Source organism: Xenopus laevis, chromosome 2L (assembly GCF_017654675.1).
Source record: "Xenopus laevis strain J_2021 chromosome 2L, Xenopus_laevis_v10.1, whole genome shotgun sequence".
Classification (NCBI taxonomy): domain Eukaryota; kingdom Metazoa; phylum Chordata; class Amphibia; order Anura; family Pipidae; genus Xenopus; species Xenopus laevis.
The window spans coordinates 7,813,116-8,281,560 of record NC_054373.1 but is presented as its reverse complement, the minus strand read 5'-3'; the positions used below and the strand labels follow the sequence as shown (position 1 = coordinate 8,281,560).

The 468,445-nt window shown below is 41.1% G+C and overlaps 11 protein-coding genes across 23 annotated transcripts; 4 read left to right on the top strand and 7 right to left on the bottom strand.

The window, feature by feature from the left end:
- Nucleotides 1-33,774: 33,774 nt before the first annotated feature.
- Nucleotides 33,775-51,324, bottom strand: LOC121399801 (putative gastrointestinal growth factor xP4). 2 transcript variants are annotated; one of them, XM_041581451.1, is made up of 10 exons: nt 51,245-51,324; nt 48,761-48,907; nt 47,795-47,941; nt 45,843-45,986; nt 45,138-45,281; nt 44,361-44,507; nt 38,952-39,098; nt 37,508-37,654; nt 35,492-35,638; nt 33,775-34,358 (listed from the first exon to the last, which is right to left on the bottom strand). In XM_041581451.1, the coding sequence occupies exons 1-10, from the start codon at nt 51,312-51,314 to the stop codon at nt 34,339-34,341; spliced, it is 1,260 nt and encodes a 419-aa protein (XP_041437385.1). In that variant the 5' UTR covers nt 51,315-51,324; the 3' UTR covers nt 33,775-34,338. The 2 variants fall into 2 exon arrangements, with proteins under 2 accessions (XP_041437385.1, XP_041437386.1); XM_041581452.1 differs by lacking the exon at nt 37,508-37,654.
- A 3,952-nt stretch (nt 51,325-55,276) lies between these two features.
- LOC121399803 (putative gastrointestinal growth factor xP1) lies at nt 55,277-57,743 on the bottom strand. The gene is made up of 3 exons (XM_041581454.1): nt 57,602-57,743; nt 56,669-56,815; nt 55,277-55,486 (listed from the first exon to the last, which is right to left on the bottom strand). Exons 1-3 carry the CDS (start codon nt 57,681-57,683, stop codon nt 55,479-55,481), a joined length of 237 nt encoding a protein of 78 aa, XP_041437388.1. The 5' UTR covers nt 57,684-57,743; the 3' UTR covers nt 55,277-55,478.
- Nucleotides 57,744-73,633: 15,890 nt separating this feature from the next.
- LOC121399802 (putative gastrointestinal growth factor xP1) lies at nt 73,634-76,778 on the bottom strand. Its single transcript, XM_041581453.1, has 4 exons — nt 76,645-76,778; nt 76,025-76,171; nt 74,455-74,601; nt 73,634-73,845 (listed from the first exon to the last, which is right to left on the bottom strand). The coding sequence occupies exons 1-4, from the start codon at nt 76,724-76,726 to the stop codon at nt 73,838-73,840; spliced, it is 384 nt and encodes a 127-aa protein (XP_041437387.1). The 5' UTR covers nt 76,727-76,778; the 3' UTR covers nt 73,634-73,837.
- Nucleotides 76,779-80,625: 3,847 nt separating this feature from the next.
- Nucleotides 80,626-137,351, bottom strand: tmprss3.L (transmembrane serine protease 3 L homeolog). Its single transcript, XM_018245869.2, has 13 exons — nt 137,009-137,351; nt 109,944-110,085; nt 106,952-107,068; nt 102,224-102,340; nt 101,102-101,225; nt 99,796-99,924; nt 97,319-97,362; nt 97,052-97,223; nt 95,139-95,311; nt 91,782-91,877; nt 89,006-89,148; nt 87,387-87,539; nt 80,626-80,937 (listed from the first exon to the last, which is right to left on the bottom strand). Exons 1-13 carry the CDS (start codon nt 137,156-137,158, stop codon nt 80,914-80,916), a joined length of 1,584 nt encoding a protein of 527 aa, XP_018101358.1. The 5' UTR covers nt 137,159-137,351; the 3' UTR covers nt 80,626-80,913.
- On the top strand, nt 132,947-298,788 carry bcl9.L (BCL9 transcription coactivator L homeolog). 6 transcript variants are annotated; one of them, XM_041580939.1, is made up of 10 exons: nt 132,947-133,204; nt 197,201-197,298; nt 260,454-260,534; nt 268,112-268,414; nt 273,503-273,813; nt 279,578-279,761; nt 280,951-281,050; nt 284,558-286,793; nt 293,537-293,794; nt 296,455-298,788. In XM_041580939.1, exons 4-10 carry the CDS (start codon nt 268,167-268,169, stop codon nt 297,537-297,539), a joined length of 4,422 nt encoding a protein of 1,473 aa, XP_041436873.1. In that variant the 5' UTR covers nt 132,947-133,204; nt 197,201-197,298; nt 260,454-260,534; nt 268,112-268,166; the 3' UTR covers nt 297,540-298,788.
- Nucleotides 298,789-319,148: 20,360 nt separating this feature from the next.
- gja5.L (gap junction protein alpha 5 L homeolog) lies at nt 319,149-351,353 on the bottom strand. Of its 4 annotated transcripts, XM_041581449.1 has the most exons (4): nt 343,207-343,308; nt 327,901-328,029; nt 323,295-324,396; nt 319,149-322,186 (listed from the first exon to the last, which is right to left on the bottom strand). In XM_041581449.1, exons 3-4 carry the CDS (start codon nt 324,370-324,372, stop codon nt 322,170-322,172), a joined length of 1,095 nt encoding a protein of 364 aa, XP_041437383.1. In that variant the 5' UTR covers nt 324,373-324,396; nt 327,901-328,029; nt 343,207-343,308; the 3' UTR covers nt 319,149-322,169. The 4 variants fall into 4 exon arrangements, with proteins under 4 accessions (XP_041437383.1, XP_041437382.1, XP_018101357.1 ...); XM_041581448.1 differs by lacking the exons at nt 319,149-322,186; nt 343,207-343,308 and adding an exon at nt 350,984-351,353 and having other exon boundaries at nt 322,934-324,396; XM_018245868.2 differs by lacking the exon at nt 319,149-322,186 and having other exon boundaries at nt 322,934-324,396.
- A 48,649-nt stretch (nt 351,354-400,002) lies between these two features.
- Nucleotides 400,003-401,811, top strand: gja8.L (gap junction protein alpha 8 L homeolog). The gene has a single exon (XM_018245864.2). The coding sequence runs from the start codon at nt 400,027-400,029 to the stop codon at nt 401,809-401,811; it is 1,785 nt and encodes a 594-aa protein (XP_018101353.1). The 5' UTR covers nt 400,003-400,026.
- Nucleotides 401,812-410,508: 8,697 nt separating this feature from the next.
- Nucleotides 410,509-415,406, top strand: LOC398398 (aquaporin; the record flags this gene model as incomplete). Its single annotated transcript, NM_001088841.1, is given in 6 exon segments — nt 410,509-410,669; nt 411,945-412,071; nt 413,105-413,242; nt 414,344-414,462; nt 414,544-414,761; nt 414,941-415,406. Coding segments are annotated over 6 exon segments (894 nt in total). The 3' UTR covers nt 415,125-415,406.
- On the bottom strand, nt 415,343-423,208 carry gtpbp8.L (GTP-binding protein 8 (putative) L homeolog). 2 transcript variants are annotated; one of them, XM_018245865.2, is made up of 7 exons: nt 423,075-423,208; nt 422,385-422,742; nt 421,022-421,120; nt 419,850-419,980; nt 417,408-417,507; nt 415,854-415,972; nt 415,343-415,685 (listed from the first exon to the last, which is right to left on the bottom strand). In XM_018245865.2, the coding sequence occupies exons 2-7, from the start codon at nt 422,709-422,711 to the stop codon at nt 415,613-415,615; spliced, it is 849 nt and encodes a 282-aa protein (XP_018101354.1). In that variant the 5' UTR covers nt 422,712-422,742; nt 423,075-423,208; the 3' UTR covers nt 415,343-415,612. The 2 variants fall into 2 exon arrangements, with proteins under 2 accessions (XP_018101354.1, XP_018101355.1); XM_018245866.2 differs by having other exon boundaries at nt 422,961-423,103.
- Nucleotides 423,209-423,234: 26 nt separating this feature from the next.
- Nucleotides 423,235-442,089, top strand: gpr89b.L (G protein-coupled receptor 89B L homeolog). Of its 2 annotated transcripts, none has more exon segments than NM_001093275.1 (15): nt 423,235-423,337; nt 424,384-424,544; nt 425,484-425,543; nt 425,621-425,724; nt 426,764-426,870; nt 428,522-428,623; nt 429,964-430,084; nt 430,188-430,268; nt 433,031-433,140; nt 434,388-434,476; nt 434,579-434,671; nt 434,775-434,870; nt 435,207-435,296; nt 436,685-436,750; nt 441,226-442,089. In NM_001093275.1, coding segments are annotated over 14 exon segments (1,368 nt in total). In that variant the 5' UTR covers nt 423,235-423,337; nt 424,384-424,502; the 3' UTR covers nt 441,433-442,089.
- Nucleotides 442,090-445,516: 3,427 nt separating this feature from the next.
- LOC108707838 (Na(+)/H(+) exchange regulatory cofactor NHE-RF3) lies at nt 445,517-455,266 on the bottom strand. 2 transcript variants are annotated; one of them, XM_018245863.2, is made up of 9 exons: nt 455,190-455,266; nt 450,537-450,748; nt 449,665-449,929; nt 448,770-448,906; nt 448,367-448,562; nt 447,798-447,994; nt 447,199-447,495; nt 446,717-447,010; nt 445,517-446,346 (listed from the first exon to the last, which is right to left on the bottom strand). In XM_018245863.2, exons 2-9 carry the CDS (start codon nt 450,744-450,746, stop codon nt 446,263-446,265), a joined length of 1,680 nt encoding a protein of 559 aa, XP_018101352.2. In that variant the 5' UTR covers nt 450,747-450,748; nt 455,190-455,266; the 3' UTR covers nt 445,517-446,262. The 2 variants fall into 2 exon arrangements, with proteins under 2 accessions (XP_018101352.2, XP_041437381.1); XM_041581447.1 differs by having other exon boundaries at nt 446,185-446,343.
- Between the last annotated feature and the right edge of the window lie 13,179 nt (nt 455,267-468,445).

Genomic DNA, 468,445 nt, shown 5'->3' with positions numbered 1-468,445 from the left:
ATCTCTAACCCCACCTACTCCCCCAACACTACTACCCAAACAACAACCCAACCAACACTTACAAGATCCCATGTGAACTATTTGTTAAAATTCAGTTACTATTATGTACTAAACCTATGGAAATTTAAGTCACGCTCTGCTTGGCTGTTGAGTGGTTAACACTACCAATGTGCAGCACTTGGGCTTTGTTTGTTCTCCCCTTGGGTTTCCTCCAAGTCCTCCAATATCCTCCCACACCCTAAAACAGTCAGGCTCCTGATTAAACGACCACAGTAAATGTGACTATGATTAGTTATTTCTGGGGAGGGCTGCATAATTGTGTTGACACTATTTAAATGAATTATAATGGTAATAATTATAATTAAATAAATTACCCAGAGAGAGCAAAGAGGGAACAGCTGTGTGGCAGCTATGAACACCACTCCCTCTTTGTAAATCAGTTTAAGGGTCAATGTGATCAGCTTAGTATAATAATAATCATAATTAATCCTCCTACTGACACATGATCTTATAGTGACCTCACCAAATAATAATTACCAGCATATTAGCAAATACATTTACTGGGCTCCATATACTCATTTTGTTGAATAAAAATTATAATGTTAGTTATTAAAGGGGTTAATTACCTTAACTGTTAGTATGGTATAGAGAATGATGTTCTGAGACAATTTGCAATTGGTTTTCATTTTTTATTATTTGTGGTTTTTGACTTATTTTGCTTTTTATTCAGCAGCTCTCCAGTTTGCTATTTCAGAAGGTTGCTATGGCCCAAATTACCCTAGCAACCATGCACTGATTTGAAAAAGAGACTGGAATATGAATAGGAGAGCTGGAAAGAGTCAGAAGAAGAAGGCAAATAATTCTATTAAAAAGAAAAAATGTAGGTCAATTAAAAAGTTGCTTAGTACTAGCCATTCCATAACATACTAGTACCACCCTTTTAATACAACAGCTTAAATGGAAGGTATTAGAAGTGGTTTGGAAACCTACAGGGGGTGGAGACTGGAATAACCTATTGCTACAGAGGGAGGGCTGGTGGATCAGGCACCTGGATAGTTTCATACGAAAGGTATGAATGATCAGTTTACTTTAAGCTGTTTCTTGTAAATTCTAATTTTCTTTCCTTTTTTTTACAGGCATTAAGAAATTGCCAGCTAATTGCAGTACAGGTATGGGACCTGTTATACAGAATGCTCGGGACCTGGGGTTTTCTGGATAACGGATCTTTCCGTAATTTGGGTCTTCATGCCTTCAGTCTACTAGAAATTAATTTAAACATTAAATAAACCCAATAGGCTGGTTTTGCTTCCAATAAGGATTAATTATATCTTAGTTGGGATCAAGTACAAGCTACTGTTTTATTATTACACAGAAAAAGGAAATCAGTTTTAAAAATTTGGATTATTTGGATAAAATGGAGTCTATGGGAGACAGCCATTCCGTAATTCGGAGCTTTCTGGATATCAGGTTTCCGGATAAGGGATCCTATACCTGTATTACACTGATCTCCTGCTGTCATTACATTTAGGTGAGTTAGAAGAGATTATATTATGCTTTTGTTGGCTTCTACTACACAAACTGTATATTTTACCAAATGGCTAGGCCACCTAGCTTTATATTATTCCATCTGATATTGCTGGTAGTACAACGCCCACCATTCTCCAATACAGAAGTCAAAGCAATCTGAGAGTTTTAGTTCTGCAACATATGAGTATGATACCTTGGGTAGGCCCTTTATGGGCAGTTTCCCATCATCGGGAGGGCCAGGTTTATACAGTGGCCAACCATAAGTGTGGACTGTTTTTGGTTTCTCCAAATGAATCTGTGCTTACATTTTGATTATTGATGATTTTGGACCATTTTTTGGACTTTTTTTAACCGTATTTTCTTTGTGTATTTATAATGCTTTTTTCTATTTGCACTTATATGCCACATTGCATTAATAACTTATTCAATTTCAAAAATATACGAATGTTACGGTTTTGAAAATGTGTATAGAATCACTGTGGGCCTAATGAGGTCTAAATGAATTGTTTACCCAGAATACCCTAGGTTTAATTTGGATTAAAGGTTCTTTTGGATATATATACGAGCACATGGTAAGGGTCTTTGAACACTTGATAAAGGGTATCTACCCGAAACATGTCCTGTAACCACAACTTGGAATAAAAGTTTTGCAGAGATTCTGCTGGAGTTCTCCTCCCTTTATTATTTTGATTTACTGGCACAGTAGAGTTGTTGGCACAGAGCAACTTAATTGGAAGCAGAACATTTAATTCCTCTTCAGCTGTACAGACCACCAACAACCCTTTACCCTGTACAACAGACAATGCACAACACCCTGAACATCTATTGTACCTTTCGTTTTAGGGTCGCAACAGAGCTATTGTAAAAGTATCCCAGATTTTAAGGGGACTCAGCACTCATCTCTTCATCTATCAGATGTAGCTGCATTTCTGAAGGGAAAACGTTTTAGATGCACAGGCTTGAGGTTTCCAACCCTTATACTAAACAGTAAGGACTTTCTAAGAGACTGCCCTGAAGGGAGCATCATATAGGTTGCCATCAGGGTCAGACTGGGCTGATGGGACTCTGGGAAAAAACAGGTGGTTCCTGGCCTTTGTGGGCCCCACTGACCAATGTCTCCTGCAGAATCTCCTTGACTCCACTGACCAATTCAAGCTGCAAGTGAGTTGAGAAACATGGTAAAACTTATGTGATGCAACAGTGGTGGGAAGGGTTTATCGGGAGAGGGTGGCCTTGATGTCGTAATGAAGGGCCTTGGGGTCACAGCCCCGGTGGGCCCTGGACAGCTCATTCTAACACTGGTTGATATGATGCTACAATGACCGGGCCGCACACTCTTATACCAATAAAATTCAACAATAATAGAAGAGAATAGATGTTTGGTGAGTGGTCACCAATGTTTCTCATTGCTTTGCTTAAGTTAAATGTCAGGATCACACAAATTTATTAGTATTTTCTATTGTTTATTTAACCATTGTAGTTGTTGACATTGCCATCAGGCTGAACGTGTGAGGAGGCCTCTCTGATGAGCATATCTTGGATGTCAATATTGTGTTATTTAAATGGCAGATGGACTAGGGACTAGGGCTGCTTAGTAATGGGCGAATAAAAGGCGCAAATTTGCGCCAAATTTGCGTGATTCGCCGCCAGCGAATAAATTCGCGAAACACCCGTGAAAATTCGCTGGCGTCAAAATAAAATTCCACCAAAATGGATGCGGGCGCCAAAAATGGGCGCCGGCGTGAAAAACGGGCGCCGACGTCAATAACGAGACGCTGGCGCCATTTCGCAAATTTTTCACCGTTTCGCCAATTCCACGGGAAATTCATGAATTTTACGGCGAAGAGAAACGGCGCAAATTCGCCCATCACTAGGGCTGCTCAGTCGCTGCAGTCTGATAAACTTGCCAGTTCTTCTTGGAAATTCATTCCTGAATGCCAATATAAGTTTTGCTGCTGAATTTGTAGTACATGGCAGTTGTAGAGGGCAGTTGTATTTGGGTGTCCCCAAGTTGCCCCAAGTTTAGTATGTTAAGGCATAGAAAAAATATAACTACTGCAGGATTTTTTGGATGATGCAGTTTATATACAGGATCTTACCTTCTATAATACTACATATTAAAGGGGAACTATCGTGAAATTGAAAATTTAATTTAAGCTTCATCATACTGAAATAAGAAACTTTCTATATACAATCAATTAAATATTCTGAATTCTAAAATAATAAAATGTATTCTTACTATCCCTCTCTCAGCATCTGTTTCTTTTAATTCTCTCTTCATGCAGCAGTTGGGTGTCAGATATTCATTGACAGTTAGATCCAATATATTTTATTGGGGGGGGTTTCCTTTCCTAGCAGATGTATTAGAGCTCACTGAAATAACTGATTCCAGTACAAACAAAATCTAACAAAATAACTGCCTTTTGCACAAACCCTGCATGTAGAGAGACATGATGTCTGGTGATTTTAATAGAGTGAGCTCTAATACATCTTCTAGATATAAGATATATTGGATCATTCATCTGACACTCAACTGCTGAATGAAGAGAGAATGAAGAGAAACAGATGCTGATAGAGGGATAGTGAAGATAAACTTGATTATTTCAGAAATGATGCACAATATTAAATTGATTGTATTTAGAAAGTTTCTTATTTCAGTGTGCTGAAGCTTTTCATTTTCACAGTAATTACCCTTTATTGTGGGCAATATATGCAATTTGGGACAAGGAAGACAACAAGAGACTGTTGCAAATTATATACAGATGATTACTATACTTGTTCTAGGGAGAAAAATATCTCTGGGCATCAGATGGGGAATGGTGGTCAGTGTCTTCTCTAAAGGAAGAGCTGGTGGGTTTACTCAACCACTGGGAATCAATGAAATCTGCTGTGTAATGTTGTGTTTGCCTCTTGTAGATATTCATTTCTTTCTGATCTAATTTCTGTCTTATTTCTTACCAAGTTGTCTTATCCAATGAACATTGTGTTCATCCAGTTCTCTATGATGTGGCTACAGTGGTGGGCAACGACCTGGCATGATATACTTACAGCACCACTTTGGACTAATAATTAAAATGTCCCTTCTGAATCTTCCGGCAGTGAGCTGCAATTCTGTATTTGGAATTTAACTGTATAAGTCAGTTTTGTTGGTATTTTGTGAGAGGATAGTAATGTCTCTATCCAATAGAACTCCTGATGAGCCTGTTGAGGCCATAATTGTAAATCATGATGAACATACCAGGCAAGACCAGGTGGGAATCCCATTCCTATTGAGGGTTTTTATTTAGATTCATGTCATGCAGAATTTTTGCAAGCAGTGAGGCATCTGGATAGACAACTGTTATACACTATATTGAGAGGGGTGTCAGAAGCAGTGCTGGGCCTAACGTTGAAGGTACCTAAGTCAAGCCCCACCCAGATCACCCTCAACCCTGTTGCCGGTCTGACCGACTTTCTCCCAACCTTTCTGCTTTCAAAAGATCTCTTATACACACTTATTTAAAGAAGCCTATCCTCACTCTACTTAACTACCAAATACAATACCACATGCAGAACTATATCTCTCACCCACTACCACACCTTGTGTCTTATTCCCTTCCCTTTAGATTGTAAGCTCTTTGCACAGGAACTTCCTCACCTTTTGTATCGGTATTGGTTGTGATGTATGTAGCTCCATATACTGTATTCTATGTATGTTATTCATGTGATTTAGTTGAATAAACGCATTTACTTTACATCACTGTGAAATATGTTGGCGCTATATTAATACATGTTAATAATAATGTTTAGTAATAAATAATAATACAACTTCATACTTAATTGTCCCTACTTATCCTATTTCTATAAAGCAGAGGGAAGTTGAATATACATGGCTATATGATGTAAATAACAGATCTAGAGCAGCTATTTGTGCAGCAATGAAATTGGCTGAAAGCGATGTGCACTACAATTCTCAATTATAATGGATAAAAATGTATATAAATGTATAAACCAACTGTAGAACCTGTAACCATATACTACCTTTAAAGGTCCTTTATCACCTTGTGCAAACTACTTGTTACAGACCCCACCCACTTACCCATGATTCTGCTGGAACACATCACATGATGTATTTGATAGGTGAAGACAAAGCACGTACCATATTTAAAACCTTTCAACTGTTGGCTTAGTTAAAATGATTTTATTGCATGATTATTTGCACCCGCCTCTCTTAACAAGCACATTTTTCTAGTATTTTATTTTCTTGTTTCTTTTTATAATGTTGAAGAAATCAGCAGGCAATTTCTCTGGAAAACATTTGCTTGTTAACTTCTTTTCAAAATTCCACCCAAGAGTGAGTGCTCTAGAGAAAGAAGTAGAATTCATCAGACATATTTTCACCGTATGCATCACATTTCAGCAGATAAATAAATTATTTGCAATCCATTGACCGCTAAATAAAAGAAGGAACTGAAATGTAGGGTGATCATTATCTACTACATCATGATCACAAGTTGGACTATATCTAAACAATGATGCTGTACACAGACACAAGTGTGATCCACTAAAATGGGCAAAATGTTTGTGTCCAAACTCCTTGTGTTTCGTGATCTCTCCCCACCTCGACCAATGCAAGAAAACGAAGTATTTACTGATCAGGGCGAGGAGGGAGGTGGCTAGAGGAGGGTTGCAGGCGGCTAGCAAGGGGGCCCTGAAGTTGGAAGAGGGGGGCCCTCATGTGGCAGCCTTGGTGAGCCCAGACCAGCATCGGACTGGAGGCCCATTGGGGCTTCTGTAACGGGCGTCCCCTGCTCTGGCCCGCTTCCTGTCGACATCCCCCTAGAGCAGGGTTCCCCGACCTTTTTTACCTGTGAGCAACATTCAGATGTAAAAAGAGTTGGGGAGCAACACAAGCATGTAACAAGTTCCTGGGTGGTGCCAAATGAGGCTTGTGATTGGCTATTTGATAGCCCCTATGTGGACTGGCAGCCTACGGGAGACTCTGTTTGGCAGTGCACCTGGTTTTTATACAACCAAAACTTGCCTCAAGCCTGGAATTCCAAAATAAGCACCTGCTTTGAGGCCAATGAGAGCAACATTCAAGGGATTGGGGAGCAACATGTTGCTCACGAGCTACTGGTTGGGGATCACTGCCCTAGAGGCCCCCCACCCAAGCCACGACCCCCCCTCTGGCTCCGGGTCATATCTGTGTGGCAGTTGCGGCTGGGGGTGCAATCAGGTGGCCGTAGGAGAGTGCATGTAGGTGTCAGCGGGGCCCATGAAGGCCCACCGGATTTTTACCTGGTACCCTGGCCCAGACCACCCCCAGTTTGACATTGATTGCATCCTTCTTGCTACTTTTCCTAAATCATGTTCATATGCACTGATTGGGACACTTGGGTGCTATTTGAATGCTCATAACGGTACATGACACAAATCCCACTCTGAAAATTAACAGTGTTACAAGAAAATTAAGTTTTTCAAGGAGTTATCTCAGATGCTTTTACTAAAGCCCCACAGGGACAACACATGACAACCTTGAAAAACGTAATTTTCTTGTAACACTGTTAATTTTCAGAGTCATATCATTTGCGTGGGTGAGCATTTAGGCAATTGTGATCATAACATTGTCGCCTTTGAGATTATGCTGCAGAAACAACATAATAAGAGAGTAACTAACACCAAGGGGCCTATTTATTAAGCCTCAAAATTTTCTTGTTGAGTTTTTAAGGGGTAAAAAAAACTTGAATTTTTTCGGGATTTTTTTATGCTGCAAAGATGCTAAAAATCCGAATCTGAAAATACTCCAGTTAAAAACTGTCAAAGTCATGTAGAAGTCAATGGCAGATGTTCATTTTAAAAATGGAAGATGTTTTTTGCATTAATGTTCTTCGTGGGTTTCGGACATTTTGATGCTGATTTTTGTTCGAAAATCCAAAAAGATTTGTATTTTCCTGCACATGCATTTTCGTTTGGATATTTTCGTAAATTAAGCCAAATCATGGTTGGGAGTTAGGTTGAATTTTGATTTTAAAAATAACGAGTAAAATTAGAGTTAAACATTTTTAAAACTCTTTCATTATTTGGTGTTACTGTTCCTTTAACTCCACTCAGAACATGTTATCAAAAATTTCTCTTACCTTGAATAGGAGTTTGGGGGCTTTTGGCCTAGTCAGGGTCAGACTGGGCCAGCATTTGCTATTGCCGCTGCCAGGACTTTCCTCCCTGGCCTTGTTCGTGACCACGAACCAGAAAAATGTTGGTGTGAGGGGGCCGGAGGGAGGGTGTGGCTGGGGCGGGAGCCTGAGGTGTCTTTGTGGCTGGGGCAGGGGGACTAATTCTAATTCAATTTTGTTTTTGCATACATTCAAGTTTTTGAAAGCATAATTCGAATTCAAAAGATTTAGTGCCAAAAAAAATCAAAATTGTGACAAAAAATCCAATTGCAAAAATTTTTTTAATTAAACGCTGATAAATCACTGCCACAGTGTGTTTATTACCTTGATATATTTCTGCAATTTCAAATCTTAAAGTGCAACTACGACTACATGCAGCAAGGTGTAAAATTAATTCAAGATTCTTTTTAAAATATATAAATAGTAAAAAAATGAAGCAAGTTGGGATAGGATCCTTATTATCAGATGAAGGACAGTTGGTTTAGAGATCAGGGGAAAAGCAGAGGTTTACTTTTTAATAGACGCAATTCTAGTAATATAACTAATGATGCATGTGTCACTCAAGAAGGAATTTTATAACAGATAACATGTAAAGGTAAACAAAGGTCCTGGACCGAATGGTATTCAACCCAGGGTACTAAACCAGCTTAGCTCTGTGGTTGCCAAACCTGTACTTAATTTTTCAGGATTCATTGAGGTCTGGCATGGTGTCAAGAGACTAGTGAATTGCTAATGTGGTGCTGCTATTCAAAAAGTGATCCCGTTCTCAGCCTCAAAACTATAGGCCAGTTAGTCTGACATCAGTGGTAGAAAAGCTTTTGAAATGGGTAATAAGGAATAAGAAATTGAAATACACTGAAAATAACAATAATATGAGTTTGTGCCAGCATGGTTTCTATGCATTACAGATCTTGCCAAGCTAATTGAATAAGGTGATCTATTGATAAATGTATTTTTTAAGTTGTAATATTTGTGTGTAGTGTGTGATTCATGACTTGAATAATCTCATTTAGATGTTACGATCATTATATCTACCACTAGTTGAGAGAATTTTTAGTAATGCAGGTGTTAGGGAGCTGTTACCTTGTTACCTGCCGGTTGTTCTGCTGATAGGTTGCATGGGGGTAAAGGGAGGGTGTGATATCACTCCAGCTTGCAGTGCAACAGTAAAGAGCAACTGAAATGTATCAGAGCACAAGTCACATGACTAAAGGCATATGGGTAACTAAGAGAATGTCAAGCATCACATGAAATTTCAAATTTAAAGGGGTTGTTCACCTTCCAAACAGTTTTTTCAATTCAGTTGTTTTTAGATTGTTCCCCAGAAATAAAGACTTTTTTCAAATACTTTCCATTATTTATTTTCTACGTTTTTTCCAAAATCTAAGTGTAAAGTTGAATGTTTGTGTCTGTGGTGTTTGAGTCTGGCAGCTCAGTAATTCAGGTGCAGACTCTGAACTGTTACAATTTTGCAACATTGAGTTGATCCATTTCTCAGCAGCATCTCTGGAGTATTAGCAACTATTGTATCAAGTCTAACAGCTGCCTGTAATGAAACCCATAGATTCTGCTCAGCAGGGACAAAGATAAGAAATGTATCAACTAAATGTATCCATTTAGAACAGTTTACAGGATCGGCGACCCCCCCTCCCAGAGCTGCTTCAGAAGGAGAGAAATAACAATTTACACTTCAATATTCGAAAAACCGTCACACATAGAAAATAGAAAGTCATTGGAAAAAGTCTTTATTTCTGGTGATCTATCTGAAACCAACTAGTTGTTTGAAGGTGAACAACCCCTTTAAATATTCAAAAATCTGCTCGGTTGAAAAACAGATTTCAATATAGGAGTGTGCTGGAGGGCCAGTGCATTTTTTTAAAAAAAATGTTTTTCTGTGACAGTATCCCTGTAAGGAATATTGGCTTGGAGCACAATATTTGTACTTGGATAGACAACTGCCTGAGATTACAAAGAGCAGTGGTAAGTTGTATATTTTTTAATTGGACCAGTGCTGTTAGGGGAGTACCTCAGGGGTCTGCTCTTATTCCTTTGCTTTTTAACTTGTTTATTAATGTCCTGAAGGCATTGATAGCAATGTGTCTATTTTTGCAGATGATACTAAATTGTGCAGAACTATAGGTTCCATGCAGGATGCTGCCACTTTGCACAGTGATTTGTCTAAGTTGGAAAACTGGGCAGCAAACTGGAAAATGAGGTTCAATGTTGATAAATGCAGGTTATGCACTTTGGCAAAAATAATATAAATGCAAGTTATACACTAAATGGCAGTGTGTTGGGGGTTTCCTTAAATGAGAAGGATCTTGGGGTTTTTGTAGATAACAAGTTGTCTAATTCTGGGCAGTGTCATTCTGTGGCTACTAAAGCAAATAAAGTTCTGTCTTGTATAAAAAAGGGCATTAACTCAAGGGATGAAACATAATTATGTCTCTTTATAAGTCCCTGGTGAGGCCTCATCTGGAGTATGGGGGCAGTTTTGGACTCCAGTCCTTAAGAGGGATATAAATGAGCTGGAGAGAGTGCAGAGACTAAGTGCAACTAAATTGTTTAGAGGGACGGAAGATTTAAATTATGAGGGGAGACTGACAAAGTTGGGGGTTTTTTCTCTCGAAAAAAAAAACTGCTTGCAAAGGGACATGATTATAAAGTACATTAGAGGGCATTATAGACAAATAGCAGGGGAATCTTTTTTTCCCATAAAAGGGATCAACCCACCAGAGCCACCCTTTTAGATAAGAGGAACATAACTTTCATTTAAAGCAACATAAGGGGTTCTTCAAGTTGAGGTCACTGAGGTTGGGGAATGCCCTGCCGGGTGATGTCAGATTCCATTAATGCCTATAAGAGTGGCTTGGATGATTAAACAAGCACACTATCCAGGGCTATTGGGATAATACATTTACAATTATTATATAATATTGGTAAATATATATAGTCTGTATGTGTGAGTGCATGGATGAATCTGTGTGGGTGCTATGTGTGCACTGGGGTTGAACTTAATGGACTTTGGTCTTTTTTAACCCAACTTAACTATGTAACTGTGTAAGTAACTAGGACTATTGTGCACTGAATTATTATTATGATGTTTTGCCTGGTTTTTGTTATTGCCTTCACGAAAACATGGAATGTAAGAGTGGATATGGCCAAATATTTGACCTTCTTAATGTCCTCCCTTATGCCTAAATTAGAACAGTAATATGTCTGTAAACTTCTGACACATCTTTAATGTCAAATAGTCCCTAGACCACACAGCAAAGGCAAGGGCTGCCAATGTCCCCATGTATGGAAGAGCCATGGTTGATAGAAAAGGTATTTGAACAGGTTGAATGAGAACATCAGAAGATGAATTGAGTGGCTGGGGAACTAGAGAAATACAAAAGGATTAGCAGAGAACAGTTGATGAAGATGCACATTAGCTTTCGATAAAACAAGAAATATCTATTACCTTCTTTAGGTATCCCATGTTCCCTTCGGCATAGAGCACATGCATTGGATTCACTTTTCCCAAACAATAAGTTGAATGCTGAACCAATTATGCCAGGACTTCCTCTTCCTGCTTCCTCTTCTCTGCATATTTGGCAGGATGATTTTTCTTTTGGCTGCACTTGAACAATGTGAATAGGTTGTGGAACTGCAATTGGTTGCGCTACTACTGGACCCCCTATTTGACTGGTAGCATAAGGTCTAAAGCATGAAAAGCTACCATAGGAAGACTGGTCAAAGCAACAACCCTTGGCGGTGCACTGCTGTTGGTTAATGCCTGAAAAGCCACATTCTTGTCTCCCCGATGGATTCTGTGAGGTACATCTGTAAATTGCTATCAGAACAGAATCATTGTTAAGCTACAATCACTCTATGTTGTACCTAATGTTATATATATGTTTTATATAAATATTTATGCCTCATTGGATTGGTTGAAAATGGTTGGCTTGGCACCATTCACAGGCCAAGAATGAAAGCCTGGAATGAAATATTAACTGTTTTTCTGAATAACTTACAGGGCTGGGACAGGGAAAAAAATACAATATTTCAGGTCTATGCCACCTGATACTGCAGTCTTCATCTTGCAATGGATTTTTTTTTGTCCACTGTGAGGTCGGGACTGCAGCCAAACAAGGGGTCAAATACAATATTTCTTGGCAGCAGCAGTCCTATACTGTATGATTTTTATGTTTAAAGAGCAATGAAGTACATTTGACCCATGTATAATCTCACTGAAAGGGCCCCGAGCAATGAAATAATTGGCGAAAGTAGCAGTATGTCTTGACCTTTGATGTTATGAGAAAAGCATGTGTATATATATATATACAGTATATATATATATATATATATATATATATATATATATATATATATATATATATATATATACATATATATATACATATACAGTATACTGTATATATTGTCAATATGATGTAGCTAGCAACACCAGCTTCATATGATCATATGCATCGTGATACTAACTTTCTGATTTCTTCTTTACCTTGCATATGTGAAAGAGTAAGCCTCACATCTGCCATATACAAAATTATAAAACACTTGGGGGCACATTTAGCTCGAGTGAAGGATTAGAAGGAAAAAAACTTTGAATTTTGAAGTTTTTTTTGGCTACTTCGACCATCGAATTGGCTACTTCGACCTTCGACTACGACTTTGACTTCAAATCGAACGATTCGAACTAAAAATCATTTGACTATTCGACCATTGGAAGTACATCTACTTCGCCACCTAAAACCTACCGAGCACCAATGTTAGCCTATGGGGAAGGTCCCCATAGGCTTTCCTAGCAATTTGTGAAGGAAAATCGTTCGATCGATGGATTAAAATCCTTCGAATCGTTCGAATTGCGGTAAATCCTTCGACTTCGATATTCGAAGTCGAAGGATTTCAATTCGATGGTCGAATATCAAGAGTTAATTAACCCTCGATATTCGACCCATAGTAAATGTGCCCCTTACTCATAGATCTGTACAATTATGGCTGACCCTATTTATGCAGAGGCCATATTTTGACATTTTTAAAGAAACTGGTTGGATTAAAATCTAGGAAAGAGAGCAGAGAGTGGGTTGGAATGCTGTAAGAAACTGAGAGAAACTTTTGCCTATTCCCATATTGGCTTTACCCAACATTCCCCATTAAATATGTGCATTACATCTATAAGTTTGTGACTTGATTGCCCCATGCATCTATTCTACACTGCAAAGGCTAAACCAGTCACCTTCTAAGCATAATCCTTAGTACATGCCCTCCAATTTAGACTGTAAAATAGGGTCCTCCATCCTTTTGTCTCCTTGGCACTGAGCACTTAATCTGTATTGTAATTGTATTTTATATTTATGTGAATTGAATTTCTAATAATGCACTTATTGTTACTTATTATTGCAGTGACCCCGTGTTTGATACTACTAATTTACTGTTTTTCTGTGCAGTGCTTTGCCCTTAAGGACATACATACATACATGCCTTCAAGGTCTGCACTTGGACAGCTATAAGTAACCTCCGTGTTTATCTACCTCCCCATTTAAACCCCACTTAACCAAAATTTATCCTTATCTGCTGTGCCAAACCTTTGCAGACTGATATTTAGTGGTTTGGGTCTGAACACTGGTACAAATAAGCTGAAAGGGACAGTAAAGGCAAAAATGTTTTTTTCATTTTTCTAATGCATTATATTTATTTATTATTTTTTGTTTTTTGTGCTATGATAAGTCAAAGTTCCTTATACCTCTGCCTTTTCTAGTCACTGCCTCTTTACTCTAACACATACATACTAATGAATAACAGTCCTGTCTGCTTCCTATGAACTATATTTCTATATCCTATAATAAGTAAAGGGCTAAACTGTGTTTGTGATTTCCTCTCCCAAAGTTATCCTGAATCCAGTTGAAGGCTACATAAATACACGGAGAGCTGCCATTCACATAAACCAAAATATTTAGAAATATGTCTTTATCTGTTGGACTGGTCAGAAATCCTAATGCAACTGGCCTCCTAACAGTTTTGCATTGGCCTTTTGGTTTAATAATTTTGAGTACTGTTAAATTTCTATAAGAATCAAAGCAGATGCAGGCCATAAAATAGAATAAAGTAATGTGATTGTTATAAGGAGTTTTCTCCATATTTTATCCAAATCCAAACTGTAGGTGCAACTAATAGAAGAGCTGATATGAGGTGCAAGTCATTATGTTGTTTTATAAGACCTTATTGGTCTATGGTGTGTCCTTTCTATCACTGCGATAAGGGGCAGTTTATTGTCTCTATTGCCTGAGAAGGGAATTGCAGTTACCTTGTGCTACAAATCCATCTCATACCAACTAGTTTATCATTTCAATCATTTAATAATTACACATAATGAAACAAAAATGCTACTTATAAAACAACAAGCTTTCACATTCTTTGCCCCAGATTCAAACTCATGGGCATGGCTATTTTAGATCTATTACTTACTACTACACCCACAGGTGATTTTTGCCCCATGTGCTCTCCATAAGCCTAGAATATTGTATCTACAGAAACATCACTGGTAACTGAACTGAGCTTTCTTGCCATCCAGGACAACAACATCTGGACGGTACCAAACCTAAATGCAGATGTGACAGGAGGGGGTACTTTTGAACATGAAAATCTTGATCCATTTCACTTAAAGGGATACTGTCATGGGAAAAAATATTTTTTTTTTCAAAATGAATCAGTTAATAGTGCTGCTCCAGCAGAATTTTGCACTGAAATCCATTTCTCAAAAGAGCAGACAGATTTTTTTATATTCAATTTTGAAATCTGACATGGGGCTAGACATATTGTCAATTTCCCAGCTGCCCCAAGTCATGTGACTTGTGCTCTGATAAACTTCAATCATTTTTTACTGCTGTACTGCAAGTTGGAGTGATATCACCCCCTCCCTTTTACCCTCCAGCAGCCAAACAAAAGAACAATGGGAAGGTAACCAGATAGCAGCTCCATAACATAAGATAACAGCTGCCTGGTAGATCTAAGAACAACACTCAATAGTAAAAAAACAATGTCCCACTGAGACACATTCAGTTACATTGAGAAGGAAAAACAGCAGCCTGCCAGAAAGCATTTCTCTCCTAAAGTGCAGGCACAAGTCACATGACCAGGGGCAGCTGGGAAATTGACAAAATGTCTAGCCCCATGTAGATTTCAAAATTAAATATAAAAAAATCTGTTAGCTCTTTTGAGAAATGGATTTCAGTGCAGAATTCTGCTGGAGTAGCACAATTAACTGATGCGTTTTGAAAAAAACATGTTTTCCGATGACAGGATCCCTTTAAGGACAAATTTGCAACATTGTTTTGAGTAGGGAATAACTTGAAAACATTTACATTTTTTGCCTTGACCATCCCTTTCAAATAGTCACCCTTTTTCCCCCATGATTACTTAAGTTATTACTTTCTACCTTTTTATATCTAAAAGCACATTTCTCTCTATTGATTTAAAAATGATACTTCATGCTAATCATTAGTTATTAAGCCTCCAGATTACCTACTTGAATATCCAGCAGCCTTCTCTATACTGAAAACTGCCACTACCCAGGCAAGAGCAGTGATATACAACATGGCGGAACGCGCTGTCATTCTTCCCCTTCTGTCTCATGATTAAGCTAATTAAATTTGCCATTATATAGCCTCTTTCAGTGTTTCAGGTTGGATAGTTTTTTTCATCTGTAAATATTACATCAGCCTTGGTACACACGCATGATAAGCATCCTATCATAAGATAACGCATTCTAACAGCAGCCCAGAATCAACATTGTCATAATAGCTATAGACTGACCGTTTAAATTGACTGTTCTATCACAAAAAATAAAATGAAATACATAAAATATATTTGTTAATGATCTATGGTTCTTCTTCCAAAATACCTGCATATGGTCACATGATCACAATCAGCCACTAGACAGACCAGTCACTAATTGATTAGGTGATGGCCAAGAGAAGATGTAAATCGCTATATTTGTTGATCATATTGTATTCATCCTGCTTTGTATGTTGTTCTTGTTTATTTGTTTTTCAATTTTCCATACAAAAATCTTTTGTTTTTATTTGTAGTTGTACAATTTGTTACTTTTTTTGCATTTTTTGGTTTCTCTTTCCTTATACAAAGACTTTTTTCAAATATTCACCTTTTTTATTTCTAAAAAAAACTCTAAACCCCAGAAATCGCACAGTTATACTTAGTTATGAAAAACTCAAGACAAAAATACAAAATGAATGTGAAAAAAACTGGAATGCATTGAAATCACATTCTACACTTAATTTAAATGAGTTTGTCAAGTTTAAAATTGCCAAGTATTTGGACAACAAAACAAAGGTAGTAGATGGAAAGTTAGTAGATCAGAAACCATACATGGTGGGTACACAACACTTGAGGGGTTATTTATCAAAGGTCGAGTTTTAGAGCTATGTAAAGCCTCGAATGAACTCACAACTCGATTGGTTTCTAATTTAAGAAAAAATATGAATGGAAAAACCTGAATCAGCAAGTTTGGGGGTAACAACCGAAAACTCAAATTAATCGAGTTTTCAGTTGGAAAAAACTTGAAGCACTCAAATTATTTGAAATTCATTGAAACCTTTAAAAAAAAAACTTGAACATCATGAAGGCTACAAACATCTTCATATGGTTCAAGGGACCTCTGCCACTGACTTCTACATGACCTCAACAGGATTTACATGGTGTATTTTCAGACTTGAGGTTTAAAAATTTTACAAAAACCTAAAAAAAAAATTTTTTTAACACAAAAAAATCACCACAAAAACAAATTGTTTGAGGAAAACATACCTTGACCCTTAATAAATCTGCCCCTTGGAGGTGGGTTTATTCATTTTCATTTTCAAGAAACAAATAAAAAACTAGAATTAAATGGCCTTTCTCTTACTCACTAACATGTTTACAAAAAATATTTACATTGTTTTTATTCTTAAAAATGTGAATATTGAAAAAACACACTGATATATTTGAGGACATCAATGTAACAAATGTTCTATCTAATAAAACTTTCCTTTTTTTAATTCTTAACCCTAGGGGAACCTAAAACCACTTAGTCTACATGCTCCAAACGTCGGAAAAACCTACTGGATGGTCAATATGAGTTAGGTCTAGGAGTGAAAACCTATTGGTCGTGCTAAATATTCTTGTAACTATGCCTGAATGGCTGATACAGAATTTTGTTTCAAATATCTGAAACCTTGTTATGAGCTAAGGGAGGGCCTTGCCAAATGCTGGTCCTCAAAGGGGTTCTCTGACCTTAGATTCAGTTGCGTAGCATTTCACCTCTTTAGTGGACAAGTATATCCTGATGATTTTGTTTTGTTCAATTCTAATGATACATTTACAGTTGCAATTATAATTTACTGTGTTTAGTACAAGCTCATTTACACTCTCATGACTTGTCAGTGGCAGTTTAAAGAGAAAAGCTATAAATTACTGACGCTTGCCTGAGTTCCAGATCAAATAAACTGGAATAATTGGAATACTTATGAAGCCAAATCTGATACTTCATTTCTTGCCATGTATCATTCGCTGGCCTTTTTAACAAACATTATTTTGCGAGTTTCCTAAATTAATTTCAGTATGTATTAGAGAATTATGTCTCAAATCTTTGCAATCTTATATTAACATAAAGGGGCACATTTATCAAGTGTTGAATAACGGGGTTAATAAACCCTCGAATTCGACCCTCGAATTTAAATCCTTCTAATTCGAATATTGAATTCGAAGGATTTAGCGCAAAGCCTTCGATGGATCGATCGAAGTAAAAATCGTTCGATTCGAACGATTTTAAGCGATCGATCGAAGGCTTTTTCTTTGATCCCAAAAAGTTAGAAAAGTGCTGGGGAAGGTCCCCATTGGCTAACATTGTACCTCAGTAGGTTTAAACTGCTGAAGTATGTAGTCAAAGTTTTTTTTAAAGAGACAGTACTTCGACTATCGAATGGTCGAATAGTCGAACGATTTTTAGTTCGAATCGAAGTCGAAGGTCGTAGTAGCCTATTCGATGGTTGAAGTACCCAAAAAAATACTTCGAATTTCGAAGTTTTTTTTTTACTTCGTATCCTTCACTCGAGTTTAGTAAAGGTGCCCCTTATAAATTCTGGGCAGGGTTGTGCCTTTCCAATAAATACAGTGCTGCCTGCATTTGGCAGAATGTATAAACGTGGGGAGGTATAGGGGTTTCCCTTTTAATGCTCCCTAGCTTGTGTATCATAGGGATTCCAGTGGGCAAAAGAAGCAGGAAAGCTCTATACTTGCTGCTTTCCTGCGGCAGATATAAAGTACAGGGCCGCCTTGCACCAACAGTCCTGCACTCTGTAATTTGCATCAGTGTTTATTAACAATGCCATTTCCAAAAATTTTCAAATCCAATGTTCCTTCTTTAGTCTGCCTCTGATTAGCTACTAGGGCATTCCATTGAAAAGACCATTATATTATCATCGTGTATCTTACCTTTTTATTTGTCTAAGTAAAACATTCACTGAAAAACCAATTACTATGCATCTACCTGTATGTATTATGTCTAATGTGAAGCTTTTCCTGTAGTTTCAGCCTTGCCTGTCTCAGGCTGACTGGCCACCACCTTCAGTATCACTTCCCATAATCACCTGATTGGGTTACAAACCCCTTTGTATCAATGTGCCTTTCAAGCCTGCATGTAATGCATTTTGTAACTCCATGATCATTCATTAGTTATGAATGTTATTTTATAAATGTACAGTTGTATATAAGGAACTTTGGATTTACAAGAAACACTTGGCAGGGACATCTCCATTTTTGGTTATGCAATCAAAAACGGAGAATCCTAAGAATGGAGAATCTATCCCTAGGAAAGCCAAGGTATGAACTTACTCAGAGAATACTCAACTTATCAAAACTATTTTGTTCTTGTTCTACAGATAAAAAATTCAAAAAAAGTAATCCAAGAATATTTCCTTTTGTTTTTGTGCAGCTCATAAGTCTGTGGTATTCAGAGAATACTCAAAACGATTCTGTACCAAATGTTTTCATGACCTAAAATGTTTTTTTCTTTGTGGGAGTATTTTTGTGTCTTTTTACATAATTAAAGTTACACATAGTAACCATGTAAGATTTCTATTGTTGAAAGAGTGTTGATATGTTTTGCCCTATGGATAATCATTGAAACAGTTCTAGGTACAAAGGAATACAGGTAGATTTTTTTATTGTTTTTTATGACAGTTTTTTTAATTTTTCATTCCGGACAGTTCATTTAATATACATTTACTCTCAAATTTCAACCAAAAAATTGTACAAATCAGCAATAAACATCTTTTTACTTAGAGTTGACCTTAAAATCACTGACCATGGAAAATCTGCAAGAAAAAAATTATGAAATGTGGAATAAAAAAATAAAATCACTTTGTGTACACGAATATAGATAAATTCACAAAATAATTACAGTATCTGTGTTCCTGAAATAACTTTAGGTTACTGTGATTCTCAAAATCTCAATATGTTCCAATTCATACAAAAGGATAAAACCTGACTTTGGCACCCATCAAAGGCTCTGGAACCCTTTAAAAAAACTTACTGTAAGTAAAGTCCAGCACAACATTTTATAGTGGTTTTGTATTTCATCATAAATGTTGCTTTTTCAGCGTCTAGTTTCACATTATTAATGGGCATATTTATAAAAAAAAGTTTTTTGAGGTTTTAGAGTTTTTTTTTAACTTTTAAAAACTTGAATGTTTGCTTATTTATTTAAGAAAACTTGAATATTTCAAATCGTGAGTTTGCAAGCTCATAAAACTCAAATTTGTGAGTTTACAAGCTCAAAAAAGACTCGAAAAAAAAGAAGAAAAAACAAGAAAACCCCAACTTGAAAAATTACTTAAATTTTGCATAGGACAACTCCCATTGACTTCAGCCTGAACTCTCAAGCTTTTAGATGCAGACGATTTACATTTGAGTTTTTCCATTTGTTGTGCTTAATAAATACCAAACATTCGAGTTTTTGATAATATAATTCGAATTTGTGAGTTTTTGTACAAAAAATTCAAATAGTGTAAAAAATTTGAGTGCAAACCTTGATAAATCAACCCCTAAGTAAACTTTTGCAAAAGAGGACTATAGCAGGTATTAAAATGTATCTTTGATTGTTGACTTTTGTTTAGCACTACGGTTAATCTGGTACAGGGTGGTCTAACCCTGTGTGTCTTCTACTGACTGGCTATAGGTTGGCTTTAGAGGAGGGGCTTACATTTTCTACAAATTTTCCCAATCATACTAAGAATTGAATTTATCATATTACATCTTTATGTATATTTCTATTTTACATATTCCATTCATTGTCAGAAACTTTGTTTTACCTTTTTTCCCTTTATTTTGTGCCGTGGTAACACGAGATGGTGCCAGGTACACTGTCGTCGTAACAACACCCTCTTGAAAAACAGACTTTGGCGCTGATAGAAGGATAGCCACAATCTTTTCTCATTTTGTGACTCACCCTGCAACCTTTTGGCGACAAAAACTTGCTGTTTTCAGGCAATGTCAGAGCTAACATTACAATCATAACAATTCTATTAACAGTCTATATTATATTTACAAGTAGTGTTATCTAACACTCAGAAGGTTATTTCACAAGGTTAGGCCTTACTAGGGATCTTTGAAGAGGCAAAATTATGTTTTCATCCCTTGAGATAATGACCTTTTTAAACAAGAGTAGTAGCTACTGGCTGATACTAGCTATAGTTCACATATCCTTCTCCGTTTTCCATATCGCCCTCCCCAGGGTTTGTAGTGAGAGGTGGGCCCCTCCAAAGATCTTTTTAGGGTGGGAGCCTCATGCTACTTACACACTGACTATATCAACCCATCTATAGTAAATTAGAAGCAAGGTAGGTGTTGATGAGTACAAGAAGGTTCATTAACACAAAGCGCAAAAGACTAGACTAGACTTGAGCTTTGGAAAGACCTGAAATAAAGTTTCATCATCTTGAGCATCACATTTACTTGCTATCAACAACTCTGTCCATTTGCTTCAGACTTACCACTACTATTATGACAATGTGTTTGGCAGGCACTACTGCCTGTTATACATTGAGTTTCTCTTATGAATTCTTGATGCCCAATGAGCAACTGCCGTATGTAATGTAATACCAAAAAATGTAAAGTACCTTGGGAAAGAGAAAAGAAGCAAAAGTTAACATTAGGAATGCTGGAATCAAAGCAGCAGTTGCGTTTCTTGCATTCTGATTCAGGAATTCCAGGGTGTCCACAATCCCTTCTCACATAAGGATCCACCTTGCACTCTTTCTTGTTAAAGGAGAAGGAAAGGTTAAAACTAAATAAGCCTTATCAGAAAGGTCCACCTAAATATACCAGTAAACCCTCAAAGTAGTGCTGCTCTGAGTCCCCTGTCAAAAGAAACACCACATTTCTTACCTTCTATTGTGTACTCATGGGCTTTTGTTTCAGACTTCCTGTTTTCAGTTTAAACCTCATTGCCCTGGGCGTGAGCATGCTCAGTTTGCTCCTCTTCCCCCCTCCTCCCTTCTCTACTGTAATCGGAGCCCAGAGCAGGGAGAGACTCAGGCAGGAAATGATGTCACACCACATTAATACTGCAGCTCCTATCCTAAACAAACAGAGAGTTTCTAGAGCTTTTTACTCAGGTATGGTAAAACATTCTACACAATAAATATAGAATTCTAGCTTGCACTATTGCAGCTAATCTATTGGGAATAAAATGCCTCCATAGCTTTCCTTCTCCTTTAATGGCTGAAATGAAAATATATTTAGTCTGAAGAAAGCTTTGTAATTATATGTGAAGCCTTAGGAGAGGTAAGTAGAATAACAACAGATTTGTGGTCTTTTGAAGAACAGCTCCTAACTTTTGATATATATTTTTAGGGGTCTTTTTGGTTATACAAAAAATACTCAGATACAACAAAATGCCCCATAACTACTATATCTGGCATGCTAAATAATAGCACACAGTATATACCCCACCCTCTTTTTTGCAATCCTGCCTGGTCTTCTGAGACAGCACCCCCCCCCCCCTAGCAACATAGGAAAGGAACATGTACAGGTATGGGACCTGTTATCCAGAATGCTTGGGACCTGGAGTTTCCGTAATTATGATTTTAAAGGACCAGTAACACCAAAAAATTTTATCTAAAACTTCCATTCCAAATGCTAAAATAATAGCCATACCCTAATACATTGATATAAATTACCTAGCTGTTTTTTTCAAAAAATGTCAAAATAGCCTTTCTCCATGACTCTCTGTAAAATGGCGAAAAGGCGACCAGTTCCCACAGCATGCTCGCTCCCGACGTGTTCCTCCACACAGAACCGGAAGTGAGGAACAGGAAGTCGGAACACAGAGGTAAGGTGGTGACAGTCCGAGCACCATGAGAGAACTGCCGAGGGGAGGGAGAGAGAGACTACAGGGAGGCAAAGGCTGTGTGCAGACAGACTGCTGTGAGAGAAAAGCTTGGGGGGAGGGAACAGAATCGTTGGGCAGAAGAGCGGGGTTAGAGGCTGCTCTAAGAAATGCTACGTGGGATCAAATGAAACGGCTGGACAAACAGCCATTCTGTTCCCTCCACACAGCATGTCTCTCTCTCTTGCCCCACAGACTCTCTTCACAAGCCTTTGACTTCCTTCCGCAAATTATGACTCTCCTCCCCCCCTGCAGCCTTTCTGTATTTCTCCCCGCTCGTTTGTCCAGCTGTTCCGTTTGATCCCACGAAGCATTTCTTATCTTAGAGCTGCCTCTAGCCCGCTCTTCTGCCCAGCGATTTGGTTCCCTCCCGCCCAGCATTTCTCTCACGGCAGTCTGTCTACACACAGCCTTTCCCTCCCTGTAGTCTCCCTCCCCTCGGCAGTTCTCTCATGGTGCTCGGACTGTCACCACCTTACCTCCCGGCTGCTCTCTCTGTGTTCCGACTTCCTGTTCCTCACTTCCGGTTCTGTGTGGAGGAACACGTCGGGAGCGAGCACGCTGTGGGAACTGGTCGCCTTTTCGCCATTTTACAGAGAGTCATGGAGAAAGGCTATTTTGACATTTTTTGAAAAAAACAGCTAGGTAATTTATATCAATGTATTAGGGTATGGCTATTATTTTAGCATTTGGAATGGAATTTTTAGATAAAAATTTTTGGTGTTACTGGTCCTTTAATGCCTTAAGTCTACTAACAAATCTTTTAAACATTAAATAAACCCAATAGTATTTTTTTTTGCCACCAATAAGGATTAATTATATCTTAGTTAGCAACCTACTGTTTTGTTATTACAGAGAAAAAGAAAAAAATCTATCCAGTTATTTGGATAAAATGGAATCTATGGGAGATAGCCTTCCTGTAATTCTGGATAACGGGTTTCTGGATAATGGATACCATAACTGTACTGGCACTCAAGGCAATGCAAACATGGGACAAGACCCTTGTGTTTACTGAATCACTCAAAAACCAACAACATCTCGGGGGTGTGCCCCTAAATGTTGTTGGTTTTTGAGTGACAATAAACAAGAGGGGCCTTGAGTGCCAGTACATGTTCCTTTCCTACATGGATATAACAGTGCAATGAGATTATGAGTATGCTTTACTCCTATACAGTATACAACAATAGTAGATGCTGAGAACCATTGTTCTTGTTATAAGTTTATTGAAGTTCTCCTGTGCAGTTGGTCATTTTGGTTATTTAATAGACAGTAAGTTGGGGGTGGCATTAGTTTAGAAGAATCACCCAACATTAAGGCACAAGATGAAGACCCTAGAACTAATATTGCTCCATTCACTGCGAATTTACATGTTTTGCAGCCGGCGAACAAATTCGCGAAACTGTAGCGAAAATTCGCCCACATTTAAAAAATTTCGTATGTGTGTCAGAAAAGTCGCTTGCCGCAAAACCGCTGCGTGGCAACATTATTCGGACGCCCATTGAGTTTAAAGCAGGCGTCAAAATTGACATGAGCATCAGAATTGACGCGGACATAAAATTGAATTGACGCGTGTGTCAAATTCGTGTTTTGCGAATTTTTTGTCATTTCGCAAATTTCGTGGTAAATTACCGAATTTTTTGGCGTAGCGGGACAAATTTGCCCATCACTAATTGTGTTCTGTGTGGTTGGGAGAATCAGTATGTTCCTCTACATCTAAAACTTGTTGATCTTGCAAAAAGTTGTTTTAAAGGAGAACTCAACCCCCCCAATTAAGAAAAGCCCCTACCTACTAACCTAGATATTGAAGTATGTGGGGGGGAAGCAGGGAGGGGAACTATCTAGGTTAGTAGGTAGGGGCTTTTCTTTATTGGGGAGTTGAGTTCTCCTTTAAGTGTGTTTTCCTTTACCTTAATGTCCCTTTGAGGATTAAAGGAAAACTATACCCCTCAAACAATGTAGGTCTCTATAAAAAGGTATTGCATAAAACAGCTCATGCGTAAACGCCTGCTTCATGTAAATAAACCATTTTCATAATAATAAACTTTTTTAGTACAAATATGGGATCCGTTATCCGGAAACCCATATCCAGAAAGTTCTGAATTAGGGAAAGGCCATCTCCCATAGACTCCACTTTATTCAAATAATCCAAATTTTTAAAAATGATTTCCTTTTTCTGTGTAAAAATAAAACAGTAGCTTGTATTTGATCCCAACTAAGATATAATTAATCCTAATTGGAAGCAAAACCGGCCTCTTGGGTTTATTTAATGTTTAAATCATTTTCTAGTAGACTTGAAGATCCAAATTACAGAAAGATCCATTTTCTGGAAAGCACCGGGTCCCGAGCATTCTGCATAACAGGTCCCATACCTGTAGTTTTTGCCATTGGGTAATCCTAAATGGATAATTGCCATTTTAAAAAATAAGGGCCGTCCCCTCGGATCATATGATTCACGGTGCACACAAACAAACTATAATTGTTAGGTCACATGAGCCAATTAACAGACAGAGTTGTGTCTTTTGCTTACACACTTCTTCCTGTTACAGTTAGAGCTGCAGGATTTCTGGTCAGGTGATCTCTGAGGCAGCACACAGACTATCATGAATTGGTGGCTCAAGGCAAGAGAAGTAAAAGGACAATATTTACTTAAATATATATACACTGTATGTATATACCAGTTTGGTAAGATTCTTTAATATGCCATTTAATTTGATATAAACTATCTGTTGCTCAAGTATTCATTTTAGAGGGATAGTTTTCCTTTAAATCATAAAAACAATGAAAATGATTGTTGCTGTTAGAACAGACATATAAGAACTCATGACACCAGAGTGCAATCAGTGGGTTTATAGAAAGATAAATAAGTAGAGTAAATAAGCAAGTTATTAAAAAAAAACCAAGCCAGGCTATAAATGTTTAACTCTTCCTTTCTGGGTTTACTAGAGGGAACACGGCTCTTGTACTAACTACCAGGCCCCAAGTGGCAGATAAAACTTTTTATTAATTTTATATTCTGCTCATGTAACAAGTGTTTAAAGGGGTGGTTCACCTTTAAGCTAATTTTTAGTATGTTATAGAATGACCAATTCTAAGCAATTCCTCAATTGGGCTTCATTATTTACGTTTTATATTTTTTTTATGATTTGCCTTCTGCTGACTCTTTCCAGCTTTCAAATGGGGGTCACTGACCCCATCACAAAAAATGCTCTGTAAGGCTACAAATGTATTGTTATTGAGACCTTTATTACTCATCTTTCTATCTAGGCTTCTCCTATTCATATTCCAGTCTCTGATTCAAATCAGTGCATGGTTGCTAGGATAAGTTGGACCCCAGCAACCAGATTGCTGAAATTGCAAACTGAAGAGCTGCTGAATAAAATAACTATATAACTCAAAAAACACAATTAAAAAATGAAAACCAATTTCAAATTGTCTCTGAATATCACTCTCTACATCATACTAAAAGTTAACTCAAAGTTTGACCCCTTTCAGCTACGGTATATAAGTATATACGGTATGTATGTTTGTATAGAAGCCATCCTGAGATACATTTTACATGCTGACTGATTCCTCAAGGATGCCAATGGATACTAACCAGCAACATGATCCGAGACTGGACCTTGCGAAATTACTCTTGCCAAAAAACAGATTGGTTCTCTTGATAAACTGGTGTATTTTTGTATATTCACACTAAGGAAAAGGCGCCGGGTACAGTTAATTGCCAGCGCTTTGCTGGGCTTTACATAAGTCATTTTTGGCTATGAAAAAAATAGATGCCGAAAAGTAAAATGTAGACAGTTAAAATTATCCAGAATGCTTGGGAGCCAGGGTTTTCCAAACAAGGGATCTTTCTGTTATTTGGATCTCCATACATTGTTCGCTAAAAACAAATTTAAAGGTTAAATAAACGAAATAGGATTGTTTTGATACCTAAACAAGTCCAGCCAGCTTAGTTCCAGCCAGTATAATGTACTGTTTATTATTCCAGAGAAAAAAGAAATCATTTGTCAAAATCTAAATTATTTGCATGAATTGGATTAAATTCTGTAGCTTTTGGGATAACAAATCTCTGCATAAGGGACCCAATCACTATTAGGGATGCACTGATTTCAAGATTCGGTTTGGGATTTGGCCAGGATTCTGCCTTTTTCAGCAGGATTCGGCCAAATCTATGTGCCTGGCCAAACCAAATCAGGATCCTAATTTGCATATGCAAATTAGGGGGGAATCACGTGACTTTTCATCACAAAAGAAGAAAGTAAACATTTGTTTTCTTGCTTGTTTTGTGAGTCAAGAAAGTCGTGTGATTTTAAAGGGGTTGTTCTCCTGCAATGAAACCACTAACAATGCTCTCTGTGTGTTAGAAAAAGTAAAAATGCCATTGTAAAAGCTATTTTTTAAACCTATTAACTCCTTCTCCTGTCTCTCTGACCAGTTTTCTAAAGTGATGGGAGTGGCCTATTATGAACCTGACACACCAAGAACTTCCTATATGATGACATCATCATGCCCAGGCTTTGCCCTTACTTGTTTCCTATTGGATGTTGATACTGCCCTCCTCCTAGTAATTCATTGGTTGCTTGTAAACTGTAACCAGTCACATAATTTGATTGGTTGATTACTCAATTGTAGTGGCAGAGGTTAACAGATGCACAATCACACAGCCATGCAGACAAATACTACAGAAAAGGAAGGAACAACCTCCCAATTCTTGCACTCTCCTTCTGCCTAGGCTATAACTGAATGGAGTGCCAAAGGGGTGCAATCTTTTCTGGGAATAAATACCGGCTTTTCTATATTTTTATCTTTTAATACCTTTGGCATTAGGGCAAGGCCAGACGTGGCGTTTTTACGTTGCGTTTTTAAAAAAGAACAGCCAGGCGTAAATACGCATAAACTGCACTACCACTGAAACCAATGGAAAACGCACTATGGCAATTCACACAGGGCGCTTGCAAGCTGAAATCCACCACAGGACGCCAATATTGGCGTTTTTTGTAGCAGAAACGTCAATACGTCAAGAAACTACCAAATCAATAGACTCTATGGGATCTGCACGTTTGAAAGCACACTTTGCGTAAATATGCAGCGTATTTTAAATATGGCGTCCACATTCTCAATGAGAACAATGAGAAGTGCATATTGGGAAAAGAATCCTACCTGCTGAAAAACGAATGAAAAATGCATGTTGACGGTCGCATGTGGTTTCAGTGGCGTATTTACGCCTGGTTGTTCTTTTTTAAAAACGCAATGTTAAAAAGGCAACGCCATGTCTGGTCTTGCCCTTAAGCATAATGTCAGTTATGTACAAAATTGCAACAAAACCAGCACTGACTTGCTTAGAAACGTATGTAACTTACACATCTAGCAGGGACAGTAGGGTTGCCAGTTGCCACGTCACCCCTTTAAAACCAAACACATATGAAATCCGCAACCTGCATGGCTAATTAACAACTCATTTAGATGCTGCAGACTGAACTGATTTATGTGCAGCCATGTATCATGCATCTAAATGAATTGCTAATTAGCCATGCAGGTTGTGGATTCCATATGTGTTTGGTTTTAAAGGGGTGAGGTGGCAGCCCTAAGTGACAGGCAGGGCAGGTAGGTTTTTTGAACATTTTGTGCTCTCTCCCGGGGGGTGGCTGTAATTTACCTAGGAAAACAATACCTTTTTTTCAGGAGAACCTGAGTGTTTAAGGGGCAAATTTACTTATGGTCGAATACCAAGGGTTAATTAACCCTAGATATTCGACTGCCGAATTGAAATCCTTTGACTTCGAATATCGAAGTCTAATCCATCGATCGAACGATTTTTCTTCGACCTAAAAATTGTTCCAAAGACTCCCCATAGGCTAACATTGACTTGGATAGGTTTTAGGTGGCGAACTAGGGGGTCGAAGTTTTTTTTAAAGAGACAGTACTGCGACTATCGAATGGTCGAATAGTCAAACGATTTTTAAAAAGTCGTAGTCGAAGTAGCCAATTCGATGGTCGAAGTAGCCAAAAAAAACATTCTAAATACGAAGTTTTTTTTATTCTATTCCTTCACTGGAACTAAGTAAATGGGCCCCTAAGTGTTCCACTTCTGGAACAAGATTTAGAGCTCTAAATACCAAAAAAAATTAAAAAATTATATTTCTCATGATATAGGGATTTATACCAGAAAAATATTTTAGTTTATGCACAAAAATTCCACTCATTTGGAAAGCCTCAAGCTCATAACAAATAGTCCCAGAAGTCACGTCAGTTGCTAAATAATGATTTTTTATGGGGTAAATACACAAAATAATACATTGACACCCCCCCCAAATAGTATATTTCTGAAATGTAGAAGTGCCATCTCCCATAGACTCCATTATAATCCAATAATCCAGATTTTTAAAAATGATTTTCTTTTTCTGTGTAATAATAAAACAGTAACTTGTACTTGATCCCAACTAAGATCCCATCTGCACAGTTGAAGTCTCTGCAGCACAAGCCCACACTCCCCCTCCCTCTCACAAACTTGTAACAGTACCTGAATGCTGCTCAAATTCCCCAGCACAGAAAGCAGTGGCAGATTGACAGCAGACACAGCCAATAGGAGTTAAGTTAGCTGCCAGTACAATGTGTGATGTCATATAAGGAAGAGGAAGTGAACACTGTAGTGTTTTGGGGGGTCAGTGGCCACCTCTCAGCACAGGGTCCGTGTGGAACTGAAGGATTAGTACAGGGAAACTTCTGAGGTGAATATCTCTTGAACAGTACTTTTTCTGTTAACTATTTCTATGGAAAAGTTTGTTCTATTAATGTGAACTGTTAGATGTGTCAATTTGTTACAAAGGTGAACAACTCCTTTAAGGATTCAGTTCAGCCAGGCACAAGGATTTGGCCAAATCAGAATCCTGCTCGAAAAGGCCGTATCCTAACCGATTGGTGCATCCCTCATTTATAGTTCAATAACAGGTTGGAAACAATCATAATATTTACAATTATTCTGACCACATCATCCCAACAATCAATCAGAAAGGTTTGAAAATTTACGCAGTGAAACAATGAAAGTGGATGTGACAGTCAGATAATCAGCATGAAACGAAGGTTCACTACAAGCAGAGTTATTTTGAAGGGTTGGGTTAAATGCAAAAGTAAACAAAGAAACAGATATATATATGTGTGTAAAGAACAAAAGTCTCCTTACATATCATTAAACATTGATGCATGAATTGTTCATTAAAGTTATAGGTTCAGTTGATGTGATTGTTGGATTGTCAGTTTTAGAGAGGCGCGTTGAACTAGTTTTGTTCAGCAGAGCTTACAGTTTGTGGCTTAAAGTGTGTGTTTTTAGATGTATGAATACACAAAGTCACACAAGACCTTATTAGATACAAGTAATAGTCACTTTTGTTTTAATAAAAAAAAAATTTGGGTTTCATGTTTCATTTGACAAGGACTTTTATTCGACAGCTTTTTATGGCTGGGTGACAGGTCCCCTTTAAGAGCAAACAATAAGCAAGAATGTCCACCATAAGCCCTATTTATTGAACTCATGTTGATCATAGAGGTTAATTCCCCATAAAACAATTTATTCTAGGCACCATATCTATAATCTACAGTAGAGAGCGGACCCTACAACTATAATTGACCTTGAATGGCAGCCACCATGGCAATATAGTAACTTATTTGTATATATTTTTTATTTCTTTATTATTATTTATGCCTTTTCAAAAGTGTGTGTTCTGGCTACTAATGCTATTTAAGGAGACATATAGGATAAATGAAAAAGAAAAACAAATTTTGTAGGCAATTATAAGTAATATATGGTGTTGCTTTTACATGGTGTTAAAAATTAATATTATCTTTAAAAATAGCCCCTTTATTAGAGCTTCCAATCACAGCCCTGCAGTCGCACAAGCACAGACAGGATTCAGTTCCCTATCAGGTCCTGCTAGCTGCTGATTGGTTCCTGTCCTACAGTGCAGTGAGCTGAGAGTCGCCGGCTCCCCTGAACATCCTGGGAATTCAGGGAGCAGAAAGTGGAAGAGAAGGGAAGGATTATTAGGGTTTTTGCAGAAATATTCAATAAATCAGCCTGAAACACTACTTTTTTAAGCACAATTCTTCTATATCTAAATTAGTATAATGCACTGGAACATTCTTATTTTTTACACAATATGTCTCCTTTGAAATAAAAAAAATATTTTCTGATTCGGCCCATATGATCCTTAGTCGGTTTCTGTTTTACTTTCAAAAATGTATCCCCTGGTGCCATCTGCTGGAATATGTCTAAATTGCATAGGGTCTTATTAGTTACTGAATTTGCCAGAAAGTATATTAATACGTTTGCACAGTACATAAACACATGTACATTATATCATTTACAAATTGACTTGCAAATTTACAACTGTGCATTGATGTTCTCCTGCATGACCCAGTTATGTTGAACCATAGCTGAATACTTGCAGTTTGTTTTGCTCAATCACCTCTATCCTGGTGTAGAAGGTACTACCTGAATAAGATTCCTCTGATATATTCCAAATGATTGTGCCAAAACTCATAATTCAGGAAAGGGGGTTCTGTCTGTCCCTTACACCTTACTGTGCAAGAGTTGACCCTGGATGAATTTGTTCCTCATTACATTGGATAAGGGGCTCTGCCATACATTTTATCCAGAATGGAGACAGACCATGTAAATTAAGTAGAACATTGGGAGGCACATAAATTCCCTTAGAAATATCAGGGCTCCAGTTGAAACTAAGAAAGTGTGAAGAACCACGGGGACCTAGAATGTGACACTCGTGGCCAATCTTTAGAGATGTCTCTAGGAGAAATAAATGTGTGCATACAAGCAGTTGGCAAAGCTAAATTATCTTACTCTCCTAGAGACTATTATACTATTCCAGGAGGTATCCTATCTCTAGCTGGCCTCATTCACAGGGTTCCTGCTCCACGACTTTACTCTCTAGAGATACTGATACCTCTAGGGCACATGGTTTTACTGGGTCTTGTTGTACCCAGGCTCCCTGGAACTTTCAGCTGGATCAGCAATCAGAAGCCAAAGAAGAAGATCCAACCCCTTCTCACTCACTATACCAAAGTGTGACAGGAAGTGGTCACAGCACCTCCTGGCCAATAACACAACTATGCAAATTTCATCTAGCTACATGGCATCTGCCCAGGAACTAGGGAAATGAGGAAGTATAGGGAATTAAAGCCATAGGGGTACGGAATGCATTTTAGGACATCATCTGGAGAAAACATGCTCCTGCATGCGCTCTCATAAAGAAGAAGTATGCAGACTCGTCTCTTATTCTACTCACTTATCCAAAGAAACTGCAGTCACACCTCCGTGCTACCCACATTTGCTGTTGGCTCATTCCTCAGCCCTCCCTCCTCTGTCCTCAGATCTCCCTCCTCAGCCCTCATTACAAAAGCCCTCCGACTTCAGCCCTCCCTCCTCCGACCTCATCCCTCCCTCCTCAGCCCTCAACATTCCTTCCTCAACCCTCAGTGCTCAGACCTCAGCTCGTAAGCCAGGCTGAGAGCTGAGGAGGGAGGACTGAGGTCTGAATACGGAGGGCTGAGGAGGGAATGTTGAGGGCTGAGGAGGGAGGGCTGAGGTCGGAGGGCTTTTGTAATGAGGGTTGAGGAGGGAGGGGGAGATTGCAACAGCAAATGTGGGCAGCACGGAGGTGTCACTGCAGTTTCTTCGGATAAGTTAGTAGAATAAGAGACGAGTCTGCATACTTCTTCTTTACATGAGCGCATGCAGGAGCGTGTGTTCTTCTGATGATGTACTAAAATACATTCCGTATAGGGACACAATAACCCTGTGGGTCCCTACACATGCATTGCTGAGAACAGAGTAAAAGAAAGCCTTCCTTTTATGGTGCCAAAAAAGAATGAAACCCCCAGCAGTTTATAGCACTGCCCCAGCTGAGGGTGAGTAGTATTTTAACTACCTAATACATTTCTAGAAAAGGGACACCTAAATCTGACAAGGAATTGCTGCTTGCAAGGCTTTGTATTTATTTGTATTTATTATTGTATTCACTACTGTTCATTCTATTCATTTGTTGTTCTGCTGTACAATACTGCCTTCACTATATGGTTATGGGATGCATTATCTGGAAACCCATTATCCAGAAAGCACTAAATTATGGGAAGGCCATCTTCCATAAACTCAATTTTAATCAAATAATTCACATTTTTAAAAATTATTTCCTTTTTCACTGTGGTAATTAAACAGCACCTAAGATATAATAGGAGCCTATGATTAATTGTCTGAAAAATACGAAACGCGGAAGGCTGTATTCTTGTGCACTGAAATAAAATACTGTTTATTATTTAAAAAGCAACGTAGGGGGTTCTTCTCAGTGAGGACAGTGAGGTTGTGGAATGCACTGCCGGGTGATGTTGTGATGCTGATTCAGTTAATGACTATAAGAGGGACTTGGATGATTTTTTGGACAGACATAATATCAAAGGCTGTTGTGATGCTAAACTCTATAGTTAGTATAGGTATGGGTATATAGAATTTAATTAAAAGTAGGGAGGGATGTTTCTATGGGGCTGGGTTTTCATTTGGAGGGGTTGAACTTGATGGACTTTGTCCTTTTTCAACCCAATTTAACTATGTAACTATTTGACAAGTCTGTCTGGAAGATTGGTCTTTGGAAGTGCCAAAGCTAATTTACAGTCCAGCCAAGAAATCTAAGGGGGTTATTTACTAAACCTAAAATTGGTGTACACATTACACAATGTAATTGAAATGAGCGCTGGCACTCTTTTTAACTGATTTTCCATTGTGGGACTACTTTAATTACAAAAAATGAATTATATAAATAAGGACACACAATCAATTTAGTAGTTTATTCATTTATTTATTTTGACATTTATGGCACATAGCACTTTGTCAGTGACAAGCAAATAAGCATTGGATGGTGTTGGAGAGTGGGGGGTTACTATCTTTCCTCTAATTTCCTAATAATCTCAACAAAGTAATCTACACCTCTACCTCTCTGGGAAGTGAGTTTTGGATAACGAGCTAGGTTATCCCTCTTTGTTATAAACCTAACTTACTATGTTACTATGTATGACTGTGCATTCCTTCTAAAGTCTAAACCGTTCTAAAAAGTTCTCTGAATCATCTAAGGGTTTGCTTTGTTTGTCATATAAATGAATTCTGCTGTTTCTGCAATTTTATAGTGATGAGCAAATTTTTTTTTGGGATTTGTGGTGAAATTCTGCATTTTGCCGTCTGCAAATCTGTTTTGCGACACTGCAGCAAAAATTAGCTGCAACAAAATAGTCGCAGAGACAAAAATGTCACCATAAGAAAAAACGCCCATTGACTTTAATGCATTTGGACAAAAAAAACTGCCATAAGAAAAAACGCCCATTGACTTTAATGCATTTGGACAAAAAAAGCTGCCATAAGAGAAAAGCCCATTGACTATAACACATTAGACAAAAAGCAGCAAAACAAAAAAAACGCCCTTTGACTTTAAAGCATTTGACAAAAAGCAGCAATAAGAAAAAACGCCCATTGACTTTAAAATATTTGCACAAAAAAGCTGCCGTAAGAAAAAACGCCCATTGACTTTAATGCATTTGGACAAAAAAGCCTCCATAAAAATGCCCATTGACTTTAATGCATTTGGTGCAAGAAAAAATATTGCATATTAAAAAAAATTTGATGCCCATTGATTTCAATGCATTTCACAAATTTTTCACCGTTTCGATGATAAAAGTGAAACGGGACTGATTTGCTCATCACTAGTAACTCGATGATTTGTTCCTTGGTGCCAGTGCCCTTTAGCATTTATTCCTGCCTTCTGCTCCATAGGCACCTACATTTTTCTTCCCGTTCCTTTTCATTAACAAACAAGTTATTTTCCCAAAAATTACAAATTAGAATTTACTTGAAATATAATCATTTTTAAAACATTTCTGCTAAAGTAACAGAATATTCTATTGTGCCAGTCGTAGACCGGCAACAGAGAGAGGGAAGGATACAATGACAGGGCATCAGACTGGGGGACATTTTTGTTTTAATAAACAGTAAATTGACAATGACAGGGGTTGTAATGGAAACGTAAATGGGGGATTTCCATACAAGGGGACCTTTTCGGATCCATGGGCTGTTGGTTTAATTCCTGCTTTGTTTAACAAAGAAAATGATGCTGAAGCTTGTAGAGAGGTGCAGAATTTGCTGGGGGCAGATGCCAATGATCATTTTCTAAAAAAGCAACCTGAAAAGTGAAAAAGAAATGAATTGAGAATATAAATAATACATGATAGATACAAGAGACTATAGGGCTCATGCTCCTTGCACTTCCATATAGTTCTGCTCAGTGCCGATCAATTCTTCCTACCTTCCACTGTAAATTAAGTGCTGCTTTACCCATTGACACTGAGGGAAACGTGGACCTACATTTGGTCCAGAGGTGGCAGTAGCTCCAGGGTTCCCTCAGCACCCCGCATTAATTGCCACAATTAGTTGCACCAAAAAAATACGGCGCACACATCACTTGCACACCGAACACTAGAAATGACACCAGACAGACTTGGAAAATATTAAACTCAACTGCGCCTGATTTGCAATGAAGCACATGCACATTTGCATTAATTTGGGTGAATGGCTCGCAATTGCATTATGAGCAGCACAACTGCATCGCCCCATTCAGAACCAAATGCCAGAATACTGTTTATAGATTTTATATCAGCACTATATAAATAATAGAGATGCACGGAATCCTACCAAATACTGAACCAAATCCTAATTTGCATATTTAAATAAGGGGCTGGAAGGGATAAAAAACCCACCGCGCAGCTAAACATTTTTTTATTTGTTTGTTTTGTGATGATTTTAAAGATTTGGATACGGTTCAGCCAGGCACAAGGACTTGGGAGAATCCGAATCCTGCTAAAATAAGGTTGAATCCTGATCAAATACCAACCAGAATCCTGGATTCGGTGCAGCCCTAATAAATATACACCTTCATACATCATATGAGTGCCCTCGTTCTACACCATAGTGCCATTTTGGAAACATCATGGTCCTATTAAGCGATTGAATTTCGCCAGGCATAAACTCACAGCAAATTTCTGCATTTCGCCACAAGTAAAACAATTTGTGAAGATTCACCGTTGAAAACGTTGCTTTGAAAAAATTTGCAATGCATAAAATCTTCGTGTGTCAAAATTATTATTATGACAGCCCTTGACTTTAATGCATTTGGACAAAATAGTCACTTGTATAAACATTTTTGCTTGTGTCAAAATTGTTGCGCATCAATATTATTCTGACGACCATTGACTTCAATATGTTTTACGAAAATTTTTCAGCAAAACGCACAGATTCGCCCATCACTAGTCCCATTACCTTCCTCCGGCTTGGGATAGAAGCACCAGCTCACACCGACAATGCTGGAGTCAAAGCAGCAGCCTCTTTTGTTGCACTCAGCGAGGGATATGCCAGGGGGGCCACAGTTAATTCGTGATTTAGGTTCAATTTTACATTTAGCAGCAGCTGGGGGTAGAGACAAAATACCTTGTTACAGTACAGTTAGGATTCAACCTCTTCTAAAACAATGAGTCACAATGCATAATAAGATGTAATGGTTACATATCCGATGATGGATTGAATATAGGCTCACTCCCAAATTAATGAACATGAACTGTATCCAGTGTTGTATTAACTGAAGCTCTAGTGTTCATATTGTGTGCAGAGAGACTCCAGCATCGGTATTCCCTTGTACTAAGCACAATTCAGCAGGAACAGCCCCTAAGTTTGCTCAGAGAGATCCCATAAAACTGTGGCAGCATAGGTATTCCTCTGTACTAAGCACAATTCAGCAGGAACAGGCCTTACGTTTGCTTATAGTCTAATCAAAGAGAGCACATAAAACTATGGCAGCATAGGTATTCCCCTGTACTAAGCACAATTCAGCAGGAACAGTCCCCTAAGTTTGCTCATAGTCTGTACAGAGAGATCCCATAAAACTATGGCAGCATAGGTATTCCCTGTACTAAGCACAATTCAGCAGGAACAGTCCCCTAAGTTTGCTCATAGTCTGTACAGAGAGATCCCATAAAACTATGGCAGCATAGGTATTTCCTGTACTAAGCACAATTCAGCAGGAACAGTCCCCTAAGTTTGCTCATAGTCTGTACAGAGAGATCCCATAAAACTATGGCAGCATAGGTATTCCCTGTACTAAGCAAAATTCAGCAGGAACAACCCCTAAGTTTGCTCATAGTCTGTACAGAGAGATCCCATAAAACTATGGCAGCATAGGTATTCCCCTGTACTAAGCACAATTCAGCAGGAACAGTCCCTAAGTTTGCTCATAGTCTGTACAGAGAGATCCCATAAAACTATGGCAGTATAGGTATTCCCTGTACTAAGCACAATGCTGCTTTACCTATTGACACCAAGGGAAACTTGGACCTACCATTTAGTCCAGAGGTGGCAGTAGCTCCAGGGTTCCCTCAGCAACCCGCATCAATTGCCACAATTGGTTGCCCCAAAAAAATAGGGTGCACACATCACTTGCACACCAAACACTAGAAATTACACCAGACAGACTTGGAAAATATTCAGCACAACTGCGCCTGATTTGCAATGAAGCACATGCACATTTGCATTAATTTGGGTGAATGGCTCGCAATTGCATTATGAGCAGCACAACTGCATCGCCCCATTCAGAACCAAATGCCAGAATACTGTTTATAGATTTTATATTAGCACTATATAAATAATAGAGATGCACGGAATCCTACCAAATACTGAACCAAATCCTAATATGCATATTTAAATAAGGGGTTGGAAGGGAAAAAAGAACCCACCACGCAGCTAAACATTTTTTTATTTGTTTGTTTTGTGACAAAAAGTCATATGGTTTTAAACATTTGGATTCGGTTCAGCCAGACACAAGGATTTGGCAGAATCCGAATCCTGTTAAAAAAAGGTTGAAGCCTGATCAAATACCAAATGGAATCCTGGATTCAGTGCATCCCTAATACATAAATAAAGATACACCTTCATACATCATATGAGTGCCCTCGTTCCACACCATAGTCCCATTTTGGAAACATTATGATCCCATTTAGCGATGGGTGACTGAATCAAGTGGAAAAAATTTGCAGTGGAGATTCTCCGGCGAAAACTTTGCCTCAACAAAAAAAATTTGCTGCGCATAAAATTGTCACACATCAAAATTATTATTATGACGCCCCTTAACTTTAATGCATTTGGACAAAATAGTCGCTCATATAAACGTTTTTGCTTGTGTCAAAATTGTTGTGCACCAAAATTATTTTGACGCCCATTGGCTTCAATGCATTTCGCAAATTTTTTGGCGAAATGCACAGATTCGCCCATCACTAGTCCCATTACCTTCCTCCGGCTTGGGATAGAAGCACCAGCTCACACCGACAATGCTGGAGTCAAAGCAGCAGCCTCTTTTGTTGCACTCAGTGAGGGATATGCCAGGGGGGCCACAGTTAATCCGTGATTTAGGTTTAATTTCACATTTAGCAGCAGCTGGGGGTAGAGACAAAATACCTTGTTACAGTACAGCTAAGATTCAACCTCTTAAACTTAAACTATGAGTCACAATGCATGATGGACTGAATGTAGGCTCACTCCCAAATTAATGGACATGAACTGTATCCAGTGCTCTATTAACTGAATATCTAGTGTTCATATTGTGTGCAGAGAGACTCCAGAATAGGTATTCATCTGTACTAAGCACAATTCAGCAGGAACAGCCCCTAAATTTGTGTCAAGGATTAGGTAGGGGGCGCTGCAGAGACTGAAGGGAGAAGGCAAGTCCTTTAGGCAGGGACTGGCTGTGTCCACAGAACATAAAGGGAAAGGCAAGAACAGGAAGACGAGTGCATAGTCGAACTGGAACAGGTGCAGAGTGAAGCAGGACAGAGCAGGTGAAGGTCAGGACCAGACTGGACAGATGATGAGGGTGTAGATCGGGGGCAGACCAAGAGAATGAGACTGGAGGGTGCAGACGTAGATTTGGGGGACAGGACAGTGGGAGGACAGGATACAGAAGGACACTGGAGCAGAAGGAGACTGGAAAGCAAGATAGCAGGAGAGGACAGAATAGCAAGAGGAGTGGATAGCACTGGAGAGTGAAAGAGAGAGAGAGACAAGGGAAGCTATAAGACAGGGTTCAAGGCAGAACAGGACAGGAAGCAGGAACAGGCAAGGCAAGGTCAGTACAAGGTGAAGTCAGGGAAAGGTACAAGGTGGAATAGGAAATGAGAACAGGCGAAGCAAGGGTCAGATCAAGGTCAAGACTGGGAAGGAACAAGGTAGGGTAAAGCAAGATAAGATAAGATAGACAAGGACAGGCAGATCAAGGCAAGGGGGAATAACAAGGAAAAGGGCAAGAGCTTGAACCATCTAATTAGGGGCACTGCCACAGTACTAGGGAGGCCGTGTAATGGCCTCAAATAGGGTAGAGTCAGCTGATTAGCTGATTGCAACTAATCAGGCTGCAGCTGGGCTTGGGCTGCTGAGGGCAGGTAACAAATAGCGAGTAACCCTACAGGCTGCTCATCTGGCCAAATGGTTAAGGTATCGAGCCAGAAACCCAAAGGTCCTGACAGTTTGCTCATCGTCTGTACAGAGAGATCCCATAAAACTATGGCAGTATAGGTATTCCCCTGTACTAAGCACAATTCAGCAGGAACAGTCCCTAAGTTTGCTCATAGTCTGTACAGAGAGATACAATGTCAATGTCTAAAGATACACCTACATACATATGAGTGCACTCGTTCAACACCATTGTCAGATTTTGGAAACATTATGATCCCATTACCTTCCTCCGGCTTGGGATAGAAGCACCAGATCGTACCGACAATGCTGGAGTCAAAACAGCAGCCTTTGTTGTTGCACTCAGCTCGGGTTATGCCACCAAAGCCGCAGTTAATTCGTGATTTAGGTTCAATTTTACATTTAGCAGCAGCTGGGGGTAGAGATAAAATACCTTGTTACAGTACAGTTGGGATTCAACCTCTTTAAACTATAACAATGAGTCACAATGCAAATAAGATGTAATGGTTACGTATCTGATGATGGATTGAATATAGGCTCACTCCCAAATTAATAAACATGAACTGTATCCAGTGTTGTATTAACTGAAGCTCTAGTGTTCTTGGTGTTTGCAGAGAGACTCCAGCATAGGTATTCCCTGTAATAAGCACAATTCAGCAGGAACAGCCCCCTAAGTTTGCTCATAGTCTGTACAAAGAGATCCCATGAAACTGTGGCAGCATAGGTATTCCCCTGTACTAAGCACAATTCAGCAGGAACAGCCCCCTAAGTTTGCTCATAGTCTGTACAAAGAGATCCCATAAAACTGTGGCAGCATAGGTATTCCCCTGTACTAAGCACAATTCAGCAGGAACAGCCCCCTAAGTTTGCTTGTCATTTGTATAGAGAGATACCATAAAACTATGGCAACATAGGTATTCCCCTGCACTAAGCACAATTCTGCAGGAACAGCCCCCTAAGTTTGCTCATAGTCTGTACAGAAAGATATCATAAAACTATGGCAGTATAGGTATTCATCTGTACTAAGCACAATTCAGCAGGAACAGCCCCTAAGTTTGCTCATAGTCTGTACAAAGAGATCCCATAAAACTATGGCAGCATAGGTATTCCCTGTACTAAGCACAATTCAGCAGGAACAGTCCCCTAAGTTTGCTCATAGTCTGTACAGAGAGATCCCATAAAACTATGGCAGCATAGGTATTCCCCTGTACTAAGCACAATTCAGCAGGAACAGTCCCTAAGTGTGCTCGTAGGAGGAGAAATATAAGGCTTTACTTAAAAACATAGCAATCAAGGAGATATCCAGTGACGACAGGTGACAGCTGAGCTATGGGACCCTCCAGCCAACCCCAAGGAGCCCTGGCACCTTGGTACCCCCTTTGCTACACCTACAGGTACCCCCTCTGCTACACCCACAAGTACCCCCACTGGTACCCCCTTTGCTACACCTACAGGTACTCCCTCTGGAATACCAGGTCTTCTCAGAAAGATCAGAGCGGCAGAATCTCCTTGCACTCTGATATCACAAAAAAATGTTCTTTTCCACTGAGGAATTAAAGGACATTGACCCAAAGGAGAAGGTGAAGCAAAGGAGACAGAAATACCAGCCTGAAGTAAGTGGCTTTGTTTATGTGGCAAGTGATTTCGCTGCTCTGCCCCTGACCCAAAATCAGCCCGTGTCTCTAGGAGTCTCTCAGGCAGCCCCACGACTGGGGGTACAACAGCAGCAGCTGAGAATGTCAGGGTTTAGTCGGAACCTAGTGTATTGTACTTAAAGAAATCCAATGCTAATGTGGCTGCAGCATCAAATGTGACATCTGTAACGAATGCAGAACAACTGGTGCAGGAAAAGGATGAAAGGGAAGTACTTTACCACACTGCTGCAAACAACAACACAGCGCAGCATGCGGCCCCTGGTGCTAATGGGGAACTCTCACAGCAACCAGATGCTTCAGCCAATCCTACTGCATCTCATACGGAGCAGGACAGAGCTGGCAGTGATGTCAACATGAAAGATAACGTTCAGTGCAAAGGTTCAGTTGTTGGGCAACAGGAGGTGCAGATGGACAAGACTAAATGCCAGCAAAGAAAGAGAACTAAAGCAGCTATTCCGAAAAAAACAAAAGACTCTAAAGTAGACTCTTGTACTTCAACAATTCTGGATGTTTCTGTTTCTGGTGGTGCGAGTGTGCGTGACTGCAGTGAGGAGGAGATTGGTGAGCAACTGTCTGAGGTTTTGGCTGGTGAGTGCACTGAGAAAACAAAATCTGTTGGTGCATCTGTGAATGTGAGTGGGGGTAAAGTGTTGGGGGGCTCGGCTCAGGCTGTGCAAGGGTCACGTGTTTGTGCAAGAGGTGAATGTGGGTGTGAGTACAAGTGCTTTGGGTGCAAGTGAAGTTGTAGAGTGGGTGCTAGTACTGAATTACCAATTGCAGATGCAGATGCAGTTTCCCAGGTGTGGGAGGGTTTTCCCCCAGATTCTGGGTGCTGAAGAATGTGGTGTGATTGCAGTGGGAGGGACCCTTGCCTGGTTTAGCTCAAAAGGTGTGGGAATGTGATAGGGGAGCTGGAAAAGGATTTTAGGTACAGGGTATATGGAATGGCAAGCTAAAGTCTGCCTGTGCACTGTAGGCAATGCTGTGTCCCAGCACATCCCCAGCTCCACATACATTGGCCAGGATTTAGTCTGCTGCTTTTATCCCGGCGAGCCTAGAAAATGTTGGAAGTGTGGCTCCACCAGGCATTTCATTATCAGTTGTGATGTACTGAGCCATGTGCCTTGGAGTAGATCATGTTGCCAAACACTGTCCCAAAAGTATAAGATGCAACTTGTGCAGAGTGCTTGGCAATGCGTACGGTTCCTGTCCTATGTCGTGGCAAAGCATCAATGAGGAGTTCAGGATGGAAATGTGGGAGCCTGAGTCAGAGGCACCACAATATCAGGTTGTTGAGTTGACTCCTGTTGTGCCTGATCCTGACCCAAGCATCCCCCACATTCCATCTTGACCTCCCAAAACTCTGCAGCCTCCCAAAACCCCACAGCCTTCAACATCTTTTAAGCCCATGTGGGAAAGGGGAAGAGGGAAGGGGTGGCCTAGTGGTCAGGTACCAATCTTCCAAGGGGTAGTTCAGAAGACCCTTTCTTCTGAGCAGTGTGGCTCTATCCATAGTTAAAAGCATATTGGGAGATTGGATTAATGTGAGTGAACCCCAGAAAGCTGCTGAAGCCAAAAAGAAAGATTGTAAGACTGTGAGTGGTGGATATAACAGAAAGAAAGGTAATGGGGAATCTGCAGAGAGTGCCCATCCAAGTTTTCAGGAGGATGGGGGAGGCCCAATACCCCTATCAGTAAATAGGTTTGCCCCATTATCTTGGGGTGAGAGGGTAGAGAGTGAGGAGCAGGAGCTTGCAGAGAAGGAGTGGAGACTGAGTAGGGAGCTGGCAAGTTCTTGTAATGCTGACTCTTCCTCTGAAGGAGGATATTGATCCTACTGAAGAAGAGAAGCTCTCATCCGGTATCTCTGCAAAGAATTCTCTGATGATGATAGGTAAGCAAAAAGGAGGGCAGAAGCCTCCACATTTTAATCACCCTCTTAATGGCTGTACCCCCTCCAATACGCGTCATGACCATTAATGTTGCTAAAGTTAAGCCTGTAGGTGCAAGGGAGGCAGCCTTCTTTTTGCTCTTAGATTTAAGTTTTGCAAGAGACCAGATCATGTAATCTACAGGTGCTCCATAGAGCCAAAAAAGAACGGACACACTGTCCTTCCTACTGGTCTCTTGTGGCCGAGTGGAGTGGCTGTTCTTTTTAAGACTAGTAGGGTAACAGTCAAACGGGTGATTGAGGTAGAGATGGGCAGATGTATGGTCTTGGACATCCTGCTGAACAGGCAGAATCTGAGGTGTCGCAGGTCGGCTGGACTATGATAGCATCTTCTTTAATAGCATGGTTAGTCAGACCGGTCTAGAAGATCTGCACATATGCCATTTCCTAACCGCACAGGTTTCACCTTTTTTTAGAGGAACGTGTAGTAGTAGGATACACAGTTTTTTGTGGTGGCGAGTGATGCATTAGCAGATGTTCCTATGTCTCCTGGTGCCAGATTCTGCTGGGATTTGAAACAGGGACCTTTGGGTTTCTGGTTCAGTGTCTTGACCACTGAGCCAGGTGAGCAGCCTGCAGGGTTGCTCACTATATATCACCTGGCCTTTGCAACCCCAACCCAGCAGCAGCCTGATTGGTTGCAGTCAGCAAATCAGGGCTGACTCTGCCCTATTTAAGGCCAGCCCTCTGAACACTCCTTTATTAAGTACAACTACAACAACCTCCTTTTGGAGAAAGCTCCTTTGTGGGTGGAAATCTTCAGAGTTTGGGTCTTTCCTTATCTTGAGTGGTGGCAGAGAGGCGGCTTGGTAAAGAGTGTGCATGCTCCCCATGGTGCTCTCCCGCCTTATGTTGTAGTGAGTCTGAAGGTGATGAGGCGGTGGTGTGTGTCTGTTGGGGAGATCAGGGCTTCTCCCAGAAGGGAGATCAATGGGAGAGTCTTGGGTTCCTACTTTCATGTACTACTGGCCCTGAAGGACTGTCCAGAAGAAGTGTTGGGATCAGGGCTCTCTTTAGTCAAATCCCCAAGGGTACCCCCGAAGTTTAGGGATGTCGTCTGGCGCTCCTTCCTTGGCTCTATGTTAATGACAATCAGAAATACAGATGCACTGATTACCGTGATTGCCCACGGGAGGAATGTTCTGGGGAAGTGGAAACAATGGACCACTTCTTGCTTCAGTGCCCCTTTAACATAGATGTCTACAAACAAGTCTCTGCTGCCTTGGGCATTCCTTGCCTCTCTGGTTGTAGTTACCAGGAGTGTGCCTATGGGACATTCAAGCAACACGGGGTTATGATTTGGGCACTCTTTTCTTAGTCAGCTCTGTTGTCCGCTTTTACACCTGGAATGCACAGTGCAAGGTTTCTCTAAGACGTGAAGTCCTCCCCTGTCCAGTGGTGGTGGAGATGATCCTGGGGGAGCTCGGAAAGATACGTTCTTTGGAGAGAGAAAGGATGGATGAAGCAAGGTGGAAGGGTCTATGGAGGGGCATTCAGTTTGACCCACGGTGAGTCACTTGCTAATTCTGATGTCTCTGTAGTTGAGCTAATTCTTTTCACCCCCAGAAATTGTTGCTGTTTTCTATTTTTCTGAAAGGGCTCATACGGTTTTAGGTGTGTAGCCAAATCTTTTGCCTTCCTGGAGTCAGAGCTTTGATTTGTGTTTTGTTTTGTTATGATTAGTGTGGCAGTCAGTCAGACTGTGCCACTTGTTTTGAAGACGGAAAGAACCACAATTTGAGTATTTATATACAGAATACCACTGTATAATGTAAATCACATTATTCTATAAGTTATGCAAACAAGTTTACGCTACATGTGTGTGGGTATATATATATGAATGTTTATTTGGTATGCTATTTATTTAGCTTTGTTGAATAAGAATGCAAGAACTTAAAGAAAAATTTCCCCTGTACTAAGCACAATTCAGCAGGACCAGCCCACTAAGTTTGCTCATAGTCTGTACAGAGAGATACAATGTCAATATCTAAAGATACACCTATATACATCATATGAGTGCCCTTGTTCCACACCATAGCCTATTTTGGAAACATTATGATCCCATTACCTTCCTCCGGCTTGGGATAGAAGCACCAGATCGTACCGACAATGCTGGAGTCAAAACAGCAGCCTTTGTTGTTGCACTCAGCTCGGGTTATGCCACCGAAGCCGCAGTTAATTCGTGATTTAGGTTCAATTTTACATTTAGCAGCAGCTGGGGGTAGAGATAAAATACCTTGTTACAGTACAGTTAGGATTCAACCTCTTTAAACTAAAACAATGAGTCACAATAATAAGACATAATGGTTATGTATCTGATGATGATTTGAATGTAGGCTCACTCCCAAATTAATGAACATGAACTGTATCCAGTGTTGTATTAACTGAAGCTCTAGTGTTCATATTGTGTGCAGAGAGGCTCCAGCATAGGTATTCCCCTGTACTAAGCACAATTCAGCAGGAACAGCCCCTTAAGTTTGCTCATAGTCTATACAGAGTGATTCCCTAAAACTATGGCAGCATAGGTATTTCCCTGTAGTAAGCACAATTCAGCAGGAACAGCCCCTAAGTTTGCTCATAGTCTGTACAGAGAGATCCCATAAAACTATGACAGCATAGGTATTCCCTGTACTAAGCACAATTCAGCAGGAACAGCCCCTAAGTTTGCTCATAGCCTGTACATAGAGATACCATAAAAAGCAGCATTAATATTCCCCTGTACTGAGCACAATAGCCTGTACAGAGAGATACAATGTTAATGGCTAAAGATACACCTCCATACATACATATGAGTGCCCTTGTTCCACACCATTGTCCCATTTTGGAAACATTATGATCCCATTACCTTCCTCCGGCTTGGGATAGAAGCACCAGATCGTACCGACAATGCTGGAGTCAAAACAGCAGCCTTTGTTGTTGCACTCAGCTCGGGTTATGCCACCGAAGCCGCAGTTAATTCGTGATTTAGGTTCAATTTTACATTTAGCAACTGCTGGAAATAGAGACAAAATACCTTGTTACAGTACAGTTAGGATTCAAGTTATTTTAACTATAACAATGAGTCACAATGCATAATAAGATGTAATGGTTATGTATCTGATGATTAATTGAATATAGGCTCACTCAAATAGTAATAATACATTAATATACATGAACTGTATCCAATGTTGTTTTAACTGAAGCTCTAGGGGCATATTTATCAAGGGTCGAATTTTGAATTGAAAAATATTTGAAATTCAAAAATGATCGAATAGGCCTGTTTTCGATCGAATATGTCTGAATTCAGTAGAACCAGGCTTGGAGACAAGTTCTGGACAAGTTCTGGTTGCATAAAAACCAGGTGCACTGCCAAACAGAGTCTCAATATAGGTTCACAATCCTCATAAGGGCTACTAAATGGCCAATCACATCCCTTATTTTGGCACCCAGGAACATTTTTCATGCTACTGTTGCTCCCCAAACTCCTTTTACTTCTGAATGTTGCTCACGGGTTCTTAAGGTTGGGGATCCCTGCCATAGTCCCATTTTGGAAACATTATGATCCCATTACCTTCCTCCGGCTTGGGATAGAAGCACCAGATCGTACCGACAATGCTGGAGTCAAAACAGCAGCCTTTGTTGTTGCACTCGACGGGGGATATGCCACCAAAGCCGCAGTTAATTCGTGATTTAGGTTCAATTTTACATTTAGCAACTAATGGGGGTAGAGACAAATATCTTGTTACAGTACAGCTAGGATTCAACTTCTGTAACCTAAAACAATGAGTCACAATGCATAATTAGATGTAATGCTACGTATCTGATGATAGATTGAATATCGTCACACTCCTAGGTTAATGAACATGAACTGTATCCAGTGCTCAATAACTGAAGCTCTAGTGTTCATAGTGTGCAGAGAGACTCCAGCATAGGTATTCCCTGTACTAAGCACAATTCAGCAGGAACAGCCTCCTTACTTTGCTCATAGCCTGTACATAGATATACCATAAAAAAGGCAGCATAGGTATTCCCCTGTACTAAGCACAATTAAGCAGGAACAGCCCTATAAAATTGCTTATAGTTAGTACAGAGAGATGCCATAAAACTACAGCAGCAAAGGTATGCCATTTACTAAGCACAATTCAGCAGGAAGAGCCCCCTAAGTTTGCTCATAGTCTGTACAGAGAGATCCCATAAAACTATGGCAGCATAGGTATTCCCTGTACTAAGCACAATTCAGCAGGAACAGCCCCTAAGTTTGCTCATTGTTTGTACAGAGAGATCCCATAAAAATATGGCAGCACAGGTATTCCCTGTACTAAGCACAATTCAGCAGGAACAGCCCCCTAAGTTTGCTCATTGTTTGTACAGAGAGATCCCATAAAAATATGGCAGCACAGGTATTCCTCTGTACTATATATGTATGTATGTATGTATATTTTTATTTGTATAGCGCTCCTTGAGGGCAAAGCACTCTACAGCAAAACAATAAATTAGAAGTAACAAACAAGGGGTCATTCAAATAAAAAGTAACAATAAGTGCATTATTAAAAATAAAATTCACGTAATTATAAAATATAATTACAATATAGATTACGTGCTCAGTGTCAAGTAGACAAAAGGCTGGAGGTCCCTACCACATAGGGCTTACACTCTAAATGGGAGGGTAACAGACAGACACAATTCGGAGTGGTATTAAAGAGCTGTAGGTTACAGTTTGTTACACTGTCAAATAAGTGCCAGTTCCCTGTACTAAGCACAATTCAGCAGGAACAACCCCAAAGTTTGCTCATAGCATTTACAAAGATACCATTATACTATGGCAGCATAGACATTCTACTGTACTAAGCACAATTCAGCAGGAGCAGCCCCTAAATTTGCTCATAGTCTGTACAGAGAGATCCCATAAAACTATGGCAGTATATAATATATATATATATATATATATATATATATATATATATATATATATATATATATACAGTATATATATAAAACAAAATTAATCGGTGCACTCAGAATACCCAATTACAGCCTAGGTGCTGGAACATGAAAGCATGCATATAAATAAACAAAAAGAGTCTGCACTCCTAGGTCTTGTGAAGAAAAAAATGAATTTAATCAACGTTTCGGCTCTTAAACATATTCCTGAAGACGGCTCACGTTTAAGAGCCGAAACGTTGATTAAATTCATTTTTTCTTCACAAGACCTAGGAGTGCAGACTCTTTGTTTATTTATAAATATATATATATATATATATATATATATATATATATATATATATATATATATATATATATATATATATATATACAGTATATATATATATATATATATATATATATATATATATATATATTCCCCTGCACTAAGCACAATTTAGCAGGAACAGCCCCCTATGTTTGCTCATAGCCTGTACAGAGAGATACAATGTCTATGTCTAAAGATACACCTTCATACATCATATGAGTGCCCTTGTTACACCCCATAGTCACATTTTGGAAACATTATGATCCCATTACCTTCCTCCGGCTTGGGATAGAAGCACCAGATCGTTCCGACAATGCTGGAGTCAAAACAGCAGCCTTTGTTGTTGCACTCGGCTCGGGTTATGCCACCGAAGCCGCAGTTAATCCGTGATTTAGGTTCAATTTTACATTTAGCAGCAGCTGGGGGTAGAGACAAAATACCTTGTTACAGTACAGTTAGGATTCAACCTCTTTAAACTAAAACAATGAGTCACAATAATAAGACATAATGGTTATGTATCTAATGATGATTTGAATGTAGGCTCACTCCCAAATTAATGAACATGAACTGTATCCAGTGTTGTATTAACTGAAGCTCTAATGTTCATATTGTGTGCAGAGAGACTCCAGCATAGGTATTCCCCTGTACTAAGCACAATTCAGCAGGAACAGCCCCTTAAGTTTGCTCATAGTCTATACAGAGTGATTCCCTAAAACTATGGCAGCATAGGTATTCCTCTGTACTAAGCACAATTCAGCAGGAACAGCCCCTTAAGTTTGCTCATAGTCTATACAGAGTGATTCCCTAAAACTATGGCAGCATAGGTATTCCTCTGTACTAAGCACAATTCAGCAGGAACAACCCCTAAGTTTGCTCATAGTCTGTACAGAGAGATCCCATAAAACTATGGCAGCATAGGTATTTCCCTGTAGTAAGCACAATTCAGCAGGAACAGCCCCTAAGTTTGCTCATAGTCTGTACAGAGAGATCCCATAAAACTATGGCAGCATAGGTATTCCCTGTACTAAGCACAATTCAGCAGGAACAGCCCCTAAGTTTGCTCATCGTCTGTACATAGAGATACCATAAAAAGCAGTATTAATATTCCCCTGTACTGAGCACAATAACCTGTACAGAGAGATACAATGTTAATGGCTAAAGATACACCTCCATACATACATATGAGTGCCCTTGTTCCACACCATTGTCCCATTTTGGAAACATTATGATCCCATTACCTTCCTCCGGCTTGGGATAGAAGCACCAGATCGTACCGACAATGCTGGAGTCAAAACAGCAGCCTTTGTTGTTGCACTCAGCTCGGGTTATGCCACCAAAGCCACAGTTAATCCGTGATTTAGGTTCAGTTTTACATTTAGCAGCAGCTGGGGGTAGAGATAAAATACCTTGTTACAGTACAGTTAGGATTCAACCTCTATAACCTAAAACAATGAGTCACAATGCAAATAAGACATAATGGTTACGTATCTGATGATGAATTGAATGTAGGCTCACTCCCAAATTAATGAACATGAACTGTATCCAGTGTTGTATTAACTGAAGCTATAGTGTTCTTGGTGTTTGCAGAGAGACTCCAGCATAGGTATTCCCCTTTACGAAGCACAATTCAGCAGGAACAGCCCCCTAAGTTTGCTCATAGTCTGTACAGAGAGATCCCATAAAACTATGGCAGCATAGGTATTCCCTGTACTAAGCACAATTCAGCAGGAACAGCCCCTAAGTTTGCTCATAGTCTGTACAGAGAGATCCCATAAAACTATGGCAGCATAGGTATTCCTCTGTATTAAGCACAATTCAGCAGGAACAGTCCCTAAGTTTGCTCATAGTCTGTACAGAGAGATCCCATAAAACTATGGCAGCATAGGTATTCCCTGTACTAAGCACAATCCAGCAGGAACAGCCCCCTATGGCAGTGTTATTATTCCTCTCCTTTGAACACAAGCTAAGCTGGAAATCTTTAGGAAATCTCTGTAGATGATCCCACTTTATATTTTGTTATTCAATTGTGCAAGGCAGCCATCATTACTTGTGGCGAATGCATATGATTCCTTTTTTTTTGTTCATTAATCATGTGCCAAAACAGAGAACAACAGGGTATCAGTCACTGGTTACATCAAGATCCCTAAACACAAATTGTGCAGCAGTAAATACACCAGCAAGAGCTTCTTCTGCACCTTCAGAATTCTGATACAAAAGTGTGTCAGTCCATGTAAATACAAGTATGGGACCTGTTATCCAAAATGCTCTGGATCTTGGGGTTTCTGGTTGACATATCTTTATGTAATTTGGATCTTCATAACTTAATATCTACTAGAAAATCATATAAACATTAAATAAACCCAATAGGCTGTGTTTGCCTCCAATAAGGATTAATTACATCTTAGATGAGATCGAGTACAAGCTACTGTTTTATTATTACAGAGAAAAGGGAAATCATTTTTAAAAAAATTGGATTATTTGGATAACATGTAGTCGGCCTTTCCGTATTTGGGAGATTTCTGGATAACAGGTTTCCAGTTAATGGATCCCATACTTGCACCAATATTCCACTTTAAGAAAATGCACATTTTTAGAAATCAGGTAGGTGGTCTGCTGTAATCTACTCTTAACCTTTACAGCAGGAATTGGGGAGCAACACAAGCATGAAAAATGTTCCTGGGGTGCCAAATAAGGGATGTGATTGGTTTTTTGGTAACTCCTATATGGACTAGCAGCCCGTAGGAGGCTCTGTTTGGTAGTACATATGGTTTTAATGCAACCAAAACTTCCAAAAAGGCCTCCAAGCCTGGAATTCAAAGCTAAGCACCTGATGTGAGGCCACTATATGAAAATTTATGAGAATTCTAAAATAATATAGAGAAAAAAAGATTAGGGTCCCAAAGGGGAGAGGATCAGAACCGTATTGTTGTAGAGCAGGCACTCAAAGAGCAGTCTTCCCAACAGACATGTGAATATTCTAAATGTTTATTGGTACACATGGAGGTAGCCTTACGCATTTCATATTTTACAAACACTTAATTATAGGCTCATTTTGATTATTAGGCCTGCTTGTGAAATACAAAACACGGAAGGCTACCTCCATGTGTACCCAAAAACTTTTTGAATTTTCACATGTCCATTGGGAAGACTGCTCTTTGAATGCCTGCTCTACAACAATATGGTTCCGGGTCCAAAAAAATCCCACATAGGAAAGACACGTAGGGACAGATTTATCAAAGGTCGAGGTGAATTTTCGAATTGAAAAATTTTGAATTTTAAAATATTTTTGTGACTTCGACTAGGGAATAGTCCAAATTCGATTAGAATTTGCAAAAAATTTGAATATCGAAATTTATCAAGTACTGTCTCCGACCATTCGCCATATAAGACCTGCCAAATTGCTGTTTTAGCCTATGGGGGACCTCCTAGAACCTATTTGAAGTCAATTGGTGGACTTTCAAAAATTTTATTTTTTTGGGGGAAAAACTTTGAATCGAATTCGATCAAATTCGATATTCCTTCGAATTGAACGATTCAAATTCGGGCCAGTTATAGACCCATTCGATGGAAAACTGACCCAAAAAAACTTTGACTAAATTTCGGTTGGTCTTTCTTTTTGTGTACAAAGTTTTTTCAATTTGAAATTGGACCCTTGATAAATATACCTGCTAGTATCTCTATTTGGTGCTGTTTATAGAAAATACCCCAGCACATGTACTTACTAAGCTCAACTGTATTGGTGATTCCAACTGCCAATATCAGCACCAACAAAGAAACCAGTTTGTAATCCATGGTAGGTAGGTCTCTGGGCTCTGCACTAAGTAGCATTTGAAGGGAAGGGATGATTAAGGGAGTTATTATATATCCTCACAATATTTGCTTTCAGATAAGGTCTGGGAGGAACTCAGTCTCTATTATTCCTTGAAATTGCAAATGACTAGAACATTGTGATAAAGTGCAGTTGTTTGTTATTAAAGTACAAGGCACAGTTTTATCATTACAGAGAAAAAGGAAATAGTTTTAAAAAAAATTAATAATTTGCATAAAATGGAGTCTATGGAATATGGCCTTCCCTTAAGTTGGATATCCTCACAATTATTTGCTTTCAGATAAGGTCTGGGAGGAACTCAGTCTCTATTATTCCTTGAAATTACAAATAACTAAAACATTGTGATAAAGTGCAGTTGTTTGTTATGCAAGTACAAGGCACAGTTTTGTTATTACAGAGAAAAAGGAAAACATTTTTACATTTTTTTTTATAATTTTCATAAAATGGAGTGTATGGAATATGGCCTTCCCTTAAGTTGGAGCTTAATGAATAATGGGTAAGGGATCCCACATTTGTATACTGGATTTTTTTCTTATTTATGAAAAGGTGAATGGATTTTTTTATATTTTATTTTCTTGAAAGAAACACATCCCCAGTCAATATAAGAGGTCAGTGAATACACGGTTAATATAATTGTTATAGAGGGTCCTGCACTATTGTGCCATCCCTTTCTCTCAATACAACACCCTCAACTGGACCCATGGCTGAAAGTGTATATATTAGATAAAAAATGCCTGTGTACTTGCATACCAGTCTCCTTTATGTTTATTTTTGTCTAATATATAAAGTGGTCTCTGCAACTAGATGTAGAGCAAAACCCTCTATAACAATTGTATAATTGACACTGCTAGTCTCACCTGGGATAGGTTATATACTCACTCGCTTGTGTAAATATAGAGGAAGCAGATCCCTTGGTCATTGGGGGGGGGCAGGGGAAGGGGGTCTGGACCACGGGGGTTCCGGATAGAGATTCAACCTGAAAAGCCACTTTGCTACCTAAAAATGTGCAGCAAGCAAGTGGCAGGAGTCGGTAGGACTGGATAGGGGTTGCTCTGCATGCTGGGCCCCTCTTATGATTTTTACTGGGGGAGGTCCTGGCACTGTGTAATTAAACATCCACTGCCAACGCTCATCTCAAACCCTTCTATCTTGCTGCTCCTTTCCTCTGAAATTCCATCCCTGAATTCTCCGTAAGGAATTCTCTTTCAATCTCTAGAACATTAGCCTAGTCCTGTGCCTACTGACTATGCCTTACCTTGAGTGCTTTTTTATCTCCAATTTGTGCCTGTATGTTAGCCTTTCATCCAATTAGACTGTAAGCTCTATGGGGCAGGGACCTCTTTCCCACTGTATTTCTTACTTAAGCTCTTTGTCCTGATATGAGCTCTGTGTATATTCATTGTGTGAGTTGTCTTCCCCGTGTTCACCTTTATATATATATATACTGTACTTTTATACATTATACAGAGTTGTGGCTCCTTTTCAAATAAAGTTATACACACATACATACATACACAACTGTACTCATCAGTTTAGGAGTTTTTCCTTATGTTATTCAGATAAGATAGACCCAACACTAAAGGAGTCATTTATTATGTGCAGGGCAGGGTGCAAAGTGCATAACATCGTAATAATACAGAACAAAGCACAGAAACCTGCATTTGCCCCATCAAGTCAACAGTCAAGTCAACAGTCAAGAGTGAGTTTATTGTCATTTCATCCATATACGTTTGTACAGTACACAGTGAAAGGAAACAAAGTTCCTTATTAATACAATAAGGTTAGATGGAGTGTGAGAGAGATCTGTCCGGTCCCTGAGTATTCAGGAGCCTTATGGCTCGGGGGGAGAAACTGTTTCACAGTCTGGTAGTGAGGGCCCTAATGCTTCGGTACCTTTTTCCAGATGGCAGGAGTGTGAACAGTGAGTGTGAGGGGTGTGTTGGATCAGACACAATACTGGTGGCTTTACAGATGCAGCGAGTGGTGTAAATGTCCATGATGGAAGGTAGAGCAACACCTCTGCTGTTTTCACTATCCTCTGTAGGGTCTTGCGCTCCATGACAGTGAAGTTCCCAGCCCAGACAGTGATACAGCTGCTCAGGATGCTCTCGATAGTCCCTCTGTAGAAGGTTTTGAGTATGGATGGTGGGAGATGGGATTTCCCCCCACCCCTAACTTGTTCTAGTTATGGAGTGCAGGTTGCAATGGGTGTGCAATTTACACATTTTTTTTTGGATGAGGTGTAGAGTACAGCCAGGCTAGGGACAGATGTGCTCCTGAATAGAAAATTACCTCAGATTTAAAGTGGGTGAGAAAACGCCCCATGTGCCAATACCCTTAAGAGACCCGGGTTCACTAATTGACACAACATACCAGTAATGAAACTATCTTACCCCCTTATCTGCTCTTTGTGATCATAGTGACTTCTTGTCATTAGAAGTCAAATTAAAGGAGAAGGAAAGGCCCTCCTCTGAAGTGAGCGATTGGACCTTTCCTTATCCTTTAAAGAAGAAACATGTCTTCTATAAGAAGATTTCATTTGACAGATAGTCTTATGAAAATGGGTTATTTTCATATATATTATTTTCCTTTAAAATTGTTGACGTTAAGCTATTCATTGGCTGATGTGACCCAGCATGTTTGGGTGACTTGGTTTGTTTGTGAGCTCAGGGCCTCATATCTGATTCCGAGGGACATTTAAATGGTGCAAGTTCTCATATAAATCTCATAAAGCTCTCAAGCATATATGATAGGACATTATTTATTATTATTTTGATAGGTGCAATTAGGGTAGAATTCTGAGGAAAAAGGCTCCGGGCCCTTAATCTCATGTTTAATAGCATGTGTATTTGTGGAGATAACGAAATGATTACAATTTGTATAATTTAGTTTGCTATTAACTCAGATGCAGCTTACATTGTTATATCAATATTGATACAGAATTTTTGGCTTCCCAATATGCAATGCTAATACAGGCTTAAATATAGATCCCCACTTTGTCTTATACATTCCATTCCCTTATTGTAGGACAATGTTGTTCTTATTAATACTAAAGCTGCTAAATTCAATCTTCTGCTACTTCTGTTTGGCCAAATCCCCCAGTAATGTCATAAGCCCCCTTGGCAAACCATCCCCCCCTACTGCGTTTCTTTTAGGTATAGATTGTAGAAGATTTTTAGTTAAGGACCTCATTTTACTTAGAGTCTTTGTTAAGGCCCCATTAGCTCATAACAGATATAAATAAATGATGATGATGATGATGATAACAGCTAATATGTTCTCACCCCAAATGTAACGCTAGTTAAACCAACTAATGGCTCTTGAGTAACATGTTGCTCACCAACCCCTTGGATGTTGCTTCCAGTGGCCCCAAAGCAGGTGCTTATTTTTTAATTCCTGTCTTGGAGGCAAGTTGCAAAAAACCATGTGCAATGTCAAAAGAACCTCCTGTAGGCTACCAGTCCACATGGGGCTACCAAATAGCTAATCGCATCCCTTATTTGGTAAAACCAAGGAATTTTTTTCATGCTTGTGTTGCTCCCCAACTATTTTTACATTTGAATGTGGCTTATGGGTAAACAAGGTTTGGGGACCCCTGCCCTAGCCTTTCAAGCCAGACTTCAATGTGCATTTAGAAGAGCAAATAGGCATTGACCCCAAATCTTCCCCTAACTGATCTTTAGGCTGAGCCTTTCCAGGGGGTCAGACCCACAGTTTGTGAATCACTATAAGTGAATTATAATACAACAGGCAGACTATGGAAGGTGACAAAGAAGGAGGTATCCAGTGAACCTGAGTCAGTAACACCATCACAGCAGCTGGGGGAACAAAGCAATGATAAAATAACATATTCACTGAGTGATACTCTCATTATAGCAATTCAAACAGGAAATAATATTGTGCCAATAACCCTTCAACAATTGTCTATGATTGCATTTGCAGTTTTATTATGCAAGTAACTGGCTGCAACACATTTAAATACATAAAAAGAAATTCCTTTCAAGGGGGAAAACTGATCAGGAATAATTTAAGGATCTGTGATGTAATGGATACGTTTGATTGAAGATCTCTCCTTAGTTGCATTGCTCCACTGGCAAAAGCTGTATTCTTCAGAAAATTCCATTTCTTTAGCAATCTGCAGAAAAACAGATATCTGTGTTATGCCATAAAGATGATCTTTTAACTAAAATGCAAGCTTTTCCCCAAACAAATTTCTTCTTATACCATTAATGTATGCATCTGTAAGGACTGCCTTTATTTTACAAAAACAAGGAGTCTCTTGATAAAGAAAAAGGAACTTTCTCTCCTTATATTTCCACTTTTATGGAATACGGTATAGGTTGAAGGTCACCTATTAGGTTGTGCTATAAAGGTCACTGCTAATAAATTAATATCTTACCCAATAACTACAATACCAATTTAAGGTCAAATACCCCATATTAGACCACGTCCTAGAGTTACCTTTGATGGAGACACTGGCATACGCCATAGGATTTCAACTAAATGGTCTGGTAAAACTACCTCTTATGGGGGCACCAGAAGATGTGAAGGCTTGGCAATTACACCAAAAATGTTTGAGTTGCCCAATCATGTATCTTTTTATATTAGTTATATAGGGAACAAGCTGGCAGATAGGAAGACAGTAGTTTTTATATGTAGTTGTAATCCACCAAAGCACAGATAAAGTTTTTTTAGTGCAACAGATTCAGATAAGTGGAATATTTAATTGATAATAATGGGAAACCATTGGAGAGTATTCCCATTCTTCTATCACTAGGGCTATCCTTAAATTTAACCTACAGTAAAGGCATGCAGGGTCGTCTGATCTCTGCTACATGTAGTCACAAAAAATAGGGAGAGGTCTCAGATTTTTTGGGAGAACCCTGGTTAACAAAGTTATTGGAGCTCTTAATGAACAGGATCTCATAGTGACATGTCTATTATCAAATATTTCCCAGGCTCCTTAAGACTTTAATTCTAAAGGCAGAGATTTGTTGTCCCATGCAGCAACTGTTGTCTCGGGAATAAGGTGGGAGTCAACTGGGGGAAACAAGGGACTATAGTAATTATTATAACTATAGAAAGCCAACGGAGGTTTCCCTGTTCTGGAGAGTTTCATGTTCAGCTAGCCAAGAGCACAAGGATGTCAGACCACATCCATCTAATTGCTAGGACATGCCTCTAGAAAAGTGCAGCTGCCGCTTGCTTGCAGACACACAGATCGGAGTTCAGTCCAGAAATGCTGCCATTCACATTTTTGGGCCGACCACTGCTCTTGTAATTAATATAATAAATGAGAGAAAAGAAAACAATTTACAAGGCGTTCCACGAGGATAGAAGCACCATATGGCGTCATAAATAGTATCGTCAAAGCAGCATCCTTCTTTGGTGCATTCATCTGGTGTGATATCTGAATATCCACAGTTCACACGTGCCAATCGTTCCACGGAGCATTGGTCTTCAGCTACAAGGGAACAACAAGCAATAAATTCAACCCATGACAACCAATGAGATGTTTTATTTTAAAGTTCTTGTGACCAATTAGTATTACCTGCTGACTGTGATACTTCAAGCTAGGGATGCACCGAATTCACTATTTTGGATTCGGCCAAACCCCTGAATCCTTCGCAAAAGATTCGTCCGAATACCAAACAGAATCCGAATCCTAATTTGCATATGGAAGGGGAAAACATTTTTTACTTCCTTGTTTTGTCACAAAAAGTCACGCGATTTCCCTCCCACCCCTAATTTGCATATGCAAACTTTGATTCAGTTTCAGTTTGGCAGAAGGATTCGGCCGAATCCGAATACTGCTGAAAAAGGCAGAATCCCGAACTGAATCCTGGATTCGATGCATCCCTACCTCAAGCCACATTTATTATTAGGGAAGAACTATAACCACAATAGGAAGGCCTCCCATATCTCAAAACTAGATTTGTATTGTAATTATTATGCTGTATTGTTGTTTATCTCTTTAGCCCCTCCATTCATTTTCTGCCATTTAAGTATCCTGAAAATGAACGTCTTCTCCTATCACCTAGGTTAATACAGACAGTGAACCTGGAAATCAAAAAGAGTTTCTGGCTGCAGACTGCAGAGACACAGAACTAGACAGTTGAGGCTTTAAAATGAATACTAGAAAAGTGGTTGCTAAAAGTCAAATGGAAGGTGAAATCCCTCTTTAACATAATACTGGCACAGACTGCAGGGAGTTGTAGTCCAATAACTCATTGCAAAGTCAAGCACTTACTAGATCTTGTCTCTCCACTGGCTGAGCTGATGGAGCCCACAAATAGGGCAATGGCCACCAAGCAGAAAACCTTGTAATCCATTGCAGGCTTCTGAAGCAGGTCTTGCCTTGGAAATTTTAGTGGGAATGTGGGACTGACCCCTAACACTGAGTCATTATATACTCCTGGCCGTGTTTGCTATCTACCATTAGATAAAACACTTGAAGCTGAGCCCAGAGAACTTTCAGGGACCCACCCCTTAGCTATACAATGATTTCATGTACCAGAGATTTGTCTTGGCTGGCTGGAGCTCTTGTACTGCCCAACATCATTTGGTGAGTCATAATAATCTTCTTTTAGATCTCCTTGTACGGCCAAAGTCAATACTACATTGTGGAGCAGCCCAAATCTTTTCATAGCTGAAACTGCAAAGACTGCCCATCAAGGGGCACACCAAAACATCTCAAGCACTAAATTTCAAGGGGACACTAACTGCCATAGCTACAGAGGGTCAACCTAATGTTGTGCAACCTAAATTTTGAACACCAACAAAAAAAACATCTTCAATAGAGGCCGGGTCAACAGCAAGGCAACCAAAATAAGAGACTTGAAGTGTGGCAAAACAGTCAGAGGCAGACAAAATATAAAAATCATAAAATTACTTGTGAAGGTTCAGGAAGTAGGGGTGATTGGAGCAGGGGTTGGAACAGGTGCTGGATCAGGAGGAGGTTAAGGAGGAGAAGCATTGACCGCAATTGCACTAGGTGCATGGTCCACTGCGGAAAACATAATGCTGGAATTTTGAAAAAAGTCTTTACATTGTGGTTCTACATCTCCACAAGGAAGCTTACACACTACAAGGCTTTATGCATAAGCATGATCACTTGGTGCCTAATCTGAGGGTTCTTGAAAAAATGTGCCTGCCCTTCGAGTTTCTCCTTTCAGAATCCTCTTACCACTCCTGTACATGTTTACTCATATTTTAATATTTTTAATATATGTAATAAGAGTATCTTCCTTCTCTTACTCACAGTTCTCTAATATAGTGCAAGTCTGTAATTAGAATGTCTTAACAATTTTTTAGTAGGAAATGTGCTGATAGATATTTAGTCATTAGGGGCAAATAAATACTATTTTGAAATTTGTAAATGTGCAGAATACTGGCAGCTGTACACAATGGGCAAATGCGAAGGCTTCACCACACTTCATCAGATGTTAATTCATAGCGCATACATTAATTCATCAAAATGTAAAGATGCATCTTGGCAGCCAAACGCTGGTGAAGTTTCACTGGCGTAAAATAGCGCAAGCATTTCATCTAATGTCCTAGACATGAGCCCACCCTAAAACACATGCCCCTTAAATGGTTAAAAAAAAATTAAAACAAAAATATTTAACAGTTACATCTTTTAAACACAGTCCCACATTAAAATATGAAAAACAGCCAGCTTTTTTTTTTCGTTTTTATGACTTTTTGGCATACAGTATATGATGTCACTGACATAAGATTGAGGAGGATGTAGCTTTGTCTTATCAGTTCACCAGGTATAACCTAGAGAAGAAACTCTGGCCAAACAGTAACATAATGGAAAAATCACATTTTAGTAACGATCATTCGTCTGAGCAAAAATGGCAAATGGCAAAACGGTGCGCTACTTCTCTATCGATTTACTCTAACGCTAGTGAATTGTCCTCTACGCCTGTTAGTAAATTGGTGATGACCATGTGGATTGTATTTCTGACGAACTTTTTCTAGCGACGGCCACTTCACCCTTTAGTAAACTTGCCCCTATGTCAAGTCAGGAAACCATTACTTTCTCTAATATGTGATGTAGAGGTCTATTTTCAAATATCCAAATGTTCCAGTTCCTTGGCCTGTTTTCTATATCTTATCTATACAGTATCTCCAAATGGAAATTGTTTGAGTGCCCTCTCTTGTTTCTTATCTTCTATAAGATATGCAGATTTCTCAGTCATGCCCCACCATATATATCTCTGATGCCGATAACTGATTGCAGTCTGATTTTCAGTAATATTGAGAAATGACACTATTACAGAACACATACAGTACTAATTTTTAGCCAAATATTATTTTATACACGTTCTTTCTCCCCAAAACTTTTCCGCCAATACTGGGACACTTGAATCAGTAGAATGTTCATTGAATGGAAATTGAGTCTCATTTTTTTAAAAATAAAATGTGCCTGGACATGGACAGCTTACAGGTTAATGGTGTAATACTATGCAATAAAATTAGCAACATTTGCTACTTGTCTAGTAACCCATAGCAACCAATCACCTCCTATAGTTTAGTGGTCAGCTGTTTTCCAGGGAATACTAGACAGTTTTTTTGCTAACTATTTGCCTTTCTGTTGCAATCCAAAATGTAAAAAGCTACTTGGTGCCAGGTTACTAATATTTTTATTTAGCTGAATTATTATCATAGTTGGAGGGTGATTTTGTTTTTTTGGGTAGGTCAACAGTTTCTTCACCTGTGATTTTCCACTGGCAGAGAAACAGATGATTCAGTCCCATATTATAAGCATTTGCAAAAGTTGTAATTCACCTGAGCACATAGGGAGGGTTTTTTTTGTCTAAAAATGCACTACAATCTGAAATCTGTCCCATACATGGGCTCGCTTAAAGGGATACTGTCATGGGAAAAAAAATGTTTCAAAATGCACCAGTTAATAGTGCTGCTCCAGCATGGAAATTTGACTCTTAAAGTTACCAGAGGTGGCTTTTTGCCATCCCTGGTAACTGGCCACTCCATGCCGCCTGAGGCTTCTCACCTTGCCTCATGGCAGGAGCTGCCCTGGCAGCACTCCCATAAGAAGGAATGGTATATTTATTTGGTAGGCAGCTAAGAATACAAGGCCTTTAAAACCTTAATAAAATTGTTCAGTGTAAAAATAAAAACTGGGTAAATAGGCTGTGCAAAATAAAAAAAATTCTAATATAGGTATGTAACCCTTTCGACACCCCTTTGTCGGTGTTACACTCCACATGTGGCACTTACCTGATGACACAGGACAAACCTGAGCCACTCCGCAGTGGTATTGGGAGAGACTGGGTACCTGGTACTTACTAGTGCAGTGCCTCCACCTAGTGGGACCCGGATATGCACCTACGGGTGGCCCCACTAGGAATACAGTAATAACACACACACAGTATTGGTTAAACTGAATGGGCACCTAATACATGCAGCACTCCTAACTGGTGGCAATAGCGCCTCACTAACTAACTTGCTAGCGCAATCTGTCTATCTAACTAAAAGAAACAAAGCCCTTAAATGTCCTTTCAATAAAAGTCTATTTATCTTCAAGCACTTCTTTAGGGTGCTGTCCCTTTAAACAGGATACTCACTCCAAATCCTCTTTGGATACTTTAGATCTCTCTTCAGGTGAATCCAGCACATCCAGTCATACAGTGCGACTACCAGCTCATTTGGATGCTCAGATAGGAATCTCCTGCTGGTTGTTCCTCCAATCTGTATTCCTCTCATACTCTCTGTCTCTCCAGGCACAGTATGTGGCTTCCCTGTGCCAGCCTGATCCAAATGAATACTTGTGGTGCAGCCTCTCAGCTCTCTGGTCCCACCAGCAGCTCTCTGGCTTCTTTCTCTGTTCACCATGTGGCTCTCTATACCAAGCTCTCTTTTTTTGCCAGTCTCTGTGACTTCCTCTTCCTGCCTGCCACTCACTAGCTGCTGTGTCACTTCCTGTTGCACTGAATAGCTGGTTGCACACAGACACAGGCTCTGTGCTTCTGCCCTTACAGGGATAAGAGCAAGGAGTATTCCGTATTTCAGAGCCTTTTGGATAATGGGTTTCTAGATAATGGATCCTATACTTGTACTTATATTCCACTTTAAGGAAATGCACATTTATTAGAAATCAGGTGTTCCGCTGTGATCTACTCTTTACCCTTTATAGCAGGGGTCCACAACCTTTTTTACCCGTCACATTCAAATGTAAAAAGAAATGAGGAGCAACACAAGTATGAATAATGTTTCTGGGGTGCCAAATAAGGCCTGTGATTGGCTATTTGGTAACCCCTATGTGGAATGGCAGCCTGCAGGAGGCTTTGTTTGGTAGTACATGTGGTTTTAATGCAACCAAAACTTGCCTCCAAGTCTGGAATTCAAAAATAAGCACCTGCTTTGAGGCCACAAGATGAATATTTATGAGAATTCCAATATAATATAGAGAAAAAAGATCAGGGTCCCAAAGTAATGAATTAAACCAAGATTTGGAAGAGGTCTAGGTACACCACCGTGAGTCTTAAGCTAGGGGAGAGGATCAGAACCGTATTGTTGTAGAGCAGGCACTCAAAGAGCAGTCTTCCCAACAGGGAAAATTCAAATTGGGTACACATGGAGGTAGTCTTATGCTTTTCATATTTCACAAACACTTAATCATAGGCTCTTGTTGATTATGAGACCTGTTTGTGAAATATGAAACGAGGAAGGCTACCTCCGTGTGTACCCAATTAATGTTTTGAATTTCCACACGTCCGCTGGGAAGACTGCTCTTTACAGCTTTAAAACATTATGGTTCCAGTTCCAAAATAATCCCACATAGGAGAGACACCTAGTATCTCTTTGTGGAGCTGTACATAGAAAATATCCCAACACATGTACTTACTAAGCTAAACGCATTGGTGATTCCAACTGCCAATATCAGCACCAACAAAGAAACCAGTTCGTAATCCTTGGTAGCTCTGCACTAAGTAGCATTTGAAGGGAAAGGATAATTAAGGGGGTTATTATATAGCCTCACAATTTTTTGCTTTCAGATAAGGTCTGGGATTGACTCACTCTTTATTATTCCTTGAAATTGCAAATGAGTTGTTTGTAAGTACAAGACACAGTTTTATTATTACAGAGAAAAATTGAATATTTTTTAAAAAAAATAGAATAATTTGCATAGAATGGATTCTATGGAATATGGCATTCCCTTAAGTTGGAGCTTATTGAATAATGGGTTTTCTGGGTGAGGGATCCCACATTTGTATACTGATTTTTTTTTCTTATTTATGAAAAGGTGAATGGAGTTTTTTTTATTTTTTATTTTCTTGAAAGAAACACATCCCCAGTCAATATAAGAGGCCAGTGAATAGTCACATAGTTACATAGTTAAATTGGGTTGAAAAAAGACAAAGTCCATCAAGTTCAAATACACTGACTAGAGGTGTCAATAATATAATTGTTATAGAGGATTCTGCACTATTGTGACCTCCCTTTCTCTTAATACAGCACCCTGGACCCATGGCTGAAAGTGTATTTTCTAGTCATCCCTATTGGCATTACAAACTTTGGGTATGCTCTCTCCCTGTTGGATAACCAGAAGAAAACAACATGCCTTCCTTACCCATGAGCACCTCCTCCTCCTCCTCCAACTCCATACCTCCCAACATTTTGGAAATAAAAAGAGGGACAAAAAAAGAGGCAAAATGTTTTTTGACCATGCCTATTTTTGTGACCACCCCCCCCCCTAATTACCACGTTCATTTTACAAAATTTGGCAGGTTATGAAAGTTTGAACATATTTCTGTGGTTATTTTGCAGTTATTACAGTTTTGCTAATGAAGGTGAATTTTCCTTTAAGCTCCGAGTCTAACTTCTCCCAAGGGACCTATTATCTTATATTGTTATAATTACTTATTTACTTATCTCACAATTGTTACAAAAGTATTTTATCTGCAGCTATGGCTGTTCTGGGCTCTCTGCCAAAGCCAATTACGTTAGTAACATTCTATCTTTTTCTGGCTGTTCAGTGCAGAGAAAATCTGGACTTTCCAGTACAAATGAGGGACTGCGGGTTGAGCTGTCAAAAGAGGGACTGTCCCTCAGAAAACGGGACAGTTGGGAGGTATGTCCGACTCCCCTCATCTTTGTTTTCTTCTGTGGGTAAGTAAAGCAGTTGCAGGTGGGGCACTCATAGATTCTTGTAATCCGATCACCAGGTGCAGTTCTAAAGCTCCCTCCACCCGAATATCTACCGATAAATTACTGTGCAGAGTCCCCTGCAGCCGGGGAAGGCTTGTTTGTATACATTCCTTTTTGGTGCTCTGGTGCCACCTGCAGTCGCATATCGGAAGTGACATAACTGGTGGGTCTTATTATTTAAACAGCGTGCAACAACATGGATCAGGCTGCCTTACAATCTGCTGGGTGAGTACCCTACCAGCATACTTATATTTTATTTTATGGTTCTGTGAAAAGAGATATTTATTTATTATTACTCTAATTTTATGCCTTTTTGACCCTGTCCCTGCTGCTTCTAAAAAACAAGACAGGAGGGAGGAGAGTGCAGATTTCAGACCCTATAGGGCACGTGCCAATCCTGCTATAAAGCATAAGAGACTTTGCAGACATGCTATCAGGAATTTGCTGTGCATGATAAAGAAAGCGAGTCTGCTTCCACTTCTACTATATCCTTCAAGGAGTTTATTATGCAGGACGCTGTAGCTGATACACAAATCATCCTATGGTTTCTAAAGAACCTGTTCCTTCTACCTCTGTTGTTTAAGATTCCTTATTTTCAGAGGATTATGAATCCCATTCCTCTGAGGAGGAAACTGAAAAAAATTCAAATGTCAAGCTATTTTTTGTGTACTTTGACTAGGGAATAGTCCAAATTCGATTTGAATTTGTAAAAAATTTGAATATCGAAATTTATCATGTACTCTCTCTTTAAAAATTCGACTTCGACCATTCGCCATCTAAAACTGCCGAATTGCTGTTTTAGCCTATGGGGGGACCTCCAAGAATCTATTTGGTGTCATTTGGTGCACTTTGAAAAATCAAAGTTTTTTGGGGGAAAAACTTTGAATCGAATTATCGAATGCGCTATTAATTCGATTCAAACTATTCGAATTTGACTGAATATGGATCTATTCGATCAAAAACTGACCTATTCAACCTCAAAAAAACTTTGACTTAATTTCGGTTGGTCTTTCTGAATTCGAATTTCGAAGTTATTGTTAATGCGAAATTCGACCCTCAATAAATATGCCCCTAATTGTTTCCTTCACTTCATTCTGCTGTTAATGATCAAGAACATAATTGACCAGAAGTGGGCGAAGGGTGCTAAAAAGTTTCCTGTTGAGAATAAACTTTTCTAACCTTTATCCTTTTCTTAAAGGATCAGTAACATACATTTATTTTTATTAAAAAATTCATTAGTGTAGAACAAAAAAAAACACAAAGACATATTAAACTTTTAAATCGCTTTTAAATCGCTAAGTCTGTATTAAGAAATAACTTATCAAAACTCTGCTTGTGCTCCTCTTCAGAAAAGGCGACACGGCGACGATCCATCATGCGGCGCTCGATTTCTCCTCCCTGGCTATCTCCTATAAGGAAAGCAGGGAGGAGAAATCGAGCGCCACACGATGGATCGCCGGATCGCCTTTTCTGAAGAGTAGCACAAGCAGAGTTTTGATAAGTTATTTCTTAATACAGGCTTAGCGATTTAAATGTTTAATATGTCTTTGTGTTTTTTTTTCTTTTACACTAACAAATTTTTTAATAAAAAAAATTGATGTTACTGATACTTTAAGGAATACCTGGGAAAATCCGCTAACTGTGTATGCTCCAGTGGCCCATCTGGCTAAAAAGTCTGCACTTCTGACTGATTACATTTCAGCTTTAAAGTATCCAATAGACAGGCGGAATTTAAAAAAGTATTTTTAACAGCAGGAGCTGCTTGTAAACTGTAGTTGCAGCTATTTCTGTTTTTAAAGCAATGTCTGTTTGGGCACAGAACATTGAACAGGCCGTTATGGAGAATTCTCCTAAGGAGGCAGTCTGTGAAGCCATTTCTGATTTGAAGAAAGCCCCAGAATTTTGTCTAGAAGCAACAGTAGATTTATCAAGATTGGCAGCCGTAATATCTCATATACCACTACGGCTAGAAGGGCATTGAACTTCACTTCTGTAATGCTGAGACAGCTTCAAAAATACTTTATGTAGACTTCCCTTTGAGGGTAAGAGTATTTTTGGTAAATCTTGGATGATATTATTTCCAAACTAAGCATCAAGAGAGAAGACAAGATGGGAGGTTTTCTTCCAGGTGCAGAGAGGAGGCTAGATTTTACAGGCCTGGTAAAAAATACAAGTTTGCCTGGTGTGATTTTTTCGTGCCTCTAAGGCTAAGAATTCCAGATCCCCTAAAAGTCAACCAAAGCCGCAATGATATGAGGCTGGCCCTACCATTTCCGGTAGGAGAAAGGCTCCAGAAGTTTTTTTTACAAAAGCCTCAAGACAATTTCTTAATTTCTTCAGCAAGAACCAACAGTGGAGCCGATTATTCAGTCTTTCAGGACTGCATATCTCAGCTACTTTTCAAGGAGCCAGTTGTGCCAGTTTCCCCTCAGCAATTTGGTCTAGGCTTTTATGTCCCCATGTTCCTAGTTACAAGACATCAGAAGATCTATGACTTATTCAAGATGTATAAACATGTTTTTAAAACATCAGAAATTTAAGATGGAATCACTTACAATAACGTTTGTGGTCCAAACAGGTGATTAGTTAGCTTCTCTCAACTAAAATGATGCATATCTTCACCTTCCTGTGGCAGAGGAGCATCAGTATTTTTTAAGATTTGCCTGGGAAGGTCTCCATTTTCAATTTCATTGCCTGCCTTTGTACCTCGCTAAGAACCTTCACCAAGGTGTTAGTGGTGCTCATTAACAAGCTGAGGAAAGAGGAGGTTGAAGTCTATCATTATTTAGATGATCTTCTAATTGTAGCAAGACATCCAGAGACGCTCAAGAACCAAGTACTGTTGGTGAGGTCATCTCATCTGTTTTGATTGGGTTCTGAATAAAGAGAAGAGTCAACCAGTACCCACACAGAGGATGATATTTCTGGGGGCTCTCTTTGACACCAGGCTGGGATTGGTTTATTTACCCCAGCAGAGAATTTCTTAAGTTACCTCGGAGACAAAGCGTCTCCAGAATATCAATTATTTGCAAGCCAGGGAACTCATGAGTTTTTGGGTCTTCTAACTTTTACCATCAGTCTTGTTAAGTGGGCGAGGTGGAGAATGAGGCCAGTTCAGAGGTGGTTCCTGGCTCACTGGAATTGGTATTTCAAGGATTGGTCACAGAAAATCTATCTATCTCTTGCCTTCAAGTCTCATCTTGTGTGGTGACAGGACCCAGTGAATTTTCTCAGGGGTTTTCCCCTGGTGGAGCCTCAAAGGATAGAGGTTTTTACTGATGCATTTGGCACAGGCTGGGGAGCCCATACCAAGGAGTACAAGTCCAGGGGGTGTGGAGGAAAGATTTGTCACACCTGCCATTGAAAATTTTGGAGTTAAGAATGATTCAGGAAACCTTGGTTTCTCTCAGACCAATCCTGATGGGCCTGTCCGTGAAGATCAGGTCGGACAATGCCACAGCGGTGTCATATATAAGGGGAGGCACAAGCAGCCTCATGTTCTTAAAAGAAACTATTTCAATCAGGGCTTGGGTGTAGTCCCATTTAATGGAAATCACAGCCATCCACATTCCAGGAGTCTTGAACTATCAGGCAGTTCTGAGTCGGACAGTCATAGACAAGAGGGAATGGGAGCTGACCCCAAAGGTAGTAGCTGGATTATGGCTCACTGGGACATTCCCCAGATAGATCTGATGGTCTAAGATTTCAAGACCAAGATCAAGACTTTCTTCTACCATTTTCCATCTATAAGAGTGGTGGATGCTCTATCACAGAGTTGGGAAAATCTCTGGGAGTACATATTTCCATGCTTTCCACAAATTTCCTGAATAAGATACGTTTTGTCTCGAATAGATTCCATAGCAATTCTCCCAGAATGGCCACAAAGGCTATGAGATCCAATACTGAGGTGTCTGATGATCCAATAACCTTTGAAATTGCCAGTGGTGAAAGAATAATTAATTCAGGGATCGTGCCTGCACCTGAATCCAGTTACCCTCAATCGAGCAGCTTGGAGATTGAAGAGTTACGACTGAAGCAGCAGGGTTGCTCTGATCAGGTGGTCAAAACACTTATGAAGGCCAGGAAAGTGGGTACTTCTTCCACTTATCACAGGATTTTGCTTCTTGGTCTGTGGCTCGGGCATCCCCTGAACCATTCTACTTCCAAGATCTTAGATGTTCTTCAGTCTGGTCTGGATTATGGATTGAGTCTTTTTACTGGTAACCTTGACATCGGCTAGAAGAGTTGGAGAGCTGCAAGCTTTGTCTGTGGATCAGCCCTATACAGTTTTCCATGAGGAGAAGGTGGTTTTGAAACTAGTCCTGTTTTTTTGCCAAAGGTGATGTCTAATTTTTATCCTAATGAGTCTATTCTTCTGTTTATGCCTTCAGATGGAGAGTAGAGTCCTTTAGATGTCAAAAGGTGTCTCCAAGCTTACATTCAAAGAACGGAGGAAGTTAGGAAATCTAGAAGACTATTCATTATTCCAGCAGGTGCAATAAAAGAGGAACCTGCATCTAAATAAACCTTGAGCAGCTGGATTACTAAACTATTTCCAAGGTATATACAGAGCAGAGCAGGACAGGCCATCACCTTCAGGTTTGAAGGCACATTCTACCATGTGTGTTGCAGGTTCTTGGGCAGCAGATGCAGAAGTCTCTTCGGAGGCAATCTGCACGGTGGCTACCTGGACATCATCTCATAATTCATAAGCATTATAAATTAGATTATTATTCTTCAGAGATTCAATATTGACAGTCTGTCCTTGTAGCTTTTGTTGATTAAAGCATATTCAGCATGTTATATTCCCTTTGTGTTTTATTGCTTGGGTATTACCCAAAGGTTATTATTATGCTGCCAGGGATGACCAGGAAAGAAGAAAATTGTTTCATATGTACATAATTTACTTTTCCTGGTCATCCCTATGGCAGCATAACACACTGGCTTGTTTTTGGTTAATGCTAAGACTAGGGGAGTTTAAGGAGGAGATACTTATGGGTAAGGGAGGCGTGTTGTTTTCTTCTGCTTCTCCAACAGGGAGAGAGCATACCCAAAGGTTTTTATTATGCTGCCATAGGGATGACCAGGAAAAGAAAATGACGATAAATATGAAAAAAAAATTCTTCTATATTAGATAGAAATGTGTGAGTGCTTACATACCAGAATCTGCAGCCCACTGGCTTCACATAAGCATTAACAGTCTCAATTCACACCCTCACTGGTGTTCACTTTAACTCGTATTTTTAGCCCTCACCAGCTTTCACTGGACACAAGTCCCAGAATCCTCTCTGGGACACACCCAAGACACTCAGTGTCCTGGGAGGGTTTTCACTTTTCCTTTTCCAGTCCTTTTGGAGCTCTCTTCAATTCGGGGGGATCACACTCTTTCCCAGCGGCACACAAGCACTTCTCCTTCACTCAAGGAAGTTTACACGTGGCACCTCACCCTCCTCCATTCCAGGAGGTCTCTGGGAGAAGCTCTGAGATGTAGTCCCAGGGCCGGATTTCAAATTGTGGCGTCCCAAGCCGCATTGTCCAAGCACCGACTTCTTCTGTTGCGCACGCCCCCCCTCGCGCTGCCGGCTGCGTGAAGCGACATTGATCGCAATTTAAATCACGGGAGCACTGTGGGGGCAGGGTTGCGGCTGGGCGGCATGCCACCCCTACATTTTTGCCGCCCTAGTCCCGGGCCTATGTGGCCTCGCCACAATTCTGGGCCTGTGTAGTCCCACACCTCCTTTTAACTACAGCTCATTTGTAGCTTAATTACTTAACTGCCTGTAGCTTAGGTAGCTGCAGAACCCCTAATGGAGCAAGGAATGGAAGACCCACCCTGCTCTTCTCCGTTCACTACAGGGACCCATTATCCAACTTTTCCTGAGCTGGCCAAAATACTTGCTGCAGAAACATACATTTCCCCTGGAGTTTACTATTCACCAGCCTAATACTGATGAAATACACACAAAATAATTATCTTTTCATGGACACCTCTTACAAGGTGCAGGTTGCAATGGGTGTGCACCCGCTGATGATGCAATCTGCACCTTACTCTGTTTTGTTTTTTATTGTACGAGGTGCAGAGTACAACCAGGCCAGGGACAGATGTACTCCTAGTAGAAAATGACCCCAGATTTAAAGTGGGTGACAAACGCCCCATTTGCCTATACCCTTAAGAGACCCGGGTTCACTAATTGCACAACATACCAGTAATGAAATTATATTACCCCTTTATCTGCTCTTTGTGATCATAGTGACTACTTGTCATTAGAAGCCAAATTAAAGGAGAAGGAAAGGCCTTCCTCTAAAGTGAGTGATTGGACCTTTCCTTCTCCTTTAAAGAAGAAACATGTCTTCTATAAGAAGATTTAATCTAACAGATAGTCTTATGAAAATAGGTTATTTTTATAGATATTATTTTCCTTTAAAATTGTTGACGTTAAGCTATTTATTGGCTGACATGACCCAGCATGTTTGGGTGACCTTGGTTTGTGTGTGAGCTCAGTGCCTCATATCTGATTCCGAGGGATGGCACAACCAGCTATTCAACTTATCTGACCAAACCTAAAATTTTGTGTATCAGCTCATTGGTTTGAATCAAACGCAGAGCTGTCAACTTTATAACAGCAATGATGTAATAGGAAGTGATAGGAAGTGATGTCACAGGAAGTGGCATCAGGCACATGTGCAGAACCTCCCCTGAAGCTGCAGACATCACTGCAGTAGTCTGCGCATGTGCACATCTGATTTTTCGTTGCCATTGTTCAATATTGTCAGAATGCAGGAAAGTGATGGGAAAATCTGGTAAACCCTGATAAAATAGGGGGAGTTGACAGCTCTGCAAATATAAATGAGAGTCTGGTGTGAGCTCTGCGCAAAAAGTCCTTTTTAAAATGGATAATTAGCAGCACCAAGGCAGGTGTGGATCCACTCGTCCACGAAATGAATAAAAAGATTTCTAGGGTCGGTACGCTGATAATTCACTGTGAATCCACTGATACATAGATGTAAAAGGTTTGTTTAATAAAAACCTTTAATTAAACTTGAGTATAATTGACTACGTGATCCCCGGTCCCAGACCACGGCGCTAGCTCAAAAGGGGAACTACAGAACCGTTTCGCTACAAGAGATATTCCGCTACGAACTCTCCTAATCATCTGCGGCCGGCAAACATCAATTCCTGGGTAGAGATTACTACAGACAGCGGACTTCAAATTAATACGGCTCCTCGTACCTATGCAATTTGGTAAGCTCTATTACCCGCTAGGCTAGCCAGGAACTCTGGCAATACTTCACTATTGTAGTTTCTTTTCCATGTGTGCTCAATACAGGCCCTGTGATCTACGATGTGCGGTGTTAACACGGTGATAAGCAAATAACTAAGAGATCCTTGTAAGTAGATCCAGTTTTTTTGTATAATTATCCTAAAAGGAGCGTACTTCACTATATGATACGTTTTACATATAGGTATCAGTGGATTCACGGTTAATTATCAGCGCACCGACCCTAGAAAGCTCTGCAAATATAGTCAGTGAGCAGCTTATTCACATAATAAGACAAATAATAATCTGTCAAACATATCAGCAACATCTTACTGAATTTACACAAATTTACCAATTCTATGAACAATCAGTTTCCCTAATTATTTAAGCAGTGCAAATATTAAAGAGGATCTAATCCCAAACAAATTAAGTTACCTTGTGAGTATTTGCACAATTTACATGTATCCGTTTTTAGCAGGTTTTTCAGATTTTTGGCTCAGGTGACAGGACAGGATTTCCTGAGCGGACTAGGTCATAACTAGGTTTGCCACCTGGCCGGTATTTTACAGGCCCGGCCGCTGAAAATGATGGTTGATCCCCATGTTATTAATAGGGAATTAAGATAAATATATAGGAAGGTCACTGATATGATCCCAATGTTATTAATAGGGAATGAAGATAAATATATAGGAAGGGCAGTGATCCCGATGTTATTAATAGGGAATAAAGATAAATATATAGGAAGGTCAGTGATCCCAATGTTATTAATAGGGAATAAAGATAAATATATAGGAAGGTCAGTGATATGATCCCAATGTTATTAATAGGGAATAAAGATAAATATATAGGAAGGTCAGTGATCCCAATGTTATTAATAGGGAATAAAGATAAATATATAGGAAGGTCAGTGATATGATCCCAATGTTATTAATAGGGAAAAAAGATAAATATATAGGAAGGCCAGTATTTTTTTCCAGAAAAGGTGGAAACCCTAGTCCTAACCCCCAGGCATGAGCCAAGCTCTGGGGAGCTGCACGTCCCCAGTACTCCCTAGAAGCCTGCTTTGCAGCATGCCACCCCTAATATTTTGCCACCCTATGCCCGGGCCACTTTTCACCTTTAAAGAGTTGTTGAGCTTAAAGCCTGGTATTAGCAGTCTTAGGGTCTGGCCACACGAGCAGATTCGGGGAGATTAGTCGCACCAGCGACAAATCTCCTCTTCTTCGGGGCGACAATCTCCCCGAATTGCCTTCCCCCTGCCCTCCGCCAGATAAAATGAAAATCGCCTGGGGGAAGGGAAGGGATATTGTATAATTTAGTTGGCTATTAACTCAGATGCAGCTTACATTGTTATATCAATATTGATATAGAATTTTTGGCTTCCCAATATGCAATGCTAATACAGGCTTAAATATACTGTAGTTCCAGACTTTGTCTTCTACATCCCATTCCCAATGTAGTTCTTATTGATACTAAAGCTGCCAAATTCAATCTTCTGCTATTTCTGATTGGCCAAACCCCCCAGTAATGTCATATAGCCCCCTTGGCAAACCACCCCCACTACTGCTTTCCATTTCGGCAGAGGTTGTAGCACGTTTTTAGTTAAGGACCCCATTTGACTTAGAGTATTTGTTGAGGCCCCATTAGCTCACAACAGTGTTCCTAAAACAGCTAATATGTTCTCACCACAAATGTAACGCTAGTTAAACCAAATAATTGCTCTTGAGTAACATGTTGCTCACCAATCCTTTGGATGTTGCTTCCAGTGGCCCCAAAGCAGGTGCTTGTTTTTTAATTCCTGTCTTGGAGGCAAGTTGCAAAAACCATGTGTACTGTCAAAAGAAACCTCCTGTAGGCTACCATTCCACATGGGGCTACCAAATAGCTAATCACATCCCTTATTTGGTAAAACCAAGGAATTTTTTTCATGCTTGTGTTGCTCCCCAACTATTTTTACATTTGAATGTGGGTTATGGGTAAACAAGGTTTGGGGACCCCTGCCCTAGCCTTTCAAGCCAGGCTTCTATGTGCCTTGAGAAGAGCAAATAGGTAGTGATGGGCGAAATTTATCCCAAATTGTCCGCAAAATTTGCGAAATGGGCAAATAATTCCGACCCTGGCGACTTTTGATGCACATTAAAGTCAATGGGCATCAGTTTAGATGTCGCTGGCGTAGGCATTGTCGCATGCGAATTTTTGCAGCAATTTCACTAATTTATTTGCCACTAATTCATGCCGTTACTACAAATCAGCATTGTCCCCAAATCTTCCCCTAACTGGTCTTTAGGCTGAGCCTTTCAGGGGGGTCAGACCCACAATTTGTGAATCACTATTATAAGAGAATTATAATACAACAGGCAGACTATGGAAGGTGATAAAGAAGGATGTGTCCAGTGAGCCTGAATCAGTAACACCATCACGGCAGCTGGAGTAACAAAGCAATAAGAAAACAATAACATATTCACCAGGTGATATTGTCATATAGCAATTCAAACAGAAAATAATATTGTGCCAATAACTAAGGATGCACCAAATCCAGGATTAGGTTTGGTATGCGGCCAGGATTCGTCCATTTTCTGCAGGATTTAGATTTGGTCGAATCCTTGTGCCTGGCCGAACCAAATCCAAATCCTTAAAATCATGTGACTTTTCATCACAAAACAAGGAAGTAAAGATTTTTTTACCGACACTCAACTCTCTTTTTCCCTCCCTCTCACTGATTTGCATATGCAAATTAGGGTTTGGTTTTTGTCCGAATCTTTCACAAAGGATTCAGAGGTTTGGCCAGATCCAAAAAAGTGGATTCGGTGCATCCCTACCAATAATCCTTCAACAATTGTCTCTTTGATTCCATTTGCATTTTTATTACGCAAGTACCTGACTGTAACACATTTCGATACATAAAAAAAAAGTCCTTTCAAGGGGGAAAACTGATCAGGAAGAATTCAAGGGTCTGTAATATATAATGGATACGTTTGATTGAAGGTCTGTTCTTAGTTGCATTGCTCCACTGGCAAAAACTGTATTCTTCAGAAACTTCCATTTCCTTAGCAATCTGCAGAAGAACAAATATCTGTGTTATGCCATAAAGATGATCTTTCAACTAAAACCCAAGCTTTTCCGTAAACACATTTCTTCTTATAACATTAATCAATGTATCTGTAAGGACTGCCTTTATTTTTCAAAAACAGGGAGGCTCTTGATAAGGAAAAAGGAACTTTCTCTCCTTAAATTTCCACTTTTATGGAATACGGTATAGGTTGGGTTGTGCTATAATGGTCACATCTAATAAATGAACATCTTACGCATATAACTACAATACCACTTGAAGGTCAAACACACCAACCCCATATTTGACCCCATCCTAGAGTTATCTTTGATGGAGACACTGGCATACACCATAGGACTGCAACTAAATGGTCTGGTAAAACTACCACCAGAAGATGTGAAGGTTTGGCAATTACACCAAAAATGTTAACCTAATCATGTATCTTTTTATATTAGTTATATAGGGAAACAAGCTGGCAGATAGGGAGACGGTAGCTTTTATATGTTGGTGTAATCCACAAAAGCACAGATAAAAGTGTTTTTGGTGCAACAGATTCAGATAAGTGGGATATTTCATTGATAATAATGGGAAACCATTGGAGAGAAAACAATTTACCAGGAATTACACGAGGATTGAAGCACCATATGGCGTCTTGAATAGTATTGTCATAGCAGCATCCTTCTTTGGTGCATTCATCTGGTGTGATACCTGAATATCCACAGTTCACACGTGCCAATCGTCCCACAGAGCATTGGTCTTCAGCTACAAGGGAACAAAAAGCAATAAATTCAACCCATAACAACCAATGAGATGTTTTCTTGTGACTAATAAGTATTACCTGCGGATGAGTTACTAGACATTCTAACTTTCATACTTCATTATTATTAGGGAAGAACCATAACAGCAATAGGAAGTCCTCCCATATCTCAAAACTAGATTTGTATTGTAATTATTATGCTGTATTGTTGTAACTCATTGCAAAGTCAAGCACTTACTAGATGCTGCCTGTCCGCTGGCTGAGCTGATGGAGCCCACAATTAGGGCAATGGCCACCAAGCAGAAAACTTTGTGGTCCATTGCCGGCTTCTGAAGTAGGTCTTGCCTTGGAAATTTTAGTGGGAATGTGGGACCCCTAACACTGGGTCATTATATACTCCTGGCCGTGTTTGCTATCTACCATTAGATAAAACACTTGAAGCTGAGCCCAGAGAACTTTCAGGGTCCTACCCCTTAGCTATACAATGATTTCATGTGACAGAGCTTAGTCTTGGCTGGCTGGAGCTCTGGTACTGCCCAACAGCATTCAGTGAGTCATAATAATCTTCTTTTAGATCTCCTTGTACGGCCAAAATCAATACTGCATTTTGGAGCAGCCCAAATCTTTCCATAACTGAAACTGAGGGCACCAGAAAATGTGATGGTTTGGCAATTACACCAAAAATGTTAACCTAATCATGTATCTTTTTATTTTAGTTATATAGGGAAACAAGCTGGCAGATAGGGAGATGGTAGCTTTTATATGTTGGTGTAATCCACAAAGCACAGATAAAGGTGTTTTTGGTGCAACAGATTCAGATAAGTGGGATATTTCATTGATAATAATGGGAAACCATTGGAGAGTATTCCCATTCTTCTATCACTAGGGATGACCATGTATGCGGAAAAATGCTATCCTTTCATTTAACCTACAGTAAAGGCATGCAGGGTCGTCTGATCTCTGCTACATGTAGTCGCAAAAATTAGGGAGGGGTCTTAGATTTTTTTGGAGAACCCTGGTTAACAAAGTTATTGGAGCTCTTAATGAACAGGATCCCATAGTGACATGTCTATCATCAAATATTTCCCAGGCCCCTTAAGACTTTAATTCTAAAGGCAGAGATTTGTTGTCTCATGCAGCAACTGTTGTCTCGGGAATAAGGTGGGAGTCAACTGGGGTAAACAAGGGACTATAATAATTATTATAACGATAGAAAGCCAAAGGAGGTTTCCCTGTTCTGGAGAGTTTCATGTTCAGCTAGCCAAGAGCACAAGGATGTCAGACCACATCCATCTAATTGCTAGGACATGCCCCTAGAAAAGTGCAGCTTCCGCTTGTAAAGCTGGCATTCACATTTTTGGGCTGACTGCTGCTCTTGTATGACTCTTGTAATTAATATAATAAATAAGATAAAAGAAAACAATTTACCAGGAATTACACGAGGATTGAAGCACCATATGGCGTCATAAATAGTATTGTCAAAGCAGCATCCTTTTTTGGTGCATTCATCTGGTGTGATACCTGAATATCCACAGCTCACACGTGCCAATCGTTCCACAGAGCATTGCTCTTTAGCTACAAGGGAACAAAAAGCAATAAATTCAACCCATGACAACCAATGAGATGTTTTCTTGTGACTAATAAGTATTACCTGCGGATGAGTTACTAGACATTCTAACTTTCATACTTCATTATTATTAGGGAAGAACCATAACAGCAATAGGAAGTCCTCCCATATCTCAAAACTAGATTTGTATTGTAATTATTATGCTGTATTGTTGTTTCTCTCTTCAGCCCCTCCAGTCATTTTCTGCCATTATCCTGAAAATTAACATTTTCTCCAATCACCTAGGTTAATACAGACAGTGAACTTAGAAATCAAAAAGAGTTTCTGGCTGCAGACTGCAGAGGCACAGAACTAGACAGCGGAGGCTTTAAAATGAATACTAAAAGGGTTAATTGAAATGTTAAATTCCTCTTTAACATAACACTGGCACAGACTTCTGGGAGTTGTAGTCCAATAACTCATTGCAAAGTCAAGCACTTACTAGATTCTGCCTGTACGCTGGCTGAGCTGATGGAGCCCACAATTAGGGCAATGGCCACCAAGCAGAAAACCTTGTAGTCCATTGCAGGCTTCTGAAGTAGGTCTTGCCTTGGAAATTTTAGTGGAAATGTGGGAGCCCTAACACTGGGTCATTATATACTCCTGGCCGTGTTTGCTATCTACCATTAGATAAAACACTTGTGGCTGAGCCCAGAGAACTTTCAGGGTCCTACCCCTTAGCTATACAATGATTTCATGTGACAGAGCTTTGTTTTGGCTGGCTGGAGCTCTGGTACTGCCCAACAGCATTCAGTGAGTCATAATAATCTTCTTTTAGATCTCCTTGTACGGCCAAAGTCAATACTGCATTGTGGAGCAGCCCAAATCTTTCCATAACTGAAACTGCAAAGACTGCCCATCAAGGAGTGCACCAAAACATTTCAAGCACTACATTTCAGGATTGTAGAGGGTTAACCTAATCTGTAATCTAAATTTAGAACACCAAAAAAAAAACATCTTCAATAGAGGCCAGATCAACAGAAAGGCAACCAAAATTAGAGGCTTGAAGTGTGGCCAAACAGTCAGATGCAGCCAAAAAATAAAAACCATAAAGTCACCTTTCAGAAGGTAGGGGTGGTCAGAGCAGGGGTTGGAACATGTGCTGGATCAGGAAGAGGTTGAGGAGACAGGAGAAGCTGAGAAGGACTTTAGAATTAAACTAGAATTAGGAAGATTGCTAAAGACTGCAACATATGTACAAGGGGTCCTGTCATTAGAGTCTTTGGCAAAGTAAGATAATTTACAAAGCCTTGGGGAAGAAATACCTGGTCTCGCTCATATTAAACCAGCACATCATTCTGGACTACTGCTCAGCACCTTTTACTCCACCTAAAACTAGGAGAAGCATTGATCACAATTGCACTAGGTGCATGGTCCACCGCGGAAAAAATAATGCTGGAATTTTGAAAAAAAAGTCTATAAATTGTGGTTCTTCTGAGAACAAGAAAGGGTGGTTGGAATGTATCCCCTATAGCCAATTCATGAGAGATAAACAGAATTGCAGTAGGAAGGAACAATTTGAAGAACAGGTAGGTCTCTATAAAAAGATATTGCATAAAACAAATCATGTGTAAACCCCTGCTTCATGTAAATAAACCATTTTCATAATAATATACTTTTCTAGTAGTATGTGCCATTGGGTAATCATAAATAGAAAATTGCCATTTTAAAAAATAAGGGCCGCCCCCTGGGATCGTAGGATTGACTGTACTCACAAACATACCAACAAACCATACATGTTAGGTCACATGAGCCAATTAACAGACAGAGTTCTGTCTTTTGCTTCCACACTTCTTCCTGTTACAGTTAGAGCTGCAGTATTTCTGGTCAGGTGATCTCTTCCTGTTACAGTTAGAGCTGCAGTATTTCTGGTCAGGGGATCTCTTCCTGTTACAGTTAGAGCTGCAGTATTTCTGGTCAGGTGATCTCTGAGGCAGCACATAGACCATCACGAAATGGTGGCTCAAGGCAAGAGATGTAAAAGGGCAATATTTACTTAAATATATATTCCAGTTTGGTAAGATTCTTTAATATGCCACTTAATATGATATGAACTATCTGTTGCTTAAGTGTTTATTTTGGGGTTATAGTTTTCCTTTAAGGGAAGAATCATAGAGAAAGGATATAGGGAGACACATCAGGCGCCATTTTGGATTTTCAGAAAGAGGTATCTCTAAAGTGGAGACATCATGAAAAGGCTATCAAATCAAACACTAAGGTGGTTATTTACTAAGCTCCGAATACCAGAAATTCTCAGAAATCTGAAAAAATCTTGATTTTTGTGTTATAATAGGCTTTTAAAAAAATCCCAAATTTTTTGGAGTTTATTAAACCCCGAGGGCTAAAAAGCCCTAATATAAAAATACGGCATCTCAAACCTGTCGAAGTTGCATAAAAGTCAATGGGAACAGTCCCATTGATTTTTGGTTGTGTCGGGGTTGTCGTCCAATTTCACAATGTTTTCGGAGCTTTTGAGTGAAAAGTCAGAGAAATTCGGAGCTTTCGGGGAAAATTCACGAAAAAATCGCCAAAATCTGAGTTTTTCCCGCAAAGCAAATTTTCTGGAAAATGTAATAATAAATAAGCGTTAAAAACTGGAGCGGCTTGGATCGGAGTTTGTAGCAGCCGATATTGAGATAAATTCGGACCTTGATAAATAACCCCGTAAGTGACCTATCACTAAGGGATCGTGCCCAACTGTACCTTTGAGGAAAAACCAGAACAGTGAGATCAGTCCATTATTGGGGCGCACATGTAGCTGGAAAGATGAGGGTGTGGGGGACACCCCATTTAACCCCTTTGTAACCTTCTACATATATTAATTTAATGTAAAATAATAATAATTTTTTATGTAAAATAAAATGTGTATACCTTCAGAGTAACTTGGTCTCCAAATACACCTTTAATGAATTTCTTCTGAGAACATCTCCACAAGGAAGCTTACATACTACAAGGCTTTATGCATAAGCATGATCACTTAGTACCTAATCTGAGGGGGTTTAAAAAAATGTACTTCAAGTTTCTTCTTTCAGATTCCTCTTACCACTCCTGTACACGTTTACTGATATTTTAACATATTCAATATATGTAATAACAGTATCTTCCCTTCTCTTACTCACAGCTCTCTAATATAGTGCAAGTCTGTAATTAGAATGTCTTAACAATTTTGTAGGAAATGTGCTGATAGATTCGCCTGAGCGAAAATTTGCCTGCCACAATGGTGTGAAACTTCTCTAACGATGAACTCTACCAATTGTGAATTGTCCTCTACGTCTGTTATTAAATTGGTGATGTCCCTGCAGATCATATTTCTGACGAATTGTCACTAGCGATGGCTAGTCATGGGCGTATTTGCGACCTGCTTCTGCGTTTTGCAGATGGCGAATAAATTTGCAAATTTGCAGTGAAAATTTGCCCGGAGACTCAAAGGTTTTCCGACACCAGTGACAATTCCACCACCAGCAACAATTAGGGGCTGATTCACTATGGGTCGAATATTGAGGGTTAATTAACCCTCGATATTTGACTAGGAATTGAAATCCTTCGACTTTGAATATCGAAGTCAAAGGATTTAGCGCAGAAAATTCGATTGAACGATCAAAGGATTATTCCTTCTATCGAACGATTAAATCCTTCGAATGAAACGATTCGAAGGATTTTAATCCAACGATCGAAGGAATATCCTTTGATCAAAAAAACTTAGGAAAGCCTATGGGGACCTTCCCCATAGGCTAACATTGACTTCGGTAGTTTTTATCTGCCGAACTAGGGTTTTTTTTTTAAAGAGACAGTACTTCCACTATCGAATGGTCGAATAGTCGAACGATTTTTACTTCGAATCCTTAGATTCGAAGTCGTAGTCGAAGGTCGAAGTAGCCCATTCGATGGTCGAAGTAGCCCAAAAAAACCTTCGAAATTCGAAGTTTTTTTACATCGAATCGTTCACTCGAATTTAGTGAATCGGCCCCTTAAACAAATGCCCATTGACTTCAATGCGCGTCAAATTGTCACCGGCATCAGAATTGTCGTCGGCATCAATTTTAACACCCGCAAATTGACACTGGCATCCAAATTTGCGTTTCACAAATTTTTCGCTGTTTCGCAAATTTCGCAGGAAATTCACTAATGGAACAAATTCGCCTATCACTAGCGCCGGCCACTTCACCCATTGGTAAATTTGCCCCAAGTGAGGAAACTATTACTTTCTATAACATGTGATGTACAGGTCTATTTTAAAATGTCCAAAGGTTCCAGCTCCTGTTTTCTATATCTTATCTATTCAGTATCTCCAAATGGAAATTGGTTGAGTGACCTCACTTGTTTCTTATCTTCTATAGGATATGCAGATTTCTCAGTCATGCTCCGCTATATATATCTAAGATTGATTGGCTTAAAAGGAGCACAAATAGAATACAGCAACATTTTTATAAAAACAATCTTTATTATCTCTGACACCAATAACTGATTGCAGTCTGACTTTCAGTAATATAGAGAAATGACACTATTACAGAACACATACAGTACTAATGTTTAGCCAAAATATTCTTTTATACACGTTATTTCTCCCCAAAACTTTTCCGCCAATACTGGGACACTTGAATCAGTAGAATGTCCATTGAAGAGAAATTGAGTCGCATTTTTCTAAAAATAAAAATCTGCAGATGTTTAATAAATAGGCATTCCCTTGCAGACCACATTCAGTTTGGAAGAACTAATTCATTTTTCTTTCTTCTTTCTGAAAGAGAAAAACAATCATTTGTACATGGAGATATCAGAGTTTTAGATTTAAGCCATAAGTGGTTATTATCAAAGAACAAAGATTTTAGAACACAAAACTAGTTACAGAATTGCTGTGTTGTAGAAGAAGCTGAAGGTTAAAGACCATTCTGTTATTAGAATGTAGAATGTTTGCACAGAACAAGGAATACATCTGTTGTCTCATGTCACAAGTATTCCTAGTGCAAGGTTAAGAAAGACACTTATAGCCCCAAAAACACACCCATTGCACTGATACCATTCTGGACACTGTGCTAGCACAGCAAATGTACTTATTTGGACTGTACTTAGGTCAGGAAGAATTGTACTAAAATGGACAGAGATGCATAGTTATGTTAAACCAAGGACGATGATTGGATGTAAAGGGATCAGCCCCATGGAAGAAGAAATGGTTAAATAGTCATCTGTTATATTGCTTATTGTCCCCCAACATCCTCACGAGCTTTCAGGATGTGTGAGCTATTATTTAATACTCTGTATTGTAATACTCTGTATTAATGTATACCTCAAATAAAGCTGTCTGGTTAATTTCCTGAGAGAATCTGTTTGGTTCAAGTCAGGCCCAGGGGGAACTTCGGGGCCAGGCTCGATTTGAGTAAGTATTTATTTAAATCCAAGAGGGACTTACTCATCGTGGCTGAGAATCTTATATCCCTGGAGGACTATAGGAGCATAAATCCGACAGTACATATGTTTAGTTTAGGATTAGGTTTAGGGCTATGGTGATTCTATACTAATAATAGATGTATTATTTCTATAAATTGGCAACATATTCCTTAGAACTTTAAAACAGAAGGCTGTATACATGAAATACTGATTGATACAGAAGGGAAAGAGGCCCCTCTCATTAGAGCTTACAATCTAAAAGAAGACACAATGTGTTAATTACATTTATTTGTGTGTGTATATATATATATATATATATATATATATATATATATATATATATATATATATAGTCAACTACAAGAGGTCCTCTGCACTCAACCCATTATCAATATATTTAAGACAGAGACATTTTGTGCTACTGCTACTGAAAAATGCCTTACCCTTTAAACAACACAAGGATTGTTTGTCCATATATTGCAATATATTTAAGCTGGCCAACTACGTCAAAGTCATCCCATATCTGGCCAGTCCTATGCTCAATTTTCATCTGGTGATCCCACTGGTGTCTAATAAAAGGGCAGCCAAGTTTGGGAGTTTTACTTTGAAAGCAGCAAGTAAGTTGCAGGTAAAACTTAGTCCCTTTGTAAAATGTATAATGAAGCAATTGAATTCTTAATGAATCAGATGAAAATTGAGTGTAGGACTGGCCAGATATGGGATGACTTTGACGTAGTTGTTCAGCTTAAATATATTGCAATATATGGACAAACAATCCCTGTTTTGTTTAAAGGGTAAGGCATTTTTCAGTAGCAGTAGCACAAAATGTCTCTGTCTTAAATATATTGATAATGGGTTGAGTGCAGAGGACTCTTGTATTTGTCTATATGTATTTTGTGGTCACACCCTCATTGCACCCCCGCCTAATGGTTTTAAAAAATAGTGGTGAGCACAACTTTCCCTTGTTTGTTATATATATATATATATTGCTATTATCACTACAGAGGCCTGGACATGGACAGTGAGTTCTTCGATATACAGCTTACAGATACTGATGGGCGAGAATTCGCAAAATGCATAATCATTTTGATGGGCGTAAATTTTTGACGCAATCGTCAATTTTTGCCACGAGCGACAATTTTTATATGCGCGACTATTTTGTTCAAATGCATTGAACTCAATGGACGTCTGAATAATTTAGAACGTTTTCCAATTTTGACAGGCGACTTTTTTTTTGCAACGGATTTTCACCGCCGAAAATTCACTGCAAATCCATGCCTGGCAAATTTATTCACCCATCACTACTTACAGGTGATGATGTAATACAATGAAATGAGTAAAATTTGCTATTGGTCTAGTAACCCATACCAACCAGTCACCCCCTAGAGTTTAGTGGTCAGCTGTTTGAAACCCAGCATCTGATTTCCAGGGGATACTTGACTAATTTTTTTTTTTTTTTGCTAACTATTTGCCTTTCTGTTGCAATCCAAAATGTAAAAAGCTACATGGTGCCAGGTTACTAATATTTTTATTTAGCTGTATTATTATTGTGTCCTTCTTTGTAAGCCCTATCCTATGTAAATTGCAGTCTGTTATTCACATCACTGCTGAGTATGTGCTTATGAAAAGTGGAACCATCCCAGCCAAATAGCATTTCCACCCGGGAACAAAAAGAAGATTATTTTAGAACCAGGGTCCGACCCTCATGGGCCCCCGCCGGGCCAGACACCCCTCTCCGGATTGTACCCCAAAACTGTTTTCCAGCGCCGCGCAGTGCCAAATGCGCATGTGCACTGAGTGACGCCATTAGCGCATGCGCTCCAGCTTTTAAACATGCGTACCGACTTTTATATACAGGCAATTATACATGCGCGCCAAGTCGGCTCGGCGCGTCACAACAGGGGGTAGGGGCTCGGAGGGGGCCCTGGGCAGCAGCCCTGGTGGGCCCCGGGCCCCCCAGTCCAACCCTGTTTAGAACCTAATAGAAAAAGAACCATTGCATACGAGTCAACATGACCGTAAAAGTGTATTTTAAATAAACTTCCCATGAGTAAAAAAATATAAAAATATACTAAATGGCCAAATGGATGTGAACTCCTTCTAATTATTTGTATTGACTATTTATCATTTTTATTTATAGCTCCCACCCTTCCCAGCTATAGTCAGGTGATCCCACTGGTGTCTAATAAAAGGGCAGCCAAGTTTGGGAGTTTTACTTTGAAAGCAGCAAGTAAGTTGCAGGTAAAACTTAGTCCCTTTGTAAAATGTATAATGAAGCAATTGAATTCTTAATGAATCAGATGAAAATTAAGCGTAGGACTGGCCAGATATGGGATGACTTTGACGTAGTTGGCCAGCTTAAATATATTGTAATATATGGACAAACAATCCTTGTGTTGTTTAAAGGGTATTCTTTATAAGGAATTTTTAGTAGCTTAAAGCACAAAATGTTTTAATGTCCTAAATATAGTGGTAATGGGTGCAGGGGACCTTTTGTATTTGTCTATATGAATTTTGTGGTCACAGCCTTATTGCAACTTAGGTGCACATTTACTTAGGGTCGAATATCAAGGATTAATTAAGGGTTAAATCCTTCGACTTCGAATATCGAAGTCGAAGGATTTAGCGCTATTCGTTTGATCGAAGGAATTATCGTTCGATCGAAGGAATTATCGTTCGATCGAAGGAATAATCATTCAATCGAACGATTAAATCCTTCGAATCGAATGATTCGAAGGATTTTAATCCATCGATCGAACGTTTTACCTTCGATCACAAATTGGCTAGAAAGCCTATGGGGACCTTCCCCATAGGCTAACATTGAGGTTCGGTAGGTTTTAGGTGGCGAAGTAGGGGGTCAAAGTTTTTTTTAAAGAGACAGTACTTCCACTATCGAATGGTCGGATAGTCGAACGATTTTTAGTTCGAATCGTTCGATTCGAAGTCGTAGTCGAAGGTTGAAGTAGCCAATTCGATGGTCGAAGTAGCCAAAAAATACTTCAAAATTCGAAGTATTTTTTATTATATTCCTTCACTCGAGCTAAGTAAATGTGCCCCTTAATGTTTTTAACAATTAGTGGTGAGCACAACTTTCCCTTGATCAGTATAATTTATCATTGCAGACACACGTGCCACTACATAAAGAAAAGAGAATTCTGCAATTCTACAACAGGTATGGGAAGGTTGTAACCTTTTTTCAGTACAATAATTCCCCCATGCAAGAATAAAATCTAGCTCTAGCACTAGCCACAGTTCATTTATACAGTTCCCATCCTTCACTTAGGCTTATACGAGGCATTATTCCTCATGTTCTGAACACACTGCATTCCTTTCCTTTAGTTGAGCTGAAATCTCTGATAGGCTGATTGTTGCTCATCCCATTCTGTTTTCCCACCAGTGGGTCACTTAATAAATACATCACAAGTGGAGTTGTCATTGCACTCACTACAAAGTAGGTCTTATCACATTCTGTCTAATGGGAGTCATATATAGTGCACAAATGGCTTTCTGTTGCAACCCTAATTGTGCATAGAGCATTTTAATACAGGTAGAGAAACCTGCCAAAAAAATACCAATTTCTACTGAAGCAAGCATTAAATATTTCAAATACCATTCAGCTAGACTGATAAAACATACAAGTAAAAAAGCCCAAAGGTTCGTGAGTGAGCCGGAAGCTACTTTTCTACTCTCACTATGTCCCTATTGGTGGTAAGTCCCTTAAACAGTTTTATAGAAAAAGAAATGAACCAGCCCTGAAGCGCAAACACCTCCAATCTTATCTACACTGCACCTGATAATGCCTATCTCCAATGTGCCGTGTCTCAGCCCATGAACATGTGAGTTCAGAGGGCGATAGCTGGTTTGGCAGGTTGGATTTCTATAGGCAAATATGTGTATAACAGTTTCGGGTAGGGTGTTTCCTGACTCAGCACAATAATGCCCCCATGAACAAAGCCAGGCCCATAAGGAATGGGTTTGCTGAGATGGGAAGAATGTGACTACACTGAGGCCTGACCTCAACCCAACTGAACTCGTGTGGGATGAATTGGAACCCTAGGCAAGATTCCTAATATCATTGCCCAACCTCACTAATGCTTTTGTGCCTGGATGGAAGCAACTCCCAGCAACAATGTTCCTACATCTAGTGGAACCTTCCCAGAAGAGATTGGGCAGTTATAGCAGTTAAAGGTAGGGGCAACTTCTTATTAATTGTAGGGACCCGTAGAGTTAATTCCCCTACGATCAGAACCACATGGTGGGAAATCCCCTGATGTGAGCTACAGGGTCTACCTAGAGCTTTGGGAGAGACCGGAGCCTTGTCCCAGTGCAGCATGTCTCGCAGATAACGGAGGGTGTCACAAGGTGTCGCTGCTGCACCTCTTTTGTATATATATATATATACAGTAGGAGATGCCATGTGCTAACAGCCATTATTGCTGCCAGTGTTCCACTTTCACTTTGGATGCAGGATGGAGTGATCGTCCGCTGGGGTGCTGCAGGGCAGACCTCAGGCTATGGAGACACACCATATGGCTGCTATGCCCTGTGTGTGCGTAGGGATAACTAGACCTTGATATTCATGGAAATGGATGCCAAAAACTGGACTGTGTGTGCTCACACTATGGACAGTGCTGGGAGCTCTAGTTCAGCTGCGGATCAAGCAAAAGTGTGCTCGGCTTGGAGCCTTTAAGGATGCTATCACGTGGATGCCTGTTTCAGCTCTGTGTGAGCCCCCTGATGAGTCTGCTTGGGGAGGGTGGAGGAAAAGGATCCAATGTGTCTGTATTGTGATACAGGCTTTTTGTGTGCCTGCCATGTGGGAGCAAGTACCTTGTCCATCGTGAAAGGTATTTGGGCAGTTGCGCTACCTGGGACCAACTGTGCTCTTTTGGGAAAAGGGACTGGGACTCTTTGTCTGCAAAGGAGTAGTGCAGGACTTTGCCTGGCAGGGAATTACCTGGACTGGACTTGCACATGTTCCCCAGGGTTGTGGGTCATGCTATTGAATGCATATTTGTACTGTGAATATTGTTGAATAAGAGTGTGTTGAATGTTTTCCTAATGGGGTCACCTGCAGGTGTATTCCTGGATCCCATTAGTTTGAGGCACTGCCAAGAGAGGAACTTCCCATTACCCTTTCACCTTACAAAGGGGACTCAGGACCTGAGTTGGTAAGACGGTATAACCTTGGCACCAGGGGGGTCGCCAAGAGGGTGCTACATAATCATTGGGGAAAGAGATGTTGGACAGACAGGTGTCTGGATAGTTTTGGCCATATATTGTACATTTGGAAGACTATATATTGGCCTATCCTGGTAACTTTGAGAGATGAAATTCCGGTTCTCTATTCAGAATTTGGCTCTTATAGTGCAGAGATCGCAATTACATTCCTTGAACTAATGACACGTCCACCCCACCATTGACCTGCCTTAAAGCTCTAGAAGGTTAGCATGTGGGACAAGGGAGCAGTGGCATTGAAAAGACACCTCAGGGTAGCCAGAGGCCCAGAAATGCCCCTATATACAGTATAGCTGCAAAAATCGTAATGGTTCAGCACAACAACAAGTTGAATGTAAGAACTCCATTTAATGTAGTGGTTGCGCTGATTAATGGAGCTGGCTCTTAACCCTTCTGATATTCTGAATGGCCCCAGGTTGTTTCTATTAAAGTGAACAATTTAACATAGGCTGGTTTAGGTCAAAAGTTGAACGGACCCAACTTAAAAGAAGAAAACTACAACCACATTAGTAGGACCTGTAAATATCTTCTCAAATTAAAATAGGAAAATACAGTTGCACATACCTCCATCTGAGTATGGATCCAGTCCAAAAAGGAGGTGATCCGAGTATACACTCCAGGTTTATACCTCATGGCGCAGCCAATACCCCAACTTGTAGTTCCCATTAATTTCCAGACTTTGCTTTCTTCACAAGCTAAAGGCCCTCCGCTATCCCCCTACAAGAAAACAGAAGAAAAGTAATGTTGTAGCAAAGCAGTTGATATATTTGATCATCCTGAATCACTGTGATATAAACCAATGTCAGAAGCCGTACTGAATAAGTGTGTGGTCTCAATTGTTTAATCACTCTTAAACTTATTAAACTTTTTGTTTAGTTTGCAGCAACACCTACAACGTTGTGTGGAAGAATACAGAAGACATTTTAGTCGTGGTGAGTTCTGAACTGCCCTTCACTTCTTCATCTGCCAATGTGCCAAGGACCTTCCTACACTTCTACCTTCTGCCTTCCTGAACCTTTTGCTTTTCTGCACCTTCTACCTTCCAGCACCTTCTACCTTCCTGAACCTTTTGCCTTCCGACACCTTCTACACTCCTCTACCTTTTACCTTCTTGCACCTTCTGCTTTCCAGAACCTTTTACCTTCCTGCACTTTCTACATTTCTACACCCTTTGCCTTTTTGCACATTCTACCTTCCTGCACCGTTTGCGTCCCACACCTTCTAATTTCCTGTACCTTCTGCCTTCCTGAACCTGTTGCCTTCCTGCACCTTCTACACTACTGTACCTTTTATATTCCTGAACCTTTTACCTTCCTGCGCCTTCTACATTTCTGCACCTTCTGCCTCTTGCACAATCTTCCTTCCCACATCTTCTGTCCTCCTGCACCTTCTACTTTCTTGCACCTCCTCTCTTTCTGCTGCATTAGTAGATGACATTTTCATATATGACAGATCACCTGCAGTCTGAGCATTTATAGCCATTTGTTGCAGTTATTCTGCTAATTCTAAACAGTTGCACTTACAGACTCATCTGCCCTCATACATATATTAACTCATGCTAAAAAAGCTACAGTGGGAATGGTTCAGAGAGAATAAGATGCAGAACATCTTTAAGCCTCATGTCACAAGGACAAGCTCTGAAGGTGTCAGTGCCTTTGGCTGCAGGACAGAGGGCAAACACCTACTTTTCAACCCATGAATACAGCACTGCCTATGTTCATCAGTCCAGGCTTCAGTAGGGCCAGATGGGCCAGGGGTAGGCAGATTCTAATAAAATGCATTTCACAATTTACAGCTCACACAGAAATTGCCATGGGTTTTTTTTTATTTACACACAATGGAATTTTTTTTGCACAATTACCTACCCTGTAATTTGTGTGATCCATCAATGCAAAAGCTTTAATGGCCATGTTGGTAAATCTCAGTTGGGTCTCAATTTATTTCATATTCAATGTGAGTGGAAACAGAGCCATTTCAGCCAGGTGGCACATTGGCCTGTTATATTTTAGGTGCAAATCATTTGCGATTCTAGGCACAACACATCCCTGAGTATCAATACCCATAATGCATTTATGGCATGCCACAGTGGCACCCAGCCAATGAAAGAATGTCTCTAACAGCCACATTTCATCTGCCAGTTGTTATTCATTGTCCGGCCCTATTTATGGCAGAAGATACAGTACCTGGCAGGTGTCAATTCCTCCCTCTAGGAACCCCGCGCAGACCATAGAGGGCTTAATGACACCTCCGTATATATACTTTGTGTTGCAGACTCTGTTGGAGATCAGCGGGACCCCGGCATAATCCATGGTCTGAGAGGTGTCACCTATGCAAACATCAAATGGTAAAGAAAATTAATACCAAGGAGCCAATTATTATAGGACCACTCTTTAGTGCCATCCATGGTCAAGATCGGGCAGTGAGGTGGTTCCATCATGGTACTCAATACTAGATTGTTGTAGGATGAAGAAACATAGGGAAGGAAGTAATGTCATATGGATGCAGTTTATGAATGAATGTACAACAGCCCTGCAAGAGCACAACCTGCACTGTATACAATGCAGAAATATCATTTATTGTACAGGTAAGGGATCCATTATCCGGAAACCCGTTATCCTAAAAGCTCCAAATTATGAAAAGGCTGTCTCCCATAGACTTCATTATAATCAAATAATCCAAATTTTAAAAAATGATTCCCTTTTTCTGTGTAATAATAAAACAGTAGCTTGTACTTGATCCAAACTAAGATATAATTGGAAGCAAAACCAGCCTATTGGGTTTATTTAATATTTACATGATTTTCTAGTAGACTTAAGGTATGAAGATCCCAATTACAGATCTGTTATCCCAGGTCCTGAGTATTCTGGATAACAGGCCCCATACCTGTACAGCACTATTGAATATGTTGGTGATTTCTAATAGAATACTGCATTTATATTATATCAATTTAAGTTCCAAGTTACTGAGCCATTTATTTAACCATCAGAGGTCTCTCCGGCCGCAGACGAGCTGCACAGAAACAATCCCACACTCTGTGTATTTTTTTCTTTTTTATGAACAGCGAAACCCTTTGACCATCTTGCAAACTTCGCCTCCCGCTGCACAGCCATCTCTCTTCTGAATCCATAATAATACAGTCATTTCCATGGCAACTGCCGGAGATGCGATGAATTCAGAAGCGAGCCAACGTTAAGCAGCAGCCGGAGCCGCATCTTAATAGTTCATTTAAATACGTTCCACAAAGGCAGAGTCTACAGAGCCAGCATGTCAATTAACAATGGCAGAGAGAGCCGGGGTGGAGGGATTCAAGAGAAATCGCAGCATCGATGATTGATGAGATGGGGTTCAAAAATCTAAAGGAAATGCAATTTACTACTAGGGAAAATCAAACCCATATAAAAAGTAGCTTTATTTACCTGATCCCGCCTTAAATGGGCAGTAAAGGCAACGGCGCTGGCATTTAGACTGCTGCACAACTGCCAGCGAGAAGCAATGATAATCAAAAGTAATAATAATAATAATAGTGCTGGGGTTCCAAACATCTATAAATAGCCATGAATCAGTAAGGCTCATTTATGGACACAATGCATTAAGCAAAGGCAAAATAATACAGAGCAAACTGTCATGTTTTTTTTACCCACAATGCAACATCATGTGGTGTCATTAATGTCAGTATTAACGTCACGAGGATCAGGTACAGGTTTCAGAAGATGGACCTGCACAGGACTCTACTTGAAGGCCTTTAAATAATCTTTTAGTATGATGTAGAGAGGGATACTCTGAGACAATTTGCAATTGGTTTTCATTTTTTATTATTTGTGGCTTTTGAGTTATTTAGCTTTTTATTCAGCAGCTCTCCCGTTTTCCATTTCAGCAATCCGGTTCCTAGGATCCAATTTATCCTAGCAACCATGCACTGATTTAAACAAGAGACTGGAATATGAATAAGGAGAGGCCTGAATAGAAAGGTGAGTTATAAAAAGTAGCAATAACAATACATTTGTAGCCTTACAGGCATTTGTTTTTAGATGGGGTCAGTGACCCCCATTTGAGAAGCGTCAGAAGAAAAAGGCAAATAATTTAAAAAAAAAAACTATAACAAAAAATTTAAGGACAACTGAAAAGTTTCTTAAAATTATCCATTCTATAACTTAAAGGTGAAGCACCCCATTTGAAGCTGCTATTAGAAGGGTCAGCACCATGTTTAGGAAAGCCAAACTGTCAGCTTATATTGACTTATTTGGGTCAGGACCCAGTGGCATAACTATAGAGAAAGCAAACCCCGCAGCCGCAGGGGGCCCGAGGAACAGGGGGACCTGGACAGTGGGGTCTGCAAACCCCCTCCTCCCCAGCCACTCTCTCTTACCGGCAAGGAATAGGGAAGCAAGTTGGGCAGGAGTGGGTGGAGTCGGTGGGAATAGGCGGAGTCGGATGGGCACGGGTGGAGCAGAGGTGGGACGTGGGCGGGAGAATGGGGATTGAAGTCCCTCTGAAGATTTTTTTTGCAGGGAGGCCCGGAACACTCTAGTTATGCCACTGTCAGGATCATATATATAATTACAGTAAAATAAACCATTATGTGATAGCAGGAGATATTTCTGTATAATACACAAAAGCCATGAATATCTTGTAAATTATATCCTTATAAACGGTGAGTTCTGATGTCATCAGTTATAAACGGTGAGTTCTGATGTCATTTCTGCCACATGACTCACTGAAACTTGTGTATTATAATAAATAAAGTACCCCCAGTTGCAAAATATGAGGATATTAGAAGTTACCTCGGAGTTCCATGACCTGTATAATAACACTCGGCCTTCGGCCTCGTACTTTTATATGGTCATGAAACTCCTCGGTGACTTATAATATCCTTATATTTTAAAAGAGGGGGTACTTTATTCACTATATATATCACTGAGCAGTGGGCTCCATTCACAGATAATAAATAATCATTCTTACCTCCTTCCTCTGTCGCTCCCCAGCCCGATATCCAACAGATTTTACCCTCTGGAAAATCCTCTCCGTAGTTTGGCAGACAGATTGGCTGGATGGAGCCTGATAATGAGATAAACACATATTTATTGAGGAGCATCTGCAGCTAAACCCACATTTATGGAACATGGTAAATAATTCATTCTCTGCTTGATTCAGCAATGTATCATTCATATACATTTGTATTAGCCATGAATCGCCATGTTTGGCCAAGTGACGTTGTTTTAATTAAACAAAACAACACTCCTCATTTGCATATGTAAATTTAGACATCTGGGTAGGAGCTGCCATATCGTTTCCCTTAGACAGGACAGTATCAAGGTAGATCTTATTGTTCAGCAAGAACATTTCTTCTCTGTCTGTTTGCAATAGGTTGGTGCTCTAAAAATTAGGGATGCACCGAATCCACTATTTTGGATTCGGCCAAACCCCCGAATCCTTTGCGAAAGATTCGGCCGAATACCAAACCGAATCCGAACCCTAATTTGCATATGCAAATTAGGGGTGGGAAGGGGGAAACATTTTTTACTTCCTTGTTTTCTGACAAAAAGTCACACGATTTCTCTCCCCGCGCCTAATTTGCATATGCAAATTAGGGTTTCGGATTCGGTTCGGCCTGGCAGAAGGATTCGGCCGAATCCGAATCCTGCTGAAAAAGGCCGAATCCCGAACCGAATCTTGGATTCGGTGCATCCCTACTAAAAATACATGTTAATAATAATAATAATAATCCATAAAGGCTGTAAAATCTATTTGCAACCACAAGGGGTGCTGATGCTTTTTCTCTATAAAGAGACCATTAGACTTTTATTATGGTTGAAGATAAGTAACTTAATAGCTCCCATTTAAAAAGCTGCATTTTTTTTTTACTTATGACCCCTTACCAAAAATTTAACATTTTCGATCGAAAAAAATAAAGCACATCAAAGACAATATACAGTAAGAAATGAGTTCCAGCAATGTGCTGCATTAGCGTTTACCGGCCACTAGATGGCACTGTTGCAACACAGCAGGCAGCAGCCACAATGGGTTAACTCTAATGACTGCATGATATACTCCCTGCCTGATCGTTTTAAGCAATTCCAGTTGTATCAGTGAATGTCTTTTAAACCCTCCTTTCTCCGAACCCCCGTGAGAACTCCAGAGAAATGGATATCTCTGTGCAAGCTGATAGACTAAGTCCCATTAAAAGTAATGAAGTCTGACACAAGCTGGGCTTGTCAATTTCATGCTGCATAGAGGCACATATATTTGTATAATGTCAAGCTGTTTCAATTGTTCCCCTTCCTTTAGACTGTAAGCTCTTGGGATCAGAGCCCTCTAATCCTCCCATTTTTAGTAAGTGCCATTGGCACAGTATTGCTGTCTATCTCATGGCGAAGAAGAGGAGGAGGAGAATTTTGTTATTTGCCAAGCAACTTGACTTAACATTCTAATGGTCCAATTGGCTGCAGATTGATCCAGTCCTAAATGTATTCAAATACAATGATCAGCTGTAAATCCAATATCCAATTGCATTTACCTACTAATATCACCTACTACTAAACAGCACTAAATTCAGTTACACACAGAGTGTGTCCTCCTCCTGACCTGACCTCTACAGCCTGTTTTGTAAACACATGCACTTGCATTTATACTGAATTACTTATGAGACAGGGGCCCAGGGAAGTGCATTGTAAGTAGCACTTCCATTATACTTAAATATACTTTGATTTAGCCTTAGGAGTGCTTCCACAACCCCCCAATTTTGTACATTGTATTAGCCTGAAGCTGTGGCTTAGCTTCATGTGGTTTTTAATAGCACCCCATACCCACCCCTATATACTAATGGTGGTCCTATGCTTTTAAATATGGGCGTTGGTTTGGGCAATCTCTCTCTCTTAAAAGCCTTAACTGGCGGGGGAGGATCTAGGCTCCAGATTGAAACCAATGTTCCACAAACACTGAATACAGGTAATGCTATTATGCAGAGAATTGTCTTTTTATATTATGACCTGAGAATAAACAAGTTAGGGACCGCCATATGGGGTTTACCTTGACATGGTATGGTGGCTTTTCAACTTTATGATCATAACTTTGTAACTAAAAAACCCCTGTTTTTGTAAACACATGAATTTGCATTTATACTGAATTACTTATGAGACAGGGGCCCAGGGAAGTGCATTGTAAGTAGCACTTCCCTTATACTTAAATATACTTTGATTTAGCCTTAGGAGTGCTTCCACAACCCCCCAATTTTGACCTCTACAGCCTGCCATAGACAACCACCCATCTTTCCCTCTCACTGACCACCCCACCTGACTTTAAAGGGCAAGTTAACCCAACCACATGTTTCTCTTAAAGGGATACTGTCATGGGGGGAAAAAAAATTTCAAAATGAATCGGTTAATAGTGCTGCTCCAGCAGAATTCTGCACTGAAATCCGTTTCTCAAAAGAGCAAACAGATTTTTTTATATTCAATTTTGAAATCTGACATGGGGCTAGACATATTGTCAATTTCCCAGCTGCCCCCAAGTCATGTGACTTGTGCTCTGATAAACTTCAATCACTCTTTACTGCTGTACTGCAAGTTGGAGTGATATCACCCCCTCCCTTTCCCTCCCCAGCAGCCAAACAAAAGAACAATGGGAAGGTAACCAGATAGCAGCTCCCTAACACAAGATAACAGCTGCCTGGTAGATCTAAGAACAACACTCAATAGTAAAAACCCATGTCTCACAGAGACACATTCAGTTACATTGAGAAGGAAAAACAGCAGCCTGCCAGAAAGCATTTCCCTTCTAAAGTGCAGGCACAAGTCACATGACATGGGGCAGCTGGGAAATTGACAAAATGTCTAGCACCATGTAAGATTTCAAAATTGAATATAAAAAAATCTGTTTGCTCTTATGAGAAATGGATTTCAGTGCAGAATTCTGCTGGAGCAGCACTATTAACTGATTCATTTTGAAAAAAAATGTTTTTCCCATGACAGTATCCCTTTAACTTAACCCACCCCCCACCCCGCACCTCATTCTCCTGAATTGCAAAATTCTTTAAGCATAAGGTAAAGGCAACTCTGACATCTGCCCTGTGTAACCATTGGCATGGAATAGAGCTGACCATAAACTTAGATGTTACAGCCCTGGTACGATGTTCTTTAGAGGCAACAATCTTTGCTACTCCTGCACTCCTGATATCAAGCTATAATGGCTGTTTCCTGCACTGCAATTCTTGAAGTAGGAATATCAACACTAGTTGCAAACAGGGTTCCAGCTGAGTATGCCTTCTTAGAGATACCGGGACCAGGCCCTTCCAGTGTTAATCTGCTGCAGGGATCTTACCGTTGAATGTGAATGGGCGTGCCAGTTTGATAAGGGCAATGTCATTAGCCATGGTGCTGGATTTGTATTTGCTGTGGTATATGATCTTCTGCACCGGCACTGCACTGTGAGACGGATCTAGAGCTTGATTCACCTGCCCCACCTGTACGCTCCACCATTCAGGGAAAAGCAGGCTGTGGGCAGAAATGTCAGGCGTTAGCCCCCAGCATAGATTTGTCAGTATCCACAGTTTAATCTTAAACAGTTTAATGGCAGTTGCCATCGTGCCCGTTTTGGAAGAATGGTGCCACCTACTGAAGGGAGGCATCATGGACAGAAGGTTTAGTGAACCATAGCCAGTAAGTGGTAGTTTGAATTTTCCATTGTCAGTAGCAATTAAATACCATGTCTAGTAGATTACATGCCAAGAGACTGGCGAATTGCTAATGTGGTGCCACTATTCAAGAAAGGATCCCATTCAAAACTGTAGGCCTGTTAGTCAGAGGTGGGAAACCTTCTCGAAGGGGTATTAAAGGAGAACTAAACCCTTACCAATAAGAAAAGCCCCGTCAACTACCAAAGATAGTCCCCCCTCCCTGCTTCCTACCTAAATAGTGGATTATTTCAGAAAGTGCCCCTGGACAGTATGCTCACTTATTTATGCAGAGTATCGAAGTGGAGCTCATGGACGCCATCTTCTGGATCTTTGGATCCTCTTCCTTTCCTTCGGCAGTTTTCGGAGCTCATGGGCTTTATCTTCCAGGTCTTTGGTCTTCTTCAGATCTTCATTCTTTCCCTTCTGCAATTTTTGGAACTTTTGGTATGAATACCAGACTGCTCCAACTATGCATGCACTAAATACGGCGTTACCTTACCAAAGAAGAACAAAGACCCGTAAAATGTCGCCCATGACTTCCGCTGCGCTACTCTGCATAAATAAGTGAGCATGCTGTCCAGGGGCACTTTCTGAAATAATGCACTATACGGATAGGAAGCAGGGAGGGGGGACTATCTGTAGTAATAGATGGGGCTTTTCTTATTGGGGGGGTTTGTTCTCCTTTAAGGAATAAGATAATTTACTTAATTCAAATTATAAAACTATAAGTCTGTGCCAGCATGGTTTTATTCGTAATAGATCTTGCCAGACAAATTCAATTTATTTTTATGAGGTGAATTGAAACTTGACTCTGGGATGGCAGTGGATGTGATCTACTTAGACTTTGCTAAAGCATTTGATACAGTGCCACACAGAAGGTTACTGGTTAAATGAAGGAATGTTGACCTGGAACATAGTATTTGTACCTGGATAGAGAACTGGCTAAAAGATAGACTACAAAGAGTGGTGGTAAATGGAACATTTTCTAATTGGACCAGTGTTGTTAGTGGAGTACCGCAGGGCTCTGTACTTGGTCCCTTGCTTTTCAACTTGTTTATTAATGACCTGGAGGTGGGCATTGAAAGTACTGTTTCTATTTTTGCAGATAATACTAAATTGTGCAGAACTATAGGTTCCATGCAAGATTAGGCTATTAGTATAGATATCGGTATATATAGTTTATGTGAGTGTATGGAGGGGTTTGTGTGCTGGGTTTCATTTTGAGGGGTTGAACTTGATGGTCTTGTTTCAACCCAACGTAACTATGTAACTGTGCAAAATGCTCAGTAGATGACCTTAGTACTATCTTCTGTAGATCATCAGCACCATGCTCAATAGTTTGTGAGCATCATACTCAGTTGTTTGAGTATACAATGCTTAATTGTTTAAGTATACTCAGTGGTTAGTTCATTAAGATCAGTTGGAGTACATTATGCTCAGTAGACATGGTACATCCCTAAGGACTAATTAGAAGACAAAGTGCAATAATTAACAAGTCCAACCATAGCAACAGTGAGACCCATTGGACCGACTTGGTGGAAGATTAAAGGACTCATACTCGTAAACACAGTGGGCAGCTGTTACAATCCATTGCTGTGTAATGAGGGACCCTCCGCACAGATGCACGCCCTGGAAGATGAGACTGGCCTGCCACGGCCATTGCCCTTCAGCAGACACATTGCCACCCACGATACGTGTGGAAGATGTGTAACTTGGCCTAAGGCCGCACACTACAAAGACAAAAAGAGCAGTTACAAAGAGTATCCAGAGGGGGTGCTATGTAGTCAACAACCTTTATTGCATCAATGCCAGCATTAGTACTTACCAACACACTTTAGAGTGGTGACATTTCCAGAGGAACAATGTTCCCTAATAAAGGGAAACCAAAAAATTATTGTGTTACACAAATAACATGAATGGAATTATGGGTCAGTTTTTGTCATCTATATCTCTCTGTAAAGGCCCTATATACTGTTTAGAGCACTCTGGTTCACTGTCGTCATCAAGCAGTAAACTAGACTCAAGGGCTACTCTACACTTGTGAGCCAATCGTTTGACACAAGGGCTGGATTTGCAATTGTGACCAATCATATGGGTGGATTTAGAGACTGGGTCTTATAAATAATATCGCTGAATGGAACAGAATGAATGGAATGGGATTATTGGGGGTTTGGCAAAACCCAAAAAAATCCTGATTTTCCAATTTGGCAAGTTGGACACTCATTACAGTGTTTACTCAAAACTTTGCTTATTGTCCCAGAAGGATATAAGATGGATATAGGAGCAGATGCCTTCAAATTGTCTCAAGCCAAGACACCGCAATTTGGATCATTGCTCATCCTACTAGGACTAGTACTTCTTTATACTCTGATAAATTCTGGTACAGAAGAGTCCTTTGTCAGCAAAAAGAACCCAAGAAGGTGCTTGACCCCCAACAATATCTTCCCAAATAAGTTATGAATACAGCCCATTCTTTAAAACTGTATCCTTCTTTGTCCCCTAGGTCTTCTCAACTCTACTCTGCAAGCCTTACGAATATCTTAAGAGACTTGTTTTTTGCTCTATGCATATAGGGGGTGCAGAGATGTCAAGTTCCTCATCCACCAACAAGATCAGTCCAAGAGTGGAAGAAGTAATAGGTACAGTACAGCCCCTTTGCTTAGGACGGATAGGGGCTGTGAACTTGCAGATTCTAAAAGGATGATGAGTTTGATAAGTATAGATTAATCACCCCAATACATTTTAACTATAAGTTATGGAAGAGAAGTGACAAAAGGACTATTCCAAAGCCTCCATTAAGTGACTGGGTTACAAAGCAAGTCAGAGTCATCCTAATTACCTGCTTGCATCTCACAGCAGTCACAACAAGGGGAAGAGATAGGAAGACAGTGGTTTGTGGAGGCCAAACATGGGCAAATGTGGTTGGCCAAAATAGTAATGGTGGCCATACACAAGCCAAGAAAAGCTGCTACTTATTGGGTAATATATGGGGCCCTCCAATAGGATTCTGTGAACGATAGCTGGACGAAAATTGGCCAGATGTCGATCGGGCAGGCTTAGAACTCCCATCAGAATGAGGAAAGCTTTGGTTCATTAATGCTGTGTTCAATCTCAAAGCCTGCATTCCTGACCTTGTGATCTGATCATTGGGCCATAGGGCCCACAATTGGATCATCATAAGATCACCCACCCAAGGAGGCATCTCGGTGCAAGATCTGCTCTTTGATTACCTCTTCAAATGATCTGTCCCAGCTGTCTGGGTGCCCATGGGGATATTTTATAGATGGTGATCTATGCTGGAGTGTCTAGTCCAAAAGGCTACACAGAAGAAATAAGGAGGCTTCATCTTAACTAGGGCTCGTTCACTAACACTCTGCGGTTTGCACATGGGCAGTAACCAATAGCAACCAAACAGTGGTTACCATTCCTCAACTAAATTCAGGTAGTTGAATGAATCTGTTGCAGATTAGGCCAGGGTTAGTAAAAACACCCCTTTGTTTTTTATAGAAAACTGGGCGAAGCCGCACTGGCAGATTTAATATTTATGGGAAAAAAAGGTATTTTGATTACTAAAGAAAATGTGTGTGCCTAGGGGAATTCTATAAATATTGTTGAATCTCTCCAAAGAATATTGTCTTCTTAAATAAAAAGGCAAGTACAGAACACACAGGGAAGCGGCAAACAAATACTTGCAGTCGGCAATGCTGGGGAATTATTCACTGAATTTCATTAGCGTCAGTGTGACTGGGAGAGGATTGGCTGTACCGTCAGAGATTTATACAATTCCACTGAATTTCATCATTTTATATTATAATATAGCAGCATCGTTATTCTCCTGTACTAAGCACAGTTCTGCAGGAACAGCCCCCTAAGTTTGCTCATAGTCTGTACAGAGAGATCCCATAAACCTATGGCAGCATAGGTATTCCCTGTACTAAGCACAATTCAGCAGGAACAGTCCCTAAGTTTGCTCATAGTCTGTACAGAGAGATCCCATAAAACTATGGCAGCATAGGTATTCCCTGTACTAAGCACAATTCAGCAGGAACAGTCCCTAAGTTTGCTCATAGTCTGTACAGAGAGATCCCATAAAACTATGGCAGCATAGGTATTCCCTGTACTAAGCACAATTCAGCAGGAACAGCCCCTAAGTTTGCTCATAGTCTGTACAGAGAGATCCCATAAAACTATGCAAACATAGATAGAGCAATTTAGCAGAAATAAATAACTAAATTTTCTCACATACTTCCATTTTGTTTATGTTCTGTAGCGCAGCATGTTCCTTATCATTACACCTCTTACCTTGGGTTTATTAGCTGCTGTAGCAAACTGCTTTGACCGGCAAACTTTGGGGATGGTGAAACCGACACAAAATGTCTTCTAAATTGTTCTTCAACAGCCTCCACAGGCAAATAAATAGAACTCACATAACTGCAGAGTGACAGTCAAAATCAGAACAGGAACACAGAACTGAGCAAATGATATAAAATAAATATTAACACATCCCAGTACAGCACTTTCAGTTACCCCAGGCACTCATTAACCCCCAGTACCGGAATGGCTCTGATTAACCCCCAGTACCGGAATGGTTTTCATTAACCCCAGTACCGGAATGGCTCTGATTAACCCCCAGTACCGGAATGGCTCTGATTAACCCCCAGTACCGGAATGGCTCTGATTAACCCCCAGTACCGGAATGGCTCTAATTTACCCCCAGTACCGGAATGGCTCTCATTAACCCTAAGTACCAGAATGGCTCTTATTAACCCCAGTACCGGAATGGCTCTGATTAACCCCCAGTACCGGAATGGCTCTGATTAACCCCCAGTACCAGAATGGCTCTAATTAACCCCCAGTACCAGAATGGCTCTCATTAACCCCCAGTACGGGAATGGCTCTTATTAACCCCCTGTACTAAGCACAAGTCAGCAGGAACAGCCCCTAAGTTTGCTCATAGTCTGTACAGAGAGATCCCATAAAACTATGGCAGCATAGGTATTCCCTGTACTAAGCACAATTCAGCAGGAACAGTCCCCTAAGTTTGCTCATAGTCTGTACAGAGAGATCCCATAAAACTATGGCAGCATAGGTATTCCCTGTACTAAGCACAATTCAGCAGGAACAGCCCCTAAGTTTGCACACAATTTATTGTCCCTTTAAAGGGCTACCTCTCTAGCAATTGGAACTTTCAAACCCCTTTCAGAAAATCCGATCCGATTATTTCACAGACAGTAATGGCTAGTGATGGGCGAATTTATTCGCAAGGCGCAAATTCACAGCGAATTCCCGCGATTCGCCGCTGGTGAATAAATTCGCAAAACCGCTGCGAAATTCGCCAGTGAAAATTCGTCTGCGCTGAAAAATGGACGCCGGCTTCCATTTTTTTTGGACGCCAGCAAAAAAACGTTCGCCGTTTCACTAATTTTTCGCCGTTTCGTGAAATTCGCAAATTTTTTGGCGAACCGAAACGTCCCAAATTCGCCCATCATTAGTCATGGCTCATTCTGTAGCTCTCCAAGGTTTTGCTGAGAATGACAGGACATTCCTCCCCATTTAACAGAGAGACATTCAGGAAGATAATTAAAGCTGCTACAATATTCCTTATTACCTTGAGAAACCTAATTGCTTACAAGTCAGATTCCCATACAAGCCTTTCCATTCATCCGAGCAAACAGTCCTCCATGAACCTGCTCTGTAAGCTTGTAGCACGGAATTCCTTCCACTCAGCCTCACTGAAACAGAACATGGGCACCGTTATTAGGGAGGGAAAGGTACCTGTACAGCAGAAAGTGGGAATTAAGCTGAAATCAAAAGTATCTTTAAACAAAGTATCAGAAGTCAATTCTCTCCAGCTCTGTTATTTAGCTGGCTTTTATCACATTGTTTCAGGAGTCAGAACCAGTAGTGCAGAAAATATAAACCGTCTGACTGGTACTGCTTTTAGTAGCTTAGATGGTATAAATGGGAGTCATGTTGGTGACTTTTAGTTATTCTTTTTATTTTACTTATGATGATTATTATGAATAATATTGTTTATAATATTATTTTTAAAGAAAATGAAACCCCTCAAAACAAATTAACGTAATATTGCTCTGAGGGCTCTTCTAAGCACAGTTCTACAGTTAATTTTTTCCCCTCGTTTTCGAGATATTAGGAGTTTTTTCAGAGCTATTATAATGAATGCGAAACAACAGCTGTTTATTTTAGTTCGCCAGACACATTTGATTAGAAAAGAAAAGTCTTGTAATGCTGCTGTGCTCAGAAGATTAAGTTAGTGAGTAATAAGCAGAGCAACGTCACAAGTCTTTCCTCTTCTAACTAACTTAATTTTCTGACTGATGTGTCCGGCATTATATTGCTAGTGGGCAAATTACAAATAAAACTAGGGGGAATAAAGTGCTCTGAGCAACTTCACATTTATTTGGTTCAAGGGTTTACTTTTCCTTTTAACGTATACAAGTAAGATGTTATTGAAATAGGTTTCACGATTTAATTTGGATTTATGGCTGCTGGTCGATAGCGAATGCCTCACCTGAGGCAAGCAGTATGGCAACTTTGTCTGTTTTATGCATTTAAGCAAATATAAGACTTAACTGTCTGTAAATAAATGATAAAGATGCCAAGAACCTCAATAATCCCCAATGTAAATGTGTTGCACGATACCATTCATTGGCCTTCCCATATACAGAAGGAGTAGAAGGAGGGTAGAGGAGAGGAGGTTGGGCATTACCACATCTGTATTCGTCGTCTCCTTCTGGGCAGTCGTAAACCCCATTGCACCTTTCTGTCCTTCTTATACATTTAGAGGAGGACTGGCAGCGAATCTTTCCCGGGCAAGTGAAGTGAACTAGAGAAAAATATCATTGTTTAGTCATTAATATAGTGATTATATAGTGAATAATGGGCGCCCTGTTGTAAAATATAAGAGTGATATAAGTTACCAAAGAGGCTGAAAGCTGAGTGTTTATATACAGGTCATGGAACTCCGAGGTGACTTATAATATCTTTACATTTTACAACCGGGAGTGTATTATTTATTGTAATACACGTTTCATGTGACAGAAATGACATCACTAAGCACCGATTAGGACTGATGACATCACTAACAGCTGTTTATAAGCATATACAGGTTTGGAAGCCTTTATTCAGGATGCTCGGGACCTGGGGTTTTCCAGATAACGGATCTTTCCGTAATTTGGATCCTCATACCTTAAGCCTACTAGAAAATCATGTAAACATTAAGGGGCAGATTTACTTAGGGTCGAATATCGAGGGTTAATTAACCCTCGATATTCGACTGTCGAAGTTAAATCCTTCGACTTCGAATATCAAGGTCGAAGGATTTAGCGCTATTCGTTAAATCCTTAGAATCGTTCGATTAGTTCGACCTTCCCCATAGGCTAACATTGACCTCAGTAGCTTTTAGGTGGCGAACTAGGGGGTTGAAGTTTTTTTCTTAAAGAGACAGTACTTCGACTATCGAATGGTCGAATAGTCGAACGATTTTTAGTTCAAATCGTTCGATTCTAAGTCGAAGGTCCAAGTAGCCCATTCGATGGTCGAAGTAGCCAAAAAAAACCATTCGAAATTCGACGTTGTTTTCCTCTATTCCTTCACTCGAGCTAAGTAAATGGGCCCCTCTATAAACCTAATAGGCTGGTTTTGCTTTCAATAGGGATTAATTATATCTTAGTTGGGAACAAGTACAAGCTAATGTTTTATTATTTCACAGAAAAAGGAGATAATTATTAAAAATGTGGATTATTTGATCATAATGGAGTCTAAGGGAGACCGCCCTTCTATAATTCTGAACTTTCTGGATAACGGATCCCCTACCGGTACAGGATACTCATGGCTCTTGTGTATTATATTTATATAGTTATGAATACAGTGATTAATATAGAGATGAATGTAATGATGAATAAAGTGAGGCCATCTCCCCAAAGCTGCAGTCCTAGGTATGGGCCCTTGGGTGCCGATATAGAAAATACAGCCCTGTATGTGATTTTTTATTTGCTGGTACCAAAATGCTGGTGGAGAAGAACCCACTACGGCCTGTGAGTGTGGTGCCTAATGCTATTGAATGCAAAACGGTTTTGTGCATTTTTAGACCAAAATCCACTAAGCCCATTATTAGTGTGCACTGCAAGGTCGCCATATGGGGTACAGGGGCACTGCAGTCAGGGGCCCCCGTGAAAGGGGTATGGCTTGTGTGGGAAGTGGGCAGAGTTTGGGTATATTATGGACACGGTTTTGGCATAGTTGAGGGGTATCTAGGGTGTTTGATCATGCATACGAGGGGTCTTTTTTTAAATTGGAGCCCTGTTTTACTTGTTGGCAGGGCTCACAACTCAGGCGAACCAGAACACCAAGCAGACAATAATTGGTACTGTGCACACAATTAGGCAGATGCCATTCTAGCCAGTGGCATTATGTGCTGGCATTTGTGGGCAGTATTGAGAAAGCCCTACATGTGACATCACACTAATAATAACGTGACAACTGACTAACTACAAAGTATCTCCTTTGTAGTTAGTGGGTATCTATGGGAAGGGCAAGGCTTTTCTCTACTATCATTTATTTTGTCACCTGTGCCTGATTTCTTCAACCAAAACTGAACACATTTCTCCCCCCAAAAATTATATGTCTCCCCCTGCACATAGTTGGCTGTTCAAAGGGGTTGTTGAGTTAAAGGGATACTGTCATGGGAAAACATGTTTTTTTCAAAACGCATCAGTTAATAGTGCTGCTCCACCAGAATTCTGCAATGAAATCCATTTCTCAAAAGAGCAAACAGATTTTTTTTTATATTAAATTTTGAAATCTGACATGGGGCTAGACATATTGTCAGTTTCCCAGCTGCCCCCAGTCACGTGACTTGTGCTCTGATAAACTTCAGTCACTCTTTACTGCATTGGGCAATGAACAATGGATAGCAGATAGCAGCTCCCTAACACAAGATAACAACTCGCTGGTAGATCTAAAAACTTACGGTGAACCACCTGTACTTTCCCTTAAATCACAGTTTATTTGGTAGGATGAATACCCTAGATTTAATTTACCTGCAGTGTCCCATAGTCCCTGTCATGGAATATTCCCATCGTTCAGCCGAAATCCAAGTGATCAGTGCGGTGCCACTCACCGGAATTGCACAGTTGTTTTATTATAAGAAAAGAAAGGAAAAGCTCCCTGGTGTCTGACTAATTAAGTTGCCATTGATTTCCCTCTCTCTCATTCTTCAGGAACATAATTACTCTGCTCTGAGATGTACTCACAGTGGAGATGAAGGAACATGTAAATGAGGCCACTGCCGCTGATTCTCATTGAACATTGTAAAGAGAAGATAAAGTCCTCTATAGTTTTTGAACCAGAGCACATTCCCACTGGTCCCCAACCTAATTACATAACTCCCCACTGGTCCCACCCCAACCTCATTACTGCCCACTGGTCCCATCCCAACCTCATTAATGCCCACTGGTCCCACCCCCAACCTCATTACTGCCCACTGGTACCATCCCAAACTCATTACTGACCACTGGTCCAACCCCAACCTCATTAAGGCCCACTGGTCCCATCCCAACCTCATTAATGCCCACTGGTCCCTCCCCAACCTAGTTACTGCCCACTCAACCCACCCCAACCTAATTACTGCCCACTGGTCCCTCCCCAACCTCATTACTGCCCACTGGTACCATCCCAACCTCATTACTGCCCACTGGTCCCATCCCAACATCATTAATGCCCACTGGTCCCACCCCTAACCTCATTACTGACTACTGGTCCCATCCCAACCTCATTACTGCCCACTGGTCCCATCCCAACCTCATTAATGCCCACTGGTCCCACCCCCAACCTCATTACTGCCCACTGGTACCATCCCAAACTCATTACTGACCACTGGTCCAACCCCAACCTCGTTACGGCCCACTGGTCCCATCCCAACCTCATTACTGCCCACTGGTCCCACCCCAACCTCTGTGAATCTGTGGATCCGGGCAATTGTCAGAGGGACTGCTGTAAATGTCCATAGAGAGTCACTATTTATTGGGCTGGTGGGGTGCTGTTTGGGTCTGTTCCTGAATTTCCAGGGCCTAGTTTGATTTTTAGTCCATGCCTGACTGTCACTAGCCTTGGGTTTTCACTGGCTGTTATTTTATTGTTGTAGGGGACTGATAAATGTATTCCAAATTTTTTATTGTGTCTTCCTAAAGTTTAGCCACAGAAGGGCCCCTTAATTATAAAAACTATACTATTCTTCCTGGATCAAAGCATGACCCCCAGCTTTCCCTGGTTTGTCCACTAAGTGGCATAATGTTACAATATGTATGTTGAGCACTCATGTGCTCAGAGTCCATTTTGTTAATCCCCTTAACCCAAGCAGGCAGGAGTGGTGAAGTGGAACCTAGACAAGGTCAGGTCTAGTAAAGATAGGCTACTCGCTTTAATATATCATTCTCGGAGTGACAGATAGCTTATGCTATTTAACTGAGCAGCTGAGACTCCACCGAGGAGTGGGATTATTATCCCGGGTACCAATTTGCCCAGAAGTATGAACTAAGTGTCAGAGGTTGCTCCACTTAGGGTAAAGGCTGAAAGCTGGGTGTATGTTCGTAGAGGCTGTGTATGCTATCATCCCTGTGGGGACCATTGATGCTGTTAGTATATGCCTATCCACTGTTGTTCCATGTTCCTGCTTATCTCTATTTGAACTCCTTTGTGGATGCTGTTCTTTAATAAATACGTTCTATGGTTAAGTTACAAGAACCACTGGCTCCCAATTCTTGTTGACTGCACCCATTCTACACCTTACCTCCACACTGTTGTGAAGGCTCAACCCCTGAGAATTAAGGTCTCATCAGGAGCACATTATTGGGGTACAGTTACCAGTTAGACAAATGGTGCCACTCAATTTACCATAGCCTTAAAATGTATTTACAGTATTTTACCTAGCAGGTATTGTATTTAAAAAAATGTTATACCCTTAAATTCAGCCCTTGGCCTGCTTATTTTATCCCCTTATTTACCCTCTGACATCAGTAGTCCCGCCCCTGTGATGTCACAGCACCGTCCCCTGCCCTGAGTCATTGGAGAGGAAAGTTGGCCACCCTACCAATGACTTGGGGAGGAAGCTGACATTTTTGTTTGAGTGGTACCCAATAGCTTTCCATTGAAGAACATATAACTACATAATTATATAGAGCAGCTGGTCACTTTTGGGGAGACTAAGACTTCCTAAACCTTTATAATTGTTCACCTATGGAGATGATGTCAGAGATGGGCATGAGAAGTTGGTTTGCACAACTGTGATGTCAGGGAATGAGACAGTGACATTGTGTGCATTAATTTAGGACCCCTGCAGCAGTGCGGAGCCAAGGGGGCATATACAGGTATAAGGGACATACTATATTGTATAACATTTTGGAAATTCTATACAATGAACAGAGCAACATTCACCCACCTGTCAGTCCAATGACCACCGCCAGCACAGTGAGGAGAACAAGGACCACGATGATAATCAGGTACTTGGTCGGTAGAACCGGATGGCACTTGGGTGTCTCATCGTTCCCCCTGTTTTCTGAGAAGAGACAGAGGGACCAACTTACTAGCTCAGTAAATAGCACCAGTCTGTAACTCTAGCAGTGGGTGGAGCTTGAACTTTCTTATGGAAGCTTACAGGGGGAGGGGCAGGGAGTGTCTATTTCAAGCAGTGGGTGGGGCTAAAATACTCTGATGGAAGCTTACAAAGCAGCATATGAACAGTTTACATTTACCAATGGTCATAGAAATACTAAACTTTTGTGTGTGAAGAGCACTTTAAGTAACCATTTTCTCTCCTCCAGCAGCACATCGCTTTCTTATTTGTACTCGCAATTAATTAGGGGGGAAAGAAGACCGGACAGATGGGAAGAGATGAAGAGATGTGTTTTATGGTTGTCTGCAAATGAAACATCTGTACGTGCAAGCCCAGCAGATTACACCATGTAAACCCCGGAGCAGCTGGAAAGTTAATGAAAACAATTTCAGCCTGGCACAGAATCCCCCTGTCCCCGCTCATCAGAGGAAAAAACAAACTTCTGTTTATCGGTGACGCAATTATACGGCGAAATAAAAGGTCCGCTGATTAGAAATGTACAGGCATTTATCCCAGATCAGATTTCCTTAAGGTTTTTAAAATGGTAAACATGGGATTTAGGCACCACTTTAAATAGAAAATTACAGATCATTTAGTGAGAATAAAATATTTTTATGTAAATCCAGTGCACAATACGGAGCCGGGGCAAAAGTGCTCAGGGTGCCTCTGGTCAATGTAAATTACCCCTTATGCCTTTACTAAGAAACCTGCTGCTAACCATGTGTATCTTGTGCCCCTGCCTCTCAGCAGCTCCCCCTACTGACTGTGTCATAAACAGCACAGCTCGGGCTCTTACATGTCCTGCTGTTGGACCCAACAAATAGAAGAAACGGAAAGTGGTCATAAATGTGTATGATCCCCCCGTACAGAAGCCATCAATTCAGCCTACACTTAGATTAGTCAAACACCATACGAGTCCTTCAATATCCAGTGCCTTATGGTGAGATATATACAGTTGTCAGCATATGTGAGCCCAATAAATTTCCTCTGGCATAACACCATCCCTGGGTGCCTTTATTGGGCTTAGATCAGGGGGACACAGAAGCTTCATTCTTGATTGTTGTGCTTTTGAGTCACAGTAGGGCCAAGCTAAAAAGCTGATGCAGGTTAAGTCTATAATTCACAATTCACCTCTAATTTTCTCTTGTTCTGACAAGAAATCGGGTGGGTTGAGGTTACAGTGAGATTAATTTGTCTGTTTCTCTAGCTGCTGTCAGCCAGACTCCGGTAACCTCGAAAAGCTTGGCATAATCCCTTTTCTGTCCTCATTAAGCACAGAGCTGTCCTTACAGGGGTCTCGGCTTCTCTTATAGAGATGCCATGTAGACTCACAATGGTAGATAGGAAAAAGCACAGTCATATTGTTATCTTTTAGCTGTACAGGTAGTAGGATAATAGTCTCTGGGAAGGGAGTGTAACTGTGGGATAGCAGGTATAGTAGGGAGAGATGGTGTCTATAGTAACAGTGGATAATAGTCTCTGGGAAGGGAGTGTGACTGTGGGATAGCAGGTATAGTAGGGAGAGATGGTGCATATAGTAACAGTGGATAATAGTCTCTGGGAAGGGAGTGTGACTGTGGGATAGCAGGTATAGTAGGGAGAGATGTGTCTATAGTAACAGTGGATAATAGTCTCTGGGAAGGGAGTGTGACTGTGGGATAGCAGGTATAGTAGGGAGAGATGGTGCCTATAGTAACAGTGGATAATAGTCTCTGGGAAGGGAGTGTGACTGTGGGATAGCAGGTATAGTAGTGAGAGATGGTGTCTATAGTAACAGTGGATAATAGTCTCTGGGAAGGGAGTGTGACTGTTGGATGGCAGGTATAGTAGGGAGAGATGTGTCTATAGTAACAGTGGATAATAGTCTCTGGGAAGGGAGTGTGACTGTGGGATGGCAGGTATAGTAGGGAGAGATGGTGCCTATAGTAACAGTGGGATAATAGTCTCTGGGAAGGGAGTGTGACTGTGGGATAGCAGGTATAGTAGGGAGAGATGTGTCTATAGTAACAGTGGGATAATAGTCTCTGGGAAGGGAGAGTGACTGTGGGATAGCAGGTATTGTAGGGAGAGATGGTGCCTATAGTAACAGTGGGATAATAGTCTCTGGGAAGGGAGTGTGACTGTGGGATAGCAGGTATTGTAGGGAGAGATGGTGTCTATAGTAACAGTGGGATAATAGTCTCTGGGAAGGGAGTGTGACTGTGGGATAACAGGTATAGTAGGGAGAGATGGTGCCTATAGTAACAGTGGATAATAGTCTCTGGGAAGGGAGAGTGACTGTGGGATAGCAGGTATTGTAGGGAGAGATGGTGCCTATAGTAACAGTGGGATAATAGTCTCTGGGAAGGGAGTGTGACTGTGGGATAGCAGCTATAGTAGGGAGAGATGGTGCCTATAGTAACAGTGGATAATAGTCTCTGGGAAGGGAGTGTGACTGTGGGATAGCAGGTATAGTAGGGAGAGATGGTGCCTATAGTAAAAGTGGGGGTAGTGTTCTCTATAGGAATGAAGCATTTTATAGGGTTGCCCTAAGTATTAAGAATAAAGCAAAGCAAAATTTCAGTGATTCATTTATAATATCTTATTCACACAGTATGGTTTATAATTGAGGGTTTTCATGGTTTACATGGTTAATAATTGATCCGACAGTCGCGACAGATCAACACTGTGACACCATCCGACAATGCATTCACTTACCTTATTTCCGCTGCATGCGATTTTACGCCTGCGTTTCTGTGCAGCGCGTAGGATCGCACAGAAAACGCCCGTGTGACCCTAAAGAGTCATATTGTCAATCACATGAGTGAAATCAGCCTACCTGATGGACTCGCACCAGGATTCACTTTTGTCTGTGTGAGGAAAAACCTAAAGAAAGAAAAGCCAATATCCACAACTGCCAGTTCTTCTCCTGAAACAGACACAATCTCCAAACTGCCAATAGCAGGGGCGCCCTCTGTGGCCTGTAATTAAATATAAAATTGACGTCATGACATGTACCCTTTATTATAAGGCCATGTCCCCCACTGGCTTATTGTAGGGGCATTATTGAGGGCTTTGGATTCTTTGGATTCATCAAAGAGGGGCAGATCTTTGTACCCCATTCGACCCATCTGCCCCAGCATAAGCATTAGAACTTTCACAGGCCAAACCCCTGTACTGCTAGTGTAATGTGCCATTTTTGATGTACATTGCTGCATTTTATTATACACCTAATGCAGTCCCCCCATAATTCCAGTGTAATTTTGGGGTGCAGTTACATCTGACAATCTCCTAATATTAGCAGGCACAAGGCACAAGCAATTTCCTTATCTCTGAGCAAATATTGAAGAATAGATTGCGAGGGAGTGAATGAAACTGTTAAAGACAGTTTAACATCTCACTGAAATATGAACCAGCGAGAATTTATAGGGGGGCCACAGTTGGGAGGTTCAGTTGAGGACATGAATAATCATTAACACATGCCCGATCATTCTATAGTGGTAAATTTGCCTAAAACTGCATAATAAATAATAATAAAAGCTGAATAAAATATACACAGAGGAATATATAGATTACATAGATTTAATGCTATATATAGATTATATTATTATAGATTGCATAGATTTTTCATACATTCTCCCCAGTTGTATCATGTAGGTGGTAATGATGGGCGAATCTGTGCGAAATTCGCTAAACGGCGGAAAATTTGAAGTCAATGGGCATCAAAATAATTTTGACGCTCAACAATTTTTAATGCACGTGCCAAATGGACGCGCTGATTTTTGCGCAGGCAAATCGTCGCCGCAGTTTCACTAATTTATTTGCGAAACACGAAAATTCACCTCGAATTCATGTCTGCCGAATTTATGCGCCCATCACTAGTAGGTGGTGATGTCATACAAGTCACTTAATCTGATAAATCTATGCAGCCATAGCAACCAATCAACAGACATTATTTTCTGGTTACCCCTGATTCATTGCTGTAGGTTCCTAGGCCGGTTGTGATTCATTCCTACCCCTTAACCTATTATCTCTATCAATCTATTATCATTATGCACAGCAACCAATCAACAGGCAGTATTTATTGGAGATATCCGGTTTATTGCTATAGGTTACCAGACCTGGTTTAAATCATTGTTGCCCATTAACCAGTGGTGTAACTAGATATTACTGGGCCCCACAGCTAACTATTTTTCAGGCCCCCAAAATGTTTAGAGTTGGACCTGTTTTACCAATATTTATTAAAAGTGTATATGAATTAGGGACTAATGGGGCCCCTATACCTCCTGGGCCCCCCAGCTGCAGGGTCTGCTTCCTCTGTAGTTACACCCCCTGCCCTTTACCTATTATCACTCCTCTTTATAATTGAAATATACAGTATTATCTGGTTTCTATGGACTGTGGCCCCATAAATTGGATTGATCATGAGGAGGATAGATATTTATGGTTATGGCCAGTTCTATATAAAGATGACGATGGATTTGAGTGGATAAAGTGAGTAAGACCAATAAACTTGTGCTAACTTGAAGATATTACAGGGAGTAAAACTATATGGAGTTAGTAGGCATTTGGCTATAACTATAACACCACATTGGCCCACCAGAGCAGGTGTAGGTGAGCCCAGAAGTTAAGTTGGTACAATAGAGCATAATATTAACAGTAGGACACAATGGCTATAGAAGGCAATAGAGGCAAAATATCAACCCTGGATGTGTAATTCCCTCCACCCACCAAATTCTAAACACCAAATCGTTGTTCAGCAACAGCTAAATAACCTTAAGTCTTAGGCTTAATCCTTTGGATCCAGGGCATTCCATTACAACCTACACAACAGCCAAATAACTTTATAAAAAAAAACCCCAATAAAACTGTGTTTATCATTCAGAGGCAGCTCTTACCTTCTGCTCAGTGTCCATGCTTAATTCTGAAGGCAAACCTTCCTTTCATTGTCAACCAGGAGCATATGGGAAGCCTGTGCACCTTCAATTGATAAAAATGCTATCGAGGATGGAAGAAGCGGTTGCTGGAAATGATAGCATGTAACTGATGCCTGGCGGGGATATTTGAGAGGTGGTATGGTCACCGGTCACTATAGAGACCAGAATGCTGCAAATCAGTAGAACTATTGCTCAGACTATAAAGAGAATGAGTTTAGGTCACCTCTCGTGACCCCCCACGGGTTGACAGAAGTACAACTGACTGATGCAAATAACCAATTTAAAATGAAAGTGACAATATCATAATATCCACAAAGACATGATTTTTATGGGGGAACCAATACATGGCTTCCTCCCAGCAGCTTTATTAAAAGTAATATACTGTAACTACAGTAAGGCAGTTTAGGATGTAGCTTGGTGGGTACAAGGTCAAAAACCCAGATAAAAAATAAATAAAAATACAGGAGAACTTCCTTAAGCTTTCTCATGCTTTGCAAGGATTGAAAACCACAATCTAAATTCATTTATAATTTATTAAAACTTCCCCCTCTTGAAACACGAGGAAGCAGAAGAGAATTTGCATCTGTATCTTCTGTTGATCATGACCCAACAACACTCACCCACCTGTGTCACAGTCACTAAGGTCTATTCTTCTAGCCAAATAATTAATGATTATTGATATGATGTGAATAATAATATGGACATTATCAGCAGGTTTTTGCATGCCCTCACCCCAAACTTTCATGTCAAGTTATTTGTAAGTGTTATAAGTCAACATTCCTGAAGTCAACAAGAAGACAACTTGCTAAAAGGCCTTAGAAGTTGACTTAGAAGTTGACTGTACCACCAATAATGCTCACTAGGGAATTAGGTCCTGGACATGTTCCTGCACTGTTCCCTTAGCTGCCGTCTTTAGGTATGAGTAATTAAATAAGCAGATCATGATCAAAGTTGATCAGTTATATGTTGAGTAAAGCTGGCCATAGATGTTGAGATTTTTAAAAGATCAGATCCTGATCGTGAGACCACAATCTTCTCAGAACGATCGCACAATCGTACGAATTTACCATCAACTAAAAAGACCAATTTGGCAGGAAAACAAAGGGGAGCTGCCTGCTTGGCCCTGCAAACATAGATAGATTGCACTGGGGCCTTCAAAGATTTTTTGACCTGGCCGATCAATTTCCTGACAGATGTCGGCCGAAAAATAGTAAGATGTACGATCGTTCGAATCCCACTAACCGCACGATAATTTCGAAGGATTGGTCGGGCTTCTCTAAAATCGGTCGTTCTGCAAGAAGAATCGTCGCGTCTATGGGGAGCTTAAGTTTAACTTTTACAATTAAATCTAGTGGCATAACATGATGTTTAATGGGCCCCAAAGGAAATTAATTTTAGGGCCCCCAACATAACCAGGGGTTGTCCTTTTTTACCAATATATATATATATATATAAATTACTCATTATTTAGGACCTCATGGGGCCCCTATATCTCCTGGGCCCCCCTGAAGCCGCAGGGTCTGCTTCCTCTGTAGTTACGCACCTGATTTAAAGGAGAGTTGAACCCTTTATAAAAAAAGCCGTACACCCACCTCCTCCCCCCAGCCTAACTGGCCACCCTGGGAAATGCCCCATACTTACCCCTCAGCGCAGATTCTGACCTTGGAGTTCCACGCAGCCATCTTCCGGGTCTTTGGCAAGCTGAGTGGGAGATCGGCATGTGGGCGCATGCGCAGTTGGAGCAATTTGCCGGTTTGCGCCGAAACTCACAAAAATTGCTGAAGCGCCGGAAGAAGACACGAAGACCTGGAAAATGGCTGTGTGGAACTCCGATGCCAGAATCTGGGGGGAGGAGGAAGGGGGTCTAGGTGGGGTGGGGGGGGGGGTACGGGTTTTTTGTTAAAGGGTTGAATTCTTCTTTAATCCCCAAGCCAATGGTAGGATCAGAACTAAAAAGAAACTTTTTCTGAAGTCACCGCCACTAGTGAATATACTGGGTATGGCATCCAACTACGTAAATGTTGGTAGGTGTGTAATCCACTGCATTCTATAAAAACAAGGGTAAGATCACCCAATGAAATCCCACAGGTGAATGAAGTCTCCAGCCAAATGAAATGATCTGATGACTGAATGAACATCAGGTCCCAATCAAATGCCAATAATCGTCAGACTCTTTTTGAGTACAGGGTGCCTTTTACTTTCCAACATTTGGAAAGGTTACAGGTATGTAGGTGGTTTTGGCCAGTGAAGAGACGGATCTGATTTATAGTTGGGAGGGGAAGTGTTTCCTTTTTGTATTTCTCTGGCAGTGCAGTTGAGTCCATTGAGTGTCAGGATTCCAATAGTCTTTTATCAGTTCAGTTGGTTTCCGATAGTTCACCAGAAATAAAGACTTTATCCAATTACTTAAAATTTTCTATTTGTGACCGTTTTTTAATATTGAAGTGTAAATTTGCCTTCTTATGCCTCTCTGAGGCAACTCTGGGAGGGGAAGGGGCAGTGACGCTGTAACTGATGTAAATAAATTCATTTATTTGATCCATTTCTTCTCTTTTGCCCTGTTGAGCAGAATCCCCGAGTTTTGTTAAATGGGTTGTCCCCCTTAAAATGTACTTTTAGTATGATGAAGTGAGAGATATACTGAGATAATTTGCAACTGGTCTTCATTTTTTAAGGTTTTTGAGTTATTTATCTTTTTATTCAGCGGCTCTCCAGTTTGCAAATTCAGCAATCTGGTTGCTAGGGTCCAAATTAGCCTAGCAACCATGCATTCGTTTGGATAAGAGACTGGAATATGAATAGGAGAGGCCTGAATAGAAAAATAAGTAATACAAAGTAGCAATAACAATAAAGTTGTAGCCTTACAGAGCATGTGTTAATGGATGGGGTCAGTGACCCACATTGGAAAACTGGAAAGAGTCTGAAGAAAAAGGCAAATAAAAAAAACTATAAAAAATAAACAATAAAGACCAATTTACCCCTTAAGGGTAAGTTCACACATAGGGGCAAATTCACTAAGCGCCGAAGCGCCGAACGCTAGCGTTAATTCGCTAACGTTTGGCATTTTTGTTACTGCGCAAATTCACTAACGAACGCTGGCGTAGTTTCGCTAGTGTTACTTCGCACCCTTACGCCTGGCGAAGTTTCGCTAGCGACGTAACTACGCAAATTCACTAACTTGCGCAGTGTACTGAACGCTACCTTTTACGCTAGACTTCCTCTGCCACCTCAGACCCGGCGAAGCGCAATAGAGTAGATAGGGATTGTTTCAAAAAAAGTCAAAATTTTTTCTAAGTCCCAAAATACGCTGGTGTGTTTTCTATATTATGGGTGATAGGCTGAAAAAGATCGAAAATTTTTTTGGGGCTCCCCTCCTTCCCCCCTACATTTCCTGACTCATGGCAACTTACCTAGACAGTGGGCACATGTGTAGGGCAAAATAAAATTTTTATTTGATGATTTGAAGGTTTTCTAGGCATTTGTAGTGCTGATACGTATTCCTCCATTGAAATTTGAATTTGGCGCCGTATGCAAATTAGCCTTCGCTAGCGCAACTTCGCTTTACTTAGCAAATCAACGCTAGTGCAACTTCGCAATCTTACGCTACCCCTGTGCGCAACTTCTTTTCCGAAGTCGCCCGAAGCTGACTTCGGAAAACAAAGCCCCACGAGTGCCACGCCGCAGGCATTTTTTCATTCTAGCAGACGGAAGACAGGGGGAAGCAGTTCGGGGAGATTAGTCGCCCAAAGAAGAGGCGATTAGTCGCCAGGCGACCAAATCTCCCCAAATCAGCCCGTGTGCTAAAGCCCTTAAGGTGAACCAGGGCTGTACATAATATGAAGGACCCTCTTCAGAGTCAAAATGTCTGTGAAAAGAAAACTAAACTGGAGACATGATAAGAGCGCTAAATTATTTACATGTTGGAAAGCAGCAGGGGGTTATCCATGCACAGAGAGGAGGGACGGCTATAGGTAATGTGATCTTATACAGAAACAAAAGAGAGAGTCAACTTGCATCACAAGATAAATGCAAGTAACATGCAACGACGACTTCTTCATTTAAAATATTTTTGAACTATATTATAAAAACTGTTCCCCACCTTTAAGCAAATATATACAGTTTTATTTCTAATGCATGGATGTTCCATGTAAGAAAACATTATTATGTTCATTTCCAATATGGTTCGAGAAATGTGAGCTTCTCACAGTTCTGGGGGCATTTAAAAGATTCAGCTGGGGCCGATAGACTTTTATTTACTAATATATTTGCTATAAAATATGCTGTATTTTCACCACTAGACAATCTATGATGACTAAGATCTAGAATAACAAGTTATAAATGTTTATCTGCTTTATATACGTATCTCAGTTTATACTGTTAAATTTAACTCCAGGAACTTTTCTGAAACTCAATGTACTTTTTAAAAATAACTCTATTGACACCTTGTGGGTTAATTTACTTGAGCCTGAAGAAGGGGAGTATCACTCATGTATTATAAGGGATAATGTACCCCCTACTGTAAATGATAAGGATATTAGAAGTCACTGAGGGGTTGTTCTGTGACCATATAAAGGCACAAGGCTGCAGGCTGAGTTATACAGGGAACTCTGAGTATCACTCATGTATTATAAGGGATAATGTACCCCCTACTGTAAATGATAAGGATATTAGAAGTCACTGAGGGGTTATGTGACCATATAAGGACAACTCACTTATGTATTATAAAGAATAATTAGTATTATTTTTCTTTATATAGCGGCAATATATTCTGCAGTTAAGAGTTTTTACATGATTCCAATCAGTTCTACCCTAGCGGAGGCTACAATCTAAGGTCCCTATTACATTGACATGAACTAGGGTCCATTTTTCAGGAGCCAATTAACCTGTCAGTAAGTTTGGAGTGTGATTGGAAACTAGAATACCCATGGAAGCCCATGCAGACATAAGAAGACCCTGAGCTATGAGTGAGCAGGGAGAGACTCAGGCAGGAAGTGATGTCACACCAAGCTAATATGGCAGCTGCTATCCTAAACAAATAGAGAGCTTCTAGAGCTGTTTACTCAAGGATGGTAAAGCATTCTGCAGCATAAATAGTGTTATAGTTTGCACTATTGTGGCTAATCAATTGGAAATAAACTGCTTTTGCTAGCTCCTTAATCAGAAAAATAGTTGTTTTTAATTTGCTGAATAATTGATATTAAAATGAGCACCACTAGAAGGACCTTAAGGACCTCGATAGCAGTTCTACCACAATGTGCCAGACAGGGTGCAGAGCTTTCATGGACCGTTTCACAGTGGGACGAGAGTTCAGCTCTTTGGGCAGAGAGGACTATGGGAATGATAGAAAAGGGACAGTGTTGCACAGACTGGTGTTTGTGAGAACGACAGCAAAACCTCAGGAAAATGAGAAGCAGACTTACTATGTGGCAGCAACAGAGAAGCCTTTGCCATTCTTGGAAAACCTGCGTTATTATTTTCCTTTTTTATGAGTAGCTAGATCTGCATTACGGCCCACTCATTTATTTTCTGGGGGTACAGCCAGTTTCCAGCCATGGTGGGTTGGTAAAATCAGCAGAAATAAATGTACTTTATGTGCAATACATCTTGGCTTTAGGCCTCATTCTGTTCATAAAAGTCACATTTTTATGTTTTCAGCACAAATTTGCTTTGAGCCGCCTGGCTCTCAATAGATATAAAGGTATAAAAAAAAAGAAAGAAAAAGGCAGGATACAGAACCAAGGGAGGAAAACAGACTGGGTCTGGTACCTTGTCACTGAGCTCTAAAATCACATATATTTTTTACAGTAGAGGTAAATTATGCCTCTCAATAGATGAAGCTTTTTTTTTTTTTTTATTGATGCAGACGTGGGATGAATTTTTAGGTCAGGGGAGATACCTAAATGTTCGCACCTCTGGTTGGGGACTCAAAAAATGTTTTAAAGGAGAAGGAAAGGCATCCTGCACTTGGGGTTGCCAAATGTTACTGCGTTTTACTGCGCCGCGCAAAGAAAGTGGTAGACAGCTATAGGTTTAAAAGACAACTAAACCCTAAAAATGAATATGGCTTAAAATGCCATGTTTTATGTACTGAACTTATTGCACAAGGCTAAAGTTTCAGCTTGTCAATAGCAGCAATGATCCAGGACTTCAAACTTGTCACAGGGGGTCACCATCTTGGAAAGTGTCTGTGACACTCACATGCTCAGTGGGCTCTGATTGGCTGTGGAGAAGCTAAGCTTAGGGCTCGTCACTAATTATCCAGCAGAAAATGAGCTTCCCTGGCTGAAATATAAGCTGATGCTACAGGTTTGCTGATTATTAGAGATGTCGCGAACTGTTCGCCGGCGAACTTGTTCGCGCGAACATCGGGTGTTCGCGCTCGCCGGAAGTTCGCGAACGTCGCGCGACGTTCGCCATTTTGGGTTCGCCATTGTTGGCGCTTTTTTTTGCCCTCTCACCCCAGACCAGCAGGTACATGGCAGCCAATCAGGAAGCTCTCCCCTGGACCACTCCCCTTCCCTATAAAAACCGAAGCCCTGCAGCGTTTTTTCACTCTGCCTGTGTGTGCTGAAGAGATAGTGTAGGGAGAGAGCTGCTGCCTGTTAGTGATTTCAGGGACAGTTGAAAGTTTGCTGGCTAGTAATCGTTTTGATACTGCTCTGTTATTGGAGGGACAGAAGTCTGCAGGGGTTTGAGGGACATTTAAGCTTAGGTAGCTTTGCTGGCTAGTAATCTACCTTCTACTGCAGTGCTCTGTATGTAGCTGCAGTGGGCAGCTGTCCTGCTTCTGATCTCATCTGCTGACTGCTGCAATAACAGTAGTCCTTGTAAGGACTGCTTTTATTTATTTTTTTGTTGTTTTACTACTACTACTACTACTACTACTATAAGAGCCCAGTGCTATTAGTCTAGCAGTGTTGGGGAGTGGGACTGGTGTGCTAATCTGCTGCTCCTAGTAGTTCAGCAGCACCAACTTTAATTTTTTTTTTTTAATATTCATTTTTTTTTTATTTTACTTTTTTTATTTTACTACCGCTGTAGTAGTGTATAAGTTGACCTTTTAGGCATTATTTGCCCTGTAGGCATTATTTGCACACTGTTTTCTTCAACCCGCCATCGAGCTGTGTGACCTTGTTCACATTCTGTCTAAATATCCATAATATTACCGTCTCCAGAAAAAACACCGGAGTCACTTTTTTCAAGCAGCCATAATATATTTTACGTAATCCGTATCCACCGCTGTAGTAGTGTATACGTTGGCCTTGTAGGCATTATTTGCACACTGTTTTCTTCAACCCGCCATCGAGCTGTGTGACCTTGTTCCCATTCTGTCTAAATATCCATAATATTACCGTCTCCAGAAAAAACACCGGAGTCACTTTTTTCAAGCAGCCATAATATATTTACGTAATCCGTATCCACCGCTGTAGTAGTGTATACGTTGGCCTTGTAGGCATTATTTGCACACTGTTTTCTTCAACCCGCCATCGAGCTGTGTGACCTTGTTCACATTTTGTCTAAATATTGATAATATTATCGTCTCTAGAAAAACCACTTGAGTTACTTTTTTTCAAGCAGCATTCATATATTTTACGTAATCCGTATCCACCGCTGTAGTAGTGTATACGTTGACCTTGTAGGCATTATTTGCACAGTGTTTTCTTCAACCCGCCATCGAGCTGTGTGAGCTTGTTCACATTTTGTCTAAATATTGATAATATTATCGTCTCTAGAAAAACCACTTGAGTTACTTTTTTTCAAGCAGCATTCATATATTTTACGTAATCCGTATCCACCGCTGTAGTAGTGTATACGTTGACCTTGTAGGCATTATTTGCACACTGTTTTCTTCAACCCGCCATCGAGCTGTGTGACCTTGTTCACATTTTGTCTAAATATTGATAATATTATCGTCTCTAGAAAAACCACTTGAGTTACTTTTTTTCAAGCAGCATTCATATATTTTACGTAATCCGTATCCACCGCTGTAGTAGTGTATACGTTGACTTTGTAGGCATTATTTGCACAGTGTTTTCTTCAACCCGCCATCTAGCTGTGTGTATTATCGTTTCCAGAAAAACCAACTGAGTTTTTGTTGTTGTTGTTGTTTTTTTAAAAATAATGCCAGGCAAAGGCAGGCCGCCACGCAGAGGCCGTGCTAGGGGCCGTGCTGCTATGCAATCCTGTGGCCCTAGCAAATTGCCCAGTTTTAAAAAGCCAATGACCCTGAACTCCCAAAATGCTGAAGAGGTAGTTGACTGGCTTACACAGCACACCCCATCCTCTACCGTTTCTAACTTTACCACAACATCCTCCTCATCCTCCACTGCTATGGCCACCCCACGTAACACTTCCTCCACCACCGGTGCCCCTTCTTCACTGGGGTCAGAGGAGTTATTTTCCAATGAGTTTCTTGAACTGAGTAATGCGCAACCATTATTGCCAGAAGAAGATGAAGGAGATGAGGACCTTACACCAGATTTAATTCTGGCAGAGAACACGATAGAGATGGACATAATGAGTGATGAGGAGGAGGTCCCCGCTGCTGCTTCCTTCTGTGATGTGTCAGAAGAAATTGATGCATCTGAGGAGAATGATGATGAGGAGATTGATGTTTTGTGGGTGCCTAGTAGAAGAGAGCAAGAGGAGGGTAGTTCAGATGGAGAGACGGAGAGTCAGAGAGGCAGTAGGAGAATAAGACTTAGAAGAAGCAGGGAGGACAGCCCGCAGGGATCAGTAGGGCAACAACATGTATCGGCACCTGTGTTCAGCCGGCCAACGCACCCGCCATTGCCGCCAATACCGCCAACTCCGCCAACTTCTACTGTTACCGCCAGATCGCACACTTCCAAAAAGTCAGCAGTGTGGGATTTTTTTAATGTGTGTGCCTCTGACAAAAGCATTGTAATTTGCAATGAGTGCAGTCAGAAACTGAGCCTTGGTAAGCCCAACAGCCACATAGGTACAACTTCTATGCGAAGGCACATGAGCGGCAAGCACAAAGCACTTTGGGAGCAACACCTCAAAGGCAACAGGCAAACTAAAAGCCACACTCCTTCTGGTCCAGCATCTTACTGCTCTACCTCTGCTCTCCTTGACCCGTCTGAACCACCCTCCACTCCGCCTTCCACCTTGACCACCTGTTCCCATTCCCAGTCATCTGCCACCAGCCAAGTTTCTGTGAAGGCCATGTTTGAGCGTAAGAAGCCAATGTCTGACTGTCACCCCCTTGCCCGGCGTCTGACAGCTGGCTTGTCTGCACTCTTAGCCCGCCAGCTTTTTACCATACCAGCTGGTGGACTCTGAGGCCTTCCGCAAATTTGTAGCAATTGGGACACTGCAGTGGAAGGTACCCAGCCGCAATTTTTTTTCTAAAAAGGGAATACCACACCTGTACCAACATGTGCAGAGCCAAGTTACCGCATCTCTGTCACTTAGTGTTGGGCCAAAGGTCCATATGACTACTGACGCATGGTCCTCCAAGCATGGTCAGGGCAGGTATGTCACCTACACTGCCCACTGGGTGAACTTGGTAATGGCTGGGAAGCAGGGAATGGGTAGCTCAACAACAACAGTGGAGTTGGTGTCACCGCCACGGATTGCACGCGGTTCTGCCACCACCTCTACTCCTCCATCGCTCTCTACCTCGTCTTCTTCTTCTTCTTACTCTGCTGCTGGGTCCTCCTTCTCCTCCTCCACACCTGTGCACCCCCAGCTCCCCCTAGGCTATTCGACGTGCCAGGTACGCCGTTGTCACGCTGTCTTGGGGATGACGTGCCTGGAAAGCAAAAACCATACCGGATCTGTACTCCTGTCATCTCTGCAGTCACAGGCCGATCGGTGGCTGACCCCACACCAACTGCAGATCGGAAAAGTGGTGTGTGACAATGGAAGCAATCTGTTGGCAGCGTTGAGACTAGGCAATTTAACACATGTGCCCTGCATGGCACATGTGTTAAATTTAATAGTCCAACGTTTTGTCTCCAAGTACCCAGGATTCCAGGACGTTCTCACCCAGTCCAGAAAGGTGTCGGCCCATTTCAGACGTTCCTACACAGCCATGGCACGCCTTGCTGACATTCAGCAGCGCTACAACATGCCAGTCAGGCGTTTGATTTCTGACAGCCAGACTCGCTGGAATTCAACGCTCCTTATGTTGGAACGTCTGCTGCAACAACAAAGGGCCGTCAACGAGTACCTTTTTGAACTGGGTGGTAGGACTGGATCTGCACAGCTGGGGATTTTTTTCCCCCGTTACTGGGTGCTTATGCGCGATGCCTGCAGGCTCATGCGACCTTTTGAAGAGGTGACAAATATGGTCAGTCGCACCGAAGGCACCATCAGCGACCTAATACCCTTCGCTTTCTTCCTGGAGCGTGCCGTGCGACGAGTGACAGATGAGGCTGTAGACCAGCGTGACGAGGAGCTGGAAGCGCACGATTTCTGGTCGGAATCACCAGAACGAACCCAGGCACCTGCTGCAACGCAGGGAGAGGTGCCAGAAGTGGAGTCAGAGGAGGAAGGTGGCTTTGTGGAGGAGGAGGAGGAGGACCAACAGGAGCAGGCTTCCCAGGGGGCTAGTGGTGACCTTTTGGGGACCCCTGGTCTTGTACGTGGCTGGGGGGAGGAGACCGTGGATGATGCAGTCCTTGATAATGAGGAAGCGGAGATGGATACCTCTGCATCCAACCTTGTGAGAATGGGGTCTTTCATGCTGTCATGCCTGTTGAAGGACCCCCGTATCAAGAGGCTTAAGGAGAAGGACCTGTACTGGGTCGCAACGCTACTAGACCCTCGGTACAAGCATAAAGTGTCAGAAATGTTACCAACATACCACAAGTCCGAAAAGATGCGGCATTTACAAACCAGCCTGCAAAACATGTTGTACAATGCTTTTAAGGGTGATGTCACTTCAGGAACTCATCAACATTCCAGGGGCAGAGGTGCCAGTAATCCTGCCACGAGCACACCTGCAAGGACAAAGCCCTTTGGCCAGTCTGTAACGTCAGACATGCAAATGTTTTTCTGTCCAAGGCAGCGCCACAACCCTTCTGGATCCACCCTCAAAGAACGCCTCGACCGGCAGGTAGCGGACTACCTGGCATTAACTGCAGATATCGACACTCTGAGGAGCGATGAACCCCTGGACTACTGGGTGCGCAGGCTTGATCTGTGGCCAGAGCTGTCACAATTTGCCATGAACCTCTTGTCTTGCTCAGCCTCAAGTGTGCTCTCAGAAAGGACCTTCAGTGCAGCAGGAGGGATTGTAACTGAGAAGAGAACTCGCCTAGGTCACAAAAGTGTCGATTACCTGACCTTTATTAAAATGAATGAGGGGTGGATCTCGGAGGGTTACTGCACGCCGGAAGACTTGTTCTGACTTCTATGCAGCTGTCCTTCTCTTCAAGCCTCATGACTCCACACACAGCTGTCCTTTAGCGTCCTCCTCCTCCCTCCGCCACCGTTACAAACTAGGGTGCAAACCCTACTGGTTTAATTTTTTCTGGCCTCTGTGCTTCAGTGGCTGCGACCAAAAAAATGCCTATTTTCTGCATTTATATGACATAATTTTTCTGGCCTCTGTGCTTCAGTGGCTGCAACCAAAAAAATTTATATTTTCAGCATTTATATGGCATAATTTTTCTGTCAACTGTGCTTCAGTGGCTGCGACCAAACAAATGCATATTTTCTGCATTTATATGGCATAATTTTTCTGGCCTCTGTGCTTCAGTGGCTGCAACCAAAAAAATTACTATTTTCAGCATTTATATGGCATAATTTTTCTGGCAACTGTGCTTCAGTGGCTGCGACCAAAAAAATGCATATTTTCAGCATTTATATGGCATAATTTTTCTGGCCTCTGTGCTTCAGTGGCTGCAACCAAAAAAATTTATATTTTCAGCATTTATATGGCATAATTTTTCTGTCAACTGTGCTTCAGTGGCTGCGACCAAAAAAATGCATATTTTCTGCATTTATATGGCATAATTTTTCTGGCCTCTGTGCTTCAGTGGCTGCAACCAAAAAAATTTATATTTTCAGCATTTATATGGCATAATTTTTCTGGCAACTGTGCTTCAGTGGCTGCGACCAAAAAAATGACTATTTTCAGCATTTATATGGCATATTTTTTCTGGCCTCTGTGCTTCAGTGGCTGTGGCCAAAAAACTGGGCAAACAATGCCTACAAGGTCAACGACGTTGACCTTGTAGGCATTGTTTGCCCAGTTTTTTTGGCCACAGCCACTGAAGCACAGAGGCCAGAAAAATATGCCATATAAATGCTGAAAATAGTCATTTTTTGCCATACGTTGACTCAACGTATATGGCAAAAAATGACTATTTTCAGCATTTATGTGGCATATTTTTTCTGGCAACTGTGCTTCAGTGGCTGCAACCAAAAAAACTGGGCAAACAATGTCTACAAGGTCAACGTATGGCGAAAAATTACTATTTTCAGCATTTATATGGCATATTTTTTCTGGCAACTGTGCTTCAGTGGCTGCGTCCAAAAAAACTGGGCAAACAATGTCTACAAGGTCAACGTATGGCGAAAAATGACTATTTTCAGCATTTATATGGCATATTTTTTCTGGCAACTGTGCTTCAGTGGCTGCGTCCAAAAAAACTGGGCAAACAATGCCTACAAGGTCAACGTATGGCAGTTGTTTAAAGAGAACAGTAGATTACTAGCCAGCAAAGCTACCTAAGCTAAAATGTCCCTCAAATCCCTGCAGACTTCTGTCCCTCCAATACAGAGCAGTATCAAGCAGATTACTAGCCAGCAAACTTACTATCATCTGTCCCTGAAATCACTAACAGCTCTCCCCCTACACTATCTCTTCCAAGCACACACAGGCAGATTTTTCAGATACATTTTTGCCCTTGATCCCCCTCTGGCATGCCACTGTCCAGGTCGTTGCACCCTTTAAACAACTTTAAAATCATTTTTCTGGCCAGAAATGTCTTTTCTAGATGTTAAAGTTCGCCTTCCCATTGAAGTCTATGGGGTTCGCGAACCGTTCGCGAACCGCTCGCATTTTTGCGCAAGTTCGCGAATATGTTCGCGAACTTTTTTTCCGACGTTCGCTACATCCCTACTGATTATTCAATTCTGATGCTAATTGCACTGGTTTCTGTGCTGCCAGGTAGTAATTATGTGTATTAATTACTAATCAGCCTTATATTGTGACATTTATATTCTATGTGTACTGTATATTGTGAGTGAGTCCCTAAGCTCAGTAAGTGACAGCATCACAGAGCATGTGCAGTGAATCAGCAGAAAAGAAGATGGGGAGCTACTGGGGCATCTTTGGAGACACAGATCTTTACTGCTAAAGGGCTGTGGTTGCCTTGGACTGGTACTGAAGCACAAAACATCATGTACAACATTTCTACCTACTTCTTTAGTTAGGCTTTAGTTCTCCTTTAAGTTGGGCCACCATCGGTCAGGTACAAGGAGACTCCAGACAGAGGCACCACTGAAGAGTGGAGGCCCAAGAGAAAGCATTGGTTCACAAGGCAATACTATATGACCTGGTTACCAAGGGTCGGACTGGGCCAGAACCAATCCCAATGGCCACCTGAGCTACTCCATGACCTCCCCCACCCGCATGAAGAAATATGTGCTGAAGGGGGGTTGCAGCAGCTCCATTGGTCATGGACCCCTGACCCCAGTCCTACACTGCTGGTGACGTTCCCTACCCCACTCCACCACTGACATTCAATTGGCTCACCACAACCCCCACCCCTGCCCCCTGTCACGCTCCACTAGCAACTTCTACCACCAATAGGCAGATAATGGGCAGAGCTTTGACATGATTGGTTCCTGGAGAATTTGTTTTGCTGGGAGCCCCATTCTACTTATTGGCAGCGCCCACTGACCCAGGTGACCAATAGACTAAGTAAAGGGATTTCCAACCTATACTAATGATCCGTGCCAAATTTGTAGTATAGCCCCCCCATGATTATTGATGTCAGCCTTGGATTTAAGTTGAGTGTTCAGCTGAAGGCAACATGCAGTGACTCCTATAGCCTATCTTCCTTAAAGGGGTTCACCTGCTTTAACATTAAGTATATTATAGAGTGGCAAATTTTGGGCAACTTTTGAATGGCCTTCATTATTTAATTTTCTATAGCTCTTTTTCCTTCCAACTCTTTCCAGCTTTCAAATGGGGTCACTGACCCCATCTAAAAACAAATGCTCTGTAAGGGCTCTTACAGGCAAGTGTTTTTTAGCTGTGCTCCCCTGCGTTCCAGTTTCATGTGTTTGGCCGCAGGGAATCGCAGGAGTAGACGCACTGGATTCTTTTGAATGGGGCTGTACTCACACAGACGCATGTAAACACCGAATGCAGGATGGGACGCAGCATGTTGCATTTTTCCTGCGTTCAGCGATTACATGCCTCAGCCTCATTGAAAATAATTCAGTGCATCTACTCTGCGGCTGAACGCATTAAACCAGAACGCAGGGGAGCGCAGCTGAAAACGTTCATCTGTAAGAGCCTTAAGGTTACAAATGTATTGCTATTGCTACTTTTTTTTACTCATCTTTCTATTCAGACCTCTCCTATTCATATTCCAGTCTCTTATTCACATCAACGCATGGTTGCTAGGGTAAGTTGGACCCTAGCAACCAGACAGCTTAAAGCCGCCGAATAAAAAGCTAAATAACTCAAAAATAACACATCATACTAACATTTTACTGGAATGTAAACAAAATGTAATCCAATTCCTTGCAGATTAAAACACACAGTGTACACTATATGATTACAGTTCTCTCCGCCAGCCGAGGATGCTGGGAGTCATACAGTTGGAGCAGTGAGGACTTGACTCTGTGGAAGTCTTGTAAGACAAAGCTGCTGCTCTTGAATGGAAGCTTTGTACCCTCTCACTCACCACTAGGGGGCAGGCTACACAACTCTGTCCAATGGTGCAGATAAAACAAACAACATCCATGATTAGCATTACAATGCTGCCAAAAAGGGGAAGGCTGTTCCCGATTTGTAGCATTCGGGAGCCTGAAGGATGGCTGCAGCTGCTAATTATGTATGAGGCGGCTGACGAGTCACAGGCGCAAATAATTATGCTTGTGCAACAAAGCAAGGCTGTAATAATGACACACATGGAAGAATTTCCAACCTATACAAATGTTTTGTCAAACCTAGAGCTCTTTTTATTTCTTAATAGACCAAGGCTGCTGCTCCTGTGGCCCCGAGGAACAGCACCCAGCCCTGTACCCCTGACTCTGTATTTTAACCACATAAGTGATTTAGATCGAAAATGTTACTCCACCATAAATTTTAAATGAATGATGTACCCTATTTCTCTTTGTTACTAAATATTTAGTTAAACATCTGCATATGAGTAATTATGCCTTGTGAGCGGCAGCTGCCATGCTGCTTGCAAGTAGGGATGCAATGAATTGGTCGAATCCTGAATCCTTTGTGAAAGATTGGCTGAATCCGAACCCTAATTTGCATATGTAAATTGGAGGGGAAAGAGATGTTTGCGTTATGAAAAGTCATGTGATTGTTTTTGGATTCAGATTTGGTTCGGCCAGGCATTTGGATTAAGCTGAATCCAAATCCTACTGTAAAAGGCAGACTCTTGGCCAAATCCAAAACCGAATCCTGGATTCAATGCATCCCTGCCTAATTTCCAAAAGTAAATTGAGAACTGCCCAATTCCTTGTTTGCGTGATGAAGAGTCACATGATTTTTTGGATTCAGTTCGGCCAGGCACTTTAGCCGAATCTGAATCTTGCTGAAAAGGCAGAATCCCAAACTGAATCCTGGATTCAGTGCATCCCTACTTGCAAGCAGTTGAAATATAATGTTATATATAAATGTCACTGGTGATTTTGGCAGAATGGGATTTGCAGCACAGGCACCCCTGGGCCGCGCAGTCCTAACACCTGGCGCGCACACACCTCTCCCGGAGCATATGTGGAGCACTGGGGAGTTGCGCACCCCCACTGCACCTCAGCAGGCACCTGGGCGGCATGCCGCCCCTATGATTCTGCTGCCCTAGGCCTGGGCCTTTGTGGCCTCGCCACAAATCCGGCCCTGGGTTTTGGGATTACTGGAAATTGGAGTTGCTGTTTAATTCCTAGGAGGGCCAGACTGACTGTTAAAGTACAGCAGGAACTCACAGGGAGCTGCACTAACCCAGAAGCCTCTGTCAATGTCCCTGACTGATATAAAATCTTGTGCATGCAAATCATATTCAAAGTAGTGAGCCGCCATATTATTTGCCTGGTCTCAGTGACCCGCAGGAGTCCTCATAGTCAATAGTTCAAGTGCATTGTCTGTAATAGTCACTAGGGGGTGATGTCCCTGGTTAGGGCAGCCTTCTTTGCACTCAGCAATATTTACTCTTATACTATTACTATCTCAGGACAATGACACACAAAGTGTTTTGCCATTATCCTGATCGACACCCCCCCCCCAATTGTTGACAGGCAACGGTTCCAATGGTGACAGATGGAGAGGTATTTTCAAATGCTTTGTCACCCATGACTGCCCCCATAGAGGAACCTAGAGGAGAGACAAGGGGGCTTATCCAAAAGGCCAGTTAGGATACATTTTGGGAATAATACTTATATCCAATATCCAGGGACTACAGCAGCAAGGCACCAAGAGAAATCTTGCTGGGCCCCAGCTGACCCAGGCCCAACCCCCTTTAAATGACACGGAAAGTTAAACTAAAGAAGTAGGTAGAAATGTTGTACATGATGTTTTGTGCTTCTGTACCAGCCCAAGGCAACCACAGCCCTTTAGCAGTAAAGATCTGTGTCTCCAAAGATGCCCCAGTAGCTCCCCATCTTCTTTTCTGCTGATTCACTGCACATGCTCTATGCTGCTGTCACTTACTGAGCTTAGGGAGCCACTCACAATATACAGTACACATAGAATAAAAATGTCACAATATAAGGCTGATTAGTAATTAATACACATAATTACTACATGGCAGCACAGAAACCAGTGCAATTAGCATCAGAATTGAATAATCAGCAAACCTGTAGCATCAGCTTATATTACAGCCAGGGAAGCTAATTTTCTGATGGATAATTAGTGACGAGCCCTAAGCTTAGCTTCTCAACAGCCAATCAGAGCCCACTGAGCATGTGAGTGTCACAGACACTTTCCAAGATGGTGACCCCCTGTGACAAGTTTGAAGTCCTGGATCATTGCTGCTATTGACAAGCTGAAACTTTAGGCTGGTGAAATAAATTCAGTATATAAAATATGCCATTTTTAGCCATATTCATTTTTAGATTTTAGTTCTCCTTTAAAAATTTACAGTAAAGATGCAACATCTACACAATGCCAGACGCACTCGCTCCCTCGCAGGTGTGGTAGGTGCATTCCTTGAGAGTGGGCCCTGCAGATTCTAGAGGGGGCTTTCAAGTTGCATCCCCAGTGGACCACTGCTGAACCAATACTGTAGATATGGAAGCCCTGATCAAAAGTTGGACCTTCATGGGGGGCTTTTTCTATAAAAGAATAACCACATATCTATAACCAGCATTACCTGCTTTGCATTAATGAAACAGCATGTCAGCTCACACTCTGAATAAATGCTAAAAGAAGAGATGTGCATTGCTATTTGATAGGGCATCTTTTCATACTGTGCTATATATATATATATATATATATATATATATATATATATATATATATATATATATATATATATATATATATATATATATATATATATATATATATATATAAGAAAAAACACATAGAAGGAAAGCACTACTTCTAAATAGGTATAATAGTGTGTATGTTATTACTAAACAGGGTTCCAAAGTTGGCTTCTGTTTAAAGTTCACATTTCACAAATCACATTGCACAAATCAGATGATGGCGCTGTTCTAGGGCATCCCTATGGGAAAAACTGGCCATTGCATGAGACTGGTGAGAGCTGGTACTGCAGGTCACAATGTACAATGCTGATTTTATCTGCCGTTCTTTGAGTACAAAGTATTCCCCCAAAATAAATGCCATACCCATGATTATTATTATTAATCAGCTTTAAAGAACTTTAAGAGAGACCCATCAATACCTAGAGTAAAATATTTAGGTTAAAGAGGTTGAAAAGAGCGGCAATACAACTTCTTTACTAAACTCCTACACACTACACATGCAACACTGACTGCCACGTTGTTGCACCCTTTGGCTACGGCTTCCCTTCACACTTTCCCAAGCAAGCGTGTAATCAGTGTCAGCCGAGTGATACTATCAGAAATAGATAATTAGCCTTCTCCTTTTCCGCTCAGAGAGGCTCTTATCTCTTCCCGCACCAGTTTATTCTCCTAATTGCTGACACTGCCACCTAAGTATCAGTTGTAAAACAAATTACCAGCTTCCTTACACAAACAAGAGTCTTGGGGCTTTGTTTGGGTGCCTGGAACACCTGCTGAGAGGAACCAGACTGTGCAGCCTCCATTGAGGCCTACAGTTCCCAGAATTCTCCTTGCATTTAATACATCTGTCTGCTTTGTCCAAATGTATATAAATGTCATATATACTGTATAATTCTGGACTGTAAGGGCAGTTAGGTTATGGATTAAGATCTGGATCACTTTGTACAATGTTTTAGGATCAACTTTGGAAGGACCAAATTTCAACCCAGCCTGGATTGGCACCAAATGAACCAGAAATGGTGTCCACTTTGGGCCCATAGACAGCGAGATGCCAATATATGGACACCTTAAACAGGGATTTTATCTTTAAATTTTCCATTTCGTCATCTATAAAGTACCAACGCATTTCACAGCCCTGTCCAATGAGGAGACCAAGCCAAGGCAAGCTGACGATTGGCAGCATATTATTTTTATTGGGTGAGACGGAGAGGAAAGATGGCCTTCTCGCTGTTGTATTTTCTCTATATTCCCTACAGGGAAGGAATATGCACACTGCTTGCTTTTATTGTACATATATTTTTATTTATATACCACAAACAATGCATGCATCTCTTAGCCAGCCTGATAAGAGGATTCTGTGATGAATATATACATATCTTGGCATAGGAGGTGAGCGTTCCCTTAGGGCTTGCAATCTACATCACCGGGATAGCTATATGGGTGCCCATGGGCCAGCAGTTGCATGTGCATGGGTGCCTTTCAAGGAAATTCTATTTTTATAAAATTGTGTAGTCAGCAATACTCTCAAAATAGGACCTCCATGCACTCTAGGAAATCCTCAGTACAAAGTTAAAACCAATGTTTCTTTATATTCAATTAAAAGTAAACATGTCCAATGGCCCTACGCGTTTTATGGGCATGATTAAGTGCCTGTAGGACACAAAAAGCGCGCAGGGCCATTGGAGATGTTCCATTTAGATTCAATTTAAAAGTGAACATTTGCAGCGGCCTTAAACGTTTTATGGCCATGATTTAGTGCCTATAGAACACGAAAAATGCACAGGGCTATTGGACATGTTCCATTTAGATTCAGTTAAAAAGTGAACATGTCCAATGCCCCTACGCGTTTTATGGTCATGATTAAGTGCCTATAGGACATGAATCGTGTAGGGCCATTGGAGATGTTCCATCTAGATTCAGTTAAAAAGTGAACGTGTCCAATGGCCTTCTGCATTTTATGCTCATGATTATGTGCCTATAGGACATGAAACGCGTAGGGCCAGTGGAAATTTTCCATTTAGATTAATTTAAAAAGTGAACATGTCCAATGGCCCTATGTGTTTTATGGTCATGATTAAGTGCCCATAGGACATGAAACGCGTAGGGCCATTGGAGATGTTCCGTTTAGATTCAGTTAAAATACCCAATGGCCCTACGCGTTTTATGGTCATAATTAAGTGGCTATAGGACATGAAACGCGGGCCATAGGGCCATTGGAGATGTTCAATTTAGATTCAGTTAAAAAGTGAACATGTCCAATGGCCCTATGCGTTTTATGGTCATGATTAAGTGCCGATAGGGCAAAAAACACGTAGAGCCATTGGAGATGTTCAATTTAGATTCAGTTAAAAAGTGAACATGGCCAATGGCCCCAGGGCAGCCATCAGGGGGGGACAGGGGGGAGAGTTGTAGGGGGCCCTGAGGGTAAGGGGGGCCCCGGCCACGCCACACTTACTTGATTAGCCAGGCACCCATCTTTCTGAGAGCTGCTGACTTCGGGAAGACATGGACGTTTAAGGGGCCCTGGCCACCAATTTTCTTATAATGTGGGGGGGGGGGACCTGACCACCAATATCTTTTTATTTTTTATTAACATGTGGGAACCCTAGCCACCAATATTTTTTTTGTTTTTTTACTGTGTGGTGGGGAGGGCGGACCTGTAGGTGGGGCTTGCGGTGGGCGCAGGAAATTTTGTCCTACGGGGCCCTGCGATTTCTGATGGCGGTCCTGAATGGCCCTACGCATTTTACAGTCATGATTAAGTGCCTATAGGACATGAATCGCATAGGGCCAGTGGAAATTTCCATTTAGATTAATTTAAAAAGTGAACATGTCCAATGGCCCTATGTGTTTTATGGTCATGATTAAGTGCCTATAGGACATGAAACGCGTAGGGCCATTGGAGATGTCTACTTTTTAATTACCAATGCCGCGTTCGCCATGAGCCGGCCACTGCCATTTTTCGTGGGGATAATGAGGAGTGAGTCCCTTCCCCCATCCCCTTGCGCAGCCCTGTGCTGTGTGTATTTTCTCCTGTTTTTAACTCCCCTGGAGCAGCAGTGAGAGCTCCCGCCCGGATCCCAGGCTGCCTCTGCCTGTCTGTCACTGGAGTTGAGCTTTGCATTCACAAGGAAAGGGGAGGGAGAGGAGGAAAAGGGGGAGAGGGAGAAAAGGGGGAGGGAGAATGTCTTGTTTGTGGCTTGTCAGCAATTGCTTGAGACAGGCTTCCATGTGTGAAAGCTTCTTGGCAGGAATGCCTGGGCCGTACCAAGTCTCCCAGCAGCCAGAGGGGGAGTCAGAAGGAGCGCAGATCACAGCCCAGGCAAACAATAGGCCCTAAAGGGCCCCCCCTCTGCAAAGTTGCTTTGATGTTGCTCTGGTGTCTTGTCACTGAGGGGTAAGGGATTGCCAGGAAAGTCTCCTCCGTGCTCGTCCCCCTTGACTTTTCTTGCCCCTCACAACACTGGCACTCAGGCTGCCACTGGGATCCCACTGCTGCTGACAAGGGAAGGTAAGAGCTTCATTTCTTCCTTCTTTGGCTGCCTGTTTGCTGTGGGAGGGGGCAGTTGGATTCCAGAGCTCACACAAGACTGGGGGGAGTGGGAGGGGGGAGCTGCCATTAGCAGAAGGGGGGGTGGGGCTGGAGCGTCCCATGGAGACTGAATATCAATAAACCCCCCCCCCCCCCCCCAGTCTTTGCTCCCAGGCAGGCACTGGCTTGTGGCTCCTCTCGGCTTATACAACTAGTTGTGACATGTTATTTCTCCCCACCACTAGGGGCTAATACACACACACATATCTATTTGTTATTATTGTTGTGTCACAGGGGGCGGGGTAGTGTCATAGTGGCCCTCAGCAGCACAGGGCCCCCTTTATAAGCTGCACAACTGTGTAAAAAGTTTCAGTATCGGCATTAAACAGCACTTGCCTCAATACCGGGAGTTGTAGTTCAACAAGAGGTTATATTCCTTATGTCATTTCTCAGATTTTCTAAAGCTGTTCCGGTGGTGGGTGGTAGGGGATCAATGGCATAAAAAGACAAAGTGTTAATGGGTCTATAAAACATGCTTAGTGGGTTAAACCATACAAGTGCCGGTTATGGGGCATAAACCAGTACTGAATTAGGTTTGGTAGTGGTGGTGGATGGGATAGAGCCATTAAGGTAAGCAGCAAAGACGGAAGGCAGCAGGAAAGGACAGGCAGCAGGAGAGGACAGGCAGGAGAGGGCAGGCAGCAGGAGAGGGCAGGCAGCAGGAGAGGGCAGGCAGCAGGAGAGGACAGGCAGCAGGAGAGGACAGGCAGCAGGAGAGGGCAGGCAGCAGGAGAGGGCAGGCAGCAGGAGAGGACAGGCAGCAGGAGAGGACAGGCAGGAGAGGGCAGGCAGCAGGAGAGGACAGGCAGCAGGAGAGGGCAGGCAGCAGGAGAGGACATAGTTATATAGTAAAATCAGGCTGAAAAAAGACAAAGTCCACCATGTTCAACCCCTCCAAATGAAAACCCAGCAGCAGGAGATGACATGTAGCATGAGAGGACAGGCAGCAGGAGAGGGCAGGCAGGCTGTATTGCTCTGCCAGTATGTGGTTTCCATCCTCCCAGGGATTTTCATCAGGATCCACTCTAGTAGAGAGAAAACGGTATCCCTTGCTTTACTAGTGTGGTTGATGGAAAGGGTTAAGGACTCTCAAAACCAAGTGGATATTGTGTGGGGGGGCGGCATAATTTCATATAATTAAATTCCCTCTGCTCCTCAGATTGCCTGCCTAGTGAACATTTATCTGTGACAAGCAATTTGTTCTGCTACCTCTCTCTTAGGGACATATTTATCAAAGGGTGAACAGACAGTTCACCCGAGGAGACCTCTAAAAACCTTATAGAGGTGAGCGTAGCCATGCAGTTTTCCTCCAGCCTGCTGTAAACTGTCTTTGATAAAGACACCCTTTCTCTATCTCTCTCTTGCGATTTATAAATGTAAATTGGATTGTAAGCTCCTCTGATTTAGTCACATACATTAACGATTTTGTTGTCAAAAAATGTTTCACTTGTGTAATATTGTGTCATTTTGGGTAGCTTGGGGGGATAAATGGATTTATGAACTCTTCTTCCTTTGTGGCAAAAGACAACACTTCTGTCTTGCTTTATGGCAGAAATTCTAGACATTTATAGAGCGTAAGAGTAGCAGTCTCATGCCAGGATTGACTACCCTTTATCTGATCATTTACAGCACTGCTGCCTGGAGAGGTTTGGGATTGATTTATATGTAAGGGAAGAAGGGACATTTACGACCTCAAGGACAGGGTGCAAAGTTTTTTTTTACCCAGAATGCAGTGGGGGGGGGAGCTTGCTTCTCACTGGTTTTGCCTTTATTTATTAAATTATAATGTGTAACTCATTTCAGCAGAAGTGGGTGGGGCTTGTAACAAGTGGTTCATATAAGATGTTCCTCATATCTAGTCAGTGTCATACTGGGGTGTCCAGGCATACCTCCCAACATTTTGGAAATAGAAAGAGGGACAAAAAGATTTGACAAGCAGAGAGCGGTGAATTTTTTTTAACTATGCCCGTTTTTGTGGCCACACCCCCTGAATACCATGTTCATTTTACAAAATGTGGCAGATTATGAAAGTTTAAACACATTTCTGTGGTTTTTATGTGTTATTAGAGTTTTGCTAATGAAGGCAAATTGCCCTTTAAGTTGCAGGTCACAGTTTCCCCAAGAGACCTGCTTATCTTAAAGTGATACTGAGACTAAAAAACGACTTTTATAAAATATGAATGTACATTAAAAGTTACCTGCAGGTCATGAGGATCATTTCTTGCTGCGAGGTTTGTTTTTGTAAGTAATTGTTAGTTGAAGTCCCTAAACCTGACTGTTTTGCCAACCCAACTGTCACATCTCAGTCTGTCAGTTAGAGATTCTAATACTAACGGACTCCTGCTGCACAAATATGGCAGCCCCCTCATAGACAAACACGGGGAATCAGATAGACAATGTAAAAGCATCGGGCAAATTCTTAATGGCAAAATAATAAGTAGCATGAAAGGCCAATATTAAGATTAAAAAAAAAGGTTCTTCCGGTGTCAGTATCTCTTTAAATTCTTACAATTGCTGCTTATTTTAGATTGTTACAAGTGTATCTAAGTGCACCTGACACATATTCTGGGCTATCTGCCAAAAGCCAATTTAGTTTTCTGGCTGTTCAGTGCAGGAGATCAAGGAGAAAGTCGGGACATTTCAGTAACAATCCGGGACTGAGCTGTCAAAATCGGGACTGCCCCATGAAAAAAGAGACAGTTGGGGGATATGGACCAGGGCCCACCAGGGCTATTGGATTGGGGTGTCCAGGACCCACCAGGGCTGCCGCCTCAGGGGCCCCCACCCCAGTGGCAAGCTTCATCCTGTCCCCCCACTGCATACAGATGACCTTGCTTCACTCTTGTGAACTTGATTGAGGGGGCGGGGTGTTGAGCCGCAGGAGGAACACGGGACCCACATGCTTTTTCCCAATGTCCCATCAGCCCAGTCCGACCCCGTATCTACGTGTGCATTGGAGACATATTTGGAATTAGCCTAATTATTTGTCCTAGGCAGATTTGCCCCATGCAATAACCTTGAGCAATATTTGGCAGCGTATTGGTCCATATATTGGGCCCAGGCAGGGTTACCAGTCCACTACAAAACAAGCCCAAAACTAACCAAGAGGCACTTCAAACTTAGCCCAAAAATAGCACAATCTGTGCAGTGAAAAAGAAATATATAAAAAAATGAATATATGTGGAAATACGCCTTTTTCAAATTTTCACTGATTTGCCAATTTACCCATGAAATAAAATAGGACAGATTCGCCTTTACCAGGGGCATAAATACAGAGGGGCCGGGGAGGTATAGGGGTCCCAGGAAGCCCTAATTTATATACAATTTCAATAAATATTAGTAAAACAAGTCAACCCCAAAATTGTCTGAAATTGAGGAAAGTCACCAGAAAATGTGAGAATGATTAAGAGGGACGGGGTACAGAGCCCAAAATCTGGTAACTCTCAACTTCTACAAAAGTCAGTCCCATTGCATGCTGGGTATTGTAGTTTTGTATTAAACCTGGCAGTTGCCAAATTGTTAAAGAAAAACTACATTACCCAACATGCATTGGGAGACACAGGCTTGGCACATTAGGTCAAGAAGAAATTTTGGCAGGTTTCCAAAGTACAAACCAGCCAAAGGCCCAAAAAGTAGCCCAAATCCATTCCTTGACTAGTTTGTACTTTCAAAACCCACATGGGCTTTAAATCAGTAGCTCATTTCGGCTGGAAATCCACCAACCTGGCAACCCTGGGCCCAGATGGTGCCCTCCATAGTGATCCGATAGGAGCTCATCCAGATATTGACTGACCAGGTGGGAAATCCAACCGGCCGAAGAACACACACACATTGGGCTATGAATGTGGCATTTGGCGTAGACCATTGATGCATGCTGCAGACTGCACCGGTTTCTTGTCCGTAAATTTGTTGCACTGCTAATCAGGATGTGATGGGGTGAGGGGACAGCCGTCTTTTGCTTGGGCAACTTTAGCTTTTCTGTCCATTGATGCCACCCCTTGCTATTTCTAGAACCACTAGGTGACGCTACAATGTGTAGAGTGGGCTAGTAACCATTTTTAACTTTGGCTGGAATTCTCATTTGAGCAGCAGCAATGGGATTTATTACCACTAGTACATGCAAATGGTGATCATTTAAAATGTTACTCCCCTCAGGAATAAACTTAAAGGGGACCTGTCACCCTAAGAAATAATTTCAAATTCTTTTCTATCATGTTAGTTGAGCAAAATAAACTTTACTTACACTGTATTTATTATTTAAATTTTGTTTCCTCCTGTTTTGGAATTATACAATCACAGCAAGCAGGCAGCTGCCATTTTGTGGACATGGTTATTAAGGGAAATTGTGTATCACCCCAAAATCTTGTGTATGAACCAGAATGAGGGACCTAATGTCCATGTGCCGTGCCCTACACAATTATAGAGCCTGAGGAGGGAAGGGGGAATGTGAGGAGAGCAGTGACATGTAGGAAGTGCTGAATGGAAAGTGAAAGTAATTGACTGCCCCGCCTCTATGCCACGGGCATAGAGGCGGGGCAGGTAATATTTGATTGACAGTTTAGATATTTAAACACCTTTATAACAGGTATGGATGTTTTGATGAAAAAAAAATTGGGGGTTCCATATTTAATTTGGAAAGGACTTTCATTATGCAGTTTTTTTATGTGTAGGTGACAGGTCCACTTTAAAGCAGTAGCAGAACCATAAGGTCCCTTTGCTTTGTTTGCTTGGATATTATTGGGATCATATCTCTAAACCCAACAAGGTAATATTATCATTTAAAAAGTTTCCTGCTGCGATTTCTGGAAGAAAAACACCAACGATTAACTCCCAGCTGCTGCTGCCGCACAAGTAATCATTACCATGCACACTTGTTGCAATCGGAGCCGGCCGAACGGAGAGATCAGGTTTCTCTCATTATTTTTTTTTCTAAATCGTCCAACAAATTATATTTTCCACCTGTTGGCCTTCCTAGGGCTGGAGAAATCCCATGCTTCACTGAACCGGAGCTCCTACCATTTCACTCTTGACTTTGGGGGCTTTTTTTCTTTTTATAGACTCCAAAGTGTAAGGCACACTCCCTTCCCAGAGACCATTGTCCTACTGTTACTATAGACACCATCTCTCCCTACTATACCTGCTATCCCACAGTCACACTCCCCTCCCAGAGACTATTATCCACTGTTACTATAGACACATCTCTCCCTACTATACCTGCTATCCCACAGTCACACTCCCTTCCCAGAGACTATTATCCACTGTTATTATAGGCACCATCTCTCCCTACTATACCTGCTATCCCACAGTCACACTCCCCTCCCAGAGACTATTATCCACTGTTACTATAGACACCATCTCTCCCTACTATACCTGCTATCCCACAGTCACACTCCCTTCCCAGAGACTATTATCCACTGTTACTATAGACACCATCTCTCCCTACTATACCTGCTATCCCACAGTCACACTCCCCTCCCAGAGACTATTATCCACTGTTACTATAGACACCATCTCTCCCTACTATACCTGCTATCCCACAGTCACACTCCCTTCCCAGAGACTATTATCCACTGTTACTATAGACACCATCTCTCCCTACTATACCTGCTATCCCACAGTCACACTCCCTTCCCAGAGACTATTATCCACTGTTACTATAGGCATTGTCTCTCCCTACTATACCTGCTATCCCACAGTCACACTCCCTTCCCAGAGACTATTATCCACTGTTACTATAGACACCATCTCTCCCTACTGTACCTGCTATCCCACAGTCACACTCCCTTCCCAGAGACTATTATCCACTGTTACTATAGACACCATCTCTCCCTACTGTACCTGCTATCCCACAGTCACACTCCCTTCCCAGAGACCATTGTCCTACTGTTACTATAGACACCATCTCTCCCTACTATACCTGCTATCCCACAGTCACACTCCCTTCCCAGAGACTATTATCCACTGTTACTATAGGCACCATCTCTCCCTACTATACCCGCTATCCCACAGTCACACTCCCTTCCCAGAGACTATTATCCACTGTTACTATAAACACCATCTCTCCCTACTATACCTGCTATCCCACAGTCACAGTCCTTTCCCAGAGACTATTACTGTTACTATAGGCACCATCTCTCCCTACTATACCTGCTATCCCACAGTCACACTCCCTTCCCAGAGACTATTACTGTTACTATAAACACCATCTCTCCCTACTATACCTGCTATCCCACAGTCACACTCCCTTCCCAGAGACTATTACTGTTACTATAAACACCATCTCTCCCTACTATACCTGCTATCCCACAGTCACAGTCCTTTCCCAGAGACTATTATCCCACTGTTAGTATAGACACCATCTCTCCCTACTATACCTGCTACCCCACAGTCACACTCCCTTCCCAGAGACTATTATCCACTGTTACTATAGACACCATCTCTCCCTACTATACCTGCTATCCCACAGTCACAGTCCTTTCCCAGAGACTATTACTGTTACTATAGACACCATCTCTCTCTACTATACCTGCTATCCCACAGTCACACTCCCTTCCCAGAGACTATTATCCACTGTTACTATAGACACCATCTCTCCCTACTATACCTGCTATCCCACAGTCACAGTCCCTTCCCAGAGACTATTACTGTTACTATAGGCACCATCTCTCCCTACTATACCTGCTATCCCACAGTCACACTCCCTTCCCAGAGACCATTGTCCTACTGTTACTATAGACACCATCTCTCCCTACTATACCTGCTATCCCACAGTCACACTCCCTTCCCAGAGACCATTGTCCTACTGTTACTATAGACACCATCTCTCCCTACTATACCTGCTATCCCACAGTCACACTCCCTTCCCAGAGACTATTATCCACTATTACTATAGGCACCATCTCTCCCTACTATACCTGCTATCCCACAGTCACTCTCCCTTCCCAGAGACCATTGTCCTACTGTTACTATAGGCACCATCTCTCCCTACTATACCTGCTATCCCGCAGTCACACTCCCTTCCCAGAGACTATTATCCACTGTTACTATAGGCACCATCTCTCCCTACTATACCTGCTATCCCACAGTCACACTCCCTTCCCAGAGACTATTATCCACTGTTACTATAGACACCATCTCTCCCTACTATACCTGCTATCCCACAGTCACAGTCCCTTCCCAGAGACTATTACTGTTACTATAGGCACCATCTCTCCCTACTATACCTGCTATCCCACAGTCACACTCCCTTCCCAGAGACCATTGTCCTACTGTTACTATAGACACCATCTCTCCCTACTATACCTGCTATCCCACAGTCACACTCCCTTCCCAGAGACCATTGTCCTACTGTTACTATAGACACCATCTCTCCCTACTATACCTGCTATCCCACAGTCACACTCCCTTCCCAGAGACTATTATCCACTATTACTATAGGCACCATCTCTCCCTACTATACCTGCTATCCCACAGTCACTCTCCCTTCCCAGAGACCATTGTCCTACTGTTACTATAGGCACCATCTCTCCCTACTATACCTGCTATCCCGCAGTCACACTCCCTTCCCAGAGACTATTATCCACTGTTACTATAGGCACCATCTCTCCCTACTATACCTGCTATCCCACAGTCACACTCCCTTCCCAGAGACTATTATCCACTGTTACTACAGACACCATCTCTCCCTACTATACCTGCTATCCCACAGTCACACTCCCTTCCCAGAGACTATTATCCACTGTTACTATAGGCACCATCTCTCCCTACTATACCCGCTATCCCACAGTCACACTCCCTTCCCAGAGACTATTATCCCACTGTTACTATAGACACCATCTCTCCCTACTATACCTGCTATCCCACAGTCACACTCCCTTCCCAGAGACTATTATCCACTGTTACTATAAACACCATCTCTCCCTACTATACCTGCTATCCCACAGTCACAGTCCTTTCCCAGAGACTATTACTGTTACTATAGGCACCATCTCTCCCTACTATACCTGCTATCCCACAGTCACACTCCCTTCCCAGAGACTATTACTGTTACTATAAACACCATCTCTCCCTACTATACCTGCTATCCCACAGTCACACTCCCTTCCCAGAGACTATTACTGTTACTATAAACACCATCTCTCCCTACTATACCTGCTATCCCACAGTCACAGTCCTTTCCCAGAGACTATTATCCCACTGTTAGTATAGACACCATCTCTCCCTACTATACCTGCTACCCCACAGTCACACTCCCTTCCCAGAGACTATTATCCCACTGTTACTATAGACACCATCTCTCCCTACTATACCTGCTATCCCACAGTCACACTCCCTTCCCAGAGACTATTATCCACTGTTACTATAGGCACCATCTCTCCCTACTATACCTGCTATCCCACAGTCACACTCCCTTCCCAGAGACTATTTTCCCACTGCTACTATAGGCACCATCTCTCCCTACTATACCTGCTATCCCACAGTCACACTCCCTTCCCAGAGACTATTATCCACTGTTACTATAGACACCATCTCTCCCTACTATACCTGCTATCCCACAGTCACACTCCCTTCCCAGAGACTATTATCCCACTGTTACTATAGACACCATCTCTCCCTACTATACCTGCTATCCCACAGTCACACTCCCTTCCCAGAGACTATTATCCACTGTTACTATAAACACCATCTCTCCCTACTATACCTGCTATCCCACAGTCACAGTCCTTTCCCAGAGACTATTACTGTTACTATAGGCACCATCTCTCCCTACTATACCTGCTATCCCACAGTCACACTCCCTTCCCAGAGACTATTACTGTTACTATAAACACCATCTCTCCCTACTATACCTGCTATCCCACAGTCACACTCCCTTCCCAGAGACTATTACTGTTACTATAAACACCATCTCTCCCTACTATACCTGCTATCCCACAGTCACAGTCCTTTCCCAGAGACTATTATCCCACTGTTAGTATAGACACCATCTCTCCCTACTATACCTGCTACCCCACAGTCACACTCCCTTCCCAGAGACTATTATCCCACTGTTACTATAGACACCATCTCTCCCTACTATACCTGCTATCCCACAGTCACACTCCCTTCCCAGAGACTATTACTGTTACTATAAACACCATCTCTCCCTACTATACCTGCTATCCCACAGTCACACTCCCTTCCCAGAGACTATTACTGTTACTATAAACACCATCTCTCCCTACTATACCTGCTATCCCACAGTCACAGTCCTTTCCCAGAGACTATTATCCACTGTTACTATAGACACCATCTCTCCCTACTATACCTGCTACCCCACAGTCACACTCCCTTCCCAGAGACTATTATCCCACTGTTACTATAGACACCATCTCTCCCTACTATACCTGCTATCCCACAGTCACACTCCCTTCCCAGAGACTATTATCCACTGTTACTATAGGCACCATCTCTCCCTACTATACCTGCTATCCCACAGTCACACTCCCTTCCCAGAGACTATTATCCACTGTTACTATAGACACCATCTCTCCCTACTATACCTGCTATCCCACAGTCACACTCCCTTCCCAGAGACTATTATCCACTGTTACTATAGGCGCTCTTGCTTACTCTACAAACCAATCCAGGTAAAGCAAGGATCATCTTAGATTATGTGCACCAGAGAAATACTTCAATGAAAAACTAGCAGGTATATTATAGTGAGCTATGTATCTAATGGTTACTACCTGCTCTGCGTTAATTTCTTCTACAGAAATAGGGATTGATAGCATTCTCTCTCTCCGTACTAATCCAAGGAGTTGGTTCCATGTGTAGCTCCAGCTATTGTAACAAGTCACAAGTCAGTCCTCTTTTGCTTAATGCCTATTTAATTCCCAGCTTGTAAAGTTCTTATTTGCTTCTTGAAATGTTCTCTGAGCCACATGGGGCCCATCTCTGCCATAGCAGGTAGCACAAATGAGACTGTACGCTCTTCAGGGTAGCAGTTTGTCAAGCGATGACTCATTGTTGCTTGTCGGTTTAGGGTCTCTGATCGCGGCAGTGCGCCCACAGGAACATTGTGTAAATTTGCAGTTTTCAGCACTGTCATTCCTCTCCACGAACAGAAACCAGCATGGCCTCTTACATTGGCTTGTCTGCACATGGGAAATTAAAGGCAAAAATAACAGAAACGTGAAGGGAAAGCAAGACATTTAAGATAATAATTTCGACTTGTTCTTAACGTTTGTTATTTTTTAATGAGAAAATAAATACAATTGTAGTGATGTGAGAGTGTGTCTCGATCGTAGCCGAACATGTTATTTGTGCCTGGACACAATATTTCATGTTTTGGAAAAAAGTTTAGAATTCGGAAATTTACTCATTTTAAATACATCTGTCACTTTTTTTCTGCTAGTTTGGATGGAATTGTGTGTTTCCAGTTTGTCACGTGACTAGTCTTTTTATTCATAGCATTCTGCCTTTGCAGAATTCATCGCTTGCAGTACCCTTTCTCGCCAGTTTGGCTGGAGACCAGTCTTTTACATAGGCAGCAACAGAACAGCGCCACCAGTCTACATGAGAGAAGTGCTATAGACAAAACAATGATGTTTAAATTGACAATCATTGATTTAAAGGAGCCTTTACTATATAAAAACAAGAATGTACCACTGCATTTTTATCTTTTAGATATAGAAGGAATGTGCTTTAAAAAGTTTAAAATTTCTGGTTACTTTATTGAAAATGTCTGCAAAAACTCTACTAATCCCACCCATCTTTTTCACTTTCTGCTGCCTCCTTTCCCAGGCTGTGCAGGGGTGTGACGGCACTCAGCTCACTACACTGTATGACAGGAACCAATCAGCAGCTAGCAGGACCTGATAGGGAACTAAAGCCTGTCTTTGCATCTGTGATTGGCTTCCCCCTCCTGCTGTGCTTCTGGCAGGGACCGTTAGGACACACCTATCCCTTTATTTGAAACAGGGACCAGAGAACATCTATGTGGAGCTCTAATAAAGGGGATAATTTTGAAGACAATATTAATTTACAGCCAACAATAAAACCAGCAGCATATAGTATACATTATTGCTTACAGGGTTGGGGAGTCATTTATCCTATATGTCTCCTTTAAAGGGCTGGGAATAAACTACTTGTACATGTATATTCTTTGTCTTTGAGTACATATTGAGTTCCACTGAGTTATTATATTAAATTCAGTTAAAGCCCTATAATATGATATAAGGAGGTATATACTATTTCAGTTATCCAGAGCAACCAATCAGACACTTGTTTTCAATATTCTAACTTTGTTAAGCCAAAAACAGCTGATTGGCTGTCTTAAAATAATAGGCCAACCATTCTCAGTTTGCTAAACAAAGACCTTTAACCCGAGTTCTTTAACCCCTTTTGAACTGCTTGCTCCTCCCGCACTGAAAGGGTATAATGAGATTTGAGACGGAGGCCAGAACACACAGTGTTGGTTACCACTGATGACCCTTAAATGAATGCAACATCCCCGATTGTAATTTAATGAACAATTTATTTTCATTCGCCCGGCACTCTGGGTATCCTCACTGGGCAGAGGAAAGAATTATTAATACCCACAGAATTCCCAGCCCAGTATGTTCTAATAACAAGTGGAGCAGGAAAACTGTGTGTCGGGGATCCCCTGGGTGCCCGTCTTTCTTCTCCAAGGAGTGATGCCAGCAGTGTTGCCAGTGGAGTTGAACACTTACAGCTCAAGCAGCACCCAGGGGAGCACCAAGCTGAACAAATTCACCTCCTCTGCTGGAAACAGGCGAAGGTTCTACAAGCCAAGGATTTAAATTGCCTCCCCTCTTCATGTTGCTGAACTAGATTAAGAAACATCTTGCGCTGTTAGAAATTAAAGGTAAAGTGTACCAAAACTTGTTTTCTGCAATTCATGGCACAGAAGTTGTGCCAGTGTTAGAGAAGCCTACAACATAGCTTGGCCCAAAGACAACTGAATGCAGTACCGGGTTTACCAGCCCCCTGGGTATTCAGCAATTTATCGGAAACAATATACTGTATTGAATGTTTTCTAAACTTTGTCATAATGGTGTAATTGTGGGTATGGTGGGCTGTGCCAGCTTACACCCTTTTATAGCACAATGAGCCCAAACAAAATGCAATAATAGGTGCAATCTGCCATGTTTTTTTTCACTGTGCATCTTGCACATAGGATAATTGCTGTAGGTCTGTGTGGTCTAAAACAAAATTCAGAAACCTTCATTTGGCCTGTAAATTCAGGACTGCCTGTAATTGGCAGCACTGTATGCAAAAGAGATGGGCAGGGAGAGGCAACTTGTCGTCTATCGCTCCCCTGACCAGCAGCGTAACTACTGCCCCCCTGCATATAACCCCAAAACTCATATCAGGATTGCACAGTGGCAATTCCATGTATTAATAACCCAGAACTCATAGCAGGATGGTACAATTGCAACTTTGCACATTAAGGCAAGGAAATGGCTAAACACCACAAGACAATAAATGTGATTTGTATCCTTACCAGGTCTGAGGTTCTGCATTCATTCTACACTAATAGTCTGGGGGGAAAGGGAGGCAATCTGCAGCACAGAGTACAGAATCAATCCATGATCTTGCCTGTCAGCCTTGATGCATCAACTTACACTGGCTCCAATTTCCATGCATATCATTGGATGTAGCTGAGGTTAAGCAAGTGCACAAACAAATGTGCGCACTTGCTCAAACGCCCTTGGCATCTTCAGATCAAAAAAAAGAAATAAAACACCCTTTTTTGGCTGCTTGATTTATGGGGCACAGGTCCCATTGGAGGGTGCAGGGACCATGGACCCTGGTAAAGTTGCACCCCTTTAACCCCTGGTAGTTACGCCACTGCCCCTGACATAGGGAGCACATGCCTCAACACATACTTTCCAGCTGTCCCCTTTTTCCCATGATAGTCCCAATTTTGACAGCTCAACCCACAGTCCTGGATTGTTAATGAAATGCCCCGACTTTCTCTTTGATCTCTTGCACTGAACAGCTAGAAAATGATGCAAAGTTTCTAAAACTTAATTAAATAAGAGGCTTTTGGCAGAGAGCCCAGAATACTCAGCACCTGCTCTTAGATACATTTGTAATGATTTTAAATAAGCAAAAAGACAATTGTAACTAATAAGATAAGCAGGTCTTTTGGAGAATCTGTGACTTGCAGCTTAAAGGAACAGTAACATCTAAAAATGAAATTGTTTTAAAGTAATACCAATATAATGCAGTGTTGCCCAGCACTGATAAAACTGATGTGTTTGCTTCAAAAACACTACTATAGTTTATATAAACAAGCTGCTGTGTAGCCATGGGGGCAGCCATTCAAGCACAGGATACACAGTAGATAACAGATAAGTACTACTATAGTTTATATAAACAAGCTGCTGTGTAGCCATGGGAGCAGCCATTCAAAGGAGAAAAGGCTCAGTTTACACAGCAGATAACAGATAAACTCTGTAGAACATAATGTTATCTGTTATCCACTATTTATCCTATGCCATATAGCCTTTTTTCAATTTCTGCACTTGCTACACAACAGCTGTTTATATGAACTATAGTAGTGTTTCTGAAGCAAACAGATCAGTGCAGGGCAACAGTAAATAGTTACATAGTTAAATTGGGTTGAAAAAAGACAAAGTCCATCAAGTTCAACCCCTCCAAATGAAAACCCAGCCCCATACACACACCCCTCCCTACTTTTAATTAAATTCTATATACCCATATCTATACTAACTATAGAGTTTAGTATCACAATAGCCTTTGATATTATGTCTGTCCAAAAAATCATCCAAGCCCCTCTTATAGTCATTAACTGAATCAGCATCACAACATCACCCGGCAGTGCATTCCACAACCTCACTGTCCTGACTGTGATGAACCCCCTACGTTGCTTCAAATGAAAGTTCTTTTCTTTTAGTCTGAAGGGGAGGCCTCTGGTACGGTGATTCTCTTTATGGGTAAAAAGGTCCCCTGCTATTTGTCTATAATGTCCTCTAATGTACTTGTAAAGTGTAATCATGTCCCCTCGCAAGCGCCTTTTTTCCAGAGAAAACAACCCCAACCTTGTCAGTCTCCCCTCATAATTTAACTCTTCCCTCCCTCTAACCAGTTTAGTTGCACTTAGTCTCTGCACTCTCTCCAGCTCATTTATATCCCTCTTAAGGACTGGAGTCCAAAACTGCCCCCATACTCCAGATGAGGCCTCACCAGGGACCTATAAAGAGACATAATTATGTTTTCATCCCTTGAGTTAATGCCCTTTTTATACAAGACAGAACTTTATTTGCTTTAGTAGCCACAGAATGACACTGCCCAGAATTAGACAACGTGTTATCTACAAAGACCCCTAGATCCTTCTCATTTAAGGAAACTCCCAACACACTGCCATTTAGTGTATAACTTGTATTTATATTATTTTTGCCAAAGTGCATAACCTGCATTTATCAACGTTGAACCTCATTTTCCAGTTTGCTGCCCAGTTTTCCAGTTTAGACAAATCACTGTGCAAAGTGGCAGCATCCTGCATGGAACCTATAGTTCTGCACAATTTAGTCTCATCTGCAAAAATAGAAACAGTACTTTCAATGGCCACCTCCAGGTCATTAATAAACAAGTTGAAAAGCAAGGGACCTAGTACAGAGCCCTGCGGTACTCCACTAACAACACTGGTCCAATTAGAAAATGTTCCATTTACCACCACTCTTTGTAGTGTATCTTTTAGCCAGTTCTCTATCCAGGTACAAATACTATGTTCCAGCCCAACATTCCTTAACCAGTAACCTTTTGTGTGGCACTGTATCAAATGCTTTAGCAAAGTCTAAGTTAATCACATCCACTGCCATCCCAGAATCGAGGTCTCTACTTACCTTCTTATAAAAAGAAATTAAGTTAGTCCAGCAAGATCTATTACGCATAAAAACATGATATTTTCATTAGCAAAACTGTAATAACACATAAAACCTGACCCTTAAACACCCAGAAATGTTTTCAAACTTCCCATAATCTGCCAAATAATGTAAAAGAAATATGGTATTTGGTGGGTGTGGCCATAAAATTGGCGTGGTCAAAAATGTGTCTTGTTGCGAGCGGCAAATCTTTTGTCCCTCTTTGATATGCAACTGAGCCCTGTATTTGACACCTGCCTGTGGTGCAGGAGAGCACTTTTGCGCCCCTTAGTGTGCCTCTATTTGTATCTGGAGTCTCTGTAACGGACTCCCTAAATGGACAGGGCCCCTATAATAATAAAGAGAAATCAGTGGAGCTCTTGAGAAGTCTGGTGCCATGAAAAATATGTTCTGGAGGGCAACAATCGATCCGTAGCCCTGATATAATGCAATAAATATTATTATTATTTCCAAAGATTATGGGGGGGGAGTAACCCAGTAACTTCTAGTTATTTTGTTCACAACATGACAGATCCTCTACCCCACTTTGTTCTGTTCCAAGGAAGAAGCAGCTCAGAAAGTGCTAAACCCTATATAATGGGCCAGAATCCCTGCTGGATGAATCCAGCAGCACTGGTTTTAACTGAGTGCGCCTGATAAAATACTTCCCTGTTTAACGTATGCTTTAATTAAAGTTTGATTCATGGAGGGAGGTTAACTACTGATGCAGCGTAATATCTTTTATTGGTCCTAAGAGAGAACGGCTCAGAGCTATTCCAGCTTGTGACTGCAAGTTATTGCGATACGGAGTTATCAGACTTACAGCTCTCCAGCTGCTGCAGGTTGCTGACAGTCAGCTGAGGATGCTGGGATTTGTTGTTTATAAATTGGAAAGCACCTAGCTTCAAGCCTTATTATGTAACTATTGACTCAGTCTGAATTAAGCTCCATTACCACTGACCAGATAATTACTGATTTAATTATTAGCTCACTGCTATTATAGGCTCCATCTCTCCCTACTATACCTGCTATCCCACAGTCACACTCCGTTCCCAGAGACTATTATCCACTGTTACTATAGGCACCATCTCTCCCTACTATACCTGCTATCCCACAGTCACACTCCCTTCCCAGAGACTATTATCCACTGTTACTATAGGCACCATCTCTCCCTACTATACCTGCTATCCCACAGTCACACTCCCTTCCCAGAGACTATTATCCACTGTTACTATAGGCACCATCTCTCCCTACTATACCTGCTATCCCACAGTCACACTCCCTTCCCAGAGACTATTATCCACTGTTACTATAGACACCATCTCTCCCTACTATACCTGCTATCCCACAGTCACACTCCCTTCCCAGAGACTATTATCCCACTGTTACTATAGGCACCATCTCTCCCTACTATACCTGCTATCCCACAGTCACACTCCCTTCCCAGAGACTATTATCCACTGTTACTATAGACACCATCTCTCCCTACTATACCTGCTATCCCACAGTCACACTCCCTTCCCAGAGACTATTATCCCACTGTTACTATAGGCACCATCTCTCCCTACTATACCTGCTATCCCACAGTCACACTCCCTTCCCAGAGACTATTATCCACTGTTACTATAGGCACCATCTCTCCCTACTATACCTGCTATCCCACAGTCACACTCCCTTCCCAGAGACTATTATCCACTGTTACTATAGGCACCATCTCTCCCTACTATACCTGCTATCCCACAGTCACACTCCCTTCCCAGAGACTATTATCCCACTGTTACTATAGGCACCATCTCTGCCTACTATACCTGCTATCCCACAGTCACACTCCCTTCCCAGAGACTATTATCCCACTGTTACTATAGACACCATCTCTCCCTACTATACCTGCTATCCCACAGTCACACTCCCTTCCCAGAGACTATTATCCACTGTTACTATAGGCACCATCTCTCCCTACTATACCTGCTATCCCACAGTCACACTCCCTTCCCAGAGACTATTATCCCACTGTTACTATAGGCACCATCTCTGCCTACTATACCTGCTATCCCACAGTCACACTCGCTTCTCAGAGACTATTATTCCACTGCTACTATAGGTATCATCTCTCCCTACTATACCTGCTATCCCACAGTCACACTCCCTTCCCAGAGACTATTATCCCACTGTTACTATAGACACCATCTCTCCCTACTATACCTGCTATCCCACAGTCACACTCCCTTTCCAGAGACTTTTATCCCACTGTTACTATAGGCACCATGTCTCCCTACTATACCTGCTATCCCACAGCCACACTAACTTCCTAGAACCTATAATTCCACTGCTACTACAAGCTACAACTCTTCCCACTATACAGTACCTGCTATTCTACAGCCACAGTTCAAGGGGACAGTGTTCCTATAGGTGGTGCTGTGCTGCCTCAGGGTAAAGGTGAGCATATGCGTTTCTGAGCTGGTGCAGGCTTTCTAGATTAGTTAAGTTTTTCAACTCTATATCCAGCTAACAGGATGAGAAAAATACTAGAAACTCCACACATGGTTCATGGTTGACTGTCTCTTTAAGAGTATTGTTTGTTCAGTAACATTCTAAAGCAGTTTTTTTCTAACCAAATGCGTCATACTTGGGTGCCTAAACTTGTCCTATGTATGTCATGTATTTATTAATACATTATACATTAGCAACCATTTTAAATGAGTGATGTAACCACAGACCACAGGTCCAGCACAGCAATCCATCATTATTTTCAAACATCAGACTGGTATATGTTTCATACTGAGTACTTGCTATAGGTTACTAGGACTGGAGCAAGCTTTACTCTGGTTGTTACATGCCCTTCTCCCCATAGTGTCTTTAAAGAATGGAGAGAGTGTCATTGTTAAAGCAGGTATTTTACATACTATTGAAAGTCATATGTTTTGCTCTGCATGACATCACTGAATGACATCACAGGCAAATCATTTAAAATGTTTGATGCCTACACTGTGCCAGAATTGCTCCTTGTCCACAGAACTGGACCCTCCTTCTGGAAAAGGGGCAATGCCAGACCTGAAATCTCACACAGTTTGCTTTGATGGTCTACTCTACAACGTGTCTAACCTGTAATGGAGTCTAGTTCCTCATAAGAATATGGAACACGTAGGGTAGGTGTGTAGAGCATTCAAAAATTGTGTATAGTAAGGAATCTATACTTTATGCCTGGATTAATTCCTGGCTCACTGACAAGAGCAGTGCATTGTTTGGGATGATAGGAGTTATAGTTCTGCAACATCTGGTGGGAAGTTTTATCCATCTTGCTCTAGAGTTTGGGTGTTCACCTTCTGTAAAGCTTAAAATGATGGGAGCACAGACTTATATATACAGGTAAAGGATCCACTATCCAGAAGCTCGTTATCTGGCATACAGACTCCATGACTAAGGGCAGATTTCTCAAAATGTTAGATTAGAGCTCACCACAGAAACAAATCAACACTTTCTATTGTATCCATTGATAAATACACTTCTAAATATCCCACAGGAATAGAAATTTTTACGGTAATCTCTAATATTACACTTTGAGAAGTCTGCCGCATTTAATAGGTTATTTAAAGGGAAATTCAACCAGCTAGAGGGTTAGGAAAGAGTATTACAGTGCCTAACATAGATTGCAGTGTGTGTGGGGACTATTCCTGTGGTAACTCTCTTTGGTTTATTCTAGATAAGTGTGTAGTTTAGGTTACGCTGTCTGTGGTACACCTAAAAGCAGCAGGCAGGCTGAGATGTTTACATACGTGGTTTCACTTGTGGTACTCGCAAAATCAGCAAGTGGTGGTTGGCATAATCTGTGGTACACATCAGGCCCCACTTACATCTGTTATTATACGATGGACAGTATTTTACACAGTCGTCCTGTAGCTTTTCCCCCGTTCTTTTATTCCAAGGGTGGAAAAAACGACAGAAGGGCAGAGAATTCTTGTAGCACTAATACCTGCACACCAGGCCAGATTTGGAAATCTGTGGATTCTGGCCAAAAGCTTAAGGCTAGACAGGAACTGTTCAAGGTGGGAAATATGTGAGTCAGGCAGTGAGTGAGGAAGTAACTGTGCAGGGTAGGAATTGTGTGAGAGAGGAACGGTGTAGGGTAGTAAATGAGTTGAGTGGGAACTGTGTGAGAAATGAACTGTGTAAAGGTGGCCATAGACGCACAGATAATATTGTACAAAAAAATTTTCGTCCGATATTCGGTGCGTGTATGGTGGAAAAAGAGCCGACCGATATTGGCAGAAGACTTGGATATCGGTCGGCTCGTCGATTGGGCTGGACGGAAAATTTTGATTTGGTGCCTTTGAAGGAACCCAAACATCGCCCATTGTTAGTGCTGAATCGTCAGATACAGGTAGAATTCTATTGTTTCTTCCCGTATATCTACCTGTATATCTGACGATTCAGCTCTACACGTGTGTATTGAAACGAACAATCTTTCTTGGAAAGATCTTTTCCAAGAAAGATCGTAATTGTTACGTCTATGGCCACCTTTAGGTAGGAACTGTGTAAGAGATAAACTGTGTGAGGTATGAACTGTGTAGGGAAGAACTGTGTAGTGTAGGAACTGTGTAAGAGCAACTGTGTGAGGTAGGAAATGTGCAGGGTAGGAACTGTGTGAAGTAGGAACTTTATAAGAGAGGAACTGTGTGAGGTATGAATTTTGTACGCTAGGAACTGTGTGAGGTAGTGACTGTGCAGGTTAGTAACTGTGTGAAGTAGGAAGTGTATGAGGTATGAATTGTGTAGGGTAGGAAATGTGTGAGGTAGGAACTCTATAAGAGAGGAACTGTGTGAGGTAGGAACTGTGTAGGGTAGGAACTGTGTAAAGGTGGCCATACACAGGGAGATCCGCTCGTTTGTTGATGTCCTAGGCAAGGATTATGAAGGATTGTGAGAGGCGGGAAGCATGCGGGAGAGGAAGTTCACAAGTGCTGGACTGGAACTATGCAAAGCAGAAACTGTGGGACAGGAGCAATGGCAGGCAGCACATGCACATAGCTGGAACTTTGTTATTCAGGAAATGTGTATGGCAGTAGTTGTGCTAGGCATGAACAGTGCAGGGCAGGTAGAAGGTGGGAACCATGTGTGGTAGGTACTGTAAATGCAGGTAACTAATAGGGCTAGAATATGTGGAGTTCAACTGTAGTTCAATAACATCCATACAGCAGCAGATTGCCCATCTCAGCATTTAAGGTTATCATTCATATGGTTCAAAGTAATCCTTATATCAGGCATGTCCAAAGTCAGGCCCGGGGGCCAATTGCAGCCCATTTTCAAATTTACACCATCATGAAATTAATAATAATGTGGCCCCCCAGCACAGTTCAATCAGGAATCGCGTAGCCTTAGCAGCAGGTCTGGACTGAGAATTAAAATAGGCCCTGGCATTTCAGGTACACAGAGGCCCAAACAGTCCACATAGAGGCCCAAACAGCCCCCACCAGCCCACTAAATAATGACTTTCTATGGCACCTTATAGCAGCCCCTCTGGCATTTGCCAGAACCCACAGATTGCCAGTCTGGGCCTGCGTAGCAGTAATATTTGGGCACATTAGTGAAATGATCTGCCACTAGGTCTATACTGCTGCCTGTGTGCTGAAATAGACACGTACTGGCACATAGTGACGCGCCGCTTCACATACTTCTTTAGGGCTGAAGGTGCAATAGACATACTGACGTGCCAGTACAGTAAACTAAAGACGTATGTGAGTTTGGTGCGTCACTACGTGCCATTACGTGTCTATTACTAACACCTTCAGCACACAGGCAGCAGTATAGACCAACTGGCAGATCATTTCACTAATGTGCCCAAATATTACTGCTACGCCTACGCAATTTCTTGTTTAAATGAGGCGCGGAGAAGAAGTCCAAACAGACTCCACTTCCTAAACGCCGTGTACACAGCCATCTCCAGGAGTGAATGATCCTGATCACAAGCTAGCTACCTCAGAATGGATGTCAGGCTGAATGTAGGCCCTCACACATTTTCACCTCACTAAATCTGGCCCTCATTGCAAAAAGTTTGGACACCCCTGCCTTATATGGTATGTGCTATTGCAGAAGCAAAATTAGGGACATGTGGGGACCCCAACAATGCAGGCTAATTAATTAGGAATGTTCAAGCTGTTGCTGTTGAGCTGTACCACTCAGCATTCCCTTGACAACCCTCACTTGCATCTTCGCAAGAGCTAGGGGAGCTGGAGGCTGCATATCCCTGATATAGGTACAGTGCAGAACAATACTTAACAATTCCATAACTTCTAACAGTTGAGGAACAATTTTCAGAGATGTTAACCTCCACAGATATAAATCTGGCCAATTTATGTGCCACGCCCCTGTTACACCCAAACTGCACTCAGATCTGCCCATACCATGCCTTTAACTCCCCTCGCCACACATACCAGATGTTTACATATGGGCCACAACAGAAAAATATGGCAGAGGTCTGAATTTAGGCTCTATCCAACCCAGTCATGCCCAGTTGTTGCTAGACTCTTCTCTAATCTGGCTAAACCTTGTCCACTAATCGTTAAGCCACACCCCTGAATTTCTTCCACAATATACGTTGTGGTGTTTATACAAATGGCCTGTAGATGTCACTGTGCCCAGACTTATACTGTTCATACTTGCTGACAGCTTAAAAGTGAAAGTTACTGTTGTGTAATGGCTGCATGAATCTGCTAATAAAGCACTGTTATACTCTACTCATCCTCGGCTACCCAAAACATAACATATGTCTTTCTTAATTTCATCCACTTTTTTTACCCCCAAGGTGCCCCTTCTGATTCTGGGGGATCAGGACCAGTGCTCTTCATTTATACCTTTACGATTAGATTTAATTAATGTTACTGCCTGCTCTGTGAGTTTTAGCATAGGCAATGCTGGCTCCCACGCAGGGGCGGAGGGCACAGACAGTCAAGCTAAACCTGTTTCTGAGCCTGGGTTTCTCCCACGAGCAATTAGCCTTTCGGTAGAAAGCATCAATTTGCTACATCATTAGACTGCTGTCACCGAACAAATATTCTGTATTCTTATGTAAAGCAGGACAGCTCCCCAAACAAACCAGTCACACACCATGGGAGCGCCAAGAATATAAACCTGCGAGCTACAACAGGGATGCCAACCTGCGCTTGCACTTTATTTCCCAGCTGGCAGGGGATGCTGGGGGCTGTAGTTTGCTTAGAGAGAGACACACACTCAGGACATAACCAAATGAAAGTTCAGGAGACAGAAATGTTTATTTGTTCTTCTCTGTCTCTTTCCTTTTGTGCTTGCCAAATAGTAATTACTTTGCAAACAAAGACAAGATCTACGAGCAGTCAGAACATGTCCATGGAGGTTTTGAGGTGGAAATTTCTCTTTTTATCTTTCCTTCATGCCAGCTGTAGTACAACTCATGCTGTATGGTCAGATGGAAGTAATTTATTTGAAATATTTTTTTCCTTTTCAAGTAAATACAATTATTAAATAGTGTAGAAAAATCTGCATCTGATGTTTGGACGTGACCGGGTCATGTACTAGTTATATTGTACCTAAATTCTGTATATATAATTCACAAAAGCCATGAGTAAACTTGAAAATATTTCCTTTTATACATGTGCCTTTATATGGACATAGAACCCCTCAGTATCTTCTAATATCCTTATCATTTACAGTAGGGGGTCTATTATCCCTTATAATACATGAGCGATACTCAGAGTTCCCTGTATAACTCAGCCTGCAGCTTTGTGCCTTTATATGGCCACAGAACAACCCCTCAGTGATTTCTAATATCCTTATTATTTACAGTAGGGGGTACATTATCCCTTATAATACATGAGTGATACTCAGAGTTCTCTGTATAACTCAGCCTGCAGCCTTGTGCCTTTATATGGTCACGGAACCCCTCCATGACTTCTAATATCCTTATCATTTAAAGTAGGGGGTACATTATCCCTTATAATACATGAGTGATACTCAGAGTTCTCTGTATGACTCAGCCTGCAGCCTTGTGCCTTTATATGGTCACAGAACAACCCCTCAGTGACTTCTAATATCCTTATCATTTACAGTAGGGGGTACATTATCCCTTATAATACATGAGTGATACTCAGAGTTCCCTGTATAACTCAGCCTGCAGTCTCGTGTGTTTATATGGTCACAAACCTCTCATTGACTACTAATATCCTTATCATTTACAGTAGGGGGTACATTATCCCTTATAATACATGAGTGATACTCAGAGTTCCCTGTATAACTCAGCCTGCAGCCTTGTGCCTTTATATGGTCACAGAACAACCCCTCAGTGACTTCTAATATCCTTATCATTTACAGTAGGGGGTACATTATCCCTTATAATACATGAGTGATACTCAGAGTTCCCTGAATAGTTGCTTTCCCCAACTCCATTGTGCATCGTGCCTTATACTTTTTGTTGTATTAATTCTATGTGACAGTTGTAGACTGCTGAAGTGTGTGTATCTATAAATAGCCGTGATGGCATCTATAATAAGATGGACTTGTTCACTATATATAGACGCACATTTTGCACCATTCCTATAGTAAATGAGTCTTTGGGCCTGGTATTCCTGCAGAGCTGTTGTGGTATGTAGTGGAATGGAGGGGTGATTGACAGCAGCCTGTAGCTCGGATACATTCACCAGATGACACATAAAAGGCAGCGCCACTCGAGAGAGGAGAGGAATAACCTCTTTACTGGAGATCATTTAATTAATCGAAGGCTTCTCCAGGGAAGAATAAAAACAGACACCACAGTCAATCCAAAATGCCCCATAAAGTGCCGTGATTAGCAGGTTTCTAGGAGACATCTCCCAGCCAGGAAGAGACAATCTGCCTTAAGTGATTGCTGAGGATTTCAAGTGGGTTTTCAACAACAACAAAAAAAAAAATAACAAGGCGCCCCTTGTGCTGCTTTACTTGCCATGTGGCGGAATGATTGAGCAGCTTTACATGAAGCCAGACCCAGTAACCTGTGGCCGTTCATATGTTCCAGCATTGTGCCAGAGTCCCATGGCTGTCATTTACTTGACTGGGAAATGTGGGAAAATGCAGGTGTCGACATTAAACTGATGCCTTCAATATGCCTTCAAAATCTCTAGTGTGGTCTGGTAGTTTTAATTTGACATTTACTAAATGTTTGTAAATGTACAAGGAAAGTTCACCTGCTAGTAGGGTTGCTACCTGGCCAGTATTTTACCTGCCTGGCTGGTAAAAATGATGATTGATGCCAATGTTATTAAAAAAATCGTAAGAATATAGGAAGGCCAGAAAAGGTGGCAACTTTACCTGCTATTAGGGATGCACCAAACCCTGCTTTTTAGGGTTCAACTGAATCCCCCAATCTAGCTTTATGGATTCAGCCAAATACCAAACCGAATCCAAAGTGACTCTACACTTTTCTTTATTTGGACTGGACACCAGTTTGCACTTTGCAGGTTCTTAAAGGGGTGCTTTGCCTTAAAGGCATTCTGCCATGATTTTTATGATGTAGTTTTTATTAGGGATGGGTGAATTTTTTCACCTCGTTTCGCCGAAAAAATTGCGCCCATAGACTTGTATGGCGGCGTGCATAAAAAAAAAAGACGCACATCAAAACAATTTTCTTTTAGACTTTAATGGTCTGCGACATTTCGCCGGCTGCAAATTTTTGTCGAAACAAAACGGGCAAAATTCGCCCATCCCTAGTTTTTATATCTAAATTACACTCTTTATACTGCAAATAATTCACTCTACAATATAAATATTGATTCCTGAACCAGCAAGTGTATTTAGTTGTAATATTGGTATGTAGGCGCCATCTCAGGTCATGTGCTTTCAGAAAGAGCCAGCACTTTAAGATGGAACTGCTTTCTGGCAGGCTGTTGTTTCTCCTACTCAATGTAACTGAATGTGTCACAGTGGGACCTGGATTTCATTACTGATTGCTGTTCTTATAGCTACCAGGCAGCTGTTATCTTGTGTTAGGGAGCTGCTATGTGTTTACCTTCCCATTGTTCTGTTGTTAGGCTGCTGGGGGGGGAAGGGAGGGTGTGATATCACTCCAACTTGCAGTACAGCAGTAAAGAGTGACTGAAGTTTATCAGAGCACAAGTCACATGACTGAAGGCAGCTTGGAAACTGACAATACGTCTAACCCCATGTCAGATTGCAAAATTCAATATAAAAAAAATCTGTTTGCTCTTTTGAGAAACGTATTTCAGTGCAGAATTCTGCTGGAGCAGCACTATTAATTGTTGCATTTTGAAAAAAAAAAATTTTCCCATGACAGTATCCCTTTAAAAAAATAACTTCCCATCAGTTATATTGCAATATTTTAAGACTGCAATTCGTGATGCCAAAAGCTAATTCTAAGGCAACTGGAAATCTTTGCCTTTGGGGATTGAAGTTGTAGGAGGATTGTGGCACGCAGCAGTCTCTGCCCTGGGGTTGTGTTTAAAGCCAGCCGGCCATTAATAGAACAATTGCTTTGAAAAAATTGACATAAATCAATAACATAATAAATGTTGCAAGGTGATATGATGCTAGCGACCCACCTACTACTGAGCATTTCCAGAAAAGGCCGTTATCCACCTGTTATTCTGCCATTCCGCATGCCATGGCACTGCCGGTCTGTTCAGCAGGAAGGTAATCACCGCTCTGAGGTCTCATTCTGACACTGCCAGCAACCGGGTCCATTCATTGTCTTCCTGGCACAGAGTTATGTGTTTGATATGCCAGCTGATAGTACAGTGAGACATTAGAGATGCCAGCTCAGGGTAATGTGGCCTTGATATGCTTTTTAGGCTGGTTCTTCTGTTGGACTACAGCTCCCAACATTCTCGGTGAGGCAGTGAGACTGAATTACTTGCATCCCTGGTTAATAAGAGAATGTAGTCACTTGAATCCCCCCAGATGCCATGTATTATTGTTATTATTAAAGGGATTCTGCCATGATTTTTATGATGTCGTTTTTATTTTTAAATCATACTGTTTACACTGCAGATAATTCACTCACACAATATATAATTTCATTCCTGAACCAACAAGTGTATTTTTTAGTTGTAATATTGGTGTGTAGGTGCATCTCAGGTCATTTTGCCTGGTCATGTGCTTTCAGAAAGAGCCAGCACTTTAGGATGGAACTGCTTTCTGGCAGACTCAATGTAACTGAATGTGTCTCAGTGGGACCTGGATTTTACTATTGAGTGCTGTTCTTAGATCTACCAGGCAGCTGTTATCTTGTGTTAGGGAGCTGCTATCTGGTTACCTTCCCATCAGTGGCGTAACTAGATAATACTGGGCCCCACAGCAAATTATTTTTCAGGCCCCCAAAATGTTTAGAGGTTGACTTGTTTCTCCAATATTTATTGAAATTGTGTATGAATTAGGGCCTCATGGGGCCCCTATACCTGCTGGGCCCCCCTGCAGCCGCAGGGTCTGCTTCCTCTATAGTTACGCCCCTGCTTCCCATTGTTCTGTTGTTAGGCTGCTGGGGAGGAGTGGAGGGGTGATATCACTCCAACTTGCAGTACAGCAGTAAAGCAGTAAAGAGTGACTGAAGTCAGAGCACAAGTCACATGACTGGGGGCAGCTGTGAAACTGACAATATGTCTAGCCCCATGTCAGATTTCAAAATCAAATATAAAAAAATCTGTTTGCTCTTTTGAGAAATGGATTTCAGTGCAGAATTCTGCTGGAGCAGCACTATTAACTGATGTGTTTTGAAAAAAAAAAAAAATTCACATGACAGTATCCTTTAACATGTATTTTTATAGCGCCAACATATTGCACAGTGCTGTAAAATAAGTGTGTTTATACAAAGAAATCACATGATTACATACATAGAACATACAGAGTTACATATGAAAACAGTGCCCCTTACTCTATTTTAATTGTTGGTGCTTATGCTATTTACTGGGAAATGCCTCATTACACCAAGAGCCACTCCCTCTGATACACCCAAAGCACCACCCACTTTCCTGGTAAACCCCAACCCCTTTGTGTTTCTGTAATTAAAGACCGCTAGGGCCAATAACACCAAAAAGAAAAGAAAATACCCTAAAAGCATTTACATATAATGCAAATATATAACGTCTTGACTGCTGAAAACGTAGCAGCATGTAGCTTGTGTTTACAGATAAGGAGGAGTTTATTGTAGAATGGGGTTAACAGCGGATAAGTAATCCTATTCAATCTCTTCTCCTCCTTCCACATTTGCTCTGAGGAACCAGGACGTTGGAAAATGAAAGCACTTTCGGTTTGATCAGTGTGGTGTCAGAAATAACACAAAAACAGGCAAAGAGAACTGGCTTAGAAAAATGTGAATATTTGAACCAGCAATATTTTTACTGGAGACACTGGATAAGACTCTTCCACAGATATTGTTCCCTCTTAATTGGCTTGTGAGCTGCGTATGGCGTCACAAATATAGGTCAGGCAGCTTCTTAACATAGAACTTGCCTTTAAGGGAACAGAAGAGCCGGGTAGAAAAGTGACATTTTTGGTTAATATGCGGTGAGTCACTCCTGCTAACTCAGTAAATGCCTGAAGGCAGCTTAATCCACAACAGGAGGATTTTTCTTAGAACTGTTTTGTAAGCTGATCAATTGTTTAATGGATTGTGTTGGCGACGGAACAATATTCTGTTTTCTTATCTTTTCCCCTTATTTTTCTGCCGGTAAAGGCAAAGAAATGCCTTTTGTGTATTCTGCAGGTATTCCTGAGCATTCTTTGCAGCAGGAACAAAGAACAAGAATTTTAATATTAGGTTTGCCTTAAAGTGCCACAGTCCCTTTATGTATATTCTTTCTTTTGGATTTGAGGTATGTAATTATCAGGGATGCACTCAATGCCACATTTATGGATTCTGACCAATACCACATCAATTCTGATGCTTCATTAACATACAGATCCATTAACCGGAAACCCGTTATCCAGAGAATAGTTTTTAAAAAAATTATTTTCTTTTTTCTATAACAATACAACTTGTATTTCATCTAAACTAAGATATAATGGGGCAACTTCACTAAAGGGCAAATGTTCGCCGGTAAAGGCCCTGCCACACTTCGCGCCACGTTGTCAGGCGCAAATTCAATACCACTACCTAATTTACTAAAATGAGAAGTTGCGTCTCTGCAGCTGAACTTTGGCGAAGTTTCTCTTTTGTAAATTCGTCACCGTTAGCATTATATAGCGAACTTTTGCTAACGTATGAAAAACCGCCAGCTTGTTTTGTTTTTTTTTTATGACTTTTTTATGACTTTTCGGCATACAGGATATGATGTCACTGACATAAGATTGAGGAGGATGAGGCTTTGTCTTATCAGTTCGCCAGGTCTAAGGTGGCAGTTTAGTAAATTTGCGGAGTGGAGCGAAAATTCACCTGGCGGTAGTGCGCAAAACTTAGATAGCGAACTGTCCTATATGCCTATTAGTAAATTGCTGATGTCCCTGCGGATGGGAATGTTCGCTAGTGATGGCCACTTTGTCCTTTAGTAAATCTGTCCCAATGAATCTTTATTAGAGCAAACCCAGTGTATGATTTTCCAGTTATCTTAAAGGGGTGTTCAACTTCCAAAAACTTTTTTCAGTTCAGTTGGTTTCAGACAATTCACCAGAAATAACAACTTTTTTCCGGTTACTTTCTATTTTCTATGTGCGCCTGTTTTTCTAATATTGAATTGTAAAGTGTCATTTTTCACCTTCTAAAGCAGCTCTGGGAAGGGGGGTCGCCGACCCTGTAAACTGTTCTAAATGGATACATTTAGTTGATACATTTCCTATCTTTGTCCCTGCTGAGCAGAATCCCTGAGTTTCATTACAGGCAGCTGTTAGACTTGATACAATAGTCGCTGATACTCCAGAGATGCTGCTGAGAAATGGATCAACTCAATGTTGGATGTCTGCACCTGAATCACTGAGCTGCCAGACTCAAACACCAGAGACAGGGACATTTTAAACTTAGATTTTGAAAAAATGGTAGAAAATGGAAAGTAATTGAAAAAAGTCTTTATTTCTGGTGAACTGAAAACAACTAAACTGAAAAAAAGTGTTTGGAAGGTGAAGAACCCCTTTAAAGGCTGAACTTCATGGAAGTGTGTCTTTTTTCAACCTAACTTACTATGTTACAATGTGTTGCTGATTTTTAGTGATGGAGGAGGCTCTGAATGTTATAGCTCACAGGGCCTTGACTCAGAGCTCTTCTAATCACAACATCCCACACAAAGGGCTATACATTTGCCGACCGTGATGTGCAGCCCAGTGTGGCTGATAGCAAGGTGATCAATATATAATTATTGGTACATAACCCCTTCACTGCTACAAAGGGAGATCATACAGGCCCTGACTGGCAATCTGTGGGTTCTGGCAAATGCCAGAGGGGTTGCTATATGGTGCCGTAGAAAGTCAGTATTTAGAGGGCTGGTGGGAGCTGTTTGGGCCTCTGTGTACCTGAAATGCCAGGGCCTATTTCAATTCTCAGTTCGGACCTGAGATCATACCTTAACCCCCACAGTTGTATGGGCTTACACAAACACCAAAAATGCACATGCATCTATGCACACAATAGACACACTGACTTATATATACATGATGCATACTACACAGACACCCTTATATACAGATACACATCCAAAATATAGATACACATCCAAACACAGACACCCATATATACAGATACACATCCAAACACTGACACCCATAAATACAGATACAGATTCAAACACAGACACCCATATATACAGATACACATCCAAACACAGACACCCATAAATACAGATACAGATTCAAACACAGACACCCATATATACAGATACACATCCAAACACAGACACCCATATATACAGATACACATCCAAACACAGACACCCATAAATACAGATACACATCCAAACACAGACACCCATAGATACAGATACACAGACACCCATATATACAGATACACATCCAAACACAGACACCCATATATACAGATACACATCCAAACACAGACACCCATATATACAGATACACAGACACCCATATATACAGATACACATCCAAACACAGACACCCATATATACAGATACACATCCAAACACAGACACCCATAGATACAGATACACAGACACCCATATATATAGATACACATCCAAACACAGACACCCATATATAGAGATACACATCCAAACACAGACACCCATATATAGAGATACACATCCAAACACAGACACCCATATATACAGATACACATCCAAACACAGACACCCATATATAGAGATACACATCCAAACACTGACACCCATAGATACAGATACACATCCAAACACAGACACCCATATATACAGATACACATCCAAACACAGACACCCATATATACAGATACACATCCAAACACAGACACCCATATATACAGATACACATATATACAGATACACATATATACAGATACACATTCAAACACTGATATGCAAATACACTGAGACAAATAAACATTCCCACATATCGGAACACACAGTCGGTAAATTGTGTCCTCATACAGACACACACACACACAGACAGACAAAATAAAAATAAGGGCAGACACATGAACACATTGTTAAATGCAGACACCAACACACACTCTTATACAGACCCACAACTGAACACACATCCCCACTCTCAGTGGCAGTAAATCTCACAACCCAACCTTAAGAGCCCCAGTTCAGCCGCGTAATTAAAATTGATTATACCTACTGCATAATAAGCGTAATGGTCTCCTAATGATAGCGGCACACACCAGTGCCACCTAACTACATCTTTATCCCATTTCCTAGGTCCTTGTCTAATAGCCAAATCAGTTTCCAAACGATATTTTAATAGCACAGAAAATTAGTCTTTGGTTTAACCCATCCATGAGTCTTTAGTAGCTCCCCCCCCATTAGCATTATTCATTCTTAAAACAAGGAGCCGGATAATTAAAATGCACGGCATTATCCAAACGTACAGAAACGCTTCCTATTGCGGCAACAAACAGATTCTCATGTTGGCCCATAGCCCTAGTACAGTGTCTGTTGTCTCTGTCCATGAATAATAGAATAGAATAATATACCTGCATCTTGTTACTGAATGAGCCTCAGAATGTTCAAACTCTTTAATCTGCTGAATACTTTTTCTTTTAGCCTCCTTTTAATCCACCTCACCATAACTTTGCTAGTTACTCAATTTTTTTTAAAGCCTTAAATTCTTAGAGCCTATCCTTGAGCCTATGATTCAGAGCATTTAGCACGAAACGCGTAAGGCTTTGCATCGATTTTGTTAAGTAAGGATTCTATGAGTACCTACTATTTGTAATAGTGTTTATTAAATCCTTGCAAATCTCCCAAGACTGGAGACAGGTGACTTCAGACAAATATGGGAGATTGGCAGCTCTGTATATAGTTGGTAAAAGGGGTGGTTCACCTTTAAGTTAACTTTTAGTATGTTATAGAATGGGCAACTTTTCATTTGGTCTTCATTATTTATTTTGTGTATTTCTTTAAATTTATTTGCGTTCTTCTTCTGACTGTTTCCAGTTTTTCACTGACCGCATCTAAAAACAAATGCTCTGTAAGGCTACAAATGTACTGATATTGCTACTTTTTATTACTCCTCTTTCTATTCAGGCCTCTCCTTTTGATATTCCAGTCTCTTATTCAAATCAATGCATGGTTGCTAGGGTAATTTGGACCCTAGTAACCAGATTGCTGAAACTGCATACTGGAGCGCTTCTGAATAAAAAGCTAAATAACTCAGATGAACTACCCCTTTAAAGGAACAGTAACACTGAAAAATAAAATTGTTTTCAAGTAATTTAAATATAATGTACTGCTGCTGTGTATTGGTAAAAGTTATGTGTTTGCTTTAGAAAGACAAATATAATTTATGTAAATAGGCTAGTGTGTAGCCATGGAGGCAACCATTCAAGCTAAACAAGGAGAAAATCCACAGACTACTTAGCAGATAATAGATAAGTTATGTGATATAATACAATGGGATTCTACAGAGTGCATCTTGTATCTGCTATGTAACCTGAACTTTAAATGGCTGCCCCCATGGCTACACAACAACCTGTTATATAAACTATAGTAGTACTTATCTGTTATCTACTGTGTATCCTGTGCTTGAATGGCTGCCCCCATGGCTACACAGCAGCTTGTTTATATAAACTATAGTAGTACTTATCTGTTATCTACTGTGTATCCTGTGCTTGAATGGCTGCCCCCATGGCTACACAGCAGCTTGTTTATATAAACTATAGTAGTACTTATCTGTTATCTACTGTGTATCCTGTGCTTGAATGGCTGCCCCCATGGCTACACAGCAGCTTGTTTATATAAACTATAGTAGTACTTATCTGTTATCTACTGTGTATCCTGTGCTTGAATGGCTGCCCCCATGGCTACACAACAGCTTGTTTATATAAACTATAGTAGTACTTATCTGTTATCTACTGTGTATCCTGTGCTTGAATGGCTGCCCCCATGGCTACAAAGCAGCTTGTTTATATAAACTATAGTAGTACTTATCAGTTATCTACTGTGTAACCTGTGCTTGAATGGCTGCCCCCATAGCTACACAGCAGCTTGTTTATATAAACTATAGTAGTACTTATCTGTTATCTACTGTGTATCCTGTGCTTGAATGGCTGCCCCCATGGCTACACAACAGCTTGTTTATATAAACTATAGTAATACTTATCTGTTATCTGCTGTGTATCCTGTGCTTGAATGGCTGCTCCCATGGCTACACAGCAGCTTGTTTATATAAACTATAGTAGTACTTATCTGTTATCTACTGTGTATCATGTGCTTGATTGGCTGCCCCCATGGCTACACAGCAGCGTGTTTAAATAAACTATACTAGTACTTATCGGTTATCTACTGTGTAACCTGTGCTTGAATGGCTGCCCCCATAGCTACACAGCAGCTTGTTTATATAAACTATAGTAGTACTTATCTGTTATCTACTGTGTAACCTGTGCTTGAATGGCTGCCCCCATAGCTACACAGCAGCTTGTTTATATAAACTATGGTAGTACTTATCTGTTATCTACTGTGTATCCTGTGCTTGATTGGCTGCCCCCATTGTTACACAGCAGCGTGTTTAAATAAACTATAGTAGTACTTATCTGTTATCTACTGTGTATCCTGTGCTTGAATGGCTGCCCCCATGGCTACACAGCAGCTTGTTTATATAAACTATAGTAGTACTTATCGGTTATCTACTGTGTATCCTGTGCTTGAATGGCTGCCCCCATGGCTACACAGCAGCTTGTTTATATAAACTATAGTAATGCTTATCTGTTATCTACTGTGTATCCTGTGCTTGAATGGCTGCCCCCATGGCTACACAGCAGCTTGTTTATATAAACTATAGTAGTACTTATCTGTTATCTACTGTGTATCCTGTGCTTGATTGGCTGCCCCCATTGTTACACAGCAGCGTGTTTAAATAAACTATAGTAGTACTTATCTGTTATCTACTGTGTATCCTGTGCTTGAATGGCTGCCCCCATAGCTACACAGCAGCTTGTTTATATAAACTATAGTAGTACTTATCTGTTATCTACTGTGTATCCTGTGCTTGAATGGCTGCCCCCATGGCTACACAGCAGCGTGTTTAAATAAACTATAGTAGTACTTATCTGTTATCTACTGTGTATCCTGTGCTTGAATGGCTGCCCCCATAGCTACACAGCAGCTTGTTTATATAAACTATAGTAGTACTTATCTGTTATCTACTGTGTATCCTGTGCTTGAATGGCTGCCCCCATGGCTACACAGCAGCTTGTTTATATAAACCATAGTAGTACTTATCTGTTATCTACTGTGTATCCTGTGCTTGAATGGCTGCCCCCATGGCTACACAGCAGCTTGTTTATATAAACTATAGTAGTACTTATCTGTTATCTACTGTGTATCCTGTGCTTGAATGACTGCCCCCATGGCTACACAGTAGCGAAGAAATTGCCAATAAAAGCGATATTATCAAAATAAATGGGGCCCCAGGTTGGACAGTTCCACTGTATAGAAATATCTTCCCTTTGCTTCTCCTGTAAATCCTTGGATTGAATTTCACAGTGCCTCCAGAGTCTGCATTCTGTTGCCATGGAAACCGGTGGCTGAGGGCCTGCAGGAAAAAAGTTTTTTCTGGGGGGGGGGGGGAGCGAGAGGAATATGGTCCCCCGCTGGGAAGTGACTGACTCGCTCCTTTATTTATTTCTTTGTTCATTCACCAGTTGAATTTATTCTTTAAGGCTGTATTCATTCTGTAATGGGTTATCTATGGACTTGGCAATTATACAGCAAGCTCCTAGTGAACCGCAATTCCCAGAATCGGATAAATAAGATTAGGAAAATGAAACAGCATCTTATCTGTTATCTTCTGCATCCACTGGGCTCAGTCAGATGCTGGGGATTCTGCATCCAGGAGAGTTTCTTGTTTTCTTTCTGTTTTGTCTTTATTTTGTTTTTGGAGTTTTTTGGAAGATCTCAATTGGGTTAAAGGGGAACTCCGGCTTCCAAACCAAAATTTGATAAAGAGTCCCACATAAAACAGAAATCCCTAATATACCCATCACAGTTACCTGTTTCTTCAAAAAGTATAAATAAATGCCATTTTCTATGCTGAAATCCTTGTCTTCTCTTTCTGCATCATTTGAAATCCTGGCAGGGAAGGAGGGACTAAACACTGATGTTACAAATTGTAACAACTTCTCCACAGCTACAGACAGCATGCAGGAACTACATAACCCACAATGCATTGCACTGGGACGTTCCTTTCCTTAGTGAAATCACATGTGCAGGGAATTGTGGGGTTTGGAGGATGCAGGCTGAGGACAGATGGCTGTTGATACAAAGTAACAGTAGTCAGACAGCTCAGCAAAGTAGTCAGACAGATCAGCAGGAGAACAGGGGGCTAGGATTAGGGAACTGTCAGACAGGGCTGCTCCTGTAATGAGGCAAGGTGAGAAGGGAGTGGGAGACGGGGGCGACATCTGGGCTACTGCCTCAGGTGGCAGTAGCCCCAGAATCGGCACAGCTACCAGAAACCATTAAAAACCATGAAAATAATGCATATTGTTTAATTGATGTACGGTATATTGCAAAGTTGCTTGAAATTATGTTTACTTTTCAAAAAGCTTAAAGTGATACTGACATTAGAAAACTACTTTTTAAAATATGAATGCACATTAAAAGTTAGCTATAGGTCATATTGATGTGGAATTCCCCTTTAACCTTTACAAATCAGCCGGCCATAATCCAAATAGTTCCAAGATGAGGTGGTGAGTGGAATCACCAGGAATATTTTAATAGAACCCACTAACCACTCTCCTCTTTATTCTTTATCTTCTTATTTTTTGATATCATCCATGGTCTAAACCCCCTTTTTATTTCCAGCTGTTTGTTCCAGCTGTGTTTCTTTTTCTGGCTGTTCAGTGCATAGAAAAGCGGGACTTTCCAGTACAAATGAGGGACTGCAGGTTGAGCTGTCAAAAAAGGGACTGTCCCTCCGAAAAAGGGACAGTTGGGAGGTATGCCCTACTCCACTCCATCCAACCCTACACTTAATTACTGTACCCTATTCCACTCCGTCCAACCCTAATCTAATCGACTGTACCCTGTTCTACTCTACCCGATCCTACTCGAATGTACCCTATTCTAATCTACTGTACCCTACTTTACTCTCTACACTGTATTTAACTCTATCCCATGCTTCAGTATTTTACTGTACTTAACCCTTCTCTACCCCACTCTTCTGTACCCTACTCTACTCTGCTCTACTCACTCTACTCTACTCTTCCCCACTCTACTCTAGCCTACTTTACTCAACCTACTCTTCTGTACCCTACTCTACTCTACTCAACCCTAACATACTCAAGCTTACACTACTATACTCTATTTTACCCTGCTCTACTCTTTCCTTCTTGATCTCCTTTCCATTTGTCTCTATTTTCCTCCTTTCCCTTATCTCTTCCTTTAGTCTCTTCATTCTCTTTCTCTTTCCAACCACTTTCCTCTCTACTCACCCAATTTTACTCCACTGTAAGTCTCCCTACACAAATTCCACCATCTTAGACTTTTCTGTCCCATTAGGGCTATTTAGAATGTATGCTTCTACCTGCACACAGGTTTGGACTGGCTAATGGACAGCAGCCCTTTTGGGCCCCAGCTGATGACAGTTCTCAGTAGCCCATTGTTATTTCCATCATAGACATTTATATAACACATTGACCCTGCATGTTAGGTGAGTCCAACACTGCTTGCATAAGTTCTTCCGCAAAAGAGCAGTCCTAGAAGTCCCTATTGTACAGCTTGCTTGCATTCTTATTGGGTATTTGATGGTGGCCATGCTTAGGAGCACATCCTACTGTTACTGGCCATGCATTACACTGTACAGAGTGTACCTCACCAATTGTTCTTATGTAAATAGGACATGCCACATCATAGTCATCTAAAGGAAAGGAGTTATTTGAAATGTAAATGCAGTTTTGGGCAGATCTGGAGGATGTCTGGGCATAACCAGACATGACTAAGGCAGTATAATATCCCTTTTATTTCTAACAGTTATGTAAGAGCCTGACCCCTGCAAGGCCTGACCCTCCCATTCCCCGCCATGTGCAGTTTAAACCCCAGAGCTGTGTGTTCCTGACTCTGCAGTCTCAAAGCTCAGCAGTCTCTTGTGCAAGTCACTGACACTCTCTCTCTGCCTGGCAATAAAAGAGATTCGCTGTACATGGAGGAGACTCGCTGTGCCTAAAATCTGTTTGTACAGTACTGCGTGTGCCTTCTAAATATGCATTAGCACAAGCACAATGAGATTAGTTTTAGTGAATAATATATCATCTGGGACTTTTTCTTCTTAAACAAAGAGCCTTCAGCTTTCTCTAGTATCCAGGTTAAACGTTTGGATGAAGACGGTGATGACATATAAACCTGATTTTTTTTGCCAAGGGACATCTCCCTCTTATACTGTTGCTGGGGCAGCCGCCTTATAATGCTGCAAATTAAATATTTATATTTTACTGTATTTCTATAGTTCCAGCAATGCTAAATGCAAACACTTGATTTTTCTCTGGATTCACAGTAAAAAAAATTAAAATAGCAAATTTCTTTTTTTTTCTGTGATGGATTTCTTGGCAGGTTTTAGGTGATTCGTAAAGGGGTGGTTCACCTTCAAGTTAACTTTTAGTCTGTTATAGGATGGCTAATTCTAACCAACTTTTCAATTGGCCTTCTTTTTTTATAGGTTTTGAATTACTTGCCTTTTTCTACTGATTCTTGCCAGCTTTTAAACGGGGGCCCAAATACAAAATAACTGTTCTGTAAGGCTACATATTTATTGGTATCCCTACTTTTTATTTTTTTATTATATTTCTGTTTAGTCCATCTCCTGTTTATATTCCAGTCTCTTATACAAGTCAATGCATGGTTGTTAAGGTAATTTGGACCCTGGCAACCAGATGGCTGAAATTGCATACTGGAGAGCTGCTGAATAAAAAGCTAAATAACTCAAATACCACCAATAATAAAAAATGAAAACCAATTGCAAATTGTCTCAGAATATCACTCTCTACATCATACTAACAGTTAATTTAAAGGTGAACAACCCCTTTAATCTTTTTTTTTTTTTTTTATTATTATTATTATTAATTTCAAGCTCAAAAAATGCAACAATACATTTTTACGCCCAAGGCCTGATGTGAAGCCATCCTATCAGAAACAAGTTTTTGCCAATGCCTCATACGCATTTAAAAATATTAGCAATGTGCCTTTAAAGTTGCTTTTTGCTGCTTCCATAAATATTTTGCCCAAAATCTTGCTAGGCCCTCCTACCCATTCCACTTCTAACTGGCAGCAAGCTCTGGGGCCCAGCACTTTAGGATGCCAGCCAATCAGCAACATGATTTACTTAAGGAGGAATTGCAGTTTATTTTTCCCTGGGTGAAGGTTGTTATTGGCTTTCCACATTCTACTGTGCTTCTAGGGGAGGACAGCCCGCTTATTTGTTACTCTGACTGATCTATGGTGAGGGACTGCTATAAAGTGTCTTTTTTTTTTTTTTTTTTTGAAGGGAAAACAAAATATAATCCTAAACAACTTCAATGAATTAAAAGTTATTTGTAAATACAATTACTGCTGAACTCAGTAACTACATCTACTTTCTGTGCACAGTGCTGTATTTCTCTCCTGGGCGCCCCGAGGCCTCTGGGTCCTAGCATCCGATAACAGTACCCACCTTTCCCCCTCCTCACGTGAGTGTGCGTCCTAGCGCTGGGGAACCATGCATTCCCCATTACATTTTTCGTCACTGTCGCGCTGTCGGCTTGTGCGCATGGCGACGTGCGGGCATGAGCTCCTCCATACGCGTCTGGAGGCGCATCGGAGTAGGGGGCCGGAGGGGGCCCTGGACAGCAGCCCCAGTGGGCTCCGGGGCCCCCAGTCCGACCCTGGGCATGCCGCCCCTAAAATTTCGCCGCCCTATGCCCGGGCCTTTGTGGCCTCACCACAAATCCGGGCCTGTCTGTGCACTGCTGATTCTGACTCCTAAAACTATGTAGCAGAAGCCAGCATGACAGACCTTGAGGTTGGAGAATAGACCTTCGGCTACATTGTTTCAAGCGTCAGAAGGAGAGCACAGAGAGTGATAATATTCCGAATATTACTTTCAATAGCAAATATATATATATATATTACTTTAAATAGTTTTGAAGTGAACTGATATTGAAAAGTTGCTTCAAATTATGCAAAAACTAGTTGGCCAGTTGGGCATCCCCTTAGGCTACTTCATGTTGTGAATTGCCTCACCGTTATTTACAGCAGGGGTCCCCAACTGCTGGGGGACAGTCCTGAACTGGGCCGCCAAGCCTAGCCCACAATTAAAGCCGGCGCGCCCAATTGGACGCCGGAACGTCTGAATTGGACGCGCAGTTACTGCTGCCCCCGAACCCCTTCTCGACCCCCCCACCCTGGTCTTTGCAAAAATATGTTTCCTTTACACCGGTCCATGATGTCAAAGCCATGGAAACCCAGACAGATGGGGTTAAATAGAGTAGCTTCGCATTAGGAATCACCTGTCGGTATCGGCATTCGATGGCTCCCATTAAGGCTGTCACATCAGACAATTACCGGAACAATTTGGCTGAGTGGAATTAATAGCAAATATCATAATCGGCAGCAGACTGATGAAAGGAGCGGGGATAAAATACGAGTTTTATGGGCAGCTTAACAGTGACAGAGCAGAAAAGGATATTACTTTATTCCTGTGCTAAATCAGAGGTCAATTGGATGGGGGGGGGAATAAATGAGGAATTACTTCCCATTCATTTTTAATGTGTTAGTGCGCCTTTAAGTTAACCTTTAGTATTCTGAGATATTCTGAGACGATTTGCAACTGGTTTTCTTTTTTTAATATTTGTGGTTTTTGACTTATTTAGCTTTTTATTCAGCATCTCTCCAGTTTGCAATGTCAGCAATCGGGTTGCTAGGGTCCAAATTCCCCTAGCAACCATGCATTGATTTGAATAAGATACTGGAATATGAATAGGAGAGGCCTGAATAGAAAGATGAGTAATAAAAAGTAGCAATAACAATAAATGTGTAGCCATACTGAACATTTGTTTTTAGATGGGGTCAGTGACCCCCATTTGAAGCTGGAAACAGTCAGTAGAAGAAGGCAAATAATTCAAAAACTATAAAAAATGAAGACAATTGAAAAGTTGCTTAACATAGGCCATTCTATAACATACTAAAGGTTAACTTAAAGGTGAACCACCCCTTTCAAGTGATACTGTCATGGGAATTTTTTTTTTTCAAAAGCATCAGTTAATAGTGCTGCTCCAGCGGAATTCTGCACTGCAATCCATTTCTCAAAAGAGCAAACTGATTTTTTTAAATTTAATGTTGAAATCTGACATGGGGCTAAACATATTGTCAGTTTCCCAGCTGCCCCGAGTCATGTGACCTGCGCTCTGATAAACTTCATTTACTCTTTACTTCTGTACTACAAGTTGGAGTGATATCAGCCCTTACCTTTTTTCCCCAGCAGCCTAACAACAGAACAATGGGAAGGTAACCAGATAGCAGCTCCCTAACACAAGATAACAGCTGCCTGGTAGATCTAAGAACAGCACTCAATAGTAAAATCCAGGTCCCACTGAGACACATTCAGTTACATTGAGTAGGAGAAACAACAGCCTGCCAGAAAGCAGTTCCATCCTAAAGTGCTGGCTCTTTCTGAAAGCACATGACCAGGCAAAATGACCTGAGATGCACCTACACACCAATATTACAACTAAAAAAATACACTTGCTGGTTCAGGAATCAGATTCTATATTGTAGAGTGAATTATTTGCAGTGTAAACAATGTCATTTAGAAATAAAAATACATCATGATAGAATCGCTTTAAGTTTCCTTTTACTACAATGTAGAAAGCGATATTCTGAGACAAGTTGCAATGGTTTTCATTTTTCATTGTTTGTGTTTTTTGAGTTATTTAGCTTTTTATTCAGCAGCTCTGGTCTGTCTATAACACATCATGGGGCATATTTCTCAAAGAGTAAAGTTAGCGGTCACCACAGTCCGCTACAGTGAAATTCCGCCACTCTCCATTCATTTCTATGGGATTTTTTAAAGAGTATTTATCATTGGGTGAAAGTGAAAGTTCATCTTTTGATAAATACTCCTTTCAAAATCCCATAGAAATGAATGGAGAGCGGAGGAATATCACTCTAGTGGACTGGGAGATCTCAAACTTCTCTCTTTGATAAATCTACCCCCATAAGATAGTGTGAAGATGAACGTCTCCATTAAAAATGGGGTATTTGAAGAGAGGAAGAAGAGTGCTTAGGGGCAGGGGGTAACTATAGAGGATGCAGGGGGGCCCATGAGTGTAGGGGGCCCAATTAGGCCCTAATTAATCAGCAATTTTAATATAACTTGGTAGAATAGGCAAACATCAATATTTTGGGGCCCTAAATTGAATTTGCAGTGGGGTAACGTCTATTTATGCCACTGCTTAGGGTTTCTCATGCTAGGGTTGCCATCTGGCCAGTGTGGCTACTGAGACTGCAAATGCTTCTCGTCAGTGTTTTTCCAGTGTATTAACACTGGATGTCATACGATGCAGCCAGAAGCCTCCAGGTATTTACAACTACAACTCCCAGCATCCTGTCTGGGCCCAGCACAGCTGCAAGGCTGCCAGCTTGTTTCTGCTTATGTGCATATGGATTAGCTCCATTATCCCAGTGGAGTCTGGGGATGATTTCCTGTTGGCAGTTAGCAGTTGGCAGTTGGCACTGCAGTGTGTGTGTGTGTGTGTGTGTGTGTGTGTGTGCTTGTGCGGTGTTGGTTCCTAAACAGGTGGGAGGGCTGAGATTGATGAGGCAAAGCTTTGCCTGACCCCGAGATTAAACTCTCCCCAAATGTGAGGGGGGGGAGAAGAAGACTGTGCAGGCAGCTCGCTATGACCTAGATTAGTAGTTGTGAAACCTGTCTTCTGGGATTGTGTCTCGCACACTCACACACACACACAAATAAATCTGCATGGTAATCCCTTTCCTATGGAACTGGAATGTTGCCGTAACCACTGGGTGTTTGCACTGGGGGCTGGGAGAGTTTAAAGAGACAGGCACCAAAGCCAAGCTCACGGGATCACTGATCTTTGTCATCATAATATGTACCATTGGCCATACACTGCCCGGTCCCAGAGCCGGATTTACATAGTGGGTGCCCCTAGGCCCACTGCCGCTTGTCTCCCCTGTCCCCTCCAGGGGGCAGGAGCAATGGGGATTGGCGCATGGGAAATTTAAAAAATGATTGCATCTTCAGCACATCCCCAGTGTTTTTGAACCAAAGTGGGAGTGGTTGGGCTGCATGCCGCCCCCTTAAAATCCTGCCACCCTAGGCCCGGGCCTAGGTGGCCTTTCCACAAATCCGGGCCTGCCCAGTCCTACACAGTATAGAATTGGCCCACGGCAACTTTCCCATTCTTTCATTCATGTGGGCTGCACAAAGAACATTCCTTCTCTACATATTTGTATTTATACACGTGAGTGTGAACTGCCCTACTGGTTGCCTTAGACCAGGGACCCCAACCTTTTGAACCCGTGAGCAACATTCAGAAGTAAAAGGAGCTGGGGAGTAACACATGCATGAAAAATGTTCTTGGGATGCCAAATAAGTGCTGTGATTGGCCATTTGGTAGCCCCTATGTGGATTGTCAACCTACATTGAGGCTCTGTTTGGCAGTGTTCCTGGTTTTTTTGCACCCAAAACTTGCTTCCAAGCCTGGAATTCTAAATAAGCACTTACTTTGAGGCCACTGGGAACAACATCCAAAGGGTTGGAGAGCAACATGTTACTCATTAGCTACTAGTTGGGGATCACTGCCTTAGACAGTACAATATGAGAGCATAGCTGTAGTGTGCCCAGAACATTCCTTCTCTGTATATTTGTATTTATACATATGGTAGGAACAAGCATATTGGTTCCATTAGATGGTACAATATGAGGGCGTAGCTTGTGGTAAGGATTGCCACCTTTTCTGGAAAAACATACCGGCCTTCCTATATATTTATATTTTTTCCCTATTAATAACATTGGGATCAGCCATCATTTTTACTTGCCAGGCCGATAAAATACCGGCCAGGTGGCGAGCCTACTTGTACAATCCTTCTCTCTCTATTTTTTTTTTATACATATGGTTGAACTGGCATACTGGCTCCATTAGATGGTACAATATGAGGGCAATATGTACCCAGAGAATTCCTTCTCCATATATTTATTTTTATATACAGTATATGGCTGGAAATGGCATATTGGCTCCATTACACAGTACAGCATGAGGGTATCGTTTGTAATGTTCCCAGAGCATTCCTTCTCCATATATTTCTTTTTATACATATGGTTGGAATTGGCATATTGGCTCCATTAGACAGTACAGTATGAGGGTATTGTTTGTAGTGTGCCCAGAGCATTCCTTCTTTATATATATTTATTTTTTATACATATGGTTGGAACTGACATATTGGCTCCTGTACCCAGAGCATTCCTTCTCCATATATTTATTTTTATACATATATTCGGAACTGGCATTTTGGCTCCATTAGACACTGCAGTATGAGGGTATAGTTTGTAGTGTGCCCAGAGCATTCCTTCTTTAAATATATTTATTTTTTATACATATGGTTGGAACTGGCATATTGGCTCCTGTACCCAGAGCATTCCTTCTCCATATATTTCTTTTTATATATATATATTTGGAACTGGCATTTTGGCTCCATTAGACAGTACAGTATGAGGGTATAATTTGTAGTGTGCCCAGAGCATTCCTTCTTTATATATATTTATTTTTTATACATATGGTTGGAACTGGCATATTGGCTCCTGTACCCAGAGCATTCCTTCTCCATATATTTCTTTTTATACATATGGTTGGAATTGGCATATTGGCTCCATTAGACAGTATATTATGAGGATATAGTATATTGTGTGCCCAGTATGGGAAGGAGTTGCCATATTGTTTCTCAAGGGATGTTACACCAGGAGGAGCCTATTGAAATGCATGTGGCCAGGGACCAGACCTTTACTATTCACACCAGTCAATGAATTTGCCAGTGGAGAAATGGAAGTAAGAAGGGAATCCCCCCGCCCAGCCTCCTTCCCTCTGTATCCCACTGGCTCACTATGTAATAGCTGTTTGATCTGCTTCTTGGAGCTGGCTGGAGGGATTACAGCCAAGCCAGGTTAAACTTGTCAGGCTCAGCAGGAAGGCTTGCCCTAAAGAGCTGCTTGAACGGCTGCTGCTCTTAGTAGAACAGGCCCTGGGAATGAGAAGCCATCTGCAATGTGTGTGACAAAGGGGCTCTCAGAGTCTGATCCAAAGCAAACAGCTCGGCCCGGGCACAGATCCTCCTGCCATTACAGCTTGGCTCAGTGGGCCACTTCATAAACACTGTGTTTAGCCAACTCAGGGAAGCTGCTCACTGATTGGGGGAGTGGGACATCCTGCCTGTGTTCCAAATTAAGGGGGAAAGTACTGGCTGTGTCTCATTAACCCCTTCCTGGGGCACCAGTATTATCTCTCTCTGCAATGAATGGAACCTTCAGGCTATGATTCACTTCCAACTGTACTCCTGCTCTTGGGATCCCCCTTACACCCTATAAATAATCATTAAAAAAAATGGCACAGAATAGACACTGTATAATTAAATACCCACAAGTAAATGCCAAAATGTTCTGATCCAAATCAGGCAAACCAGGGAACTCTGCGTATCATAATAATATAATGTATTATAAGGGATAATGTACCCCCACTGTAAATGATAAGGATATTAGAAGTCACTGACTGGTTCTGTGACCACATAAAGGCACAAGGCTGCAGGCTGAGTTATACAGGGAACTCTAAGTATGACTCATGTATTATAAGGGATAATGTACCCCCTACTGTAAATGATAAGGATATGAGAAGTCACTAAGGGGTCCTGTGACCATATAAAGGCACAAGGCTGCAGGCTGAGTTATACAGAGAACTCTGAGTATCACTCATGTATTATAAGGGATAATGTACCCCTACTGTAAATGATAAGGATATAAGAAGTCACTGAGGGGTTGTTCTGTGACCATATAAAGGCACAAGGCTGCAGGCTGAGTTATACAGGGAACTCTGAGTATCACTCATGTATTATAAGGGATAATGTACCCCCTACTGTAAATGATAAGGATATTAGAAGTCACTGAGGGGTTGTTCTGTGACCATATAAAGGCACAAGGCTGCAGGCTGAGTTATACAGGGAACTCTGAGTATCACTCATGTATTATAAGGGATAATGTACCCCCTACTGTAAATGATAAGGATATTAGAAGTTACTGAGCTGTTCTGTGACCATATAAAGGCACAAGGCTGCAGGCTGAGTTATACAGGGAACTCTGAGTATCACTCATGTATTATAAGGGATAATGTACCCCCTACTGTAAATGATAAGGATATTAGAAGTCACTGAGGGGTTGTTCTGTGACCATATAAAGGCACAAGGCTGCAGGCTGAGTTATACAGGGAACTCTGAGTATCACTCATGTATTATAAGGGATAATGTACCCCCTACTGTAAGAAGTCAATAAGGTGTTCTATAATGGTGCACAGCTGCAGGATATTAGAAGTCACTACTCATCTATTTACAATCTATCTATTTATCACAAGCTAACTACATACAGGGGGTAAGGAAATGATAGTTTGGTTTATTAGTCAGAGAGCCAACTCAATGTTAAATCATATTATGTCATATTTTTATGCATCTGCAGGAGTTTTCTATATGACACTGATTAGTCTAGTAGACAATGTAGCTGCAGAGTTTTATTATAGTGATAGCAATTATCTTAAGAATTAGACCTCCCTGTTCTTATGAAAACACACATTTCTATCTGCCCTGTAAATAACTGGCCTAGCGAGTGTAGCAAATGGAATAGCTGTACAGCTGTAATTAGTTTATAATAATGGGTGTCGGTTGCATTTACTTTCCTATTCTATAAGCTGCACATTGGTGGCACCACTCGGGCCCCTCATTAAAGTGCTGTGCTCGTCATTCCATGAAAGTGTCAGTTACCAGCGATGAGCTTTGCAGGCTGAGACGTAGCTAAGGCCCATTCATCTCTTAGGGCCCCCCACGATATTTCTCCTGGGATTCCCCAGCTGTTCCCCTTCACTGACCCAGCTGACAGTTTGAGCAGCACCTGTTCAGGGAAGGAGGAGAGAAAGGCATCTCAGGGCTCTGCAAATTGGTTCTTTATTATCCCTTGGGCCACACTGGATGCCTGCAATCTTGAAAGGGTTTTGTTTTTGTTTGTTTGTTGCTTGAGACGGTGAAGAATAATGTATGTGCCTGTCAGCTTGTGTAACATGCGCCTTCCTTTCAAATGGGTCTCTTGGTTATTCCCTGTGTGCAGAACACAGGCTGCAGCGTAGATCAAATGAGTGCACAATATATATATATATATATATATATATATATATATATATATATATATATATATATATATATATACACTAAAATAAAGTTTGCTCCCAAGTAAATAAGGGATACAGTGTATACAATGAGAAAAACCTTTTTGTTTCCTTTTCTTTCTGTTTCCTTAGTGTTTTATACTTTGTCTTCTTATATTCCTTCCCTTTTTTATTATATGTGCTGTAACTTTCTGTCTCTGCCTCAGTCTCTACAGCTTGTTACTGTTTTCCCCTTTTCTCTCTTATTGTCACAATATTAATCCCTGCTTCATCTTCCTTCGCATTGGATAATCTCCAGCATCACCTGTTGTCTTCTGCTCCCTTATTGCCCTGTGGATTCTACAAGATACTGTATCTAATGACCTGGATAGTGTCTGTTCCTTTACCCCTTCCATTCCCACTAGATCCTGGATTATCCTTTCTTTTTACTGTTGCCTTTCTCTCTTTGTTCCTTTAGTTTTTTGCCATCCCATTTTCTGCCACTTAGCAGGCGTAGTTACATAAGTCTGTGGCACAAGCAGAAGTTGCATTTTCAGGAGTTTTCTGACATTTCTGAGTTCAAGTTGACTTTTGAGGTCCAACATGTGGTCAGGAACCAACCTAAACTTGACTTTACAGTCTATGAAAACACACATTGTTCATGTCTTGTTTATCAATATTCACCATAAATTCTATACTCAGCAACCATCATGCTGGGTTCTAGGCTTATTTAGGGGGAGCAAATAAACCAATATCACTAGCTAGCATCCAGCTCACCCCCAGTACCACTGCCTTTCATGGACCAGAAATGATACATGGTGACCCCTAACATGAGACAAAAGTCCTGGAAAGAATGTGCTTATAAAATACATCTGCAGGACTCCTCTATTAGTCCCATAGTAATTGTGATCCAGGACAACAGACCCACTGCAATATTGATCTAGTCTCTCAGTACCATAGCAATAGTGATTGGATCTATCAGCCTCCACAGCAGTTATCTAGTTCATCAGTCCCACAGCAGTAGTGATCTAGTCCATCAGCCCAATAGCAACACTGATCCAGTACATCAACCCACAGCAATTGTGATCCAGTCTCTCAGTCCCATAGCAATAGTAATCTAGTCAACCAGCCCGACAGCAATAGTGATCCAGGCTCTCAGTCCCACAGCAATAGTGATTGGATCAATCAGCCACCACCTCAGTAGTGATCTAGTTTGTCAGCCCCATAGCTATAGTGATCCAGTCTCTCAGTCCCACAGCAACAGTTATTGGATCTATCAGTTCCCACAGCAATAGTGATCTAGTTCATCAGCCCCACAGCTATAGTGATCCAGTCTCTCAGTCCCACAGCAATTGTGATTGGATCTATCAGCCACCATGGCAGTAGTGATCTAGTTCATCAGCCCCACGGCTATAGTGATCCAGTCTCTCAGTCCCACAGCAACAGTGATTTAATCTATTAGCCCCCACAGCAGTAGTGATCCAGAAGTTCAGTCCCACAGCAACAGTTATTGGATCTATTAGCCCCCACAGCAGTAGTGATCTAGTTCATCAGCCTAATAGCAATAGTGATCCAGTCCATCAACCCCACAGCAAAAGTGATCCAGTCCATCTGCCCCACAACAATAATGATCTAGTCCATTGGCCCAACAGCAATAGTGATCCAGTTGATAAACCCCAAACCAATAGTAATCTAGTACATTTGCCCCACAACAATAGTAATCCAGTCCATTAGCATCTCTGATCTTCCAGCTCAACTCATGTAGTGTTAAAATCCATCATCCATCAATCCAACGATCTTGTGAATTAGCCCCACTTACAAAGTGATCCAATCCACAATCGCTGCTTCTGTAGTGACCTATGAGACTGATGGATTGGCCATCCGCTTATGTTAACTGGGCCTTACAGAAACAAAATTACCTTTTGCCCAAAAACCACACTTTCTATCCCAGGATAAAGACACACGGTGGAGACTTCTGGTAATCCCACATTGCATGGAACTTTCCTCTCCTGGAAACAACGTGACGAGTCTCCATTATTAAGAAGTTACATTTTTCTAAAATAACTAGAAGCCATCTTTATTTGTTGGTATAAATGAGATCATTTAGCTTAATGAGTTCCCGGCTTAATTAGCAGTAATTATCCCAACATGGGAGTAATATCAGGGCAGGAAGTGTGGAGTCCTATATTTAGATAGATGGCTAATTGACGTTACAGTTTTGTAATTAGCCCGTGTTTACAAGCCTCAGCCTCAACCAGCGTTTGTTTCACGTCTGATTAAACAGGGAGCCCGGAACAACTGAACAGGGTGTGATTTGTAGCCTAAAATTCATCATTACTTTCAGGTTCTCCCGGAGAATATTCACATACACACAGACGCGTGCACTGCATGGCTGGAGACTGGAATCATTATGTCAAGCACGGAGCGGCCATGCAGTTGGTGTCAATTGCTCTCATACTGTGCAGGGCACACACTACAGTAAAGCAACATCACAATTAGCGCCACATTAAGCAGACACAGAGCGGCCATAAAGGACATTGCAGTAAGTCTGTCAGGGAGTCGGCTCTCTTACCAGCCATATTCACTACATGTTAGAAGCTGAGAGAGTAGTAACGGTATTGCAAATGGGGGGACCCAAAATCCACTGTGATGGCACCGTGGTTACTCTCAGCAGAATGATAGTGTAATGTACTGTGTGGTGGTTAACCTTTCAGTTAAGTTTTTCCATGTTATAGCATGGCCAATTCTAAGCAATTTTTCAGTTGCCCCTCGTTTCTTCTTTTTATATTTTTTTAATTTTTTGCCTTTTTCTTCGGACTTTTTCCAGCTTTCAAATGGGGGTCACGGACCCCCATCTAAAACAAATGCTCTGTAAGGCTACACATGTATTGTTATTGCTATTTTTTTCTTTTTATAGTTTTTGAATAATTTGTCTTCTTCTTCTGACTTTTTCCAGCTTTCAAATGGGGGTCACTGACCTCCATCTAAATCAAATGCTCTGTAAGGCTACAAATGTATTGTTATTGCTACTTTTAATTACTCCTCTTTCTATTCAGGCCTCTCCTATTCATATTCCAGTCTCTTATTCATTTCAATGCATGGTTGCTAGGGTAACTTTGACCCTAGCAACCAGATGGCTGAAATTGCAAACTGGAGAGCTGCTGAATAAAAAGCTAAATAACTCAAAAACCACAAATAATAAAAATGAAAACCAATTGCAAATTGTCTCAAAATATCACTCTCTATATCATACTAACAGTTATTTAAAGGTAAGTGGTGTGACTAGATGTTATTGGGCTCCACAGCAAATTAATTTTAGGGCCCCAGCATAACCAGGTTGTCCTGATATTATTAATATGAAATTGCTCATTATTTAGGGCCTCATTGGGCCCTTATACCTTCTGGGTCACCCTGTAGCCGCAGGGTCTGCTTCCTCTGTAGTGACGCCCCTGAGTGGTTCACCTTTAAGTTGACTTTTAGTATGTTATAGAATGGCCAACTTAAAGCAACTTTTCAATTGGTCTTCATTATCTATTTTTTATCTATTTTTTTAATAATTAGTGATGACCCCTAAGCTTAGCTTCTCAACAGCTGCTCAGAGCCCACTGAGCATGTGAGTGTCACAGACACTTTCCAAGATGGTGACCCCGTGTGACAAGTTTGAAGTCCTGGATCATTGCTGCTATTGACAAGCTGACACTTTAGCCTCGTGCAATAAGTTCAGTGTATAAAATATGCCATTTTTAGCACATTCATTTTTAGAGTTTAGTTCTCCTTTAAAGGGCAATTCACCTTCTTTAGCAAAACTGTATCAACTAAAAAAAAAACACAGAAATATGTTCAAACTTTCATAACCTGCCAAATTTTGTAAAATGAACATGGTAATTAGGGGTGTGGCTACAAAAATGGGCATGGACAAAAAATGTTTTTGTCCCTTTTTTTATTTCCATAATGTTGGGAGTTATGCTTTCCAGGACTGATTGTTGCTAAGCAACATGCACATTCTATCGATTGAAATAGTGTCTCTGGCACTAACTTTTCTCGCAGCGACGTAGATTCCAATGATTAAAGGCGAACTTTCCCAATAAAGTTGTTTTGTACTCAAGCAACGTCCGCCTGGCCAGCAAGAGATATTTAACTCTGGGAAAGAGCAATTTAAAAACGCTATGAGAAAAACCCAGGAGGGGGGTTCAGCGATAGACCGCGGCCCCAGATTCGTACCCTCGTTGGTTATTGGTCATATTAATAGCGCCGTTCTGGTGGAAAGAAGATACATTTGGTATCGGGAATTCATCAGACCCTTGAAGATTCTTCAATATTCAAGCGTTCCAGACTAATGAGTTTGTTTTGTGGTAGCAATTACTTCCCCGGTGGGGAGCATCAATCTGATTAACTCGCTGCCTCTCTAATCTCCGTCTCCATCCCGGATGCAAACGCTCCATAAATACGAAGGCGGGCGAGCTGACAGGGCTGTTTGTTTAGTGGGATATCTGCATGATTCCACCGTTAAATTGGTTGTGTGCAATTTGACTGTTTCTACGGCAACCGCTCGGTCGCCATCCACACCAGCAATTGATGCTTAAGTGACAGGTCTGCCTGTGTCCTGTGATCTCATCTGAGCGCCTGGGACACTTTAATTTGCCCAAAACCTTTAAAGGAACAGTTCAGTATAAAAATAAAAACTGGGTAAATAGATAGGCTGTGCAAAATCTTCTAAAACTTCTAAAAGTTAGGCAAAAATGTAATGTAGGAAAAAAAAAAAAGGCTGGAGTGACTGGATGTGTAACATAATAGCCAGAACACTACTTCCTGCTTTTCAGCTCTCTAACTCTGAGTTAGTCAGTGACTATAAGGGGGGCCACATGGGACATAATTGTTCAGTGAGTTTGTAATTGATCCTCAGCATTCAGCTCAGATTCAAAAACAACAGATATGACACATGTGGCCTCCCCTCAAGTCTCTGATTGGTTACTGCCTGGTAGCCAGGGTTACCAGTCAGTGTAAACCAAGAGAGCTGAAAAGCAGGATATAGTGTTCTGACTGACATATTATACATCAAATCACTCCAGTCTTTATACATTACATTTTTGCCTAACTAACTATATTAGATACATTTTTTATTTAGCACAGCCTATCTATTTACCCAGTTTTTATTTTTACACTGAACTATTCCTTTAAAGGGACTTTAAAGTGACCAATCGTGGATTATGCAGAAATGCCCCTGACTGGCAGTTACTCCCCTTTTGCTGCATTTATTTGAAAGGTGACCTATAGTAAAGGAAAAATGAACCAACAAATATTTAGATCCTATTACATGAACTTTGAAAGAATCCTATTCAATTGGTATTTACATATCAGTAACTATTGCTCTTTTACTTTTAGCCACCATTTTGTGGTGTTCTGTTTGTGCTGTTGTGATCACCTGACAGGAAGTAATGCAGGTTCTAACAGGACCAGGAAGTATCGTGGGAGTAAAAGATTTGTCTCTCTCATTGGCTGATGTAAGCTAGCAACAGCGCCGATTCTGGGGCTGCTGCCGCCCCCCTCCTCTCCCGCTCCGCGTTTAAAAATTAGCGTCGGAGAGGGTTTAAGGGGGCAGTATCGATAGCGCTCTTTGCACTAGCGGAGCGGAATTTCTGGGTTAAAACCCGGAAGTTCGGCACTCTTAAAGTTACAAGAAGCGACTTTTTGCCGCCCCTTGTAACCGGCCCCTCGCTGCTGCCTGAGGCAAGGGTTTCACCTGGCTAGCAAGAATGGCTGCCCTTGGTTTGTGTGTGAGCCATGCCAATGCTTGAAAATATTGGGAATTTATGACAATTCCAGGTATTTTTCTTCCATAAACAAGGTGTTTTTGCTCACAGGTATTTTATATCTTCTGTGAGAAATTAGTCTGCTGATGGCAACTTCCCAGAAGTATCTGTTGTAGTTAACAATTCACTATCACCCCGTCTCCTCAGGCCCGGTGCCTAGATTCTGCCCTGACCTTCACTCATCATATCCAGTCACTTGTTAAATCATATCACTTCCACCTAAGGAACATACAGTATCCAAAATATGATCATTTATCAAACAAGATGCCGCCAAAATTCTTATTCACTCTCATCATATCACGTCTAGACTATTGTAACTCTCTATTAATTGGCCTTCCCCGCCAGAGACTTGCAATGAGCAAAAACTGATTCAAACTGCCATGTTTTTTTCACCACAATCCAATATGTCCCCCATAATTCCTGCATAATTTCCGGTGGCTGCAACGTCCGTATCTTAGTGAAAAGGGTATTGCGTCGGTGTTAGCGCTTGCGATGGTAATTGAGCCCAAAATCTGGTCTCCCATCCCAGTGAACATCAGAGCAGCACATTGTGTTCAGTTTCCAGGGCCCTTGTCTGGAGTTTAGGTCAGGACGGTTGTTTTAGGCTAAAGTTACCGGCTGAGACACGCCGGCTGGCTGAAGAATGCGGGGAGTTTAGTGTAAGAATGTCCCACAGGAGCCAGAAGTAAGCAAATAGACTTGGCATTGGAATGTGAGGCAAGCCCTCTGACATCACTCCTGGCTCCCACAGCTCCTCAGGATTCTCTTGCCGAGCTGCTGACACTTTAATAGGGGAACAAAAGGCTGGACAAAGGCCGCCCTCCCCCTATACTCCCTGCAACTCATTTCTTTTGCTTTTTAGGAAATGCTTTTATTGGGACAATTAAGGAAAAGTCTCCCTTGCCAGTAAAGTTCCTGTACTGCCTGTTGTTTGTTACAAAAGTTCTTGTAATCCAAAACCGTATCTTGCAGTACCGCTTTTCGCCTGTGCCTTTCCATAAACAGCAATAGAACAGCGCCACCAGTGCATGGTTCGGACACAATACTGATGTTTGTAATGGAACTGTTTCTCAGTGAAGCATCTCCCCAGAATAAGGTAGACCCCTTTTTATAACTAGAAGGTATCTGTTAGCACAATAAGGCGATACTTAAAGAGAAATAAATACATTTTTAAAGGAGAACTATCATGAAAATTATAATTGAATATAAGAATATCATAGATATAATAGTGAATATCTGACACTCAACTGCTGCATGAAGACAGAATGAAGAGAAACAGATGCTGAGAGAGGGATAGTGAATATAAACTTGATTATTTCAGAAACAGTACAGAATTTTTTATTGATTATATTTAGAAAACGTCTTATTTCATTATGCTGAAGCTTATATTAAATGTCCATTTTCATGATTGGTCCCCTTTAATTGCAGTTATCATATATTTAAAGGGCAAGTTAAGCTGCAATTAAACATACAGTGACCCTCAAGCATCCTAGGGGGTTATTGTCCTTAAGTGCAATCAGTCTTAAATTGAACACAAACATTACACGCGATTCCCTTGCACTTACATACAGTTGCATTAAGCACCATTTTTGTCCGTCCTATTGTGCGTATGGAAAAACCTGCCCGTGGCCGGGATTAGATTTCTGCAGAGGGTGAGACTGTAGCTGGTCGTGTAATCACTGGCGAGTTGGATTTCACAGTGAGAAGGGAACATGTGTTACTCATTTTTGTGGGGAACATGATAATACTGGTGCATGTGTCAGGGCAAAAACATTCTCAATAAATAAATATAATGCAGGTGCAATAAATCCCAAGACAGCATCTCGTCCTGGTGTCAGTGACTGCAAAATAACCAAAACATACATTCCCGGAGCAGCCTGTTTTCAATGAATCTACGAGTATAACTGTATATGATTTGGGAAATAAACACAGAACAGACAGTTACCCTTCCAACACTTTCCTCTCGTCTCTGTCTCTATATATTAGGTACCTATCTAGTACTACCAATCCCTATTTCTGTAGGGAAATGAGAGAGAGCAGACAGTAACCCTTCCAACACTTTCTTCTTGTCTCTATATATTAGGTACCTATCTAGTGTTACCAATCCCTATTTCTGTAGGGAAATGAGAGAGAGCAGACAGTAACCCTTCCAACACTTTCCTCTTGTCTCTATATATTAGGTACTTATCTAGTGCTACCAATCCCTATTTCTGTAGGGAAATGAGAGAGAGCAGAAAGTAACCCTTCCAACACTTTCCTCTTGTCTCTATATATTAGGTACTTATCTAGTGTTACCAATCCTTATTTCTGTAGGAAAATGAGATCAGCGCAGACAGTAACCCTTCCAACACTTTCCTCTTGTCTCTATATATTAGGTACCTATCTAGTGCTACCAATCCCTATTTCTGTAGGGAAATGAGAGAGAGCAGACAGTAACCCTTCCAACACTTTCCTCTTGTCTCTATATATTAGGTACCTATCTAGTACTACCAATCCCTATTTCTGTAGGGAAATGAGAGAGAGCAGACAGTAACCCTTCCAACACTTTCCTCTTGTCTCTATATATTCTCTACCTATCTAGTGTTACCAATCCCTATTTCTGTAGGGAAATGAGAGAGAGCAGACAGTAACCCTTCCAACACTTTCCTCTTGTCTCTATATATTAGGTACCTATCTAGTGCTACCAATCCCTATTTCTGTAGGGAAATGAGAGAGAGCAGACAGTAACCCTTCCAACACTTTCCTCTTGTCTCTATATATCAGGTACCTATCTAGTGTTACCAATCCCTATTTCTGTAGGGAAATGAGATCAGAGCAGACAGTAACCCTTCCAACACTTTCCTCTTGTCTCTATATATTAGGTACCTATCTAGTACTACCAATCTCTATTTCTGTAGGGAAATGAGAGCAGAGCAGACAGTAACCCTTCCAACACTTTCCTCTTGTCTCTATATATTAGGTACCTATCTAGTGTTACCAATCCCTATTTCTGAAGGGAAATTAGATCAGCGCAGGCAGTAACCCTTCCAACACTTTCCCCTTGTCTCTGTAACGGGGTAGTTCACCTTTAAGTTAACTTTTAATATATTATAGAATGGCTAATTCTAAACAACTTTTCCATTGTTCTTTATTATTTATTTTTTATAGCTTTTTAATTATTTGTCTTTTTCTTCTGGCTCTTTCCAGCTTTCAAATGCGGGTCACTGACCCTGTCTGAAAACAAAGGCTCTGTAAAGCTGCAAATTTATTGTTATTGCTATTTTTTATTACTCCTCTTTCTCTTCAGGCCTCTCCTATTCATATTCCAGTCTCAGTGCATGGTTGCTAGGGGAATTAGGACCCTGGCAACCAGATTGCTGAAACTTCAAACTGGAGAGCTGCTGAATAAAACAGTAAAAACTCAAAAATCACAAATAATAAAAAATGAAAACCAATTGCAAATTGTCTCAGAATATCACTCTCTACATCATACTAACAGTTAATTCAAAGGTGAACAACCCCTTTAATCTTCCCCATCCAGGTAATAAGGCAGTAAAATAGAAGCCAGGGAAAGCAGGAATATGGGATTCATCTTCAGATAAATGTATGGAAACCAAGCTTGTTGTTTGCCCTGGCCCCGTCACCTAGCAACCAGTCGCCTGTTTGCTGTTGTTATTGTAACTGCACTAGAAACAAACAACAACTCTATGGGCCGGGGGAAAACTTTGCCCGTGAATGGCCTTGTAAAAATATCTCTAAATAAAGCGACTGCACAATGAGGTGCATCATTTTCACTTTCCAAGGATCTTTGTCCACAAAATATTATGCAAAAAGGGCTGTACCCCAAGAAATAACCTTCGATCTAATTATCACTTGCTCGTGGGAGTAACAGGGCAAACACCCTTATTACGCAGGTATTTATATTGCTTGTGTATGGTGTTAAAGGGGAAGTTCACTTATAGTAACCTTTTTTTTTTTTAAATAGTAAGCCACAAATAATGAATTTGGTTCAGTCGCTTTCTATTTTTCAAGATCTGCCATTTTCCTAAAATTTAAAAAAATAAATTTAAAATTTTTAAATTAAAAATAAAATTGTTTTGTTTTCAAGCTGGGACATTTCCCAGTGAAGGAATGACTACTAGCTGCTTGTTTTAAAGGGGTGGTTCACCTTTAAGTGAACTTTTAGTATAGTGGGGCAGGTATGGGACCTGGTATCCAGAATGCTCTGGACCTGGGGTTTTCCGGATAACAGATCTTTCTGTAATTTGGATCTTTATACTTAGAGAAAATCATGTAAACATTAAATATACCCAATAGGCAGGGTTTGCTCCAATATGAATTAAGTAGGGATGCACCGAATCCAGGATTCGGGCTTTTTCAACAGGATTAGGGTGAATCCTTCTGACCGGCCAAACCTGATTCGAATCCTAATTTGCATATACAAATTAGGGGCGGGAGGGAAATTGCGTGACCTTTTGTCACAAAACAAGGAAGTAAAAAATGTTTTCCCCTTCCCACCCCTAATTTGCATATGCAAATTAGGGTTTGGATTCTGTTCGGTAATCGGACGAATCTTTCGTGAAGGATTCGGGGGTTCAGCCGAATCCAAAATAGTGGATTCGGTGCATTCCTAGAATTAATTATATCGTAGTTGGGATCAAGTACAAGCTACTGTTTTATTATTACACAGAAAAAGGAAATCATTTAAAAAAAATAAGATTATTTGGATAAAATGGAGTCTGTGGATGACAGACTTTCTGTAATTGGTAGCTTTCTGGATAATGAGGTTCCAGATAACAGATCCCATACCTGTAGTTATAGAACAGCTAGTTCTACGTAACTTTTCAATTGGTCTTCATTATTTGTTTCTTTTTTATAGGTTTTCAATTATTTGCCTTCTGCTTCTGATTTTCCAGCTTTCAAATGGAGGGGTCACTGACCCCATCTAAAAATCAAATGCTCTGTAAGGCTACAAATGTATTGTTGTTCCTCCTCTTTCTATTCAGGTCTCTCCTATTCATATTCCAGTCTCTTATTCAAATCAATGTCTGGTTGCCAGGGGAATTTGGACCCTAACAACCAGACGGCTGAAATTGCAAACTGGAGAGCTGCTGAATAAAAGAAAAAAGAAAACCAATTGCAAATTGTCTCAGAATATCACTCTCTACATCATAGTAAACGTTCATTTAAAGGTGAACCAACCCCTTTAACAACAAATTGCCGCCTCCTGTGTGTCCCTATTCTGGGCTGTAATGTACAATATGACTAATGTATCAGTCACCTGCCAGTGCTTTGTACTGAACCCACACAGCAAACAGCGGGAATCCTTAGGGGTTTATATTACATCTCCTGGGTGTATAGAAAGGTCCGACAGAACACAAAGCCCAGCGGCAGAGAACTAGAGTGGAAGCATTGCAGGTGGAGAGGGGTCAGCTGAGTGAGGTTACTGTACAAGCCTAGATATTATTCTCCTTCCCAACACAACTCACCTTGCTGAGCATTAAAGCAACACCATAAAAAGTTGCATCTTTTCAGTTGAGTTGTTTTCAGATTGTTCCCCAGAAATAAAGACTTTTTTCAAATACTTTCCATTTTTTATTTTGTACCGTTTTTCCAAAATGTAAGTTTAAAGTTGAATGTTTGAGTCTGACAGCTCAGTAATTCAGGTGCAGACTCTAAGGGGCCCATTTACTTAGTTCGAGTGAAGGAATAGTGGAAAAAAAGTTTTCGAATGGTTGAATATGGCTACTTCGACCATCGAATGGGCTACTTCGACCTTCGACTACGACCTTCGAATCGAACGATTCGAACTAAAAATCGTTCGACTATTCGACCATTCGATAGTCGAAGTACTGTCTCTTTAAAAAATTCTTGGGGAAGGTCCCCATAGGCTTCCTAACAATTTCCTGATTGAAGGAATATCCTTCGATTCGAAGGATTTAATCGTTCGATTCGAAGGATTTAATCGTTCGATTCGAAGGATTTAATCGTTCGATTCGAAGGATTTAATCGTTCGAACGAAGGATTTAATCGTTCGATTCGAAGGACGATTATTCCTTCGATCGTTCAATCGTAGGAATAGTGCAAAATCCTTTGACTTCGATATTCGAACGATTTTACTTCGACTGTCGAATATCGAGGGTTAATTAACCCTCGATATTCGACCCTAGGTAAATGTGCCCCTAAATGTAATAAAACTCAGGGATTCTGCTCAGCAGGGACAAAGATAAGAAATGTATCCACTAAATGTATCCATTTAGAACAGTTTACAGGGTCGGCGACCCCCCCTTCCCAGAGCTGCTGTAGAAAAGTGAAAAAATAGATTTACACATCAATATTAGAAGAAAGTAATAAAAATAGAAAGTAATTGGAAAAAGTCTTTATTTCTGGTGAACTGTCTGAAACTCAGGGCTCTTACACACGCCGTTTTTGCCTGTGCTCCCTTGCGTTGCGCTTTCTTCCATTCAGCCGCAGGAGTAGACGCAGTAAATTACTTTGAAGGGGGCTGTACTCACACAGACGCATGTAAGCGCCAAATGCAGGTTGGGACGCAGCATGTTGCATTTTACTTGCATTCGGCACAAACATGCATCTGTCTGAGTACAGCACCTTCACAATAATTGAGTGCATCTACTCCTGCGCTCCCCTGCGGCTGAACGGAAGAAAGCGCAACGCAAGGGAGCACAGGCAAAAACGGCCGTGTGTAAGAGCCCTTAACAAAAACTCTATTTAAAGGGGATGTGACAGCACTTTGATCAACAGGAGAACATGTATCACCATTATTACAATTTGTAAAGGGGAAGCTCACCTTTACATTCACTTTTAGTATGTTATTGATGGACCTACTCGTAGCACTTTTCAGATGGCCTGTGTTTTGTTTATTGTGCATGCTTTTGGAATTACCATCCTATTATTTATTCTGTCTAGTTACAGTTTACAGCAGAAAAATCCTTTGTCAGGGTCACTGACCCTGGCAACCAAATATGCATTGTGGGAGTCCCATATTATGATTTTATTTTGTAACTGCTTACAGGGCCACCATTAGAAATTACGGTGCCCCGTACAACAACATTTTTGCCGCCCACCCTTGCGCCCAAGCCCCGCCCAGACCACGCCCACTCTTCATCACAGTTAAAAGACCACACAGACATCAGTGCTAAAAAAGTAACCCCCCAGACACACAAGTTATAAAAAGCTATTGATGGTCAGGGCCCCCTTATACGTTGAAAAAAAAAACCCATTGGCGCCAGAGCCCCCCCATAAAAGTTTTTAAAAAGCATTGGTGCCAGGGCCCGTATTTGATCACAACTTAGATTTAATTAATCCTTATTGGAGGCAAAACCAGCCTATTGGGTTTATTTAATGTTTACATGATTTTCTAGTAGACTTAAGGTATGAATATCCAAATTACGGAAAGATCCATTATCCGGAAAGCCCCAGGTCTTGAACATTCTGGATAACAGGTCCCATACCTGTACTATAATATAAAGTTGATATTGACTTTAGTCTTCTCCTGGCTTGATGTTACAGATACACCCCAACCTACTACTTATAGGTACAGGTATATGGTATAGGTACTACTTATAGGTACATTTGGCTGCCAACTGCCCCCTTTTAATAAGTTACATACTTCTCCCTCCTTCAGTCTAAGCAGCTTACAGTCTATTGGCCAATGCCGTCCTTAGGTACATGTGGGAGGTCAGTTGGAAGTAGGGTTGCCTTCCTATAAATTTATCTTTTTTCCCTATTAATAACATTGGAATCAATTTTTACCGGCCAGGTGGCGACGCTAGTTGTAAGTGTCCTATAAGATCCAGCTGGTTTGGCCAAACACCCAAGGCAGAGATCCCCAACCTTTTGAACCCGTGAGCAACATTCAGAAGTGATAGGAGTTGGGGAGCAACGCTAGTATGAGAAATGTTCTTGGGGTGTCAAATAAGTGCTGTGATTGGCTAATTTGTAGCCCCTATGTGGATTGTCAACCTACATTGAGACTCTGTTTGGCAGTGCACCTGGTTTTTATACAACCAAAAGTTGCCTCCAAGCCTGGAATTCAAAAATAATCATCTGCTTTGAGGCCACTGGGAGAAACATCCAGGGGGTTGGGGAGCAACATGTTCCTCACGAGCTACTGGTTAAGGATCACTGACCCAAGGTGACCATGCAGGCACAGGTAAGAACATTGGCCTTTAGGGACCAGTAGTTTGGGGACAACATGAGTTGTTATCATGGCCTTAGGTTTAGCCAAATGTGACCCTCTAGGTCACCATTGACTCATCAACCCCTTGGATGTTGCTCCCAGTGGCCTCAAAGCAGGAGCTTATTTTTGAATTCCAGGCTTGGAGGCAAGTTTTGGTTGTGTAAAACCCATATGCACTGCCAAACCGAGTCTCCTGTAGCTGCCACTCTACATAAGGGCTACCAAATAGCCAATCACAGCCCTTATTTGACACCCCAATTGACTTTTTTCCTGCTTGTGTTGCTCACGGGTAAAAAAAAGTTTGGAGACTCTTCTCTAGGTTTTAGGTTTATCCACATGTGATGTGACCGGTTCAGATATCACAGGGGTTATCACCAACTGATAAATAGGGGCTATATTCCCTTTCTTTCTCATGAGTAGCTTTATTTTGTAAATATGTAAGAGGAGAGAAATATATGATTAGTGTCCTTGTTCCCTGGAAGCTTTTCTTCTGTCTGTCCTTCCTACGCCCACACCATTGTCTTCTATCCATTCTGTTGCCTCTATCTACCTGCAGGAGCAAGTCCAAAACCTATAATAAGCACCCAATAAATATATATATTATCTTTCCGCCTGTGTTCTGCTCTGAGCTGTCACAGGGAAGTGATCTGTTCAGCTTTTCAGTTTATTGGGTTCTGAGTTATAAAGAGCAAAGGTTTTGCTAATGTCACAATGGGCTGAACTTATTAATGTCGTAGGAAACGGCTCACGGGAGAAGGAGGGAGTGATTTTGAAACCATTTTATTCTTTCCTTCTCATGGAAAAGTGTTTCTATTGATTTTCTTGTTTTGTTTCATTCTCTTTATGGACCCTTGAAAAGATAATTGCGCTGGAGGCTGCTGAACATTTGCTCTGAACCCTTTATTTCAGCTGCTGTAACTACTGTAGGAGCACATTATTTGCCTTGTTATTTGGTTATTATGGGCCTCACGGTAGCCACCGTCATGCCTCCAGTTCATAGCTCATCATTGCTGTCCTCCAATTGGTTCCATTGAAGCCCTGGAGCTGTCATACAATCTGCAACCCTTTCCGATGCTTTCCAGCTTTCAAATGAGGGTCACTGACCCCATCTAAAAACAAATGCTCTGTAAGGGTAAGGCCACACTAAGCGATAGCGCGGCGATTTGACTCGCCGCGACTATTCGCCGCGACTTTTAATCCTCAATCGCTGGCGAAACTTTGGCGCTGGCGTCTATGGGAAATCGCGCAAAATCGCCAGCGTAAAAACACACGCGGCGATCTTTTTTCTATTGTCGCTCGAAATCGCCTAGCGAGGCGATTTCGAGCGACAATAGAAAAAAGATCGCCGCGTGTGTTTTTACGCAGCGATTCCCCATAGACGCCAGCGCCAAAGTTTCGCCAGCGATTGAGGATTAAAAGTCGCGGCGAATAGTCGCGGCGAGTCAAATCGCCGCGCTATCGCTTAGTGTGGCCTTACCCTTAGGCTACAAATGTATTGTTATTGCTACTTTTTATTACTCCTCTTTCTATTCAGGCCTCTCCTATTTATACTCCATTCTCTTATTCAAATCAATGCATGGTTGCTAGGGTAATGTGGACCCTAGCAACCATTTTTCTTAAACTGTAAACTGATGCATAAAAAGATAAATAACTCGAAAACTATAAATAATAAAAAATGAAAACCACTTGCAAATTGTCTTTACATCCTACTAAAATTTTATTTAAAGGTGAACAACTCCTTTAAACATTTGGGGCAGATTTAGCAAGGGTCGAAGTGAAAATTCGAATTAAAAAAATTTGAATTTCAAGCTACTTTTTGTGTACTTCGACTAGGGAAAAAAATTTGAATGTTGAAATTTATCTTGTACTGTCTCTTTAAAACTTTGACTTCGACCATTCACCATCTAAAACCTGCCAAATTGCTGTTTTAGCCTATGGGGGATCTCCTAGAACCTCTTTGGAGTCAATTGGTGGACTTAGATTGAATATGATGTTCCTTCGATTTGTACAATTCGAAGTCGAACGAAAACGGCCTATTCACCTGAAAACTTCGATTTTTTTAAATAAATTTGGTCTTTTTTAAGTTTTTTATATTCGAAATTCGACTCTTGATAAATCTGCCGTTTACAGTAGGCAGCAGTGTTTGGATGACACACGGTAAGTGCTTGGGGTAATGAGTTCTAGCATTTCAATCTCTTAAAAAAAATCAGTGCATGGTTGCTAGGGGAATTTAGACCCTAGCAACCAGATTGCAAGAAACTGCAAACTGGAGAGACGCTGAATAAAAAGCTAAATAACTCAAACCAGAAAAAAAAATAATAAAAAATGATAACCAATTACTAGGGATTCACAAATCCACTATTTGGGTCAGAATCCTTCGTGAAATAATCGCCAGATATGAACTGAATGCTAATTTGCATATGCAAATTGCAAATCAAGGGAGGGAAAGGAAGGAGTGTAAAATTTTTTTTGTACTTCCTTGTTTTGTGATGAAAAGTCACATGATTATCCTTCCTGCCTCTAACTTACATATGCAATTTCGGATTCAGTTCAGCCAGGCACAAGGATTCGGCCGAATCCGAATCCTGCCAACAAGGCTGAATCCTTGTCGAAACCAGGACCAAATCCTGGATTGAGTGCATCCCTACCAACTGTAAATTGTCTCACTCTCTACATCACTAAAACTAAAAGTTAATTCAAAGGGGAACTACTGCGAAAATGAAAATTTAATATAAGCTTCATCATATTGAAATATGAAGCTTTCTAACTATAAACAATTAAAAATTCTGTACCGTTTCTGAAATAATCAAGTTTATCTTCACTATCCCTCTCTCAGCATCTGTTTCTCTTCATTCTCTCTTCATGCAGCAGTTGGGTGTCAGATATTCACTGACAGTTAGATCCAATATATCTTATAGGGGGGCTCCTTTTGCCTAGAAGATGTATTAGAGGTCACTCTATTAAACTCACCAGACATCATGTCTCTCTACATGCAGGATTTGTACAAAAGGCAGTTATTTTGTTAGATTTTGTTTGTACTGGAATCAGTTATTTGAGTGAACTCTAATACATCTACTAGGAAACGAGCCCCCCTATAAGATATAATGGATCTAAAGGTGGCCATACACGGATAGATCCGCTCGTTTGGCGATGTCGCCAAACGAGCGGATCTCCCTCCGATATGCCCACCTTGAGGTGGGCAATATCGGGCTGATCCGATCGTGGGCCCTAGGGCCCAACGATCGGATCCTAGCGTTCGCCAAACGGGCCATCAACGAACAGATGCGGCCGCGATCCGACGGGATTTTTAACCCCATCCGATCGAGATCTGGCCGACTTTCGGCCAGATCTCGATCGGGGAAGCCCGTCGGGGGCCCCCATACACGGGCCAATAAGCTGCCGACTTGGTCTGTCGGCAGCTTTTATCGGCCCGTGTATGGCCACCTTAACTGTCAATGAATATCTGACACCCAACTGCTGAATGAAGAGAGAATGAGGAGAAACAGATGCTGAGAGAGGGATAGTGAAGATAAACTTGATTATATCAGAATCAATGCAGAATATTTAATTGATTGTATTTAGAAAGTTTCTTATTTCAGTATGATGAAAATTAAATTAAATTTTCATTTTTGCCATAGTTCCCCATTAAGGGTGAACAACCCCTTTAATATCCTCCATGTGTTGGTTTGTATCTTCTGGGTTCCCCCAACACCAAGACCATAGTGGTGACCTAATGAAAGTAACAGGCCAGTAACATTACCATTGAAATGCATAGAATCATTCCCCAAAGTACTCGGATATTAGGGATGCACCAAATTAAGGATTAGATTCGGGATTTAGCCAGAATCCGGCCTTTTTTTTTTTTTAGAAGGATTACGGGATTTCATGTGCCTGGCCAAACTGAATCTGAAAATAAATCAGACGTGGACTCTTGGTGCCGTCTCCCCCCAACAGATTTGCACAGGCCCTCGGCCATGATCTGCCCATAATCAGAATGGCCTCCATTCAACCAAAAGTAGATCTCCTGAGCAACTCTTTATATTATTATAGGTGGTGCTGAAAGGATTTTCAAGATAACAGATGTGAGGAAGGAAGATTTGGCCATCGTTGAAGATGATTCCATTGAGCTGAGGGCAGAGTCGTCTCCGGTGAGTGTTTTTCTGTGGATAGTGCCTGGGTTTAATCTAGGGTTGGATTAACAGCCTGACAGATGGAGATGGAACTCCAGGACCTCCCTTTTTTAAAAAACAAAAGCATGGAGCAATGAACTGGGCCATTATCTTATTTATTTGATTGTTGGGTGTTGTTATTTATGTAAATGATAGGGATGCACCGAATCCAGGATTCGGTTCGGGATTCGGCCTTTTTCAGCAGGATTCGGATTCGGCCGAATCGAATCCGAATCCTAATTTGAATATACAAATGAGGGACGGGAAAGGAAATGGTGTGACTTTTTGTCACAAAGCAAGGAAAATAAAAATGTTTTCCCCTTCACACCCCTAATTTGCATATGCAAATTACGATTCGGATTAGATTCAGTATTCGCAAAGGAGTCGGGGGTTAGGACGAATCCAAAATAGTGGATTTGGTGCATCCCTAGTAAATGTACATGCATTATGCTTCCCTTTACATTATTCCTGGATTATTTTGGCTCTTAAGAGCAGATTACACTCTGTTTATGATTTATACAGGATGGGACCTGTTATCCAGAATACTCAGAACATTGGGTTTTCAGTATAAGATATCTATCCATCTCCATACCAACATTTCATTCAAGCATTAATTAAACCCAATAGGCTGGTTTTGCTTCCAATAAGGATTAATTATATCTTAGTTGGGATCAAGTACAAGCGACTGTTTTATTATTACACAGAAAAAGGAAATCATTTTTAAAAATGATTTAATTATAATGGAGTCTATGGGAGATGGCCTTCCCGTAATTTGGATCTTTCCTGATAACTGGTTTCCGGATAACGGACCCCATGCCTGTATCTTTTATCTTTTTAAAATGAGTAATTATTTCCTAAAAAAATAGTTTTTTACCAAATACTGTTCCTGCCATAAAACGAGCTGAGAGAATATTAAATCAGGACCCCGTGGTGACAAAAAGGCGGCTTACTCCCATAGAACCTCTGACTGTGCACACTTAAGGGCTTTCTGTACACAGTACAGGTATGGAATCCATTATCTGGAAACCCGTTATCCAGAAAGCTCCAAATTATGGGAAGGTCATCACCAATAGACTCTATTTTGTCCAAATAAACCACATTTTTAAAAATGATTTCCTTTTTCTCTGTAATAATAAAACAGTAACTTGTACTTGATCCCAACTAAGATATAATTAATCCTTATTGGAAGCAAAACCAGCCTATTGGGTTTATTTAATGTTTATATGATTTTCTAGTAGACTTAAGGTATAAAGATCCAAATTATGGAAAGATCCGTTAACCCCAGGTCCCAGCATTCTGGATAACAGGTCCCATACCTGTAGTGCAAGGGAATGCTGTTGTTCCTGTCTCTCCTCTGCGCAGAAAGAAGGTGACACTTTTACTCACTAGAGGCAAAAGCAAAACCAGCCTATTGGGTTTATTTAATATTTACATGATTTTCTAGTAGACTTAAGGTATGAAGATCCAAATTACAGAAAGATCCGTTATCTGGAGAGCCCCAGGTCCCGAGAATTCTGGATAACCGGTCCCGTACCTGTATATCCTGACTCATTTCCATACGGCCAATGTAAGGTTGGTTCAGGTTTACTCAGTTGGTGGCCTCACATAACAAGTGGAACTTTGGCCAGTTTTGCCCTGGGCCAATGATTGGATCATCCATGAAGATTGGCTGATTTTTGTCCATATATCTGGCAGGCAGTGGCGGAACTACCGGCGGAGCAGGGGGTGCGAGTGGGCCAGGGCCCCCCCGGCAGTCCGTTCGCCGTTGCAAATGCGGCCGTACGGAGGGGGGCGGGGCCCAGCTGCGCGTCACACACCAGGTCCCGTTCCCCTCTAGGATCGCTTCTGCTGGCAGGCAGGCTGGCTAACAGACATCATACACAGGCCAGTAAGCTGACAACTCAGTCTCCAGGGGATGAGCTGACAGTTATTATATGGGCAGCTTCAGTTAGTTAGTCACGTGATCTGTGCTGCTTCTGTAATAAACACTAGTCTACTGGCACCCACCACCCTATTCCTAAGCTTCCCACCTGAACGCTTCCAGGCATGGCTGCTTCTTCTTCTAGTATTTCCCTTTATCCTCCTGAACTCATTCCTGAACTCACTTGATCCCTTTGATGTATCAAAGGTTTTCAATCACATCTCTCATCCTGTCTCCTTTCATCCAAGTGACACCTATTATGAGCTTTCTACTGTTATACGTATCCACCTACCTCTGTATTAGTCTGTATGAAGTGCCCTTAAAGGAACAGTTCAGTAAAGTAGAAAAAAAAACTGGTTAAATAGATAGTATGTGCAAAATAATAAGTTAGTTAGGCAAAAATGTAATGTATAAAGGCTGGAGTGACTGGATGTGTAACATAATAGCCAGAACACTACTTCCTGCTTTTCAGCTCAGGGACACACGCTTAGATTCGGGGAAATAAGTTGCGACAAATCTCCTCTTCTTCAGGGCGACTAAGCTCCTCGAACCGCCTCCCGCCGGCTAGAAAATTGCCGGCGGGATGGCAGTCGGAGCACTTAGTTTTCCGAAGTCACCCGAAGTTTCCTCGTGAGGCAACTTCGGAAATTGAAGGCCGCGAGTGCATTGCCGCAGGCGGTTTTCCATTTTAGCAGGCTGATGGCAGGGGGAAGGCAGTTCAGGGAGATTGCATGGGTGATGATAAACTGACGCCCATTGACTTGCGCCGCTTCGCAAATTTCGCGGGAAATTCGTGGTGAAGCGAAATGGGACAAATTCGACCCATCACTAGTGCCAACTTTTTTACCCCCCAAAATGTTGGGAGGTGTGTATATATAAATATATATATGGGATGTGCTGCAGGGCCACTATAGTGAAACTTTGGAGCATGGAGAAGGGGCACTGAGGGGGACTGGTACCAAGGTTACAGAGATGACTCACTGCCGCCTTTATGACAAACAAACACACAAACTGACAGTTAGTCCCGCTCACACACCATTAGACCTGACTGCGCAGAGGAGGGTTATTGCTTTTCCACTGACCTGCCTCAAGTTTGTATCCAGGGAATGACAGTAATTCACTTCAAGCCATAGAAATGAAGGGCTTTCAAGACGTGTGTAGGTGGCTCTGAGCATTCGGAGCACAAAGGCCTGGGGCTCACTGCCGACAGATTCGTATGACAGTTAGTGGAGTTTGTTATTTTGCACTTGTTTATTTATATTAGACCACAAAATGGTACGAAATGGAAAGGGTACTGTATGGGTGTAAGGTGGAGGGGGAGTTAGGGTGCATGTCAGTAAGTGCGGGCATGTGGGTGCTCAGGTTTTGTGGTTTAGCTGCAAGCACACAGGCTGAACATTCCTGATAGCCAGTAAACAAGAAGGAATTAGGTATCATTTGCACACTGCTCAAGGATATTTTCTATCCCAGATACACCCTCCTGACACTTTCCTGTAATTCTGCTAGAACAGTTTCACTCTCTATTTGCCCAAAATACACCCATGTCAGCCATAGTCCTTAGAGGGGTTGTTTGCCTTTAAATTAACTTTTAGAATGGTATAGAGAGTGTTATACTGAGACAATTTGCAATTGGTCTTCATTTTTTATCAATTGTGGGTTTTGAGTTATTTAGCTTTTTATTCAGCAGCTCTCCAGTTTGCAAATACCTTTCAACTGTCCTGTTTTTCGCAGGACAGTCCTGATTTTGACAGCTCTCTTTGATCTCCTGCACCGAACAGCCAGAAAACATACAATGTTTGTAAAACTTAATTGGCTTTTGGCAGAGAGAACGGAATACGTGGCTGCTGCACTTAGATACATTTGTAACAATTTAAGACCAGCAAAGAAACAATTGTAGCTATTTAAGATAAGCAGGTCTCTTGGGGAAACTGAGATTTGCAGCTCAAAGGGCAATTTTACCTTCATTAGGAAAACTGTAATAATACTAAAACCCCCAGAAATGTTTTCAAACTTTCCATAACCTGCCAATTTTTTTTAAATGGATGTGGCAATTAGGGGGTGTGGCCATAAAATGGGTGTGGTGATAAAATTTCCCAAACCTTTTGTCCCTTCTATTACCAAAATGTTGGGAGGTATGGCTAGGATCCAAATTCCCTTAGCAACCATGCATTGATTTGAATAAGAGACTGGAATATGAATAGGAGAAGCCTGAATAGAAAGATGAGGAATAAAAAGTAGCAATAACAATAAATGTGTAGCCTTACAGAGAATTTCTTTTTTAGATGGGGACAGTGACCCCGATTTGAAAGCTAGAAAGAGTCAGAAGAAGAAGGCAGAAAATAATTCAAAACCTATAAAAAAAAAATGAAGACCAAATTGAAAAGTTGCTTACTGTATAATTAGCTATTTTATAACATACTAAAGGTTAAATTAAAGTTGTGTTGCTTTTATACATAACTCTATAAGACTATATTTTTGTTATCTATCTTTGCTATGTAACCTGTTACCTTTAATTAAAGAACAAAGTTAAAGGGATACTGTCATGGGAAAAGACATCAGTTAATAGTGCTGCTCCAGCAGAATTCTGCACTGAAATCCATTTCTCAAAAGAGCAAACAGATTTTTTTATATTCAATTTTGAAATCTGACATGGGGCTAGACATATTGTCAATTTCCCAGCTGCCCCAAGTCATGTGACTTGTGCTCTGATGAACTTCAATCACTCTTTACTGCTGTACTGCAAGTTGGAGTGATATCACCCCCTCCCTTTTTCCCCCCCAGCAGCCAAACAAAAGAACAATGGGAAAGTAACCTGATAACAGCTCCCTAACACAAGATAACAGCCTGGTAGATATAAGAACAACACTCAATAGTAAAAACCCATGTCCCACTGAGACACATTCAGTTACATTGAGAAGGAAAAACAGCAGCCTGCCAGAAAGCATTTCTCTCCCAAAGTGCAGGCACAAGTCACATGACTGGGGGCAGCTGGGAAATTGACAATATGTCTATCCCCATGTCAGATTTCAAAATTGAATATAAAAAAAATCTGTTTGCTCTTTTGAGAAATGGATTTCAGTGCAGAATTCTGCTGGAGTAGCAATATTAACTGATTCATTTTGAAGAAAACATGTTTTCCGATGACAGGATCCCTTTAACTTACGGGTGAACCACCCCTTTACTGGACAAAATATGAGGATATTAGAAGTCACCTTCCATGACCTGTATAATAACACTCGTGCTTTTATATGGTCATAAAACTCCTCTGTAACTTATAATATCCTTATATTTTACAAGAGGGGGTACTTTATTCACTATTTACAGGTATGGGACCTGTTATCCAAAAAACTTTGGTTTTCCGGATAACAGACCTTTCTATCGTTTAGATCTTCATACCTTAAGTCTACTAGAAAATCATGTAAACATTGGGGGGCCCATTTACTTAGTTCGAGTGAAAGAATAGAGGAAAAATAGTTCTAATTTCAAATGTTTTTTTTGGCTACTTCGACCATCGAATGGGCTACTTCGACCTTCGACTTTGAATCAAACGATTTGAACTAAAAATCGTTCGACTATTCGACTATTCGATAGTCGAAGTACTGTCTCTTTAAAAAATTCTTCGACCCCCTAGTTCGCCACCTAAAACCTATCGAGGCCAATGTTAGCCTATGGGGAAGGTCCTTATAGGATTCCTAACAATTTTCTGATCGAAGGAAAATCCTTCGAATCGCACGATCGTGGGAATAGCGGTAAATCCTTTGACTTCGATATTCGAAGTCGAAGGATTTTACTTTGATGGTCGAATATCGAGGGTTAATTAACCCTCGATATTCAACCCTAGGTAAATGTGCCCCCTAAATAAACCCAATGGTCTGGTTTTGCTTCCAATTAGGATTAATTATATCTTAGTTGGGATCAAGTACAAGCTATTTTGCAGAAAAAGGAAATCATTTTTAAAAAATTGGATTATTTGGATAAAATGGCGTCTATAGGAGATGGCCTTTCCATAATTTGGAGCTTTCTGGATAAGGGGTTTCCGGATAACAGATCCCATACGTGTTGCATGCCGATATTACTTAGCCCTACTCATGGCAAGCATTGATTAGAGTGGTCCCTTGCAGTTAGTGCTAGGAAGAAGAAGAGGTGCAATTGGTTTGTGTGTAGGGGTACATTATTTTGTTATTATTTTGCAGAAAACAGGTTTTTGGGTGGAGTTGACATGACATAGCTGTAGGCGGCAGTTTGTATGAAGTAAAGGAGCCGGCGGTTGCACAAGAGCCTGTTATGGCCGCCACTTAGGAACCTGAGCTGCTGAGGTTTAATGAGGATGTTCCTATTGAATGGCTGTAGTAGGCGAGTGTCACTTAACATGTGTTTGTGTGTAGATATCAGTGATGCTGCAAACAAGTCCCCAGGCACCTGTCTTTAACCTCTATAAATGCCGCCACATTGTGCCTTCCCCGCTCTAAGCACCGAAATAAACTGCCAGCTCTCCTCTCTGTAGAAACCAATGACTCCCTGCCCACTTGAACCCTGGTACTCGGCACTTTAAGCTTCACTGGGGAGTCTCATGTTCTACTCAAAGCACTTTCTACTGGAATTAGGCTGCAGATGGCACTTGTACATTGATAATGGAGACTGTCATCAAATAAGAAAAGGGATCATTTATTTGGGGTTGTTCATCTTTAAATTAACTGTAAGGGGCATATTTATCAAGGGTCGAATTTCGAATTGAAAAAACGTCGAAACTCAAATTCAAAAAGACCAACCGAAATTAAGTTGAAAGGTTTTTTTTGGGGCTAATAGGTCAGTTTTCAGTAGAATAGGTCCATATTCAGCCGAATTAGAATCGTACAATTCGAAGGAATAGCGCATTCGATTCAAAAGTTTTTCCCAAAAAAACCTTTGATTTTTCAAAGTCCACCAATTGACTCCAAATAGGTTCTAGGAGGTCCCCCATAGGCTAAAACAGCAATTCGGCACGTTTTAGATGGCGAATGGTCGAAGTCGAATTTTAAAGAGACAGTACATGATAAATTTCGATATTTGAATATTCACATATTTTTTTCAAATTCCTCTAAACAATTCGAGTTTTCTAGTGAAAAAACTTTTCGAGATTTTAACATTCGGGTTTTAATAAATAACCCCCTTATTGTTATCGCGACTTTTTATTACTCATCTTTCTATTCAGGCCTCTCCTATTCATATTCCAGTCTCTTATTCAAATCAATGCCTGGTTGCTAGGGCCATTTGGACCTTAGCAACCAGATTGCAAACTGGAGAGCTGCTGAATAAAAAGACAAATAACTTGAAAAACAACAAATAACAAAAGAAAACCAATTTCAAATTGTCTTAGAATATCCCTCTCTACGTGATACTAAGGGGCAGATTTATGAAAGGTCGAAGGGAATTTTCAAATTCAAAAAGTTCAAATTTCGAGCTATTTTTTGTGTACTTCGACTAGGGAATGGTTCAAATTCGATTCAAATTTGAAAAAAATTCAAATATCGAAATTTATCATGTACTGTCTCTTTAAAAATTCGGCTTCGATCATTCGCCATCTAAAACCTGCTTTGGCCTATGGGGGGCCTCCTAGAACCTATTTGGAGTCAATTGGTGGACTTTGAAAAATCAAGGGTTTTTTTGGAGAAAAACTTCAATTTGAATTCGATCGAATGCTCTATTATTTCGATTCGCACGATTAAAATTCAGCAGAATATGGACCTATTCGGCCAAAGAAAAAAACTTTGACTTAGGGGCATATTTATCAAGAATTGGATTTCGAATTTGAAAAACTTTGAAATCTGAATTCAAAAAGACCAATCAAAATTAAGTTTTTTTTGGCCGAATAGGTCAGTTTTCGATCAAATAGGTCTGTATTTAACCAAATTCGAATCGGTCGAATAAATAAGGTCCAATCGTAGATTCTAGTTCGGTCAGACTTGGACTATGATAAATAAGGCCCCCAAGAGCCTTATTTATCATAGTCCAAAAAAATCATTACATTTAAAAAGTCTGACCGAACTAGAATCCACGATTGGACCTTATTTATTATTTAAAAAAAACATAAATTTATTGGATCGGGGACAAACCCAAAAAAATCTAGTGAAAATCCAGTCGAATTTTCAGGATAATTCCAGTGCAGCCAATAGAAACTTCCAAATAGTATAGGGACCACTCCCACTGATTTATTGATTATTTACAACATTCGATCGAATTCAAATTGACATTTTTCCCCAAAAAAACTGTATATTTTTCAAAGTCCACCAATTGACTCCAAATGGGTTCTAGGAGGTCCCCCATAGGCTTAAACAACAATTTGGTAGGTTTTAGATGGTGAATGGTCAAAGACTATTTTTTAAAGAGACAGTACATAATTAATTTCAATATTTGAATTTTCAAATTTTTTTCAAATCTAATTTGGACTATACCCTAGTCGAAGTACACAAAAAAATAGCTCGAAATTCGGATAGGATTGAGACCTCTACCATTGACTTATATTCAACCTCAGTTTTATAGTATATATATATATATATATAGTAAAAAAAAAAAAAACTTGAGTTTTTGGCATTCGGACTTTAATAAATAACCCTTTTAATCTGCAACCCTCTGTTTGTTCTTGAACTCCCTGGTTGTGACTTGTCATGCCAAGAGAGACCTCAGTTTCTTCAAAACCCCCACTCAATTTCCAGACCCCGGAGATCCAGGAGATGTATTTTCTGCCTGAATCTATTGCTGGAGAAGCTTGTTTTTCCCCTCTTCTTTGGAGCACAGATGGGCAGTTCAGAGAAAATATTATTAGGCTGCGGTTAGACAGAAGGAAAGGAGAATTACTCAGAAAGCAGAACTGGGAGAAGATTAAGCCAACAGAATGACCAGTGAGAGAATTCATTGTGTGACTTGACTGAGTCTTGTAGTAATGGTCAGGCCTTCAGTACCAGGATCAAAGATGGAAGACGGACACATTTGAAAGCAAATTCCTATAGGAGTCAATTACCAATTGGAAGGCATTGTACAAAATGTCAAAAACTCACTTTGCCTTTGATGGTACATGAATTTCGGAGCACAGAGGCCTGTGGCCAGGGCCCCCATTAGAAATCATGGGGCCCGTTCAACAAAATTTTCAGCGCCCCTGGGCTCTGCCCGCCGAAAGCCCAGATCCCGCCCACCCCACAGTTAAAAGACCACACAGACAGCGCTAAAAACATACCTCCCAACATTTTGGAAATAAAAAGAAGAACAAAAAAGTTTGGTTGCGGCAATTTTTACCATGCCCCTTTTTGTGGCCACACCCCTAATTATCATGCTCATTTTACAAAATTTGGCAGGTTATGAAAGTTTGAACTTTTGTGTGTGTTTTTTTTGTCAGTTATTACAAATTCACTAATAAAGGTGAATTACCCTTTAAGCTGTGACTCTAACTTCTACCAGGGGACCTGTTATCTTATATTGTTACAATTACTTATTTCCTTATCTTGAAATTGTTACAAAAGTATCTTATCTGCAACTGTGGCTGTTCTGGGCTCTCTGCCAAAAGCCAATAAAGTTAGAAATTTTGTTTCTTTTTCTGGCTGCTCAGTGCAAAGAAAAACAGAACTTTCTAGTACAAATGAGGGACTGTGGGTTGAGCTGTCAAAAGAGGGACTGTCCCTCAGTTGGGAGGTATATAAAAATGGTAAACCTCGTGAATACAGTGCTGCCTGCATTTGGCAGTGCAGTATTCACAAGTAGTGGGAGGTTCCAAGAGCCATGTATTAGTCATAAAAAACTTAACAAAAACTCAACTCGCACTGACCCTAAAAGCCTAACTAAAGAAGTAGCTAGAAATGTTGTACATGATGTTTTGTGCTTCTGTACCAGCCCAAGGCAACCACAGCCCTTTAGCAGTAAAGATCTGTGTCTCCAAAGATGCCCCAGTAGCTCCCCATCTTCTTTTCTGCTGATTCACTGCACATGCTCTGTGCTGCTGACACTTACTGAGCTTAGGGACCCACTCACAATATACAGTACACATAGAATAGAAATGTCACAATATAAGGCTGATTAGTAATTAATACACATAATTACTACATGGCAGCACAGAAACCAGTGCAATTAGCATCAGAATTGAATAATCAGCAAACCTGTAGCATCAGCTTATATTACATCCAGGGAAGCTCATTTTCTGCTGGATAATTAGTGACGAGCCCTAAGCTTAGCTTCTCAACAGCCAATCAGAGCCCACTGAGCATGTGAGTGTCACAGACACTTTCCAAGATGGTGACCCCCTGTGACAAGTTTGAAGTCCTGGATCATTGCTGCTATTGACAAGCTCAAACTTTAGCCTCGTGAAATAAGTTCACTATATAAAATACGACATTTTTAGCCCTATTCATTTTTAAGGTTTAGTTCTCCTTTAACCCACACTCGACCCTGTGCCACAAAATGTTGTAGGACCTGCCCCAGACCTGTACCTGAGTAATCTTGCTCCATACACAACTTCTGTGCGCACCTCTGGTTCCAAGACAGAGAATCTTTAGGAGCAGTGGAGACTGTACTTCCCCAGTCCGACCCGTACCCAACCCTAACCCGCAATGGTTGGTGAAATTCCAACTTGAACCTGCCCAACCGGTGGTCAACTCATGGCTCACCGTGGTTTTTGGTCAATCCACACATCACTAGCATCAGTGATGTAACTAGATATTACTGGGCCCCACGGCAAATTATTTTTCAGGTCCCCAAAATGTCTAGGGGTTGACTTGTTTTAACAATATTTATTGATATAGTTATGAATTAGGGTCTCATGGGGCCCCTATACCTCCTGGGCCCCCCTGAAGCCGCAGCATCTACTTCATCTGCAGTTATGCTCCTGACTAGCAGGTACCGGTATGTAATGTAATGAATAGCATCAATGCATGTTTAAAGGAGAAGGAAAGCTACGGAGGCAGTTTATTGCCAATAGATTAGCCACAATAGTACAAGCTATAACACTATATTTATTCTGCAGAATGCTTTACCATACCTGAGTAATCAGCTCTAGAAACTCTCTTTGTTTGTTTAGGATAGCAGCTGCCATATTAGCTTGGTGTGACATCACCTCCTGCCTGAGTCTCTCCCTGCTCTCATAGCTCTGGGCTCAGATTACAGCAGAGAAGGGAGGAGCAAACTGAGCATGCTCAAGCCCTAGCCCTGGAGGTTTAAGCTGAAAACAGGAAGTCTGATACAGAAGCCCATGAGTACACAATAGAAGGAAAGAAATGTGCTGTTTCTTTTGACAGAGGACTCAGAGCAGCATTACTTTGAGGGTTTACTGGTGTATTTATATAGACCTTTCTGATAAAGCTTACTTAGATTTAGCCTTTCCTTCTCTTTTAATTTTGCATCCATCTAAAGCTTTGCACTTGGCTTGGGTTGGTATCTGAGCCCTGGGTACAGACCAGTGTTGGACTGGCCAGACGGAACACCGGGAAAAAACCCGACCCTCATGGGTCCCCGCCGGGCCAGACCCCTTCTCCAGATATTTAGATTTGAAAAAAAATCATTTCCGGCGATGCGCAGTACCGCCAACACATTAGCGCAGAGCAACGCCGTTGCACATGCGCACTGAGCAGCTCCCTCGCTGAGCCAGCAAGTGACAGTAAGGGGGCAGTGTCGGACTGGCCCACAGGGATACCAGGAAAACTCCCGGTGGGCCAAGATGTCAGTGGGCCCTCATGCTTCTAAACATTTGGCCTATTTCATTGCCATTCCCTATTTCTATGAGAATAAAGAGGCTAAATAGATGGAATTATATGTTATAGTATGGAAAGAAAAGAGACTAGGAGAACAGAGGTTGACTAAGGAAAGGAAGAAAATACCGTATATACTCGAGTATAAGCCGTCCCGAGTATAAGCCGAGGTACCTAATTTTACCTCCAAAAACTGGGAAAGCTTATTGACTCGAGTATAAGCCGAGGGTGAGAAATGCAGCAGCTTCTGGTAAGTTTCAATCTCGTTTTTGGAAGACTATTCTTAGGCGCCGGCTACTATTCTAAGGCGCCGGCGAATATTCTTAGGCGCGGCTACTATTCTAAGGCGCTGGCGAATATTCTTAGGCGCCGGCTACTATTCTAAGGCGCCGGCGAATATTCTTAGGCGCCGGCGACCATTTTTGCGCTTGACCCGAGTATAAGCCGAGGTAGAGTTTTTCAGCATATTTTGGGGGCTGAAAAACTCGGCTTATACTCGAGTATATACGGTAATACTTAGAGTGGGCCCCTGGTCTAAAGGTGTTTGGGTGGGCCCTGGTCTAAGGGTTTTTGGTGGGCCCCTGGTGTCCCAGTCCAGTGTCGGACTGGGATGCCAGGGGCCCACCAGAAGACCTTAGGCTGAGGGCCCACTATCTAAACTATTATACCTCTTCACTCAACCGCTTTATTATCCTAGTCTCTTTTCTCTACATACTATACTCTAGTTTTCCATTATTAAGCCTCTTTGTTCCCATAAATGGGGAATGGCCTTGAAATAGGCCAAATGGTTAGAAGCAAGAGGCCCACTGACTCCTGGGCCCACCGGGAGTTTTCCTGGTATCCTGGTGGGCCAGTCCGACACTGCCCGGGCCCCCCAGTCCGACCCTGCTACAGACTCTACTGTAGATTCTTTATGTAGAACTGCTGTTGCTGGAGGCAGAATCTATAAGAGAAAGATGATAGGAATTAGATTACTGCAGCATTGCTCAAAGGCGTAGTGAGACCGGCATACGTTTGGAAGAGCCGGGAAGCAGTGAAGGAGCAAGTTATTCTCTGTGGGGCCCCAAAGCTGCTTGAGGAGGGCAGTCATTATACAACAGAGGTGCTAGAGAGACTCTCGCTATGGTTTGTGGATGCAAAGTATAACGGAGAGAAATAAATGTGAGCAAACAGGCGAGGGACAGGCAGAATGGCAGGGAACATTAGCGGCACAAGGAGGAGTACTTGAAAGGTGTTAATCCTACATTTATTTTGTTATTAGTGAATCTGTGGCTGGGGAGGCCGCACTGTAGCTCAGCTACTTACAGATCATTGTAGCACGAGTGCCCATAGAAACAAGCAGCTGCCGATGCCACAGAAGTTGTTATTAAAGGGGATATAAACCCAGACATTAAAATGTTGCCCAATGGCAGAAAATGAAAATTCTAACCAGTTTCCAAAATACATTCATTATGCATGTTTAGTTCATTCAAAATCAGGGCTGCCATCAGCAATCATGAGGCCCCATACTACAGGTATGGGATCATTATTCAGAAACCCGTTATCCAGAAAACTCCATTTCATCCAAAATAATCCAGATTTTTAAAACTGATTTCCTTTTTCGGTGTAATAATAAAACAGTAGCTTGTACTTGATCCCAACAAAGATATAATTAATCCTTATTGGAAGCAAAACCAGCCTATTTGGTTTACTTAAAGGGATTGGGCATATGTCAATCCAAAATAGTGGATATTGTCATTTGATACATATGTGAAAAACAAATTCACTGTATGGCTACACATTTATTGTTATTGTTACTTTTTATTACTCATCTTTCTATTCAGTCCCTCTCCTATCCATATTCCAGTCTCTTATTCAAATCAGTGCCTGGTTGCTAGGGTCATTTGGACCCTAGCAACAAGATTGCTGAAATTGCAACCTAGAGAACTGTTGAATAAAAAGCTAAATAACTCAAAAACCATAAAGAATAAAAAATGAACACCGATTGCAAATCGTCTCAGAATATCCCTCTCTACATCATAATAATAGTAAATTAAAAGGGAACAATCACTGTGACCACAGTTAGCGACAGTCTAGTAACCCTTAGCAACCGACTGTATTTTTTCTTTTATTTATACTAATTGTGTTAGCCTGGAATAAGCCACCGGCTATGGAGACTGGGACATAACCTCTGCAGAACCTGAAATAGTGTGCGATTTGATGAATGGAGATTGTACGATGGATAAAAGATGTTCTTCTATGCGATGAACTTTTAATCACAAGTCCCTGGTCATAAGACGTTCTTTGGAAGCTGCCCCCGGCCTATCACGTGTACTGATTCTGACAGGGCTCCCTAGGTCACTCAGTCTCAAAGCCAAAATTCAATGGAAAAGCTGAGTCTGCAGAATAAAACATGTCTAAAAATATGTTTCAAGATATGGAGAGTGTTACTGTACTGAAGGAAAGCATTGGCATTTGTGTGCTTCCACGGGGGAATCCATTTCTTTCTAACGACTCATAGCATAGCAGTGGCAAGGGTTCTACAGGTATGGGACCTGTTATCCAGAATGCTCGGGGCCTGGGGAAATTATTTTTAAAAATTTGGATTATTTGGATAAAATGGAGTCTATGGAAGACATTCCGTAATTCGGAGCTTTCTGGATATCGGGTTTCAGGTTAAGGGATCCTATACCTGTAGTGATACAGTTGTGATCAGGGACGGTGTCTCACAAGCAAAAGTCACAACAAACACAAAATAAACCTATATGCAACCGTTCTCAATAAAAGCAAATACAGGTATGGGACCTGGTATCCAAAATGCTCAGGACCTGCGGTTTTCCGGATAAGGGATCTTTCCATAATTTGGATCTCCATGTCTCAAGTCTACTGTAAAATGATTTAAACATTAAATAAGCCCAATAGGCTGGTTTTGCCTCTAATAAGGCTGAATTGGATCTTAGTTGGGATCAAATACAATGTACTGGTTTATTATTACAGAGAAAAAAGGAAATACAATTTAAAAACAAGTATTATTTGATTAACATGGAGTCTATAAGAGATGTCCTTCCCATAAATTTAGAGCTCTGTGGATAAAGGATCCCCTACCTGTACAACATATTTTGCTTTTATGGGGTTATTTATCAAAATCTGATATTTTATTAAAAAAAAAGTCAGACCACACTAGAACCCACAATGTCAGCTTATTTATGATTAAAAAAAAGATAGATGTAATAGGATTAGGGGCAAACTCGATAAAATCAAGCAAAAACACAATTTTTCAGATTTTCTGATTTACCCGAATCGCTCAATTTTTTTTGAAAAGCCCAAATTTTTGAGATTTTTGCCCGAAAAGTCAGAAATGGTCGTATTTTCAGGCTAATTCCAGCACAGAAATTCTAAATAGGATAGCTCTCCCATTGCCTATATACAAAATCAGAAGGTCTGAGATGCCGGATTTGCGGATTCTGACTTTTTGTAGCATCAGACTTGAATAAATCCCCAAAAAATTGATTTATTTTTTTCCTTTAAAAATTTGGATTATAAAGTTAAAAACTCGATTTTTTTGAGTTTTTATCATTTGGGACTTAAATAAATAACCCTCTTATTATAATTCAGTACCGGATAACTGTACTGATTTACTGTAGATAATGAGGAGTGTATGAACACCCCCCTTCCCTTCACCCATTGTTGAAACTGTTTCGGTTGACAGACAAGCAGAAGTCCATTATGCAGGGGGTTTATCTGTGGCAGATACCAGCAATCTCATTAACTACCTTTTTATCTCATTAATCACAATATGGCAGCTTACTGCTAGCACCCTGAATGCTATCCTTTGTTCTGCAATTAAAAAATAAAAAAACAGAATATTCTAGTAGTCAGGTACCGGGGAGAGGGGGTGGGTTGGCAGATATTCGTCACTATCACATCTTGCTGCTCAAGACCTTCATTATTTGCTTCTGAGCAAAGGGAAATCATCTAAATGCCACCAGAAATAATGACTCATTGGAAGCCTATCTCCAGCTGAGGGTGGGGGGGACATAGTAGCAATAAAACCCAACTGTCTCTGTCCCCGTAACAGCCCTGAGCCTATGGAGCGCTGGCCTTGAACCCCGAAATAAAGGGTTAACGAGATGCCATGACTTCGCTCAATACACGTATGCCCTTCAGCTAAATATTCCTCTATCCAGCAGTAAAACATGCAGTTAGTAATTAACGAGCCCAATGTGTCGGAGTGATTGACGGTAAAACCATTGCGAGTTAAGATCCGGCCACCGGTTGCTATGGTAATAATTGGAGTGGAGGTTTAGGTCTCTTTATTATTTTTTTTTCCCTGATAAATGCTCGAGGCAGCAATACCCTTGGAAATAACTCTTCTCATGCTGCCTCAGCCACCGAGCTCTATTGGTTTTGAAGGCAATATCTAGTAAGGGTTCAAACCTGTGTATCTGTGGGTGGGGGAGTATTTCTTATATTATATATATATAATAGAGCATTGGGCAGTGGAGTAATGAGATATTACTGGGCCCCGCAGCAAATAATTTTTCAGGTCCCCAAAATGTCTAGAGATTGACCTGGCATTGGGACCAGACAGGATTATAATGAACCAAGTCAAGAGGTCTTCATTCATAGAAGGCCTCAGATTATATTTCCTTCCTGTGGAAACCAGGCTACATTTACTTTTTTTTTTTTTTTGATAGGGGGAGGGGAGGGAAACGTCAATATATTTTTCCATATTCCACCTGGGCTCTTGTCATCGTCGAGCTGAGCCGCACGGATTAATTAGATGTCTTGACACAGTTACGTAGGACAGGAAAGTAGAATGTGATTCCAGTCAGTGTGGATAGATGAAAGGTGAAGGTTTATAATGAACGTATACAGTTTATTACTGGATTCTACTGGTCTACATGGGAGAGTTATGCTGAGTAGCCTAATGAAATCCAGCATGTATGTATAGTAGTCTAATTTGAGAAATGTCCTTTCAACTGCAACGTGTCAACTTGTATGCAGATTTGTTATGTATCTTCTGCCACCAGGCTGGACAAGATGGACAGGGTAGACCATCATATATGTTGCAGGTGGGGAGCTTACCTCTTTTATTTTAGTGACCACCTGTGCATCAATGTTTCCCTTCCTGACGAAGGGAGGGTTAATCCCCCCGATGATCAGGTGGTCACTAAAATAAAAGGGGTAAGCTCCCCACCTGCAACATATATGGTGTTTGTGCAATTCTCTTAAACATTCTACATTGTACTGACGTGTGCCGACCGTCCAGAGAGAGAGCTGCACCACCAGGGCAGGAATATCATAGGAAGGGTGTGAGGTGGGGTTCATCTATAACACAAGATGGACAGGGCTCACTCAACTTCTTTAAGCCAAACTGGTCAAGATGGACAAGACTCATTCAACGTCTTTCAGCCAGACTTTTGGAACGAAAGTGGTCAGGATGGACAACCCATACAGACTTTGTAAGCCCAGCTTGGCAAGATGGGACAGCCTCTTCAGCCTTTTTAAATAAAACTAGTAGAGACGGCAGCCCATTCAGTCGTTTAAAGCTCGACTGGTCAAGATGGAGGTGACTCCTTCAACCTAATCAAAATGGATATGGCCTCTTTAAGCAAGACTGGTCAAGATGGACATGGCTCGTTCAGTCTCCTTAAGCCAAACTGGTCAAGATGGACAAAACTCATTCAACGTCTTTCAGCCAGTCTTTTGGAACGAAAGTGGTCAGGATGGACAACCCATACAGACTTTTTAAGCCCAGCTTGGCAAGATGGACAGCCTCTTCAGCCTTTTTAAATAAAATTGGTGGAGACGGCAGCCCATTCAGTCGTTTAAAGCTCGACTGGTCAAGATGGAGGTGACTCCTTCAGCCTTTATAAACCAGACTAATTGAAATGGATGTGGCCTCTTTAAGCAAGACTGGTCAAGATGGACAGGGCTCATTCAGTCTCCTTAAACCAAACTGGTCAAGATGGACAAGACTCATTCAACGTCTTTCAGCCAGACTTTTGGAACGAAAGTGGTCAGGATGGACAACCCATACAGACTTTTTAAGCCCAGCTTGGCAAGATGGACAGCCTCTTCAGCCTTTTTAAATAAAATTGGTGGAGACGGCGGCCCATTCAGTCTTTTAAAGTCCGACCGGTCAAGATGGAGGTGACTCCTTCAGCCTCCATAAACCAGACTAATCGAAATAGATATGGCCTCTTTAAGCAAGATTGGTCAAGATGGAAGGACCAGTTGGCCTTTTGAAGTCAAACTGGTGAAAACTGACAGCCTGTGAAATATTTTTAAGCCAAACTAGTCAAGATGGATAACCCATTCGGTCATTTTAAGCTAAACCGATCAATGTGGAAAACCCGTTATTATTAAATTATTTTTAAGTCAAACTGACCAACATGGACAGCCATTCAATTTTTTAAAACCAAGATGGACAGCCCATACAGTCTTTGTAAGCTTAACTTGTCAAGATGTTCAGCCTCGTCAGCCTTTTCAAACAAAACGACTACATTTTAACTGAAGACGGCAAAGACATATGGCATCAATTTATTTCACAAGCACTAAATACCTTGATGTGTAACTGAAACAAAGAATTTAAGTCAAATGCATTTTTCCCTAATGTTTTAGTCGATACATGTACATGGCTGCTTTATGGCAGCTGAGATTCTAGCTATCTGTATAACAGAACATTCTGTCCCAGTGGCTGCACAGATCCTATCTGATCCCCATTGTAAGCAGCAGTCCTGCCCTGCTTTATGGCTGAGATTCTAGCTATCTGTATAACAGAACATTCTGTCCCAGTGGCTGTTTTATGGCAGCTGAGATTCTAGCTATCTGTATAACAGAGCATTCTGTCCCATTAGCTGCACAGATCCTATCTGATCCCCATTGTAAGCAGCAGTCCTGCCCTGCTTTATGGCAGCTGAGATTCTAGCTATCTGTATAACAGAGCATTCTGTCCCATTAGCTGCACAGATCCTATCTGATCCCCATTGGAAGCAGCAGTCCTGCCCTGCTTTATGGCTGAGATTTTAGCTACACAATATTATCAAATCTTTTTATTGATTAAACCCTCCCTTTATTTATATTTATGTATGCTTGCTAGTGTGATTGAACTGTGAGCATCTGGTTACAGAGCTGCTCTGTAAAAAACACTGAAGCCATTGGGAGACCATGTGTTTTTTCATCGTTTGGATTGGAAAATAGGTATCACAAAATACTTCTGAGCATTTTTTTTATATCTAAGACACCTTTAGATGTGTGATGCTTGGTGCAATCTTAGAGACAAAAAAACCCCCTCTGTTTAGGGGGGCTGGGGATTTCAGATGCTGCCCAATATAATTTCTGCTCAGCATTAATATGACTAAACAATACCTTAACCATTTAGTGTCAGAGAGGTGAAAGGATTGGATTACAACGCTTTGGAGACCTCACGTGAACTCATTGCTGAGGCAACCTCATTATTCCCCCCCCACCACATGTAATCACTTAGAACATTATCATCAAAAAAAATATATCTTATTTCTCATTCGGTTTCGGCCAAATCCTTCTGCCGAACCAAATTTGCATATGCAAATTAGGGCCGGGAGGGAAATTGCATGACTTTTTGTCACAAAACCAGGAAGTAAAGAATGTTTTCCCCTTCCCTCCCCTAATTTGCATATGCAAATTAGGATTCGGTATTCGGACGAATCTTTCGCAAAGGATTCGGGCGTTCAGCCGAATCCAAAATAGTGGATTCAGTGCATCCCTAATTATGAGTCTGGTCTGAGATCTTCTGGGGCCACATTTAGGTTTTTAATGCCTAAAGCTGGCCATAGATGCAAAAATTTTTTAAAAGATCCGATCGTCATCGTGAGACCACGATTATCTCGAAACGATAGTACGAATTGTCCATCAACTAAAAAGACCATTTGGCAGGAAAACAAAGGGGAGCTGCCTGCTTGTCCCTGCAAACATAGATACATTGCACTGGGACCGACAAAGATTTTTTAACCTGGTCGATCAATTTCCTGACAGATGTCGGCTGAAAATCGTAAGATGTACGATCGTTCGAATCCCACTAACTTCGCGATAATTTCGAAGGATTGGTCTGACTTCGCTAAAATCGTTCGTTTGGCAAGAAAAATCTTTGCCTCTATGGGGGACCTTAACACTGTCCCATGTGTAGTGGAAAGAGTTAATGGGTTGAGCACTGAGCTTAAATCTAATAGTGAGGAATGGGCAACATTGGTATGGTGCAGAGGTAGAGCGTGCGCCTGTCCTGTTTCAGCCATTCACGGAATGCCGTTTGTGTCCTTTGCAGCAGATCTCACTTCTCAGGGACCCGGGAGCTGATATTCTGCAATAGTGCCGGGGCAGGAGCACTTTAAGGGGTTACACGGTCATTGCAAATCAGTGATTCTTTGTAAATTAGTGTTAGGGAATAGACGGTTCCTCGTTCAAAGGATAAAAAGCTTTGCCGCACGCAGAGCAGTGAACATTTTTGACCATGACCATTTATGGCCACACCCCCTAATTACCATGTGCAGTTTACAAAATTTGGCAGGTTATGAAAGTTTGAACACAGTATTTTTCCAGTTACAGTTCTGCTAATGAAGGTGAATTGCCCTTTAAGCTGCAAATCCCAGTTTCCCCCGAGAGACCTGCTTATCTTGAATTGCTACAATTGTTTCTCTGCTTATCTTAAATTGTTACAATTGTTTCTCTGCTTATCTTAAATTGTTACAATTGTTTCTCTGCTTACCTTGAATTGTTACAATTGTTTCTCTGCTTATCTTAAATTGTTACAAATGCATCTAAGTGCACCTGCCACGTATTCTGGGCTCTCTGCCACAAGCCAATTACGTTTTAGAAACTTTGTATCTTTTTCTGGCTGTTCAGTGGAGGCACTGGGCAAGATCCTATTCCCAGTTTTTAAAAAAAGAAAAAAAAAAGTTGGTTGGGTTTCATGGAGTATATGTGCCAGGTGGGGGGCAACTGTTCTCTTATTTGCTTTGCTTTCTATTCCCGTCTCTCCCAGTTTGCCAATAAAATTCTCACCAGGCCCTTTCTTGTGTAAAATGCCTCCACTGGGCGACGTATTGATGCCCCAGTCACAGGGAGATAAACTGTCCATGGCTCATGGATGGGGCAAATACATTGCACCCAGGGCCTTTATCTTTTTCCTTGGGGAAATGGACCTAAATACTTATTTTTGGGAAAGGAAGCAGAGTTGGGTAATTGAGAATTGCATAGTACATATGATTTTGCACCTCCTAGAAATATTACTGAGGTCCCCCACGGCTGCTGCAGAGATGAGGCTGCATAGTGACTCCGTGTGCCCTTTTCTACATACAGTTAATTCAACATCATGTTATTTGCTATCACAGTATTTACTAATCTAAACAATTTCCATAGTCCCTGAATCTCTATCAATTGAAACAATCGATGTCTTGACTTCCAGCCTATTGATTTATTCATGAGTGAAGTAACAGGGTTGGAAACATACAGTGCCCCCTCGTTATTGATTTACAGTACAGCAATACAGAATATTTTGTGTATATAGAAAAAGTCAAAATGTACCCCCTACTGGTAAATATAAAGATATTAGAAGTCACTGAGGGGTTCTCTATCCATATAAAGGCACAAGGCTGCAGGCTGAGTTATACAGGGAACTCTGAGTATCACTCATGTATTATAAGGGATAATGTACCCCCTACTGTAAATGATAAGGATATTAGAAGTTACTGAGGGGTTGTTCTGTGACCATATAAAGGCACAAGGCTGCAGGCTGAGTTATACAGGGAACTCTGAGTATCACTCATGTATTATAAGGGATAATGTACCCCCTACTGTAAATGATAAGGATATTAGAAGCCACTGAGGGGTTGTTCTGTGACCATATAAAGGCACAAGGCTGCAGGCTGAGTTATACAGGGAACTCTGAGTATCACTCATGTATTATAAGGGATAATGTACCCCCTACTGTAAATGATAAGGATATTAGAAGCCACTGAGGGGTTGTTCTGTGACCATATAAAGGCACAAGGCTGCAGGCTGAGTTATACAGGGAACTCTGAGTATCACTCATGTATTATAAGGGATAATGTACCCCCTACTGTAAATGATAAGGATATTAGAAGTCACTGAGGGGTTGTTCTGTGACCATATAAAGGCACAAGGCTGCAGGCTGAGTTATACAGGGAACTCTGAGTATCACTCATGTATTATAAGGGATAATGTTCCCCCTACTGTAAATGATAAGGATATTAGAAGTCACTGAGGGGTTGTTCTGTGACCATATAAAGGCACAAGGCTGCAGGCTGAGATATACAGAGAACTCTGAGTATCACTCATGTATTATAAGGGATAATGTACCCCCTACTGACAATTATAAGGATATTAGAAGTAAATGAGAGGTTTTGTGACCATACAAATTCGATGACAGATCCCCACTCATCTGCATGGAATTACTTGGAAATACTGATCCCCCAGGGACACAAGGCTGCAGGCTGAGCTGTACAGGTCATTGATCATCACATAATTCGCAGAGCAAACTGAACCTCCTAATCAGAGATTGAACTGGGAGAATGATTTGTATGCAGTTATCTGGATGAGATAAGCCCAGTTACATTAGGAACTCTCACTCTGACTAGATGTTGAGTCCATGAATTATGTTGGCTTGGAAATATTTAGCTTTCATTGTTTTCTGCTGTAGTTTTGGAATAGGTGTGTATAAGTGTGGGAATTGCTATGAGATCACATGGGTTTCTATACAAAGTGGGAATGGCCAGTGGAGAGTGTTCCTGTGAAACCTGCTGTAACTATTTCACAAACATCTATTTTATATTTACTTCTACATGTCAATTCTGCGATGTATATACACTATATGGCCACAGGCATGGGGACTAGTGATTGGTGAAACTTTTTGTCAGGTTTAGTCTTGAAAAATGTCCATGGACTCTAATGTATCTCATGTTGAGAAAGTAACCGCTAAAAAAAATTGCCCCGAAATGTCTGCAATGCTTTTCAAAAATTTCTAGGTCAATCGTAATGTGACACATTCAATTATCACTAATGTGGACTTCGGCCTGTCCGACATCTCATTCCCAAACCAAGGGGGTTAATATAAATTTGCTCCTCCCATTGCTGCTATCACTGCCCCTGCTCTTCTGGGAAGGTCCCACTAGATGTTGGAATATTGTTGCTGGGAGTTGTTGCTGGGAGTTGCTATGCAATGTAATTTTTCTTACCGCACACCCAATCTCACTGATCCTGCAGAGGTGGTGCGTTCTTCCGTCGACCCGGCAAGGTCCCCTAGCAACGTGAATGTTGATAAAAGGATCCGCACACACTTCTTTCTTTTGCAGTGGGGGGTCACCCCTTCACTTTATTTGTTTAATCACCACACCATTAACGTTTCGGGGGGGAAACACCCTCCCTTCATCAGGATCATTGCAAAAGAAAGAAGTGTGTGCGGATCCTTTTATCAACATTCACGTTGCTGGGAGTTGCTGCCATTCAGCCACACGAGCATTAGTGAGGTTGGGCACTGATATTGGGGATCAGGTTCACAATTGGGGTTCCAGATCATTCTACTGGTGTTGGGCACTGATATTGGGGATCAGGCTCACATATGGGGTTCCAGTTCATTCTACTGGGCTTCAGTTGGGTTGCTCCTCCCATTGCTACTATCACTGCCCCTACTCTTCTGGAAAGGTCCCACTAGATGTGGGAACATTGTTGCTGGGAGTTGTTGCCATTCAGCTACAAGAGCATTAGTGAGGTTGGGCACTGATATTGGGGATCAGGCTCACAATTGGGGTTCCAGTTCATTCTACTGGGCTTCAGTTGGGTTGTTCATCCCTTTGCTGCTATAACTGCCCCATCTCTTCTGGGAAGGTCCCACTAGATGTTGGAACATTGTTGCTGGGAGTTGTTGCCATTCATCCACAAGAGCATTAGTGAGGTTGGGCACTGATATTGGGGATCAGGCTCACAATTGAGGTTCCAGATCATTCTACTGGGTTTCAGTTGGGTTGCTCCTCCTATTGCTGCTATCATTGCCCCTACTCTTCTGGGAAGATCCCATTAGATGTTGGAACATTTTTACTGGGAGTTGTTGCTGCCATTCAGCCACAACAACATTAGTGAGATTTGGAACTGATATTGGGAATCAGGCTCACAATTGGGGTTCCCGTTCATTCTACTGGGCTTCAGTTGGGTTGCTTCTCCCATTGCTGCTATAACTGCCCTTACTCTTCTGGGAAGATCACACTAAATGTTGGAACATGGTTAGTGGGAGTTAGTGCCATTCAGCCACAAGAGCATTAGTGAGGTTGGGCACTGATGTTGGGGATCAGGCTCACAGTTGGGGATCCAGTTCATCCCACAGGGGTTCAGTTGGGTTGAGGTCAGGGCTCAGAGCAGTCAGGTTCTTCCCATCTCAGCAAACCCATTCCTTATGGACCTGGCTCTGTACATGGGGGGGTTATTGTGCTGAAACAGGAAAGTGCCCCATCCCCAAACTGTTCCACAAAGCAGGAAACACAGAATTGTCAGGAATGTCACTGTAGTCTGTTTACTGGAACCAAGGACCATGACACCAGTCCCAAATCATTAATTGTCCTCCACCAAATGTTGCCATCAGCATTATGCATTCAGGCAGGTAATGTTCTCCTAGATTCCTTCAGAATTGTCCATGAATGTGCCAGAAGTAAATCTGCAGTCCATCACTCGAGGACATGGTGGTGCCTATTACACCATTTTTGCCAACACTTTGTCATTGAACATGGTGCCGTTTGGTTGGTGTGAAGCTCCTCACTCATAAACACCCCCTTACTTCTTGTGCTGAGAAAGTGTTCCAACTGCAAATAGGTCATTTTAGATACTTTTGGCCATTTAGTGCACAGATATAGATATGCAGATTTATATATTATTTAACTAGTGATTATCAAAAGCAGAACCAAATATGTGTTTTTTTTGGAACCAAGAAAGCAGTGCAGTTTCAGACGGGGGAAGAAATACACAATGTGTCGGGTCACTGAGGTCAAGATTCAGAGTTGCGGTTACTTCTGAGGCTGCTGTTTTGTGGTTTTTTGTAGCATCCTGTTAAGTGTCTGTACATCCGTAATACTGAGTCCCTTAGTATTCCAGCCATACAAATGTACCCCCTCTTCAATGGCCTCTCTTGTACCCTTTGTGTATGTGCCACTGTTTAAACAAGATGCACTTGTGGATTCCGGGCAAAGGAACCGCAGGAGAGGGGGGTGATCAAATCACATTATACTGCTGGGATATGAGCTTGTTTGCTAACCGGAATAATCCTACGACTGTTACCCCAATGTCTCTATATATCTGTAACCTTGTTATGAGCTAAGGGGGCCCAGTCTGAAGGTCAGTTAGGGGGAGATTTGGGGTGAGTGCTTATTTGTACCCTGGGTACCCCTGGAACTATAGCAGGGTGACTGTTACCCCAATGTTTCTATATATCTGTAACCTTGTTATGAGCTAAGGGGGCCCAGTCTGAAGGTCAGTTAGGGGGAGATTTGGGTGAGTGATTATTTGTACCCTGGGTACCCCTGGAACTATAGCAGGGTGACACCCCAATGTTTCTATATATCTGTTACCTTGTTATGAGCTAACGGGCCCAGTCTGAAGGTCAGTTAGGGGGAGATTTAGGGTGAGTGCTTATTTGTGCCCTGGGTACCCCTGGAACTATAGCAGGGTGACTGTTACCCCAATGTTTCTATATATCTGTAACCTTGTTATGAGCTAAGGGGGCCCAGTCTGAAGGTCAGTTAGGGGGAGATTTGGGGTGAGTGTTTATTTGTACCCTGGGTACCCCTGGAACTATAGCAGGGTGACTGTTACCCCAATGTTTCTATATATCTGTAACCTTGTTATGAGCTAAGGGGGCCCAGTCTGAAGGCCAGTTAGGGGGAGATTTGGGGTGAGTGTTTATTTGTACCCTGGAACTATAGCAGGGTGACTTTTACCCCAATATTTCTATATATCTGTAACCTTGTTATGAGCTAAGGGGGCTCAGTTAGGGGGAGATTTGGGGTGAGTGTTTATTTGTACCCTGATAACATATGTATTTATTATTTAAATAGCATTTTGGCCTCTTTATAGCCAGGAAGTAAAATATAGACAAGCCATGTTTCTGGGCAATAAGGGCCTGATCCAAGAGTACACTGGCAGTTACCATTCCGTTCAATAGAGGGGGGATTGTGAGTATTTTGCAGCCCACCCACTGAGCTAGTAATTGTGTGGATGTAAAATCACTGGTAATCACCTCATGTGCCATTTTCCTCAAGGGCCAGACAAGCGCTGACTTACTATCAAACAGATCAATACCAAATATTTTTGCTTGTGACTAGCATTACCCTGAATTGCAAGCTCAGGCATAGGGAATTTTGCCTTGTAGAGAAATTATAAAGTAAGAATATAGTGTAAAGGTATTTGTAGCAGAATAGATATAAAACCCTTTGTGGTATAGTGTATCCTGATACTGTCAGTGAATGGGATATAGTAAGGTACCTACATGATGTTAGACAGAAGGACATTAGAGATATTCACCCCATATTTTGAGATTCTTTTCTGACATGAAAAAACAACTAAAGGGAAAAAGAAAAAATCAATGGGGCTGCACTGCTGGAACGCAGAATGGATTATTTTAAGGGAGTGAGGCTCATCGGTCGAGAGAGGGGCCGGCATTAAATGAGAGGTTGGTGATCTCATTGGAGTCAATAGGGCAAATGATGTGTGCGAGAGCCTGATTATTGATCATGAGTTGATGTTGGACCAGGCCGGGATCAGAGAATGAGACACGGGAGCAGATTCAGGTCTATGCACAAAGGGAGAGACAGCCCATACCCACCTTGTGCCAGAGATACAGCCAATACCCACCTTGTGCCAGAGATACAGGCCATACCCACCTTGTGCCAGAAATACAGGCCATACCCACCTTGTGCCAGAGATACAGCCCATACCCACCTTGTGCCAGAGATACAGCCATACCCACCTTGTGCCAGAGTGCCAGAGATACAGCCCAGTACCCACCTTGTGCCAGAGATACAGGTATAACCCACCTTGTGCCAGAGATACAGGTCATACCCACCTTGTGCCAGAGATACAGGGGACCACCTTGTGCCAGAGATACAGGTCATACCCACTTGTGCCACATGCCAGAGATACAGGCCATACCCACCTTGTGCCAGAGATACAGGTCATACCCACCTGTGCCAGAAATACAGCCCATACCCACCTTGTGCCAGAGACAGTCATACCCACCTTTGCCAGAGATACAGCCCATACCCACCTTGTGCCAGAGATAAAGGTCATACCCACCTTGGCCAGAGAACAGCCCATACCCACCTTGTGCCAGAGATACAGCCATACCCACCTTGTGCCAGAGATACAATACCCACCTTGTGCCAGAGATACAGCCCATACCCACCTTGTGCCAGAGATACAGGCCATACCCACCTTGTGCCAGAGATACAGGCCATACCCACCTTGTGCCAGAGATACAGGTCATACCCACCTTGTGCCAGAGATACAGGTCATACCCACCTTGTGCCAGAGATACAGCCATACCCACCTTGCTGCAGAGATACAGGTCATACCCAACCTTGTGCCAGAGATACAGTCATACCCACCTTGTGCCAGAGATACAGGTCATACCCACCTTGTGCCAGAGATACAGGTCATACCCACCTTGTGCAAGAGATACAGGCCATACCCACCTTGTGCCAGAGATACAGGTCATACCCACCTTGTGCCAGAGATACAGGTCATACCCACTATGTGCCAGAGATACAGGCCATACCCACCTTGTGCCAGAGATACAGGTCATACCCACCTTGTGCCAGAGATACAGCCCATACCCACCTTGTGCCAGAGATACAGGTCATACCCCACCTGTGCCAGAGATACAGCCCATACCCACCTTGTGCCAGAGATAAAGGCATACCCCACCTTGTGCCAGAGATACAGCCCATACCCACCTTGTGCCAGAGATACAGGTCATAACCCACCTTGTGCCAGAGATACAGCCCATACCCACCTTGTGCCAGAGATACAGGCCATACCCCACCTTGTGCCAGAGATACAGCCCATACCCACCTTTGTGCCAGAGATACAGCCATACCCACCTTGTGCCAGAGATACAGGTCATACCCACCTTGTGCCAGAGATACAGGTCATACCCACCTTGTGCCAGAGATACAGCCCATACACACCTTGTGCCAGAGATACAGGTCATACCCACCTTGTGCCAGAGATACAGCCCATACCCACCTTGTGCCAGAGATACAGCCCATACCCACCTTGTGCCAGAGATACAGGCCATACCCACCTTGTGTTAGAGATACAGCCCATACCCACCTTGTGCCAGAGATACAGCCCATACCCACCTTGTGCCAGAGATACAGGTCATACCCACCTTGTGCCAGAGATACAGGTCATACCCACCTTGTGCCAGAGATACAGCCCATACCCACCTTGTGCCAGAGATACAGGTCATACCCACCTTGTGCCAGAGATACAGCCCATACCCACCTTGTGCCAGAGATACAGCCCATACCCACCTTGTGCCAGAGATACAGGCCATACCCACCTTGTGCCAGAGATACAGCCCATACCCACCTTGTGCCAGAGATACAGCCCATACCCACCTTGTGCCAGAGATACAGGTCATACCCACCTTGTGCCAGAGATACAGGCCATACCCACCTTGTGCCAGAGATACAGCCCATAACCCACCTTGTGTTAGAGATACAGGTCATACCCACCTTGTGCCAGAGATACAGCCCATACCCACCTTGTGCCAGAGATACAGGTCATACCCACTTGTGCCAGAGATACAGCCCATACCCACCTTTGTGCCAGAGATACAGGCCATACCCACCTTGTGCCAGAGATACAGGCCCATACCCACCTCTGTGCCAGAGATACAGGTCATACCCACCTTGTGCCAGAGATACAGCCATACCCACCTTGTGCCAGAGATACAGGTCATACCACCTTGTGCCAGAGATACAGCCCATACCCACCTTGTGCCAGAGATACAGGCCATACCCACCTTGTGCCAGAGATACAGCCCATACCCACCTTGTGCCAGAGATACAGGCCATACCCACCTTGTGCCAGAGATACAGGCCATACCCACCTTGTGCCAGAGATACAGGTCATACCCACCTTGTGCCAGAGATACAGCCCATACCCACCTTGTGCCAGAGATACAGCCCATACCCACCTTGTGCCAGAGATACAGCCCATACCCACCTTGTGCCAGAGATACAGCCCATACCCACCTTGTGCCAGAGATACAGCCCATACCCACCTTGTGCCAGAGATACAGGTCATACCCACCTTGTGCCAGAGATACAGGTCATACCCACCTTGTGCCAGAGATACAGCCCATACCCACACCTTGTGCCAGAGATACAGGTCATACCCCCTTGTGCCAGAGATACAGCCCATACCCACCTTGTGCAGAGATACAGCCCTCATACCCACCTTGTGCCAGAGATACAGCCATACCCACCTTGTGTTAGAGATACAGGCCATACCCACCTTGTGCCAGAGATACAAGCCATACCCACCTTGTGCCAGAGATACAGGTCATACCCACCTTGTGCCAGAGATACAGGTCATACCCACCTTGTGCCAGAGATACAGCCCATACCACCTTGTGCCAGAGATACAGGTCATACCCACCTTGTGCCAGAGATACAGCCCCATACCCACCTTGTGCTCAGAGATACAGCCATACCCACCTTGTGCCAGAGATACAGCCCATACCCACCTTGTGCCAGAGATACAGTCATACCCACCTTGTGCAACCCACCTTGTGCCAGAGATACAGGTCATACCCACCTTGTGCCAGAGATACAGCCCATACCCACCTTGTGCCAGAGATACCAGCCCATACCCACCTTGTGCCAGAGATACAGGCCATACCCACCTTGTGCCAGAGATACAGGCCATACCCACCTTGTGCCAGAGATACAGCCATACCCACCTTGTGCCAGAGATACCAGGGCCATACCCACCTTGTGCCAGAGATACAGGCCCATACCCCACCTTGTGCCAGAGATACAGGCCCATACCCACCTTGTGCCAGAGATACAGGCCATACCCACCTTGTGCCAGAGATACAGCCCATACCCACCTTGTGCCAGAGATACAGCCCATACCCACCTTGTGCCAGAGATACAGCCCATACCCACCTTGTGCCAAGATACAGGCCCATACCACCTTGTGCCAGAGATACAGCCCATACCCACCTTGTGCCAAGATACAGGCCATACCCACTTGTGCCAGAGATACAGCCATACCCACCTTGTGCCAGAGATACAGGTCATACCCACCTTGTGCCAGAGATACAGCCCATACCCACCTTGTGCCAGAGATACAGGTCATACCCACCTTGTGCCAGAGATACAGCCCATACCCACCTTGTGCCAGAGATACAGGCCATACCCACCTTGTGCCAGAGATACAGCCCATACCCACCTTGTGCCAGAGATACAGCCCATACCCACCTTGTGCCAGAGATACAGCCATACCCACCTTGTGCCACGAGATACAGGCCATACCCACCTGTGCCGAGATACAGGCCATACCCACCTTGCTGCCAGAGATACAGGTCATACCCCACCTTGTGCCAGAGATACAGCCCATACCCACCTTGTGCCAGAGATACAGGTCATACCCACCTTTGCCAGAGATACAGCCCCATACCCACCTTGTGCCAGAGATACAGCCATACCCACCTTGTGCCAGAGATACAGGCCATACCCACCTTGTGCCAGAGATACAGCCCATACCACCTAATACCCACCTTGTGCCAGAGATACAGCCCATACCCACCTTGTGCCAGAGATACAGCCCATACCCACCTTGTGCCAGAGATACAGGTCATACCCACCTTGTGCCAGAGATACAGCCCATACCCACCTTGTGCCAGAGATACAGGCCATACCCACCTTGTGCCAGAGATACAGCCCATACCCACCTTGTGCCAGAGATACAGGCCATACCCAACTTGTGCCAGAGATACAGCCCATACCCACCTTGTGCCAGAGATACAGGTCATACCCACCTTGTGCCAGAGATACAGGTCATACCCACCTTGTGCCAGAGATACAGCCCATACCCACCTTGTGCCAGAGATACAGGTCATACCCACCTTGTGCCAGAGATACAGCCCATACCCACCTTGTGCCAGAGATACAGGCCATACCCACCTTGTGCCAGAGATACAGCCCATACCCACCTTGTGCCAGAGATACAGGCCATACCCACCTTGTGCCAGAGATACAGCCCATACCCACCTTGTGCCAGAGATACAGCCCATACCCACCTTGTGCCAGAGATACAGCCCATACCCACCTTGTGCCAGAGATACAGGTCATACCCACCTTGTGCCAGAGATACAGCCCATACCCACCTTGTGCCAGAGATACAGGCCATACCCACCTTGTGCCAGAGATACAGGCCATACCCACCTTGTGTTAGAGATACAGCCCATACCCACCCAATACTTCCGATGCTGCTTCAAAATACTTGTGCCCCCAGCAGACACCCAGATAATTAGGTGGAGACGAGTCTGTAAGACGAGCCCAGTAAGACATTCAGGCGGCACCAGGTAAAGAGAGAACACGGACAAACCAGTCGGAAAGCGATTGCTCTGCGCCTTTAAGACGAGCGGTACTCGGGCCCGGAGAGGACTGGTGTGGAATAGGCAAAGGGATGGGTTGTACCAAACGCCCCTTTCCACGGGGGAGGATGGAAGTGGGAATAAGGATGGGGGCGGAACCACTCATCACGGCTGCCGGGGGGCGGGCACGGGTCACAGACAGGAGTGGAATGTTCTTAGCGGAGGAAGAGCGTGCGAACTGGTGGGCGGAGACTAATTCTGGAGTGGGCGGTTCTTTTATTTTCCCTAAGTGTTGTTGAAGGAGGGGCAGTGGGAGTGAGGGGAGAAGGCGGGTCCGAGTCTCGGGAGGCGTGTATGGCTGCCTGATCGCTGAGGAGAGGGGAGGAGGAAGGCACCACTTTCAGGAGCCGGAGAGGGGGAGGGCAAGGTGCTGCTGAGGGGGGAAGCGAGAGAGACTGAGAGAGAAAAGACAATGGAGCCTCTGTGCGGCGGCGGCTGTGGGAGTCTAAAGCTGCCGTGATACCGGCTGTGAGAGGCGGAGGAGAAACCCGGGACAGGCCCGGCCGGCGCGTCACACCTCACCCCCCAACCCCGGAGAGTACGAGCGCCCCCTCCCTCCGCGCGCTCCTCCTGTTCTACCCGAGGCGCTACCGGTAAGTGCTGGCGGGATGCGTGTGCCTGGGAGCGGGTAGGACTTGCGCTGCTCTCGGTGCGTCTAGCTTGTTGCTTAGGCCGAAGCCATGAGCCGAACCTCAGGCGGGAGTAGGAATTCATGCACCAACTATGGGACAGTCAGGCCCAACCAGGAGGCGGAGTGGGAAGAGCAGGCCTTGTTCTTGGACACTGGGAATGTGAGAGGGAGAGAAGGGAACAGGCCTTGTTCTGGGACACTGGGAATGTGAGAGGGAGAAGGGAACAGGCCTTGTTCTGGGAATGTGAGAGAGAGAAGGGAACAGGCCTTGTTCTGGGACACTGGGAATGTGAGAGGGAGAAGGGAACAGGCCTTGGTGTGGGACACTGGGAATGTGAGAGGGAGAAGGGAACAGGCCTTGGTGTGGGACACTGGGAATGTGAGAGGGAGAAGGGAACAGGCCTTGGTGTGGGACACTGGGAATGTGAGAGGGAGAGAAGGGAACAGGCCTTGGTGTGGGACACTGGGAATGTGAGAGGGAGAAGGGAACAGGCCTTGGTGTGGGACACTGGGAATGTGAGAGGGAGAGAAGGGAACAGGCCTTGTTCTGGGACACTGGGAATGTGAGAGAGAGAAGGGAACAGGCCTTGGTGTGGGACACTGGGAATGTGAGAGAGAGAAGGGAACAGGCCTTGGTGTGGGACACTGGGAATGTGAGAGGGAGAGAAGGGAACAGGCCTTGGTGTGGGACACTGAGAATGTGAGAGAGAGAAGGGAACAGGCCTTGTTCTGGGACACTGGGAATGTGAGAGAGAGAAGGGAACAGGCCTTGGTGTGGGACACTGGGAATGTGAGAGGGAGAGAAGGGAACAGGCCTTGGTGTGGGACACTGGGAATGTGAGAGAGAGAAGGGAACAGGCCTTGTTCTGGGACACTGGGAATGTGAGAGGGAGAGAAGGGAACAGGCCTTGTTCTGGGACACTGGGAATGTGAGAGGGAGAGAAGGGAACAGGCCTTGTTCTGGGACACTGGGAATGTGAGAGGGAGAAGGGAACAGGCCTTGGTGTGGGACACTGGGAATGTGAGAGGGAGAGAAGGGAACAGGCCTTGTTCTGGGACACTGGGAATGTGAGAGGGAGAAGGGAACAGGCCTTGGTGTGGGACACTGGGAATGTGAGAGGGAGAGAAGGGAACAGGCCTTGTTCTGGGACACTGGGAATGTGAGAGGGAGAGAAGGGAACAGGCCTTGTTCTGGGACACTGGGAATGTGAGAGGGAGAAGGGAACAGGCCTTGTTCTGGGACACTGGGAATGTGAGAGGGAGAGAAGGGAACAGGCCTTGTTCTGGGACACTGGGAATGTGAGAGGGAGAAGGGAACAGGCCTTGGTGTGGGACACTGGGAATGTGAGAGGGAGAGAAGGGAACAGGCCTTGTTCTGGGACACTGGGAATGTGAGAGGGAGAGAAGGGAACAGGCCTTGTTCTGGGACACTGGGAATGTGAGAGGGAGAAGGGAACAGGCCTTGTTCTGGGACACTGGGAATGTGAGAGGGAGAGAAGGGAACAGGCCTTGTTCTGGGACACTGGGAATGTGAGAGGGAGAGAAGGGAACAGGCCTTGTTCTGGGACACTGGGAATGTGAGAGGGAGAGAAGGGAACAGGCCTTGGTGTGGGACACTGGGAATGTGAGAGGGAGAAGGGAACAGGCCTTGTTCTGGGACACTGGGAATGTGAGAGAGAGAAGGGAAAAGGCCTTGGTGTGGGACACTGGGAATGTGAGAGAGAGAAGGGAACAGGCCTTGGTGTGGGACACTGGGAATGTGAGAGGGAGAGAAGGGAACAGGCCTTGTTCTGGGACACTGGGAATGTGAGAGAGAGAAGGGAACAGGCCTTGGTGTGGGACACTGGGAATGTGAGAGAGAGAAGGGAACAGGCCTTGTTCTGGGACACTGGGAATGTGAGAGAGAGAAGGGAACAGGCCTTGGTGTGGGACACTGGGAATGTGAGAGGGAGAGAAGGGAACAGGCCTTGGTGTGGGACACTGGGAATGTGAGAGGGAGAGAAGGGAACAGGCCTTGGTGTGGGACACTGGGAATGTGAGAGAGAGAAGGGAACAGGCCTTGGTGTGGGACACTGGGAATGTGAGAGGGAGAGAAGGGAACAGGCCTTGTTCTGGGACACTGGGAATGTGAGAGAGAGAAGGGAACAGGCCTTGGTGTGGGACACTGGGAATGTGAGAGGGAGACTTTGGAGTAGACCACACTCTGGGGCACTGCCTGTTTTTATAAAGGAAATAGATATAATTGGGGAACTGTGGTCTGTGCAAGGGTATCTGACTTAATAGAGGGGAGCATTTTGTTGGGGAAATTATGATAGAAGCTGAAGTGATAGGGCAGGCAACCAAAATTGCACAGGTGAGTGTGTAAGGACATCAGACAAGAGAAAGCTATGGAGTGTGGGGCACTGGGCTTGTGCATTAATGGCGCCTGCCATAAGAGACATGGTATGGGTGACCCTTGTCTGTAACTGTATCTGGGGTGGAAGAATGGCTCTAGTTTTCGAGATACTGGGGAGTGTGCGGCTATTGGGGACACTTTGGGGCTTGTTTTTCAGGCCATTGCAGGTAGATCGTGCTGGGTCACTGTAGTATGTTAGTAAATGATATTTGAAAAGACAATAGGCCCAAAAGTTTGAACACTAGGGTCTGTAAGAGTATCTGGGGCAGATGCATAGTGAGAATTAGGTAAGGGTATCGAGGTTCTCTTGCTTGAGGGAAACAGATTATGTGTGTAAATGTTTCTGGGGCAGGAAAGTGGACTCTAGTTTTAAAACCCTGGGGCTTGTGTCATGGTTGCTGGCTCAGCTATTGTGTCCTGGGAAGGTTGAGGATATGTGGGGCATAACTGGGGATGCTGGGATATAAGACTTCATGAGTCGTGGTATAAATGCCGGAGATGAGGCCCTGTTGCGGGAAGTCTAGTATTTAATGTAGGCAGGACGACTATGGCACACATGGAGATTTCAAGTAATTTCAAGGTAACCACAAGGTAATTTCATGCTACTTTGGAAAACTAAAGCAATGTGTAAGTTTGCCCACTGGCGGGTCACATTATTGCTGGTGGGAGGACATTTTTAGGAGATTAGTTGCCTGCGGAAGAGCAGATTTGTATGGTGAATTAGGAAACATTTGGACCTTCTGAGCAAACCCTGGTTGTATACTAGGCACCTCCGCTGTGGGTTGCTAAGGAAATTGGACATCCAACCATTTGTATACAGACAAATCCGTTACCCATCCTTCCAACTAGAATGAAATGGTCACGTTTGTTTGATTTTGGGCCCTGAAAGCTATTTTTAAAGGGGTGGTTCACCTTCAAACAACTAGTTGTTTTCAGATAGATCACCAGAAATAACGATTTTTTTTCTAATGACTTTCTATTTACTATGTTTTTCTAATATTGAAGTGTAAAGTGTCATTTTTCACCTTCTGAAGCAGCTCGGGGGGGGGGGGGGGGGGTCGCAGACCCCGTAGACTGATTGATACATTTAGCTGCTACATTTGTTATCTTTGTCCCTGCTGAGCAGAATCTCTGGGTTTCATTACAGGCAGCTGTTAGACTTGATACAATAGTTACTGATACTCCAGAGATGCTGCTGAGAAATGTAACAACTAAGTATTGTAAAATTGTAGCAGTCTGCACCTGAATTACTGAGCTGCCAGACTCAAACACAAGAGACAGGGACGATCAGCTTTTTGGATTTTGCAAAAACTGTAAAAAAAATAAATAATGGAAAATATTTGAAAAAAGTCTTTATTTCTGGGGAACAATCTGAAAACGACTGAATTGAAAATGTGTTTGGAATGTGAACAACCCCTTTAAAGGGGTTGTTTAGTTTTAGATTAACCTTTAGTATAATATAGAGAGTGATATTTTGAGACATTTCGCAATTGATTTTTATTTTTTATTAATTAACAGTCTAAAGGGAAGGGAGTAATACACAAGGTGTGGGAGTGGGCAAGATCGAATTAAGTGGGTGAGAAATGTGGTATTGTATGTGGTGTTGCGTTTGGTAGTTAAGCAGAGTGAGGGGAGGCTTCTCGAAAGAAGTGCGTTTTCAGAGATTTCTTGAAAGCAGAAAGGTTGGGAGAAAGTCGGACAGACCGTGGGAGAGAGTTCCAGAGGAGGGGTGCAGCCCTTGCAAAGTCTTGAATGCGAGCATGTGAGGAGGTAATGAGAGAAGAGTTTAGTAGGTCGGTAGAGGAGCGTAGTAAGCGAGTGGGTGAGTATATAGAGATGAGTTCAGAGATGTAGGGTGGGGCAGAGTTATGAAGTGCTTTGAAAGTCAGTGTCATTAATTTGAATTTGATTCTGAAAGGTAACGGAAGCCAGTGCAGGGATTGACAGAATGGCGAGGCAGAGGAGGAGCGGTTGCTGAGGTGTATGAGCCTCGCAGCAGTGTTCATTATGGACTGGAGAGGTGACAGTCTCTGGAGGGGGAGGCCAATTAAAAGAGAGTTACAGTAGTCTAGACGCGATATGATGAGAGAGTGAATAAGAATTTTGGCAGCGTCTTGGGTGATAAATGATGGTATTTTGGATATGTTCCTTAGGTGGAAGTGACAAGATTTAGTAAGTGACTGGATATGAGGAGTGAATGACAGGGCAGAATCTAGGATAACCCCAAGGCACCGGGCCTGAGGAGAGGGGGTGATAGTGGAATATATCTAAATGAGTGTAATGCACTGGTACGTTCTTATTTTTTACATAACATCTCCTTTAAATTGTATTGTCGCCGTGCTGCACTTATTCAGCAACCGTTGAGCTCTCTGTGCGTCTTCTTTTGTGTATTTGGGAGTAATTTGCACAGTCCGAGCCTGTTAAGATTAAAACCACATGGGGGGGGGGACATGTATCGTTAAAAGTCACAGCAGCAAAGCCAATGGGCAAACCAGTATGTTCCATCTCCCCTGCCGGCCTTTTGAAGTTTTAGATGTCACAGGGCTGGTTTTAGTGAAGCCTCAATAGTATTAAGGCTACAATCACCCCTATGGTCTGCTGTCCATCTCTGTACTCACTGGAGTTCTTCATCACCGCAAAGTTGTCTCTTCCGTTTACTAGGGAACACAAGAAAGTATTTGCTGGGTTTTCCTCTATGATTTGGTGTCGTTTTGGTCGAAAAGCAGGACGGACCTTGAAAAGTTTGTTCAGTTTTGGTCTGTGACTGCTTAAAGGGGTTGTTCACCTTCCAAACACTTTTTTTTTTTTCACTTTAGTTATTTCAGTTTCTTCACCACAAATAAATACTTTTTTTCAATTGCTTTCCGTTTTTAATTTTTTATCGTTTTTCCAAAACTGACGTTTAAGGGAGACATTTAGTGTGAAAAATATGAATCTACCAGTGCATTATACTCATATAGATATAGAAGAAATGATCTTAAAAAAATTTTTCAGGCTGATTTATTTAATATTTCTGCAAAAAAACCTAATAATCCCTCCCTTCTCTTCCACTTCCCACTCCCTGAATTCCCAGGCTGTGCAGGGGAGGGAGCAGCTCTCAGCTCACTGCACTGTAGGATAAGAACCAATCAGCAGCTAGCAGGACCTGATAGGGAACTGAAGCCTGTCTGTGCTTGTGTGACTGCAGGGCTGTGATTGGCTGTCCACCTCCTACTGTGCTGTTAGGGACTATTAGGACATGCCCACCCCTTATTTGAAACACACAGGGACCAGAGAACATCTATAGGGAGCTCCAATAAAGGGGCTATTTTTAAAGTTAATATTCATTTTTAGCACCATGTAAAAGCAACACCATATATTGCTCATAATTGCCTATAAAATTATTTTTTTTTTCATTTCTCCTATATGTCTCCTTTAAACTTTAATGTTCGTATATCTGGTATTTCAGCCTGGCAGCTCAGTGATACGTTTATCAGCAGTTTCTTTGAAATATAAGTACAACTATTGTATCCATTCTAACAGCTGCCTTTAATGAAATTCAGGGATTTTGCTTCACAGAGACAAAGATAAAAAATGTATCAATTTAGAACAGTTAAAGAGTCGGTGAACCCCCCCCCCCCCGGCTGCTTTAGAAGGTGAGAAATAAAACCTTATAACAATCACCAATAAAAGATAGAAAGTAATTGCAAAACGTCTTAATTTCTGGTGAACTATCTGAAACCAGCTAAACTGGAAAAGGCGTTTGAAGGTGAACAACCCCTTTAAGGGTAAGGTCACACTGAGAGATTCGGGGAGATTTAGTCACCCTGCAAATCGACTCTTCTTTGGGGCAACTAATCTCCCCGAACTGCTTTGCCCTGCCTACCGCCTGCCAGAATGAAAAATCGCCAGCAGCATGGCTTCGTTTTCCGAAGTTGCCTCATGAGGAACCACGGAGTGCCGTGCCGCTGGCAGTTTTTAATTCTAGCAGGCGGTAGGCAGGGCAAAGCAGTTCATGGGATATTAGTCGTCCCAAAGAAGAGGCGATTAGTCGCCGGGTGACTAAATCTCCCTGTGCGACCTTACCCTAAGGAGGGTCAGGGTGAGATATGGCCTGGCTGTTTATTTCAGTCCTAAATAGCCTGGATGCCCCACCTGAAGGGCGTTTGGTGTCAAATTTTGGTCAGTACATAATTGCTGTCCTGTATGTTCCCTGAACTTTAGTAGGAAGGCTAATGCAACAATGTTTATCCTTTGCGAAAGATTTGGCCGAATACCAAACCGAATCTGAATCCAAATTTGCATATGAAAATTAGTGGTTGGAAGGAAAAAAACATTTTTACTTCCTTGTTTTGACAAAAAGTCATGTGATCCCCTCCCCGCCCCCAATTTGCATATGCAAATTAGGATTTGGCCGATCCTGCCGAAAAAGGCATAATCCTGGCCGAACCGCGAACGGAATCCTAGATTCAGTGTATCCCTAGTTTACATATATAAGTAAAGTAAGGGGATCCTGACCAAATATTGGACGCCTTCAACCTTGAAATTTTGAGAACCACTTCCATTCAGCAGTGTCTGATGAAGAAGAAGGGCAGTGGCCTGTCTCTGACCATATGTGCTTTAGGCAATGGGCTTCCCTGATTTCTTTATTGTGATATTGACAGATGTATAGGGCTATTTCACCTGTATTTATCAATGATTACCTGTCTATATTGTATATTATACAAATCCTTGATGATGCTTCCATTAACACTTTTTCCATAAATAACAGAATAATCTGTGTTTTCTGGATATGGTACTGTAAATGCTATAGTAAGTCAGGTGGTGGGGGAAATTCAGTATATAGAGGCAAATACTTTGGGTTCAGTAGTTGGCTGATTTCATGGAACATTTCTGTAATCAATAAGAGATTAGTTGTTAAGGATCTAATACTCCGTTATGGTTGATTTATGAAGGTTGATTACTGGTCTAGACATTTGTAGCCTTATATAATCTAGGTCAATTCTTTGTAGTGAAAGTCTATAAAATGAAATCCTAGGTTATTTTGCACTGAGAGCCATTATTTAAATATTCTCTCCATTACACTGCTGCCTTTTTAATGTGTATTCATGATGCATCACTTTTACACTGCAGATTGATTGGTTGAAACTGCACCCGGATGTTTAGGCACTGTGCTTGAAATCCGAGTTAACTTTTACTATGATGTAGAGAGGGATATTCTGAGACAATTTGCAATTGGCTTTCATTTTTTATTATTTCTGTTTTTCCAGTTATTTAGCTTTTTATTCAGCAGCTCTCCAGTTTTGGCAATCTGGTTGCTAGGATCCAAATTACCCTAGCAACCATGCATTGATTTGAATACGAGACTGGGCTATGAATAGGAGAGTCCTGAATAGAAAGATGAGCAATAAAAATACATTTGTAGCCTTACAGAGCATTTATTTTTTAGATGGGGTCAGTGACCCCCAATTGAAAGATGGAAAGAATCAGAAAAAAGGCAGATAATTCAAAAATGGTTAATTAATTAATGAAATCCAATTCAAAAGTTGCTTATAATTGGCTGTTCTATAGCGTACTAAAAGTTAACTTAAAGGTGAACCACCCCTTTAAGGCTTATTTGGTCATATGACCCCATGTCCTAAGATCTCATCCCTTGAATTGGTAGGCCATGCTCCTGATTGCTTATTGTTTTCGTTGTACAACACGTGAAGGAATGATATTTTATATATAATACACAAAAGCCATGCATATTTTGTAAATTATATAGTGAATAAAGTACCCCCTCTTGTAAATTATAAGGATATTATAAGTTACCGAGGAGTTTCATGATCATATAAAAGTACGAGGCCGAAGGCCTTTATTATAATACACAAGTTTCAGTGAGTCATGTGACAGAAATTACATCAGAACTCACCATTTATAACGGATGACTTCAGAACTCACCATTTATAAGGATATAATTTACAAGATATTCATGGCTTTTGTGTATTATATCTTTATAAACAGTGACTAGTGATGTCATCAATTATAAACGGTGAGTAGTGATGTTATTTCTGTCACATGACTCACTAAAACTTGTGTATTATAATAAATAAGTAACCACGGAGGATATTAGAAGTCACCTCGGAGTTCCATAACCTGTATAATAACACTCTGCCTCGTGCTTTTATGTGGACACGGAACTCCTCAGTGACTTGTAATATCCTTATATTTTACATTGGGGGGTACTTTATTCACTGTGTAATACACAAAAGCCATGAATATCTTGTAAATTATATCCTTATAAACGGTGAGTTCTGATGTCATTTAAGTCACATGACTCGCTGAAACGTGTGTGTTATAATAATAAATAAAGTACCCCCAGTTGCAAAATATGAGGATATTAGAAGTTACCTCGGAGTTCCATGACCTGTATAAAAGTACTCTGCCTTCGGCCTTGTGTTTTTATATGGTCATGGAGCTCCTCAGTAATATCCTTATTTTACAAGAGGGGGTACTTTATTCGCTATATAATGAAGTTATAGAAGACATTTAATGCTGGACTGGCACTGTGCTGTCCATGCCATATGAAAAGGTATTTGCCATTGTAATACCAGCACAATATAAAGTGTAGTACTCACTGCCTGGCCCATTTTGCAAGGCTCCTGAAGCTGCACAGGGTGTAAAGAAAATAAACACCTCCATGTATGAATGCTTGTCCTGCTGTGTAGTTTAGCAGCAGCAGGAGATACACAGATTGCATACGCTCGGTGTTTTTCTTTCTGGTGTCGTGGTCTGTGCCATGTTGTTTCCTTTCTTCCTTTAAAAAAGGGGGAAACAAAGCAAAAACCTTAGTGACTCGTCTCTTCCCAAAGTTCTCCGATGAATCAGCTGACGTGCTCCTGAATGAAATGCCTCAGAGTCTGAAAATTGTGCAAAATGAATACAAGCCTTTCTACTTTATGGAACAATGTTCATTCAGTTGATTTTGCTGCGGAATTGTAACAAATGGTTTCCATTATAGGCAAATGCCTCATTTTTATGGGATAGATATAGTGATAGATATAGTGATAGATATAGTGATAGATATAGTGATAGATATAGTGATAGATATAGTGATAGATATAGTGATAGATATAGTGATATAGTGATAGATATAGTGATAGATATAGTGATAGATATAGTGATCGATATAGTGATCGATATAGTGATAGATATAGTGATAGATATAGTGATAGATATAGTGATAGATATAGTGATAGATATAGTGATAGATATAGTGATAGATATAGTGATAGATATAGTGATAGATATAGTGATAGATATAGTGATAGATATAGTGATAGATATAGTGATAGATATAGTGATAGATATAGTGATAGATATAGTGATAGATATAGTGATAGATATAGTGATAGATATAGTGATAGATATAGTGATAGATATAGTGATATTATAGTATAGATATAGTGATAGATATAGTGATAGATATAGTGATAGATATAGTGATAGATATAGTGATAGATATAGTGATAGATATAGTGATAGATATAGTGATAGATATAGTGATAGATATAGTGATAGATATAGTGATAGATATAGTGATAGATATAGTGATAGATATAGTGATAGATATAGTGATAGATATAGTGATATAGTGATAGATATAGTGATAGATATAGTGATATAGTGATAGATATAGTGATAGATATAGTGATAGATATAGATATAGTGATCGATGTAGTGATAGATATAGTGATAGATATAGTGATCGATGTAGTGATCGATGTAGTGATCGATGTAGTGATCGATGTAGTGATCGATGTAGTGATCGATGTAGTGATCGATGTAGTGATCGATGTAGTGATCGATGTAGTGATCGATGTAGTGATCGATGTAGTGATCGATGTAGTGATCGATGTAGTGATCGATGTAGTGATCGATGTAGTGATCGATATAGTGATCGATATAGTGATATCTAGAGAGAGAGATCGAGAGAGAGATCGAGAGAGAGATCGAGAGAGAGATCGAGAGAGAGATCGAGAGAGAGATCGAGAGAGAGATCGAGAGAGAGATCGAGAGAGAGATCGAGAGAGAGATCGAGAGAGGGAGAGATCGAGGGAGAGATCTAGAGAGAGATGTGTGTGTGCTTTAAAGGGGTTGTTCACCTTAAAATTAACTGTTAGTATGTTATATAGAGGCATAATCTGAGACAACTTGCAATTGGTTTTCATTTTTTTATTATTTGTGGTGTTTGAGTTACAGTATTTGGCTTTTTATCCAGCAGCTCTCCAGTTTGTAATTTCAGCCATCTGGTTGCTAGGATCCAATTTGAATAAGAGACTGGAATATGAATAGGAGAGGTCCTGAATAGAAACATTAGGAATAAAAAAGTAGCAATAACAATGCAATTGTAGCCTTACCGAGTACTTGTTTTCTAGATGGGGTCAGTGACCCCTGTTTAAAAGCTGGAAAGAGGCAGAAGAAGAAAGCAGATAACTCAATATATAAAAAATGAAAGCCAATTAAAAAGTTGCTGACACTTAGCCATTCTAGAACATTCTAAACATTAACTAAACCTAAACATAAACTAAACATTAAAGTTGAACCATCCCTTTAAGAAATGCTTACTTTGTGTTGCACAGGCAATAATAGTGTTTTTGCTGCTTGAGGTCCTGGGTTTGATAATGACCAGGGAGACTCCTACAGACAGGTTAATTGGCTCCTGATAATGCCCATAGCCTGTTTGTGCTTGTCTGACTTAACTGCTGTATTGTATGTATATAAGAGCAGCTCTGTTACACTCTTTTATTAAGCCTGATTAGATCTAAGAAGACTCTTCTTGTTCCATTGTACTGAAACATTAATAGGAGTCACATTCTACAGAACACCATCCAGTTATCTATCCAGTGAGTTACAACCACCTTGGCCACCTTGTATTAGGAAAGCAGTACAGGCATGGGACCTGTTATCCAGAATTCTCCGGACCTGGGGTTTTTCCAGATAACGTATCTTTCTGTAATTTGGATCTTCATACCTTAAGTAGAAAATCATGTGAACATTAAATAGACCCAATAGGCTGGTTTTGCGTCCAATAAGGATTAATTATGTCTTAGTTGGGATCAAGTACAAGCTACTGTGTTATTATTACCCAGAAAAAGGAAATCCGTTTTTAAAAAATTTGGGTTATTTGGTTATAATGTACTCTATGGGAAACGGCCTTTCCGTAATTAGGAGCTTTCTGGATAATGGGTTTCCGAATAACAGATCCCATACCTGTATTTGTTTATCCCTTTCTGTTTTTGCTTCTGACCCTTGAAACAGTGTAGGCCGTAGGCCCATGAATTAGCTGGCTTCTACTTTATGGTTTCAATAATAATTACAAATGACTAATGATGCAACAAATCCAGGATTCGGTTCAGGATTCGGCCAGGATTCAGGCTTTTTCAGCAGGATTTGGATTCGGTCGAATCCTTCTGCCCGGCCGAACCAAATCCGAATCCTATTTTGCATATGCGTGACTTTTTGTCATAAAACACAGAAGTAAAAAATGTTTTTGCCCTCCCACCGATTCGGTTCAGTATTCAGCCAAATCTTTCACAAAGGATTTCGACCGAATCCAAAATAAAAAAAAATCCAAAAAAGTGGATTCGGTGCATCCCTACTATTTTTGGATTTGGCCGAACACCAAACCGAATCCTAATTTGTAAATCGGGGAAACAAATGGAGAAAGAGATCAGTGTGCGCAGCGTGCGGGTAAAAAAATTTGACTTGTTTTTGTGACAAAAAGTTATGTGGGTTTTTTTTTTTTGGTTTTCGGTTTAGCCCGGCACTTGGATTCGGCCAAATCTGAATCCTGCTGAAAAAGGATGAATCCTGGATTCGGTGCATCCGTACAAATAACATTAAAGTCAATGGTGGACTATAAGCAGTTCTAAAATAAGTATTATTTGTTTAGTAACCTTGCAGAAATACTTGTATGCTGACATTTTTGGAGTTCTTTGTGTGTGTGTTTCAGTTGATCCACCTACATGTTATTGTTAAAGTCATAGTATTTCACAGCCATGAAGTTATGGGTGGAGAGCAAGTGCACACATACGAAGGCCAAAGGGAATTCCAGTTCACTTACAGTCTAAGAGGAACAGGAATGAATGATCCATAATGTTCAGGCTTCTCTTCAGGAAAATATAGATCAACCATAAGGGTGATTTTAGTGCGATCGCTTCCGTTGCGACACGCTGAGATGAATCGCAGACGTCACATCTGATGCACCCAATTTAAGTTAAGTAATAGCAATGTTGGACGTTGTCGATGCAACACAACTGTTAGATGATGACTAGGCTTGGGCGAATTTGACCCGTTTTGTTTTGCCAAAAATACGTCACTGGGAGAAATATGGCCAACGCCCATTAAAGTCTATGGGCATCAAATTTCTTCTGACGCGTAACGCCATACAAGTCTATGGGCGTCATTTCTGCGGCGAAACAAGGCGAAAAAATTTGCCCATTCCTAATGAAAATGCAACATGCAGCGTTCGCATCAGACAGTCGTGTCGTATGCACGCAGCCCCAGCGTCCGACATTACTATTACCTTAGACTCGGCGCATCCGATGTGACACCTGCGATTCATCTCATCGCTCCTCTACGTTTCCTCTTCTGCGAATGCACCATGTTTAATATCTGATTGGGACAGTGGGCTCCCATGCACAACAATTTTGTACGATTATATTTGTGTGGGTGTATTGCTGCCTTAAAGGGATTCTGTCATGATTTTTATGATGGTTTTTATTTCTAAATTACACTGTTTACACTGCATTGTATTTTTTTTTTTAGTTGTAATATTGGTGTGTAGGCAGCCATCTTGGGTCATTTTGCCTGGTCATGTGCTTTCAGAAAGAGCCAAAACTTTAAGATGGAACTGCTTTCTGGCAGGCTGTTGTTTCTCCTACTCAATGTAACTGAATGTGTCTCAGTGGGACCTGGATTTTACTATTGAGTGATGTTCTTAGATATACAAGGCAGCTGCTATCTTGTGTAAAGCTGGCCATAGACGCAAAGATCCGCGTTTTCGGACCGCGTGTGCAGGGTTCCGTCATTTTTCGTCCGGTGGAGATCGGTTGTTTGGTCGATCGGACAGGTTAAAAGATTTCTGTCGGCTGCTGATAATATCTCTGTATGTATTGCCGATCGGAAGATTTTCAGTGGGAGACTGTCAATAGCTTTATAACTTTCGTACGATTGCTGTCAGGGGCAGAATATCTGTTCTTTTACTACTTTATTTGATCTGAATGGTTGGTGGCAGGTCGGGAAATGGGGAAGTCCGATCGTTCGAGGATTCGAACGATCGGATCTTTGCATGTATGGCCAGCTTTAGGGTCAGTCCACACGAGCAGATTCAGGGAGATTTAGTTGCCTGGCGACTAATTGCCTCTTCTTCTGGGCGACAATCTCCCCTAACTGCCTTTGCGTGTCCAGAAGAAGAGGCGATTAGTCGCCAGGTGGCTAAATCTTCCAGAATTTGCTGGGGGGGGGGGGAAGGGAGGGGGTGATATCAGTCCAACTTGCAGTACAGCAGTAAAGAGTGACTGAAGTTTATCAGAGCACAAGTCACATGACTGGGGGCAGCTAGGAAACTGACGATATGTCTAGCCCCGTGTCAGATTTAAAAATTAAATCTAAAAAAATCTGTTTGCTCTTTTGAGAAATGGATTTCAGTGCAGAATTCTGCTGGAGAAGCTATATTAATTGTTGTATTTAGAAAAAAAAAACCCATTTCTGACCATAGACGCACAGATCCTATCGTACGAATCGAGGATTCGTACAATTTTCGGATCGTGTGAGGAGAGTGCCAACATCTTTCGTCCGGCGGAGATCGGACAGGTTTGATTTTGACCCGACCGTTTCCGCCGGAGCCCATTGCACATCATAATCGGATCGTTCGGCCATACAGCCATGCTCATTAATGGCATTTCGGGAAAGAGCCGCTTGTTTAGCGACGTCGCCAAACGAGCGGATCTTTGCGTCTATGGCCACCTTTAAGCGTAATGGCACATGGGCCTATTTTGCCGTTATTTCTCTCTGGCGGAGAGCATCTGCAGTCAAAATGACACCACTCCTAATACTATTGAATGAAAGGCGCCGTATTGGACAGATATGGAGCATTGTCCGGTAAACTGGTCCCGAAGCGGTAAAGCAGATCTCGGTTTTGGCACTGAGCAATGCTATATGTCATTGCTCCATGTGCGTCAGACGGGAGACCCTCGACATTCCATAGTATTACAAGCATTGGGGGAGGGGTGCATTATTCATTTAAATAGGAGCAGTAGGGCGCTACGTTATTCCTTTGAAAACACGAGTCATGTGACACAAGCCCCATTTATAAGAATACAGGTTATTTATAGCTTGTGTGATTTATAGATATCAATATATAGATATTGTAAGCAGCGTTATAGTGTAAAATATGACATTTCCAGGAATAGCTCCGCTTCCTGTGTAATTAAAACGAAGCCAGGCTATCGCCCTCCCCGAAGACAGACATTTCCATTCTCTCCCTGGACATGTTGTTGCTCTTTGAATTCAGGAGAAGCACCGAGTCTCCCTGCAAACTGACATCTTAGAAAAAAAAAAAGCGTGGAATTTCGTAGCATGGAAGCGGCCTAATGCAGATTAGCAGCACCATTACTGTCAGCCCGTGTTGACTAGCGGGTAGGTAATCAGCACGCGGTGATTTATAAGTCGGTTCTTTTCGAACTTGTGTGGCTTTTTAACTTAAAAGGTATTACTGCTATTACTATTTCGCGTATTTAAAGGGGATGCTAACCCAAAAATAACATTTTGCAGAATAAAAAAAAAAGAGCATTATTATAAGCAACGTCCCAATATACATTTATTACACATTGTTCTAAAGTTATGTTTAAATTAGCAATGTGCGGGCCGGCCTGGGACCCGTGGGTTGGGCCTGCTACCACAAATTTATAGATTCGCGGCTGCCCCACCCCTTTCGTGATGTCACTGCGGGTCGGGCACAGGTGTTAATAGAGGGGAAGAAGCGGAAAGACGGGGCAGGTTAGGGTCGGGATACTTGCACGAATTGCTGTTGAAAGCAGTGTCCCTGTCCCTTTCTATTCTCTCCCTGGTGGTACTTGATTTTGAAACAGAGTGGCAGTATTGTTGTCACTTGCTGGTGTTCTTAAAGGGATGCATGTTTTTTAGTCTGTTAATAGTGCTGCTCTAGCATTCTACATTAAAATCCCTTTTTCAAAAGAGCAAACTGATTTTTTTTATATTTAATTTTGCAATCTGACATGGGGCTAGACATATTGTCAGTTTCCCAAAAACCCGCAGTCATGTGACTCGTGCTCTAATAAACTTCAGTCACTCTTTACTGCTGTACTGCAAATTTGAGTGGTATCAACCCCCTCCCAGCAGCTTCACAACAGAACAATGGAAAGGTAACCAGATAACAGCTGCCTGGTAGATCTAAGAACAGCACTCAATAGTTAAATCCAGGTCCCACTGCGACACATTCAGTTACACTGAGCAGGAGAAACAACAGCTTGTCAGAAAGCAGTTCCATCCTAAAGCGCTGGCTCTTTCTGAAAGCACTGGGAGCCATTGGCAGTGCTTTTTCTTTTGAATGGTGTGGACTCGACCCTGTGTCTTCTCGTTCTGTATTCTACTTCTGGTTTTAAGACAGGTAATCTTCGGGAGCAGAGGAGGATATACTTCCCCCCCAGTCTGACCTGCTTCCAACTCTAAAGGTGGCATACACGTAGAGACAGTGGCGTAACTAGTTGTTACTGGGCCCCATAGCAAATTCAATTTAGGGCCCCAAAATATTTATAAGTTGGCCTATTTTATCAAGATATATTAAAATTGCTAATTAATTAGGGTCTCACTGGGCCCCTACACCCCTGGGCCCCCCTGCAACCGCAGGGTCTGCTTCCTCTATAGTTACGCCCCTGCGTAGAGATCTGTTTGTTTAGCGAAATCGCCAAACAAGCAGATCTTGGACTATGGCCACCTTTAGGGGCAGATTTATCAAAGGTCGAGGTGAATTTTAGAATGAAAAAAATTCGAATTTCAAGTTATTTTTGTGTTCCTCGACTAGGGAATAGTCTAAATTCTATTCGAATTTGCAAAAAATTCAAAAACGAGGATTTCAAAATTTAGCATGTAGTCTCTAAAAATTCGAATTTTACCATTAGCCATCTAAAACCTGCCAAATTGATGTTTTAGCCTATGGGGGACCTCCTAGAACCTATTTGGAGTCAGTTGATGGACTTTGAAAAATCAAAGGTTTTTTTTTGGGAAAAACTTTGATTCGATCGAATGCACTATTACTTGATTCGTACTATTCAAATTCCGCCGAATACGGACCTATTTGATCAAAAATGGACCTTTACGTTAAAAAAAAAAGACTTCATTTCGGTTGGTCTTTTTGAATTCGAAATAAAAGACTGGAATATGAATAGGAGAGATCTAAATAGAAAAATGAGTCCTAAAAAGTAGCAATAGGAATACTTTTGTAGCCTTACAGAGCATTTGTTTTTAGATGGGGTCAGTGTCCCCCCATTTAAAAGCTGGTAAGAGTCGAAAGGAGTTGGCAAATAATTCAAAAACTATAAAAAATAAATAATGAAGACCAGCTGAGAAGTTGTTTAGAATTAGCCATTCTATAAGATACTAAAAATGAACTGAAACATGAACCACCCCTTTAAAGTGGCGTGCTGTGGTTTTTGTGGGCCAGACAAGTGAATCCTCCGCTATTAGAACTTCTCCTTTGTCATTCACCTTTAGGGAGTGCTGGTAAGAATCCGTGCGAAAAACAGTAAGAGGCAGCCGAGTCAGACAGATACGTAGAAGGCGACAAGCGGTATAATCACCTATTTTGAGGACAGGGAAAGGGACATGTAGTCTTGGCGGCTGTTCTATTGCAACTTGCAGAATGTGGCTGTGAAGTTGTAATGATACGTTATGAATGTGTTCTGTCTAATTGTAATGTGGGCTACTCTATGACCAATTGTAAATGCCCACAGAGGGTGCCAGGGTGTATCAAGTTGTAGTTCACTCACTGGAGCCACCTTTTTACAGCACATTCACACAGCAGCTTGTTTATATAAACTATAGTAGTACTTATCTGTTATCTACTGTGTATCCTGTGCTTGAATGGCTGCCCCCATGGCTACACAGCAGCTTGTTTATATAAACTGTAGTAGTACTTATCTGTTATCTACTGTGTATCCTGTGCTTGAATGGCTGCCCCCATGGCTACACAGCAGCTTGTTTATATAAACTATAGTAGTACTTATCTGTTATCTACTGTGTATCCTGTGCTTGAATGGCTGCCCCCATGGCTACACAGCAGCTTGTTTATATAAACTATAGTAGTACTTATCTGTTATCTACTGTGTATCCTGTGCTTGAATGGCTGCCAATAAGAATTCATTATATTTTAGTTTGTATAACGTGCTTGGTTCTGTTGTCATCTCATGAAAAAGGGAATCATTTTTTAAAAATTTGGATAGAATGGAGTCTATGGGAGACGGTCTTCCTGTAATTCCGAGCTTTCTGGATAACGGATCCCATACCCATATTTGTCTTACTCCGAATGTTCCAGTTTACCGTCCTGCACACTCGCTATACCAATCACAATGTACAATGTGTGTCTCTACACGGGGGCACTGAAACAAGTCTAGACAATGATAAGACTCCGATATGTACAAATGTGTAGATGAAGGAGCCGGAGAACTCAAGGGATAAAATAAAAATATAGAAGATATGGGTGGGGAAATCGGGTCAGAACAGAAAACAGCCAAAAGAGAGGGGAAAAAGATGGGGAAAAATATAGGGAAAGGGCGGCAAGTAAAAGAATCATTGGAGAAGCATTCTTTATTGATCATCATTGAGTCCTTACCTGCAATGTGGTTTAGGCTGTAGAATTTCTGCTAAAGGAGCATTTGATTGAGTAGAATGTGATACTTGTGACCAGTGTTGAAAAGAGGGTCTGAATGATCTAGAATCTTCAGCGTATCACTCTGGGCTTAGTTTTATAAAAGGGTCGTTCATTGTACTGCGCTACATCTTGAGGAACGCTGATTCTAGCACTCTTGTACTTCTGAACGAATTCACATGACCTGGGCTAACGGCTAATGAAAGGGCATTGCCGCCACTCCTTGTCACTGGCTACTTATCCGTTTCGTCATTCCTTACTACCAGAATACAGAAAAACCTGCTCCTAAACGGCGGAAAGTAGAAGCGACTAGATGTGCCTTAGGCTTATTTACACAGAAACTTTCAGAAAATTTTGACACATGTCAAATGGAATTTGTAGTCTGTTGTGTTTACAAAAATCATTATGGTGTTGACACGGAAGTTCAGCCCTGCTACTGTATTTGGTTAATGTTTGGCTAAGTACGGTCACATATGGAATATCAAACTCGATACGGAACAGTTTGTTCTCAGTCACAAGGTTAGTTTGGACCCTTTTTGGGACATATAAGCCTGTGCTATGGTATAATATGGCACATGCTTGTTCCTCTGTAGAAGTGGCGGCTTCTTACCCCTTCCATCCAGAGATGAGGACACTCGCTAAGTAGGGAGGTCGAGCTTGGACTTGAGAAGTCGTGGAACCTACTTAATTGTAATTAAATGAGAAGCAAACCCTAAAGTTAAAAAACTCCTCCCTCCCAGCCTAAGTGTTACCCCGGGAAATGCCCCTAAGTCTTTACTTACCCCTTGGTGCAGATTCTGTCCAGCGGAGTTCACATGCTCCATCTTCTTCTCTTTTCGAAATCTTCGGAATGAGACTGGCGGCGCCTGCACAGTTGGAGCAAAATTACTGAATCGACCGAAGATGGCGCCCATGAACTCTGATGCCTGAATCTGCACCGAGGGGTAAGTGAAACGTTAGGGGCATTTGCCCGGGGTAACACTTAAGGCCCCCCATACACGGGCCAATAAAAGATGCTGACAGAGCGAGTCAGCAGCTTATTGGCCCATGTGTGGGGCCATCCGACGGACTTTCCCGATCGTTCGGGTGGGTTAAAAAATCCCGTCGGATTGCGGCCGCATCTCTGTATGTATGTGGTTATGCGATCCGACTGCCCGTTCTCCTGCATTACGATCAGCCCGATATCACCCACTTCAATGTGGGCATATCGGGCAGAGATCCGCTCCTTTGGATCTCTACATCTATGGCCACCTTTAGGCTGGGGGGGAGGAGGGAGGGGGTGTCTATGTAGGTTAAGGGATTTTTAACTTTTGGATTTGCTTCTCCTTTAAACCCAATGTCCAGTGCTGAGGGCAGGACTACCTGGCAAATAGATTTTTATGATTTTTCAATACAGTTAACTTTATCCTGCTGGGCCGTTGGCTGGTATTAATCAGTTCTGTGCTTTCCCCTGAAATTTAAATACATGGGATCCATTATCCAGAAACCCGTTATCCAGAAAGCTCTGGTCTTTTTCTCTGTAAGATTATAACAGAACCATGCACTATATAATTAATCCTTATTGGAAGCAAAACCAGCCTGTTGGGTTTATTTAATGTTTACATGATTTTCTATAAGAAAACCACACGTCCCGAGCATTCTGGATAACAGGTCCTATACCTGTACAGGTATGGGACCTGTTATCCAGAATGCTCGGGACCTGGGGTTTTCCGGATAACGGATCTTTCCGTAATTTGGGTCTTCATGCGTTATGTCTAATAATAAATCGTCCGAATCCTTCTGCCCGGCCAAACCGAATCCGAATCCTAATTTGCATATACAAATTAGGGGCGGGAGGGAAATTGTGTGACCTTTTGTCACAAAACAAGGAAGTAAAAATTTTTTTCCCCTTCCCATCCCTAATTTGCATATGCAAATTAGGGTTTGAATTCTGTTTGTTATTCGGACAAATCTTTCGCGAAGGATTCGGGGGTTCGGTCGAATCTAAGTAGAATTAAGTATATCTTAGTTGGGATCAAGTACAAGCTACTGTTTTATTATTACACAGAAAAAGGAAATCAGTTTTAAAAATTTGGATTTATTGATTGTAATGGAGACTGGGAGACGGCCTTTCTGTAATTCAGATCTGTAATTTGGATCTTCATACCTTAAGTCTACTAGAAAACCATGTAAACATTAAATAAACCCAATAGGCTGGTTTTGCTTCCAATAAGGATTAATTATATCTTAGTTGGGATCAAGTACAAGTTACTGTTTTATTATTACACAGAAAAAGGAAATCATTTTTAATATTTGGAATATTTGGATAAAATGGGGTCTATGGGAGACAGCCATTCCGTAATTCGGAGCTTTCTGGATATCGGGTTTCCGGATAAGGGATCCTATACCTGTATTTGTAATGTCCAGTGGCGTACCTCCCTTGTACAGAGCAAGACCAAGGAATAGTCACAATAGTATTGGTGACGTGCCAGTGTGACTGGATCATTACACAATATGGCTAAAAATATCCCGAATCTCCATTGGGAAATTTTTGTTTTGTGATGGGCAATGTGTGTGTATATGTGAGTGTTAAAGCAAAGCCAGTGTTTTTGGGCTTGTTCCTCTCCCAAGTGCAGTGTAAGTGACTGTTGGCTTGGGAGATCCCGTCTTACTGCTTGCACCTGTCCGTAGAAATATCTCTGCAGTTGCCAGTGTGAATCGCCATTTAGATACGACAGTTGGCTGTGTAAGAATCGGTTTTCTGGCCACCCGCTGTCCCATCTGGTCATACCATCAGTCTGGTGGGTGGGTGCCCCCGATTAGCAATTTGTATTTTGCTTTAATCTGACTAGAGGAGATCCGACCTGCTACATTGGTGGCTAAACTGCAAACGTTTTATTCTAGATTCTAATCGAATCGGTCACCGTTATTTGAATAGTGCATTAAAGTTACCTGTCTATCCACTGTATATTAATGATTTCTCGTTTGAAAGTGTTTCTCTTCGAGATATACGGTAATTAAGTGCTATAATTCATCATGCACTTGAGAAACTCTCCGCAGAGTTCGCTTTCAGTAATATGGGTGATTTTTGTTCACAAGGGCAAATTACAGGTAATGTTAATTAGTCCCCATACATTTCATGCGCAGGAAGTACATCAAAGTGCAAATATATTTCATGTTCGTTGTTTTGGTTATGACATTTTTGTAGTATCGGTGTAAAATGTGCTTAGCCACAATGGCGGCAGAGCCTTTAACCCTAACTGGGTAGTGGGGTTTGGCTGTTGTCTGTAATAAACATGTGAAAACCTTGTTCAAATAAGTTTGCATATCCCTGCTTTAAAGGAGAACCAAACCCTAACGGGAATAGGGCTATAAATGGCATATTTTATATAGTGAACTTATTGCACGAGGCTAAAGTTTGAGCTTGTCAATAGCAGCAATGATCCAGGACTTCAAACTTGTCACAGGGGGTCACCATCTTGGAAAGTGTCTGTGACACTCACATGCTCAGTGGGCTCTGATTGGCTGTTGAGAAGCTAAGCTTAGGGCTCATCACTAATTATCCAGCAGAAAATGAGCTTCCCTGGCTGTAATATAAGATGATGCTACAGGTTTGCTGATTATTCAATTCTGATGCTAATTGCACTGGTTTCTGTGCTGCCATGTAGTAATTATGTGTATTAATTACTAGTCAGCCTTATATTGTGACATTTCTATTCTATGTGTACTGTATATTGTGAGTGGCTCCCTAAGCTCAGTAAGTGACAGCAGCACAGAGCATGTGCAGTGAATCAGCAGAAAAGAAGATGGGGAGCTACTGGGGCATCTTTGGAGACACAGATCTTTACTGCTAAAGGGCTGTGGTTGCCTTGGGCTGGTACAGAAGCACAAAACATCTTGTACAACATTTCTAAGATTTAGTTCTCCTTTAAACCAGCAAGTTAGCAGCTTGAGACGTGCTTGGGAAAGACTGAAAGTAGGTATTCGCCAAATCCGTATTTGGCTGTGCCGAATCCAAAGTCCTGGCGATCCAAACCCTCAATTGTAACTTAGGTCACGTCTACAGAAATGGCCAATCTCTTCCCCCCCCCGATGTTGCTAATTTGCATATGCAGATTTGTTTTGGGGTATCGGCTGAATTCAGAAAAAGTGAATTTGGTGCCTCCCTAGTTGCAAGGCACCATGTTTTTTCTGTAGTGTAAACCTGGAAACGTAGTTATGGGATCTGTTATCCGGAAACCCATTATCCAGAACGCTCTGCATTACAGAAAGGCAATCTTCCATAGCCTCCTGTTTATCCAAATAATCCAAAATTTAAAAAATGATTTCCTTTTTCTCTGTAATAATAAAACAGTCGCTTGTACTTGAGCCCAACTAAGATATAATTAATCCTTATTGGAAGCAAAACCAGCCTATTGGGTTTATTTAATGTTTACATGATTTTCTTGTAGACTTAAGGTATGAAGATCCAAATCATGGAAAGATCCCTTATCCGGAAAACCCCAGATACTGAGCATTCTGGATAACAGGTCCCATACCTGTAGTTGAAAGTATTCTGAGACCAATTGCAGTTGGTCTTTGTCGGTTTTGACATTTAATGTTTCCTCTACTGTCATTTCCCCTGCTCTTCGGTTGCTAAAATAACAATACAACAAGATCGGTGTAATTAAAACATTGCATAAATTTTATACCTGGCCCCTCTGAGATTGAGCCATAATGAGGGTTCACTACTGATGTAGCAGGTTTGGCTGCACTACAAATAGAGACCTGTTCATTTCAGGGAAGATTCTAGTGACCTTCCTGTGTTTGTTTTAATGGTCAAATGCACATCACTGACATCTGATTTTCAGCCTGAGCAGGCGGCACAAATGACTTGTCATTAAGTCGGGTTACTGGATTACTCGTTCTCCCTCTATAGCGCCAGTGCTTTCCCCCTGCTCATCACTCTCCTGCCATACACTCGCCAATGATTCACCAAATTACTACTACTGCTGCTGCGTGCACTCCCTTATTCTTAGGGCTGTTTAATTAGTTCTTTAATTGAGATCTTATGAGGCTGGGCATACCTACCTGCTGCTTAAAGGAGAAGGAAAACTACCGAAACAGTTTATTGCCAATAGATTAGCCACAATAATGCAAGCTATAACACTATTTATGCTACAGAATGCTTTACCACACCTGAGTAAACAGCTCTCTCTGTTTAGGATAGCAGCTGCAATATTAGCTTTGTGTGACAATCACTTCCTGCCTGAGTCTTTCCCTGCTCTCATAGCTCTGGGCTCAGATTACAGCAGAGAAGGGAGGAGCAAACTGAGCATGCTCAAGCCCTAGCCCTGGAGGTTTAAGCTGAAAACAGGAAGTCTGATACAGAAGCCCATGAGTACACAATAGAAGGAAAGAAATGTGCTGTTTCCTTTGACAGAGGACTCAGAGCAGCATTACTTTGAGGGTTTACTGGTGTATTTATATAGACCTTTCTGATAAAGCTTAGTTTTAACCTTTCCTTCTCCTCTAAGCCTTGAAAATAACATTTTATTTATAATGATTTTATTATTTTTTTTTCTGCAAAGAAAATAGAATTCTAAGCAATCTTATAACTTTTTGTATGATATAATGCAATGATTTTTCAAACCCATCATGGGCAGATAAGCTGAAGACTTTATGAAGGGACCGTATAGGCACATTAAAGGGTTTGTTCAGCTTTGAGTTAATTGTTAGTATGATGTAGAGAGGGATAGTCTCAGACAATTTGCAATTGGTTTTCATTTTTTATTATTTGTGGTTGAGTTATTTAGCTTTTTATTGAGCAGCTCTCCAGTTTGCAATTTCAGCCATCTAGTTGCTAGGGTCCAAATTACTCTAGCAACTATGTATTTATTTGAGGAAGAGACTGGAATATGAATAGGAGAGGGGCTGAATAGAAAGATGAGTAATTAAAGGTAGTAATAACAAATCTTACAGAGTGTTTAATTTTTTGATGGGACCAGTGACTCCCATTGAAAGCTGAAAAGAGTTGGAGGGAGATGTCAAATAATTATAAAAATTAGAAAAGAAAGTCAAATAAATAATAAATTTTAAAAAATAAAAAATAAAAAAAACTATAGAAAATAAATAATGAAGACCAATTGGGAAGTTGCTTAGAGTTGGCCCCCCCCCTTTAAGATAAAGAAGGTGGCTCATCTACAAGTTAACTTTTTAGTATGATGTAGAATGCTATTCTGACAATTTGCAGTTGTTTTTTATTTTTTATTATTTGTGGTTTTTGTTATTTAGCTTTTCATTCAACAGCTGTCTAGTTTCAGCAATGTGGTTGCTAGGGTCCAAATTCCCCTAGCAACCATGTGTTTATTGGAGTAAGAGACTGGAATATGAATAGGAGAGGGACTGAACAGAAACATGACCATTAAAAAAGTAGTGATAAATCTTAGAGCATTTAATTTTTTAATTAACTGTTAGTATGATGTAGAGAGTGATATTCTGAGACAATTTGCAATTGGTTTTCATTTTTTATTATTTGTGGTTTTTCATTTATTTAGCTTTTTATTCAGCAGCTCTCCAGGTTCTGGTTGCTAGGTTTCAAATTACCCTAGCAACCATGCATTGATTTGAGTTAGATACTGTATTAGGAATAGGGGAGGGCTCGAATTGAAAGTAACAATAGCAAATTTTGTAGTCTTACAGAGCATTTGATTTTTAGATGTGGTCAGTGACCCCAATTGAAAGCTTAGAAGAGTCACAAGAGAAAGTCCAGTGGATTCAGTAATGGAGTTTCTAGTGGATACGGTGGCGGCTACTCTTACTCCAGCCTATTTTGGGGGGAAATACGTATTTAAAAGAAAGCTGTTACTGGTCCTTTAAGGTGCTTTTGTTACCCATCAGTTGACACGGGAGGTAGAATTTGACCGTTCACAAAACCATTGCTAAAACATCTAAATACGACTGTCACTATTATTTGTAAATGAAGGATATTATCGGGTCAGCCCATACAGCAGCCCTTGCTCCATCGGAGCTTACAGTCTAAAGTGGTACTTGTCAAATTCAGCCTACTTCTAGTACCAAAATGTTATAGTCATTGATAGGATTTGCTTCATTCTCAAGTTGCCATGGGAATAATTCAGAAAGCAAATGCCATGCTGAATTAAAAATAGCAACCCCTGACTGCCATTTTCACCAAATAGTTTTTTTTTTTTTTTCTACAGCAGGGATAGATGATGTTTTAGCTCTGCTGGATGTTGATCTGCAATGATTCATAGAAGTTTAATTTATTACATTATACATTTCACATTATTTTCCTTGCAGTTTCAGATGTGCCAAACTCCATAGTTCTTTGTGACTGAACCCCTTTAAATCACCCACTTCATAAACCCTTGCCAAACACTAATAGATCCCCATTAAATATTTGTTTGATTTGGCAACTAGGGAGGACCGGATCAACACTCAGATCAGAACTGCTCGTCGGTCTGACTTTTCATATCTTGCCCGGTGAATATCTGGTTGATTTTCAGTTTTTAAGTTGATGGGAAAGAATAGTGAATAATAGGTTGAGGTTCCCTGCATCAGGCTGCTTCATTTAAATGGATGGGAATAAACGGCTGAGGTCTGCCCTGTGCATGTACACGTGTATAATGAATGGCTGCTCTGTGCCTTGTTGGTGCATGTAAACTAATAGGAATGAATAGAGAGTATGCTGTGTGTGCATGTCTCTCTTTTTACATAGCAGTTCATGATTGGGCTGTTTTCTGTGCATGTTAAGTCATAGTAGTTAAAGGGTTACTGTCATGCGAAAATGTTTTTTTTTTTTTCAGTTAATAGTGCTACCCCAGCAGACTTCTGCACTGAAATCCAATCTCAAAAGGGCAAACCGATTTTTTTTATATTCAATTTTGAAATCTGACATGGAGCTAGACATATTGTCCATTTCCCAGCAGCCCCAGTCATGTGACTTGTGCCTGCACTTTAGGATGGAACTTCTTTCTGGCAGGCTGTTATTTCTCCTACTTAATGTAACTGAATCAGTCTTAGTGGCACTTGGCTTTTACTATTGATTGTTGTTTTTAGATCTACCAGGCAGCTGTTATCTTGTGTTAAGCTCCCCATAGACGCGACGATTCTTCTTGCCAAACTACCGATTTTAGGGAAGCCCGACCAATCCTTTGAAATTATCGTGCGGTTAGTGGGATTCGAACGATCGTACATCTTACGATTTTTCGGCCAACATCTGTCAGGGAATTGATCGGCCAGGTCAAAAAATCTTTGTCGGTCCCAGTGCAATGTATCTATGTTTGCAGGGCCAGGCAGGCAGCTCCCCTATGTTTTCCTGGCAAATTGGTCTTTTTAGTTGATGGTAAATTCGTACGATCGTTCTGAGAAGATTGTGGTCTCACGATCAGGATCTGATCTTTTAAAAATCTCAACATCTATGGCCAGCTTTAGAGAGCTGCTATCTGGTTACCTTCCCATTGTTACTTTGTTAGGCTGCTGGGAGATCATGCCAACTTGCAGTACAGCAGTAAAGAGTAAAAATTTATCAGAGCACAAGTCACATGACCATGGGCAGCTGGGAAACTGACAATATGTCTAACCCCATATCAGATTTCAAAATTAAATATAAATAAAATCTGTTCGCTTTTTTGAAAAATGGATTTCATTGCAGAATTCTACTGGAGCAGCACTATTAAATTATGCGTTTTGGAAAAAAAAACGTTTTCCCATCACAGTATCCCTTTAAGGTATGTGCTATGAATTGTGTTGAATATGAAGCAAGAAGGTGCACACCCTAGAAGTTAATCATGAGGCGCTAATCCACTTAAGGGTCTCCAAAACTAACGTACCAAAATCAAAAAATAAATTTTTTTTATTTCATCCAAGAAAAAAAAAAAGGGGGTTTCAAATAAATCCCAAAATAAGTAGTGAACCCAACGTGTTTCGGCTATAATGTTCTTCCTCAGGGGCACAAATAATAAAGAATCCAAGAGAAAAAGTCCTACTCTGCTATGAAATTGAATTAAAATGTTTTCAAAGTTAACTTATCAGGTTATTGCTACTACAATAAGATTTGTAGAAATAGAGCATCGTGTTCTCTTTACTACTTTATATTAATCTGAATGGTTAGTTGCAGGTCGGAAGATTGTAAGAGGACAATCGTTTTTTCTGACACAGGCTAATAATCTGCACATCAATGGCCGGCTTTGTTCTTGTTCTGCGTTGATGAGCGAATTTATTCGCCAGCCACAAATTCATGGCGAATTTCCTCGTTTTGCGGGTGACGATTAAATGGACGCCCATTGACTTTAATGTGCGTCAAATGTCGCCGCCGTCTGAATTGTCGCCGGCGTCAAGATTCGCATTTCGCCCATCACTAGATATCTAGAATGCTCGGGGTCCGGGGCTTTCCAGATAATGGAACTCTCCATAATTTTGATCTCCATAGGTTAAGTCTACTAGAAAATCATGTAAACATGAAATAAACCCAATAGGCTGGTTTTGCTTCCAATAAGTTACATCTAAAGGTGGCCATAGACGTAACAATTACGATCTTTCTTGGAAAAGATATATCCAGGAAAGATCGTTGGTTTCAATACACACGTGTAGAGCTGAATCGTTAGATATTCATATAGAAACAATAGACTTCTACCTGTATCTGACAAATCAGCGCTAACAATGGGCGATCCCTTCAAAGGCACCCAATCAAAATTTTCCGTCCAGCCTGATCGACGAGCCTGACGATATCGGTTGGCTCTTTTCCAACCGTACACGCACCGAATATCGTACGAAAATTCGTTTTTTCATACGATATTATCTGTGCGTCTATGGCCACCTTAAGTCTGGATCCACTACAAGCTACTGTTTATTACAGCGAAAAAGAATATTATTTTGAAGAATTTGGAGTATTTGGCTAAAATGGAGTCTATGGGTCAAATTCGCTAATCTGCGAAAATTTGCCAGCGACGGCTTCGCTCACACCACCACACTTCACCAGGTGAAAATTCGCCAGGACAATTCACTGAAAATGCGAAGTTGCGTCCAGGGCGCCGAACTATGGCAAAGTTTCGCTAGAGTTAATTCGGCAAGAAAAATTAAGTTGCGCTAGCGTTGGCTAATTTGCATGCGGCGGGAAGTTAAATTTCAATGGACGTATATGTTGCAGCAAATACATTAATTACCGGTACACAAGCCCGGGAAACCTTAATAAAAGAAAATAAAGTTGTTATATTGCCCTACACATGAGGCCAGATAGTCGGGCCCAAGAGCTAACGTTCAGTATAATCCGCATTTTAGTGAATTTGCACAGTTACGTCTATTCACCAGAGCGAAAATTCGCCTGGCGTTAGAGTGCGAAGTAGCGCTACAATCTTATCTCCTTCGCTAGTGAAATTATGCCAGCACCCGTTAGTAAATCGCAGAAGTCCCGAAATGACGTCACGCTATGCCTATGTGAGGAGGGCATCCTGTAACCTGGATTTCGGGTTACCGGATAACAGGTCCCAAACCTGTACTAACTTCTTGTAAGAGTAATGGCGATTATGGGTGTTTAAGTATTACAGCAGGGCCCGGCAGCCCCATTTTTATAGATCGGGCTATTTTGGTTGAGTTTAAGCAGTTTGCAGACTGATGGGAATATAAACCGTAAATTTCAATTGCTTTGGCAGTTTTTTTTTTTTTTTTACTATTTTGGGCTTTAATTGTATAAATACAGTTGCACACCGTGATTTGTTATCGTCATTTATGGTCATTTTTATCTTAAATTGATGTTTTCATGCAGTAAACAATGGCACTGTGTGTTACCTGCTGCTCTTGTATTGCTGTGTCTTATTCAATTTGTCTGACTGAGTAAGATAAGCGCCTCTTCATTAGCAAGTCTTCCACGATTAATTATATATCGATCGGTTTCAAATTCCCTCTCATGGTAGAGCCCATTACCTTCATACGCAGGGATGTGAAAGCCCTAATACATGGTGGCAACTAAATCGTTTTTTAGAAAGAAAAATTGCACTAGACCTTTGCGTACCCGGTGTGTGAATTGCATTTTTCGTAGTGCAACAAAACCTGTTTTTAAAGGTATGGGGCAAATTCACGAAGCGCCAAAAATGCGATAGTGACACCTTCGCCGCACTTCGCCAGGCGAAGTTTTGCCAGGGTGCCGCTAATTCACTAAAATCTGAATTTACACTCAGGGAGGCGAAAGGTAACAAAGTTGCGCTAGAGTTAATTCGTCAAGCAAAGCGAAGTTACGCAAGTGATGCCTAATTTGCATACGGCGCCAAGTTAAAGTAGAATGGACGTACAGTGGTGTGAAAAACTATTTGCCCCCTTCCTGATTTCTTATTCTTTTGCATGTTTGTCACACTTAAATGTTTCTGCTCATCAAAAACCATTAACTATTATTCAAAGATAACATAATTGAACACAAAATGCAGTTTTTAAATGAAGGTTTACGTTATTAAGGGAGAAAAAAAACTCCAAATCTACATGGGCCTGTGTGAAAAAGTGATTGCCCCCCTTGTTAAAAAAATAACTTAACTGTGGTTTATCACACCTGAGTTCAATTTCAAAGGTTATAAAGCCATTTCTAAAGCTTTGGGACTCCAACGAACCACAGTGAGAGCCATTATCCACAAATGGCAAAAACATGGAACAGTGGTGAACCTTCCCAGGAGTGGCCGGCCGACCAAAATGACCCCAAGAGCGCAGAGACAACTCATCCGAGAGGCCACAAAAGACCCCAGGACAACATCTAAAGAACTGCAGGCCTCACTTGCCTCAATTAAGGTCAGTGTTCACGACTCCACCATAAGAAAGAGACTGGGCAAAAACGGCCTGCATGGCACATTTCCAAGGCGCAAACCACTTTTAAGCAAAAAGAACATTAAGGCTCGTCTCCATTTTGCTAAAAAAACATCTCAATGATTGCCAAGACTTTTGGGAAAATACCTTGTGGACCGACGAGACAAAAGTTGAACTTTTTGGAAGGTGCGCGTCCCGTTACATCTGGCGTAAAAGTAACACAGCATTTCAGAAAAAGAACATCATACCAACAGTAAAATATGATGGTGGTAGTGTGATGGTCTGGGGTTGTTTTGCTGCTTCAGGACCTGGAAGACTTGCTGTGATAGATGGAACCATGAATTCTACTGTCTACCAAAAAATCCTGAAGGAGAATGTCCGGCCATCTGTTCGTCAACTCAAGCTGAAGCGATCTTGGGTGTTGCAGCAGGACAATGACCCAAAACACACCAGCAAATCCACCTCTGAATGGCTGAAGAAAAACAAAATGAAGACTTTGGAGTGGCCTAGTCAAAGTCCTGACCTGAATCCTATTGAGATGTTGTGGCATGACCTTAAAAAGGCGGTTCATGCTAGAAAACCCTCAAATAAAGCTGAATTACAACAATTCTGCAAAGATGAGTGGGCCAAAATTCCTCCAGAGCGCTGTAAAAGACTCGTTGCAAGTTATCGCAAACGCTTGATTGCAGTTATTGCTGCTAAGGGTGGCCCAACCAGTTATTAGGTTCAGGGGGCAATTACTTTTTCACACAGGTTTGGATTTCTTTTCTCCCTAAATAATAAAAACCCTCATTTGAAAACTGCATTTTGTGTTTACTTGTGTTATCTTTGACTAATAGTTAAAGTTACTGGTCCTTTACGTTTGACTGTGTATGGGCAGCGTTTGCAGAAAGTAGGGCTGTGAAGCTTGTCTAACTGGGTATTCAGGTTCCCTTTCTGCCTGCCCGTGGTATTTCATAGAAGTCCTTGACATGGCTAAAGATGAAGAGGTTGAATTAGCATGAGGTTCCTCGCATATACATTTGTATTATGAATACTCTCTTACTTGGCTATTGCTTCTCGTTTCCATTGGGAGTGTATATTGTCCCCTAACAATACATGTTTTTCTCTCTTTCAGGTAATTACGTTTCTGTTGCACGGGCCCTCACTGACTTCTAGACAAGATGAGCACTGCTGTATCGTGACCCCAGGGGACCTGGTGAGTAGCGGCCGAATTGAAGCCCATCTTAATTCAACAAACCTGGTTGAAAAGCAAAATGTAATTTGGGAGTGGGGGTGGAAAAAGAAAAAAAAAAAGTGATGACCATTGTTGCTTAAAGGAGTGATTCACCTTTAGGGTAAGGGCACACCTGGATATTCAGGGAGATTTAGTCGCCCGTGGACTAATCGCCTCTTCTTTGGGACGAACTGCTTCCCCGTGTCTTCCGCCGGCTTTAATGAAAAAAAAAAAAAAACGCCTGCGCCAATGCACTAGCGGCCCTTCGATTTCCAAAGTCGCCCGAAGTTTACTCGTGTGGAAACTTCGGGAGACTTCGGAAATCTCCAGGTGTGCCCTTACCCTTTAAAGGGGTGGTTCACCTTGAGATAATTTTTTTAGTATGATGCAGAGAGTGATATTCTGAGACAATTTGCAATTTGTTTTCATTTTTGAAGGTTTTGAGTTATGTAGCTTTTTATTCAGCAGCTCTTCAATTTGCATATTAACCACTCTGGTAACTAGGGTCCAAATGACCCTAGCAAACATGAATTTATTTGAATAAAAGACTGGAATATGAATAGGAGAGGCCTGAATAGAAAGATGCAATAAAAAGTAGCAATAACAATACATTTGTAGCCTTACAGAGCTTTTGTTTTTTAGAAGGGAGTCAGCGACGCCCATTTAAAAGCTGCAAAATATCAGACGAAAAAGGCAAATAATTATAAAACTATTAAAAATAAATAATGAAAACCAATTTAAAAGTTGCTTAAAATAATAATAATAATAATAATAATAATAATAATAAAGTTACCTTAAAGGTGAACCACCCCTTTTTTAGTATGTTATTGAAGGGCTAATTCTAAGCCACTTTTCAATTGGTCTTAATTTTTTATTCCTAAACGTTTTTTGATTCTGATTCTTTTCAGCTTTCAAAAGGCGGTCACTGACCCCATCTAAAAACAAAAAAAACAAATGTTCTCTGAGGCTACACATGTATTGTTATTGCTACTTTTGAATACTCCCCTTTCTATTTAGGCCTCATCTTTTCATTGGCTAGTCTTTTTCAAATCAATGCGTGGTTGCCAGGGGTTCCTTTGGACCCGAGCAACCAGACGGCTGAAACTGCAACCTGTAGAGCTGCTGAATAAAAATAACTCAAAAACCACAAATAATAAAAAATGAAAACCCAAGAGCAAATTAACAACCTTTAGTGAGTAAAAGGTGAACAACCTTTACTTGAGTAAAGTGCCAGTCTGAGAACACTTCTTGCCCCCATGCCAAAGAGAGAGAAATGGAAGTTGATTGGAATGAACGCTGCTAAATCCCAGTGCAAATAATTCCTTGGCTCAGCCTGTTGACATAAGATCACCTATCAGCCCCAGGTATCTGTCCCTTTAAAGGTCCAACTGATTTAAAGGTGCGCCAGGGTTTAACTGAATAGCTTGTAAGTTGAGTTTTTTTTGTGCTTTTTAACCCGTAGAACCAGAATGTCCTTTGTATAAAAACGTTGGCGGTCCTGTGTACCAACATTTGCTTGCGTTTTAAAGGTGTGCTCTGGCCATATATTAACTCCGACACATGCAGCCATGAGTTTTTGGTTTGGCCTCTCTAGACCAAAGGGTATCCTGAGTTATGCCAGGTATAAGTCACGGGTGGTGTGATTTATTCTGGTTTCACAGATCGTAGTATATGTGCGGTTTCTCTACATTCTCTCTTTAAGCAGTAGTTGGGTGTCAGATAATGATTGACTGTTAGATCCAATATCTTATCGGGGGGCTCCTTTCGCCTAGAATAGGGGTGTCCAACCTGCGGCCCAGCTTGAAACGCTCAGTTCCGGAGTAAACGTCATAATAATATAATAAGTCTATTTAATATCCAGGTGTCCCATATTCCAGTGTAAAACTCAATCTGATTATCCAACTGGTATTGTAGTTCTTTTTTGTGTATTTTCTTTACTTTTACAAATCAAAAGTGTTTATGTATTTCATGTGTGGCCCCAGACAATTTTTCTTTTTCCAATGTGGCCCAGTGAAGCCAAAAGGTCTGGCCTAGAAGATGTATTAGAGCTCACTCTATTAAACTCACCAGACATCATGTCTCTCTACATGCAGAATTTGTGCAAAAGGCAGTTATTTTGTTAGATTTTGTTTGTTCTGGCATCAGTTATTTGAGTGAACTCTAATGCATCTGCTACGAAAGGAGCCCCCTATTGGATCTAACTGTCAGTGAATATCTGACACCCAACTGCTGCATGAAGAGAGAATGAAGAGAAACAGATGCTGCTGAGAGAGGGATAGTGAAGATAAACGTGATTATTTCAGACACTATGCAGACCTTTTAATTGATTGTATTTAGAAAGTTTCTTATTTCAGTGTGATGAAGCGTATATAAGAATTTTCATGTTCACAATTAAACACAAGCACTGAAAATAATCAAATCGGATTAAAGAGCTTCTATGAAGGAGGATCTGGCAGAAGCAATAACTCTAGTTAATTTTGGATTGTATTTAACAGCTATTCTACAGGCCTGGTTCAATTCACCAGACATCATGTCTCTCTACATGCAGAATTTGTTCAAAGGGCAGTTATTTTGTTAGATTTTGTTTGTACTGGAATCCGTTATTTGAGTGAGCTCTAATACATCTGCTAGGAAAGGACCCCCCTATAAGATATATTGGATCTAACTGTCAGTGAATATCTGACACCCAACTGCTGCATGAAGACAGAATGAAGAGAAACAGATGCTGAGGGAGGAATAGTGAAGATAAACTTGATTATTTCAGCGCAATACAGTCCTGCATGCCAGGCTACTGTGTTATGTACATACTTTGCCCAGGGCATAATGAAAGGAGGTGGGGCAGACAGCTTAAGGTTAAAAGGTAGAGATAGGTGGGGCCTTAACTTAAATGACATTTTGGCTGCGTAATATAGAAAGTAGTTCAGTTGCAGGATCTGCCAAAATGCTTATGGGGCCTGAGTTGTTATTTAAAGAGATACAATGTAAATAAGTTGTAATCTTGTCATTCTAATGCTTTTATGACTTGAGTTATAGGAACTTGAACGGAATTTGGAGATGCTTTGAGTTTAGCTTATTGTTTGCAAAATGTGTTCCTTTTCTGCATTTTTGTGTTTTTCCATGTAAGTAGGATCTGCCATATTGCTTTTTTATTTTGGAGTCTTCCATGTGGACACCAGTGCAACAGAGCCATCTACTGGGCATCGTTTTCTTTTCCTTAAAGGAGAACTAAAGCTTAACTAAAGAAGTAGCTAGAAATGTTGTACACTGTTGCACTGTTGTCACATTGCGCCCAAAGATGCCCCAGTAGCTCCCCATCTTCTTTTCTGCTGATTCACTGCACATGCTCTGTGCTGCTGTCACTTACTGAGCTTAGGGACCCACTCACAATATACAGTACACATAGAATAGAAATGTCACAATATAAGGCTGATTAGTAATTAATACACATAATTACTACATGGCAGCACAGAAACCAGTGCAATTAGTGCAAGATTGACGCACTCCAGGACTTCATAATGCAGTTTAGAAAAGAAAATTTATTGTCAACGTTTCGGTCCTGTTCTGGGCCTTTCTCAAGACATTACATGTATATTAATATATTATGGGAACACGATAAGCACCCCCTTTTTCCATGTGTTTGATATATGGAAAATATAGGTAGGTTTTCCTTTAAGGGTGGTGGCAGACGTGAAAATTCGGGGACATTAGTGTCCCAGCGGCCTAATGCCTTCCTTTTGGCAAGAATACGCATTGCTGGCAGGAATAGCGTAGGAATTGCCGGCGGGATGGCTTAGGAATTGCTCACGGGATGTTTTAGAAATTGCCGGCGGGATGGCGCAGGAATTGCTGGCGGGATGGGTTAGAAATTGCCGGCGGGATGTTGTAGGAATTGCAGGTGGGGTGGCATAGTAATCACTTCGGATTTCCAGAGTCGCCCGAAACAGCCTCTTGAGGAAACCTAAGGCGACTTTGGAAATTCGGATCGATTCGTATGCCATCCCGTCGGCGATTCCTATTCTTGCTGTTGGGAAGGCATTTCGGGGAGATTATTCGCACACAGTAGAGATTTGTCGCTCCCACGTGTGCCGCCACCCTTAAAGGAGGCACGTGCTGTACTTAACTTGTATTTTTATAGAAAACAAGGGAGCGTGTAAAAGTGTCTAAACTCCCGCCCACTTGTACAAATAAATATCCAAACAAAGCTCCCCGTGCAACACAAACTAGGCCAATTTTTAAGATTTTGAAGATGTTTAGTCAAATATAAACCCTTCATTTAGGGTATTTTTTATTTATTTATTTTTTTAATCAGGGAAAGCATCATTGTTCTGCCCAACGCCCCCACACCCAGGTCTCTGGTACTGAGTCAGGTTTCCCTTTAGGATTTGCCTCTGGGCAAGCTGCCCAATCCCTTGTTGATAAATAGCAGCCCCATAACCCAATGCTGTCACCACTGTGGCTTACAGGCAGTTACGGTGCCAACACCAGTGTATGAAGCTTTGGGCCGGTGCCAGACAGAGCCCGTCACATTTGGAGCAGAATCCCTGACCACAAAATCCTTAGTCCTTGACTCACGGCACCACATTAGTGCTTTGTTACAAACTCCATATTGATTTATGTTACTGCTTCCTTCTTGCCTTCCAAGCCAGCTATGAGACTAGGGTTACTTACCAGTTTTTTATAGTCTCTCCATATTTCATCATTTAGCAGCCCTGCTTGCTTAAATGTGTTCTTCACCTTCCAAGACTTTTTTCAGTTATTTTCCATTATTTATTTTTTACTGTTTTTCCAAAATCTAAATTTGAAGTTGAATGTTGGTGTCTCTGGTGTTTGGGTCTGGCAACTCAGTAATTCAGGCGCAGACTCTAAAACTGTTATCATTTTGCAACATTGAGTTGATCCATTTCTCAGCAGCATCTCTGGAGTATTTGCAACTATTGTATCAAGTCAACGTTTGGTCGTTTACCCCCGATATAGCCATGCTCGTTAATGGCATATCGGGGAAAGATCCGCTCGTTTGGCGACTTTGCGTCTATGGCCACCTTAAAAGCAAATTTAGTGATTTGTGCTTTGTACAGGGAAATACCTCTCCCAATATATTTCTATAGTATCTTGATGTTCAGGCTATAAGCAAACTTCGATTCATCTTCCTTTTCTAAAGTGTCGCTCTGTACAGGCTGTGACAGTTGTTTTAGTACAGGGGAATGTCTGTTCATTTTATGGGATCTCTCGGTACAGACAAGGCAATCAGTCTGTACTAGTACAATAAAGAAGACCAGAACCTAATATGTATTGTGACAGCTTCCAAACAGCCAATGTAAAGGGGTTGTTCGCCTTTAAATTTAATAAATGTACTAAAGGGGGCTTTAACATATACAGGTATGGGACCTGTTATCCAGAATGCTCGGGACCTGGGGATTTCCGGATAACAGATCTTTCCGTAATTTGGGTCTCCATGCCTCATCTCTACTAGAAATTAATTTAAACATTAAATAAACCCAATAGGCTGGTTTTGCTTCCAATAAGGATTAATTATATCTTAGTTGGGATCAAGTACAAGCTACTGTTTTATTATTACAGAGAAAAAAGTAAATAATTATACATTTTTGTATTATTTGGATAAAATGGAGTCTATCGGAGAGTCATTCCATAATTTGGAGCTTTCTGGATATCGGGTTTCCGGATTAGGGATCCTATACCTTGTATTGGGTTTAACCAAAATTCCCATTGACGAGGTCGTTCACCATTTGCAATTGGTTTTATTTTTTTTTAGGGATGCACCGAATCCAGGATTCGGTTCGGGATTCGGCATATGCAAATTAGGGGCGGGATGGAAATTGCATGACTTTTTTTCAGAAAACAAGGAAATAAAAAATGTTTTCCCCTTCCCACCCCTAATTTGCATATGCAAATTAGGGTTCGGATTCGGTTCGGTGTTCGGCTGAATCTTTCACTAAGGATTCGGGGGTTCGGCCGAATCCAAAAAAGTGGATTCGGTGCATCCCTATTTTTTTTTTAATTTGTGATTTTCGAGTTTAGCTTTTTATTCAGCAGCTCTCCAGTTTTGCAATTTCAGCAATCTGGTAACTAGGGTCCAAATTACCCTAGCAACCATGCATTGATTTGAATAAGCGTCTGGAATATGAATAGAAAGGAATAACAATAGCGATAACAATTTTATTTTCTAACTTTTCATAGTTCATTAACCCTGAAAGTGTCCTGAATACATTGCCAGGGTTTTTTGTTTTAGGCCGTTCTTGGTGTTCACTACGTTGCCATGTTGTGTTTAGTCTGATCAAGTACAAGGTATTGTTTTATTATTGCAGAAAAAAGGGAATCATTTTTAAAAATTTGGATCATTTGGATAAAATAATCTTTGCTCGGTCACCAGCAGTCCTTTGCATTATACATCGTGTCGCCTGTAGAAATAACATGGTAACTGCCTATATCTTCTCTGCATATTGCACTTGCTCCAGGCTTTACCCGTCTGCCGTTTTTATCCGCACTGCTTTCTTGTGCTCATTTTATCCACTAATGATGCCGGCTTAATTACATGTCAAATTGCAATATGAGGCAAATTATGAAGTGTAATTAAAGAAAACTGAACAGAAACAAGGCTAATAAGTGGTGTTTGATCACACATTTAATGAGTTCTATATGCAAGTGGATGTTGTAAAGCTAATGTGTGTACATTTAGATTTCTACTAAACCCTAAAAATGGCATATTTTATATAGTGAACTTATTGCACGAGGCTAAAGTGTCAGCTTGTCAATAGCAGCAATGATCCAGGACTTCAAACTTGTCACAGGGGGTCACCATCTTGGAAAGTGTCTGTGACACTCACATGCTCAGTGGGCTCTGATTGGCTGTTGAGAAGCTAAGCTTAGGGCTCGTCACTAATTATCCAGCAGAAAATGACCTTCCCTGGCTGTAATATAAGCTGATGCTACAGGTTTGCCGATTATTAAATTCTGATGCTAATTGCACTGGTTTCTGTGCTGCCATGTAGTAATTATGTGTATTAATTACTAATCAGCCTTATATTGTGACATTTCTATTCTATGTGTACTGTATATTGTGAGTGGCTCCCTAAGCTCAGTAAGTGACAGCAGCACAGAGCATGTGCAGTGAATCAGCAGAAAAGAAGATGGGGAGCTACTGGGGCATCTTTGGAGACACAGATCTTTACTGCTAAAGGGCTGTGGTTGCCTTGGGCTGGTACAGAAGCACAAAACATCATGTACAACATTCCTAACTACCTCTTTAGTTTAACTTTCCTCGTCCTTTAAAGGGAACCTGATCTCCATGTGGTTTAAATGGCTACATTTTCATGAATGGGGAAACCATGAATATTATGGACTCCCTGCAGTTATTTACAATACTATTTTATGTATGTATTTCTATTGCTGGTGGAAACGGTGAAACCAAATTGTATCGGCAGGTAGCCACAGATGAAGCAAGCGTAACAGATATCAAACTACAATTCCCAGCATCCCCCCCATCTTGCTTTAGAATAAACATGCGAGTGTAACAGCTGTGTTTATCTGTGTTGCCTTTGCAGTGTGCCTTGGCGATGCACAACGTTCCCTCTGCAGCGAGAGGCACATGTCCGAAGAATGCTGGAGCTGCAGGAGGGGAGAGCACACTTCAACAAGAGAGAGCGAAACAAAAAGGAGAAAGACGAGCTAAAGGACAACATTGATAAAAGCACTTCACAGAAAGCTCTAAGGACCGATTTAAAAACCCCAAGCCCTCCAAAGAACTTGGCAAGCCCCAGCGCATCTGTGACTGTGAGCTCCGGAACTCTGTCAATGCATTCCAGTAACCCCAAAGTGCGAAACTCCCCATCAGGAAACACACAGAGGTAAGTCACTCCACATAGGCCTGGGGTCCCCGAACTCTGGCCCCATTGCTTGTGGGTCACATTTGGGAATTCATTCTTAATTACTGTACATTCCTGGAACTATAGGAAGGTGTATGGGACCTGTTATCCAGAATGCTCGGGGCCTGGAGTGATCTGGATAACATCTTTCCTTAATTTGGATCTTCATGCCTTAAGTCTACTAGAAAATAGGGATTCGGTTCGGGATTCGGCCTTTTTCAGCAGGATTCGGCAGAAACCTTCTGCCCTGCCTAAACAAATCCTAATTTGCATATTTAAATTAGGAGCAGGGAGGGAAAATGTGTGGCTTTTTGTCACAAAACAAGGAAGAAAAAAAGTTTCCCTTTCCGGGATGCACCGAATCCACTATTTTGGATTCGGGCGAACCCCGGAATATTGAACCGAATCCTAATCTGCATATGCAAATTAACGGGTGGGAAGGGTAAAACATTTTTAACATCCTCATTTTGTGACAGTCGCGTGATTTCCCTTCCCACCCCTAATTTACATATGCAAATTATGACCCGGATTCGGTTCGGCCGGGCAGAAGGGTTCTGCCGAAATCCGAATGCTGCTGAAAAAGGCTGAATCCTCGATTCGGTGCATCCCTACTAATTTGCATATGTAAATTAGGATTCGGTTTGGTATTCAGCCAAATCTTTCGCGCAGGATTCGGGGGTTCGGCCAAATCCAAAATAGTGGATTCGGTGCATCCCTACTAGAAATTCATGTAAACATTAAATAAACCCAATAGGCTGGTTTTGCCTCCAATAAGGATTAAATTATATCTCAGTTGGGATCAAGTACAAGCTACTGTTTTATTATTATAGAGAAAAAGGAAATCATTTTTTAAAATTTGGATAAAATGGAGTCTATGGGAGATGGGCTTTCTGGATAACGAGTTTCCTGATAACAGATCGCATACTTGCTTCTGCAACTGGCCATAGATGCAAAGAAGTCACAAATTCGTTATGTACAATATTCAGACCATGTGTGGATTGTCCTGACATTTTTTTATACCATGGTAATCGGTTGTTTAGTCTATTAGAAAGATTTCTATTGGCTAACGATATCTCTGAATGTATTGCCTATTTGACTATGTATATGTATATGTATATCTATGTATGTATGTATGTGACTGTCACTACTATTTGTCAGACGTAACTTTGATACAATTGCTGTCATGGCCGTTTCCAAAATTTGTGTAAATGTAATGGCTATAAAAAAGAGTCAGAACTAGTCAATAAAAAGAGAGATCGCATTTAATGGCAAACACTTTTACAAACAACTTAAAGGGATTCTGTCACGATTTTTATGATGTAGTTTTTATTTCTAAATGACACTGTTTACACTGCAAATAATTCACTCTACAATATAAAATTTCATTCCTGAACCAACAAGTGTATTTAGTTGTAATATTGGTGTGTAGGTGCATCTCAGGTCATTTTGCCCAGTCGTGTGCTTTCATAAAGAGCCAGCACTTTAGGATGGAACTGCTTTCGGGCAGGCTGTTGTTTCTCCTACTCAATGTAACTGAATGTGTCTCAGTAGGACCTGGATTTTACTATTGAGTGCTGTTCTTAGATCTACCAGGCAGCTGTTATCTTGTGTTAGGGATCTGTTATCTGGTTACCTTCCCATTGTTCTGTTGTTAGGCTGCTGGGGGGCAAGGGAGAGGGGTGATATCACTCCAACTTGCAGTAAAGAGTGACTGAAATTTATCAGAACACAAGTTACATGACTGGGGGCAGCTGGGAAACTGACAATATGTCTAGCCCCATGTCAGATTTCAAAATTGAATATAAAAAAATCTGTTTGCTCTTTTGAGAAACTGATTTCAGTGCAGAATTCTGCTAGAGCGGCGCTATTAAATGATGCATTTTGGGAAAAAAACAGTTTTCCCATGACAGTATCCCTTTAAGTCAGGAATGTCTTAACTATGAGGCAATAGGGAGAAATATCAATGGCAGTGAAGGAAAAAATTGAGGGAAAAAATGAGTGATTGGTGCAGGGCTGTATACGGGTCAGACTAATTGCAATTTACCATTTACAGGCAGAACCATGGAAAAATATACAAAACCTCTTTATTTCACAAATAAAAACACATAGAGGAAAAAAAAAGTTTTGGGGAACATCAGGACAGGGAAAACATGACTTAAAATCAGGGAAATGCACCCATTGAAATGCGTTATAAATTGGTGGGACCACATATACATTTGTAAAATGCGTGAAAACGTAAAATCAGGAGACTTAAAATAGAGGTTTCACTGTAGTAAAATCTGGTTCAGCCTGTGCAGAGCCCTCTTGTGTCTGCAACTGATGTGATCAGAGATCTCCTTTGCAACGGGAATCTCATGCATCTTATACTCGCATGTATAGAACTTATTCAGGGCATTCTTCATCACTGCCGTCATGGGGGGAAAACATTTTACACTGGGCTAATGAAAATTCTGTTCCTTAAAGGAACAGTAACACCAAAAAGTGTATCAAAGTTATTAAAATATAATGTACTGTTGCTCTGCACTGGTAAAAACAGTGTTTGCTTTAGTAAGACTACTGTTGTTTATCTAAATAAGCTGTGTGTAGCAATGGGGCAGCCATTCAAGCTGTTGGGGAAATAATCAGCAGCTTGTTTATATATACTACAGTAAACTATAGTAGTACTTATCTGTTATCTACTGTGTATCCTGTGCTTGAATGGCTGCCCCCATGGCTACAGAGCAGCTTGTTTATATAAACTATAGTAGTACTTATCTGTTATCTACTGTGTATCCTGTGCTTGAATGGCTGCCCCCATGGCTACACAGCAGCTTGTTTATATAAACTATAGTAGTACTTATCTGTTATCTACTGTGTATCCTGTGCTTGAATGGCTGCCCCCATGGCTACACAGAAGCTTGTTTATATAAACTATAGTAGTACTTATCTGTTATCTACTGTGTATCCTGTGCTTGAATGGCTGCCCCCATGGCTACACAGCAGCTTGTTTATATAAACTATAGTAGTACTTATCTGTTATCTACTGTGTATCCTGTGCTTGAATGGCTGCCCCCATGGCTACACAGCAGCTTGTTTATATAAACTATAGTAGTACTTATCTGTTATCTACTGTGTATCCTGTGCTTGAATGGCTGCCCCCATGGCTACACAGCAGCTTGTTTATATAAACTATAGTAGTACTTATCTGTTATCTACTGTGTATCCTGTGCTTGAATGGCTGCCCCCATGGCTACACAGCAGCTTGTTTATATAAACTATAGTAGTACTTATCTGTTATCTACTGTGTATCCTGTGCTTGAATGGCTGCCCCCATGGCTACACAGCAGCTTGTTTATATAAACTGTAGTAGTCGTTCTGAAGCAAACACACCACTTTTTCCAGCGCAGGGCAACATTATATTATATGTTAGACACTTACATATTTTGGTGTTATTGTTCCTTTAATAAACTAATGTAATTTCCGTCTTGATTGAAAGAAGTTAAGTACAACATCGAAGGCATGTGATCACTGCCAAAGCTCAAAAATATAAACCACATCCTTGGGTTATTCTAAAACAAAATCAAAGTTAAACGACAAACCAAACACAATTGGAAAACCTAAAACAACTTGTATATGAATTGAATCCGACCTGTAGAATAGCTGTTAAATACAATCCAAAACTAACTGGAGTTATTGTTCATGACCAGTTATTGCTTCAGTGCTTGTATTTAAAGGGGAACTATTGTTTAATATAAGCTTCATCGTACTGAAATACAAAACTTATTCTGCATTGTTTCTGAAATAATCAAGTTTATATTCACTATTCCTCTCTCAGCATCTGTTTCTTTTCATTCTCTCTTCATGCAGCAGTTTATTGTCGGATAATCACTGACCGTTAGATCACGGAATTCAACCCTTAACATAAAAAACCCCGACCCTTCGTAGACCCCACCCCCCCAGCCTAGCTGGTACCCGGGGGAAAATGCCCCTAACTTTTTACTTACCCCTCGGTGCAGATTCTGTCCTCGGGAGTTCCCGGGCCGCCATCTTCTTTTCTTCATTAAACTTCGGAAGCAGACCGTTGTTTTCAGGCGCAGTTGGAGTAATATTCCATCCCCCGAATAATTGCGCATGCACCGAAATTGTTTGAGATTGGAATATTACTCCAACTGCGCATGCACAGAAAATTACGGTCTGCTTCCGAAGTTTAAAGAAGAAAATAAGATGGCAGCCGTGAACTCCCGAGGACAGAATCTGCACCGAGAGGAAAGTAAAAAGTTAGGGGTATTTGCCCTGGGTACCAGGTAGGCAGGGGGGGGGGGTCTACGTAGGGTAGAGGGGCTGGTGTTTTTTATGTTACCGGTTGAATTCTCCTTTAAAGGGGGGCTCCTTTCCTAGCAGATGTATTAGAGCTCACTCAAATAACTGATTCCAGTACAAACGAAATGTAACAAAATAACTGCCATTTGCTGCACAAATTCTGCATGTAGAGAGACATGATGTCTGGTGAGTTTAATAGAGAGCTCTAATACATCTTCTAGGCAAAAGGAGCCCCCCTATAAGATATATTGGATCTAACTGTCAGTGAATATCTGACACCCAACTGCTGCATGAAGACAGAATGAAGAGAAACAGATGCTGAGAGAGGGACAATAATGATAAACTTGATTATTTCAGACACTATTCAGAACTTTTAATTAATTGATTTTTAAAGTTTTTTTTTTATTTTATTTCAGTATGCTGAAGCTTAAATTTAAGTTTCATTTTCACAATAGTTCACCTTTAAAGTTACTAGGCATTGGAGTGGTTACATTTTTGGTGAGATACCCAAAATCGCTCCCGAACTCTCCAACATCTCTGCATTGCACCCCTGCTTAATATTTGGAAAGTGCTTAGTCATGAGCACAGCTTTCCTTTTTTTTACTGTATTCTTTATTCTCCGTTTATTGTCCTGTTGATATGCTGTAATGTTGCAGGAGTCTGTTCTTTTAATCGACTGCCTTGCAGCATTGTTGCAGGAGTGAGAACCGAGAGATAGCAGAGCATGTTCTTATATGTGTATTTATTTACCAATGCTTGTTCTCTTTTCAGCAGCCCGAAATCCAAGCCGGAGGTTATGGTCCACCCTCCTTCCGTGATGTCTCCATCCGGCAACCCGCAGCTGGATTCCAAGTTCTCTAGCCAGGGAAAGCAGGGAAGCTCCACAAGCCAATCACAAGCTTCCCCCTGTGACCCAAAGACTGGTAACCACACCCCCAAGCCGCTGCAAGGACCCGCGGGCAGCATGGGACTTAAGAATGGGGCAGGCAATGGAGCCAAAGGGAAAAGGGAAAGAAGTATTTCTGCAGAATCTTTCGATCAGAGAGATACAGGCACTCCCACTACAGATTCTGAAATGAAAGGTGAGTCTGCACTCAGAATGGTTTATTGATTTACTGCTTCCCTTTCCATCATATTTGTTGCACAATATCATGGCTCATGTTTAGATATACTTTCTGTTTGGGTATAATCTCTGCAGGTTTTCCTTCTGTCAAAATTAAATGGGTGGTTCACCTTTAAAAGAGCAAAAAGTTGTGAGTTTTCTACGAAAGTAAAAACCAAAAATTATAATTAAAAGTTCAAATCATTTATTAAGACATGCAGATAACCGCCTAACGCGTTTCGTACCAACTGGGGCACTAACTCAGCCTATACTCAACATTTCAATTAGTCTTCATTATTTATCTTTTGTAGTTTTTCTTTTATTATTTGCTTTCTTCTTCATATTCTTTCCAGAGTTCAAATGGGAGTCACTGACCCCATCTAAAAAAACAGTGACTGAATGTGTAACAGAACAGAACACTACTTCCTGCTTTTCAGCTCTCTAACTCTGAGTTAGTCAGCGACTTGAAGGGGGGCCACATGGGACATAACTGTTCAGCATTCAGCTCAGTTTCAAAAGCAACAGTTATGACCCAAGTGCTTCCCCTCAAGTCACTGATTGGTTACTGCCTGGTAACCAATCAGTGGGAAGCAAGAGAGCTGAAAAGCAGGAAGTAGTGTTCTGGCTATTATGTTACACATCCAGTCACTTCAGCCATTTTTGACAGACCCTTTCCACCTTACAAATGGCGGTCACTGACCCCATCTAAACAACAAATACTCTGTATGGCTACAAATGTACAGTCATATGAAAAAGTTTGGGAACCCCTCTTAATTCTTTGGAGTTTTAGCATTGACTGAGCTTTCAAAGTTACAACTTCCTTTTAATATGTAACATGCCTTATGGAAACCGTAGTATTTTAGCAGTGACGTAACATTTATTGGATTAACAGAAAATATGCATCATAAGAAAGTTAGACACGTGCATAAATGTGGGCACCCCAACAGAGAATTACATCAATACTTAGTTGAGCTCCTTTTGCAAAGGAGCCTCTAGACTCCCCAGTACTCAGATGTTCCTGGGAAATGAAAGACATTCCACTGTTATCATTTCTGTTGAAAGTGGAGTCAATTATTGTTCAGGCTGAGAGGGGGTTCCCAAACTTTTTCATATGACTGTATTGTTATTGCTACTTTTTATTACTCCTCTTTCTATTCATATTTCAGTCTCTTATTCAAATCACTGCACCGTTTCTAGGGTAATCTGGACCCTAGCAACCAGATTGCTGAAATTACAAACTGGAGAGCTGCTGAATAAAAAGCTAAATAAGTCAAAAACCACAAATCACAAAACATGAAAACCAATTGCAAATATCACTCTCTACGTCCTACTAAAATTTAACTCAAAAGCGAACAACCCCTTTAATGACTGAGTTTTTTAAGCGCAACTAACTGTGGGGAAATCTGCATTTCTGCAATTGTGGTTTGGCAAGTTAATTTTAGTCGGTAGCCTCTCTGAGCATCCTGGCTGACTAGACCTTGCGGTCATTTTTAGGGATGCACCGAATCCAGGATTCGGTTCGGTATTCGGCCAGGATTCAGCCTTTTTCAGCAGGATTTAGATTCGGCCAAATCCTTCTTCCTGGCCGATCCGATTCCTAATTTGCATATGCAAAGTAGGGGTGGGAGGGAAATCACGTGACTTTGTCACAAAACTAGGAAGTAAAAATGTTTTTCCTCTTCCCACCCCTAATTTGCATATGCAAATTTGTATTTGGTTGGGTCAAATCTTACGTGAAGGATTCAGGGGTTCAGCCGAATCCAAAATAGTGGATTTGATGCACCCTAATCATTTTGCACAATCCAGTCCAATTTAGCCACGTTTGAGCCGATTGTTCAGACCTTTTTCAATGCTGTTGTCTTTTGTACATTTAGTTTGATTTGATCAGTCTTTTCAAGTGCCAAATTTATTAGGATACTAATCGGACTTTGTGGATCTAACCGCAAGTCTGTGCGACATTTTACGGGCTTATATAGTGACCGAAACTGCAGGCACCTAGTCTGACATGTGGGTAAGTGAAGTGTGTGGTGTTAATGTGTGTAACTTTATACCCCCTTAGTGGACAAATGGTGGCATCTTGCTCAGGGGGCCCCATGGAAACATTTGGTTGGGGGGTTTCTATCTTTGTTTGTTTTAGGGGCGTCTGCTAAGTGTTCGGCACCTCCAGAGTGTGCAGATTCTATCAATAACTCCCATCTCAAATGCTGGCAGCTGTTAGTGTCCTGTCAGTTTTAAGTGCCAGTTTTAGGTAGAAGGGAAATGTCCCTCATATCCAGTCTGCCTCCAGGATGCCCGGCTTTCATTCAGCGCATACGATTATCTTTATCCAAAATAGAAACGCAGCTTATTTATTAATACATTTCAATATAGTTTCATATCATGTGACCTCTACTAAATTTGCTTTTTTTTTTAAAAAACTTGCAGCCGTTCAGTGGCGCTTTAGAATAAAAAAAGAAACCGTGCTCAGTTTTGTTTCCAAATGGCTCGTGGTGTTTTAGGATGTGGTATTCTGGGTTGTCTGGCGCATAATATCATGTAATTAGACACACGGACAGCTGTCATGTTCACTCGGTTGGCCGCCTCTTAAAGGCACAGGTCTTAGAAAAAAGTATTTCTTACTGGCAGCTACCGCTACTTACCCAGGCTGCACAGTGTAGTTTCTTTCAAAATTTCTATCTGCCACCCGGCTGCTGTTAAAGGAGAACTAAACCCTAAAAATGGCATATTTTATATAGTGAACTTATTGCACGAGGCTAAAGTTTGAGCTTGTCAATAGCAGCAATGATCCAGGACTTCAAACTTGTCACAGGGGGTCACCATCTTGGAAAGTGTCTGTGACACTCACATGCTCAGTGGGCTCTGATTGGCTGTTGAGAAGCTAAGCTTAGGGCTCGTCACTAATTATCCAGCAGAAAATTAGCTTCCCTGACTGTAATATAAGCTGATGCTACAGGTTTGCTGATTATTAAATTCTGATGCTAATTGCACTGGTTTCTGTGCTGCCATGTAGTAATTATCTGTATTAATTACTAATCAGCCTTATATTGTGACATTTCTATTCTATGTGTACTGTATATTGTGAGTGGCTCCCTAAACTCAGTAAGTGACAGCAGCACAGAGCATGTGCAGTGAATCAGCAGAAAAGAAGATGGGGAGCTACTGGGGCATCTTTGGAGACACAGATCTTTACTGCTAAAGGGCTGTGGTTGCCTTGGGCTGGTACAGAAGCACAAAACATCATGTACAACATATCTACCGACATCTTTAGTTAGGCTTTCATGAGAATTGCCCCATACCAGATTACTGTAATAGATCCAAATATAGTGCGCTACATTCTGAACAAGATGTTTGTTTTCATTGGACCTGCCCTTATTTATTGTAAATTGCTGCTTTTGTTTCATTGATAAAGGGTTGGTTCACCTTCAAGATAACTTTTAGTATGTTATAGAATGGCCAATTCTAAGAAACTTTTCAATTGGTCTTCACTATATTTTTTTTATTGTGTTGGAATTATTTGCCTCCTTCTGAATCTTACCAGCTTTCAAATGGGGGGACCCCCATGTAAAAACAAATACTCTGTAAGGCTACAGATGTAATGCTATTACTAATTTGTATTACTCATCTTTCTATTCAGGCCTCTCCTATTCATATTCCAGTCTCTTGTTCAAATCAATGTATGGTTACTATGGGAATTTGGACCCTAGCAACCAGATGGCTGAAATTGCAAACTGGAGAGCTGCTGAATAAAAAGCTAAATAACTTAAAACCACAATAATAAAAAATGAAAACCAATTGCAAATTGTCTCAGGATATCCCTCTCTACATCATACTAAAGGTAATTTAAAGGTAAACAACCACTTTAAGCAAAGCAAGGGATTAGCGTGGGTCTGTATGTGCAACATGTGATACTCTCCTGCCACTAATCATAGGGGAGACTTCTCTACAGTGAGCTGCTGTGTAACACGTTGGGCTCAAGGCCCCCATACACGGGCAGATATAACCTGCTGACAGATGAAGTCGGCAGCTGATTGCCCAGTGTATGGTACTCTCAGATGGTCTTCCCTGATTGATGGCCAGATTTCGATGATTGGCGAGGTCTATGTATGGCCAGCTTCACTGTCTGGCTCCTTTCCGCTTTCCTCCATTTGATGGAGTGCATGTTAAAGGGGTGGTTCTCCTTCAAGATAACTTTTAGTATGTTATAGAATGGCAAATTCTAAGAAACTTTTCAAATGGTCTAAATTATTTATTTTTTAGTTTTTTTTTAATTTTTTTTTAATTTACCATCCTCTAACTCTTTCCAGCTTTCAAATGGGGATCACTGACCCCAACTAAAAACAAATGCTCTGTAAGGCTACAAATGTATTGTTATTGTTACTTCGTTCTATTCAGGCCTCTCCTATTCATATTCCAGTCTCTTATTTAAATCAGTGCATGGTTGCTTTGGAACCTAGCAACCAGATTGCCGTGTCTGCAAACTGGAGAGCTGCTGAATAAAAAGTTTACTAAAAAAAAAAACACAAATAAAAAATGACACTCTACATCATACTTAATGTAAAGGATAACAACCCCTTTAAAGGAATTGAACAGCGAAAAAAATAAAAACTAAGTAAATAGTCTGTGCAAAATAAAACATGTTTCTAATATAGTTAGTTAGGCAAAAATGTAATGTATAAAGGCTGGAGTGACTGAATGTGTAACATAATAGCCAGAACACTACTTCCTGCTTTTCAGCTCTCTTGCTTTCCACTGATTGGTTACCAGACAGTAACCAATCAGAGAGGGAGGGCCACATGGGACATATATGTTGCTTTTGAATCTGAGCTGAATGCTGAGGATCAATTACAAACTCACTGACCAGAAATGTACCATTTGCCCCCCTTATAGTCACTGACTAAAGGTGGCCATACACGGATAGATCCGCTCGTTTGGCGATGTCGCCAAACGAGCGGATCTCCCTCCGATATGCCCACCTTGAGGTGGGCAATATCGGGCTGATCCGATCGTGGGCCCTAGGGCCCAACGATCGGATCCTAGCGTTCACCAAACGGGCGGTCGGATCGCGGGACCGCATCAACGATCAGATGCGGCCACGATCCGACGGGATTTTTAATCCCATCCGATCGAGATCTGGCCGACTTTCGGCCAGATCTCGATCGGGGAAGCCCGTCGGGGGGCCCCCATACACGGGCCAATAAGCTGCCGACACGGTCTGTCGGCAGCTTTTATCGGCCCGTGTATGGCCACCTTAACTCAGAGTTAGAGAGCTGAAAAGCAGGAAGTAGTGTTCTGGCTATTATGTTACACATCCAGTCACTTATTTTTACACGGAACAATTCCTTTTAAGGTGTATGGCCTCTTTAAAGGGGTGGTTCACCCCTTTATGTAAATTTTTAGTATATTAAAGAGTGACCAATTGTATACAACTTTTCAATTGGTCTATTTAAATTTTTTGTTTTTGAATTATTTGCTTTCTTTGTCGGTCTCTTTCCAGCTTTCAAATGGGTATAATTGACCCCATCTAAAAAACAAATACTCTGTAAGGCTACAAATGTATTGTTATTGCTACTTTTTATTGCATCTCTTTCTATTCAGGCCTCTCCTATTCATATTCCAGTCTCTCCAGTGTCCCTATGACGAGGGAAAAAAGTGACCACAAAGGGATTTGGTGAAGTGGGTGTTTATCTGTATGTGAATTATTATAACTGTTTCCCCCCTCTCCCCTCTGTGCTTTATTGTTCCAGACTGCAACACTACAGATCAAGGGATGCCCCTAGAGTCCCATGCATCTCACGCGATGACCCCTTCCAATCCCTCCGTCCCCAGGTCTTCCACTCCTTCACACGGACCCTCAATACTGGACTCTGCACCTGGGAGAAAAACACCATCCAAAGTGGTGTATGTCTTCTCTACTGAAATGGCCAACAAGTAAGAATTCTTTATTTACTAGTGCTCATAGCCACTTTATAGCACTAGCACACGGAACTCCCCATCCCTAGGACCCCAACAGTTTTTCTTAAAGGGATACTGTCATGGGGAAAAAAAAAAAAAAGTTTCAACCAGTTTCAGTTAATAGTGCTGCTCCAGCAGAATTCTTCACTGAAATCCATTTCTCAAAAGAGCAAACAGTTATTTTTTCACATTTCATTTTGAAATCTGACATGGGGCTAGACATATTGTAAGTTTCCTAGCTGCCCCAGTCATGTAACTGCCATGATAAACTTCAGTCACTCTTTACTGCTGTATTACAAATTTGAATTCTATCACCCCCTCCCTTCACTCCACAGCAGCCTAACAGCAGAACAATGGGAAGGTAAGCAGATAACAGCTCCCTAACACAAGATAACAGCTGCCTGGTAGATCTAAGAACAACACTCAATAATAAAATCCAGGTCCCACTGAGACACATTCAGTTACATTGAGTAGGAGAGACAACAGCCTGCCAGAAAGCAGTTCCATCCTAAAGTGCTGGCTCTTTCTGAAATCACATGACCAGGCAAAATGACCTAAGATGCTCCTACACACCAGTATTACAACTAAATACATTTGCTGGTTCAGGAATGGAAGTTTATATTGTAGAGAGAATTATTTACAGTGTAAACAGTGTCATTTATAAATAAGAAATACATCATAAAAACCATGACAGAATCCCTTTAAAGGAACAGTAACGTCAAAAAATTAGTGTCTCTCTACATGCAGGATTTGTGCAAAAGGCAGTTATTTTGTTATATTTTGTTTGTACTGGAATCAGTTATTTGAGTGAGCGCTAATACATCTTTTAGAAAAAAGCCCCCCCCCCCAAGATATATTGGATCTAACTGTCAATAAATATCTGACACCCAACTTCTGAATGAAGACAGAATGGAGAGAAACAGATGCTGAGAGAGGGATAGTGAAAATGAACTTGATTATTTCAGAAATGATGCAGAATATTTAATTGATTGTATTTAGAAATGTTCTTATTTCAGTATGATGAAGCTCATATTATTTCACAATATTTCCCCTTTAAGTTCACTCTTTGAATCCGTCCTTTCATGACCCATCGTTTCTTGCCCGATGAAGGCACCTTGCCAATATGTCTCCATGTGACTTACCTTTAACTGTTTAACCCCCGCAGAGCGGCAGAAGCTGTATTGAAGGGCCAGGCTGAATCCATTGTTCTCTTCCACATCCAGAGCACCTCAAACAGCAAAGCAGAACGCACTTCAACACCTACGGTGGGAAACGGTTTCTTTAACTTTTCCATTGCATGTTCGGCCGCATTATATCTGTGGGCATAATGTTCAGCAACAGGCCTTTAATGTTACCTGTAGCAAATGTCATATTCCCCCACTCCATGTCTTTCATAGCCCTTGACAGTAATTTGGTTATAAGTGGTTGCCATGAGGAAATGTAGCATTTTGACCAATGATTTTCCATTATAGATAATCGGCTTTGCTATGACTGTCACCAATAAACCTTGCCTTTTTCCAAGTTGACAGCCAGAAAGGGTTTTTTTTTTCCCCCATAGTCCTGATTTGTTTTGTTTTTTTTTTTTTATGAAAAAAGAAAGGTAATTTTCTCCCTGCTGCTTTTCCAGAGAAGGCTTTCAGCTATAGACAGCATTGTGTAAGTGACTGGAGACACCTGAACAGTTCCAAATCCAGCCAGACTTTGTGAATCAGCTCTGAATCATAGTAGCCAGCCTCCAGCAGAACAATTGAATTAACCCTGCACTTACTAGTAAGCTGCCAGGGCAGATAAAGGATTGCTGCTGGCACTGAGCACTTACAGGGTTAAGTCAGTTCTGCTGAAGGGAGGCTGGTTTTATTGAGAACTGACTCGGTCTATTTGGCTTTATAACTATCAGGCGCCTCTAGGAGGGGGGGGGGGTTCACAAAAGTGAAGCTAGACAATTTTTGGAGTAAAGTGATGGTAAACTGGAGTAAAATACTTTCTCCATATTCACAAACAGAAATCCGCCTAAATGCCGACTCAACCGCCACTTTTCAAATTTTAGTGACAGACAGTTTACAGACACTTTTATGAATTTGTCTTTCAAACGACATAAAAACGGGGCAAAAAACGTCATTTTAAGTGACGTTTTCACCTGCCATTATAAAAATGGAGTAAAGCTCAGTGTGAGTCTTCCTCACGTGTTCAATTCTAAAACAATGTGTTCGCCCAATCTTCATTTCACCCCTCTTGTAGGTTCCCCAATTGGGGAATCTTTAGCATATTAATAGGGATTAGCATTTTATAGTCGGGGCACAAGTTTCTGTCTAACCCTATAGGTGTAAAAGCCTCATTAACAAAACAAGTAAAACAAAAAAAGTGTATTTTATACAATTTTATATAAAAAGAGTTTTAAACTCACGTTTGCGGTATTTTACTTTTTTAGCTTAATGAATGAGGTAGGGATGCACCGAATGCAGGATTCGGCAGGATTCTGGCTTTTTCAGCAGGATTCGCATTTGGCAGAACCGAATCCAAATTTGCATATGCAAATTAGGGGCGGAGAGGGAAATTGTGTGACTTTTTGTCACAAAACAATAAAGTAAAAAAATGTTTTCCCCTTCCCACCCCTAATTTGCATATGCAAATTAGCATTTGGTTCAGTATGCGGCCGAATCTTTCGCGAAGGATTCTGGGGTTTGGCCAAATCCAAAGTAGTGGATTCGGTGCATCCCTAGGATGAGGCAATATTCGCAATTTGAGTGAATATATTATCTAAATGAAAAGTAAAGCCTCCCAACCATTTTTTTTTTTCATGTTAGCACAAATTAGACACTCGACCTAAGATAATGAAACATATTTCTGATACAAATCCGTATATTATGCAAAATAGCATTTGTTTGTATTTAGACCCTTGTATCTAGTAACAGAAGTGAACTTACACAAACGTAGGCAGATTTAGAAAGCCCAGGTTATCCTAAAAAATGATTTATAATTTTCCTAGGTAAAATAAACCCCGCCCCTCCAAGAAATGGCAATTTGATGACTTACTGGCAGATTTAGTAAGAGCTAAGGACAACTTCAGAAAAAAACGTTGTTGTATAATAGACAGACTGTCCGTTTAACAGACAAATTCACAAAAGTGGAGATAGAGGTTTGTGAATTCGGTGGGAAATCCGACATTTTTATCTCCACTTTGTCTCAATATCACCACTTTGTGAATTCCCCCCATAGTATCATAGAGGCGCCTTTATGCAGACATGCATGCAATAAATACAAATATTATAAGTATTTGACACTTCATTACTTTATGGGAGATGCATTTCCACCTTCCTCGACCAAGGCCTTTGTCGAGTTCTCACAAACCGACGGTACTGCTCTGTTTGTCACTAGAGAATTCCCCAGACAAGGCAAGTAACATGGTACCTCCTACTCCCAATAACAATGTCAATAAGCAGAGAAGGAATGTTGTGTGTATAGTATTCCCGGCCACACCACTGTTTGCTTCATGGAAGTGCCAAAAGTTGCCCGTGACTATAGTTGATATGTAAGAAATGATACAGCTTTCTGAGAGTTGATCTGAAAACGTTGATCCCTGGGTCCAAAATCTCATCACTTGGGGGGCCATGCAGGATCGCTTGGAGAGGGCTCCATCTGTAGTTCAATACAGTCCTCGCCTGATTTTTCAGCCGTGCTAAAAAGTGCCACTTTGAGACATGTTTAGCATCACTGATTGCTCTAAACTTCCACTGAAACAAATTATTTGTGCAAGTGTTCTGCTTTGTTTAAAGCGGACCTGTCACCTACACATAAAAAGCTGCATAATGAAACACAAATTATTTTTTTCATTAAAAATCTATACCTGTTATAAAGGTGTTTAAATATCTGAGCTGTCCATCAAATATTGTCAATTACTTTCACGTTCAGCAATTCCTACATGTCACTGCACTCTTCAAATTTCCCCTTTCCTCTTCAGGCTCTATTATTGTGTAGGGCACTATGCATGGGAAATAGGTCCCCCATTCTGGTGCATACGCGATTTTGGGCTGATACACAATTTAAATCTTAATAAGGGTCCACAAAATGGCTCCTGTCGGCTTGCTGTGATTGTGTCATTTCATGATTGAACTAAACACAATTTAAATAATAAATATAGTGTAAGTAAAGTTTATTTTGCTCAATCAACATGAACATAATTTGGAATTATTTCTTAGGGTGACAGATCCCCTTTAAAGGAATTGTTTGATATAAAAACAAAAACTGGGTAAATAGATAGTCTGTGCAAAATAAAAAATGTATCTAATATAGTTAGCCAAAAATGTAATGTATAAAGGCTGGAGTGAGTGGATGTGTAACATAATAGCCAGAACACTACTTCCTGCTTTTCAGCTCTCTTGGTTTCCGCTGATTGGTTACCAGGCAGTAACCAATCAGTGACTTGAGGGGAGGCCACATCGGTCATAACTGTTGCATTTGAATATGAGCTGAATGCTGAGGATCAATTACAAACTCACTGACCAGTTATGTCCCATGTCGGCCCCCCTTGTAGTCGCTGACTAACTCCGAGTTAGAGAGCTGAAAAGCAGGAAGTAGTGTTCTGGCTATTATGTTACACATCCACTCACTCCAGCCTTTATACATTACATTTTTGGCTACCTAACTATATTAGATACATTTTTTTATTTTGCACAACCTATCTATTTATCCAGTTTTTATTTTTACACTGAACTGTTCCTTTAACGCTGGCTATGTATTTATTAATAATTTTTTTTTCTTTTTTTTTTTTGCAGAACACTCAGCTTTCTACTAATATTAGGAATGAAACTAAAGCGAATCCCCGAGCGCCAACTCCACAGGAGCAAAACCATTCGCAAGCTGCCAAAGCGCAATCCAATCAGCCCGGTCCAGTACTTCCTCCAAAGTCTACACCATCTCACTGCTCGCTTGGGCAAGAGAGCGCGGTTGGGGAGAGTAAAATGGCAGCCGGCAGCCCAGCCAATGTTTTACAAACTGAAGGATGTAGGCAGAGCTCTACCCCTAACAATCAAGTTGCCAGTCCTTTAGCTCAAGGGAATGTTGCTCCCACAGTGGAGACAAAGACGGTTGAATCAAAAAGTTTGTCTCAGCCTGTGCCAGCTGGGGAACCACCGTCTTTAGGCGAAAATCCTGATGGGCTTTCTCAAGAGCAACTGGAGCACAGAGAACGCTCTTTGCAAACCCTTAGAGACATACAGCGTATGCTTTTCCCTGACGAGAAGGAGTTTGCCCTAAAGGACCTTACAGGCCAAAGTGGGGGGCCACCAAGTGCTGGAATGTTGGACAGTCTCCAGAAAAAACTTGAAGGGCCAATACAGGCGATGATGGCTCAGTCTCAAAATTTAGGTAAAGGTCCGGGGCCCCACCCAGATGGTGGTATGCCGTTTGGGCCTCAAGGACACAGGGACATGCCTTTTTCTCCAGATGACATGGTTCCTCCACCGATGAATCCTCAGCCTGGCCAAGATCATCTTGACCACATGACTCCAGAGCAAGTAGCGTGGCTGAAGATGCAGCAGGAGTTCTATGAGGAAAAGAGACGCAAGCAGGAGCAGGTTGTAGTTCAGCAGCGATCTTTGCAGGATATGATGGTACACCAGCATGGGCCTAGGGGTATGGTTAGAGGTCCACCACCTCCTTATCAAATGAATCCTGGGGAAAACTGGGGTCCAGGAGGGCCAGAGCCTTTCCCAGATGGAATAGGCATGCCTCACCCAATGGCGCCCAAAGGGATGCCCCCTCATCCAAATGTGCCTGGAAGCCAAATGCAGCGATTGCCTGGATTTGTTGGAATGATGAACCCCGATATGGATGGACCTAATGTTCAGAACCCCTCATCCCGATCCGGGCTTCCTGGTGTTAACTGGCCTGATGAGGTGCCAAAAATTCCAGATGGACGCAACTTTCCCCCTGGGCAGAGTATATACAGTGGCCCGGGGCGAGGGGAACGTTTTCCAAACCCGCAAGGTCTACCTGACGAGATTTTTCATCAGCACATTGTTTCAGAGAAGCAAATGGGGATGCCCTCTGCTATGGGCATGGAAGGAATTAGGCCGGTCATGGAAATGAACAGAGGGATGGCACCACAAAGGAATATTGAGCCGGGCAGTGGTCTGTTTCCTCGCATGCCTGGAGATGCAGCACTGAGCCCTTCCAGGATGGAATTTCACAAGGGCATGCCCCCTAACATGGGCCCAAATCGAGAGGTAGAATTTGGAATGGGCCCTGGAAACATGAACATGAAGGTTGATATGAACCTCAATGTTAATATGGCTTCTAACCAGCAGTTAATGTCCCAGAAAATGAGAGAAGTGGTGATGGTACCTGAGGAAATGATGAAAATGAGACAGGGCAGCTCTGAGATGCTTCCCAATCAGCAAAAAATGCATCCGGCAGCATTTGAGCATCAACAGGAGTATGGCATGAGGCCCTTTCTCAATATGCCCCATGGTCCCGGAGGAGTGTTGAGGAATCCCAGAGAACAGATGGGGCCTGATCAAAGGACTAACAGCAGACTCAGTCACATGCCACCTCTACCTCTCAACCCAAACAATAACCCGGGCAACCTCAGTGCTGCGCCCCCTGTTCAACGTGGCATGGGAAGAAAGCCTTTGGATAATGTTTCTATTTCAGGCGGTCAAGTGAACTCTCCTGGTGTGAACCCTCTGAAATCTCCAACAATGCGCCAGGTCCAATCACCAATGCTGGGCTCCCCCTCTGGAAATCTTAAATCCCCTCAGACGCCATCTCAGTTAGCCGGGATGCTGACAGGACCAACCGCTGCAGCTGCTGCTTCCATTAAGTCCCCGCCAGTATTGGGGTCTGCTGCTGCTTCCCCTGTCCACCTGAAATCTCCATCCTTACCTGTACCTTCCCCAGGTTGGACATCTTCTCCTAAACCTCCAATGCAAAGTCCTGGAATACCCCCAAACCAGCACAAGCCACCCCTTGGCATGAACTCACCAGCCATGATGGGGAATATGGAATCAGGTGAGTGATTGCAAACATGAGGGATGCTGCTATAACTGTAATGCTATATTTTGTTAAAGGATAAGTAAACCTTTAAGTGAATGTAAAATTGATGAGGGTGCTATTCTAAGCACTTTTGTAATGTACATTCATTATTTATTTTCTTTATGTTCCAAGATATTAAAGGGATACTGTCATCGAAAAACATGTTTTTTCCAAAACGCATCAGTTAATAGTGCTGCTCCAGCAGAATTCTGCACTGAAATCCATTTCTCAAAAGAGCAAACAGATTTTTTTATATTACATTTTGAAATCGGACATGGGGCTAGACATTTTGTCAGTTACCCAGCTGTCTCTGGTCATGTGACTTGTGTCTGCACTTTAGGACAGAATTACTTTCTGGCAGGCTGTTGTTTCTCCTACTTAATGTAACTGAATGTGTCTCAGTGGGACTTGGCTTTTACTATTAAGTGCTGTTCTTAGTTCTTTCAGGCAGCTGTTATCTTGTGTTAGGGAGCTGTTATCTGTTTACCTTCCCATTGTTCTATTGTTAGGCTGCTGGGGGGGTGATATCACTCTAACTTGCAGTACAGCAGTAAAGTGACTGAAGTTTATCAGAGCACAAGTCACATGACTGGAGGCAGCTGGGAAATTGACAATATGTCTAGCCCCATGTCAGATTTCAAAATTGAATATAACAAAATCTGTTTGCTTTTTGAAAAATGGATTTCAGTGCAGAATTCTGCTGGTGCAGCACTATTAACTTATGTGTTTTGAAAAAAACATGTTTTCCCATGACAGTATCCCTTTAAGGGATACACGTACTGTTAATACAACAGCGCCACCTGCTGGTCAGTTTCCCACCAGTCTGACCACCAAGTAGTCAAGGAAGTTGTCAGGAGAAAGAAAGAGGCTGCTATATTGGAAAGAAAATAAATAATGAATGTAAATTAAAAAAGTGCTTAGAATAGCGCTCTCATCAATTTTACATTCACTTATTTTAAAGGTTTCCTTATCCTTTAAAGGAGACACATAGGATAAATGAAAAAAAAACTAATTTTGTAGGCAATTATGGTGTTGCTTTTACACAGTGCTAAAATTAAACCTTTACTTTAACTTTTAGTATGCTATAGAATGGACAATTCTAAGCAACTTTTCAGTTGTTCGTTATTTATTTTCAATTTATTTTCAAAATGTTTTAATTATTTGCCTTCTTAGGACTCTTTCCAGCTAAAAAAAAAAAAACTCTAAGGCTACAAATGTATTGTTGTTGCTACATTTTATTACTCCTCTTTCTATTCAGGCCTCTCCTATTCATATTCCAGTCTCTTATTTAAATCAGTTTGTTTGTTGAAACCGCAAACTGGAGAGCTGCTGAATAAAAAGCTAAATAACTCAAAAACCATAAACAATAAAAAAAAATGAAAACCAATCGCAAATTGTCTCAGAATATCCCTCTCTACATCATACTAACAGTTCTTAGATATTCTTTCATGCTCTGTATCAGAAATGCTTAGAATAATAGGGATCATATCTTGCATCCCATGTTAGTTATGTTTTAGATTTATTTACAAATGAACTATATATAACATTTTGTGCAATATAAGCAAATTTGTGCTAGCATTTCAGTGAACTCACCCTGGCTACCATAGAGCAGATTTACTGTGAGGCTAGATATCTGTTTAATGTATGATAAAACCACTCCTTCTGCTTTTTATCTTCCATTCTGAGTATCACTCATGTATTATAAGGGATATTGTACCCCCTACTGTAAATGATAAGGATATTAGAAGTCACTGAGGGGTTGTTCTGTGACCATATAAAGGCACAAGGCTGCAGGCTGAGTTATACAGGGAACTCTGAGTATCACTCATGTATTATAAGGGATAATGTACCCCCTACTGTAAATGATAAGGATATTAGAAGTCACTGAGGGGTTGTTCTGTGACCATATAAAGGCACAAGGCTGCAGGCTGAGTTATACAGGGAACTCTGAGTATCACTCATGTATTATAAGGGATATTGTACCCCCTACTGTAAATAAGGATATTAGAAGTCACTGAGGGGTTGTTCTGTGACCATATAAAGGCACAAGGCTGCAGGCTGAGTTATACAGGGAACTCTGAGTATCACTCATGTATTATAAGGGATATTGTACCCCCTACTGTAAATAAGGATATTAGAAGTCACTGAGGGGTTGTTCTGTGACCATATAAAGACACAAGGCTGCAGGCTGAGTTATACAGGGAACTCTGAGTATCACTCATGTATTATAAGGGATAATGTACCCCCTACTGTAAATGATAAGGATATTAGAAGTCACTGAGGGGTTGTTCTGTGACCATATAAAGGCACAAGGCTGCAGGCTGAGTTATACAGGGGACTCTGAGTATCACTCATGTATTATAAGGGATAATGTACCCCCTACTGTAAATGATAAGGATATTAGAAGTCACTGAGGGTTGTTCTGTGACCATATAAAGACAGTGCATTTATATATGTCATGGAACTCTGAATTGACTTCTGGTAGTCTCATATTTTAAGCAGTGTACATTAATAAATATAAATCTATACATAGATAAAAACAGAAGGTGCAAAAATTGTAATGTTTGTGTTTTCTCAAGTGACTTCCTTGCCCCCCCCCCAAGTAGTAAATACAAACAGTCCTATCGTTCATGTTTTTCTCATGTGTTTCCAGATTTCAATGTTATTCCCTGCTGAGACACACAGTGATCATTTCCCCTTTATACACAAGTGCTATTAGTACCTTTAAGTTGTTTATATTTCTTCTCATGATGCTTTCAGGCCTGTGATACATTCATACGCATCTCGCCTGCGGTCTATAGCCTGTATCGCATTAATAGTAAACTGCCCATGTGATCTGGCAACTGCCAACTCTTTGCATGTTTCCTTCTCTCTTTACTATTCTGTCATTCCTGGAAATGGCCAAAGTGGGAGCAGACAGAGACTTTCACCCACAAGTGCCCCTTAAATACTTAAATTCCAAAGGTGACTTCTAACTGTCATCTTAACGACCATCAGCACCAACCCTAAACTGTCCTTAATCTGCCCATGTCTTATTTAAAGGGGAACTATTGTGAAAATGAAAATTTAATATAAGCTTCATAATACTGAAATAAGAAACTTTCTAAAGACAATCAATTAAATATTCTGTACCATTTCTGAAATAATCAAGTTTATCTTCACTATTCCTCTCTCAGCATCTGTTTCTCTTCATTCTGTCTTCATGCAGCAGTTGGGTGTCAGATATTCACTGACAGTTAGATCCAATATATCTTATAGGGGGGCTCCTTTTGCCTAGAAGATGTATTAGAGCTCACTCTATTAAACTCTCCAGACATCATGTCTCTCTACATGCAGGATTTGTGCAAAAGCTGTTTTTTTTTTTGTTTGTACTGGAATCAGTTATTTGAATGAGCTCTAATACATCTGCTAGAAAAAGAGCCCCACCTATAAGATATATTGGATCTAACTGTCAGTGAATAACTGACACCCAACTGCTGCCTGAAGACAGAATGAAGAGAAACAGATGCTTAGAGAGGGATAGTGATAGAAACAGATTACAGCTCACTCAAATAACTGATTCCAGTACAAACAAAATGTAACAAAATAACTGCCTTTTGCACAAATCCTGCATGTAGAGAGACATGATGTCTGGTGAGTTTAATAGAGTGACCTCTAATACATCTTCTAGGCAAAAGGAGCCCCCCTATAAGATATATTGGATCTAACCGTCAATGAATATCTGACACCCAACTGCTGCATGAAGAGAGAATGAGGAGAAACAGATGCTGAGAGAGGGATAGTGAATATAAACTTGATTATTTCAGAAACAGTACAGAATGTTTAATTTATTGTATTTAGAAAGTTTCTTATTTCAGTTGGATGAAGCTTATATTTCATTTTCATGATCGTTCCCCTTTAAGGCTTACCGACGTTTGTTAAGATGTTGATCCAGTTGTTTTTTGGGTTCCTAACATGCTCATACTGTATATTACACAGCCTTAAATATATTGTATTTCTCACCTATTCCCCATGCCGACTCGTGCGACCAGGTGGAGCCGCACTTGTTTTGGGCATCTTGGGGCTCATTTATCAACACTGGGCAAATTTGCCCATGGGCTGTTACCTATAGCAACCAATCAGTGATTCGATTTTTTTTAAAGCCAGCTGCAAGAAGAACAATGAATGCAGCAATCTGATTGGTTGCTATAGGTAACAGCCCATGGGCAAATTTGCCCAGTGTTGATAAATGAGTCCCTTGTGTTTTAACTGTGCAGATACTTGGGTATTATTTCACAGAAATGGACTTACATGGTCTTTTTCCAGCTGAAAATTCAACTAAAGAGGAAAGAGCAGGTAAAATGCAATTAAAGTGGAAGATATGTTCTAAAGGGCAGTGAGTGTGCCCAGGTGCTGTAACCAATCAGTAAATACTACCTGCTGGTCAGAGTTACTACACCTGGGCAAACGTATGGGCAGAGTTATCAAAGGTCGAATTTTCGAAGTTGTGTGAATTTTTTTCAACTTTAATAAATTTTAATCTACTCACAACTCAAATGGGAGATTATTTATGAAAAAAACTCAAACCTATAATATTCGATCAAATGGGAACGACCCGAATAATTCGAATCGAGTTTTCCTCAGGGAAAAAAACTGTCAGGAAGGACCTCCGCCATTGACTTGTACATGAACTCGGCAGGTTTTAGGTGGCGAATATTTGAATCGAACCGTTTCCAGGGTCGAATGTGATAAATCTGACATTCGCATTTACATTCCAGTTGGTGCTTTTAAATTTGAGTTTGTGAGTTTTGACTCGAAATAAAAAAAAAATCGAAAATTTGTATTAACCATTCGACCCTTAATAAATCTGTTTTTTATTACATAACCCCATTAAAGGACCAGTAACATCAATTTATTTTTTCATTAAAAAATTTGTTGGTGTAGAAAGAAAAATATAAAACCACAAAGAAAAATTAAACTTTTAAATCGCTAAGTTTTAAGAAAAAGCTTACTGAAACTCCTTGACACGGCGACGATCTAGCGTGCGGCGCTCCATTTTTTCCCCCCTGGCTATCTCCTATAAAGAAGGCAGGGAGGAGAAATCGAGCGCCGAACGATGGATCACCTTTTCTGAAGAGCAGCGCAAGTGGAGTTTCGGTAAGTTATTTCTTGATAAAGACTTAGTGATTTAAAAGTTTAATTTGTGTGGTTTTTTTTCGTTCTATACTAATGAATTTTTTAATAAAAAATGTTTGTTACTGATCCTTTAAGCTGTAGCTATGGGAAAGGAGAGGAAAGATGAACCACCTCCTTCGGTATTTTTATATTTACCAGTATCCGAATCATTTGGCCACCACCGCTTCCCCACTTAGACTCCACCTTTCATAGAGTATTGGCTATAACTAGGGATGCACAGAGTCCACTATTTTAAGATTTGGCTGAATCCTTTGTGAAACATTCGACCGAATCCGAACCCTAATTTGCATTTGTAAATTAGGGAAACAAGGGGGAAAGAGTAAAAAAAAGAGAACAAAATTTGACTTTAAGTCACATGATTTTCCAGATTCGGTTCAGCCAGGCATTGGGTTCTGCTGAATCGGAATTCTCCTGAAAAAGGCTGAATCCTGGATTTGGCGCATCCCTAGATAAAACATACGAAATTGGTTAAAGGGGAAGTTGAATTCAATTTTAGTATGTTATACATAAGCCTAATCTTCTCTGTTTATAGTGATCCAGTGATTTTTTTTATGGCTTTTGTCTTCCTATTCTGCCTCCTTATTGTTTGAAATTTTTTCTACTTGTCTGTTCGGAGACCCTGGCAAAAAATAAATAAAAAGGAATTACTGCAGAAGAAAAAAAAAACATTAAAAAATGTCATTTAAAGATAAGTAAACCTTTAAACTTAATGAGGACGCTATTCTAAGCACTTTTGTAATTTACATTCATTATTTATTTTGTTTTTATTCCAAGATATTAAGGGATACATGTACTGTTAATATGAATGAATTTTGTTACAACAGCGCCACCTGCTGGTCATTTTCCCACCAGTCTGACCAGCAAGTAGTCAAGGAAGTTGTCAGGAGAAAGAAAGAGGCTGCTCTGATGTTCTTCTGCTTGGGAATAAAATCAGAAACCTTTCTCACATCTTTCCTAAGCAGAAGAACATCAGAGCAGCCTCTTTCTTTCTCCTGACAACTTCCTTGACTACTTGCTGGTCAGATTGGTGGGAAACTGACCAGCAGGTGGCGCTGTTGTAACAACATTCATTCATATTAACAGTAAACGTATCCCTTAATATCTTGGAATAAAAACAAAAAATAAATAATGAATGTAAATGACAAAAGTGCTTAGAATAGCCCCCTCATTAATTTTACATTCTCTTATTTTAAAGGTTTAGTAATAAATCCAATACAAATGGTAGGAGTAGGAATACCATGGGCGAAGGCAGTGGGTAGGACATACGATCGTTGCCTAAAATGATATGCAATATATATATATATTTCTTGGTTACACTTCCCCCTGATTGAGGAGGATAAATTCCAGGGCTGGGATTAAATACCCCTTTCCTTTTATTTCTTCTCCCGTTAATTTCCATCTTGATAAAGTCGTTGCATTGGAAGGCGGGTGTCATTGTCAATGAGCCAAGCAAACATTTTATTTTATTTTCTTTTTTTTTTTTTTTTTTTTTTTTTTTTTAATTTTCCTTTGTTTTAATAAATTTTATGTTTATTCTCTCTTAGGAGGCCCACCTCCATCAGTCAGCCAGTCTGCTCCGATAAATCACCCCGGAAGTCTTCCCTCCAGCACTAGCTACACACTGCCGCCTGAGCCCACTCTTTCCCAAAACCCTCTCTCCATAATGATGTCTAGGATGTCAAAGTTTGCCATGCCCAGCTCCACGCCTCTGTACCATGATGCCATCAAAACGGTGGCTAGTTCAGATGACGATTCCCCTCCTGCCCGCTCACCCAACCTACCATCAATGAATAATATGCCAGGTACGGGAATTCTTGTACCACCTCTCCGTTCTCTTCTGCCGGCTCCTACGTTACAAAGCCTCATTTATCTGCCGTTTGACTACCATTAAAGGGGTGCTTAACTTTCAGTATGTTATAGAGCTGCCAATTCTAAGCAACTTTTCGATTGGTCTTCATTATTTATTTTGTTTCGTTTTTGGAGCTGTAACAGCAGCAATGAGGCTCAGAGAGAGAGTCACAGTGAACCTCCAGATTAAAGGGAGGTTGAAGTTACCTTTTAGTATGTGATAAACCTGCCAATTCTAAGCAACTTTTTAATTGGTCTTCATTGTTTATTTTTTGTAGTTTTATAAATATTTCCCTTTTCCTTCTGCAGCTTTCAAATTGGGGTCACTGGCCCTATCTAAAAACAAATGCTCTGTAAGGCTACACGTTTATTGTTATTGCTACTTTTTATTACTCTTTCTATTCAGGCCTCTCCTATTCATATTCCAGTCTCTTATTCAAATCAGTGCATGGTTGCTAGGGGAATTTGTATCCTAGAAACCGGATTGCTGAAATTGCAAACTGCAGAGCTGCTGAATAAAAAGCAAAATAACTCAAAACCCATAAATAATAAAAAATGAAAACCAATTGCAAATTGTCTCAGAATATCATTCTCTATATCATACTAACAGTTAATTTAAAGCTGAACAAACGCTTTACCTGTTTAGTGCCCAGGAAGAAGGTAACAGGATACAGGCTGGGTTTATTAACTGCTTAGTGCCCAGAAGGAGGGAGAACAAGCTGCACCCTAGCAACCAGAGGCTGAGATTACAAACGGGAGAGCTGCTGAATAAAAAGCTAAATAACCAGCAAACCACAAACAATAAATGAAAACCAATTGCAAATTGTCTCAGAATATCCCTCTCTATATCATACTAACAGTTAATTTAAAGGTGAACAACCCCTTTAAATGTACAGGAATGTATCAAGAAATTCCAAAGCACGGCACAACCTTTCTCTGCAGAAATATATATATATATGTGTGTCTGTATATGTATGTGTGTATATGTATGTGTGTGTATATATATATATATATATATATATATATATATATATATATATATATATATATATATATATATATATATGTATATATGTGTATATATATATATATATATATATATATATATATGTATATATGTGTGTGTGTGTATATATATATATATATATATATATATATATATATATATACATATATACATATATACATATATACATATATACATATATACATATATACATATATACATATATACATATATACATATATACATATATACATATATATATATATACACACACACACACACACACACACACACACACACACACACACACACACACACACACACACACACACACACACACACACACACACACACACACACACACACACACACACACACACACACACACACACACACACACACACGTATATGTGCCAAAATATGGTCTAGGTGGTGTCTATGCAGATATTCAGAGAAGGAATGTCCTGTGTTTGTAATGAGCTGCATCATAGAGATGGGTAAACTGAATGGAAATGTAACCCTTTTAGGGAATCCTTTTGCCCTGCCAATCCGAATCCTAATTTGCATATTCAAATTAGGGGCGGGGAGGGAATTCATGTGACTTAGGCTGAATCCTTCTGCCCGGACGAACTGAATTTGCATATGCGAATTAGGGGCAGGGAGGGAAATCGCGTGACTGTAAAAAAAAAAGTTTTCCCCCTCTCACCCCTAATTTGCATATGCAAGTTAGGATTCGGTTCGGTATTCAGCCGAATCTTTCGCGAAGGATTTGGGGGTTCGGCCAAATCCAAAATAGTGGATTTGGTGCATCCCGAATCCCTTTAAGGCTACCCGGTGCCCATTGGATTAGAAGGGCAACCCCTAGCGAGGGCGGGGCTTATTCATTCCCATTGCTTCTCTTCTCTGCTTTCACTTTTATTTTCACCTCATGTCCTTAAAGGTGCAATAGCACTTGGGCCACAACTAATGTTACACCTAGATCTCCTCATGATGCATTTATTATAAGCTTAGATTTTTGCTTTCCAAATTGCCTGCCGGTCAAAGTGTCAGTTCTGCAGGGAACTCCGTTCCTCTTTTTCCATTTCCTGCCTGAGATCCCTCTGATGCACTCGGCAGGACCGTGACCTATGTTGTTTGAGTGGGAGTGGCTAAGCTATTTCCTTCTCAGTGGCTCCAATATTAGCGATGCACTGAATCCAGGATTTGGCTGAATCCTTCTGCCCGGCCGAACCGAATCTGAATCCTAATTTGCATATGCAAATTAGGGGTAGGGAGGGAAATCGAGTGATTTTTTTGTTGTCACAAAACAAGGAGGTAAAAAAATGTTTTCACCTTCCCACCCCTAATTTGCATATGCAAATTAGGATTTGGTTCGGTATTCACGAGATTCGGGGGTTCGGCCAAATCCAAAATAGTGCATTGGGTGCCTCCCTGTCCAATATTTTCTACATTTTCCCCTCCTGTTTTTTTTTGTTTTTCTTCTTAGTGTGTACTTTGAGTCAGAAATTGATTTCCTTAAAAATATATTTGCTTTAATATTCAGAGGTTCTGTGATTATTTAAACAGATGCAAGTTTTCTTACTTAAATCTATTTTTCTTTTCTTGCAGGCATGGGCATGAACCCCCAGAATTCTGTTAAGATGTCAGGTCCGCATATTAATGTTTCCATGCCGACGCTCAGCCCGATGGGTATGACCATGCCTCTTTCTCACGGTGGCCAGATGCCATCTCCGAATGCCATGGCTCCCAACGTACCACCCCACGGAGGTCCTATGGGACACGGAATGTTGCAACACAATCCTATGATGGCACATGGATCCCATGATCCTCCGATGGTACCTCAGGGACGTATGGCATTTGCCCAAGGCTTTCCTCCTGTACAGTCACCCCCGCTACTTTCTTTTCCACATAATGGCCCTCATGGAGGGCAAGGAAACTTTCATTCTGGGATGGTCTTTCCAGGGGAGGGGCCTTTAGGTCGCCCTGGCAACCTGCCCCCAAATGCAGACCCGGCACTTTGTAAGCCGGGATGTCATACAGGGCCGGATTCCTTTACCGTCATGGGAAACAATATGCCTTCAGTTTTCACCGACCCAGATTTGCAGGAAGTCATTAGACCCGGGGCCTCTGGAATCCCTGAGTTTGACCTTTCCAGGATAATCCCATCGGAGAAACCCAGTCAAACACTGCAATATTTCCCTCGTGGGGAAGTTCCAGGCAGAAAACCGCAACAAGGACCTGCTTTTTCACATTTGCCTGGTATGATGGGAGAGCCCAACCCGAGGATGGGTTTACATATGCCTGGTATGGGAGGAGCAGTCGTTTCAGACATGCCCTTAGGTGGTGGCCCAAACATGCCAGGACACAACTCTATGAGGCCCCCGGGCTTTATGCAGCAAGGCATGATTGGACCTCACCACCGTATGATGTCACCAGCACAAACAGGAATGCCTGGCCAACTGACTATGATGGGAAATCCAGGAGGGGTGGGGATGATGCCAGGAAAGGAACGGCTACCTGCAGGACTTTATAGCCACCCGGGCCCCGTCCCTTCTCCCAATATGTTGATGTCAATGCAGGGGATGATGGGACCTCAACAGAACATCATGATACGCCCTCGGGGTATGCCTTCTGACGTCGGGATGAGTGGATTCAGCCAAGGGCCTGGCAACCCCGGGAACATGATGTTTTAAGCTGCTACGAACGGACAAAACTGAACATTGTAGAGATGAGTGTCTCCCGAGGAACCCGAAAAGCAAAAAAAAAAAAAAAAAGTGTCCCCATTTGGCCATGCAATAGGTTAAAAAAAAATAAAAGACCCAAATATCAGAATTTGGAGAAATTTAAGAATGTATGAAACTATCCGAGCATTGCTTTCAATTATTCAAAAGGTGTTTTTTTATTTTTATTTTTTGTTTGTATTTTTTTTTTTTTTTTTTTAAGATTTATTTTTAAAAAAAAAAAAAAATTATTTTTGTGGACTTGGGTTACCCCCCTCCCCTCTCGCATACGTGGGGGAGGACAAAACAACGAAAAAACAACAAAACAAAAAAATCTGTAGCTGTATTTTGCGAAATCGCCATTTGTCATGAGTTGCACCATCTTGTATGTTTACGTCATTTGGATTGGCTTCTTCAGGACACATGGTTTCATCCCCCCCGCCCCCTTATTTTTTTTTTTGTGTACTGTACTATATTGTAAAAGGGATTTTAGCCGAGATTCAGTGCTGTTTACTTTAGGTGGATAATCCATCTTCACAATCTTGTTACTTTTGTGTTTTTTTTTTTTTCCTTTAACTCCAGTGTATAGTAAAGCAAACTATGACCTCATACAGAAAGAGTATTATTAAAAAAAAAAAAAAAAAAGAAAAAGCACAAAAACGAACTATAAGTCCAGTTAGCGGGATCTCCTTTCTTTATGAAAAAAAAAAACTAAAAAAAAATCAGACTACGGCGAGAAAAATACGACATTTTAAAAAATTTTTTTTTTTTTTGGTTCTGTTTTTGCTCCCTCCAAATCTCATGCTGTGTAGGCTTCTTGTCTCCGCCCCCCTTTTTTTTTTTTTTTTCTCGTTTCTTTTTTTGCTCAATGTGTATTTTTTGGGGGAGGGAAAATGTAGGAGAGACTGGCGTTGTATTTTGGTAGAGCTTTTATCAAGAGGCCAGGCTTTCGGCTGTTACACACACAGACCATATGCAGTAAATCTTCCGTTTTCCTGTCTCTTAGGAATCCCGTGTAATTCAGAACGTGGGCTTGGAAAGTTTTTATTTTCATCATTTTGTGACGGTTACTTTTTTTTTTCCCCCTCCACTCTTCCTGTTGTCCCCCCTTTTACCCCAACCCCCAGCGTTAAAACATTCTGTGTAATCTCCATTAAATTTGGTACAAAACCACTTGCCAGGGCTGTGGTGTCGGAAAAAAATAAAATATATTTCTTACAAATTCACCGGTGTCTTTGTTCCTAGAGTGAGACGTTGCCCCTCGTTATGGCTGATCATGGGCATCACCCTTGGTTTAAGGTTACCACATTTTTTTTTAAAGTGAAATCTGGGGACACCAATAAAAAGTCTGACTTATTTAGGCCATTTCTTTTTTTGGTCACGCCCCCACTCAAGGTTCTGGCCACAAAGTAAAAATAAATGTAATCATTGTTTAAACTTGCGGATATTGTGAATGAAAGCACAGCTTTATTTCAGCAGGAACTGGATTTTAAAGGGGTGGTTCACCTTTAAAGGAGAACTAAACCCTACAAATGAATAGGGCTAAAAATGTCATATTTTATATAGTGAACTTATTGCACGAGGCTAAAGTTTCAGCTTGTCAATAGCAGCAATGATCCAGGACTTCAAACTTGTCACAGGGGGTCACCATCTTGGAAAGTGTCTGTGACACTCACATGCTCAGTGGGCTCTGATTGGCTGTTGAGAAGCTAAGCTTAGGGCTCGTCACTAATTATCCAGCAGAAAATGAGCTTCCCTGGCTGTAATATAAGCTGATGCTACAGGTTTGCTGATTATTCAATTCTGATGCTAATTGCACTGGTTTCTGTGCTGCCATGTAGTAATTATGTGTATTAATTACTAATCAGCCTTATATTGTGACATTTCTATTCTATGTGTACTGTATATTGTGAGTGGGTCCCTAAGCTCAGTAAGTGACAGCAGCACAGAGCATGTGCAGTGAATCAGCAGAAAAGAAGATGGGGAGCTACTGGGGCATCTTTGGAGACACAGATCTTTACTGCTAAAGGGCTGTGGTTGCCTTGGGCTGGTACAGAAGCACAAAACATCATGTACAACATTTCTACATACTTCTTTAGTTTAACTTTCCTTGTCCTTTAAGATAAATTTGAGTATGTTATAGAATGGCTAATTCTAAGCAACTTTTCTAATGGTCTTTCTTATTTAGTTTTTTTGCTCATTTGCCTTTTTCTTCTGACTCTTTCCAGCTTTCAAATGGGGGTAACCCCATCTAAAAAAAAACAAGTGCTCTTAAGGGCTACAAATGTATTGTTACTTATTACTCATCTTTACTCATTTATATTCCAGTCTCTTATTCAAATCAATTCATGGATGTTAAGAGTAATTTGGACCCTAGCAAATAGGAGAGCTACTGAATAAAAAGCTAAATAACTCAAAAACCATAAAAAATTAAAACCAATTGCAAATTGTCTCTAGGTATGGGACCTGTTAGCCAGAATGCTCGGGATGTGGGGGTTTTCAGGATAATGGATCTTTCCATAATTTGGATCTTCATGTCTTATTTTACTAGTAAATCATGTAAACATTAAATAACATGGATGCAGCGAATCCACTATTTTGGATTCGGCCGAACCCCCGAATCGTTCATGAAAGATTTGGCCGAATACCGAACCGAATCCTAATTTGCATATACAAATTAGGGGTGGGAAGGGGAAAACATTTATTTACTCACGCGATTTCCCTCCCTGCCCCTAATTTGCATATGCTAATTCGGTTTGGCCGGGCAGAAAGATTCCAGCGAATCCTGCTGGAAAAAGGCAGAATTGTGCCTATAGGAGACTTTCTGTAATTGGGAGCTTTCTGGACAGCTGGTTTCCAGATAACGGATTTTATACCTGTACTAAAAGTTAACTCAAATGTGAAGAATCCGTTTAAGATGAAAGTGCAATAAATGCTGCATCCCCGGAAAAGCACAAGAAAACGGTTTAGGAATCACAGAATGGGTTGTTGTGGTGACAGTTTCATTCTAAGTGTCATCTCAAAGGCAACAACTCAGTAACGAGACCATCAACAGAAGTATAATGTTCTGTACAAATATTCTAAGGTGGTCCTGCCTCCTCTTGGTTTGTGTAAATGTAGCTAATGTGTATAGTAGGAATGCGCCGAATCCAAGATTAGGTTTGGGATTCGGCCTTTTTCAGCAGGATTCTTCCGAATCCTAATTTGCATATGCAAATTAGGGACGGAGAGAGAAATTGCGTGGCTTTTTGTCACAAAACAAGGAAGTAAAAAATGTTTTCCCCTTCCCACCCCTAATTTGCATATGCAAATTAGGATTCAGTTCGGTATTCAGCCAAATCTTTTGCGAAGGATTCAGGGGTTCGGCCGAATCCAAAATAGTGGATTCGGTGCATCCCTAGAGTATAATGCTATAACATAACATAGTCCACACGTGAGAGGTTCTGAGATAACATTGGGGTGACTGCGTTAGTTCTGCCCAACTGATCAGCCCCCATGTTGCTCTGTATAGTAGTACTGAGTTGGCTGATGATGTCTGATTCTCTGAATAGAGGCTAATATGGACTTTACAGCACCTAGGCCTTTTCTAACTGTCACTTTATGGCATCATTAGGGGTGAATATGAGGGAACAGGTCTCAGAACCCCAGGAAGGAGTGTGACCAATGGATCTGGTCTGAAACACTGATCTCCCAGGATTCATTTATTTGTTATTAGACTCCAAGTGGGACGACAAGAGCCGCTTCCCCATGATGCAACAGTGAGAGGGTTATGGTATTATCTGACTGATCTATGTATTTACCTGTATCACATTTGTGTCTTCATAGTACCACAGGCAGAGTTTGTACCTGGGGAAAAAAGTGTTACTCTCCCACAAAAAGAGGGGTCATGTTGCAGCCCATAGAGTCACTGCCAGTTCAGTATAAAAATAAAAATTGGGTAAATAAATAGTCTGTGCAAAATAAACAATGTATCTTATATAGTTAGTTAGGCAAAAATGTAATGTATAAAGGCTGGAGTGACTGGATGTGTAACATAATAGCCAGAACACTACTTCCTGCTTTTCAGCTCTGAGTTAGTCAGTTACTATAAGGGGGCCCACATGGGACATAACTGTTCAGTGAGTTTGTAATTGATCCTCAGCATTCAGCTCAGATTCAAAAGCAACAGTTATGATCCATGTGGCCCCCCCTTAAGACTCTGATTGGTAACTGCCTGGTAACCATCAGTGGAAACCAAGAGAGCTGAGAACCAGGAAGTAAACCTACCCCCTACTATACATAGACCCCGTTCTCTCCCCCCCCCCCCAGCCCAAGTGCTACCCCGGGCAAATGCCCCTAACTCTTTACTTACCCCCTTGGTGCAGATTCAGGGATCGGCGTTCATGGCAGCCATCTTCCGGGTCTTCGTGTCTTCCTCCGGCGATTCGTCAATTTCGGCGAATGCGCGGTTCTCGTGAAACGTGAGATGACTCCAACTGCGCATGTGCCGCCACACCGGTCTCATTCTCAGATTACTGAAGAACCAGAAGATGGCTGCCATGAACTCTGATCCCTGAATCTGCACCGAGGGGCAAGTAAAAAAGTGGAGGAGGGTCTATGTGGGTTTCTTTTTTTTTTTATGAGGTTTGTTTCTCCTTTAAACTGCATTCAGCTTTAACTAACAGCAGCGTAGTCCCCTCCAGTACTTACTAGTGGATTGTAGTCATTAAATGTCACCCTCTGCTTTCCTTCCTGCTAAGCACCTTGTTACGGAAGTCGTTATTCATAGCCGTTATATTAGTGATCTCTCCTGCTGAACTCCTCCCATCTCTGGAGATGATGTCATTACTCCTCACGACATCACAGTTGGAGTTTCTTACCTCTTCATTGTATTTGAGGCCCACAAACCACTCCCTGGAGGGCCGGCGCTGGTAAAGTTCTAACGTCAGATCCGAGGTGTAGGGAGGTCATTTCTTGTTAAAGATCCCAAGGGCCATCAGGAGGGGTATCAGGGTGACATCATGGGCAGCATAGAGGTACAACTTCCTGAGAAAGGAAATGGGGAGGGGCAGTGAATATCAGGAGGTACCATCTCTATGGTATGTATAGCATTAAAGGGGTTGTTCACCTTTAAATGAACTGTTAGTGTGATATTCTGAGACAATTTGCAATTGTTTTTTGTTTTTTTAATATTTGTGGTTTTTGACTTATTTAGCTTTTTATTCAGCAGCTCTCCAGTTCGTGATATCAGTCATCTGGTTGCTAGGGTCTAAATTTCCCTAGCAACAATGCATTGATTTTAAAAGGAGGCGTTAATATAAAGAGGAGAGGCCTGAATCTAAAAACGAGCAATTAAAAGTAGCAATAACAATACATTTGTATTCAGAAGGGGTCAGTGACCCTCATTTGAAAGCAGGAAAGAGTCAAAGGCAGAAGCCAAATAATTAAAAAAAAAACAATAAATAAATAATGAAGTCCAATTAAAAAGCTGCTTAGAATTGGCCGTTCTATAACATACTAAAAGTTTACTTGAAGGTGATCCACCCCCTTAATTGTCCCCATTACTGTATTGTATAGGAAAAGCCAGTATTCAACCCTTCAGCATGGGGACTGCCAGAGGCTGGTAGTTGTAGTTGAACAGCTGGTGGATGTGAGTCAGATCCTGTATCTCTGCTGTGACATTTACTCTGGGGCCACAGCATCCGCTCACTAAATGTAGTTTCAGCCACTTCCCAGCTGGATAAATATTCACTTAAACACGCCGGCTCCAAATCAAACACATCACCCGGCAACCTGGGGCCCCACATGCAGCGAGTACAAAGGTCTCTACCTGGTCTGAGTCTCTTCATCATTTCCAGCATGTTCCTCTGCAGAGTGTGTAGGAAGGGCCCCACGCTCAGCTTCAGAGTCTTCCTAGAGAGGAAAAACATGGCGGTTATTCATTCCTAGTGGCCCCCAAGCCGACCCAAGTATTCGGTCTCTTCATATACAGTTGTGGTCACTGCACCGGCACAGACTGATGACCACAAAAGTCTTTCAAGAACCAGACTCAGTGTTTAACAGCAGCACTGACATCACAGTTACCTGTTACTAGGTCCCATGACATAAGAGATGATATCGATAGTTCTCTCTTCTGTAATCTGCAGGTTTGACTGGTCCTTTAGCGGGCAGGGAAATCCATGCACCTGAAGAACAGGAAAAGTGTATATTATATGGCCACCTGCCCCCCATCATCTCAAACCAAGGGGATTCATATGAAGTTGCTCCCCCCTTTACTGCTATAACTGCCCCATCTCTTCTGGGAAGGTCCCACTAGATGTTGGAACATTGTTGCTGGGAGTTGTTGCTGGGAGTTGCTTCCATTCAGCCACAAGAGCATTAGTGAGGTTGGGCACTGATATTGGGGATCAGGCTCACAATTTGGGTTCAAGTTCATTCTATTGGGCTTCAGTTGGGTTGTTCCTCCCGTTGCTGCTTTAACTGCCCCATCTCTTCTGGGAAGATCCCACCACATGTTGAAACGTTGTTGCTGGGAGTTGTTTCCATTCAGCCACAACAACATTAGTGAGGTTGGGCACTTATATTGGGCATCAGACTCACAGTTGGGGATCCAGTTCATTCTACCGGGTTTCAGTTGAGTTACTCCTCCTGTTGCTGCTATAACTGCCCCATCTCTTCTGGGAAGGTCCCACTAGATGTTGGAACATTGTTGCTGGGAGTTGTTTCCATTCAGCCACAAGAGCATTAGTGAGGTTGGGCACTGATATTGGGGATCAGGCTCACAGTTGGGGATCCAGATCATCCCACAGGGGTTCAGTTGGGTTGAGGTCAGGGCTCAGTGCAGTCAGGTTCTTCCCATCTCAGCAAACTCATTCCTTATGGACCTGGCTCTGTACATGGGGGGGTTAATGTGCTGAAACAGGAAAGAGCTTCACCCCCAAACTATTCCACAAAGCAGGAAACTCCGAATTGTCAGGAATGTCACTGTAGCCTTCAAGTTTCACTGGAACCAAAGACCCAAACCACAGAAACAGCCCCAGATCATTATTCCTCCTCCCACAACCATTGTCATTCAGGCAGGCAGTGTTCTGCTAGCGATGGTGGTGCTGTTAATCACATGTAACCCCCAATGTAGAGTCCTGCAGCGGGTTGGGTACCTGCGGGTTGCGGGTAGAAGTTCCAGGTGCGGGTATAGACGCGGGTCACAGTTCTGCCAGGTTGTGGGTCAGGCCGCGGGTCTTCTCAATATCGATATTTACTCCTTTTTTCTGATCACGCCTACTTCCAATGATGTCACTTCCGGTATACAATGATAGCACTTCCTGATTCTTGATGGTCAGTGGGTCGCGGGTCCGGGTTGCGGATACGGTACTTGCGGGTCGAGTAGCAGGTCCAATTGGGTAAGAATGTGGGTCTGGGTTGCGGATTGCAGGTACGGGTTCCAAAAAATGGACCCACGCAGGAATCTTCCCCAATGTTCCCTTCTAATTGCTCTTGGGACAGATTTGGACTCAAAAATTTCAGCTCATAGAACTTTGTAAGAACCCGCCCTAATATTTTTGGTCCTATGGTTTATATAAATCCAACTTTGGCTGTGACTGGTCAAGTCGAAGTCAATTTCTTACCATACTTTGGTGGTTATGCAATAAAAAAACACTACGTTTGCCCAGGAGCAGTAACCCATAGCAACCGATCAGAAGATAAAGATTACTGGTCACCTGTTCAAAAGCAGAGATTCTATTGGTTGCTATGGGTTACTGCTCCTGGGCAATTGAAGTGCCTTTTATTGCATAAGGGGTTTAACTTTTATCTAACTCAGTATAATACATGTTGCTTCTGTCCTAATACAAAACCCTGTCAGCATTATTAGTTTCCTATTGCTTTGTTAACGATAGGGAACTGCATTAACTTATACTTTCAGCCTCGCATACAACTCCATTATTTCTGCTCACAGCCTAACTGTCATCTCCCACTACCTCGTGTAAAGCAACAAAGTCTGTGAGCTGAAGCCCAGGGGACTGACCTTAGTTGTGAGGAGCCAAGAGGGGGCATTGAGGGAATACTATAGGCTCGGTATAACACCACCCCCAAAGTTTGACATTATTATTAGTAACATAAAGCGCCAACATATTGCGCAGCGCTGTAATGTACTAAGAATAATTCAGCAGGAGCATCTCCTTTACCCACTCACATTCTGTACAGAGGGAGATACGGCACCTTGAAACTCTCTATGCAAAGGATTAGAACCCCTGTGCTTGGTGCAGTTCAGCAGCAACAGACCCCAGAGTTTAATCAGATTACTAATAACTCCATAACGTTCCAGTAAACTCCACTAGGTGGCGCCGGCTGCTTGCTCTATACAGCACCGGCACAAACCAAACTAATGTTTCCAGCACCAATAGAGCCAACAGGTTGTCGATGAGAAGAAAGAAATCCACTTCTTTTGTGCTGTCAATGGTCATGTCCTGCCGCAGCTTCTCCAGATCCTCCGACATCCCAGGCTGGGAAAGGCTAAGGGTGTTGTATAACTGCAACAAACACAATCCTGTTATAGTCATAAACACTGCAGGGGGTAATGCGACTGTCAGATAATGCTCAAATGATCTGCTTATACAGGCAGTCTCCTCTTACCCTATAGCTGAAGAGACGGAGGTGTTTATGGTTAAAACTTTTCCTTCACCATATGGTCCCCATACATTGATAGGGGTTGTTCACCTTTAAATTAACTGTTAGTATGATGTAGAGAGGGATATTCTGAGACAATATGTAAATGGTTCTCATTTTTTATTATTTGTGGTTTTTGAGTTATTTAGCTTTTTATTCAGCAGCTCTCCAGTTTGCAATTTCAGCCGTCTGGTTGCTAGGGTCCAAATTACCCTAGTGTCAGTCCTGCTGGGCAGCGCTCACTTGTCATGAGTCTGTGGGCACGGGCCGGCCTCCTGGTCTCACTCATTTACCTGCTGCATAGGAACAGGACTGTGCTGAATAAGAGACTGGAATATGAATAGGAGAGGCCTGAATAGAAAGATGAGTAATAAAAAGTAGCAATAACAATACATTTGTAGCATTACGGAGCATTTGTTTTTTAGATGGGGTCAGTGAGAGCTGGAAAGAGTCGATAAAAAAATAAATAATGACGACCAATTGAAAAGTTGCTTAGAACTGGGCATTCTATAACATACTAAAGTGTACCTTAAAGGTGAACTGTCCCTTTAATCTGGGGGTTCATTGTGACTCTCTCTAAGCTTCAAAATCTTCGGGTCGCGGGCGGGGAGTGCAGAAGAAGAGCTCCACCAGGACCCGCACCCAACCCAAAGATTTTGTGCAGGAGTCGGCCTGGACCCGTCCGACCCGCAGGTTTCAGCCAAGCCCACACATCACTGGACCTTGCACTTCCAGTGCCCAAATTTATAGACTTGTACCCGCCCCTTTTGTGATGTCACTGTGGGGCGGGGGCGGGTCTATAAATAAAAGGGCAGCGCCAGGTGCAGATTAGGAGGGGACAGTTTGAGAAATTCTAGACCCGCACATCACTACTGGCCAAGTACAGAGAAGCCCAATCAGCCCCCCCACTAGCCCAATAAATAGTGACTTTCTATGGCAACTTATAGCAGCCCCTCTGGCATTTGCCACAACCCACAGATTGCCAGTCCGGCCTGGTTACCTGGCCAGATGTTTGAGCCGTTGGCAGCCATAGTAGTTGGGATACAAAATCTCACTGTTGGCGTCTGCGGTGACAATGGTCGCTGGTCCTGTACAAAGAGTCACATTGTCGTGTTTTATACAGATTTTCTTATAAAAAAAAACGAAACTTTACAAGTAACGGTGCTGAACTACAACAAAGGGAGCCCGAGTTTGATTCCTGTGCGAGTCCCTTTGGAACCAGCACCAAACTGGGGGAATATATAATAAAGTGGCCCATATAATGCAGAATATTTATATATAAATCAGTGGGAGTGGCCATTTGATTTCCTTCAGACCGGAAATATGTTACTTTATATTAGGGACGCACCGAATCCAGGATTCAGGGATTCGGCCTTTTTCAGCAGGATTCGGATGAACCTAATCTGAATCTTAATTTGCATATGCAAATTTGGGGACGGGGAGAGAAATCACATGACTTTTTGTCACAAAACAAGGAAGTAAAAAGATTTTCCCCTTCCCACCCCTAATTTGCATATGAAAATTAAGATTCGGTTCGGTATTCAGCCGAATCTTTCGCGAAGGATTCAGGGGTTCCTCTTTCTATTCAGGCCTCTCCTATTCATATTCCAGTCTCTTATTCAAATCAATGCATGGTTGCTAGGGGAATTTGGACCCTAGCAACCAGTTCAGCCGAATTCAAAATCGTGGATTCGGTGCAGCCATACTTTATATGTACAGTATAACTCATCCCATATACAGGGGAAGATAAAGGAGTATAACATGATCTAGACCAATCAATACATACAGGGGCCTATTTATTAACAGAGAATAGAAACATCACTGGTCATGTTGCCCATAGCAACCCATCAGCAATTCGATGTGAACAGTCACCTAAAGGAAAGGTCTGATTGGCTGCTATGGACAACATTACTGCCGATGTTTCTCTCCAGTGTTAATAAATAGGCCCCATAATATTAATATATTAAAGGGGCTTATGTAATAAAAGGCACTAAGTTTGCCCAGGAGCAGTAACCCATGGCAACCAATCAGCCGGTAGAATTTACTGGTCACCTGTTTAAAAGCAAGCATCTTATTGGTTGCTATGCGTTACTGCTCCTGGGCAAACTTTAGTGACTTTTAGTACATATGGATGTAAAGGGAAAATTGTACCACACGTACTGTGAGTTTCCTTTTGTGGACAACTCCATGTCATACTTACCGGCAGGCCCGGACTGGCAATCTGTGGGTTCTGGCAAATGCCAGAGGGGCTGCTATAAGGTGCCATAGAAAGTCAGTATTTAGTGGGCTGGTGGGGACTGTTTGTGTACCTGAAATGCCAGGGCCTATTTTAATTCTCAGTCCGGACCTGCTTACTGGGATAGCCCCGCCCCAGTGCTTCTATCAGAAGGAGCCTCCCCAAAGCTGTCGCTATATAACCTGCACCAGTTTTAACTCGTACTCGTGCCCATGTCTGCCAATGTCTGAGCAGCTCCGTTTCACTTCAGTCAGCACAGTCCTGTTCCTTTGCAGCAGGTAAATGAGTGAGCCCAGGAGGCCGGCCCGTGCCCACAGACTCATGACAAGTGAGCGCTGCCCAGCAGGACTGACACTGATCACACAGTAATACTCTATTGGGAACCTCACCTGTAGCACAAAACTGACAAACATGGAGTCCCTGAGTGGCACCAGAGGGAAGGGCAGGTCTGGGGAAGTGATGGGTCAGCGGATTGGACTGAATGGGATGAGGCCACAATAGCCAAGCGGGTCACAGAGACTAATGGGCACGTGAGACTCAACTGATTGGAAATAGAGTCACCAGGTCAGGGGGCACAAGAGCAGCACAGGGGCCTGAACATTAGTCTTATTTATATTTATATCTGTGTGTGTCACAGACTGGGCAGGAATCCCTGGGAGTGGGATCAGCAGGGGCACCAGGAGAGTGATAATGAGGGGTTAAACACTGGCTGATGCCAAGAGACCAGGTGACAGGCCAGGACTGACAGTGAGTAGAAAGTGACAGTGAGGAGAAAGTTGGTCACGTGATGGACAGCCCAGGGCAATGGCAAGTTGTTTCTCAGCAGAGGGGGCGGGGCTAAGGGAACTGCAGCGCAGGGAAGTGACAGGTAGGAGCGGATCACGTGATAAAGAGCCCAGGACGGAGCCGGTTGGAAACGCAGGGTCACGTGAAAAAATGCTCAGCTGGGAAACTGGCGGGATGTATTTTCTCTATGGCCAGGCCCAGGGATTGCGCTATTCCGGGCCCTGCTCCTGGGCCACTCCAGACTGCCCTTTGGACTGTCACAGATACAGTCGGCAGCAGTTTTCATAAAGGCGCCGTGTGGGCAATCTGGGTAATGTAGTCCTTGTGTCGCCTTCAGCTCCTTCATACCAACTTCCAGCGAACCGACCTCTGACTACATATCCCAGCATGCCGGGCGTTCAGAGGGCGTGTCCTGGCATTGCGTGTATCTAACGCTGGTGCGGATGAGCTGAAATTCTCGGACTAGCAGAGACCCCTGCTGGATGGGACAGGGAAGTGCAACGTGCCGGGGCTCCTCCTCGTTCTAACGCTGAGTCTGATTGGGGAATGGAATTTAATCCGCCTGAAAGTTTGTTACTAGTCTAGTAACCCCTAGCAACCAACCAGCTGTTTGTTTTCAAACTTGTAAATACTGCTGTGTGTTACTATAATGTGTTTGCTTTTAAATACACTTTTAATACTATAAACGTGAAGACTCAACATTGCTGATTATACAACAAACAGTTAAGTTAAAGACCAACAACCCCTTTAAATGGTTTAACATCTGAGTTAACTGTCAGTATGATGTAGAGAGGGATATTCTGAGACAATTTGCAATTGGTTTTCATTTTTTATTATTTGTGGTTTTTGACTTATTTAGCTTTTTATTCAGCAGCTCTCCAGTTTGTAATTTCAGCAATCTGGTTGCTAGGGTCCTAATTCCCCTAGCAACCATGCCTTGATTTGAATACTCTCTCCTCCCATGTTTGGGTCAGTCCTACAGAGATCTACATTATTTATGTACAACATACAGTATATTTATCCCATATTAGGGGGCAGGATAGTAAAATAGACCATTTTTAAGTGTATTCCCGAAAAATCTTCCAGATGTTCCAGCTCCCTCTGAAAGATCTGAAAGATGAAAATGACTTTATTAAGCCTATTAAGCCTTACTTGCACCCTCTATTCTGTCCAACACCCCAAACACTCCATCAGTGATACACTGCTCCTCTGTGTATCATTTTTCAGAATGGAGGGGTGCAGGAGAGAGAAGATCAGAAGTTATAGAGTATTTGGGGTGTTGGACAGAATGGAGGGGTGCAGGAGAGAGAAGATCAGAAGTTATAGAGTATTTGGGGTGTCGGACAGAATGGAGGGGTGCAGGAGAGAGAAGATCAGAAGTTATAGAGTATTTGGGGTGTCAGACAGAATGGAGGGGTGCAGGAGAGAGAAGATCAGAAGTTATAGAGTATTTGGGGTGTCGGACAGAATGAAGGGGTGCAGGAGAGAGAAGATCAGAAGTTAGAGTATTTGGGGTGTCGGACAGAATGGAGGGGTGCAGGAGAAAGAAGATCAGAAGTTATAGAGTATTTGGGGTGTTGGACAGAATGGAGGGGTGCAGGAGAGAGAAGATCAGAAGTTATAGAGTATTTGGGGTGTCGGACAGAATAGAGGGGTGCAGGAGAAAGAAGATCAGAAGTTATAGAGTATTTGGGGTGTTGGACAGAATGGAGGGGTGCAGGAGAGAGAAGATCAGAAGTTATAGAGTATTTGGGGTGTTGGACAGAATGGAGGGGTACAGCAGAGAGAAGATCAGAAGTTATAGAGTATTTGGGGTGTCGGACAGAATGGAGGGGTGCAGGAGAAAGAAGATCAGAAGTTATAGAGTATTTGGGGTGTTGGACAGAATGGAGGGGTGCAGGAGAGAGAAGATCAGAAGTTATAGAGTATTTGGGGTGTTGGACAGAATGGAGGGGTGCAGGAGAGAGAAGATCAGAAGTTATAGAGTATTTGGGGTGTCGGACAGAATGGAGGGGTGCAGGAGAGAGAAGATCAGAAGTTATAGAGTATTTGGGGTGTTGGACAGAATAGAGGGGTGCAGGAGAAAGAAGATCAGAATTTATAGAGTATTTGGGGTGTTGGACAGAATGGAGGGGTGCAGGAGAGAGAAGATCAGAAGTTATAGAGTATTTGGGGTGTCGGACAGAATGAAGGGGTGCAGGAGAGAGAAGATCAGAAGTTATAGAGTATTTGGGGTGTTGGACAGAATGGAGGGGTGCAGGAGAGAGAAGATCAGAACTGATGGAGTGTTTGGGGTGTTGGACAGAATAGAGGGTGCAAGTAAGGCTTAATACAAGGTGAGGGGTATTAGAAGGGCAGGGTATGGAGTGGAGCAGTACAATCAGAGGTGCTGAATGTTTGGGGGGCAGGAGAGAGAATAGTGTGGTTGAAAAAAATGAGAAAAAGGAATAATCAGAGGTGCTCAATTATTTAGGGAGCAGGAGAAAATGGTGGGTGATGGAGAAAGAGAGACAGGGGCAATTTTCTATTTATTTAGTCGTTATGGAGAAAGCAGATAAATTTCACCAGTGTAATACTGTGGGGGGAGTGATTCTCAGTGGGCACTGGATTTATATATTTATACTAATCAGACAGGAATACGGTTCTTTTCTAGATGTGGTGACACTTCAGACCAGGATTTCTGTCAGTTCTCTTATTTCACATGTTGATCCCATAATTAGAGTGTCAATGCAAATAAAGTTCTTTCCTAATCTGAGCACATTTACAAAGACCCTTAGGAGATGCCTCCTGTCCCATAAGAACTTGTATCACTGTCCATAAAACGAGGGTCAATCAGCAGAAACCATTATTACCGATATAGCCGCCCGACTTCAGTTACAATTCCCTGACAGCTTCCCCGGGGGACTCCTCTTTGTCAAATTAGCTTTGGGCTCAGCAGTGTTCCCGGCAGCTGTTCCTCATTGCACATATCAGGGGGTCAGTCGGCACCAGTAGGGTCAGAGTTGACTGTCTGAATATTCCGAGAACCCAAGGTGACATACCTGGAATGTGTCGGGATTATACCGTCACTTTAATGGCAGTTGGGTTGGAAGTGGGTGCAACACTGGGTTGTGGTCGAGCCCCTATAATTCTTTATTGGCCCCATGGATATCTTCTGCTCTACAGCAAATAACAATGGCCACACCAACTTTCTTCTAGATCTTGGTAACTCTAAGTTCTCCATGATGATGTTGGTCCTTTTCTTGTCCAGAGCAGTAACTCATAAGACTTCACTTCATGTAATGTTTATGAAATACATTCAGAAATGATTCGCCAACCCCCACCCCACCTGGTAATCATTTAAGATCAAAAAAAGGTCTAATTATCCTCTGGCTTTGGTGGAAACTCCACATCAATAAAAACTGAAGGACCCCAGTGACACATTATGTTACATTGACCTTATTCTACTGCAGCCTCTTCTCCTTCTGTATCTACTGTCCCCCCAACACTCTTCCTACTCAGCTACTTCTCCATGAGGCACCACATTAATCCCCCCTATTTGCACCTCGATCTGCGGGAACTTTGGCTTTTGGCTTCTCCTGGCCACTCCCTCTTCTGGATGTTGTCCTTGTTTCAAATATTTCTCCGATTTAGAACAAGAAGTTACATAATAATAATGTGGAGGTTTGGGGATTATCAGATTTATGGATTCTGTGATTGGACTTTATGGAAAGGACTTTTCTTGGTGGACTTGATTTGAATTTGCAAATTTAAACCTGTGGATTTGTGCCCCACCCACATAAATCCCTCCCATTCGCTCCCCTTGTCCTCATTTAAGGTGGCCATACACGGGCCGATAAAAGCTGGAGACAGATCGAGTTGGCAGCTTATTGGCCTGTGTATGGGGGCCCCCGACGGGCTTCCCCAATCGAGATCTGGCCGAAAGTTGGCCAGATCTCTATCGGATGGGACTAAAGATCCCGTTGGATCGCGGCCGCATCTGTTCGTTGATGCGGTCCCGCGATCCGAACGCCCGTTCGCGTTTGCTAGGATCCGATCGTTGGGCCCTAGGGCCCACGATCCGATCAGCCCGATATTGCCCACCTCAAGGTGGGCATATCGGAGGGAGATCCACTCATTTGGCGACATCGCCAAGCGAGTGGATCTCTCCATGTATGGCCACCTTTAGTCAATTTTAGGCCTGATAAAGGGCCCAGGGGGCAACGTTGCCTTGTTCGTATCTACAATTGAAGCTATTAAACTCTTTTTGAATCACTCATTGCTACTCTTTTGTTGTGCTACACTGTATCTGGACTTTTGATACATTATGTGGCCCATGGCCCTGTCGGGTCAACTCACTGTTTAGCCCCCCTACCCACAAAAGGATTAATCTGTAGGTTGAGCCCTCCATATTTTTGAGATTAAGAACAATAAACCTTACGCCAGGGAAGCAAAGATTTATCAAAGGCACCGGGCAAGCACACTTATATCAGAAAACAAGCTCTCCCGTGGGGTTTATATATAATAATAATCTCGCCCAGCGGGTGCCGGCATCTCCAGTATTGATAATGGCCGTTCAAATAAGTTCATTCCCGGCCGCTTGATTAAGAACAGATGGTCCTGCAGACAAATCTCCCTGTTTCCCCGTTCAAATCAACTGAAACAGGAAAACAGGTGTTAAATGTCTCGTCGGAACTTGATCCAACTGTCGTATCAGCCAGCGCCGCACTCCTTTTATTCCCATATCTGGCAGTGCCCTGGTTCTTTGCTTTCATTGAAGCTTTCCTTTGGGTTGTAAAGTCATGCCAACCACCTGTTCCATGCTCAGCTGGCACAACATTCCCAACATGGGGAACTATTTATATGCCCATCAAGGAGAGTTGACTTAGTTACGGAATTTGTTGGTGCGTCTGAGATTTCCACGCTTACGTGCACTGTGGTAGTAAAGTACAAGAAGTGAGACACTTCATCACTGGTCCTTGATCCCCTGAGCAAATCTTAAGAATGGGGTTCCCTGTCAATTTCTCTTGTTGCTTCCACAAAATACAATTGTTGGGGGAGGGGATGGCTGATTCTGGTCTAGGCACTGGCCCATTCAATCATATAATTCTTGTGCTGGGTCTTATCTTAAAGGGATCCTGTCATCAGAAAACATGTTTTTTTCAAAACGCATCAGTTAATAGTGCTACTCCAGCAGAATTCTGCACTGAAATCCATTTCTCAAAAGAGCAAATAGATTTTTTTATATTCAATTTTGAAATCTGACATGGGGCTAGACATTTTATCAATTTCCCAAGTGCCCCTGGTCATGTGACTTGTGCCTGCACTTTAGGAGAGAAATGCTTTCTGGCAGGCTGCTGTTTTTCCTTCTCAATGTAACTGAATGTGTCTCAGTGGGACATGGGTTTTTACTATTGAGTGTTGTTCTTAGATCTACCAGGCAGCTGTTATCTTGTGTTAGGGAGCTGTTATCTGCTTACCTTCCCATTGTTCTTTTGTTTGGCTGCTGGGGGGGAAAAGAGAGGGGGGTGATATCACTCCAACTTGCAGTACAGCAGTAAAGAGTGATTGAAGTTTATCAGAGCACAAGTCACATGACTTGGGGCAGCTGGGAAATTGACAATATGTCTAGCCCCATGTCAGATTTCAAAATTGAATATTAAAAAATCTGTTTGCTCTTTTGAGAAATGGATTTCAGTGCAGAATTCTGCTGGAGCAGCACTATTAACTGATGCGTTTTGAAAAAAACATGTTTTCTGATGACAGGATCCCTTTAAGGCTGTGGTTTTTAGAAGTCTTGGGGTTGAGCTCCTATTTATGGTCAGGACACAACAGTATCTTATGCCAAGGTTTTAGATATATGCAATGCCTGTCCTGTCCGGATCCAAATGTCTCCTTTCACCTCAGACCAAGACTTTGAGAATCTATTCTGGGCTCAGTGTGTGGCATCGGGCAAATATAATAAAGATTTGGAAAACTTATGCTCCCCAAAAAAACAACCTTATCAGTTAAGGTTCTTTTATGGAAAGTCATCCATTGGTGGCCTCCTCAAATATACGTTTCAACCCTGGACATAATAATAAGATCAGCTCTACCTGCATCAATCTAGACTGGTATGGCCAATCACAGCAAATCATATAAAAACCAAGAGATTATTGGGGTAAACTCACCAGAACACTGAAACATGGAAACCGAGGTGGTGCAGTTAAAACATAGTTTATTCAAAGAAGATACATCTCAAAGAGGACCTCTTTGAGATGTATCTTCTTTGAATAAACTACATTCTATCTGTATTACCTTGGTTTCCATGTTCCAGTTTGAGATGTATCTTCTTTGAATAAACCACATTCTATCTGCACCACCATGTCTTTTTATCTCAAAAAGGTCCTTTTTGTGATGTATCTTCTCAACTATGTTTTTGGATTTTTCTTGTTGCTTAAATTTTTTTTTATTTGTCCGATACATGTGTTACATACAGTTTACATAACGTGCTCCAAATAAGCCATTTTGTTTGTAAGTTTTTAGTTGAATGTTCAAAGCAATGAAAAAGGAAAGAACTTGGGGACTAAAAACCAGAGAAGAAAAAGGAACTTAGAGAAACATTGTTACATCTTGACCAGTTATGACTGTTACAGTTTATCATGTTTCACCTCATTCCAGCTGAACTTCTTTTACTTTGTTGGGGGTATTTTCAAGTTGGGCTTTCTCTAAGGTATTGAGGAGAAGGGACTTTCTCAAGGCATCCACCTGACCTATGTCCTGCAGACTTCTCCTGGTCATGTGATAGCTACTTATTACTTGCATGCAGAATTATTCCAAATATGGGTGCCTGTATTTGGGTGGCTCATCTTCTCATCAATAATCAAGCAGATCACTAACTGAATGTTTCTTTACACAAGGCCCCGGCTGTTTGGTGGGAGAGTCCAAGCCCCGATGCTGAAGGCGATGTTGCTTATTTTGGAGCTGGAAGTGTTTGAGAACACGGGAGGAATGCAGGACAGGGAAATGCTGGCGAGGTGTCAGGCTCTACGAGGTTCTTTACACAGAATTTCTTTTCATTCTCTGTAAACAAAGCGACGGACCCAGCAGAACTGTGACAAGGAAACATCAGGGTTTAGCAAGACCCCGTTTATTATTTCAAGGGGTAAAAAAGGAGACAGAGTTAGGGATTGAAATATTAATACTGTCATCTTCTAAAATTCACTACATGAAGGAATCATTAGTGTCTTTTTAGTTAGTCATTAAAGTGTCATTATACTCGAAATATTCCTGCTGAACTGTGCTTAGTACAGGGAATACCTATGCTGCCATTGTTTTATGGGATCTCTCTGTACAGACTATGAGCAAACTTAGGGGCTGTTCCTGCTGAATTGGGTTTAGTACAGGGAATACCTATGCTGCCATAGTTTTATGGGATCTCTCTGTACAGACTATGAGCAAACTTAGGGACTGTTCCTGCTGAATTGTGCTTAGTACAGGGAATACCTATGCTGCCATTGTTTTATGGGATCTCTCTGTACAGACTATGAGCAAACTTAGGGGCTGTTCCTGCTGAATTGGGCTTAGTACAGGGAATACCTATGCTGCCATAGTTTTATGGGATCTCTCTGTACAGACTATGAGCAAACTTAGGGGCTGTTCCTGCTGAATTGTGCTTAGTACAGGGAATATCTATGGTTGTATAGTTCTCTCTCTCTCTCTGTAACTTATATAAAAGTGATAAGAAGAGATATAGGAGGGGAAGTAAAAGGTTATGGCCGGCCTGAGAATGATGAATCTGCAAGAGTCAGTAACAGGTTCATAAAAGTTCAGGAAGGATAAACAATTTCAGGTTCACATCTTAATATTTCCATTCTACAAACACGAGGCAAAAATATTTTCCTAAATGTGGCCCTTCAAACTTTCCTGCTCTTTCAAAGATCTTCTACTTTCCTGCTCTTCCATTGTCACATTTCTTTTTTGGTCTTCTAAACTAAAGGTCAGTTAGGGGGAGATTTGGGGTGAGTGTTTATTTGTACCCTGGGTACCCCTGGAACTATAGCAGGGTGACACCCCAATGTTTATATATATCTGTAACCTTGTTATGAGCTAAGGGGACCCAGTCTGAAGGTCAGTTAGGGGGAGATTTGGGGTGAGTGTTTATTTGCACCCTGGATATCCCTGGAACTATAGCAGGGTGACTGTTACCCCAATGTTTCTATATATCTGTAACCTTGTTATGAGCTAAGGGGGCCCAGTCTGAAGGTCAGTTAGGGGGAGATTTGGGGTGAGTACTTATTTGTACCCTGGGTACCCCTGGAACTATAGCAGGGTGACACCCCAATGTTTCTATATATCTGTAACCTTGTTATGAGCTAAGGGGGCCAGTCTGAAGCTCAGTTAGGGGGAGATTTGGGGTGAGTGCTTATTTGTGCCCTGGGTACCCCTGGAACTATAGCAGGGTGACTGTTACCCCAATGTTTCTATATATCTGTAACCTTGTTATGAGCTAAGGGGGCCCAGTCTGAAGCTCAGTTAGGGGGAGATTTGGATGAGTGATTATTTGTACCCTGGGTACCCCTGGAACTATAGCAGGGTGACACCCCAATGTTTCTATATATCTGTAACCTTGTTATGAGCTAAGGGGGCCCAGTCTGAAGGTCAGTTAGGGGGAGATTTGGGGTGAGTGTTTATTTGTGCCCTGGGTACCCCTGGAACTATAGCAGGGTGACTGTTACCCCAATGTTTCTATATATCTGTAACCTTGTTATGAGCTAAGGGGGCCCTGATCATTGGCTGGACCACCAAGAAAAGCCTGAACTGAAAATGTTCAGCAACTGCAAGACTTTATTTTAGCCAGTGGAGAAGCCAAATCCTGCCGAGGGATCTGTCTTAAACTGGCCATAGATTTTTTTTTTGGAACGACAAAAGATCGTTCATTTAATGTAATGATCTACAGCTAACCATTCAGGTTAAATAAACTGGTTAAAAGAACAAACCAGATGTTCTGGCTGGGAGATGGCAATGTCTTATTTCAAGAGCTTTCTGAATCAAGTTTTTTGGAATATAGTTCCCTTATAAAAAGATATAAAGAGCCAACTGCATTTCTGAATAATTAGAATCATGAAATCGGTTCTTTTTTTATTTTATTTCACAATTCAAAAAAAACACATTTTCCTCCATAACAACATCTTAAAAAATATTTAACATCTGACATTTTGTAGTGCAAAATTAGTCAACAATACTGCATCATACTTCCAAAAAATACAACGTCCCAAAGTTTCTCACTAAAGTTTTATATTCCAAGGGGGAAAGTCGTCAGGAGCAACGTGCAACTTTCTGCTGATGCGGTTCCCTATGGCAGCCAATCAGCAGTTATCTCTGACTGGTCTGGAAGGATTATAGTGATTGGCTGATACAGGCACCTGTACTTACACCAAATTACCTGTCTTACAGAATTCATTTTATTAAGTAAATGAATTCAATTACAAAATGACCAGAATCATCTGTTTTCCTTGACTGATTGAGAATGATGGGGTAAATGTTTTATTTGCAAGCCTTAGGTATGTTGACTGGTGAAAAATTGCCCATGAAAGGGCCAACTAGAGAGGGGCATGCGATGGGCTCCGAGTGGCACCACCATGTCCATTCACTGTGAGGCACAAGGAATTGAAAGAGACAGCGGTGGGTGCAAAGTTGGTGGAATAAGGTGCAGGTTGGGCAAAAATTGGCTACTCCCCACTTTGCCATGTACAGGTATGGGACCTGTTATCCAGAATGCTTGGGACCTGGGGTTTTCCGGATAACGGATCTTTCCGTAATTTGGGTCTTCATGCCTTAAAGGAGAAGGAAATGTTAAAACTAAGTAAGCCTTATCAGAAAGGTCCATCTAAATATACCAGTAAACCCTCAAAGTAATGCTGCTCTGAGTCCCCTGTCAAAAGAAACAGCACATTTCTTTCCTTCTATTGTGTACTCATGGGCTTCTGTATCAGACTTCCTGTTTTCAGCTTAAACCTCCAGGGCTAGGGCTTGAGCATGCTCAGTTTGCTCCTCTCCCCTCCCCCTCCCTTCTCTACTGTAATCTGAGCCCAGAGCAGGGAGAGACTCAGGCAGGAAGTGATGTCACACCACATTAATACTGCAGCTCCTATTCTAAACAAACAGAGAGTTTCTAGAGCTTTTTACTCAGGTATGGTAAAAAATTCTACAGAATAAATATAGTGTTATAGCTTGCACTATTGCAGCTAATCTATTGGCAATAAAATGCCTCTGTAGTTTTCCTTCTCCTTTAAGTCTACTAGAAATTCATTTAAACATTAAATAAACCCAATAGGCTGGTTTTGCATCCAATAAGGATTAATTATATCTTAGTTGGGATTAAGTACAAGCGACTGTTTTATTATTACACAGAAAAAGAAAATCATTTTTAAAAATTTGGATTATTTGGATAAAATGGAGTCTATGGGAGCCATTCCATAATTCTGAGCTTTCTGGATATCGGGTTTCCAGATAAGGGATCCTATACCTGTATAAGATATTTGTTATAGGCCCATATATATATTGATATCTGTATGTTACTTGTTCATAAAGTAACAAGTAAAACCATTCAACAATTTAATTTACTGGGGACAATAATAAAATCAATAATAAAATATCAATAACTATAAAATAATAAAAAATAAAATAATGAGGCCCAGCTGTTCTTTTATTCCATTAAATTAAATTCACTTTTTAATAAATACGGGGGTTATAGTCTTGGGGGATTTGTTTGTTTTTGTGCTCCGATGTGTAGAACTGTGGAGAAGTTGTCCATGAGGACCGTAGGTTCTCTTGTAGGCCATTGCTCTGGCCATGCTCCTGAGGGCTCGTTTATGAGCGTAGGTGCTAAATTGCACAAGTGCAGGTGCCGATCGAAATCCATCAGGCCTTTCAACTGTACTAGACTGTTCTAAACAAATTGAGTGGTTGCTACTGGCAACTGCTCTTGTACAATTTGGCACCCGGGATGTACTGGAACCCAATATCCACTTATTTGCCCTCAACCGCCTCCTCCAATATCCTGACTACTCACGCACCATCCATGGGACATCCACCAGTAACAACCACTCTTATGGGGCACAATGCTGGCTGATATATTGCTCTGTGCTAAAAATGCCCCCCCACATCAAAATGATCCCCCCATGAAAATTATTTTCAGTTCAGAAATAATCATAGATCCCCTTGCCTTCAGCTTTAAAATGAGATGGGCGTCAATAGAATGCTCACAGGGCAAGACCAAGCTCTAGCCAATGAGAGCATTTGAATATTCATAAAGCGAGGCCAATTTGTAGCCAGTATTTTAAAAAATTCACAAATTATTTATCGACAGAACCAACTGCAATAAGAACAGCAACACATTGTATCACACTGATCTGTACATGAAAAAATACATACATTCTAATTTTTTCTATGTAAAATGTACAAACATTTACTCCAGCTACAATTCATTAAAATATTACATTCCCACTCACACTCTATCCATGTAAACTTTCCTTTCCTTAGTTCTAACGGTCAATTCTCAATCCAGTCCAAAAACAAGGGCAGTCATTTGCAGAAGTAATGTGCAATGGTCTAAGATCGTGTAAAATATGTGTTCCTTACTCAATAGGCCATAGACATGAATCTGGGTTATGCCCAAACACATTCAGGCGTTGGCCTCATTTAATAACCCATAACCCGTAACTAACTGTTGAGTGGTTGCTATAGACTCCAAAAAGGGGCCTTCAAAAACCCACATGAGAATCTATCCACAACATTTTCAAAAGGAAACACCTACTTACTAGTATGGAAATCAAATCTGGAGGAAGAGACATTATCAGGGATTACATACTATATCTGAAGAATTCATGAACCCTAGGGGCTTTTCCTCTAAGAGAGGGTCTTTGTTTGAAGAACATCTCACCAGGCTTATAAAACAGTCCCAGATGAAACTCTGCAACTACGTAAGTCTGTGACTGAACCAGTTTAAACTACACCCACCATGGAAGCCAATCTTTTCCCATTGTTGAAGTTACCCTGATATGGGCCTGGTCTTAAAACAAGACATAAAACGTAAATTAAGTTATTGATAAGTTATGTTTGTGGACTGTGCATTGGTCTACTCTGTATCCTGTAAATGACCTTGGGAGCTGGGTGGAGGTACCACCTCCATTAGTGGTTGACTATGTGAATCCTGTACAGTACATCCCAGGATCCATCTATGAGTTGTGTCTATGTGTGATTCATGAGTTGCTGCTGGTCGTTGAGGGGTTCATTTTATTTTTAAGACTTTAATGGAGCAATGAACTGTTGATAACCCACACTCAGGTTGATGGTTCACGTTTTGAAAATAATATATGAAATATCTCGTACAAGATTATGATTAAAGATTGGGACATACTATATATTATAGGCTTCAAATTGCAGTTTTAGTCCCCACCCTCCCAATGGGGAACCAGTGGATATAAGTGTCTAAAGGTCATTTAGAGTGAGAAGTCCATTTACTACTGTCCTAAATATTCCTGGCGCTATCGCAGCTTTACCAATATGACAACGTTTTCAAGTATCTATAAACTTATTAATGTGCTAAAAGGGGACTTGAGCAAAAGTTGGATGCCTATAAAAGGCATAAACCCAAAAAGTCTAAAAAAGAGAAACCTCTGTTATACCTCAATGGAGGAGTCTTCCAAAATTGCAGGAGATAACCATGATAGTCAACGTCAAGTCTGAAGCATCCACAAATGGAATTAACAGTCAAACACCTGGTGCGGTGTCAACTGTTAAAACCTGGTGAGAATCTCAAAAATATACATTTGCTACATATTTATTATCTTTGGCAAGTTTGGAGTCAACCGTTCCAAAATCACAGAGGACTTTGTATCCTGACCAGCTGGAGGCACAATAACAATTGCCATATATAAGAGGCATCTGGGACAACGATGACTTTATGGTTCCAGAGGTCACACGGACAAGTCATCTGATAATAATGTATGAAATACTTTATGATTAAAGATTGGCACATACTATATGTTATTGGCTTCAAATTGTAGTTTTAGTCCCCACCCTCCCAACGGGGAACCAGTGGATATAGGTGTCTGAAGGTCATTTAGAGTGAGAAGTACATTTACTACTGTCCTACATATTCCTGGAACTATCACAGCTTTACTAATATGACAACGTTTTCAAGTATCTTTAGACTATTAGGGGCCGATTCACTAAGGGTCGAATATCGAGGGTTAATTAACCCTCGATATTCGACTAGGAATTAAAATCCTTCGACTTCGAATATCGAAGTCGAAGGATTTAGCGCAGATAGTTCGATCGAAGGATAAAATCCTTCAAATCGAATGATTCGAAGGATTTTAATCCAACGATCAAAGGAATATCCTTCGATCAAAAAAAGTTAGCCAAGCCTATGGGGACTTTCCCCATAGTCTAACATTGACTTCGGTAGCTTTTAGATGGCGAACTAGGGGGTCGAAGTTTTTTTTAAAGAGACAGTACTTCGACTATCGAATGGTCGAATAGTCGAACGATTTTTAGTTCGAATCCTTCGATTTGAAGTCGTAGTCGAAGGTCGAAGTAGCCCATTCGATGGTCGAAGTAGCCCAAAAAAAACTTTGAAATTCGAAGTTTTTTACCTTCGAACCCTTCACTCGAAGTTAGTGAATCGGCCCCTTAATGTGCTAAAAGGTGGCTTGACCAAAAGTTGGACCCATAAAAAAGGCTTAAACCCAAAAAGTCTAAAAAAGAGAAACCTCTGTTGTTATACCTCAATGGAGGAGTCTTCCAAACTGCAGGAGATAACCACAATTGACATAGCCAACGTCAAGTCTGAAGCATCCACAAATGGAATTAACAGTCCAATACCTGATGTGGTGTCAACTTTTAAAACCTGGTGGGAATCTCAAAAATATACATTCGCTACACATTTATTATCTTTGGCAAGTTTGGAGTCAGCCGTTCCAAAATCACAGAGGACTTTGTATCCTGACCAGCTGGAGGCACAACAACAATTGTCATATATAAGAGGCATCTGGGACAACGATTACTTTATGGTTCCAGAGGTCACACGGACAAGTCATCTGAACGGGCTTTGCTGCTGGCTTGGCTGGTCTTGCTCAAGCTTCGGTGGCTGTGACAGTAGCCATTTGGCGTATGATGTGGTGTTGAGTGGTTGGATACTGGTGGATTTTGTGCATAGCTTATGTGGATAAATTGCCCATCTTGAATGTCATCTTCACCCTGGACCTTTTCCGTTGCAAAGTTAGCTGTGTTCTGCTGAGAAGCCAGGCTATTGCTGAAAGGGTTCTCATATTTGCCCTTATTGCTGGTTAAGCACTGGTTAAAGTCAGGAGGTGGAGTGCAACTTTGAGAACGGTGCCCCGGCTCTATGGCAGCCACTCTGAGAGCACTTGGTTTGTCTGTACTGGAGCCAGAAAATTTGTGCTTGATCTTTTTCCATGCCAGGTAGTAGAGTTCTACAAGGCTGAGAAGTAGGGAGAGGGCTCCCACAGCCAACATAAATATAATGAAAACATTCTTCTCAGTCGGCCTAGAGACAAAGCAGTTTACGGGCTGTGGACAGGGCGACCTACGACACGTGTACAAGGTCTCCAAAAATATTCCATAAAGCATATACTGCCCCACAATAAAAGCAACTTCCATCACAGTGCGGATCAGGATGCTGCAAATGTACGTGTTCAGCAAAGTTCCTTGAAGTCGGATCCTGCCGCTCAACTCGTCGGTATAAACAATTTGCTCTTTTTCCACCACATATTCCTGCTGATGGTACGACGACTCCCGGCTCATGTTCTGCTTCACTTTCTCCTCTTCTCTGTGTTTCTTCTTTTCCTGCACCCGGACCGTGTGTATGGCATGTCCCATGTAGAGCAAGGAGGGGGTGGAGACGAAGATAATCTGAAGGACCCAGTATCGGATATGGGAGATGGGGAAAGCTTTGTCGTAGCAGACATTTTCACAACCGGGCGTGTTGGTGTCGCATGTAAAGTCCGACTGTTCATCCCCCCATGAGGATTCTGCAGCAGTGCCCAACACCAGCATCCGGAAGATGAACAGAATGGTCAGCCAGACCTTGCCCACCACCGTGGAATGTTTTTGCACCTCTTCAAGAAACTGGCCAAGGAAACTCCAGTCGCCCATCTCCGTTTATCTGCACCAAAGTGTCTGTAGGAAACACACACAAGACATATTAATATTACAGCATTTGAATACTGAGGGGCAATTGATATTCAGTAGTTGTAAATATGTTTGGTTGACCTTTATTTAAGAAGGCCTGAATAATATATAAATCTCAACTAATCTGCTTTCTGGTTACCAGGAGCTGGACTGGACTGGTTGGACACTGGGAAAGGGCCCTGGCCCTCATGGCCCCCACAGCCCCAGACCCGAACCCAGCCTGTCCTCCGCACTTGCTCCCTGCTCCCCGCTATTATTCACCGCCTCCCACCCTCCCCTGATAGTAACAAAAGTATACGGTGCACATGGAGAAAGAAGGGGCTGGCAGTGGCTGAGCGGGTGGCAGGAGCCCCAGAGGGGGTGTCCCTGGGGTGACAGCCCCAACGGACTTCATACACCCCAGTTTGACCCTGCCAGAAGTCACTGACCCAAGTGACCTGAAGCATCTCCAGTTGGAGAGAACGGGTGTAGTAGGGTCATTGTGCATCACATTGAAGCACCAGCGAGTAGAGTGTTTCTACGGGTACAAGCGCAAGGCCCATCTGTTTGAATGATTAAATTACTAAATCTGAACTCAAATGTTTAGTTATGAAGCAACGTATAGCCACTTGTTTTCAATTGTTCTCATTACTGAATAAAATAAGAGACCAGCTCCACAGTCTGAACCCATTTGCAGAGTATGGTGTATATATATATATATATATATATATATGTGTGTGTGTTTATATACAGAGAGAGAGGGGGATATAGCTTTGCCTCCCTTACCCACATTTATCTCGGTTAAAGTGTACGTACAACTCTAAAAATACCCCTCCTTATTATTCAATACTTTATTTAAACCAAACAAAGCCGGAGGGATTATATTTTAGAACCCTGACTGGTGTTTATCGGTGCGAAGCTTTAACACAATAATCTTCTTCACCTTCCAAATATTTATAAAGAGGCAGCAGGGCGACGATCCCTTGTGCAGGTTGGACGTCAGACTAACAGGGGGAGGCGATGGGCGCAGCTCTGGTGCCAAAAGCCCAGACGGTCATGTGAAGTTTTCTTTATGTGTCTGGAGATGTTTCCCGAGGGGAGAATGGTTTGGGTTTTTTTTTTTTAAGGAAAATTAAATTATAACAAAGAATAAGACTAGAAATGTGTGTTTTCTGTCCCAGCCCCACCACAAGACATTAGCAGGGAAGATCTGTGCCCCTGAAGATGCCCCAGTAGCTCCCCATTCCCAGCACATGCTCTGGGCTCCTGTCACTTACCTGAGCTTAGGGGCCCACTCACAATATATGTATATATACAATATAAAATATATATCCTTGATAAGGGCCGAAACGTTGGACACGTGAGTGATGTTGAAATAAACCTTCTTTGATTGAAGATTTGGTGTGCTGGTCCACTTTGAAGATTACAATATAAAATATAAATGATACAAGGCTGATTAGTAATTCATTCAGATTCATGAATTGATTAATAACCCAGTAGCACCATCTACTATGTCTGATATAACATCACTTTCTGCTAATGGTTTGATGATTGCCCACAACCCCTAAGCTTAGCTCCTCCCCTGCAGCCCAGAGCTTACTGAGCATGTGCAGTGCCGCTGACACACCAAAGATGACCTAGTAAAATCCAAGATGGTGGAGCTGCTTTGTGAAAGCCTGGATCATTACTGTTATAGTATAACTATATAAGTACTCAGCTTTGAAGGCCTGGATCATTACTGTTATAGGGCTACTGAACATATAAAATATATAAAATACAATGTTAATTACAGAATGGAACCTGCCTCTTCCCCACCATGAAAGCAGCTGTAATTATAACTTAATAAAGGGGAAGTTATTACTGTTATTACACACGTGCACTGCTGAATATCACTTCTATTATTACTAGGCAGCTTGTGGCTCTCCAGCTGTGTAGCTACAACTCCCAGTTCCGTTTGTCTCTTTGCTGGAGGAAGTGAATGAATAACAGCTGGTGCAAAAATTGGGAAAAATATCTGTCTTTTAGTGTTTTCTAGCATTCCTTAAATATTTCTGTGTCTTTGTAACACAATAAACTCTTGTGCAATATCACGTGAGCTTTCTATTGGGAAGAGTCGCCTCTCGCCCGCAGGGGAGGACACGACAAAATCATATATATCCTATTCATTAAAGGGCAACAAAAGTCTAAAATAGAACAAGACTAGAAATGCTGGATTTTGTATACTAACCATAAACATGAACTTACTGCACCACAAGCCTAATCAAACAAATGATTTATGCTTTCAAAGTTGGCCACAGGGGGTCACCATCTTGTAACTTTGTTATACATCTTTGCAAGACCAAGACTGTGCACATGCTCAGTGTGGTCTGGGCTGTTTAGGGATCGTCATAAATGATCAAGACAGCACAAGTCAAATAATATCTGCCAGAAGCCGAAACAACAAGACTGATTAATAATCAGAATATACAGACTGCACTGGGTCCTGTGTTGTCATGTAATCTAATGTGGATTTTATAGTTTTTGTATTGTTTAATAAAAACTTTCTCCAACTCTGCAGAATCAGTGGCTGCAGCAAAATAATCCTACAAATAGAATCCCAGTTTATCTGTTTAAATCTGGCTCCATGATCTTTGTCCCTGCAGCTGGAGTTGGAAACAGTAAAGGGGATGTAAAGGCAAAAATAAAATCCAATACAAATCTCTACACAGTCGCCGACTGCTCTACAAGGAAACAAACAAAGCTGCTTGAGTTCTGCATGGCTGGGAAGTAAGGCGGGGGCTCCCCCTGCTGTTCATAAGTATGATTGTTTCCCTGCAGAGCAGTTAGAGACCGTCTGACAATTCCTATCCACAGCAGGTTTAGGAATTAGGTTAGTTTTTCATTAAAAAATAAAAATGGGATATGTGTGCCTACACTGCTAAATAAACAAATTGCAGTTTAAGATTATTGTCTGGAGCTGTTTTGATTCAACTATTTTCTATGGATTATGCACATGAGGTGTAACACAGACACCTACTGAATCTTACAGCTATAAAGTGAAGAATTTGGAAACGGAATCATACCTGTTATATTGATTTTTTTTTTTTGCCTTTACATGTCCTTTAATAACAATGGTCGGCTGAATCGGGGCGTGGGGAGAGAAGTGACCTCTGCACATGGGATTGGCAACACAATCTTGTGTCTCATACTTTTCTTCTCCTCTAGGTTAGGTGTATATATAATAGAAGAGGTATTTGCTCAGAACCCCAACTCCCCTCCACTTGTGAATATGTCAAATAATTATCTTTCCCTACCGTGTAACATGGCCCTGGGCTGTGCTCTCCAGTCTAAAATAAATGTGAGATTTATAGTTCAGTTACAATGCAGAGACTAGCTCACATATTTCATCTACCTCCCCTTCCAGGGCTCAGGCCACTCATCATTCAGACATGTGTTTATATTATTCTGCCAGTGACTGAACCTGTAGAGCATAAAAATTAAGGAGAACTGAAAGTTTTGCCTAAAGTGCATTACCTTCCCTGTAAGTCGTTTGGTCTCATTAGAAATTTTGACAACAGCCGAGATCGGAGAGTCAGCTTCCCTGCCAAGTGTCCATCCGTGCCCTCCGGTTGTTGCTTTAATCCAAGGGCACAGTCACAGAATCTGAGAACAGAATAGAGGATAAAGAACATTATAATGCAACAAATGCACAGATTAATATATCACTTCATTGTTATACAGATAGCTAGAATCTCAGCTGCCATAAAGCAGGACAGAACTGCTGCTTACAATGGGGATCAGATAGGATCTGTGCAGCCACTGGGACAGAATGTTCTGTTATACAGATAGCTAGAATCTCAGCTGCCATAAAGCAGGACAGGACTGTTGCTTACAATGGGGATCAGATAGGATCTGTGCAGCCACTGGGACAGAATGCTCTGTTATACAGATAGCTAGAATCTCAGCTGCCATAAAGCAGGACAGGACTGCTGCTTACAATGGGGATCAGATAGGATCTGTACAGCCACTGGGACAGAATGTTCTGTTATACAGATAGCTAGAATCTCAGCTGCCATAAAGCAGGACAGGACTGTTGCTTACAATGGGGATCAGATAGGATCTGTGCAGCCACTGGGACAGAATGCTCTGTTATACAGATAGCTAGAATCTCAGCTGCCATAAAGCAGGACAGGACTGTCACTTTTTGAGAGAACACACAATGACATTAATTATGGTTCCTTATGAAAGAACAAATGTGACTATACCATTTTTTTTAAATGTGAGATTATTAATATTTTCCCAAACTACTCTTTATTGAAGACCACATATTTCTGATGACAGTCTGCTTTTATAGTGACATTCCATTTGTCCCCATCATAATTCAATAAACATCTTCTCCGGCAGATTTATTGCAGATATCTAGGAATGATGGATGATAACTATTTTTATTCACGTGACGCAAGTGCATTAAACATTCCAGCTGATCTTATTATTGGATTATTCTATATACTGAGCCCCGTCACCTGCTGGAGGTCAAAGTGCAGCGGTTATGGTTGCCACCTTTTCTGGAAAAAAATACCGGCCTTCCTTTATTTTTATGGTTTTCCCCCATTTTTTTTGTCTCTTTATTGTGTTTTTCCAACAAATACATACATTTTATCTTCATATAAGATCTAAAATTAACTATAAATCTGCCAGGTGGCAACGCTAGTAGTAGCGGCAATGGTGATAAATTACTCAAATGTGCCAGAAACTGGACAATTTACAACAAACAGAAACCCAAACTGAGGACACATACAGATTATGGAAATAGGTTCTTATGCTGCCCACAGAAACACCCAATACAAATTGACTTTATTATTTATCTTTATAACCAGGGAAAGAAAGGGCTAGTGGGACACTGGGTTAAAACCAGGTTGGCCCCACCCTTGTGGATCCCAGTGACCCAGACCCACACCCTTATGAGACCCCGCTCTGGCCCTAATCTTCCCCAAGCCCTATTTGTGGCCACAACTAGAGAACTACAGGGGTCCAGGTTGCGTCTGGGGTTGCAGAGGGGGCCCAGAGGAGGGGGCCCCTGTGGAGGAAGCCCTGCTGGGCCTCAGACCCTCCAATCTGATGCTTTTTATAACTTTATAATACACAAAAGCCATGAATATCCTGTAAATGATATCCTTATAAACGGTGAGTTCTGATGTCATCAGTTATAAACGGTGAGTTCTGATGTCATTTCTGTCACATGACTCACTGAAACGTGTGTATTATAATAAATAAAGTACCCCCAGTTGCAAAATATAAGGATATTAGAAGTCAAACGGCCTCGTGTTTTTATATGGTCATGAAACTCCTCGTTAACTTATAATATCCTTATATTTAACAAGAGGGGGTACTTTATTCACTATATAAACAGTGCTTAGTAATGTCATTGGTTATAATCGGAGATTAGTGATGTCATTTCTGTCACATGACTCACTGAAATTTGTGTATTATAATAAATAAAGTTCCCCCTGCTGGAAAATATAAGGAAATTAGAAGTCACCTCAGAGTTCCATGACCTGTATAAAAACACTCAGCCTTCGGTCTCGTGTTTTTATATGGTCATGAAACTCCTCTGTAACTTATAATATCCTTATATTTTACAACTGGGGGTACTTTATTCACTATATCTTTATCCTCAGGGCAGCCATCAGTAACCATAGGATCCTATTTCCAGATTATTAGGGTAGTGGGGCCCTGCTCACAAGTAGATTGGGGGCCGATGAAAACAAATGCCCCAACACACAACATGTCCATATACAGATACCCCACTTCTTTTGTGATGCACAATTCAAACCTTGGGGCCCCGCTCCACCCTGAAACTCCTGAAAGAGTACGACCATTCTTATTCTCATACAGATATCTGCCTTAAAGGGGTTGTTCATTTTTAAATAAACCTCCAGTATGATGCAGGGAGTGATATTTTGAGACAATTCGCAATTGGTTTTCATTTTTTATTATTTGTGTTTTTTTTGAGTTATTTAGCTTTTTATTCAGCAGCTCTCCAGCTACCTGGTTGCTAGGGTCTTATTTAACCTAGCAACCAGGCAGGGGTTTGAATGAGAGCTGGGAGTATAAGTAGGAGAGGGCCTACACAGAAAGATAATTCATAAAAAGTAACAATAACACTAAAACCCGTAGCCTCACGGAGCCATAGTTCTTGGCTGGCAGGGTCAGTGACTCCCATTTGAAAGCTGGAGAGCGGCATGAGAGGGAGGCAAATAATCCAGAAACTGTAAACAATAAATCATGAAGACCAATTGCAAAGTTGATAGAAATAGGGAGTTCTATAACATACTTTTGCTGAGGAATTTGTATTGGGAGAGCTCGTCCTTGTTACCATAGATATAAATACAGTATATTCACATATAGATGCTTAGATGATAAACATTTAGAAAGCACCGGCTGAGTAATTATAAAACAAAACAAGAGGAGAGGCTACGGCAATCTTGGCAAATCTACAGGGAAATCTTGGACAAGTGACAGAGGTGAAGAAGTGAAGCCATAACTGAAGCCATAACAGCAGTTTGCAATTTCAGCAATCTGGTTGCCAGGGTCCAAATTCCCCTAGCAACCATGCATTGATTTGAACAAGAGACTGGAATATGAATAGGAGAGGCCTGAATAGAAAGAGGAGGAATAAAAAGTATCAATAACAATACATTTGTAGCCTTACAGAGCATTTGTGTGGGGTCAGTGACCCCTGTTTGAAAGCTGAAAAGAGAAAAAAAAGTAATGAAGATTGTCACTGTATAACATACAAAAAGTTAAAGGGATCCTGTCATCGGAAAACATGTTTTTTTCAAAACGCGTCAGTTAATAGTGTTACTCCAGCAGAATTCTGCACTGAAACCCATTTCTCAAAAGAGCAAACAGATTTTTTTATATTCAATTTTGAAATCTGACATGGGGCTAGACATATGTCAGTTTCCCAGCTGCCCCTGGTCATGTGACTTGTGCCTGCACTTTAGGAGAGAAATGCTTTCTGGCAGGCTGCTGCTTTTCCTTCTCAATGTAACTGAATGTGCCTCAGTGGGACATGGGTTTTTACTATTGAGTGTTGTTCTTAGATCTACCAGGCAGCTGTTATCTTGTGTTAGGGAGCTGTTATCTGGTTACCTTCCCATTGTTCTTTTGTTTGGCTGCTGGGGGGGGGGGGGAGGGAGGGGGTGATATCACTCCAACTTGCAGTACAGCAGTAAAGAGTGACTGAAGTTTATCAGAGCACAAGTCACATGACTTGGGGCAGCTGGGAAATTGACAATATGTCTAGCCCCATGTCGGATTTCAAAATTGAATATAAAAAAATCTGTTTGCTCTTTTGAGAAATGGATTTCAGTGCAGAATTCTGCTGGAGCAGCACTATTAACGGATTCATTTTGACAAAAATGTTTTTTCCCATGACAGTATCCCTTTAACTTAAAGGCGAACCACCCCTTTGAAAAAAATCACAAAGTATTGAAAGTAATAGCCACCTTCTATAGAAATCAACAGGAAACCATTACGTAAATGAATAATTAAGTTCTGCGATTTTGGCCATTTGTTGTTTATTAACTTGCTTGAAAATGAATGGAAAAATTGTATTTGAACCTTCAACGAAACGAGGCCATGTCTGTGACATTATGTCTTTCATTTATTTCTTCTTTACATTCTTTTATTCTATGCTTTCTTACACATATACTCCCAAATACACATACACTTTCCCTTACCACTACCATACATACCTTCACATTTCACTTACACATATACACACTATTGTGCAACTGCACATTTCACTCTACCTTGATTTTAATTACAACACCTGACTTCTACTTTTCTAAAATGGGCGTTGGTTAAGGCAGTCTCTCCCACTTAAAAGCCGCTCAGCAGTTGGCGGGGGAGGATCTAGCACAGAGTTGAAACCAAGGCACAGGAGATGTTTACACAAAGAATTGTTACTACAGAGAGGTAATGTACCTTGTTTACTATGACTAAAGTCAAATAAGTTAGGGACCACCATGTGGGGTTTTACCTTGACGTGGTATGGTGGCTTATCAATATTATGATCATAACTTTGTAACAAAAAAACCCTGTTTTAAAATTACATGCACTGGCATATTTACTCAATTTACTTAGACAGGGCTTTATACTATACTTTTTGAAATTGGCCTTAGGTGTGCATCCACAAACCCCCCCATATTCATGTCTGTGACATCACAGGTTAAAAAATAAACCCAATTCCCAAAATCAGTTAAAAAAAAGCCATTTGTTTCATATTTTATTCTCATCAACTTTATTTTGGAAATGAAGGCTATGTCACAGTTTAGCACATTCACTTTGCCCCGAGAGAAATATCTCCTGATGTCATTTGTGTGAACATTAGGACAGGAATGGAGTTGTGTATAATTGGCAAGCAGTTTTATGGGTAAAAGACTCTTTTAATGACACCAGTCCAACGTACAAGTGCCTGATTCATTTAGGGCCCTTACACTTCTTTATTATTACCCCTGACCAAGTCTAAAATGCTTCCTACATCTACAGGGGATACAAAGAAATACTGCTGAAACCTAAAATATTGCCTTAAACTACTAAGTATCTGGGCTTACTAAACATCTAAGGGGCTACTAGACCCCCAAGTAAAGAAAATATTGAGCCTTTCTCCTCTTAGACAAAGTTGTCCACAATGGTTGTGCCATTGGTTGGCTTAATAAACATCTTAGGGGCTACTAGACCCCCAAGTAAAGAAAATATTGAGCCTTTCTCCTCTTAGACAAAGTTGTCCACAATGGTTGTGCCATTGGTTGGCTTAATAAACATCTTAGGGGCTACTAGACCCCCAAGTAAAGAAAATATTGAGCCTTTCTCCTCTTAGACAAAGTTGTCCACAATGGTTGTGCCATTGGTTGGCTTGATAAACATCTTAGGGGCTACTAGACCCCCAAGTAAAGAAAATATTGAGCCTTTCTCCTCTTAGACAAAGTTGTCCACAATGGTTGTGCCATTGGTTGGCTTACTAAACATCTTAGGGGCTACTAGACCACCAAGTAAAGAAAATATTGAGCCTTTCTCCTCTTAGACAAAGTTGTCCACAATGGTTGTGCCATTGGTTGGCTTGATAAACATCTTAGGGGTTACTAGACCTCAGAGTAAAGAAAATATTGAGCATTTCTCCTCTTAGACAAAGTTGTCCACATTGGTTGTGCCATTGGCTTTCTTGATACACGTCTTAGGGGTTATTAGACCCCCAAGTAAAGAAAATATGGAGCATTTCTCCTCTTAGACGAAGTTGTCCACATTGGTGGACATTATATTAACCAGGTGGCAGTGCAGAGGATTCAGTAGAGTTGAATTTGGAGCAATTCACGGTCCTGCAAAGTCAAACTCCACTGCCTGGATTTAAAGCTCTGGCTAGTGACAATGCAATAAATCAAACCTATCCTTCTTTACAGACACTTCCAAGAGTTTTAGATGTTTCAGATGTTTCACAACTTGGCAGGCCTTGATGATAACTTTGAAGAACAACCTAAAAAGGCTAAATGGATAAGGAGATCTGGAAAGCAAATTTATAGGCATTAGTTCCCTTTATATATATCATTATGTCATAGCTCAAGGGATGATGTACCGTATCCTTCTCCAGAAACTGAGCTACGTTCATGGGCCTGAGATCTAGTCTAGGTGAATCAACACTGTCAGTTATTGAAGGGTGATCTAATCCCAGAAGCATCCCTTGCTGCTGAACTATTGTAATTTCAACTAAATGTTACTGTGAAACTTATCCAGTGCCTAAAATCAAAAGAATATTCTTCAAAACCCCAAACCCATTGCAATCAATGTTTAAAAGACACACAACTTCCAATATGCCATTGACTAAGGACAATGGAGATATCAGTTATAAAACAATCAATATTCTGCAAATCCCCAACCTCATTGCATTCTATGTTTGAAGGAACCACAACTTTCCAATATGCCATTGACTTAAGACAATGGAAATTTTAGTTAAAAAATGTTCAAGAATGGGGCTCCCAACTTTAGAATGCCAGGAACTTATTGAGAGGTAAGCACTGCTCCCACATATTGCTGTCAGATAAGAATTTAATGTAATGGCACCAGATCTAGTAACCCATAGCAAACCAATCAGCAGATAGAATGTACTGGTCTCCAGTTCGAAATAAAGCATCTGATAATCCCATTGCCTCCCTGCTTATAAGGAGCAAGATCTAAGGGTAAAAGGAATACAGTAAAAGGGCAGCAAATTGGAAAATGAGGTTCAATGTTGATAAATGCAGGTTATGCACTTTGGCAAAAATAATATAAATGCAAGTTATACACTAAATGGCAGTGTGTTGGGAGTTTCCTTAAATGAGAAGGATCTTGGGGTCTTTGTAGATAACAAGTTGTCTAATTCTGGGCAGTGTCATTCTGTGGCTACTAAAGCAAATAAAGTTCTGTCTTGTATAAAAAAGGGCATTAACTCAAGGGATGAAAACATAATTCTGCCTCTTTATAGGTCCCTGGTGAGGCCTCATCTGGAGTATGGGGGCAGTTTTGGACTCCAGTCCTTAAGAGGGATATAAATGAGCTGGAGAGAGTGCAGAGACTAAGTGCAACTAAACTGGTTAGAGGGAGGGAAGGGTTAAATTATGAGGGGAGACTGACAAGGTTGGGGTTGTTTTCTCTGGAAAAAAGGCGCTTGTGAGGGGACATGATTAGACTTTACAAGTACATTAGAGGACATTATAGACAAATAGCAGGGGACCTTTTTACCCATAAAGAGAATCACGTGCCAGAGGCCTCCCCTTCAGACTAGAGGAAAAGAAGTTTCATTTAAAGGAACAGAGTAGGGGGTTCATCACAGTCAGGACAGTGAGGTTGGGGAATGCACTGCCGGGTGATGTTGTGATGCTGATTCAGTTAATGACTATAAGAGGGGCTTGGATGATTTTTTGTACAGACATAATATCAAAGGCTATTGTGATACTAAACTCTATAGTTAGTATAGGTATGGGGATATAGAATTTAATTATAAGTAGGGAGGGGTGTGTGTATGGATGCTGGGTTTTCATTTGGAGGGGTTGAACTTGATGGACTTTGTCTTTTTTCAGCCCAATTAAACTATGTAACTAACTAACTATGTAACTATTATTAGTATTATAATGTCATGTTTTTCACCTATAGTGCAACATACTTTCCCAGATTTGCAGCATCATTGCGTTGGCCACATACCAGCTATATTCAGGAGGCACAAAAATGGTGGTGGTTGGCAAAGGTGCCTTTGCGCACAAAGGAAAGAGCGTCACATGAGTGGGACATGGGCCTATCCTTCAATTGTGCACAATCCAAGAGGTGCAGCATTACAGATGCAGTCCAAAGGGAGCCCTATACTTAACACCAAGTGTTTTTAATTTGAGCTGGGTGCAACCAGCACAATGCTGCACTCATATTTGGCCTTACCAATGTAAGTAAACACCCGTGTCACAGAACAACTCTACCAAGTTCCCTACTAAAGTTGGCAGTGGGCATCCAATATACAAAACTTCTGATGCTCTGATTGGCAGAACCTATTACAATGGTCTAATGACTTGGCCGTGCGTTGGTTTTAGCTCAGTCTAATTCAAAGAACCTCGGGAATGTCACCCTCTATTAAAACAATAAGTAAAGTGGACTTTACATACTATTTATCTACTTGGCGTCTGGATGGAAAAATATGCTTTCTATTTTCCATGATTTCTTTAGCAGAGGACTTTGATGCCAGGGAACCTTCACTTATCAAAGGCCCAAAGAATGTCTCCCAGCTGTAGCGCAGCCAACTGCCTTTAAGAGGACGAGATATAAAAAGGTGTTACAGGAGGCATCTCCAGCTGGCAAAGCTTCAGATATCTAAGTATGGATTTTCCTAGAGTTATCCGGTCACGTACCCTACGTCAGTGTTGTGGCTCTTGCATTTGGACGGTTACATCTGTCCATTGCACCTAAAACATATATTTAGATAAGGGGAAATGAGCTGCTTTCTAATCTCATCTAGAACCTTTCTAGAATCAATAGGAACATGAATGAAGTAGATGGAGCCGTGCATCAATGCAGCCTCATTGGTCCCACACTTCATATAATAAACTACGGATAACAGGTAGACAGAAGCGTTAGCAGGAGCACGGGTGCGGTTATTCATGGGTGCCAGATAAAGCGTCAGGACTTGCCAGGCACTCAACTATTTCCTCTGTAAATAATCCTTGCAGCTGCCTGTGAAGGACTTAGTTATGCAAACGTATATGAAGAGGTTGACACAGTGACCTGGAAAATCCTGAAGGCCAGAGATACCATTCGAGGATGGGAAGTGATGGGCTTTGCAATACTTAGTCATCTCACCCGTCATTAAGTAAACGTCTCATCTGAAACTTTATCATTAGGTATGGCAACTCCTGTGCCACCAGACACCATAACAATCCATCCTTCACCATTCCTTGCGTGGTTGCAATAGTGATGAGCTTAGCTCCTCCATGTGATTCACATACAATAAACACACTGGTGGGTATGGAGCATGCGAGTCAACGTTGGCAACCCCTAGCAGCCGGATTTTCTTTTTACCTATAAATGCCAGCAGCTGATTGGTTGCCAGGGGCTGCTGAAGTCGGAAGAAACTTTGCCTCTGTAACGACATCAACCCATTTGGATATATCAACCTGTCAGGGCTGTTTAGCTTTGTCCATGTAGTTGGCTGACTATCTGCTATACAGCAAATCCAGGGACCAGATTGTGGAGTTGCTCAGGCTGTGGGACTTTCATTTTGAACAATATAGAGAAATCTAGTATAAAAACTAGTGTAACATCTTAGCAGCTATTCCCTACCTTCAACTGATGCCTATTATATAGATATAAATGTATTTCCAAACTCATTGAAAACCCATTTGAAAGGCAAGTTGGTTACTGTTTGAGAAGAAATTCCTGGAGTGCCACCTACTTCTTCTCAACTTAATCTTCATTGGGCTCTCACTTCTGTGACAACTGGCCCTCAGCACAACCACTTACTCTCCTTAACCCTGAGCCCTATCATTTCCTCCTCTTGATCCCATGACCTTTCACTTCCTCAAGTTTTCCTTTACTCTCCTTATTCTTAATGTACAAGGAAGGCAATAGCTGCCAAGTCAACTTCTCATGACCAAGGCACCAAGAGCTTATTGGCCTGGGTAGGGGCACCTCATCCATCAATACCTGACTGGGCTTGGAAGAGAAGTGTATCTACTAAAGGCATCACAATGGGCCTATGAGAGTATTTGCTCATTAATGTACAGGGAGATGAACGCTATACTCCACATATGAGGTTTAATGGGCTGTCCACCTTTATGTTTTGTATAGAATGGCCAATTCTAAGCAACTTTTCAGTTGGTCTTCATTATTATTTTTTTTTATAGTTTTTGAATTATGCTGTCTTTCAAATGGGGGATCACTGACCCCATCTAAAAACAAATGCCCTATAAGACAGTAAAGGTATTGCTATGTTTTATTCCTCATCTTTCTATTCAGACCTCTCCTATTTATATTCCAGTCTCTTTTTCAAATCAATGCATGGTTGCTAGGGGAATTTGGACCCTAGCCACCTAGCTGAAATTACAAACTGGAGAGCTGCTGAATAAAAAGCTAAATAACTCAAAAACCATAAATAATAAAAAATAAAAACCAGTTGCAAATTGTCTCAGAATACAAGTCTCTACATCATAACTCAAACATGAACAACTCCTTTAATATGGTCGGACTGTGAGAGAGCTGCTGGCTCAGCTACTTAACTATGTTGGTACTGTAAGTTCTGTATTTAGAATAGGGATGCACCAAATCCAAATCCTTCGCAAAGATTCGGCCGAATACCGAACCAAATCCGAATCCTAATTTACATATGCATATTAGGGGTGGGAAGGGGAAAACATTTTTACTTCCTTCTTTTGTGACAAAAAGTCACGTGATTTCCCTCCCACCCCTACTTTGCATATGCAAAGTCAGATTCGGTTCGACCAGACAGAAGGATTTGGCCAAATCTGAATCCTGCTGAAAAAGGCTGAATCCTGGCCGAATCCCGAACCGAATCCTGAATTCAGTGCATCCCTAATTTAGAATACGGCATTTCTAGGCAAAGTCTTTTTTAGGCTTTAGTTCTCACTTGCTGGGCTGCAAAGCTCTTTCATTTATAGTTTATTTTTTCAGTGTCATATTAAAAGTGCATTTAAATAAATAGCTAAATTATCTAGGGATGCACCGAATCCAGGATTCGGTTCGGGATTCGGCCAGGATTAGGCCTTTTTCAGCAGGATTCGGATTCGGTCGAATCCTTCTGCCTGGCCAAACCGAATCCTAATTTCCATACGCAAATAAGGGGCGGGGAGGGAAATCGAGTGACTTATTGTCACAAAACAAGGAAGTAAAAAATGTTTCCCCTTCCCACCCCTAATTTGCATATGCAAATTAGGGTTCGGATTCGGTTCGGTATTCGGCCGAAGGATTCAGGGGTTCGGCCAAATCCAAAATAGTGGATTCGGTGCATCCCTAAAATTATCCTTTATCCTTTAGAAATAAAGATACCGGAGATATTTTACTGTCTCCCCTCTCACTGTGGCTGAATATGTTTAAGAATATGTCCAGGGCTCAGATACATTATGGGGCTTTTATGTTTATTTAGAGTTGACCTTATCGCTCTGATGTGCACATTGTGCTGGAGAGGAGCCGACCACATGGGATGTCTCCAGGCCCCGAAATAGAACGACCCCTAATTTATGCCTAATTGGTGACAGCTGGAAGGTCTGGGAATGCTGCTGGCACACGAATTTTGAATAAAAAAAACCTCAAAATTGAATAAAAAAAGACCAACCGAAATTTATTAAAAAAATCTAAGTTGTTTTTCCGGATGAATAGGCCGTTTTCGTTTGAATTAGATCGAATTTGAATCGAAGTTTTTTTTAAAAAAAACACTTACATTTTTCTAAGTCCACCAATTGACTCCAAATAGGTTCTAGGAGGTCCCCCATAGGCTAAAACAGCAGGTTTTAGATGGCGAATGGTCGAATGTCGAATTTTTAAAGAGACAGTACATGATAAATTTCGATATTCGAATTTTAATTTTTTTTCAAATTCGAATTAAATTTGGACTATTCCCTAGTCGAAGTACACAAAAAATAGCTTGAAATTCTAATTTCCCTTCGACCTTTTAAAAATCTGCCCCTAGGTGTAGAAATCAGAGGCACTATGGTAGTTATGTACAATTCCTAGAACGGAGGGAGGTCAAGGTGGTGACATTCTGGAAGATGGCCCAGTGATAATTGGATAAAAAATATAATGTTAATGGTAGAAGATGGGTTATAGCACTGTCTCTTGGTCTTGCACAGCTCACCCACCACTGCCCCCATGTCCCTTGCACCTACTTTATGGGATGGGTATAAAATCACATCATCCAAGGGCTATGGATCCAGTCCCTGTCCAAGGGCCCATCACATGTCTCCATGACGTCCAATCAGTGCCATGGAAGTTTGGCCCAATACTTGAGAGGGAACCCAGCCAGATCCTTATCTTTATGGTTTATGTGTTCTCATAAATTCATGAATCTGGGACAAAACATTCCTTATGATGAAAGGAGACTAATGTAATAAAATTAGCTCCAGACCAAGTAACCAATAGCAACACAGAAGCAGTAACAATTTACTGGCAACATCTCATTGGTTGCTGTTGGCTACTGGCCCTGGACAAATAAATCCCCCTGTCCCCAATCGGCTTTCATTTTTGTCTTGTTTTAATTTTTAGTCAATAAGTAATTAACTGTTAGTTCAGCAGCTCTCTAGACTATAAATTCTGCAGCCATCTGGTTGCTGTGGTCCGGTTTATTGTAGCAACCAGGTAATGGTTTTAATGAGAGATTTGGGGTGTGAATAATAACAACAAAACTATAGCCTCGTTTTTTGAGTGCTGGGGTCAGCTAGGAAATGCTATCCCCTATCAAGCTGTCATTGACAAAGACTTTGACCTGCTGGGTATGCTGGGACCTGTAGTCCAAAACCTTATATTATATATATATATATATATATATATACAGTCATTAATGTGTCTCACAAGATGCCACTGGCTAGAAATAGGGGAATAAAGAGTTACCAATAACAGCTGGAACTTCACTGTAGCATTGGATTATACAAGGAATATTTATTCTATGATATATAAACACCAGGGAAGACAGGACCGAAAAAGTCGTGGCAATTTGGGCATAAGGTTTGGGGTTTCTAGGCAATAATTAAAGGGGAAACAGGCAGATAACTGTTTTCAATGACAATTCCCTTAAAGGGGTTGTTAACCTTCTAAATTAACTGTTAGTATGATGTAGAGAGTGATATTCTGAGACACTTTGCAATGGGTTTTCATTTTTTATTATTTGTGGTTTTTAAGTTATTTAGCTTTTTATTCAGCAGCTCTCCAGTTTCAGCAGTCTGGTTGCTAGGGACCAAATTCCCCCAGCAACCATGCATTGATTTGAATAAGAGACTGGAATATGGACAATGACAGACTGGACCGACTGGACACCGGGGAAAAAAACATGGTGGGCCCCTCCAGCCCAGATCCGGTCCTTGCGTGGAAGCCAGAAGCTGCTTCTGACCTGCCTCCCTGACCCCCAGCGCGGTGGAAAGAAAAAGAAGGTAGACGCGGGGGTCTGGAGGGGCGGTTGTGGCTCTGGGAGGGGGACAGAAGGTGTTTTGTGTCTGGGGTGGGGCCCCTATCCGATAATGAATAGGAGAGAAAAATGAGGAATAAAAAGTAGCAATAACAATAAATGTGTAGCCTTACAGAGCATTTGTTTTTAGATGGGGTCAGTAACCCCCATTTGAAAGCTGGACAGAGTCAGAAGAAGAAGAAAGCAAATAATTAAAAAAAATCTATAAAAAATAAATAATAAAGACCAATTGAAAAGTGGCTTAGAATTAGCCATTCTATAACATACTTAAAGGTGAACCCTTAACTTTAGCAAATATTGGAAAGTAAATTGCTGGGAAGAACCGCGCTGATAACTACAACTGACAGTTAGTGAAGCGACAGGCAGAGAATAAAGGAAACTCACTGTAGCAATTTGTATTTGTAGCAAAGTGGGAAACAAGGATTTGGCTGAAACAGTTTCGACAGTTTTGACACTTTCTCTTGCCTTCCCCAGGGGCCAGAGGTCTGACAGCTCTTAAAGGCAACACGTTCCAACTCTGGCCACTTGTCACCACCTGCACCTCCCGCTCTATCCTCTGACTGGTCTGACTTTACTCCCCCCAATCCCCAGTTCTCTTCCCCATTGTCGTCCCTGATTCTTCTTATGGGAATGGGGTTTGGCAGAAACCATCTATGAGGGCAGGGGAGTCCTTCATCCTGAGAATCCATCACTTCCCTCGCTCCCACAGGGGATAAAGTTCTGTTGCTTTAATGCAGGAGGCGCTTATATTAAGCAGACACATGGGTAATAAAGTGATTGGCCTGGGCCACACATAGACTGGCATTGAGTCCCTCCTGCTGGAAGTAAATGTAACGCATACAAACACCCTCATAACTTACCCAATAAGGACCCTACATTTCACATTCTCAATCCTCACATTTATATGTCGTACATCATCCCAATGAAATATGGCCACCGAGTCCCAGAGCCGACGTATCAACTGAGATACAAGTCCGACAAACCCAGACAATTCATTTATAAATCCATAATGTAAATGCCCGCTGCAGACTGCACTGGTTCCCAAGAAGTGGCCCAGTAGGGATTGTAAGTTACAATACAACATATTTGAAGAGTGTGCATTTGGGAGGTAATGGGGACACAAGAAACTTCTAGTTATGGCGCTGAATGTTTCATTAGTGCAACTGAATAAGAAGGCAATAAGGCTCCCAGATCATGGGAAAATCAGTTTGTGATCCCTGCAGCCCAGAATCTTGCTTTTATTATACGTGAGCCTGAGTCTCTCTCTCTCTCTCTCTCTCTCTCTCTCTTTTTTTATATATACAGTGTTGACAGATTCCCCAAACAACCAATCACTCAGGAGCTTTGTGTAACACACAGCAGATACAGTATGTAAAGAGATGCTGAGTGGACACTGTGGGTTTATGTTCTGTGCTAATTCTTTACTTTGGGCCAATCACAGATCTATCTGTCTGTCTCTTATCTTTGTCTATCTATATCTATCTATATATCTGTCTGTCTATCAGTCTATCTGGTTGTCTGTATATCTGTCATCAATCTGTCAGTCTCTCACTCTCTCTCTCTCTCTCTCTCTCTGCTATTATCTATCTATCTATCTATCTATCTATCTATCTATCTATCTATCTATCTATCTATCTATCTATCTATCTATCTATCTATCTATCTATCTAATCTCTCTCTCTCTCTCTCTCTCTCTCTCTCTCTCTCTCTCTCTCTCTTTTCTTTTATAAGTTTCTCCCCTTCCTTCTCTGGCCATTGATCATTCACTGTGAGCTGCTGTTGAGATGTTGAGTGTTGAGATGTTGCAGTTATTTTGGTGCCACTGACTAGACATGACACATTTAGTTGCCCAGTATTACCAATAACTTACCCTGGTTCTTCCCTGCATATCTCTGTTCTGTTCTGAATGTTTGTGACTAGTGACCAGCATGTCTGTGACTTTAGCCATTGCGATCCCCGGCCAGACCCAGATACAGACACCTGCCCCTATTTCCTTGCATTGCAGCCGAGACATTACATCAGAGACATTACATCAGAGACATTACATCAGAGACATTACATCAGAGACATTACATCAGAGACATTACATCAGAGACATTCCATCAGAGACATCCCCTTAAAGCATCTCTTACCTGTAAAGTCACAACAAGTCCAGCAGTAGAGAAGTGAATATAAGAGTTGGATCCCCCACTAGTTCCTCCAAGGACAAGAACCTGCTGTTCTGACTGCTGAGAAGCAATGTGGATCACTCATAGGGCTGTGCCATTATATATATATATATATAAGAACCGAGAAAGGAAAGGTGTGTCATTTTGGGGAAGTCAGCTGGGTGGGATAAGACCTCTGGTTGGACAGATAAATTAGTGGTGGGAGGGGCCAATGCTGGAAGACCCCCAAACACCGCTGAGAGATATCTTATTACACATCTTATTGGCATTTAGCAACAGATGGAGAACAACTTTCGGGAGGAGACTATGCCGCAACCAACTGCTCTGATAACATTTCCATCACTATTGAAACCATTGTCCAATGCCACTCAGCTCTCTCCAGCCAGGACTTTCCATATCCAGCCTTCCAAAGGGCACCCCTAATCTATATGCAGAGCAGCACCCAGGGGCACCCAGTACGCACCTTTGGATGATTATTGAGTTTCCAACAACACGTGCAGTTTCAGAGGTGCTACACTGAGATAAGTGTGTCCATATAGAGAACAGACGTATTACCAGGATACCATCCAACATTAACAGAGCATTTAACAACCTGCCCCAAGAATCAACCAATCAGAACTTTAGTCTTACTGCACTTCACCAATCAGAAACACAGCACCACATTGTCACTCCAGTCTATAATAACAATGTTACCCCAGTATATAATGGTACCCCTAACTCGACACAGTGACCCGCCTCTATAAAATGACACAGTTAACCAAGTATTCAATGGCACCACTATATAATGTCTCACAGATTCCAGTATAAAATGGCATTGTCACCCCAATATATAATGACATGATCACCCCAGTATCCTATTTTATACTCACCCCAGTATTGTCCATTCAATTGTGACCTCCAGCGTGTGCTGGCACAGTGACCCCAGTATTGCACAATGACCCCCAGTTTTGTGCAGAAACCCCACTGGCCTGTACTATAAATCTGTTTTAACACACAAAGGGTTAAACTGTGACCCCAGCAAGTAAGATATCAGCATCAACAACTTCTGCTACTCATTATATTCCAGCAACGGACTAATTCTCTTTATTTGTCTCTAACCCCTGCGGCCGGAGCTGCTTCCCTGCCTCGTGCTTTTATTTGGTCATGGAAATTCTCGGTGACTTATAATATCCTTATATTTTACAATAGGGGTCACTTTATTCACTATATTATGTAAGAGGCAGACGATGACATCACACTCCCAGGCCCCAGTGTCCGGGTTACAACACTGTTGTTGACTCCGAGCTTAGTATTTTATAGAAGGAGCTACTCTAGGCAGCTTTTCAGTTGGTCTCTGTATTTATTGCTTTTTGAATTATTAGCCTGCTTAGACCAGTCTGCAGCTGAAATGATGTCTGGTTGGCTGGTTCACTGACCCTGGTAACCAATAAAAAAAGACTATGAGACTATTTGTATAACACTGTGTGAATTACTAATGATACGGGTCTTCTGCTCCTGGGATTAATATGGGGGAGTCTTGATAAATGGGTCAGCGTGACCCCAAACATTGTCAGAATTGATGTCTACATTTGAGTCAATTTGGCAGTTGGGGCCAATGTGCCAGTTTTGCACACATGTAAGGGAACTACTGCCAGCTTGAAACTGTCACCCTGCCCACAACCCAATCCTCCTGTACTTGTGTTGCTACAAAATAAAACTGGGTCCCAAAATTAATGCTGCACAGGTGGGAAATTCAAACAATTGTAATAATCCCCTGCTCCCCAATCCCCGGTGAGACTTCCAGTCTAGTATCTACTACCCCTGCGGCCCATGGACCGAACTCTGTTTCCCAAAAAGTTCTCTAAGCCGGTGCCTTTGTGTCCTTCCCACAGTTCTGGGCCTGTGCATCCATATACTGTATATACTGTATATATAAACCTCAATTCTGTTTTGGGGTTTAAAAAAGAAACGTCCTTAAAGGGGTGGTTCACCTTTAAGTACATTTTAGTATGTTATAGAATGGCTAATAGTTTGCAGCTCTGCAATTGGTCTTCATCGTTTCTTTTATATCGTTTTTGAATAATTTGCCTTCTTCTGACTCTTTCCAGCTTTCTAATGGGGGTCACTGACCCCATCTAAAAAACAAATGTTTTGTAAAGCTACACATTTAGGGGCAGAATGATCAAGGGTCGAATTTCTAAGTAATGGGAGTTTTTTTGAACTCCCATAACTTTGATATTCAAAATTTATTAAAAAAATTGAAGTATTTTTCTGCAGGTGAATAGGCTGTATTCAATCGTTCAAATCGAAGTAAAATCGTATTCGATCGAATTCGATTCTAAATATTTAAAAAAAAGTTCCCCAATTGACTCATAATGGGTTCTAGGAGGTTCCCCATAGGCTAAAACAGCAATTTGGCAGGTTTTAGATGGTCGAAGTCGAAATTTTAAAGAGACAGTACGTGATAAATTTTGATATTCGAATTTTCCAATTTTTTTCACATTCTAATGGTCGAAGTCGAAATTTTAAAGAGACAGTACATGGTAAATTTCGATATTCAAATTTTCCAATTTTTTCAAACTGGAATTGAATTTGGAGTATTCCCTAGTCGAAGTACACAAAAATAGCTTGAAATTAGAATTTTTGTACTTCGAGTTTTCAACTAGGCCCTTGAAAAATCTGCCCCTTTTTGTTATCGCTACTGTTTATTCCTCATCTTTCTATTCAGGCCTCTCCTATTCATATTCCAGTCTCGTATTCAAATCAATGCATGGTTGCTGGGGGAATTTGGATCCTAGCAACCAGATGGCTGAAACTGCAAACTGGAGAGCTGCTGAATAAAGAGCTAAATAACTCAAAAAACACAAATAATAAAAAATGAAAACCAATAGCAAATTGTCTCAGAATGTCACTCTCTGCTTCATACTAACAGTTAATTTAAAGGTGAACAATCCCTTTAAAAACGTCAGTGCTTAAGTAGAGGCTAAATAGGAATTGCAGGAGAAAAGGGCTGTACTGAGTCTTTTTTCAGCTTCAGTCGCTATGCTAGTATGTTGCTTGGGAGTTTACTCACCCACTGATTTACTAAGCATTTATACTGGATGTGACATCCCGGGGGAGCAGGGCTACTGTTAATAGCAGAGGAGATCTATAGAGCAACACAAGAGCAGAATCATGTGCAGGAGCCCAGGCCCCACTGATATATAGACTCATAAATCCCCCGCAGCTGTCTCCAGTGGGAATAAGAGCCCCGTGACACAGCGCAGGCACAGACTGGGTGCTACTCCCTGTCACCTCCAAGCCTGAGGCAGATTTGTCAAAGATTGGGGGAAAAAATTCCTTTTTTTGCAAAAAAAATCTTTTATTTCTCATTCTTTTCCTTGTATATTTTTCCAGGTGAAAAGATGTAACTAAAAAAAAAAGAAAACTATACTGGAATGGGACCTGTAATCCAGAATGCTCTGGACCTGGTGTTTTCCAGATAAGGGACCTTTCTGTAATTTGGATCTCCATACCGTCATATACTAAAAATCATTTAAATACTAATTAAACCTAATAGGCTGGCTTTGCTCTAAATAAGGATTAATTATATCTTAGTTGGGATCAAGTACAAGCGACTGTTTTATTATTACACAGAAAAAGGAAATCATTTTGACAAATTTGGATTATTTGGATAAAATTGAGTCTAGGGGAGATGGCCTTTCCATAGAATGGATTTCCAGATAATGGATCCTATACCTGTACCGGTATTGGATCTGTTATTTGGAAACCCGTTATCCGGAAAGCTCCAAATTATGGAAATGCTGTCTTCCACAGACTCCATTTTATCAAAATAATAACAATTTTTTATAAATTATTTCCTGTAATAATAAAACAGTAGCCTGTACTTGATCCCAACTAAGATATAATTAATCCTTATTGGAAGCAAAACCAGCCTATTGGGTTTATTTCATGTTTATATGATTTTCTAATAGACGTAAATTATGAAGATCCAAATTACGGAAAGATCCCTTATCTGCAAAACCCACGGTCCTGAGCATTCTGGATAACAGGTCCCAGACCTGTACCAAGAGCCAGGACTTTCCCAGAGCAGCAAATTTATCAGTGGCTGCTGATGTTTTTGTTATCATTCTATTCTATTTACAGATATAGGATTTGTTATCTAAAAACCCGTTATCCAGAAAGCTCAGAATTACAGAAAGTCCGTCTCCCATAGACCCCATTTTATCTAAATAATCTAAATTTTCAAAAATGATTTCCTTTTTCTGTGTAATAATAAAACAGTCGCTTGTACTTGATCCCAACTAAGATATAATTAATCCTTATTGGAAGCAAAACCAGCCTATTGGGTTTATTTAATGTTTACATGATTTTCTAGTAGATTTAAGGTATGAAGATCCAAATTACGGAAAGATCCATAATCCGGAAAACCCCAGGAAAGAATTAGAATTTTTCACTATTATCAAAAGAAGAAAAATAAATCTGGGAACATCTTCTGACAGTTTGAATTCTTCTGTGATAATGTGAAAAGAGACTAATTCTTTTCTGACTTTTGAGAAATCTGCCCCCTGTACAAAAAAACAACAACAGTAAATTCCCTGGTGACTTTTTGATTTTTTCCCACTTGCAGCAGAATGTAAAAAGAAAGAAATAGAAATGGATATTATACAAAACCATTAGAACATATTAACCCTGTTGTTTTGGCAATTGCACGGATTTTGTGCCAGGAGCTTTGTGTAAACAACTGAAAGTTTTAAGATGTAAACAGCCAAGATTTTTCCAATCTGCAGTTACAAAAATGAAAATTTCCATCAATCTTGAATGGCAAATCGTCCATCAGTGCAGGTCTGCAGGGTAACTGGTGCATCTAGATTTACTTCTTGTACGATGTGGATTTTATAAGCATTTTTTAAAACGGTGAGAGGGATATTCTGAGACAATTTGCAATTGGTTTTCATTTTTTATTATTTGTGGAGTTTGAGTTACAGTATTTGGCTTTTTATTCAGCAGCTCTCCAGTTTGTAATTTCAGCTATCTGGTTGCTAGGGTCCAAATTCCCCTAGCAACCATACATTGCTTCTAATAAGAGACTGCAATATGAATATTTCTGGGCTCATCAACTCCCTCTACAGGGATGCAGCTGGGAAGTTGAGGAATCATTGGAGTCATGAGATGTTACTTGTCATCCTCTCCTCTTGGTCTCCCTGCAGCTAATACGTCTTCTCCCTATAATTTCAGCACTGGGGATATGGGATTGTCCAGTTCCACAACCCCCCATGACATTAATGACACCAGTAGACTGGCCACAAGCTTCAAAGAAAACGTTATACAACATCATCATCATATTCATTATGGATTCATCTAATCCATCATTTTTTAAATCATCCACACCCCCTGAACTGAACCTGAATTCTAATTTGCGTATATATTTAATTTGAGAAAAATATAAAAAATTACATCAATTGTCAACTTTGTAAAACGCGTCATGTTTACTTTTTCCAATTCCCCTAAGTTAGAATTCAATACTCAAAGATTTGGTGTTTTGGATTCTTTTCCAATTTCCCTAATTTTAATAGAATTCAGTTCTGACAGTTTTAATGTTTTGAATCCTTTTAAATTTCCATAATTTAAATAGAATTCAGCTCTCAAAGATTTGATGTTTTGCATTCTTTTCCAATTTCCCTAACTTTAATAGAATTCAGTTCTAAAAGATTTGGTGTTTTGGATTCCTTTGCATTTTACCTAATTTAAATAGAATTCGGTTCTCAAAGATTTGGTGTTTTGGATTCCTTTCCAACTTCCCTAATTTTAATGGGAATTCAGTTCTTAAAGATTTGGTGTTTTAGATTCCTTTCTAACTTCACTAATTTCAATAGAATTCAGTTCTCAAAGATTTGTTGTTTTGGATTTCTTTCCAACTTCCCTAATTTTAATGGAATTCAGTTCTTAAAGATTTGGTGTTTTGGATTCCTTTCCAACTTCACTAATTTTAATAGAATTCAGCTCTCAAAGATTTGATGTTTTGGATTAATTTCCAATTTCCCTAATTTTTAATGGGAATTCAGTTCTCAAAGATTTTGTGTTTTGGATTCCTTTCCAATTTCCCTAATTTTTAATGGGAATTCAGTTTTCAAAGATTTGGTGTTTTGGATTCCTTTCCAACTTCCCTAATTTTAATGGAATTCAGTTCTTAAAGATTTGGTGTTTTGGATTCCTTTCCAACTTCCCTAATTTTTAATGGGAATTCAGTTTTCAAAGATTTGGTGTTTTGGATTCCTTTCCAATTTCCCTAATTTTTAATGGGAATTCAGTTTTCAAAGATTTGGTGTTTTGGATTCCTTTCCAACTTCCCTAATTTTAATAGAATTCAGTTCTCAAAGATTTGGTGTTTTTGGATTCTTTTCCAATTTCCCTAATTTTAATAGAATCCAGTTCTCAAAGATTTGGTGTTTATCAAGAAAGTTCAGCAAACTACTTAATCCGTACAAGGGAGCTCCAATTCCCTTCCCTGTAATGAAATAAACTGTAATTCTCATCTTGCAGCTCTGTACCCAAAACTAGCAATTTTGTAAGGCACAAAAGTGTATCTATTCATTTAACTGTCCAGAACAAACACTGTTTGCTGCTTATATATCACACATCAAAACCGATTTGAGATCTCTGGCAAAGAAGCAGAAAGCGAATTCCATAGTAGGAAAGATTTAGGTCTCCTTTCTCCGAAAAACCTGAGTTATATCCCCCTTCAAAACCACTTGACCTGTCCCTGTGCATTCCAGTGTGTATATTAGCACCAAAGCTATGTGTGCACCCTGCAAAGGAATGCAACACATCTTGTGCTCAACACAATACAGGGCCCTGTCTTTTAAGCCTCTCCTTCCACTTTCCAACTTGTGCTGAGAGGAGATTTTAAGTAGAAAAAATTCCATCCAAAGAGTGGAGATCTCTATTGCCCCAAACAGAAAAGAGTTGTGCCTACATGCCAGTCCTTTCAGCAGAGGTGGTAGGGATTAAAACAGCAAAGCACTTTTAAAGGGCATGTCAATCCCAAAAATAAAACTAGGCCAAATGAAAGATAACGTAATTCTAAGCAACTTCCCAATATACATTCATTACACATTCTCGCTGGTTTTCAAGTTATTTGTACGTGGAATTGCTTTATACAGCAGCGTCTGTTCATCCCTTTTCTGTTTCGGTCTGGTGAAACAATGTAACAAATATGAGCCTCGCAAGCCCAAGTCTGTTATATTGTTTCAAAGTCAGAGCCACCGGGGAAGAGAATATAAACAGCCAGACAGACACTACTTTCCATTGCAAGTACATTTATAAATAGCTTTCAAATCGTTGCAAATATTTAACGAATGTATATTAGGAAGTTGCTTAGAATTACATTTTCTGCTACGGGGCAAGATGTTGTTATTTTGGTTTGCGTTCCCTTTAAGAAATGCAGAAATGTGTACAAACTCCTTAGATTAACTGGTTTATATGCTTCATTGTTAAGTGGGAAACAGATCGACGACAAAAGCTTAAAGCCCAGTATCAAGTGCTACTCACTGGTCTGTTGAGTAAAGGATGCTGGGAAATGTAGTCTAACAGCCTCCTCTGATATTTGTAGGCTATGAAAGCTGTGTGAGTCTGTGTCTAGCTGGGAAAATGTGAACAGGGAGTCAATAATACACAATAAATTACAACTGTATCACTCTGTCCTGAATATTTTGTATTAGGAGGTTGACAGTTAGACAAAACACTGAGCAATAAGACTTACCTGCTGTCAGATTTCTGTGTCCCAGTAGTTCAGAAGGGCAAGTATAGGGTGACATTGACCCCAGGGTGCAGGAGAAAGCTCTGTGCTGTGCTGGGGAAGTTTGTTAGAGGGTCCGGCAGATTCCAAGTGGCTGCAAAGGGAGTGAAAGTCAGGGATAGAGGTCCAGAAGTCAGACAATTATAAGCAGTGCTGGTTCCTCTCTGTACTAAAGAGCCTGATGAAGGTGCAGAGCCGTGACAAGAAGCAGCAGCTGACTCCTACTCTCTGAAAGGGGCTGACTTGCATTGGGATATAAATGTGATCTTACGCAGAGAGCGCTGCTTGGCCTGAGTTCAGCACTTCCACTGGCTTCTCCCTACTCTCTGCTTAATGGAAGGGATCTCAGCCTATCGCAAAGGAAGTCCAATTATTTTAGGAAAACAATAGGCAGCCAGAGAGAGAACCGATTGGCTCCCCCGGGGGAACAGTAGCAACTGAGAGATTTGTTTATTTATTACATAAAAAAAGCACATTTAGCTTCTGGTTAAGGGACCCCGGGGAGTCTTTCTACTCTTAACCCTTTGGAGGCTGGAGCAGTGAGGCAGGAGGGGGCAGTGGGGTAGATGAGGCTGGGGTATATACATTTCATGGGTCTTGGGACTCACCTGAATGGCCGCTGCACAACTGACCACTGTCCAAGGTGCTGGATGCTGACCCACTGCTCCTGTACACTGAATTAAAGGGGAAGTTAACCACTTTTATTATGCCAGCTTAAAAGGGGTTTTTCAACTTTGAGGTAAATTTTAGTATGATGTCAAAAGCGATATTCTGAGACAATTTGCAATTGGTTTTCATTTTATATTATTTGTGGTTTTGGAGTTATTTTTGCTTTTTATTCAGCAGCTCTCCAGTTTCAGCAATTTGGTTACTAGGGTTCAAATGACCCTAGCAACCAGGCACAGATTTAAATAAGAGTCTGGAATATGAATAGGAGAGGCCTGAATAGAAAGAGGAGTAATAAAAAATAGCAATAACAATAAGGGGCAGATTTATCAAGGGTCGAAGTGAATTCGAGGGAATTTTCGAAGTAAAAAAATTTGCAATTGGTAAAGTAAAAAGTAATTTTTTGGATACTTTGACCATCGAATAGGATACTGTGACTTCGAATTTACTTCGAATTCGATTAGAAGTAAAATAGTTCAAATATTCGACCAAGTACTGTCTCTTTAAAAAAACTTCGACTTCAATACTTCGCCAAATTAAACCTGCCGAAGTGCTATGTTAGCCTATGGGACCTTCTAGAGCATTTTTCTAAGTCTTCACACATCAAAGTAGAATCGTTCGATCGTACGCTAAAATCGTTCAAATCGTTCGATCTTTTTACGATTTTACTTCGATCGTTCGATGGCCAACTGCGGTGAAAAATACTTCGACTTGGATATTCGAAGTCGAAGTATTTCAATTCGAGGGACGAATTTCGAAGTATTTATCACTTCGAGATTCGACCCTTGGTAAATCTGCCCCTAAATGTGTAGCCTTACAGAGCATTTGTTTTTTAGAGGGGGTCAGTGACCCCACATTTGAAAGCTGCAAAGTATCAGAAGAAAAAGACAACTAAAAAAAAGAAGTTTCTTACAATTTGCCATTTTGTAACACACTGAGGGGGTTATTTATCAAAGGTCGAGTTTGTGAAGTTTGTGAGGTTTTTTCTACCTCAACTGGAATGTTTGTTTATTTATGGAAAAAAACCAGAATGTAAAATACTTGATTGAATGCAATTGGGGGTAAAACTCGAATACTCGAATTGATCGAGTTATCGGCAAAAAAAACCTTGAATACTTCAAATGGATTGAGTATTTGAGCGCACTTAGGTCGTGGTTAAATACAATAAGAAGGGGAGAAACAATAATTGTCTCAAAACAATTCCACACTGAAGGATTGGCTTTTATTTAGAAATAAAAAATAAACCATAAAATCATGACAGAATCACTTGAACTACTTTTCAATTTGTCTGGTCTGTTTGCATTGGTCAATTGAACCCTAGCAACAAGATAACTGCTGAAATTCCAAAAAAGGAGAGCTAAATTATTAAAAAAAACTCTGTCTACATCACACTAATCATTAATTTAAAGGAGAACTACTCTAATGTATTAAAAGAAAAGACATACATTATGTCTCCACAGACTTTCAAACTTTGTGAAATACTTCTTATATCCTTATCATTTACAGTAGGGGGTACATTATCCCTTATAATACACAAGTGATACTCAGAGTTCCCTGTATAACTCAGCCTGCAGCCTTGTGCCTTTATATGGTCACAGAACAACCCCTCAGTGACTTCTAATATCCTTATCATTTACACTAGGGGGTACATTATCCCTTATAATACATGAGTGATACTCAGAGTTCCCTGTATAACTCAGCCTGCAGCCTTGTGCCTTTATATGGTCACAGAACAACCCCTCAGTGACTTCTAATATCCTTATCATTTACAGTAGGGGGTACATTATCCCTTATAATACATGAGTGATACTCACAGTTCCCTGTATAACTCAGCCTGCAGCCTTGTGTCTTTATATGGTCACAGAACAACCCCTCAGTGACTTCTAATATCCTTATCATTTACAGTAGGGGGTACATTATCCCTTATAATACATGAGTGATACTCAGAGTTCCCTGTATAACTCAGCCTGCAGCCTTGTGCCTTTATATGGTCACAGAACAACCCCTCAGTGACTTCTAATATCCTTATCATTTACAGTAGGGGGTACATTATCCCTTATAATACATGAGTGATACTCAGAGTTCCCTGTATAACTCAGCCTGCAGCCTTGTGTCTTTATATGGTCACAGAACAACCCCTCAGTGACTTCTAATATCCTTATCATTTACAGTAGGGGGTACTTTAAACATTACATTTTAAAGGGACACATGATTCAATATATAAAGTATATTATAAACATGGTGGGTTACGGAGTGAAGAATTATCATTTGCAGCATGTAGTTTACTTGCCTTGTAAGGAAAGCTTATTCATAATCCTATGTATTTTAGCACCCATTATTCTGACACACCCAAGTGTGAAAACTCTTTAATTTTACTTATCAACTGTATAAAGTCAATCTACTGATGTCGCCTAAATGACTGTGTGGGAAAGTCCTAATGCCGCTGTCCATGGCAGTTCTGCCCTTCAATTAAAGTCTCAGCTGTGATTAATGTGCAAATGAGGGAGAAATTGAGGCGAAGAGGTGGGTTCCTGCTGGAACTAGTCTGATGTTGGAGCATGTGATGATCATGGGAGAGCAGCAGAGGCTTCTCACACCCACAAGCAAATTGGAAGAAGGGAACAACGGGTGCAGTGTTTGCCCAGATCAACCACTAGAAATGTGACAGGGCCACTAGTTATTAGTAAATTAGTTACTCTCAGTTTGATTTTACATCAGAAGTTCCATGGAAGTCGACTAACATTTCAGTCTCCTCATAGCCAGGAAAGCATTGGATCATAGAGACAGGGATGTTGGTACGGCTAGAGGTCATTGTGAAATACATCCAACATTTTCATTAAACTCCTGCAGCGTAATTTGTATTTCATATATAGGCGCTACTATTGCTAAGCCATATGGAAGCTCCCACTTCTATATATTAAGTAATAAAGCAGCAGGATGTATGTCCTCATACTATTCCACGTGGTGCTTTTATATGGGATGTTCTCTCTCTATAACATAAATTTTAACATTTAACATAGGGAGAGAATAAACATTAACCAAAGCTTCGCCTCTTCCTTATACCCTAAACACTTCTCCAGGCTCACAGTGTAACATTATTCATATTTGGAATGCAGCGAATCCACTGTTTTGGATTCGGCCGAACCCCCGAATCCTTTGCGAAAGATTCTGCCGACTACAGAACCGAATCCAAATCCTAATTTGCATATGCAAATTAGGGATGGGAAGGGGGAAACATTTTTTACTTCCTTGTTTTGTGAAAAAAAGTCACACAATTTTCCTCCCGCCCCTAATTTGCATATGCAAATTAGGATCCATATTCGGTTCAGCCTGGCAGAAGGATTCGGCCGAATCCTGCTGAAAAAGGCAGAATTCTGGCGAATCCTGGATTCGGTGCATCCCTAATTCATACAAGAACTTTGTTAGGGAAAAATAAATATAACGGTCCCCTACCTGCTCAATCTTAATGTTTGTCCTTATGCAAATGAGGTTGAGCCTTGGTTATCGCTTGTGCTCTCCCTATGTTAAATGACACTTGTGCGAAAAGATTAGCAAATACTTTCCTGGGTAAAGACTAAACTTTTATGACAGTCACAGGTATTTCTGCAGATATAATGTATTCCTTTGAATCCTGGATTTAATATTCTGGAAGTCCCAGTTACCAGTAAGACCTTCCCAGTGTCAGATGATCTTTAATGTCAGCTCCCCTTCTGTAAACAAGAGCGTGCCAGTCCCTGTGAGATTTCTGGAAAGGAATTTGCCTGGGTGTAAATATTCTTCTGTAGAATTGTCTGGATGAAAAATGTATTGCTTTCTGAAAATATCCAAAATATATGTAGAAGAATAAGTATTGTTAGTTCCTGTTATAATATTGAAAGTCTTCCAGAAAGAGGGTCTGGTGTGGGGACACCACTGGGCAGTGATTCTGTATATACTATATACTAACATACGGATATAAGGAATCACAATGGTCTTGGCAATGGTTTTCTGACAAGGGAAAACTCAAATGTTTGAGTAAATTAAAGAGGAAAGATCTCGAGAACAAAACATTGAATATAAAAGTCATCTAAAGGGATCAAGAAACAAATGTGGCAGGTACAAATGTAAGGAATCTGTCTCCGCATGCTGGTTTGAGTCAAGTTATAGTTTTTATATAGACAGTTGCCTCTAATACATCATCCGTGCGAAGGGAGCCCAGACCAATTAGACAAGACTCTGGGGCAAATTCACTAAGATTCGTAGTTGCGCCAGGCGTAACTTTGCCGCACTTCACCAGGCGTAGTTTCGCCAGCGCTCCGCAAATTCACTAAAATCCAAAGTTGCGCACAGGGGTAGCGTAAGGTTGCGAAGTTGCGCTAGCGTTGATTCGCTAAGTGAAGCGAAGTTACGCTAGCGAAGGTTAATTTGCATACGGCGCCAAATTCAAATTTCAATGGAGGAATACGTATCAGCACTACAAATGCCTAGAAAACCTTCAAAACATCAAATATAAATTTTATTTTGCCCTACACATGTGCCCACTGTCTAGGTAAGTTGCCATGAGTCAGGAAATGTAGGGGGGAAGGAGGGGAGCCCTAAAAATGTTTTCGATCTTTTTCAGCCTATCACCCATAATGTAGAAAACACGCCAGCGTTTTTTGGGACTTTGAAAAAATTTTGACTTTTTTTGAAACAATCCCTATCTACTCTATTGCGCTTCGCCAGGTCTGAGGTGGCGAAGGAAGTCTAGCGTAAAAGGTAGCGTTCAGTACACTGCGCAAGTTAGTGAATTTGCATAGTTACGTCCGTAGCGAAAATTCGCCAGGCGTAAGGGTGCGAAGTAACACTAGCGAATCTACGCCAGCGTTCGTTAGTGAATTTGCGAAGTAACGAAAATGTTCAATGCTAGGGAATTGACGCTAGCGTTCGGCGCTTCGGCGCTTAGTGAATTTGCCCCTCTGACTCAAAGCTGCATGAAGAGAGAAAGAAATGTAGTGAACTGATAGAGGTGAATACCCTCAAATTAGTTTGTATTTCAACTGCTGATGGTTTTATTAATTGAAAATACATTTTTGCAACAACAGAATCAAGCAGCATCTAACCCAGGGGTACCCAACCATTTTAACCCATGAGGGTAGCAACACTAGCATGAAAAATGTTCAGATTAACGGATGTGATTGGCTATTTGGTATCACCTATGAGGACTGGCAGCCTACAGGAGACTCTGCTGTACATATGGTTTATATACAACCAAAACTTGCCTCCAAGCCTGGAATTCAAAAATAAGCACCTGCTTTGAGACCATTGGGGGTAACATCCAAGGGGTTGGGTGACATGTTGCTCCCGCCCCACTGATTGGTGATGATTGATCTAATCCAAAGTCAATGGGTCATAAAGTTGTACTACATTTTCTTACTTTGTATTACTTTGGGTGGTATACTCTATTAAATAATTACATTTCATGGTTATTTTGAAGTAGACTCTCACTTTATATCAGGGTCGGACTGGGGGGCCCTGGGCCCACCGGGACCTCTGTCCAGGGCCCCCTCTGGCCCCCCTACTGTGAGGTGCCTATCGGGCCACATGCATTAATGCAAACACAGCGCACATGCACTAACAGCGGGCGCATGCGCAGACGGCGCTGCGCTGCACCGAAAGAAAACTTTTCTTTTTTACCATTCCTATATCAGAAGAGGGGTCTGGCCTGGTGGGGGCCCATGAGGGTCGGGCCCACCGGGTTTTTTCTCGGTTTCCCGCCGGGCCAGTCCGACACTGCTTTATATACTCATTTCACTTGTGCTGAAGTGGGGGATTGGCATGTGGTTCAGCAAAGGAGGCTGAACTGAAACACTAGTGCAACAGGTATGAAGGAGTATGCATAGACCTTGGTAACTAGCACTTTGATGGGTCAGCTAAATCAGTTTAAATAAAAAGTTCCATGCATGGGCATTTCAGAAGGTACTAAGCCATCATATAAGTGACATATAGTGAAGGACAAGTTGGCTTTCAACTCAAGAGACCCATGAATTTAACCACAGTTTGGAGAGTTCAGGTTGACAAACACAGCCCCAGGTTCAGGTCATGGCAGGTTGCAGGTCACTTAATGTAGAGCAGCAACCCTTTGGTGGAACACGCCCAGCACCTCTCCCACCTATGATGTCACATCATCAGATTGTGGTGGGTGCTGTTTAATAGATTGAAGAGGAGTTTGGGGGTGGATTGGATGTGGATTGACAAAGAGCAGGTTGCAATTTTTTCAACTCACCCAACACTATTGGCATACGAGTGATAAATGATATAACTGGGCAACATGGTGCCTGAATCTCTGTGGAGCACAATTGAATATTAAGATGGTCTGAGACATATCAAGAGAACAGCAAATATAACCACAATACAACCACAGAGAGGAGAAAGAAGATTCTCTCACAGTACCAGTCTGGTCAGATACACAGAACATCAAAACACATTAAACCAGGATACATACGGGCTAGTCATGGTGGGTAAGACATCATGGATCTTCAAAGCCTAGTCATTGCGGCTGGAAGATAAGAGATCAGGGACAGATATGGTGGACAATGCACAATTCTTTTTTCAAAGTGCACAGTCATGGTGGTCAGAGTAAAAAAATTATATCTACTTACAAATAAATTTGGTTCTGTCATAGTGGGCATTGGATTAAATATAATCAAAGAGTCAGAGTAAGTACAAAGAGCAGAATATAAAGATAACAATCGGTTTATAGAAGAGGCTGGGTAAATCCCGACTGCAGTGGGACGTTGAGACATAAGCCATAAGAACAAGGGACTAAGTCAAACCAAGAGAAAAATGCAGAGAAAAGAGGATCCTATCCAAACGGATATTTGACACCTGCATAACAAATTCATAGAGGCTGCTGGGTAGAGTATTGTCAACTATGTGTGGAGCCGTTGAAGTGACAAGAAAAGTATTTTGGGTGAGGAAAGCCTCTCCACTCTATGGAGTAACCCTAGGGCTATGAGTTCCAGTAAGGTCTGTAGTTGGGGCCTAATGAGCAACGGCTTTGGCTGTAGTGTTGGAGCTTCAGCCTTATGGGTATTCCAGGAAGATTGAAGTCCTAGGAGCAATGATAAAGGAATCCTGTTATTTTCCATTGTGTTAAGTTCATGTTTGGCTTTAAAATCAAAATTAGCAAAGTTCAACCTAGGATTTATCTAATAATCTGACCTTGGAATTCTTGACAAAAAAAAGACTTTGTCATTTGTCCCTTAGCAGGGAACCACTGATGTAATATGTATGAGCACACATTTTGTTTCCAAGATTTGCTGACAAAGGGGTCCTGCCAACCACAGCACTTGCAATAAAGATACACAACGTTTTCATTTCAGGAACCCCCTGCCGACTTATTGACAAAGCAGCCAGAGACTCCAGCAGTGATTCTGGGATGGATGTTTTTAGTGGCCACAGCGGAGCCTGCCATTGTTTTCATGCACTTTTCCCCTTTTAACACTTTTTATTATCATTATTATTATTATCTGTTATTAAAAGTTTCATATCAGTGAGAAGCAATATACTATATACATAGTATGGGAGCCGTTATCTGGAAACCCGTTATCCAGAAAGCTCAGAAAGGTCTTCTCACATTAGGGGCAAATTCACTAACAATCGTAGTTTCGCCAGGCACAACTTCGCCGCGCTTCGCCGCACTTCGCCACACTTCGCCAGGCGTAGTTTCGCCAGCGCTTTGCAAATTCACTAAAATCCGAAGTTGCGCACATGGGTAGCGTAAGGTTGCGAAGTTGCGCTAGCGTTGATTCGCTAAGTAAAGCGAAGTTACGCTAGCGAAGGCTAATTTGCATAGGGCGCCAAATTCAAATTTCAATGGAGGAACACGTATCAGCACTAAAAATGCCTAGAAAACCTTCAATTCATCAAATAAAATGTTATTTTGCCCTACACATGTGCCCACTGTATAATTAAGTTGCCATGATTCAGGAAATGTAGGGGGGAAGGAGGGGAGACCCAAAAAAATTTGCGATCTTTTTCAGCCTATCACCCATAATGTAGAAAACACGCCAGCGTTTTTTGGGACTTTGAAAAAATTTTGACTTTTTTTGAAACAATCCCTATCTACTCTATTGCGCTTCGCCAGGTCTGAGGTGGCGAAGGAAGTCTAGCGTAAAAGGTAGCGTTCAGTACACTGCGCGCGTTAGTGAATTTGCGTAGTTACGTCGCTAGCGAAACTTCGCCAGGCGTAAGGGTGCGAAGTAACCCTAGCGAAACGACGCCAGCGTTCGTTAGTGAATTTGCGCAGTAACGAAAATGACAAATGCTAGCGAAGTAACGCTAGCGTTCGGCGCTTCGGCGCTTAGTGAATTTGCCCCTTAGACTCACTTGACAAAGGCCATTTTTGCTCGAAACATGTAAAAAGCATTTGCAGCAGAGTTCTGCGTTTACCTGGTCTGTTCCACTAATAGACTTTGAATTGGGGGGGGGGGGGTACAGGAACTGACCACAAAGGTTACAAAAAGTCACGGGAGAAACACCACATCCAGTGGAAACAAGAAAGCTTGGAAGTTAGTTTGTCACTGGTAAAATATAAAATGATAAAGCGATAAAGCAAGGGCTAAAGATTGAGTGATTCAAGGAGAGGGCTGATCTAGAGAGTTTATAGGGGCAGAAGTAGCAGCACATACTACGATGTATGGGAAGCAAGAAGACCAGTCAGTCCTCCAAAGGTATGTAGCCTTGAGGTGCTATTTTGGGAAATACTAATGTATGTAGGCCCCTCAGAGAGATCATAATAAGGTTTGAGATCCATTAAATGTTGTCATAAGAGTCACTGTAAAATCAAATTAAAATTAATCCTCATCTTATTCTGGCTGTCCCTATCTTCTTCTCCGGTCCCCCATCCAGGCCACCTATAAAATCTGTGATCTTCTGATTTGGCCGAGGACAGAATACAGGAAGGGTCCACCCATCTGTATTTTATATACAAAACATCCAATGAAAAGGAAAGGAACTCTTCTCAACAGCATAGAGGGCATCTTGGACTTGATCCAATATCCAGAAGAGATGCTCTGATTTCCCAAATAAAACCACTAAGAGTAGGTTACATAACATGAAGGATAAAAGTTATGAACATTGAAAAGACAGAAACCAGGGACTCATCCTACATTAGGCGTTGAAGCAGCTGTCACGGGTTCCCTGCTGCCATCTGAGTGAATGATCCAGTGTGAGTCCGAATAGTCTTCTTGTCAGTGGCACCTCCTTGACTTTTAACACGTCCTTATCACATCTTCACTCGCCTCATAGTGACTGAGATAAAATGCCTTCCTTAGTGTAATCTGCCCCCACTTTACATCCAGCACGGTGTTGTAGAACATGAGAGGTTTCAAGCTCGGCATGCTGGGAGTTTCTGGCAGAAATCTCATGATAAGGGACAGCGAGAGCTATTTCCAGCTGAGCTGCAGAATTAAGCCTGCAGTGTTGTGCTTGTACAGAGGAAAAATGGGCCTTGGGTTGTGTAGCCTTGGTGCCTTTCTATAATACAGCTATAAAAGCCAACAACCAGGAACTAAGGTTTCCCTTGTGCAGCCAATCATAGCTAAGCTCAGTCTCCTGCAGGTACAATAATAAAAGTTGGTGCTTTGATTGGCTGCTATAGGTCTCTGCACTGGAGCTAATGCACACAATGTTATCACCTTGACCCGTAAAGTAAAATATTGCTTAAAGCAATGGCAAGTGATCCTTTTTGGACAGGACCCAGTGGTCCCATTGCATTTTTGAGAATCCTTCTAATGTTTTCATTCATTTTCATGGAGACTAGCTCATTATTTTGATGTCTTTAGACCCTCAGTCCAATTGAGACCCTCAAAAAATCCATTGGACCAGGTTGAGACCAATGTCTTAAAAGATGCCCAACATGTTTCTCTATGGGTTTTTTTTATCTATCCTGCTTTATGAAGGAGATAGGCAAAAAAACAAACCAAGAAGCAGACTTAGGATGTGGCATATTCACTAACTCGTTACCACATTCCAATGTCCTATGAAAATTCTAGTGTTGGGCCTTGTAGAAAACAGACCATGTTGAAATATTTTATTGGTAAGTCCAGAGACTGCAGTTCCTATGGGTTGGAGCTCAGTAGCACACATCTTGCTGCTCCGCACCTTTATTATTTTTCTTTTTAAAAATAGAATCCAGTTGGCTGTAGGCCACGTCCCAGCATCTCTGCCAGTCCCGGCATTATCTCATGGAACAAACACACGATGCTGTGGGAATGAAGCGTCTTTGTCATCTGCAGCAAAACAATATGTAATGTCGCATTAGCATCTCTGTTTACTAAAGTGATGTAAATGAGTCACTCTATTTACTAACGTATCTACAAAGAAACTAGTGTCTTTTTTATGCTTATCTCGCAAAGAACTGGTGCCGTCATAGCTACAATTCTAGCGTATTTATAACAGTGCCATCGTTTGCCATAAAGCAGGACAGGACTGCTGCTTATAATGTGGATCAGAAATGATCTGTGCAGCCACTGGGACAGAATGTTCTGTTATACAGATAGCTAGAATCTCAGCTGCCATAAAGCAGGACAGGACTGCTGCTTACAATGGGGATCAGATAGGATCTGTGCAGCCACTGGGACAGAATGTTCCGTTATACAGATAGCTAGAATCTCAGCTGCCATAAAGCAGGACAGGACTGCTGCTTACAATGGGGATCAGATAGGATCTGTGCAGCCACTGGGACAGAATGTTCTGTTATACAGATAGCTAGAATCTCAGCTGCCATAAAGCAGGACAGGACTGCTGCTTACAATGGGGATCAGATAGGATCTGTGCAGCCACTGGGACAGAATGCTCTGTTATCTCAGCTGCCATAAAGACGATGGCGAGGATGCCCCTTGTCTGAGCACTGAGTAATTGCTGAGGAAGAGTCTTTTTGGGTTGGTGCTGAAAGTGCATGTCATGAGGGGAGGCCGTTTGGCTCTTGCTGACACTATACTCCTCCCTAAACTCCTCTTGGACCAGGACCCAGTTGATCTATAGTGAGCACTGGAGCATGAGAAGGATTTTAGCAGCTGCCTTAGCTGCTCAATTCAACTGGTCCACAAGCTCAAGTCTTCTTGAAGGTCCTTCAAGAGAACTTCAAGAGTGTGTCATTGCTTGTGGAAGGGTCTGGAAGAAGTGAGATATCTTGGCAACTATGTTACCAGCCTGAGCCCAACATACAATCCAAAAAATTGGGTCTCTGCCCACTCAGACAGGTAATGGTGCATGAACACTCCACAACTTCCACCTAAATTACCTGCAGTTTGTGCTGGATTTGTATTTGACCACATTCCAGGCAGCATATTTATTACATACAGAGCGCTGGGCTTGGGATAATCAACACCAAAATTGTCAATTGTTAGATATGACTTTTTACTTTTTTTTTTTTTAAATGCCACCATTTTCCCAGAAATAAGATGTTCCAACTTAAAACCTGGTGAGCTTTTTGGTTGAAGAAAAACCACAATGGACATTAAAAGAAGAGCCTTGCAGAAGACAAATGAGGGATCATGACCCTCGATTCATAATACATATATGGGATCCGTTATCTGGAAACCTGTTATTCAGTAAGCTCAGAATTACAGGAAGGCTGTCTCCCATAGACTCCATTTTATCCAAATAATCAAAAAATGTTCTCTGTAATAATAAAACAGTACCTTGTACTTGATCCCAACTAAGATATAATGAATCCTTATTGGAAGCAAACCAGACATATTTTATTTAATTTATGGAACACTTAGGGGGTTATTTATAAAAATCCAAAAATTACTGATAATTTTCTGAAAAATACTCCGACCAAATCCGCACAGATTTTCCCATTATTTATCAATAGATTTTTCTGAAAATTTCCTGTGCGGGAAAAAACTTGATAAAATCACGAAAACATTTGAATCGTACAAATTTTCCCTATTTGACGTCCGAAAGCTCAGATTTTTTTTTTCAAATTATTTCCGAAAACCATGAAATCTTCGGATTATTGCGCAAAACCCATCTCAGACAAGGGTATCTTCAGGACTTTTCCCATTGACTTCTAAATGAACTCGGCAAGTCTGAGTTGGAGTACTTGTTTATTCTGACTTTTACCACCCTTGGGGTTTAATAAATTCTTAAAAAATCCCCTTTAAAAGGCGAATGAAATGAATTTGGACTTTGATACATAACCCCCTGCATTTATGGAGAGACAAATTATTGAAAGATCCTTTATTCGGAAACCCCAGCATTCAGGATAATAGGTCCCATAGCTGTAATAATAATAAGAAAAAACAATTAAAGTCATGTCACTACAAAGGTCTGGAAAACTGAAGGCAACCATTTTTCTTGTTTAATATTGAATCAACTTTTAACAAAAAAAAAATCTATAATTTAAATATACAAATTTAGCATTTAGATTTATTTTGCCCACCAGGAAATCTGAGAAAGGCTTTAGTTGTGCTTAAAATCTGGCATATTGCAATTGTGTAAATGAACTTTTTTAACATAGATTTGTGCAAACGGTATCAGCGTTTGTAAATAGAGCCCTTTGCCATTGCCCCTATGGCTGCTGCAGAGTTAAAGGGATAGACTGAGGTTATTGCTCAGCTGTTGCAGCAGAACTGTAATAGAGTATATATTATGTACTGCGATAACCTTAGTCCTGAAGGTGATAATCAGTCTGAATATGATGTGGATTAGAGCTGGCAGCACAGAGGACAAGGTCATTTCAACATATTCCCTATCACAGAGCAGGCAGTAACGTGGCAGCTCATTATCACTATTTTATTAGCACAAGGAAGAGTAGGAACGGCACAGGAACGCTTGGGTGCACTTAGGTGCCGGTAAGACCTTCAGAATCTCCAGCTCCTCTTCCACTGGGACTATCTAAGCTTTTATTCCACTAAATACTAGAATGGCTGCACCTGTTTCTATTGGGGCTGAAAGGAAGAGATATTTCCTAAATGAAGGGGTCTGGAATTCTATCAACATAAATAGGCAGAAATGTGAATCCCATCGACCCAGCGGCTCGGAGGTCTTGCCCAGGACATCTGTTTGGGGCAGGGGGGTCCTGTTTTATTGACTAATACAGATAAAGGCTACAAAAATAACTAGCACCCAAGGGATCTGAAAGTAACTTGATGCACTGCTCTGTATGATGGAGGAGAATTCCTGCCGGGCCAGGTGCTATGGGGCATATTTAGGAAATTGGATTAAAGCAAACACGTGTTTTGGGATCAAAATATCACTCACGGGCCAGTGGCAATAGGAGAGCCACAGATTAAAGGGGAAAAAATCACCTAGATATGAACTGAGAGGATCCTATTTATGAACTGGCCATTTTCCCAACTTTGACGCATTTGATAAACATAAAAGTAGAATCAGTTTCATTGCAACGAGCCCAAAAGCCATCAATCTAATGGGCGGGAAGTGAAATTGCTCCGACAATCAGAATGGAATTTGCACTGAAACAGTGACGTGTATCCCTTTAATTCTATAATTAATAATTAATTCAGTTGTATAGGCTGAAGTGGAAAGTGCAATTTCATTGGAATGTTTTACTGACATAAGGGGAAAATAATGAATTGATTGATGCAGGAAGGAAAAAAGGAAGTTGCATCTAAAAATATTGCAGAGTCTGTGACCCGTTTGTTGTAGCCTAAAAGTCATTTTGTGCTGGGCAGCCCCACGTTACAATTCTTACCATGTGATGCAAGTCTGGGGGGATTTTCTCCAATTTCATTGCAAATCAGAGTTTGGTATTTGCATGAATATCTAATTCAGTATTTGTCCAATCCAGAGGTGCAACTACAGGACAAGCAACAAATTATTTTTCAGGCCCCTTGGCCCTAAATGTCTATAGGTTGACCAGTTTTACCAATATTCAGGCCCGGATTTGTGGCGAGTCCACAAAGGCCTGGGCCTAGGGTGGAAAAAGTTTAGGGGCGGCCTACTGCCCAGCCTCATACTAAGGAGCACTGGGTGCTCTGCTACTCAAAAGTGCACTCACTTGCACTCACAGGACCGTGCGGCCACAAGAGGGGTCTGGCGCTGGCCTCGGGGTGCTGCTCACATAAATCCGGCCCTGCCAATGTTTATTGAAATTCTTTATAAAATAGGGCCTCATAGGGTCCCAATACCTCGTGAGCACCATTAATCAAGCAGGTTTCTTAGTCAGCACTTGTAGCCTCCCAATTCTCAAAGCCTGGTGCACGTACAACGGTTTCCACCATGTATCCGTTCACTCACAATTTTCTAATATTGACAGCACCAGCCATGGATTTCTTTGCTTAAAATGCCTTTATTGAGACATGGGCTCAGACCCTGATACACTTGGCAACGTTTCAGACCGCCATCGGTCTTTTATCAAGCCACCTGGCTTACCATGCAAAGAAATCCATGACTGGTGCTGTCAATATTTGAAAATTGGGGAACCATTAATGAAAAATGTCTCCTTTTAGGCGGTCCCTAAAATGATTTTTCTGTGAAGTCCATTAACTGTTATGCCATTGCCTGATTCAAATAATTATTTGGTGTACCCAGGGCTATTTTTTTTTTAGGTCTGGCGCCACCCTAAGCACCAGACCTTACAGCACCCTCAAACTTGCCGAATGCCACCTGTTCACGGTGCACACAACTCTGCTTTTGCATAAACATCACTTTTGGATTTGAAAAAAATAGGCTATGTACCCCTAAACCATCCCTAGCTCCACCCACCAATCATTTCTGGGGGGGGTGGGGAGGGCCCGGCTGCACATGATGCACCCGGGCCCCACGCCAGCTTGTTCCATTACTGAGGCCTTGGCAGTGTCGGACTGGAACACCAGGGGCCCACCAGTAACGGAACTACGTGGGGGTGGGCCCTGGTGCGGGCCGTGCAGCCGCCCCCCCCCAGCCTCGTCTGTGCGAATCTACTTTGGGGCTGCAGCTGACTCCAGCCAGCTGCATCACGCACGATCTGCCGGGGAAGCCCTGCGGGGGTGCGGACCCTGGCCCAGTTGCACCCCCTGTTCCCCCGGTAGTTACGCCACTGGGGCCCATCCAAAAACCTTAGACCAGGTGCCCAAATATTATTCTTCATTTCCTCACACAACCTCTATTCTCCTAGTCTCTTTTCTTTACATACTATAATCTATTATCCCATCTATTTAGCCTCTTGTTCTCATATAAATAGGGAATGGCCATGAAATAGGCCAAATGTTTAGCAGCATGAGGGCCCAGCATGAGGACTTTCCCTGGTTTCCCGGTGGGCCAATCCGACACTGGGCCCTGGCATTTCAAGTACAAAGAGGCCCAATCTGCTCCCCACCAGCCCCTAATTATGACACAGGCTAATTTAAGACACAAATTGCCATGTTTTTTACCCACAATGCTTTTTTGTCGCATATTTCCAGCATAATTGTGCTTGCCTCAACTGTGTCCGATGCGCCAAATTGAACACAATTGTGAATGTGAATATAAGGGCCACGCGTGTGAATAGTGTCAATATGTGAAACAATTGTGTCCATTTGAACGTGACTCATAAATGGAATAAACCATGGAAGATATTCTCGGGCAGTGCTCCGAGCGCTCCCCTCTCTCCATATAAAAGAGATAAGTGTGGCACAGGCAGAAAAGAAAACAAGATATTTTTAATCTCACTTTCCGTGCATTGTGCTGTCACTTCGGGGATAAATGGATAATGTCTCTCGTCGGCACAAACTGTCCTGTAATGGGACAAAGGAAAGCGAAACTATTTCTCCTACAGAATCTCGGGACTGGTTTCTGCGAGTGTCTGAGAAAATAATGTATCACTATAAGTAGTAATTGGATTTTTTCAAGAAAAGTCATCGTTATCCATGTATTCTGACACTCTGCTCTTTGTGGAGATTCCTTTAAAAAAGAGGCTTTTCATTCTCTCCTCTCAATGGAAACTTTTTATTCGAGTAACAGGCCCAACTATCATCTGACATTCTGGGCTGTTTTTATCAAAGGAGGGGGGGGGGGTCATGCCCATTCTCTTGGTTTATTTTTAGAAGTGCAATTTATTTTTAAATTGCAAAAAGGGAGAGTGGGCTCATTTGTAAATAACACTATTACCTTTTTATTTCTCAGAATGCAAAGCAGCAGCATCATATGAACAAGGACATGTATCCTCTCATCCACTCGTAATCCCCTCTCTCTGAGCAGGGTCCGTCTATAGTTACTTACACTTTATTTACCCCTTGCCTTTTTCCTGTATCTGGCCAGGGTCCAACTGTAGTTACTAACTCTTTATGTGTTCTATACCTGGGCAGGGTCCCTCTGTAGTTACTTACTCTTTATCTACCTCTTACCTTGTCCTGTATCTGGGCAGAGTCCATCTGTAGTCACTTACTCTTTATCTACCTCTGTCCTTGTACTGTATCTGGGCATGGTACATTTGTAGTCACTTACTCTTTTTCTATCTCTGGCATTGTCCTGCATCTGGCCAGGGTCCATCTGTAGTTACTTACTCTTTATCTACATCTTAACTTGTCCTGCATCTGGCCAGGGTCCATCTATAGTTACTTACTCTTTATCTACCTCTGTCCTAATACTGTATCTGGGCATGGTACATCTGTAGTCACTTACTCTTTATCTACCTCTGTCCTTGTACTGTATCTGGGCATGGTACATTTGTAGTCACTTACTCTTTTTCTATCTCTGGCATTGTCCTGCATCTGGCCAGGGTCCATCTGTAGTTACTTACTCTTTATCTACATCTTAACTTGCCCTGCATCTGGCCAGGGTCCATCTGTAGTTACTTACTCTTTATCTACCTCTGTCCTTGTACTGTATCTGGGCAGGGTCCATCTGTAGTTACTTACTCTTTATCTACCTCTTACCTTGTCCTGCATCTGGCCAGGGTCCATCTGTAGTTACTTACTGTTTATGTGCCCTGTATCTGAGCAGAGTCCATCTGTAGTTACTTACTCTTTATCTACCTCTTGCCTTGTCCTGTATCTGAGCAGATTCCCTCTGTAGTTACTTACTCTTTATCTACCTCTGTCCTTGTACTGTATCTAGGCAGGGTACATCTGTAGTTACTTACTCTTTATTTACGTCTTATCTTGTCCTGTATCTGGGTATGGTACACTGGGAGATGTTTGGGCAGAGTTGTAGGCCCAGGCCATAGTGGGCCCTTCTTTGGGATAATTGCCCTCTATTACATACACCAGAGAGCCATACCACTTAGCATGTTTTCCATCTAAAAGCTACAACAGAGGGTCCCACATGCCAGGTTCTCTGGTGGGCCCTAGTGCTTCAGTGTGTGTGGGGAGTTGTAACAGAAACAGATTATTGTATATTCAACACTATGTATGGGAACACCAAATTAACACAGGGAACACTTGTACAGTCTGGTACATATATGGGAGAGACAAATGCCTGACTCCTGAATTTAGCAGTCATTAAACACAGAGCACTTGCTGAGACAGATTAAAATGGATCATACGGACTCAGATAATAGTGCAAGAGTTCAGGCTTCCCAGCAGTTCGGTCAACTGCAGACGACAAAAAATGCCTCAAGAACGCTGTAAAGTGATCTCCTCATCTCATTAATCCACCACTGGAATCTGAAGCAGTTTCTACATTCTTCTCTGGGAGAACAGCTGATGGTCCTTAAATGTTCTCTAACCCCCCCAATCTCTCTTTCATCCATCACTGGGATATCTTGCCTAGTCACCTTAGATTCCACCCAACTTCCCACATGCATTAAGCGAAATTAGATCAGAAGATTAGTATCTAAATACATAGAATAAGAGCCCAGCACTCAAGGCGAGAGCATTATTAGTGACAAATAATGACAATTAATATTATTGAAGCATGAGCCTCTCTTTTGCCAATAGAGGTATGGAATTCGTCATCCGGAAGGCTCTGAATTACGGGAAGTCAGTCTCCCAGAGACTCCATTTTTATCAAATAATTCCGATTTTTAAAATTGATTTTCTTTTTCTCTGTAATAATAAAACAGTCAACACCTTGTACTTGATAGATGTAATTAATCATTATTAGAGGCAAACCCAGCCTATTGGGTTTAGTTAATGTTTAAAAGAATTATTAGTAGACATAGGGGGTTATTTACTAAAAATCCGATTTTATCTTATAATTTAAATAAAAAAAGCTTGACCAAACTCTCATCTTCAATTTTGCCTTATTTATTAATAAAATAACTCAAATTAATCGGATCAGGAAAAAACTCGATAAAATCTAGCAAAAACCTGAATTTTTTCTGGACTTTCCTCTTTAGCGCCTCACCGGTGAAAGCGCTCTTCCGGGTTTCGTGTGCTCGCCAAGTTTTGGCTATATCTGGAAGTTCTAATTGTCACATCACAGGCCGGCAGGAAATTCAAATATTATATATATAAATTTATATAAATATTACATATTTTAAAGATGTAAAGGGCTTTTCGTAAAGGTGCGATTCTTCTATATATTTTTGCTGTTTCTGACCCTGCCTGTCCCTGGTTCTTGTTCTGTCTGCTGCCTGTCCTGATTATTGCCCATTTTGACTACTCTTCTGGATTCTGATTTGGTACTGGGATTCTGGTGTGTTTGACCTGGCCTGTGACCCTGACTATTCCTGCATCTCCTGCATTTGTACCGCATTGGCTGTTTGTTACAGACCAGGCCTAGACTTTGTTCCTTGTTTCCCATTCTACAACACTACACTCGGTTCCCTTGCTTGCTCAGAACTCTCTCCTGGGTTCTCCCTCTAGAAGACCTGGCAGCATCTGAGTAGTGGAGGGCTCCACCCGAAGCTACAGACGGAAGAGTAGGCCATGACCGGACTGACTGGGATTGACTTATACAGGACCTCAACAGGTTTGAGATGGCAGATTTTTTGGATTCTGGCTTTTTGCAACATCAGGGTATAATAAATCGCTAAAAATTCAAGTTTTTTCCCCCCAAAAATTAGAATTTTTGCCCAAAAAACTTAAACCAGAAAAAATAATCTAATTTAGTAAGATGTCTTATCCAGAAAGTCCCAAGTCCTGAGTATTCTGGATAATAGGTGCCATACCTGAAGTATGAGGATAAAAGAGAAAAAAATCTGGAGTTGGTGAGATAAGACGTTGAATCAGAGTGATCCAGACAGAATAAAGGGAGTGTGGGTAGTTTCATAGAGAACAGAGTAGACAAGAGCTGAGGGTCTAAAAGGCTTATCGGCTAACACAATTGCAATTTCAGATGCAATTTGCCATGTTTTTTATGCAAACAAGGGATTTGTATATTAATTCTCCCCATGGGTGTGTATGCTTCTGCCACACTGCAAAAACATACAGGCAGGTTTATTGGCTTTTCATGAAAATGAACAAAGTGGGAATGACCCAATAACCCAAAAACAGATGGGAGTTTTTAAACATCTACGGAGCTTGTCACCAGCAACAAGTCTTTACAATCGTTGTAGTCCTGAGGTTAACAAAGCAGAACCCCCGGGAACTCAGGGCTTGCCCCTCTCTCAGCAGGCCGCTGCCTTGCCGGGAATATGTATTTGTGGGTCAGGACATTTTGTACAAAGGAAATACAGAATGTTTGGAGGAGAAATAGAATCTCTCCAGGTGGGCAGGTTTACATTAGGCCTCACATTCTGTTATTGAGTACATCTGTTGCACATTCTTGTCCGGCCGGCCGCAGAGCTCACAGTTACTTGTCCAAAAAACAAGACGCAAGAACAAAGCTCTTCTCAAGGATAACGCCATGGGAGGGGTGAGATTCTGACCCGCCATACGTTTGGCCCTTCCATCCGAGCAGCTATCAACACAAACTGAAATCCTCTATATATAAATACTCACAGCAAGTTCACTAAGCTTGGCAAGTGCAGAGATACTGAGCTACGGGGGGTCGGGTCCCATGCAGTGTCCCAGTCTCATGCCGGCATGTCTATGCTGTTACCTACAAAGGGGAAACTTTGGGCGGGTCAAAGGGCAGCGGCTGGGCACTTGCACAACAGGCGAGGAGGGATCACATACGGCCGTAGTGAGGAACAATAATGAGAGAAATGGAAAGAAGGCATTTTATTCCAGCTTTGTATTATGTTATTACAAATGTGTCTAGACACGGTACAGAGAATAATACAGGTATGTGTTCCCGTTACCCGGAAACCCGTTATCCAGAAAGCTCCAAATTATGGAAGGTTGTCCATAGACTCCATTTTATCCAAAGAATCCAAATGTTTAAAAACTATTTCCTTTTTCTGTGTAATAATAAACCAGTAGCTTGTACTTGATCCCAACTAAGATATAATTAATCCTTATTGGAAGCAAAACAGCCTATTGGCTTTATTTCATGTTTACATGATTTTCTAGTAGACTTAAAGGGCATTCTAAAATAGAATAAGGCTAGAAATGCTGTATTTTGTACACTAAATATAAACATGAACTTACTGCACCACAAGCCTAATCAAACAAATAATTTATGCTTTCAAAGTTGGCTACAGGGGGTCACCATCTTGTAACTTTGTTATACATCTTTGCAAGACTAAGACTGTGCACATGCTCAGTGTGGTCTGGGCTGCTTAGGGATCGTCATAAACAAAGCTGCTTGAGTTCTACATGGCTGGGAAGTAAGGCGGGGCTCCCCCTGCTGTTCATAAGTATGATTGTTTCCCTGCTCAGCAGTTAGGGACCGTCTGACAATTCCTATCCACAGCAGTAAATGAAGGGAGAATGTCACTGCATACAGTCAGGTTTCTTATAAAAACGGTACACATTTTTTATTTAAAGTATATTGGAGATAGTAAAAATGGGATTTTATTTTTTTGCCTTTACATGCCCTTTAAGATATGAAGATCCTAATATAGGGTTTCCCTTTTGATTTTGCCATGATCAGATGTTCAACTTTGTTTTTTTGTTATGACTGTGTGATCTTCTGTAAACTCCTACCATAAAAGTTAGGTCAGAACCGGGGTTGTATTTTGTCCCAGTGGCACCCTAGTAGCCCGTGATTTCACTCACGTATGCTCCAATGGCAATGCACCCCTCACCCCGTCTGTCCACACCGTTCTGCCATTAGACTATGACAGCAAGCTAATTTTTTTTTTTTTAAATAAAATAAATGTTTATATAGGCACCCGAGGGCCACCCCTTTAAGGCTTCCAACTAAGACACAGGCCTTCGGGTGCCTATATATATATGACCCAGATCAGGACCTTCCAATAGATCTTGACAGGTGAACCATAAAAATGTACATTTTGGAAACAGGACTTAATTTGTAACTGCCCTCCCTACAGTTGGACAGTATGTGCCACCCTGATGGTCACCCTGGATCTTGAGCTTAGGGCCGGTAGATGGCAAGAGTAGCAAAATGAGCACAACCATCCATTTAAATCACCCTGCTGGGCACTTCCCTTTATTCAGGCGTTTATATGAATGACTTCAGAGTTTATTTAGGAACAGAACTTTAATATAGTTTCCATGGTGTCCATCCTGCCTCTTCTGATGAATGAAGTACAATTATGCCTATGACCCTGGGGAACCCTAAAACCAACACTGCCCTGGGCAAATGGTAGCTCCAGGGTTCTCACAGCGAGTTGAGTCTATAAGACCCTCCAACTTACTTTCAGCCTATCAGATACATATTAGTCTCAGCTTATACTTTTCTTGCGTTTCAAGGCAGCTTCTGGGCATTTGGGGCATGTGGGCCCTTGAGGTCTGGAAATGGCTCTGGAGTTTAGCGATAACATTGTTTGGTACAAACTGCAGAAGGTCGCAGGTGAGATCAGCCTCGAATGTCCATACAAGCGTGCCCCCTCATTTCCACTGTAGAGGAGAGAACACAAGTTAAGAATGCAGTTCCTTCCCAATATGAGTTTAATCACAAGGGAGATCCGTGTGTTTGTCTCATAAAATGACTTTCTTCCCAAGATATTGCCTGGGAGTCGCAATATTGCTTTCCTGCCCATTGTGTGTTCATGTACCCACATTGTTTCACAGCTTGTACACTTGGCAGTCTGGTCCTAGAGTTCAGGAATCAATGTGTTTCATTCCCAGAAGTGTTACACAAGCTCCTCTGGGAACTATTCTGATCAGTTATCACGCTAAAGTATGAGGGCCAAAAAGTTGTAACCCACCTAAAACTAAGGGTCAGACTCCTTCCCAATGGATTACTGGAAGTCTCTCATGCTACTGATATCTTGCTATATCAGATATTCATGAATGTAACCTTAAAGGAAAACATTGAATTTTGTAGGAACTCCCAATGCCATAACCTTATTAAACTAATTTATAACAGACCAATGGCCTGCCACTACCTAACTGTCATGTGCACATGTCCTAAGTGTCCTAAGTGGAATCTGCAGTCTGGGGCTGGGCACTGTGGAGGTGCCAAACCCTGGAAGGACACATTGCAGGAACATTTGGATAGTACAACTAGGTTGGGAAAGGAGTCACTATCATCTCTCTCATTGTGAATTAGCATTGAGGTGCTTCTGTAGCCCCTAGTGCACCCCAAATAGCTTTGAAGAAAAATGGGTCTCATGAAGTTCCTCAAAGTGGTGTCTTCTCATCAGACAGATAAGCTCACCCATTGGCTATAATTCATAAACCTACCCCAATGTTTTATCCACAACGGGAACAATTTGAGGGATATATTAAAGTCTAAAGTTCATGTCTGACACATAACTCACCCAGTTCTGATGAGGAGCCGATAAGATCTCATTGCTGAGGAACTGGAAAGCTTCTGGAATGAGTTTATGGGCACACAGCGTTTTCAAATTGTCTATTATGGGCAAACACAGGGTGAGGTTCCTTCCACTGGAACACAATAAATGTCTTTACTGCTTCATCTTGTTTAATTAGACATTTCTGGACTATTTGTATCAGTTTGTAGAACAGCCTTACAAAGCAGAAGCTGTCAAGTTTCGAGCCATTTTACGATGCCTTGACTTTTTATTTTGAAAATGAAATTCTAAGAAACCTTCCAATAGACATTCCCTGCCCATTTGTCAACGGTTTTAAAGTTATTTCTAAGTGGGGGTTTTTTTTCAATAGAAAGCCGTAGATTATTTGCATTCCTTCCGCTGACTCTTAAAACTATGTAGCAGAAGCCAGCTGATTAACAGACCTGGGGAACCAGAGAATAGAAATTGATTAATACTTGCTGTTTGAGTAGCAATATCATTTGCATTTTTTTTAAAGGAAAAACACTTAGTATGACATTTTGCACAGATGTTCATTATATTTTTGTCAAGCGCGACTACCCTTCCCCAAAATGGCAAATCGTGTCAGAAATGGCTCTTTCCACATTGCACTTGCAGTTGTAAATGACTTCTACTGAGTCACAGTCAAGAGCAATGTTCAAACTTGTTGTTGGCATTTGTGACTGCCCATTTCAGTTGGAGATAATTTGTCTAGATCATGAAAAATTTGACCACCCGTGTGTGTCCATGAGAATCTGCTCATGTGTCTTCAGCCTTAGACTTTCTCTCCTTCATAAATCGGTATGGGGTCCTTCATAAAAGTACCCGTTGACTACATTCTCCCCCTTCTAATCAAGGACATGTCTTCTAATGTTGCAAGGAAGTCACAAGTCCATCTCCACCTTATAACTTCAGCTTTGGGAACAATATCCTACAGGAGTCTATGAAGGTTTTCACTCATCCAGGTCATGGAATATCCAGTAGAAGTAAATCTAGACAACTGGACTTGCTGAATATTAATTGAAGATGTTTCACTACTTATCTGAGGAGCTCAACTTGAAATGTTAAAGTGAAGAAGCTGCTTGCACGAGTAGTTAAATTACTCAGTTAAATTAGTCCAGTTGTTCTAGATTTAATTGTTCTAGATATTATGAGAGATGATAATGTAGTAATGTCAACACCAAGGGGTAGATTTACTAAAAAGCGAAGTGGCTAACATTAGTGACTTTTCGCCAGTGTGAAACCCAGAGGGACATCGCTTATTTACTAACAGGCGCAGGTGCCAATTCGCTAGCGAAACAGACCGTCATTAGAGGTCATTCGCAATCTATCGGCAGGCGACTTTTCGCTCTGGTGAATGGACGTTACTCAGCAAATTCACTAAAATGCAGATTTTACTGAATGTTACCTCTTTCGTTTGTTAGGACTTTTCACGCTGAAAAAAAGAAAAGTCGCCAGCGTTTTTTGGAACTTTGATGCATTTTTGACTCACAGGATATGATGTAAGTGACAGAAGATTGAGGAAGATCTCGCTGCTTTATATCACTTCGCCTGGTCTGAGGTGGTGAAGGCAACTCTGGCGAAAGAGGTAACGCAAGATCACTAGTGAAGTTTCAATAGGTACAAATGAACGCTAGTGCATCTTCGCTATGAAATGCTCGCACAGCTGAAGTAACGCTAGTGAAAAGTCACCAGCGTTCGACGCCCGGGAGGAAACTTTGCATCCGAGGGAATTAGTGTATTTGTAGCTTATTTGTGCCTGGCGAAGTGGTGTGATGGGTGCAAAGCTGACGCTGGAAAAATTCGCCCGTTAGTGAATCTGCTCCCAAGACTTGTTTGTATTAAGGCAAAGAGTCAGGTTGTAACCACAGTTCCCCACACTCTCTTTTAAATATTACCCATACGACCAAACAGCAAGGGCACAGTTTGGGCAATTTGTTGAGGTGCTTCTACAATATTCAAAGACAAAATAGAAAACATAAGAGCGGTTATTTATCAAAGGTCGAATTTTGGAGTAATGTGAATTTTTTAAAACTCTAATAAATTAGATTTTATTGACAATTCGATTTGGTATTTTAAAAAAAACTAGAACATCTACAATTCAATTGAATAGTCCTGACCAATCAAATTTGAATCAAATTTTCCTCCAAGACTTTTTTTCAAAGACTTTTGCACGTCAAATTTTTTTTGACACGCAGCTATTTTTTTTCTCCCATTGGAGTCTATGGGGCATCATTTTCGCAGCGAAACTATTATTGACGTGCAACATTTTTTTCTCATATTGGAGTCTGCAGGGTGTCATTTTCGAAGCAAAACTTTGGCTCATTACTACTATTAACATCTTCAAATAATTCAAGGGACCTCTGCCATTGACTTCTACTAGAACTTGGCAAGTTTTGGTTGGCAAATATTCGAATTAGAACTGTTTCCAGGGTCAAGTTGGGATAAATCTCACATTCGAGTTGGTGATTTTAAATTTAAAATTTTTTGCCCTAAAAAAACTTTGAAAATTCGAATTTACCATTCCAACCTCAGTAAATCTGCCCCATAAGGTCGGCCCTATAACAGAGCTAGAACAGCATGAGAGAACTTCCACAGACCCTATAAAATTGATATAGATAGATAGATAGATAGATAGATAGATAGATGATAGATAGATAGATAGATAGATAGATAGATGATAGATGATAGATAGATAGATAGATAGATAGATAGATAGATAGATAGATAGATAAATAGATAGATAGATAGATAGATAGATAGATATAGATAGATGATAGATAGATAGATAGATAGATTGATAGATATAATATTGCCATGTAGAATGCTTGTGATCCTTGGTAAAGGGTAGTGATGGGCGAATTTATTCGCCAGGCGCGAATTCGCGGCAAATTTGCGCGATTAGCCGCCAGCGAATAAATTTGCGAAACTCCCACGAAAATTCTCTGAAAAAATTAGGCGGCGTCAAAAACAGGCGTCGGCGTCGAATTTTTCGGCGAAGCGAAACGGTGCAAATTCGCCCATCACTAGTAAAGGGAAGAGACACATGCTCAGATTCGGGGAGATTAATCGCCCGCCAACAAATCTCGTCTTAGGGAGGCGACTAATCTCCCTGAACTGCCTCCCCTGCCTTCCCGCCGGCTAAAATGTAAATAACAGGAGGGATGGTACTCGGAGTAATTCATTTTCCGAAGTCGCCAGTAGTTGCCTCACGAGGAAACTTCGGGCGACTTTGGAAACCGAATCGCTCTGATTGCCATCCCACCGGTGATTTACATTCTAGCCGGCGGGAAGGCAGGGGAGGCAGTTTGGGGAGATTAGTCGCCCTGAAGAAAAGGAGATTTGTTGCCGGGTGACTAATCACCCTGAATCTAAGGGTATGTCTCTGCCCTAAAGCTGCTCTATCCAAAACTTTTGACATTATGAATGATTCCTCCAGGGTTAAACCAGCACAAGAGGCAATGGAGGCTTCTAATACTATTGAGTTCTATACGTTATCAGGGAAGAGATTAGTCTGAACAGCAGAGGAAGGAAAAGAATGCGTGACTTCAGGGACTAAACCTTTTTTTTTTGCTTATTACTGTTTATTCGTGAGGTCTCTTGGCATGACTTGCTCTTTGCCCACTAGAAACAATAATATCTGACTCAGGAAGATAAAGGGCCGGGAGGCAGGGAAACAGGAACTGTCAGACGGGGTGAAACTCTTGTCACAAAGGTCCTTGTGAGAAGCTGGAAGTCGCATGTAACCGGGTTCCCACAGCGCAAGGGTTGTCACGGTGCAGAACAGGAATCGGAGGGTGACCATGCATTTCTTGTGAGCAGAAAATCCCACACTCACAATGGATGTTTTATTGCTGCCTTTAACATACAGGGTATAGGGCAGGGTGGGACCTTCAAGTTGCTCTTGATATACAGCTCACAGTGACCCCAGGGTGGATGTCCCATTATGTATCACAAAATTCAGGACAAAAATAAGACATTTTTGACCAGTTACCAAAAAACTTCATAATGATTCCATGTACAAACACATATATATACTGTATATATATACGTATATATATATATTTTTTTTTTTTCAAATACCTTTTCCCTTCACTTTGTAAACCTCTTTAGTCGAAAGTCCTGACTCTGCATTATTAAGGTTATTCAATAAAAACAAAGGCGAGAAGCTGAAAGGGTCAGTTTTTGTTTTTTCATCAATGAAACCTGCAGACGGAGCAAAACTAGCAAACCCGATACAATAAAAAGCAATGCATCTGCTTTAAAGAAAGCATTCCGCCAGTACTGGATAGGAATAACTGGTATGGAAGAGCAAATGGATCATTTTACTCATGTATTGTTGGTGCTTTAAGCTTGTTAATATTGTTGAAGCAATACTATGGTTAAATGTTAGTCTGACTCCACAACTAATGAATTCCCATGGTGCTGCTCAACATCACAAATATTCCTTTTGATAAACGTAACTCATGTGTTCATAGGAATATGTATGTGTTTGGAGTGATGACTGTGCCCTTGCCTCTCTATTGTGGAGGTAAAGAGGTAACTGCAATAAACAATTTGTTTCCTGTGCCAGAATAACCCTAAATATATTCCATTGTTTGCCTCAAAAATGTATACAAAGATAACAAAAATTCAATTTGAGTTTGTTAACAATGTTATTGGCAAGAAATGGAGTGATAATGTGACCCACAGTTCAGGAGAGGGTTCAGATGCAGAACTTGCTTCTTCATGTCACTCCAGCTGGACACATTTAGCAGGTTGCTAGTTACTGGGCATTATGGGGGAATATTGATGGGGTAGAGGTGTGACTGTGCCCCATAAATTACCATTGCCAAGGGATTTAAAGTGGACCTGTCACCTACACATAAAAAAACTGCATAATGAAAGTCCTTTCCAAATTAAATATGGAACCCTCAATTTTTTTTTCATCAAAACATCCATACCTGTTATAAAGGTGTTTAAATATCTAAACTGTCAATCAAATATTACCTGCCCGCCTCTATGCCCGTGGCATAGAGGCGGGGCAGTCAATTACTTTCACTTTCCATTCAGCACTTCCTACATGTCACTGCTCTCCTCACATTCCACCTTCCCTCCTCAGGCTCTATAATTGTGTACAGCACTGCACATCGACATTAGGTCCCTCATTCTGGTTCATACACAAGATTTTGGGGTGATACACAATTTCCCTTAATAACCATGTCCACAAAATGGCAGCTGCCTGCTTGCTGTGATTGTATAATTCCAAAACAGGAGGAAACAAAATTTAAATAATAAATACAGTGTAAGTAAAGTTTATTTTGCTCAACTAACATGATAGAAAAGAATTTGAAATTATTTCTTAGGGTGACAGGTCCCCTTTAAGTTGACCAGTCTGACAAGCATGATGACCATAAACCAATGACCAAGAACAAAAGTCCCCACAGACTTCAAGTAAAGAAGGGTAAATAGGGTGTCACGGTACTCAGTGTAAAAGTGATCGTATAGACAGATACCCTTTTAACCGAAAGTAGGGATGAAGTCTGCATATTTCTTACATTGTAATGCAATGTTTTAGTGGCAGGCCTAAAGAAGGGTGTGGATGAGATTACAGGTATAATGGAACAAGGTGGCTACAGTACCAAGATGGAGAGTTGGAGACAATAGAGCAAGATGACTACAGTAGGCAAGAAGGAGACAGTATGACAAGATGACTCAAGTAGCTACAGAAACTGTTGGGCAAGATGACTAGAGTAGGCAAGATGGAGACAGTATGACAAGATGGAGACAGTATGACAAGATGGAGACAGTATGACAAGATGACTCAAGTAGCTACAGAAACTGTTGGGCAAGATGACTAGAGTAGGCAAGATGGAGACAGTATGACAATATGACTCAAGTAGCTACAGAAACGGTTGGGCAAGATGACTAGAGTAGGCAAGATGGAGACAGTATGACAAGATGGAGACAGTATGACAAGATGACTGAAGTAGCTACAGAAACTGTTGGGCAATATGACTAAAGTAGGCAAGATGGAGCCAGTAGGGCGAGATGGAGACAGTATGACTAGGTGACTGAAGTAGCCAATATGGGAACTGTAGAGTAAAATGAGTAGAGTAGGCTAGATGGAGACAGTATGACAACATGACTGAAGTAGCTACGGAAACTGTAGGGCAAGATGACTAGGGTAAGCAAAATGGAGAAAGTAGGGATAGATTGAGATTGTATGACAAGATGACTGAAGTAGCCAATATGGGAAATGTAAAGAAGATGACTACAGTAGACAAGATGACGAATAAGATTGGAATGCAAAATGAAGACAGTAGGACAAAATTAAAAAAAAAGTAGGAAACATGGAAAACACTGTAAAACTTTATATCGATATTTCCCAGTGAAGCAATTCAAAAGTTCAATTTACATCACTCTAGACAGTCACAGGTTGCAGGACAGTGGCAGAAGTGTCAGTAGTAATCTACAACCATTCTGGATGACCATAGTGGTACAATACATGGCTTCTATAGCACTATATAACACTTTGATGGTGGGATATTCCTGGTACCTGAAGGCCTTCAGGAGTTAAACCTTGGTTTCTCTTTTATGGATAACAGTAATAAAGGGTATATTTAGGTACCTCTTCACTTTCTATTGCTCTTCCTGTAAAAGGATCATCTCAAAGGCTTTCTCACTGAAGTAGAATAAATAAGTAGCCCCTGTTGGAAGCTGAAGTGAAACACGGACACTTGGATAATGTGAGCCTGACACTACAGGGAATGGCCAGACCTAAACATACTTTGTGCTATGTTAACAAATATAAGTACTGCGGAATCTGGGAGCTTTTAGTGCTGAATGCCAAACCCAACGCTCATCTAAGCCCAAACAATGAATTTCTATGGTTAAGCGTTAAGCTTTCATCTCCAAGAGTAGAAGTATATTTTCCAGACATGATCACTGAGTGTGGATCTCTAGCCTGGGACATGCTGGAATGTCTGGAAGGTTTCTAGTTTAGCACACATGATTTAGAATAGGGCAGTCAACTGGAAAACCCATTGGATAGTTGTGGGCCACCAAAGGAATTTTGTGGCATTCAGTCTATCCAAAGGCTCCATAGACTTTGTGTATGACATTATAGGAGTAACATTATAAGGGTTTGCACCTTGTCTATTAAACCATAGCAACCTGTTTATTCTCAAACAGGTGACAGTAAAAGCATTCCACTGAATGGTTGCTGTGGGTTACTAGATCCTGAGCAAACCTCGTGACTTTTATTACATTACCTACAAAAATTATATTACAGTCGAGCTTCTGATTATGTTTGTGCATCTAGGGTATCTAGAGGGGATAGGTGGCAATACCGTCAGGGGTCTCATGGCAATAGGTGTCCAGAACAGACGTTAGTAAAATTTATGGCAAAAAGGGGCATGGCTTGGTCTGGGCTGATCAGAGGTGTAATCAAGCCTGTTATAAAGATGATCATTTATCATTCTTAATTGAACCCTATTCTGATTAAAGGGCAGAACTCAATGTCTAGGGGACTATTAACCTGGGTCCCCTGCTGGGAGGAGCCTGCTAGCTAGTTAGAAATATATTTTGTATCTATACAAATTATGGGTTAGACAACACATTGGGTACAGGATACAGCTTTGGGTGGACATGGAAAGGTTCAAATATAGGTAACCAGATTAATTAAAGGAACAGATGATTTAAACATGCCTTTCCCAATTAAAACTACTAGATGTTCCTGGTCCTAGATGTTCCCTAACAGGCAGGGGTTGCTGCTTCCATTTGTGTCATTGTGACATCATTGTCATTGTGATGTCACTGATTAAAGTTTAAAAGAAAGGCTCAAAAAACTGAAAAGTGTGTCCACGATACTGTGGTTACCATATTCATAAAAGATCACTAACTTGTCTCCTAGGATATTGGAAAGGACATTATACTCTGGAGGAAAGGAGATTACACCATCACCACAGAATAGATTTCTTTCTTATCTTTATTACATCTTAACTGTTACAAATGCGTGGAGGAGGTTCCCATTTCAACCGTGTAAATAGGTCTTTATTAAGGGAATAAAATTACTAGAGGCATGAAAATGAAAGCAATATAAATAACTACTAAAATACCCCTGTGGAACTGCCGACACAACAGCTCTGTGTTGCGGGTGAGTTTGTTACCATTAATGGTACATTGAGGTTACAACTTGTTCAAAGTTCTAGATGTTTTCTTGACTTTTCACATGAGCCAGTAGCCTGAATGTACATTCCACAAAATGGATTTTCAGAATAGGGTGTATTTACTTGCAGGGACACAGGCACGAAAATGCACTGGCAATTGAGAAAGCTTGAGCTAAGACTGAACCATCTTCCATATTCCCTTTGAGCACATGCCATCTACTGGCCAGGCAACGTTAATACATAATTTGTCCCATAAAATGCATCAGTCAAGCTGTTTTATTTTACTTTATATCTTTCCTTCCAATCACAAACTTAGACAAGATGTATAAAAGTAGAAAAACAGCTAATAAAAGGGGATAATATCCCCCAAATATAGTTTCTGAGCTATTTGTAGCCAATAGTAGGCTTAACACTAGGGTTAAAAGAGTTCTCCTTTGAGCTAACTGTTAGTATGATGTAGAGAGTGATATAGTGAGACAATTTGCAATTGGTTTTCATGTTTTTATTATTTGGGGTGGTTGAGTTATTTAGCTTTTTATTCAGCAGCTCCCCAATTTGCAATTTCAGCTTTTGCCCAAAAACCGTGAAATATTCCAAATTATTGCACAAAACTCAGCGCAGATCAGGATATCTTCAGGACTTCTCCCATTGACTTCTACATCAACTGGTCTAAGTTGGAGTACTTTTTTATTCTGACTTTTAACACCCTCAGGGTTTAATAAATTCAGAGAAAAATTGTATTCCACTAAAAATTCGGATTTTATAATAAATATATATCGAATTTTTCGAGTTCTTGGCATTCGGCCTTTAATAAACAACCCCCATAGTGAAGCTTTCTCAATTCAATCAAACACCCTTTGTGTTTATAACATACAGTACATATGAATCAGTGTTGAAATAAAAACTTCCACCTTTTTACTAGATTTTTCATAAAAAGTGCTCAACTATAAATCAAATTTATAATGAGTGAAGGAAGAAGAGAGAATTTCGGTGCAAGGATCTTGATGGGCAAAGACTAAAACTAAACGCTAGTGAGTATTCACCAAAACCACACATGGGGGCAAATTCACTAAGCCGCGAAGCGCCGAACGCTAGCGTTAATTCGCTAGTGTTTGGCATTTTCGCTACTGCGCAAATTCACTAACGAACGCTGGCGTAGTTTCGCTAGTGTTACTTCGCAACCTTACGCCAGGCGAATTTTCGCTAGCGACGAAACTACGCAAATTCACTAACTTGCGCAGTGTACTGAACGCTACCTTTTACGCTAGACTTCCTTCGCCACCTCAGACCTGGCGAAGCGCAATAGAGTAGATAGGGATTGTTTAAAAAAAAGTCAATTTTTTTTCTAAGTCCCAAAAAACTCTGGCGTGTTTTCTACATGATGGCTGATAGGCTGAAAAAGATCGAAAATTTTTTGGGGCTTCCCTTCCTCCCCCCTACATTTCCTGACTCATAGCAACTTACCTAGACAGTGGGCACATGTGTAGGGCAAAATAAAATTTTTATTTGCTGATTTGAAGGTTTTCTAGGCATTTGTAGTGCAGATACGTGTACCTCCATTGAAATTTGAATTTCGCGCCGTATGCAAATTAGCCTTCGCTAGCGTAACTTCGCTTTATATAGCGAATCAACGCTAGCGCAACTCCGCAACCTTACGCTACCCCTGTGCGCAACTTCGGATTTTAGTGAATTTGCGGAGCCCTGGCGAAACTACGCCTGGCGAAGTGCGAAGTGACTTTGCCCCATGGTGTCTTGAAATAAATATGTATGTGAGCCACATAAGTGCGGTGTGTATTTGAACCCTGACCAACTGAAATTTTGGAAAGTGGACTAAACAGACCAAAATGGAGTTGCAAACATACTTCAATATATTTTACTATTTTTTGCTTTACTGCTTGTTTCCCTAAGCTAGTTTAGTGATGACTCTGTGATATTTGAAAGAAGTATAATTTCCTATACTCGGAGGAGCCGGCAAAGAAATGGAGACTCCCCGGGAATCTTTGGGTAAACTTTCTACTATTGGAACCTCTTGGAGGAAGTCATGCAGGCGAAACACGTCAGCGAAGTAACGCCAAAGCCAGAGGTAGAGATTGGGATAGAGGTAAAAATTGAGGCAGAGGTAGAGTTTTAGGTAGAGGCAGAGATTGAGGTGGAGACTGAGGTAGAGGTAGAGACAGATTGAGATAGAGGTAGAGATTGAGTTTGAGATAGAGATTAAGGTAGAGGAAGAGATTGAGATTAAGATAGAGAGAGATTGAGGCAGAGGTAGAGATTGAGGTAGAGGTAGGGATTGAGGTAGAGGCAGAGATTGAGGTGGAGATTGAGGTAGAGAGAGATTGAGATAGAGATTGAAATAGAGGTGGAGATTGAGGTAGAGATTGAGGTAGGGGTAGAGATTGAAATTGAGGTAAAGATTGAGGTAGAGATTGAGATTGAGGTAGAGAGAGATTAAGATAGAGGTAGAGATTGAGATAGAGATTAAGGTAGAGGAAGAGATGGAGGTAGAGATTGAGGTAGTGGTTGAGGTAGAGAGAGATTGAGATAGAGGTGGAGATTGAGATAGAGATTAAGGTAGAGGAAGAGATTGAGATTAAGGTAGAGGTAGAGAGAGATTGAGGCAGAGGTAGATATTGAGGTAGAGGTAGGGATTGAGGTAGAGGCAGAGATTGAGATTTAGGTGGAGATTGAGGTAGAGAGAGATTGAAATTGAGGTAAAGATTGAGGTAGAGGTAGAGATTAAGGTAGAGGCAGAGATTGAGGTAGAGATTGAGGTAGAGGTAGAGAGAGATTGAGATAGAGGTAGAGATTGAAATAGCGGTAGAGATTTAGATAGAGGTAGAGATTGAGGTAGAGCTAGAGCTTGAGACTGAGGTAGAGATAGAGGTAGAGATTGAAACTGAGTGATAGAGAGATGTATATATATCGCTCACCTACCAAGTCACAGTTATGGGTACTGGGAACAACTTTGTGCTACATGTTTCGACCATGGTCTGCTGGCAGGTGTAGATGTACAGTCAAAGTTAATTAATACACTGGGTTTCTACCAGGGCAGGACTGTTTTGTCTCAACTAGTACTTTTTGCACTACATGTCCCAGGGCTCATTCACCAGACTGGGCATTTGGGATATGTGAGCCCTTGAGGTCTGGAAACGAAATGGCTCTGGAGTTTAGCGATAACATTGTTTGGTACAAACTGCAGAAAGTCGCAGGTGAGATCAGCCTCGAAATGTTTCCTCTAAACCCAATAGTCCAAACAAGCGTGCCCCCTCATTTCCACTGTAGAGGAGAGAACACAAGTTAAGAATGCAGTTCCTTCCCAATATGAGTTTTATGAGTTTAATCACAAGGGAGATCCGTGTGTTTGTCTCATAAAATGACTTTCTTCCCAAGATATTGCCTGGGAGTCGCAATATTGCTTTCCTGCCCATTGTGTGTTCATGTACCCACATTGTTTCACAGCTTGTACACTTGGCAGTCGGGTCCTACAGTTCAGGAGTCGATGTGTTTCATTCCCAGAAGTCAATGTTTCATTTCCAGAAGTGTTACACAAGCTCCTCTGGGAACAATTTGGATCTGGTGTTTCAATGGAAGCAGTTGTACCAGGAAGGTTACGCAGCTACTTCTATATTCTTACAGTACACAAGAGACAGGTATAACTTGTAAACTAAATCCTCATAAATAGTTTAGTGATGTCATGTGACACATATTAGGAAATAATACGGCCCCCCTTTGTAAAGTAGGAGCCTGTTAGAAGTTGCTCTTGGTGTTGCTTATTTATTAATCATCTAATGCAATTGAGTTTTATCAGAGAGAGGATTAGTCTGAACAGCAGAGGAAGGAAAAGAATACGTGACTTCAGAGAGAACTTTTTTTTTTGACTATTACTGTTTATTTCTGAGGTCTCTTGCCATGACTTGGTTTTTGCCCACTAGAAAATGGAACTGTCAGACAGTTGAGAAAGGTCCTTGTGAGTCGCATTTACCTGGGGTCCCACAGCGCAAGGTTTGTCACGGTGCAGAACAGAAATCGGAGGGTGAAATATCCCACATGCCTTTAACATGCTGGGTGTAGGGAAGGGGTGGTGCAAGTGTGACATTCAAGGATCTAAATATATTAAGTTGCCATAAAATCTGTGCCCAGGGCACAGGCACAAAGTCAGATTCCTCGGCAGAGCTGTGCCATATTCCATGTTCCTTTGAGCAAATGCCCCCTGCTGGCCAGGCAGCATAATAACATAGAGGTTTTATTCCTAGAAAATACTCAGGGCACTGATTGGGTGCATTGGGTTTCATGTTAACATTATTTCAGTTTGTTTGCTACAACCAACTACAGAGCTATATGTGATTTATAAGAGGGGCTGTGTGGCAAATAATCTTATTCCTTAGCACACCCATATCGTAATAATGATACTAACACATTTAAACTAATGGCCACTTCCAATATACACCCCTAAGTTATTTCTTGAAATTCAGGCAGAATGGGATTCATTGCCATTTTTACCAACTACAATAGAAATACCGTGTTGAATTTAGAGAAATACCGATTTCACTATATTGGCTTCGTCTGAACCCCCGAATCCATCGCGAAAGATTTGGCCTAATACCGAACCGAATCCAAATCTTAATTTTAATATACAAATTAGGGGTGGGAAGGGGAAAACATTTTTTACTTCCTTGTTTTGTGACAAAAATTCACACAATTTCCCTCCCCGCCCCTTATTTGCATATGGAAATTCGGATTCGGTTCAGCCAGGCAGAAGGATTTGGCTGAATCCTGCTGAAAAAGGCCGAATCCAGAACCGAATCCTGGATTCGGTGAACCCTAGTTGAATTGGCTCTAAGGACATACATTTAATTACACAGAGTCTCCACTAATGGGAGTTTGGCTATTGGCTCTATTCTGAAACTTTAGTGTGTTGAAGTATTAAACAACACGTTACCAAGAATCACATGCACTCCTATCATTCCCTGTCCCTGGAGGAGCTATCAATTTTATTTCCATAAAACCAGCACCCACAGGGTTATCAGGAGCTGAATAACCAATAGGGGTAGGGATAGGGAATTCACGGGGAAAAAAACTCAGCCAGTGGCCCCAGTGTGCAAGTTTCTTCTTTCCTGGACCCTTCTAAAATCCACTCTAACTGGAGCGAAACATGAAATAAGGCAGATCCTGCTAGGCCTGGAGTGTGCTGCTAAACTCCCAAATGGGACGTTGGGATACTAATCAGGTTGTTGACATACAGTAATATTAGCCCAAGAGACCAGAGTCAGGATTTCATTAGTTAGCGAGATCAGGAACTAGGCCAGAGTACAAGGAAGGCCATTGAAACCAAATATTAGGCCAGAGGTGAAGGCAGGCCACAGACAACCAGAGGTGAGGGCAGGCAGCAGACTAAGGAGACCAGAGATCAGTTCAGAAGTGACTGTCATCAGCAGACTATTGAAACCATAGATGAGGCCAGAGGTGAGGGGAGGCCATAGACAAACCAAACCAGAGGTCTGGGCAGGCAGCAGACTAAGAAAACCAGAAATAAGGCCAGAGGTCAGGGCAGGCAGCAATCATGTATATTCAATAACATAAATATGTTGGAGTAGAAAAGCTGAAGAGAAGAACATCACCCAGGATCTCCAGTAACAAAAAATGATACCTGGGGAGTACACAGAGTATCTGGTATCTATTAGTGTACATAGGGAAGATAAAAGGCAATGTTTTGATGCCAGTTTGGAACCTACTCACCATCTTGGAGCAGCAAATACAGGGAAAACTTAGGTGACAGGCTAATTTCTGCCTCCTTATATAATCAGCAGAACTATTTAAGTGAAGACAACATCAGGAAACGTTTGCTCAAAATGCTCCTTTGAGCCTTTTTGCAATGTTAAGACTTTTTGGATTACTCTTTAAATATGCAAATCACTTCTCCAGTAAAAAACCCTATTATTTATGTGATGTCCAGAACCTCCCCCTGTTGCAGCACCGTCCCCATTTTACCCAAATTGTATCACTTCTGTTGGGAAACAGTCCTCTTCCTTATGTATTGAGTAAGAATACCAGCCTATCACTACCACTGATTCAGGGAGACAATTCCACATCTTCACAGCTCTCACTGTAACAAACCCCTTCCCAATATTTAGCTGGAACCTCTTTTCTTCTAATCAGAATGGGTGACCTTGTGTCAGCTGGAAAGACCTACTGGTAAATAAATCATTAGAGAGATTATTATATGATCCCCTTATATATTTATACATAGTTATCATATCAACCCTTAAGCGCCTCCAGCGTGAACATCCCCAATTTGGCCAGTCTTTCCTCATAGCTAAGATTTCTCATACCTTTTACCAGATTAGTTGCCCTTCTCTGGACCCGCTCTAGTTCAATAATGTCCCATTTGTCAAAAACTGCCCAGCAATGCCTCTGAGCTTCTCGTTGCAAAATATCCAATCCATTTTAGCTTTTACAGCTCATAGTTATAGAAGGTGATTTCCAAGACTTGGTAAACACTTGCTTCTAAAAATACACTATTAAATTACCATTGCTGTTTTTTTATGCTTTGTCTCAGAATGCACATGAGAGGGCCACATATGGGTCCTGTCTTAAGTTCATATGTAAAATAGAATATTCATTTAATTAAACATTAAATATTAAGTTATATACTAGGACATGTCCTGCAGGCCATCATTATTTGTACAGATGGCACTGGCCTAACCTACAGTCCTTCCGTTATTATGGAACTAAAACTCCCAGCTCCTTCAGACAGTCTTTGGCTAATACCTTACCATGGGCATATCCAAAGCTTGAATCTTAATGCACTTACGTAAAAAAATAGAGACAGCTGAACCACCGACTAACAGTATTCACATCGTTCTTCCTGACCAGTTTCTAATTCAGCACAGTGTGTGACAGCCATCATTACATTCCTCTTGTGCAAAGTCAAGTGAAGCTTAAACAAAACGCCTTGATGGACAGTCCCTTTAATCTTGCATTACCCAGCTACCATATTCTATAACAACCATATTATATAACAGCTCACGCTGCACAAAGACACTCCATTCAATTCAAGCCTTTGTTCAGATACTTCCTGGCTGGCTTCTTCATCAAACAGATGAGGTCAAAAAAATACTCCTCTATCTATATTAATACCAGCCACTTGCTATAAAGGTATCCAACCCTTCCTTGAAACTACACCATATGGCTAACTAGTAGAAGTAAATCTAGAACAACTGGACTTGCTGAGTAATCAAGGAAGACTTTCACTACTTCTTCAGTTCAACATTTCAAATTTCTACTTTCTACTAGAAATACAATGACCTTGATGAATGAAAACCTTCATAGACATAGTTACATAGTAGTTAGTTACATAGTTAAATTGGGTTGAAAAAAGACAAAGTCCATCAAGTTCAACCCCTCCAAATGAAAACCCAGCCCCATACACACACCCCTCCCTACTTTTAATTAAATTCTATATACCCATACCTATCCATACCTATACTAACTATAGAGTTTAGTATCACAATAGCCTTTGATATTATGTCTGTCCAAAAAATCATCCAAGTCCCTCTTATAGTCATTAACTGAATCAGTATCACAACATCACCCGGCAGTGCATTCCCCAACCTCACTGTCCTGACTGTGAAGAACCCCCTACGTTGCTTCAAATGAAAGTTCTTTTCCTCTAGTCTGAAGGGGTGGCCTCTGGTACGTGATTCTCTTTATGGGTAAAAAGGTCCCCTGCTATTTGTCTATAATGTCCTCTAATGTACTTGTAAAGTCTAATCATGTCCCCTCACAAGCACCTTTTTTCCAGAGAAAACAACCCCAACCTTGTCAGTCTCCCCTCATAATTTAACTCTTCCGTCCCTCTAACCAGTTTAGTTGCACTTAGTCTCTGCACTCTCTCCAGCTCATTTATATCCCTCTTAAGGACTGGAGTCCAAAACTGCCCCCATACTCCAGATGAGGCCTCACCAGGGACCTATAAAGAGACAGAATTATGTTTTTATCCCTTGAGTTAATGCCCTTTTTTATACAAGACAGAACTTTATTTGCTTTAGTAGCCACAGAATGACACTGCCCAGAATTAGACAACGTGTTATCTACAAAGACCCCTAGATCCTTCTCATTTAAGGAATCTCCCAACACACTGCCATTTAGTGTATAACTTGCATTTATATTATTTTTGCCAAAGTGCATAACCTGCATTTATCAACATTGAACCTCATTTTCCAGTTTGCTGCCCAGTTTTCCAGTTTAGACAAATCCCTCTGCAAAGTGGCAGCATCCTGCATGGAACCTATAGTTCTGCACAATTTAGTCTCATCTGCAAAAATAGAAACAGTACTTTCAATGGCCACCTCCAGGTCATTAATAAACAAGTTGAAAAGCAAGGGACCTAGTACAGAGCCCTGCGGTACTCCACTAACAACACTGGTCCAATTAGAAAATATTCCATTTACCACCACTCTTTGTAGTCTATCTTTTAGCCAGTTCTCTATCCAGGTACAAATACTATGTTCCAGGCCAACATTCTTTAATTTAATCAGAAACCTTTTGTGTGGCACTGTATCAAATGCTTTAGCAAAGTCTAAGTAAATCACATCCACTGCCATCCCAGAATCGAGGTCTCTACTACCATTCTCGTAAAACGAAATTAAGTTAGTCTGGCAAGATCTATTACGCATAAAACCATGCTGGCACAAACTGATAGTATTATGATTTGCTATGAAGTCCAGTATCTTATCCTTTATTAACCCTTCGAAAAGCTTTCCTAATACTGACGTCAGACCATGTGGCCAAAGTACCCAGTACCCACTCTAGCATTGCATGTTAGAACCCTTGTTGCTGACTTCCAAACAGTCCTTGGAAGTATGAAAATCATTCATCTGGAACGTGAGGTTTTTATATGGGATTAGAGGAAAAAACCTAAGAACACTCTATATACAATACCAAGGGGGTTATTTATCAAAAATCTGAATTTTTCTGATTATTTTATTAAAAATTGATTGAATCAGGGGAAAACTCGTCAAAATTGAGCGAAAATCCGAATCGTACGTTTTTTTCGGATTTTTTTCCCACAATCACTTAATTTTTCTGGGCTAGATTTTTGCCTAAAAAGCCCGAAATAGTTGGATTTTCGACCTAATTCCAGCGCAGACCACAGAAACTTTCAAATAGGATTGGGATATCTCCCATTGACTTATATACAACCTCGGCAGGTCTGAGATGGAGGGTTTTCAGATTCTGTTTTTTTCCATCCTCGTGGTATAAAGTCTTTTTTCCCACTAATAATTCGGATTTTATAGTAAAAAAAAACGTGACTTTTGCGAGTTTTTTGCATTTGGACTTTAATAAATAACCCCCCAAGTGTTGTGAGGAGTTATGTAAAGGTTTGGCACATTTGGACACAGACTATAAAGTGGTACTTTGTGTTTTATCATCTGATGATCAATATGTTTAGCAGATGCCTGGAGAACACTAAGGGGCCTATTTATTAAACCTCAATTTTTTAGAGATTTATTATAGCCCAAAGCTACTAAAACTACATGTCCAAAAGTCTTCAAGTAAATATATTGAACACGGAGCACCAGCAGTCATTAAAATCCATATTTTATTGATTCTTAATTAAAAAGACGAGCAGGACATGTATCTCAAGGCACGCTTGACGCGTTTCGTGGACTAAGCCACTTTCTCAAAAGCTATGCTCAAACTGTCCAGGTGAACATTTAAAAAGGTAACACCACACCCCCTTAAAAACATTAACCCCTACATTGCTGATCCTTAGAACACATAGAAACTTGTAAATAAATACTGCAACAAGAGAAAAGGGGCTTAGTCATATTGGCCATATTATTCATATTATCCTGCACATTATCATATATCCTTCAGGCTACAATTTAATTCGGGTGTCATGTCAATAGAAACCTCCATATATTCATTAATAAATAATAAATTAGTAAAGCTCATGGACACAGTTAATAAAGGGAAAAAAATTATTAATTCAGAAAAAGAGAGGGGCAAAAACCGACTGAAAAATATATCCATAAATTAAATAATTAGATGCAATTAGGCATAAAAAATTCGATAAATCAATTAATGCAAATATCTAATAAATTCATTCATCATATCCCAAAAGAAAGTCCTTTTTGTTTGTTTCCATACTCATTTACTTAGTTTACAGGTACATATAAAAAACACTTTTTTTTTTTTTGCGGTTACGCCGCATATGCTCCACGTGGGATGCCTTTCAGGAAAAAGCCATGGAGCTTTGGGATAGATTTGTGGATCATGGATACGATACCAAAGATATCAAATCAGCATATGAAAAGGCAGTTTCCAGAGACAGATCAGCTCTTTTGGGATATGATGCTAAAGAAATCAGTAAAAATAATAATATAAACAGAAATAGAAGTGAAAACCTAAATGAAGACATAAGTGACGGTGCTTTGGATGCACGTTTAGGAGCCCAGGGACAGAGTCCACAACTACGTTTCAGTACAGTTTACACTAAAGATGCTCCATCACTAAAGATGGAGAAGGAATAATGCTCAAGGTTTGGTCCAGCACAGAGTACAGTGACATTATTGACTATTCCCTTTTTCCAGCTTTGTTGCAAATGTTCGGTGATGGTTTTTTCCTTTTTCGGGTGAAAAAAAGAGAAAGCAAGAACCCAGAAGAGGAGGAGCTGTTATGGCAGCATTGGGAGGACCATCTGCATATTAAGTCCCTCGGTTTGGGATTGAGATGTTGGAAAGGCCCATATCCAATTTTCTTAATTCAACAGTATATTTAACAAATTGCTACTATATAGTCAAACCACTCAGTAAGCCAATTTGCTGGTGTCACAGACTGCAGTACAGAATAGAGAGAAAGAAAACGTGTCTGGGTTGAGCGGAACGGGGTAAAAAGGTTGCTCCCATATGAAAACGTTGACTTTTTGACATTATGCACATTTTAGAACAATGGTGAAGGACAGGGAAGTGTGCGTCTCTTTCAGGCTAAGCAGATCGAGGGAAGATAACTTTGTTAACGGGAGGAGGCCAATTATCCAGGGTCGCGCTTGACATAATTAAACCCATTCTCCCCTCATGCATGAGTTCTTCCAATCAATAGGACTTCCATGACTCGCCCTGACATCATGTCTCTGCTAGAAATCCTCTGTGCATTCAATGTCTCACGTTTCAGCAGCAGAACCATGAAGCCTTGTACTATTGTCCCAGGCTCTGCAACAAAGCACATCCAGCCAGAGAATGGGAATGGGTTGCCTTTAGTGGGGCTGTAACTCTTTCAATACCTTTTAATTTTAGATTGCAAACTCTTTTGGTCAGATATTTCTGTAGAAATCTCTGGAGTACAATCTGAAGGCCAGCTCGAAAAATTGGGAAAATGTGTCCTTGACATTCCTGGTAGACCAGTGAGACAACTAAGATCAAATTTCGGGTGAATATTTATTTGCTGTCCTAGATGTTCTTAGAGCTATATCATTGATAAAATGGGTTCTTACATCTAACTTCTAACTTTGTGATCAAGTAAGAAAAAGGGGCGGGTGACCAAGTGTTGGACCTCAAAAGGAAGGACTTATAGAATTAAAGAGTAGGGTTGTCCTTGGCCTGTTGATATACTGTAAGTATGGTAAATAATGTGATGTAATAGGTTTATTTCATATAATCCCTAGACCCTAACCCCTTCCAACATTCACCACCAATAACATGCCACGTTGCATCATACAGAGGGGTAATGGGCCAACTCATTCACTTATTCACTTCCGATACATAAACAGCAGATGTGCTCTACAGTCTAACAGTGTTAGGCATGCAAATGTAAGACAGTGGAGAAAGGTTATACAAACAGGACTGTGTCTAGGCCCATACATTATGGGTAACTTGTGATGCAAAGTTGATCCCTTTTTGGGAACTTTGCTTCGCTGTAACATTCTGAAAAAGCCTTAGACACCCACAACACCAGCTGTAGTATGGACCATGCTCTATTACATGGGCATCTTCACTTTCTATTAACACATGAGAAAGTAAAGAAGAGTATTCGGAAAGAGATCTCCTCTTGAAACATAACCTTTGTTTGCAATTAAAAATAAATGTGGACTGAAAAAAATACACCTGAAGGCCCCGCTCCCCGCACCTTAAATCTAACCCTAACTTGTATTCAGGATGGGCCCCTTAGCTCATAACAAGGTTACAGATATATAGAAACATTGGGGTAACAGTGCTTTAGTTTCAGGGGTACCCAGGGCACAAATAAGCATTCACCCCAAATCTCCCCCTAACTGGCCTTCAGACTGGGCCCCCTTAGCTCATAACAAGGTTACAGATATATAGAAACATTGGGGTGTCACCCTGCTATAGTTCCAGGGGTACCCAGGGCACAAATAAGCACTCACCCCAAATATCCCCCTAACTGGCCTTCAGACTGGGCCCCCTTAGCTCATAACAAGGTTACAGATATATAGAAACATTGGGGTGTCACCCTGCTATAGTTCCAGGGGTACCCAGGGTACAAATAAGCACTCACCCCAAATCTCCCCCTAACTGGCCTTCAGACTGGGCCCCCTTAGCTCATAACAAGGTTACAGATATATAGAAACATTGGGGTGTCACCCTGCTAAAGTTCCAGGGGTACCCAGGGTACAAATAAGCACTTACCCCAAATCTCCCCCTAACTGACCTTCAGACTGGGCCCCCTTAGCTCATAACAAGGTTACAGATATATAGAAACATTGGAGTGTCACCCTGCTATAGTTCCAGGGGTACCCAGGGTACAAATAAGCACTTACCCCAAATCTCACCCTAACTGGATACATATATAAACATTAGTGATAGAACATTACATGAAATATTATTTATTTCCTCAAAGTTAGGATGGCTACTGTATGTGTGTGAATCCCATAATTCCTTTTATGTCCTCAACATTCCTATTCAATCACACAGCCTCTGCCCCTTTCTACTCCATTATTTCACACGTCACCAGTTGTTGTTCTTTCATAAAGGCTGTCTGGCTCTGGGCTTACATTTTTCTGGGCTCTAAAACCAACCTATCAGGATCAATTGAGTCACTGCTGCTCAGTGGGGCGATCAGGTTTGGACTTTAGGTAAGCAAGTTCAGAGACAAAAGTTCAGTGTTGACACCAGAAGTGCCAAGAGAGGGGACAAATTCTCCAGTGGAGTTTGAGTGGCAAGTTGCCTATTTTGTACCATTTGTTGTATTGTATACTTCTATTGACTTTACTATATTTTCAGGGGAATTTATAAAAAAATGTTAAAGCAATTTTGTCATATATTTATGTAATTAGGCTGCATTCTAGAGTTGCTGCAGACATAAAAAATGAAAAGTGGAGTACTTGGAGAGTATTTTAGGTTACTGTACAAATTGCTTTTTAATTTTTACTGTCAAATTTGAGTCAGAATTGTGATTGTATTTGTATGATATCATTTAATTTAACATATTTGAATTTATTAATTGATTATTTAGCATTCTTTTAGGGAATATATGAATAATAATGATGAATAATAATATGGGGAATATAACTAACCGTTTTACACTCTCAGCAAATAGAAAATGAATGAAAATCTGTATTTTAAAAAGGCTGTTCATCTCTAGTCTCTGTTGGTCTCCAGTTGATTAAACTGGTGCCAAAAACCAAAAATTATGCAAATACAGATGTATTTACAAATGCAAGTTACTTGTTAATAGGAAAAATACAACTAGACCTATATTTATTTAACTGACCCATTCATTTTGTGTATTCATAATTAAATCATGTAAAAAAGAAAGCGTAATTTTTATATAACCATGTAAAAAAATTATGGATAGATACCATTTTTAACAAAAACATATTTAAACAACTGATTATAAAATCATAACAAACTTTTCGTCTTTAAGGGGCAAATTTATTAAGGGTCGAATAGTAAATTAGAATTTTCCAAAAAAAAATTGGTGTCAAAATTCACACATTCAAATTTGAATCCCCCAAATTTGCATGTAAATTCTAATGTGAGATTTATCACACCATGGAAACAGTTCTAAACCGAATAATCACCACCTAAAACCTGCCGAGTTTAGGAGTCAATGGCAGGTCCACGGAACCATCTGAATATGTTAATAGTCTTCTTGACATTCAAGTTTTTTTCAGAAAGAAAACTTGATTCAAATTAGAATCAAATTTTCTGCTTGGGACTATTCCATCGCATATTAGAGGTTCAAATTTTTTCTTAAATAACTTCCCATTCGAGTTGTGAGCATATTTGAATTTATTATAGTGAAAAAAAAAAATTCACATACATTTGAAATTCGACCTTTGATAAATCTGCCCATAAGTGTGACTTGTATTAATCTCATCTCTAAATTTCATAATTTAATTCCTCGTTAACATTTTAATAATTATCAAATGAGTAAAAATGTAAAAAAAAGTCATAATACTGAACAATGTTAAATAAATAATTTTTTAAAAAAGAAAGTAAAAGCCATAAGTAATGCAAAGAAATTGTGAATACATCAGTTAACAATTATATATATAAATTACAAAGATGGTATTTTTCCTCTTTATGTCTTTGCAAATTCTTTCGATCAAGCAGACTGTTTAACAGAATATATATACACTATATATTCTAAATTAACAAGAAATTGGTTATCAATATAAACATTTGACCTGTTTCTCCTTTGATTTGTATTAATCTTATCTCTCAAACAAAAGCGCTCCAAACAAACTTACGTGCACTTGAGCGTCGCTGACGCAAATCCCGTTCAGAATCAGACTTTTGGAGCTACAAATCTTCCCTGAGCTACTATAACACCAGCCACTTCCAAGCCAAACAAACATACTTTACATCACTCATTAACTCCCTTTCTAAAAAAACCAGCACAACTTTTTTCCACCTTTAACACTCTCCTTTCCCCTTCTCCACCCCTCCATGCACATCTGTCTCTGCTCAAGATATTGCTGAGCACTTCAAAAACGAAATTGACACTATCAGAAGGGACATTACACTACTTAAAGGGATACTGACACCAGAAATTAAACTCGTTTTTACATCTATCATAAATTACCTTTGAAAGCTACTTATAACTCTGCCATAAAGTATTTGCACACTGCTTTTACATTACCTGTTTGATGCCCCATGTTCCTGTATGAGGGGGCTGCCATATTTGTGCAGCAGGAGTCCGTTAGCATTAGAAACTGTAACTGACAGGCTGAGATGGGACATTCATGTTGGTAAAACAGTCAGGTTTAGAAACTTCAACTAACAATTGCTTACAAAAACAAACCTCTCAGCAAAAAACAATTAACATGACCTATAGGTAACTTTCAATGTACATTCATATTTTAAAAAGTAGCTTTTCAGTGTCAGTATCACTTTAACCCCCCTAGACTTCCTCCACCCTCACTCCACACTCCCCAGTCTCTCCTGTGCACCTTCACCCCTGTCACTGATGAGGAAGTCTCAAAGCTTTTGGCCTCTTCTCACCTTACCACCTGCCCGCTTGATCCAATTCCCTCAAAACTTCTCCGCAATACCAATCCTTGTCTAATCAAAGCCTTAACTCACCTATTTAATCTTTCGCTCTCAACTAGACTGTTTCCTTCTCAACTAAAACATGCTCTTGTCACCCTCTCTTGATCCCTCCAATCTTGACAACCTCCGACCTATCTCTCTGCTACCTTTCATCTCTAAACTACTTGAGCGCCTAGTCTACAACCGACTAACCTCATTCCTCTCTGACAATAACCTGCTGGACCCCCTACAATCTGGTTTTAAGCCACAACAGTCCACGGAAACTGCCCTGACTCGACTAACTAATGACCTTTTAACCGCTAAAGCCAACAATCATTTCTCACTACTAATACTGCTTGATCTCTCAGCTGCATTTGACACTGTAGATCACCCTCTCCTGCTCCAGTCCCTCCATTCGCTTGGCCTTCATGACACAGCCCTGTCCTGGTTCTCTTCTTACATCTCCAATCGTTCCTTCAGTGTCTCCTACAATGGAGTATCATCTTCTCCCCTACCTCTTTCTGTTGGAGTTCCTCAAGGCTCTGTCCTGGGACCATTACTATTCTCCCTCTATACTTCCTCCCTCGGCAAATTAATCAACTCATATGGTTTCCACTACCACCTCTATGCTGACGATACTCAGATTTATCTCCTGATCTCAACCCAGAACTCCTAACTCGCGTCTCCTTCTGCCTGTCCGCTATCTCTACCTGGATGTCACAACGCTACCTTAAATTAAACCTCTCTAAAATGGTTCTCTTTCCTCCAACTAACACCAGTAACATCCCTAAAGTATCCATCATAACTAACGATTCCACTATCACCCCCAATCCCCAGGCCCGGTGCCTTGGGGTTATCCTAGATTCTGCCCTGTCATTCACTCCTCATATCCAGTCACTTATTAAATCATGTCACTTCCACCTAAGGAACATACAGTATCCAAAATATGATCATTTATCACCCAAGATGCTGCCAAAATTCTTATTCACTCTCTCGTCATATCGCGTCTAGACTACTGTAACTCTCTTTTAATTGGCCTTCCCCTCCAGAGACTGTCACCTCTCCAGTCCATAATGAACACTGCTGCGAGGCTCATACACCTCAGCAACCGCTCCTCCTCTGCCACGCCATTCTGTAAATCCCTACACTGGCTTCCGCTACCTTTCAGAATCAAATTCAAATTAATGACCCTGATATTCAAAGCACTTCATAACTCTGCCCCACCCTACATCTCTGAACTCATCTCTATATACTCACCCAACCACTTACTACGCTCCTCTACTGACCTGCTACTCAACTCTTCTCTCATTACCTCCTCACATGCTCACCACATTTCTTACCCACTTAATTCAATCTTGCCCACTCCCACACCTTGTGTATTACTCCCTTCCCTTTAGAGTGTAAGCTCTTTTGCATAGGGCCTTCTTCACCTTTTGTACCGGTATTGATTGTGATGTATGTAACTCCATATGTTCTATGTATATAATTCATGTGATTTAGTTGTATAATCACATTTACTTTACAGTGCTACGCAATATGTTGGTGCTATATAAATACATGTTAATAATAATAATAATAAACGTCTTTTTTTATTTAACTGATATTTTAATCAGTATAATTATTATCAAGTAATTTCGAAAAACAAAATTAATAATAATTTTAAAAAAACTGTAGATAGATAAAATTGTTTAACATCTTATCTTTAAATTACCCATTATATTATTATACAATTATTTACTCTTCCTCTTTTGTTAACTGAAAAAGACAAAATACAGACCTGTTCATACCCACCCAGAAATTTCTTTTAACAAATTGGCAAATTCAAAAAAAAATATGTTTTTAAAGTTGCTTGAAAACTTTGTCATGCAGAAGAATTTGTGGAAATAAATAAGGGTGTTGTGTTTATTAAGTGAAGACATTCTAATGATAAATAAGACATAAAAATGTTTCTGCATTTTGTTCTGTAACATATTTTATATCTATCTGTTTATAAAATTGATAACTGATATCTTTATTAGAAAATTATATTAATGTTATTTATGTTTATTTGGATGTTTGTTTACTTGCAGAGAATTAACCATGGGAGACTGGAGTTTCTTGGGTAATATTTTGGAAGAAGTGAATGAGCACTCGACTGTGATCGGTAGAGTTTGGCTCACTGTTCTTTTCATTTTCCGGATACTTATTCTGGGAACAGCTGCAGAGTTTGTCTGGGGTGATGAACAATCTGATTTTGTGTGCAACACTCAGCAGCCTGGTTGTGAAAATGTCTGCTATGATGAGGCTTTTCCTCTCTCACACATTAGGCTGTGGGTTCTCCAGATCATCTTTGTGTCCACGCCGTCACTGGTCTACGTAGGGCATGCTGTACACCATGTTCGCATGGAGGAGAAAAGAAAGGAGAGAGAGGAGGCTGAAATGAACAGACAGCAGGAGATGAATGAAGAAAGATTACCACTTGCTCCTGATCAAGGAAGCATCAGGACCACAAAAGACACAAGTACCAAAGGAACCAAGAAGTTTCGCTTGGAAGGAACTCTCCTCAGAACCTACATCTGCCACATTGTATTCAAAACCCTTTTTGAGGTGGGCTTTGTGGTCGGCCAATATTTTCTCTATGGTTTTTGGATCAAGCCCTTGTATCGTTGCAGTAGGTGGCCCTGTCCAAACACGGTGGACTGTTTTGTTTCCAGACCAACTGAGAAAACCATTTTTATTATGTTTATGTTAGCCGTGGCTGCAGTCTCTCTCTTTTTGAATGTGGTGGAGATTAGCCACTTGGGATGGAAAAAGATTCGACTTGCTTTTCGGAGGAACGCAAATCAACACCTCCAGCAGCTGCCAGGAGAGGTTTCACAGAAATCATTACACTCTATAGCAATTTCTTCTATTCCAAAGTCTAAAGGCTATAAGCTGCTTGAGGAAGAAAAAGTAGTCTCACGTTTCTATCCAATGACTGAAGTTGGATTAGAAGCCAGCCCACTTCCGGCACACTTCAATGGCTATGAAAAAGGCAGCACAGGGCTTCTAGAAGACATCTCAAAGGGATATGATGAAACGTTGCCATCCTACCGTCAAGCAGAAGAGCTAGATGCTATTAAAGTGCAAGCTTCTGATGCTTTTGAACAGGCTTCTTCTGAACGTGCTGCTTCAGTGAGGTCCCCTTCGGTGCGTGCCCCTTCTGACCGTGCCCCCTCTGAGCGTGCCCTTTCTGAAAGAGCACCCACTCGTGCTGCTTCTGAGCATGCAGGCTCAGAGCATGCACCTTCTGTGCGAACACCTTCCAACAATGCAACTCCTGAACGAGTACCCTCCCGAGCTGCCTCTGAACATGCACCATTGGATTGTGCCCCTTCTGAGCGAGCACCCTCCCGTGCTGCCTCTGAACATGCCCCTTCTGATCGTGCACCCTCGGAGCGAGGTTCTTCAAGAGCAGCTTCGGAGCGGTCTCCATCCCAACCTGCTCTCTTTGAACCAATTTCTTCTAGAACAGGCTCAGTTCAAGTTCTGTTAGAGAGCCCCCCTTTATACGCAATGTCTGATCTGCCCCCAGAAGCAGATGCCCCAATTGAAATGATACCCTTAAAAACACCCTCTAAAGAGTCCTTAATCGAGCAAGCTCCTATTCAAATGGTTTCAGATCATGTCACAAATGAGCCCATGCCATCAAGAGCTCTCTCAGAGCATGGCAACTCCAGCCACGCTTTCCCTGACCCTGAAGCCTTAGAATCAGATGTTGTTGAATATGAACCTCTTGGCCACGAGATGCCATTACTAAATGCTGAATTCATACCTGACTCCAGATCCCTGAGCAGATTAAGCAAAGCTAGTAGCAGGGCCCGATCAGATGACTTAACTGTCTAAAATAAAAAAGGGAATGTTGAGGGAAAATAAAATAAGGTACGGGTGCATGAAAGGCCAAAAAAGGCTTTTCGAAAATGTGCTTTAAAGGACAATAATTCTTATTTAATCCCTTTAAGGTACATTTTATTCAGCACTACCATTGGCAAATATAAAAACAAAACAAGGCCAAATCTATCTATCTATCTACTCTGTAGGTCCATGTATCTATTCCTCTATCCTATTAATACTATTTTGGCAAGGACAAGTATTATAGTTTTCCTACTGCATTTTTATGGATTGTAAATTCAATTTTAGCCTTTGTCTACTTTGGAACTTTTACTATCTATGCAGAACATCATTGGCTAAAAACACCCAATAGATGTCAGTACCATAAAATGCCCTAAATATCTAGGTTACGCGATTTATAGTTTGTATCTGTTGTGTACAACAAATACATACTGTCTCATCAGCAGCTAGTGATGGATTAGTCAAGGCTAGGAAGACTCATATAGATATACACATATATATTTCCATAGATGGATAAATTATTTTAGCATTAAATTATGACTTAATCAAATGTCCTTAATCAAGGGTAAACCTTGTGCCAAAGGCCCAATTTAAATCATAGAAAATAACACCGGACCATTGGGTTTTCTAAGAATAATGTAAATGAATACCATAATCCAAAAATAAGAAACCTGGAGATTTGGTCAAGAAGCCATTTTTTCTTTAAGAAAACTAAGAAATTATAATCTCAAATACTCTAGTCAAGAAGCCATTTTTTTTCTTAAAGGAAACTAAGAAATTATAATCTCAAATACTCTAGTTTATTACATTATTGAGCATATACAATGAGCCAAACACGTTTTATAAATAATTTAGAGATTTTTTTGTGTATGTGATTTAACTCTATTACCTTTTCTAGTGAGGGTTGGGTATGGCAATATGCACCACATCATAGTCACTGAAGCATTTCTTTTTTCTTAGTGGCTGTAACTGTCCTCTGAAGACCTCATCTAATTCCCAGTTGTGTTCATTGTCTGTGCTTTTCCGCACTAAAGGAACAGACAGATAGAAAAGGTATAGGTAGAAAAATCCTGTATTTTTTAACTTATGTGAAAAAAACCTTACTACTTCACCAAAATGTGGCATATCAAGAAATGTTTTGCTTCAAGACCACAATGGACTACAGATGTTTCTTCAAGTCTAACCATAACAAGAAGCAAGATTATTCCTTTGACCGATATGAATTTTCTGTAGAAAAGCTAGATTCATCCAATAGTTCAAGTCAAGTTGGTTTTTATCATACAATTCTTTTTGAAAGTCAGAGATATTTGTTATAAACTTGCAAATGTGAATGCTGTTGTAGTATGGGATCTATTATCTGAAAACATTGGGACCTGGCAGGGGGGTTCTGGATAAATAGGTCTTTCTTCCAAAAAATGTTTCTTCTAAAAAATGAACAAAAACCATTAGGATGGTTTTTGTTTCCATAAGGCAATGTCTTATTACTATAGAGAAAAGAGTCAAAAATTAGAACTGGAAAATTCTATGAAAATTGGCATGCTTGTATTTTGGAGCTTTCTGCATAATAAGTTTCTGGATAATAGATCTCATACATGTATGACCATACCAGGTGATGTTTAGGAATTCTCTCTATGGAACTGACCTACAACAGCTATAAAAAAAAGTACCATTATCAATACAATTCCAAGTCCCTGTTGAGTAAATAAGATTGAATTTGGCAGTTTTACCCAATATTTCAGACTATGTTACTTACTTACACAGAGGCTTGATCCCAGTGTTAAATTGGGGGAATTTAAGGTTGCAGGTCAATTAGGCACCCAGGCTGATCTTGGAGACAGCAAACCCTTGGAGGTTGATAAATTTCCCTGTCTCTTTAATGGTTGGAACGTTAGAAGTTGGTTGGGATAATGTGGCACCTGACGTAGAGTTGATGTAAAATGTCACCATTTATTATCAGAACTTTAATCATTATAACATTTTTGTTTCCCATTATACTGTCTCTGCTCCTGGAGAATTATTTCACTCTTGGTATGGAGTGTTCTGAACCCATTTCATAGGTAAGTCCAATTTTCACAATGTCTTAACCAATACTGTTTGGAATAGACTTTGAAGGACAGTCAAACCCCAACAAGTTAGCTGAGAAATGCAACTCCAATTGTTTTGGGCTGCTATCACTATCTTGAGCTTAGGGACCCCCTGACAACATAATATTTACAAGGTTGATAACAGAGTCACATTACATGGCAGCATAGAAGTCAATGTAGTTGATCAATTACCAAACCTTACAACTCATACAGACCATAAAGCTTCAGAATTATTATTGAAGAGCAGGGTGTCTGTGACTCAGGCAGTGGGTGTGACTAAAACACTATGATGGTATCTTATGGGGGAAGGGCTGGGTGTCTGTAACTATTATATAGAACACTATTATGGCAGCTTACAGGGGGGAGAGGAAGGGGTCTGTTACTCAAGCAACAGGTTGGGCTATAACACTCTAATGGAAAACTGGCAGCACTAGAGGGTTGAGTGGGTAACTTAAGCTGTCAGGAGTATTAGAACACTCTGATGGGAGCTTACTGGGACAGGTCAGGTAACCTGTAACTCAAGCAGTGGGCTGGGCTACAATCCTGTGTAAGCATATAAAATAACTGACATCAATAATATACTGTATATTTTTTCTCAACTTTAATCGAAATTTCAGAATCAATTTACAATTACAATTAGCTTCATGTTCAGCATTTAGCACAGAGTATTCGTTGCTTGAACCCCAAATGATGTACAACAAGTTGTAACTGTCAGGGATCAGGTAGCAACCTACTGTATGTCTTGGCTGTCCCTGGTATTTCAGATTATATCTTTATCTTCTGACTATAAAGATGGGGAATTTATTGGTGTCAGCTTGTTATAGAAGCCATCCAAAGATTTTTTTTTTTTTTTTTGGTGCTTGATTATTCGTAGTTATTTTCACTGCATAAACGTTGCAATTAAAAATATTTTCCTCTTATAATGTGTATGATATTAGCAGTTTTACAATGACGGAGAAAGCCTCTCCTGACACTTATTGGTTCTATTGCTGCTTTCAGAACAGTAGGGGGGCTTCTTAGTGATGCACAGGTTGACAATTCAGAGACTCTTACTGTAACCCATCCACTCCCCACCCAAACTTGTCCTGACCACTGCTCTAATTTATATATTCGTGCCTGACCCACCCATCAATGATGTCACAGGAGGGGACAGGGCTTGTCTGGAAAAATTAGTGCTGGGGGAATTTCAGAGTGGGAAGTACTCCAAAAATAGCTGGAGCAGGGGATGGTACTGTACCTGATATCTACCCACAACCAAAGCATTAAATTACTGACCCCAACCTGCCTGTAGATAAACCAATAGCTAAACTTGCAGGTCCCTTGAGTTTGAGGCTGGCCTGAGCAACATTATTTTTTCTGTCGCAAAAGTAAAACTGCTAATATCATGAAAACTAACAGAAAAAATAATGAACATTGCAAAGATGATCAGAAGAGCCAGTATGGGGGATTATGACCACAATGCCTGACCATCTGGACATACATAGCCAATTTAGCACAAACTGGACAGACCATTTTGTGAATCCAAGGGAACACAGTAGATCAATCCAGACTCCAGAATACCACTTCTTTCTTCCAATGTCCCATCTTGGCACATGGGGGGCCATTAGAAGATCCAGAGGTGAGAGGACACAAATCCATCTGGTTCAGCCAAACAATCAGAACATAGGGAATCTCAAAATACAGTTATTTCACCTGCAAAGAAGCTAACATTTATCTCTATGTATCTATTCACAGGTGGCCTACTGTGTCATTGTCTGCAGAGCACATCTTCTTGTAACCTTCTCCTTTCCAAAGCAAAGTCAGTTGCTTCTGTTCCAGGACAGTTGCCCTCAAGGCGTTATGCACAAGATCTTTTATAAGAACTTGAAACAAATCTCAGGAGGAAGGCTTGTTTACATATAAAGCATTTATGGGCAAGTACTAGCATAAGCCATTAGATGTTGTTATAGATGTTAGGACATTTCTGGTGACCTAATTTTTCACCAGATATCTAAGGTGCTGCACAAGGACATACAGCTGGTGGTATAAAAGAAGTAGAAAGCCTTTTTCAGAAGAGCTGGAGGATAAACAAGCAAGCCCACAGTCATCTGAGGCTGAAGAAAGGACATCTAGTTCCACCTGAAGCTTGAGGCAGGAATGTCCTGACATTTTCTACTAAATGAGTACTTTGTATTTGCAGTGTATTCAAAAGCATACATATTTTTGACATCACTTTTTTAACTGTAAAACAAGCATTTGCTGCTGGAAATGAGGTTAATATGGCAGAGAACCTTTGCTAGGCATTGAAATGGTTTCATTACCAGAAGAAGGGAACAACATCTTGGCCAATTGGGTTTCATGCGATCATTCAGGACCAGGCGTCTAAACTTGAATATATATATAACAAAGACAAGCTGTTGAATTATGTTCATTAATAAAAAAAATTTGTCTCTGAAACAGCTACATGGTCTCACAAATGTGTGGGTGAGGTTATTGTTGGGCAAAACTCAGCTTTCTACTTAGCATTTGCTTTCTTGCAGGATATGCAGCTAACCACGTACTTTGGGTGATATTGATCCACTGATAAGCCACATTTGGCATTTGGGGTTTGTTGGTTTTTTTTTTTTGCTTCCCCTCTGACAAAGTTTTAGGCCAGAGGTCTTTGGATATTTTGGGTTTGCTTTCTGGCACAAACAGGCTTTGCTTTATTCTAGGAATTCTAGATACACAGTCAGAGAAGTTGCCACATGGTACAGATTTCCTTTTATCTTAAAAAGGCTCATTTATGGCACAGTTGCTTGAAAAGATCTTTATCTGATGAATCGAATAATATGCTTCCCCAGAACAAGCAAACCACCGATAAATACATAAATATAGGAAATCTGAGCACCTTATATGACACAGAGTAATATAATACTGTAAGAGTTGGTTGAAGTTGGTCAATTAACAGGGCAGCGCTAAATCTTGGGATGGGTTCTCCACCTGGAGATGTATGGATTCCAAATGACTTAAATGACTTAAAGGGAGGAACAAGATGTGAGGAGAGATGGGAGAAGGGAAGTAGGAGGGCAAATAGCAAAATGAAGTAGAGAGAGAGAGATGGGAGAAGGAAATTAGGGGGGCAAATAGCAAAAGAAAGTAAGGAGAGATGGGAGAAGGGCACGTAGGAGGGCAAATAGCAAAAGGAAATAGGGAGAGATGGGAGAGATGGGAGAAGGGAAAGAAGAGGGCAAATAGCAAAAGGAAGTTGGGAGAGGGGAAGTAAAAGGGCAAAAAGCAAAAGGAAGTAGGGAGAGATGGGAGAAGGGAAGTAAGAGGGCAAATAGCAAAAATAAATAGGGAGAGATGGGAGAAGGGAAGTAGGAGGACAAATAGCAAAAGGAAGCAGGGAGAGATGGGAGAAGGAAATTAGGGTGGGCAAATAGCAAAAGAAAGTAAGGAGAGATGGGAGAAGGGAAGTAAAAGGGCAAATAGCAAAAAGAAGTAGGTGGAGATGGGAGAGGGCACATAGTAGGGCAAATAGCAAAAGGAAATAGGGAGAGAAGGGAGAAGGGAAGTAGGAGGGCAATAGCAAAATGAAGTAGAGAGAGATGGGAGAAGGAAATTAGGAGCGCAAATAGCAAAAGGAAGTACTGTATGTAGAGATGGGAGAAGGGAAGTAGGAGGGCAAATATCAAAATGAAATAGGGAGAGATGGGAGAAGGAGGAGGAGAAATAGCAAAAGGAAGTAGGGAGAGATGGGAGAAGGGAAGTAAGAGGGCAAATAGCAAAAGGAAGCAGGGAGAGATGGGAGAAGGAAATTAGGGGGGGCAAATAGCAAAAGAAAGTAAGGAGAGATGGGAGAAGGGAAGTAAAAGGGCAAATAGCAAAAAGAAGTAGGTGGAGATGGGAGAGGGCACATAGTAGGGCAAATAGCAAAAGGAAATAGGGAGAGAAGGGAGAAGGGAAGTAGGAGGGCAATAGCAAAATGAAGTAGAGAGAGATGGGAGAAGGAAATTAGGAGCGCAAATAGCAAAAGGAAGTACTGTATGTAGAGATGGGAGAAGGGAAGTAGGAGGGCAAATATCAAAATGAAATAGGGAGAGATGGGAGAAGGAGGAGGAGAAATAGCAAAAGGAAGTAGGGAGAGATGGAAGAAGGGAAGTAAGAGGGCAAATAGCAAAAGGAAGCAGGGAGAGATGGGAGAAGGAAATTAGGAGGGCAAATAGCAAAAGGAAGTAGGAAGAGTTGGGAGAAGGGAAGTAAGAGGGCAAATAGCAAAAGGAAGTAGGAAGAGTTGGGAGAAGGGAAGTAAAAGGGCAAATAGCAAAAGGAAGTAGGAAGAAGGGAAGTAGGAGGGCAAATAGCAAAAGGAAGTAGGGAGAGATGGGAGAAGGAAATTAGGAGGGCAAATAGCAAAAGGAAGTAAGGAGAGATGGGAGAAGGGAAGTAAAAGGGCAAATAGCAAAAGGAAGCAGAAAGAATTGGGAGAAGGGAAGTAGGAGGGCAAATAGCAAAAGGAAGTAGGGAGAGATGGGAGAAGGGAAGGAGGAGGGTAAATAGCAAAAATAAGTAGGTAGAGATGGGAGAGGGCACGTAGGAGCGCAAATAGCACAATCAAGTAGGGAGAGTTGAGAGAAGGAAAGTAGGAGGGCAAATAGCAAAATGAAGTTGGGAAAGGGGAAGTAAAAGGGCAAAAAGCAAAAGGAAGTAGGGAGAGATGCGAGAAGGGAAGTAAAGGGCAAAAAACAAAGTATAAGTAGAGGTGATAGAAGAACATTGTGCAGAAGGGCAGCAAAGGGTGACAGAGGGAATAAATAGAGGAAGAACAGATGGAAGGCAGAGGTAATGTAGAAGAAAAGGTAAACCTAGGGCTAGAGAATATACAGTAACACAGAAATGGGGAAAAAGGAAAAAACAGAAACCAATTGCAAGGGAAGGAAATTAAATCCAAAGGCAAAGGGGTGCCATGAAGGGTGGACTTTATCTGAGAAAATAGGAAACATGTTGTGGGCAAGGGGAAATGCTGACACACAAGGAAGGGGAGAAGACAAATTGGGACAGAGAAGTATGATCACCATTACTCTGCACTTATAGGGAGGCCACATTAATCTTGGGGCCCCAAACAGACACATTAGGAAAGGATTGCATCTATGGCCCAAAGTGGTGCTGGGTCAATTGGATGTTTCATCCTTCCCATTTAGTATCTTGTAGTTTTTTAGCAGAAGATTTCTCTCACTAACATGACTAGCCCCATATATTCATATATTGTGTCACTTGCCAAAACATAACAACAAACATTGAATTTATTAAAGGGAAAATATTACCAATGTCTTTCAAAGCATAGCAGAGGTTTTAAATCCTTTTCACTTATATGGACTTATAGGAAATGCACAGAGCAGGGTTGTGCTGAAAGCGTTGCAGCTCATGCATATTCCTCTCAATATTCACCTTTAACCCTTCCTGTGCCGGCAGTTGGCCCTGTAACGAATGCTGTGTGTTGCCATGTAACCAAACATAATGCATGTTTTATATCAGTGTTTAAATTAACTGTTAGTATGATGCAGAGAGTGATATTCTGAGACAATTTTCAGTTGATTTTCATTATTTATTATTTGTGGTTTTTGACTTATTTAGCTTTTTATTCAGCAGCTCTCCATCTTGTAAATTCAGCAAAAGTTGCTAGGATCCAAATTCCCCTAGCAACCATGCACTGACTTGAATAAGAGTTTGGAATATGAATAGGAGAGGTCTGAATAGAAAGAGTAATAAAAAGTAGCAATAATAATAAATGTGTAGCCTTACAGAGCATTTGTTTTTTAGATGGGGTCAATGACCCCCATTTGAAATTTGGAAGGAGTTGGAAGAAGGCAAATGATTTAAAAACTATTACAAAATAAATAATGAAGACCAATTGAAAAGTGGCTTAGAATTAGCCATTCTATAACATACTAAAAGTTAACTTAAGGGCAGAGACACTTGCTCAGATTCGGGGAGATTTAGTCGCCCAGCGACAAATCTCTTCTTAGGGGCGACCAATCTCCCGAACTGCCTCCCACGGCTAGAATGGAGGAAACTTCGGACAATTTCGGAAAACGAAATGGTCTGAGTGCCATCCCGCCAGTGATTTTGATTCTAGCTGGCGGGAGGCAGTTCGGGAGATTGGTCGCCCCTAAGAAGAGGTGATTTACCGTCGGGGGGGACTAAATCTCCCCGAATCTGAGCGTGTGTCTCTGCCCTTAATAGCACCCAAAAAATGCTTGTCAGTAGAATTACATTTGTTGAGTTTCCATCTCACAGACTCACATGCCTAGTTATTAGGTAACATGGCTACAAGCTGCAGCCTGCACTGATTGTTGTGAAGCCCTGCAAAAGGCATCAACATTAAGTCCTGTGTGGACTGGATTTTAAATGTGTCCTTAGCCTTAGAAATGTTACAGTCCTATGTATTATATAAAAGGATTAAGAAGAGAGATTCATGTTATTGTGATTCTTGGTGCCTATAATGCCTGTCTTGTGGGGCTGCCAGACTGATTAACTGCACTTGTTGTGATCTCAGCGCATCAGGTTCCCCCAGTATTGCTAATCAGCAGTATCCCTAAGCCATAAATCCCAGCAGAAAGAGGCTGTTTTGGGTTCTGTGGATCAGTTTGTGCACTGGTGGAACTTAGTACAGAAATATCCCTCTTCATTACAGGCAGGATGGTCAGTCATTTAGCTTTCCTGAAAAACATGAAGCTTAAGCTGAGGACTCAGAACTTGTATGTGCGCTGTGGGCTGGCTGAGTTCCTGGGCACCCTCATTTTAATTGTAAGTACACTTTGTATCATTCAGTGCAGTTGTATGAGTGTGTCTATAAAAGTTGTGTTTCACCGTGATAGTAATTATATGTACAGGGATGAGCTTATTCATAATGGTGAAGCAAAGTCATATCATCTGCTGTTATTGTGTGCCACTTCTATGAATTTGGTGAGCATTTTGGTTACTTACGTAGGGCCTAACTAATGCCATTTCACTCCAGCTTTCCTTGCGTGATTTAGCCTTATGGGGAAACTGTATCTCAAAACGCGAGAGAAGATTGGATTAGGGTTTATGTATTAGCTACAGTGTGTTATAAATAAGAGTATGAAGAAACTGGAGCGCTGGTCCCTTTAAAAAAAAAATATATAAATAAATTTAAAAACAAAATATATCTATCAGTTTTCAAAAGTATCTCTAATATCTTCTAATCTTTCCCATCTTCTAATAGTTTCTCTAGCTCTCACCTTCTAATCTCTAGCTCTCACCTTCTAATCTCTATCTCTAACCTTCTAATCTCTATCTCTCTGGACCAGCAGTCCAGTTTCTTCATACAAAGTATTTTATAACACGCTGCAGCCAATACATAAGCCCCAATATATGGTGGAGGAATTGGAGGCACACACACACTGCAGACAGGACAGGCTTTGAGCAGTTTTACCCACCTGTGACCTGCTAAAGTTGTGCTGGGAGGGTTCTGGTTGGCCCAGCCTTATCCTTCAGTGTCCCCATTCATTAGTAATTAATTGCTGCAGGTTCTACCATTGTTAAACCTAAAAAAAAAAGAGAACTTGTACTAAAAATCCACGTAGCAAGCGAAGTGCCTAAATATAGCGTGGAGCAGTTAACAGTAAATCTATACAACTTGCTTTCTGCTGGAAACTGTTGGTGGGTTAAGTATTGGTGCCAAGCGGAATTGGCCAATGTACTGAAGCTGCTGGATTAATGTTAATTTCAGATACACGCACATACTGCATTGGCTCATATGCTGCGTCAAGATTTGCAGTTAGATTTGTCTCTTCTATAGAAGTTTCGATTTACATGTGCAGGATTGTCAGATCATCCATGTAATAAAAATTCACAATCAAGCAATATGACGGCAAGTTTTTAACCGATAATCTGACACCACTATCCATTAAAAGCAAAACCTATAAAAACTCTGTGCTGCAGGGCTAATTAGTAATAATAAGACAATAGCTGCAGAGCAACCAGTTCAAGTATAAAGCTGTTTATTTTGGTCTGGTCCCATACAGCTTACCCAATAACCTCCAGTCTCTTGTCTCCTAGCTGTTTGGCTGCGGTTCTGTGGCCCAGATGGAGCTGAGTGGTTTTGCCAAGGCTCAGTTTCTGAGTGTGAATATGGCATTTGGCTTTGCAGTCACGGCTGGAGCTTATGTATGTGCTGGAGTCTCAGGTAATTAAACCAAAGATCAAGACTATGGTAATCAACATGCTCACCTTTTGGGTTCTGTAGGAAGGCAGGGACTCCAGGATCATATGCAGGCAGTCTACTGTCTCACAGCACAGTTTTCACATTCGTTTTGAGAGATACGGTTACAGACCTGTCGACCCACAGGTAATCTTTATAGTCAACTGCACTTATACCAAGGGGTGATCAGGGCATGGTCAGGGGGCAGAAAGCATTGGGTAGGGCCCCATCAAGAATATGCAGTGCAACTTTGGTCTCTAGTGCTTTAAAGGAGAACTAAAGCATAACTAAAGAAGTGGTGTCTATCAGCCCAAGGCAACGACAACCCTTTAGCAGTAAAGATCTGTGTCTCCAAAGATGCCCCAGTAGCTCCCCGTCTTCTTTTCTGCTGATTCACTGCACATGCTCTGTGCTGCTGTCACTTACTGAGCTTAGGGAGCCACTCACAATATACAGTACACATAGAATAGAAATGTCACAATATAAGGGCGATTAGTAATTAATACACATAATTACTACATGGCAGCACCGAAACAAGTGCAATTAGCATCAGAATTTAATAATCAGCAAACCTGTAGCATCAGCTTATATTACAGCCAGGGAAGCTCATTTTCTGCTGGATAATTAGTGACGAGCCCTAAGCTTAGCTTCTCAACAGCCAATCAGAGCCCACTGAGCATGTGAGTGTCACAGACACTTTCCAAGATGGTGACCCCCTGTGACAAGTTTGAAGTCCTGGATCATTGCTGCTATTGACAAGCTGAGACTTTAGCCTCGTGCAGTAAGTTCACTATATAAAATATGCCGTTTTTAACCACATTCATTTTTAGTGTTTAGTTCTCCTTTAAAGTAAAAAGTGACTGATAAAATGAATAAAAAGTCTACGTTATGAGGAAGGCCAAGTTGCCACTGGTTACACTGGAGGAGGGTGGATATAAATAGGGGGATCACCATGCAGTACACTTTGATACTTTATTCACCAGAAGATCCCAGTGAGGTTTCTCTTGTCCCATTACAGGTGCTCATCTGAATCCTGCTGTGTCCCTCGCCATGTTCATACTGAAGAAGCTGAGCTGGAAGCTGTTCCTGATCTACTGTTTGGCACAGTTCCTCGGGGCTTTTATTGGAGCCGCTCTGGTCTTTTCTCTGTATTATGGTGAGATGGTTACATGTACTAGACGATTGGGATGAGACACTAAGGAGTGAGGACAAGCGATAGTTTTAATGACTGGGCCTAGTACAGTATGAAGGCGGAGGTTTAGGCAAAGACAGAATGTTCTTGGTCCTTAATTGTAGAAACCGATATTTTAAAGGGTAAATCTATAGACCAATGTCACAAGGCTGCTGTACTTGCCCCTTTTGTAATCACTTTCTGGGTTCATAATCTGTCCTGTTTGCTCACTGTGTGTTTGACCTCACTTGTGGGAAGGTGGGTGCAGCCCGAAAGGACCGGAAAATAAAGATTAAGCGGCCCTGGAGGTTGTGTTAAGCATTTGATGATCATATTGTTCAGGGGCTTTATTTGCCTGTTCACATGCCAGGGTAAATTGGAGCTGTAAGCAGTTCTAGTCATGTTAACAGTTAGTCATAGGGTGTGCATAGAACTGACTTAAAGGGATTCTGTCATGATTTTTATGATTTTAGTTTTTCTTCTAAATTACATTTCTTATACTGCAAATAATTCTTTACAATGTAAAATGTAATTCCTGAACCACCAAGTGTATTTTTTTTTTTTTTAGTTGTAATATTGGTGTGTAGGTGCATCTCGGGTCATTTTGCCTGGTCATGTGCTTTCAGAAAGAGCCAGCACTTTAGGATGGAACTGCTTTCTGGCAGGCTGTTGTTTCTCCTACTCAATGTAACTGAATGTGTCTCAGTGGGACCTGGATTTTATTATTGATGGTTGTTCTTAGATCTACCAGGCAGCTGTTTATCTTGTATCTGGTTACCTTCCCATTGTTCTGTTGTTGGGCTGCTGGGGGGAAAAGGGAGGGGTGATATCACTCCAACTTGCAGTAAAGAGTGACTGAAGTTTATCAGAGCACAAGTCACATAACTGGGGGCAGCTGGGAAACTGTCAATATGTCTTGCCCCATGTCATATTTCAGAATTAAATACAAAAAAATCAGTTTGCTCTTTTGGGAAACTGATTTCAGTGCAGAATTCTGCAGGAGCAGCGCTATTAACTGATGTGTTTTGAAAATATTTTTTCCCCCATGACCGTATCCCATTAAGTTTTCTAGTGTTTCCTACCTAGATGCCTTGCACGTGTACAGCAATGGCAACTGGACTGTCTATGGCCCCCAGTCGACAGCAGGGATATTTGCTTCCTACCCTTCAGAGCACCTCAGTGTCATAAACGGCTTTACAGACCAGGTAAAAGCAAGGGGTTTCTATTTTTATGTCCCCTGCCCTATAAATTTTCTAGTTAAGAACATGTGATCTCTCTCTGTGCAGGTGATTGCCACGGCAGCTCTGCTGATCTGTATATTGGCCATACTGGATGAAGCCAACAACGCAGCACCCAGGGGCCTGCAGCCTTTTCTCATTGGCATTATGGTGCTGCTGGTTGGGCTAGCAATGGGGTTCAACTGCGGGTACCCCATCAATCCAGCTCGTGACCTTGCACCCCGCTTCTTCACTGCTATTGCAGGCTGGGGGTCAGAAGTCTTCAGGTAAGGCATCAACTCTCTACTGTACCACCATAGGACTGATTTATGAACATAGCACCTAATTAATTGTTACTGTTTAACTTCTTTCCCATACAATCAGGTCTTTTTTCTTAACGGTTAAGGCTGCATTCATTTCACAGGTCTTGAAATTTGGCTGTTTTTTTGTGTTCTATTTTCCATAGTGCTGGGGGCCACTGGTGGTGGGTGCCAGTTCTAGGACCTTTGGTAGGTGGGGTGGTTGGTGCGGTCATCTATGAAGTTTTCATTGAATTCCACCATCCTTCTCCCAATCAAAAGCAAGAATCTGAGGAACCCACTGAAGGAATCAATCGTCCTCACTATGAGCTGGTTCAGTCCTCTGCTTAATGGTGGTTTCAGCTTCTACTTTGCCATAAAACTCTGCTTTAATGCAGACCAACAATCTGTTAAGGTTCCTTGACTCTGACTGGGAATCTGCTTCTTGATTGGCTATGTGTGCAAAAGGCAAGTCCTGTGCTTCACCATAACCTGAATAATTCACCCCCCCCCCCCCAAACACCTATAAAATCTATGTAATGTGTATATAAAACCCTTTAATGAAGCTATTTAATGTGTTGACTTTTATTTATTTATATTTTTAAAATTTGAATAAAGTATTCTCCACTTGTATCATTGATTTACTGAGCTTATTTTATGCAAGTGGTGGGTTTAGTGGACCTTTCCATGCACCAAGAACAGTTTTTCTTCCCATTCATAGAAGGGTAATCTCTATTCACTTAGTATCGCTGAGATAAACTAACCCCAGTGCAATAACTGGTAATTCTTCCTGCAGAATAACAAAAGATTAGTGAAGTAGGCCACTTGGGAGTGACCGGTTATGTGGGCAGGTTTCTTGTTACGTGAGCAACAAAACATCTGAGCAGGTGGATTCCGGAGAACTGCATTGAGCTGAGAAAAGAAGCAGAGTTCAGACACTGGATGAGCTAGGCAATAGCATGCAGACAGAAGAGAATTCCCCCCCCCCCTTACAATTCCCCCAATAACAGCAGGTTAATATGCTGAAAACCCTCCGCAGGCTGCCATTTAGTTAAGGAATGAAATCTTAAATTGGGTTACCTGACTAGGAATGGTTGTGGGTAACACCCCTGTGTTTGCTTCTCTATGAACTCCTGGATCTGCAGGTACTGTGTAAGCAGCACTCCAGTGGGCGACCGGTCAATCTTGGTGGCTACAATCTAAAAATAACTTATTAAAACCTAACCATAATGCAATGCAGGCATCTATGAAACTTAACATAGTAAGTTAGATAGAAAAAAAAAAGAAACACTTTTTTTTTTTTAACTCTTTTAACCAACCTAACTGTCAGTTGATCCAGAGAAAGCCAAAAACCCCTCTCCAATTTGGAACAGTTTCCTTCTGGACTCCAAGATGCAATGGGACGAGTCCCTGGATCAACTTGTACTATGAGCTATCTTCCACATCCCTGTATTCCCTCACTTGCTAAACACCATCCAACCCCTTCTTATACCTATCTAATGTATCAGCCTGTACAACTGATTCACTTCCCAGCTCTCCCTGTAACACCCCTTTCCCTCCTCTAATCTCATTGGCTCCCTCCTGTCTGCTGGGAGGAGCTACTGGTGAATAAAGCATCCAACCCTTCCTTGTACCTATCTAATGTATCAACCTGTACCACTGATTCAGGGAGACAATTCCACATCTTCACTGTAAAAAAACCCCTTCCCAATATTTAGGCGGAACCTCTTTTCTTCTAATCGGAATGGGTGACCTTGTGTCAGTTGGAAAGACCTACTGATAAATAAATCATTAGAGAGATTATTATATGATCCCCTTATATATTTATACATAGTTATCACATCTCCTCTTAAGCACCTCCAGTGTGAACATCTCCAATTTGGCCAGTCTTTCCTCATAGCTAAGATTTTCCATACATTTTACCAGCTTAGTTGCCCTTCTCTGTACCCTCTCTAAATCAATATTGTCTTATTTGAGCGCTTGAGACCAAAACTAAACACAAGTCAATATTACCAGCCAGTAGCTTATTGACTTGTTTAGAAGTTCAAAACTATGGCCTTCATAGCAGATATGGACAGGGTGGCTGGAAAGTCACATCAGGCCATGCTTGATATACTGTAGTCATTGTATGTGGGTCTGCACACGCCCTGGGGGTGGGGGAATGCAACTAGATTGTTGGGCTGGGACCTCTTGACAAATAAGTGGATCATAGTGTCATCCAACCAGCACAAGGCTATTTATGCTGCTTTTTTTTAAAAATTTAAATACAGATATATATATATGTACTTCATTCTGAGAGTCAATGTTTTTTTTAAAAAGAGCTCCACATGTACTGGTGGCTACCTCCCCAAGATACAGAATTGGAGAACCATAAACCATATCAGAAAATTCCTTTTTCTATGACCATAATAGATCACAGTAACAAGCTCAATAATCATCATACTTTTGCTTATATTAATATGGAGCTTACATACTGTTCCTTAACCGAGCCCCATGATGTTTACCCATACATATACGCCCAAAAAAAGAATTGCCTTTGCATGTGGCACATCTCCAATACAAAAAAATCTATCGGCTTTTGGAATTTGACCAGTTCAGTTTACAGTTCCTGTGACAAGGAATTTTACTACTTACAACATAAGGGATACCAAACTCCTCGCACATTTCCACCGCAATGAGATCCGCTTTCTGGAATCCAAGGGCACTGTCCACCAGCAAAAACGTACGCTTTAAACTGTGAGCAATCAAATTAAAAATACATATATGGGTAGGGCCCCCTTCATCTGCATCAGTTATTGATATGTTGGCCATTTATAAATAATAAATCATAATAATTATATATATATATATATATATATATATATATATATATATATATATATATATATATATATATATACAAATACACAAATACAAGATTCCTCTGCACTCAACCCATTATCAATATATTTAAGACAGAGACATTTTGTGCATATGCACAAAATGTCTCTGTCTTAAATATATTGATAATGGGTTGAGTGCAGAGGAATCTTGTATTTGTCTATATGTATTTTGTGGTCACACCCTCATTGCACCCCCGCCTAAGGATTTTGGAAACTAGTGGTGAGCACAACTTTCCCTTGTTTGTTATAGTTCTACAGGAGCAGTGACCAGCTCCATGTTGTAGCTCCCACCCTCTCCAACTATTGTCAGGTGATCCCACTGGTGTCTAATAAAAGGGCAGCCAAGTTTGGGAGTTTTACTTTGAAAGCAGCTAGTAAGTTGCAGGTAAAACGTATTCGTCCCTTTTATAAAATGTATAATGAAACCATAGAATTCTTAATGAATCAAATGAAAATTGAGCATAGGACTGGCCAGATATGGGATGACTTTGACGTAGTTGGCCAGCTTAAATATATTGCAATATATGGACAAACAATCCCTGTTTTGTTTAAAGGGTAAGACATTTTTCAGTAGCAGTAGCACAAAATGTCTCTGTCTTAAATATATTGATAATGGGTTGAGTGCAGAGGAATCTTGTATTTGTCTATATGTATTTTGTGGTCATTGCGCCCCCGCCTAAGGATTTTGGAAACTAGTGGTGAGCACAACTTTCCCTTGTTTTATATATATATATATATATATATATATATATATATATATATATATATATATATATATATATATATATATATATATATATATATATATATATATATATATATATATATATATATATATATATATATATATATAAAGACCCGCACTCTAATGTGTAATTTCAACAAAATAGTGATTTTATTCAGTAAATCAATCCGATGTTACCTTGAAAAAAGGCCCAAATGTGGGCCGAAACGTCGGATTGATGTACTGAATAAAATCACTGTTTGATGAAATTACACATTGGAGTGTGGGTCTTTATAACAAATCCATATATGAATTTTTGACCCTGCACCCACAAAGATTGAAAAAAGTCCGGTTTCCAGAGTGCGCCCGCTTGTTACAGAATATATATATATATATATATATATATATATATATATATATATATATATATATATAGATAGATAGATAGATAGATAGATATAATCTGTGTCAAACAACCGCACTCTGAAGACCGGACTTTGTTTAATCTTTGCGGGTGCAGGGTCCAAAAGATTCATATAGAAATTTGTTTGCAAGGATCCGCACACCAAAATTTTCATCAAAATAAGTGTTTTATTTAGTACATAGATCCTTGCAAACAAATTTATATACTGTATATATATATTTGTTATAAAGATCCGCACTCCAATGTGTAATTTCATCAAACAGTGATTTTATTCAGGACATCAATCCGACGTTACCTTGAAAAAAGACCCAAATGTGGGCCGAAACGTCGGATTGATGTACTGAATAAAATCACTGTTTGATGAAATTACACATTGAAGTGCGGGTCTTTATAACAAATCCATATATGAATTTTTTGACCCTGCACCCACAAAGATTGAAAAAAGTCCGGTTTCCAGAGTGCGGCCGCTTGTTACAGAATATATATATATATATATATTGTTCTTAAATCACAGCAGTTTGTCTTTGGTAAGAATCATTGACTTAACCCTGTAAACGCCAGTGAGCCTAGGTTTTCTGCTGGAGGGTTGGTGCTATCATACTCATATATAGTCTGTCTGGCTGTCCATTGTTTGCCATTTAAACATGTGTTAAATGGAGATAAACATTACTCATTTGGCGCATGACATATTTATTCCCTTTAACTGTATGTGGCAAGGAAAGTTGGAAAACTGGGTCCCATATAAATACCTTTCATTTATTTGTATTAATGCATAGAGCTGCTGAGCCACATCCCAATACAACATAATAATGTCTGAAAACAGAACATTTGGCAGTAATGTAGGACACTGTTTCTGTGCAAAGCTGCTAGTGGGATAACCTACAGTAGTAAGCTACGTTCTATACAGGAGTGTGCGATACTATGTTTTTAGATGAAGGGGGCAGAACTATACAGCCAAGCATATCGCTAATTTGCATGAATAGTGACATGGAGGTTACATTATGACTGTTTCACATGATGGCACTTTATTCAGCTAATTAACTTACTTTTTTCTCACTTGTAGGTACGGTTCCACCATCTCCACAAAGTCATCCGGAGCTTTATACCCGTAGCCTGGCATGTCCACCAGGGTGAACACTTTCCCCACTTTGAAAAAGTTCATCTTTTTGGTGTGACCCTGTGATTGAAACAAACATTTTTTTTTTTTGCATTTTCTGTATGGGCAGAATTATCCATATAAAATAAGAGGTATTAGAGACCTTCAGACAATATATATTAACACTCTGACAGCAGCTTACAAAGGCAGTGGTCTGTAACTCAAGCAGTGTGGCAGAGACCCATATATCTTCATGTTTTATTTTTCCCATATTTTAGGCTTATGGAGAAAGAACATGGAGAACACTTTTTTTATTTATTTTTTTTGCTATATTTCTCCATAAAATTATGTAAATATTTTACTAGCTCATCTTACAATTTTTGGCATACCCTTAAAGCGACTGTCTCACTGCAGGATGGCAACCAGGTTTCTTATCTTATCCAACAGGAAACATGAACTGGTGGCCAATGCCCGTGATCCTCCAAACAGGGCAACAAATGGCACTAAAACTACTGGGATATAGATATATAGTCCATACAGAGAGATGCCAAAAATGGTGTCATAGGCATTCACATGTATTAAAGGGGTTGTTCACCTTTAAATGAACTCTTAGTATGATGTAGAGAGTGTTATTCTGAGACAATTTGCAATTGGTTTCATTTTTTATTATTTTTAGTTTTTGAGCTATTTCACTTTTTATTCAGCAGCTCTCCAGCTTGCAATTTCAGCAATCTGGTTGCTAGAGTTTACATTGCCCTAGCAACCATGCACTGATATGATGAAAAGACTGGAAAATGAATAGGCGAGGCCTGAATAGAAAAAAGAGCAATAAAAAGTAGCAATAACAATAAATGTTTAGCCTTATAGAGCATTTGTTGTTTAGATGGGGTCAGTGACCCCCATTTGAAAGCTGGAAAGCATCAGAAAAAGGAGGCAAATAATTAAAAAACTATAAAAATGAAATAATGAAGACCAATTGAAAACTTGCTTAGAATTAGCCATTCTATAACATACTAAAAGTTAACTCAAAGGTGAACCACCCCTATAAGAGAAATTCTGTTAAACCGACCCTTTAACTGAAGCAGTGATTGTGATTACTAAGGATAAGGAAAATAAACTCACTGGGGTTTTGGACACTCTGACTTCAATCCCTGGGACAAGAGAAAACAAGGCCTTTATTAAGGAGGATTTGCCGACATTGCTTCTTCCTATGAAACAAACCTGAAAGGAAACAAGGTGTATAATTATGATTAAATCAATACATGAACATGAGATTTTACATGTATTGAGGTCACACACACACTACAGCAATGCTGTCATTTTTTATTATTTGTTTTTGTTATTTTCCCCATTTTCTTCACTTACCTTCTTTATTCACCCAGTTTCTGACCAGTTACATATTCTCACCTTCCTTTAATACACTTGGGTCCACCCTGCGGGTTAGTCCAGCAATGTGAATATGCAATGGTGATGGACTGGCCCTACTGAAGACAGAGCCAGCAGTAACAAGGAGGCTTGTTATCTACTATAAATGTACAGGGAAGCATTGGGTACTCTGAAAAAGGAGCCATATTTGTGTATGTATGTATGGCAGTTGGCACATTGCTTGCTCTGTCAATGCAAAAGGAAAATATAATCCACAGGTTCAATAAAACAGTGCCCCCATGGACTCAGGCAATCATTAAAGGGATACTGTCATGGGAAAACATGTTTTTTTCAAAACGCATCAGTTAAGTCATATGACTTGTGCTCTGATAAACTAAAAGTTGCAGTGATATCACCCCCTCCCTTTCCCCAGAGCAGCCCATCAGGAGAACAACGGGAAGGTAACCAGATAGCAGCTCCCTAACACCAGATAACAGCTGCCTGGTAGATCTAAGAACAGCACTAAATAGTAAAAATCCAGGTCCCACTGAGACACATTCAGTTACATTGAGTAGGAGAAACAACAGCCTGCCAAAAAGCAGTTCCATCCTAAAGTGCTGGCTCTTTCTCAAAGCACATGACCAGGCAAAATGACCTGAGATGCACCTACACACCAATATTACAACTAAAAAAAATACACTTGCTGGGTTAGGAATTACATTTTATATTGTAGAGTGAATTATTTGCAGTGTTAGTGTGATTTAGGAATAAAAAAATACAACATAAAAATCATGACAGGACCCCTTTAAGAACACATAACTGTTGCTTGGTTTCAGTGAGCAATAACATTTACAGGAAGCAGTGGTCCAGTGTGGTAATATTTTTAACTTGGCCTGAAAAGAGAGAGAAATTCACTTTATCAGGCTACAGTGTTACAATTAAACAAATATAAGAGGTCTCTTTGCTCACCACCAATATCAATATATTTAAGACAGAGACATTTTGTGCATACTGCTACTGAAAAATGCCTTACCCTTTAAACAAAACAGGGATTGTTTGTCCATATATTGCAATATATTTAAGCTGAACAACTACGTCAAAGTGTTTCAGTGTTACAAACCTCAGGCTGGGTAAGGCTCGGGGCATGGTCCATCCTGATGGCAGAGGTGACATAGTCTATCGGGTGCTTATCAGACGGACGGAACAATTCTTCCGCTTTAGCGATCTGCTCAAGACTGGGGTCAAAGAGTCTAAAGTGCTTCTTGTCCATGTTGGGGCTGAGATACTTCTCCAAGCCCAGTATTGGAAAGAGAATCTTGTTCATCTTCTTCTCCTGCAGCTTGGTCACGTCCTTGATGGAAGCATAGCTGGCGGCCCTCCTGCCCAATATCCCACAGGCACCAAAATGCTCCCGAGCGGTCAGTGCAGGCCGAAGCAGAGTCCTCATATTCTATCCACTGAGAATTATACGATTTAGCCTAGAAATAAATAAGCATGAGTTATATTGGCAGCCAATGATAAACCAGCACAGTATTTGCCCTTCACCAAAGATATTTTCATGCCAAGTTAATTCCTCTCAGTTTGGGGCGCCTGGGCCAATAACCTGTCTGCCCTGCCATAAGCCAACATTGAAAGCAATAATGAGTGATTTTAATAACATTTATGGTCACTGCATACCCAATATATTTATACATACTAGCTTAATATAAACCCCAGCATTCCACTCAGCACATGATATAGACCAGCTAAAGAAACGTCTCGGTATCGACGATTCCTAGAAATGAACGACCCCAGCAATGTTCAGCTATACCGCTTGATTCAAATGTCCCAGCAGCGCAAGACATCCATGCTGCGTTCCAAGCCTCGCTCTGACCGCTCTGTTGTGTCTTCGGCCAATCGGGAGGAGCTTCTGGAGCAATGTCAATTGCTGATTGGTAGAGAGTTTGTGACCAACCTGCAATGCGCGGAGAGGATGACGGGTCAGCTGCAGGAGCCAATCAGGTTGCAGATGATCTGTCCCAGGAAATGCGCGCTGCTGTCGGCTGACAGGGCTCTAGGGCTGCGGGGCCACAGGTACTGGCACTGCTGGGGAGTGAGGGCTACAGGGAGGGATAGAGGCCAATAGTGTGCGGAGGGGTTGGGACCAGATTAAGAACCAAGTGGAGGACTCACAGTGAGTGTGTGAGAGGATTTTGGCTGCAGGGGATGCCGGGAAATAAAAGAAGGGACAATGCTTAATGCAGTGGTTTATGTGGAAAATGACTGGACCCCACAGCAACATTATTTTAGGTCCCAAAAAAAGTGGCAATTGTGGGAACACTTCAAGACAAAATAATTATTTTAGGCCCCTCTAAACTTTAGGCATAAGATATTATTAAAGGGGTTGTTCACCTTTAAATTAACTGTTAGTATGATGTAGAGAGGGATATTCTGAGACAATTTGCAATTGGTTTTCATTTTTTATTATTTGTGGTTTTTGAGTTATTTAGCTTTTTATTCAGCAGCTCTCCAGTTTGCAATTTCTTGTTACTAGGTTCCAAATCCCCCTAGCAACCATGCATTGATTTGAATAAGAGACTGGAATATGAATAGGAGAGGCCTGAATAGAAAGAGGAGTAATAACAATAAACCTGTAGCCTTACGGAGCATTTGTTTTTTAGATGGGGTCAGTGACCCCCTATATAAAAGCTGGAAAGAGTCAGAAGAAGACAAATTATGCAAAAGTTATAAACTGCGCATGCGAGTGACACAACATGGCTGCTCAAACTGGAAGATCCCTCCTGGTGTGGGTAGCCTAGCGCTGGCGAGGGGAATTCTTTTTTTTTAAAAAAAAACTACTGTTATCCCCACCGGGAATGCAGGCTCTATTAGCCCTTACCTTTGGTTGGGGATAACATTTTTAACCAACAGGTGCCCTTTAAACATGACACACCCTTTAATAAACTCATGTTAATAATGCCCCCCCCCCCACAGGCACCTCTATTCCTCCTAGGCCTTTTCTGGTATATTAAAGTAGAAGAGCCTCGCTGAAAGATCTAGCACTTGCTTCACCCCATTTCACATATTCTCATTGCTAATGAAAAAAAAACATGTAAAATCTTGTTCTTCCCCCACAACAGCAGTAACTAATGGCAACCATGGCAGCAAATGTCCCAGCACCAATTTGACCCAAGTGTTGACTATCCAAGGAGCAAGGTATTTCAAGAATCATCAGAGATATTAAAGGGGATCGGCCACCATGAGCTTCTTTGCTGACTCTGTATTGATGGTTATCTCCCAGGTAAGTGTGTACATAAACAATGGCAGCTCCCTTCTCTCCCCATAACACTGCAATATATATATATATATATATATATATATATATATATATATATATATATATATATATATATATATATATATATATATATACTAACTAAAGAAGTAGCTAGAAATGTTGTAAATAATGTTTTGTGCTTCTGTACCAGCCCAAGGCAACCACAGCCCTTTAGCAGTAAAGATCTGTGTCTCCAAAGATGCCCCAGTAGCTCCCCATCTTCTTTTCTGCTGATTCACTGCACATGCTCTGTGCTGCTGTCACTTACTGAGCTTAGGGAGCCACTCACAATATACAGTACACATAGAATAGAAATGTCACACTATAAGGCTGATTAGTAATTAATACACATAATTACTACATGGCAGCACAGAAACCAGTGCAATTAGCATCAGAATTGAATAATCAGCAAACCTGTAGCATCATCTTATATTATAGCCAGGGATGCTCATTTTCTGCTGGATAATTAGTGACGAGCCCTAAGCTTAGCTTCTCAACAGCCAATCAGAGCCCACTGAGCATGTGAGTGTCACAGACACTTTCCAAGATGGTGACCCCCTGTGACAAGTTTGAAGTCCTGGATCATTGCTGCTATTGACAAGATGAAACTTTAGCCTCGTGCAATAAGTTCACTATATAAAATATGACATTTTGTAGCCAAATTCATTTTTAGGGTTTAGTTCTCCTTTAAGTTTACCCAGTCTACAGCTGGTGATGAAGCTTTTCATTGTAATAAACCTATTGTGCTGTATAGTATATAGTACATGTATATTACCTTCTTATAGTGTTAGATGAATCTACAGTAAAGCTAAGGACACTCCATTTTCCCGATGCCACTTGGCTACAATGGCTACAACAACTTATTTGACTCCCAAATCAGACTCTTTTTTTTTTTCTTTGCAGCTGCTGTTTTTTGGCTTTGGGTGGCTGTTTTTCATGCGGCAGCTGTTTAAGGACTATGAGGTTAGTACAGATTTGATGGTGAGGTCTGGGAATCTTTTAGGATGGTGAATGCTGATTTCTTTTGGGTTCTTCCACAGGTCCGTCAGTATGTTGTGCAGGTCGTATTCTCAGTCACGTTTGCCTTCTCCTGTACCATGTTTGAACTTATCATCTTTGAGATTCTGGGACTTTTAAACAGCAGGTAGGTGTAGTCCTGAAAACCATCTTCCTTCAGAGTTGAGGGTGGAGGTCCCATTAGAAATAACCTTTATAAAACATTTGGCAATCTGGTTAAACCCTGTTGATTGATTACATTGATTTAGGTGTGTGCCCCCTTTAACAGCCTCCAAACATTTATATTAATTTTAGGGATGCACCGAATCCACTATTTTGGATTCGGCCAAACCCCTGAATACTTCGAGAAAGATTCGGCCGAATACTGAAAACTCCTAAATCCTTAGAGAAAGATTCGGTTGAATATCGAACCGAATCCTAATTTGTATATGCAAATTAGGGGTGGGAAGGGGAAAACAGTTTTTACTTCCTTGTTTTGTGACAAAAAGTCACGCGGTTTCCCTCCCCAACTCAATTTTGCATATGAAAATTAGGATTCGGTTCGGCCGGGCAGAAGGATTTGGCCGAATCAGAATCCAGCTGAAAAAAGCCGAATCCTGTATTCGGTGCATCCCTAATTCATTTGGATGAAAGGTAAGAGTTCATCTCAAGAAGTTTGCAATTACATGTGTTGTTCATAGACTGGTCAGTTATTACTCGTTACATTAAGGAATTTATATATATTCCTGACGATGGCTCACATCTAAGAGCCGAAACGTTGAACAAACATCACTTATTTTTGTAACACAAGACCTACGAGTGCGGACTCCTGTTGTTGAGATATATATATATATATATATCTCCCCGCACACCTTCCTTCTCAATCAAAGATGGGTGCTTGGCCAATTATGGCATACAATCTTCAAAGCGGACCAGCACTCCAGAATTTTCAATCAAAAAGATTTTTATTAAATCATCACTCACGTGTCCAACGTTTCGGCCCACATTAGGGCCTTTATCAAGGATGATAAAGGCCCTAATGTGGGGCGAAACTTTATATATGAATAGAAGATCAGCACTGTAATAAGTGTCTATTTATTTCACACGATTTTACATCTTATCCGACTTTTCGGGCCCACCTGGGGACCGGATGTATTTATAATTTATGTTCTATTTCCACCCTTCAGCTCCCGCTACTTTCACTGGAAGCTGAACTTGTGTGTCATCTTACTGGTCCTGGTGTTTGTGGTGCCTTTCTACATTGGCTACTTTGTAGTGAGCAATATTCGACTGTGTGAGTACAAACCTATGCAAACAAATGCTCCTTAAGGCTACATTTATTATTGCTACTTTTTATTGCTCCTCTTCCTATTCAATCCCTCTCCTAATCATATTCCAGTCTCTTAGTTCAATCAGTGCATGGTTGCTAGAGTAATTTGGACCCTAGCAACAGATTTCTGAACTTGCAAACTGAAGAGCTGCTGAATAACTCAAAAACCCCAAATAATAAAAAATGAAAACCAATTGCAAATTGTCTCAGAATATCACTCTCTACATCAAACTAAAAGTTAACTCAAAGGGGAACATCCCCTTTAAAGCTATTGATATTTAAGTCAAGCTTTCTTTTGGTTAGTTTGGTTAGCCATTGACAACTTGCTCAATGAAGATACATGTGTAAGGTAAATTGCAAATGTTCCTAGTTAATTTTTACATATTAACTTGTTTTTTTCAAGCCTCTGGTTTCCCTGTGATTGTGCTGTTCTCATTTGTATTTTACTGTTCCAGTAATATCTTGCTTGTGAGTAGGGATGCACTGAATCCAGGATTTGGAATCCTTGTACCTGGTCAAACTGAATCCTAATTTGCATATGTAAATTAGGGGCGGGAATGGAAATAAAGTGACTTCCTCACAAAACAAGGAAGTAAAAATCCACATTTTCCTTTTTCTGCCCCTAATTTGCATATGCAAATTAGTATTTGGTTTGATATTCAGATTAATCTTTCACAGAGGATTCAGGGATTTGCCCGAATCCCAAATAGTGGATTCAGTGCATCCCTACTTGTGAATAAGCACTGTGCACTGTTCATGGAGACCATAATAAAAATCTATAAAACCATAATTTATGTTTGTTATAAAATCTGCTGCATTTTATAAAGTACCGTACCATAAAGAGTTAACTCGACAATGCAGCTCAGTAATCCAATGCAACCAATCGGCATTAAAGATATAGTCTATATATATATCTAGTGCATGCAGATGTACTGTAACTAGGGATGCACCAAATTCACTATTTTGGATTATATAGAATCCTTTGTGGAAAGAAAAAATTGGTTTACTTCCCTGTTTTGTGACGAAAAGTCACGTGAAATCCCGCCCTGCCCACAATTTGCATATGCAAATTTGGATTCAGTTCGACCAGGAACAAGGATTTGGCCGAATCCGTATCATGCTGAAAAAGCCCGAATCCTGAACTGAATCCTGGATTCGGTGCATCCCTAACTGTAACACACTTAGGGGCAGATTTACATATGGTTGAATATCGAGGGTTAATTAACCCTCGATATTCAACCGCCGAATGTAAATCCTTCGACTTTGAATATCTATTTTAAAGAGACAGTACTTCGATTATCGAATGGTCGAATATTCAAACGATTTTTAATTCGAATCGTTCGATTCAAAGTCGTAGTCGATGGTCGACGTAGCCAAAAAAAACATTCGAAATTCAAAGTTTATATTTTTTTATTCTATTCCTTCACTCGAGCAAAGTAAATGTGCCTCTTAGTCTTACTGCTTGCAGAAATAAAACAGGGTGAATGGCAGGAGGGAGCCTTTGGATGCCCAGCTGTCCCTGACCTCCTGCAGTTGCTGAGTTGCAGTCGTACAACAGCCTGGAAGTTTAACAGCCCCAACCTCATTGTATGTCTTGTTGCTTTTATCTTCCCAGTGCATCGGCAGCGGCTGCTTTTCTCCTGCACAATATGGCTGACATTCATGTATTTCTTTTGGAAACTGGGGGATCCATTTCCCATCCTGAGCCCAAAGCACGGTACGTCTGCCCACTATACATTGACAGGAGTCGCTGTTGTGCTATAAACATGTTTTTATTTAAAGGGAAATTCCAACCAAAAATACTTTTTTGCATAATAATAGAATTAAAAATTTTAAATAAACCTTTAAAATAAGTGAATGTAAAATTAATTCCAAGATATTAAGGGATACATGTACTGTTAATATGAATGACTTTTGTTATAACAGCACCACCTGCTGGTCAGTTTTCCACCAGTCTGTCCACCAAGTAGTCAAGGAAGTTGTCAGGAGAAAGAAAGAGGCTGCTCTGATGTTCTTCTGCTTAAGCAGAAGAACATCAGAATAGCCTCTTTCTTTCTGTTCTGATGTTCTTCTGCTTAAGCAGAGGAACATCAGAACAGCCTCTTTTTTTTTTTCCTGACAACTTCCTTGACTACTTGGTGGTCAGACTTGTGGGAAAATGACCAGCAGGTGGCGCTGTTGTAACTAAATTAATTCATATTAACAGCACATGTTTCCTTTAATATTTTGGGATAACAATTAAATAATGCATTTAAATTGCAAAAGTGCCTAGAATAGCCCCCCCTCATCAATTTTACATTCACTTATTTTAAAGGTTTACTTATCCTTTAATTCCAAGCAGCTTTCCAAAATACATTCAGAAATATTTTTTCAAAGGCTTTATAGGTATTTGAGTCCAGAGGCAATGTTGGAGGATTTGTTCAACAGATTTTTTAAATTATACAATTTGAAATTGTATTTGCTATTGAAAGCATTATCTGTTTATCTCATTCCGTTCTCTGGTTCTGATACTGCTTTTATTATGCAAACAAACAGTTTTTGTGTGGCGATCCTTTGCCTTCATAGAAGAGAAGCTACAGTGCAGGATTTGACTTGCCCCTAGGGTGATGTGACAATGAGCCTAATTGCTAAATGTTCAGAGTGGAGCAGCTTATTTCACCACATGGGTATTTGAATGGGGTCGATTATATTTATAATTGCACATGTACCCTCCCAAAATTGGCACAGGCGATCCCTGGGAGAACTAAAGAAGACGGCAGCACTTATCAATCAGTAGCCCAGGCTGGTGCATTTCTTTTATGAAGCGTAGTGCCAGTCTGGTATACCAGGTAAGACTAAAATTACTGGGGGTGCCAACAACTCTGCTTTGTTGTGTGTTTTTACAGAAACCAAATTGCAAGGAGCTATTACAAACATAGATGTGAATTTACTTGGGTGGCATAATCAATGGCAACCAATTATCTGTGATTGCTCTGGCATAGTTAGATAACGAAAACCCCGTATAACATTGTTAACAGATGCCTATTTGCTTAAAGATAAAAGATTCCTTTCTTGCAGGAATACTCTCCATAGAGCAGCTGATCAGCAGGGTGGGAGTCATCGGAGTGACCTTAATGGCCCTGTTGTCTGGTTTTGGTGCGGTCAATTGCCCCTACACCTACATGTCCTACTTCCTAAGGTATGTACTATTGCCTGCTTCCTGCAGGGAGTTCACCAGAACCTCAAAAGCCATTTTGCTTATTAGCAGTTCTGCTCAAAAGGTTAATGTGTTTACGTTGCAGGAATGTGACTGATGCCGATATCTTGGCACTTGAGAGACGACTGCTGCAAACAATGGACATGATCGTCAGCAAGAAGAAAAGGTTGGTAGTCCCCCCTCAAGATATTGAATAGCAGGTATGAAAGTGATGATGAATGTACCAGTGCTACATCCAAGGATGCAGATGCCACTGTGGCTTCCAGGAAGCCTCTCCTCTTAAAGGATACTGTTACTTCATTAAAATCAGATTTCTGACCTGTTCCCAATAACTGCTTTGTGCTGAATCCAGCCTTATTGATGGACTTGCACTATCTATTTAGGGTTCTCCTTGGATTGCATCATCCACTAACGGGTCATTATAGCTTATCACCTAAAAGCAGAAAACTGTTTAAACTCAGATTCAATGAGCTTAAAGAGCTTAAAGAGGCAGTGCAAGAGCCCCAGTGTAAGGGCTTGAAGGCGCCAAGCACTGCACTAGGCATAGAAAGCAGGTCACTGACGGGCTAATAGAGGTAACAAATATTTTATATATTTAGATAAATTCAGTTGGGGTGTGCTGCACAATGGAACCCCAGGTTGTAAGCACAATACCGGAGAGGAACACCCTTAAAGGCACAATTGATGTCCAGTAACAGGAAACAAAAATGGTTTATTCTTCAACAGCAAGATTCACAACCAGGTTATCACATACAAGTTCATGCACATTCACCTACAGGCTTACATCCAGACTATCGCACACTGTTTTATGCAGACTCACCGTTCAGGCAGATTAATTGACAAGTGCAAACACCACTGCAGTTACCATGGGCACATGTCCCTTTCCAGGACCTTGCACCACCTTCCAGTCCCATCAGTCCGGCATACGCTTCACACCCCTTTGCCCTACTCTGGATAGAAATTTCCAAATGTGCCGCCTCCCGGTCCTATCAGTCCGGCGTTCCTTCAATGCCCTGCTGCTTTACTCCGGGTAGGAATTTCTTTGTCCCTGCTTCAGGATGTACCAACTGGCCATGCAACTATCACTTTCGCCCTATCTCTTGCTTAGCCAAAGCCTCTAGGCCACTACCTCCTCGTTGGGCTCTCAGCTACCCATACTAGTTTTACCCTGTCTAACTGAAGTATTTAGTACTTCTCACTAGGAGACCCTCTTTACCTGTATCTGTCCAGCCCATGTCAGTAAGAAGAAGAACCCCGCCCTGGGTGTGTCCTCTCTTTTTATACCATTTGCACTCTATCCCTCTCTTGTGGCTGGGGTCTGAACTACAGTTAAACTTACATTACCTTAACACTTTAATACAGTGATCCTCAACCAGTAGCTTGTGAGTAACATGTTGCTCTCCAACCTCTTGGATGTTGCTCCCAGTGGCCTCAAAGCAGGGGCTTATTATTGAATTCCAGGCATGGAGGCAAGTTTTGGTTGTATAAAAACCAGTTGCACTGCCAAACAGAGTATCAATGTAGCTTGACAATCCACATAGCCATAGGGGCTACAAAATGGCCAATCACATCCCTTATTTGGCACCCGAAGAAAAATTTTTATTCTAGTGTTGCTCCCCAACTCCTTTTACTTCTGAATGTTGCTCACGGGTTCTAACGGTTGGGGATCCCTGCTTTAACACATTAAACGGTTTTGTTTTAACCAAACATATATGATGACAAATTCAAACTTGGTTACCCTGTCCACCCCCTTACAAGCTCTTTGCAGCCCCAGGTCCACTCTGCATGGGTAAGATGATACGATTCAATGAAGACAGCAGCACTCTGATTATTGGGATAAGATATGCCTTTGGCACTTTAGTAGGGATGCACAGAATCCACTATTTTGGATTCGGCTGAACCCCCTAATCCTTTGCGAGAGATTCGGCCGAATACCGAACCGAATCGGAAGGGGAAACCATTTTTTACTTCCTTGTTTTGTGACAAAAAGTCACGCAATTTCCCTCCCCACCACTAATTTGCATATGCAAATTCTGATTTGGTTCGGCTGAATCCTGTATTCGAATCCAGGCCAGCCAATCTGAACCATCTTTGCGTTTTCGTACTACTGGGCAAGTCAAATGTTTCGACAAGCTCAGAAAAATCAAATGTTTTGAGCGTTCTAAATCGTAATCATGTTTTTTTTAATATCTTAAACTTAGTGTCTCTCTGTCTTTAGAGCTGTTCATGACAGAAACGTAACCTTTAAAAAAACTTTTTGGAAATCGGCAAAAGCATGGCCAGACTAGCAAAAGTATTACCCACACACTGCCAGCAGAGGGTAGCAACTGCCAATAGTTTATACTTTGTATTCTTCCCCGGCGCTGAGATCGGGGAGATGGTGATATAATTAGCCTCATTAGTATGTATATGAACATTCTGCCCACTGATTATCCTGTTAATCTGCAAACTGGAGATGGGGGAGCCTTCTGACTCTGTAGCTGCGATAACATTGAAATGGAGCCATAGCCAAGAGACTTTGATACTGAGCCTTGCAGATTACATTGGAAATGGTATCTGTGTGTTATACACAAGGTGTCCCTGAGAATTCCCTTATCTGGGCACACCTCTTCCCTGTTTGCACAATACACAGGCCTGTAACTCCTAATGCAATCTGAACTCCATAACATGCCCTGCAGTCCCGTGCCCATCACATGGATGTCCCTGCTCTCAATCAATACCCATCTACCGTCAAAAGGGTACAGTACATTTCAAATCAGTATGAAGGTGGCACAGCTACTAGTCCAGAAGTTTTTTAATCTTGCAAAGACAGAATAAGCAAAAATGGTCAACTTTCTGGTGGACATGTTTTCATTATTTACTGATTAATGTATTTGGTACCTTTGGAGATTGCAATAAAACATTGACACTTGCTCTCTCTCTCTCCAGAATAGCAGCAGTCAGGAGGAACATGTTTCAGAGGGGAGAGGAACACAGCAAGCCAAGTGGATTCTGGGGAATGATAAAAAGCGTCACCTCATCAGCACCAGTCAGTGAAAGTATCCTTCATGTTCATTCTTTAGTTCACCTCTGCAAGGCCTGAGATGAGGCTCATTTTATACCTTTATATTGTGAATAAAGTATAAATTAAAGTGTAAAATATAAGGATATTATAAGTTACCAAGGAGTTCCTTAAAGGGATACTGTCATGGGAAAACATTTTTTTTCCAAAATGAATCCATTAATAGTGCTGCTCCAGCAGAATTCTGCACTGAAATCCATTTCTCAAAAGAACAAACCGATTTTTTTATATTCAATTTTGAAATCTGACATGGGGCTAGACATATTGTCAATTTCCCAGCTGCCCCAAGTCATGTGACTTGTGCTCTGATAAACTTCAATCACTCTTTACTGTTGTACTGCAAGTTAGAGTGATATCACCCCCCTCCCTTTTTCCCCCCAGCAGCCAAACAAAAGAACAATGGAAGGTAACCAGATAGCAGCTCCCTAACACAAGATAACAGTTGCCTGGTAGATCTAAGAACAACACTCAATAGTAAAATCCCATGTCCCACTGAGACACATTCAGTTACATTGAGAAGGAAAAACAGCAGCCTGCCAGAAAGCATTTCTCTCCTAAAGTGCAGGCACAAGTCACATGACTGGGGGCAGCTGGGAAATTGGCAAAATGTCTAGCCCCATGTCAGATTTCAAAATTGAATATAAAATAATCTGTTTGATCTTTTGAGAAATGGATTTCAGTGCAGAATTCTGCTGGAGTAGCACTATTAACTGGTGCATTTTGAAAAAAACATATTTTCCGATGACAGTATCCCTTTAACTATATAAAAGCACGAGGCCGAACTCCTAGGTGACTAATAATATCTTCATATTTTGCAACTGGGCTTTATTTTATTATAATACACAAGTTTCAGTGAGTCATGTGATAGAAATGACATCACTAAGATCAGATTATAACCAATGACGTCTCTAAGCACCATTTATAAGAATATCATTTACAGGAAATTCATGGCTCATGTGTATTATATAGTGAATAAAGTACCCCCTATTGTAAAATAAAAGGATATTATAAGTCATGAGCAGTTCCATGACCATATAAAAGCACGAGGCCGAAGGTCATTGAACTCCGAGGTAACTTCTAATATCCTCATATTTTCCAACAAGGGGTACTTTATTATAATACACAAGTTTTAGTGAGTCATGTGTCAAAAATAATAAGCAAAATTTGTAATAAACCATTGGCTGTGCCACCCTTTCTTCCTTTACTCTATCCGCCATCTCCCAGACCTCTATCAGATTCAGCAGGAAGTTGATGCACTAGAGGAGCTGAGTCGGCAGCTTTTCCTGGAGACGGCTGATCTGCATGCCACTAAGGTGGGAGTAATTGCTCACACGATGGAGACCCTGATATTCATCTCATCTTCCCCAGTTATAGTGCCCTGGATGCATGAGCTCAACCTTTTTCCTTTATTTCAGGAGCGCATTGAATACTCTAAAACCTTCCAAGGCAAATACTTCAACTTCCTGGGTTACTTTTTCTCCATTTACTGCGTATGGAAGATCTTTATGGTAAATTCCTCCTTTAGTTGATTGTATTCATTGTATTGCCCTGAATGATTCTACTTTTCTGGTCATTGGTTACTGGGAAAAAAACCTTTGTTTTACTTTCCAGGCAACGATTAATATTGTGTTTGATCGGGTCGGGAAGACTGATCCAGTGACGAGAGGGATAGAGATCACTGTGAACTATCTGGGCATTCAATTTGATGTAAGTAAAAGCACCTACCCGAGGTCTATATTTATTGTCCTACAAAACAGCTGCTATATAGGGGGGGGGGGCTGCTACACTGACATGTGTTCTCTATCTCAATAAATTTATGTTCCATCCCAATGTTTTGCCTTCACTGAAACCATGTGATTTACATTCTCTGGTAACCTTTTTATAGCAGGTATTCCTCGTATCCAAGTGTGCTTTACATTCATTTATTTACTGATCCCATGTGACACATTCATATATTGTGCCTAGTAAATTGGTGGGGTCAGTTGCAGGTATTTATACATGGTGTTAATCATGGTGTTCATTTAATATATTTGTTCTGTGCAGGTTAAATTCTGGTCTCAACATATCTCCTTCATCCTCGTTGGAATCATCATTGTCACTTCTATCAGAGGCTTACTCATCACACTCACCAAGGTACGGCGTATCCACTGGGATACTGTTCTCTACATCACCCCAGATCCAGCCACCGCTAATCTCAAATAATATCTACAAATAATATATTAATACAGGTATGGGATCCGTTATCTGGAAAGCTCAGAATTACGGAATGGCTGTCTCCCATAGACTCAATTTTATCCAAATAATCCAAATTTTTTTTAAAGGATTTCCCTTTTCTCTATAATAATAAAACAGTAGCTTGTACTTGATCCCAACTAAGATATAATTAATCCTTTTTGGAAGCAGAACCAGCCTATTGGGTTTATTTAAGTTTACATGATTTTCTAGTAGACTTAAGGTATGAAGACCCAAATTACAGAAAGATTCATTATCTGGAAAACCCTGAGCATTTTGGATAACCGGTCCTATATCTGTATGTTACAACAGTGGGGACCTTCGATTTTAAGCCCAGCTGCGACAAGGACTGATGGGAATGATCCCTGTAACATGTTGACATTATATAGATGAAACTCACTATTCCTACTACTTGGAAGATGTGGTCTTGTAACAAAGTATTAAAGGGATGCTGTCATTTTTTCCCAAAATGCATCAATAGTTCTGCTCCAGCAGAATTCTGCACTGAAATCTGTTTCTCAAAAGAGCAAACAGATTTTTTTATATTTAATTTCGCAATCTGACATGTGGCTAGACATATTGTCAGTTTCCCAGCTGCACCCAGTCATGTGACTTGTGCTCTAATAAACTTCAGTTACTTTTTACTGCTGTACCGCAAGTTGGAGTGATGCCACCCCTCCCTACCCCTAGCAGCCTAACAGAACAATGGGAAGGTAACCAGATAACAGCTCCCTAACACAAGATAACAGCTGCCTGGTAGATCTAAGAACAACACTCAATAGTAAAATCCAGGTCCCACTGAGACACATTCAGTTACATTGAGTAGGAGAAACAACAACCTGCCAGAAAGCAGTTCTATCCAGGGGCGTAACTACAGAGGAAGCAGACCCTGCGGCTTCAGGGGGGCCCAGGAGGTATAGGGGGCCTATGAGGCCCTAATTAATGAGAAATGTCAATATATATTGGTAAAACAGGACAACCTCTGGAAATGTTGGGGGCCATAAAATTAATTTGCTGTGGGGCCCAGTAGCATCTAGTTACTCCACTGGTTCCATCCTAAAGTGCTGGCTCTTTCTGAAAGCACATGACCAGGCAAAATGACCTGAGATGCACCTACACACCAATATTACAACTAAATACACTTGTTAGTTCAGGAATGAAATTTTATATTGTAGAGTGAATTATTTGCAGTGTAATTTAGAAATAAAAACTACACCATAAAAATCATGACAGAATCCCTTTAAATGAGTAACTGGAGAATCACATTCCTCTTCTTTTTTCCTTTTCAGTTTTTCTATGCCATTTCCAGCAGCAAGTCATCCAATGTGATCGTTCTCCTGCTTGCCCAGATTATGGTGAGTACTAGTGACTGGTGCCTTCTAGCGACCCTTCTCTATGACTGCTTCCAATGTATAGATTTGGGGGGATATTGAGCTGTAGTGTTATAGGGATGTGGCACCGGCATATTTATATCTTTTTACTGTGCCTTATGTCTCAGCAGAGTTACCTGTATCTCTGGCACATTGCAAAGCCTTATGCTGCCACAGTGCTGAGAGCTTCAGTGGGGTTACTTCTGGTTGCCCTCCTGTTACTACAGGTTGCCCTCCTGGCTATAGCTACACTATTTCACCTCAGTGCTATTAGACCGGGCACTGAAAGCTGTAGAAAGCATGCTCTCACTTTCTCAGACGTTTCTCTCCAGAGAAGAACAAGTCCATGAGTGATATTTTCATTATTATTTGTACTTTCCTGCTTGGTAAAGTCAAGCACTGTGATTCATAATAAGTGACCACCTACCTGAAAATGTTTTAAATACAATTTTTCCTTTTTTTTTAATCTTATACTTATACATTGATATATTTATACTGTTACATGTTTATATTGAGATATTTAAATTGTTATATGTTTAGTTCCTGGCCCGGCCAAGTTTTAAAGTGGACACATTTTATTGAATCATAAAAGTTTATACCTTCAGATTAACTTGGGTCTCCAAACACACCTTTAATTAATCTTCCACTCTGTTGATGGCTGGCCTGAGGTGAGGGCAGTAATATGTCCCGATAGGCTGGGGAAATAACAACCTTCCCTATCTGGCCTGCCCACCATCAATTCCTGACTCAGCGAGAACTAAAGATCAGCACTCGCTTCCGTAATGTGTACAGGGAAAATAAATGTTACATTGGAGCAGCTTAGGGCAGAGTGACACTTGCCGGCTAAATGTGGAAAGTGACGCTATGCCTTTAATTCTTGCTAAAGACAGCACAATTTATATACATTATTATATGTGGATAACAAGCTTTATAATTATATGCACCCTCTTCCCTGTTTAAAGAAGAAGGAAAGGCTAAAATTTAGTAAGCTTTATCAGAAAGGTCTATATAAATACACCAGTAAACCCTCAAAGTAATGCTGCTCTGAGTCCTCTGTCAAAAGAAACACCACATTTCTTTCTTTCTATTGTGTACTCATGGGCTTCTGTATCAGACTTCCTGTTTTCAGCTTAAACCTCCAGGGCTAGGGCTTGAGCATGCTCAGTTTGCTCCTCTCCCCCTTCCCCTCCCTGCTGTAATCTGAGCCCAGAGCTATGAGAGCAGGGAGAGACTCAGGCAGGAAGTGATGTTACACCAAACTAATATGGCAGCTGCTATCCTAAACAAACAGAGAGAGCGTCTAGAGCTGTTTACTCAGGTATGGTAAAACATTCTACAGAATAAATAGTGTTATAGCTTGTACTATTGTGGCTAATCTATTGGCAATAAACTGCTTCAGTAGCTTTCCTTCTCCTTTAAGCCTCAAGTGTCATCATAGTTATTGATCCAGAAATGATAGCACTGATTCATAAGCCATACCGGACGGCACTGTGTGTGAACTGTGTGAACACTGTGAGTTGCTAAACACCCATGCAATAAAATCCTTCCCAGGACTTGAAAAGGTCACAGTACTAATGCCCTTATCATAAATAACCCACTCGTTTGGCTGATACTCGTCTCTCCAAAGCAAGTTATGGCCTTGTGCCACCTGGACCAAGTTCTACAGAGAGAATGTCCTGCACTGACATTGGGCTTTCATGTTCCAATTAAACATTTCTTCTAGAAGATGCCCCTTGTCATTTCTCGGTTCCTCAAAGACCATCAGCACTAAGGCACTCTGGGCACTCACCGTGGATCTCCTTACTGATATTAATGGGTTGCGCCATTATTCTATTTTTTGGGCAATAATTGCTGGTGAAGAGCGACAGTGATTGGCTGAAAGCTGCTGAGGCATTATCAGAATAGATGTCCTGCTTTGCATACAGTTTCCCAATGCTCTGGTTGTCTTTGCCCAGGGAGATATTATATTGTATAATTATTCCCTTATTATCCTTATTATTGTATTTGCTTTTGCAGCTGCTGCCTGACATAGAGAGCTACTGCTCAGTCTTTTCTCTAGTATAAATTCTCTATTCCTTCCAACCATTCATTGTCCAAAGTTTTTTAATTGTTAATTGTCTACTGGAATTTCCTTAATCAATATAGCCATTTCCTTCCAGAAATTATTATAAGCTGAACTGAGAGGAGCCAGGAGAAACTTCAGTAATACCTTTATCCACTGAGAGTTATCTCTGTACAGCAGCTCTTTGCCCTTTGAATCCCTTCTTTTTCCATGGATATACTGGTTCTCAAAGGCCATATTTCTCTTTTAAATAATAGAATACATCAAGTGTCTGCTTACTTTACACTCATGTGGATGAGATTAGATAGGCCCTACATATGGCTTTGCTGATCAGTTCATGTGATCAGTTCTTGAAAGAAATAACAGGTCAAAGGCTGCTGCAAACTGCAATGCCATCATTACTCCATTTGTTTCTTTATGGAAGTGCTTTGTACAGCAGCCCTTTAACAGCAGACTCCCTCTCCCTCTGTGTAACCTCAAGCCCTTGCTCAAATTGTATATATTGAGTAAAATGAAATGCAGCAGCAGTACTAGAGACAGGCCTTAAGGCAACAGAATGCTTGTAATCCATGCAATATTGCCATTCCACATTATCCAGAACACCAGGAAAAGGCCCAAGGGACCCCATGGATATAATTAGTTGATTATGAATGTTTGTTGTGAGCACAGCAGATTTTTAAAAATGACTGTATGAGCTGACCTTCCGGAGTTTGTAGTATTTAGCTTAGTGTCTAAAGCTGGTCACGTTTGTTAACTTGAGGGGCAGTTTACAAATATCATACTGTAATCTTATCTGTTGATCGGTCCAAACTGATGGTGAATGGTGCACAGGCAAATGAGTAATTGGCAGGAGCTGATGGTAACCCTTGGCTATAGCCATCAGGGCTGTATTTATGTCTGGCACTGCTCCAGACACCCAACTTACTAATGACCTGGAGGTGGGCATTGAAAGTACTGTTTCTATTTTTGCAGATGATACTAAATTGTGCAGAACTATAGGTTCCATGCAGGATGCTGCCACTTTGCACAGTGATTTGTCTAAACTGGGAAACTGGGCAGCAAACTGGAAAATGAGGTTCAACGTTGATAAATGCAGGTTATGCACTTTGGCAAAAATAATATAAATGCAAGTTATACACTAAATGGCAGTGTGTTGGGAGTTTCCTTAAATGAGAAGGATCTAGGGGTCTTTGTAGATAACAAGTTGTCTAATTCTGGGCAGTGTCATTCTGTGGCTACTAAAGCAAATAAAGTTCTGTCTTGTATAAAAAAAGGGCATTAACTCAAGGGATGAAAACATAATTATGTCTCTTTATAGGTCCCTGGTGAGGCCTCATCTGGAGTATGGGGGCAGTTTTGGACTCCAGTCCTTAAGAGGGATATAAATGAGCTGGAGAGAGTGCAGAGACTAAGTGCAACTAAACTGGTTAGAGGGATGGAAGAGTTAAATTATGAGGGGAGACTGACAAGGTTGGGGTTGTTTTCTCTGGAAAAAAGGCGCTTGTGAGGGGACATGATTAGACTTTACAAGTACATTAGAGGACATTATAGACAAATAGCAGGGGACCTTTTTACCCATAAAGAGAATCACGTACCAGAGGCCTCCCCTTCAGACTAGAAGAAAAGAAGTTTCATTTAAAGGAACAGAGTAGGGGGTTCATCACAGTCAGGACAGTGAGGTTGGGGAATGCACTGCCGGGTGATGTTGTGATGCTGATTCAGTTAATGACACTATAAGAGGGACTTGGATGATTTTTTGTACAGACATAATATCAAAGGCTATTGTGATACTAAACTGTATAGTTAGTATAGATATGGGTATATAGAATTTATGTGAAAGTATGGAGGGGTGTGTGTATGGGGCTGGGTTTTCATTTGGAGGGGTTGAACTTGATGGACTTTGTTCTTTTTCAATCTAATTTAACTATGTAACTTTGCCCACATCGGAGAATGAGCAGGACAGTCTGCACATGCATCGACTACAGAGAGAAGGGCGGATTCCTGACAGCTCCACCACTGGATTTAGTTGCAAGTGTCCAGTGGTGAGGTCAGTGGAATGTTTTTAGGCACAGGCCTCTGTTATAAAAGATCCAGAACATTAATGTTTCAAAAGATGGTGCAATTAAAAAGAACCTAAATCTGAAAGTACTAGTCCATGATAAAATATTGGCAAGGAAAGTTGATATTATGAAGTTGTAAAGTACAGATGGAGCACTGGCCATCCCAGAATATTTCTCTGGTTACCCCTGCTAATTACTATGGTGCATTTCTCAATTTGATTGAGATGACTGAAGATACTATGGACTCCTGGGTTTCTTCTCCATACGTTTAGATGTGATCAGCTTAAGACCTGTTCATTCAGGGTTTCCCTTCACCTTCTTTCTTGCTTTACATTTAGGGTATGTACTTTGTGTCATCCGTTCTTCTGATCCGGATGAGCATGCCACTCGAATACCGAACCATCATTACAGAGGTCTTAGGGGAACTCCAGTTCAACTTTTATCATCGCTGGTTCGATGTCATCTTCTTGGTCAGTGCCTTATCGAGCATCCTCTTCCTGTACCTGGCACACAAGCAAGCCCCAGAGAAGCACATGGCCCTATAGCACGAGGCCAAATGGAGATGGATAGTTGGAAGAGACTTCTGTAGAAGGTTGTTTACATTTGCAGGTAGCTGGGAATCAAGAATCAATACAGCAGGCAGAGCAGCCCATTAATCAGCTTGAGGCATATGAAAAGGTATCTGATGAGAAACAAACTGGTCCACAATGGGATTTCACAGTGTCCACGAAGCCTAAAAAATGGCAAAGCCTTCAGAGACAAAGCCTTCAAAGAAAGCCTCCAGACAAAGCCTATGTTTAGCAGAGGCATTTCTACAGCAATCATGTTCTTTTCTGTTCCCATAATCAAGCTATAAATAGGTATTAATGGGTTGCTTTCTAGGGGTTAAATAAAAGTTGGGATTGGGAATCAGAAGAGACTAGAGGCTGTGGATATCTTAACATCCCCCCTTTCACCATCAAGGGAGCATTCAATCAGCAACTGAACAGGCTGTGTGTTACTGAGCACTAGCATGGGGGATAAAGACAACATATTTATAAGTAATAAGTCATGCTTATTTGCCACTCCAACTAGAGCCTGCAAACCGCATTATATTTAAGGGGATCAAATCAAATACGCAAATTGTCTTGTTCTGTACCTTTGAGTTTCTTCCGAAAGGAAATTATTTCAACATTTCACAATAAATTTACTGGGAGCCCAAATCTTTCGGCATTCACTTTGTTGGCTGGTTGTCTTGTGTTTCGTTGACGCACACAATGGGTCAATGGTTGCACTATACTAGTACATTAAATAAAAGGACCATAGACACAGGGCTGCCATCAGGGGGCTCCAAGGGGTAATGTAGTCAGAGACTCAATGGTAGAGGAGTCCCACGTAACCTAAAGGTATGTTTTTTGGGTCTTGAAAGAAACAGAATAGTGGGTTGGTTTGGGTAAGTTGTAGTTGGGGTTTGGGTATAGTGGGTGTGTTTGGGTGGATCAGGAGTGTAGCCATGCATTTAAAGGTATTTTTTTTTCATTGGGGCCCTGTTACACTTGACAGGACCCTCTGTGCAGGTGGCTAATGGGTAGATTTTTTTTTCTGCATAATGGACATGGTTAGTTTGATCATGAATGTTCCTATAAATGCTTGGGTATTTTTCAAGCTTCTGATGACATTTAACTCTAAGCCAATGACAGCCAGGTGGCAACCCTTAGTCCTTCAGGTGGCATATGTACTTCAGAAGAAGGCCTTGCCCACAGGGAATTCAGAGGACACTTACTACCTGTTCCTTGTGTTATTTGTTCTTAATGTAAACAAGAAAGCAACTCAGCATCCAGATCTCTCTTATCTGCCTTCTCCTGCCATATATATAAATCCATAAAAATAACACTAAATGGTATCAAGAAAAACAAATCAATAAAACACAGAAGGGATAGGTTCCCCTTTAGATTTTTCTGATTCACTTTGCCCCTTGCCCTCCAGATAGCATTTCTATATATCCTTGTAGAAAGGCTCTGGGTTTATTGCCTGCTCTGCTGACCTTGCATAATGCATTCCCTCTACTAAGCACAAACTTCTTCTAGGATCATGTTTAGCACCTGAGATGTCTCTGCTGCAAGGAATGCTGTTAATCATTGACTACACTGGTCTGTCACTTGCATTTTGCACTTCAGCAACATAAAAGCTCCAGCTTTGCATTATCAGTAATTCATTTAACCCACTTCCTACATGAGCAGTTGTCACGCCAATAGGATTCTATCTATGAGAAAGTTGCAGAATATCATAGATTCGAGCACAGTCTTCCTGGTTACCATTATTAGTAAAAAAAAAAAAAAACTGAATAATTGTAAGAGTTAAAATAATTATACATTCATATTTAAGCTTTCATATTTGGTTGCATATCTCTGCACTCTTAGGGACTGTTTCCCATAGCTTCACTGCATACTCAAGGTGAGGCCTCATCCCCTGAATTAATGTCCTTTTTATGCAAGACAGCACTTTATTTGCCTTGGAAGCCACAAAAGAACACTGCCTAGAGTTACACAACTTGTTATCCATAAAAATCCCCAATTAAGGAAACGCCCCCAACAAACTGCCATTTAATGTATAACTAACATTTATGTTATTTCTACCAAAGTGCTTTCATTTACCAACACTGGATTGCCGTACAGTTCTCAATTTAGTTTCTTCAAAGTGGCGGCATCCTTCATGGAACTTATACTTTTGCAAAATTTCATACAATCAGCAAAAATAAAAAAACACTACTTACAATGTTCACTTCAATGTCCGTTGCCTCTACTGACTCCAACAACACTGGTCCAATTTGAAAATGTTCCATTTACTGCCACTCTTTGTAAGCTATCCTTCAGCATATGTTCTAGGTCAATATTCCTTATTTAATCAATAACCTTCTGTGTGGTACTGTATCAAATCCATCTCCTGCGACCTCAAAGTTTAGCATTACCTCATGGAAGATAATTTGAATTGTCTAGAAGGATCTGTTGCAGAAAAATTCATGCTGGCACTTGCTGTACTTATTGTATTTCCTCTAGTGATGCACCGAATCCAGGATTCTGCATTTTTCAGCAGTATTCGAATTCGGCTGAATCCTTCTGCCCGATCAAAGTGAATTTTGAATCCTAATTTGTATATTCAAATTATGGGCGGGGAGGGAAATCGCGTGGCTTTTTGTCACAAAACAAGAAAGTGAAAAATGTTTTCCCCTTCCCACAGCTAATTTGCATATGCAAATTAGGATTCGGTTTGGTATTCGGCCGAATCTTTCGTGAAGGATTCGGGGGTTCAGCCGAATACAAAATAGTGGTTTCAGTGCATCCCTAATTTCCTCTATAATCCCACTAAATATTTTCCTACCACTAATGTCAGACTAACAGGCTTATAGTTTCCTGGCTGAGAACTGGAGGATCCCTTTTGAATAATGGCCAATTTCTTGGTAAATGACAGACTTTAAAGAATCACAGAAGATCAAATAAAGGGGCTTCTTGTTATTCTGGGGTATGTGCCTTCAGGTCCTGGTCCTTTGTTTACCCATTAGCCTTTGTTTACCCTTTAGCTGGTTGTTTACATGATCTAGTCTCTTTGAAACTTCCTCTTGAGCCATCCAACCACCTTTGCTTAAACTTATTGACTTAAAAGGGAAGCCTTCATTAGCTGCTTCTTCATTTGTGTAAACCGAAGAAAAGTGGTTCAAAACCAAAGCTTTCTTCCTCTTTTTATCAGCGCTTTAACTGACTCCTATAACCAGCGTCCCACCACCTTAGCTTCTCTTTTTTGGGAGATTTGTTTTGCTCTTTTGAGCATTGCTCCTTAATTTTTTTCAGTATTTTAGAAACTACTTGTTTTCGTTGATTTCTTGTTTACACGACTGACCTATGAAAGTCCTTAAATCCATGTTTTATCTTACTAGTGTCAAGTGTCTATCTGCAACACACGGTTACACCATAAAGGTTTTGCTTGGTCTTCCTTTCTTTCTAAGGCAAATATACAGAGACCTATCTGTTAAGTAGCCATTTTAAATCAGTTCATGTGCTGGCAGCCTAGTACTGCAGATGCTGCATTTCTTGACATGAAAGTGTTGGTCTATGTTATATATGTAACATACTGGTACCTGCACATTGAAAAGGAAGTGTAAAACTGCAAAATGCCTTAAACCCACATCCTTCTTAAAGAGAAATACTCTTAAAGTTGCAAGGTTGGCTTTCTTGTGGCCCTACGATCAGCACCGTAACCACAGCAGGGTTATTATATACCCATACTTACAGCAAAATGTCTCTGTAGATGTGCAGTTATCGCCCTGTGCTGTAAGTACTGATACATAAGGCCCAACACATCATGGCAGGGACAGGTTTAGGTTGCACAAAGTCCTTCCACACTATTATATCCAGAAACAATTGTTAGATACTCTGCCCAAAGGCTGAGCTGCCTTGGAATCATTCTCTAATTCATCATTTCTCCTCCTTTCGTTGGTGGGATAATGTGATGCCAACCCACCCTCCTCTGATCTTATCTCTAACTTCACCCCAGAGGGCAAATTTGAAGCAGGTATTAAAGAGAAGATCATTTTCTAGAAGGAGAAAATCAATGCAACTTGAGGACACACACAACATAGACAATTCTTTTTCCACCTATTTTTGTTTTGTTTTTATTTAATCATCTTTATAAATGGATAGACAAGATTTATATTATTAAGTCTAAGTTTAACTTATTGATATCTCTCTCGAAAAATTATTTCCAAAACACAACACTGGGTAACCGCTAAGCGGCCATTTTGCATTGTTTGGCTATAGAGTAGGTGGCTGCTGAAGATCTGCAAGACAAACTCTCACAATGGTTTCTATACAAACAGTGGGGCTACTGATTCCCGGACTTCTCCCACTGAGTAAAGGCAGGAGAAATTTACCTTCGTCCTCATGGGCGGGAGGAAGTGACATCCAACATGGCTGTTTCATTCATGTCACAACATTTCTTAGCTTGCTAGATCAACAGAACATTAATAAATAGCTGAACAATTTTAAAATGAATATTTCTTCTCCCTTGTTTTTAATCAAGATCGACCAATTTCACTCTGTGCACCTGCCACCATATTGGCTTCTGATGAAGGGAAGACCAGGCAATTAAAAGAGTGTGTTTGGCAGCTGTCCATAGAGTTCTCTTCAGTTTGCACTGTCCTCTTGGATGGTTGGATTTGTGATCACTGGATCATGGATGAAGTCTATGAGTGTCAGTGTATTCTCCGCTTGTAGGACAATGGTCTTTCAATTGTAGGAGGACCATCAGGCAGTTTGCATTTGCTACTTATTCTGGTTAAACCAATAAGAAATAAAAACGGGCAAATTGATAATCAAGGCAGATGCTCAGAACGCCTGTAAAAATTACAGATTAGTGTCACCCTCCTCCTGCTCCTCTTTCTCCTCTTCTTTCTCCTTTGGTGTCTCCACAGGTTTCTGGTTGGACTGCTGAAAGAAAAATCAGTGTCACTCTCAATGACATAAGCATAGAGACACACCTAATCACAAACAGTGACACCTGTAGTAACACTCTACCTTGTGTGCTGTGTGTGTAATAGGGGGGGAGGTTATCTCACTCCACCTCAGCTCTGTTGTCATAGTGTAGCATAAGATAATTCTATATAGACTGCCACCTGAAACTGCTAGCATAGGTACAGGCTCTGGGATTACCAGCCACAGCCAGACCGACACTGCCTTCAAACAAGTCTGGTAACTTTCAGGGAAATATCCGTCCATTACATCTCCGATACTGGCAATATCAATCTTTTCTGATATTTGGTCTATTCGGAAAACCTTTTTAGACATAATAATTACTCACCATTTCTATTGGCTCAGGAGCAGCTCTTGCTTTGCTTGCTGGTTCCACCACATTGGAGTTGGGAGACACCTCACTTACAGGATCTGCCATTGAAGCAGTTATTGGGATCTTCTGCTCCTTGAAGTAGTCATAAGCCTCCTGTGATGCCACTAACAAAGCCAGGGTGCCTTTAGTTTCTTTGATTTTAATCAAAACATCTTCATAGCTCTCCTTCTCCACATTTGCCCCATTGACCTCCAGTAGAACATCTTTATCTTTGATTCCAGCCACATCTGCAGGACCTCCCTTTACTACCTGTCAATAGACTGGATGTTAGTATGGACACTTTTTATTTTAACTGCACAACATGAATGGTATTGATTATTCCTTCATGTACTATATCGGGGGGTGATTATACCATATGACTTCATGTCTCCTTATAAAGTAAAAACCGAAATATAAGGAAACTACAGTTGCAGTTCTGGTCACAATGAGCGCCATACCTGGTTCATGAACTGGCCTTGTGTATCCTTGATTGCATTGAGGTGGAAGCCATAACCATTGTTACTCTTCTGCAGCTTGCACAGCCTGGGCTTGTGCTGTTGGTCATTAGCCGGAACAGCTGGTGTTTCAGGTTTTTTTGGTTCCACGGCAGCGATTGGGGCTGGGGCAATTGTTGGTGTCGTAGTGGCGGGTTTCTGGGATGGAATTACTGCTGGAACTGGAGTGGGCTCTTCTTTAATGTTGCTTTTAATCTCCCCTTGGGTTTCTTGTAAAAATAAATAGGGTGAGACCCCAGCCTGAAAGTACAAATATCATCTTTAAGTGACCTCATCAGAATAGGGTTTTGGTATTGTTAGCTAGATCTTATATTGTGGCCTATGCAGGAATGTATGGTTCATGAAGGGATATTATAGATCTGTGATGACTAGAAGACCATTCTTCAGGCAGATTTAGATTTAAGGACGTAAGAGGTGGACATCTCATACATTGACATGCCTTATATGAACCCAAATGTACTTCTTATAAAATTCTTAAAAAATAAAGAGAGATAATGATATTTCTTCATAGAGACTATGGCCCAGTGTTGTTGGATCCTCACCAAGGTGTACATTTCATCAGTCTTCTTATCCACAATTAGCAAAGTGGTCTTGTCTCCTCCTTTCTGAATTGCCTTCACCACCTCCTCATGTTCCGTCCCCTCCACACACTCTCCATTGACTGCCACAATACGATCATAGTCCTGCAGCTTGGCCTTTTGTGCTGGGCTACCAGAGTCAATCTCCATAATAAAGTGACCTGTGATCAACATGGAGAACTCCATTATTTCATGCCAACTGCACTGAATTAAAAACAATTATCCAACCATTTTTACTACATTCTATATGGCTAAAGGACAACTGTTATAATGTCCATAAAGGGACAAGGAACTCTGAGTATCACTCACATATTATAAGGGATAATGTACACCCCTACTGTAACTTTTTAGGATATTAGATATCAAGAGAAATACTACGACCATATAAAATCATGAGGCTGAAGGCCGATTGCTTTTATACGGGTGATGGAACTCCATGGTGACTTCTAATATCCTCATATTTTACAAAAAGGATGTGAGTTTGAACCTGCAGCCTCCAAGACAGTAAAAAAAAATGTATTTTATTTTTTCACCTTTACGATTTTTTTCCTGTCGCAAATAAAACCCATAACCGTTAGTGTCCTTCTTCAGCTCCACTGTTCTTGGCTTAGAAGGCAACAGGTCAACATTGGCTTTGTCTGCCGTAATCTTCATTTTCTGACTTTTAAAGTACTCGTCGGTCTCCTTGTCTGACAGAAGGAACATTATTCTGCCCCCAGATTCCTTCAGCTGTCAAGAATCAAGACAAATTACTATGTAAGGATTTGCCAAAACAAATATTCAGTTCCGGAGTCAATTGAATGTGGTCAAATCTCTAATTCAGGATTTAGTATTTATCCAAAAACTAGGGATTTGGTGCATTTACATTTGTACATAGCAGACAATCACATTTCCCCTCTGCCAGTGCATATAATGCCCATCCCCACTCACTCCTACCGTTTTAGCCAACTTTTCATGAGTGGAATTTTCTACATTTTCTCCATTCACTTCAATGATGTGATCTTCGTCCTTGACACCGGCTTTGACTGCAGCCCCATTAGGGACCAGCGCTGACAAGAATATTCCGCTCTCAGCTGAAATTGCCAAAGTTCAGCATTAAAAGCGCCATATATGGTAAACTATTGGTTTATTATAAAACACTTCTCAAGACAGTTCCATTCTCAGTTTTTTATGTCTTGGTGCTGAAAGGTGATCATTCCTTTAATCCTTTCCTACCTCATGAAAGCTAAATTCTACCATCTAATGGCAGGTATTATGGCCAACTTAAAGCTGGGTTTGTAAACCATTTTCCGCACCCCATCCAAATTGTGTTACTGAATACCAGTCAACCAACCCTACTCAAGAAGACTCATGGAAGATATCACTGGAATATGCTATGGGTCAGGCATAGGTGGGAAAAAGGGTGTGAGTGTTGAAGGGGAATGTAGACTCCTTAACAGGTCTCTGCCCATTCTTACCCCAGATCCCCCTACCATCATGGAGATTTTATTGCCTAAGCATTTAGTAGATCCTTAGGTGGACAACTGAATGTCTATAGTCACTTAATTTTACATTCATTGTACACAGAGGAGTTTGCCCAGACTTTTTGTCATTTACCAGTGGAGCTACTAAATGCTAATGTTGCATAATACTGGAATCACTGTGTGCCACTGGGGACCTATTGGTCCTCGAGGAAAGAAGGTTTCATAATCAGTGTAAGAAAGTTGCTCACTGAAATAATGGTTTTTAAACTTGCCTCTCTTCAAATAATATTCTGAAAAACCTACTACAAACACCTGAAGATAGTCTCACAGGTTACTTATACTGCACATTTTGATCAATTGGTTCTTACTTTTTGTGGTTTTAAGAGAAAATCCATAGCTGCTGTTTCCTTCTTTAACTAAGTAGCAAAGCCTTGGCCTTCGTGCCATAGCTTTTCCTCCATTAGCTAATGGTTGCCCTGCAGGCTGGGGGGCTTCCGGTTGCTTAGCTGGTTGATTTGAATTTTGATCAAGTTTGGACAAATCGTCTCCCTTTTTCTTGGCATTTTCATAGGCAATTTTGTCCAAAACCACAAGAGATACGGTGGTGCCACTGTCCTTTATCATAGTAACTACCTGTAAATGAATGAAATGTCTTAATTATCAGGGCACCATTAAATCTCAACTGTATCTGGATTAGGATACAATTGTGTCTTCATTTATCCGCCCCTATGATGACAATTTCAAGATGAGGTAAGACATGGATGCTGCTAAATTCCCAATGAGAGGTTCGCATAACCAATTCACATGAGAATAACTAGGACAGCTTTCAGTTCCCAGGTGATCCTCCTGTTGTTACACTATTGGGTTGGTTATTTGGGGTGTTGGAGTGGTATCCAACGATCCATTTCCAATCCAATTTAATGATAAGCCATGATCTAAAGCTTTTGAGATGCCATATATTGTAGAATCTACTTTGTTCATTCGGACATACCTGTGTGTCTATGCCATTGAGTCTACATTTCTGGGATCTATTGGATGCCTTATTTAAGTCAATAGGCTTTCTTTAATAAAATATATGGTATCACAGAAATCCGAGTGGCCTCTCAGTAGCTTTAATATCTTATGTGATGTCACTTTACTCAATTCTACTTTACTCAAGCCCTCTAATGGGTTGTACAGGAATAGAATATGCCCTGTGTGTAACAAAAATGGGCTCACCACAGTATATAAGTTAACGTACCTCAGCATGTTCTTTGTCATCCACAAATTTGCCATTGACTCTCAGCAGTCTGTCTCCGTCCTTCAGACCCGACTTCTCAGCAGAACTGCTGGGCTCAATAGAACGGATGAGATGGCCAACCTCGCCTTTCTCAATACGTAAATAAAAACCGAAGCCCTTCCCTTCTTGTTTGGTCACATTGCAAGAACGAGGCTGAGTAGAGGAGGCCATTGCTGTGCGACAAAAAGAAATGAACCAAAAAAGAAATTAATTCAACCATTTGTCAAGCTTCAAGAAGCCAAGAAGATAGGTCAGGATAAGTAACTTAACTATATAACTATGTATAAAAGAAGGCTTCCATTGACAAAGAGATAGCATATCACTTATGTAAATTTGCAACCAATCGGATGTTTGCTTTCATTATATATTTTTTTCTTTCATTATATTAACTACACAAAACCAATGAAAACTGTTTTATTTGGCTTCTATTTGGCTTTCGAGCTTTTTTTATTACATTACCAGTGGCAACATACCATATACACAGGCCAGTATGGTCTGTCAACTGATTTTATTTTGCCTAGCGTGACTGATATCTGAACATACACAAATAGATATGAATTTGGACAGACAACAATTCTGATTACAATAACAGGTCAGTAAACTGCTGACTGTAGACAATCTGCGGTATATCTAGCTCATTAAAGACACCTTTATTTTATACATGGAAGAGGAAACTCAAATGCTATAGATTATATAAAGTATTGACTCTCTAGCAATGAAGACATTAGCAGTTATGAATGTAGATACAATTATTAGGGACTGATTCGTTGAGTTATCCAACTTCCGGGTTTGGGATCAGGAAATATTTTGTTACCACTGTGACCTCAAAATGGCAAATTGCCTGGCGTGTGTGTTTTGTTTGCCTTTTCATGGATCAACAAACAGAAGGTTTAGCAGATGCCAAACTTGAGTAACCCCACTCTTTTTACTAGATAGCTATTAATGCATGGTGGGTGCTACAAAATCCTAATGTTTGCTCCATCTACCAGAACATCTTCACCTGGCAGTTCACAAATGAGATGCCAAAGTCATAATGTAGTGCCATTCTTTGTCTTCCAGTGACACTTTGCTCACCAGCTAAAACACTAAACCATAGGGTGTATGGTCTCCATTCATCAGAATGAGAAGCATCTGCCTGGCTTGTAATATCTGTCTAATTCACATGTTCCTCTATTATATGTTGAAGATCAAAATACCCTGAGTAGGGGGTCGGGTTATAAGAATATGGTCCTTATAAAGGTACTCAGGATAATACTGAAATGTCCTACAGGCTCTTTTACAAGCCACAGATGGAGAATATTCAATGGACAGCAGTATTAGAAACATCATAGTAGTGTTATCTTCTGCTGAACTACAATTTAATATTGCATAATACTTTTATTATGAGCCATGGATATGTCCAGAACAACGAAGAGACATTTTAGTAATTCCCAATTCTTTAGGCTTGGTCCCAAAAAAAGGCCAACTTCTTATGGTCCCAGGTTAGTGCTTATGGTTCCCACCTAGTGGGAGGTTAGAAGACTTGGTGGAAACAAGGTGTGAGGGCGAGGTGATGACAGCAACACAGTATATTCCTGTTTTTCAGCCTGTAGCCTTTCTATTATTTAAATAAAACTCTATGCTCATAGGAAACTATGGCCTGCATCTTGCTTATTGTCCAACTGTCACAACAGATATGAGAACATAAATAACTCAAACTGATGTAACAATCATGGGACTTTCAATCTACCTGTCTTTAAAGTCATGTTACATTTTTATTTGGTTAACATTATGACTTTAAAGACAGGTAGATTGGAAAAAAAGTCCCATGATGGGGTTACATCAGTTTGAGTTATTTATGTTTTCATGATATCTGTTGTGACAGTTGGACATATTATTACAAAAAGTAAATAATATATTATGGCAGCTTGGGGTTGTATAATCTACATTTTTGTCTTTGTCTCTTCCATGGAAAACAAACATTGAGTATTTTAACAGCTTAATTTCCCAGAATATAATAACCTTTACAGAGGACAAACGGTCTCCAAGGGCAAAATGTTGGCAAAAAACATGGCAAATAAGATAAAATTCCAGAAAAGCACCCATTGAAATGCATTAGAATTGGCAGGGACCTTAAAATAATGTACTGATATCTGGGAAATACAACAATTCTAGATCATTAATATAATAGAAAACAACACAATCAAAGCTTGTGCAGTAAAACAATAATAACATGGGAATGGGGCTTATTATGCGATGGCCCAAGCCTTTTAATATCCAATGGTCATCAGTAAACTCATTAAACCTAAGAAGTAATTGGGTGCAGTAGATGTATAACTGCAAGGTTCAGGTTTCAGTTAGTGATTCCGCTGTTTAGCAAACTGCTTTTTAGCCTAAATTGGTGAATGGGGAGCATAACAGCTATAACTGTTCCCCTATAATATTATAATCTAATACTATACAATCATTTATAATTCCATAGAGAAACATTTAAGATGAGTGCTATAACAATTACTCATGCTCTTATCTCTCCCTTGAGGAGCTTCTGATATACTGGGAAATATTAGGAGAGGTGGAGATGATAATAAAGGCTTGGAAATAAAATGCTGTCTGATATGGAAAATATATGACCCAAAGATAAATTATAACTACCGGTATTTATCTGGCACTTTTATGCTGTCCATAAACATGTTCGACCCACCCACTTACCTATCATTCTTTTCCATTGTGACACATGATATAACTGAATCAGTGAAGGCAAAATACAATGGGATATAAGAGGAACACTATATTAAAGTGATGTAGGTTCTTTCAGCATTCCCCAAGTCTTGCCTCTTCATAGGGTCACAAGAAGGAACACAGTATTCCAAACATCCCAGCAATACTAAATAGACATTTGGGACTCTTAAAATAGACTAGACTCATGTCAGAGAACATGACAAAATTATCAATAATATGGGAAAATGATTAAGATGCCAGGAATGAAGCCAATATCAGAAGACAATGATTACATGCAGGGAACAGAAAAGGGCAAAGCCAAAACGGTAAAGGGTAAGTTGAGGTCTTGCTAAGATCACCCCTGTATTGTATGAGACTAGATGCAATGCAGTGTCACCAGGAATGGCTGGAGATCAGTGATTCCACAAAGCACATGAGAAGAAATAAAGAGAGGGCCAATATAAAGAGACGTGCTGTCTCAGCACCAGTCACACCCATGGGAAGGGTCACAGATCCAGAAGAATGCACCAAGACTATCACAAGAGAGAAAAGGTATCAGCCAGTTACAAATTGCTCACCCCACAACCTATTAAAGCTATGCAGGATATGGAATATGGACTGAGATTTTAACAAGGCACAATAAAAATATGAAGGGTTTGTAACTTTATTAAAAGGGTTTACTCACACCAGTAACTTTAAAACTCAGGGCATAAAAAAACACTCATCTCAAATCTTCCCCAACTGGGGCTGGGCCCCCTTAGCTCATAACAAGGTTACAGATATATAGAAACATTGGGGTGTCACCCTGCTATAGTTCCAGGGGTACCCAGGGTACAAATAAACACTCACCCCAAATCCTACCCTAACTGGCCTTCAGACTGGGTCCCCTTAGCTCATAACAAGGTTACAGATATATAGAAACATTGGGGTGTCACCCTGCTATAGTTCCAGGGGTACTCAGGGCACAAATAAGCACTCACCCCAAATCTCCCCCTAACTGGCCTTCAGACTGGGTCCCCTTAGCTCATAACAAGGTTACAGATATATAAACATTGGGGTGTCACCCTGCTATAGTTCCAGGGGTACCCAGGGCACAAATAAACACTCACCCAAATCTCCCCCTAACTGACCTTTAGACTGGGTCCCCTTAGCTCATAACAAGGTTACAGATATATAGAAACATTGGGGTGTCACCCTGCTATAGTTCCAGGGGTACCCAGGATACAAATAAGCACTCACCCCAAATCTCCCCCTAACTAACCTTCAGACTGGGCCCCCTTAGCTCATAACAAGGTTACAGATATATAGAAACATTGGGGTGTCACCCTGCTATAGTTCCAGGGGTACCCAGGGCACAAATAAGCAATCACCCCAAATCTCCCCTTAACTGGCCTTCAGACTGTGCCCCCTTAGCTCATAACAAGGTTACAGATATATAGAAACATTGGGGTGTCACCCTGCTATAGTTCCAGGGGTACCCAGGGTACAAATAAGCACTCACCCCAAATCTCCCCCTAACTGACCTTCAGACTGGGCCCCCTTAGCTCATAACAAGGTTACAGATATATAGAAACATTGGGGTAACAGTCACCCTGCTATAGTTCCAGGGGTACCCAGGGCACAAAGAAGCACTCACCCCAAAATCTCCCCCTAACTGATCCTCACGCTTGGCTTCTAGGAATATCTGAGAGATCAAATAGACTTGCTCCACAGTTTTTAACCTTGCTGGCCTCCCTGCTGTTTCCCCCTGGTCGCTGTTCTGCAGTGTCCCTATAGGTTACAGACTCACAGTTCAGGATGTATTTAAATCCAATTGGAAAGACAGAAATACACGTTTTGGGTGGCTGCTATATACAGAGCACGAGGATTCCAATTGAATAGTAAAAAGAGAAATGAGAGTTGTGCCGAGATCATTACCTGTGGGGTGAGTGTGCAGCCGCTGGTTGAGACTTGCAGTCACTGAGGATAAAGGTTTTTGCACAGAGCTGCCAGGGCATTGCTGGACTTTGGTTGGGGCAAAGGTTGATGTAAAAGATGATCCATTTAACCTCACACTTATGGATAACTGCCCTTTGTACTGTATCTGCAGTAAATTCACTGCTAACCTGTGCCTTGTATTTGCCTGTTCTATGTCAGTTATCCCTATCATGTTATCTGCCCTGGGAAACACAAGCAGAATCAATGCCCAGGCTGGGGTGAAGTTAGTGCAGAGAGAGAATTTGCCCTGCCAGGGATATAATTTGCACTCCCCATGCAAAAAAAATGTCTTTATATTGGCAACACATTTGCAACTGCAGGGGCCCCATGCACATATATTACATCTGTATGAGCTGCTAAACAAACTGGTGTGGCGTTTTAACAAAGAGCGCGGTGCATTTGAACCTGTATATAAATAACATTGTGGCTTTTATTATTGTGGTCATTTTGTAATACAGAAAAAAGAATTGATTGACACAAGGATTACACCATAACCACAAAAAATTATTAATCAGCGGTGCAGTGAGGGCATCCACTATGACACACACACTGCAGGTCAGCTAAGTACTCAAAGGTCAACCTAAATGTTTGTTGGTTGTGTAGATGGGCAGTGGAGTTAAAAATGGAAAGTAAAGAAAACGTAGAAAAAAGTGCAGAGCTCAGAAAATAATTAATTCTGTGATTAAAATAAAACATAATATTTGCAGCTCTTCTTTCATTTCCATTTCCTGTCTGAGTTTCCTTTCTTCCCCTCATTGTTTTTTTGTTTTTGTTTTAGTTGTGGTTCCACATCTGTAATAATAACAAGTACAAAGAGTTCAGCCATCGCTGAGCAACTGGAGAAAGTTCATTAACGACTCTCTGGCCAAACAAAAATTTGTCTCTCCTTCTCTTTTCTGTCTCACTATCCTCACTATACTGCTTCCAATTATTGGGATTTACACCTTGGGGGTTATTTGTTAAAGGTTCAATAGATTTTTACCCCAAAAAATTGAGTTTTCAAAGGTTATTTTTCAGGCAAAATTAGAATTTTTGGTCTAAAAAAGCAAATTTTTTGGTTTTAAAAAAAACCTAGAATTTTTTGAGATCATTATACCTTGAAGCTGGAAATAGCTCAAATCTGAATCCAAGCGAAATCAAGCAAATATTGATATAATTAACATATAATTAACATCCCTAAAGTCATATTTTAAAATTGAAAAACAAACATTTTTGGGTTGGTATAATGAAATTGTAGGTAGACAAATTTGTACTCTAATTTTTTTTTTTTTTTAAATACATTTTTTTTGAGATTTAATATGCCCAAAGCTGCAAATAGCTCAAATCCGAAAAGTACTTGAAACAAAACCTGTCGAGGTCATGTAGAAGTCAATGGCAGACAGTTGTCCCTTGAACCATTTAAACATATTTGTAGCCTGCATGATGTTTGGGGTTTTTTCAGTGGGTTTCACTCGAAAATTTGATTAATTCAAGCAATTGAAGTTTTTTTTGCCGAAAACTCGATCAATTCGAGTATTTTCACCCCAAATTCACTGATTCAAGTTTTTCCCATTCGAGTTTTTTCATAAATCAGAAAACATTCGAGTTGTGCATTTATTCGAAGTATAAACCTCTAAAATGCGACATTTGCTAAATAACCCCCCTTGTGTCAAAAAATGTGACAATAGGTTGCACGTCAAATAAACTCCATGACGAATCAACAAATCAAAGTCAATCAAATAGAATGTGCTTTGAAAGAATATGATGTCCATAATGTTAATCATCTTCTCCTCTGCTCAGCAGAACCAGGAAGTACTTTATTTATAACAGGCAGTTAAGAAATAACAAAAAACATAGATATTTCTTAGTCGAAAAAATTGGCAAAAAGAGTCATTAGGTGGGAAAGTGATGTACGGATGTGGGAAAAGGGAAAGCAGCAGGAGGTGGTGGTGTGAGGACCAAGAGGTGATGGGGATTGTGTTTAGGGAGAGTATTATTGCCTTAGGCTTACTTGTCCCGACTCTGACAAATAGGGACATGACATGCTAGATAAATGAAACTCTTATTCGTTTGTTTGTTTTCCCCATCCTCCCCCTCCCCTTCCATAAGGTGATTTGTTCTATCTTCTTCTTCTCTGCTCGGCAGAACCAGGAAGTGGTTTATTTCAAACAGGAAGTTTCTGTTTAGTACTGGAAATAAAAGATATAGATATATATATATATATATTCCACCAAGGTGTCGGCACTCACGAAAAATGATGTTAATATGCCTGGGTGCAGAAACAATAAATTCATCCATAACGTCCCAAAGGAATCCGCACTCACAGGTCTTAATTTAAATTAAAAATATTTATTTAGAACAAACGACTAACGTTTCGGCCTCTCCGAGGCCTTTCTCAAAGTGATCATTTTACAACAAACATGCCTTATATACACACAATCTGGCGGGAAACAATAGTAGCTATGACGTCTACTGCTCGTCAGAACAAAGCGACTCCCCCTTCATGGTAAAAAGCACAGGATCATTTGTATTTCATTATAAGGTATGCATTACACTTAAATCTAACAGTATATTTAATTAAAAACAAGTTTAAAACCAATACATCAAGACACTGTTTCTTTATAACTATTTTGTAACAATATGATAACTACTTATGCTCAAATTTGTAACTCTGTTTCTAGTGTCACTGATAAAACATACTTTGAGGATGTCAAAAGGTCCTGACTAAAACGCTACCTGATACATCACTTATTACATATCTACAATGCATAACCCTCAATAATTATTCCTCCCACAAGCTCTAATCTACTGTATATATTTATTCAATAATACCGGTAGTGCTAACATTAACCCCATGAGTGCTGCTCAATCTAGCTGTCCAATGGGGTGCACAACCCAATAAATCATGCTATTTATATCCCATATATATCCCCTCATGTGACACTACTCAAGTGTACCCCTATATAGACCCTCATGTATAATAAATAAATATTTAATGAATATTTAAGGACATTTAATTTAATGCTTTTTACCACGTCTAGCGATGGAAGCAACAGCCCATACTGACGCTTGCCTGCTTACTTATATGTACTGAAGATATACCCTCGCTCAACCACTATCAGCCGCTACATTAACTGACCACCTGAACGACTGCAGTAAAGTAACCGTGGGTGTCACAAAGATGTGCGTGAGACCGTATTCGGAGAGTGAAGGGCGATTGTGCTCTACCGGCTATTTGAACTTGAGACGCAGTGATGTCCTCGTGCAGTGAAATTCCCTGGCCATTTGGTATCTGGAACCGGGGCTGCAAGGAGCCTCTCTGCTGAGCACCATGACAGCTGAGTGAGTGCCATACCCGACCTGGTCATTTGATGAGAGAGGGATACCTGCCATGGTGAGTGCCGAGAATGGATTACCTGCAACTTATTGGAAGCGGGATCTCCACCGCGAGGGCTGGCGATACCTCACGACCGTTTATCACTATAATTGTCGAGCGCCAAACATGGGCGACTAGTGACCCACTGGCAGCTAAGTTTCCACTGAAGGGGTGTGCTCGGCTGCGGTATCCGACGTCGATAACCATCTTTATATATACTGTGAAAGCCTCAACAAATCCAACCTGCATATAACTGTTTTGCTGTTCCGCTGTCGGTGCACACTGAAAGGCGTACATACCTTAAACAGGTTTAGATATACGCTGATTGACTATACTACACTGACTTGAACACTGGGGGGGTTTTTTCTCTTTTTTCTTTTTTGGGGAACTTAATTCTATTCTATTTTCTATTTTTTATATATATATTTTTTTATTTTTTATTTTTTCTTGTTCACTGTAGAATTGTGTTGTTCATTATCGCATGAAACAGCTTTTTGTTGATAATAAGGGGAGGATATAGAGTCACGAGAGGGGAGGTGGTTGATTAATGCCATATGTAATTAATGTTTGAGGATGACAGACAACACGTAGTTTTATTTGTTTTATTTATTATACATGAGGGTCTATATAGGGGTACACTTGAGTAGTGTCACATGAGGGGATATATATGGGATATAAATAGCATGATTTATTGGGTTGTGCACCCCATTGGACAGCTAGATTGAGCAGCACTCATGGGGTTAATGTTAGCACTACCGGTATTATTGAATAAATATATACAGTAGATTAGAGCTTGTGGGAGGAATAATTATTGAGGGTTATGCATTGTAGATATGTAATAAGTGATGTATCAGGTAGCGTTTTAGTCAGGACCTTTTGACATCCTCAAAGTATGTTTTATCAGTGACACTAGAAACAGAGTTACAAATTTGAGCATAAGTAGTTATCATATTGTTACAAAATAGTTATAAAGAAACAGTGTCTTGATGTATTGGTTTTAAACTTGTTTTTAATTAAATATACTGTTAGATTTAAGTGTAATGCATACCTTATAATGAAATACAAATGATCCTGTGCTTTTTACCATGAAGGGAGTCGCTTTGTTCTGACGAGCAGTAGACGTCATAGCTACTATTGTTTCCCGCCAGATTGTGTGTATATAAGGCATGTTTGTTGTAAAATGATCACTTTGAGAAAGGCCTCGGAGAGGCCGAAACGTTAGTCGTTTGTTCTAAATAAATATTTTTAATTTAAATTAAGACCTGTGAGTGCGGATTCCTTTGGGACGTTATATATATATATATATATATATATATATATATATATATATATATATATATATAGTCCTCCAAGAAGCCAGCACTCTCGAAAAATAGCTTTTGAACGCCTGGGTGCAGCATCGACAATTTCGAACTCCACATGCACAAATAAGATCCGCACTCACAGGACTTATGAAAATTGTAGAAAATTTATTGCAAGAGTCTAACGTTTCGACCTCATCCGAGGTCTTTTTCAAAGTAACAAATACTAACACACAAATGCTTTAAATACCTAGATTGGCGGGAAAAACCGGTACTTGGCCAATTAAAGATGACGTGTCCACCTCATCATTAAAGCACGACAAATATACATATCCCAGTCAACATAAATAATAAAAAACATTACACAAAAATAAAATACAGTATAACAAAACCCACACACTAATACAATGTTAAAAACAATTAAAACCAAATATTCAGTAACATTATATATCACTTCCCACTTGTTGCCATAATTGCTACATAGCTGTTACTTGTTACGAAAAATATAAGTTTGAAGAAGAGTGGGGGGTCTGTTCAGGGGTTCCAGCTACGTTTGTAATTTGATGTTACTATTCTAATATCTGAAACTGGATAACAGCACTAAATTACTGTAAAATTCTAATGGCCGTCATATAACCCATCTATATATATATATATACGAACCAAACAGATCCGCACTCCGTCAGTAAAAATAATGCAATGACCCGGGTGCTGCTCCAAAGGGAAAATTGTACAAAAACGTGAGATAGGATATAGCACTCCTGGGATTTATTTTAAAATTTTTTAAGTTTATTCCATGCTTATAAAATGAATCAACGTTTCGGCTACTGTCTGAAGCCTTTATCAAGATTAATAAAATCAATTAAACATGCCCAATTTAAAGGCCCACCCTGGGTGTTACCCTCAACCATGTCACCAACCCATCATCATAGACACACCTCTCTACAACCCCCACAGGTGTCACATAGATTAACCCTCAATAAAATCACTCATGCATAAATGCAAAATTACTTGTTTACATCCAATATTTGTATAAAAAGAAATGCATATAATAAATAGAGAAATGCAGGATCAGAGTTATAATCAAGTCAAACTTATATGTTACTCAGCTTATCTGGTGTTAAGGAAGCAATTAAAGAAACATTGTTCATTGAGTCCCTTAGGAGACATAGTATCCAACCGCTTAATCCAATAAGTTTCGCGCTGTAGCAGCAGCTGAGATCTGTCGCCCCCTCTCCTAGGCTCAGGGACATGGTCTATGCCAATATATCTAAATGTGGGTAACCGATGGCCCATCTCTAGATAATGTTTAGCTACTGGCTTAACTGTCTGGCTATCTCTAAATGCTGTGCTGATGGCCGATCTATGTCCGTCCATCCGGATCCTCAGAGTCAAATCTGTCTTCCCTATGTAAGCTAAGCCGCAGGGGCAAATGATCATATATACGACATGTGTGGTGGTACATGTGATCCGGTGTTTAATTTTGATACTTTGTCCTGTATGTGGGTGATGAAAAGTTGCACCTGGAGACATATATCTGCACGACGTACAACTGGGGCATCTGAAACATCCCGGTTTACCTGACATCAGCCACGTCTGCTGTTGTTTTTGGTAACATTTAACCGGGTCAGTTTGTACCAGCAAGTCGCGAAGATTATGTCCCCTAGTGTAAGCCATCATAGGAGGATTGGGACATAACTTAGCCAAATTTTTATCGGCTCTAATGATTGGCCAATTACTTTGAACTATGTGTCTTACTTTCTCAGAGGAAGTGTTGTATCTAGTGACGAAAGTCATATGATCACTATTGAAGTTCTTTTGGGGCCTGTGGGCTCTCTCTCGAGCTATAATTAAAGCTCTCTTGAGTGTTTTGGCATCATATCCCCTAACTCGAAATCGTTTCCACATCTCCTTCACTTGCTCTTCTCTGCGCTCACTGCTTGAATTGTTGCGTAGAACACGACAGAACTGAGAAACTGGGAGAGATTTTTTAAGGGTAGTAGAGTGACAGCTGGACATATGAAGCAAAGTATTCCTGTCAGTGGCCTTCCGGTACAAAGAATACTGCAGTGAATCTAAATCCCTCCATACCTCAACATCAAGGAATTGTACAATCTGATCGCTGCAGGTGGCTGTAAATTTTATCGAGGTTGGTAAGGTGTTTAGATATTCAATCATTTCCAAAAATGAGGATTGATCACCGTCCCACACCAGAAAGACATCATCGATAAATCTTTTATAACACAACAGGTGTTCACCAAACCTCGAAATGATATTGCTCGTCTCGTACTGGTGCATATAAAGATTAGCGTAAGACGGAGCCATTGAAGCACCCATTGCTGTTCCAGTCTTCTGTAAATAAAATTGTTTCTCGAATCGGAAATAATTGAATTTCAAACACACCTCCAACAAAGATAGTACAAATGGTATGGGAGGGCCTTTGTAAGAATCACTCTGTTCCATAGACAACCCTACTGACGCAATTCCTTCTGAATGAGGAATACTAGTATAGAGGCTTGCTACATCAATTGTAGCCAAGCAAATGGCTCTATTAGTGGGCAATTTCAAGTAGCGAATACATTCGAGGAAATGAGGAGTATCCCTAAGATAAGAGTCAGTTTTTTGGACAACGGGTTGCAGCAGTCTATCTATATAAACGCCCAAGGGATGTAGCAGGCTATCACGAGCCGATACAATGGGCCTCCCAGGAGGGGGATTAAGGCCCTTATGCACCTTGGGGAGGGTATATAATATAGGGCATTTGGGATATTGTTGTGTTAGGAAAGCTTTTTCACCCCCTGTAATCCACTTCATCTCAAAAGCCTCACTAATGATGTCATCAATCCGCTTTTTAAAACCCATTACCGGGTCTGTGGTAAGACTGCTGTAAACGTTATCCTGACTTAATTGAGACATAATTTCTAGTTTATAATCATCATAATTAAGAATCACAATGCCACCGCCTTTATCGGCGGGGCGGATCACAATGTTATTATCATCACTTAAAGTACGTATTGCCCCTTGTTCAGCCTTTGTAAGATTCATGAATTTGTTACGAGAGGAAATGTCAAGTTCAGCAACACCATTCTCAATTGCTGACTTGAATAGTTTAATAGAAGTGTTAACAGTTTTTGGACAAAATGTACTTTTCAGATGTAATTGGTCCGAGTCTCTTTTGGCTGTGTCACTGTCCCTGAAAAAATCTTTTAAATCAAGAGACCTCACAAATTTGAACATATCCACCTCAAATTGAAAAGGATCAAATTTCACCGTTGGCACATACGATAAACCTTTACTTAATAATGAAGATTCGCCCGCAGATAATGTATGGGAAGAAAGGTTAAAAATAGGGATGCTCATTTCTTGAGTGGTCTGCCTCTTCGAGCCCCTGCGGATCGGGTGTCTCTGCCTCTTTCTGCCCCTGACGGGGGTAGGGTTGCCCCTGTCGACACCTCTAAAAAATGCTGCACATTCCTCTCCTGGTTCGAATTAGCCTCAATGTTTTGTGTTGATACCCCGCTAGTGTCAATGTTGGTGGTAGGGGCAGTGGCCGGTATCTCATCCCCCTCTGATTCCCCAGAACTATTGTCCACCGTATTTCTGGGTTTAATTAGTCGGGTTCTTGGTGCCCTCCTGAATCTTGGCACGTTCTCCCTAACCCCACTTAGCCACATATAAACCCGATGTTGCACATAGTCCTCATTAACCCTGCGGAGCTTCTCTCTCTTGAAGCGTAACAAGTCTCGCTTATAACTCTCAACCCGCACATTTACCTTATTAAGCATCTCCTGTGAGGATTCCAAAGAAATGATCTCATGATGTTCAAGCTCATATGCGGTCCGTTCTTTGCGGATTCTGGCAAGATCTATTTATTATATGCATTTCTTTTTATACAAATATTGGATGTAAACAAGTAATTTTGCATTTATGCATGAGTGATTTTATTGAGGGTTAATCTATGTGACACCTGTGGGGGTTGTAGAGAGGTGTGTCTATGATGATGGGTTGGTGACATGGTTGAGGGTAACACCCAGGGTGGGCCTTTAAATTGGGCATGTTTAATTGATTTTATTAATCTTGATAAAGGCTTCAGACAGTAGCCGAAACGTTGATTCATTTTATAAGCATGGAATAAACTTAAAAAATTTTAAAATAAATCCCAGGAGTGCTATATCCTATCTCACGTTTTTATATATATATATATATATATATATATATATATATATATATATGGAAAGTTGTGCTCACAACTAATTTTTAAAATAATTAGGCGGGGGTGCAATGAGGCTGTGACCACTATGACTTTGACGTAGTTGGCCAGCAATAAGTGTCTAGTTCTTATGGGTTACTTCTGTGGGGCCTTTTAGCATTTATGTTAGGACTCCGGCTTTTCTAACTCAAATATGTTGGCTCCCATGTTCATGTACTTATTTATTATTTATTTTATACATAATATGATGCCTAATGTCTTATAAATAATGGGAGAATACCCACCTGTCTTCCTAAGGAAAACCTTTTAAACACAGCAACTCTGTGATATGAGTGATTAAGCTTTTTTATTCAGGAAGAAAAGTTGTTGATAAATGGTGGCCAGTGGGGTATGTGGATCCAAAGGTTCCCTGGAACTAACATGAGTCTGTATCTGCAACTACTCACCCAAATAACTTATTTCTAATGAACTGGCCACTAATGCCTTTGCTGATCAGAGGTAATGCTGGAATTTTGGGGATAATACTGCATGAATGGTAAAAAAAGGGGCGATTTTTATCTGAAAACCTAACTTTGCACATAACCCTGTGTCGCACAAACTTTTTAAAAAAGTATACATGGAAGTCACATCCTAAAAGGAAGCAGAATGAACAGTGTGGGGGAGGCGAGGAGAATAATATATATAATATACATGTAATGGCAAACCATGAGGGGCACATTTCCACTCCCACCTGTTCCTGTGGAGCCCACCTTACAACTTGTTTCTCTGTTCCCCAATTCCTGTTACTTTCGCTTTAGTCTCTCAGAATTACATCAAAGGGACAATTCTGCAGAAACAACTGGGTGGGCTTTTACCCCCTGTTCCTTTCATGTGTTGTACGAGAGGAAACTGTGGCCCTTAATTAACCTCTTTGTTACCAACAGCTTCTAACTTATCCCACCCTACTTGCTACTCTACTATATACAATTTAACATCTTTTTCTCTGAACAACTCACCCAAATTTGGGTGATTAAATCATTGACAGTATTTCAATCTTGTAGGTAACCCTGGGGTATGATCATCAAAATGCCTAATTTCCTGCCCTACTGTTATTCCCCATGCCTAATAATTCATGAGCCCCAGGACCTCCTGCTGGTATGGGACCTTTCAGTGCTACTTGGGCGAGAAGTCAACTTGGAACAACATTTGGCCTGGGGCAATGGAGTAGAATTATGGCACTGCCAGAGAATTCAAGTAATTCTACACTTGCCTAATGTGGGAGCTCAGCTCTTCTGATATCTTCATGGTCCTGTGTGAGAACTTCCTATGCTTTTCCATCTCATTCCCAACCTTATACCTCTACTCTCTTTGCATAGTGTTTAGAAGAAAAGATCTTTAAAGGGGTAACCCCTTCAAGATTCATTGCTGTATCGATACATTCTTCCAAAACACCTTAAAATCATGGGGCTGATTTATCATTACATTTGAACTTCACGATGAGGATCACTTTGCCGGGTCACGATCACAGTGAAACCAAACTTTGATAAAATAGTTGAAGCTTTATTGATCCATTTAAAATACAACAATTGAAGCGGGCAGGGGAACAACTTAATGCATTTCGTGACTCATTCAATGGGGCTCATTTATTAAAGCAGCGCAGCGCATAAGTGGACGCAAAAGGTTGTCTGCGCCATCACAAGCGTGATCGCTAATATATTTGCGTGATATTGCGCATAACACAGAGCTTTTGCGATGGTTTTGTTTATGCGCATTGCGCAAAAGATTGGGCATTTATGTCGCAAACGATGCCGTGGTTGTTAGGGGCGTGGCTGTGGGCGTGGCTACAATGCGCTTGCACTGCGGCCGTCGCAGATTTGCGTCTGTATATGTGCAAAACTGCACCCGGGCAACAGCACCACAATTTTTACGCCTGCCTCTTCGTGGCGTAATAGTAACGCTCTTCAAAATGCGCATTCCTGCCCAGCTGCGCTAGTATATTCAAGATGAACAACCCTTGTAAAGTGCATATTAACCACGCCTTCCACCCAACATGTTTATATTGACCAAGGTTCCTTTAAGGGTATCAGGTAGGCTAAACACCTTTGCAACCAAACAAATATTAGCACAGAAACAAATGCAGATGCGTCTAAGTGAACGCAATATGCGCAATATGTGACGCAACTAATTAAAGCAGCGCATTCATACATGAGCACAACTAATCCTTACCTTTGCGGTATCTTCCTGTGCGCACAATTTATTATAAGCACTGCGACAGCTGATACGCAGTTTCACACGTCGCACCTGTCTTGTGTCTACATTAGCGCACAAATCGCACTGTTAAGGTATCGTGCGCTACATTATTAAATACTCGCATGCGCTGGGCAAATGTCTGGCCACTGCGCTCTTTTTAGCGCTGCGCTGCGTTAATAAATGAGCCCCACTGTGACTTCATCAGAAGTCATGAAACATGTTAAGCTTGTCAATCAATCAATAAGGCTTCAACTATTTTATCAAAGTTTGGTTTCACTGTGATCGTGACCCGGCAAAGTGATCCTCATCGTGAACTTCAAATGTGAAGTATCTAATTCCGTGGCCAGATCGGCTGGCGAGTGGGTGATATACTCCTTTCCCTCCTGTAATCTTTTGAATGGCGTGTCCCATTTCTTCCTACTGATTTATCATTAGCCAGAAATTTTACCCAGCACTAACCGTTACAAAATTTTCTATTTAATTTTAAAAATTTACCAACACTTTGGGGTTTAAAAATGTCAACATATTGGCCCATCCCAATGTTTAAATCTTTAGTCCTCCTTTAACTGATTTGCTCATAAATCATAAATGCAAAACTGGCCCTGAGTCAATGAACAGTGACTAGAGGTTGATGATGTTCCAAAGTTGCAGTACAGCCGCAATGGCCGTAGGTCTGTCTGTGGTTAGCCGCAGGCCTAATGCACATTGTATATTTCTGATAAGAGGATAAGAGGCAGCCACACTTTCACTATTAATAGGAAATCCAGGTACTGACGAGAAACAACACGACCGTATTAAAGGGAAGTTCAATTCATGCAGACTTCCTGTCTAACGAGCAAGACTTCTCCAGTTATTGTTGCAATGAAAAAAGTATTTAGGGCTCCTTAAATTGATCTAAGGGGACTAGATTATTGGGAGATCTTTCTATGTCTGTGTTAAAATGCAAATGGAAGGGTCTACAGTCCAGCATTGATTGATACACATTTATTCATTTATTTAGAATAGTCTCTTCTTGAGATACCAACATACTCCCCCAAATCTGAACAGGAGGGAGGCTTTGTAAGGTTTTGAAGACAATCCATCTCCAGTAGGGACTACTTAATAGAACTTACAGTATTATATTATCATTATATCAGTATTATATTATCATTATATCAGTATTATATTATCATTATATCAGTATTATATTATCATTATATCAGTATTATATTATCATTATATCAGTATTATATTATCATTATCATCATGATATTATCATTATAAGAGACTTCCACCCTTATATGTAAAAAAGTAAGTCCAGCTGACAGTTACAGAGTGGATTGGAGTGATGAAAGTTTGGACACGGGAGGCAATTAGTAGGAAGTTACAACATAACCAAGGTGGTAGGTCATGTGTGCAACCAGAAATGCTGATTGTGATCACTTTATGCTAAATCTACCCATTGCAGAAGATAACAGAGGCTTTATTAGGCTTTTAGCAGGTGATGTAAGATCCGATTGGCCCATAGCCAATATTTGATTTTTCCTTGACATAATTGCAGAGAAGATGGGGTTTCCAGCAAGAGGCATAACTACAGAGGAGACACAGGTTCCCTGTGATGCCCTTTAACAGTGATCCCCAACCAGTAGCTCGTGAGTAACATGTTGCTCTCCAACCCCTTGGATGTTGCTCCAGTGGCCTCAAAGCAGGAGCTTATTTTTGAATTCCAAGCTTGGAGGCAAGTTTTGGTTGTATAAAACCAGGTGTACTGCCAAACAGAGCCTCAATGTAGGTTGACAATCTTCATAAGGGCTACTAAATGGCCAATCACACAACTTATTTGGCACCCCAGGAACATTTTTCATGCTAGTGTTGCTCCCCAACTCCTTTTACTTCTGAATGTTGCTCACGGGTTCAAAAGATTGGGGATCCCTGCCCTATAACATATACAATTTCAATAAATATTGGTAAAACAGGTCAACCTCTAGACATTTTGGGGGCCTTAAAAATTTGTTGTCAGGCCCAGTAATATCAAGTTACGCTACTGTTTCCAGCTTACTAACATTACAAATTAAATCTTTGTTAAACATAGATTTTTAAACATTTAAATCATGGCTTTATC

Excerpts from the sequence above, each read along its gene's own strand:
- gtpbp8.L (XM_018245865.2), bottom strand. The coding sequence starts at position 422,711 with ATGAGGACTCTGCTTCGGCCTGCACTGACCGCTCGGGAGCATTTTGGT. Across the intron at positions 421,121-422,384 it reads CGAGCCTTACCCAGCCTGAG|GTTTGTTTCATAGGAAGAAG; the intron begins GTTTGTAACACT and ends GTTTCCTTTCAG. Across the intron at positions 419,981-421,021 it reads TCAGAGTGTCCAAAACCCCA|GGTCACACCAAAAAGATGAA; the intron begins GTGAGTTTATTT and ends TTTCAATCACAG.
- LOC108707838 (XM_018245863.2), bottom strand. The coding sequence starts at position 450,746 with ATGGCCTCCTCTACTCAGCCTCGTTCTTGCAATGTGACCAAACAAGAA. Across the intron at positions 448,563-448,769 it reads ATGAAAAGTTGGCTAAAACG|CTGAAGGAATCTGGGGGCAG; the intron begins GTAGGAGTGAGT and ends GATTCTTGACAG. Across the intron at positions 447,011-447,198 it reads AAGGCCAGTTCATGAACCAG|GTAGTAAAGGGAGGTCCTGC; the intron begins GTATGGCGCTCA and ends GTCTATTGACAG.
- LOC121399801 (XM_041581451.1), bottom strand. The coding sequence starts at position 51,314 with ATGGATTACAAACTGGTTTCTTTGTTGGTGCTGATATTGGCAGTTGGA. Across the intron at positions 47,942-48,760 it reads CTATCCCAAGCCGGAGGAAG|CTGCTGCTAAATGTAAAATT; the intron begins GTAATGGGATCA and ends CTCTACCCCCAG. Across the intron at positions 37,655-38,951 it reads CTATCCCAAGCCGGAGGAAG|CTGCTGCTAAATGTGAAATT; the intron begins GTAATGGGATCA and ends CTCTACCCCCAG.
- LOC121399803 (XM_041581454.1), bottom strand. The coding sequence starts at position 57,683 with ATGGATTACAAGGTTTTCTGCTTGGTGGCCATTGCCCTATTTGTGGGC. Across the intron at positions 56,816-57,601 it reads CAGTGGAGAGACAAGATCTA|CTGAAGACCAATGCTCCGTG; the intron begins GTAAGTGCTTGA and ends GTTCCCTTGTAG.
- LOC121399802 (XM_041581453.1), bottom strand. The coding sequence starts at position 76,726 with ATGGACTACAAGGTTTTCTGCTTGGTGGCCATTGCCCTAATTGTGGGC. Across the intron at positions 76,172-76,644 it reads CAGCGTACAGGCAGAATCTA|CTAAAGAGCAATGCTCTGTG; the intron begins GTAAGTGCTTGA and ends GTTCCCTTGTAG. Across the intron at positions 74,602-76,024 it reads CAATCCTCGTGTAATTCCTG|CTGAAGACCAATGCTCTGTG; the intron begins GTAAATTGTTTT and ends GTTCCCTTGTAG.
- gja8.L (XM_018245864.2), top strand. The coding sequence starts at position 400,027 with ATGGGAGACTGGAGTTTCTTGGGTAATATTTTGGAAGAAGTGAATGAG.
- tmprss3.L (XM_018245869.2), bottom strand. The coding sequence starts at position 137,158 with ATGCATCAATGGTCTACGCCAAATGCCACATTCATAGCCCAATGTGTG. Across the intron at positions 102,341-106,951 it reads GGTGGTCATTGGACTGACAG|TTCACTTCACTTGCCCGGGA; the intron begins GTGGGTGAATGT and ends ATTTTTCTCTAG. Across the intron at positions 95,312-97,051 it reads GCTGCCCACTGTGTTTACGA|CCTGCTTTTCCCTGAATGGT; the intron begins GTATGAGTCCTT and ends TTCTGCCCACAG.
- gja5.L (XM_041581448.1), bottom strand. The coding sequence starts at position 324,372 with ATGGGCGACTGGAGTTTCCTTGGCCAGTTTCTTGAAGAGGTGCAAAAA.
- gpr89b.L (XM_018245123.2), top strand. The coding sequence starts at position 424,503 with ATGAGCTTCTTTGCTGACTCTGTATTGATGGTTATCTCCCAG. Across the intron at positions 428,624-429,963 it reads CATCCTGAGCCCAAAGCACG|GAATACTCTCCATAGAGCAG; the intron begins GTACGTCTGCCC and ends CCTTTCTTGCAG. Across the intron at positions 434,672-434,774 it reads GCGTATGGAAGATCTTTATG|GCAACGATTAATATTGTGTT; the intron begins GTAAATTCCTCC and ends TTTACTTTCCAG.
- bcl9.L (XM_041580939.1), top strand. The coding sequence starts at position 268,167 with ATGCTGGAGCTGCAGGAGGGGAGAGCACACTTCAACAAGAGAGAGCGA. Across the intron at positions 268,415-273,502 it reads CCATCAGGAAACACACAGAG|CAGCCCGAAATCCAAGCCGG; the intron begins GTAAGTCACTCC and ends TTCTCTTTTCAG. Across the intron at positions 279,762-280,950 it reads TCTACTGAAATGGCCAACAA|AGCGGCAGAAGCTGTATTGA; the intron begins GTAAGAATTCTT and ends TAACCCCCGCAG.